The sequence below is a fragment of the Pseudopodoces humilis genome, chromosome 13 (genome assembly GCF_049639895.1).
Source record: "Pseudopodoces humilis isolate 2021_Gansu_Grassland_sample_001 chromosome 13, ASM4963989v1, whole genome shotgun sequence".
NCBI lineage: Eukaryota > Metazoa > Chordata > Aves > Passeriformes > Paridae > Pseudopodoces > Pseudopodoces humilis.
The window spans coordinates 3,810,952-4,359,564 of record NC_142212.1 but is presented as its reverse complement, the minus strand read 5'-3'; the positions used below and the strand labels follow the sequence as shown (position 1 = coordinate 4,359,564).

Here is a 548,613-nt window from a genome sequence, read left to right as displayed (position 1 = left end):
CAAGAGTCATTACCAGCTTCACTTAATGACACCTTTATTGCTTCAGCACTGCCTGTGCAGGGGAAGGTGCAGCTCATGCCTCAGGGCATGCCAAGAGATGGGCATGGGTCTGTGATGCTTGCTGCCCTGTGAGCTGGTTTTGTGCTCCTTTTGATGGAAGTGGTGGCAGATGCCACATTTGCAAGGAACTCGTCCTGATGAAGAGGTCCCTTCTGCCCCAGTTTTGGGGCAAAAATCACCTAGAACAAGACACTGGAAAAGAGGAGAGCAGCAGTGATGGGCATCCCTTGCCTGGGTGCAGGTTCAGAGTTCAGGGCAGGGAACAAGGGCAGGGTCTGGGATGGATGGACGGATGGATGGATGGATGGATGGACGGATGGGCGGGGGATATTCAGGACAAGTCCAGGATGGGCAAGGGATGCTGAAACACGCACGGTCTGTGGCTGTGGGCAGTGCTGCTCCTACTCCATGTCCATCCACACGGGCCCTGCCGCTAACACTGGCTTTAAATAAAACCTCCTCGGCTGCTCATTAAGCAGCGCTGGAGCCTGGGGCCACATCAGCTCCCATCAGCCAAGCTGTCCATCTCCACCGGTGCCTCGCACCTGCACGGCTCTGCAGCCACGCGCCCGAGGGTATTTTTAGCGCAGCTGGGTCCCAGCATCCCATGGTTAGGGTAGCTGCCAGCACCCTGCTTCAGTTTCCCCACAGTGTGACTGCTGTGCTCCCCTGGCCTGGGTTTTGGGGTGACCGTGACTTCCAGTGTAGGTGCTGACCTTGCACATGTAAGGCCAAGAAGCACCTTTTCGGCTCGCTGCCGAGTTGCTGTGGCAACAGGAAGAGCCTGGCACTGTGTGGTTATTAGGGCTGGTTAGCAATGGGAGGCGCTGGGCACTGGTGCTGGGGGATACTGCATGCCTGGGAGGCAACCAGGGTGACTGACTGGGGCACCAGCAGCTCATGGGATGCAGTGATGCAGGGATGGATAGATGCATGCGTGGATGGATGGATGGATGAGTGCATGGATGAGTGCATGGACGGATGTGTGGATGCATGGAGGGATGGGCTGATGCATGGCTGGATGAATGCAAAGATGGATGGATGGACTGGCACCCCGGCTATTGCCCTCCTTGGCACAAAGCAGAGTGGGTGCCCAGGGCTATGTTTGGGTGGCAGATGCATGCCAGCCTGCTGTCCGGTGACACAGGGGACAGCTGTGGGAGCAGCCAGTGCGAGCAGGGCACCCAGTGGGAGCGGGGCTGTCCGTGCCAGCAGTGGGGTGGCACAGTGAACTGCTCATTAGCTGACAAGTCTGGTGTGGTTACGGTGACGTGCGTGAGGGCAGCCCCTGTTTCAGGCTGCCCCCTCCCCCCAGGAATGTGCTTGCAGATATGACAGATTTCATGCTAATCCACATTTATCCTGCCCTAATTACGCTGCAGGAGGTGAGGAGCAAGCGCCCAGACTTCCATGCCAAGGGCTGGCATGTGCCCACCCCTGTCTGATGCTGCCTGACACTGCTAGTGGGATTGGTACTGGCACTGTGCCCACTGCCATTGCACCAGGGACAGGCAGGTGACCTCGCAGGGTGGCACCTCACATGGCACCTGGCACCCCTGCCCCAGCTGGGAGGTGTCTTGGAGGTGCTACCTGGGCACCCACACCTGGGCACTGGGTGGTGGCACAGGGTGGCTGGGCAGGGCTGGTGGAGCACCGGGCTGAGCTGTGGGCAGCTGAGGCCGCGCTGGGCCGTGCCACGCTGTGCCAAGTTGTGCCAAGCCACCTGGTGCCATGCCCATCCACCATGGCTGCGGCACAGCAGCCAGCGTCCCATCACGGCAACGCGCCGTGCACACACAGCACTTTAAATGTTTTATTTGGGGAAAGTGCTGTCGTTAGCAGGGATTAATTATTAAAATCGGAGCCATCTATAAAACATGAGTGGCCGCACGCGGGGCTGCGGGTGCACAGGCAGAGCCAGGCACGGTCCCACCACCGGCATCGCCCGGGGATCTGCTGCCACGGCGTTTGCCGGGGATGCCGCAATGGCACCTCGACAGCGGGTTTGGGCTCCTGGTGGCAAAGTGGGTGCAGGCAGCGGGTGCCACGGGCTGGGGGTTGGACTGAGGATGGGCAAAATTGTGCTAAATCAGTGTTTGGGTGAGGCGGTGGTCTCCGGTGCCAGCCGTCCCGGGGAGAGGTGGCAGGAAGCAGCCAGCAGCTCCGAGCTGTTTTTAGCGGCTGCCGGTGCTGGGGAGCGGGCGTGAAGAGCAGCGCCGCGGCACCGACGTGCCATTTTTAGAAACCGGCAAGTTTTGCTAATGATGCCTGTGAGAGGCAGGGGGGCTGCACCCCGGCACCCCCAGCCCCTGCTGCCCCCAGCCCGGCCCTGTCCCTCTGCTCTCCCCGCCTGGCTCTAGAACCTGGAACTGGGGACACCTGCACAGCCTGGGGAACCCCTGCATCCACCTGAGGCTCTAATGGCCCTCAGGCAGCTCTGCTGGCCTCTGAAGAGCTTTGGTGGTACTTGGGGAGCTTCAGGGGCCCCTGGGAAGCTTTGGTAGCCCCTGAGGACCTCTCCTGGTCTCTGAGGAGCTTTGGTGGTCCCTGGGAATCTCTGCTGGGCTCTGGGGATATTTGCTGACCCCCGAAGGACCTTTGCCAGCACCTGGGGAAGCTCTGCTCTCCTCCAGGAAGCTTTACTTTACCCAAAAGCCTTCCAGGTTATAAGGCACATATTTTTCTCCCTTCTCTGCCCCTGAGATAGCACCAGCCCTGAGCTCATCCCATGCCAGCACCCATTCAGGACCAATGCCAGCCATGTCCCAGTCCTGGTCCTGGTCCTCTCCCTGGGGGCCAGTTCTCTCCCTGAGCTCTAGCCCTGAATAGCCTCCCTGCACCCTGGTCCTTATGGCTGCAGGTACTGCCAGAGACCCAGGGGACCCCCAAAGCTCTTTCAGGGGGAAGGGGAATCAAACCCTAATGCCATATCATCACCCTGATGCAGGAGTACGCTGTGGAAAACAAGCCCCCTTTCCCCATCAGGTCTCCAGGGACAAGAGCCAGCCCTGGATGTGACAGGGACCAAGCCAGAGGAGAAGTACAAGGATTTTTGTACTGTCATCTTCACAGGAACAGGCCACATCAGAAGCAGGCTGGCCAGGGACTAGGAGCCACAGTCAGTGGTGCCCAGCCAGGTGTGGGACAACCCTGTCCTCACACAGGTGTGGTCACCAACTGGGATGAGCTGGCAGAGCTGTGGCACTGTGGGGGACACCATAGCTGGTGGCTGAGCTGAGTGGCTCTCTGGCTGTCTCCCTTGACGCCTTCCAGGGCACATGGGTGCCATGGGACACCTATGGGGAGGGCAGCCCTGCCACTGTGCACCCCCACTGCCACTCATTGCAGTAAAGGACATGGGGTGGCGATCAGCAGCTGCACTGCCTCTTTTTCTCTCCCCCTTGCTCCCCGCCGGCCCCCCGAAAGGAGGGATGGGGTTTATTTGGCCCCGTTGCCGGGCCGACGTGCGCAATTATCGCTGATTGCCTGGCGGTTGCCATGGCGATGGCAAGCACGCAGGGATGCGGTGCCGCGTGGTGCTTGAGTCACGGACACGCTGAACACCCCCCAGTGCACCCCAGTGCACCCCATTGCACCCCACCAGACACGCTGAACATGCATCCCGCTGCACCCCAGATCAAACACGCAGACCACCCCCCCTCTGCACCCCCCAGCACCATCTGGGCTGGCCCTCCATCCCATTCACCCTCCTGGGACAGGGGGATACAGCCAGATGTCCTCCAACCGAAGCAAGGGGGCATGTCCAGGTGTCCCTCACCCCATGAGCCCCATCTGAGGCGCAGGTGTACAGCCAGGTGCCCCCAGCCTTGGCAACCCCACCTCGGGCATCTCAGGCTACTCTCTCCAGGGGTGCTGTAGGAAAAAACATCTTAGACCAGCCGTGCCACCCCACACTCAGCTCTGGGGTGTAGTGGGGTGGGTGCACAGGGCAGCGGGACACAGCACTGTAAGGACAAATGCCATTTGGGTCAGCAAAGCTCATCACCCCAAAATGGGGCACGGAGTGGACCAAGATCTGAACCAGTCAGGACCAGGAGGGGAGCAGAGCACAGTGATGGGACCCTGTGGCAGTTCTGCCACGGGCAGGAGACTGGTGCCAGGAGGTGACAGGCACGAGCCAGTCGTGGGAACAGGGACAGTGGAGAAGTGCCACCACATCCCTCATGCTGCAAGCCACCACTGGGCAGCCCCGAGCCACACGGGTGCCTGCCGGGTAATTATGACTTACGCTCCAGGTCCCCACGAGGTGCAGAGATTAATAACCGTGGTGCGCTGCTGCCAGCCGGTATGATTAAACTCTTGATTAGAAGCTCAAACTACAGTGCCCTGCTAATTCCCCCTGCTCTCACACACCCTTAATTACCCAGCACGGGTGGTGGCAGGCCTGGGGCTGGCAGGGCTCGGTGCCACACAGGGGATGAGTACTGGGGGCACCCCAGCTGGTTCTCCCTTGGAGTGCTGGCTGGTCTCCAGTGAACAGAGGGGAGACGCTGGTTTTGGGACCCTGGTGTCCCCATCCATGGGCGGGAGGGGGCTGTGGGTCCTGGGACTGGATGGCCACACCCCTGTGGCAGCAGGTGCGAGTCAGGAGGGTTGGGGAGCTGGGGTTTGGTGGGCACAGGGGCGGGGGGGAAGTGGGGGTGCAGTTCGGAAGCAGCACCATATGGGCAGCACATGCCAACGTGTGGCACGCAGTCCTTGGGGAGGCTCCACACACGTGGCTGCACGGCGTGAGGCGTGGGGGGGCGAGGGGGCTGGGGAAGGGACCAGTGCCCTGCTGTGCCCTGGGGACCGTGCTGCCCACCCCCGGCTGGGTCCCGTGCCTGGGCTGTGGGCACAGGTAAGACAATCAGGGTGGCCGATTTCTTGTCCTTTTCTTGTTCCTTGCCCCAGGCTGTGGGACAAGGACAAACCCAGTCATGGGGAAGTGAGTAGAGCCTTCGGCCCTGCCGCTGGGGATGAAGTTGCCTGGTTCCCACTGGATGATGGCACGGAGGCAGGAACATGTGTCTGTCTACTCGTGTCCTCGTGGTGCCTTTTAGTACCCTCGGGGGACAGATACCCGTGTATCTGTGTATTTGTGATACCGTGGGCTAAGCCCACGATCAACTTTGCTAAAATTCTGCTCCCATCCCATTCCGGGCCAGGGGCCACGGCACAGCCCAGGGGATCCCTGCTCACCCCAGACGGTGTGGGGGGGTCCCATGGGGTTCCCGGCTCAAAGGGTGTGGCGGTGTCCCAGCTCCGTGACAATCTCCCCGCGACCCGCCCGCTTCGCCCGCTCGCTCCCAGCGCCACGCGTGACCCGTCCCCACGGGCGGGGCGCGAAGTTTGGCAGTGACGTCAGATGAGGGGCGGGGCGTGAAAGGGGGCGTGGCCCCCCACGGTCCCGCCCCCCCAAGTTGCCGCGCCGGGCGCGCGGGGCCGCGCCGCGACGGACCGACGGCTCGGCGGGGATCGGCGGGGATCGGCGGGGATCGGCGGGGATCCGCTCGGCTCGGCCCCGGCCCGGCGCAGGAGGGCGGGCGGGAGGGGCGCGCTCCCCCCGAGCGGCGGCCCCGGGCCCCGGCCCCCCGTTGCGGTGGGAGAGGCGTGCAGGTGAGCGCCGCGCCGGACCGGGGGCGAGGGGGGCCGGGCCCGGCGTGGGGGGGCGTTGCTGGCATCTGTCACTGTCTGGCCCGGGGCTGCCCCCAACTCCCCTCCCACCCCCGGTGGCCCGGGACGCCCCGACGAGACCGCGCGTATCCCTGTCCGGTGCGTGCGCGCCCCGACGGCTGCCCGCCTCCGCGCTGTCCCCGCCGGCACCCCGCGTCCCGCAGACCCCGATCCCCGACGGGCGTCGCGGGCACGGCGAGCTGCCGGAGCCCGGCTCCCCCCGCGCCTCCCCGCTCGCCCCCCCGGGCCTCTGCTGCCCCGGTGCCGCCCCCGTCTCCGCGAGGAGCCCGGAGAACCGGGCCGGCACCGCGGCAGGGGATGCTGCCGGGGAGCCTCTCCCTGTGGTCCCGGCGCTGAGCATCCCCTCCCGGACCCCGCACCTCTCTCTCCCGCAGTCCGCTCCCTTCCCGCTGCCGCAGCGCTCCGAGCCGGCCAAACGCAGACCTCCCTGCGATGCGCGGCCCGGGCTGTCCCTCCTTACGCCCCGGGCCGGGGGCGGTGGGACTCCCCCAGCCCTGTCTCAGCCCCAGCTCTGCGGCTCCGCGGGCAGCGCTGGGCCGGCCGGCCCCTCCGCCTCCCCTCCGCCTCCCGCTGCCTGCTCGCTCCCTGCACTAGCAATATTTCGGTCCGTCTTAGCCCGGCTGCGTTTTCTGCCTCTCCCCGGTACATCCTTCCCCCGGGACGTGGGGACGGTATGGCAGGGGGAACCCCCCACGGACATGTCCAGGGCAGCTGCAGGTGGAAGCGGGGCTAGAGATTAAATACCAGCCGGTGGCACCTCACGCCGTGGGGCAGAGCTGGGGGTCGAGGGTTGGGGGGCCCCGCTGGCGAGGGCTGCACGGCTGCGTCATCCCTCCGTGCCATCCCCACCCGGCCACCCACTTCCCTGCTATTGTCTTACACCCGCTGTTGCTTCTGTTCCCAAATTAGACACTTGGAGGGGGGTGCTGGCTGCGTGCGGGTGCCAGCGCAGCACCGAGCCTTCCCCCCGGCACCCCGGGGAGGGAGCACTTTCACCCACCTCTTGCCTGGGTGCCCCTGCCCCGGTGGGGGTGCTCTCACCTGTGGGGTGCAGGTGCTGACCCCGACGTTGGGCTGGGTGCCAGCCTCCCTTACAGGGTATCCCAGGTGCGCTGAGCCGCTCAAAGCCAGCCTGGGGCAGGGGAGGGTGGCAATGCTCAGTCCTGGCAGGATGGGTCCCCATTAAACCAACGGGAACTAATTGTATGAGTGCAGATTAGCTGAGTGCTCACAGAGACAGCAATAAAATCCCGATATATCATCCCAGCCGGGTCCCCTTCCCAGCTAATCCTGGCACTGTGCTGCCAGTGCTGGCAGTCTGCCTGCCCACCCGCCGGCCAGCCCTACCCCTGATCACCCACGGCACTGAGCCCACCGCCCCTCCAGCAGCTGCCAGGACAGCCCTCATTCCCCTTGGCCAGGTACAGTGGCACGGAAGAGCCGGTGTCATGTGGCATGGGGACACAGGTGTGCCAGGATGGGCACATTTGCTGGAAGAGCTGCTGGGATGAGTCAGGTGTAGGCTGGAAAGCCTCACCCAATCTGGGGAACAAGCAGTGGTATCCCATGGGTGCTCTGCTTCTCTTTTGGGACTTGGTGCATGCTGAGCGGGACTGGGGCAGGTGCTCTTACCCAGTGCGGGCTTTCCTGGCAGGACGGTGCCTGGGTGCCTTGCAAGCTGGGAGCACCCATCCTGTGGGCATTGCTCCAGCAGGCATGGAGGCAGGTCAACCCCAAAGGACAGAGGCAGAAAGGAGCATCCCCCCATTCCCTGGCTCATCACACTCATGTCCCACCCAGGTTTGGGTCAATCACCCCAGGGAGCACTTAAGTGCATGCCCTGGGTTCTGCAGGCAGCATGCCTTCCTCCCAGGGCCCGCACAGTAGGGACGGGGCTGTGCACCTGCAGGTGGGTCGGGTGCTGCCGGGTGCTGCCCGTCCCTGCCCCCTCCAAAGGATGTGCCGCTTTCTGCATCTTCAGCTCCCATTGCCATAGCAACAGGCTCAGCGCTTGGGTACCCGCGATGCTGGCTCCCGCATCCCGCATCCCGCAGCCATCCTGCCCGCAGCCCTCACCGCCGGCGTGGCACAGCCAGGCCCGCACGGCACAGTGTGCTGTTTGGGGAGCTTTAGCGCTGGGCAACGGGTGCCTGCAGCATCGTGCCAGCTTCCGATCACAAGGTCCCGCTCAGGCCCATCCGAGAGGGCTGGGGGACCCCAGGCAGCTCTGTCATCTTCTGAGCCATCAAAAAATAATGTCAGCTGAAACTTCCTCCCGGTAACACGGTGGGAAAGGGAAAAAAAAAATCACTTTATGTGACCAGGTTTTTTTTTCTGGGAAGCTTCCAAGAAGGATCTGGTTTTGAAGGGGTCCCAACAGGGATGCAAGGGGCAAAGCATCCTTCCTAAAGGGCTGGAGAAGCTGGCGTGCGCCAAGGCTGGTGTCCTGACCGCTGCCGGTGGCAGGAGGGCTGGCACCTCCAAGCTGCAGTGCCACCTGCCTGGTGCCAGTCAGGGCTGGTTGGGGATGGGAAGCTGAGACTGGTGTAACCCACTGCACATGTGACAACGTGTGACAGTGCTCCGCCTGGGGAGGCCCCGTCTGCTGAAATGTTACTGTGGGCAAAACTGGGCTGAGAAACAGGAAAGGATCCGTTCACCTCCGCTTGCCTCCCCAGTGGGTGCTCCAGGCACTGTGCTAACCCTGACTGTTAATTAATTATTAATAATCCACAAACAGAGGCCAGAGGGGCCAGCTTGTGGCTGTGCTGGCAGCCTGAGCCCAGGCAGAGAGGCTGGATGCCACGGGGATGGGTGCACATCGGTGGGGCTGGGCACACGGCGGCTTGCGGCAGCTGCAGAGCACGAGCAGCCGCTGTGCTCAGGTTCCACATTAATTAGCACAGCTTGGGAGGGTCTGCTGTGGCTCCAGGGGGCCCAGCAGTGCCGGGGCACTCACTGCCTCTCCCTGCCCTGCCAGCACCGGGCCCTGCGATGCCGTTTGGCTGCGTGACGCTGGGAGACAAGAAAGATTATAACCAGCCATCTGAGGTGACCGACAGATATGACCTGGGCCAGGTCATCAAAACGTGAGTTGGTCCCTCCACGGCCCCAACGGATGCCCTGGGGAACCCCAGCCACCTGTGTGGGGCTCTTGGGGTGCTGAGGAGTGGCACAACACTGCTTGTGGGGGCCCTGGGAGTGCTTGTCCCCAGCTGGGCTGGGATTGCAGGGTATATTTTGGGATGGCTTTACCCTAATTAGTCCCTCTTGCTCGTGGGTGCATGGGGGATGTACACAGCTAACTCCAAGGAGGGCAGTGAGCTTTCCCTCTGCTGCTGGCTGCAGCTGGGCAGCTCCCCGTATCCCTCCCTCCTCCCCTCAAGATTTGCAGGGATTGCAGCAATTCCACACGATCCTGGCTCCCTCGAGCATTTTGTGAATCAGGAGGGCTCGGCTACAGCAAAGGAAAGGCAGATGTCACTTGGGGGGCAGTGAAGCACTGCTGCTTCCCCCAACTTTTATTGCCATGCTGAAGAACCTGTTAGGATGCGCTCCAAAAAATTAAGCCCTCACGCCCCTTGAGAGCGGCTTGACTGCAAAATAGGCACCAGAATTTTTTCCATCAACTTCCAAAACACCTGCTTGGACAGAGGTCGTACCTGGCAGGGTCACACTGGGTGGCAGTGGGGACCTTGGTGCTCTCAGATCTTTGCTCCATCCTCTGGGCAGTTTGTCCCAAAGCCCACAGGTCGCTGTTTCCTTCCACCCAGGGCAGTGGCCGTGAGGATTTCAGCGCAGCTGGGGGGATTGGAAAGCCAACGGCTTTGCTGGAGCAGCGCCAAGTGCCCCCCAGGGGCTTCCCTGCAGCTCCAGCCTGGCCGATGGGCTCAAGCATCATTAATAATAGAACAGAAATACGGCAGCTACCGGCACATCTTCCTTTCTTTCTCCCCGACTGCTGTGCTGATGCTAATGTTGGGTTTGCTGCTGTTCCACCTTAGCATGAGTGGCTTCGCAGTGGGTCTTACCCCTCCTGTCCTGAGGATGGGGCTTTTTAAACAGCAAATTCTCCCCCTTCCCTATCAATTTGCTTCTTCCATATCAGTTGCTTCTCACTGCTGTTTTTTTTTCTTCCCCTCCAAAGTGGTTTTGAGCCACAGCTTTCTTCTAGTTCTGTGGCACCTTCCCTGACTGCTGGGATCTAGGGGAATGCTGGTGGGCCCAGGGACCACCCAAACACCCCAATCTAAGTGGTCCCCAGGAACGGGGTGATGTCTGGGGGTACCCTTGCAGGGAGGAGTTCTGTGAAATCTTCCGGGCCAAGGAGAAGTCGACGGGCAAGTTGTACACCTGCAAGAAGTTTCTGAAACGGGATGGGCGGAAAGTGCGGAAGGCAGCCAAAAACGAGATCATCATCCTCAAGATGTGAGTGCTGGGGCTGGAGCGGACCTTGTGCTACTGGGCAGTGTGGGAACTCGCAGACATGCCCCTGTCTCTCTTCAGGGTGAAGCACCCCAACATCCTACAGCTGGTGGATGTCTACATCACCCGCAAGGAATATTTCATCTTCCTGGAGCTGTAAGTTTGGGAGATTTGGAAGAGGGAGGGGGTGGCCCCACCAGGGGTGGGTCTCCTCAGAGATGCTGTCTGCAGGGCCACTGGCCGAGAGGTCTTCGACTGGATCCTGGACCAGGGCTACTACTCGGAGAAGGACACCAGCAATGTCATCCGGCAGGTGCTGGAGGCTGTTGCCTACCTGCACTCACTCAAGATCGTTCACAGAAACCTCAAGGTGGGTGGCAGGGGGGTGGGAGCATCCATGGGTGCTGCCATGCCCTCCTGTCCTGGCACTCACAGTCCCTGTGCCAGCAGCTGGAGAACCTGGTGTACTATAATCGCCTGAAGAACTCCAAGATCGTCATCAGTGACTTCCACCTGGCCAAGCTGGAGAACGGGCTCATTAAGGAGCCCTGTGGCACCCCCGAGTACCTGGGTGGGTGAGAGCCAGCTGGTGGGCACACAGGGGTGGTCTCAGCAGGTCCCTGCTGCTCCTTACCATCCACTCCTTATTATCTGCTGCTGCACCTCCCATTCCCCATCACCCTGTGGGCTGATCCTGGGTGCTTCCAGTGGGTGCCTCCTACTCCCCCAAGAGGGGCCAAGAGGCCGGGTGGCTGGGGACCCCAGGGAATGGTTGCTCTTCTGTCTCTCGCAGCTCCGGAGGTGGTGGGGCGGCAGCGGTACGGGCGGCCGGTGGACTGCTGGGCCATTGGTGTCATCATGTACATCCTGTGAGTGTGGGGTGAGGGACAGGGTAGCCACACGAGCTTGGGGCTGGGGCTGGACTGAGCTCCCCACCACATTCCCCAGCCTCTCGGGAAACCCCCCTTTCTACGAGGAGGCAGACGAGGATGATTACGAGAACCACGATAAGAACCTCTTCCGCAAAATCCTGGCTGGGGACTACGAGTTCGACCCGCCGTACTGGGATGACATCTCGCAAGCGGGTGAGCCCCACACTGGGGGGTATGTGGGGTCCCGTGTTGTCCCCTACCAGCACTGACTTCTCCCCCTGTGCCCCCAGCTAAGGAGCTGGTGACACGCCTGATGGAGGTGGAGCAGGACCAGAGGATCACAGCGGAGGAGGCCATCTCCCATGAGTGGTGAGCAGCAGCAGGGTCAGATGGGGAGTCAGGGGGGCTGTTGGGGGCTGCTCACCCTTCACTGCCTCTCCAGGATCTCTGGGAATGCTGCCTCTGACAAGAACATCAAGGATGGCGTCTGTGCCCAGATCGAGAAGAACTTCGCCCGGGCCAAGTGGAAGGTGGGTGTGGCTGTGCCGTGCCTCCGTATCCCCTCTCAGCCGAGCCCGGTCCCCCACCATAGGGCGGGCTATGAGCCTAGTGAAGCTGTCAGTCCCTGCCCCTCCGCCAGTCCCACACCCCCCGTCTCTTCCCCGCAGAAAGCCGTGCGAGTGACCACGCTCATGAAACGCCTGCGGGCGCCCGAGCAGACGGACACGGCGGCAGCCCCGGCCCCGGCAGCGACCCCGGCCCCGGCAGCGACCCCGGCCCCGGCAGCGACCCCAGCAGCAACTCCAGCCCCAGCAACGACTACGGCCCCGGCAACGACCACGGCCCCGGCGGCGACTCCGGCCGCGGCGGCGACTCCCGCCGCTGCGGCCACGGAGCCCGCGGCCACGGAGCCCGCCACCGACACCGCCACGGCCCCGGAGCCCGCAGCCCCCGCCGCCACCGCCCCGGGGCCCGCAGCCCCCCGCACACCGCCCCCCGCCGCGCAGCCCCCGGCCGCCGGCACACCGCCCGCCACCACGTGTAACGAGGTCGGGGCCGCCGCCGAGCCCCCCAGCGAGCAGAGCGGCTGAGCGGCCCCCGCGCCCCCTGTACATAGCCCCGGCATGGCCCCCCACCCCCGCCTGCGCCCCCTTTTCTACGTGCCCCGCCGGAGAGCCGGCCGCGGGGCAGAGCCCTGCATGGCGCCCGTTCCCCCACGTCCTCCCAGCTCTCTCAGTCTGTCCCCCGCCGCCGTCCCCTCCCCCGGGGATGCCCAGAGACGCGGGGCAGCCCCCCTCGGCCGCATACCCCGCAGCGCTGGGGGGGGCGCCGCGGGGCCCCGCCGGAACACGCGTGTATGTCCGGGACCGCAGGCGGGGCCGCGCGGGACGGAGCGGGGGCCGTCCCGGAGACCCCCCTCCGTCCCGGGACCCCGGGGGGTGGGACACGGGGACCCCCGCCCGGGAGCAGCCACACGGCCCCCCACGCGTTGTGCCTGGAGGACCCCCAGTGCCCCCCCCCGCGCTCCCTCCCCGGTCCCCCCTTCCCCCCTCGCAGCTGCATGCCTGCAGGGCCGGCTCTGCCCGCGGCTGCCGCCGCCGCCCCGCGCCCCGCCGCTGTATCTCTGGCAAATAAAGACCCCGCTGAGGACAAACTGAGACAGCACCAGCGCCGCCTGCCCAGTCTCTCTGTGGGGCCGGGGGTCTGCCACGCGTGCCGGCAGCACGGGGCTGAGCGAGACGCGGCGGGCTGGAAGCGGCACCGCTGCAAGGGCAGCGGGACCCCGGGAGCGGTAGCCGCCGGGCAGGATCCCGGGAAGGATCCCGGGCGCCATCGCTGGGCTCTGAGGGGCACGGCACGGCCGGGAGAAGGCCCGGGGGCGAGCCCCGCCCAGTCACCCAGGCCACGCCCCTTTAGGCACCGCCTCAGAGACCACGCCCACTCGGCCCCGCCCCGTCCAATGCCCCGACGCGGGATCTCCTGAGGTCACTTCCGGGGCGGGCCGGAAGCGGCGCTCTGGCGGTCGCGTTTAAACCGCGCAGGGCCGTGCGGCTGTTGTGGCTCCGGGGCCGCGACCCTCCGGAACCACCCTTTAGCCTCCGTCCCGGCTCCCTGGCCCCGCCATGCCCATCCGCGCCCACTGCACCATCTGCTCCGACTTCTTCGACAACGAGCGGGACGTGGCGGCCGTGCCGTGCGGGCACACCTTCCACCAGGCCTGGTGAGCGCCGGGGCGGGCGGGGATCGGGCGTGGCCGTGGCGTGTCAGCCACGGGCATCTTCTGTGGCCCCGCGCGAAGGCTCTGAAGAGTTCGCGGAGGTGCCGCAGCAGTCCGGGCTGTGCTGGTTACACATGTGAAAGGGCTGTCCCGGGAGGTGGCGGAGTCGCCGTCTCGAGGCCTTTAAGGAAGGACTGGGTGATCGGTCATGGGTTGGACTCGGTGATCTCAGACCTTTTCCGACCTAATTGATTCTGTGATTCTGTCACTATGCTGCCTGCAGGCTCCCTTCTCCGGAAGAGCCAGTGTCACAGAGTGTTTGGAGGGAGTGCTGTTGGATTATGGTGAAGCCATCCTTGCAATTCCATGCTTTTCTAGGACTGTGTTGCAAGTGTCTGTGTTGAAAGGAAATGGTTCTCCTGAGGAAATAAACTTTGTGTGGGGAGAGGGTGGGCATTTGCTTTCCTGGCTAATGAGCTTGGAGAGGACCACGGGTGTGATTATGACTTCTCACTCAGCAGCACTGCTCGGGCCTGCTCACTTCCAGCAGCCAGTGGAGCAGGGAGAGCTTCCAGAGGTAACCTGCCAGCTCCAAATCATTACCCTGCACTCAAAATAAACCTTTCCAGTGTGACGTGATGGCTTGGTTGCAAAATGCATTAGTGGCTCTCCTGGGGAGCCCGGCAGGTTTGCATTCATCATCCCAGAGCAGAGCCCAGCCCGGTGCCCCTGGCTCCACAGATCTGTGTTCAGTGGCACCCCTTGGAGCTGACTGGGCTGGGATCTCGGCTGTCGCATCCTGATAGAGCAGCTCCTGCGCGGATCCATTCGCTCCTGCGAAGCTGCGGCTGTTCAAAGCCTGTCTCCCAGAGAGATCTGAGCTCTGCAGAAGCTCTGCCCTGTTAAAGATAAGCTCACGTGCTAAATTCAGCCAGGAATTGTCTTGGAGATGCTGGTGGAGCATGCGTGTGGTACATGGAGCTCCTGCCGGCCGCACCGCTGGACTGAAGGTTTGCGGTTCTGCTTTAGTGTGTGACGAGGAGTCACATCCTGCTGTCTCCTGGGGAGCTGGGGGATGGCCCCTGGAAGCAATGCTCCAGGACTTTATGGATTAACTATATGTTTTCCTTTTCTTTCTCAGCCTCTTCCAGTGGTTTGACACTGCACCAAGCCGGACATGCCCGCAGTGCAGAAACCAGGTAAAGCCATCCCCCGTGCACACCTGTGGCACGGTGCCCTGCAGTGGCACCAAGGAGCTGTAGCCTGGGATGATGCCAGAAGGATCATGGTAAAGAGCAGAGGGACGTTTTGTCATTTGGGACTCCCCAGAGGCTGAGAGGATGAGCTATCCTCCACAGCCCTTCTGGTTGCAGTGAGCTGAGGGTGGCCTGCCACTCTCTGCACTGCAGCTCCTTTCCAAAGGGACTCTGGGTTTTCACAGCTTTTGCTTAGGCTGGGTAAGTATTGGCATGATGACAGCAGGGGCTGCAAGGGCTTAATGAGGACACCTGACTGATGTTTCTGGCATGCCCAGCCCACTGCTGTTAGGTGAACCGCCCATTCTGCTGCACGTGGGCCTTACAACCCCTCCTGGCTTAGCAGTACTTGACCCTCCCTTGAGAAAAGCGATGGCTGGAGAGAGAAGGAAGGGTGTGCTCTGCTTCTGAGATAGGAAGCTGAGGCTTGGGTTTCCATTGGCTTAAATGGGACCTGAACATCTTTGAAGTCCCTTGTGTTACCAGCCTTCATGCCGCCAGTAGGTCTTGGCACATAGTGGTTGCAGGAGATGTTTCCTCGCTCTCAGATGTAAATTTTTAGCCAGCTGCTGCTTGGGCTTATTCTGTGTTCGTGCTTCTTTCCTCCTCTCAAGGTCCTGGCCCTTGTTCCTTCCCTGACTTGTTGATTCCCTCTGTTCTTCTCTGCCTCTTACATCTCTGGGTTACCATGGAGTTATCGCGAAATAACATCTTATGTGGCAGTAACCATGCAATTAGCTGGTGTCATGACTGTATATAATACTTAAAACACAAAGCTGTAACTGCATGGGGGAGGTGTGGAGAGCTATCAAATTCAATTACAGCACCTTCTGCCTGCAGAAAGCAGCACGTACTTCTGTCTTAGGATTTGGCATCATGTTAGCTCAGCATCAGCTGCTTGGGGCTGAGCTGCCAGAGAACAGACTGCGCTCGATTCAGAAATGTCTGAATCTTTCTGCTGTGGCTCAGGAGCTTGGCTGGAGTCACGCTCCCAGAAACTGAGTGGGGGGGTCTGCTGCTGTGCTGTTGAACCAAAGCAGAGCATCACCACTAATGGTGTCAAACACGTGATCTGATTTGCCTTTCATGGCCTTGTCACAAGACAGTACCTTCTCCCCCTCCATCTGTCTTCCATATCCGTTGTTTCCATATTTGTGCCCGTCAAACTCTTCTGTCTCCTGTGTTTAGGTCAGCAAAAGACACATCATCAATAAGCTGTTTTTTGATGTTACCCTGGAGGAGCAAGCAGTACCGGATGCTGAGACCTTGCAGGTAATTTGACAGGCGGGTTCTTTCCTCATGTGATGCTTCAGCCTCCTGGAAGGGTGGCCTGGCCTGCTGATCCTCTGCCAGCAGGTGCTTTCCCAAGCTGGAACTTGCTGTGCTCGTGTTTCTGACCTGAAGCATATCAGTCTTTGTGGTGATTTAGCATTCCCCCTGACCAAATCCCATGTGGTGACGCAAGGAGCCTTCTCTGCTTCCTGCTCCTCCTTCTGCTTCTCACTTTACCTGGAAACCTCCTGAAACACCATCACATTGGACTGCTGTTCCTCCCTTGGGAATAAGGGAACATTCCCATTCTTTGGGAACAGAGCTGTTCCCAAAGGCAGGAGAAGGGAAATCCCAGATGCAGCGAATTGCTGATTGTGAACCCCTCTGGAAAGAAGGGACCATTGGAGGAAGTGCCTCCTCCTCCTCCCTTCTGTGCAGGGAGGTTGTTTGTGCAGATTGAAGGATATGGGGCAGGGTGATGATAAAGTCATTATTCCCCAAGGGAGGTTAGGAAAGGGACTGCCTGAAGCCACACCAGGAGCAGTGAACAACATGGAGGCTGGATCCTGGCTGGAGCTGGGATGCTGGGTGGTGTGGTCCAAGCGCCACCTTTAGGTGCAGAGAATTGGGTTAAATAGGGAAATAAAGAATAGGGATAAACACAGAGTGGCTGTTCCATGTTCTCCTTTGTGTAGTGAATGAAACAGGGCTCCTTCTGTCTTGGAATTATCTGTTCGAAAAAAAGGGTGGCCGGTTGACCTTGGTATAACGGGATGCTTGTACCCTCTTGTGTTTAAAAGCAGCATGTGCAGCAATTACCATAATTAGCAGTTGCCATGACAATTCTATATGTACTTCGTATGTCTTTAAAATAAAGCCAGCCAGACTAGAATGTCAGTAGCACTCTCTTTCTCCAAGACCTCCAGTAACAAAACTGAAGGCCAAAGTGTGCTGAGGAATGGAGGAGCATCTCTGGGCACTGGGAGCCGCGTGCCCTCACAGTAGATAAACATTTCCTTTTGTACATATTGAGATCCATTCTCAGGAGTGCAATGAGATGAGTGACTTGGAAATGGGTTGTGTGGAGAGAGTTGCCCTGGAAAATCTTCCTGTTCTTTCTCACCCCCACCCCAGGATCCAAAATGGGTTTCCCCAGCCTTCTGCTCCAGGCAGGCTGTGCAGAACTGCTCCCTTGCTTAAGGGCAGGAGTGTGGAGCTGCTCCTGCATAACAAGCTTAATGGTAACTCCTCCTGCTCCTTAAACCTTGTGTGTGTCTGTCAGAGCAACATCTAGCCTCAGTGTACAGCCTGCTTAATGAGGGCTCTGAGGTCACCAGCAGAAAGAACCAAGTACTTTTCTGAGTAAACCAGCTTCATTAGCTTGTGTGGGTATTCACTGCTGTGTGCACTGTACAGGTTGCTGCTGCATTTGCCACCAGTTTCATGTGTGCTGCCTCATTCTTGGAGGACAGTTTTGTGCCATAATAACACAGATGCCTTGCTCACAGTGGGTGAGGGACTAATGTCCACCTAGATGTGAGGACACACACATCATCTGTGTGTGATGGCATGTGTGACTCTGGTCAGGCAGCAGTTCAAAGCAAACACATAGTATGCCAAGCCTGGGCTCTTCAGAGTATATGAGAGAAGAATTTCTGGCATCCTCAGCCAGAAGCAACTTCACCTGAAAAATAAAAAAAAATTTCCAAGGTTTGTGATGAACCACTGCCTGGCCCTCCAAGAGCCTGGACATAGAGTGGTGTTCATCTCTGTAATCAACTGGAGCTATGCAGGCCACAGCTGTCTTGGAATGAGCATTTGGCCTCCTGCCACAAAAAGGATGTGCTGGAAAGCAAAGTGTGTAGCTGTGGTCTGCTTGTCATCTTGGGGAGACAAGCTTGGGATTCTCTTCTGAGAACCGGTCTTTGGCACCCAGTGAAGTGGTCAGAAGAGCTCCCTCATGATCTGAAACCCCTTCCTGTTGTTGCAGAATTAGCCAAATTATCTCTTGAACAGTAATTGTCTTTGTTAATGTTCCTCACTCTTGCTGTTACTCTGAAATGTTTACAGTCAAAGGAGTGCTGGGGCTGCTTTGCTTTCCACCCCCAGGCTAAAACTTCATAGAAACACCAGAGGGAACCTGGATCCCTGAAGCAGCTGCAGACCATTTAATGTCCAAGTGTTTCTTTCATTACTGAACCTGAGTTTAGCCTATATTGAATTTAAAGATGGTCCTTGTGAGCAGAACAGTCTCCATGTGGCTGTTCCCAGAGCAGGAAAAGGGTGAGTTTTGGGGTGTAACACCTCAATGAGTCTGTCAAGAGCTGCTTGTGATCTGAGGAATGCAGAGTTCTTCCAAATGAGATTTCAGTGTGGTGAAGAGGAGGTGGGGGGAGGATTCCTGCCTATAAACCTGCTGGGGAAGGTAGAAGCCTTGGAGGACAGCTGTCTGTGGATATATTTGTTTGATCTTGGGAAAATGTGGTCTTGTAACTCAGCCTGGCAGAGAGAGGAGATCTCTGAGGAGAGAAAATTGGGAGCAGCTTTTAGGAGCTGTGGTGTGGAGGATGAGGGATTTCAGATTAAGTTGATGAATGAAGTAATGTTACATAGCTGCCTGAAGTAGCCCAGGGTTTCTTTGCTATCATGATAATTAGTGCATCTTGTGAGCTCACTAATAGTTCCTGAATAGGACTCTGAGGAAACTACTTCAGAATAGTTCCTGCAGCAGAGTTAATTCCACATTAGCCCTCCAGCAGTTGTGCCCCTTGGGGCAAATCCCAGTCAGCTCTGCTAGGCTTTGCATTTAGTCCCTTCCACTTACCAAGCTTTGCATCCCACGTTCCCTTTCCTGCCTTTATTGTCACTAGCAGAGCCTAGCGCCGGTCCCGTCGGAGCTGTGGTCACTGCTGGTGCTATTCTCAGCTCAGATTTGCATGTAGCATTCTGGGTTTAACAGATTTGTGTGCCTGTCTTGGCATTTTATTGTGGTTTTATTCCACTGCAGTTCCTGCCTGACTTGTTATGTGCTTTCCTCTGCAGTTCTCTAACACAGCTTTTTAAGTCATCTTCTGTTGACTCTTTCCTGCATATATTTATCTCTCTGGTTTTTATTTTAAATATACATATAGATATAAATAGCCTCCCTTTTTAACCTCTCTACATTTCCTTTGGCTATTCGCCAGTGTTAAGTTATATCACTTCATTTTCTCTAATTTAAACTACAGGGCATTTGCTGCCTCTTTCTGATCCTTGATGAAGGTGTTAGAAATACTTGGTTTTCTTCAGACCCTTGGGGTACCCAGGAGATGTTGTGCACTCTCAAATTGGTGTGTTATGGATTGGTTTTTCAGTGATCTGTTTCCAGCCATTCGATTGAACTCTTAGCTTCTATCAGCATCCCTAACTGCAGTGACTTCAGTGTATGTCAGCATATTTGAGTGTGTGCTTGGTTACCTTTTCAGGTGCTTGGATGTGTCCTCCTGTCTCCTACCTGCATCTGATTAAAGTTCACTTCAGTTTAAAGAACTCTCAGTAATCCAGTTAGTCTGGCAACATTCCTCCCTTATTGCCTTGTTTAGGTAAAACATTGTAAAAATTGTTCTTGCCTGACTTCCTGTGTTTCCCTGAGAGCCTTCCAAAATTATTCAGCTAAAACAGGATGACTGACAGTGTGAGAAACACAAGGTTGACAAGGCTAAGATGAAGCTGTGATCCTCTCTTCTCCCCCTGAAGAATGCCAGTTGGAGGTGCTCTTTCTGTTCCCTGTGATAGTCCGGGCTTGTAACTCCGTGCTTGTTGTTTCCATGTTGCCTCCTTAGTTCCTGTCTGGTCCAAAAGTCCTGCTGAGAAACCTCTTAGGTCTTTTTAAGATCTGGTGAAAGCATCTCCACAGGGCGTTTCCTAATGGGGTTCTCTGTGTTGTGTTTCAGAATGAACTGGACAAGGTGAAGGCCCAGCTCTCCTTGAAAGGTGAGTTCCTGCTGCCTGCAGGGGATCAGCAGCTCCTGGGCTCTACCTGTGCCCAGGTCTGAGGAACCCCTGTGCAGAGGCCACCCCTCTCTGGAGCCGAGGGAAAACTGTTTCACTAGAGCAATTTCTTCAGAGCTTTTTCTGAGGCGAGAACACCTGTGGTGATGCAAAGCTTCTATGGCAGAGCCTGAGTCCACAGCCTGGCCCAGCTCTGCTGTAACTCAGGAGTTCACTGTGAGTTTAGACAAATAAATGCAATTTTTTTTGCCCTCTTCATAATCACAAGCTCACAGAATTGCAGCAAAGCTCTATCCAGAGCAGGCTTGAAAGCAAAACCCTTGTTTTGCTAGCTGGGAAACTCACAGCTGCATATGGCAAAGGCTCGTTCCCTCCAACAGATGAGAGGGTGAAAGTGGTGTCCAAAAGCAGCAGTGGGAAGGCTTTGGATTTGTTTGGCTGTTGCAGTGCCACATGTGTCGCGCGAAGAGCAGACGGAGTTCAGTGCGCGCGCTTCCATCTTCCCAGCTTTAATTTTAGAGGATGTTTGAGGGAGGCAGGAAAAGCAAAAGCCCTGGAGACTTGTCGATGGGTTTTAAGCATCGTCTGTAGGCAGCCTGTCATCAGAACATGAGTCATGAGCAGCAAAAGGAAAATGTCAGTCTAAGTGACAGAAATCCTAAAACATGCTAGCAGAAGGGGAAAAAAAAATGTTTAAAGAATGCTGGGGGCTCACCCATGCCCCAAGAGTTGTCTTTCCTCTGCGTTCCCTGCATGCACGAGACAGACATGAATAGCCAGTAGATTGAGGATTCGGTCCTTAGCCTGGGAGCAGAATTGGATGGTCTGCACGTCTCTATTCTGAGGCCTGTTCTCCTGCCAGCTTGGTTGAGTTTAGTGACTTGGTAGAGAGCCAGATCTTCTGGGGAAGGTGGCTGGGATTCTTGCTAGGATATTATCCAAGAAAAACTGCTTGAAGGCCTGCTAATCTTCTCAGCTTCTGGTGAGTAGAGGTTGGATTTGACATTCCCTGTCCCATTCTCTTTTTGTGTTGGAAATGCGAAGCTCCTTCCTACCTCCTGCCTCCTTTGCTGTGGGTACTCTGCTCTCTGCTGGTTCTTGTGTATAAGTTCTCCGTGTGAAGCTGTGCTCTGCTCGGTGCGCTGCAGAGCTGTGGAGCTGCCAGGCTCTGATCAGCCTGCAAATGGCTTGAGAGGTGCCGAGCTCTGAGCAGACCCAGCAGGCTCTGTGGGAGGCACTCTCAATGAGCTGAAAACTCATTCCTGCAGCACGGAGGAGATTGATTCCTGCCATCTGCCTCTGGGCAGCTGGGAATGGAGGAGGGGGAAGCCCTAACTCTTTTGGTGGGTGTGGAGTTCCTGCAAGTGCAAGGGAACGTCTCCAGGCACTGCTTCTGGTGGGAAAGGGTTATTCAGATCAATGGAGAAGCCACCCGCGTGCTTCTGCTGGAACACATTCCTCTCTTGTTCTCGGTCCCACATGGCTCTTTTACTCCCTGATTAAACAGTGAAGCTTCACTGCAGGTTATGCTGCCACAGGATGTGGAGGCAGAATTTGAAACTGGATGGCTTGCAAGGAGAAGCTTTTTGGAAAGGCACGCTTTGGCTCTCTACCATTGCCAGGCTGGAACCACAGGCAATTTTAGCAAAGACTGAAGATGCTGAGCTGGAGATTTTACCCTGCTCTCAGCAGGGTTAGGTGGAAGGGTTCCTGCTATCTCTCATTATGCAACTGCTTTGAGCTTCTCAGCAATGCTGGCTATTCCCTATGTAGGTCTGGCAGCTTCTGATGGTGGTTGTTGCTTTCTGAGCTGTCCTTCCCTTGTCTCCAGAAAACAAATTGAAATCTGGTGGTGTTTTCCACCACCTTCTCTCTGGTGGTCAGAGGCATGTGCTTTGCTCCTGGATTGCCAGAGGGAGGGACAGCAAGATGCAAAGGTTTTGTGACCTGCAAAAAGTGGGTACTTGGGGAATCTACTTAAACTGTCATGTATCCTGTAGTGTCCCCAGTGTCACTGCCTCCTGCCCTTTGATGTAGATGTTGTGGTTGGCTAGGGCATGCACAGCAGCTTGGTGGACCCCTGCATACAGCTGCCCAATGGCCCCCAGAGGCGTTCCTAACACATAAGATTCCATGTGGAGAGGATGGATACAAAGCTCTGTTTTCCAGCTCTATGACAGCTTTTGGTGTAACTCGAGAGGAATTATTTCCTTGTGCAAGCCTGGCTTTGTGAAAACACAAGAGTTAAGATACATCATCTTAATGCTATCAGGGCTGGCACTAGAAAGCTATTAAAGGCAATTTTTTATCTTTCGTAAAGAAATCTTGAAGCCTGCTGGCACTGAGAGAAGCAATTGCTCGGTACAGACCCTGGTGCAGACGGCACTTAGAGAAATGGCTCTCTCCAGGAATGGCCAAATCTCTCTCCAGGAATGGCCTGGAGCTGAGCTGAGCCTGCAAAGCAGTCTATGGGCTCCTGCTGCTGTGCTGCAGCTGGAGTCTGGGTTATCAGGCCATGACCTTTTTCTTTCTTCTTTTCCAGAGAAAGAAAAGCGGGAATGCCAGGCTGTTGTGGACAGCCTGAGGGACACTCTGGATGTGCGCAATGCCACGATAGAGTCGCTCCAGAAGATGCTGGGAGAGACAGAGATGCTGTGCTCCTCTCTCAAGGTACCCTTCCTGTCCCCAGCAGGACTAACCATCATGCAGTCAGTGTTAGTTCTGTTGAAGATCTCTGCAGATCCTGCTAATAAAGAGATGGTGCTGGCGGGATTTTGGGTCTGGTGGCTGGGTTTTCATTTTGGTTTGATTAATTGAAGCAAGTGCTGTTGCTGGACTTGAGGTCATGTTTATGCTCTGCCTGAGGTGATTCAGAGGCATAAAAAGCCTACAGGCCTGTGGTTTGTGTACAGGTGCTCAAGGCAGAGGTATCCCTGGTGAGGGAGAAATGCCAGCCCAGCCTGAGGAATGTGGCTGAGCCTCGCTAATGAAGTGGCAGTGCTGGTCATAAAGGTGGTAGCAGGAATTAAGTGTGGGAACTAGCCCCAGCACCCCGTTGCTGAAACACTGGTTCCCTGAGGTAGAATGTTCTTCTGAAATGGGTTTAGACCAAGAGGGATTCAAGGAAAATTAGTTTCTTACTTTGATTGGGAGAGAAATCAAACTGAAAAATATGGAGGGGGAGTTGCAGGCTTCAGCTGAGTGGGATCTGATCCAGCTAACTCTCCTGTCTCTGTTCTGTTGCCAGGGCTTTGCCTCAGTTAGGTTAGTAATGTTGTGAAGTCCAGGGATCAAATATTCCCATTGTGCTTCAGTGTGCAGTGACTCAGTGTGTAGTCATGTACTATGTGTAAACAGCAAGAGGAAGAGGGCTAGAGCAGGAGCAGCTTTGTTGGGATGTCTTGGAGTGGCTTTGCCTTGGGGATGGGCTGGGCAGTCTGTGCTGTGTGAAGGTGATATGCCTGTCTCAAGAAGGTGAGGTGCAAGCAGGTGGGGTTGTGAGCTGCAGGCTGAAAAGTGGAGTAGGTGTCTACTGCACTTCCCAAGCTGTCTGACCCAGTATCCTGAACTGCATTGTGTTTCTTGACCTGCAAAGCCAAGTGGCCCAGAAGGAGCTTGTATACACATCATGGTGCTGTCTTGTGATATGCCACTTGCAGCTGGGCTCTTTTGGGAGGAAGCATCTGGGAGATCTACCTGACACTAGGTCAGAAAGAGTAAGGAATTAATGCCAGGCAGGTCTTGCTGTGAGCCAGCACAACTGTTTTTGCCCAAACGGGATCATATCCAATCTGTTTGCATGTAAAGGCAGCCTGGATCTTGGCCATGCTATAGATGCTGGTGTGACCCTGAATGGTACTTCACTACACCCCAGTGGCAGGGTACTTCTGATGCCCCCTACTCCAGCAGAAATAATTGTGACAGTGGAAGCTGGTACTTCTTGATGCTCAACTCAGCATCTCAGTGTTTGGGTTTCCTGCCTTGACACCTATGGAGGAAGTTCTTATCTTTCCTGTTGCAAAACCCTCTCTGTATGCTTGAGTTCCTTTAATGAAAGCTGGGCAGGGCAAAAGGATTAGGGACCTGGAGGTATCTTTTCTGTGGCACGTGGGGTTTCCCAGCTGAATGCCGAGCACTGTCTTAAACTGCATCGTTAAAGGTTAAAGCAATAAACTTCTGCAGTGAAAATACAGGCTAACTTACTGTGATGCAGGTTAAGGCTGCAAGCTGGTCCTATCTTCTGCTGGCACTGTCAGTTTGCTGCAGTTTCAGGCTGGTTGATGCTGGGGACTCTGCTCTGACCAGGGGCAAACACTGCTGTGGGAATCTGAAGTGTTGAGAGTTCTGGTTAGGGAAAAGCCAAAGACAGGCTTCAGTTAAACAAGAGTGACATATGAGCCTACAACACTGTCCCTCCTCAACTTCCCAGTGGTTTCACAGCTGTTTGGTTTCTGTGGCAGGAAGTGGATAAAATCCTTGAACTTGTGTGGGAAGAAGCTTTACAAGGCAATGATCTTTTGCCAGGCCTTTCCCCAGAATCAGCACTGTGCTGAAACCAGAGCCTTTCAAAGCTGCTGTGCAAGGCACCCAGGCACACACAAACCTAGACAGCACATATGCATCAGAATGGTGCTAATTCAACTATCCCCATCCTCTGCCACACTGCAGATGTGTGCTTTCCCAGCTCAGCTGAGGCTCTGTGTTACTGCTGGAGAGGCAATAGGCTTGCAGCAGGTGAGAGAAGTGCCCGGGTGGGTTTGTCTGAGGTTTCCCAGAAGAGACCCACTCATTCCTATCTATGCTCTAAGCAGCCAATGGCAAGGAGAGTTGGGAGGCTGAAGCAATCAGCTGTGCATGGAAGGGAAGGCAATAGCAAGGTTTATTTGCTGTGGACTCCTTTGCTCTGGAAAAACAAATTGTCACCAGTGCATCCAGGGCACTGTGCAGCCCCTCCAGTGCTCCCAGCAGAGATGGGCTATGACATGGCTTCAGCTCCAGACTCACCCTGTGATTAGTACTGAGACCCTGCTGTGCTCATGGGGAGCAGAGCTGGGGGTACGGTGGGAGGGAGCTCAACTCTCCATAATCCTGGGCTGCTGAGGTGGTGATAGCATTTAAAGCCAATGTATGCTCCCAGCTGCCTGCAGTGCGTATAAGCTGGGATGTTTCTCCAACAATCCCTGGAGCCTTACTAACGGGCTGTGTGTGCTTGTTTCCCTGCAGAAGCAGATGAAATTCCTGGAGCAGCAGCAGGAGGACAACAGAAGTTCAAAGGAGGAGGCCTGTCGACTGCGAAAGAAGCTGAGAACCATGGAGCGGTGAGATCTGGGGTGCTCCCTGGGCCTTGCAAGCTGGGCTGCACCTCTGCCCTTTTTGGGGAGGGCAGGAGGGTCTCCTGCTGCAACACCCACCTCTGTGTGCTGGATCACCTTCCTGTAAGGTTCAAAACGGCTGCTTTAGCTGCCCTTGTGTGCCTCTTGCCCCTGCTATGTTTGCAGACAGCTGCTCTCATTAAAGAGCAGTAAGGCAGGGTACCGGCCTCATCTCTAGTGCACTGAGCATGGCTATGTGCCATTTCTGTTATCAGAGGATGCTGGGGTAAAATGCCAGCCCAGGAACACAGTCAGCCACAGGGCTTTAGGGACCAAGAGCTGGGCATCAGTTCCATGTGCAGCATGTGTGTACAGCTGCCTCTTCTCTAGTCCAAGTAGTGCTGCTTTTCCCCAGTGAAAAGCCCTTCTTGAGGTGAGGCAGCTGTATCTCTTCTCCCATGACACTCAGAGTGCCTGAAGGAAAAGCTCAGGCTGCACCAGCCCCTTGAGGGGGAAGCAGGGCCTCTGTCTCTTTCCCAGGTCTGTTTGTGATTCATGAGCTGAGGGTATGTTTTTGTTTGTGGGGTTTTTTTGTGCAGGATCGAGCTGTTGCTTCAGAGCCAGCGCCCAGAAGTGGAGGAGATGATCAGAGAGATGGGAGTTGGACAGGCAGCAGTGGAGCAGCTTGCAATCTACTGTGTCTCCCTCAAAAAGTAGGTGCTGCAGGCTTGGCAGAGCTGGCTGGTGCTGTCCTGGGGTGCCCAGGGAGAACCCTCTGCTGAGCATCAACAGGCACAAGGGCTCTGCGGGGCTCTCATTGCCTCTTAGGGCTTCCACTGGGTTTTGACTGACAGATCCTGGGGACCTAGTTTGGAGCCTGTCACACTGAACTGTTCCTCTTGTCACTGTAGTGACATGTGTGTCACCATGGGAACTGTCTCCAGAGTTGTCAGTGCACCTATGAAGTGATGATGATTATTCCCTCTGCTTTCCTCTCATGCCCAAGGGAAAGCAAGTGGATGCAGAGCTCTGGGTTGCGCCCTTTACAGCACTGCACTGTGCAGCTGTGGCCTCTGGCAAAGCAAGCCTGCACTGCTGCCCTCCCCTACCTGGATATCCATCTGGTCCTGCTGGGGAAAAAACACAGCTTTTTTTGTGTCTGTTTTGATGGCAGCTGAATAACTGCAGCTTTGGTACAAAGCTGTAATGAGGCAAGTGTCCCTGTGGTGTAATTGGGAGTGAATGTGCATGGCCAGTAGTGTGAAGTCTCTGAAAAGTCACTTAAAGCAAAGTCCCCTGTTTGCTGCCAGCATGGAGACTGTGCTCTGTTTTCTATCTTTTTCACTGGCAACTGAAATGTCTCTGGGTCTGGTTCCCATTTTGCTGCTGGAATCAGGCATGGTACCTCATGCAGGCTTTTTGTCCCCCATGGTGTAGTGGAATGTATGACACAGTGTTGGTATACTCACTCATTATTGTGTCTCCTGGGTTTTCTCTGGTGGCTCTGCAGGTCCAGAGCTGCAATTTAAGGGTCTTGGCTTGTCTCTGAGAAGCTCTGGCTCAGCTGTCTTACAAACTGTGTGACTCTTTGTGTCTCTTCACAGGGAATATGAGAACTTGAAGGAGGCTCGGAAGATCTCTGGTGAGATGACAGAGAAGCTGAAGAAGGAGCTGTTTTCTGTCAATAGTAAGGTAAAGGGAGAGTGTGAGATGCCAGGGTGACATCTGGTCTGTAGATCCCTGTCCGTAAGCAAGGCCCAGGCCTGTGCAGTGACCCCCTCCCATGCTGTTAGGTACAGGTATGTGGAAGGGTCAGGCTGGGGTTTCTGGGTCAGGATGTGATGTGGGGAGCAAGCAGCTCGTGGGCTGTTGTCAGGAGGACAGTCTCTGGGGACAGTGCTGGGGCAGCATGTGCCAGCCAGAGTCTGGCAGGGAGCCTGTGCTGGAAAGCAGTAGCTCACAGGTGCTCCACTGCTCCCACTGGGTTCTGGAAGTGGCAATTCCTTCATCCGGCTCCACTGCTGAGCACTCAGCTGCCAGCTCCTCCTGCTGCAGAACTGAGCACCACAGGAAGTGGGAAGAGGTTTGGAGCCAGTGTCAGTTGAGCAGGGCTTAGTCCTGGTTTGGCAAATCCAGTCACACCCAGCCTTGTGCCTTCAGCCAACTGAACTGGGCCAGGGCTCCCACATTATGCTGTGCCCAGGCAGGAGAGCTTCCCAAAGCACAGTGAGGACACACAGGTGGCCCTGCACAGAGTCTGCCAGGGCTGGTCCTGAGCTGGTGTGGAGTTTGGGGATGTTGATGTGCTTCTGCTGCTGTACTCCCCTGTTCCAGGCCTGGCTGGGTTCTGTTAGCTCAGGTCAGACTGGACTGTCTTTGTTCTGGTAGCACATCCCTGTGAAAAGCATGTGTGTAGCCTCATATCCCAAGACGCAGGTGTTCCCTGGGGCATCCCCATGTCTAAGCCAACAAAGTGAGAAGCTGTGGGTGGATTTGGCATACTTCTGTTACTCAGCCATAGCTGTTGTCCCCTCACATGGAGAAGGAGGTTTTCAGATTGCTGTGCTGTGCTCCCCAGAGGAGTTAACCCCTACACAAGGTTCTGATGCTGGAGTTGGACTGATGTTGGAGTTGCTCCTGGCTGAGTCAGACCCAAGCTGTGATGGCCAGTGTGGGTCAGGAGGGTGCGAGTCAGTGCACAAGGGGCTCCAGGCTTGGCTGACAGAGAGCTGACTGTACCCACAGTCCATGAGCTGGCCCAGGCTCCCGGACCCACTGAAGTGTGTGAAGTGGTAGCAGTCCACTTCCTGACCCCTGCTGCTGGCATGCTTCCCTGTTGAATCAGGCTTGTCCATGTGCCAGCACTGCTGATGCACAGCCATCCTCCAGCCTGTGGTTTGTGATTCCTGTGCTCTGGTGTGTCCAAAGACCTGCAGGAATTCAGAATGCAGCCACCAAGTGTTAGAGCAGGGAAAAACTGTTGCCATCAGGCATGAATGCTGAGTAAATGCTGGGCAAGCAGCCCTGGACATCCCTCTGCAGGCAGCTTGTGGAATTGGGTAAGGATTGGATTGCACTGGTACAGGAGAGATTGGTCAGACTGACACAGGAAAATTGAGCCCTTAAACAGGGGAAGTAGAATGTGGTGCAGAGCACACTGCTCTCACAGGGCTCTGCAGTCCCCCTTACCCAGCTAAGTGTAACCCACACTCTGTTGTGTTCTGCAGCTGCAGAAGACGACTTCAGAGTTGGAGAAGACAAAGGAGGAGTTAAAAAACACACAGAAAGATATGAAGAATGCAGACAAGGAGATCTTGGTGAGACTAGCATTTCTCATGGCCAGCTGCCAGTTACTGCAGACTGGTCTGCAGCTGCAAAGCCAGGAGTTCTGCTGGCTTTTGCTCAGTGACTAAATTTCCCAGCCTACCTCTGAGTTCCACCTGATGCTGATTTATGGAAAAAGGACAAAGTATCTACTGCTAATTTTTTCCCTGTTACACTGTCTGCTTTCCCTTTTCTCTCTAGAGTTTGAAGAAGAAGATAGACATCCTGCAGGATACTCTGAAGGTCCCATCTGTAACCAGGGAAACACTCAGTCGGCTAGTCTTTGAAAGGTTAGTGAGCTGCATCCTTAGACACAATGCAGGCATGGAGATGACAGGTTCAAAGCCAGAGCTGACTGTTTAACTATCTGAGAAAGCAGAGATGTACTAGTCTGGCAGGTGTTGCAGATGGCAGTTTTGTTCTTTATATCCTTTTTCTTGTGGTTGATGAGATGATTTTGGTTTACATGGAAAAAGTCTTGGAGGGTTTGGGTCAAGAGGGGTGGAGGAATGGCTTGAGTTTTGACAAAGTCTTTGTCACTGTGTCCTGCCTGGGAAACATCCCTAAAGCTGCTCTTCTCATTGCTTTAGAGTTGGCCTTGTGATGAGTGTGCACTGGTGTGTGGGGACCAAAGATCTTAGCTAGACAGAGGAATCTAGCCTGAAAAATGACATCTGCTTTTATCCAGCCTTTCTTGAGGAGCTTATGCCATTACCCCAGCAGAGCAAGCTGGGTTGTGTCCACAGAGCAGCAGTGTGTCAGTGTGATTTCCTAGGCTCTGGGTCCTGCTGTTACAGCGCTCAGCATTTGAGGGGGAGCAGTAATTTGGGACGTTGAATTTAAACTCTGGGGTTCAGATTGTCCTTCCTTTGATGTGTGAGCAGAATGGGGCTCTGCTCCTGGTGCCACTGCTGTCTGAGCACTCAGTGTTGTGGGGTGCAGCTCTGCCTTCCCCTGGGTGGCAGGCAGTGGCTCAGTGATTGATGTTTTTCCTGGCCTTGCAGTCCTACTCCTGTGGATCTGCAGCATCCAAAGCTCCACCGCCCAGCCCACAGCGATGAGATCAATCTAGATGCTACTTACGATGTGGACACCCCTGAGCACCAGCCCTGCACAGCTCCCTTCGGCCCTACAAAAAGGCAGAAGCTGGATAAAAAGTCGTGAGTTTTCCCTTCTCTTTCTGCTTCTAAAGGAGATCAAAGTCTCCCTGCTTTGGAAGTTGCTGTGTGAGATCAGATAGCTCTCCAGCTGCCTGATGGCGTGCTGCAAGCTTTGTCGTCATTTGCTTGGCCTTGTCTGTCCTTGCCAGCTCCACTTGAACAATAAATCTCTGCTGATTTGCTCCTTGGGCTCCTTACAGGCCTCCTGTGGTAAATCTGGCGAAGAAAGTTCTGAAGGAAACCGTGGAGGTAAAAGGACTAATCTCGATTATTCTGTGTCGCCTCTTTGATTCTGATGTTAATAAGCTTGGGATAAAGAATCTATTTTCTCCCTTGTGGCCATAGACCAGCCTTCTATAAAACCAGTCTGTGCTTCAAAGTGTTTTCCTTGATGGTCTAGTAGAAACACGGTTGCTACCTCAGGCCTCCTGCAGGAGAAGGGAGGGTGGGGACCCACCTGCTTCTTGCTGATGATTCTGCCCCAGATGTGCTTCACAACCACCACCTGGAGCTGACCACAAGGGCTGTGGGGTCAGCTGAGGTGGCTGCTTGCCCAGACTTGCTGGGGGCAGTCTCCTGCCTCCTGGGTACTGTTCCACATAAGCCTCAGTGGGAGTTTGGAAGGTGCTGGTTTTCAACCTGACATGTGGTATGGCAGTAACCATTACCTTAAATAGCTGTCTCTGTTATTAGTGCTGCCTGTATGTGGATTCCATTCAGCAAACTGTGCTGGTTAAAGGGCTTTTCTTGTTATTTTGTGGGACAGAACGGGGCAGATGATCTGGAGGATGATGCTCTTAAAGGACTCTTGCCAGCATTCATCAGGAACTCTGTTCTCTCCAAGAAGCCATCTTTGAGTGGTTTGCTGGGTTCCCACAAGAACATGGGCTCTGTGAGTATGCCTGTCCAGTTGGTGAGTGTGCCCAAGGCTGGCACTGCCACCTCTGTCCTGAACTGACCCTGAAAGAGGAAGCAAATGAGGCTTTTACCTTGTCACATACAGTGTGTGGAAAATAAATCTCAGAGCACAACCTGGCTACGTCCCAGTCCTGCAGAGCTCCAGGGATGACAGATGCTCATTCCCTTCCTGGCAGCAGACTAAGTGGCTCTCAATGTCCTATTCCTCCACCTCCTTGGAGCTTGGGGTGTTTTTGTATTCCTCAATCCCAGTGACAAAATCCTAAGCCTGGCTCAGCTTGTCTGAAAAAGTGCCCAGTATTCCCAAACTTTGTTAATACCCACGGGTTTGTCTTTTTCTGAAAGTGAGGGGTTAGCACAAGAAGTGACTGTTTCCAAGTGCCTTTAACCCCTCTCCAGAAGCTGTGGTCTGCAAGACTCCCCCTTCCCCATAACCAACATGAGGAGAGGTAGCCAAGGCTCTGTGTGCTGCTCCAGACTAATTTGTTTCTCTCTCCTAGGTGAGGACGGGCTACGATGGCATGGGAGGCAGGACAAAATTCATAGAGCCAGTATCCTTTCCTGTGGCTTATGTGGCACTACTGATGCTGTGGACATCTCATTTCTGTTCCTTCTCTTTGGTCTCAACAAAAAAATTGTCTTGGGATCCTCAAGGAATGATCTGATTTCTCTCTGAACAAATCTGAGCTCGGCAAAGGCATCAAGGACCTGAACTTTCTGACAGCACTTGTGGCTGGCTCAGAGGAGCACATCAGCTAGAAATCAGTACAATTTGCAGGGACTGCCTGTGCCCTTGAGATCTTAGAGCAGCAGTGTGGCACAGCCTCTTCTGGCTGTGTGCCTGCCAGCCTGTGCAGCCAGAGCCCTCATTCCTGCAGGATGCTACTGCTCCACTGTGGTGAGGAGTGCCTGGGCTGAGCTCACCCCCAGCTGTGGAGCTGCTCCTGCCTTGGGATTGCTCTGCCATGAGAAACTGCAGGCTCTGGCTGCTTTGTCTTCAACTGCACAGTGTCGTGGCTCAGGAGGTCTTGCAACTCAAATAGGGTGTTAAAATGCTGGTTTGTGTGCAAGGGGATAGCACAGAATTGTGGAATCATTCATGTTGGAGAAGAGCTCTTAAGATCAGAGTCCAACCATTAACCTGGCATTAGCAAGCCCACCACTAACCCATGTCCCTAACCAACAATTCAGGGACTTCCACCACTTGCCTGGGCAGCCTGTTGCAGTGCTTGACCACCTGTTTAGAGAAGAGATGTTTCCAAATATCCAGGCAAAACCCCCTGTTTGGGAAATGTTCCCTGACGCATGGGACAGGCATGTGTCCGAGCTCTGCTTCTGTGAGAAGGTAGCAAAACCCATCCTGTCCTGCAGGGAGTTTTTCCTTGGATGCAGATACATGGCTGGGTCCCAGGTCTGTGGTTCAGGCTGGACTGCAGCAGGTGTTGGATAGCTTGTGTTCCCAGGGCACTGATCTGTGCTTGCCTTGACAGTTTTACTTCCAGACAAACCTGGCGGAAATCCGTCCATTATCAGTTAGGAGCAAGAAGAAGGTCTCCAGACCAGCATCTGCAGCTTCTTCTGCATTTTCCTCCAGCAGCAGCCAGGCCAGAATGGACACTTTCCTGCTGTGAGAGCCCCTGACTTCCTGGGAGAGACTTGGAAGAAGCTGCAGGGCAGAACACACTTGTCCAGAGCCTGGCACGAGGCAATGTGCAGCCACCACTGCCTGGGGTACTGTTTGCAAAGCACTGATGTTGCCCTGTGGTGGAGAATCCTGCCCTTGCAGCAGGATTGGCCTCTGGAGGCCAAGCCTCTAGCTAATAGCTGGACAGTTACCCTCCTCATATTACCATTCCTTCCTCCTTTTTTCATGCAGAATTAACAGGCTTTTGCCTTCTGGCCACCTCAGAGCTCTGCAGTTGCTGCTGCTTTGGGCTCTCTGGCACGTGGTGGCACTGCACTTCTTGGATGCAGCCACAAGCAGGAGGTGCAGGAAGGGTGTCTGGGATGTCAGTCTGGAGAGCAGGAGGGAGAAGGGACCTGGACCAGCTCCATGCCAGGTGTAAATAGGTCCAAGAAATTTTACTGGAGGAAGAAATGTGTTGAGCAACCTGTGTGGCTGTCAAGTGTCTGTATATTCATCATCAAATTAAACACCTTCCCTCACCCACAGGCCTGTTGGGGCTGGGGAGATCCACAGGTGGACTTAAGAGCTGTGTTGCCCTGCCCTGTCCAGAGTGGTCTTGCAGGCTGAACCTACTGACTTGGAAGGAAAGTATTGGGGTGACCCCCTGTGCTCCACTTGGAAGCAGAGATAAGTGTGCTGGCCTCTGTGCTTGGCATGTGTTGGTGTGAAACTTGTTTATTAATTTCTATTTTTAAATAAGAGTGTAGAGTATTTTTATTATTTTGTAGCTCTTCTGCCTTATTATTAGAGGGTTTGGAATGGCCTGGAGATGTGCTGAAGAATGGCTCCCTTCAGGGGAGGGGGAGACTGGAGGGGCTGAACCTGTCTGGGTTCTTCAGCTTGCAGCCTTGGAACAGGAGCTCCACACCCGAAGCAGGGCTGTCAGAGCTGCAAGGAACAGATGTGGTGAGGCACCTAATAAAGCACTCTACTGTACAAATCTGACATTTCCTATTTCCAGCTGCTTCTGGCTGAATCTGTAGTACCTGGACTGGCTAAAAACATGTTTTTAGGAAATAAAATACATTACTGTGCAGACTTGTTAATTTAACTGGCTTCTGAGCATATTCCAGCCTATTGCACCTCAGGGTGGAGGTCTGAGCTTGGGTGCTGAATGTAGGGTGATGGATATGCTCAACCCTTCAGGTTCCTGTGGGGTGCCACCTCTTGGGAGACAGGCCCCTTGTGCAGGGAAGGACAGTGGTCGGGTGAAGCCATGCAGACAGTGATCCCCATCCCCAGGGAAGTGAACAAGGCAAAGCCTTGCAGAGCATGAGCTGTTGTCTCACCTGCATCACCTGAGGCTGACTGCAGAATTAAGTGGAATGGGGGGAGAGTTTGGAGGAGCCAGGAGAGGGGTCAGATGGCTGGGGGAAAAAAATCTTGGGGAAAAGAGAGGGGAGACTTAATCAAGCAAAATGAATTCTGCAGCAGAGAAACCTGGGAGAGGGTCTGCAGAGAGCCTGCTCTGTCCTGTCCTTGTCTCTTCGAGGTAAGTATCAAGTGGCTGTAGAATGTAAGACTTGCTCTGGATCTCTCCAGTTCAGGAAGACCATTTTAAGGAGGCAGCAGTGAAGGGCTGGGAGTGGTGGAGGATATGGCCTTCTATGCTGGGGTGCTGGAGAGCAGGTGCTGTGTCTGCCCATAACGGGAGAACAAATGCCAGTCTGCAGTGGAGGGGTTGAGAAGAGTTTTTGGGGCTGTTTTTACATCATGGCAAGTTTCATCTGAGGGTTGAGCACCTTGTCTGGGCACCACCTGCACCAGCGCTGTTACTGGCAGCTACTCCAACCTCTGCTGTGTTCAAGGTGGATGTTTTGAGTCTCCTGTGTTTGGGGGACACATCACCTCAGGAAAAAATCCAAACAAACCAAACTTTTTGTGTGTTTTCTGGCCACCTGCTAAGTCCTGGCCTCTTTTCATCCACTCCTACACTCTTACTTTCCATAGACTTGTTGCTGCTGGGCTGTTTCTGATGTGTTTTTGTTCTGGTTTACTGCACATCTGTTGCCCCTGGCCAGAACTGAAGTTGTTTTGTTCTCTTACTCAGTACTCTCATGTCTTCCAAAGCTCTTTTAATTCCATATTACACCTTTCACACCCCACACCTGCTCCTCGGAGGTCACAGCAGTAACCTCCAGCGCCAGCATCTCTTTCCCTGGGCTGGGGGATGCAGAAGGGGCGGGGAAGGGGCTGAGCTCCCTTGTTCCTGGGGCTTATTGGAGCCGGTTGCTATTTCCGTGCGCTCCGAGGTGAGGCTGGACCCAGTTTCGCGTTTATTTTAGGATTTAGCGCGTGTGTGTTGACTCACAGCCCATAAAAAGCAGCCGCTTTTTAAAAGCTACCGGCAGGGCTGGGGCTCCCGGGCGCAATTTTTTGTCCCCGCTGGGGTCCCCCCGAGGCGGGGTCCGAGCCGCAGGGTGGCAGCAGGGGACCGGCGGTGGCAGCGCGTCCCTCCGCCCACGGGCACCGGCCCCGTTAATTAGCGCCCCTCATTAACGGCGGGGCGGGGCTGGGCGCTCCCACAGGCACCGCTGCTCTCTGACGCCACGGGCAGCTCTGAGCTCACACAGCCACAGCGTGACCATTGCTCGGGGCTGGCTGAGACTGGCGCTTGGGGACACCGTGAGCCCGTTGGCTCGGCACTGTGGTGGCACAGAAGAGCAGTGGCGGTCACTGCTGGGCTCGGGGTGATTGTGGGAAGGATAGGGTGGGTATCGGCTGGGGCTCCATTGCCTCATCAGCAAGCCTGTGACCTCACAGTGAGGCGTGTGCTCATGGCCTGGCTGACAGCGACTGCCTTGACCTCATGAGGTAGCAGGGTGCTCATTGGACAGTAGCCAGTGACATTGCGGCGCTACCTGTGACCTGCAGGGAGCAGCACCATCACTGAGTGTGACATCACAAGGCAGTGCATGACCTCACAATGGCGCAAGATCCTCATTGGCAGGCAGGGTGTGATGTTCTTAAATATCATGGGGGAGGTGCTTATCGGCTTACGTGGTGTGATGTCCTGGGGCAAACTCTGACGTCATGGAGGAGGCAGGTGCTCACTGGTTGTGATGCTGTGACTTCCAGGAGCAGCACATGACTTCATGGATGAAGGGACACCCCATTGGTCAGTGGTGTGTGACATCCTACAGCAGCCCGTGACCTCATGGATGAGCGGGCGCTCATTGGCTGCTGGGTGTAACCTCATGCGGAACTGCGCGCCCATTGGTCTCTGGACTGTGACGTCACGGTAGACGGGCCGCTCATTGACGGCCAGCGCGGGAGCTCGCGTGGCGCCGCCTGGCGGGCGCGAGCGCTGGCGCTGCGCGGCGCCGATTGGCCGGCGGGCGGGGCGGGGCGGGGCCGAGGGGCACGTGCCGGCGGGGCCCCGGGGGGCTGGCGGCGATTGGTCGGGCGAACGCGCGCGTGCCCGCGGCGCGAGCGGGCGCGGAGGCGGCGCATGCGCGGGGCGGCGCGGGCGGGCGGCGATGGCGGCGCGGGGCTGATGGCGGCGGCGGGGGCGGCGCTGCGCTGAGGGAGCGGCCCCGGCCCCGGCCCCGCCCGGCCCGACATGGGCAACGAGGCCAGCCTGGAGGGCGGCGGCGACGACGGGCAGCTGCCGCCCGCCGCCGCCGCCGCCGGAGGGGCCCCGCCGCCGCCCGCCGCCGCCGCCGCCAAGCCGCCTTCAGCACCGGGCGGCGCCGCACAGCCCCCGCCCGCCGCCGGGCCCAGGTCAGAGCGCGGGGCGGGGGGCGCGGGGTCGGGCGCGGGCTCCGGGGTTGCGGGTGGCTGTGAGGGCGCGGGGCACGGCCGCGGGGGGCTGTGGGCACAGGTGCGTAGGGCTGGAGGGTGCGGGTGTCTGTGGGGGCACGGGTGTGTGGGGACACGCGGGCGGGAGGTGCCGCGCTATCGGGTGCGGGGCTGAGCCGTGCCGGGGTGCGGCGGAGAGGTGATGGGTGCTGGTGTGGTGGGTGCAGGGGTGTCTGGGGGGTGCGGGTCTGTGGGGCATCTGCAGGAGAACGGGTGAGACAGGAGTAAGCACAGAGTGCGAGCCGAGGGGAGAGACGGTGCGGTGCGGCTGTGGGGTGTGGGCAGCAGGGAGAAGGCGGGTGAGGGTGGTGCTCAGTGGGGCTCAGGGAGGTGGTGGAGGCACCCGAGGCAGGTCACTGCTGCAGGGTGCAGCCCAGAGGAGCTGGGGGGACACTTGTGGGTGCTGGGGAGGGCTAAGGTGCGGTTTGGGGCTGGGTGTGGAAGAGGGATGGAGTGCCCGGGGAGGAGTATCGTGTTTGGGGGGCAGGAGAAAGTGGGGTGCTGCCCGGTGGGCAGAGATCCAGGAGCAAGGGGAGAGGCATAAGGAGAAAGGAGGGTGGTTCAGGGTTGATGGGTCTGTTCGGGATGGGGGGATGGTGCCTCGCAGTGCACAGCTGAGGCATGTGAGCACCCCAAATGTGATCACTCCCAAACGTGGTCACCCCAAGAGGAGCCGGCACCAAACGGGAAAGGTCGTTATGTAACAGGAGGGACATGCAGCCCTGCCAGGAGTCATCGGTGCAAAACCTCGCAGGGAACTGCACCGAGCCCTTCTCCTTCTGCCAGGCAGTGCCAGCTGGGAGGGAGATACTTCGGAAGAGAGCGTGGGATAAGAGATATTCCTTTTAAAAAAAACCAAAACAATCCTAAAACATCATCCTATCTGAAAAAATAAAGGCAAGGAGCAGAAAGTTGCACGAAGGGATGCTGGGGACTCAGCAGGCAGTTTGCCCTCAGTGTGTGGCCGAGGCAGTGCCATTCTGGGCTCTTCGCCTCGCCTGGGCAGTGATGAGCGCTGCTGGTCTTGCCAGGCATGTTGCTTCAAACAGGGAAAATCCAGGCGGGAATATGAGCAGGAGGCTGCAGTCTTGCCTGGCAGTGGGCTCTGTCTTGCTGGGCTGCAGTCGCTGCTCACAGGCAGCACCGTAACATCCAGTGGGATTCAGGGTTGCTACAGGGCAGCAAAGCTGTGGGCAGGCTTCAGTCTGTAAGATCCCCGTGAGCTTTCACACAGGGAGTGTGAAAAAAATACCTCTGAGTGAAATCGTGCTCATTTTTCTTTACGTTTTTCTCAGTTTCCTTTGCTAGAGAGTAACAACCCCTCTGCTTTGGATTCTGCCAGTGAAAAGTTGTTTGTAGCTGCTTGAAGAATTTAAAATTAAATACCTGCGGGCTCTTTAGGCCACTGCAATGAGAGGAGCTGAGGAAGCCATGCAGGTCTGCTGTCTCTGTCCAATTTTGGCACTGCTCCCCCATTACTGTCCAGTGTCTGTGTTTGCTGTTGTGCAGCACTGGGGGCTCCAGGGGCTTTTAGGGTCCTGGAGCACACGGGGTTGGTGTGTGGAGGAGCACAGTCTGTAGCACTGGCCATCCATGCTCCTCTCCTGTCAGAAACACCAGGTTGTTTTTTCCGGCCATGCTCCAGCCCTCGCACACTGAACTGAAGCTCCTGCGCCTCCTGGGAAGCTGCTGCTGGGGAGCTGCCCTCCCTCTCAATTAATTAATGCAATTAAAGAGGTGGGCCAAGTGGGGCTGTGCCGTGGAGCAGCAGTGGGATGGGGACAATGCTGAGCTATGCCAACGTTTAAAACCTAAGCGTGGGAGGGGCGTGGGGGGCTGAGATGACACTGAAGGATTTTAATTCAAGGTAACAAAGTGGCAATGAAGGGAAATCAGGCATCGAGAAGAAAGTTGCTTTTGTGAGGTGCAGGAGTGGGCACATAAGACAGACCATATGTTGTGAAAGGTTCAGCAGAGCACAGGATATGCTGGCCAAGCAGTGAGTGTGCAGTGCAAAAGGTGCTGCTCCTGAAATCTCAAGTGACCAGAGAAAGTGAATTTCTCTCAATATCAGAGCAATTTTCTTTTTTTCCCTCTGAATTAAGTAACATAAATCCACATGTAAGCCAGTGAAAACCACAGAAAACACTTTTCTGTGTCATTTTTCACAGTTTGCTTTGTGTTACACAGAGAAACAGCCTGAATACCTTATGGGGGGTACCCTGGATTTCGAGGTTTTGTGTTTAAATTCTTAATAACAGTTTCTAAGGAAATGTGCATCCACTGTGAAGATACTTCAGAGAGTAGAAACCACAAATAGGAGCAGCATCTTCTCACTAGGTTGCAACATGTAACACTATTTATAAACTTTGATTTTCTGCTTGCATGCTTTGGCAAGGCACGGGGGAGCCAGAGTTTGGAGGGAAGCTGGGAGCAGTGCTCAGCTGTGGGGTTGTTTGGCTCTGCCAGCAGGATGCAGCTCTGGAAAAGGCCAACATGGTGCAGGGTTGCATCAGACAAGTTCTTTTCAGTGTAAACCTCACCCTTGTGTAAGGAGCTGCTGGAATCTCACCTGAGGGGGCTGTGCCTGGATCTGGTACTCGAGCAAGGAGAGATTGAATCTGAGGAGGGAGGGAAGGTCTGCTCATACAAACAGAGCCTCTAGCCTGAAAGGAGGTGAAAAGCTGGAGCATCATTAACCTCTAGAATCAAAGGAACCCAGACTGGTTGCTGATGCATTTGGACAGAAAGCTTTCCAGTGCCTGGTAAGCTCTGGTCTGTTCCTCCAGAGAGACCCCCTAAGCAGAAGGGACAAGCTCATGTCATGGGATGGATGGATGGATGGATGGATGGATGGATGGATGGATGGATGGATGAAGGAGTCCTGGATGGCAGAGCAGGGATGATCCTAAGTTCAGAACTGTAGCTTGGGGCACAGTGCTTTAAATGGCTGGTTTTCCTGGTAACCTGCAGAGACACTTTATTGCTGCTTCTGATTGTATGTGCCTGATTTATGCTGGATTCATTCATGTTTTCGGTCTGTGCTGCTCAGCTGTAGAGCTTGTAAAAGGCTCTTTTTGACACCTGGATGCATGAGCTCATGCTGAAGGATGGGAGAGGAGAAGAGGGGCAGTCTCCTGGGAAGTATTGAGGACCAGCCACAAATTCCAGGGCTGTCTGTGGGAGCAGCAGTGCTTTCAGTACTGCTGTTTCTCTGGCTCTGGGTGATGCACATTGCAAGCAGCCAGGCAGGTTGCGAGGCTGGGAGGGAGCTTGCTCCCATGGCACACTGGCAGAGGTGCCAGGACATTTGTTTTCCACACTGTAGGTCATACCCCAGTATTTCTTAAGCCTCAAGGTAGGCTTGCTGTGAGCTGAAGGTCCTGAAGTGACCAAGAGGGAATGTTTCCAGTACTGCATGGTAGCACCTTTGGCACAGGCTATGAGCTCCCCCAGAGTCTTCTCTTGGCTTGGAACAATGGCAAGGCAAGTGCTGATCATGTTTACCCTGCTGTACATGTAGCATTGCTCTGTTTGGCAGGTGGTGGAGCTTGAAGTAAAAAAATCTGGTGATAGGGAAGGGTATAGGAGAAGCAGAACTGAAAGAAAGAGCCTTTTAAAACAGAAACTTGGGACAAACCATTCCAGTGTGGATGATCCCTTTTACCCTCTCAGTAGCTCAGTTGAGTGTTCTTGTTTGCTTGCCATAAAGTACCATCACAATGAGAAATGAGAAGTTTATACAAAAAGATAATTTTTTCAAAAAAAAGCAACTTTGCCTATTTCTTTTTAAATGGGCACTTCTCCCAAGCTTGCAGAAATGAGGAGTCGATGTCCATTTTCATATGACTGTTCTAGAAATAAAACCAGACTGTGTGATGGGAAGTCAGGCTGTGGAGAGGGCTCGTGCTCACCTGGAGAACCCAAAGAGCCAGCTCCATCCTCATTTCCATGCTCTGTTCTCCCCAAAGGCTCTGAGCCCGGCATCACCATAAGAGGCATTGCTGGGGATTTCCTCAAATATTAAAATAGTTTTTCCCTGGCTGAGCTATGGACTAGCACTCTGGGAAAGCCTGCCATACTTCTGCACTTATTGAGCATTAGTTTATTTGCTGCAAGACATTTGGAGGGTCAGGAGGGAGCTGAGGCTGGGTTTAAGTGAGGAAGGGAAGAACAGATACGCAATGTTTTGAGATCATTAAACTCATGTGAGCAAAACAAAAAGTAAAAGGAATAGAAAATAGTGTACATGATGGATCAAGTCAAAATATTTGTGGTGTTAAATACCCCATTGGGCTTCAAATCATCTTCCCCCCTGTGATGGGCAGGTGGTGGTGACACAGTGCTTTGCGTACTTGTGATTGCTCTGACAGCAGCCATTAGGCCACTGAATCCAGACGGCACAATTCTGGGTGCTTAAGTAACTCCAAAACCTCTTCTGGGAACGTGCTCATCAATATTCACAGTGTTTGGCATCAATTATTAATGCCTTTATTTCCAAAACAAATACACAGATTTGCAATCCGCCTCACAGGTCGGGGTTTCTCACTGCTGGAATTAGCCTGGATGGTTTGCTGTGGGCATGGATCTTTACCCCTCGCTTTTGCTGGGTGAGGGGCTCCTGGGGATGTCCCTGCAGTGTCCACTTCTGCTCAGAAAGGATGTAGAAGAATTTGCAAGGATTGATGTCCTTTGCTGTGTTGGCTTGTGCTGGTTGAAAAGGTGGAGGAATCCTTGGCTTCTTCTGGTACAGTTTGAAGCTACAGCAGGGCTGCTTCCTTTGCACTGGAAAGCTGAGTGCTGAAGGTCAGCCTTCTAGTGGAAGGTGTTCCTGCCCATGGGGATTGGAACTAGGTGATCTTTAGGGTCTTTTCCAACCCAGACCATCCTGATCCTTCTGCTGATGCTCAGGAATGGAGCCGCAGCTCAAGTGACCACATCCACTGGGGCTTGTGTCCCTCCACATTGTTGCTAAGGTGCACATTGAGCTGGCTTCCTCTGCCTCTCCACTTCTGCTTCTCCAGCACGCTGGAATAAAGCTGTTTCTTTTCTCTGCTGTGTGACTCGAGCACATATTTGATGTTTCCCATCATGTTTCCAATTCAGTGCAAACAGATAGTCAGTGCTGTGGCATATTCCTGCAGTTTATATGAGTTTGGGGAATACTTGATGTGCATCTGGACTGGCAGAACACCACAGCCTGCCTGCCACACAGCCTCTCTGCACAGCCGTCTTCACCGCTTCCCCGGCTGGGGCTGGCACCGTGGCTGGCCCAGGGTGTTTTTCCAGCAATCCTTTTCCAATATCAGGTTAATTTCCTAGCGCGTGAGGTGCCCCTTGGGAAGGATGGGACAGGCAGTCAGGGTGCTAAGAGTGCTTCCCAAGAGCAAGTAGCTCAGTAGGGTGAAACGGTTTCATGGCAAAGGCGTTCTATTTTTTCACTAAATGTGACAATAAGATTATCATGTCAGCTTTGCTGTTGAGCACCGCTGCTCTGGGTTGTTCCTTGGGTTTTATTTTGGCCAGTGAGCGACAGCAAGTGCTGATGGTCATCCCAGTCCCACACATCGTAAACTGTTATTCTTGAATTTGATCGTCACTGTTGAGCCATCACTGTGTTTTTAAATGTCTGTTTGAATGACAGATTTGTTATTTTTGTATCAGTCTATGAGCACGACTATTCCTACGAACGAGTTTTTTTGTATTTTTTCATGCCTGGAGGTGCTAAGCTCTGGCGTGACCCCAAGGTGCTGCTGTGCAGCCTGTCAGTCATGGCTGAGCACGTCGTACCGCTTTTCATGTCACTGATGCTGGGAAGTTTTTATAAATGCAGTGAGCTGGCTCCTCGCTGAGAGCACCCAGCACCTCCAACGTGCTGTTTAGGAGCCTGCAAGAGCAATCAGCACTGCTGGACCCTATTAGTGCTTTATGGCATGGCTGGAAGGGATGTTCATGAGGTGCTCTGCCCGTGTTTATTACCAAAGATGACTTAACCACACTGATGGTGGTGTCTCACTCACCCTTGGCCTCTGCAGCTTTTCTAGTTTGTGTTTGATATTGAAGAGAGACCCCCAGCCCCATTAACAGACTGGGGATGGTGAGTTGGGAGAGCAGGAGACAGCAGCTCCCTACCCATGTTGAGCTCCTCTGAGACAAGTCAAGAAAAGCATCTCTGAATATAATTTTTATTTTGTTTTCTCTCCTTGTTTGTTTAAGTGCCATGGTTTGGCTGGAGATGGAGAGGAAATATGCCCTCCAGCCTAGCTGCTGGCACTGGGTGGTAAAGATGGTTATGATGGCTAGCAAAGGCACATCTCTGCAGTTCAGAGGTCCATGCTAGCCAAATGGTAATGGAATGTATGTCAATAGTGAGCATAAATAAGTGTAGAAGCAGTTTACCAGATGGCATAATGGGATATGTAATCACAGAAGGTTTAAATAAAACCCTCGCCTCTGAATATACAAAGTCCCCCTCAGTCCAAAACTATAGTTTCTGTGATGAGCAGCAGATTAGCTGTTTTTACTGGCTTCATTCCCCCCTGAAGATGCGATTAAATAGTTTGGTGCATTTTCTTTTTTCAAAAATGATTAGTTGTGTTTCTAGGTCATTGTCTATAGAAGAAAAATGTTCGTATATTTAATGCAGTAGAGTGCATTAGGCATCTTCTATGAGGAGCTACAACACAAACCCCTCTCCTGCCCAGTCTGTTCCCAGATCTGGTCCTTAGCACAGGAAGAGCCTTTACATCTTCTGCACCTTCTCCCTAGAGCAACAAGATGAACATCTCCATGTGGAGACTGTTGGTGCTCCCTGAGGTGGGCACAGTAGTCCAAGAACCAAGTGACTGCAGCAGGGTGTGCAAGGTAATGCTGGGGAAAGGTGGAAGCACAGGGCTGGGGGAAACCTCTGTGCCTGATAGACACATTAGACACCCCATCACACCCCCACTAACGAGGTAATGACTGGGATCTTTAATGAGACACTCTTCTCTTACGGAGACAGGCAATGGAGGGAGCTGGGGTTGTTTGGTCTGGAGAAGAAAAGGCTCCAGAGGGACCTTAGAGCCACCTGGGCCTCTTCTCTGGTCATGTGTAGGTCCTCATGAGAAGAGCATTTCCTGTCCTCTTGGAGGGTTTCCCATTTTTTGATACCTATAACTAAACTTGGAGCAAGCAGATGCTGCATGGAAAACTCATCCATGCTGCTTGAGAAATGTTACAGAATTTTGAGGGTTTTTAGGCATGTATGACTGTTCTTCACTCAGTTCCAGGACCTGACAGGGACCACAGGGTCTCAGACATGACAAAGCAGTTTCTCAGGCTGAATAGCTTCCAGATGAGGATTTGACAGCTTCTCTGAAGGGCATAGAAGAAAAATCACCATGAATCAAAATGTCATTTGGTGCAGATATGTCAAAATCTCGCATTTCAGCTGGGGTGTCCGAGGGTGGCAGACCCTCCTCCAGAGTTCTGGAGGCCTTACAGGGCAAGGATGCTTGCAAAAGCCAGATGTCAATAGCTGAGAGCAGGCCCTGAACCCTTTTTTCTCTTTGTTTCCTTGCATAGCAGTGGAACATTGCTTTCTAGTCTTTCTTGAGTCTTTCCTGGCCTTGGGGGCTTGTGGGCTTTTCCAGCTGCTGAGAGGCTCAGAGGCTGGTTTCAGTGGACATCCCTTTGCAGAACCAGTCCTGAGGGTTGCAGCGTCATGAATAGCAAGATTTATTTTGAAATTTGCCTTTATTTATGGATTTTTAGCTCTGTTAGGAGATGCTTGGAGTATGCAGCCTCTTCTGGCGTGGTCTCAGAGTGCTTCTTCTCAGGGTGCTCTGTCCTTGAAGTTGTGTGTGGGGATGAAGTCAATGTGAGACATGTCTTCTTCAGCTCTAGAATGAATCCAGAGAGGTTTGATGCTCTTAACAATACACCTGAGACCCAAATGGGTCTGCCATGAGTTTTCCAGTAGAAGAAAGAGTCTGTTGGTACCTTGTGCCCTTCCTTCATCAGTCTAGACATGAGGAGTACGAAAAGATTTTGCCATATTTAATGTCTGCAAAAGGATGAAGTTGTGCGTGGGAATTACTTGCAAAGATTGACATGTTGTAGCTGCTAACCACCCTTTTTTTTTATTATTTAACCAAAAAACAGATTGCAGCCTAGGAAAAACAGCATGTTTTTTTTTCTTTCATCTTCTAAAGAAAACATTTCACTTACAGATACGTGAATTTATGCATTATAAAATAGGAATAGTTGAAAATTGGAAATGTATAATAAGTTCTTAAGGGACTTGGTAATTTGCCTTTTTCATGTGAAAAAAACCCAAATCAGCTGATACTACAAAGCTTATGAAAGGCTGGGGAAAATGTGGGGCTGAACTAGATCTTTTTCCGTGTTGACTCTGAACTGTACTTTTTCTTTTGATGAAACATGAAATTACTTTTAATTTATTTTGTTTCAATCCTAGTTACATAAACTATTATTTGATTGTACAGCTGGACTGAAAAACTGTAGGAGGTCTCACATTTAGGATTTTGCTGCCTCTCTCTCATTAAGCCTACAGCCTGATTTCTTTAAATGCACCTATTAATCTTCTTAGGGAGACAAATTGTTGTTTGGTTGGGTTTTTTCTCTTTTTTTTTTTTTTTTTTTCCAAAACACTAACCTCCCAGTTAACTGACAGAGTAAACTGCTGGTTTGCAGCCTTTGCAGGTAGGGCTGTGCTGCAGCTGGGCACCACTTGCCAGTGCCTGTTGCCTTGGTAGGCTGGCTTTGGTCTGCTTGGCATAAACACCTGAGGTGGTCACAGCCTGAACTGTTCTCATCACGCTCAGCAACAACCTCCGAGTCGACAGGAAGGAGTAAATGTATTTTTTTCCATGTTAATTTTGCTGTAGGCTACTTCAGTAGTTCATCTGTGGTAACTTGCCAGAGAAGTGGCTGCCCCATCCCTGAAAGTGTTCAGGGCCAGGCTGGATGGGGCTTGGAGCAGCCTGGTCTAGTGGCAGGTGTCCCTGCCCACGGCAGGGGGGTTGGAATGAAATGATCATTAAGGTCCCTTCCAACCCAAATCATTCTGTGATCTCTTATGTTTTTGATTTCCACTCCGAGACTTACGGGCTTCCAGGTTTGAGACCCATTAATGTAGGACCAGCAGGAAGACACAAAGAACCCCATGTAGTCCTTCAAGCATGCAGATTTTTCCCATATTTTGTCTCAGGTGCATCAGCTTTGTTGTCTCCTGCCCACCAACGGTAAGCCACCATAATTTGGGTTTCTTCTTCCCCACCCATCCAGGATTTCTCAACACTCTGGGCAGGCACTGATAGTGGCCCTTTGGAATGCTGCCCTTTCAGACCTTCTCCGCTCTCCCTGCTGGGAATGGCTCTTGGGAGGGTGAGGGAGCTGCTGTCAGTCTCAAACACATCCGTGGGCTGCACCAGCTCTAATATGAACTTGTGAGATGTCTGGAGCAGATAGTGCTGGAGCACATTGTGTCGGGGCCAGGCGGCAGCGGCAGCTTTCCGTAAATACTCCTGACGCCGGTGTACGTGAGCAGGTGATGTTGGGTGTTGCTCTCATCTCTATAAAACACACCATTATATTCAGGGCAGATCTGTAGTCCCAAGCAGTCAAAGTATCCAAGCCTTCTCCTTTTCCTACCTGTAACGAAGTTGTGGATGTATTGCTTGGGAATCCTGTAGCTGGGGAGCACACCAGGAAAAGAGGTTTCCGTTTATGTAGAGTACAGAACCTTTTGTGATGGTGGTGATTTTCAGAGTCCATTTACCACTATATTAGATGAGGTTTTGACTGGTTACACACTGCAGTTATGACAGAACATCAGTTCCTGTTGGAGTGGAAAAGATGATCCCTATCACTACATTATATGCCAGTGATCACCTCAACGTGGCAAAAATAAGACCTCCAGAAACATCCCTCTGGGAGGAAACTCTGAAGAAATGTCTCCTTAGGCATCCCTTTTCTGCTTTATTTTATCTGCCTTCCTCATCTTCCAGTCTTTCCTCCTCCTGCATTGTTAATGGATGTTAAGCACTGGTTAATGGATTAGGATAGGATTCCTCTTGGCCGTACAACTCAGTTTCATCCAACCCATGTCCATGATTACCGATTTAATTTTGATTTATTATTAAGTGAAAATATAGGCCCAAACACTCTGAACTGTGTCAAATTATCACACCTTTATTTTTCTTCGAAATACGCAAACAAAAACCAGGCAGCTGCTCTGGGTAGGAATAGAGTGCCTTCTGCTTCTCAACATGTCTAAAATTTGCTTCACTTACCAACTAAACTTCTCAGCCTTAAATTTTACCTGCTGCCATTTCTGCCAAGCTAAGCCTTCTGAGGGTTCTGCAAGGAGAGATACATCAAATATGCAGATGCCTCCATCTCTTTGGGGACAAATGTTCTGGGCTGAGGTACGTGCAGCCAGGAAGTGCAGGCAGGGACAAGGCGCCTCAAAGAGTTGCAGAAGCTGGAGAAGTGTTTTCCTTTGATCCTATAAAGAATTTGGCAGGGGAATTTCAGATTCTCCTATTTCAAAAGTATGTTTAAACTAAACAGCTTGAGATATTGAAGTTGATGGTGTCTCTGACAGTATTGGTAATGTATTGTTCCTTAGGTTTCCTTTACTTTTCCTGTTGTGAATAATGAGTTTTACACATAAAACCATAAATCTGAGTTTGGTTTGCCATTCCAGTTCAAATCTCTGAAAACCAGAAAGTGCAAATCTAAGACACACAAACACTGATAACTGAGCCCATCCAGTACCAGTCCTCAGGCAGTGTCCCACCAGGTATTTGCAGCCACAGTCTTAAACAAGAAACATTATTTGATCCTGTGAGCTGGTGTGGGGAATGTCAGAAGGAGAAACCCCTACAGCTGAGAAGTGTTTCTGAGAAACACAACCTGATGTGAAGATTTTGTTGGACATGCTGGACATAGATTTCTCCTCCTCACAGAAAAGCATGGGTTCATCAGTTTTTCCATGTACCCCTCTATATGTGTTGTTTTTGGAGCTCTTCATGGGGGATCAGGTGATGGCTGTTTGCTCAGTCCCTGCCCAAATAATCTCTTGATTGCTCTTCCACACCCCAGATATCCCCTCTCCTGGTAACCTGAGGCAACAAAAAAAATAGAATTAAGGTCCCTAGTGGCCTGGGGAGGAGTTAAAGGGATGATAATGAGATAGCCAAAATGCGTAGAGGTGCACAGACATGAACTGCAGGTTGGATAAAAATGCTATGGTTTTTCACAGACACACAAAGAAATAGGTCTTGTGTTTCATTTGCCCAGGCTCAGACAAATGAGCGTGCAAAGTCAGGATTTTTTGGTTGCTGCATAGTCACCAGGAGCTGCCTGTCTCTCTGCAGTATGGCATTCTGATTTCCTCTCCTGGAAACTGCTTTTTAACCATGTCTTTCTTTCCTTTTTCTAAAAATACAAACCAGTTTCTTTCTGGTCTGTCATTACTGCCTCTTTTTTAACTGCACTTCCCTTTCTGATGGATCTTCCTATTTTTTTATGCCTGGAATGAGAGTTCTTCGTTCTGGGCTGAGTTTGGTTGACTCAAGCTGTCATGGAGATGGATAATGATACATTTTTTTGCATCAGCTTTTAACTTTGGAGCATGGGTGGAACTCGTCCAAAAAAAGGGCGCTGCAGTCTTCCCAGTTTCTTAATGGTTGAATACCAACTTCTTGTGGCTGGAGGTTTCCTAGAAGTGTGGGGACCCTTGGGTGGTATGAACGTGACCAGGGATATTGACCTGTTGGAGCCAGACCCCTGGACTGACCCCTTTTTTACCCACCTGTGACAAACAGTGCTCATGTTGGATTAGTTTTGTGCAGCCAGCCAGCACCTGCAGGAATCTATCCAGCTCCTGGACAGAGTCAAGCCTGAATGCAAAAGGGAGAATTGCAAAACCAGACATTGGTGCCACTGTTTGTGGGGAACGAAGCCAGAAGCAAGTCAAGGGAACAGGCTGCCTTTGCTCTTCTCTTTGAATTGCTTTCCAAAATGCGTTTTTCCCAAAATAACTTAATTGTGTATTTTTTGGGGTGGATTGTTCTATATTTGTTGATGAGCATTAAATTGATGTTTTCTGAGAATGGTCCAACATGGCTTGCAGAACTCTGCAGAGCGTCAGTGTCTCATTTAGAACCCATCACTACGTGTGGCTATGGTTGTTCTCTGTGCCTTACTCTGCATTTCTTGACCTTGGATTTCACCTGCCATGGTGTTTCGAGACATCCAGTTCAGGAAAGCCTTCTACAGCTCTTTGCGTTCAGCTTTAGTTTTGAATACTCTGAATAAATTTGCATGGCTCAGCAAACTTGTGCTTTCTTTATCCCCCTCCTTCCCAAGCCATTTATGAATATCCCATTTATCCCATGGCAAGCTCCTGCACCTCTGCTTGTGAAAACCTGACCATCTGCCTCTGTCCTTGGTGTCCTAAATCCTGATAAGTTATTAACCCATAAGAAGGATTCCCCTTATTTCTTCATATTTTATTACCTTTTTTTTCCCCCCTTTCTTTCTATAGATTTTTATCCTAACAGTTCTCCCAGTTGAGATGATTTTTCAGGCTAGGTATTGCCTTTTACTCCTGTAGCTTGGTTGTTTAATGATATTGCTGTGTTATGGCCATGTCTTAAACCTTCTCTTGGTGGTGCATATTTTGCTAATAGGTGCCATGGAAGCTTCCCTTTCTTACCCTTCCACCTGCTGCTTTTAATTTCATTCTAACAAACCTTCTCACTTTTTCCCTCTTCTTTTTTTTCCCCAATTGTTTCTGAAAATTATAGTAATCATGTGAATTCATGTGTTTTTTTCCAGTCCTGCAAATAGATTGAAGCCAAATCTTTTACAGTTGCTGTTACTGAAAGTTCGTGTGTCAGGCTTGGCTCCTCAGAGCAGGCACTCTGCTGTCACAGGATTAAGTCCAGAGCAGGTAGTTTCATTCTGCATTGCTTTAGGGAATAGCTAACGAACTAAACAAAAAATTGTATCGCTGCTAATTAAAAGCAGAGAGGCTCTCAAGGAGGGCGGGCGTGGGTTATAATCATAGATTTACAAGATAAGCTTTCACCAGCCGTGTGCTATAAAAATTCCTTAGCTTCATGCCATGGTTTATCTTTCAGCTTTGCTGGCATTTCGTAAATACAGAGCAGTAATTCATGGCGTTGGCTTTCCTGGGACAAAGGCCCTCAGTTAAGCGTGACTGCAGCAATCAGCTCTTCTACCCTTTAATTGCCAGAGCTCAGATGTAGGGTGTGAGAGGATGAAGGCTGAGGGGAGCTCCTTGCCTGGGGTACTCTCCCCAGCATCCTCGTCCTTTCTGCTGCCCACAGTATTTTCAAGATTGTCATGGCTCTTTTATGTAATTTTAACACACAGAAATGACTTGCTCATAGCAATCAGTTGTACCAGGGAAGGATACGGAGGCGACACATTGAGTAGCTGAGTGGAAATCAGATTGAAGAGACGGCTCCAGCCCACACCTCTCCGTGGCTCCTGGGGATGTTTATCCCTGTTTTAGCTGCTATTTCCCTACGTGCTCCTTGGTGTTGGTCGCAGGGCCATAACTCTGTGGCATAGCTCTTCATCATTCATTGCAGACCTTCCAAATCCTGCAGTAAAGAGCTCTGCAGGCAGCAGCTCACTTTCCTGTCCAGCCTGCAGCATGGCCACCCTCAGTATCACCTGAATTAATGCTTAACGAGAGGCACTTAATGACCTCAGACCTGCTGAGCATCCTCCCTTTCAGCAGTGTCCTTGGGTCCAGCAGCTGGGGTGGCTGATGCCTCCTGTCCCTTCAGGTCTCCCCAAAGACTCCAAGGCTTCACTTGCTCTGAAGGTCCAAAGCTGACCTTCCAACTGCACTGGATGGGGTAATATTCCTCCTTGCCTCGGATCTTCCAGATACCTCCTAAGTGCCCCAGAGAGAAGCAGAGAGGGATTAGATACCCCATGGCTTTTCTAGGATCTCTGTTCATCCCAGGCACAGTGAAGACCTGGCTCTGCACCTGCACTTTCCTGGTTCTCATCATTGAGCTGTACAGCTCCTCTCACACCGTGCAGCTGATGGCATTGTGATCAAGAGGTGGCTTCTGCTGTGTCTCTGGAATATTTACATGTAGTTTTCAGCTATCACAGAGGAAACAGATTTTTTCCTGTCACTGAAGTAGAATTAATATTGGACACTGCACTTACCCCTGAGATATTTTAATGCTTTGAAGTTCAAGATCATTAACATTCTCAGCAACAATTATATCCTTTGAAAAGGAGACCCAGTTCAAACCTTTGGACCTTTATAATGCCTGTTCCTGTAAAGCTATCTGAGAAGTGATCTCTTTGATATATATGGGATTGAGATCATTACCTGCCAACTCTTCTGTCGGGCCCGTTTGCCTTTGGCTCTGAAGGGTTTGCCCAAGATCCTGACAGTGGTGGTCACACATTTCAGGCATCAGCAGCTGAAGGAGCAGCTCCCCAGAGCAGCATGTGGTGATCTGCAGGTCGCTCAGTGACCTTCTGGCTTGTGAGAGCTCATGTGAGAGATGCAAAACTCTGCCCCGACTCCAGTTCAGGTCTTGGGGTTCATAGAGGCTGCTCTGGACTCTGTAGGGATCAGCTGCATTGCATTTCATTGCAGATGTTCATTGTGCTCTGTATAGGGTGTCTAATAGACATCTGACCTTGGGGTTCTTTGGAGAGGTCGAGGGATGTTGGGCTGGTGAGCAGGAACAGCCACTGCTCTTGTTTTATATTGCAAAGTACCCGAAGGGAAATTGCTCTAGGCTCAACCAGGGCCAAGTAAGGTGCACATTAGGTATTTGCTTGGCACATAGCAAAATTAGAATGGTAAACAACAGAGTAGAATAAAATAGGGTAGAAAATAAAATATTTTGAGTTGGAAGGGCCTTCAATGGTCATCTAGTCCAATTGCAAATGATAGTGATTCACAAACCTTTACAAAAAGGCAGTTGTGCAGGAATGAAAATAAGCAAGTTAATGCTTATTTAGAGCTTAAATCAGTCATAAACCCCTCTTCTGGTATGTAGGATTCAGCTAATAAGATGGCAGATGCCTCTCACAGCCGTGCTTGACAGAGCAGCAGTGAGAGTGACATTGATGTGTTCTCCTGTTGCTGATTCTGGGTTGAACTAGACATGGCGCTCAGATGGAGAGTAACTGGTTTGTGGTAATTGTGTAAACTGGAAATCTCCTGGTTCTTGTTACCTTTCCATGGATGGAAACCAGCAGCAGCTCTAGGTGTGTTATCTCCTGCAGAAGCAGGGCCAGAAGAGGAAGCTGGCAGGCACACAGTGCATGCAGTACTGCTCACCCCACGACAGCACCACCCCTCTGGAGAAGGTTGTTAGTCTGGTGTGTTGGTTGCCAGTGGCTTGTGCCACCGCCTGCCTGGCAGCCCCTCCTTGAAGCTCAGTCCCAGCAGGGTGTAACAGTGAGGCAGAGGAATCAAGAATATCACATTTCTCTGTATTTATGGGAATAGGTATGAGGGTGGAGGTTAAGGACCTGAATATTTACCAGATTGGGTGGAAGCCTGGAGCAGGAGCTCAAGTACACTGTCAGCATCAGGAGATGCGCTTTAGGGATGCCTCAGTCACCAGGAAAATGCCTGACAGAAGCTGCATCTTATTTGACAGGGATAAGGCAAGCCTGGAGCACAAAGCTGCAGGAGAACAGGGTTTTTCCACTGCTCACAAAAGCAAGTCATTAAACACCGTGGCCTTTCACAAGAGTGCTTGTGTTGCCATCTAATAAAATACTCCCTGACAGTTTCTAGTCACCATTTCGTATTTTCTATTTTGATTTCAGCTGTGTGGCATTTGCTGTTTTTAAACTAACCAGTACACACATTTCCAGAATGATCCTCTTCCTGCATGGACATCAATGTAATTAATTTAGGGACACTTGGATTTAAGCAGGTGCTTAATTCTGTAACTGCTGGGGTTTTTTTGTGAAAGCAGAGCCTGATACAGGATTCCCTGTGTTGGATATAGGACTTTTTAGAGCTACAAAGCTGCCCCAAATAAAACACCCAAGCTTGGGGTATATCTGTGCATTGCTAGTGTGAGATTTTTCAGTGCACAGAGCTGAAACCAAAGGCCCTGCACATCAGACACTTTTTCTGTTTATTTATTAAAAGGGTTGTCCTATTTTCTAGTCAGACTTGCTGACAGGCAGTATACAGCAGCTAACATTTGTTATTACCCCGTGCTGTTCCTTTGCCGACCCATAACCATTCAGGATTATGTCTTTCCAAGTCAAACCCAGTGCCATTGTGACCCAGAGTACAACTGCCTGCTTGTTTAGCTACCTGGTTTTTTTTTCCTAAATAGGTTATACTCAGTGATTCTTAAAATCAGTCATGTGGATGTTCACATCAGGTTTCAGTCGAACCAACTAGGTCAAATCTCTGCTCGTAGCTGAGCAGCTCTAATTCTTGTTGGTCAGCCCAGCCTCCCTCTTTTGGGTCTGAGCCTCTTCACATGTCTCTTTTCATGCTTTATCTTGAGTCGTTTGCTGCTCATCCCCTTGGTTTTACTGCAGATAAACAATAATTTTCCCTCTTTTTCTACCCAGCTTTTCCTCTTTTTTTTCTACTAACAGAAAAGACTTGCTTGTCCTCATTTTGCTAATTTTTGATCTGGATTTGATGCTAGGAGCTCCCTTCCATGGACAAACTCAGCTCCTCTTTGGAAAGCCTGAGCAGGGAATGTAGGTTGTAAAATCATGATGACACTGCCACTTATTTTCATGGTTTTTATCTGCTACAATGCAGTAATCAGATCAGTTGCCCAGCAAGCAAGTACCCATTTCCTCAGCACCAGGCAGAGGAAGGGATGCAGTCTGTGTTTCTTAGTTGCATAGAAGGGCTGCAGCTCCTGAAGGATTTACTCAGACCACAAATGCCAAGCTCCTGTGGATGCAATCACTGCCAGAGTTTTGTGGCAGCTGAGCAGGTGGATGTGGCCAGTGTGCTCAAGGCAGGGATGTGAAATTGGACAAAAAACAATAAATCAGTAGAAAACCAATAAATCAGTAGAAAACCAATGCTGTCTCTTGAACTTTCCCACACAAGGCAACAAGACTTGATTTACCAGCTGTGCATGTAGATTTTGTGTAATATGGTTATTGCTTGATTTTATAGCAGACATTAACAGTGTTGGCATTTACCTTGTGATGGTTATTGCTCCCAAGTTAGCACCTCGTGTGAAAAAGGGCCCGTTGACATCTCTTGGGATGCTGGCTCCAAGCCTGGGTCTTGCCTATAAAATTTAGTGACACTGATGAACCTACTTGAGTTAAATTAGAGCAATTCCCTCCTACAGACCCTGACTTTACCTGGGAATTCCCAAATAAGAAAGCTGTACCAATTTACTGGCACAGAATTGTAAACCAGTGCTATGTCATTGCATTGCTTTTATCTCCACTGATGCTGCTGACATCTTTTCCCTGGTGCTGCTGTGGCATCAAAAGTCTGGTTTAAGACAAATCATGTTTTTCTGAAATTAAATATTAACCAGCAAGCAGTCTAACATTTGTTTTGGCTGTAAGTAGGACTTTGTTTTTAAAGTTTTCCCAATTTTTCTAATTTTAATGAAAAAACATAATTTTTACATTAGGGAAAAAATCAGGCATAAAAAAATCTGAGGTGCTTGTGGCATCTTACACTGCTGAACTTGGTTTTGTGGTGAATGGCTTTGACTCTTGGTTTTCCTTGTGCTGTTCATGCTTCTGATCATCTTGGGCAGCTCTTCCCTCTCAGTACATATCCATCTCCTCCCAGGACATTGCATCAGCCCTAAATAGAAAGGCTGTTTTCATATCCATGTCTGTTCCCAAGTGGAACTAGGGAAGTTCTGGGCCTTTTAATCAGGAGAAGTATCTGATGGAGAGGCAGAGCTGGGTATGGATTAATGTCTCAGGGTGATTTTTAGCTCTGGGCTCTGTGACAGCAACCTTGCAGCTTTGCCTCCTCTCTTTCATGGAGCTGAGAGTTAATTTTTTCTGGGTGCTTACTTAGCTTTATGCTGGAAAATGGAGGGAGTTTTAGAAAGCAGGAAGAAAGACACCATTTTTCAATTTAAAAACAATGAGAGAAGGAAGGAAACAGTATCTCCCCAGCTGCCCACCTTCCCAGTGATTGTGGGCAGGTGAGTAGAGCTGCCTGCCTGGCCTCCTTGTGATAAAAATCATTCATAGAATATAATAAATGAAAACTTTAACAGTATAATTGTTAATACATTCAAGCATTTGATATTCTTTAGTTGTACAAAATTATTACTCCGTTGGTAATAGTTTGGACCCTGCAGAGATCTTTTACTCTGTATCACCCAATATTTCTAATTCAGCAATTAGGGCAGTGCAAAATCAATACATCCTGCATCAGATGGGGGAAATCCTGCTTTATTAAGGCATTCCAGTTTGTTAATAGATAGTCTAATGGAATTGGGAGTAATTCTTTGGAACCAGTTAGCAGCCCAGTGCTAGTTAACTATCAGTGATAAAGTCTACTAAAAAAAATCAAAATGGGGCTGAGCTGCAGTTTGGGCTTTTGTAACAGTAAAAAAAAAAAAAAAAAAGGATTCATGGATGGGTACAAATCATACAAATATTGGATCATTCTCGCAGAAGATGCAGTGAGCGTGGGCCTGTGTTTGATTCCATACGACTATTCTCATATTCTTTCCTGAGGCATCTCTCCTGGATTGAGTTACTCTATTTGACAGACCAGATGATTTCTTCTGGTCTTAAAATTTCACGGGTATGTTCAACTGGTGCAAGTGAGAGACAGCACAGCCTGTGTTACAGGGAGGTTGAGGCATCCTGGATAATTATAAAATAAATAAATGCAGTGTCAGTAGAAGTGCATGGAGTGAAACTGCTGCTGGGAATGGGACGGAGGTGGTGCCCAGCATTACTTAGCACTTGAAAAAGTGCAGGGAGCTGGGAGGGAGCTTGAGCCCAGGGTGGAAAAGAATCTCTGGAGCAGCACTGACCTGCCAGACAGTGAGCATCCAACCACCTTCCTCTGTCTTATGTGCCAGCAATGAGGCTCAGGGCAAAATAGCAGCACTTGGTGTATTTTCCTCATGGGCTTTTGCATTTCCAAGAGAGCCACACTGTTGTGGGTAGGAAATGTGAACCTCTCTGTGTGTTATCTGACAGCTCCTTGATGGAGTCAGAATTCCTACTTGGTGGCAAATATTTTTTTATATCAAATGGGGAAAAAACCCTGAATTTTGAAATTTGCAGTGGAATAGAATCACAGAATGGTTTGGGATGGGAGGGGGCTTACAGACCATCTCATTCCACCCCCTGTCATGGGCAGGGACACCTTCCACTAGACCAGGTTGCTCCAAGCCTCATCCCCCCTGGCCCTGAACACTTCAAGGGATGGGGTAGCCACAGCTTCTCTGGGCAGAATAACCATTCTGCTGTTCCAAACAACAATGATTTATTTGACCATATAATGTTATTTCTGAGTTGTTTAATACACCATTCGGATAGCGTGTGTCTTAATACATAAATGCTGGGGGTTTTATAGAAATACTAAATTTAAGGTGAGAAGATGCATTTTGCTTTCTGACAGTACTTCCTTTTGATGTCTGGGGCTGAGCTTTCCAATCTCCACCAGCTACAGATGGTTTTATGTGTTTTATGGGGCAGTAGCTCTGCAGCCCTCAACATCAGGAGGCAAACCCCAAATCTGAACTGAAGGGTGTCAGAATTAACAATGGAGGAGCAGCACGTGCCAGCAACACTCATGGCAGGTGCCTACTGCAGGGCTAGGAGCAGTTTTCTCTTCAGTCTAGAGCAGAATCACTCCCTCCCTTAGTGCTCTGCTTTATTATTATTGTGATTCTTTCTTCAGAGAAGTGGGTTTCAACCTGCAGCCGGAAAGTATTCCCAAAGTGCTATTTTACTATTTATTTTCATCTGACTTCCTATTACTGTGGCAACATGCACTTTGAATTTCATTAGTTTTATGCATTTAAGTTCCCTTTATAAACCTTTATAAGGTCAGACCCTGCTTGGGTAAATCAACAATGTATTAAATTTGAAGTTCTGAGTAATACTTTTCCTTAAACAGCTGTAGATCACAGGTAGTGAGGGCATTAGGGCTTCTGCTTTTTCGAGAAATATTTGTGGGCATTACTGATAAGCACATGGACCAAATAATTCAGTAATTAGATAAGTATCTTCCATTACAAATTCATTCTCGTGCACTTGAGATCTGTCAGCAGCACATTACAGGTTGCCTGCCCTGAAACCCCATGGGAGGAGGGTGTGCAGGCTGTCATGCTGTGCTCTGCAGCACAACGGCTCCAAGCTCGTGTAGCTGGAGCTGCTCCAGAGCTCCTTGGGATGGTCAGGAGCATCCCTCAGCACTGTGGGGTGCTGAGCATCCTACACAGGCTATGGGACTGTGGGACTGCTGCCGAACCAGCAGTGGGTGCAATGCTCACCTCAGGGTTGCTCCTTGTAAGTAGCTCTGGTTTCACAGGGAGGTTTTCATCACCCTGTCCTGCTGACCAGAGTCATCCCAGCTGGATTTTTTGCCCAGCCAAGACTCACATCACCCAAAAGAGGGTTCAGCTGGGGTCAGCCAGCCTACAAAGTCCCTGTTGTCTGTGTTAGCCTTTTCAGTACTGATTACTAAAGCAGAGTTAATGCGCTCTCTCTTGATTTCCCACTTCTGTGGCCCCTGGGAAACAAGCCCTTAGCTGCTTTCACCTGTGACTTGCATGGTTTTTGCTTGACAGCTGAGGAAGTACAAGTAGTTCTCCTGCCTCCATTAGGCTTCTGGAGGGGTTTTCCTTTAATAAATAGGCTCTTTGCAGGCTTCTGGTTTCACAGCCACTCATCAAAGTAGGCTGTGAGAAGCTGGTTTAGCACGCGTTGGCTGCGTCCCTGCAGAAAGGGCCCTGCAGGCTGCAAAGCACAATCACGGCTGCCTCTTCCAGTGAGTTGTGCTGAAGTTTGTGCTGGAGAGCCCTGGCTGGCAGGAGGCTGAGCTTCCCAAACTTCTCACACACATTTTTATGTGCAACTTTCTGACTAAAGTTCAACTCAGAATACACCGAGTAATTCAATTACATCTCTGCCGCTGGGTTATATAAAAGAGCTGAAATTGCGCCTTGTTTCGTAAGGTAAAATGTATCCTTCTGCTGATCTGAGCAATTTCCCTGGTTTGCAGTGGAGTTTTGCTAAGCTTTCTTGGCTGAGCTGGGATTTTGCGGGCGAGAGGGTGCTGTAGCAATTTGTCTACATTGGCATACAAATGTTTGAAAGCTGGGCTCATTATGTGTGTTTTGATGGTGTTTCAGCACGCTGAGGAGACCGGAGCAGCTGGACCAGGCCGCGGGCCAGCGGTCGGCATCCCCCTCCCTCTCACAGACTGCACCCAGCTCCCAGAGCCCCCGGGAGATGAGGGGCCGGGGCCAGCCGGGACCAGCGGCGGAGGGCCCGCGGAGGACGCTGCAGGTGGACGCCAGGAGCCAGGGCTCGGGGAGATCTCCCTCAGTGTCACCCGACCGGGGCAGCACCCCTACCTCTCCCTACTCTGTCCCGCAGATTGCCCCCCTCCCCAGCAGCACCCTCTGCCCCATCTGCAAGACAACAGAGCTCACCTCTTCCCCCGGCCAGCCTAACTTCAATGCCTGCACTCAGTGTCACAGCAAGGTCTGCAACCAGTGTGGCTTCAACCCCAACCCGCACCTCACCCAGGTAATGCCTTCTCTTCCTCATACAGCCCTCCTGGCTGCTTTGGGTGGGTTCTTGCTTTCTCCAAGCACAGAAGTTGCACCTTTGCTTTGACCAGGAGCAAGGGTTCTGCTGGTAATAAGGGGATAATTGTGATAATGTGAGCTTTGATGAGATGGGGGAGATGAATTAGTTGAAGGGGATTGGTAGATTACCAGGGCTCAGTTTCTATTGTTGAGATGCCAGAACACTTAGCTGAAGTCTCCAGTCTCAAAATTGTCCTGGAGTCAAAGGAGTTGCCAGCAAGGAGGGGAGCAGAGGGGCTGCTGAGGTGCCGAGTGTCTCAGACCCTGACTCACAGCAGGTTCTGGTGGGTTCCAGGCAGCGTCACGCTCGGCGGCGGGAGGGAAGTGCCAGGAGTCGTGCGCAACACGCGGCAGTGCTGGGGGATGAGCGTTCTGTGGGATGTGTGAAATGGATGCTCAGGGATCTGGGGGAGGATCCAGCAGCGGTGCTGGAGGTGTGTGCTGGGGCTGGCTGAGGTGAGGGGCTCGCTGTGCCAATCTCTCAGGTCACATCTCCACGCAGGTGGGAAGTGGTTGGATAGTTTTTGCAGCTGTTTAAGCCAAACCACAGGGGTTTCTAATCTTAAGCTTAAAGCAGAAACTTAAAGCCATGCTTTGGAAAGTGACTGTGCCACTCCAGTGCTTGATAAGGCAGGGTTTAGGCACTGAAGGCCCTGGATACGCAGGATTTACTGCCAGTAGCCACTTTGTGGTAAGCATGCAGTGTTTGCTCCTGACACTAGACACAGTGGTGTCTAAACATCATTGTTTGAGGAACTCCTGCCTTCCAGTCCTTTTTCCTGATGGAAGGAATCATGGAGTTATGGAACTGTTTAGGTTGGAAGGGACCTTGAAGATCACCTGGTTCCAGCCTCCTGCCATGGGCAGGGACATCTTCCACTAGACCAGGTTGCTCCAAGCTCCATCCAGCCTGGCATTAAACACTTCCAGGGATGTGACGTTCACAACTTCCCTGAGCAACCTTTTCCAGTGCCTCACTACACTCACAGTAAAGAATTTTTTCCTTTTATCTGGTCTAAACATACTCTTTGAATTTGAACCCATTCCCCCCTGTCCTGTCGCTACCTGCCCTTGTAAATAATTTTACCCCATGAAGGAGATACCCCTGCTATAATGATACATAATTAGCTGGTTCCTGATATTACTTCACAGATACTTATCTCTGCAAAGGTCTGAATAAGGTCTCAGATCTTAATAAAGGGCCCTGAGGGTGGAAATTCAGGCTCCTGCAAAGAAATGCCATGGGCCACTTTTCTGTTTCATTTATAAGTTTAATTTTTAATTAGATTCACCAAACATTAATTTGGTGTTTAAGCATTGCCTTGAGAGTTGTCCAGTTACTCTGAATAGTATCAGTTAACAAAGAAACAACAAAATAAAAATGCAGCAGTTTCTCAGTTTCTGATCTTGTCTCTTCTGCTGTGCCCTGAGAGGTTACCCACAGTGGGCTCTCTTGCAGATACCAGTGTTAAAATATGTGTGTGCACAGAGACTTTGCTTAGCAGCTCTAGGCTGTTCCCTCTTGGCATCTCTAGGTCTCTGTGCCTTCGCAAGTCTGTTTGGCTGCAGAGCAGTTTTAAACATCAAATAAAAAAAATTGGACCTGAAATGGAAAAATACGTTGGATTTTTTGTTTGTCCTGAGTTTAATATGCATTTCAGCAGCAAGCAACCTTATGACTTGCAAGTAGGTCGTTGTGGGAGCTGGGGGATGAAAACTGTTGTCCAAGAGAAGTGTTTGCAGCTCATGTTGGCAGCCTGTGTGATGGGCTGGCTGGGGGAGCAGTGGCTGCTGACTTGTTGGAAGTGTGACTCATTTTCCTCAACATCATTCCTTGTGCTGCTATTCCAGAGTCACCCAGTGAGGTGCCTGAAGCATCCTGGTGCTGTTACTGGGGGGTAATGGAGGCAGCTGGGAGGGTGCTCTCTATCTTGGTGGTGGGAGCTGGATTGGGAAGGATCTCTGGAGGATCCAACCTCTGCTGAAAGCAGCAAGCAGGGAAGGGATCTCCAGGCTGTACCCCATTGGGTCCTGGAACCTTCCAAGTGTGGACATGCTGGGCCCAGCTGCTCTACTGCCTTCCCTCACAGGGAAAACATCTGCCCAGTCTGGTCCCTCCAACCCAGCAGGTGCTGCAGGGCATTTGCACAGCATTGCTCATGAGGTGTTGTATTTTCTATTTGTATTGCCTTATGAATATACTTTCATGTGTATAATTGATACTGCCACTTTGTGCTGTAGTAGATAGAAATTTGTGACTTCTTTCTGCTTTCAAGGCTCTCTAGCAGGATTAAATCATCAAAAATAACACATTTTCTAAGAAAATCAAACCCAAGAAAACCAAAATTGTGGTTTTCTTGGTACATCCTCTCCTGTGCAATCTGTGGAACTGCCAGAAACCACTGGCAGAGTGAGGTGGGAGCAGCAGGGCTGGTTTGGCATACTGATCTCTCAAACTGTTTTGAGAGCTGGGGTATAAATCTTACATAAACACTTTGTTTTCATTAGTCTTTTACTTGTATATATCCATAGTATAAAATAGCTTTTTGCAATATATATTTAAAGAAAATAATAGACTTAGTTTGTGAGCTGGAGTCCATCAAGCCCTATCTTGCCAGTTACTATTCCAAGAGCAGATTTTTAACCCAGAGGAAAGTTAACTGCACCACGTAATGAAAACCCTTCACTTTGTACTTCAGTGATACCTTCTGCTCAGCAGCATGTAATTCCCTTTGAAATACTATTTTTCTTTGGCTGTTATTTTATTCCTTTTTGGGTGGCTTGATGGTCATTTTATCTTCAAAGCAAGCCATGAATTTCTGTGCTGACGAAGCAATCAGCCTCTGTGGCATCTTGAGTTGATCGCTTACTGAGAAAAACAAAATCTCTTTTTGGATTTTTATTTCACTGTCTGTTTATTCCTTTGAGCAGCAGCTCATTCTTGTTTCACAAGACTGGGCAAACAGAAGTTCCTGTCTGCTGCTGGTGTCACTCATATTTTACATGTAGATAATCATATTGTTCCCTCTGTTCATCTCCGTGCCCTGAAATAGCTGCTGTCATCGTTTTCAATTTGGTCGTGTGCTGGCGGGCTGCTTTCCTTGTTCATTCACTTATTCCTGAAGGTCAGTGGTCTTGCCATAGACTGTTATTTTAAGCAAAGAAAGGGAATTATCAAGCAGGGAGCAATGGTGGCACCATTAAGGACAACGAAATTTGAAATAACGTTGAAACGTTTGAAGTAATGTTTGAGATCTAGCAGTTTGTTTACAGTCCTGTGCAGGAAACAGGTTTTTGAATGGAGATGTGTTATTTTCAGTGCAACACTGCAGCTTTCACATTCTCATATGATTTTTAATTTCTCATTAAAACTTTTTTTCTACTTTTCCTCTGTGTTGTCTCTGACAGGTTTTTTTGGGCAGCTTGTTCTGCAGGACCATACCAGTGATGCTGTCATCTGCTCCAGGGGGAATAGCTCAGTTTCAAACCAGTACAATAGGTTTAGAAAATCCTCTCTTTATACATCTTTCACTTTGTTCTGCCGCTCCTGTGGCTTTCGCTTGACTGATCCAGCAGCATGTTCATCTGATTGGATTTGCTCTGTTTGGTATCATAAGGAGTAACCTGCAGGCATCTTTTCTGCTTTTCTGGGGTTTTGAAGTGCTGCTGCACATTGCTAATTTGATAAATTAATTTCTTCTTCAGTCTTCTCTTAAAATTTGTTGGGTTTCTTTTAATTTGTTTTCTCTCCATCCTAAGCGCTAAACCAAAAACATGAGGAACTTGAGTTTGATTTTAATCAAGAGCAGCAGCACAGCATTCAAAAGTGTGCTTTAGTTAGAGCTGAAATGAAACTCAAAATGCCTGGCTGCCTAATAGGTCTGCTTGGAACCACTTGGGATTATAGGAAACCTTTCTTTTCTGCCTTACATTTCTATTGTGCTTTATTCAATTTGAAGTAGTGTTTATTAGAGGCAGTTTCAAAGGTATTCAGATGCACCGCCCTGAATAAAAGGAACATGTTTATACATGTGTGTTCTTTACCAAATTACTTTCCTTTTGAAGGCCTTGCTTTTGTCCCCAAGCTGTTTTGATTTTATTTATTGTATTTATGACTTCTAATTGTTGAACTTCAGTTCAGCCCTACATTTTTGGCTTCATTAGGGAGATTGAAGAGGTTCTTTGTACTTTTTATGCTATAATATAATGAAGTATTTAAAATATTTGAGAGCAAATCTCTTCCCTGCATGCTCTGTGCCATGTAAGCTCATCACAAACCTTTATTTGATCATGGACCTTCAGCAAGCAAAACATGAAAAGTCTCAAGGAGGATTAAAAATATGCTGGTTGGTTTCCCAACAATGGTCAGGGTTATTTAACAGTAGAAGGAAATTCTCAGCAGTTCTTGAGTTATCTGTCGCAAGAGGAGGCCACAAAAATCAAGTTTTTAGATAAATGTTTAAATTGTATTAATGGAAAATAGACCATCAGCTGAGGAGATGAGACTGAAATAATGTGAGCATTGTGTAGGGGTGTGTTTATCCTGTCAAACCTCACAGCAGATAGTTTTCTGCTCAGTAGTTTAAGAAAATTTGGGTAGAATAAAAAAAAGAAGTAGTTGGGGGAAGCTGAAGGGTGACACAATGCAGAGCATCTCTGATGGCAGGAATGGGACTTGTTAGCACTGGAGGAATGTCTCTGGTCCAAAGCCTTTTCCAACCTGGCTGTACTATCAAGAGTGGTGCCTGCCCAAAGCATCATCTCAGCCATTTAGCAAATGGCTGAAAAAAACTCAAATATTGAAATTGTGAAGCTGTTCATTCACTGCTTTCAAAGGACCCCATTTCTCATTTGTTTCATTGTCACAGTTTTACACATTGCACCATGCTGGTGTCAAATTTTCAGTAAACTCGAGCATATTTGTGAATTAGGGGTCCAATTTGACTTATTTACCCTGCAGGAGGCTTTGGCTTGACTAATGACCACTGGTTCAGAAACCCTGCAAGCCAAGGGCTGTGCTTAGCATGCCAGGAGGGTTATTAGTTCTGCATTAAACCAATGGCTGTTATTAATGATAATGAATCCCCATCTCTTCCTCTCATCCGTCTCCTCTCTTGCCTGTCATTCATTCAACATCCAAATATTTACCGGTCTCTGAAGCTGTGCAAGTGTGGGTAGAATCCCTGTTGGAATCACTGCTTTTACCCTGGGCTGAGCCCTGAAGGACAGGATGAAAACAGGGATCTACTTGCTGATAGATAATTAAACATGAGTTTTGGGAGAAATTTGATCTCTCTTGTTTCTCCCTGCCTTTTCAAGCAACCAAAGTGTTCTTCACCTCTCTGGATCTTTATTGAGAAGCCATGGGGCCAAGCTGGCATGACATTTCCTAAATTTCTAAGTTTCCTCTGGGTGTGTCAGGTCCATGTTGGATGTAGCTCTTTGCAATGGGAGGGATGGCACAGGATAAGCGGTGACAGTGATACTACATTTACACAATCTCTTCTCTTGCTGAGCAAGGCAAAGCAAACAAAGTTTTCTCCTGCTCTTGGGACCTCAACAAGTGTTGGTCTTCCTGGCCATGAAACACCTTCAGCCCCAGCCATTGGCTGTGTGTGGTCCTGCATCTCCTGCACATCCTGCATCTGTATCATTGTGTTCATGGATAAACACAAGGCTCTGTTTAGAGGTTATAGTTCCCTCTCATTTTAAAGAATGGGTGTTGGGTCTGAAAATTAAATGTTTCTCTGCTCTGGCATCCCTTGGGGCATTTCACACTGGGGTCATGCTTGTGGTATCTGTAGATAGCTGGGGAGGTGGGGCTGGCTCTTTCAGCAGTTGTCCTTCCTTGTGTGCACCTTTCAGCAAGTTCAGAGGTGTGTTTTTTCCTCCTGTGATCAGCTTAAACCCCTGGACACCCTTGGGCAAGCAGTGTTTTTGTTCTGCTGTGGTGTTAGACAGCTTTTTGCGTGTGTACGTGGTAGGTTGTACCCTATATTCAGCCAGGCCCCTGTGTTGCTGAGTCAAGTTGCCCATTTTAGAATGATTTGTCTTTTGAGATCATCCTCCTTCACCATATAGCTGTAAAAATAAATCTGTCGTTAGCATTACGTTGCAGATCTGGGAGAAATTTTCCATTGGATCGTGCTGTGCAGTAGGAGTGAGATGTGTGTTTTATTCCAGTTTTTTCTTTGTTTTTAGCAGAGCTTCAGCCAGCAGTGAGCCGCATGTGCAGCGGGTGATGCTGTTTGCAGGAGCTGGGGCTTGGCATTCCTGCTACCTTCTCCTAAGGACACAGCAATTAGGGTTCAGCTGCCTGGGCAGGGATGCTTGGCCTCATCTGCTGCCACAGGGCATCCCAGTGTCTGAGGTCAGCATCTGCCCCATGGGTGGGTGGGACCAGTGCTTTCTGCCCTACACCTCTCCTCAAGAGAACCCTGTGAGCTGGGCACTAAAAATCTGCTCTTTGTGGCTGCAGTGAATATTCTGTGGATTTTTTATAGTGAGAAAATATTGATAGGAACATGGGGTTTATCACCCTGAACCAACAGGTTGTATGTGTATGTGTATTTGCCGTGTTTTAGCCCTTCCTCACTGCTGCCCTTCACGTCTTAATCTCTTTATCCCTACACCAGGTGTTCCATCCTGTACCTGCAGCATTGCAGTGAAGGATGTGACTGTTATCCCTTGGTGGACTTTAATTTTTTAATGGGGTGATTAACACTGAATGAAACAATGAAATATGAAGCTGGAGAGTAGCACGTTTGCTCATGCTGAGCCTTTCTACTTAGAGATGGCTTATTTGCCTTTTTGGCCCCTGCTGCAGCCTGAGCAGGAGCTTCTCCCAGCCGTCCACAACGACATGCAACTCATCTCTTTGACAGATCACAATTTAAGTTAGAGCCCATGAAAAGAAAAAGCTCATGAGTAATTCTGGCTGTTTCTCCCAATGTGCCGCCTTTTGCTGTGCTCTGCGTGGATGATTCAAATAATGCAAAATTTGCTGGCAGAAAATGTCAAAGAAGATCTTGGCTAATCGGTTGCTGGTGACTGAGGGGGCTGGTGTTGCTCAGGGTGGGTCTCTGCGCTTGACGGCTGGCTTGGCTGAGCCGCGGCTGCGGGGACACAGGAGGGGCTGTGGCGATATGTTAAATTGTTCAGAGGGCACGGGAGAGCGTGGCTTCCCGCAGGCTGGAGCGATGCTGCGGTGCATAGGGGTAATTAAAACAACTGCAAGTGAAGAGGAATCCTCCCGAGGGATGGGAAGTGGCCTCCTTTCTGCTTGGCATCTTCTGGCGCTCGCTAAATGCCGAGCCCAGCAAGCCGCACGGACTGAGCCGCGTCCTTCCCTCGGTACATTAAGTTACAACAAGCTGTTTGCTTGGATGAGACATGGTTTTCCTCTGGCTTTCAACTCCCAGATCACTTTGTCATTAAAAAGAAAAGCCAGCTGAGGATCGGAAGCGGCTGTCAAGCTTTCCATAGTGGAGCAGCGTACCGAGTCAGAGGTTCCTTGTGTTTTGGAGCGCTTTGCTGTGGCGGCTGCTTGCGTTCCTTCCCTCCCCCTGAACATCCCCGGGCAGAGGAATAAGATCCCTTACAGCCCATGGTGGTGCATGGGGATATTTTGCTCACACAGCTGCTGCTGCAGGTTTTCCTACCGGTCGAGTGTGTGCAATGGCTCGGGATTTGAGTGTCCCTCGGTGCACAGGGAGCAGCCCCGAGAGCAGGAGCTGCACAGAGCTGTACAGCCCTCGCCTGGGTGCTCTGCTTTGCGATGTGTTCGCTGCCGGAATGCTGCGCTGCCTCGGGGAGCGCTTAGGAGGAAACTTCAAGAGCTTTCAGTGCTTTGAAGGGGATTGAGTTAATCCTAGCTGAATTCATTCCTATTTATGGTCTTTCTACAAGCTGCAGAGAGCAGGGTGGTTGTAATGGAGGGTGTCAGACACTCCACGTTAGCACCCACCCCTATGGGGCTGTCCCAGGGGCTGCATCCCTGGTGCAGCAAGGGGTGCCCAGCGGGAGAACCCCAGCAAAGGAGATGTTGTGACATGGCTCTTCCCACCTTGAATGGCAGTGACATGCACGGTCTATCTGGTCCTTAAAGACAGAGGTGGTGGCATCCTGTCAGTGTCTCTTGTAACCTGAACTTAGCTGATCACCAGTGCTATTTGCAGAGCTGTGTGGTCTCTCACCACAATAAACCAACTTGCTTTTTTCCTGCCCCTTTCTCTTGTCTGTCTCTTGTCCATGGTCACATTTAGATGCTAAAAAGGGATTTACATGGTGTGATGGACTGAAAAGCCTCAGAGATTTCTGAAAGCAGCCCTGTGAATGCAGTGAGGTGTTTGTGGAACAGCAGTTCATGCCTGCAGAGGTATTTCTCACCATCTTAATTCTAGCCTTGCTCCCAGACCTCACCCTTCTGCCATACCCAGCTCTTTTCAGAGACATTATATGCAGCTGTGCTCTTGGACAGCCCAGATCTGAGGGTTATGGTGCTGGTGGACTATGAAAACCGATTATTTTAACTCTGATTGAGATGGTGTTTTATCTCAGCTGCAAACCTTTTGATCAAGGACAGACGAAGGGGGGATGTTTCCATTCTGGAGTCAGTTTACATTGTAAATAGGCTGTGCCGGTGGCATGGCTTTCTGCTCTGAGTAAATCAAAGCCAAATTATTGGAATGGCTCTGGAAATCCAGGGAGCAAGATGTGATCTTAATGGAATGGGAGCAAGACTGTGCAGCAGCCTGGTGAGAGTAAAGGTTTGTCAGAAGGAGTTGAGGCATATATGTAACATGGCACTGCACCAGCTAGAAGTTGTTTTTGAAGACTGAACAACAGGTGTGTTCCACCCCTTCCTCTCTTGCTCCCTGCCCACTGATGCCCACCTCCTGTATCTTAATCAAGGCCAGGTGTTTGTGCAGCAGCCTTGCTTAGAACCTTCAGGATGAGAAGTTTCAACATTGAATTTTTGTTCGCTGCCCAGCTGCTCTGCCACTCCTTGCTATGTCCAAGCTGAGGGGGCAGACTGGCCAGACCCTTAAGTTGGATTCCTCCATGGAAGGAAGAGACCTGAGTGGCGGGCAGGAGAGATGTGCCCACCAGTCTTGTGGACAGGAAGTTCTGGTGCCCTCCTACTTCCAGCTGCCCTCTTCCCTTTCTGATGAGGACAACACAGTATTCCCATTAGACAGAAACAGAAGCACAAGCACTTGGGCTCATCTGTTCAGCAAAGCCTAGATTATTCTGAATCATCCAACATCCTTATCAGAGCGCTCCAGCCGGCGCTTGCATCAGTCACAGCGCAGGCTGGCGGAGTCGGTGGCAGTGCTCTGCGCGTTTTAATTGCCACGAGCCAGCAGCTATTTGAAGCCCTGTCCCCAAAGAGTAAATGAGCTTGTCACTGCTTGTAGCTCAGCTTTGCAAGAATCGCAGGATCAGCAAGTGTTCCCCGTTAAAAACCTGCTAAGGACGCAGACATATAGGGGTGCACGTGTAGTGCAGCAACCAGCTGGGTGTGATGGAGTGGGGCACTGCTGGGCTTGGACCTAAGGAGTGGGAGCTCCCCTTGGGATTTTAGTTTGGGGTTTTTTTCCCTCTAATTGCAGAATACCCTAGAAGCTGTAAAGGCCATTTCCTGGTGACTCCTTGAGTATGAGTTCCTCCAAAAACAGCTTTGTCATGGCTCCGAGCTGCTCACTGGTTCTGTTCAGCCCCTCCTGTTCTCTCAGGCTTAACATGTTGCCCTTCTTCCCCACAAGACATCCCATGTCTGTCCTGATGTCCTGGAAGCCACTGCTTGCTGCCCTTTTCCCCTGAGAACCTCTGTTCTCAGAATGATGTCCACTAGATAAAACACCAGGTCTAGTGGAGAGTTCTGGCTAAAAACTAGTGGTCTGGGTTAAAATTACTCTGGGGACCTGAGAAAGGGTTGAGTTACCTGTATTTCTGGATTCCTCTGAAATAAGGAGCATACTTATTGTAGGAGAGGCCTGTCCTTGGGCTCTGTTTTGCCCATATATTCTATGTATTGCAAAACCTTTCAAGCTTCAAGAAAAGCAAATGCCCTCAGTGTTTGACAGAGCACAGTATCTTATTGCAAGACCAACAGTGCTGGGATCTATCCCAAAAGGTGAAGCCCAGTTAAAGTGAGCCCTTGTACCCATGCATGGTGCTGTGATCTAGTCCTCAGCAACCTGCTCAAAGGTTTGAGATATGAATCCTGATTTTTCTTGGAGTACCAAGTCAGAGGGAAGATGCTGTGCCAGGCCAGCTAATGCCCTGAAATTTATTTTTACATACTCTACCCTATGTTGTGACCTGCCATATTAATTTTCCAGCTGATATGATTGTGGCTTTCAAATTGGAGAGTGCTTTGAGAACTATCCCCAAACAGGCATGCTGCTGCTGCCATCTGTCTTTGAGGGGATCCCACTGCTTGTGGGATCGTATTACTTGCTCTCAGCAGACAATTGTTACTGCTTCATTGAATTAGGAAGAAAAAAAAAATCCAGCAACTTCTGAAATACTATTTTCCATAACTAATTCCAGGTGCTAAATCCCTTTTGAGACCAGGGGGACATGTTTTAAGTATAATGCTTTATGCAGACCCTGGGTGTAAAGTTTTTGCAGTTCTGCCCAAAAAAGTCTCATGATCTGATGGTTTTGAAGGACATGTCATTTGGAGGGCTCTGATGAGCTCCACTGCACTGAGGGATCTCCAAGTTATGGCACCCAACCAAGAGCCAAAATCGGGCAATGTCACTCTTACAATAAAAACTGAAATGTTCAGTGCTCTTCCTATTGATTTTGGCCAGCTCAAGCTCTTACTCCAAGTCACCCTTCTCCTCCATCTAGCACCTTTTCCCATGTCTTCCAGCTGCAGGCACTTGTCCAGTGCCATCCAGCCTGCATCCTACTGGGAAGCAAAGATCTTGGCATGGCAAGACCCTCTCCCTGTGGGAGTATGTCACCGTACACCAAAGAGCAGCATCCCCATGGACCGCGTGCTGTGCCGCATCCCAACGCCTGCTGCATCTTGTGCTTCAGACCTGCTCCTCCTTTTCTTTCTCTGCAGTGTGCCAGGAGTCAGCCCACGCCAACAGACAAGGCTGTGGGCAGATAAAAGCTTATGGGAAGGTGGTGTTTATTTGGATATCAAATGTTTTTCCCTCCTGGTGCGTGGATCCTGCTGCTTCCCCCTTGCTGGCCAATCCATGCCTTCTCTGCCCAGTTTGAGGCAGTTTGGGGCTGATTGCTTGCAGTCAGCGTGGCTCCCACTGTTCAGCTGGATATTTTGATGCACGATACTTGAAAATCAGAGGCAAGATCTCTCCAGCTGAACCCCTGAAAGTGGAGAGAGCTGTGATCACTGCTGCTGTCTCACCTGCAAAAAATGCCCTGTAGGTCATCAGTCAGTCCCGTGGCTGGTGATTCCACTCGATTCGCCTGGTTTTGCAGCCAGGGCATGACGACAAGATTTATTGTTTCTCTTCAGAAGTGGTTTCTGATTGGCATTGGAGCAAATCAAAGCAGGGTGAAATCAGCTTGAACTGTGCAGTTTGCTCCTCTGTAGTTTTCTTGCTGTCTGGATGGGCATGGAGTACTGCAGCTGGCACTGCCTATGTGCTGCTTGTTGGAGATCTTTCAAAGGAAAGCTAAGAAACCCCAGAAGGGCATTTGCTTCTGTAATATTTTTGGTGTTTTACCTGAGTGATTTCTATTGCAATATTTTCCTGTTTTGTAGCAGTTTCTAGTCCAGCAGTTGAGGACTTGACCCTTTATTTGAGCTGAACTAAACTGGCTTTTGTTGTAAGCTTGTCCAGGGTTTTCAGTTGTGCTGAGGGGTTCTAAGCAGGTTTCTCTATGGTAATCCTCTGAACCCCCATTCAGGAAGGCTGCAGAAAGCTCCTAGACTGAGACCCCAAATGGAGTCAAATTTTGGCTTGGGTTGTGACAGAAAAGACAATCTTTCAAGGAGCAGGATTCTTTATTGTTAAGAGTTTATTCACCTTTATGGTGTATTGGTTTAGATCTCCATGGCAATGATGACTTCAGCTCAGCAAGCAAAATATCATAGACTGGAATCCCAGAATGGTTTGGGTTGGAAGGGATCCTAAAGCTCATCTCATTCCAGTTCCTGCCATGGGCAGGGATACCTTCCACTAAACCAGGTTACTCCAAGCTCCATCCAACCTGGCTTTGAACATGTCCAGGGATGGGAAGTTCACAGCTTCCCTGGGCATTCTGTTTCAGTGCCTCACCACCCTCACAGTAATTAATTTCTTCCCCATATCCTCTCTATTCTTGCCCTTTTGTCAGTGTGAAGCTGTTCCCTGTTTTTCTGTTGCTCAATGTCGTTGTAAAAGGTCCCTCTCCAGCTCTCTTGTGCCCCTTCAGGTACTAGAAATGGCTCTAAGGGCTCCCTAGAGTCTTCTCTTTCTGGGCTGAACAACTCCAGCTCTCATCAAATCATGATTTGAATGACCAATTTTAATTTTGCTTTGCAACTAGCTTTTATTTTTTTTTTATTTGATGACAGGGTGATTGCTCTTGTAGACTGGCTGGTAGTGAAGTAGCCCCTTCTTCAAGGCTAAATAATAGCTATAAAAACCCAGTTAAAAGTGATGTGGCTCTACAGGTATCTGCACAAATTCTAATTGTTTGCAAATTCCTGTGTAAATTTTATTTAGTAGATGATTACTTATGTCATTATACCAGGTGTATTTGGATGGGGATAAGAATTCCAGCATAAAAAACCTATCCTAATTTATTTGAAATAGGTGGCTGGTGACTGGCCAAGCTATTTCTGGGAAGGGTTGCCCAGGCTGGAGGAAATCTACCCAGTGCCTCTCCTCTGCTTCTTAGAGAGTCATAAAGGGGCTCAAGGTTTGTGGTAGGGCCATGAGCCCTGTGGGAAAGCCTCTTGCATTTGTCTGGGGTCACTGGAGCCAGGAGCCTGCCCCTCTGCCTGGTTCATTTCCCCTCTGCTGTAGGAAGGGAGCTGCCTGAGATGGCTTTGTCATGGGTTTAGGATTAACCCTCCTTCTAGACTCCTTCCGGGTTGCTTTCTCAGGTCTCTCCTATCCAAGCACGGTAAGTTCTGGCTGGATGGGACCTCTCCTCCCTCTGGCAGTGGTCCTTCCTTTACCTCTTTCTTGGCAACCCGAGTGTTGTCCCTGTGGGCCTCCATCCTCCAGCACTGCATCCTGCTGTGCCTCACTGCAGCTCTTGAGCTCATCACCATCCTCTGATGCAGTTCCTGGGGAAACCAGTACAGCCAGCTCCCAGGAGGGGCTGTGTGGGACACCCAGCCATATCCAGACCATGGACAAGAGGCAAGAGAGGGGGATGTGTTGTGCCTGTCTCCTCCAAGGTGCACACTCATACTTTGTCCCTATTTTATTTGTCAATAATTGCATCCTCTCAGCAACGCAGTAACCTAAATGAAGGTCTGGGCTGTCCAAAGGGTTTTGTGGAAGATCAAACATGCCCTGGGCATTCTATTGCTGCTTTGGCCAGCATTTAATACCCGGCAGGGTGTCTTGGGATCATGGCATCTGCTTGAATTTGTTTTGCTGCAGCCATAGATTTGTGTTTCACAGATTGTGTGGCTAGCTGGATTATAAATTATTCATGACAGGCAACTTATCGTGTTTATCTGGAATAATTGAGCAATTAAGTCTGTTTAGGTATGTAAAAAGATTGTGCAGTGGTGTGTCTATCTTCAGGCCCTAAATTCTGCAAGAACATTTGTTACACATTTAATCCAGAATAACAACAACAAGAAAAAAAGAAAGGCAGAAGATACACTCTGCTTTGATGCACTGATCCACTATGATGTGTTCATTTGCACAAGTTTTTCATTCCAGTGGCTTCACTCATAAATACACACTAACCCAGGATAAATTAGACTTAACTTGGCTTCTTCAGTCTGGAGAAAGTGTGAGGCCATAACATCAGGTCTGCAACCCTGTCTCCAAAAACACTTTGGGCTGTTTATGCCAGCACCAGAATTGTTTTTAGTGTTTAAAACTTTTCATCCTAGACACGTGGGTCAGAGGATCACGCTCCTCTCTGCCCTCATCACTGCTGTGCTATACTCAGATGTTGATGCTGCCAAGGTAATGCAAAGTTTGGGGGCGAAAGGACCTTTAAATATTCAAGAATGTTTAATTTAGTCCCTGAGCTACAGCCATTATCTCCCATTGCTGTAGTTGTCCAGGAGGGTTCCCAAAGGAGCTGGGAGCTCATGAGCAAGGCTACACCAGGGACCACTCAGAGCTAAATAAATGTGAGCCATGCAGTAAATGGATGATTTTATTCTGTGTTACTAATAGGAAACTGGGCTGCTTTTAAATTAATCTGTTACAAGTCTATTTCCCGGGAGCAGCCTGTACTCTTTATAGCATTATAGCTGTGAATTGCATCGCTGCTGCACATGACACCCCGAGGAGCCCCATGACCTCATGTATTCCTCTTCTTTGGGCAGGAGGTACCAGGGAGTGGAAAGTTTTGAGCTCCTCTTCTCCCTCCCAGGCTGCTGTTTTAGTTCTGCAGGAGACAATGAGTGAGCAGGACCGGAGGCTCCCGTTACCCAGGACATCCGTCCTTCGGCTGGTGGCAGGGCACGGGAGCAGCAGCAGAAAAAAGGCAGAGCAAGCCATTAGGCTTTCCTTGGCCGAGAGGGCTCCCGTGGAAGTCCCAGATTACGGAGCGAGAGGCACCTGGGGCTGCACTTAGAGCATCTCGGCGTGCGGAGCTCGGGAGGTTCCCCGGCCCAGGGAACAGCATCCTCCCAGCACGTACAGCCGTCCAAACCTTTCATGTGCTCCTGCGGACGGGGAACAAAGGCTGTCTAAACAGGAGCTAGTGAGGCAGCAAATCGCACAAGAAACCTTCCCTAATGAACTGGAAGGACTTGTCCCTTTGCCTCCGGCGGCGGCACTGCCGGATTGCTTAGCTAGGCAGCGCCTTGTTTGGCGGGGGACCCGTGCTCCGGGGGGAGCAGCACTGGCTCTGGCACTGGAAAGGTTTCCTCTGCCCATCTGCTGCTCTCTGCCAGCAAGGGCAGGCAGTGAAGGAGGGGATGCTCTCACTTCCTGAGGAGCTAGCCATGGGGGATGCTGCCGGGGAGCACCGTCCTGCCTGTGACGGCGGATCGAGGTTAGTTGCAAAGCTGTTGGGCGTGCAGTTATTTCCTTTGATCGGTTGCTTCATCCCTGTGTCCGTGGTTGTGTGGGGCAGGGAAAGATGGACCGAGCAGCGAGGTGCAGGAGCTGGAGGTCGTCTTTGAAACTGCAGAGCCTTGTGGGGATCAGTGCCTCCTGACGCCCTTTGAGGAGAGGAGACCTGCTCAAGTAGCCTGGAGTTGGTTCAGGGAGTGCTAACCCAAGAAAGGAAACTGGTTGAGAAGTGACTCATAGGATGAAATGGCACTGTCTTATTTCACAGCTCGATTCCCTGGACAAATGCAGTTTCCCATCTGTTATTTGCAGAGAAGGAGATGAGTTTGGGGGTTGGTTCCTCTCACTCGCCAGCAAGCGAGCAAGTTGATTATTTTCTGGCAAGCATTAGCAGGATGATTACTGACGGCTCCGGTGGCTTCCCCTTCTGGGCAGGAGTGCCAAGGACTAGATTTTATTTATATTGAGATGTTTGAAGATAAAGATGAGCATAAGGTGGCCATTTTCACAAGTGACTCGGTGCCTCAGTGACCAATTTCCCTGTCAATTAAGTGCTGAAACACTCCTAATTGCACATTTTCTCTGGAGCCCTGGATTCTCCTCAAACTGTGCTTTAGATTTGGACCAGGAAGCTTCAGCCCACGCTGCCTGCATGTTTGCATCCGCCTCCTCTCCACCTGGATGCAGGCGTGACTTCTGGTGATGTCTTGACATGCAGCCTGGCCCCGGGCACACAACAGCTCCTGCACCCTGGGCTGCTCATGGTCCTCCCAAGGCACCTCAGGAGACTCCATCTCCTGGTGCAATCCATCCTGCTCAGCTCGGACTCCAGCTGATACACCACATCACAGCCTCCATGAGATGCTTTGCAGGCTCCTCTTTGCATGTAGGCTGTGCACAGATCCAAACAACCAGGGCTGCTTTTCCTACCTTCCACACACGAGCTCCATGGCAAACTGTCCCTGCACTGCTGTAGGACAACTCAACAGCAGGATCATGAAATGGTTTGGGTTGGAAGGGACCTCAAGATACCTCGTTCCAATCCCCTGCCATGGGCAGAGACACCTTCCACTAGATAGGATTGCTCAGGGCCTCATTGAACCTTTGCCTCAAACACTTCCAGAGAGAGTTTAGTTCTGCTATAAAACAATCCCAAAACTTCAGAAAAAGGTGTGTATTTGTGTTTGTCATGCACTCCATTAGCCAGTCTGGGATGGTGTGGGAAACCTGATCCACGTGGTACCTTTAGTTTTTTCCATGCATCAGCGGCTCCTCTAGGATTTGATGAGCTTTCCCTGCTCTCCTGCAGCCATTCCCACCTCCTGCCTTCCCAGCAGTATCCCTGCTCCCCACAACTTGCTGTTCCCTCTGTTCTCTAGCCAAGGGCTGCCTTCTAGCACTGCTTCTTCCCTTGGATCAGGATATTGTTTAATTGCAGAGTATTTATGTGCCTTTGGCAGATTTCAGTGTGACAATGTAGAACAGGAGACATGTCCCCCAGAGAGCCCCTCAGGAGTGGATCTGGGAGGCATGGATGGAAGGGACGTTTTGCTGACTGGCTGATTTTGTGAGACAATTTCATGTGCAGGCAGAGCTGCTGAGCTGAAGACACTTAAGGACACTCTCAGGCAGGGCACTGGCAGATCTCAGGAGAGGCCAGGCTATTGCAGTGTTCCTTCAGGATAAGCCAGTAGCAGCCATGAATGAAACCTGTCTCCATCCAGTCGGTGATCCTGCTGTTGAGCCTCTCTATTAGCCTGATTAGCACAGTACCTTCATTACCTAGTTCCAGCTGGGGTTATTTTTATACTCATACTGGTGCCTGCAAAAGGCAGAGGGAGCTGTGACTGTGGTCTTGGGGTGCATCTGCTGGAGGGTGGCTTCATCTGGGGGGCATCTAGGGAAGGGGCCCACTCGGGGCTCTTGCATTTGAAGAGCCGCTGCCAGAGGTGCCCTGTTGTGCTCTTCCCAAACAAGGTGGGTTTTTGGTTTTTTTTTCAGGATTTCCAGTTTTTTGTAGTTATTAAATACACGTTTTTGGCAACTCACACAAAAGCCATGTTCCTTTTCTGTTCTGAATTCCCGTGAACTTGGTTTCTGGTTTTTCAGCTCATTGTACATTTTCTCTCATGCCAAAGGATGAGTGTGGGTTGTATCTTCTGCTGAACAAAGCTCCTTTTCTCTGTCCTGTCCAAAATGGTCACCTTTGGGTAGGATTGATCATGCTGGACTCAAGATGACTTGGGAGCTGTTCTTCCCAGTCTAAAATAATTGTTTAAAACAGGTCAGATGGACTGAGCCCGGTGGTCTCCTCTGACATGGGGGTGTGTAGCTAGCAAGGTCGATGACTTGCTGGAGTGAGGTCTAAATGGGTAGACCTGGTGAGGAACCATTCCATCTCAAGTCTCTAAGGTCATAAATACGGTAATCTAAATGTGGTCTCTCCTTTTTGGTTTTATTATTCTTCTGTAGTAGGATAGCATCCTGGGTGACCTCCAAATGGTCCAAAATAACCAACCCTCAGCAAAGATAGAATTACTCTTTATTATAATTCTAAATTTTGGCGTGAAAATATCTTGGATGTTCAATTACAATGTTTTTCTGCTTACAGTGCTCATTCTAAAGCTTCTGCCCACTACAGAGGCTGAACTCTTTACTTGAGATACTTTTAGAGCTGTATTGTCTTACCTCAGGGGAACAAAACAACCTGCACATAACCAGCACTCCCTCACATCTCCTGGTAACAAATACTGGAGATGGGCTATTTTCACACAGTCTCCTAAAATAGGTGGTGTTAGAATAACTGCAGAAGCCTTATAGACTTAAGCTGTGTCTATCATTTCAGATCCTTTTTAAATGTGTGCTTTTCTTGGTGTTTTTCTAGATGTTTTGGAAACCGCAGTGCACAGGTATGGAACTTGGTCCCTCTTATGTACCTGCTTTGCAGAGGGTCACTGTCTAGCTTACCATGCCTGTAATTTTATATATGTGTGTTTATATATGTTCAATTTATAATTCTTATCAATGTTTAAATCTGCACTAGGCAGAGCCAGCACGTGCTGTGGATATTCCTGCAGCAATTTTTTTAAAGAAAACGCTGATTGGAAAGTTTTCATTACTAATGGGATTTGCAAATGGTCGGTGCTCACAGGAGAGCATTGAGGGGGGAGGCACATCTGGCAGCTGTGACCCAGCAAGTGCTGCCACTTGCTGACCTACCCATGCATTGGGGAATAGTAAGATCTGGAAGGGGGTTTTGAGGAATATTCTGGGGTGTTGGAGGGCTCTGTGGTAGAAAGGTAAGGCTGGTGGTTGTGAGTGTGTTTGGCACTGCGTGCAGGCTGGGGCAGGTCAGGTATCAGATACAAACATTCAAATGTCCATACATATGCAATGGTTCAAGCTATCAAAGCTTGTGAGATCAGAACAGGCATAAAATACTCTATAGATTAAAGGCCTTCAAGCTTTACCTCCCTGAGTCTTCTGCTGAGCCCAACAGCATGTGTATAATTTGCTTTAATGGTTAGAAACATCTGCTGTTAAAAGTGGTGCTTAATATATTTGGCTTTCACTTCCAGTCATTAGTTCTTTTTATGCCTTTTTCTGCCTAATTAACAACCTTTTAGTACCTGATATTGTTTCCACTGAATGTGCTGCTATATCGTAATCAAGTCACTTCTTAATCTTCTCTTTGATAAACGAAAAAGATCAACCTCTTCAATTCTCTCATTTCAGACATTTTCTGCATCCCTAGAACCACTCTTACAGATCTGGTCTGTATCTCCTGCAGTGTTTTACTAATCTCCTTAAAATGTCGGTGTGGAACCATGGAGGGCTCTGGAAGGAGTCCCTTGGTGCTGGAAGAGGAAGCTGAGCCACCTCCTCACTCCTTCCAGCTCCAGGATTCCTGCATGGACTGAGAACAGGTTTGCTAGGCAGTAGAGACTCATCTTCATTGATATTTAAGATATGGAGGGCTGGAACAAGATGATCTTTAAGATCCCTTCCAACCAAAACCATTCTGATTCTATGGTTTTACCAAAATCCACTGTGTGTGAGTGGTGCTGCCTGGAGTGAGATGATGATACCTTGGCAGTGGTGAATTCTCGTTGTCCCCAGCTCAGCCAGGTAACCAGTCTGAAATCCATTTAGCATATTCACTATTCATATTCTATAGTGCTTTTTATTTTTGTCAGCATGTCATACAATACTAGGTCAAAACACCTTTTTGGACATCAAGGATATTGCTTCTGTGCATTACTAATATCAGATGTGCAGAGAATAAAATCAGGTTTGCTTTGCCGTGACCTATTTTTTTTAAACCGTGTTGATGGGCTTATTTGTGTGTCCTTCAGTTCTCTGCACTGTCTTTCTGCCTTGGACAGATGTCTGTCTCCCTGTCCCCTTCAGGCCATACCTTTGCCTTCTTCAAGCAGAAGATTCTTCCAGCTTCCTAAAATTTCCTCTTAAAAATGAACATCAGTACACAGCAGTTTTCTTAGTTCACGTAGAGCTCTTGGATGCAAAATTATTCAGTTCTGCCAAATTTAAATATCTTGTGGTGCTGCTAGATGTTGTTGAATGTTCTTCTCAATTGCTAATAGGATGGAAACGCTTCATCCTCATAACGAGTTTTATCCTGCTTGTTCCTGAATGTTCCAGGACAGTCATTACAGCACGTCCATCATATCTGTCTCATTAGCAGCTCCTCCATCTCCACCCAGTGACGGACCCCCATCCTTCCTAGGAAGAGTCTGGGTGTAAATCTTTACTAATCCAGCCCCTGAACTTTTGATTTGGTGAAGAACTGGGCAAACGGGACACAGAAATAGATAGAACGGGATTATTTCTTTGATTTGCATCACCATCCTCTAAATGCTTCTCTTCTAGCTTGCAGATTCATCATGCAGGGGGAAGATGCCCAGAAAACAGTAGAGAGAAATAGGGGAAAAGAGTATGAAAATAATGATTTTTTTCCTACTCTTTCTTTATCACCCAGGCTTTTCCCTTATCCTTTCTCCTCCTAGGGGGAAGGATCTTTGGCAAGACAACTCAGCCCTTCCTTTTTGCTATCTTCCCTGCAGCATCCTTTAAGTTGTCTTTGATCTGTGTAACCCACACGGTGTGTCATCGGTTGCATCAGTGGAGGCCGGCCAGGCAATTTGTGATAATCCCAACTCAATTTACATTTCAAATGCTTGCTCTGGGAGCTTGTGGTGCCCCACTGTATTTCCTGCAGCTTTCTCCTGCTCCCCAGGACAGATGTTCCTCAGCAGTTCCTCACCAAGTTACCAAGGGCAATTGGATGCTCCTATCCCATCTAAAACACCCCCTGGCTTTTTCCTACCTGGGTTGTAGGTTCATTGTGAAAAGTGAGAAGGTTACAATGATCCCTTTGTTCTTCAGCCCTGAGCTGAGGGAGGTCCTGGTGGGCTTGTCCATGAGCCATATGCAGCTCCTGAACCCAGGCACAGTGCCTCTCACTGCCCAGGTTTTCCTGGAGGAGCCTTGGCCAAGGGCAAAGTGAGGACTGTGTGTGGCACAGGGAGGGAGTGGATCTTCTCTTCCCCCGGTTTCCACCTCACTAAGGGTCTTAAAGCACGGGTAAGGAGATTATGCAGAGAGGGAAGATTTGAATTTCTTGCATCCTGGGAACAAGAACGTGAGTAGAAAGGATTGGTTCTCCCTTAATTTGAGCTGGTGGGGATGGTGGGCAAAGCTGATGGGATTTTGTTAGACACTCTCTTGAAATAGAACTGTGGGAAGAAATTCCAGGGGGTGTGAAAGCAAAAATAACGCAAGAAATTTTGGATGTCAGAAGAGAGACTGCAGGACCCTAAGAAATTATAAAAACTAAAGTACTATTTTCAGAAACTAAATATAGTGTGGCTCCTTTGGAACAGCTTGGAGAGACGACAGTGTAGCACAAAATTGCTGGGGAAAATTGAGGCTGTTTTCCCTCAGCTCCAAGTGAAGGGCTCAAGCGGAGGCTGGTGTAGAGAGTGGGAGCTCAGCAAGCACAGGGAAGTCTGGGAAAAGCACAAAGCTGATGTGCAGCTAGGGTTGTAAGGTGATGGGGACAGCTTTGCTTTGCTGGAGGCAATGCCAAGCCTTGGCACCTGGCAGGTGCTGCAGAGAGAGGATGTTGGGCAGGTGAAGGTTTCATCCACCCCCTGTGAATTTGAAGCCATCTTTCCTAGCTGATCTGAATTTAAAAGTTTATTATTTGAAGGCTGGCCTTTATGAGAACTCTTCTGGGGAGGGGACTTGTAAGGAGGGGTTTAGGGCTTATCTGCCTCACCTCTCGAGGACATGCCATCATGTCCCATCATGAGACCTACAATAACACCAATTGCATCTCTGCAGCAGCTCCTGTGAGCAGAAAAGGTTGAAATGTGCCTGATGTGTGGTTTTAGTGTAGAGGAAAAACCCTATGTCCAGGTTCTGAATCACCCATGCCTCCAACCGCAGGAACAAAAGGCCAAACAGACCTGGAGCTGTGGGACTGGGCAAGGTGATTAATGTCTCTGCAGCAGGGATTAAGCTGATCCTTAGAGGTGATCTGTAACACTGGAATGAAGAGATGGCTTCTGGAATGAAAGGCAGGAAAAACCACACCTCATGCAGTGGGTGCAGGCCTGAGGGATGTGCAGCCCCCAGAGAGCGCAAGGGCCAGGAGCTGTTGGGTGCTGCCCCTGCCAGACTCTGCATCTGTTTGTCCTGGGTGCTGCTCCGGTTTTTGGGCATGTTCTGGTCCTTTTTGCCACCTTAGTTGCTTGTCTTGGAGAAGTCTTTTGCAAGCAGACCTGGCTGTCCTGCTGACTGTGCTTTATATTAATACTTGTGGAGCTGCTGAGCATCCTGGTGATTCCTCATATGGAAAGGCTCTACAGCCTCTTTAATTAACTTAATTTAGACATTAGTGTGTCACAGGGAACATCTCTCATGGGGAAAGTCTTTCGTTTATCACCACTTAGCCAGGGAACTGTTCTATTTTTCATCTGCATGCAAAAGTTCATCGTGGTGAGAGTGAAAATTAACCCTTTGCTCCCCAGCCTGTACTTTGCCTTCCTGGAAGTGCAGAATGCACTGTGCAAGGAGCAGCACTCTTTGCACTTCCTTATAGCTTACAGAGCCAGATTTTGAGATGGAATTATCACAACCACTGCACTGATTCCAGAAAATCCTTCTCTGCTAGCCTCAGGGAAGCGCTGAGCATGGCACAGTGGGGTTTCCTCTTTTGGCCTTGACAATTCTCTTTGGTATCTCTGGTCACCAAGCAGGAGGGAAAAAATGGGCTTTGGGGAGCTGGTGGAGCTGTGAGCCCTCAGAAAGGCCCCTCTTCCCCCAGGAGAGGCAGAGCCTCATGGCAAGCAGTCACTTACTTCACAGCAGAAGCCTTGGAAGCAGACCAAGGCTAATTAAAGCTGGCATTCACGCTGGCGTGCTGTGCCGTGGGTACCTGTGACAGATGGGGGCTGCTTGCCCTGACTGCAAGGTACTGCTAGTGAAGAACATGGTACCAAAATGTTTTTTAGGGGCTATGTGGGGTCTGTTTGGCGGGAGGCAAGGGTGTGCTGGGGCTGCCTGCAGGCAGCTGTACCTGCCCATCACTCACTGCCCATGTCCTCTCTTTGTCTCACAGGTGAAGGAATGGCTGTGCTTGAACTGCCAGATGCAGCGGGCGCTGGGGATGGACATGACCACCGCTCCTCGCTCCAAGAGCCAGCAGCAGCTGCACTCCCCTTCGCCGTCCCCTTCCCAGTCCCCGGCCAAGCACCCGCAACCCCCGGCTGCAGAAAAGACCCCAGCAGCCCCCCGCCCCTTGCCGCAAGAGCAACCCAAACCTCAGCCCACAACGCCGCAGAGGGAACCGCACGGCCCAGGACAGCCAAAACCTCAGGAGGCGGCCAGGTCCTCCCCACAGCATCAGGCCAGGTCCTCCCCGCAGCATCAGGCCAGGTCCTCCCCACAGCATCAGGCCAGGTCCTCCCCGCAGCATCAGCAAGCCAAGCCTTCCCCCTCTGAGCAGAGAAAGATGCCGGGAGATGCGGGGACGAAGCCTGCTGCCCCGGCCCCCGGGGCTGGAGCACCAGAGCAGCCCCAGGAAGGGCTCACAGGGAAGCTCTTCGGCTTCGGGGCATCCCTCCTGACCCAGGCCAGCACGCTCATGTCTGTCCAGCCAGAGGCCCCTGCTCCGAGCCAGCCGTCTCCTGGCAAAGTGCCTCCAAAAATTGTCTTCAGCGATGCCAGCAAAGAGGCTGGTCCCAAAGCCCCAGGGGCACAGGGCCGGGCTGGTGCCGCACCGGCGGCGAAGCCGGGCAAACCGGAGCAGGGTGTCAAGCCAAAGGAAGTGCCGAAAGCAAGGGTCTCGTGCCCTCTCTGCAAGGCGGAGATCAACGTGGGCTCCAGTGAGCCCCCCAACTACAACACCTGCACAACCTGCCGGCAGCAGGTCTGCAACATGTGTGGCTTCAACCCCACACCTCACCTCGTGGAGGTAAGGGGGCTGGCGGGGACGGGCGTCTTCTGATCTAAGGGTGTGTGTTCTCTCCTTGCTTAAAATGGAGAAAAGATGGGGTGCTTGCTTTCAGAGGTCTATAAAAAAGCCTTTAAGAAACTGCTGAAGCCAAGTTCCTCCTGGGGCAAGCTGCAGGGCTAGAGTCCATGGTCTTCCACCTCTTGGCAGAGACATGGATTTCATGAGTGTACACTGATTTCATGCAACAAGCAGAGTAAGGCATGGCTGTTGTTAAGGGTACCCTCAGCAATGCCCACTGCTCCCCAAAGATGTCCAAGGGTGAGGTCATGCAAGTGCCAGTCACCAACTAGCATCCTCCTCCTTGTTGCTGTGGATGGAGGCCCTAGCCAGACCGGAGATGAAGCTGATGAAGGATGTTCTGCAGCTCCTGCATTCTCGAATGGTGAGGCTGCAAGGAAGATGATACAGGGGAAGAAAGTGCCAGGGCCTCAGCAAGAGGAGCTTGGTTGCAGGACATTGGAATGGGCTGAGCATGGGGTGTATATGGGCATGCCCAGTGTTATTTTGGATGTGATTTGGGTGTGTATTTTGCAGCCTGCTGTGATGGAGTGCAAGGAGAGGAGAACAGAGGCTGAGATGGCCTGAAATCCACCCAATCTAACCTGTTACAGTTGAGAATATCTCTGAATTGTTATGATGCCCATACAGATCATCTTCCCAAGCACCAGAAAAACACCTTAGCCAATTCTAGCCACTGGTGCCTAGAGAGGAGAATGGTGCAGGTGGTTCAGCTGGAGCATCCTCCTCCCCCTTCCACCTTGAAAGCTAGGGAGGGACATCTTCCAGGCCCTTCACCCCCCTCCTGTACAAGTGATTTGAGACCATGACCAGAGGAGGCCCAGGGCTTGCTCCTGGAAGTGCTGTGTCTTGCAGATAGTTAAGACACAGAATTGTGTCTTAACATCAGCACACAGAGAAGTTAATGGGAACTTGAAATGACCAGAAGTAGGATTGCTAATCTTGGCTCCATTCCACGGTAGATAATTACATTTTATGTCCCTAGCTCCTCCCTGCAGTTTCAATTACACCCAGTAATTTTCTGTTCTTCCTGAAGCTGCTGCTGCTGCCGCTGGTAGTCATGTTGGCGGTGGAGGAGATGCTCTCCCTGAGTGTCTGAGGAGTTGCAAACCCCCTAAATGGCCATCTCGGTGTACATAACACTGTTTTCAATGCCAGTGCTCTGCTCCTGCTGGTGCTCCCACCACTGCCTCCACCCTGCTCCAGGGGTGTGAGTGAGGAAAGCTGTCCAAGTTCTTTGGGTAGGGCTGAAGCCCATGTTGGCATGCCCCTGGGCAACAGTATGTTCCCAGGCTTCAGAAAGCTCATGCATTGGTGGAAAGGCTTTAATGCTTGCTGGCACCTGGCTGCTAATTAATTAATTAGAGAATTAATTTGGGGTTGGGTTGTAGCCAGTAACATTGTGATCTCTGCATGCACCAGGGAAACGTGAGCTCTCCTCTGTCCTTGTCTCCAGGGTCACTGGCTGACACCTGGGATTAAATTTCAGATTTTGAAGGCTGGACTCTGCCTGGGTTCCCTCAGCTCTTCTTGAGCAGATGTCTTTGGACACTCTTGGGCAAACCCATCCTGACATGAATACTCCTCTTAGTGTTTCTTGCTGCAGCTCATCCCTGCAGCATCTACAGGCCTTCACACAGAGTGAAGACCCACAGCAAGGTCTTACCCAGGTGTTGTGCTGTCATGAGTTTTGTTTCCCTTTACACTGAACCTTTGTCCAGCTCTGCATGGTTGGGTTGGTTTATGGGATTTATTTTTATAAGGGTTGAGGAAGAAATGCAACACTTGTGCTGTGGATGTTTTTAACAAAATCTTTCTGAGGAAAGGAAAGCATCGCAAGGTCTGGTAACGCGGTTGGGTTTTAGGTTTGCTTGATCTTCTGGGAAAATTGCTCTGTGGTCTGATCTCTTTTTGCCTGCAGCTCACATGGGCTTGTCCCAAGCCCTGAGGTTCATGCAAATACCAGAACTCACTCTTTGAAGTTGTGAGGTTTGATCCATTAATTACTTGATGAATTAGGACCTTGGCTATAAGCTGCCCTTGGAAGTTGTGTGAAAACTAATGAGGGATTTGATCCCGAGTCTGATAAGTGCAGAGGAGCACAAACTGTGGGTGAGATTCACAGCATGCTCTGTATGTGCCCCTGGAGCCTGGGCAAGGCTTCACCCTGGCCCCAAAAACATCAGTCATGGGGAGGGAGAGGGCATGGCCCACAGGGGCCTGGTTTTTGGAGTAAGGGTGGAGTTTTGCAGGAAAATAGTGCTAAATCCATGTGTTTCCTGCAAATGAAGTTGTATTGTCACTTCCAGAAAGCGGGGAAGGCTGTTGCCCCTATTTGCAACCCCCTAAAACTTCTGATTTCCCTGGAAAGATGTGTTATTATACCCGTGGTATTTTCATTCCCATCCCACTCCTGATCTAAAGATGGAGTTGGAGGCTCAGTGTCCCTGCCGTCCCCTCCCACCTTCTGCAGCTGCCTGGAGAGGTATCCAAGGAGCTGCCTCCTCCCCAGCTCTCTGTTCAGCCAAGTGCACTCAAACCTACCAAAAGAGAAAAAAATACTAAAAGTGCTGTTTTTCTGTGAACTCACTGGGTGATCTGCATAGGTGCTGAGCCACCCAAAGAAAAGGGTAACTTGTGCTTCTCTTACTGTCCTTGCACCGCTATAGACCGATGCTTATGCAGGTGAAGGATGCTCCAAGAGTATCCCACTCATGAGAAGCTGGGCTGTGCCTCTGAGCCCAGAGTTTCCACAAGATCTGCCAGCAAGGCTGGATTTCCTCTGGCTTTGGGTCTTGGTGGGCGTGATCAGAAGGTGTTGGTGAGGACTTCAAGCCTCTAGGGCATGTGAAGAGTTTAGGGATAAGGCTGGAATTTTGGCAGTACATCCCAGAAGAAGTGTGTGGATGGCCTATGGCTCTGGAAGCTGTGGGTGACCAGCAGAGGAATCCCAAAAATGTACCTGACTTCCACTTCCTCTGCATGCTTGCCATAATACACATTACACAGCTTTCAGTAAGTTGTTTATGTGAAATACCGGGAGTACAGGTCCTGGAGCTTGCTCCCACCTCCTCCCACCTCCTCCAGGAGCTGCATCCTGGGAGCAGTACTATGAGGTGTTCTCAAGCCAGAACTGACACTTTGGGACTGTCCCAAATTCCCTACAGCCTCAGCCTGATGCCATGCAGGAAGGGAGGAGGTTTCTGTTGCAGGAAGACCAGGTGCTGGGTCATTTCGCTGAGGATGTAGGAAATCTCTCCTGTTTATGGCTGACTGCTGAGGGAACAAGTGATCTGGCAAGAGCTGGCTTGCAGCGTGATTTCCTTTGTGCTTGCATGATGTTCTCCCAGTAACCCCAGTTGACCCCAATTGACTCCAGGGGTTTTGTATTAAGGAACAAATGAACTATGCATGTTGTGTTACTAAATAAACATGGCAGGATGCCCCTTTGCCTAATTAACCAGCCTGAAACAGGAGCAGTGGCAAGTTTCATTGCAGAGCACTGCTGATTCCCAGGTGCCAGGCTGTGACCTCCAATGGGCACCCGACCCTCAGGAGGGTCCTCTTATTGATTTGTAGGAATGCCCATACCCCGTCCAGATCCCAAAACTGCTTTTTTTTTTTCCTTTGATTTCCCCATGCACTGTAAAAAACATCCTTTTTTTTATAACACTTGTGTTTTCATAGGTGGTGTTGCTGCATTGCCCTGTCTGATCTCACCAGTTAATGCTGTTGGGTTCCTTATTACATGTATTATATGCATATATAATATAGTTCATGCCTATCATATGTTGGTGAGACACAGGAACGGGTTTCCCAGAGAAGCTGTGGACTTCCCATCCCTGGAAGGGCTCAAGGCCAGGTTGGATGGGGCTTTTTAACCTGGTCCACTGAATGGTGTCCCTGCACGTGGTAAGGGGGTGGAATGAGATGAGCTTTAAGGTCCCTTCCGATCTGGGATTCTGTAATTATCCTGGATGTGGTATCACAGGATGCAGGAGCAGCATTTGCTTGAGCCGTTCATGGGACATGTTCCCCTTCTGCTGCTCCCCTTGTACCTGCAGCCAGGTACAAACCAGCCCCTTCAGATGGATTTCTTGCAAAGATCTTGTGAATCACTGTATCCAATACTGTCTGGAAAGTCCCAGACCTCTCTTTTCCAAGATCCAAGAGCTCCCGCTGGATAAAACTGGTCCCTGAGCAGAACAGCTCCCCAGGGAGGGATGCTGCACTGGCCAGGTTCGAGATGCTGAGGATGGGGCTGACCTGCCCTACTTGCAGAAGCAGCCGCGGCAGCTCCTTCGCTCGGCTGCAGGGAGAAATGCCTGGGAAAAGGGACTTTAGTGAGATGAAAAAAGCTCCGTGAGATCAGCCTCTGTGCAGAACAGGGCGTCGCTGCCTGCAGCCGGAGGATGGGTCAGAGAAGGAGAGCCGAGCAAAGGTTGTGTGCCAAAATTATTTTGGTGCCGGCACACAGGTTTCAGAGAAGAGCTGAAAAGAGAGCAGGGAGGATCATCGGGCTCCTGCCTCACCTGCCTCCCTGCCCCCTTCCCAAGGGTCCCTGTTCTCTCTGGGAATGTAATTAGCTCCTAGGCAAAGAGGATTAGCAGGGCTAAGAGAGCCTCCAGCTCAGCACCGTCCTGGGGTGGAAATCCCAGCCCGGGTCTGGCGTCTGGGGCCATTCCCCCCTCCTTCCAAGGCAGAAAAGCAGGATATTAGTGCCTTAAGAGGAACCTGCCTCCTGCCCTCTGGAGTACAGGTGTTTGTGCTGGGGATCCAGTGGCTCTCCATCTCAGAGAGCCCTGTGTCCTTCACCAGATGATCAGAAATGCTTCCCAAAGAGCCTTCGTAGGGTGACAAGCAGGGACAGGGGCTTAAAGTTTCAGGCATCATTTTTCCATAGGAATCCAGGGCCTGTCCTGTTGTTCCTACCAGGCTGAAAGGGCGGCAGGGACATGCTCTGCAGCTCCTGATGGAGCAGGGAGCAGCTGTTGTCAGTCACCCTTTTGAGGCTGTTTTCCCTTAGTCGAGTGTCCTGCAATGACAGCTTGGCAGTGTCCCTGGAGCTCAGATGGGCACTAGGATGGCCCAGTCCCCTTTCCAGGGACAAGGGGAAGAGCAAAGTGCCACTCTTGAAAGGTGGGCAGGGGGTTGGACCCTGGAGCTTTCTGCAGGAGAAGGAGGTAGCCAGAGATGCAGGCCACGGGGTGCAGCAATTGCTAGGTTTCTCTTAGATTTTTGTGCAGAAATAATGATTTTAAACAATACCCCAGCCCTGAGGGTATGAATATTTGGGTCAGTCACATAAACTTAAGTCAAACTGAGAGCTCTGCATAGTAGGGCAGCATGAGAGAGGAAGGTGGTTTTGCTGGCCTGAGCCCTCAAATCCTGTTAAGGGCTGGTAATTAAGAGCTCGCTGTGACTCAGGAGTTTTCTGTGCTGCCGAACCTGCTGTAATTAAGTTGGTTTCTGCTGCTGGGCTGGGCAGTGCTGGGCTCCCCAACAGCTCCTCCTGCAGACAATGGGGCTGGGGTCATTGTAACCCTGCAGACAGGTCTGAATTAAGATTGGGGTCCTATCTGATGGGTGATGAGCAGCATCTGTGGGTGGTCCACTCATGCAATCCATGTTTCTGTGCCAGACCTCACTGCTGGATTTTCTAAAGAACTCCATTAGATGTTAGCACTGTGTCTGCTGCTGGCTCTTGTCTTCTGCTGGTTGTGTTTTTGGAACTTCCAGGACTGACACACTGGGGTTTGCCTTGCTGTGCCTGCTCTCAGCTTCTGGCCACTTCAAAATTATCTTAAGAACTGCTGTTCTTTTCTTAAATCAGCCCAGAGCTCCAGGTTCCTTTCTTGTTTTAGCTGTAATTATATTATTAAGGGACAAATGTCAGCTGTATGTGGACCCTGCTGATTGGTACTTCTGAGGCAACCACTGCCCACACTGCAGATTGTTTTCAATAGTTCATAAAACCAAACAATATTTTTAGAGGGGTGTCAGTGGCTGAGCAAAGTAGGGGATTTCTGCCTTCTAAATGAAGATATATTTGAAGTAAACAATGCTTCCCTGATGCCAAGCTGCTTTTCCAGAGCGCATTTGCTGTGCCCTAGGACTTGGAGCTGCTGCCTGTTGTATTGTTGTGCTCCTGGGCTAGCAAGCTGCTAGGGCCAGCAGTGCCAAGGTGTCTCCAGAGCTGTCTTGCTGGGAAGTGAGTGGATATGTCAGGATCAAAGCCTGAGTGCTCACTGTGGCTCTGGCAGTCAAAAGATTTGTGCTTGCAACAGGGAGCACTTTGGCTTTGGGGAGGTCATTATTGCTTCTGGGCCAGCCCATGGTGCTGGAGGTGAGGTGTCAGCAGGACAGTGATACCTGAGTCTCCACTGCAGGTGTCCTTCTCAATAGTCTATTAAAAGCTCTTGGAGCCACCATCTCGCTGTGGGTTTTGCTTTAATTGGTGCTGAAACTTCATCCATGTGGTATTGATCATGGTGTTTCCTAGAAAGTGACAAGGAGAAATATGGGAAAATGCTTTTTGCCCATATAACATGGTCTTCATGGCAGCTCTTCTCCCCAGCTAAGATTTGACAGCTTTTCCCAGCAAATGCTGATTTTGGTAGGTATTGAAGATCTGCTTCTTAGGGGTGATGGTATTCTGTCTGTGAAACTTCCACAGACTCATCCTTCAGAAAGTCACTCAAGCCATCTTTGAGCAGACAGACAGGGACAGTGACCTTGCAGCAGGAACATGGACACAGACGTACAGGGCCGTCACTGCAAGGGATTGGATATTCTCACCACTTGGGTGCCATGAATATTAAAATTCACCAACATGGGAAGGGCCTGAGTAACTTTCCATCACCCGACTGAGGTTTCACAGTTTGGAACAGCTCCGGGAAAGGCTGAGAGAAGATCAATAACTGCCCTAATGCACCTTGTTAGGGACGTTCTTGACCTTGAGAAGCTTTGAAAAGAGTTACTGTTGTGCACATGAAAGGTTGAAGGCAGCAAAAATAGGCAAAGTGAAAGCACAGAGAGGAAGCAGGACAAGCTAAAGCTGCCGTAGTGTTTTATAGATATCAGAAAGGGTTTCATATAGATATATATATATATATGTACTGGAGAGCAAAAAAAGCCCAGTTCATTCACAAAGCTCAGGTCTTTCTGCTTTTGCTGTTCAAGTCAGAGCCAGCAGCTGTTCTGGTGGGGCAGGCCTGGAGCTCTGTGCCTCAAGGAGCCTTGTGCCTCTCTGCTGCTTTGGGCAGTATTGCTGATGTCCACTGCAGCACCAACCCAGGGATGTCCTCTTAGCTCCCCAGATGAGTCCCCCTCACAGGGAGCTGCTGCAGACCTCAGTGGACACCTCACTTAGGCATATAGCTGGCATGGGGGAAAAGTGAGGGAGTTCCTGTGTCATCCTCCTAACGCTGTACCAGCTGCAGGAAAAAGCAGGAGATGATGGAGGAAGGCAGGGGAAGAGGAGGGCAATGGTACAGAGGAGACATGGAGCTCTCAGGGGAATGGAGACAGCCTGGACACTCATTCCTGCTCCTGCTGTGTCTTTCATTGAACAATGAGTGTCTGAAGAAGCTCAGAATTAGTCCCAGTGCAGGGACTGGTACCCAGCATCAGCAGGTTATTGCCATCTCTACCCTGGGAGACAAAGTGCTTGGATTAGAGGGGTCTGAATCACACTTGGATGATGTTTGTGATGGTCAGCTTTATGAGATGGCTCCTTGGCGTCTGGCAGGACATGGCAGCACTGACCCCTCCTGAGTCCAGGCTGCTGGGTGGAATGTGTGGGCTCCTGTGTCCTAGACCTCTCCCTTGCTCGCAGCAGGAGCTGCTGGTGGAGGTGGTGGTAGACACTGCTCTTGGAAAGGCAAAAGTTGCGTGGGGTGTTGGATTGGAGGGAACCTTTGCTCTGAGGAGCACCTTGGGGGCTTGTGGCCCCTGAACAGGTACCAGCAGCAGATGATGAGGATGGGGTAACCACCTAAATCAGCCTCTTGGTCTAAAGCTGTGATGGGCTGACAGAGAAACAGCTCTTTTAGTGGGAGATGGCAAGAGGATTTGACTGTTCAGCTCCTATTTCCACCCTTGGGAGCAGCCACAGCTTATCCTGATGGGCTCACAGACCATTATACAACCTGGATCTTTCTTCTTTCTATTTTTTTTAATAACATGCCATGTTAATGCTTTATTTGGGAACATGTTGGGACACTTAATCGAGCGTTTAATTGGCTTTGTAACAGTGGATTTCTGAGTGGGCTGAGGAGGAGGCAGCTTTAGGACTGGGCTGCAGAGGAGATGCTCAATTTTCCAGCAGCAATGGGAGCATCTCAGACTGAGTTTCCTGGTGTTGATCCACTTACCAAAGCACCATTGTTTTTCTTGAGAGGAAAGGAGCTGCCAACGATGAAGCGTGTGGCCATGCTGGGAAAGAATCCAGCGGGAATGCTGATGATGGGATGTGATTGTTGGGGATGGGTTTTGCTAGCTCAGGCCAGGCTCTTATGTTGATTCCTTTCTTGCCACATCCAAACTGTGCTGGTAAAGTCTATAGGCAGGACAAGTCCACGTGGGCAGCTTGGGCACTGGAAGGACATTGGTGCTGTGCTGCTGAAAAAAGTCCAAGCCTTTATCACGGTGTGTGCTATTGAAGGCTGTGTCCTTCTGTAAGGATCAGCAGAACCTGAAGGACAGTTTGTGGTATTTACAACTCAACCAATGCAGGGATTCACCCTGGTTTAATAGTGTTCCACATACCATGTAGTTCAGGATTCAGCCCTTGCTGGGTGCTGGGATGCCCTGTTTTCCTGACTACACTTGTGCTGGGGCGAGCCATGTGAGGTAAGGACTAACATCCCATCTCCCAAGGAGTACACTGGGTGTTGGAGAAAATGCTGCTGGGCAAGGGAAGAAATGACATTGAATTCTATGGAAAAAAATGGCATTATTGGTGTGGTTAAAAATTATTTCTCAGGAGGTGGCCAGCTGGATGTTCCTGTTCTTCCTCTATTCCAACAGAATCATTTGGGTGGGAAGGAATCTTAAAGCCCATCTGGTTCCAATCCCCCTACCATGGGCAGGGATGATCAGGTTGCTGGTGAGGCTTTCCTAGAGGGACACAAGCTTGTCCCGTCAGGTGGCACCACCAGGAGATGTGGGATGGGGAGCTGAGACTCTTCTCAAGTCTCCCTGCTTTGCAGCAGAGTAAACTCTGTTCTCCTGGGAAACAAAGCCTTCCTCTGTGGTGGAGAGGGAGGCCTTGTATAATTAATGTTGCTGGGGGAATGGGGGCTCTGCAGTGCTGCAGTGCCCAGGACCCACCCAAGCTCCAGTGCAGCATTCCCTGCATGCAGCCATCCTCTGCCAGGCAGCAGCGAGGAGCAAGCCCTGCGAGCCAGGGCACTTCAGCCTCTTATTTCAAAGCACAAAACCTCACAGCATGTGAAAAGGCAGAAAGCTGAATGGACCAGAGAGGTACACTAAGGAGCTACTCCTTCCTCCTCCTCCTGGCCTGGTTACTGAGCTGATGAGCTGGGGAAGGTGGATGGCACCAGCCTGAAGCTAAAATAAACACCAAAGTGAAATAGAAAATGAAAGCAAGCTCATTCTTTGAAGCATACCAAGATTCTGAGCCTGGGAAGGTCTCTGAATGGATATTTTGAGCAGTGTTCCATTCTTACATTACCCTGGTTTTCAGTCTCAGTGGTGGAGCTATTAGTGTGGCCTGTGGCCACCTCACAGCCACCTTTCCAATGATTTTTCTGTCACACAGGCCAGGGATTGAGTGGAAACACGTGACTGAATGACTTTTTGGTTGACATTTGCTATGTAAGTTGAGAGGAAAATGTTTCACAGGGGCAGTTTGTCTTCTGGAGGTGTGAGACCCTCACAGCAAATGGGTCCCCATGTGGCACCTCAGGGCAGCTGCTGGGTGGGAGAGCCCCACATGCTAGAAATGGGTTTATTTATACTGATTTTCTGTTCTCCCAGAGGAAATCCTCCATGGCTTCGGGGCACCCACATCCTGGCATGAGGAGGAGTTGGGTACCAAACCTTTACAGGCACTTTGACCCCCTCCAGGGGGTTCATCTGCCTCTTACCTGCTTAAAAGCCTTGTCACAGGACCTTGTGAACCTTGGCTTCCTCCATCTGCATTTTCTCCACAGAGCAGAAGAGGGAATGACATGTCCCTCCATTTTCCACTCCCTGTTCATTTGGCCCTCAGTCAACCCATTCAGCACCATCTCTGCCCCTGTCATTTAATCTGAAACATCTTCATTTTCCTATGTGTCCCTATTTTTTTGTGCCTAAGAGCAGCTGCTCCACAGTGCAGACAGAAGCCACGCTGCAGCTTCCTTGGTGGTGAGACAGGATTCCTTAAAAACCCTGATGCTTCCATAGTCTCTTTCTTCACATAAAGCTGTAAACTAGTTCCTTTCCAACGATTGGGAGCGTAGGAGGGATTAACCAGGAGGTGTCATTATTAACATAAGTGATTGTAATTGTAAGCCAGGGCATTAACAGAGATGCTTATGCTTGATCCAGCAATGATTGCACTCCTTTCCTACTTTGATTCTTGTCCCTTTCCTGCTCCTGTGAACATTTCCAGAGCTTGGGCTTCTGCTTATCCTTCCCTTGTGTGTTCACCCTGCAATATTTAGAAAGCACCAGGGGGATAAAATGCTCCATCAAATGTGTGATAATTCCCAGAGAAAATGGGGAAATTTTAGGAAATGTCCCTTGAGGAACTGACAAAGCTGAGGACAGTGCCAGAGGCTGGGCCAGCAAGGGCTCTGGTGTCTCCAGGGGCTTGCCTGCTTCCTAAGGACATTGATTGCTCCAGTGCAAACTGAATTTCTCTCTGCTGTGAGGATGGTGAGGCCCTGGAACAGGCTGTCCAGAGAAGCTCTGGATACCCTATCCCTGGAAGTTTTCAAGACAGTCTGGATGGGACATGGAATAACCTGGTCTAGTGGAAGGTGGCAGGGGGCTGTAACTAGATGATCTTGAATGTCCCTTTCAACCCAAACTATTCTAGGATTCTGTGATCTCCCAGAGGGAAGATCTGCTTGGGACTGATCACCTCCAGCATTGGGGTGATGAAAGGGGGTTCCACCTGCAAGTGGCTGCTCTGCCACCCAATTAATTTTAATGTAAAATCCCCCAAATTTTAAAGGCAGTCCTTGCCAGACATAAGGAAATGGACAAGAAATGGGACACAAAGTTTGAAGAGAGAGCCACACCCTCAGGAAGCTGAACAGGAGTTTATGTGTCCACCCTCTGGCAAAAGGACATCCAGAATTATTTATTACTTCGTACTTTGCCAAGAGTTTCTAAATCTGTTGCTTGAAATGGCACCTAGAGAAGTGAGATCTTCTAGGCAATGCACAAAACGAGCTAAGTAAGCAGCCCATTAACAGGAATGCTGGCACCTTCTCTTTGAAAAACACATCTTCCTTTTGGGTTGTTAAATAGTTGTTTGCAAACCGAATGGTGGTTGGTTTATAGTCAGTCACAGCCAAACACCAGGTGCGCTGAGAGCAGCCGGGAGCTGGAATTCCCAGCAAGGGTAATGCCAGGAATCCAGGAATTAAATATGCCCCCAGCCTGAGAACAGCAGCTTGAGAAGCTCAGCGAGGAGAGCCTCCTGCATTAACAGAAGCGAATATCAAAATTTTCTTAAAAATTTCTTCAATTCTTTGTGAGAATGGAATTTTTTGGGGTGGGGGTGAGCAGAAGTGTAGCCCAGTGCTGGACTTGCTGCCCGGCTGAAATGCCTTTCACTTCTGAGGCTGTTCCTAGAGCTGATTTTAAAGCTCTTTAGGAGCTCCTGGAAACGATTCCCCAACAAAGCAAATCGTTTCAGCTAATTAAGAAGCTGATGAGAAAGCCCCAGGTAATACTTTGCAACTTAAACAACTTTCTGGGATGTTTGGAAGAGAAACAATTTGAAAGGTGCAGCTGCTGTAGTTACATTTTGTATGTTGGAGGGCAAAGTGGAGGCACAGGGATCTGGGGGATACTGTGGCTGTGGTTCCTGCTGCGCTTTATCCCGCTGGTCACAGTGGGTGTGGGACCAGGTGGAGGGGACAGGAGGAAGCTGGGATGTCATCTCTGAGCATCCCAGCAGCCACGCTGTGGGATTCAGCCTCTGGGGCACAGGGGGGCTGTGCTGGCAGGTAGCATAGGATAGGTGTGAGTAAACCATCTTCCCCAGCACACCCTGCAGTCCAAGCTCAGTGCTGGACTGGTCCCTGTGTGCTGCTTTTGTGGTCCCCAGCTCTGCAGAGACTCAGAGAGGCACAAAAGCCAGGGTGCTCTGCAGAGCATTCTGTGTTTCAGAGGGAAGATCCAGCCCTGAGAGATGTTCAGGCTCAGCCACACAGAAATGCATGGTGACACTGGGGAAGGGAACAATCCCAGCTTTCCCCAGCCCCTGGCCCAAGCACCCTCTCAGCAGCCTCTGCAAAGGCTCTGCCTCCTTTGCTGAGGATTATTTCAATTCTGTTTCTGCCTCACTGAGGCCGTGCTGAGCCACTGCCAGCTGTCCCTGTCTGTGCCAAGCAGTATTTGGGAACCAGGGCAGGCTTTTCCCTGTCTCTCCTCTCCATGGCTATAGGCCCCCCATCAGCGAACCCCTGAGCTGCCTCAAAGCTCATTCTGGCTACAAGCACCAAAATGCACCAGACCCCCTCAGCAGAGCATGGGGCTTTATTTCCAGAGTGTTCTCTTCACTGCTGCTTTGCCTCCTCATCTTCCCACTGCCATCTGCTCTGCTTGCTAAAATAAGGCAGCGTGCTGCGGGTGAGCGGTGCTGTGCTCAGGGAGCCTCTGCTCTGCCCGGGCTGCTCAGCACAGGGACCCTCTGCTGGGCAAGCTGTGGCCTCTGGGAATGGGAGGGGAGGGTTTGTCTACCCCCCATCCCTGCCCCAGTTTCGGGTTTATCTCTCCAAGTTGATGGAAAGAGTGGTACAAATGCAGGGTGATGCCTTCTTGCAAGGGATTTGGCTTCTCATTCTGGAAATGCTGATCTCCCACCTGGGGCAGATGGTGACTTGCTGAGACTGGATGCCCAATTTTTAGATAGTTTAAGTGAAATAAACCCTACATTAGGAGACCTTAAGTCTCTGGAGAACAGCCCAAGTCCTTCGTGCTGCTCTTATCCTTTGATGCCCTCTCCCGTGCTTTCCTTGTAAAGGAGTTACTGTAAAGAAATATATGTAGGACCACCTCCACCAACCTTTTCCTTGGAATAATGAAAAGCCTCAAGGGCAGATTTTCTGGGGGACTCTCTACACCAAAAATGTGAATACTCATGGCAGGGTGTCCCAACACATGGCGCAGAGCACAGTCCTTCATCTGCTTGTATGTTTCTCACAACACAAAACCAAGAAGAAAGGTGAGGTTGGGAGGTGGGGAGAAGATGTTTTTCACGGTTAGTCCAGAGACCTCATTGCCATGGGATACTGGAAAAGAGAGTACAACAAAACACTGGAACACAAAGGGAGGATTTGGGGGAATTTGAGACGCCTTTGGGAGCGGTAAGACAGATTTCTTAATTTTACAGATCTGTTTGGGGATTTTCAGATGGGATCACTGAATGTTTTGTATTGTCCCATGCCACAGCCAGCAGCCTTAGGCCATTATTTGTACCATGACTGGGAGATAAGTAGCAGTCTCTGAGCTCTGACATGAAGGGCTGTTTTAGAGATTTTTTTTGGTTAGGATATTTTAATTGTTTGGAGCTCAAAGAGCACCTGGTTCCCAAGCTTGTTGAAGCAGTTAGCATTGATTTCAGAAGGGTTTGGTTGACTCAGAGACAAAATATTTTCAAAGAAAAGGAAAAGCAGTCCTAGTTTGACAAAGAAATAAGGTATTTGGTTTGGGAATAACCCCACAAAGTGTGGATGTGGGTCTGAGGACAGGATCTGTGGGTTTGCCCATGGCTCTGCAGGTGTGGGCTCTGTCCAGGCTCTGGAGCTGGATCCTCGGGATGTGCATGGCTGAGTACCAGCTCGGGTGAGGGAGCTGTGGCAGCAAATCCATCCCACTGGCTGCTGGGAACAAACACCCGCACTTGGGTCTGCAAAGGAGCTGTGAAATTCCCCTCTTTACATAATTCCCTGGTTTACTCAGAGCTGTTAAGTATGACCAACAGTCATCTGTTTGCCAAGAGCAAATAGGACATGAGGAGAAGAGGAGCAAACTAGAGCTAGGCAGAAGTATTTTTAACAAATCTGGGTTTTTCTTCAGGCTGGAAGCCAGGGGAGTGTTACCAGCCTTTAGAGGAGCAGGTTTCTGCAGTGGCCCCGAACTACTCTTGAAGTGGAGCTTCTTAAATTACTTAAAGGGTTTATGTGAGGTGGTTCCTCTTGCGGCTTCAGGAGCCACAAAGTCCCACAGGCATCTGTCTGTCTGCAGAAAGGGCAGCTGGGGAAGGAAATGCCTTCACAGATCATACTAAATTGAGTAAACATGTGATTCATATGATTTTCTAAATTTTTTTTTAAGCAACCATTTTATGCGAACTTCACCAATTCATTTCTTTTTGGCTTCTCATCTTCATTCTTGCTGCATTTACTATTGAGATGGAAGGTCACAGCTCTTCTACCCCAACAGCTGTAGCCAGTTCCTATCTCCTGGCTCCAGAGAGACTGGACACTGCTGGTGGGAACATCCATCCAGGTCAGGGTCACACCAAATCACCACGTGCCAGCTGGGGGGCTATCAGCTATTCCTAACAGAAGTTTAAGTTAAAATAAGGTGGTTTTCAAAAGAATCTTAAGTTTAAATTCTGAAGATGATGAAAATTGAATTGGCCCCACCAAGACACATTATCCCTCTGTAGGCAGCTCTTGATTCCTGACTCCATCAAAGTGCCCAAAATGTGGGCTGTGAGGAGTCAGGAAACACTCAAGATGAGGACAGATGGTGAGGACGGGGGATGTGTTCCTGGGGAGGATGGTTGGGAACTGTACCCCAAGCAGGTGGGAGATGCTGGCCCTGCCACTCCAGCTCTGCCATGGGCAACAGGTGAGGGGATGGGAGAGGGTGTGCAAGGCATGAGTGGAAAGATGCTGCTCTGTATAATCTGGGAAGTAAAATGGCTCATCCATCTCCGTTGTAACAACTCATGTTTCTAGAACGTTTCCCAGCCTTTTAGTGTAATAGTTTATTGACCCGCACGGCAGCATGAAAGATTATGGGAGTTAATTTTTCAAGCTTATCGCTTGATTTATTCCATAAAGGTAGTTCATTTAATTAAAATATTTCTGCTGCTGGAATTGGGACTCACAGCCTTGAAGCCTGGAGCAGGGTGCTTGGGCTTTTTTGAAGCAGCAGTCATTTAATGTGGTCAAGCAACACTGCCCACAGAAACCAAAGCATCCAGTCCTCTAGGCACACATGCATTTCAGGGCAAAAATCGTGGATGCAGCTGTCTCCTCCAGTGGTATATCTGCTCCCCATGGAAGGACCATGGGAAGAAGGATTTAGTGGCTCTTAGCAGTACAGCCCTGAGTAGCCTCAGCCACCTCCACGTGGGGGTTTTGGTCTTTGCCAACACAGGGTTGTCTCTTGGGATAATACTGAAAAAAAATAAAACTATTTTTAAAGCTTGGAAAGCTTTATGTGCAGGTGCTACAGGACATTGGTTTGTGATGTCCTGAGCTTTCAAGCATACCACTGATGGTTCTCCAGCCTGCTTTGAAAATAATCCCTTGTGGTCATGAAAGAGGTTCAAACCCAGTTTGCTGCTGCTGGACTGCTCTGTGAGAGGACAGAGGACTCAGCAGCTCCTAGGGGGAGGAAGCTGAAGCTTCCCAAGATGCTGATTTTTTTTCTGGTTTGGAAATGAGTGTCTGATAGACACTTGGGGCTCTCTGCAATTTAAAACAGAGCAATCAGACAGCTTGAATCTGCTTTTATCAGATGCAGCAAATTACTTAGTTGTATGGCTGGATATTTTAGTCAACACTAGTGCCTATGAAAAAAGAAGATTTTGGTTAAATAAGACTCCTCTGATAAACTTAGCTTTTCTTGGATTTTCTTCCATTCTGTTGAAAAAACATATAGAGTAGTGTATTTGTTTTCTGTAGAGTTGGCCAGGTTTCCCTTAGCAGGCATTATTTTTGCTGCAGACTTGAAATCTTCTGCATGCGGGTTGAAATGGCTCCTGAGGAGTCCGGTACTGTGTCAAACGTGTGTGAAATAGGCACAAAGAACACCTTGCACCTACACCACACCTGCTTCAATGGGACTGGGGTCCATGGTGACTGGATATGGGCTCTTGATGGACCTGCTTCACATCTTCTGGGCTTTATTGTGGGATTATTATCATGCAGCTGGCATTCAGAAATGCTCCTGCTGCTGCTAACCTTGGCTGAGAAATACATCCTGATAATGGGTACTGTTAAAGATAAGGCTGGTTGGCAGGCTGATAAATCTCGTTAAGGAGTACCCGATCACAGAGTAAATTACAATGCATGGCCAGATCGATTCAGACAAAAATGAACAATATATTACTTCTTTATCAGTTGGGGAGAGTAGACTCCTGGCTCAGTGCTAGCAGGAGGGAGAGCTGTGCTGGATGGCACTGGAGCTTGCTGAGAACATGCAGCTTCTCAGTGAGTGCATCCCTGGCATTGCCAGGGCAGAAACCCAGCAGAGTCCTCAGGGAGGGTGCACTGGGAACAACTGGTCTGTGTGTGGGTGAGAAGGGACAGGGAGCTTGGACATGGTGGAGAACAAGAGCTATGTTCCTCTCTTCTACATGGTTAGGTGATGGTTATCCCAGTCTGGTCTGCAATGACTGGAAATGATCCAGACAGCTCTATAAATGTCACGTTGGAGCAAAATGGGAAAATTAGAGCTTGCCATCCTTGGGACAGCCATAGCTAATCTCTGAAAACCAGACCAAACCCTCTGCTGCTTTAATACCATTGCCTGGATTTTATTGTGAACAGAAAATCTTCTTAATACTTCATCCATTTGGATCCAGTCTCTCGGAACTGAGCTGGTAGTTAATTTAGCTCTTTCTCCAAGATGAAACAGAGAGGAATAGTAAGGCTCAGTGAAAAGGAAAATGAAAAGTGCTTTCAGCATCAGATTTCCTCTCTTGTTCCTCCTATTTTCCTTTTTCTTAAATACTCAGCACCTGCTCACGTCACCTCCCATCATTGCACCTCCAGATGTCCAGCCTGGACATGACTTTTCTCCCACTTCTCTGGAAAGATGCTCCATCTTGAGTCCATCCCAGGCCAGGGTCAGTTTTATCTCCACCTGCTCATTGCAGAAGGAAGCATCAGGTAATGGTCAAGGTAGCAGAAGATGTGTGGTGATAGCCAGTAGCCAAGAAAAAACAGGAGCACATCCAGATTGGAAATAACAACAGAGATAAATGAGTGTCAAAGCTGCTACCCAGTGGTGGCAACTGTGGGAAATTAAGGGTGAAATGTGAAATTTTGACCAAAGTGCTGAGGGGTGACCAGGTGCAGATGGGAATGGCTGATAGTAACAGAGAGAATGGCCTGTTAAAGGAGGTTGGGGTTGGCCTCCATGTCTCCTCACCATCTCTAGGGAAACCCCCTCATGTTTATCTCCACCACCATTGCCCTGCTGGGAGGAGGCACCTCTGCTTCCCATTCCCAAAGGCAGCTGATTTATTGCTGGATGTCTGTTAGTGCAGGAGCATGGCAGTGACACTGCTGCTCAGCAGGTCATTCCCAGGGAAATGGATGCTCATCCACAGCCCTGGGAATTAGTCCCGTGGCTTTTAGACAAGCCAAAAGCATCAAAGTGCTCTCCTCAATATCCTACTGATTTTTTAAAATGTTATTTTTTTTTAATCTAATGAACTGGAAGGAAATATGTTGAGTGGGGAGGGATATCTATATATATTCTGCAAAAGCACCGGTTTCCAAATTTTGGACAGCTGTGTACCCTTTTTTAGCAGCCCCTTCACACAGCCCACACAGCACCCAGGCTCTCGCCTTTGGCTCGTTTGGAAATACGCTTCCTTGATTGCAAAATAGTTCAAATCCTTTGACTTAGAAACATTCTTGCCGTTCAAAAAGGATTTTTTTTTTCTTTTTTTTTCAAAGCTCCAAAAATACAGAAGGTGCTTCCTGCCGCAGCAGCTGCCCTAATTTTGGAAGGGATGGAAGATGGGCAGAGATGAGCAGGGGGAGCCTGGCTCATAGCTACGGCCACACAGGGATGCAGGGGATGAGACGCTTCCAGGGTGGGAGCTGCTGGCTGTGGGGGCTTCAGTCAGATGCCAGAGCCAGTGGTTTATTCTGGGGTCCCAGCCAGATGTCCCAAACAGGTTGTCCAACTGGCCCCTTGGCATTTGGGTCAGTCAAGGTGAGCTGCTTTCCCAGTTCTGTGGAATAAAATTTTTCAGGTCCAACAGTGAAATAACAATATCAAAAAGTAGTCTGAGCTTGACTAACACCATAGTTCCTGATAGCATAGAAAAGTTGGTGGCATTTTCCTCAGCTTCTGTCAAGCCAGATTTGGGAAGGACCCTTTCTCTGGGAGCAGCTGGGACAGCCCAGGGGATGGCAGAGCAGGATACCTGTCCACAGGTCAGCACTCCAAAAAGTCCATTTGTTTACTGCAGTGGGCAGCAGTGCAGGGGAAGGGTCTGGAGCACAGGTCCTTTGAGAAGCCACCGAGGGGGCTCAGCCTGGAGAAAAGGAGGGTCAGTGGGAAACTTCAACTCTCAACAACAACCTGGAAGGATATGGTAGCCAAGAGGGGGTTGGTCTCTTTTCCCAAGTAGCAAGTGCTAGGATAATGGAAAGAGCCTCAAGTTGTTCCAGGGGAGGTTTAGATTAGACATTGGGAGAAATGGCTTTGCAGAAAGTTTGTCGAGCACTGAAGCAGGCTTCCCAAGGAAGTGGTAGAATCACCACCCTTGGGGGAATTTAAAAGACATGCAGATGTGGCACTTGGGACATGGGTTTGTGGTGGCCTTGGCAGTGCTGGGGTAACAGTTCAACTCAATCTTAGACCTCTTTTTCAACCTAAACAATTCCATAATTCTATGATTCCACCTTCACTTCTGCCACAGGAGGTACTGGCCAGGATGGGATGCCCTGACCCAAGGTTCACAGCCAGTGGGGTTTGCAGCTGGGCAAGGAGCTGCAGCTGGTCCAGGCTGGTCATGGTGGACAACCCCATCTGTAGCTCTCCTACGGCCTCAGAGGCTTGCGATGCTTTCCCCTTGGCCTGGCGGCGTTCACTGGCCTGGCCATCGGCTGCTGCAGTGGAATAAGCTGGACTTGGCAAAAGCACAGCTATTCCTCGAAGGCGAGCGGAGGGTAGCGTTGCTATTACTCATCAGTCAAAGACTTTCAGCTGGAATAATCCTCTGCTGGCTATGTGGAGCATTGAGCCGCAGGGTGGGAGGCTGTGAGCCCCATGGGAGCTGTTTTGCTGACCCTCAGGCTCTGCTGTGGAGGACCACTGCATCCCTACTGCAGCCAGGAGCAGGGAGTGTAATCCCTGGGATGAGACATGCAAGGGGAAGGCAGAGACAAGGAACAGGACAGCAGTGGCCACTTCGGCACCTGCCTATTGTCCGACTTGCCTTCCCCTTTCCATGGCACCAGTAAAGGGGATGGATTGTGGAGCTGACACCCTGCTCCTGTTCCAGGTCCCCTCTGGGTAGATTTGGGGAGGGGATGGGACACTGGTGCAATACACACCATCTTCCCTGCAGCTGTCATGGGGCTGGGAGATGCCTCTGCCCATGTCCTTCCCTTCCCTCCAAACATGCTGACAGCAGCTCCAGTGCTCAGCCATCGTGTGCAGCTTCTTCCATACTCTCTTTCTATTTTCCACCTGAGAGTAGTCCCAGCACAGAGAAGGGATGAAGTGGAGCAGATGGGAGGCAGAAAACAAGCCCTGTGAGGCAGAGCTCATCCCAACGAGCTCATTACCCTATGCTGTTTTTAATCACATTATTGCTGTGTGAAGGCCATCAATACATCACACACATTTAAAATAGAGCTGGGGAGGGACCATCAGCTCCATCAGCCTGAGACAGGCCACAGGAACAGATAAGAATAGTCTGTTGCTGGAAAACACATCACTGGGTGGCTTAGTCAAACACTATATATAGCAAGGGATTGAAATAACTGTGGTGGCTTTCAGGGGAGCTGATCTGCAAGCCCGGGGTTGTGCTAAAACTTGCCCAGTTGATGGTAATGAAGTCAATTAGTGTGGAGCAGTTGGCAGCTGAGGAGACTCAGCTGCCCGAGGTGTGTGCAGTCCCCTCTCCGCCTTTCCCTGCAGATGGACTCGGGAGCCCGTGGCGTTACGCTGGGAGTGGCATTCCGCTCTGGGTGAGGGAGCCAAGCAGGGGGAAGGATGCTCCACTTGCTCCTCCAGCCTAGCAGGCATCAGTGTGTGGCTGCTGGGGTCCAGAGATGTGACCTGCTCTGCTGACCACTGTTTGGGAGTTCCATTTAGTGCTCCATTTTCTTTACAGATTCTATATATATATTTGTATCTAGACACATGCTAAGCTTCAGAAGGAGCGTTGCAGTTAGCAGCACAAATGCAGACAGTTCTGCATCTAGCTTGAGTAGGATTTTGAGGTGGTTTTAGAGCAAAAAAGGCATAATCAGGGTAATAAAGTATCCCACACTTTCTACCCTGTCTTGTGTCCTGGAGGTGGCTGTCAATGGTGGTGTGGAACACACAACCCCACGCTCTCCCCAGGGATGCCCCTGTCTGTGCACTGCCCCCAGTTTCCCTTGGTCTGGTACTGGGGCACCTGCATTCCCTCTGGTCTGTTCTCACCACAGGTGCAGATCCCACAAGCACCTCCTGTGTGTGCTCCATCTCTCCTCCTGATCTCTGGTGCTTCCGTTGTCACAGCGCACGTTTTCTTTCCTTGCCCTCGTTTCAAATCCCATCACTGCCTCAGCCTCCTAGGAGAGATAAGGGCTGGGGTGGAGGTAAAACCAGGCCTGTGGTTGTCTGCTGATGGCACATGATTGTTCAAAGCACTCTCTGTGAACATGCTCTGGTCAGATTTTGTTGTATATCCTTCTGTCTGTAATCATGAATCCCAGAGAAGAGCCTTTGGCACTGCTCAGCTCACCCACCTCCCCCTGTCCCAAAACTGTGGCAGCTCAAAGGTGCTTGGCAGAGGTGTGGGGAGGGAATTTGGAGGGGCTCTGGAGAGTTCAGCTGGGAGAATGGGCAGAATCCAAGGGGGAGTAAGCATCAGCCTGTGCTCACTCATTTCTCACTCATCTGAGTGAGAAATGAGTTGCCCGGGGAGGGAAGGGTACAAGAGCACTTAGAAGGTGGGGAACCTGCCAGCCAGACCCCTGGCATTGCCTGAGGTGGGTCTGAAACAGTCCTGGCAGCCAGTGATCAAGTATGATTCAGTCCCTTTCCTTTAACACTGTGTTAAAAGCCATGCACAGCACGGACAGAGCTGCAGTGTTCTGAGCACAAGGATGCAGAGTGTTAGGGAACTGGGATCACACGGTGAGATGCCCCCATTTCTGCTGTGGGAAGGTGTGTGGAAGGTGTCTGGTTGTCAGGAGCCCTCCTAAAGGGAGCTTTCCTGCTAGTGGGGCTGAGAAGAGGGCTTGGGAAGTGATTTTATGAGGTTCTTGTTAATTTGGATCTTGATTCAGATACCAGAAGTGTTTTCCATATTTTCCAGGCATCCATCTGTCACAGTGATGAGCCCTGCACAGTACTTGTCAGCAAATAAATGAAATATTCTGGTGAGATTCACTGCATTTAATGCTGGGAGATGAGATCTGGCTTGCAAGATACTTGTACCTCATGGTACTTATTTTGTACAGATTTTTGCCTCAGTATTTTAATAGATACTGTTTTGATAGTGTAAAATAGATTGTGTAGAGAATAATTAACCAGGAGAGTCCCATGGGTGAGATTGTGGGGAGCAGTTTGCGTGGGGATAAAGACCATGGCCGAGCATCTTCCAGGCACTGGAGAGGTTGAGCCAAGGAGCCCAGGGGCTGGTGGGGATGGTGGGACTCGTAACCAGCTGCTGAGTGGAGAAGCTGGGAAACTTCTGGCACCACTGGCTCCCACCAAGCCTCTCAGACCTCCAAGTCATTGAACAGAGAATTCATGTTTAACTGTGATGCTGAGGCTCTCTGGCTCCATCATTAAAAAACCCAGCGGCGCTGGGGGAATTGAGCATTTAATTAACTTGCCAAGTGGTAACGTTGACCAGAATTATGCGGGAAGACTTCTATTTTTGTTAATTACAGTTTTGTTGTCGCCCATTAGTAAATTAAAACAATTGCAGGGTAAGACCCGGTGGAGGTTGGCGAGCTCGGCTGTGGCCACCTGCCAGCCAGCTCTGAAGCTCTGGGGAGGCTGGGAGCACCCCCATCCCTGCAGCCCTCACTGCTGACCCCTCTCTACCCTGCCTCACCCCCCAGGAGGGAGCACAGGCAGCCATGGGTACAGCACTTGCTGCCCCTTCAGCAGAGCCAGCAGGAATTGTGGCCAAACCCGGCATCCCCTGATGCCACTCACATGGCTGAAAACTGGCACGGTCCTTCCCACCTAGATACAATGTCTTAAAGGAAGCTGCCTTCTCTCAGTCCCTCATGCCCTGTGCCCAGGTCTCTGTCCTGCCTCTTATGACCCCACCAGCACTGATTGTCTCTCCAGAAACCCACTTTTTCTGTGACTCTTCTGCAAATCCCAGTTCTTTGGAGGCAAGGAAAGCAGAGAGCCCAAGGAATCAGGGCTGTGACCCTCAAAGGCTGTAAGCTGATAACCAGCTGGGCTGGGCAGCCCCCAGCAGCCTCACCCCCCTACTTCTGGCTGGCTGTGTTCCTGTGTGCCCTGCCATGCCAGGGCCTCTTCATTTCAGGTGGCATCTCATCTTTGGTTTCCTCCCTCTTCTTAATTATTGATGCTTTCCTCTGCCTGGAGCCTGCTCTGCATCCCAGCAGTGTTGCCCATCTTCCCTGCATGCCACAGCCTTCATCAGCCCCAGCTCCCAGACCTGTGCTCCACATGGTTAAACCCCCCCATACCCACCACCACAGCGGTTCTAAGGCAACAAACCTCAGTGCCAAGCAAGGCCCAATCCCCATCCTGATCAGGGCCAAGGTTTCCAGCATCTTTAAGTGTGGAGACTCAGACAGAAGCTGCCGTGTCTTTGCCATAAGCTCCTTACCCACTTTCCACCCCAACGAGGGGCACCCTGGCTTCCTGGGCATCCAAGGGTTTGGACATGCAAAGCACTAAATACAGCCTAATTACTATTATCTTCGTGGGATCTGGTTAATCTCAATGGGGATTTACAAGCTGTTAGCAAAGCAGTGGCTCCTCCAATGTTTGCATTTTTCTCAGGGGCAGCTTAATCCCCTTGGCTGTGTTCTCTGGGAAATGCCTGAGGCCAGGTTATATGGAGGAGGAAACTGCTTCAGAGCCTGTCCCTCGGAGAGGGAGCAGAGGTGCAGTGGGATAACCAAACACCGAGCTGATAACACTGCGGGAGAGGGACGGATCATTTGTCATCAGCAGAGCATGGGACACTGGCACAAGGCTGGGAGGTGCCTCAGCTTCAGCATCCTCAAGACCCTCTGGGATTTAGCCCCCAGATACAACAGGTGTCAGTGCTGCGGTTGATGGGGCTGCAGAGTCTCTGAAAGAAGAGCTGGAATTATTTACCGGAGGCATTCCCACTGGCACAGACAGCTTTGCTTGCCTCCACCTTCCCACAGCTGCTGTAGGCAGGATTTCTCTCTCCTTCATGTGCATGTGGGAGCTGGGCAGCTCACAGCTGCTGCTGCTGCTGGAGTGTTCAGTGCAGCCAGTGCGAGCTGTGATGGCAAATGCTGCGCTGGCTGCTGCAGCACGGTCTGTGCTCACACACAGCTCCACGTGGCACTGGCTGTCACAGGGATGGGGCATTCCCACAGCTCAGGAAAATTCAGTTATCCTTTTGCTACTTTTCTGCCTTTTTAACCTCAGAGTCATTTTCCACAGGGGTTTGGATTGAAGCACAGGGTGCTTCTCTTCAACCTGTAAGACCCCAGAGGTGCTGAAGCAAAAGCCAGTAAGAGAAAATGCAAGCTCAGCATATGCCAGCCTCTCAATTTGAGTGTCTCTGGGGCTTGGCTGGCACCTCTTACAGCTGGCAAAGCCCAAAGACCCTCTCTGCCTGCCCTTCCTTGGTTCCTGCCTTCCTGCTGTACCTAGGCCTTCCTGCCTGCTTTGAAAGACAAGGGGCATTTCAGAGTAGAGCTCCACAATCTTTTTGGCAGAGCTATTTTTAACAGAGATTTTCCCTTATCCACTTCCCAGTGCGGTCCCATGAAGAGTCGAGCTGTCACATCTACGAGAGCAGGAGGGCAGGGTGAGCTGCTCAAACTGGGGCAGCTGCCAAGAGGAATGGCTGCAGAGCCACAGCTGGGAGGAACCTCAGGGAGGAGGCTCAGACCAACCTGCAGAGATATCAGATCATAGAATCGTAGAACGATTTGGGTTGGAAGGGCCCTTCATCCCATTCCAACCCCTCTGCCATGGGCAGGGTCATCTTCCACTAGACCAGGTTGCTCAAAGCCCCATCCAGCCTGATCATGAACACATCCAGGGACGGGCATTCCCATGGAATAGGTTAGTACTGTGCTGATCTGCCTGTGGAGGAGCCCTAAGCCTCATGCTGTTGAGATCACACCAGCAGTGACACCTGCCTCTCCATGGGCTTCTTGAATGGGATCTGGTTGGCACTCAGCATCTGCATTTGGTACCTGGTGGCCAGTGTTGGCCTTCCATGGTCTTTCTGGGCTTGAATTTTTCCCTGGAAGGGCAAAAGCAGTTGTGCCCATCACATATGCAGAGCTCCCCAGTCACCAAAGTGTGACTGGTTGGGAACTCATGCAGATATACAATGCCCCATTCAGGGAGTGTGTAAAGGATCCGAGTGAGGCAGGCTGGGTAGTTCAAGGCAAGCTGATCTCCTCCAGCTCCTTCAGGACCATGCTGGATGCTGGTGTGATGGTGTGGCAGACAGGTATGGACAGAAGCTGAGCTGAGCTTTGCCCTGACACATCCAACTCATGCATCGTGCACCGTGCCCTCCCCTCACCGCCTGCATCAGGGAGAGAGATCTGGCAAAGAAAAATGGGATTCCTGAACGAAAAATGAAAGGTCGCGTATTTCCATGAGGCATGGTTTCAATTTGTGTCACACAATCACATTTCCTTCTGCGGCCTGGAATAATTACACAGCAGAGTGGGGCGAGCAGATCTGATTCAGAGGCACAGGAACGAGTTCTGAAACAAAAGAAGACAAATGCAATCATTAAGATACAATAGGCTGCACTTGCCCCTTAATTAGACTTTCTCTTTGATTAAGCAGTAATTAAATATTACTGTACTGAAAGGGATTTTTTTAATGGCCCTCCAAAGCCCTAATGTATTCTTAAGATGTTTGTGTGAAGAGCAGGGGTTGCTGCAGGGTGCTGTGTGGGAGGACATTTTACACCTGCCCCTTTCCTGCAGGAGCAGCCCTCCTGCCCCTCTGCTCCCTGGAGAGCATGGGGCTGGCTGGCTGCTCCTGGGCTGGATTGCTGCAGGAGTGAAGAAGTGTCTGTGGGAAAGCCCTGCTGCTCCTGGCTACCAGCAGCTGCAAGGCATCTCCAGCATCTCATCATAACCTGGAGTCTCCTGGGATGCAGATGACAAGGCTATCACAGTGCTTCTGTCCCATAGGTGTGGGATTTAGAGTCATAGATTAGAATCATGGAACTGTTCAGGTTGGAAAAGACCCTTAAGATCATGGAGTCCAACTGCTATCCCAGCACTGCCGAGCCCACCACTAAATTCTGTCCCTAAGCACCACATCTACATATCTTTTAAATCCCTTCAGGGATGGTGACTCCCCTGCTTCCCTGGGCAACCTGTTCCAGTGCTTGACAACCTTTTCAGTGAAGAAATTTTTCCTAAAATTCAATCTAAACCTCCCCTAGCACCACCTGAGGCTGTTTCCTCAATGTCATTTTGATGAACCTCATCTTCTCCAGGCAGACCATGGCCCCAGGGTACACAGCTGGCTCACAGCCCTGGCCCCAGGCTGGTCCAGCTGAAGACCAAGACCACCTCTCTGTTGGCCACCCTGAGCTTTGGGAGCCGTGGAGAAGTCTGGGAAAAGAATCTGGAGCATATTGTACTGTTAGCAGCAAAACCAGGAAGATTTAAGGTGCTGAAATGTCTAAAGGAAAAGTATCAGGCCCCTATTCCTGGACATTCCTGGGTGGGTAAAAATAGCCCTTGGGCGACCCCGGGGAGGAAAGCGCTTCTGATCTCTTAATGCAGAGCCCCTGCCGTAGCCCTGCGGGCTCTCTGCCACTCACAACCCCGCTTGCCTCTGCTTTTTCCAGGCCATAAAACGACAGCTCTTGCTGAGAATTTCACTAGACAAGATTGTCTTGTTCTTTTCCTGCACAGCGTGTACTTTGGGTAATATCTTTGGGAAATTCTGGCGTACTTGTGTACCCAGTATTTTTGTTAACCTAGAAAAAAAGAGCTGTAAGTGTTATGATTATGCTATTAAACCTTTATTGTATCAAAGAAAACAAATCAGAGTGAGAGAGGAGCTATATGGAGCTGAGAAGTGTAAAGCTACGGTAGTAATCTGCCTTTGATTGTTTAATTTCGCTTTAAACTGAAATACCACAAGGCTGAAGAATCAAAGAGCTGATGATGCTGAGGGATTGTGCTGGAGAGTGTGCAATCCCTGTGCCACAGCCATGGTACCTCTGGCTTAACATCTCTGGGTTCTGGACAAGGGTAGGGATGTGTTGAAGCTGGATGTGGATGGTTTGCAGGGCATGGCTATGATGCTGCATGCCCCTCCACAGCTGGTTATTTGGTTTGGGTGGGGCGAGTCCTCTGCACTGTTGCCAGGTGTCCCATCAGCAGAGCTCCTCCGTGAGATCCCTGCTGGGGTGAAGCTCCCAGAATTTCAACAGGACTTTTCCTTCCATTCTTTTGCAGAAGAACGAATGGCTGTGCTTGAACTGCCAAACTCAGCGGCTGCTCGAAGGGAGCCTCGGTGACCCTGCCCCAATGCCACTGCCTACCCCAAAGCCGCCATCCACTGGATCCCCGCGGCACCAGCCACCCGCCGCCGGCCAGCAGCAGAGAGCGCCCACGCCAGCGCCCGTGCCTGCCGAGCCTGTGGCACCCCCCGAGCAGCAACCCTCGCCCGCCAGGAGCCTCCGGGCTGCTGAGCAGAGCAGGACCCCGAGCCCTGCCCCAGCAGAGAAGAAGCCCCCACCGCCAGCAGAAAAGAAGCCCCCGGTGCCGGCAGAGGAAAAGCCCCTGCCCAAAGCTGCCCCAGAGCCTTCCAGAGCTCCTGAGAGCATCGCTCCAAAGGGGAAGAGCATGACCCCAAAACCAGAGGCAGAGAGCAAGGAGGGCCAGGCACTCCCCGACGTGCCGCGGGCAAAGGAGCAGGAGGTGAGCTCTCAGGGTGTACCCAGCTCCGAAAATCCCTGGGCTGGCGTGGTACTGAGCTGTGCCTCTATCAGTAATTGTGCCTACAAATGAGGAAGGACCTTCCATGGCAGCATGCTGGTATTTGCCTTCTTTTTATTAAAATCAATTCGGGCAAAATGCGATAGTTTAGGTCATGTCTGGCCTTTGGATTTCTTTTAAAATAATATAAAGGTAGTTGGGATTTGTTGTCAAACAGAAAACTCATTTTCCAGCTTTCCATGTTGCAGCAGTGGGTGTTTTTCAAGCTCTTCATCCTACCTTTTCTAAAATTCAAAACAATTCAGGGGAACATTTGACTGCCTTGGGATGGTGTTTCCCCACAAGCAACCATCCCAGCAGCAGCCAGCAGAGCCCCCATGGGGAGGGGGCATGGCAGAAGGTCCCCACCAGTTGGGAGGGAATGGCTGCCCCCTTCGCTGATGTGCAGCCCCCAGGGAAGAGGCTCCTTGTGTCTCCAAAGTCAAGTAGTCCATGATGCCTCTGTGCTGGCAGGGTGACAGGTCCTGCCAGTAGCACCAGGGCTGGGTGTGATGGCACAGTCCCCATGGCTCAGAGACTTGTCCCCCACACTGCCTAACTGTCAAGCCAGTTAAAGGGGGCTGTTTATTTCTGCTGGAATCTAGCAAGGATGCTGGGGCCAGCCCTGCTTCTGAAGGTTGCCTTGGGGGCTGGGGTCCCAGTTTTTCAAACATATTTATTAGTTCCCTAATAACTTTATGCCTGGGGCAATTTGCTGTACCATCCCTGCTTGCAGCACACCCTCTCACCTGCCATTGTTAGCACAGACAAGTTGCTGATGTACTACTGAATTGGGGGACACGGGGCAGCCCCCAGCCTTTGCTCTGGGCTGGCTCCCAATGGTGCCCAGACTTTCTTTGTGCTCCTTGGGAGACATTTTGGAGGAATGTAGGAGCAGCATCTGTAGGAACTGCCTGGATCTGACGCTGTGTTCTCCCCTGCCTGCAGGATGGCAGCAAGCCTTATCCCCCGGATCTGTCCCGCAGCCCCCAGAGCCTCAGCGACACCGGCTACTCCTCCGACGGCATCTCCAGCTCACAAAGCGAGATCACCGGCCTGGTGCAGCAGGAAGAGGAGAAGCTGAGCAGCACAGGGCTGGCTGGGCAGAGCCCCCCCAGCCCCTCTGAGCTCACCAAGCTGGAGAGCAGCATGCGGCCTCTCCTGGAGGGCCGGGGCGCACCGACAGAGTCCCCTGAGCGTAGCAAGAGCCGCACAGAGCCACAGGAGGACCAGCGGCAACAGCAGCGGCCACGGTACCTCTCCATCACCCCTGAAGCCTTTGACTCAGACGAGGAGCTGGAGGACATCCTGGAGGAGGATGAGGAGTGGGAGAACCAACGGGAGCGTCGGGAGAGTGCGGAGTCCTCAGATGAGTTTGGCAGCAAGCTGCGGCATGACTATGTGGAGGACAGCAGCGAGGGGGGCTTCTCCCCAGTGCCCCCCCGGACCAAGGGTCAGGAGGCAGAGGTGACCGATGAGGAGTTCATGCGGAGACAGATCCTGGAGATGAGTGCTGAAGAGGACAACCTCGAGGAGGAGGAGGAAGGCTATGGGCGCACCAAATACAGCATCCCCAAAGCTGGGCAGAAGACTGAGGCAGAGAAGGGCAAAGAGCCAGCGTCAGCCAAGCGGCGCCTTCCACACGGTGCCAGCAGCATGTACACAGAGGAGAGCAAGGAGGTGGAGGCAGTGGAGGGTGATGACTTGAGCACCACCCAGGGTGGGCTGCGGCGATTCAAGACCATCGAGCTGAACAGCACAACTGGCTATGGCCGGGAGATGGAGATCGGCCAGGAGCCAGATACCAGTGTGGACCGAGAGCCTGAGCTGGAGATGGAGAGCCTGACAGGCTCCCCTGAGGAGCGCTCACGGGGCGAGTACTCCTCCACCCTGCCAGCCACAACGCCCAGCTACACCTCGGGCACCTCACCCACCTCCATCTCCTCACTGGAGGAGGATAGCGATAGCAGTCCCAGCCGCCGGCAGCGGCTGGAGGAAGTGAAGCAGCAGAGGAAAGCTCGGCATCGCTCACACGGCCCTTTGCTGCCCACCATTGAGGATTCATCTGAGGAGGAGGAGATGCGGGAGGAAGAGGAGCTCCTGCGGGAGCAGGAGAAGATGCGGGAGGTGGAGCAGCAGCGCATCCGGAGCACAGCGCGCAAGACCAAGCGTGACAAGGAGGAGCTGAGGGCCCAGCGGAGGAGGGAGCGCTCCAAAACCCCCCCCAGCAACCTCTCCCCCATCGAAGACGCCTCCCCCACAGAGGAGCTGCGACAGGCGGCGGAGATGGAGGAGCTGCACCGCTCCTCCTGCTCCGAGTACTCGCCTTCCATTGACTCAGAAGCAGAGAGCTTTGATGCTGTGGCCTCCAAGCTGTACAAGTCTGGCAGCGAATACAACCTGCCCACTTTCATGTCACTGTACTCCCCGACAGAGAAGGTGGAGAGTGGTGCCAGCCAGCCCATCAGCAAACCCCTGAAAAGCGCCGAGGAAGCCTATGAGGAGATGATGAGGAAGGCAGAGATGATGCAGAAGCAGCAGGTCCAGCAGGCCCAGCCTGCTTCTTCCTACAGCAGCACCTACCAGCAGGTTGGCTACCGCAGTACTGAGGGCCAGAACGGCTTTGACTACCAATATGGTGAGGAATACCGGTACGACGGCGGCCTCACGCGCTCCTCCCAGCCCGACTATCCCAGTGCCCTGCCAAAGGCAGGAGCGGTGTATGAGGAGATCCTGCAGACCTCACAGAGCATCTCCAGGATGCACCAGTCCTCTTCCTTTGACCTGGCCCTCAAGCAGGGTGAGAAGGTGAAGGGGCAGGAGGAAGCATACCAGGAGAAGCGCTTCCTCAATGCCGAGAGCGCCTACGCTGACCTGCTGAAGCAGAACGGCGGCCCGCTCACCCCTGGCACAAGCCCCACACAGCTCTCTGCTCCTGTCTCCTTCGCCAGCTCTGACAGCAGCACCAGCAAGACTATTCCTGATGTCCGGGTCACTCAGCATTTTGCAAAAGAGGGACAAGACCTAGCCAAGCTCCAGAGTGCCCCAGCAGCACCCAGCTCAGTATCCAAGGCTACCACCACTCCTTATGCTTACAGCAAAGGCACCAGCACGGTGACAACAGCAGCAGGCAGCCTGGGGAGTGCGCTGCAGAGCTACAGCTCACCAAGTCCAGAGGCCCCATCCATAGCTGGGAGAAGCTACACTCCATCAAAGAGCACTGTCAGCTATGGCTCACAGACCGAGGACACCATCAGAACCAGGACAGTGGAGATGAGCGTGCAGACAGCCAGGGAGAAGATCCCAGTCGTGAGTGACAGCAAGCCCACGCTGCCCAAGACATACACATTCTTCAAGAGCTCCAGCCCTCCACTCTCACCCACCTCACCCACACAGAGTCCCACCCGCACCACAAAGGCCACGGCAGAGTTTTCCACACAGACACAGAGCCCAGTCCTCTCCTATGAAGGTCCTGCTGCTGCTGCTGCTGGCCCAGACACTTCTTCCCCCATGGTGGCACAGGGGACACAGACACCTCACCGGGCAGGCTCGCCACGCCTGACCCGGCAGGCTTCCTCACAGGACTCCCCCTTCATGATGATCACACTGGCAGCCGATGCAGCCAGCCAAACCAAGCCAGACAGCTCTGGCGCCTTGACGTCTCCCACTTCGTCCCCCACCAGGCCAAGCCGGCAGCTGCTGGCACATGGTTACACCCAGACACCGGAGCCAGAGGAGCCGACAGGTGCCTACATCAGGGCACAGCCAGTGAAGGACCATGCCCAGAAAGCACCTGCCGTGACTTCAGCTGCTGATGGCATCACAGGGCTGTACAGCTGGGGAGCACTCCCTGCAGAAAACATCTCCCTCTGCCGCATCTCCTCCATCCCTGGCACGTCCCGGGTGGAGCCAGGGCCCAAGGTGCCAAGCAGCAATGCTGTGGACTTACGGACTGCACTGAAGTCTGCCCCCATCATCATAACAGACCAAGGCATGGATCTCACATCCTTAGCCACCGAAGCCAGGAAGTACTGCCTGACCCTGGACCACATCCCCAACCGGCAGTCCACGGCCATCCAGCCCTTGATCATCAATCTCAATGCCCAGGAGCAGCCCCACGCCATCATTGCCGCAGCCAGCACTGCTGGCCTGGCCATCGCCTCTCCCATGATTCTCTCACAGTCCAAGCAACCTGTGGTCTACGGAGACCCTTTCCAGAGCCGTGTGGATTTCGGGCAGGGGACCGGGAGCCCAGTGTGCTTGGCGCAGGTGAAGCAGGTGGAGCAGGGCGTCCAGACAGCCACTGTCAGAGCCAGTGGGGTGGCCAGTGGCAAGCCCGAGCCCACTGCTGCCCCCCAGACCAAATTTGCACGGTATGGGATGCCGGGCCAGATGGTGAAGAAGGACGTGCTCCTCACACAGACCGGTGGGGCACAGAATGCCAGTGGTGTCCCACAGTCCTTTCCACCAGAGCCAGGATCGGAGGTGTACCGGGCAGTGCCAGTAGAGCTGAAGAGCCAGAGCCCTCTCCTTGCCCTGGGTGGCAAGAAATCCCAGGTGATGATGGTGCAGATGGAGGAGGCAGCAACTGGCCCAGTGACCAAAGTGCTGAAGGAGGAGGTGCCAGCCAATGTCCTGGACCTCACGGGCGTGAAGCCGGAGAGCCAGGTGGCCTGCTGTGACATGGTCTACAAGTTCCCCTTTGGTGGCAGCTGCACGGGTGCTTTTAACCCCACCTCCAAGATGCCAGAGAAGAAAACCGGGGAGGCAGCAGTGGTGCCTGGTCGGAAAGCTGGTGGGCCAATGTATGGCAGCAGAGAGCCAGAGCTGCCAGATACCTTCCCTTACCGGGAGCAGCCAGCCCCAGCACCTGCGCTCTACGAGGAGCAGAAGTTTTACCCAGCCAGCGCCTTCGGACGTCTCTACTCCTCCATGTCGGACACGAACCTCTCTGAAATCGGGATGAGCTACTATCACACAAAGGGGGATCAGCCCTTCCCTGCTGCAGCAGGTGATGCCGCTGTGGACCTCAGCACCATGAAGCACTCCTACAGTGTGGGCTTTGCCGAGGGGGGTTACCTGGGCCAGGGGCTACAGTACGGCTCTTTTTCTGACCTCCGCCAACCAGGAGAGCTGCTGAGCCACCCCTTCCCCATGCGGAGGTACAGCTCGGCCTCCAACATCTACTCCGACTACCGTTTCTCACAGCGGGGGGACCTGGCCAGCTTCCAGGAGTCCAGCCTGGCCCACTACAGTGCTACCACGGCGCGTGAGATCAGCCGCATGTGTGCTGCCCTCAACTCCATGGACCAGTACGGGGGCCGGCATGCTAATGGCCCTGATGTGCTGCCTTATGGCCCCAGCAGCGGGCAGGGGGGCACAGGGGGGCTGGCAGCTCAGCAGCAGGGCCCTGTGCACCCCAAACCCAGTGGGATGTACAACCCCAACTTCCCTGAGGGCCGGCAGGGCTTCAGCAATCTGGCACAGTACAATGTTCCTGGTGTCCGCCTGGGCACCATCCGGCAAATACTTCCTTCCACCGCAACTGTGCGGGCTGCCGATGGCATGATCTACTCCACCATCAACACCCCCATCGCCTCCACGCTGCCCATCACCACCCAGCCGGCCTCGGTGCTGCGGCCCATGCTGCGTGGGCTGTATAGACCCTATGGCCCAGGCGGTGTGGCAGCAGTCCCACTGGCCAGCTTGGCCAGGCTGCCAGTTGTCACCCCCCGTGTCCCGCTCGCAGCACAGGGCCTCTACCGCTTCCCAGCCCCAAGCCGGACAGCCCCAGCAGCCTCGATGATGGAGACACCCGTCTACCTAGGAAAACCCATCGCCAGCACAGCACCAGCAGCAGTGGGAGCTGCTCCCGCTCCCAAAGCACCCGCTGCCCCCGCCGCACCTTCCGGTGGCTTGCAGAGAGCAGAGCCACCACCGGCTGCCCCCCGTGCAGAGGCACCAGCAGCACCAGCAGCCCCCAAGGAGAGCGGGCCAGTGGCTGCGGCACCCAAGCCACCACTGGATGGAGCTCAGCGGGAGGAGAGGGAGCGGGAAGAGGAGCGTCAGCGCAAGCAGCAGGAGCACGTGCTGCAGCTGGAGCGGGAGCGCGTGGAGCTCGAGAAGCTGCGGCAGCTGCGGCTGCAGGAGGAGCTGGAGCGGGAGCGTGCAGAGCTGCAGCGGCACCGGGAAAAGGAGCAGCTGCTGGTGCAGCGGGAGCTGCAGGAGCTGCAGTGCATAAAGCAGCAGGTGCTGCAGCAGCAGCAGGAAGAGCGGCACGCGCAGCTGGCGCTGCAACGGGAGCAGCTCGCCCAGCAGCGCCTCCAGCTCGAGCACATCCATCAGCTCCAGCACCAGCTGCAGCAGCAGCTGGAGGAGCAGAAGCGGCAGAAGACCATCTTCCCCACTCCCGTGGAGCCCACTGCCCGCCCACCCGAGGGGCCCACTGAGGCGCCGCGGGTGCTGCCGCACAATGGGCAGGCATGGCCCCCACCAGGCCAGACACCCCCAGAGGGGCCCGCCGGTCCCCGCTACCCCATGCCACAGCGGCCACTCAGCAGCTCAGCCTCAGACATGTCACTTCAAGTCGAGGAGTCCTGGGAGCCTGGCCGGGGCATCAAGAAGAGGAACTCGATGCCACGGCTGAGGGATGCCTATGAGAAGGAGACCTTTGCGGCACGGAAGATGGCCGACAGCAGCGTGCAGACGGATGAGGAGGACGGCGAGGAGCGGTATATGCTGTCGCGGCGGCGGCGGACTCGGCGCAGCGCTGACTGCAGTGTTCAGACGGATGAGGAAGACAGTGGGGAGTGGGAGCAGCCCGTGCGCCGCCGGCGCTCCAGGGCTTCACGGCATGCTGATGCCAGCACCGAGGGCAAGACAGATGGGGCAACCCGCACAGCCAGCGTGGGTATCCAGACCATCAGCGACTGCTCGGTGCAGACAGAGCCCGACCAGCTCCTCCGCGTCTCCCCCTCCATTCACATCACCACCCATGACCCCCGAGTGGAGATTGTGAAGTACATCTCAGCCCCAGAGAAGACGCAGCGGGGTGAGAGCCTGGCCTGCCAGACAGAGCCAGAGCCAGCTCCCCAACCTGGCGTCGTGGTCCCCCAGCTGACAGTGCCCACCACCATCCCACCCTATTCCACCAGCCTCCAAATAGTGAGCACAGGCCCCCTGGACCCCCACACAGTCCGGCAGCAGACCCTGGGCAAGTTTGAGAAGAAGAAGCCGGATCCCCTGGAAATTGGTTACCAGTCCCATCTGCCAGCCGAATCCCTCTCCCAGCTGGTGACCCGCCAGCCACCCCGCTCTCCCCAGGTCCTCTACTCACCCGTCTCCCCCTTGTCCCCCCATCGCCTCCTGGAGTCCTCCTTTGCCACCAGTGAGCGACTGAACAAGGCCCACGTCCCCCCACAGAAGCACTTCACCACCGACTTAGCCCAGCGCCAGCAGACGCTGCCGCGCCCCATCAAGACCATGCAGCGCTCCCTGTCTGACCCCAAGCCCATCAGCCCCACCTCTGAGGATGCCAGCAAGGACAGGTTCTCCCTCTACCAACACCCGCTGCTTCCCAGCTCACAGGTATGTTACCAGAGGGAACAACCTTACCCTCAGGGAACAACCCTGGGAGGCACCTTGGGACATTTCAGTTTCATTAGCACTGTGGCAATTAATATTTCAGAAGGCTGGCTCCCTGCAGCAGCTGATGGCAGCCAGCAGGCACAGACGTGCATGCCAATACCAGCAGCTGGAGGGAGGCCCTGGAGGTCCATTGGCTGCATGAGCCCATCAGCAGGCAGGAGAGGCTGCGGGTTGACAGCATCAGGGCTGTCCCCTGCTCCAGATGGGTCCTCCTTCTCTCTCGAGGAGCTAGCACCATGCATGATTCCATTTAGGGTTGTGGTGGTTCTTGCTCACACCTTTGCCCCCACACACCAAGGTTGCCTTGGGCAGTCAAGTGCCCAGCCAAGAAGTCCCAGGGCAATTCCTGGGGCAGCAGCACAGCACCCTGCGGCAGTCCCCCGAGTACCTCTGCCAAGTGCCCACGGACAGATAGCATTTTTTGCAGCAGAGGGTATGCATGTGGCCAGCTCAGCTCTTGGCCAGCTGCCACCCCCGGTAATTACTCACGGAAAGTGCCCTGCCTGTTACTTCCATCCTATTTATTGCGCTTTTACATAAACGCCGCTTTCTCAGTGCATGGGGGAACACGTGCACAGTGGGATGCCTCACCCCAGCCCTTAGGGCACAGGAGGATCACTGCAATCCTTGGGGTGGGACGTGGGGGGGACACCCACCTGCCCCCCTGACCAGATGTCCCTTGGCTTTGCAGGTGGGGGGGCTGCAGTCAAGCTCGCTGGCACGCAAGGTGAAGCGGACACTGCCCAGCCCACCACCTGAGGAGCCCCACGTCCCCCTGGCGAGCCCAGCTGCCTCCCAGCTCTACCTGAGCAGCCTGGCTCCCAAGGCCACCGCGCCTGTCACCAAGGCCAGCCTGCTGAAAGAGCTGGACCGAGACCTAAGGCTGGTGGAACACGAGGCCACCAAGCTGCGGAAGAAGCAGGCGGAGCTGGACGAGGAGGAGAAGGAGATCGATGCAAAACTGAAGTACCTGGAGCTGGGCATCACCCAACGCAAGGAGTCGCTGCTGAAGGATCGGGTTGGTGGGCGGGACCACCCCTACCTGCGCTATCCCGGGGATCGCCGCGACTACCTGTCGGACAGCGAGCTGCACAGCCTGCGCCTCGCCTACGACAGCGCCGGCCTGCGCCCTGCCGGGCAGTACCCCGACTACACCGCCGCTGCCGCCGCTGCCGCCGCCGCCGCCGCCGCCGCTGCCTCCTACAGCGCCTACCCGTACCCTGCCCCGCAGGGCCCCGCCGCCTTCCCGCCACCACGCCTGCAGCACCCCCAGTACCCCACAGCCAGCACCTCACAGGATGGCTTGCCGGCAGCTCCACTGCCCACCTTCACGTCGCCCGGTGGCTTCTCGGCCCCCGGCACCGCATACCCAGAGCTGGGCACCCCAGCCCAGCCAGGCTTCCAGCCCCAAAATCCCTACCAAGCCCCAAGCGCCTTTGCTGGGGCAGCTGCCGTGCCGGCAGCACAGCCTGCCCTCTACCAGAGCCCAGCAGACATAGCTGGCGGGCACCAGAAACCACGGCAGACCTCTCTGGCTGACCTAGAACAGAAGATCCCCACCAACTACGAAGTCATTGGTGCGGCCACCAGCTCCTCTGCCGTGCCTGACGTCACTTTCAGCACTGCACCGGCAAGCAGTGGCTACGAGCAGTACAAGGCACCTGAGACCCGGCCGGCTGAGAGAACCAGCACGGCACCAGGCCCGTCAGCCAGCTATTCTTCTGAGTCCCTCTACACCAGTCTGGAGCAGAACATCCCCCGTAACTATGTGATGATCGAGGACATCAGCGAGCTCACCAAGGACAGTCCAGCAGTGGATGGGCAGAAAGCAGAGCTGGTGGGCACAAGCACCGATAGCCGCCACAGCAGAGAGAAGAGTGATCTAGGGGACACCGAGGGCTCCAGCCGTCCCTGCTGCTACAGCAAAGCCGAGGAGGAGTCTGAGGAGGACATCTATGATCACCATGGCCCTGACCATCGTGGGAAGAACAGCTACTACCGGGGCACAGAAAGTAATGGCAGGGTGTCAGGGAGCTCCACGAGCTCAAGCTACTACTATGGGGACAGTGAGTACCGGCACTCCTCACGGATGGACAAGCACAGCTCTGGCACACCACTACCGAAGCATTCATCCAAGAACCTGGCACCCGCCGTCATCTCCTCCAAGCGCAGCAAGCACAGGAAGCAAGGCATGGAGCAGAAGATCTCCAAGTTCTCCCCCATTGAAGAAGCCAAAGATGTGGAGTCAGACCTGGCCTCCTACTCAACAACCAGCTCGATTGGCAGCAGCAACGTGGCCTCCAGGGCCAAGAAGCTGCAGGATGAGATCACCTACGGCCTGAAGAAGAATGTCTATGAGCAGCAGAAGTACTACGGTGTCTCCAGCCGGGATCTGGTGGATGAGGAGGAGCGGGTCTACTCTTCCAGCAGCAGAACCCGCTCCTCTGGCTATGGGATGGAAAAGTCCTCCAGCCGGGAGATGGGCGGCCGGAGCAAATCCTATGAGCGGGAAAGCATGGAACGCTCCCAGAAAGTCAGCTCCAAGCCCTCATCCCTCAGCATGAGCCAGAGCCGTGGGCGAGCGCCCATGCGCTCTCAGCCCTCGGAGGAGGAGAGCCCTGTCAGCCCCATGGGGAAGTCAATGGGGGGGTCACGCACTGCGGGAGGGCCGGGCCCCCAGTCAGCGGGGGACCCCTGCTCCCAGTTCTGCTCCAGCCACTCGTTGCCTGATGTGCAAAAGCACATCAAAGACGTGCCAAGGAGTCACTCGTACAAGCACGAGGAGGGCTACGGCATGGATGATACCCATTGCGTTGTCTCGGACAGCGAAGGTAACAGCTCCCCGTGGTGACCACCCCAGAGCATGGCACTTCCCCGGGGCATGCCCGTCTGCTCGTACGCAGAGACACTCTCACCGCCTCAGTTTGCTTGACACGTGCCTTCCTCCCCCTGCCCTGGGTGTTCGGTGTTAGCCGGTCCTGCACGGTGCCCTGCTGCGCCGCGTCCTGTCCCCACGGCACGTGCCGTCCCCTGCGCGCGTGCCCGCTGCTTGCCCCTCCCACTTCATTGCATGGCTTCCGCCCGCGCAGCCTCGAGCGAAACATTGACTGTGGTTTGTTTTTGGTTTCTGAAGCCTATCATTTGGGTCAGGAGGAGACAGACTGGTTTGATAAGCCCAGGGAGGCGCGGGCAGAGAGGGTCAGGCACTACGGTGGCCACTCTTCCTCGCAGAAGAGACCCCCAGTTAAGCACACATACCACGATTATGACGAGCCCCCCGACGAAGACCCGTGGCAGCACGACGATTACCCCCAGCACCGTGAGCACCGGCACCACAGGGAGTACGATCGCCATGCTGGCTCCTCCCGGCACGCCAGCGACGAGCCGCCACGCCGCTCATCAAAGCAGCACCCACGAGAATCTGGCCGCCATGAGCCCCGTGGCCATGGGCCTTCAGCCGGCCCCAAGAAGGCGCAGCAGCCCGAGTCCCGCACGCCTTACGGCCCCAGCTCCGCTGATTACACCCCATCATCCCGCCCCGCTGCTCACCACCATGGTACTGAGACCCCCAAGGCACAGAAACCTTCCCAGCCGCATGGGTCGGCCACGCCAGCGCCGAAGCCGGAGCCCCTCACACACCCACAGCAGCCAGCGGCCAGGCAGCAGCAGGCCGGGCAGCCGGCAGCACGGCAGCAGCCAGCAGCACGCCAGGCTGCCCAGCCAGCAAGCTCGACACAGCCTGAGACCAGGGGCAGGACACAGGGACCCCCCTCGTCCCGGCCGCAGCAGCAGCAGCCAGGGCCGGCCCAGGCAGCAGGGAAGGCACCAGCTACACTCCACACACAGCCGGGCGGACACCCAGCACCGGCGGTAAGTATGGGCTTAACTGGCCAGGCTGCATACTGAGCCCACAGCTCTGCCTGGAATCAGCACAGCTGGCTGTGCCCACGGGCTGGCAGGGGAAGGGAATGGAAGCCATGGAGTAAAGTGTATCTCACTCACACAGCCATTACAGACACGTGTGGGTGCTGTGGAAGCTGCCATCCCCTCAAGGGGACCCAAGAGGGGACATCACTATGTCCTGATCCCATGCTGCCTCTTTTGGGGTTGTGGAGCAGTGTTTGGGGGTTTTGGTATCACCTCCCGGCCTAGGCCACCTCTGGCAGATGCTCTACTGGGAGGGTGAGCCCTGAGAGCTGTTTTCCCCTTTCCAGACAAAAGCAGAGCCGACAGACACATCCAAACCTGCAGCAAAAGTGCCACAGCAGCCGGGGAGAGCGCCATCAGCACAGCCCCTGGGAGCAGCAGGTCAGTGAGCCCCAGTGGCACTGTGCCATCTGTCCTGCCTTGTGCCAGCTGCCTGGCACCCCAAAACTCAGCTGAGCTCCCCCAGCCAGGCCTGTCCCCTGCTAACAGTGGCTTTGTTTGTCCCCCAGCAGACAGCAAGGCCGGTCCAAGGGCAGCTGGGCCACGTGGTCCCGCGGGCATGGCCACGGGGCAGCCCAGTGGGGAAGGAGAGAGTGTCTTCTCCAAAATCCTGCCAGGGGGGGCAGCGGAACAAGCAGGCAAACTGACTGAAGGTGAGGGCTGCTCCCGGGATGGGGACAGGGCGGTAATGCTCTTCTGCACCAAGATTGAGTCAGGCACTTTGGGGATGGCTGGGTGCCGCCACCAGTGGAATGCAGTGCTCCCAGTTTGGGGCCACGGGAGGTGAGGGACCAGGGTCACTACTCCATATTGACACCTGTCTTGGCTTCCTCACAGCGGTGTCAGCTTTCGGCAAGAAGTTCACTTCGTTCTGGTGAGAGAACGGCACATGGTGAGTGCAGCCGGCACCGGGCACTGTGCCGTGGGCTCTCCCTGCCCTGGCCATGCCTGATGCCCTCCTCCCTTCCACTGTAGGAGTTTGGGAAGCGAGTGGAGATTTGAGTCGTTGCAGTGGAAAAACCTATGAAGAAGCCAATGAATTCAGCACGCGGCGCCAGACTCTGAGTATAACGGTGAGTGTACAGGGCACACCTGCACACAAGTCCCCTCTGCCATTCCATCTCTGAGGTTCCAGCGGCACCACTATCCCCCAGGCACCTGCGGAGCCTTGCTTCGCCACACTCCCAGCCCCCAGGCTGGGAAACATGTAGCACGGACCCATGCCCTTCGTGCTGGGCCATTCATCCCATCTTCATCCCCAGGTGGTGGCCCCAAGCCAAGGCGTGGAGGCTTGGCCTTGTTCCAAAGTCTCGGCAGCGCTGCTGCAGACCCTGGGTTTCCAGGGAAGGTTTGGGCGGTCCAGGCTCTGCTCCGGGAGCCTGTCCAAAGCGGGGGCGGGCGGAGGCGGCGGCAGCTGCTCCGCCGGCAGTGCCTCTTGGCTCTCTGGGGCCCTTTCGTTCGGGCCAGCGCTGCCGCTCGGCGGGATCCCTTCCGCGGGGAGGGGCTGCTCGGACTAACGCCTTTCTCTCTCTCTCTGTCTGTCGCAAGCTTTTGAAAGCAGGGCGATCCCTGGATGCTGGACCAAACGGCGGCCGAGCAGGGGCCCGGCGGACGCCCCGGGGCGGGTGCCCCCCACGCCTGGCGAGCAGCTCCGGCGCGGCACGCGGCGAGCCCCGGCAGCTGCCCCGAGGGGATGGGCCTGGTCCGGACCGTCGGGTCAGGCCCCGTAGGTGGGCTGCGGCCCTTTCTCAAGATTATACGCAGAGTTGCTCCCTCTGAACCCCAGCTCTGGCCTCTTCATAGGTTTTTCTTCCCCGCGAGCCGAGGGCTGGGCGCCGTGGGCGCCACTCCCCCTTCCCGACCCCACCTGCCCCGCCGGGGCCGTCCCCGCGTCCCCTGCACTGCGGCCGCTCCCGGCCCCGCCGAGGGGCCCCGGAGCGCGTCAGCTAGGACCTAACACTGTTTCACTACCGAAATACGAGGCCATAGGACTCTGACAGGCGGCGCGGCCGGCTGGGCGCGTGTCCCGAAGCCATTGGAAGCATTGAAAGGGCCGCGCTCGCCCTCGCCACGCAGCCAGCGCGCCTGCCGCCGGGCACCCCTTTTCTTTCAAGAACAGCCTTAATCATCCCACTTTGATTTCTGTGTATACCTCATCCGCACCGGGGGGGTGGGGGGGGGGCACGGGGCGTCGTCAGGGGGGGTCCTTTTTTTTCTCGGTTTCTTTGGGTTCATTTTCTTTCGGTTTCGGGGTTTTATTTTTCTAAAGTTTATACCAAATCCTCTTCCCTCTTTGCTTTTGTGCGATGAGTTAGCACACGGGCTGTCGTCTGTAGAAGCAATAGAGTGCAGGAGGCTACAAAAGAGCACAAATCCCGTGGAACAAGATCAGGAGAGCTTTGCCTCCGGCAGTATCCTTCCTTTTACTGTGCAATCCAAGTCCTTCTCAAGCCATTTTGCGGGGACGGCCGGCGCAGCGGCCGGCGGCCAAAGCCCACTCGCCCTGCCAGGAGGGGATTCCCAGGGGGGGAGGCAGCCCGAGGAGGGGGCTCGCCCGCGCCCCGCCGCCTCCCCGCGCTGGCAGCGCCCCGCCGACACCCCCGTGGCGGGGGGCAGCCGCCCGCTCACCCGCCTGATGTTCTATGCAACGAAATAACACGACTCCAGAACAAGACCTGTGAATAGCTAATCAGTTCAATGTCGCGCCTAAGGGTTCCATCGCAAAGCGTGCCGCCGAGCGACCCGAGAACTATTCTGTACCGACCACCCGTGCGTATGAATTCGTGGCATGTTCGACCCACGGAGGGCCACTTTGCCAAAGGGCAGCCCTAGCGCCCGTGACCGTCTGTCCCGTCGTAGAGCATGGCTTGCTACTTCTCTGCACGGTTCCACCCGCCTTTCAGTGCTTGCTGTTCTTTGCCTGGACTTTTCTTTTTTTCTTCTCCATCAGTCCATCGCTGTACTGAAAGCTCTTAGCAGATTTATGCACTTGTGATCGAGGACCCGGCTGCCGCGGGAAGCCCACGCTTTGCGGCAGATCCCTCGCCGGGAGCTTTGCCGGTGCCCAAGGCTGGGGGCGGGCCGGCGGCTGTGGGCCGGGGGTCCCGGGGGCAGTCCCACGGAGGAGAGCCCCGGCCCCGCGCACAGCCACCGCCTCCCCCGGCCGATGACAAGTGCAGAGCCTGAGGGTGCCTCCCGCGGGCCGCCGGCCCCGCCACTCCTCGCGCTGTAAATACTTGTACAGTGTGTAAATCGCACGCGGGACCGAGACCCCCCCGCCCAGGGGCCAATGTCGCCGCCCGAGCACATCCGCCACCTTGCCTTCGTGCCTGCCAGGACCGGGGGCACGCAGCCCCGCGGCGGGCCGGGCCCCCAGCCCGAGTTGTGGCAATCTGCTGGACAGGGCGGGGGAACGGGGGGGTCGCAAAGACCGAGGGCAGAGCGCGGCTGGGCGCCGTTTCCAGCGGCAAGTGCGATGCCGGGTGCGCTCCCTCTGAACATTGTGACGGTGTGCGTGTCTGCTGTGCTCTGTGCCACCCGTAGTGACCCCGTACCGTGCCGTACCGTGCCGTACCGTGCCGTACCACCCCCGCCGCTGTGTCGTGACTCCCTCCCAGAAGCTGCCCCCTCACCAGGTGTTTCTGTGGGAACAGAATAAAAAGGACTTGACACAAACCACAGACTGGCCCCGATTTTTGCCTGCTTGCAGCGTGGGGGGCGGGGGATCGAGACCCCTGTCATGGTGGGGGTGGCTGGAATGGGTCTAGTTGTCACCAAGCGCTGTTGAGCTCTGCCACCCACGTCTGGGCTGCTGGGATAGGGAGTCCCTGTGGGTATCAAGGACCCGATCTCACCTGCCTGGCCAGGCTGCTGGGTCCGGTGGGCTCCCAAGTGCCCAATCCCCATTGGCGGAGCTGCTTTGGGCACCAGAGTCTCAAACCAACCCCCCTGACCAGGCTGCTCAGTCCCACGGGCCTTAAGTGGCCCGATCTCCCCCGGGCCAGGCTGCTGGACTGGGGATTCCTGTGCCTCTCAAGGGCCCGATCCCCCCGGTCCTGCGCATGGAGCCCCTGTTCTGCAGCTACCTGGTGGGTAAACCACCCCGGGGCGATCCGGTGGCCCGGGACACGTCGGGGGCGCTGGGGACCCCGGTGCCTGTGGCTGCAGCGCCGCCCGCGCCCACCGGGGGGCGCCTCAAAGCGGGAGAGGGCTCGAGCGCCGCAGCCAATGGGAGGTGCCGCAGGCCGAAGGCCCCGCCCCATCCCGGAAGTACCGGAGCTGGCCCCACCCCCCGCCGCGAGGACATGGAGCCGCCGGTGAGGGGCTGGGGGGAGTGACATCAGAGCTCCGGGACCCCCCGTCCTTCGGTCCCGCTGTCCCCTCCCTGTCCCTCCCTCGGGAGTCCCGTCCCGCACTGCCCCCCCCGCCCCGGCACCCCCCGATCCTGATGATTCTCCACCTCGGCACCACACCGGAAACTGCCCCGGTATCCTTCTAATCCCCCCATAGACTCCCATTGCTGCAGGACCCTCCTAGGCGCCCCTTGCACCCCAGGACCTGCACCCAGTATCCTGGTACCCACTGATACCCCAGCAACTGTCCCAGTACCCTCCAGATCCCTGCTATGGAGCCGTGTCTGCTCTCCAGTGCCCTCCTGGCACCCCATTACTGCCTCAGTGCTGCACTAATCCCTCTGCCCTCCTCCCCCCATGTACCCCAGCCCTTCACCCGCAAGCGCTGCCCCCAGCACCCCTCAAAATCCCCGCTGTCTATACTGGCGCCCCTGTGTACCCTGTGCCCCATCACTCCCCGGTCCGTGCCCCCCACCCCTCGCCCCACGCGTCCCGGCCCGTCCAGCCACTGCGGCGTGTCCCGCAGGTACAGCCACGTGCGGAGGAGCTGTCGGAGCTGTACCGAGAGCTGAGCCAGCACCCGGGGCTCAGCGCCGCCTGCCTCGGCCCCGACCTCACCACCCAGTACGGGGGCAAGTACTGCAGCCTCTACACCGGTACGGGGATGGGGAGGACTGGGGTGGGGGCAGAGGGGTCTGGGGAGTCCTTGCCTGCCCGGTGGGGATGCAGCTGGTGTTCCTCACCCTGCTCCCTGCAGAGTGGTCGCAACGGGACCTAGCAAGGGCTGAGAACATCAAGTTCTGCCGTCAGTACCTCATCTTCCATGATGGAGCCTCCATTGTCTACTCAGCGCCTGCTGGCACCTGCTCTGAGATCAAGGATGAGTAAGTCCCCAACAGGGGGTCCCTCGGGGTAGCAGTAAGTGGGGGGCTGATAGGCACTCACCCACTCACCCACAGGCTTCTGAGCCGTGAGTCCCCCAGTGGGACACTGAAGGCTGTCCTGCGCAAGGTCCCTGGCAAGGAGAAGGAGACAGAGAAGCAGTTCCTGGAGGTGAGATATGGGGGAAAATGGATATTGACTGGGGCTTGGGGCTGGAACCACACTGTGTCTTGGGACCTGGCATCTCTGCCCTCAGGTCTGGAATCAGAACCAGAAGGTGAAGAGCATTGACCTGACAGCACTGGACAAGCATGGCAGCGTCTACGATGATGGTGAGGGGCTGGGGGATGCCAGGGAATGTGGGGTTTCCTGGGACAGGGTGGCCAGTGCTGACCTGCCCCTGCAGACCAGTTTGGGTGCCTTGCCTGGTCTCACTCGGAGACCCACCTGCTCTATGTGGCGGAGAAGAAGCGTCCCAAGGCTGAGTCCTTCTTCCAGAGCAAAGCCCCTGAGCTGGGCACTTCTGATGAGGACATGGGGCACCCCAAGAAGGAGGATGCAGCTGTCAAGGTGGGGTCTCCCCACCCTGGGTCAGCTGGGGGCTGGCTGTGTGGCTGTGCAGCTGATCAGGCTGTGCCACAGGGCGAGCAGTTCGTGTACCATGAGGACTGGGGGGAGACGCTGAGCACCCGCAGTGTGCCCGTCCTCTGTGTCCTGGACATCGAGGGCAACAGTATCTCAGTGCTGGAGGGCATCCCAGAGCATCTCTCTCCTGGCCAGGTCAGGATGGGGAGCTGCAGGGAACCAGAGAAGGGAGGTTTCAGGAGCCAGCAGCATTTTGAGCTGTTTATCTCCCCTCTCCCCACAGGCTTTCTGGTCGCCTGAGGACACTGGTGTGGTGTTTGTGGGCTGGTGGCATGACCCCTTCCGCCTGGGGCTGCGGCACTGCACGAACCGCCGGTAAGTCCCCACAGGGCACCCCGCAGCCCAGCCCTGCTGGTAGGATCCTGCAGGGCACCCACCCACACAACCCAACCCCACTGTGACACCCCTCTGTGCTGGCAGGTCAGCACTCTTCTTTGTGGACCTGACGGGTGGGAGATGCGGTAAGCAGTGCATACCCTTATCCTGCCGGTGCCCTGGCTCCTCTGCAGCCCCTCACCATCCCCTCATGCCCATGCAGAGCTGCTCTCTGAGGACACCAGGGCTGTGTGGTCACCACGACTCAGCCCTGATGGCTGCCGCATCGTCTACCTGGAGAACAATGTCCTGGGCCCCCACCAGCAGTGCAGCCGCCTCCGCATGGTAAAGCAGCACTGGGGGCCCCAGGCAGGCACCCTGGCACCAGGGAGGTGCCAGGGTGCCCATGCTAGGGTGGGGCTGGCAGGAGGGCAGTGGTGCCCCCTCTTTGGACTGCAGTGGGGGCAGTCAGGCTGAGACCCTGCAAAACTTGCCCTATGCCATGTCTCCTGCAGTACGACTGGTACACCAAACACACCAGCACAGTGCTGGAGACTGTGCCACGGCAAGCGTGGGGTGAGTACAGCTCTGGGGGTGTTGCGGGGGCTCAGGGGGATGCTTAGTGCCACCACTCTAATGACAGGTGCCTTCCCGGGAATCTACTGTGGTGCACTGCCAGGGATGTGTTGGGCGGCCGACAGCCGCAGGATCCTGCTGGACACGGCCCAGCGCAGCCAGCAGGTGAGGGGGTGGGGGGGGACACAAGGAGGGGCCTGGCTGGGTCAGGGCTCTACTGGACTCTGCTCTCATGCCCCTAGGATGTGTTCATGGTGGACACGGCAACAGGCACCACAACTTCACTGACAGCTGGTGAGTGATGGGCCAGTGGGGCCATGCTGGTGCCAGGGGTGGGGAGAGGGTCACACCTGCAGGTCTGACCCCCCTCCTCCCCAGATTCCCCCAAAGGGAGCTGGTCTGTCCTCACCATCGACCGGGACCTCATGGTGGCCAGATTCTCCACCCCTAGCTGCCCCCCCGTGTTGGTAAAGTCACGTCCCCAGTGCCCACCAGACCCTTGGCATGGGCACTGACCCTTCTCCACAGTGCCCACCAGACCCTTGGCATGGTCACTGACCCCTCTCCCTGCACAGAAAGTGGCTGTCCTGCCCACCGCTGGCCTTGAGGCACAGACACAGTGGATCTGCCTGCAGGACACAGCCCCCGTGCCTGGCATCAGCTGGGACATTCGCACCCTGCAGCCCCCACCAGAGCAGGAGCATGCCCAGTACAGTGAGTGCCCAGGGTGGGGTCAGGCATCCATCCATTCCACCATCCTCACTGCTCCCTGACACCCCCCTCCCTGCCTCCACAGGGGGCCTGGACTTTGATGCTATTCTGATGCGCCCAAGTGAGGGTCCTACTGCCCAGAAGCCCCCCTTGGTTGTGATGCCCCATGGTAAGAGCTTGTCCCCACCCTGCTGTACCCCAGCCAGGCAGTGTCACCCCCATTTTGATTTTGCCATTTGCAGGGGGTCCTCACTCCGTCTTCACGGCCGGGTGGATGCTGTACCCAGCGGCGCTGTGCCGAGTGGGCTTTGCCGTGCTGCTGGGTGAGTGACACCAGGGCTCCGGGTGACACAGCACCCATGGAGGGGCCAGGATGGGGGCACGAAGGAGGAAGGGCTCTGACGCTGCTCCCCATGCAGTGAATTATCGCGGTTCGCTGGGCTTTGGCCAGGACAGCGTGGCCTCTCTGCCAGGCAACGTGGGCACACAGGATGTACATGATGTGCAGGTATGACCTGCGACACGGTCCTGGGGCACTCTGTGCTCCTGCAGATGCCCTGAGTAGGGAAAATGGGGCTGCCTGCTCAGTGGGTGTTCCCCGTGGTGGCAGCTCTGCGTGGAGCGGGTGCTGCAGGAGGAGACGCTGGATGCCAGCCGGGTGGCACTGGTTGGCGGCTCACATGGGGGCTTCCTGGCATGCCACCTCATCGGGCAGTTCCCTGACACCTACCATGCCTGCGTGGTCCGCAACCCTGTGGTGAACATCGCCTCCATGGTGGCCACCACTGACATCCCGGACTGGTGAATACTGCTACCCCCAGCTTCCCAGGCTTCTTGCCATCCCAGCCACACATGTGCCCCCAACTCTCTTGCCTGCAGGTGCCTGACAGAGACAGGGCTGCCCTACAGACATGATGCCCTGCCAGACCCAGCCCAGTGGACAGAGATGCTGCACAAGTCACCCATACGCTATGTTGACCAGGTATGTCACTGTCCCCATCCCTGTCCCTGTCTCCAACAGCAGTGCCAGTGCTGAGGCTGTGCTGCTCCTGTAGGTCCGTGCACCCGTGCTGCTGATGCTGGGGGAGGACGACCGGCGTGTGCCCCCTAAGCAGGGTCTGGAGTATTACCGTGCCCTCAAGGCCCGGGGGGTGCCCACACGGTGAGTGGGGTGCTGGGGGCTTGAGCTGTGAGGGTGCAGACACAGCACTAATCCCTATTTCCCCTCCAGGCTGCTCTGGTACCCAGGGAACAACCATGCTCTGGCTGGCGTTGAAGCCGAAGCTGATGGCTTCATGAACATAGCGCTGTGGCTGCTCAAGCACCTGCAGTGCTAAGGATGCTGACCCCTGCTACTGATCCCCAATAAACGATGTAGTTCAGCACCCCAGTGTCTCTAGTGATAGTGCTGGTACCGGTGTCATCTCCACTCCTGGTGCCCCAGGAGCTGGTGGCCGCCGGACCTTTCACCTGCGCGGATGTGCGGGGCCATGGGAAGGGTGACCCCTGCCAGGCCATGCGGGCGGCGGGGAGCGGCTGCAGGGCTGGCACCGGCCGGGGCGCTGGCGCCGGGCTGCTCCCGCCTGCTTTGGCAGGCGTCCCACTGCGGGCGGCAGGCGCCGGCAGAGAACAGCCCCATGGCCACGGGGACCGAGAAGGGTGTGGAGGTGGGAAAGGGTGCTCAGGGGAACTGTGTGGGTGGGCACAGCCCCGTTTCGGGAGGTGGGCACAGGCAGAGGGGGAGCTTACCCCCGTCCAGCATGCCCCTTCCGTCATCCAGGCGGCCCACGGCCCCGCTGCCTGCTACCGGGAGCTGAGCCGGTTCCCTGCCGTCACCCGTGCCGCCCTCAGGGCCGCGGCTGAAGGCCAGACCTTCCTGCTCTACACCGGTGAGTGGCGGGCTCGGCCACCCCCGCGCCTTGGGCCCGCGGGACCCGTGCGAGCGGGCGCTGACGGTGCCGTCCCTCAGAGTGCAGCCGCCCCGACCTGGCCCGCCGGCGGCTGCTGCGCTTCGGCCGCCACTACAGCGTGCGGCGCACAGCCGGCCCCGAGGGCCTCGCCGTCAGCCGGACCGCGCTCAGCGCCGGGATCCACAACCAGTACGGCACGGGCGGGCCCCGGGATGGCACGCCGTGCCTGTGGCGTTCCCGGTGCCCACAGCGGGGCCGGTGCCCACAGCGCATGGCCCGCCGCAGCCTCCGTCCCTCCCGCCCTCAGGCTCCTCAGCCAGGACTCGCCCACGGGGCAGCGGCGCGCCGTGCTCGAGCGCTGCCCGCGGCAGGGCCACGAGCTGCTGCAGGTAACGCGGCTGTCCCGGTCACTCACCGGCGTGGCTGGAGTGCCAGTGCAGGGTGGTGGGCACCGTGTACACGGTGTGCCGGCGCTGACGCCCGTCCCCCCAGGTGTGGGACAGCGGGGGATGCAGCCACAGCGTGGATCTCACGGCGCTGGGGAAGCATGGGGACGTCTACACGGAGGGTAGGGCCCCTTCCCGATGGTCCCCACCCACAGCAGCGGTGAGGTTGGCATGGCCAGCATCCCTGGTGGCTACCTGATGCCCAGCTGTGCCTGTGCCAGGCTGGGCTTTGGCATCCTCCTGCCATGCCAGGGCCCTTTGCCTGCCTGTCCTGGTCACACTCGGAGACACGGCTCCTCTATGTGGCTGAGAAGAGCCGGCCCAAACGACAGCCCCCCTGCCCCTGGGATGTGCCAGGAGCAGCCTGGCCAGCAGCAGAGGATGAGGATGAGGAGGTAGGTGCCCCATGAGTTGTTCAGTGCACCCCCAAGCATGCCATGCAGACTATGAACACGGAACATGCCCCTTGGGCATGCACCCCCTGAACGTGCTGTGCACCCTGTGAGTGTGCCATACATCCCATGAGTGTGTCATGGACAGAGCTCCATGCCTGGGGTGACCAACCATGGGGCTGACGGGTCTGTGCCACAGGGTAAGCAGTTTGTGTACCACGAGGACTGGGGGGAGGCCCTGAGCACACGCAGCGTGCCAGTCCTCTGTGTCCTGGACCTGGAGGGCCTCAGCCTGTCAGTGCTGGAGGGAGTCCCGGAGCATCTCTCCCCTGGCCAGGTCAGGATGGGGTGCAGGGAGCACCCCAGGGGATCCAGCCTGGAGCCATGGGATGAGCCTGACTGTCACACAGGCCCTGTGGTCCCCGGATGACCATGGTGTGGTGTTTGTGGGATGGTGGCATAAGCCCTTCCGCCTGGGGCTGAGCGCCTGCTCCAACAGGAGGTGGGTACCAGCCAGCAACCAGCACCATGCCAGGATTGCCATGCAGCATCAGCACAGTGGGGGGTCCAACCTGACCCACTCTCTCCTCCCAGGTCAGGGATTTTCCACTTGGACCTGGCCAGCGGATGCTGCGGTGAGTGCTGGGGCTCTGGAGGGTGCCTTGGGAGTCCCTGGGAGTCCCTGGGATGCTGACCCCTGTGCCCACAGAGCTGCTGTCAGCAGAGAATTGTTCTGTCTGCTCCCCTCGGCTGAGCCCTGATGGCCAGCGCTTGCTCTACCTGGAGGGGGTTGTGGGGGGGCCCCACCGGCAGTGTCTGCGCCTGCGCATGGTGAGTTGGGCCTCATGGGCACTAGGCACGGCTGGTCCACCTTGTGCTGCCAGTACAGTGCCCAGCCCAGGTGTCAGCCTCTCGTGGTGCCTGGTTGGGGTGGGGTTGTCCCCAGGCCTCCGTGCCTCAGTTTCCCCTGGCATGGTTCCATCCCTGAGCACTGTCTCTCCCCAGCTCACCTGGCAGACAAGGCAGACAGTGACAGTGCTCGATGTGGTGCAGGAGCCCACAGAGGGTGAGCAAGGCATGGGCACAGCTGGGTTCTAATGGGAGGCTGGCACCACCCCCTGCCAGGTGCCTATGGCCCTGGCTCACTAGCCCAGTGCTCTGCCCCACTTGCAGCCTTTGCTGGGCTCTACACAGAGGTGCTGCCACCGCGGTGCTGGGCAGCTGACAGCCGGCGAGCCGTGCTGGGCACCCCTCAGCGGAGCCACACGGTGAGTCCTGGCGATGGCAGGGCTAGAGATGTGACCCACACACCCCATGGTGACACCGCTGCCTGTGCTCTGCTCCCTCACAGGACCTGCTGCTCGTTGATACGGATGCATCCACTGTCACCAACCTGACAGCAGGTACATGGCACCGGCCACCCATGGTGCTCTAGTGAACAGCTGTGACCACCAACCTGTGTTCTGTCCCCAGGGTCACCTGAAGGGTGCTGGGAGCTGCTCACTCTCCAGTGGGACCTGCTGGTGGCCACCTGCTCAGCCCCCCACCACCCCCCCAGCCTGGTGAGCAGTGCCCTGGCACCGTGTGGTGCAGTGGGATATGGCACAGCAATGTGCAGCCAGGCACAGCACAGTGTGGCACAGACGCCATGGTGTGGTGTGGCACGGGCAGATCAAATATGTCACAGCCTTGGCATGGCACAACCTTGTCACAGCACAGCCCCAGTGTCATCCATTGACTGTGCACAGGTGGTGGCTGTGCTGCCACCAGCAGGCCAGGAGTTGCCCCTTGGCTGGGTGCCAGTGGAGGACACCCCAACAGTGCCTGGTATCACCTGGAAGATTCTGACGGTCCAGCCACCCTGCAATGGGCAGGGTCCTGCTGCACAGAGTGAGCCCCTGGGGGCCCCTGCTGCACCTTGGTGCTGCCTGGGTGCCAGGGACCCTCGGGAGTGGGGGGTGGGCAGGATGTTGGGTGCCCAGGGTGGTAGCTGCTGAGTGGGACCCCTTCCTCTGGTGCAGACACCCAGGCTTTTGAGGCCCTGCTGCTGAGCCCCTCAGATGGCGTACCACCGTACCCACTCGTTGTGTGCCCCCATGGTGAGTGAGGGGAGAGTGGGAACACCCTGGCAGTGCTGGTGGCACTCCAGGTGATGCCCATGCCGTCCCCAGGTGGTCCCCATGCTGTCTTTGATGCCCGCTGGCGTCCGAGCATGGCTGCACTGTGCCAGCTGGGCTTTGCCGTGCTCCTGGGTGAGTGCTGGGAAGCTCGGGGACATGTGGCCCTGTGTCCCAGTGGAGACATGGCACCCACAGCCCTGTCTCCTCAGTGAACTACCGTGGCTCCCTGGGCTTCGGGCAGGCCAGCATCAGCTCCCTGCTTTCCCATGTGGGTGAGCAGGATGTGGCAGACACCCAGGTGAGGTGTGCTGGGGATGCTTGGGGGGATGCTGCTGGGAGGATGCTGCTGTTTGGGTGCCAATGGTGGGTGCCCCACGGGTGCAGCTGGCAGTAGAGCAGGCGCTGCACAGAGAGCCCCTGGACCCGCACCGCCTGGCCCTGCTGGCTGGATCCCACGGAGCCTTCATCGCCCTCCACCTCCTCACCCGTGAGCCCAAGCGTTACCAAGCCTGTGCCCTGCGCAGCCCCGTCTCCAACCTGCCCGCACTGCTGGGCACCTCTGACATCCCTGACTGGTGAGTGCCACCCCCCATCCTGTGCCATGCCATGTCCCTGTGACACCTACCGGTGTCTCTGTGCCGCAGGCGCTACACCTCCCTGGGGCTGCCGTACTCCTTTGAGCGGGTGCCAAGTGCTGAGGAGGTGGCCACCATGCTACTGCGCTCGCCCATCGCCCAGGCAGCCCAGGTAAGGCAGGGTCAGGATGGGTGTGGGGTGCCCAGTGGGGGCTGTCACACCCACAGAGGGCACTGCTGCAGGTGCAGACACCTGTGTTGCTGTGCGTGGGCGCCCGGGACCGGCGCGTCAGCCCCACGCAGGCACTGGAGCTGTACCGGGTGCTGCGGGCCAGGGGTGTGCCAGCACGGTGAGTGGGGTGCTGGCGGGAGCAGGGAGGGAGCTCTGGGGTGTTGGATGAGCATCTTCCCATCCTGTCCCTCCTCACAGGCTGCTGTGGTACCCAGAGGGTGGCCATGCACTGGCTGGTGTGGAGACGGAGGCTGATGTCTTCAAGAACTGTGCCCACTGGCTCCTCCAGCACCTGGGGCAGCCCAGGCGGGATGGGACAGGCTAGCACAGCCCCTAATGCCCACAGTGGTCCTGGGCTATGCCAGCCTCTGGGTGGCTGCTGGCCCTGGGAACCACACCAGAACCAGAGGCAGATGGAGTGAGTGTAGCCGGGGGCAGGGATGTGTGTTGGGGTTTGGTGTTAAATAAATGTGAGACCCTGTGCAGTGCCGACCCCTGTGGCCAAGGCTGTGCCTTTATTGTGCAGTGGTGGCTGTGGCAGGCTGCGAATGCCAGCTCAACCCATCTTCATCACCTTGTCAATCCAGTCAACATAGAGGGAAATACGGATGAAGAGGGCAGGCTGATCAGTGCGGGCACACACACGGGAGGGAGTGATCACCCCCTCCAGCACCCAGCAGTCAGCGGTGAGACAAGCCAGAGGTCCACCATAATCACCCTGTGTCATGAAGAGAGCGGTGTCACTCTGGTGCCAGCACCTGCCACCTCCCTGGGGCAGATGTCCCCAGCCCAGCTCACCTCACAGGCACCCACGCCGGCACGCAGTGGGGCAGTGCACAGCTCGCTCTCCTTCAGGCGCCCACGCAGAGCCCTGTTGCACTCGCTGTGGGCCAGCACTGGCAGCTGCGCCACGTTCAGCACGCTGCCATCTGCTGTGCCTGTGGGCCAAGAGCATGGGGCAGCAGGCATGGGATACAGCACTGGGCATGCAGGGGAATGGCACAGGCAGGGGATGCTGTGGGCAGGGAAGGGCACGGGCAGGAGGATGTCATGGCAGGGGGATGTGGAAGGGAGATGTTGTGGAAGAGGGATGTCATGGACAGGGTGATGCCAGGGGCAAGGGATGCTGTAGACAGGGGGATGGAATGGGCAGGAAAGCACCATGGAAGGGAGATGCAGTGAGCAGGGGAATGCCAGGGACCTGGGGGTTGCTGCAGGCAGGGGATACTTCAAGTGAGGGATGGGCAGGGAGATGCCATAGACATGGGGATGCTGTGGGCAGAGGGGATGGAATGGCATTGGCACGGGGTTGTATTGAACAGGGAATCCTCCAGCAGGGGCTGCCCATGGCAGGTACCTCTGGTTTCCCCCCAGCCAGCGATCTCACAGACAGTGCCCGCAGGCACAACGTAGCGCTCGGGGGGCAGGCAGATCAGGGCCACACGCCTGGTCAGAGTAGCTGGCCTGTGGCAAGAGGGGCAGTGGGACACGGTGCCAGCCTGGCCAGCAGTGGAGCATGGCAGAGGCCAAGGCATGGCCACTCACCTTGCCAGCTTCAGCATCACCAGCTGGGACTCGGAGGGGCCACAGACAATCCGCACGATGGGGATGGTCTGTTGGTCAGGGTCCCCAGGGCCAGGGTCCTTGAAGAGAGTCCCCAGCTGCACCTCATAGCCCATCAGGTCGGCATTGCTGTGGAACGTGAGGGACATGAGGGCACAGGAGGACCCACCACCCCACACCCCAGCCCCAGCCTTACCAGGAGGAAAAGCACTGGCGAGTGCTGATCACCCACTGCTCCTTCACCAGGGATCCGCCGCAAAAGTGCACACCCTCCCTGCGGGGACAGGGGGTGAGCTCTGGGGGGACTCTGAGTACATGGCACTGCATGCAGACTCCCACTCACCGGTTGCGGATGCTGACAGTCCAGGGTGAATTGCCGGGCTGGCCACCAACGATGCGTCCCTTCTGCTGCAGCCTCTCGTCCCGCTGGCCACACTGCTCAAATGTCACTGCATCTGTGGGCAGGGTGGGCATCAACTGGGCCTGTACCACCAGCACCCATCCCAGGGTGCCCACCCAGGACCTGGGGGCCCCCACCTGCATTCTCCATGATAGGGGGCACCGTGCTGCCAGCTGCAGAGAGAAAACAGAGGGTGGCACTGGCACATGATCCAGCCACACTGAGAGGACCAAAACTACCCTGTGTGTGGCTAAGGTCCCCTCTAGCTCTGCAGGGATGTGGGATGGGGCTCACAACAGGGCTTGATGGCACAATAGTCAAAGGGGGTGCGGGGGTCCATGGTGTAGCACCAGGGGCCATGGCTGTCATTATCAGGGTTGCGGCAGTAGTTCTCCTCCAGGTGTGCCTCAGGGTGTGTGGCAGGTGAGATCCTGCCAGGAGGCAGTCACCATCACTGTCACCATCCCCATCTTCACCTCCATCCCCACCCCAACCTCAATCCCATCCCCATCCCAGTACCCACCACCCCTCCTTGCACACTCACTGGGGCACGTGGGGTGTCTGGGCAGCCCAGGGCTGGCAGGTGATTCCCTTGCGTGTCTTGCTGACATGGCCGTGGTAGTGCTTGCCGTGGCCGTGATAGCACTCTGGGGATAGGCAAGGAGGGCTGGCATCCCTCACAGGGGCACTGGGGTGGGCACCCAGGGACAGGTGCCTGGGGTGACTCACCTTGGGCATCCTGCTCATCAGGGCAGCGGCGAATGTGGAAGCAGAAGGCGATGCGGACAGTGGGGCGGGAAGTGAAGCACCATGGTGCCTCTGATCCATCGGGGTTGCGGCAGTAGTTCTCCTGCAGGTCCCTGCAGGAGGGGCCGCATGGTCGTCCTCCCTCAATCCCACACTCATGGGTGCTGCCCACCACCACCCTCCTGGGGTGCACAGCCATCCCCTTACTTGCATGGGTACTTGTTGGGCACGAAGTGGTGCTTATGGGGCACCTGGGAGTCCCAGCGCTGGCAGGGGATCCCCGACACAGTAACATTCACACGGCCACGGTAGCCTTCCCCCTTGCCCCTGAAGCATCCATTGGTGACATTGACAGGCCGTGGGCGTTTTTCTGCTTGTGTGGCCAGAGAGAAGAGCAGAGTAGCAGGGTCAGGGGTGGCACCCAGGACTCTCAGGCCCAGCTGTGCATGATGCTGGTGGGGACCTACTGCAGATGCGGATGTGGCAGTATTCACGCTCCCGCCTGGGGTCAGTGGTGTAGCACCAAGGCCGCTCAGAGCTGTCAGGGTTGCGGCAGTAGTTGTCATCTAGCCCCTTGTCAGGGTACCTGGGCCAGAGATATGGAGCAGCAGTTGAGATGGCACCATCACCCTAGCACCGAGCACTCAACCAGGGCATTGCACTGCTGGGGGCTCAGGGTTAATACTTGTTGGGGTGGTAGGGGTGCTTGTGTGGGTGCTGCAGATCCCAGCGCTGGCACTCTGTCCCTGATTCGGTGTGGTCCACAGTGCCACGGTAGTCCTCCCCATTGCAGGTCATGCAGACAGCTGCCAACAACTGCAGGGCTCAGTGTGGGGGGAACATACAGCACAGGGTGGCCCTGGGACATGGCACTCACCGTCCTCACACTTCTTTATGCCACAGCTCTGGTGTCGGACATTGGGATCAACAGTGTAGCACCACGGGCCCCGCTTGTCCCGGTCAGGGTTTCGGCAGTAATTCTCCTCCAGCCCATTGCGAGGGGATGGCAGAAACCTGCTGGCAGTAGAGTGGGTAGGAGAGCTGCTGAGAATCATTTGCTCTGGAATGGGTGCAGCCAGGATGATGCGCTACCCCTGGCAGTGCCATTGTGCCCAAGCTGTCCCCATTGCTCCTGTGCTATCCCACGCTGTTCCCACCTCATTCCCCATTCCCCATTGCCCCATGCTGCCCAAGGTAGGTGCCACAGGACAGCCAGGGACACGGGGGCACCTGTGGTCATGCGGTGTTGTGGCTTGCCAATGCTGGCAGCGCAGCCCCTTCTCCGTCATGGCCCGTGTGCCGCGGTAGCTGGAGCCGTCACCCACGATGCAGTCCCGCAGGTAGTCTGAGCAGAGCCAGGCACCTCTTCAGAGCCCCAAGGCCGGGTCAGGGCACATGGGCAATGAGGAGTCCTGTGCCAGGTGGCCCGTGCCCTGTCTGTGGTGTCCCCATACCCACGCATGGCACCAGCCCACCTTTCTTCTGGTACAGGTCATAGCGGATGTTTTTCTGCAGCTGGATGCGGGGTGAGTGCTGGGTCCAGGGCAGCAGCTGGCACAACTGGCTCTGCTGGTCATGGTGGAAAGCCCTGGAAGGCATAGCAGGAGTCTGGCATGGCACTGTGTGAGGCCAGGGCTCACAGGACCTGGGTCACACATGGGAGCACCCAGTATCCAAGTGCAGAGAGTGACCCAGGGACCCTGCACTCCCACATGCCCCGCGGTGGCACTGTGTCCTGCTCACCGGCAAGCCAGGCTGGTGGCACAGCGCTGGGCACACTGCTCCGCAGTGCCCTGCTCCGGCAGCGGTGGCGGTGGGTCCACGGGCACCGCCAGCAGCTCGGTGGCTCGCAGGCGCTGGAAGTCATTGAGGGGTGAGCGGTGGCCTGGGGAGTGTGGCAGGAGCTCAGCGTTCGCATGGAACCACAGCATGAGCACTGGGGCACTTCAGATCCCTGACCCATGGATCAGGATGTCGCTGTCCCACAGAGCATGGGATCTGTGTTCCACAGAGCATGGGATCCGTGTCCCAAGCAGGAGGGGAACTCTGTCCTATGTCCTGATCCATGAGCCGTGGAGCAGGAGGGTCCCTGCCCTACATCACCCGCTGCAGTTCCCTGCTTCCGGCTGCCCCCCCTTCGCCGTGGGACAGGGCATGGCCGGCAGGCTCCCGGCCCGGCCGCTGGCCCGGCCTTGGGCCCCGCACTGCCCCGCGCCCTCCAGCCCCAAGGCAACCCAGCCTGGGGCCCTACCTGAGCCCAGAGCCGCGGCCAGGGCGAGCAGGACCCCCAGCACGGGCTGCATGGCGGCGGCCCCGCGTCCCCGGGCCGCTGGAGCTCCGGGACGGCCCCGAGCAAATATTTGCGGTCGGGCGCGGGGCCAGGCAGGGCCGGGGTCACCCCGCTGCGGGCACGCGTGGGCCGGGGCGGGGCGTAGGCGGCGGGGCGGGGCCTGGTGCGGCGGGGCGGGGCCAGGCGGGTCCGGGGTCACCCCGGGGCGGGCACGTGCGGGGCGGGGCCTGAGCGGCGGGGCGGGTTTTGGCGGGGCCGGGGTCACCCCGCGGCGGGCGCTCGAGGGACGTGGGTCGGGCCTGCGCACAGGGGGCGGGCCTGGGGAAGCGGGGAGGGGTCCTCCGCCGGTGAGGGGGTCCCCCCGGGCGGGGTGGGGCTCTGAGGGGGGGGCAGGGGCGGGGCAGTGCGGGGGGCCCCAGGGGAGTGGGCGGGGCTATGAGGCGGGGCTCTGGGGAGGGGCGTGGCCACGCGGAGCGGCTGGGCGGGGCGGGGCGAGGAAGGGCGTGGCCAGCGCTGTCGCCGGGCGCCGATTGGCCGCGGAGCGCTCGTGCCGCCGGTTGCCGGGCGCCCCGCGCGCGCGCGGGACCCCCGCCCCCGGGTACGTGCCCGCGCGGGGTCGCGCTCGCGCCGCGCCGCCCGCTCGGTGCGTCGGGGCCGCGGAGCCGGCGGGAGCGGGGCCGGGCCCGGCGTGCACGGTGAGAGCGGGGTCGGGGGAACCGCGACCGGCCGGAGCGCGGCTGCGGCAGCACCTGCCAGGCCGCTCTGCCCTTGGCGGCGGGGAGCGGGGCTGGCGGCGGTGGCGCGGCCTGGGCAGAGGGGGCCGTGGGCCCGGGGCTGGGGGAGGGGGGGCGGGGGGGTGGCTTTCCCGGCGCGGCACCGCCTCAGCTCGGCGCGGCCTACGGGGCCGGCCCCGTGCCGCCTTCCCGCCGGGCCGCGCTCCCTCCGCGCCGCTTTCCCGCCGCCGCCCTCGGCCCTGGGTGGGCGCCGCGCCCGAGAGTGCTCGGTGGGGCCGGGCGGGAGGCGGAGCGGGCCCGGGGCTTCAAGCGGCAGGGCCGGCCCGAGCTGTACCGGGTGAGCCTCGGGGCTCTGCCGGCAGCGGCCGAGGTGCTGTCGGTGGTGGCAGCCGGCTCTGCTTGTGACAAAACCCGTGTGGGCGTCCCGGGCTCTCCCCGCTCATCGGGACCGGCCCGGCGCCGTGGGAGCGCAGGTGAGTGTCCGGGTAGCTGGCGGAGTTGTGGGTTCCTCAGGGACAGGCGGCTCTCGCAGGCAGAGTGCCCGGGCAGTTCCTCGGCTCTGCCCCTGTGGGACTCCGTGGGCCCCGCCACTTCCCAGGGCTGACCTTGGCTCCGGGCACTGGGAGCGTGACTAACAGCAGAGGCTGTTCTGGGAGGGACAGACCTACAGGCAAACTTTATCTTTAGTCCCCAGTGCAGGTGACTAAAGGCAAGTTAGTGGTTCTACCACCGTAAAAGGTGTAAAAGCCGGATATTCCTTGTGGCCTCCCTGGTTTCTTGGAAGCAACAGGCTACAAAGTGGCTCACCCAAGTTTCCAATGCCCATCAAGTCAACAGGCCTGGATTCACTGAGTTTTGACACAGGTTTGAAGTTGGCAAATATGTGTTTTTGGAGTGGAACTAGGTCCTGCTACCCAGGGGAGAAGGTCTGGGCAGGGGGATGTGGGACCTGGCTGTAGAGTTTGTGATCACTCCCTGCGGTGGCATATCTCCCTTGGTCCTGGAGCTTTGGGCTCCTAGGCTTGGGAAAACACCATTGGGAAAACACCTGTCCAAAATGAGATTAAAATCTTTTTGTGTTAAAAAAACTAAAAATTTGCCTATTTTCTCTTAGCACTTCCAGGTAGGAGCTTCTTTCTACCACCCATTGCTGTTACATGGTAAACTAATAATGCCCCTTGCCTTGCAAATACTGTTCTTAACAAAACTTGCTATTTAACTTTCCAAATGGAATGCTGTCTCGTCCCACCTTTAGCTTTACAAATTCCTTTCCTCACTTTAGGAGTTTCTAATTCTTGGGTTTCTTCACACAGGCTCTGCTGCTATGCTGAGCATCCTGAATCACTTATTCATTCGTCCCGATGCTTGTCATTGCACTCTTCTATCCTAAATATAGGGTAGTATGCCAACAGAAGGAGCTTGAGAGCAAGCTGAAGTGCTGGGAACACCACTGTTTACTCAGAGGAGTAATCAGCAAAGCCTGGCTGATTCCAGGTCACGCCGACTCCTTGCTGCAGGAGTTCAGGCTCACTTCTTTGGGAGCTGGCACAAATGCTCCAGTAACTGGGCGATGTTGCTGACAGCACCTGCTGGCTTAGACATACCCATTTCTTTAAGCATTGTGTAAATAGAGTAGTAAATTGTGCTTAATTGTTGGCATCAGACCTGGGGAATCAGTAAGAGTTATGGGGCTGATAGCAGTGAAGGTGTTCTGCTCTCACTGTGTACCAGTTAAGTTTTCTATGTATGGGATTTGTTGACCCCAAGCACTTGTCTTCTTTTAGAAATGCTGGTCATTGGTAACTTACCCACTCTGTTCTCCTCATCTCCCAGCGCAGGGAGTGCTGAGCCCGGCTGCTCTCGGAAACGAAGGAGGATGTGTAGAGTGGGACCCTTTGCCAGCTTCAGCTGCGAAGCTCCTGGTCAGAGCTGGCCCAACGCTCTGGCCATGACTTGTCTTGCACGGGCAGCTGCTCTGGAGGAATTCTGGTCTGCCTCTCTTGGGCAGAGCCATGCTCTGACAGCGGGGGCATAGTGTCAGAGGGAGCCCTGCTGTGTCCTGGCAGACAGGCCTGAGAGGTGCTTTGGGGCTCCAGGGGTCCTGCTGGGGACTGAGGGAGAAGAGAACTGTGTGGTTGCAGCAGCTAGATCCTGGGAGAGTTTTCATGCTTTAGTATCTGCAGCACAGCTGTGAGGTGCAGTGTGTTGTCAGCCTAGCAGAGAAGGTGTGATGGTTCTGCCCTGGCAGGAGCGGTGTTGCTCACCAGTAGGAATGGTGTCTCCTTGCCTTTTCTGTGTTCCTTGGAGAGATAATGAGTCAAATTAGCCTGGAGAGATAGCAGGGTGCTGTGGGTGCTGTGCCAGCCTGGGGAGGAACTCCAGCTGATGGAGTAAAGGTCTGCCTCATTCTGTCAGTAACAGCTATCTGAAAAGTTTTGTGGGGATGATTTTGGGTGGCTTGTGCCTTTACTCCTGTTAGCTGAGGAATAGTACTGAGGAGTTAAGTCTAGTGATGATGATGATTAATTTGAGTGAGGAAAATGCAAACGCTGAATTCTTCTTAGGCAAACAGGGGTCATGTAAATAAATGCCTCTGGCATTCTTTGTGGTGCTTGCAGACTGTCTACCAATTACTTCTGGTCTCTTGCTGAATCAGTGGGAGGCTGTTGCTCCTTGAGCTCCGAGTACTTTGGCGGTGATTTGGGTGAAATACAAATAAACACAGTTGGATTGACCTAGTGTATCTGAGCTCTTGGTATGCTGAAAATGTTTGTTCTTAGGATGTTTGTGCAGTCTGAGAGCTCTGTACCTTAAACCCAATTTGCAAAGGACTGTGACCATGTTTAAGCTGTGAAAAATAAAATACCAGGCTGAAGAACCTGTGCTTTTAGGGTTTGTTCTGTGAGATTGAATTGGAGCAAACTACTAAGGTGCTGCTGGATGGAAAGTTAATGTATTAACCTGTGTGAACACTCTAGGTAGGTGCACGTCCTAGTCTGGTGCCTTTTTCTGTCTGTGTATCTCCCTGTGCTTATCTGTTGACTGAAACTGTCTCCGGTTCAGCTTTTCTGGTATAAATTTTTAGCTTGCCAGCAAGAAATATGATTGTATATGTTTGATGTTACCAGTATTTTTGTCAGTGGATTTTTTCATGAGCATCTGAACTGATCTGCTGATGCGGCAGTGTCTGAAGGAGACGATCCAAGTCCCCCAGCCAGGGAGGCCCTGTCCTTGTGCAATGCCTGAGCTGGTCACCTGGGGAACAGCAGAAAAGCTCCCTGGCTCTTGTGCCTGGTTTGTGAGCTGCTCTGGGTGAGTGAGGAGGAGGAGATGGGGCAAGGTGAGTGGCATGGCTTTGATTGGAGTTGGGTAGGCAGCAGGGGCCTCTTGTTTCTATGAATGTCATGTCCTGCTCAAGGTCACCTCAGTGCTGGTTTTTTGGAGCCTTGAGGCATCGTAGGAGATTCCCTGGAAACTCTGCCCATGGCAGCAGTGCAGCCTTGCAGGGTTCTTCCACATCTGGCGTCCTGTCTCTGGACAATGTGGTGGGACCCAAGAGCCAGAGGAGGCTGCAGGGCTACCAAGTGTCCCCACATCTCCTTACTGTGGCCCTTGCATATATCTGTGGAGAGCTCACAATGGCTCCCAAACCTCAACACAAATGGTGTTCAGCTATGTGGCCCCTGGCTGTGTCACTGTCAGGCCGTGCCAGTGGCACCCTGCTTGTCCTGGCGTGAGGCAGCAGAGGGTTGTGTGGGAAAGCTGAGCTGGGTAAGCCTCACTGCTTTTGGAGCAGAGAGGTCAGACTCCAGACATGCCATTGTGGTGCCTGACCTGTTTTGGCTCTGGGTTAACTTTCTGCAGTTTACTAACCTGGAAGGAGCTTGTAAATCCTCAACCAGGAGGAGTTTGTCAACAGCCCAGCACTGCACGGGGGAAAAGAAGTTAGGCCCAGCCTGGAGGAGGAGGAGGTGGGCATGGTCCCTGTGGTTAGATCAGAGCAAGTGGTCACCTCAGCCACCCTCATGGTTTGATGCTCTTGAAAGGGCACTTCTCTTACTCTGCTTTTGGCTGTGTCCTCTTGCCTCCTCCCAGGGGCCAGCTGTAGTGCTGAACTAAAGGATTGACCAGTGGTTTCTGCTGATTTGGTGTAAAGTTGGTGTTTTTTTCAGCTTGACCCTTTATTAACTTTGCAAGGCTTTGCGAGGGAAGGTTTTTGAACCATCCTTGGAGGCAGGAAGCCATTGGATCAGCAGAGTTGTCCCTTTGTAATGGTGCTCTTTGCCAGAAGAGATATTTACTTTTTCAGGGTTGAGTTGTCTCCCCTGTTTCACTGTCCTGCAGGTATCCTCTAGAACTGGAGACTAATTCTTGGTGAGATTCAAAGTACTGTCTGACTTTGACATGCAAGAGGGCGAGGCTTGGAAACAGCAATAAAATTTGTCCCAGTCCCATGGTTGGGGTTTTCTTTAGAAAACCAGGCTCACAGCCTCGTCTGACCTGTAAAATCCTAGCTGAGTGAAGGTTTCCACTAATGAGTTCTCTTTTCTCATGTTGTGGTCTCACCACAGCGCTTTTGCCGTCACTGCAACCTTCGAGTAAGGGTATGGTGTCTTTCCTGCTGTACTTTCTGAGAAGGGCTCAATTCGTAGAGGGTTTACATGGGCAGCTTCTAAAATATTTTGTGTGCTGGTTTCTCTGAGCATTCCAGCAAACTGGCTCAGAAGCCCCTTCCTGCAGTACTTGACAGTGCAGATACTCCTCGTTAGGGACCTGACAGGCAGCATTCCTGCCCTCCCTCCTCTGGGGTGAAGAAGTGGTTAAGGAGAGGTTTCAGTTTACTCTCTGTAGTTATAGGTCACACGAATGCTGGATGTGTGTGCTGAATTCACACGGCCTTCTCTCTTTTTTTGAACTAGACTGTGCATTTTGACTTCAGAAAGCTTAATCTGTGAAGAATGTTCCTTAAGGGTGGGGATTAGCATTCAGTAATTTTGATGAGAGTTTCTAGTAGCAGATACTGATAATTTTATATCAGTCCCAAGGGCTAGGGATTGATTTTTGGATGAGCTTGAGTGGTAGTTCGGACCAGCAGTTTTCCACTGAAGTGTTGAAACATGACAGGTGATGTGAAAACCTTGTGCAACTGTCACAACCTGAGACTGCAATGTGGGGACTGTGTGCTGCTGGTCCTTTCTAGGCTGGCCCTGCTTGCCTCTTTTCTCTTGCCCCCAGATGGATTCTCCCAGGCTCTTTGGGAAACACATCTCTTTCCAGAGCTTCCAGGATTTCCTTGTGTGCATGGCTTCTTTGGGACTTTTCAATTTCAGTGAAGAGGGACCAAGATCCCTGTCTGCAGTGTTTGGTTATTCAGCAGTCCAGGATGCTGTACAGATTCCACTTTAATCAGGATGGAAATATTTGCCAGTTTTTCCACTATGGCTTCTGTGCCTCTCCTACAAACTTTTTTTTCTAAAGTAGCTCTTCCATATTGGTCTCTAGCTGGGAATTCCCTCTACAGCAAGAAGTTTCATCAGGTCTTCTCTAAGTATTCCTGAAATGTAAGGTGTGACCTTTGTGTTGTGGCACTTGGGATTCCTGCAGGAAGGCTGTACACAGGTGTGGGCTTCTAGGTGGGGAATGAGAGGCGTATTTGAGGCTGCAGTGATTCCTTGGTCATGTCCCTTAGGCTTTCTACAGAGGTCTTGACCTCTGTGGACTGTGAGCTCTCTGTGCTGTAGGAGCTGATTCCTGCATGACAGACCATGCATGGTGTTTCCCCACCCCAAAGGAAATATTTCTAGTGGAATTTTTATGATAGTGCCTGGGGGCCTACATTAAGGGGATAAAAGGTGGTTTTTCTGAAACCTTCTCTGAATTCAACTTCATAGGATCCAACCAGGAAGCTACACAGAATCGGTGTAGCTGTGTCTTTTTCTCTAAAATCAGACTTCTGTCTGACTAGATTCTGTCTGACTTCTTCTGTCTAGATTCTGTCTGACTTCTCTACAGATACAGGTAAAGGCTGACTGGAGACAAGGGTGGGACTATGCCAGTTCCAAGGGAGAATCTTCTAGTACTTTTCCTAAAATTCAAAATCTCCTTTGCCTGACTTCTGAAATTCCTTGGCATCTTTCCTTTCTCCTACCACAGCAAAAGCTTTAAGACATGGGAAAGCATAATCACAGAGGTACTGGCATCAACTGAACTTAATGGGTGCAAACAACTCATATAATTGATTTGTTCATTAATTCTCACTTTCAGTTCATTGAAAGCTTCTGCAGCGTGGTGTTTGTGCACAGAATAGCTGTTATATGGGATGTGTAAGAGGTCCTGCAAGTTCTGCAGTACAATCACAATGTAAATCTGCCCATCCTGTGTGGGATAGAGCATCAGGAATAGGGCAGTCAGACTTATTTTAATGAGTGTCTGGGTCAGATTGGGTGTTTTTTAGGCTGGGCATTAACATGTGTGTTGATGGCAGTAATACTGAGTCATTGGACTGACAGTGTCATGTAATCTAGCATAAATGTCTGTGCCCTGGTGCTGTATGTGTTTCCATGGAATCAGTTCACTTCTCCGTGGTGAGCTGTGTGGCCAAAATGTGAAACTTTGTGTCCTCTCCCTGGGGAATTTTGTGCTTCTGTGTTTATAAAGCCAGTGCTTTGTGTTTGTCAGTGTGCCTTGTGCTCTTTCAAGAAAGAGTTATCATATCTTAGAATAAGATTTTGTTTGAATAGAGGGGTCAGCCTCTAGGGAGGTAAGAAATTTGATCTGAGAATGACAATTGCTGAGATAAATACTAATCTTCAGAAATGTTCAGAGAAAACTAAAGCAACATGTTGTAACAGTACTGCACACAAAGCCCATGAATCCTTTGCACTAAACTTTAAGAAAAGTGTTGGAATAGGGCTTTACAGCCTCATGAAAACTTTGTAGTCGAAGTTAACATGAAAAAGAGCTTCACTTGCTACTGGCAATGATATAAAATTGTATATTGAGGAGTTAAAGCTTTGAGAAGGCAGCGGTGCTCCCCTGTGCAGTAATGGTGATAAGCCAGGATAAAAGTTGTGTGCAGTTCTGTGTGCTGAGCATGGCAGAGGGAAGTACTCCGTGATTACCATGGCTGATTTGGGCGTGAGAAGGTTTTCTTAAAGCCTCAGAGGTGGATGAGCTCCTGCTGTTCGAGCCTGTGATGTGGTTCAGTCACCACCCTCCCCTCAAACCAGTGTCCAGCACCGGTACCATTGTGCTGCACACCCATTATTCCTGAAAACTGGAATGCTGACCCCCCTCTTTGTACTGTGCTGCTCCACCAAAGCTCCTCCAATCTTTTAGCCATTGGGTCAGCTGGGAGTGGTGCAAGTGCTGTTTGTCTCTGCCTCCTGCTTTCCCTGCTGAAGCCGGGTCCTGCCGGGATAGGTAGGGCCATGCGTCTTTGGCCAGCACCTCGGTGACTGGATGAGGCTGTGTGAGCTCAGCCTGGTCTGGCAGTCAGCTGTGCCTGGCCCGTGGGTATCCCAGGGGAGAGGGGTCGTGGTACTGTCCTGCTGTCACAGGAAGAAGCTGTTTCCTGCAGACCTCTGCGCTGAATCCTGGTGCTGTGCGCTTTGCTCCAGCGTGACCCAGCTCAGCAGCCTCCAGCCTTTCTCTCTTCCCTGAATGGCAGGCTCCTAAAGCCTCCCCTGGAGGTGCATAACTTTGTATAGGGAGCTTAATCCTGCTGACTCCAGGTAAGCCTCTTGGCACTTTTTATGGATTTCTTACAGTCTGTTCACATGCTGGTTCAAAACCTTTGCCTTGATATGACGCTTCAGGAAATCCTTTGAGGCAGCTTCTCCCCTGCACCACAAAGAAAGGCAAAGAACAGAGGAGGCAGTGAGATTCAGGGTTTGATTTTTTCTGAAGTTAAAATGAAGTCAAGATGCTGCATATAGGGGCAATTCTGAAGGCACACCTTGTCCACACGTACCTGTGTTTTGTGATGAGTTGGTCAGTTCACTGCTGAATGGCAATCCACCACCAGCATGAGGGAGTTCATGGAGAGCGAGGCTCGGTGCAGAGCTCTGCCCTGGGAGTGTCTTCTGGACTGGCGTAGTGTGTGGCTTGGTCACTCCAGCTGGGAGCCCAGGAGAGATTGCTCCACATGCTGAAGTCCTCGTTTCTGGTCATATATGGGAATTAAGGCTGGCTAAGCTGACTCTCTAAGCAAGTGTTTAGGGGTGAGATTCTTCTTTAAGCAGTGACTAAGACGATGATTATTAGTGAGTTCTGCACAGCTGACTCTGAGCCCTGTTTGGGACCAGCAGTCGTAGGCTGTGCCAACTGGAAAAGGTCAGCTAAAGCTCGGAGCTGCCTGGGCACACGGCGAGGTGTCTGGTTTGGAGCAAGGAAGAGCCACCCTCAGCTTCAGTAGAAGCAGATGGCTCAGCTCTGCAGCCTGAGCTGATCAGGAGCAGACACCTTTTGTTTCCCAGTGTCACTGCTCTGGTTCAAGGCAGGCACTGGCATGTACAGAAGCTTGTAAGCACATGGGTCTGCATCTCAAAAGAGCTTTTCTGCTCCTGTCTGGGAGTAAAGGAAGAGTCTTGATGGGAAACTTGATGATGTAAATCTACTCTTAAGGAGCTTGAGGATCAGCTGAACTGGCCAGTGTCCTCCTGCTTGGGCTTTGTGGTTGCAGCCATCTGAGCTGATTTGCAAAACACTTTCAAAGGCAAACAGTTGTCCTATTTACCTCCTCAGTGGAGAGGAATTACCTGTGTCAGCAGAGCTGAGAAGTTATTTTTTATTTCAGGCTTGGTGGGGAGGAGTATAAATTTGAAGTCTTCTGGGTGTAGCTAGTTAAAGATCCTTCTGGAGCAGAAGCACAGCAAAACATTGCAGCTCCCCGTCTGGGTGGTGATTCTGAACAGAAGCAGGGCCCTTTGGGGAGAATGGTGCTACATCAGGAGCTGATACTGCCAAGCATAATGTTCCAGGTTTTTATCTTCACCTGGTCTCTTGGACTCAACAGGTTGTCAGTGTAGGGGCTATTGGTGCAGGAAAAGAGGTCCTACAGTGGTGTCTCATTCCATTTGTGGTTGGCAGGCTTTAGAGCAGTCCCTCACTTAGAAAAGTCACATGAGAAAAGCATTTCATGTATTTTTAGCTGTCTTTTAAAGTGGCTTAGTGGCTGAAAAGAAACCTGCGTCAGGTCACTCGCCTGCTTGCTGCAGTTTGCCCAGGAGTTCTCGAGCGGACTATTAATGTGGAATAGATCCAGTCGGAGCCTTCTGCTCTAAGGGAATTGCTCTGCCTGCTACCAGGATGCAGCTGGCTGTGGGAGGTGACCATAGCTCTCAGCGTGTGCTGCTTAGATGCTGGTTAGGACAATAGTGGGAAATGAATGGGAGATGTCCAGCTGAACCCAATTTCATTTCTCTTTATCTTTGGAATTGTCTGGGTTTTCCTTGGTGTCTTTGTGCAGTGCTCTTGCCCGGCACAGTTTGTTGCAGGGTCCAGACTTGGTGTGCTCAGCTTCTCAGTTGGTTTGAGGTGCTGCTGGCAGAAGTCCTGCCTTTCCCTTGTGCTGGTGAAGAGGAGAAGTGGTCCTGCAGACCCCACATCCAGCCCGGAAACTGAGCCAGATGGCAACTGGCCTCTTGTTTGTCTCTTGTTGCATTCCTTTAATGTGTGTCATTTCTCACATCCACTTCTCTGTGCTCTGTAACTCTTGTACCAGCACAAAGGAAGAGAGGAGTGGGATGGGAGAGGTGGAAATGCTTCCTTGGGCAGTTACAATTATTAAAATGATGATGTGGCTGCCAGTGATGCTGCTGTGGGTCTTCAAGCGGGCCAGGGTACATCTGCCCTGTGAGGAGGAGGCAGGGAGAAAGCTCAGCCATTCCTTTCTCTACAGATTTTCCAAGACTTTGCCAGCATGGGAGGATGCATACAGCTTGCAGGCCCCATGTTGCATGATCCCTTGAGGTCTTTGTGGGCCACTGAATGGGAGGAAAAGTTCACCGGTGTAGGAAGGAAGCATGATGCAGTGCATTGGAGGGTGGAAGTATGAGCTGACATCCTGGGGTGCACATGTGGGTGAGGTTATTGGTGTTTCAGATATTTGGTGGCTGGGCTGTCTTACCACTGCCTACTAGATACAAAGAACATTTTTTCCAGGAGTCCTGCCGTCTCAGAATAAGCTGAAAAGAAAGGGAAGCAATGGCAAATGAGGCGAGCAAGAGGCTTGAGAGAAGCCTCCTCTAAAAGCAGCAATGTTTATGTGACAGCTAACACCAAATACTCATATAAAATAAACTGTGAATTTTACCTTGAAGCATCTGGTGAGGTGACCATTCAGTGACAGTGTGTAGGCAAGTGGTACAAGAGGGCTGGAAAGCTGCAAGTCGCTCTCCTGGTTCTCTGAAACAGTTTTGACCATAAATTATGAAAGTCTGTGTCTAACAAGAGGAGGAGGCAGCCAGACAATGTAAAACCTGGGAAAGGTGTGTGGTTTTCCTTGTTTACTTGCTAGAGTGCTTAATAATGGAAAGAAATAACTGAGGGGAGACTGTCTTTTCCATCTCTTGGAGCCTTTGACTCAAGACAAGGTGCAAAAGTGACTTTCATCAAGAGGTAGAACCTTCAGGGACCTGTGATCAGATCTCACTAGATGCTGGCCTTCAATATGATGTGACCATGGTTAAGAACATAATCTAAAGTATAAATGTTGAGATTTTCAATGTGACCTGCTAAACTAAATGAGTATTTAGCAAGAAAATTTGTTTTTCTTGTCCCTCTCACTTAAAATGAGCTATGCTAAGAGCTCTTTGGAGATGCTTCTTCATCCCACCCAAAGCCCCAGATTGCTGCTTAATTTATGCCTCCTCAATTTGAGCCCAGGTTTCTGGAGATAAATTTTAGCAGTGACAAGAGCAGGGTGGTCGGTGGTGGGTGTGGCTGGTGAAGATGCTCCCTGGGTGTCCCACAGAACCAGTGCCTTGCCTTGTGTTGTCTGGGCTGGCTTGAAGGCTGGGTGTGCTGCTGGATGGAGGCAGATGGACAGCTGCATGTGCCCCTGCCAGGACTGCCTTGTAGGGAGATGTGCCGGCTGTTTCTCAGAAGGCTCCTGGAGCTGGTGGCTCCTGCAAGCCTGGCCCAGGGCTGGGGACGTGCACGCCTGGCCTTTTCCCTGGGTGCCTTTTAGTGCCTGTAAAAATACCAGCAGGCTTCAGATGCATTGCAAATTCTGGCCCTTTTTTTAAGCCCAAGTCATAAATAGGTTGGTGCTCACTTGTGGGTCCGGCGGAGCTGTCATTAGAAATGATGTAATGATTAAACTCGGCGTCGTGACGGCTTTCCTGCCGAGCTTCCCTCCCAGCTCTTGTTTTTCTGTTCTCTTCAGGAGCATCACAGGTGCCAGGTGAGATACATTTAGGCCCTGGAAAAAAAGTTAATTTAGCAAACCTCGCTATGAAGTGATGTTTCTTATGATGAGACAGACCAGCACCAGTCTGTCTTCTCCTTTTGATGCAGACACTGATTGTGCTCTCTCTGCTTCCCAGGGAGCCCGTCCCGGCTGCAGCACAGCTCTGCACTAGGTTTTATAGTTAGAGCTCTTTGGAATAAGTGTCATTTTAAAAGTATCCAGCCAAGAAAGAGCACAAGATGTAATCCCAGTGACGTTTGTGGATTTTTTTGTTTGGATTTTTTTCCTCCAGAAGGACAGTGGTTTCTATTAAAGGGAATTGGCAGCGCCTGGCCTTTAGCCCTGGGCAGGAGATGAGCTTTGAGGGTTCATCCCCTTGCTGCGGGGCCAGGGTGGTTTTCTGAACTCCTCAAACAGTGCAAAGCTCAAATCAAGCCATTCCTTGCACATCTGATATTTTTGTAGTTAACCTGTGAAGCTTTTGTGTACGAAGCAGAGGTCCTGGGAAGGTATGAGAAACAAGCTATTTTTACTCCATCACAAATAGGGCTTGGCATGTTTATTTTAGACTCCGGAGCTGCTCAGGCCACTGTGGGGTTTTTTATAGTCTTCTACTGTTACTGTCAGATTAAAAAATCAACTTGAACTCTGGAAATCACAGGAAAACAGGGTGCCCCGGTGTATTTGGCTCCAGTGAGGCTCTGAGGAAGCTGCAGGGAGGAGTCTCCTGTGTCGTGCAGTGTGCCAGTCTCGGGGTCTCCTGCATAGCAGAGAAGTCTTTTCTGAGCCACCAGCTGTCCACGGACTACGTGCTCTTCTATTGCATCAACTGCCCTGCAAAGGAACAGTTCCCTTGCTGGGTGTCCTAACTGCATCTGTAAAAAGTCCACAGCTGAATAACTTGAGGAGCTCTGGGGGTGAGAGCAGAGCTTGGCCGTGAGGTGAGCAATGCTGCAGCAGGTCATTTGTGCCTCCTGCTCCACAGAAGGTTTTGAGTTGCCAGGTCGCCAGCATAGCTTTGAATTTTTTTTTTTTTTTTGCTGCAGACAAGTTCACCAGGCAGCGGGAGGTGAAATTAATGAGACCAGCTCATTTTCCTCCTGCCACCGGAGTCTGAAAAGGGAAGGATTTAGGTCAGTCCTGCTCAAAGAGTGGGAGGATGCATGGAGGCCCCCATCCCTGTCCCTGCATGGCCAACTCTCTGCTCCTGCTGACGTGGTGTGGTTGAGGAGTGCACCTTTAATTGCAGGTGTGCTTTGCACAGGCACTTCCAACTTCTAAGCTCTTTATCCCAGTTTATTATTAGAAGTAATTAAAAGTGTGGCCAGTGGTGTGTTCACTCCGTGGTGTGCATAGTGTTCAGTGGTGGCTCAGTGTTGTGCAAATGTGTAACACAAGCAGCCCAGATTGTCTCTGCCCACACAGGCTTAACCTCGCCACTGAGGTGCCTGGTCAGCAGCCAGCCCCAACCTCTGGGCTGGGGGATCCTGCTGAGCCCTGGGCTGATCCAGTCCCTTTGGGGGTGCAGGCTGGAGCTGCAGCTGATCCCAGGGGCTGCTGTGTTTATTAAAAAGCAACACTCCACCAAGAAGCCAGTTGAATTATTGACTGTTTAATTGATTCGCTGATAAACAGCCCTGGTACTAATTTCCAGTTAGAGCATTTTGCACACTTAGTATTCTAAAGCTCATAATTATTACTGCTCAATCTGACAAATGGCACCACTTCTGAGTGGCAGATCTGTCACCCTTCCCACCCACAGCACTCTGTGTTAGTGTGCAAGTCCACCCCACTTTGCCCTCCCACAGCAAGTCTTTTGGCCACAGACCAGATGGAGAGTCCAGCAGGTTGTCTGGGGCATTCCCTGGCGTCCTGGGGGGGTTCAGTCTGTTCTTTGGGATCATAGCTGTCTGTAGGTGCCCCTGCTCCTATAACAGGAATGTTGTTCTCCATCTTACACCTTGTTTTCTCTATCTTACACCTTGTTCTCAGTTTTTTCCTATTCCAGAGCCCATCTCTTCCTTGCCCATATCCCTCCCTTTCTCTGCCCACATTCCCAAGTAACAGCCCTGCTTTCTTTCAGCTCATCACTTTAAACTCTGCTGCATCCATACCCAAACGTGGTGTTTGTGCTACACAGGAAGTTTCATCTCTGAGGTGTCACCTCAGTGGCCTCACAAGTCTCCACACCCCAAAGCTCCCCTACAATTATGTGGTGTGTGTTGGCTACCATACACCAAAGACAGAAATCCCTAATGCAAATCGCTGCACTTCAGCCTTGATTCCTCTCCCCGTGTCCAATTAAGCAGTTTCTTAGGTACAGCCTGCATACCAGTGCAGGAAATTAACATTTTTCACAGTTTTTAGGCTTACCCTGGAGCTGTTGAAAGTGCTGCAGAGGTCCCAGTTAGCCATGGCCAGCAGTGCTCCATTAGGACCTCCTGCTTACAGCTGTCTCTGAAGAATTTACAGCCTAAGCTGTAAGGATGGAAAAGGAGATAGAGGGGTCATGTAGCCCTGTTCTGCTGAGCAGTCACAGAGTTACTCTAAGCTGATTTAGCTGATAGTGGTGAGGAACACTGGCAGGCACTTACCTGCCCCAGGTATCTGGCCTGGCAGGCATGTGTTCTCCCCAGCTACCCACAGCATTGATGGAGATAACTGCAGTACCCTGGAGGTGTTTTCCCCCCTTTCAGTTTCAAGAGCTTGATGAGCAGGAGGGGTTCGTGGTGAGGATTGGGCTTTCAGCTTGGTTGTTATCTGTTGGGTTGACTTAAGTCTGGCTTTCAAAAATAGGTAAGGCAGCCAGGCTCGGAGTGTCTGGTCTGTTCTCCAAACAAAACACAAGCTTGGCCACAGCACTGTGTGTTTTGGATTAAGCAGGCCTGAATTTATTTGTCAATATTAATATCTGTGCATTGTAAAGCGCCAGTGGAAGTCTGTGCTCTGAAGGTTAAGCTGTGTTTTGTTGGTATCTGGTGCTCAAGGACCTGTATTTGTAATGGGATGGGTGCTGGGGAGCAGGATCTGCCCTTAGCCATACTCTGCTGTTTGCTATGCTTAGTGCCTTCCAAAAGCACAATGGCTGTGTCTGGGTTTTCCCTTCTGCAGGAGGGCTCAATATCCCTGTGAATGCAGTGTGTTTGGGCTGGAGTGCATGGGTTGAGGTCTGTGTACAGACAGGATACCCAGGTTAGGACACGGGGTGATCCATTTTCCCTGTACAATGCCTCTTTGCCACGTTTTTAGAGGAGCAGGGCCTTTGGGGAGCTTTGGCATGTCTGCAGTGTAGTTGGCTTGTTACGTGCAATACTTGAGTCCTGGCAGCCCTGCTCACTGCTCAAATGGAGCTCCCAGAAATTGCTGCCAGTGGAACGTAGTGTGGTTTTGTCAATGACAAAAATACCTAGTTCTTTAGAGAGTTACTTTACATGCAGAGTTACTGGTGTATTTTCTTTTGCTTATTGGCCTGTAAAAATGGGGAGGGGAGAAAGGTAGATTTGAAAATAAACCTGTTTTTATTGGTTTGTGAATAAAGATGTTTTAATCCACAGGTTTTGATGTATTGGTAGAGACCTGATGTTATAATACAGAATAAATGTGTTTTCAGAAAAGTACCTGAAGAAGACCTTAAAGTGATACCCTGGGTAGCGCAGCACATTTTAAAAAATCAGCAGCAATTTTGCCTGGCAGCGTACAGGTCTAAAATGTGAAACATTGCACTGCACTTGACTAATATAATAATTTTTGAAACAAAGTGGTTTAAAATATTTATTTATAGAAAATATACTCAGGGACTGGAATGTAACTACACTAACACTTAATATATTCCTGGAAGAGTTGTGTGGCTGGTCAGCGTTTGCTTTCCAAACTCTATTTTGAACTCTTCCAAACATTTCCATAGGTGTTTTGGACAGCCTTTCTGTGGCGTGCTGCAGCCCATGGCTGCTGCCAGCAGGTTGGGAGAGCCAGTGTGACAGAAGAGCTCTGTGCTGAGCCCCCCACCACAGGAAACTTGCTGCTCTTTCCTGACAGTCCCAGAGCAGGATGCTGGTGGGGCTGTGATCTCCTTCCCCACCTGGCATGGGTCCCTTTCCCCAGGACAGGTGCAGCTGTGCACTTAACCTTTGTTGCCAGAGGAATTCAACCCTTCTGCCAAATGCCTCATTCTTCCTTTCCTGGGCTGATCCAGCCTGTCTCCTGCTGAAACAGCCCTTCCCAGGGTCCTCAGTGGCAGGGCCTCTCTTCCCATGGCTCAGGGTGACCACACACACTTGTCCTCCTCATGCACCCTTGAGTAATTTCCTTTATTTCTTTTATTTCCCGTGTTTACTGCACTGGCTTCACCCTGGCTTTTCCCATCCTCCTGATTTCCTCAAAACTGGGAACATGTCAGGTGCATTTTTTCAACAGAATATCCCTAAGGGCAACTCTTAAATAATCCTCTTGATGAAGAGGAAACCAGAAGGCTTGGGGTAGAGTGTCTATAACCGCCTTATCGCTTGCAGCTTCGAGGCCTGGCAGGAGCTGAAATCGATGCGTGTGTCACTCCCGTAGAATAAACAGCCTTGCGAGGACTTTGGCAAGCGGAGCCGAAGCTGTCTCACCGAGGCCATGGTATAGTTTGTTTTCTGGGACAAAGACTACTTAGACATCTGGATTGCATTGGGGATTTTAGGGGAAAGATAAATTATTAGTTTACTGTGAATGGAGAATGACTCTGATTGCTCTGCGAGCATGCTTTTGCCAGCTCGCTGCTGCACGGGCTGAATTCACGTTCTCATGCTTCAGAAAGAGAAACAGCAACCGTGGAGGCTGTTGGCCGTGTCCTGGGAACGGGGGGCTGAGCAGACCTTTCCTGACCTTCTGGTGCACTGAGAAAACATGCTCATTTTATGGGCAGTTAATTTATAGAAAGTTCCTGTTTAAATTTCCTCCATGGGCCGTAAAACTGGAGGACAGCTGCACGTATTAGCCGACTAATCAAACGCTGCTCACCCCTGGCTTGCCCTCCCCTTCTCCTCACCACCACTAACTTTGGGCTCCTTCATGTGAGTGAGTGTGGCAGCCTTGGGAAATAGGCTCCAAAGCTATCTGCAGAGGAGTGGCTGGTGCTCCCAGGGTTTGGGGTGTCCTTTCTGAGCCACAGCTCTCGGGATTGGGCTGTTACCCAGGAGTGTCCAGGGTCAGTCAGATTTTGTATCGCACTCTCCCTGATTTATAAAGGTTCTGCTGTGCTCTCTGCCCTAAGGAGTGGTGTTGCCTGCAGTGGAAATATCCACCCTAGGCTGAAATAAAAACTTTGTTCACATTTTGCTACTCTTCCAGGCGTGGGGAAAGTTGCAATTGTTTCCTGCTGCCTCCTTCCTCCTTCCCCAAAGACTGCAAATAAGTGAAACCTCATAGATTTGTTTGCAGTTGTGTCCCAGTTCATCTTTCGGTGAAAGGAAATCACTTCAGATGGGTGCTGGGGCACCTGAGCTCCAGAAATGCGACTTTGCCTTGGCTCCCTGCAGCAACCAGCCTGATAGGATTTCAGTATGGATATGTGCTCTAATAAACTTGATCCTAATAGCTAATTTTGATCTAGTTTGACAGAGAGGTTGGGAACTTAAGACACCGAATCTCTTAAGGGCTCCTCAGAGCTGCTTTTTCCTATTCTGACAACAAGCAGGCTCACGTTCCACCCTCTGCTATAATTGTACCGGCTTATTTTCCATCACCTTCTCACCATGTTAAAACTAATGATGAGAAGGAGAAACTCCTAGCCCACATGCAGCACTGAAAACCAGAGCTGAAACTCCTGCTTGCTGCCCTCTCAGCAGTATTTGCTGCTGCTCCTAAGAGCTGTTCTGCCTGCTCTCCCTGCTGCCTGTGCTCATCAGCTGCAGGGAAAGCAGCAGAGCTGTCTCTGTTTTGGAGAAGTTGGTGTAGAGGAATATCTCCCCTGTGTTTTAGGGAGTGGTTGACCAGTGCAGAAAATTACTTCGGCTGTGTGGTTGGAGGCTGCAGAGACTTTTTTGGAGCCTCCTGCTTTATCTGCCAGGAATTTAATAGAGGTATGATGGCAGGAAAGAGCAAAGGTGAGCACGTAGCACCCATTACAAGTTTCTGAATCTGCAAGGGCTCCTGCAATAAACCCCTTCAGCAGATTGCCCGATATGATGCAAGAAAACTAGCCCAATATCTCATTTTGTTTAAGCTGGGGCCTGTTTCCCTTCCTTTAAATGTCCTCTGCAGCAGTTGGGGAAAAAATGCTGCAGAAAGAAATGCCAGGAATGTGAACAGCAGGTGGGGACTGGCAGATGTACTTATCAATCACGACAGGCTGATGAGTGGTTTATTCCTCTAAAGAGCTACTGTTTGCCTCCAGCTTGGTTTACTCCTGTCCTCTCCAACTCCCTCCAGCCTCTACTGAGGTTCAAGTTAAGAGCAGGGTATATTTCCCACTTTTCTGGAGCATGCCATGCTTGGTGCAGGGCTCCCTGCTCCAGGAGGCCAGAAGAAGGGGAGGGCAGGGGCAGACCCAGTAAATCACACTGGAAGGGTTGCAGCAGCACACCTCATCAATAACATGCCACATCTCAGGAATGGGATTTGGGAAGTCTTGCTTCCGTGGTGCCCAAGCAGAAGACAGACTCGATTAGTTAATTGAATTTTCTGCACTGCTGCTTTTCAAAACATGACTTCATATCTCAGAGGAGTCTGGAGTTATTTCAGTGGAAAAACCCTATTTTAAGGAGGTGGTGCTTTGAGGAGATCATTTTTGAGTGAGAAGACTGGCACTCTGGATTGCAGTTCTGGACCTGTGAAAAGGGGAGCGGGATCTTCTGGTCATCAGGGGTTCAGAGAGATTGAGCCATGGCTTGGCGTGACTGCTCTCGATTTTTTGAGCACCTTTCACTTCATATGGAAATGCCTCTTTGTAGCAGGGCAACCCGATTTACATGAAATAACAGGCTGAGCGGCAAAAAGCCTTTATCTGTTGATCTCTAAGCAGCTTTCCCGGGAGTGTTGGCAGTGTATGTTACAAGCAGAGCAAACCTGCCATCACAAACGACATTATGGATGCTTTTCCCTCCAAGCTTTCATTCAGGCTGCTGTGCTTGTGTCAGAATTCACGTGTTATGCCAGTGCTTCGGATGCCTTCCATTTCTGTGCCCTGGTCCTTGCAAAGCTCGGGATAAGCCATAGGCTTGCAGATAATGTCATTAGACCTCTCCTTTCCGTGGCTTGCGGGTACTTTCCCTGGCTACTTCAGCTGCTGTGGATCTTGCTGTTGTTTGCAGTGCTCCACGCACCCAGCTCCAGTTTGCAGAGATTTGCCTTTGTAGGGACGTTGCTGATGTAGATAGTTATCTTTAAGAAAAATGAAGGCACATCTGCCCCAAGCCTTCTTATCAGTTTTTCTTCAGATTGTTGCTTGGTTTTGTGAAAGAGCAGTGGAAGAAAGAAATAGCTTTCCCAAGGAATAAGCACAGTGAGAATAAGGGAGCAGGCAGGAGTAGGACACAATAAAGATCTTAGAAACATTAATTTTTCCAACAGCAAAATGCTCTTTTCAAACTCTGCTCACAGGGCACCACCTTGGCTAAAGGTGGCTTGTGTGGGGAGGTGCTGCTTTCAGCTTTTAGAGCAGTTTAACAGCAGATGAAACAACGATTGCGGTCCCATTGTGGCATTCCCAGCGCTACCTGAGTGCATCCTGCCTGGAGCACCTTGGCCTGGCCCCGCTGGCAGCGGGTGAGCCGCGTTCGCATGGAGCTGTGTGCCCGCCGAGCGGGGGCTGTGCCGGGGCTGGGCACAGCAAGCAGGGAGCAGCACATTCCCGACGAGCTGCCTCCCACTTGCAGCGATTTTCCCAAATCAGCTCCCATTTGGAGCAGATCCAGGCTCACACTCTGGGTGTGGGGTGGCCTGCTTTAGCTGCTGGGACAGTTTTGCCTGTGCAGGGTGCAGCGGTGTCTGGGTGACACCCATCACACTACCTGCCGCAGAGACTGGAGTCCAATTTAACTCTTGAACTTAACTGCTCGCACTGGAATTTCCCATCCCGAATTTCCATGCTGTGTCCCTGCCTCGGGTTTTGTTTCAGCTTCTCAGCAGAAGCAGTTCGGCCGTTTACAAGAGTTAAAATATTTCTTTTTTTAAGTTTTATTTTGTCAGTATTTAAAAACCAAACAGCCCCTAACTGCTCGCATTGAGAGGTGCTTGGGTGGCACAAAGGCTGCACTGGAGGTTGGCAGCCCGGGGCTCTGATTGCAGTAGATGTGCCATCTCCCCTCGCAGCAAAAATGCCCTGTATCTCATGGATCTTATCAGGTTACAGGCGTCTGCAAGGCTCCCAGTCCACCAGTGCTTTGTAGACTGGTTTTCATAGATCCTGTCCATCCAGGACCTCCTCCAGCCCGGGGCCAGAGGGACTGAATCAGAGTGGGAGGGAGGTGCTGCCTCTCCCACTATCCCAGTGTTGGGAGCAGGATCCAGTCTCTCCTGGGCTGCTTGCTGACAGTAATGGATGGGTGATGGGCTCGCCTGTCTCAAAGGCAGATAGAAGCTGGAGCAGAGGTGGGGAAAAGCAGTAAACTGTGGTACTTGCTGGGACCAGCTCATGGACAGCCTTAATTCTCAGGTATTCTGACTTTTTAACTCATTATTTGCAGCCTTGAGGTTTTAGGTGTTGCCTTTGTTACCTAGAGCAGCATCATACTCTGTTGGGAGAGGGGGGTTTAGGCTCAGTGTATAACAGTGAGCAAAGCTCCTGGCTGTCATAAGGTCTTGAGGAATAAGTGAGAGGCAGTCTGGCTGCTGCTGCCTGCAGTAGGAGGCATCATCATTACCTTTGAAAGCGTTTTTTGATTGTGTGTGATCTGTAACCTGGATTTCTTTGCTCTGAGCAGTTGACAGTGGTGATGCTGCAGTGTGGACAGTGTGGTCCCTGATCAGAGAGCTGCTGAGTGAGTGCTTGGTGACTGTAACTAGTAAGCCAGGTTATTTTTGGCATAGCATTTCTGCTTTATAAGGGATGGACTGAGCTGCTAAAACCACTTTTCCCCCTACAATGCATTATGAAGCTCAGAAGAGGCCAATCCAGAGTTGCTCTTCAGAGGTGGGCTGTTGTAGAGATCCTGGCTGTGGTGTAATTAGGTTTTTGAACTTTAAGCCCAGCCCCTCCACATGAGGAAATGGGGATTGTGACCAGGCTTTGTAGCTGGCTCAGGTGAATTACTTTTAAGTTCCCTGCCTACATCTGGACCATTCTGCACCCTCCAAACACTGTGCAAGGTGCACCAAGGTCCTGCAGGACTTACCTGATCTCATCCCTGAACCAAAAATCCATCAAAGACAGTGAGCCAAGGAAATACTGTATAACCACTGGAGTTAACATAAGCAAAGCTTTGGTGCATGTTGTTGGGTACCTAATTGCTGCGCTTGCCACCTGGGGATGGGAATTGCTCTCCAGCTCTGGAACCTGAATGGGATGTACTGTGATAAGCAGTTTAATTGTTTCCCCACATCTGCAGCAGCTCTGTAAAGCAAAGGCAAGCTGAACACACCTTCAGAGCTCCACAGCCTCCCTGCAGCTCCAAGACTGCCTTTTTTCCTGTGGTGCTTGTGCATCTCTCTCCATAGAGCCCATATGCTCTTGCTAAACTGTTTATGTTCTCCTATGCTGTTTGAGAGCAGCGAGCCCTCAGGTTTTTCTGGGAAGTGTTTCAGACATACTGGGATATAGGTGCAGCCATCGGAATGTGACTGTGAGAACAGCAAGGATAGTCCAGTGGGTGCTAAGTAACGGGATACCCTCTTAAACTAATTACTGGGTTTTGGACATCGCATTAGTGATGAAGGTCAGAAGAGTGCTGAGCCGAAATCAAAGTGAGAGTGATTTTGGGGGGTGGATTCAGAAGTGATTAAGGACAGATGCGTTTGTCTGCTGTTACAAGCTTGGGGAACGCTTAGGACTGTTGTGGGTGGCTGTTGGCTGGGAAGTGGGGCTGTTGTCATTTCTCTGCTGAGGTCATCAGCACAGACTGGGGCTAGGCTCTGCTCTCTTCTGGCTGCCCCAAGGCAGAGAGGGTGGTTCTGTGGGAGCAGTGCTCCAAGTAGTCGAAAAAGGGGCACTGCTGTTACAAAGGGTTGCACAGTCAGAGTACATCTAACTTGGCTAAGATGTGAAGGGGAGAGTGGTTTTTGGGTGTCCAGAGAACACACAGTGAGCAAGAAAAGGTGGTGCTTGGCTCAGAGAGGATCAAAGTATTACAAAACCCAGCTGAGTGCTGGTTTAATTTTCCTTGTTGCCTCAGAATGGCATCTGACTCTGTTTTCCTGGGGCATACATTGGAGCTCTGATGACTTTGCCCCCATTCTTGGGATTCTTGCAGAAGGAGTCATCCCATGCTCCACAACGTTTCTTTGCAGAAAGAAGTCAGTACAGGATCTGCCCCATCTTATTCCATTTTTTCTCTTTAACTTAAATTCATATTTTAATCTGCTCACTTCTGTTGCCACAGCTGCTGCCATCTGCATGTCAGTGTGCATCTGTGAGTCTGTGCTGCTGTCCCTTCACAGCCATCCAGACTGTCACCTAGGGAGCTGTGGGACACAGTGTCAGCGGGCTGGGCAAGCAGCTTTGGTCTCCTGTGTAAAAATTACATTGCAAGTCAAAATAGAGGGATGCAGCCTGTGCTCACAGTATTTGAAATACACTGTAATTTAGGGTTTTTTTTCCTCATAAACATTCAGATGTTGCTTTCAACATCTCTGACCTGTACAAGATGGAGGAGGGAAAAATTACTGGATTTTTTCTGCTGTGGCTAAACCTCAGGGCCATTTTTTGAGGTCTGATACCAGATACCATGCCAGCTAGTTAACTGTTGCAAATGTGTTACACTGCACAGGCTCTGTGGCTGCTTACAGAAGAAAAACGTAAGTTTTCCTTGCCTTGTCGTTGCAGTCTCTCTGCCTCCCCTTTCTCCTGTGAATGCTCTTTACCCAGTTTGTCCTTGGGTCCCACTTTTGAATAACTTGTCTGGTGTCTGAGCAGGACAGTTTGATCCTATTTTTAAGTCCTTTGGACTTTTTTGTCTGTGGAATTTGGGATCAGGGAATGGCAGGATGTTTATTTTGGAATTGCTGCAGGGGGATTGCTCTGAGCAACCCTTGGAACTGCTTTGTGGGAGGGAGGAGCAGGTTACCCTGCACAGTATTTAGTTAACCTGGCTTTGTGCTGTCAGAGTTGTTTCTCTGGCTCTTTTTGCCCAGATCCTGAATGCATCATTCCTGGTTTAAGGAATGAGCTTCAGCTATGGCTGAATGTGTCCTGTTATCTGTATGGATGGGGCAGAATGTTAGTGTTTTAAAAAAAGCCTAAATCTCACTGATACTCACTGCAGTGAATAAATCTGGTCTCGCCTTGAAATAACTGAACTTGTCTCTTGATTTCTCAATTCCAGAGCAGGGCGGGGAGAAAAGCTGGAGCCAGCTCTGCGCCAGTGGACGTATGATGAGCAGCTCCAGTCTTTCCTGCTCCTGGCTGAAGCCATTGAGGCCATGGTCAAAATCAGATGAGGGTTATTTTATAATTACACGGTGCAGTTAAACAACATAATTTAGTTCAAGTATAATGCAGTGAAATTAATGCAGCAGGAATGAGATGCAGGCTCTGTTAGTGTCTGGTCTTTTAAGGTGTTCATCTTTGCTTTGTAATTTAAACCACTCTTCCAGCACCAGAGTATCTGGGAAGGAGATGGACCTGTGAAGCCATGCACTGTCCTTCTGCCTTCTGGTGTAAGGCCACCATCTCTAGAGACACCCAATTAAGATTGTGCTCTTGGACATCTCTTGCTTTTGGACTTGCCCTTTGAAGGAAAGGGTGGCCAGCTTGGGCCAGAGGTGACTGTGAGGAGCAGAGAATGTCACTGAAGCAGTCCAGCCCTTCAGTCTTAGTCTCCAGGAAAAGAAGGCATCTATAAAAATGTGCACCTGCAGGAAGAGGTTATTCATTTGATGGCTTTTAGTGACTCCTGAATTTCTGCTGGTTTAAAAGAGTGTATTGCCCAGCTGGAAGCTGCTGATCTTTAGAGAGTTAATTCTTCCTCCAGAAGCTTTCTCTGCCTCTGTGACATGGGAGCAATGCTGCTTCATTTTGCATCTTTCCCATTTTATGGTTGATGGTTAAAGTTGGAACATTTCTATCTCCTTCTGCCAAGAAGCATTTAGAACAGTTTTCATGAGAAACATTAAAAGTTGGAGGTCCACAGCTGATGTCCTGGCTACCCTGCATTAGTCACTGGGGGGTAAATATATTTAAATGAAGAGCTGTGGCAGTCTTGCTAGCTGAGAAATAAATCTGAGGGCTGAGAAACTCCATGAAGTTGAATCTTAATGCCTTGGCTTGGAGTTGCAGGGTGGGGTGGTAAAGCTGATGGAATGGTGGGATGTTTCTAAACAGAATGTGCCTGCCCTTAGTTACGCTGCCACAAAGAACATAAATACTGCTGCATACACAGCTGAAGTGCTGAAAATGGCTTTTTGTTGCTGTTGCTTTCCTTGGTTCCTGTCTCCGCTTAATGTCAGCTCTTGGTGCTTTGCCTCCCCTTGATAGCAGCAGCTAGGGGAGAGATCCAAAGTTTTGCCTCCATTCCTCTGCTTAGTGCCTCAGTCCTGGCACTGTGACACCAACCTGTAGGAAATGATAATGCTTAAGCATTTCCAAGGACCTGCTAGAAATACTTCATTATCAGAGGAATTTTGTGGAATACACAGAATTTGATTATAAACCCTTGGAATGTGGTCGTATCTCCACAAAGCACTCAGCCAAACAGCATTTTGAGGTGACTCTGAAACCTCCACCAACACTTTCTTCTTTTCAGATTTGGGTTTTGTGCCTGCAGCCCTCAGGCTGTGTGTTCCTGGCACTGGAGGATCCCCTGCTCAAGCTGCCCACGCTTGGGTGCTCCTGCTTCAGTACCATTAACAAAGCCAGTGCTTGCCTGGTGGCCACAGTGCCAGCGTGTCCTAGGGAGGCTCAATACTTGTTCTAGTGATGAAAAAAAATGTGTCAAAGCACAGGCAAGGGTCCTGCCATGAACCTTCTGACTCGAGTGTAAGGCCAGAGGTGCAGCCTCAGAAGGATTTCCTTCAGAACAGGATTTGAAAGTTTGATCAAGTTTCCTAAGAAGGTGATTTGCAGAACTGCCCTGTCTGTCAGTGTGTCTTTCACCCCTCTGGTAGCTTCTGCTTGCTAATTTGGCAGAGGGGATTTTGTACCTTATTTATTTAAATTAAATATTAAAAAAATAGACAACTGGTGGGTAGAAGAGCTTTGGCTAAAATGACACTGAATCTCACCTCTCTCTTCTGTGTGACCCATTCAATGTGCAATGTACTCTGAAACTCCAGATTTCCTGCCTTGCCTGACCTAGGAGTTTATCCCTCAGGGTCTTTGTCTTTTTGTAAGGAATCTTTAGTACTTGTTAAGACAGAATGTCCAGTGGAAGCTTCCTCTCCAGTTAGGATATTCGTTGTTTCTCTTCCATGTAGATTCTCTGAAAGCTCGTAAGGGGTTTTGTTCAGCCTTTAATTCAATTAAGAAATCAAGCAAGAGATGTAAATCTTTTTAGCCTCGTTGGTTTCAGTGCTCATGACTACAGCTGTAAAGAACATCTCCTGCAAGGTACAGCTGAGCAGCTTAAGGGAGGGAGTGTTTTTCCAGGCTGAGATTTCAAGTGCTGCTGGAGAATTGTGGATGGTTTTGTCCCTTTGGAGCAAGGGGCAGAGGAAAAGCTGCACCTGTTAGTGATGGTGGCTTGGTTTAAACACGTTTCTGAAGCAGCAGAAACCTCCTCTTTGATAGAAACCCACTTTACAGCTCGGTGACTTCTATCAAAGGTCATTAAGGGGTGTGAATTAGACTCAGAACAGCTGGTGGCTGGTGAATGATACCGGGGGACAGGACACACAGTGGTGACTGTCACACCAGCTGCTCCTGCACATGTCCTTTGGCACTTGCTGGGGAACAACCTGCCTGCTCAGGAACACAAGGTCGGGCCCTGATGCCTCGTAGTCCTCACATTTAAAAAAATTACATCTTGTGTTTTACTTCTTGTGTCCATGTGCTTTCTTGCCTTGTCTCCAGGTGCCTCAGCTTGGTATCCTCTGTCCCAGCTCTCCTGCAGGATGGGATGGCTTCTGCTAAAATGCTTTTCTGTGTTGCTAAGGTCTTCACTGCAGAATGAGTGAGAAATTCAGCATGATACAAGACTTTCCTTATTAAAGAGAAAGTTGGAGTCAAAACTCCCTGTTTTATCTTGGTGCCTGAGTTCTGGTTTTTATTAAACCGTAGGAACTTATAAAACATTTTTGCGTGTGTGTGCCTGTGTATATAGATATATATACACACATCTGTTGTGTTTATCTTCAAAATATGCATTTTTATGGCATTTGTATGGAAGGAAATTTTAGTCACATCTTTTTTCTTTTTTTTCCATAAACTTTTCTAGTTTAATTTCCTGTGGATTTCAGTACTACCTTTAGCTTACATTCCCTTAAACACAGAATTAAATATTGGGATTTTTACATACTGTCCCTCTGTTTTCAGACAGAACCAGGAGTTATAAGCAGAGTTTTTAGGGACTTGCTCTGGCTGGCTGTGCACTGGAAACAGGAGTGAAGCCAAAGCCACATTACAGTGCATGCCCTGAGGCAAACAGACCTTTGCTCTGCCCTGCTGCAGCTGTATATTTAGCCTATATGCCCTTTCCAATAACAGCCAGGAGAAGATGCCTGGAGAGGAATGCGAGTCATCATTTCCCTGAATGCTGTCCTGGGATCAAGTGCTGCTTGAGCCAGAAACGCTGCCTTGGTAACTCTGCCTTCTATAAAATTGTCTGCCCCACCCCTTTTTTTTTTCTTTAAACCCACGTGAAGTTTAAGCACTCGTGTTCATGACCCCACTGGATCCTTAAGAAAACCCATTTTGTTTAAGTTAGTTTGGCTTCTGGTCCTTTTATTAGAGGAGAGCATGGGTTCTTGTTTCCCATCTCCCTAGTGCCCCAGTGTATCCCACTTTGATCTCTTCCATCTTCTTTCAGGAAGGATCCATTTTATACCTTTGATTCCCATCACTTTTCTCTGCCGGCTTTCCCTTGAGATGGGCCCGGCTCACAGGATGCAAGAGGTGTGGGGTGGCATTGTTGAAGCTGTCCCTCTGCTTTGGCTTATTGGTGGATGTTTATATCCTAATTTTTCCTGGCTGCTGGCAGCAAGCAAATGGCAGTTCTACCTGGCTGTAATGTTTGTAATTACAGGGGAAAAAAGATCTCTGAGGCCTTCTAAATACTTGGGAAGATAATATCTGAGTTTCCTTTCAACTGAATGCACTTGAAGATACGATCTGAGTTGGCTGTCTGGGAATAACAAAGTGGAGGAAGGGATTGATTGTGGTTGCTGAAACTTTCATCAAAGAGTGAGGAGTGTTGCCTAGCCAAAATCTGCAGCTGGCGGTCACTGCCGTGGTTCAGGCACAGCGGACACTTGAGACAGGGCACGTGGCACACAGAGCCTGCAAGGGGCCAGTCCAGCAGGGTGGATGAGCAGGGGGACATCCAGATGGTCTTCAAACAGCAAGTCTGTCAGCGTGGAAGTGCGTAGTTGAGAAGCACTTGTGGGTACCATACTCATCCCTCCCCAGGGCTGCAGGAGGCTGGGGAAGGTGCTGCCTCCAGAACAAGTCTTGCCCACAGCATCTTGCAGAGGAAATGTGCTCTGCAGGAAAGAAAAAACATGCTCCAGCTGCCAGAAGGGATCTGGTGTCCTTCGTGCTTCTGCTGCTGTTCTGCAGTGCCCCTTGCACGTACCTCAGCAGGAGTGCCCTGGCTGGGTGTTTTTGGGACTGCCAGGCTTCTTCCTCCCCTGCACACAGCACTTGCTGAAGTGCTTACAGGAGCATATCCTCAGTGCTTTCCTCTTCCAGGAAAAGAAGGTTTTCTGGGAATGGAGTCCCCAGTTGGGGAGGGCAGTGTAGTAGCCCAGCTTCTGGACAAACAGATGCAATACAGGAGCAAAAAGAAAAACTAGGCTCTTTGCACCTTTTCTCACTCTCACAGAATGGTAATGAAGGTAGCAGAAAGCTTCCTCTCAGCTACAGGAAAGTTAAATATCTCAGTGCTTGCTCTAGCAGAATAAAAACTGCTGCAAGGTGTTGATGGTGGTGACCACTTCCTGCACAAGTGTCACAAAACTGCCTGTGGCCTCTGGGACTTGAAAGCAACAAGCTGGTGACAGTTTGCAGACGAGTTCCCATCAGCAGGAGAGCTGCTTATTTCCCTGCCCAGCACACATTTTTAGTACTGCTGTTTTGGGTTTGAGTTTGTTTTTTTCCCCTAGGTTGTTTTTTGGCGTCAGGGTTTCCTGTTACTGACACCAGATGTGCTGGAGATGAGCAGTGCAGAAATACAAGAAGGGATGAGGATGAAAAAAGCAGCTCTCTTTGTGCATATGTCCTTTGGGCTGGTTGTTATTTCTGGGCACCTTCACCACGTTTAATGTGGTGACAATACACGGTGGGCACACCATGTTGAAATGTTTTAGGGTGAGGAATTGAGTACAGCTTGGTTGTTACCTCCTGAGCTGATGGTGTCTGGGGTGCCCAGCTATTGATGGCTGTGGTGGGGAGAGGGTGGAAGGGGCTCCAAGGGCCTCAGGAGCACTGATCTGGGGCTCCCCACTTAGCCACATCTCTCAGGGTCCTATCTCTGATCATGAGCTGCTGCTGGTTTAGTTTTGGTGCAGACTTGACTTTGAGCAGGCAGCTGTGAATGTAGCATTAAGCCAGAAACTGCATGAGCTTGTCCTCCTGTCTCTGTGTAAGGCCACCATCTCTAGAGACACCCTGGTTAGTGTTGTGTAGGACAGGATGCCATCACTCTGAGTATTGTGGAGTGGGGAGCTACATCTGGTGGTGAATTTTCTGTCCTCTTCCTGGCCTGTTCCCTTGTGGCAGATGCCTGCCCTGAGTCTATGTGTGACCAGTGTGTCTCTGGTTGTTCTGTTGTACCTCCCTGTTTGTAGCTCATCCATGTGCAGCAGCATTTGGAGCTGGGGTCGTCTGTGAATGTGCATGGCAGAAGCCATTGAGGTTGGAAATAACCCCCAGAGGCATTTGCTGCACTTCCCATAGCCTTTAACATAGTCTGTTGGAAGGGCTGCTGCCTTTGTTTCAGGGTACGTCCGGAGCAGGGCAGGCACAGAAACTCTGACTGTTTCCCACATTTCATGCTCCAGGGTGTTCTTTGTACATACTACATGCCAGGCTTGCAGGCTAGCATGCTCTTGAGCTTGAAGAGACTGTTAGTTCATAACTTGGTGATGGGCTGCTGTGCCCAGACTCACTGCCCCCGAGCTGTTTGTCCCTCCTGCCCGCACTCCTTCAGCACAGCGCAGACGTGCACGGAGCACCGGCCGCCTCTGCCCGGCCGCACCGCCAGGCTGGCACCGGGGGTGCCTGCTGTCGTGTTTTGGAGCGGGGAGCACGTCCGGCAGAGTGCCATCTTTGTGTGCCTGGCCAGGGACGCTGGATTTCATCATTCCTGCTGCTCGCTGCCTTGACTCGCAGGCGTGCGATAGCTGACGGGACTTGCCCAGAGATCCTCCTGTGGAAACACGCACGGGAGATCTTTGCGGAGACAATAGCTCTGCTCTGCAAAGTTGCATCAAGTCTTTTTATCTGAGTTTGCTTCCTTAGAGAAAGGCCACTTGTTTAATGCTCTCTTTAATGAGGATATTGGTAAATAAGCAATCAGGTAAGTGGGATTCCTCCTAACTCCTAAATACCTTCTTAACCAGAGTCAAGAGTTGCAAGGCTCGGCTCAGTGGCATTAATATGCTGGGGGTGATTAATTACCGCAGCCCAGTGATGTGATTGTGTGCTTGAGCAATTGGATTAGATGCAGCTGGACAGAGACTTCACTTTCACTGGTTCTTGCTGAAGTGCTGTCGTAATCAGCCACAGAGGAAGAGTCATTTCTAGGACAGCCACCTTCCTCTGGCTGGGATGCTTCTCCTGGCCTCATACTCCTGGGTCTGTGATGGGCAGAAGGAGAGGTCTCTGGGAAAATGCATGGCTGGGAGTAGCTACTTTGTCCTGCTTTCAGTCCTTCCTTTCAGTCCCATCTTCTGCCTGTGCTGTTCAGCGTTCCTGGGTAACGAAGGTACAGCGTGTCCTTACCGCATCAGCAGGTCTCATAGCTGCATGGAGAGGGAGCAAATTCCAGCATTGCCTTGACAAGTCAGCATCATATCAAATGCAGCATCATAACTTCACCAAGCAGGCCCAGTTCCGTGGCTCTGTGAGGGGGTTTGGCACTGGAGATCAGGAATCAACCTTGGCACATGCAGGAAGTGTTAGGACTGAAGCAGATGTTGATACTGACTTTGATGTTTCATCCAACACTCGGAAGGCTTGAACTTGAGACCAAAAGAGCTCTCACAGAAACAGGAGAATAAAGAAAAAGTCGGTTCTTTCAGAAGATCAGACAGAAGGAAACATCCTGAAATTCAGGACTAACCTGAACCTTTGTGTTTGTTCTGCGAAACCGGGCAGTGCAGATCCTGCTGGAAGGAGGAGCACGGTGCCATGTAGAGAAGCTGGGGTGGTCTGGCCTTCCCTCATAACTGGGAAGTGCTGTCTAAGTCAGTCAGCTCTGTGGCCTTATGCTTCCCAGAGATCAGCAGAAAACCGCCTGCAGAATTCCATCTGTGTTTGGGTTTTGGCCCTATTTTGAATTTATGGGAAACTGTGTGAAGCACTGAGGTTTTTCCTCCTGGGGAGCTCCAGTTCTGTGCCACTCACCGGTCATGGACAGTGACGCAGAACGCTGGCTTTTTCCAAATACAGCTGGGATGGTTTCTCAGTTGAGTCAGGGTTGTGCCCATGGTAGTGCCACGTGAAGTGGTGTGGGCTCTCAAACCAGAGGCACCAGGCAGGTCCCCAGTGCTCGTTCCAGCCTTGCTGCAGGTTCACTCCTGTGCAGCTGCATCCAGACCCACAGTGCTGGTGGCTAGTAGACTTGTAGAGCAGCACTACTGGCTTTAGGCAGGGGATCTCCTATCCCAAAAAGTATTCCACCTTGCATTGGCAGTCCATGTGAACCTCAGCACTGCATGGCAATGCCTTGTGAAGCTCTGCTGATAGCTGGAGCCACCCTGCTTTTCCTCCTTCACACACTGTGAGAGGCTGGCAGTGTTTCAGCTTCTGTCCATTGTGTGGTGAGGTGGAGCTGTTAAGAGGATTTTTTTTGGTGGCGCAAGTTTGTTCTCAGCTCTTCTGTTTGTTCTTTGTTATCAGCTACTGAATTCCTCCTATCCTGTGTGTTCCACTCCTATATGCTGGGCCTGTTCTTCTGTAGTTTCTCTAAAATGAAGCTCTGAATTTGCAACCTGCAAGTGTCACATAATGGCCAGTTGCTGGGCACATATTGGGCAGTGTTTGTTGACTGCTTTGATAAGTGTTTCTGAAATAGGTGATGACTTCATCTTCCTCTCCTGCTCACCACAGATATCAAGAACCAGCTCCTTTCTGCCCAAATGTTCCTCTCCATCCAACAAAAACGCCTCAGGTTGGATCACGTCATTTGGCTGAGCAGCACAGAGCTGTACCATGCTCATGCACAAGCTCCACTGCAGTGTGACAGGGAGGGACTGGCCTGAAGCACCTCTCCAGGTGTTTTTACAGCCACGTGTTTTTACAGTACACTGTGTGTGTCTGGCTGTCTGGGGTGTCTGTCCTCTGCTCAAGTGTAAATACTCAGTGCAGCAGAGAGAGACAACCACGTTTCCTTGATAGCATCTCGGCCCCATGGCAGCCACGGGGCTGCTGCCACATTCCTGCCCCAGCTACAAGTGTCTGATCCTGCCCGTGCTTGCCATACACATCAGGACTTTCCAATGAGCGGGTTTCAGGAAAAGCAGCTCATGGACAAGGCATCATCACTGCAGTGGCCAGGCTCCATGGAGGGGGAAGGTAGTTCTTTCAGCTCGTTCTTTCAGCTTTTTAAGGCACAGTGCAGGGACAAAGAGTCCCCTGATTTCCCATTATGATGAGCAGTGACTGCCTCAGGACCTCTTGCAGGTGTCTGCATCATCTCTGTAGCTCATTCACATGGCCTGTTGAATATTCTCCACCAGACATCTACTGTGGTACTCATTTACCTGCTGAGATGACTCTATGCTCATCTCAAATCAACTGCAATGTGTCAGATCCTCCTCTGACCGCACAGGTAGGAGAGATGTGCCCTATACGGATTGTGACTTGTCCTTATACAGCAGCCACTTCCTGAGGATAAAATCTGGAGAAGCAGCTCAGGCACCTCTCTCTGGGTGAAGACCATCCTGTGCTGGTGGTTTTTCACCCAGAGGGTGATGGGGAACTGAATGGGCTGCCCAAGGAATGGTCACAGCCTCAAAGCTGACAGAACTCAAGAAGCACTTGGGCAGAGCTCTCAGGCTTGGTGGGATTCTTGGGATATCTTGTGTAGCACCAAGAGTTAGACTTGATCAACCTGATGGGTCCCTTCCAACTCAGCAGATTCTGTGGGTCTGTGTTTCTTTGCCTTTGGGAAGAGCCTGGCTTTGCCTTACTTGTTGTTTCACCTGGTACTTTCCCCTCCCAGTCAGCTCAGACAGTTAGAAGCACAAGAGCAGCAGGGAGTGGGCTTTTTTTGTGGCACTGACCTTCTTACCAGCCATCCTCCCATCTGTCTTGTGGTTCCCAGCAATGTTATCCTGCCTCTGCTGTCTCTTCTGCCTTTCACTTGAGACAGGTTCTCCACAGAGCAGCGGTCAGATCGGGTATCTGCCTTGTGGATCCTGTAGCCAGAGGTTATTGCATTCAGCTCCTAAATCCTACTACCCACAGCCCTCTGTGCTGGCTGCAGCTGTGCCCTGAGCCCGTTACCTTGGGGTGGGAGGTGTCAGCCCTTCTCTGTGTGGGGTTTATTGTGAAAGGCCCATCGAGGAGGGCAGATGTGCAGGTCCTTACACGCTCCCTCTCAGCTTCTCTAGAGCTCAGGCTTTAGGGTGAGCAACCAAACCTTATTCTCCTGTTGTTCCTAGAGCCTGCTGTGGTAGCCTTGGGCTTAGGTGCCTGCATGGGTAGACCCTCTGCCTGCTTCTGCAAGCCTCAGGTGGGCAATACACCCTGCCTGGCCACAGCACAGCGGGCAGCTGAGCCCTGTCATGCTGCTCTGGGAGCTCTGCAAGGGCAAGAAGCAGTGGGATTTCCCTTCCCACATGGACTGGCTCCAGGGTCTCTTAGGACAGCCTGATGTGCATCATATGGTGCAGATAGAGCAGGCTAAAATAAATCAGAGCAGGGAGTTAGAAGCTGTCCTGGTTTGCTCTGGGAATTTGGAGCTACTTCTCTCTCAGCCTAGGAAAAAGGAGTTGGTTTAAGGCATTAGGGAACCCAGTCTTGTGTGCTCCTGACACTGAACAACACCTGCTTGGTCTGTGTGTCTCTCCTGCCATCCCGTGTAACCCACTGTTCCACTCACTACTGCAGATTAGTTACCAGGGGCTGTGCTGGCTGCAAACTGGGATACCAGAGTGGGCAGTACGACTTCCTTGGGGTCCCACATGGCTCTGTCCACGAATTCACTGATCTCCTGCAGGCAGCCTTCGAAGAGGAACGTGGTGGCACAGATCTGTAACTCTGCTGTGGCTGAATGCAGTCTGGAGGGAGAAATAGCTGGGGAAGCAAAGGAAATGATGGCAAAAGGAAAAAATGAGAGAAAGGAGATCCAGGGAAGCAGGGAGGTGAGAATGATGGAGTGGAAGTGAAAGGACAAAACAACGAATTGAGGGAGAGCTGGAGATGTGTCTTGGTAGAGTATGGGGACAGGTGAGCTGTGCAAGCAGGAGAGAGCTGGATGGCAGATAGCTCACTCAGTCTGATTTGGGGCTGCATGTTGTGGGCCCCCAGATCAACTCTGAACACACTAATACAAAAAGCTGGACCTGAGAGGAGACCTGGATTGAAAACCAGGCTCATGGGTCAGAGGAGCAGAAGCTTCTCTCATGTGTCAAGCCATTAGGATGGCAGTTTTGGGCTTCCAAAAGTTTCTTGGTATCTTTCCTGCCTGGGACTGGCATTTAAATCCACTGATATTCCAGCCTGGCTTCGGCTCACCTTGAAAGGTCAACTATTAGCGTTGTGCTCAGTCTCAGCTTTGGTTGTATCTTCCCTGTCTCCCTGTCTGTGACTATCTGGGGATGCTGTGTCTCCAGAGCAGCAGAAACATGGCTGTGTGCATGGAAAAGCAGGAGGATCTTGCTTCTTTGGAAATGCTGTATGTATGGGAGAAGAGGGGCTGAGAAGCTCTCGTGCTCTCTAATGGTTGTGGTAACTTGCAGTTAAATCAAAAGCTGAGGCACAGGGAGTAACATGGCCGGTAGCCCTCTGTCCATTGCAAGGTCGCTATGAGTTAACTGGCTGGCTTGGTTATCTTAATTAATGTGCTGATTGGATTTCTTATGTCTAACCAGGTTCCCAGGACTCCTAGGATGAGGCTGCTGTGAAGGACTGGTGGATCTCCTGCCTGTGCTGTGGTGCCTGCAGATTCCCTGTGATCCCCTTTCCAGCTGGAGCACCGTTGCCAAGGCTGCTGGGAAGAATGACTGTTGGATGCCTACTGCAATCCCCTGTCCTGGGGAGGACTTGGCTCCCTGTGCTGCTGCTGGCAGCCTCTGCTCACTGCCACTGGCCCAGCGAGCCGGCAGAAGTGGTTCGGGACTGGGAAAACCAGCTGGAGGCCTCCATGCACTCGGTGCTCTCGGACCTCCGGGAGACTGTGCCGGCTGTGGTGGGCATTCCCGACAGCTCTGCCGTGGTGGGACGCTACTTCAGAGTCTCCATCCCCACGGATTTAATTGCTTCCAATGGAGAAGTTGTCCAGGTGAGAAACACCATTCCCCGAGGATCATTTTTAGTTCTGTCCGTGGAGGATGGAGCGAGTCACCCCACTCATGGTCTGGGTCAGGAGTGTGGCTGGGAAGCACCTTTAGAGTTCTGTAGGACTACAGGAGAAGGATTTTTATAAAAAAATTAGTCTCACCTCACTGCAAAGTTTTTCTTTTCTGTAACAGAGAAGACTTCTCAGGGATGACTAATTTGGTTTGTTGGCTGTATTTTAACTATGCTCTGCGCTGCAACAACGGGCACATTCATGAGGAGATGAACCCATGGGTTCTGGGGAGCCATGGATTCCCTGGGACTGCTGTTTAGGCTCAGGGAGTTTGCTTCCCTTGTGGTAAAGCAAACCTTTCCCTTGTGGTAAAGCTTTTGTTCTTGTGGTAACAAGACATTGCCAGACAAACAGACCCTGTCCTGCCAGCAGGACTTTGGGCTGCCTGTGACACTGTCTCTCCTGACCTTGCCACTAAGTCCCTGTGGGAAAGATGGTAGCCTTTCCCCTTATCTGACTTAAACTCATGTGGCTGGCACTGCAAGGACCTGAAAACTGAGTTTTGGAATCAGTCCTGAGTTCAGGAGAGGATTAGAATAGCTCAGGGGAAGGTAGGGACATGGCCAAACACAGGTGTGCTCATTGTTAGTCCTTTCCTGGAAGGGTTTGCCTGGATCACATGGAATTCAGAAAATTCTCTTCTTAAAAAAGTGAACTTCCAGTCTCAGGATTTCTTTTCAAAGAGCATTAGAAAGCTTTATAAAAAGACAAGCTTCTGGTGTGGCTTGGAAGATCAGAGGGAGATGGAAAGCGAGTCAGGAGCAAGTCTGACATCTCGGTTTCTCCTTGAAGGCAGGTTTGGTTTAGCTCTGTGTACAGTCACACAGTTTTCCCAGTCCTGCTACGTGATCCTGCTGGCTCCAGCGAGGGTGCCAGACCACAATGTGCCAGGGTGGGCAGAAAAATCTGAAGAATGCAGCTGTTATGGACAGTGGGTCAGACAGGGGGAGGAGGGCAGTGGGTGAGCCCCTGGCCAGGGGAGTCGGGGAAGGGGCCAGGCTGGTCTTGGTGACTCTGAGCTGACCCATGGCCAAGGTCCCTGCCTGACCTCACCCACAGCCCAGGCTCAGAGCACAGGACACCTGTACAGCACTGGGCTGCCAGAGCCTGTGGTGAGCCCCAGATCTCATGTTACAGAAATGATAACTGGTTTGGGATTTTGCATCCGAGTGGCTTGTTCTGGTATTGTCTAATAGCTGCTTTGATGACAAGAATAAGTGTCAGTATTTATATAACACCACAGCTTCCTCTGTCATCTTTTCCTGGCACAAACGTAATCTGTGATAGTTCAAGTAACTGCAGGAAAATACTTTATTTCCACCCCACCTGATGGCTTCGAATTATACCTCTGCCATGTAGGTGTGAGGTGTGTTGGCCAACACCAACATGCTTGGAGAGCCTGGATTGGACTGGGCTGCAGCAGGACCCAGCAGCTGCTGGTTGTGTGTATTTCAGCAAGCTCTGGGAGCAATTTTCATGTTTATCCCTGGGTTTACCCAAGTGCATGTTGCATCTGTTCACCTTGAAATTGAATTTAAATGTGCAGCAGGCTCTCACTTAGCTGCTGTCTCTGGAAGGGCTCTCCTTGCAGAGAATACAGGTTGGCTGCTGAGCACAGCTGACCTTTGCTATGGGGATTTGATTCCTGGCTAGTGAGAACTGCGTAGGCAATTTTGGGTGCTAGGATGCATTTTTGTTTTACTGGTAAATTTCAGGGCAGAGTGCTCTGGTATTTTTCTCAGGCTGCCTGGCATTTCTCAGCTGGAGCAGTAAAAGCATAATACTTCTGAATGTTAGTCTCTGGTGTACTTAAATCCTAAGAATAAGGGCTGTGCCTTCTGAGCTGGGGGAGGGTTTACAATGAGATATGGTTGCCTATATTTTTTCCTCTTAAATTTCAAAGAAATTGTCTATAATTTTTTATTAAAAAAAAAAAAGCTGACAGTTGCTGTCCCCAGACTCCCACTGGAGCCTGGAGAAAGTGCTATTGCTTCATTTCTAGATGATTCCCACTGATCATTTCTAGGATTGTGGTGGGGATTGCCTTGAAGCTCCTTCTCAGATCCTCTCCCTGCTTGTTAGCAGATTCCAGCCAGCTGTAGACAAAATACTTTTCTCTGCAAACTCGGTTGTGGGATGGAAACAACGCCAGGCATGTGCAGCGTGCCGGAGGAGTGCCCCGCAGGCACGCACTCCTGCACAGTCAGGTATGTGCTCCTGGGAGCAATCCCCAGCCTTTCCCTGCCACCCCCAAAGCTGCTGAGCAACAGGTGAGGATTTTATGGCTAAGGACAAAAGTAAATTTATTTGAATGTGCTCAAGCTGCAGAGAAAAGAAATAAAAACCTACCATGTGTCATAATTTCAGAGTCTGTTTCCACGTTGCTCAGAACCAGCTGCCTGCAAGTCGTTGGGGCCGTGGTAACGCCCTTCCCCTGTGCCTTGTGTTCCCAAGCAAGTGCCTTGGTCAGGCAGTATCGTGTCCTCTGAAAAGCAGCTGGAGCTTGCAGGTATTCCAGCTGTTGGATTTGGCAGCAGGTCAGTCCAGATGCTGTCCTCTAGCTTCCTCACTACAGCAGGGCTTCTGGCTATCAGACTGCTCTCCTGCTGCCTGAAGGTGGCTGGAAATTAAAATTCCTTGCTGTGCCTTCCTAAAAGGCATCTTGCAGCCATTTCTGTCACATTTGACACCAAAACCATGGGTATTTTTACAAGATTTGTGTTAAAACACCCAATTTCCCTGTATCACCCAAAACACCCAAATTCCCAGTCCCCTTGCCATACAGACAATGTGTGGATGGGTTGCCACTGGGTCCCACTGTCTCCTGGCAGATGCTGGCTAGGACAGAATAAACATGGGCATTAGTCCTGGTACCTTCACCAGTCATAATCTCTTTAACCCCATTTCCACTGAGGACTGTGTGGAGTTTGACCTGTTACCTCTCAGCTGTGTCCTGTCAAAGAACAGATCATGCTCTGGTCAAAGACCAGTTGGATTTCCTGTTCCTGCCACTTCTGTTTGAAGCTGCTCCAGAATTTGGCTGTTCTGATTGAAAATGCAGCTTCTAGCCTAAGTTTAGAGATGACTAGAAATATTTATATGTGCTGCCCTTTAGCCTAAATCAATTCAACCTTCATAATATTTACTTCCCTTAGGTATTTATAGGTGACAGGCATATTCCCCATCTTGATTTTATTAGGTTAAACAAGGCAACCTCTTTAGTCTTTCTCATAAAATAAGCTTTCTTTCCTTCCCCTCAGCTTTGCAGCTGTCTTCTGCACCTCCTCCAGATTGAGTTTATTTTTCTTATGTTTGCATGACCACAGCATTACAAAACATTCCAGATTAAATTTTACCAGAACCTTTTATAAAAGCATCAAAACTTCCTTTTCTCTTCTATAAATAACCTTGTTTGATATATCCTACGATCGTTTGCTTTTCCATGTCTGCTTTGCTTTGGTTTGGACATCTTCCTATCAGCTGAAATACCCAGCTCTGTAGATTTTCCTGCTTCCAGTCCCAGAAGAGGACAAAAGGTGAGGTGCATGATTTGGGGTGCTGGCTGTTGCCAAACATGGCTCTCCACTCACCCCAGCAGCCCAAGGTATGCTATCCCCACAAGGATACAATACTCACAGGGAATTGAGCCCTTCCACAGCCTGATATCCTAAATGCATATACCCACAATACATAGAGACACTATTAAATAACTTTTGTTTAAAGATGGATCTATAAAGCATGCTGGGAGGAGAGAAACTCCTGGTGGGTACTGCTTCCCAAGGCACATCCCTGCCAGAGCAGGAGATTTGCTGTGTCTCCCTTGAAGGTCATGTAAAGCTGCTGACCTGCCTTCAGTCCTGGTAGTGTTGGCTGTGTGGGATGGATCCCACAGAGCAGATCTGCACAGCTTTGTAGCCAATGCTGAGGAGCTCAGGTGAGCATTCCCAGCTGTGTCTTAGCCCCTCTTTATTTTTAGGTCTGAAGTGCACAGTTTCACCAGGGCTTTGTTGGGAAGACAGGTAAAACACGTAGCAGAGGCCCTGAGAAGCTGTCTCTGTAAGCAAACACAGCTGGTGAGAAAGTGATGAGAACAACAGAATTCACTCAGATGAATTACACAGTGCAGCTATGGAGTGGGTTTGGAGGTTATCAGAGACTGGATATCCATCTGGGAAAAAGGGAGTCTTGCTTTCATAGAATCACTGAGTTGTTTAGGTTGGAAAATACCTTTTAGATTGTCCAGCCCAACCATTAACCCAGCACTGCCAAGTCCACCACTAAACTTCACAAGCAGGAGGCTGAGTTTCCAATGGTTGTTCTATTTACCATCTGCTGAAGTGGCTTTTATTGAACAGCTTTGCTCTCATCAGATGTCAGGGACCTTGATTTATAAGCAGGATCCACAGAGATTGGGTTGCAGGAATCCTGACATGAGTATCTACTGTCAGGGCTGTGCTGCTCACCTCAATCCTGCTCCAACCCCAAAGCCAAGGGCTGGATGTTGGCAGCTAGCCTGCAGTGCCAGGACACACTTGCTTTCAGGGAAGAAAACCACAAAATACTGACTTTTTCTTTTTTTTTCCTCTTGCAATGATCTTTATTTCAAAGCATTTTAACTGAATGTGAAATTTATGAAAGTGGCATTTCTCAAAGGAAGAAGAGAAGCAAAGAGCACTCCCGAGGGGCTGTGTCATCAAGCTGGGCATCTTAAAAGTCTCTCTGTGTCGCGGCATTTGAGCTTCACCTCCTCCCTGGGGTCCCCAGGTTTCTTGGACTAACTGGGAGGTGCAGCAACAGCCACTACTTACAGGCGAGCACACGGGGATAAATGGCAGTGCCTGGAACAGGTCCAGGCAAAGGAAGACTTGGGCAGGGCTTTGCTTGGTTGCCACACTGCAATCTGAGTGATAAAATGAGCTGATAAGCCGAGGGGGACGCTTATCTTTTTCCTGCAGCGAGACCGAGTCAGAGAATTTGGCATTTTCAGTGCACGCTTAGTAACAAGCTATGAATTTGGAGGAGTGGAAAATGTGACTTGATCTAATTATAAACTGTCTTTTCAGACGGACTGGGAAGTTCCTTGTTTTGTCCTGCTCTTACAGGTTGTTGCTCTGAGCATCCAGGGAGACGGAGGAATGTGATGATAAAGAGAATCCTACGAAGGAGCAGACCTGAGACTGCAAGATCTGGTCTGCCTTTCCTTGCCATGCTCTTGAAAGCCAGCTTTCCAGCAATCTGCTGATGGCAGCAATAAATTGCCAGGGCTGGTTAGCAGTGCGGTGGCAGCACTAAACCCCCAGTACTTGGCATCCCTGCTTTGTGGTATTTTTGCTTCCCTTTGGCCTTTCACTTACAAAAAGTCACGCTGAAAGAAGAGCCCAACCAAACTTTTTTTTTGAAGGAGTTTGAGGCTTTTCCTGCCCCGTGCTCGCCCCCCAGACAAGGGATAAGGCGGGGTGTGGGCAGCCCGTGCTGACCCTAGCCCTGGCGCGGGCGGGCTGCGCCTTCCCGCTCCAACAATGAGGCTAAACAAATCCTTCCAAGCTGCTTGCATGGACCGATGAAAGGAGGATTTCTTGGGACACTCAATGTTTTGTAGTGACCTCCCAGTGAAACAGCTGTTGTGTTCCCTTGCCCAGGCAGAGTGGGACGCTGAATGGTGTCCTTATAGCCAACACAGAGGCGCATCTGGAAAAGAAGCCGTCATGGCAGGAGTATGCGAGGGTGGCATGAGCTGGGCGTAGCCGCTCAGCCTGCACCGTTGTGGAGCCATTTTACCGATGGTAAAGAAGCTGGTCAGACAAAGCCCAGCTCGTGTGGAAGGCAGGCTGAGCCCACAACACAGCCCTACACCCACATCTACAGAGGAGGGGGGCTGCTTTCTGTGCGTGAGGCTTCACTCGCTCCTTGAATGGCTGGAAAATGCAGATTAGCAGGAGACACGTAAACTTCTCATTCAGGTTTTCATGAGCATGTAAAAGCAGAGTAGCTGCCTTGAGTAATTTTGCTACCTGGTCCTTCAGAGGCTGAAGTTTGAACTTGAAGATGAAGGGCAGGACCAGTGATGTGGCCTCTGCAAGCCTTATTCCCCCTTAGCTCAGCTTTCTGGGCTGGAATGATTTGTTTTTCTAAAGCAACAGCTTCAGTGCACATACAGGAGACATACAGGAAAGGCTTTGCAGGGCTTTGGCTGGGACCATCCAAAATGTGGGGTTAGTTCAACCATGCTGACCTACCTGTGCACAAAGGAAGCACCAATTACGGCTGTTCTCATGTAGCTTTTGGTCTCTGAACAGAGGTGGTGAGCTCCTGCTGGTAATGAAGGCTCGGGTCACCAAGGCTGACGTACTTCTGAGAGACAGTCTAGTCTGTGGGCTGTTTTTAGACTTCCAGGGGCAGAGGCATCTGCATGAAATGTCCTGGAGCAGCTTGTTTTTGTGCATGAGTTCCTGGGCATTTTGTGGAAGGTACACAGCAGACCAGAGGAGCAGCGTCTGCTGAGGATTCCCAAAAGTCCTGGCAGGTGTCACAGTCCCTTCCACATCTGTGTTGTAAATCCTTCCTTTCTCCAGCCTGAGCTTTCCCATAGCCCAGCACTGCAGCAGCACCGTAGCTGTGCCCAGTGAGCAGAAGGTTCTGGGAGGTGCCCATCCTCCTTGCACCACTGTTTTCTGGGCCTTGTGTTTCTAGGCATGTCTGATGTCCTCGTTTGCAGTTCTGTTGTGTTTGAGGAAAGGAGGCAGGGAGGAAGGCTGGAGGCTCCTTCACACAACCTCTCCTGGATGGACACAGGCTAACCTCCCTGGCAGGGCTATTCCCTGGGGCCAAAGGCTCATGGCTTCATAGAATCTTAGGATATTCAGAGTTGGAAGTGACCCACAGGGACCATCAAGTCCAAGCCCTGGCCCACCACAGAACAACACAGAAAATCGCCATGTGTCTGAAGGCATTGTCCAAGCCCTTGAACTCTGGCAGGCTCTGGCAGCTGTTGTGGGCTGAGGGCTGTCCAGCTCCTGTCTTGCACCATCACATTGCACGGCCTCTGCTGCCGTGGGACCTGCCTGGGGCTGTGGTTCCTGGACACAGCTTGGTCTGCAGGCCTTTGTGCCAGGTGAGGAGTGCACCTGATGGATCCACAGGCAGAGCCTCCCTCCCAAAACAAGGACTCCGTCCTCTGAGCTGGAGCCTGCAGGCCCCATGCCCGTCACTTCTCCACTTCACTCCAGTCTGGCTGCGCTCATTACAGTGCCCACAGTTCCAGCAGCACTGGGGTGGGTCTGAAACCAGTGTCCCTCCCCCAGCTTGTGTGGGACAAGGCAATGGGAATCTGCCTGCCCATGGATCTGATTCAGGACTGAGGCTGTGTTTGCTTCTGCTGCCAACACTGCCCATACTGCAGCATTAACAGGGTGTTAAGATGAAGCTTGGGCTTAGGCAAACAGCTTAGGCTCAACTGTATCTCCGCAGTTATATTTGCATTTGAATTGCATTTGAATTTCCGTTTTCTTCCCCTGCCTGCTGGTTAATTGCTTGCAGAAGCCTGAGCCTGCAGACTTGGTGTGACACTGGCTGGGTCAGTTGGTTGGGCACAGCTCAGCTCACCTTCTGGAGGGCCCAGCTGGAATATTCCTCATTGCTGGCCATGTGTGTTGGGGTGATGCTGAAGGAGTCTGGCTACAGTTAATTGTCATCGGTAATTACACCCCAGATGAAATCCTGACACAGGGTCTGTCTCCCAACAGCTGCTGGACACAGGGAGGGGAATGGGGCAGTGGGAGATCTGGCAGAGCTGCAGGACTATCCATGCTGACTCTGCCCAAAAGCACTCAGGGGGTTTTTAGGATGGGTTTGGAAGGAGCTGACTCCCAGCTGCTGCTGTCCTTGCAAAGGTCTGTCAGCACAGACAGGGGAGATCCCATCAGATACTTCAGCACTGGGAAGATTTCATAGTGGTGTGCCATAGTGGAGACCTGTGGCAGGATCCTATGGTACCTGTCTTCTGGCAAAGGGCTCACTTCCTCCTTTCCTGGAGGATTCATCAGGAGGAAGAGGACTAAATACCTGGAGGCTTAAAGGGCGCTCTTGTAGGCAAGAATGCAGTTTTTGCCTGAATTCCCTCGAGGCAGCAGTTTTGCTCACTGTTCCTTTGCTTATCTTTGTCTTGTTGGCTACAGGGCTTTAAGATCCAAGTTTAAAAAAACAAGTCAAACTGAGCTATCTTCTTTCATGAGCTGACTGCTCTTGGCTGGCCTAAAAATAACAGGCCATGTCTATCTGAAAGGATTTTGTGAACAAGGTCTTCTAGACCAGCCAGACCACTCACTGTATGTATTTTAAATCACAACCATGGGTTATTTTTTAATGGTCTTTGATACACTGCCAGGCTTGTTTAATCTTTAGCCAATAAGCATTCATTTACAATTATCTCAAATAATGGGAAAACAAAGACAGCCTTTTTTTTTAAAACTTAGGCAACGGAAGAGTTATTTTGAAACCAGAGCCCTTGAGGGAAATGGGCTTAAGGCTTGATACTTATTGCATACATAGAAAACTGGGAAACTTTTAACATGAAAACTAGAGATCCCAAATCATTAACTATGTGTAGCCTTAACAAATACCTTTTGAAGCAATATTTCAAGGAAACATTGCTAGAACAGAGTCCAGGTCTCCCTGCTCCCAGTTTCACACCAGCACAAACACAGCAGTGATGATGGACAGGACAGACCCACACCAAGGGCTCTGCTGGTCAACATTTGTTTAGGAACAAGTATTTTTATCCATCCTGATAACAGCTTTATTATCTACTCTAATCTTTCTGGGTTCTTCCTTTGTCACAAGAACATGGGTCATTTTTGCTATCAGGTCAGTTGTTGTGTTTAAAGCAGTGCAGAGACATCGAATGCTTGTGACTTGTTGCCTTCTCAAAGATTTCCCAGGGAAGGCACAAGCTTCATAGGAGTAATCCAAATAAATTTGATTTTCTTAATCATCTCTTGCAGAGCCTTTAGAAACAGTCCACTTCTCCTCGCAGGCTGAGTACAGCTGAACTAGCTCAGCTCTTTTTAAATCAAGTTTAAGTGGTTTTATAAATGTTTTGCAACTGTCGCATCACTGCTAGAACAAGTCATCCCAGTCAGTGGTTGCTTGGCCTGTTTCTGTTTTTCAGGAGAGCCTAGTTTTTTGTGTGAATCTGTCTGGCTGCAGTTTCCTTTTCTAGCATGGTCCCTACATGTAAACTGTAGGTTGAAAATGGTTTTCCAAGCAGGAATATTTAGACTGGCCTGTGTGTCTCTTGCTGTCACTTCTGCATGTGGGGTCAGCCACCTTTCTGAAGTGAGTTTGGCTATCAGAAGTAGGAGCAGACATGACTGAAGGAAGAATCACCTTGTGGCATGAGATTGGATAAAGTACTGCTGCTTGTAGGTCTCCTCCTAAAGTCCTGCCAGTGCCCAGGGAGGAGGCAGCAGCAGCAAAACCCAGGAAAGCTGTGTGGAGTGTGTGATCCTGTAATTAAGGACTTTTGCAGAGTGCACAGAAGGGGAAGATTTGTTCCAAATGTAGCCTAAAATTACACATTCTGAGTGAATTTAACCACTTGCTAATAAAGTTTTTATTCTTGATTGTGTAAGCCTCAATAACACTGTGGCTTTGTCCTGGCTCCCTATGTTTCTGTTCCTTATGTGTGCCCAGCCCAGCCCTCCATCCTTCACAATGGGCAGGTTAGTGGCTAATTTTAGGAACCATCCAGCTCCTGTAAATGGTTTATTGCACTGGGCAGTGTCCTGGCATCTCAGTTTTTAGAGGGTGTGATGAAATGACACTTTTTTAAAGGAAGACAGGGGCAGGTCAGTGCTTCTGGCTGAGCAGGAGCAGACCCTGACTTTGTTCTCTCTTGGCAGAAGAAATGCCAAGGAAAGACAATTCATTCCTTTGTTCCTGCAGGAGCAAGGCTTGGCTCCCTGTGCCCAGCTCAGGTGAAGAGCTGCCTTTCCTTTGGGACGTCTGGGCTAAAAGCAGCTCCTGTTCTTGCAGTGGAGGAGGAGCGAACGCAGCCACAGCCTTGCCAAAACCCCCTGTCCTCTGCCAGACACGTGGGTACACAGCAAGGCCCAGGGGAAGGATGCTCACATATTGGTGTGTGGTGGCATGTATTGAGGTATAGAACCCTGGGGAGAGCTTCCTCCAGCTGTTGTAAGCTCTGCTCTGGGGTGGTGAGGAGTTGACTAAATCTGTGCTGAGAGCTTTAAACTGTGCTCTATAAGCTGTACCCAATGTGTGGCTCAGGATGTGCTCTCCAGCTTGACCAGGCTGGCTGAAAGTGGGGCTGGTCCTTCACAGAGGAGAGGAACGAGGGTGTTGTCTGTGTGATCATGGCTGAAACCCTCTGCAGCTCTTACACAAAAGCTTTTTTGTGCTGCTCTTGCCAAAAGACTTTTGGGTCCTGCGTTATCCTGGCAGAGCTGTGCATCCAGACCCTTCAGTGTGCTGACACCCACAGTGTGGGGGTGAGCCCCAGGGTGCTGCCTGAATCCTGCCCGCAGCCAGGGAGTGGGAGAGACACCCACCACTCACTGTATGCCCAGCCCTGCAGCACCAGGCATCGTTTCTTGTCCAGCTGGGGGCTTTCCCCAGCAGGACCTGCAGTCTTGGCTAATCCAGCCCCAGCTCTGCACATGCTGCTGGATGCAGGAATGCTCCCACCAGGCAGGTTTCCTTGGGAAGCTCCTCTCCCAGCTTTGCATTTGGGTAAATGATGAAATATGTATAAGCTTTACAGAACTGCAGAGAACCACAGCACCTTTTCAGGAGGATAGCTAGAGCCTGGCTCTGTGTTGGACTGCAGTGGCTTCTAAATGTGTCTCCCTGAGCCCCAAAGCATCTTGTTTGCTCTGAGTGTCAGGGGGAGATGCCTCGTGGAGTTCTGGAAAGCCCAACCAGGTCACTTGCCAAACGCCTCCAGGCCTGAGAGGTGGTGAAGCTCAGGTTACTCACTCAGGAGTATGTACAGCCCCAGGAAATGTCACAGTCCACCGAGCTGGCAGCCTCACCCCTTGCACCGTGCAGCCCGAGCGGCTGTAGAGCAGATGGGTGTCAGCTGCCGTCAGCTGGGGGGGCTTGGGGGTTTGCACCCACCCTCAGCTACAACCCAGGGCAGCAGACAGAGTCCCATGGGCTGAAAGAGGTAGCAAAGAGTGTGTTGGAGTCCTGAGGTGCCTGTGCTCTGAGACAAAGCCTTCCCATGCAGAAACACGTTATTATAATCCTTCATTTTTAGCTAGCCTGGGGGTGAAGCCAGGCTGGCATGCTATCCTGTGTCATGTCCAGCAATTGCCCAGCCCATGTGCCACATCCCTGCCTGCCCACACTGGATATTACATTGGGTCTGCTCCCTGCCTTTATCCTTGCCTGCTGTTCCTCAGCAGTACAACATCATGTAGCTCTCAGGATTTCCTGCTGCTTGTTGAGAGCTGGTGTGCTCCAGCCAGGCCAGGGACTCAGAAACATAGCTGGCCAGCTTCTGGCCTGTCTGGGTCATCCTGGCCCTGGGGACAGTGGGACAAGCTGAAAGTGAGTAGAGAAAATACATGTTGTGCTGAGCTGCTGGAGCCTATAGGGTGGGCAGGGTGTGATGGGGTGAGGAAAGGAGCAAGATGGCCAATCTGTGAGAGGAAGGAGTGGGAGGAGGGTAGTTGTTGGATCAGCTCTGCTGTACAGCATAACTTCGCCCTCAGCTTTGTCACTGTCCCCATGACGTAAACTCCCCGTCTGCCCTCAGAGAAAATGAACCACTTGTGCTTAGCAGTTGCACAGCAAGTGTTGGGAGCACTTGCAGGCAAGGGGGCCTTGTGGAACTTGATGACCTCTTGTGACTCCTTACGCCCTTTGGGTCCTGTGCACCCTGCAGAGCTCATCCTTGCCAACACGTGGAGGAGGAGGTGGCAAAGGCTGCCATGCTCTGGCCAGGATGTTCCTTCCCCAGTTATTACACTAATTATTATTAGATTTTTTCTTTAATCCTTGAAATTAAGCATTACTGCTGATAAAATCTGTCCTACTGCTGTACTTCTAAAAGCCTTTTTGTTTGTTTGTTTGTTTGTTTTGTTTGTTCGGTAGATCTCCGAAGCCGGGAAGGACTCCTTGCCTTCTTGGTTGCACTGGAATGCCGAGAGCAGCTCTCTGGAAGGGTTGCCCCTTGACACAGACAAGGGTGTCCACTACATCTCGGTGACCACTCTGCAGCCCTTCCCAAATGGGAGCTATGTCCCACAGACCACAAATGTCTTCTCTGTTGAGGTCCACCAAGAAGACCACAACGAGCCTCAGTCAGTGCGAGTGGCCGTCCAAGACACGAGTGAAACAGCGCCTTTCGTGTGTGGCTCGGAAGAGCCAGTCACTATCCTGACTGTCATTTTGGATGCTGACTTAACAAAAATGACACCAAAGCAGAGGATTGAACTCTTAAACAGAATGAGAAGCTTTTCAGAGGTAGAACTTCACAACATGAAGTTGGTTCCTGTTGTAAATAACAGACTCTTTGACATGTCAGCCTTCATGGCTGGGCCAGGAAATGCAAAGAAGGTGGTGGAAAACGGGGCCTTACTCTCATGGAAACTGGGATGTTCCCTGAGCCAAAACAGCGTCCCCAACATCAGCAAGGTGGAGGCTCCAGCTAAGGAAGGAACCATGTCTGCCCGCCTTGGCTACCCAGTTGTTGGCTGGCACATTGCTAACAAGAAACCTCACCTCCCAAAGAGGATGCGGCGGCAGATCAACGCCACCCCTACGCCTTTGACTGCCGTCGGGCCACCCACCACTGCCGCACAAGAGCCACCCACCAGGATTGTCCCCACCCCAACGTCACCTGCCATCGCGCCTCCCACAGAGACAACGGCACCCCCGGTCCGGGAGCCCATTCCACTGCCAAGGAAGCCAACAGTCACCATCAGAACCAGAGGCCCCATTGTGCAGACACCCACGCTGGGGCCGATCCAGCCAACCAGGGTAGCAGAAGGCACGGGCACAGCCTCTGTGCCGATCCGCCCCACCATGCCCGGGTATGTAGAGCCCACAGCAGTGATCACACCGCCCTCAACTACCACCAAGAAACCGAGAGTCTCCACCCTGAAGCCAGCCACACCGTCCACAACAGATTCCTCCACGGCAATAACACGGAGGCCTACTCGAAGGCCCAAAACTCCCCGTCCGACAAAGCCTCCCAGCACAACCAGATCCCCCATCTCCAAGCTGACAACGGCATCTCCGCCGTCCCGTGTGCGCACCACAGCCAGCGGGCTGCCCCGGCCCTGGGAGCCAAATGAGCCACCCAAGCTGACGAACCACATCGACAGGGTCGACGCGTGGGAAGGCACCTACTTCGAGGTTAAGATACCGTCGGATACCTTCTACGACAAGGAAGACACCACCACTGACAAGCTGCAGCTGACCTTGAAGCTGAAGGAGCAGCAGATGATCGAGGAGAATTCGTGGGTGCAGTTCAACAGCACCAGCCAGCTCATGTATGGCATGCCAGACCACAACCACATTGGGAAGCACGAGTACTTCATGTATGCCACCGACAAGGGCGGGCTTTTTGCCGTGGATGCTTTTGAAATCCACGTCCACAAACGCCCACATGGGGACAAGTCTCCAGTGAAGTTCAAGGCCAGGCTGGGAGGGGACCATAATGCAGTGGTGAATGACATCCATAAGAAGATCATGCTGGTGAAGAAGCTGGCTCTGGCATTCGGTGACAGGAACAGCAGCACAATCACAGTGCAGGACATCACAAAAGGCTCCATCGTAGTGGAGTGGACCAACAACACACTGCCCCTGGAGCCTTGCCCTCGGGAGCAGATCCGGACTTTGAGCAAAAAAATTGCGGATGACTCTGGCAGGCCGAGCCCAGCTTTCTCCAATGTCCTGCAGCCCGAGTTCAAGCCTCTGAATGTGTCCGTGGTTGGTTCTGGCAGCTGCAGGCACATCCAGTTTATTCCCGTGACCAAGGATGGCAGGGTGATCTCAGAGGCCACGCCAACGGTGGCAGCAGGCAAAGACCCCGAGAAGAGCAGTGAGGACGATGTGTACCTGCACACCGTCATCCCTGCCGTGGTGGTGGCCGCCATCCTCCTCGTGGCTGGCATCATTGCCATGATCTGCTACCGCAAGAAGAGGAAAGGCAAACTGACCATCGAAGACCAGGCCACCTTCATAAAGAAAGGCGTGCCCATCATCTTCGCCGATGAGCTGGACGACTCCAAGCCCCCACCGTCCTCCAGCATGCCCCTCATCCTCCAGGAGGAGAAAGCCCCACTGCCCCCTCCAGAGTACCCCAACCAGAGCATGCCGGAGACCACACCACTCAACCAGGACACCATCGGGGAGTACACTCCGCTGCGGGACGAGGACCCCAACGCGCCGCCCTACCAGCCTCCCCCCCCCTTCACTGCACCCATGGAGGGGAAAGGCTCCCGCCCGAAGAACATGACCCCGTACAGGTCCCCACCGCCCTACGTTCCCCCTTAACAAACGGGGGGCTCTCGGGGGAGAAGGGGCCTCCAGCTCCACACCGGTGCTCTCTGTGGGCCGGCAGCCCCCTCGCCAGCCGGGAACACGAAACCCCAGCCCGCTCCCCAGCAGGCTCTCCCCGGCTGCGCCTGCCGCACCGGAGCGCTCGGGGGACTTGGGGGGACACTTGTTTTATTTTTGCCTAACAAGCTTTGGTTTTATTTTATTCATAGAAAAAAGAAAATCTCGGCTCAAAGATGCCTTCCCGGTGGCTTCGGCCGGGGCCGGGGCGGTGGGCAGGGAGGGGGGTCGGGACGGGTCGGGCCGGGTCGGGAGGAGCAGGCAGCACTGGGGTAGCACTCTGGGTCTCCGCTGTTTGCCTTTAACACTAACTGTACTGTTTTTTCTATTCACGTGTGTCTAGCTACAGGACGTAACATGAAAGGTAGCCTAAAAATAATTAAATTCAAGGGACTTTCTGAAGTCGATGGTTTAAGTTTTTACATTTAATCTGCTGTTTACCTAAACTGGGATGTGTAGTTTTTGGGGAGGGGGAGGGCAGTGCTGTGCTGCAGGCAAGCTCCATGGGCTGGTCAGCGGGGCCAGCCATCCTCCTCCTCCTCCTCTCGGGGTGGATCAGCTTCTTGGTTTGGGGTTTGATTATTTTATCATTTTTATTTTATTTTTAATCAAAGAAATCCTATCTTTCTCATGCATCATAAAATAGTCATGAGCTGGGTCAGCCTGGCCTAAGGTGCCCATGGCTGAGCAGGGGCTGCATCGCTGTGCCGGGGAACGCTCGCAGAAGGATGAGCTGAGCCCTGTGCCACGACGACTTCTCTGCTTCCCAGCGAGCACCAGGGTTGGGAGGGTCGAATTTAAGCAAAACCCCCTCCCCGTGGGGTGTTTTGACGAGCGTAGGGTGTGTTCTCGGTCCCGGCTGCTCCTTGGGACTATGTAGGAATGGCCTCGCTGGCCTCACGCTGGCACTTCAGCCTGGACACTGTTGGAAAAGATAAAAAAATTAAAAAAAAAATAAATAAAAAGAAAACAAAAAAAAAAAGAAAAAACCGCGCCAGGAATAGTTAATAGTTTAAAAAAAAAATCAGTGAACTCTCAAATCTAATTTTTTACTAAATTTTTGATACAGACTCCGATTGTTTTATTAAAAAAAAAAAGACTTACAAACCGGTGTGCGGCTGGCAGCAGTTTGTACGGGCTCAGCCCCCTCGGGCCCGCCCCGGGGGACCCGCCACGGTACCGGTACCGTCCCCATCCCCTCCGCTCCGAGTCCCGGCATCCCCAGCCGGATTTGCCCGTGTGCGCCCCGGGTGGAGGGCGGACCGCGCACACCGGGGCCGGACCCGCCACTTCACTCCGGGACGGCGCTGCCCGGGCGCCGGGGTGTCCCCGGGAGGGCAGCGGGGGGGGCGGTGCTCTACCCCCGGCTCCGGTCTCGGCGCCGCGGAGCGATGTCCTCGCCGTGTGAAGAATAAACCCGCCCGGGGATGCCGGTGCCGGTGCGGGGGATGCCCGGAGCCAGCGCGGCCCCGCTCCCGCTGCTGCCGCGGCGGGGCCGCCCCGGGGCGGGGGGGGGGGGGGGGCCCCTGCTGCCGGCGGCCGCGGGCGGTGACCCCATCCCCCGGCCCGGCCCCGCCCCGGAGCGGCGGCCGCGCGGCGCCGCCATGTCGGGAGCGGCGGGGCCGGGTCCGCCCGCCGGGCCGGGCCGCTCCCCGCTGCCCTGCGCCCCCCGCCCCGCCGCCCCTCTCCAGCTGGCCGGGGGGGCCGAGCCCGCAAGGCCCGGCGTCGCCGTCATCGACCTCCGCTTTCCCCGCCGCGCTGCCGCCGATGTGAGTGCGGCCGCGTCCGCCGCGGTACCGGCGCGGGGTGGGGGGAGTACCGGGGTGGTCCCGTGGAGTCACGGGGGGATGTTGGGGGCGGTACCGGCAGGGATTGTGCCGGGGTGGTCCCGGGGGAAGACAGGGGCCGTGTCGGGCACGGTGCAGGGCTGGCGGAGTCGGGGCCGGCTGTGGTGCCGGGGCAGGGCGGGGGATGCCGGGGGCAGCAGTGGGGCTGGGTGGGTGGGGATCCCGGTGCCGGTATGGGGGGAAGCCGGGGGCGGTCCCAGGGCAGAAGGGATGCCGTAGGCGGTATGGGGAAAATGTGAGGGGCGGTCCCGGGGCGGAGGGGATGCCGGGGGCGGTGCCGGTAACGGGTGGATGCCGGTACCCCATACCACCCTTACCGACGCTGGGCGGGATGCTGGGGATGCAGTGCCCGTCCCAGTAGAGTGGGGGATCCCGATATGGGGCTAGTGGGGGTACGGGAACGTGCCGATCCCGGTACGGGAGGGGGATTGCCGGTGCCCGTCGCAGTACTGGGGAGAGGATGCCGCTGCAGGGATGGGGGGATGCCGTTGTTGGACCTTCTCTTGAGGCCGCCGCTCCCGCAGGTGCAGGAGATCGTGTTCAGGAACTTCTACACAGCGTTCCTGAGCGTGCGGGTGCAGCGGCCCGGCCCCGGCGGGTCCCGGCGCTGGGTGACCTGCCTGCGGAACCTGTGCCTGATGCCTTGCCCACACACCGAGGAGGGCTCCCAGGACTACTTCTGTCTCCACCGGCACCAGGTCAGCATATCTGGATGGGACTGTGGTATCACTCACCCTCCTGGGGCTCACCTCTCTTTGCCCACACCCCAAGGATGGCTCCCAGTCCAGGGGTCTGGTGCCAGTATCCCACTGACCCCCATGGCTGTGAGTGTCCCTGTGCACCAGTCAGCCCTCATGGGATGATGCTTCCCTTGGGCTTCTTCCATCTGGGGTGGGTTGGGGTTTTAAGAGGATACCCCAAAAGCTGCCCCCAGTCAGTGCCAGCCCCTGTGGTTACACTCCCTGGCCCTTGCCCTGCAGATGCTGTGTGACATGGACCAGGTGACAGCAATGCGGTTCATCCTGCGACAGCCCTCCCCAGTCTGGCTCCATTTCACCATCGAGGACCTGCAGATTTTCCCCCCTGGACAGAAGGTGAGCAGGTGCCGGAGCTACCCCACTGCCAGGCATGGGTAGGGGCCAGGACAAGCCACTGTCCCCAGCTCTATACCTGGCATTTCCCCCTACAGCTCTGGGGAGCACACACAGGGATGTGGGTCCAAGTCCTTGTCCTCTGCTGGGGCACTTGGGATCCACTTGTGGTCCAGTGGTGCTGGGAAAAGGGACTGCTCTGACAACCACTAAGAATTCCCTACAAAATTCAAGGGATAGTAAAGTGACATTTCCATAGCAGTATCACTAGGGGTGGCTTCTAAACCCCATCACACTGCCTGGTGTAAAGGATGGAGATAGGGTTGGGAACACCCCGTGTGACCCTCTGGATCTGTTTCAGAGTCCCCAGAAGGATTTTCCCTCCTGGCTCTCCCAGCTGACCCCTCCGGAGCAGCCAGCCAGCCTGCATGGGGTGAGTAATCACTGCCGAGGTATTGGGGGAAGGAGGGACTTCTGTGGGGTGCCAGCCATGAGCATCCCTCAGGAGGCTGCCAGGCCCATGCCTGGCTCCAGGCTTTCACCAGGAATAGCTGCGGAGCCCTGAAATAACCCGCCTTGTGCTGGAAGTAGTTTGCAGCACTAAGAGGAAAAATATCTCCATGGGGATGTGCTATTTGAGGTGACATTTAAGTCTATTTGTCCTCTAGTCTGGGGACAGGAACATCCCCGTGGGAGCAGTGGGTGCACAGCATGGCTCAGTGGCAGGTGGGACATATGGGGACAGGGATGGGGCGTCCCTGTGGGAGTGGTGGGTGGGACGTGTGGGGACAGGAATAAGAACTTCCCTGTGGGAGCAGTGGGTGCACAGCATGGTTCAGTGGCAGGTGGGATGTGTGGGAACAGGGACAGGGACATCACTGTGGGAGCAGTGAGTGCACAGCATCACTCAGGGGTGGGTGGGTGGGACATGTGGGGACAGGGCTGGTTCCCAGCACTTTGCAGAGGGTGTGCTCTGGGGAGCACGTTGCCCAGCCTGGACAGCATGTGGGCAGAGGGGCATCACGGGCACAGCACATGTTTACAGATTGCCAGCCACATCTGCCTGGCTGGTGGCCTTTGGTGGGCAAAGTCCAGGCAGAGCAGGGCCAAGATGGGAGCTGGCTCGCGCATGGGAACCTGCTGGATCAACTGGAGGTGCTGCCTGCAGGAGGGTGGCACATTGCCCACATCTGCCAGGGCAGTTCTACTGGGCTTCCATGCTACAGTGCTCACACTGCACCAGCAGTGAGGCTGCTGTTCCCAATCCTTGCCCATTTGTGTGACAGTTTGGGGAAGGTACCCCAGTCCCTTGCTGATTGCTTGGATCATGTTCCCTTTGGCAAGGAGTATCTGGGGCAGATGCCAGAGGTTGCACTGAGATTGGCTCTTCCCAACACCACCACCACGAGGCACCCCCTCAGTGTGACAGAGCTGTGCTCCCATGAGAGTTGTGTCCCAGCCAGGAGAGCTGCTGCTGAGCCCACAGGTCCCACCTGCCTAAGGTCTCTGGGGTGAACCAGCACGTGTGCCTGGGATTCTGCACCCAAGCCCAAGGAGCATCGCACAGTGAGGCTGTTGGGAAACTCTGGACTGTGTGATTAGGTTTTTAATGATTAGCCAGCAATCAGCTTTCTGTCCTCGTCCTGGCCACCTGCCAGCAGAGATGGGCTGTGTTGGCACCACAGCACCCAGGGATCAGGGTCACTCACCCATGTCCCCAGTGGTTTGTTTTCCTAGAGGGGGGGCCCTGCTCACCTCACGTTGGGAAACCACCGGCAGGTCAGGAATGTGGGCATCATCACGTGCCTGGCTCCCTGGGAGGCACAGCTATCCAGCCACACCACTGCCCATTCCCAGGGTCATCCAGCCTGTCTGGGCCATCCCCGCTCCACAGCATTGTGCCCACTTTTTTCCAGGAGCTCCCTGATCCAGAAAAGGTGTCGACAGAGGTTCAGCAGATGTGGGTGCTGACAGAGGTGATCCGGGCTCGCCAGGCAGCTGCCCGCATCGGGCGCTTCGACGTGAGTCCCACCACCCTGCTGATGGGGACCCCGACCCTGCCACATGGCTCAGGAGCCCTCCCAGAGGGGCTGCTCCCAGCAGGATGGGGCTGGAGTATCCCAGCAGTGCCGTGCAGTGATAGTCACTCTCTTTCCCAGGTGGATGGCTGCTACGATGTCAACCTGCTTTCCTACACCTGAGCCCGCTGGTGCTGGTGCCAGCTGGGGAGAAGTGCCCCTTCCATGCTCCCAGGGCCTGAGTGGACTCCTGCATTCCCGCCTCGGCCATTGACCCCGCGGGGGGCCCAAGCCCTCCCTGTGCCCCTTCTCTGACTCCCTCTGCACTGCCTAGCAGTGAGGGGCAGCGCTGCCACTCCAGAGACCCCTGTGAGCCTCTCCTGGGCACGTCCCGTGGGCAGAGCCCGGACACTGCAAGGGGATGCGGGGGGACCGAGGGGTGCGGGCGTGCTGGAGGGGTCACCACTAAAAGCTGCTACGTTGGCCCTGCCTATGCCCGCCTGTCTCTGGGGGATGGGGGTGGCCGTGCCGGCAGCCCAGGGGAGGCGGTGCCGAGGGCGGGCCGGGCCGGGGGCGGGGGCCGGGGCCAGGGCCGGGCGGACTCCATGTCCCAGGCGCCCCGGGGCCGGTCCGAGCCGTGCCGGGAGGGAGGAGGAAGAGGAAGATGCTGCGGGCGGGCTGCCGCGCCGCGCTGTCCCGCCGCCCCCCGGGCTCGGCGCCGCGGAGAGGGGCCGGGGGGAGCGGGCCCGGGGAGGAGGGGCTGAAGCAGACGCCCCTGGATGCCCTGCATCGGGCCCGCGGCGGGCGGATGGTCCCGTTCGCCGGCTGGACCCTTCCGCTGCACTACGGGCAGGGCCACCTCCAGTCACACCTGCACACCCGCCGCCACTGCTCCCTCTTCGACGTCTCCCATATGCTGCAGGTAGAGGGGTCGGGATGAGTGGGCTGGGGCAGGGAGGGGTACCCGCAGCACCTCACAACCCCTCCGGCCCCTTGCAGACCCTGGTGTACGGCCGGGACCGCATCAGGTTCATGGAGAGCCTGGTAGTGGGGGACATCGCCGAGCTGAAGCCAGGACAGGTACGGGGCAATGGGCGGGCACCAGGCATCCAGTGGGGTCGGAGGTCCCCGGGATGCCCTGGGAGGGTCCAGGCACCCCGCCCACGCTTCCGTGGGCCGTGTCCCGCAGGGCACCCTGACGCTGCTCACCAACGAGAAGGGCGGTATCACGGACGACCTCATCGTCACAAACACGTCAGAAGATCACCTCTACGTGGTGTCCAACGCCGCCTGTGCTGACAAGGACTTGGCCATCTTGAGGGTATGGGGCCGCCTGAGCCCCGCGGGAGGTGGGGACACGCAGTGGGAATGAGTCCTTCTGCCTTTTGGTGACACCCGTGTTGTGTGGGGTGAGGTGGCCATGGCCACGTGTGGGGCTGGCACTGGCCTGGCCCCCGTGCTAGCAGCCCACTGTCACCCTGGCAGGACAGAGCGGCGCAGCTGCAGGCCACCGGCAGTGACGTTCACCTGGAGGTGTCAGACAATGCGCTGCTGGCTCTGCAAGGTAGTGGGTGCCACACATGGGCCTGCCCTCCTCCGGGTCCTCTCCCGGTGGATGTCACCGCCCTCCCCACCTACCCCCCCTTCCCTGGGCACTGGTGTCTTCCAGCCACCTGCCTCCCCAGGTCCCTCCATGGCACGGGTTCTGCAGGCAGGGCTGTCCGATGACCTGGCCAAGCTCTCCTTTATGAATAGCATCACCACGACCGTCTTTGGCGTGCCGGGCTGCCGGGTCACACGCTGCGGTTACACCGGCGAGGATGGCGTGGAGGTACCCAGGGAACTGTGCCAGCATCCCCACTGCGGTGCCAATGCAGGGGAAGGCTGTGTCCCACTGACCCTGCCCATGTCCCACCGTAGATCTCGGTGCCCGCGGCGCGGGCGGTGGAGCTGGCTGAGCAGCTGCTGGGTGTCTCCGATGTGTGGCTAGCAGGGCTGGCAGCCAGGGACAGCCTGCGCCTGGAGGCTGGGCTCTGCCTCTATGGCAATGACATCGACGAGACTGTCACCCCTGCCGAGGCCGGGCTGATGTGGACCTTGGGTAGGTCCACCTCCACCTCCTCCTTGGGGCAGGCAGAACAGCAAGGTGTCCTCAGTGGGTACAAGGGGACTGGTCAGGCATCACCGACCCTCACCCATCTCTGCCCTGCAGGGAAGCGCCGACGTGTGGCCATGGACTTCCCTGGTGCTGCTGTCATCATGGCACAAGTGAAAGACAAGCCGAGGCGCAGGCGAGTGGGGCTGACATCGGTGGGACCCGCCATCCGGCCCCACATGGCCATCCTAGGCCCTGAAGGCAGACCTGTGGGTAGGTGGGGGCAGTGGGGCTGGCACGGGCATGACCCTGAGCTGTGGCCATGGCATGGACAGGGGCTGGCCTGGCCCCTCTTACCTCCCCGTATCCTCACATCTCAGGCACAGTGACCAGCGGATGTCCCTCGCCCTGCCTGGGCAAGAACATCGCCATGGGCTACGTGGAGGCAGCACACAGCCGGGCCGGCACCAAGCTCACCGTCGAGGTGCGGAAGAAGCAGTACCCTGCCGTCATCACCAAGATGCCCTTTGTGCCCACCCAGTACTACATGGCCAAATGAGGCCAGCACGCACCACGGGCATAGTGCCCCAGCCCCAATAAACACCTTGTCCCTTTCCCCTGGCCTCCTCTCTGGTGATGGTGGCAGTGCCAAAACAAGGAGCAGCAGGTGGGCACAGCACTTTTAATGGTGTTGGCAGTACCCAGCCGGTGGTCCTGGTGCTGCTCACTCCCGGTGTGTCTTCATGGGCTCTGCTGCGGGGCCATCCCTGCAAGAGAGAGGCAGCGTGAGCATGGCTGGGGCAGCACCGAGCGCGGCACGCCGGCACTGAGGCAGGCACCTGCCTGTCTGTGCGGGGTGGGCAGGGCTGCGGGCACTTTTTGGGGCATACTGGTCTGGGGTACAGCTGGAGGGAAGGGCTCAAAGGTCGGGGGGCACAGCTTGGGGGGCACTTATCAGAAGCCACGGCTGGGGGGAACAAACCGGGGCCGGTGTCCCAGAGGCCCCCATCTGGACCGTACGGGCAGGTGGGCAGTGACTGGGCTGTACTGGTGCAGGGCTGCAGCTGGGGGGACACTCAGTGGACAGGGGTCGCTCACTGGGCTGCGCTCCGAGAGCGCTGGCAGGACGCGGGAGAAGCCGGGCAGGCCCGCGGGGGGTCAGGGTTTTGGGCCCGGTAGCGGTCGGGACTCACCGGGGCGGGCAGTGCCGCTCGGCGGCGCCGTTGCGTCCCGCCGGGCCGGCGGGGGACAGGGAATGCGCCCGGGGCCGGGCGGGCGAGGCCCCGGAAGCGGTGCCGGGGGAGCGGCGGCCGGCGGGGCCGGTCCTGTAGCAGAGCGCGGCCACCGCGCCGCCGTAGGCGCGCCAGGCCAGGCGCACGCCCAGCAGGCTGATGCCCAGCCACAGCAGCAGCAGCTGGCACAGCGCGGCCCGCACGTCCTGTGCCGCCCACTCGGCCGCCAGCTCCCGGCCTAGCGCGGCCAGCGCCCGCCACGGCGGCTGCCAGCCCGCCGCCCCCGCCGCCATGGCCGCGGGGTACCGGGGGCGAGGCTGCCGGAGGGGGCGGGGCCGCTGCCCGCCCTCACCGCCGCCACAGCGCGGACACCGGGGGGCGTGGCCTCCGCCTGCCTCCTGCGCTGGGGGGGCGCGGCCTCCGGCCCTGGTTTAGGGGGGGGGGCCTGCCCCGTACCCGCCGCCAAGGCCGCGCTGTGGGGGCGGGGCCCTGCGGCGTTGGCTCCTCCCCGGGGCGGGGCCGGGGTGCCCGCTCGGTGGGTAGGGCAGCCATGGCGGGAAGCGAAGAGGAGCCGCGGTACTCGCGGCAGATGTGGGTGCGGGGACCGGCTCCGGGGACGGCAGCGCCACAGCACCGGGGCAGGGCGTGGGGCAGTGGTGCCGGCCCCCGCTCCCGCTGACGGTCCCCGCCGGTACCCGCAGGTACGTGCTGGGCGGCGGCGCGCGGCGGCTGCCCGGGTCGGCGGTGCTGGTGTCGGGGCTGCGCGGGACCGGGGCGCAGGTGGCGACGGCGCTGGTGCTGGCGGGGACCGGGCGCGTCGTCCTGCACGACTGCGGTGCCGCCTGCACCGCCGACCGCACCCAGCAGGTACCGGCGGGGCCGGGCGGGGCTCCTGGTGACAGGTACGGATGAGGTTCACTGTGACAGGTACAGGTGAGGATCTCATAACAGGAACTAGTGAGAATGCCGGTAGTGGGCACAGATATGGGTGGGGATCCTGACAATAGGTACAAACAGGGGGCCCACTAACAGGGAGAGGTATGGGCGAGTGTCTCAGTAATGAGTGTGGGTATGGACACAGGTCCCAGAGTACAGGTATGGATGAGGGACCCCATAACGTGTATAGCTATTGATAAGGGTCCCAGTAGCAGATACGATTATGGATGGGGATCCCCAAAATAGGTACAGACAGCAATTCCAATAAAAAATACAGTATGGATGGGAATGCCCCATAAGATATGCAGGTACAGACAAGGGTCTTGGTATAGGTGGGACTCAGGTGGGAGTCCCAGTAACAAGTACAGATGTGGGTGGATGTCACAATAATAGGTGCAGGTGGGGGAATGCCTGTTTGCAGGTTTGGGGTGAGGGGCTTCCAATAACAGGTACAAGTTGAGGTTGCTGGTGAGGCACAGGGTGTCCTTCATTGTCACAAGTAAGGTCCTTAGCCCCCTCACCAGTGCAGACAGGGCCTGTGGTGCACCCCACAGTGGTGAACTGCACCCCAGACCCATAGGGTGCCCCACCATGTGTCCACTCTGCAGTTCCTCCTGGGGGAGAGTGATCTAGGACAGAACCGTGCCAAGGCATCTCAGCGGGCCCTGGCCGAGCTGAACCCCTGTGTGGTGGTCGAGGCTCACACTGGGGAGCTGTCGGAGGCCTTCCTTGCCTCCTTCCAGGTGAGCCTGCATCCCTGCCCCTTGGGGACCCCTGGGATGGCAGCACTCACTGACAGACCTGGCACAGGTGGTGGTGCTCACTGAGTCCCCGCTGGATGAGCAGCTCCGCATCGGGGACTTCTGCCATGCCCAGGGCATCTGCTTCATCGTGGCTGACACCAAGGGGCTGGCAGGGTAAGGGGGTGTCATGGGGTCCTGCGCTGGCTCACCTTGGCCCCAGAGCCCCCAGCCTTGTGCTGCAGCCCATGTCCCCAGTATGCTTGGCCTGGCCAGGACCTGGCAGTGCTGGGGCAGCTGGTGGGGTACTCCTCTGGCAAAACCCCATCAATCCTCTCCAGGCAGCTGTTCTGTGACTTTGGGGAGCGTTTTGTCATTGATGATCCAGCAGAAGAGGATCCAGTGTCTGCTGCTGTGCAGCACATCTCCCAGGTAGGAGGGAGGGCAGCCCCTGCAGGATCCCCCAAAATGTTGCTGCCTCCTCCACTGGCTCTATGCCACCCTAGTCCAGTGCCCCACTCTCACATAACCTTCCCATCCTCAGGGCAGCCCAGGAGTGGTGACATGCATGGGGACAGAGAACAGCCGTGGCCGCCTCTTTCACGATGGTGACCTGGTGACGTTTTCGGGCATACAGGGGATGACAGAGCTGAACGGCCAGGAGCCCATCCCCGTGCATGTGCTCGGTGAGACCTCTAGGGGAGTCCTGGCTGCCCTAGCTCCGGGTTGAGGAACTCACCGGGTCCTTGGCAGTGACTATAATGTGACATCCGTGCTCCTCTTGTCCCCAGATGCCTTCAGGCTGGAGATCAGTGACACCAGCTCCTTCTCGCCCTACCGCTGTGGGGGTCTTGTTTCACAGGTGCAGCAGCCCCAGGAGTGTTCCCACGTAAGTCGCTCTCGGCCCCACGGTGCTGCCACCCGAGCTGGGGCACTGCTGTGCCATACCGTGCCCACAAAGGCACCCAATCCCCGGCGCTGTGTTGGCAGGAGCCCCTGCGCCAGGCACTGGAGGAGCCCAAAATCCAGGTGGCAAATCCCGAGGATCTGCCACGCAGCCGCAGCCTGCACGCCGCCTTCCAGGCCCTTCACGCTTTCCGCAGGGAGCAGGGCCGGCTGCCGCTGCCCAGGGCACCGGTGAGTCCCTGTCCTGCTCCTGCCGGCCCTGCCGAACCCCTGTCGGGGACTGCCCTCTCCCCTCTGCCTGCAGGCGGATGCCGAGCGGGTGCTGGAGCTGGCGCGGAGCCTGGGAGCCCAGCAGGGTCCCCTGGATGAGGGCATCGTGCGCTCCTTCGCCAGCGTCAGCGCGGGGGACCTGTGCCCCGTGGCCGCCGTGCTCGGGGCGCTGGCGGCCCAGGAGGTGCTGAAGGTGAGCGGGGCGGGGTCCCGCTGGCCATGGTGGCGTTTGGTGGCCACGAGAGGGCACTTGCTGCCCGCCTGGGCACGGCGGCTCCGGCAGAAGGGCTGGGGAGGAGTGAGGGGGAGCACCTCGCTGGCCACCTGCCCACGGGCTGTTCGCCCCAGGCCGTCACTGGGAAGTTCCTGCCCCTGGGCCAGTGGTTGTATTTCGACGCCCTGGAGTGCCTGGAGCTGGCGGGGGCCGCGCAGCTGACAGAGACCGACTGTGCCCCGGTGAGACCCCGTGTCCAGCCCCTCCCGGCTGCCTGGGGTGCCGTGGCTGCTTTGCTCACACAGCTCCTTGTCCCGGCAGAGAGGCTCTCGCTACGATGGCCAGATTGCCGTCTTCGGGGCCAATTTCCAGGAGAAGCTGGGCCACCAGAAGTACCTGGTGGTGAGTGGGCAGGGGCTGTGGCACTGGGAGGCTGCGGAGCATCCGGCTGGCACACGGGGAACTGCAGCATCTCTGCCCTGGCAGGTGGGAGCTGGTGCCATCGGCTGCGAGCTGCTGAAAAACTTTGCCATGATGGGGCTGGCAGCGGGGCCGGAAGGGGAACTCATCGTCACTGACATGGACACTGTTGCCCTCTCCAACCTCCATCGGCAGTTTCTCTATCGCTCAGCAGATATATCAGTGAGGCAGCATGAGGCAGAGGCTGAGCTCCCCCCAAAGGGCATCTCGGCTCTCCCTAGGGCTGCTCACACCCTCTCTGCCCTGGCAGGAGCCAAAGTCGGTGGTGGCAGCAGCAGCCGTGCAGCGCATAAACCCTGATGTCAGAGTGACAGCTCACCAGAACCAGGTGGGACCTGCCACTGAGATGCTCTACAGGGACAACTTCTTCCAGCACCTGGATGGCGTTGCCAGCGCCCTGGACACAATAGAAGCCCGTGAGTGCCAGTAAGGGCAAGGGGGCCGAGCCCCTGAACACGCTCCATGGGTCCCCAGCAGTCCTGGCTCCCTGCAGGCACCTATTTGGAGAGACGCTGTCTCCGCTGCCGCACGCCACTGCTGGACTCGGGCACGGAGGGGACACAGGGGAACGTGTTGGCCATGGTGCCATCCCTGACCAAGCCTCTGGAGCCAGCCACTCCCAGGGATGGCACCTTCCCTTTCTGCACCCTGCGGCACTTCCCCCACACCATCCAGCACACGCTGCAGGTAGGTTGAGCTGCCCCAGCCACAGCACCCAGCGAGAAGGCACCGGGACCTTTGTCTTCCTTCCCTGTTTCCCCTGCAGTGGTGGGCTACAGGCAGGATATGGCCCCAGCTGCTTCCTGCTGGCAGCCTGAGTGCTGCTGCTGGCCCTGCCAGAGCCTCCCCCTTCCCCTGGGCTTGGGGGTATAAGGGGGAGGTTCCAGTGCTCAACACCCATTTCTCCTCTGCAGTGGGCCCGTGATGAGTTTGAGGGGCTTTTCCAGCTACCTGCAGAACAAGTCAACCAGTTCATGGAGTGAGTGGGCTTTGGGGGTAGTGATGCTGGGAGAAGAGCTTCCAGCTCTGCCAGGTCACTGCTGGGAGTGGGGAGAGGGTGCCAGACTGCCACATCCCACCCAGGTGTTTCACAGGATTGCTCTTGGGTCAGCATCAGCAGCTGCCTGGTTTTGCAGAGACCCAGCTTTCCTGGAGCAGCAGCCACCAGGGAAGGTGCTGGAGCAGGTGTGGGACAGCCTGCGGGAGCGGCCGCGGGACTGGCAGGACTGTGTGCGCTGGGCACGCCGGCGCTGGCAGAGCTGCTACCACGATGCCATCACCCAGCTGCTGCACATCTACCCCCCAGAGCATGTGAGCCTAGCACCACAGGGCTGGCACCCTCTGCATGCCCTTCCCTCCACCAGCCACCTCACTGCAGGCAGGGATGCACATTCCTGGGCCTGACTCCTCTCTCTGTGCCAGGAAACCAGCCCGGGTGTCCCCTTCTGGGCAGGGGACAGGAGATGTCCTCATCCACTGACATTCAACCCTGACAATGTGAGTGCAGGGAGAGCTGTGGGGTCTCACACAGGAATGGTGTGGGCAGAGGGAGAGCCAAGCCTGTGCTGGGCACACAGGGAATACTAAACTGTAGTTGTGCTCCATCTGCCACAGCCTGTGTGGGGCTGCCAGGTCCTGGGCTGGGTCTGTCCCTGTCCCCCAGTCAGTGAGGGCACTGCAGAGGACAGCTCACACATGCTCTGTGGCCAGAGGAGGAGGAGAGGCTCCTCCACCTCTGCTCCGGGGCAAAGCCAGGCAGTTCTACCAGCTCAGGGCAGTGCTGGCAGCCCTTGGCTGTGTGGGACCACCCCAGCAAGGCACCCCTTGGCCAGCCCTGTTCTACTTTGCAGGACACCCACCTGGATTATGTCCTGGCCACTGCCCACCTCTTTGCCCAAGTACACAGAGTGCCACCATGCAGAGACCGGGCAGCCATCCAGGCCATCCTCCGTGGTGTGGTTCTGCCACCCTTTGTACCCCAGGAGGGGCTCCAGATCCCCCTCACAGAGGAACCCACAGAGGAGGCACAAGTTCCCACAGGTGAGCTTTCCTGAGGTTCCCAGGGATGTTCCTGGGTTCAGCCTGGTGGTGGTGGGGCTGGGCTTCTTGTCCCTGCTCCAGCACCCAAGATGACGCAAGACCAAGGTGGGGTCACCCCTGCAGTGCCACTGTGCAGGAGTGTCACACCAAGGGTCCCCGTGCCCCCAGATCACAAGCAGCTGACAGAGCTTACCCAGGACCTGGTACAGTGGAGACAGGAGCTGCTGGGGGATGAGAAGGCACAAGCACCCTTAATGGAGCCCATCCACTTTGAGAAGGTAGCAGAGCAAGGCAGCTGTCCCTGCTCAGCCTGGGGGGGTTGATGTCCCCATGGAATGCAGATATCCCCCCACTCTTCCCCACAGGACAACGCTGTCCACATAGACTTTATCACAGCAGCATCCAACCTGCGTGCAGAGAACTATGGCATCTCTCCTGCCACCTGGATGATGGTGAGAGGGGCAGCCTGTGGCGTCAGGAGTCCCTGTCCTGTGTGGAGCAGCTGGTGACGCCCCTCCTGTCCTCAGAGCAAGCGAATTGCTGGACGGATCGTGCCTGCTATCATCACCACCACAGCAGCTGTGGCCGGGCTGGCGTGCTTGGAGGTTTACAAGCTGGTCTGGGGGTGCCAGGACCTCAGCTGCTACCGTAACAGCAACATCAACCTGTCTACCTGCCTGCTGCTCCGTGTCCAGCCCCCACCAGCCCCCACCTACCGGGTAGGACCCTCTTCCCTGGGCAAGTGCAGCTGGGGGACACCCAGGGGCCAGTGGCGTCTGCTGTGGGGCAATGTCAGGGGAACCCAGGGAAAGGAGGTGGCCATGCAGCAAGGGCAGCCCTGGCCCATAGCACTCCAGAAATGGATCCAGGTGCTGGAGTGGGTTGGGAATGCTTCCAGGCAGTGAAGAACCAGCTCCTGCCCCTGGCTGCCCCCCAACACTGAGACATTGCCACTGTCCCATTCGCCCAGCTTCAGGCCCAGCCGTGATGCTCTGGGGTGCCCATGGGGATGAGGCAGCCCCACTGCCCCATGGCAGGCCCCACGCGGAGCCCCACAGCCAGGGGTGGGAGGCCGCTGCAGCCGCACTCATCTGGCTTATGGAAACCAGCTGCGGCAGCCGGAGAGCAGCTGGCACCGGGCCGGGAAGGGCCGCCCGGGGGAGCGGGGCCGGGGGTCCCGGCGGTGGGGAACCAGGGAGGGAGAGCGGGGGTGGGGGCAGGCCCAGATTGGGACCGTCTGGGCTATAGAGGCCCCTTTGTCTGGGGGTTTATGGCGTGCGAGGCAGCCCTTCCGGCACGGCAGGAAGCGCCGATTGGAACCAGATTGGCCCGGGGGGCCCAGGGCCGGGGGCAGGAAGAGGGGGAGGGAGGCGACTCCGCTGCCTTGTGCCGGCTCCAGCACCACTTTGGGCTCATGGCTGCCCCATGGCCCCCCAAACTCCATGCCCAGTCCTGTGCCATCCTGGCTGAAGTGTCCCTGGGTTAGTATCATCCCTGGATGGAGGATGCTGCTGGGTCTGGCCATGCCCTCAGGTCCCTGCAGCAGCATCCCAACACCTCCATGTCCCAGGGCAAAGACACCCGGCGTGACATTTCACACCCAGCTGCTTGGCTGTGATGGGAACACATGTCCCTAAGGCCTGCTTGGTGTGACCTATGTCCCCATGGGGACCTGGGGAGCCCACACTGGGGACCAGCCTTGTCCAGAGGAATATGCTTCCCAGGGCCAGAGCGATGTATTTGGTGGTGGAGGGCCAGGCCGTGGCTTTCCCTCTGTGCTGAGCAGTTGCTGCCCTGGTGAGGATGGGGTTAAGCCCTTCTCTCCACCAGTGGGGTAAGTGCAGGCAGCAGAAGGCGGAGGTGAGAAGGCAGCAGAAAGCAGGAGGGAGAGTGACCAGGTGCGAATACCCCTCCCGAGTGGGGCTGGGGCCAGGCAGGCAGTGCTGGCACTGCCTGCAGCGAAGGCAGATGGCCGTGCAGCCCTGCCAGACGGTGCGGGGCCGTGTCCGGAGCTTGGCCCCGGGCTTGGCACCACACTGGCCTCCTTGGGCTGGAGCAGGGGTCGTGGGGCCACAAGCATGAGAAGAGGTGATTGTGTGGGGTTGGGCAACGCTTCAATGGCCTTTTGTGCGCCTCTCCTGGCCCGGGGCTAGGGGCAGTGCTGGCCCTACACTACACTGACCCCTGAAGTGGACCCCGGCAGTGCTGGGGGGATAGTTGTGTCCCCCACTGTCCCGCAGCACCACCATGGTGCCCTGCCCATTTGCCTGCCCTGATGTCCTCCAGCCCTTGTGCTGCACCAGTCCCTGCCCCGTGGGGCTGGGCAGCCAGGATTTGGGGTGCCAGTGCAGGCTGCTACCCCCTGGCAGTACGGTGGGCGGGAGTGGAGCTGCTGGGACCGGCTGGAGATGCAGGCAGTCGGCGCAGATGGGCAGGCGATGACGGTGCAGGAGGTGCTGGACTGGCTGCAGGTGAGCCCAGTGCTGTCAGCGGTCAGCCAGGTCACCCTGGAGGATGCAGGGCCAGATCCTGACACCCACCTCTTGCAGAGGACACATGGCTGGACCGTGACCATGCTCCTGTGTGGCGACATTGTGCTCTATGACAGCAAAGCAGATGCAGAGACACGGGCCCTGCAGCAGGCGCAGAGGTAGGCCTCCGGCTCCAGGGCCCAATCCTGTCCTGGGAGGGGAGGGCTTCCAGCCCCCACTGCCTCAATCCTGAGCCACTCCAGCTGCAGTGCAGCTCCCAGCCAGCTGCTGGATAAACATCCTGCCGGCAGCACTTCCCGTGGCGGGACCCCTGCCCGGCCCCTTGCTGCCGGCCCCTGCATCCCACCAGCCTGGCCGGACACCCCTGAGGGGCCCAACGCACCCCTGGAGCACTCAGACAGCCTTGGGGACAAGCCAGTAACCCCAAAACCCCCTCTCCCTGCTACAGGTTATCGGAGAACTTGGAGGACGCCAGGATGCCGAAGCAGCAGGACCTAGAGCTGCTGTACGTGTGCGAGGGAGAGGATGCTGAGGCTGAAGATAGCCGTCCCCCTCTCCTGTGCTCCCTACCTTGAGCAAGGGCCGGCACCTCCTGCCCCATTCAATAAACGCTGCAGGCTGCAATGGCCCTCATTGCAAAAGCCCCCTGCTTGCCTCTGCCCAGAGGCACAGGCACTCCCCTTGATAAACGCTGCGGCGCCCAGACCGTACAAAACGGGGGTTTATTTACAGGGTGGGGGTGCGGGCCGCAGCAGCAGCAGCAGCAGGGCTAAATGTAGCCGATAACGTCGTTGCAGATGATGGGCTGGCGGCTGCGGCTGTTCATCAAGGCGGTGAAGCGGTGAAAGTCCGTGGCCAGCTGGGCGATGTTGCTGTGGGACTGATGGAAGCAGGCGCCCTTGGGCTGTCCCCCCAGCCCCAGCGGGCAGGAGAAACGCTTGGTGGTATCGCGGCCGCCCGGGCGGGCACCGTCGGCCCCCCGGGGCCGGGCCATGTTGGCCAGCTTACGGCGTACATTGCCCGAGAGGCTGAGCAGGAAGGCGGGGGGCTTGGCCAGCCGGCGGGAGGGTTCGGCAGGGGCTCTGCGACGCGGTTCGGCGCCCACCTCGGGCAGGTCCATCCAGTTCTCCACCAGGTCAGCGAAGCAGTTGTCGCCCAGCACCAGGGGCTGCCGGTTCCGGCTCTGCGACAGCAGTGCTACGGTCCAGTCCTGCGTGTCGGCGGGCTCCAGGGCCCGCCACTGCTCCAGGCAGGCGTCCGAGGTGGATTTGGGGCGGACACGGCGGGCGGGGGCGGGCGGTGGTGCGGCGGGGCCGGCGGAGAGCCGGTGTGCCCGTTGGCAGGGCAGCAGATGCCGGCGCCGCACGGGCACCTCCTCTTCCCTCCACGTGCCCCCCGACGCCTCCGAGTACCCCGAGTCGAACTCCAGGCTGCGCTCGCTGGCCGGGGGGGAGCGAGCGGCCGGGCCTCCCCCCTCCTCCTCCTCGCCTCCCGGATCCAGGCTGCAGGCCGAGTCCGCCGCCGAGCCGGGGCGCGGGGCACGGGGGGCCGGTCCCGGAGCCCTGCCGGGGTGGTGCGGTGCCTGCCGCGTGCCCTGCATGTGCGCCCGCAGCGTCGGCCCCGCGTCCCGCCGGCACCACTGCAGGGAAAGGGCACATCAGCACGCTTGTCGCCACTGACCCCAGCCAGCACCGCGATCCCCCATCCCACCCTCCTCGGCACCCCGCCGGCCCGGTTCGGGGGGGCTTTGCTGGCGCAATGGGCGTGCAGCAGGGTGCGGAGAGCGGGGCGCAGGTCCCAGCTTGCCTGGAGCCCCGGGCCCCGCTTTCCTGCGGCTCCTGCGCGGAGCCGGCCGGCGTGCAGCGGCTTGTCGGGTGAGCAAGCAGGCACCCAGCCCCGGCCGTGCCTGCGGGAAATGACAGAGGGCCGCGGCACGTAGGAGCTGGCGCTCCACTGCCCCCCCGACAGCCCCTCGAGTGCCCCCTTCTCGGTGGGAGGCAACCGGGACACCCCTCCGGCACAGTCCCATTCGGTGGCACGGAGCCAGCGGCAGCCCTAGGGCACCCGCGGGTGCTGGGGTGGGGCTCAGCCCCCCTGCGTTGGCAGGGCCACCCACCCACCCTGTGCCCTCCAGCTGGGGACACCCCTGGTGACGTCAGGGTGCAGCCAGGCCTGCGCCCAAGGCCCGGGCCCCCCCAAACGCCGGGGAATACAGGGGACTAAGGCAGCCAGGGCTGAACGGAGCACGGCCGGGCGGGCGCTGGAAGGGACTCCTGGCTCCTGCAGCCGGGCCGCTCCTCGCTCTTGAATTCCTATTGTCTGAACCCAAAAGCAGGGTGTTACGTCCGCTTTCCTTTCCACGCTGGAGTCGCGGAAAGCTGAGTGTGCAGGAGGGATTGCTTCCAGGACCGATAATTGTGTCTCCTCTGTCTGGCCCTAACAGAGCTGCTGGCAGGACTGTCCTTGTCCCTCTCCCCGTCCCCGTCCCAATCGCCGTCCCCCTCCCCGCTGGCTGGGACCCTCTCATCCAGCCCTAGTGGCAATGTGCCACCACTCCGAGCAGCCCAGTCCCGCCGCTGGCCGGGAACACTGGGGCAGCCGGTTGTGAGGTGCTGGGTAAGCATGTGGCAGGCCCAGGAGAGCCGAAGAGCCACCCTGCCATCGCTGTCCCTCGGGGCAGCCCAGGTGGGTGGCAGGGTGGCAGCTCCGGGGGGACGGTGCCGCTGGCATCTTGACAGCTGGACACTGTGGCCGCTGGCTATCCGTGCCCCCACACCACCAGTGTCCCAAAGGGTGCCGCCTTTGGCCTCGCGTGTAATGTCACGGTCCTGATGTCGCCGGCAGCGGCCGGACGTCACGGCAGTCCCGGGGCGGCGGGGCGCAGGCACGGTCCTCCTGTCCCATCCCGTTCCCTCCCGGTGCCCGCGGCAGCACTCACCCGGTCGGCGCCGAGCTCGTCCGGGCGGGCGTGGTGCAGGCCCGGCCCTGCACCCCCCCCGCCGCACCCAGTGCCGCCGGTGCCGGAGCAGCAGCAGCAGCGACAGCGGACGGCGCGCCCGGCGGTGCCCGCCGCCTCCCGGCGCTGCCCGGCAGCCCCGCCCCGACCCGCCCCGGCCAATGGGGCCGCCGTAACGTGAGCCCGGCCCGCACCGGCACCGCCGCCCCGGGGCCCCGCCCCGCCCACGGACCCCTCCCCGCCGCCCCGGGGCCCCGCGCCGGGCACCACCCGGGCACCGCCGGGACAGGCGGGAGCCGTACCCTGGCCCCGGCAGCACCTCGGGGGTCCCGCAGCCCGGTATGCCCCGCTGGGAGGGAGGGCAATCCCGGTACAGGGCCCCGGCGGAGGCATTCCCCCCTCGGCACCCTACGCCACCGGGCTGCCAGAGCCGGCCTGGGCGGTGGAGGAGGGAAGGGAAGAGTGACCCTGGCCACAGCGCCCGTTAATTGGGAACTAATAGCGCTTAATGGGGAGCCCGGGAGAAGCGGCACTGGTTTGCAAATGAACGAGAACACGGCCAAAAATTACCTCCCTGCTAATTTTCCCGGTTCCCGAGCGTGCCGCGTGGTGAAGCAGTGTGGGGTGGCAGCCAAACCCCACGGAGCTCGAGTGGCGAGGGGCTGAGAGAGGCGGCGTGCAGAGCTGGGGGCACTGGAGCCGTGCCCTGTCCCTCCCCTGGCCGGGACGGCCACCACGGGTGGGGATGGACGGCATGACGCCGGGCTGGGGTGGTGCCCGGCACCACTGGCAACCGGCTGTAGCTTGTCCCAAACACCCAGCGAGCCATGGGCATGCACGGGCACCTCACCTTCCTCCTCCTCAGCCTCTATGCCCCAGGTAGGTGCTTCAAGGTCATAGTGTTCGGGGCACCCTTTGCCAGATCCTGGGTGGATGGCTGAGAGGAAGGGGAGAGGGGAGAGGCTCTCCTCGGTTGCTCCCACATTCCTGGGGCTGACCCTAGGATGGGCAGAGGGATCGGCAGCTGCCTGGCTGGGTTGAGGCAGGGAGGGGGCATCACAAGAGCATGCTCAGGGCATTGCCCGGGTATCCTCAGGGTGTCCTCAGCATTGCCAGGGTGTTACTCGGGCTTCTTTTGAGCATCACTGTGGCATATCCAGACACCACTGGGGTTTCATCAGAGCATCTCACAGAGGGAATTTTGTGGCTTCCCCAGGGCATTGCCAGGGCACACCTGGCAGGCTGGGGTGACACTCTCCTTTTTGCAGGGACCTTCGTCAGAGCAACAGGTAAGAGTGGGGTATTTTGGACCCGGCTGTGCCAGGCAGGGAAACCTGTGGCTGCATTGGTGCTTAGGTGCAGGAGCAGAGCTCCATAAGCACAGCTGTGTGAGCCATCAGTGGTCGCTGGGGTCTCCCACCAGTCCTGCCTGACTTGCCACGTGTGGTGGCCCTGAGTGAGGACACAGTGCCAGGCAGCCGCGTCGCTGAGGTGACCGTGTCCTGCAGCAACTCAAGCAGCAGTCCCAATGTCACCCTGGATAGCATCGAGCCCAGCCACCCCTTCAACTCCATCGCCATCAGCTCTGACCCCACAGATGCCACCACGTTCCGGGCTGAGGTGTGGCTGGGGAATAGGGAACGGGGCAGGAGCTGGCAGGCGCCCTGCTGAGTGACTGTGTCCCCACTGCAGGTGACACTGCGTGCTGGTGCGGAGCTCGATGCCCGCCAGGTGAACCAGTACACACTGACCCTGCGGGCTGCTTGTCCTGGTGAGGGTGAGGTGGAAGAGCGGCTCTTTGTCCAGGTGACAGCAGGGCATGTGTTGCGCTGTGATTCCCCATTTGCCAGTGCAGGTAGGAAACAGGGGCACAGGGCAGTGGGGGCTGTGGGTGCCAGCCAGCACCAAGCTCCCACAGCTGTGCTGTGCTCCAGAGGGTGATGTGGTGCAGGTGCTGGCAGATGTGGCACCCAGGACGCCCCTGTACGCGGTGCTGCCGCAGCCGCTTGGTGGGCTGATGGTGAGTGGCAGCTCCCTGAGGGGCCACACCCCCATAGAAGGGAGCAGCCTTGGAGACAGCAGAGCCCCAGGTGTGGAGGAGTGGGACAGGGGTTCCCATCACCCTCCTTTCTGCAGTTCAGGCTCCGAAACCGCAACACACCACTCACACTCACCCGCCGGGGCCTGGTGCTGGCACCTGACAATGGTTTTGACCCCAGCAAGGACACCCAGGTGGGCACCAGCAGCCCCAGGCTGGTCACAGCCACCTCTCAGTCCATCAGGGCTTAGCCCTTCCTTGGCCACAGCTCTCCCCATCCTGCTCTTACCAAAATTGCCTGTTTACCCTGGACCCACAAGTGCTCCAGCCCTGTCCCCATCCCCTTCTGCTCTCAAGTCTTGCCCATATCCTTATCCCTGTCTGTATTCCTGCCCATTCTAGTCTCCAGCTCATACTCATTTCCATCTCCACACCTCTTTCCACCTCTGTTCCTATGCCAAGCCCCATTCTCATCCCTTGCCCCCTCTCCTTTGTCTCTGTCCCTGTTTCTGTTCCCATCCCATCGCTATTCCTGTCCCTGTCCCTGTTAGTAGCCTCATCCCTATTCCTGTTCCCATCCCCATCGTTGGTGCCACTCGGGGCTATCCCACAGCTGCCTTGGTGCTGCCCCACAGACATTCAGGTTGGAGATTGAGGTGATGGATCGTCACGGGCACAACTGCAGCGGGGCTGTAAGGGTGGAGGTGCTGCCATCACACCGTCCCCGTGTCACCTTCCCGTGAGTGGGGTTGGGCCAGGAGGGGGGTGCTGGTGGCACCAGGCTGCACCACAATGCCCACCTCGCCTGCAGTGAGCCACACCGGGCTGTGTCGGTGACAGAAGGCATTGGCCCCTGGGAGGTGGTCACACAGGTCCATGCCAGAGGTGACAATGTCCACTATGCCATCCTTGCTCCTGTGGCTCCCACGCTCTTCACCATTGATGAGGGTGAGCAGGGCAGCAGGGATCCCTGAGGACGCCCTGTCTGTGTCCCTGTGCCCAGTGTGAGGCCATGGCTCCTCCTGCAGTGACAGGCGAGATCCGCAGCACCCGTCGGCTGCAGGTGACCCATGCCCACCTCCTCATCCGGGCTTACAACGCGCTGCACCCCGATGACCACGCCACCGCCACTGTCAACGTCACCGTGCAGGGGACAAACCGCCAGGCACCAAGATGTGTCCCAGCCATCTTCGTGTATGGTTCAGGGGGGAGTGGGGTGCATGGGACTTTTTGCTACGCCCAGGACATGGGTCAGAGGCTGAGCTGCTGGCTACCCTGCCACAGGTCCCAGGTTCCTGAAACAGTGTCCCCTGGCAGCACCTTGGTGACACTGAGGTGCACCGACTCCACCAGCACTGATGGGTGCCTGCACTATGCTCTCGAGGGGCCTCCCTCCTCCCGCTCCCACTTCTGCATGGAGGGGCCACAGCTGAAGGTGAGTGGGGCCATGGGCAGTGCCCAGATGGACAGCAAGCACAGACCCCAGAGCCCAGTGGGATAAGGGGGACCCTGTGACATGTGTTGTCATGCCAAGTTCTGGGTCAGGGCTCCTCAGGGCTCCCTGCTCCCCAAGGCCTGCTCATTCTCCTCGCTTGCTTCCTCCTCCCCTGGCATCGCAGCTTTGTGGGACACCCTGCCTTTGTGGGATACTCTGGTTTTGCAGGGCATCTGAGCTTTGCAGAGCACCTCGGCTCTCTGCCTGACACTCCCCTCCTGGCTTGGCAGGTCAACACCAGCCTGGACTATGACTCGGAGACCATGGCTGCTCTGGGCTTCCAGTTCACAGCCACCATTGTGGTGACAGTGGGAGGGCAGCCCCTACAGAGCAGTGAGTGCCCATTTCCCTAGGGTGGGATAAGACCTTTCCTAATCCCCAAAACAGCAGATCACAGAGGAAACATTCCTCCCCTGCTGCCCCAGAGATGCCCACGTGACCCAGCCCGGCACAGGCTGTGGGGTGGTGCCAGCATGGCTGAGCAGCTGTGTGCCACACAGCCCGTGTGCCTGTGCTTGTGACGGTGACACCTGTCAACGAATTCAGACCAGCGTGCCCCAGCGGTACCACCTTCACCGTGCCAGAGACAGCAGCTTTCAACAGTGTCGTGGGGCGTGTGGCTGGCACTGACCGTGACTATCCCCTGGACAGCCTCGAGTACAGCCTGGAGGGGGGCTCTGGCCCTGCACAGCCCTTCTCCATCAACAGGCGCACTGGTGAGCCCCTTCCCCAGCCCCTGCCACACCCCATGGCATCTACCGGTTCCCAACAGCTCATACCTTCCCACAGGCGAGATCCGCGTGGTGGGACCCCTGGACTCCCAGCAGCAGAAGAGCTACAGGCTGGTGGTGCAGCTGACGGACACCCACAATGACCTGGACCCAAGGAAGAGGCAGAGCCGTGCGTGCGACGTGTCTGTGCGCCTGCAGGTGCGAGGGCAGCCCGCTGGGTGAGCTCTGGTGGGTGTGAGGACTGTGGGTGCCCTAACACTTCCCCCTGCTCCTGGCAGGCTGTGCCGGACCAGCTGCCGGTGTGCGTCCCCGAGGTGCAGGAGCTGCGGATCATGGCTGGGTCCCCGGGCAGCCGCCAGCCTGTCACCCACCTGGCGTGCCACGGCAGCCCCGACAGCGCCGTGCTGACTTACACCATTGTTGGAGGTGAGGAACGGCCAAGCCACAGCACGAACCAGCCCTCGCCGCGGTGTGACACTGAGCAGACCTTCTCGTCCAGGCAATGAAGACGGGCGCTTTCGGCTGGAAGGGAGCACCCTTATCTACCTCCCCAGTGACCGAGCCTCACCTCACCCATTTGTCCTGCTGGTGGAGGTGTGGGCCGGCTCTGGTGCCCGCCGCCGCAGCAGCGTGGTGGCACTGGTGGTGCACGTCACCCCCCGGAGCACTCCGGTGCCACCCAGCACCACCACCCAGCACACGGTGAGCAGACCCCACTGACCAGCTGGTGCTGCAGGGTCCGCTGAACCTCCCACGGCCCCTCACCCCACTGCCTCCACAGACGCTGCAGAAGGAGCCGCTGGTTGTGTTGCAGACAGAGGCAGTGTGGCACCCGCCAGCCTGGTTTGTGGCCGTACTGACCATCTCTGGTGCCCTGCTGCTGGCCACCCTGGGCCGCATAGGCCGGAACCTGCTGTGCAGGTGAGCCCCAGCCCGCCTCACGGCATGGCACAGCGAGCGAGACTGAGGGTTCACAGTTGCCTTCTGCTCCTCCCACAGCAACTGGGCTCCTGGTAAGCTGTTCCTGGCCCAGAGGTGAGTGCTGTATGGCCACGACAGTCATACTGGCAGTTGTGTTGTCCTTGCAGGTAGCCAGGGAGCCACAGCACACAGGGTATGTTGTATATTTGATATACTCAGCATTTGGCTATAGCTTGCTGTGCCAGGGAGCCGTCTCTGCCCAGGGCAAGGGTGCAGCCCTGATGGGAGCTATGGGAACAGAGAGAGCAGTTTGGCCAGCAGACAGTGATGTCGGTGGCCAAGCTGGGGCACAAACTCTGCAGTGGACAGAGTGCACAGCACTGGTGCCAATGCCTAGTGCTGGGTTCTGGCACCAGGGCTGAGGTCACTGCAGCTCACCAGGGGAGCCCCTGTTTGGCAGTGGTGAGCCCCATTTGTCAGCGAAAGCTCCCAGGGAGAAGGTGAGCAGGCTGGACAAACCCTGGAGAATGAGTGATGGTGGCAGGTGACAGAGGAGAGAGCCTGAGGAGATGCTAGACCAGCCTGTGCCAAGTGTCTGCACAGCAAGGAGACCTGCAAGCCCATGGGCAGGATAACAGCCACGTCCAGTGGCATAACTGCCCCGAGGTGATGCTTAGCTGGATCCAGGTTCATTGGTAAGACTGGGGGGCACAGTGCTTGGTGACACTGGGGCTGTAGTGACCATGCAAGGCTCAGCCCCTGTGGGTGGCCCTGGCAGCTCCCTCAGCACAGCATCCTCCAAGCACAAGAGGGATGCGTTGCCAGCACAGGGGGAAACAAGTGTGTGTGGTGGCAGACCTGCTTGCTGCTCAGGCACTGCTGAAAGGTGGTGCTGCTTGGGGGAGCACAGCGCTCTCACAGTCCCCTTCTGTGCTAGGGGACAAGCAGGTAGGTGGATGATGGGCTTAACAGGGTGTAGCTGCCAGGGCAAAACCTGGCTGTCAAGTTGCTCCCAGCAGCATCTCTTGGGGTTGAGGCTGGCAGCCCATCACTGACAGCATTTCCCTCCCTTCCCCTCTCCCTTCTGCAGCTCCTGGGATGTGATGGAGCACAGCAGGGGCAAGGAGGAACAGGGACACCAACATGCCAGCAGCCCAGTAAGTGTGTGGCAGTGAGGGTGGGTGTCCTTCCAGGGAGGCAAGAAGAGCCCTGTGGCCCTCTGCAGCCTCTCCTGTCTCCTCCACACAGGGGCAGTTTGATGGCCATGCTCAGGACCCATGTGAGTGCCCTGTCCTACAGCCCCAGGGCAGCCTTGGGTTGTGTCCCCCAGGCAGAGGGGTCTGTGGACAGGAGAGATGGGGACCAGGCCTGGGGGGCAGTGACTGAGTGCTGCCTCCATCTCAGGCAGCGGCAGGGACTATCTCTTCCATAGCGTGACCGGGGCTCGGCGCTGGATCTGAAGGGCTTGCCTCGATGAGGGGCTCCTTGTGACCCACAGCTCCACGTGGGCAGCGCTGGGCAGAGCACCGGGCGCTGGCAGACAGCTGGTGTGGCCCCCGAGGAGGAGACCCATCCTTTGTGGCCAAAACGGCTGCACATGGGGTGCATGACACTGGGTGCCTCAAACCCTGAGCCACCTCAGCCAGTGTAGACCTAATAAATGGTGTCAGAGATTGCACACGCTGCTGTGATTGCCTTAAGGAGTCCCCTTGCCGGGCAGTACTACTGCTGGCTGTCCTGCTGTGGTGGTCATTAGCACTGTCTCGTCAGTGGTGTGAGTGGCATGACCCAGGACAAGGATTGGCAGCGGGCTTGGAACTGCAAAAAAAAAAAATACGAGAGCTTTGGCCAAGTCTGCTTCGGTCACAGAAGCATCTCTGTCCTCAGGACATGACCCAGCCGGGGTAGTCCTCCACAGGGAGGTTATCTCGGGCAATAACACACAACCACGGGTAATTTTGAGCATTTTTTGCCCCGAGTCCCGTGTTCTCCTCAAGCTCTGCTTTGTTACAGCGCTCGCAGGCGCAAATGGGTGGGATGAGCAGCTGGTCGGCAGAGGGGATGGGTTGGTAATTGGGAGGAAAAGTGAATTAGCGTGGGTGCAGGTGAGCGGGACGCCGCAGGAGGAGCTGGGAGCGGCGGGAGCCTTTGAAGGCGTCAGTCAGCGGGAGGTGGGAAAGCGCTTATTTGAATTTCAAAGGAGCGCGCCACGGGACGCCTCCCTGGCAGCTCCTGGGGAAATGAAGCGCTGGCGGGATAAGAGGGGAGAGACTAATTTGGGGAGTAGGTGACTAAGGGGAGGAAAAGGGAACAGGGGCCAGCCGTGAAATTTCACAGTGAGAGGGGTCACCTGTGTGACTTTGCCTGAGGGTCTCTTTTGCTCTGTACCCACGGGGACCGTGACTGTCCGGAATTTAACTCTTTATGATACCGGAGTGGTGCGTGAGCGTGTTCCATCGGCGAGACCCCGATGGGAGCGGCGGCCGGAGGGGGAGCTCTGAGTGTGGGACCGCGGGACGGCTGGGCGTGAGTTTGTATCGGGGAACACGGAGTGCAGAGCGGCCAAGAGTGGGGTCTGGTTGGGGAGCGCGGAGCTGTCGGGGGTGGGTTCGGAGCGGGGATGGGTTCGGAGCGGGGAGCGCGGTTCGGAGGGCGGGGCTGCCGGGGGTGGGTTTGGGGCGCGGAGCCGCGGGCCGCGCCCATTGGCGGAGCGCCCCCCCTTCTCAGCGGACAGCCAATGAGGCGGCGCTGCCCGCGAGGGGGCGGGGCTCTGGCGGGCGTCACGTGTGCCTAACGTGCGCTGCCGTCCGCGCTCGGGAAAGGGAGGAACGGCTCCGCGCTTGAGCGACACCAAGTTTGACCTATCAGAGTCCGGATTGGACCCCCGTGGGGCGGGACTCGGGTGTGGATTGGCGCTCAGGGCGACAGGGCGGGCTTTGGACGGCGCGGTTGCTATGACGGCCAGCGCCGGGCTCCGCCCGCTTCGGCGCCGCCATCTTGTTGTTGATTCGAACGGCGGGGAGCGGCGGCGCTGGGGCTCCGCGTTCCGGTGTCCCGGCCGGGCAGGCAGCGCCGGCCCCGGTGAGCCGCGGCAGGCGGGAACTGGCCGGGCTGAGGGCCGGGGGGCTGAGCCGAGCGCGCTGCCGTGAAGGGGAGACCCCGGTGTGGCTCCGTGAAGGGAGAGGGGGTAGGCAGGCACGGCCCCGTGAGCAGTCGCGGTGAGGGGGTAGCGAGCACCGGGGTGGGCCTGGAGTGGGGCTCCGTGCGCAGCCCCGTGAGGAGGGGCTGGGGGGAGCCCGGTACGTCCCCGTGTGTGTGTGGGTGGGACCCGGGCGCTTTCCCCTGCGGGGCCGGCCTGGGGCACGACCGGAGCGGGGTTCCCCGGGCTGGGCAGCGCGGTGCTGGGGCAGGGCCGTGCCCAGCGGGCAGAGCGAGCGTCCCCTCCCTTTGTGCCCCTCCTTCCCTTCCACAGGAGCTGCGCGCAGGAAGGAGCTCGGAAGCCGCGGCGGTAACATGAAACCAACATGGTGAGAAGGCTGGTGGGGCTAGGGGTCCGTCCGTGCTGCCCCCCGGCAGGGGTGTGGGTGGCCCCAGGAGCGCTGGCTGCCCCCGTGGGGACACCTGGAGTGCCTGGCAGTTCCCCCGGTGTAGGTGTGCTCGTGGGTCTGCAGACCTGGACTGGGACCAACCTTCCCCAGGGTTTCCATGGAGGGGTTGAATTAGGGTAGGTGGTACCGAGTCCTGTTCATTTTTGAACTGCTCTGAACTTACACTGGTCCCGGGGTCCATATTCCTTCATTTTTAAGCTCAGCATCAGCCCTCTATTTATTTTTTTTTCCCCTGAGCAATATACTTTAGTGTGTGCTGCCTTTGTCATTTCAACCTGTCTTGCTCTGTTTTTGCTCCATCTGCTTTTCCTCCTTTCAGGTTCACCTGGCTTAACTTGGTATTCAGAGCTTCCAAAGCTGGATTCCAAAATTGGCCTTTGCTAATGAAACACTGAATGGTGCAGGAATGGTGGGGGCTTGGGTCTCTGTTGATTCTTAATGTAATGTTTCTGTGATTGTTAGGGCTGTGTAAACATAATTAGTAGCTTGTTTCAGAAAATAATATGCAGTAGTATCTTGTAAAAGTCTCATTGTAGTGAACTGTCAACTGCATCTGATATGCTAACACTTGTGTGTGGCGGTCAGGCTTTTGATGGAGAAAAATAATGGTATCCTTGTTGTTTATCACTGAACTAAGATTCTGATGTCCTTTTTATAGAAATACTGTCAGGAGCTTCAAAGTGTTTTAAAATTAGGTGTATCAGTTATTGGATGTTGTCACTGTAAGCCTGAATAGGTCTTTTTTAATCCCATGTAACAATTTCTTACTACTTAGATTGTCAAGTATTTTTCTGGGTTAGTTTAGCTCTGACCTAAGGTAAGGGCTTTGTTTTGGAGCTGGAAGGAAAGTGATAGGTTGTAGAAAGAGTTAGTTGTGAGCTCTATAAAGCAAGATAACATTGAGTCGCTTTTTCATCTCTGTCAAATGCTTGTTTTGTCAATGTTCTGAATTGTCCTAATGCTAATTTTTCTTTTTGTTTCTTAGAGGCCATTTCATACCCTCTCAGCTTTTTCAGCACAGCCATTTCCAGGTGCATGGATGAACAACCTATGCTATCCTGGTTAGAACCTGTTAGGCTGATCTGAAATGTCCTTTTTCATGGCCTTGCCTTTGCTTCCTGTCTAGTGAGGACTTTTGGGAGAGCAGGGGAAGTGATCCTTAGCTCCTGGAGGAGGAAGTTGATGTATACAAGGTTATTAGCGTAGGGATCTTTGATGGAAAGAGTAGGATATGCTGGTGGGACATTCTCCTGGACCCTCTGGATTTTATTAGGCACTTTGTGGCAGTTTTGCATGTTTCTTGTGTAGAAGAAGAGCAAGTGAGGATGATTATCTGTTGAGATGAGAAAGGGAACAGTTTTTAAGATCTGCTTCCAATCACCAGTTTCATGTTCCATGAGTTCCAGCTCATGTAAGTATAGACTGTAGCCCATAGGAGGTTCTTGCCTTGTTGTTTGTGCCTGTGCAGGTGAGAATCAGAGTTCCCTGAATTACAGACTGATCAAGCTGAAGACAAGCTGTCTGTTTTTCTTCCCAGCTTTTTGGGTGCTTAAATGATTCTGCAGGTGCAAGGGAAATGGGGCTGGTGCTGGAATGGGGTCTTATCTGAGTTCACAGTAATCTGCAATGTGACTTTGTAAGAGTGCAACAATGTATTTTTACGTTATCTATTTTTTTGTATATAAAAATAATTTTAAACAACATTCTAACATATATTTAAGAGTATTAAGAATAAATGGAGCCCATGCTTCTGTCCTACTTCTGTGAATTGTGTTGTGCCTCGTCATCAGGTTGACAGCACTGAGCATGTCCTTCTTATAAAAATACTGTAGAAAGAAAGACTAGGTGTGCTTTGAAATCCTCTCTTGGCAGATTGTGCAAGTCAACCGACTTGGAAGTTACTCTCTCTTGCATTGCACGTAGTGAAAAGTCTAGGTTAGAGCAGCAAGCACTCAGAGGTCAAAAAAGTGCCAGGCTGGAGTAGTACCTATGCCCTTAATCAACTAATTGGCCTTTTAAACAAGTGGTATGATTTCTTCTTAATCACGCAGTTGTGTGCTCTGCTTATCCCATCTGAGCTGCCTGGTTTGTTTCTTTCCTTTTCTCCCACAAATATGGAGTTTATTCCTTTTGGGTAAAATGGTCAGATTCTGAAATGTGACCTTGTTGAGCTTGACTGGTGCGAGATGAGGAGCCCTGTACAAGCTTGGGGATATTTGTTGACCATCTGCTTACAGGGCACAGTCTGTTTGGTCCAGTTGATCACCAAATGTTCGTAAAAAGGTTTGATCACTTTTCACAGTTCAGTTTTCATTTAGTTTCTCCATGTCTAAAGGCTTTTGTGGATCTGGTGAATTCTGGTTGGCACGCTAGGTAGTTGTGGCACTGACTTCAGGCTTTCCATTGGGATAAGAAATGTAGGTTCTGAGTTTGAATTGGATATCCAGAACCCATGCTCTAGAGGAGGTGTGTTTCTTCAATCTGTGGTTGTAATGCAGATACTGAAGCCATGGAAAATCTGTCAGAGGCCTTGATTATTGCAGTGCATCCTAGGCACTTCACTTGCTGTCAGTAGATTCCCCCAGTCTGTCCATCAGGAATTAGCTTGCAATGTGTTGGAGATGTGAGCATCTCAATGGAGTGTTGATGCTGGGATTTGTAGTCTCAGAGCTTAGTATTGATGAAAACCTGTAACCTGGTTTGTTTTCTCTTACATTTGACAGTGTCACATTGTCAGTTTTATGCTGGGCAGGTTTTATGCATTGAACTTGACTTGCAGCATTTGTATGTGGCTCTCTGCTTGTTTGTACATAATGTGGCATGCATAGGAACAACTGCTTTTATATCTAATCTCTCAGTCTTTGAGAGGGAATGTATCATAACCAAGTCCAGTAAATACAGAGGGTCCTTAGTGAGCTCTGAAATGGGTGAGCAAAGGAGAAAAATGAGAAAAGGAGCAAAAGAAAGAAAATGTGACAGAACCCTCTGCAAGAGTCACGTCAAGAATTTGTGTTACGTGCTGTAAACTGAAGGAGCCCTTCAGCTATATGGAGGAGCAGCTAGCAGTCTCCCTCATTTCTATTCCTGATGTGACAGGAATGCAGAGCAGGATGCTGGCCAGTGTTTAATATCAGGTTTGTTGCTGGTGTCGTAGGGATGGTGGGGGGAGGAAGAGGAAGTGTGTATGCATGGCTGCTTAGTTTCTGTTTTGCAGGCATTGCCTGTGCGCAGTGTTGTGCCGTTCTGATGTGGCAGCAGCTGTTATTTTTGGCTTTCCCAGTGTGCTGTTCGGGTAGATGTGCTTCCTAATAGATGCAATTCTCTTTCTTAATCAGTGTGTGCTGGGCTGCCTGTGCTTCCTGTGCAGTCCATGTTGGTGTGAGCCACTCTGCAGATGGTACTGAGGTGCAAGTCCTTTCTTTGCCTTCATTTATTTCCGCAGGCTCCTCTCTATGCATTTTGAGTGGCATTAACTGTGTGTAAAAGACAAGCTTCTTAAGCTTGCATTTATTTTGCATCACTCCTGTCAGTATGTGGTGTCATTAATGTTTGAACTCCTTCTTTGGCAGTAAAGGAATAAGCTTTGCTATACAGAGTGTCTCTCTATCTGTATAATGTGTCCACAGTAGTTAAAATGGGTGCAGTTGTTTCGTTAAAAAATAACACTGAGATAGTGGCTATAATTATATTATCGAAGATCTGTGTCAACCAAATCTGATAAAAGCAGTGAAAGAGGTTATGATACGGATGTGTCTGTCCTGGTAAGAACGTCACTACACGTGCTTGGGAGCTGCAGTAGATAAGCTGTCTCTGATTTAGCTTTTGTAGTTAGAAAGGTTATCTCCTTTACCAGCTGTCCTGCTGCTTTGCCAAACACTACCTCCCTTGTGAACCAGGCCTGTTCAGCTGCTGGGGTTTAATATACTCTGCTTCAGCCTTTCTTCCCTAATGCCTGTCCCTGCCTGGTGAGAAACAGTCATGGATCCTGCTCTGCTCCACCCTGGTTGGGAATTCTCAGCTGAGGGTGGCTGAGGCAACTGGGGACAGTGTGTCCCCTCAGCCCAGCTGGTGGGTTTGGTAAAGAGCATCTGTCAGAGCCCACAGGAATGAGTGAGAGCATTTGCATCCTGAAAGGAACTTGTGAATTCCAGTCCCAGTCTTTAGGGAAGGCGTGCTCTCAAACATTCTGAATTGTCAAGCAAGTAAAGATCTAAATAAAAGCTAATTTAGGACTTGCTAACTCATTTCCATACATCATTTTGCAGGCTGACTTGCTTCTGGGGTCCTGCTCTCTCTTGGCTGTGAGAAGTTGGCTCCATATTCCAGTGACTGCTCAGCCAAAGGAGCTTGGGTGACATCTCCAAGGTATTTTTTTTTTGTTTTGCTCAGAATACATATGCAGCCACCTTAGAGAAGCAAAGAGAAATAAACTGCTTGCTTTTTACCTCTCCCTTTGTAAGTATACCCTTCAAGTAAGGATGTGTAGATAGTTTTTGGGAATTTTGGTCTTACCTTTGAAAGATACTACAGAAACACACAGGTAAGTGTACTAGCACAGAGTGAAAAATTCAGTCCTGTTCATTCACCAAATTGATGTCAGTTCTTAGTAATAAAAACTAAAATTCCAAGATTTGAAGGCTTACTTATGGTCTAGTACTTCTGGCCATTTAGGTGGCTGATTTCCAGCTGAATCACCTTATGATGATTTCAGAACTCTTATAATTGTCTACTTTTTTCCTTTCTGTTCTGAGGTCAGTTTGCTGAAGGTTGGTAAGGCTGTTCTGATAGACTTTCAGTTTCAATGAGGTTACTTTGTGCTGTTCTGAATTTGGAAGAAAGTCAATCATACCTGTTTTTCCCCAGCTCTTTATCAACAAAGATATGACTCAGTATCCCGGTGGTATAAACAGACTCAAATGACCTTGTTTTCTTCAAATATGGTGTATTTAAGTAGTGGTTGTCAGACAGTTCAGTTTCCTGGTGGGGAAGCCCCTGACCTGTGTGGGTAATGGTCTTTGAATGCAAAAGGAAATGCAAAAGGAAACTGAGCTTCTCCTGCCTTCTCTTCAGGGCATGCTCCTGTGTCTGTCACTGCTGACTTAAGTGCTGACTTAAAAAGCACTTAAGTAAAGCTAAACTACTGTATAGCTTATATATTCTGTTCTGACATTTTTCTTCCCCCCCCCATAGTTCTATGCTGAGCCTCATTTTCCCAATTTTTTAAACTTCTAGAGTGCATTACTGCAAAATATCATGTGATCTTTAATTCCAATTAATGTTGTTCTATTGTTGGTATCAAAGTATTGTCAAGCATTTCCAAAAGTGAGTTTAGAAATCTTAAAAAGGGCAGAAGAAGATAGGGCTGGCTGTTTGTTGTGTGTCCTTTGACAGTACTGTCTGAGCAGCTTAAGCACGTGTGGGGAGCAGTCATGATCTCATTACAGCTAACTATAGGCGATAAGCAGCTCTGAGCACCAAAATCAGTGCACAACCGAGTGCAGATGTCAGTGAGTTATTTAAAGCAGGAAGGATTTGGGAGAGAAGCCTGAGGGCTACATAGTCCTGTGTCTTACTCAGTGTCTGAATCAAACCATCGAGTAGCTGCCATGAAATTGATGGAGCTATTGCAGAAGATGAGATATGCTGCTCTTGTGCTGGTGTGTTGGCTAAAAACGTGGTAAAGTCCTTGAGCTTTGGAGGACCCTCACAGCACTGCTGCTTGGTGAAAGGTTTATTGCACTTTTCTAAGGTGTGGTCTTCGTATAAAGCTGTGTGACACATCTGAGGAATAGACCTGTTGAATTGATGGGTTGACTCTCATCCCACAAATACGGAAATAAAAAGAACTTTTAACTTCAGTCTTTTGAGTCTGTCCCGGAAGAATTGGTGAAGCAGTCTGAATCTCAATTTGTGTTGAAACAATACATATGCAGGTTTTTTTTTAGATAGCTTCTTAAACACCCCCACACTTCCTGTAATAAAACCTACATCATGTTTGTCTCAAATATGTGAATTTTACTCAGATTAAGTGTTACACTGTATAAAATGTTTATGGACCCCCTTACTTTTGCAAATAATGGTGTGATTTGCTTTATATTCCATTAGAACCAGATATTGTAAGTGTGTTTTTTTATGCTGTGCAAGTGGCATTTCCTTTACTTGGGAATAAATCTTCTTTATGTATTTGAGGTCTTAATACTTCACAGTTCTTACCACAAGTCTTGACCTGAATACACTTACTAAAATTTGACAGCAAGCTAAATGTGAACCAATAAGCATTATCAGGCATGCTTTATGCATCTTTTATTTTTATAGAACTGAGGAAAAACCTCTAACTCTATATTAGTCAGACTGAGTAGGTATCACTGTTGTACATCGTGCAGAGTCTAGATAGTTTTCACTTTTCTTCAGGTGCTCTGCACACTAGTTTGTTTGTTTTTTTTCCTGTAGTAACAGCACTTAGGGGTTTCTATTTTTCCCCTTAATTTTTCTTAGCTTTAATTAAGTAAGATCACTGAAAGTTTCCATTTCTGTGGTCTGTGCGTTAGTTATGTAGCATCCTTAACACTGACACTTCCAATGAATTTCAGCAGCTTAGAAAACTGGACCTGTTGACAATTTGGTTCACCTAATGACAAAAACCAGTAGTTTTAAAAATTAGTTCTGATTTGTGAATGCAGCTTGGCTCAAATATTCTTATTTAAAATAGTTAAGGGTATTGTATCATTTACCAGCCAACAGTGAACCAAGGTCTTAATTCACTGCAGTTAAAATATCTTTCTAAAACCTGGCAATTAAAGATCATAGGTTGGATGGTGAAGTGTTTGAGACTATGTTTTTTGAAGTTTATCCCATTGTGACCTGACAGCCAGAAGAAAATTCCAAACCTTTTAAGAATTCTGCCAAAGATCAGTGTCCCATGGTAGTGAGCTTGCCAGGCTGACTCTTGTGTGACTGCAAAGCACTTTGTTTCAGGTTTCCTGTCATTTGCAGGGTTTTTTTATGATTCCCAAGGAAAAGAACTCTGTGCTATTTTCCACCCATAATTCTTGTTATTTTGTGTTTTTCAGCCTGAGATGATACACTTTTGGCACATGTTATCACACTGTATTGATCTGGAAGACAAAATTAAAGGGAAATTGGTTTTCCTTAGATATATACAGCCTGTGATGTATTGTGGCTGTGAGAATACATGTGATTTAGCAGAATTATTTTGCAGGAAAAAACCAAACCCAAACCAACCTGCAGTATGGCCTTGCAGTGTCTTCAGAATAATTTAAAGTGTGAAAAACCAAGGTAGCTGTAATACACTTGAGAGAGGTTTTGCTGTTAAAAACAAGCTTGCCACAATTTGTGTGACTTCCAGATGAGTGTGCTGGGCTTTTTTAGCATATGAGGCTGAAGATTTTTTATGTGTATGCAGGTGCTGCATTTAATTATCTACAAACCAATTTGACATATCAGGTTTATCGTACTTTCTTTTTGTTTTGGCTTTACATCTCTTACATAACCAGTGGCCTCAGCTATTGTAAATGGCACACTAGAAAGCCTGTTGGAAGGAGCTTTGAGATCCACTTCAGCAGCTTAACATTTAGATAAGATATTGGGAATTTGTGACCTGTAGAGTGTTTACAGGGACTTGTTTACGACTGCTTCAGTGAACAGGAAGTTAAATATAGGCTTTGTCTGATTCTTCACTTCAAATGGAGAGGAGAAGCTTCTTGTTTCAAACCTTTAAACAGAGCTGGTTAGTGTGGTAGAGCATTTCAAGGGCCTGCTGCCTAGGGTTAGTGTATAGGAGAGTAATAATGGAGATTTGGAATATTAAAGGTCCCTTTGGAAGGTGCTTGAGAAATACAGTGGAGTGAACTGTATTAGGAGCTCCCTTCTTGGGTATTTCCTTTTGCAAAGCCAAGTTACACTGGATCCCTTGGAAGTGTGAGGTTTGCTAGAAGAAAGCACTGAAGGGTGGTTGTACTGGCTCGTGATTAGGTAAAATCATCTTGCAGATATTTAAATGCCAGGTTTTGGGTTTTGTCCTTCAGAAAACCTAGCACCTTGCCAAGGTTGAAGTTGTGATTGTCTGACCAATGCCTGTGTCTCCTGAGAAGACAGTCTCAGGTTCACATTGCCTTTCATTTCCACTCAGGTGGCTGAGCCTCCTGTTAATTCTTTGTCCTTTACCTTCCAGAACATGCTGCAAGCCACAAAACAACCCCAAGGTATTGTAACAGCTTTAAGATTTTCAGTATGAGTGATTGAAAGCCTTGCAGATTATGCTGATCCTCAGGAGAGTTACAGGATAACAACAGGCCCAGCTCAAAATCCTCTCCATGACCCTGGGTTATGTGTCATGTGTATTCTGCCATATTGAAGGGATGAGAGCAGGAATTTCATCCTTGCATGAAATTCTGCTTAGAGTTTTAGCTAGTTTCATATGAAATGACTACCTTAGCTTTCAGTCCCATCACATACTATGTCATATATTTTACTTAAATTAAGTACTAGATTTAGTGCACTGTCTTTGTCTAAAGTATATTTGCCATGACCTCGTTATTTCCCATTCCAAACCTCAAAAATGAAATCTTGCCTTTTGTCCTTGAATTTTCCATGTCATTGTTTACTTTCTTGCAGCACTTGCATTGAGATATTTTCCCCCCCTAATGTAGAGCTCATTTTTTTCTCTTTCCTTTTCAGTGTTTTTATTTTGTTTTTTTAGTGGGTTGACAGTACAAGAGAATATACTGTATATAAGAATATACCTTCCTTTGGTACTTCCTTATGGAGAAAAAAATCACTGTGAAGTGTCCAGTTGAGAAGTTATAGCTCATGTTTTCTTGCCTGTGACCCTCAAGGGTCACCTGCTTAGGAAAATTAAACTGGCATCAAGTAGGGGGCATGGATTTACAATGTGATTATGTGGCTTTAACTCCCTGTGGACGTGCTTATAAGGTTGTTTCTGCTGCAACTGCTTGGGACAGCTGCATTAATCAGCATGTTCATCCTTACCTAGTCAAGTTCTACCAGTGGAATCCCTTAATGTAGATGCACTGATAGTGATAAAATGACTTTTCTAAGGCAAAGCTTGTTTTGCTGGAGGTGTTGAGAAGGTAAAGAGTGAAGTACTTTATTTGACATTGTGAGTAGCACTTTCTTCAAGGGAAAAAAAACAAAACTAGATAGAAATGTGGGGGCCCAAAATATGCCTTTTTCAGCTGAACTAATTTTTTCACTGGCAATATAAAGTTAGAAGGGGTTGCAGCAGGAGCGTAGGGCATCTCTCAGTTGGGCAAAGAAGATTTTACCTATCCATATAAACCCTGCTATATTTATGGGTGTCTGCTTGAAATTACAGGGCAATCTGCAGTTCCATTTTCTCATACAGTAAATTAAGCGTTGTCCTGAGCATTGGTATAATCTGGAGTACTGTGTAACTGACTGCCTTGCATTTCTCTGACCTTTTTCAGATGTTTAAGAAAACCCCAAATTTTGTTTAGTGTTGATGTCTCAGAATTATAGTAGCAGAACAAACCACTAGGTAACAACTGCTCCTTGTGCTTTTGGCACAAGAATTTGTTTACCGGGTTGAAGTGAGCTTGTTTGGATAATCTTGCTTTTATTCCCTTAAGTCTTTCTGTTGGACTCATGTGCTCCTAGATTGTCTTTCTGTTTCTGCCATATAAACAGAAAAGTTGCTCAAGGATTTGGATCTTCAGTCAAACAGCACAACATTCACTTCAAAGATGTGCCCTAATTTGAGTCCATATTAACAAAACCAATTCAGTTGTTCATTTACTGGGACACAAATTCTTTATATTTTGACAAGTTTAATTACCAGGCAAGACTAAGTTGAAATGAAGTGCAATAGGATCTTGAAAAGTTAAATGATTGCCAAACTTCTGGCATTAAAATATGGTATGGAAGTAGCAAGATAGTCAAGTAAATTTTTCCTTTCTGAAAAGCTGTTTTTCTGGTGGCTGAAGTATACCATAACTGAATGGTTTTACCAAGCTCATGGAAACATTCAGTGGAAGCATCAAAACCAGTAGCCTATTCCTGGTTCTTTCCTTTCCATTTGGGTAATCTCAGGTAGATTATGGTTATCTAAAAGTTATCTAAAGAATCTGTTAACAAGATCATCTGAGCACTTTTCTGACCTGTTAAGCTTCAGCAGAGAGATGTAAGAACTACTGCATTTCTCCTGGCTTTAAGTGTTTTACCAGTGTTCAGACAGAAGTGCTATCTGATAAAACTGCAGGGTGCCATTAAGAACTTGCCAAATGTAAATGTTTTCTGCTTCCCTGTGTAGAAAAAGAGGAGTGTAGCTGAGGCAAAATGTTTGTTTAGCTTTATCTTCACAGTTAGAGAAAATTCTGATGCATATGCCCATCCATTCACTCTCAAATGGTGTTGTAACTGCCAAACTGCCTTGGTGTATCTCTGTCTGCATATGTGAGATTAAAGTCCTCTTGGGTACTGAAATTCCAGCTCACATGAGGCTGTGAAGCTGTTAGTGGCTTGCATTCCATAGAGGAGTAGGTGGAGCTTATGCAGACAACATATTAGAAGTCATAGTGTTAATCTTTTTGTTCAGAGCTGCTGTTTATGTATCATCTACAACTTTGGCAGAACATCCTCAGTCAGGATGCTGCTCTGATGTGATCTGGTGGTGACAAGAGGCAGAGATAGAGCCCAAGCCATGGCTGAGCAGATGTTTGTTTCTGGTCACAGAAGAGAGGAGATGAGTGTTTTGCTTGTTTGGGTGTTAAACTAATTCTCTAACAACAGGAGTTGTACTGAATGGGCATTCCCACAGATATTCTGAAGGCAGAGATCCTGCAGTCCCCAGCTCCTTTAAGAGAACCAGTTGCTTGGAATCCCCTTATCTAATGCTGTTCATTTCCATATAATTAATTCTCAGGCAGCTCAGAAAAAGGGCAATGTATAGATCTGAGGAGGAGATGGATCACAGTAGTGTCACAGCCCACAGTGTATGATAGGAATTGCAAAGCTGCTTTACAGTGAGCTTGAAGTGAACCAAATCAAACACTGGTTTACAGAGGCTCTAAGGGTTAGATTAGCTGGCTTGTGATGGTTCTTCATGGCAAGTGTGTGTTTCATTTTGAGGCGTAATCTTAGACTTGATGGGTTTAAATCTACATATTGTCCTAATTCCTAAGGAAACAAAACATTTGCGCTGCTTCCTGAGTACTGGGGCCAGCTTCTGCTCCTTACCAGCTGCCTTTGCTCTCCCCTCCTTTTACACAGGACGTGTTGTTGTTCACAATGTGCTCTTTGGATGGAGTGTCTGGATCTTGACTGTGGGGTCAGTCTCTTCAAGATGAGAAGCATTTCCCTTCACAGATCCTAAATGGCTGCTTTCCAGTAGCCATGCTTTGAAAATTCCCTTCTCCTTTTCCCAGGTGGGAATGAGGTGTGGGGTCTTGGCTTAGCTCTCCTCTGTAGTCTACATTCAAAGCCAAGACAAAGGAAAAGTGTTTGAATATTTGTGTAAGTTTTCTGAGTAGCAGAGTATTGGAGGACTGTATTCTGAAGGTGAAGGGGAAAGCGCAACTTTTTTTCTTTAAGCATTGTGAAATGGAAAACTGCACATATAAACAGCAGTGTGGTGTTTTCCTTGTTAGCAGTGGTAGGAAGAGGCAGGAGGAAGAACTTTTTGCCTCCGGCCCTAATGAGGCCTGTTTGTCTTCAACATTTAAAGTCTCAACATAAATAAGTCACTGCAAAGGGATTTTTGCTTAACTCAGGTCTCAGTCAGCAGCTTAATAGAGTGTGGTTTCTGTAAGTTGTGGAGAAGGTTTTTGACCAGTTATTGTATATCATGCAAGTTTTGCTGCAGTTGCTATTTTTTCTATACTTTCTTCTTTTATTATATTTTTATTTTGGGGAAGTAAGTAGCTGAGTTATTGGGGTAGAGGGCAGAGAGCCTGCACTGCGCATCTGCATCATGACCTGAGGAGTGAATCAGCTCAGTCATGAGAGCTGAGCTGCCGTGAGTTGTCCAGCCATTTTCTGGCAGGCAGGAGTTTCTGACAGTGGCTTCAGTGTCTGGGTGAAGAAAATCCAGTTTGAGTCTGCCTCTGCTGCTGCAGGAGATGCATTTAATAACATCCATGTTTTTGCTGAAGGGACTCATGCTTGAGGCAAAAGCTCTTGCTGTTTTTTTTGTTGTTTGCCCACGTAAACAATTTTATCACTGGAAGAAGATACTGAAGTTTTCAAATCCATGTTGTTCCCAGAAGGGGGCAGGGGAGACTTGCGAGTTGCGGAGTTTGATTAAAAGTACTTTTGTTTGGTTTTGTGACACTTCCGTGCTGGCTTTCAGGCACAGCAGGCACTGCCGCCGCCCTGGCAGCAGGAGTGTGGCACAATGAAACGCCTGCTCAGTGCCAGGAGCCTGCAGCAGGGACCTGGGCTGCAAGCCTTCCCTGCCTTGGCTCTCCTTGCTCTTGGGGAGCATTGCAACAGCTCAGAGTTCTCTTCTGTAGCTTCCCCTCATCTCATACCCTGAAATGATATGTGTGTTAAAGCCATGACAGAATGGAGATCATAAAACATCCCCATTTCTCTACCAAGAGCAATCTGGACAGATGGCATCTAATTGTGGGAAATTCACAGTTTCTTATTCTGTCATCTAGATTTTTATTCTTAATTAAAGCTGGAAAGAAGCTTCTCCATGCAACTTTCTTAGCGAATTTTGAGGGGGGGTGTGTCTAGGTTTGCTCTTTACAGACCTAGCTTCCATTTGCTAAATACACTCAGCCTGGCCAGCAGCGAGAAGGAGGCTGTTTTGCCAAATGTTTTAGAAATGGGGTCATGCAACTCCAGCAAGTTTGTTTTATGTCTGCAAAGTGACCTGGGGTTTCTTTGACAGCCTGGAATACAGACAGAAAAAACTTGGCCATGTTAGTCTACATTTCTGTCTTTGAATGGAGGAAGCATCTACTTTCTCATAGGAAGTGTTTTCTGCAACATTCCTGATACTTTTGACATAACTTCTACTTCTACACTGGCAGTAAAAGGGTATAGAAAGACTCTGCTGCATAACGGGGCTGGATGAGTGATGCACGGACTTCCTTGAGGTATTTGGTGATTTTTCATGCCTGAGTGAATCTTCAGTTGCAAGGTCTCCTGGTTCTTGTGTCTAGAGACACAGTTGAAAGAGGAAACAGCAGTCAGAAGCAAATGGAAACAGAGTGTGAGATTACTTGAGAGAATTGGAGCCATGGGAGCCCATGGGACCCATTGGTGCTGTGGTGCCAGCCTTGGTCATCTTGGAAAAGGCACAGGGTTGCTGGCACATCTCTGATCACTTAGCTTCAAACTAGGCCCAGAGGATAATCCAGGGTAGACAATCTCACTTGAGTCCTGGGGACAGTCACGGGTCAGGTCCTCTTGGTACACCTTTCCAGTGTGAAACATGTGAAGGAATGTGACTGGGAACAGTTAGTATGGATTTACTGACTGTAAGTTGTGTCTGACACACCTCATTGTCTTCTGTGATAAAATAATCGGATTTGTGGATGAGGAAGAGCACTAGAGGCCATTTAACTTAAGTTTACTGGGTGTTTTGACACTTTCCCACAGTATTCTTGTATGCAAGTTGGGACATTACAGACTGGATGGGTGGAGTATGAATTCAAGCACATCAGGGAATTCTGAAGAGTAAATGGAGTCAGAGGCGGATGAACGAGTGATTCATAGAGCTCTTTCCACACAGGACATTAGCTTCTTAAAGTAGGCTCCTAATCAGTCTTTTTTTTTCCTCCTGAATATCATTCTTTGCCACAATGTGATAAGAGTGGATGGAAGACAGTATTTAAGAGTCTGTCTGGTTGAAATTCATCAGTCTGGCTCATTATCAGTATAGAAGATTAATCTGTCTTTTCTTGGGAAGAAGTGGTGGGGGGGTTCACATGAATGTTCTTCAAGATTACCTTGTTTTGTTTTTCATTCAGCCATGTGTATTTGTGATTGCCACTGAGCTATAGCTAAATACAATACATGGTAGTTTTGGAGATTTCAGTCATACCTAGGGAGGATGTGTTTGGAATGCTTTGAGGTTAGTTTGAAACAAAGAAAAACAATCAGTCAAAGTAATTTTGTTTTCAACGGGTTACAGCTTCTTTGGGTTTGACAAACTTGCTATTATAAAAGGTGATCTGGAGGTTTTCTGTACCTAATGTCTACTTGGAATTCTCTTGAGTTTTCCTAAGATACTGTGGAGCATCTGGTAATCTTTTCAGGATTGCCAGTCTGAAAAGAATACTAGAATACTGTTTCATGAGATCTGGTCAGGTTAAGGTATATATACTTATGCTCAAGAACTGTAATTGCAAAATTCAGTGTTATGGTGTTTGCTTTGGGATTTATTTTTTTTTATCCTTTCCAATACTGCTATTACTGCCTTGCTGCAGCCAGTGGTATGTGTTGGAATTAAGAATTCAGTTTAAGCTTTCTAATGTGGTAGTGTGCTAAATTAAGGTGCCAGTTATGAGCAGAGAGGTTAATGGTCTTACATAACACTGGTCTTGAGGTTTTTTGCCGCTGCAGAATCAAAAATAGCAATTAGGAGTTCATTTTTTGTCCTAGTTGTATACTTTTCTGTGGAGATCAATTATCTGCCGCAACTGACTTTCTAATCAAAGCTGTTTCTCTGTTTTAAAAGCATCATAATTTAAAAGTTGAGAACAGTACTAAAAATCAGAGTTTACCACAAGCTGCTTACATTTGTCTTTCAGTTAGTGCTCTCTTGGAAAGCTATAGATCATTCTTATTTTAACAGAACTGCCTAAGGAATGTAATTTTAGCTCCTCTGCGTTTGTGGCTTTTGTAGTAATTTTTTGTGGATTCAGCTCCTTATGGCTTTTATGTGTCTGTGGTTAACCCTATAGCTTCTCTGTACAGTTGGTTGTTACAACTCTTTAAGTCTTGGCTGCACTTTGCTATTGCACTGTGTAGTCTGAAACAGCCAAAACCGTGGAATTTTCTTACAGATGCATCTGAGATCTTCTCCTGTGGTAGCCAGTACTTTTTTTTTTTTCCTTCTGAGAACACTTTGCCATTTGTCCCAAATGGGAACTGTGTCCATTAGATTTAGCTTGTATGTGTGTCTAATCTCATCTTAGATCTCCATTCACAGAGATGGTGGCAGTGTGTTCCTTCCTGTTGAGGTTTCCCTTCATGTCTAGTCCCACAGTTTTTTGTAACTGTGGAATTCATAATGCATTGTAACTTTGATTACCTTATGAAGAAAAAATGTGCATGTTCACCTCTGTGGCAGGATGGATTGCTTTATATCTGCACGTTGTTAAGTGGCAAGGGGAATGATTGTTGGTTATGTTGTGTAGGGAAGATTCAGGATTTGCGTTGTAGACTCCATTCAGAAGTGTCAAAATGGTGTCTTGTTGGAATGTGAAAAAAAATCCCAAAAGACCGTAGGAAAAGTTGTCTTCAAATTCTTGGTGTCTGATGTCTGTGAAAAAGAAGGATTTATGTAACTGAATGTGCTGCATTCTGCTCCTTGGCTTTCCCTCTGAGGTGCCAGCATGTTCTTGCAGGGCATTGCTGCTCTCACTTCCTGACAGCCCACCTGGGCTTGGTGCCTGCTGCGGCTCTGCTTCAGTACATGAGCTGAGGAGCTGGGAACCACATTCACTACATTTGCCCTAATTTTTTAGCAGATGATGATACTTGCTTTTCAGTCTTTCCTTGATGAAATGTCTGCTTCCAGGGTAGTCAGCAGCCTGCATGTGCAGATAAGCTGAATTGGGATTTGAACAGGGAAGCACTAAGCAGATCTGCAGCTGGGTGTGTGACAGCACAAAGAACAGTCCCCTCCAAACATCACTGGCTGTGGCTTTCCTTACTTGCATTAGAGATTCCATTAAAAGTCTGGTTTTGAGTGATCTTATAAATTTTTCTAATATCTCTCTGCAGATAGAAATGAGGACACAAGACATAGGGTTAATGTGTAATATCAGTGGGCTGGTAGCTGAGCAGAAGTCTCCCAAGGGTAGGATTCATAATCCTCTTAAAGGAGAGGAGAATCAGAGGCTTTGGAAGGTCACCTTTTGCGGGGTGAGAAACAATCCCTGTGCAGAGCTCTATTGCCTCTATGATCAATTCCTCTCCCATTTTCATATTTCATTGCACAGCAGCAGAAAATAGATCTAGATGAATCCTGCAGGAGTCTTGACCCCTGTAAAACTCCCACTGCCTCAGGTTTGACTACCTGCCAGAAGACAGCTGTGTGTATATGGGTTGATAATCTTGTGTGACAGGGTTATGGAGTCTCTGTATAAAGATACTGGTCTGTTCCCCGTGAGACACCTTGATCTAAAGGGGACGACCATGTGCTTCTGCTTTGTGCCCTGCACCTTCACCAGTTTTACCTTTGCCTTATTTTGTCGCATCTGTATTTTGCTTGTGTTGGAGAGTTGTGAGAAATTCACATGTCTAAATGCAGTCTAAATGACAGCTTTACTTAATTTCCTTAATGTTTAAAAAACCCTGTAGTATTAAAGTGCAGTACTTTCAGCATTAGTCACTGTCAGCAGCTGGAAATTTACTAACTTCTTGCTTGTGATTTATGATACTTTAGTGATGTCTTGTGGCAGAGATGTAGCATTTGCTCATAAACTTAGTGTTTTCTTTGACAGACCTACTTTTTTTGCAAAATTGTCCAAATACAATGAAAACTTGCTGCTTATTCAAGCAGCAGCCACAACTTAATCTCTGAATTTTGGGGGAGTGAATTCTGCATGGCAGTGGCCCAGCCTGTTCTTTGAGTGTGCTGTCCTCCACATGGCAGCCAGATGCCAAGTAAAAACTAAATTTTTTGCATCTCTAAGGCAGAGCTGGGCCTTCCCAGAATCCCCAATTTGATGAATAGAGTGTCCAGAGTTAGGTATCACAAACAGTGATGAGAGCTTGCTGCAGCAGATGTCGATCATGAGGAACTGGGTGTGAGGCTGAAGTCATGAAGCGTACCTTAGTGAAATTCTCCTGAGGAGACCCTACGATGTCCCTGCCATTGAGAAATTGCTGTGCACAGCCAAGGGTGACGTGTTTGCTCGCCAGCAGTTGAGGGGTGCATACACAGGCGCAGCTTTTTGGACCTGTGTTGGCAAAAGAGCCCTTTCATGGTGAGACAGGGGACAAATGACTCCTTCCAGCTTCGTGTCACCTTCAGCGTTGTTGCAACTCCATTGCTTCACAGGAGCTGCTGCAGTGGTTTCCTACACAGAGCCCTTTAGATGGATCAACTCTTCCTTCCTAAAAAGCTTCGTTGTGCAGAAGTGGTGAGCTTTCTGAAGTGACTTTCTTAATAGCTTAACCAAGGTAAAGAGAACCTTGGATGTAACCCAGGCAGCAGTTTCTAAGAATTCTTTGTTGTTCATGAATCGGTGTAGTTTGAATAATGTTGTTGTCACTGTTCCCCCTGGCTTTGCTCCCCAGTACTGCTTGTGCATGCTGCTGCTGTTTGTCATGCCCTATTTAATCACAACAGGCTGTTCCTCACTCTCCTCTATATATTTCAGCAGCTCTTTTGCTTTGAAAATAATGCTGGTATCAGATAAATTCAAGATTTATTTTTTAGGAAATAGGGCATTTTAAATATTAATGGTGTGTTGTGGAAGATGAAAACATGAAGAATTAGATTGCAGATTTTTTAATGTACTGTTTAAATCTTTAGAACCAAAGTGGTTTTGTATAGCTATTAGGTAATTACATTGTGAAATTTTATCTATGTTGAGTAAGAGAACAGCTTCACAGTTGCTTGAAGCTTGAGTTTTGCTGTGCCTCGGTTCCCACTTTCTCCCATCTTTTGATGCTGGGGAATTGTTGGGCAGATGTATTAGGGACCTGATCCAACTGAAAACCGAAGGCTTTTTGTTTTGTTTCATATATTGCTGTTTTGTTTTCCTACCAGATTGGGTACTTAATGTAGCTGTCTGCAGGGGCGCTGATGCTGGTGTAAAGATGGTGTCAGGAGAGGTGAAAAAGTCAAATGATGTTTCTGCTGCAAATGACGACTCAGGTCTCTTTAAAGTCGGGGGCAAGACTGTTCTTTGAGTGTGTGTTTGCAGGGCAGCTGGAGCTGGCTCTGCTTCTCTTGTGCCTGCCCTTGCCCTGCTCAGTGATTGTCCCCTTTTACTTTCGTTGGGCACTGGCAGTAAACCAGTTCAGGAAGCCACATTGGCAAAAACAACTTTTCTTTTTTTCCGGGTTAACTTGTTTGCCAGGCTGGTTTCTGAGCAGGATCGGTGAGTGCCAGTGCTGACTCAGGAGAGAGGATGGGTTTGAAGAATGCTGACTTAGATTTACTTAAGCAGTCATGGAACTATAGCATGAGATACACGTTAAGGAACAAAGAGTAAGGTTTGCCAATTAGCAATTTTTTCAGTTTCATGTCTTCATGGACTGATGTGATGTCATCTACAGAAAAGGCTGCTGAACAGCTTAGAGACTTATTTTTTTTGTCTTCCAGAGCAGACACAACAGAAAATGTAGAAAGCTGGTTTCCTGAAGCTCTTGTTTCATTAGCGTGCCTCCTGTCCTATACTAGAAGTCAGATCTTTATGATTATTCAGTCTTTTGTGCCTTGTTTTCAGTGAGAAGGCCTTTCACAATGGTGTGTATCTGATGAAGGTGCCTGTTACCAGCTGGAAGCAGAGAACCAAGTATTTCCCAGTAGGTTCCCAGGCAGCCATCAAAAAAGGTATTTTCAGTTGGTTTTGTTTCTAACAGTATTTGTGCTGGTAACTTGGGAAAACCTTCAGTCTGTCTCATAGTTGTTTCTAAAGTGTGCTGGCATGGCATCATTACTTAGTGCTTATTCCGGTTGTCACTATTTCTGTTTGTATTTCCATTTTCAAATAAAAATTCAGCTGCAATTTGAAGAGTTGCCAAAACTGCAGATAGGTTCTGCTGTTCACTCTTTGAATGTCAGAGTCTTAAAATTAGTGGGAATCTGAACATTACATAGGCTTGTGTTTCTTGAATGGAAGATCACCACGATAATTAGTGGTTATGCAATTTCTGGGAGAGTTTTGTTTCAGAACTTGGCCCAAAGCTGTTTGTTCGCATTGGTGACTTGGTTAGTCATGTTTTTACGTTTATTTCAGCATTCAGACTGCAAAAATGACATATAATTTTGGACAAGTAACAGCTCGAGGGAGCTCAGTAGCCATGCCTTATCTGTAGGAAAGACATCAGTGTGACCTCATTTTGTCTCACTGAAGAGACCCTCTGTGGTTTCAGGCAGCGACAGTCAAGTCCCCTACGTGTTCAGTTTGGTCAGTGATCCTGTTCTACAGCAGCCATGAAACGAGGTGAGCTGGGAATGCAAACGTTGGCTTTAGGCACAAGGATAACCATCAGCAATTCAGGCACCTTGTGCTAATACAACTGTTTGTACAGCTGCACAATAGATTGGGGATCTGACCTGGGTTGAAAAGTAATCCTTAAAAAAAACAAAACAAAGTGCTGGTTTATTTTTAACTGTGATCAGTTCCCTAGTTTGATTCATGGTGAGGCTGCAAATAGTTGTATCGGTGCAGCAGAGTGGGAGGGTACTGTTAGTGCTGTTCCAGATGTCAAAGGATTGCTCGTGCAGCCACGGTCTGAAGAAATAACTGAAGGAGGAGTTAAGTGATTTGGCTGAATCAGTGCCAGAACGAAGCTCAACATAATACCAGGTGCTTTTTTAAAGCCAGGCATTTGGATGTTTCTACAGAAGCTGGAAGGATCTTGTCCCATCTTTCCACCTCCTTTCCAGGTGTCTGTACTAGCTAGGAAGCTGAGGGGACACAAGGCTGAGGTACACAATGATTTCTCCTTGTCCAGTCCAGGAGGTGTGAGTGGGAGCTCAGGCTCCAGAGGTGTTTGCACATGTGGATGACGACAGCACCTTTCAACTCTGAGGCCAGCAGTTACTCTGTAGGAGATTAGGCCAAATTGTTTTACTTGGCTCTGGTGTGATGCCTTCAAGGTCTTCTGGAGCATTTTTAGCCAGGAGAAGATGAGGTGAGAACTTAGGAGGTGCCAGTTTTCTCTTCACCCCTGTTGTAACACAAGCCTGAGACCTGCTTGCCTGACTGCAGTGGATTCTCCTCAGTTTGGTGGGGCAGCTCCCCAGTGCTGAGCAGCCCTTCCCTGTGCCATCCATCTGGCTGAGCTCTGCCCACGCTCCCACAAAATCACACCTCCCTCTTCCTGCCAGCAGTGCTCACTGTGCAATGCATTTATCCTCTGCTTCAGTACAGCCATCACCAGCTCTGACTCATTCTCTTGCTGTCAGCAAGTGTGGTGCATTTACCTGCTCATCCATCCTGCCTTCTGATGCTGTTGAGACTGTAGAATTTGGTACCTGCAGCTGACATGAAAGTGCAGTTTCTGAATGGACTCCTCCTTATGGTGAACTCAGCATAATCATTCCATCATCTTCCTGCTGGGGAGGCATTTGGGTGGTTACTTGGAAGACTGTGCAGGACTTTCTTAGGATTGTGGCTGCCTTATTTAAGTCTTACTGTCAGGGATGAGGCCAAGGTCTGTGACTAAAGAATAGGTATACTTTATTTTAGATGAAAATTTTAAACATAAAAATTTTTCAATGGGAATGTCATGAATCTTTTTCCTTTCTCCCTGTCATGCTATGAATGCAAGGACAGTTTTCTGCCCGTTGATGAGTTTCTGTGCCCCTGCACTAATGTAAATTTAAAAAAATGTCTTTTCTTGGTGGGTTAGGTTGATTCATTGTGGCTTTTGACTGTTGAGAGTATGTTCCTTTCTAACTGTCTCTGACCATTGGATTAGAAAGCTGTGCTGAATAGCAGCTTTTGCACTGAAATAATTTAAAAATAACCTGTGGAGACTTCTTCCTCTTCGTAAATGATGTGAAGCCAGAAATTAGCTCACAGAAAGCTGAGCAATGAAGCCTCACAAGCACTGCGCTTCCCTAAGCCCTTCTCTAGAAAGCATGTGTCATAATCTCATCTCTCCCATAAAATGCAAAGCCGATATTGGATGACCCTGCTCTCTTAGGCACAGGATTGGAGAAAGGTCTTCTGGGCTGGTACTGATAAAGGCAACCTTTTGTTGTACATATTCTGTCAGGTCTTGCTGCTATGGAAACTCTCAGGCTTGGACTACAGCCAGTGCTTCGGAACAGAGAAGGAAGGTGCCCTTTTCTACCAAGGCAGAGTGTATTTGTGACAAGGTGCAGCAGGAGGATTCAGCAGCTCATCCCCCTCTTGCTCATCCTCCCCTCCTGCTGGAGAGGGAAGAGTGGTGATGACCAGACCAGGGCTGGCCCTTTTGCAGTCTTTGCAGTGACACTGATAGCAGTCACAAGGACTGGCAGGTCCCCAGACAGCCTGTGCCCTCCTGCCAATGTGCTGCATTTCTCCAGTGAGGAAGGGGAAGCCTGGAAAAAAGAGCAGCGAGGGAATTCAATCATATCATCCCTGTTACGTGCAGTCCTCCACTGCTCCCCAGCATGATCTTATCACAGTAGTGCCAGCTTGTCCAGCATCAGGCCAGACAGGAATACAAGCTGGAAGAGGCCATTTGAGCCCCAGCTTGGGTTACTCCCACCTACAGACAGCTGCATGGCAGGTGTTGACAAAATGCTGCAGAGTACCTGCTCCATATGTTGCTGAATGTGACAGACCTTCCCTGTTCATGGCTGTGTGCTAAGAGTTGAATAAAAAAAACAAGTAGGAAGAGAGAAATAAAGAGAGAGGGTACCAGTGTAGTGCACCAGTGTGAGAAAATGGGTATTGTCTGTTCCTGGCTCTGAACCCCTAACAAGGACTCCCAGTACCTCATCCCTCCCAGAAAGCATGCCATGCTTTATGCATAGGTGACAGCAGAAGGGCCTCTGCAATTTTTGCTAATCTGGCCTCTAAGAAAAAAAAAAAAAAAGCCTTGTTTAACCCTAGATCTAAGCACTGGTTTTATTGAGTGGTTTCAGCATTCCAGCCAGAGTTAAAAGTACATGGCTCAGCCTTTCTTCAGAAAGAGCTGAAAAGGCTTGGCTTCCGCTCCTTTCTTAGGAAAATAAGAGGGGAAAATTCTTGGTCTCGCAGGCTGCTGGCAGAAGTGCTGAAGCTTTGTGATCAGTGTGATAGAAATATGGCACAAATAGTCTGTCATGGTTTAACCTCAGCTAGCAACTCAGCCCCACAGAGCCACTCACTCACTCCCCTCCTGCTGGGATGAGGGAGAGAATTGGAAGGGTAAAAGTGACAAAACTTGTGGGTTGGGATAAGACAGTTTAACAGGTGAAGTAAAAACTGCGTCCACAAGCAAAGTAAAATAAGGAACTCATACCCCACCTCCCATGGGCAGGCAAACGTTCAGCCATCCCCAGGAAAGCATCACAGTAAGAGTGACTTGGAAAGACAAGAACCATCACTGTGAGCATCCCCCCTTCCTTTTTCTTTCCCCATCTCTGTATGCTAAGCTTGACACCATATGGTCTGGGATATCCCTGGGGCCATTTGGGGTGTTGCCTTCCAGCTTCTTGTGCACTCACAGCCTCCTCACTGGTGGAGCAGTGTCAGAGCAGACAAAGCCTTTATTCAGTTAGCCCTGCTCACCAATAACAAAAACATCTCTATTATCAACATTGTTTTCGGCACAAATCCTAACCACAGCCCCATACAAGTTATAAGGAAGAAAATTAAGTCTTCCAGCTAAAACCAGCACAGTCTTCCTTCAGTTCTTTAGGAGCCAGAAATGTAGGGTATGTCTAAGGACTGTACTATAAGCTTAATTTTATTTACATTTCTCTAGGTTCAGACAGGCTCTATCTTAAATAGATCAGGCTCTTTCCTTCTGAACACTTAGCAGTCAGTGCATATGTGCCCTGTTGAAGTGGAAGAAAGAGGATTGGTGAAAGAAGCTCAGCTCATAGCATAGGGTGGAGCATGCCTGGTAGTGACTATTGTCCTCTCCAAGCCCTTGTTCACTGCAGTTTCTCCCCAAGCATCACTGTTGCCATTCTTCTCCTCAGCTGGCATTCTTGAGCAGCTATTCCTAAGACTTCTGTTCCACTTTGGATGCATGTATATAGATTGTATTCTACTTCCTGGCCTCAATCTGATGAGCCACACTTGTAATGTGTGAAAAAGGAGTATTTGGTAGCAGTTCAAGTGTTGGACAAGATGCATGAGAAGGCTGAGGGTTCAGAGCTGTGTGCTTAAGCAAGCTAGGAAAGTTTGTAGCTTCCTGGATATCAGGAAGGCCAAATGTTTCTGGTTACATCCTAAGTGTTGCTGCAGGTTCCTGGAGAGTTGTGTTCTTTGCCCAGGTCCCAGGGCTCATCTCCATTTACTGCTGACTAGACAGACATATCTCACACCCGTGGGGGTCAGCTTTTGTGCTGGGAAGTTGATCTCATAGCACAGAGGGAAACACTTTTTTTTAAACTTTCTTAGACTGGGTTTTCATCTCATACCTCATCCAATCCAGCATGACTAGAAACAACCCTGCTTTTTAGCACAGATGCTTCTGCTTTTCTTAGCTAATGAGTCTAGCTCACCAGGAACCAATTGACCAAATGCTGTAGTCCTCTTGTTTGCTGTACTGGTATTTTCTATTCTTGTGCTTTGCTCCTTGACTGCTCTGGGGTTGTTGAGGGAAAGTCCAGCTTGTGTCACCATGACGTTGAGGTCTGTATTTATCTCTTGCCTGTGGCCTGTCTCCAGAGTCATCAGTGGCCATCTGCCTTAGCAGGGCCTGGGGGCTGGAGTCAGAGGGGAGGCAGTGCTGGAAACACGGATGTGCAAGCTGCTGAGGGCAGTCAGTGTTCTTGCTGAGTGATACATCACCATTTAAAGCATTTTTTCTCCTTTTTAATTAGGGAAGTAGCTTTACCAGTGAGTTGTGAAGTGTTGCCAGTGTTCCCATACTAGATGGCTTATAGAGAGTAAGGACATCAGCATCGTGGTGTGCTCAGCTGTAATTCTCACTCCCATAGCACTGCAGCTCCCTGCCTTCACCTCTCATGTGTGGTGACCTCCAAGGCTCTAATTTTTCTGTCTCCTTTAAGTTAGATCCTCAGAGGAGACATTGCTGTTCTTGTTCTCTGATGCTGTGAACTCGCAGGAGCATCTCCTTGAGTCTGATGCTGGTCTGGTAAGACACCTGTAGTCTTCAGCCAGTGTTCAGTGGTGTTTAAGAGGTCTCTGACTAGGTCTTCAAGAACACAGAACTGTTTCTATGAAGGGATATATTCCCTGCTGGAGGGTGATGTTTGGTTTGGGGACAGGGTTTACCCCATTTAATGGATTAGGAAGAGCAGAGTTATCTTGGGAGTCTTACTGAATTTTGTTTGGAAATATGTGATACTACAAGAAAACACATCTTATTGCCAGGAAGTGTTTGAACAGTGATGTATGCAGATCAAACTTGGAGCAGATATACTGACAAAGAGATGTCTAGACTTAAATATTGTAGAGCAGATTCTGTTCCAATGCACGAGTCTGTTACTGGGGAGGATAACGAAATATGGGGGTTGGTATGTCCATATAGTCATGGATAACTCTGCTCCTGAACCCCACCTTTCCCAAATCCAGCTCAGTTGGCACTTTGTCTTGTTAAGGAGAGGTCCTTCTGCTGGAAGGGAGTGCTAAACTGGCCCAGGTATTTTACTGCTGCTTGAGGTGTAGTGGTGGTGGAAGATACTAAAGGATCTGCTTAAATGAACTGGTCTCCCTGAAGCTGTTTCTTGGACTGTGCACTGTGTTTTGCAGTTTAATTGGAAGGACTTTGAATTTTATAAGCCAGCTAAAATAGTTGAACTCATGCCTTTGTTTAACTGACAAAGGATGAGTAATACTTAGGATCAAATAGTTTTGCTTTATATTTGTTTGAAACTGCTGGGATTCTTCTGTCTTTGTTTGTGGATAGTGTCCATGTTTAGTAATAACCCTCTACTTTGAGTTAGTTAGATGAAAAACTCTAAGCTGTATCTGATCTGTAAAGTGTCTCTTTCTTAAGCCCCATGGAAATCTTCCTCTTTATAAATGTTGCCTCTGAAATGCTGCTTGCCACAAAATACTTTCTCACATTCATTTGAACATGGGATAATACTGCCTGTATCACTGTTCCTCTGGAGTGTGTGGATGCATGTGTGGAGTGGGTGTCTCTAGCTTTGGACCCTGTCCCCACCTGATGCCCAGCTCCTTCTCTTGTGTAACAGCCCCAGAATGGTTTTATGGCTGCCACTTGCTCCCAGGGAGCCTGCACACGCACAACTTGTTGTGGGGTTTCTTGGGGGTGTTGGGGTACTTGACAGTGAGCCCAGGATGCTTGGTGGCCACAGCCATTTCCCAGCAGCCCTTGGATTACTGCAGTCCTGAGCATCATGTGCGTGTATCCCGAGTGTGACAACAACTGTCACACAGATGAATCTTGTATTTCTCTTGTCCTCTGAAGTTTAAACTACAGGAAGGTGTGAAGTTATGTTTGTCCTCTGTATTGTTTGGAATAGTCAAAAGCTCTGCTTTAGTCATTGGCAAAGTAAATTGAATCCAAGACAGATCTAATCAGGAAGGGGAGACTAGTCTGTGAAACATTTGTCTGGAATCTGTGAAGTGCTGACCTCTTGCAGGTGGTGATAGCTTGCTTGTTCTTGGATATTAACTGTGTTAAACCCAACTAAAACATCTGAGTGTCTGCTGCTGAAATTTCTTCTTGTTGATAAAGCAAATAAGAGGGAGGAGAGAAATCCTCAGCATGTTTTTGTTTGTGATCCAGTTTAGGCTCTAAGTGAGTTTGGGAGACAGACTTTGATAGAAGTTGCTACAGAGAGGGACCATTTGTGTTGTGGGATTTTTTTCCCTCCTATTTCCTGGCCCCTGCCTTAAAAGACAGCTAAATAGTCTCATTATTCCCCTTGAGCTGAATGTGGTGGTGTGGTCATGTAACCACAAAAGGAAATGTTTTCCATGGGATCAGTGAAATGATTCAACTCAAATATACGTACACTCACACTATCCAAAAACTCAGTGCGAGGAAGCGAGCAGGAACAAGCAGACAAGGAGAGAGAAGCATCTTCCTGTTGTGGGGAATTTGGGTTAGATTGGGTTAAACATGTTATGAAGTATCACCCTTCCTTCTGAATCTCTTGAGCTTCATCTCTGACATGGCTGAATTGGAGAGAGGAGGATGAGCTCGTGTTTATCCAGAATTCCCCTGGCCTGGCAGTGTTGTGTAGCCGCAGAGACATCCCGTGGCCGGATGAGGAACAGCCTCTGCCATGGCCCTTGTTCAGGTCTCCAGGATCCCTCAGTTCTTAAATTACTGCCCTTGGCTGTTGCCATGCGAAGAAACTGGAAATTGGATGCATTTGGAAACTGTAGTCATCACTTGGTTCTTGTACCAACATTTGGATAACTCATCGTTGTGAGGAAATCCTGTGACATTTTCCCCAGCAGCCTCAGGGGCAGCTGTGATCTAAGCTGGAAAGGGCAAGTCATCTGGAGAGAATATGGGCAGCTTTACTTTTTGATTGTCCTGTGGCTGTACTGGGCACTCTGCAAACATTAAAAGAGCATCTGCTTCTCTGTAATCTCATTTGGATTTACTGGTATATCTTGTTTGCCTCTAGAGATCAGGGCCTTGTTGTGCATATAGGTGCTGTGAAAGCATTAGAAAATTGTCCTGAAAGGCTGAGACTAATAAAGGAGAGAATCTGAGAAGAATCCATTCAGTTCTAGCACACACACAGTGACAGAATGACTGTCTTACTCTGTGTCTTTCATGTCAGTGTCTGAAGAGAAGTGAGCACTAAAGGAGAAAACTGTGTGACAGTAGCAGGTGAACAGGAATTATTTAGTCATTTAGATGTTTAAAATGCAGAGGCACAAGGAAGGGAATTCAGATTCTGGAAATGTTTGTACTGCCTGTGTCAGTCACCATTACTGATAGGCAGATGTGGGATATAGCTCACAGTCTGCTCCATTGCTTTACTAATAAAATAAAACAGGAAAGGAAATAATATTTTCCTAAAGATGGGAGGCTCAAAATAGCCTTATCTCCTCCTTTTCCTGTCTACTGTCAATCCTATTGGAACAGCTCTGGATGGGACTCTCTCTGAATTAGTGTGTGTTTACCTGTAGGATTTAAGAGGTGGTGAGGAGCATGCTGGAACAAGCAGGATGTAAACAGAAAACACAAGAGGATATGGATATAAAAAAATACCTTAAACTTCTCCAAGCAAACAAGGAGTGAGTGAACTTTACTAACAGGAATCTCTCTTGCTTTTTCAGATCCCTGCAAGGAAGCGAATTGACAGGATTTCCCCGCTGTGGCTGCCTGACCGCTGCTGAGCTACCCCTCCCAGCCCATGTGGCTCTCCCCATGCTCCAAGAGTGCAAGGGGTGCCCAACGCAATGTGTGTTTGTCAAACCATGGAAGTGGGCAAGTATGGCAAGAATGCCACTCGATCCGGAGGCCGGGGGGTCCTGCTGGAGCCTTTCATTCACCAGGTGGGTGGCCACAGCAGCATGATGCGCTACGACGACCACACCGTCTGCAAGCCCCTCATCACCCGGGAGCAGCGCTTCTATGAGTCCCTGCCCCCAGAAATGAAGGAATTCACACCTGAGTACAAAGGTGAGGCCCCTTGGCATTCCAGAATGCAGCCTCCAAGAACCTGTCCTTTCATTTTCCTGCAGCTGCTGCTGTCTTGCTGTCCTTTGCTGTCATTTTGCTTTTTTAAAACTCCCTTCTGTGGGCTAGAAATTTGATAGCAGCGCTTGGAAAGGAGGAAGTTTTGGTTTTTTTGTAGGCACACTGAGTTGAATGTGCTCTTCTTTCTAGACAGAGAATATGTAGTGTGACAGTTGTAGTCCAAAGTTTAAGGTTATGGGTGTGTAATTGAAGCAGTTTTATTACCAAGTTATTGTCAATTACAGCCTTGACCTTGAGCTAATGAAGCCAGATCACAGACTGAGCATTTGCACATTCCAGTTCCGTAATTTATTGCTTCCACATCCCATCTCTTTTATGGATCTGTAGCAGCAAGCTGCTGAAGCAGGAAGTATGGCTTTCCCAGTGCTGAAGTGCAACCTTGTCCCCAGCAGCTTTGAAGGAGTGGAATTTTCCAGCGCCTGTGTCATTGTGGGAGGTTGGCAGCTCAGCTGTGCCTTGGAGAAGCTTGATAGGCTTCCAGCCTTGTGTGTTTGTGTTCAGGATGGTGATGTGGTCAGGTAGCCTTCTGGGGGGGTACAGTGTTCCTGTTCCCCCTGCTGCTTTGTCTCCGTGTGGCACTGGGAGGACGGTGTTTTACAGACAGCTGGGACCACCATCTGTTCAGTCTTGCCTTTGCATCTGGCTGCAGCCTGGCTGTCTCAAAGCAGTGTCAGCTTCCGTCCTGGTGTCTGCACACAGGTCATGAGTGAGGGGTGCAGTCTGCAACAGATGGGTCCTCTCTTACCCTTCAGCCATTCTGGGGCCACACAGTGCTCTAGTGTCCCATCAGAAATCCCACTGAAGTAGTTCCTAGAGTGCATATGATGTAAGTTTTTCCTGGGAAGGTGTTTAAAACTGATGAAGCTGATAGTTCAGATGGACTCTTGTCTTCTTGAGGTCAGGTGCTTTCTGGTATCCTAATGGCATGGGGATGTGCACGTGCATCCCAATGTGGGATTTCATACTGTGCAGTTTCCTGATAGTCCTAAAAACCTTTCATACTGATCTGGGGGAGAGGAACACTGGGAATGATATTTTCTGTCTGAGCACTCAGATGTTACTGTAACATCACACAGAGATATCTTGAGCACATCCAGGCAGCACTTGGAGCAGCATTTATGTAGTGACATTCTGGAGTCCTGAGCTGCTCTGGAGTTGTGTTTGAGCCACCTGAACCTTGTTAACATTGTCTTGTGCAGATAAGAGAAAGGAAGGATAGGAACAGAATGGTTCTGCATCAGCTGGCCAGGGCCAGGTTTCCTCAAGTTTGTGATGACGGATCATTTGATTCAGTGCATCTGTCATTTGAAACTCCTGGCAGCTATTCAATACTAGTGACAAGCTAATGAAACATTTTGTTATTGCACATCAGGAGATGTGGTTGATGGCCTCATTTTCAGGGCTGGGGCAGTCCCAGAAATGAAGATGTCAGCCCTAACTGGAACTGTCAGCGGTCTTGCTCTGTGGCTGGCCAGATATATTTTGAGTCTGTGCTGCAGAAGATCTGTAACTGCCCTTGGACTATGGTGCTTAACAGGAGCCTTCAGAAGGTAAAACTGGACAGGACACATGGTCCTGATTGCCTGCACTTGGAAGAGGTAGTTACGCTTCCAGGGTCCCCTGTTTTTATTGCTAGGAAGCCCTGGGCCCTTGCAGGTCCCTTTTTTGTGAGACTGGTTTGTGATAAGAGTGGCAGGTGTCACCTCTGCCTTAGGGCTCTGTACTTCATCACTCTGATGCTGGAAAGTTCCTTTAGCAGAGAAAGCACAGTCCTGCTTGGCCAGTGATGACCCTGTCAACAGCAGGATCATAGGTACTTATCCAAACAAACCAGATATTATTTCACATGCTTTGCTCCCCTCAGCATCTTGGCAGACTGTACTTGACTCTCTCCAGTTTGACGACATTTGCTGCAAGACTGAAGGAAGGAAGTAAATCACACCCTCAGCCTACCAGCTGCACTTTTGTCCTTATTTCCTGTGGTGGCAGAGCTTCCCCCTCTTTCATTGCTCTGGGTTTGCTTTGCTTCTCTGTGAGCTACGTTGTTCACTCTCCTGAAGAACATTTGGTTGATAATGGTTGTGTATTCCCTCTGGGAGAATTGACGTGTTACTTCTCCCTGGCAGGTGTGGTGTCTGTCTGTTTTGAGGGAGACAGTGATGGCTACATTAACCTGGTGGCCTATCCCTATGTGGAGAATGAGGCTCTGGAGCAGGATGATCTGCCAGAGAGGGACCAGCCACGGCGCAAGCACTCGCGCCGGAGCCTTCACAGGTCAAGCAGCGGCACTGAGCACAAGGAGGAGAAGCCTGGCCTGGCCAGTGACAGCACTGAAAGGTAAAACTCGGAGGACCCAGTGACAACACCAATAATGGGAGATCTCTCTTCCTTACTCCTTTGGTTGAGGATGTTTTACAGTTCCTTAAGGTGGCCAGGCTGTTGTGCATCTGCTAGCCCAGCACATTTTGGCGCTGCGGACTGTGTCAGGATTTTTGTTGGGTTCAGGACCAATTCATCCACATGAAATGCTTCTGACACAAGAGAACTGTTGGCAGTGGAACCAAAGCCTACAGAGCAGAGTTGAACACTCTTTGGTCCATCTGGTGGACAGGGGTTTTCTTCCCAGGGTATTTTGAATATGGGTCCTCTACCTCCTCACCTCAGCCAGAGCTTCCAGAGGAACAAGTGTTCCTGTTTGCTCTCTTAGCAGAGATATTAAACAGACCAGATCCTGGAGCATGGGTCCACAGCCCAGGGTATTGGTGAGGATTTGCTTTTAAGAAGATTTGCGTTATGTGCTGCAGGAGAAGGATCAGGAGATGATTGTGTGCCAGGGGAGGATGTGACAGTTGTCAGTGTGTGAAGAACTGATGGATTCTAACAGGCAGGTTTGTTCTGTCTTTACACCAGCAGCATCCAGGAAACGAAGAGTCCCAGGATGGACTTGCACATCCACTCAGATGTTCCATTTCAGATGTTAGATGGGAACAGCGGCCTGAGCTCTGAGAAGATCAGCTATAACCCCTGGAGCCTGCGCTGCCACAAGCAGCAGCTGAGCCGCATGCGGTCCGAGTCCAAGGACCGGAAGCTGTACAGTATCCTTTGGGAAGCACAGCTGGGTGTGTCAGGCTGCTGCTGCCCTGGCCATACCCCTTTGTGCCTCAGGAAGCCAGGCCTGCATTTCCCTTGGCATTTCTGTCCTTCCCACAACCACACTTGAGTTACATGTTCTTTTTTGCTGTTCCTTCCTGCTTCCCATACTGTGACACTAATGAATCAGAGAATGGTTTGGGTTGGAAGGGACCCTAAAGATAATCTCATCCCACCTCCAGGCAGTCTGATTGACTTCTTCATATGGTTGAAGATGGGTTTTCTGTGCCTTCACAAATGACTCCTCCTGCTTTTGCTGAACTTGCCAGCTTGTGGGGTTATTTTGTTTCACCTGGTTTCTGTTTTCCTCACATAGAAACAAACTTACTTTCAATAGCTGTATTCCTCATCATTTTAACTGCGTAGGCTTCCTTCTCCAATTCTCAAGTGTGTGCTTGGAGACTTCAGCTTTTATTTCTAAATGACTTGCATCACTTGCAGAGAAGTCTTTCTCTTTGGCTGCCTTCTCCTTTTTAAGCACGCTTCCTTGTTTTTATGAAGTTCCTCTTTCTAAACCAAACACAGTTTTTCTCTTGCACATTTAATCCAGCTCCGCTCTGGTTGCCATTTCAGTGTTTACATGTTGATCTGTGTCCTGTGGGACTCTTTAGGGCAAACTTCTGGGGTGTTTTTTTCTGATTTTTGGAACAAGTTGCTGTACAGAGTGCCTGGGGTGTGTTCTCAGTGCTGTGCCCTAGTGCAAGGGGTTGCCCATTGTGTACTGGTGACAGAGAGCTCCTGTTACTGTTCTGTTTCCTGACTTTGTCACCTCCCCTGTGTGTTGGGCATTGCTGCTGCTCTGGACAGGCCAACCCTGCCATTACTTGACCCTTGAGTTTTCAGTCTGGGCTTTGTATTGTTTATCCATATGGTCAAATGACTAATTTGATTAGACTTTAGGCTCTCTCCTAATGTATCAGCAATTCCTACTGGCACACTATGTCCTTCCTGACACCAGTGTTTTGCTTTTCAGTTTCCTCTCAATATCCAGTAAAACTGCATGTGACCTTCCTGCTGTTGGCCATTCCACTTTCTAGGCTGTTTCCTTCTACCAGCTGTCAAAGCCTGGGTCCACTGTTTGGGTTTTGTTCTTTTCTTCAACTCACCAAGCAGTTTGCCTTGTCTGTTCTTTGGTTCCTATTTGTTTGTTGCCCAGTCCTATCTTCTGCTGGCCCAGGTCCCTGTCTGTGGTGACCCTGGGGTGTCTCTAGTGGGGGAGCTCTCCTTGACACATATCCCAGAGTTCCTGTTGCTGGAGAATGTGGTGCATCACTTCAAGCTTCCCTGCGTGCTTGATCTGAAGATGGGGACCAGGCAGCACGGAGATGATGCCTCTGAGGAGAAGGCTGCTCGGCAGATGAAGAAGTGTGAACAGAGCACTTCTGCCACCTTGGGTGTGCGTGTGTGTGGGATGCAGGTAGGGATCCCCCAGGCTGTAGCTGCTGCACCTTCCATTTCACAGCTCTGTTAAGCCTCCCAGTTAGTGTTTCCTGCTGAGCACTGAATTTGAACCTCCCACTGCAGGTAGGTACACCAGCATTCATGCTATTTTTCTCTTAATTTCTAAGCCTGAAACAAAGGAACCTGCTTCTCCTGAGATGGCCTGCTTTGTCCAGAGCTCTTTTGTTCACAGACAATTAGGGGATTTTCTAATAAAATTATTTTTGTGGCTTAGTGTTCAGCCAGAATCACAGTGCCTAGGGATGGAGGTGTCTGACATTTCCTTCTATACTGCACTGATTGTTGAAACATTGCTCTGCTCTGCCTGGCCCCTGTGCGCAAGGCTTTGCTGCTGGTGCTGCTGTGCAGTAATTGCTCCTTTCCCCACCTGCCAAAGGAACCAGATCTTGTAACCCCAATCTCTGCCTACAGACTCTGAAGCAATGAGAGCTCTTCGTTAATCACTTGCCACATAATGGCAATAGGTGTCGGCAGCTGCTGCTGCCAGAGGATTGTCCAAGTTGCTGTAAGACTTGGCTTCTTAACTGTTGAGGTCAGTTGTCTCATGACTTTTGGGGCCTTGAGACTAGTGAGCCCCTTTTGGGTGTCCTGGAAGAGGACTAGTGCTCAGGCATCCTGAGTATGCCCCTGGGCTGCACCCATGAGCTGCTCTGGGCTTCAAGGAATGGGCAGAGCTGTGCCCTGCTCCCACTCAGTCATAATGGGGATAGGATGACTTCCCTCTGCCCTGTCAGTGCAGGACAGCTCAGGGCTCTCTGTGTGGCCTCAGCCTGTTGCTCCCACTTGATGTGCATTTCCTTTGGTGTTCCAGGTCTATCAGCTGGACACAGGGCATTACTTATGCAGGAATAAATACTATGGGCGTGGCCTTTCCATCGAAGGCTTCCGCAATGCCCTCTACCAGTATCTCCACAACGGCATTGAGCTGCGCAAGGACCTCTTTGAGCCTGTCCTCGCCAAACTGCGCAGCCTGAAGGCGGTTTTGGAGAGACAGGCCTCGTACCGCTTCTACTCCAGCTCCCTCCTCATCATCTACGACGGGAAGGACAGCCGGGCGGGGACGTTTGTGGAGCGCCGGCCGGAGGCACGCCTGAAGCGGGTGGACGGCTCGGTCCCGGAGAGCCTCCAGGACGGCGGCAGCTCGGAGCCCGGCTCCTCAGGCCAGCCCAAGGTGGACGTGCGCATGATTGACTTTGCACACAGCACGTTCAAAGGCTTCCGCGACGACCCCACTGTGCACGACGGACCCGACATGGGCTACGTGTTCGGGCTGGAAAGCCTCATCAACATCATGGAACAGATGCGTGAGGAAAACCAGTAGCCCTGGGCTGTGGCCTCTTATTCTTATCCTGGTAGCAGGAGCAGACAAGACCACCCACTACCACAGGAAAAACAGACAAATTTGGTTTTAAACAACTGTATCGCTCCATTGTTTTTTAAATGTACTTGGATAGAAGAGCTGAGGTGAGGCAGGATGGAAGAACTCCTGACTAGATGGTTCTGACCGCACTTGCTCCACCTTCTGGAGGAGGCTCTGTAGATGCCTGCTTGGGTGTCAGGTGTCCCGGTTCTTCACTCATCACGTGCGTTCTGGAGGGAGGACCTGGACACAGGGAAGAGAAAGCAGGAGAGCCCAGGGCTCTTGACAGGGCTGGTGTGAGGAGCCTCCTGCCTCAGGAGCTTCCCCTTTGAATTTCTCCTGCGTTATTTGGAAAGGGCGCTTGCCTGATGGTTGGCAGCGTCTGTGGGGCCACCGGTGAGGAGTCAGGTGCCGGTTCCTGTGTTCGGTGTCGCTGGCTCTGCCCTGAGTTTTGCTGATGGGGCTTTGCTTTTGATGCTGCCTTTTTCTGCTGTTTGGGCACTGTGAGTAGCCACCCCAAACACAGAAATGAAATGACCAAATGCAATCCCTGACAGAGCTGTGGCCCGGAGGGAATGCCACACACTTGGAGCTGTGCTTGAGCCTGGGGTCTGCTCCCTCCCTGATAGCATGGCATGGGCAGGCCCAGGGCTCTGCAGGAGTGACTCTGCCCTGGACCACTGACTTGCAAGCACTCAGCTGGTGGGCTAGCAATAGTATCTGTAGCAGTTAACATGACCCCAGCTGTGCAGCGGGGCATTTTGGACCATTTCAACCCTTCCCCTCCTGTAGAGTATGTCCCTCCAGCACAAAGCTGCCCTCTTCCCCTGGGGACCCTCTGCTTCCAGGCCCTGCTTTTCCAACAGGTCTGGGGGTGGTGGAAGGGGAGGCTGAGGCTTAGGGCTGATCCCTGTCTCCTCCCTGAGGATCTCCAGGGGCCAGGCGAGGGGTGACCTAGCTGAGCAGTGAGTGCCACTGTCGTGACTGTTCAGTACCACTGCCTGACTGTTCAGCTTTGCTTCACAGAGTCAGTGTCTCCCAAAATAAATATTCCCCAGCCTCCTTTGATGATGAATTAATGTTTGATACTGTGGCCTGGTGGTACCAGACCGAACCCTGCTCCACCTCAGCTCCTGTTTCTGTGCTGGGGCCCTGGCTGCTCCCTCCTGCTCTCATTGACTTGTTCCATGGCGTTGCCATTATTCTGCATACCCACAAGGCCAGGGTTGGGGTGTTTTTTAATTACTTCAGGAAAGCTTGTTTGGGGAATACTCACATGTCGCATTTGTGCCGACTCCATGTGCGCAGATGCCGCTCGGAAAGCACAGCTGCCATAGCAGGCACAGGTCTGTGGCACTGGTGTGGAAGGGGAGAGGAGGGCTGCCCACTTTCTCTGCCTGTCTCCCAGCTCCTCAAAGCTTGCCCAAGCCACTGCTCCCCTCCCACCCTCTGGACAAGGACATTTAGCCATGGCACACTGCCCTGTACTTCATCACTCCTGCCAGTCCCGACCGTGCCAGGACTCGCAGGATTTTCAGGGAGCAGGTTTGCAGGAGGGAGTGAGGCTGGCTGAGTGCTGGGGTGTAGGTACCCTCAACAGCCACATTATTCCCTGGCCCTGCCTCAACGTGGCCCATCGCTACCCACCTCTGCATGTCCTTTTCCCCGTGGGTTGTTCCCGGGCGGCTCAGGCCGCACCTCTGGGAGAGCCCCTTGCTGTTCCCCCGCGCTCCTTCCTGCCCTTCCCCACCTCACTGGGCTGCGACGGACGGGCCACGCTGCCGGTGCTCAGTGGGAGCCGCCTCCCCCCTTCGGACCACCGCGGTGGGACTCCACAGCTTGTACATAGCCTTGGCCCCGTTTGTTTTTACATGAATAACCACCCTGTTTGTGCTTCAGAGAACCAAAAACCATTAAAGGATCTGTTTTTGTCCGCGGTGTGCCTTGCCTGCCTCTCCCACCGTCTGAGCCTTGGGGACGGGGTCAGGGCTCTCGGATGAACGTCCCCGCCCGCTGCTGCTGTGGCCGCTGCTCTCTTATCGGAGTCGCCCCGTCGCTGCTGCGTCCCGAGGGAGCCCCGGGCAGGGTGCCCCGGCTGCAGCTGCGGCCTGGCCATGGGGCGATGGGACCGGGGCGGGCCTTAAGGCCTGGTTGGACGGGGGAGTGTGCGGGGCGGACACTGAGACCCGGGCGGGCGGGCGATGTGTCGGGGGCGGGAGGCAGGGCCCGGGAGGCAGGGCCCGGGCCGGAGGCGGGCGGTGTGTCGGGGGCGGGAGGCAGGGCCCGGGAGGCAGGGCCCGGGCCGGAGGCGGGCGGTGTGTCGGGGGCGGGAGGCAGGGCCCGGGAGGCGGGCGGGGCGGTGCCGCACGGCGGTGACGCGCCCGGTGCGCCCGGTGCTGACGTGTCGGTGCGGGCGCTGCCGTGGGACGCGGGACGCGCGGGATGCGGGCGCTGATCCTGGTTGGCGGCTTCGGGACGCGGCTGCGGCCGCTGACCCTGAGCCGGCCGAAGCCGCTGGTGGAATTCTGCAACAAGGCGGTGCTGCTTCACCAGCTGGAGGCTCTCCGGCAGGTGGGGGCGCGGGGCGCGGGGGGCGCGGGGGCCGCCCCGCCGCCGGCTGACCCGCGCTCCCGCAGGCGGGCGTCAGCCATGTGGTGCTGGCGGTGAGCTACATGTCGGACGCGCTGGAAGCCGCCATGCGGGAGCAGGAACAACGGGTAAGGGCCCTTCCGCCTCCCCCCGCCTCCCCCCGTAACCCGGCCTGTCCCGCTGCTCACCCTGTGCCCGCAGCTCGGCATCCGCATCTCCATGTCCCACGAAAAGGAGCCGCTGGGCACAGGTAGGATTCGGGCAGGGGCTTGGGGCTGGAGGGCGGGCACAGGCGGGATGGAGGAAGTCTAGGGACAGCAGGGTGGGTGCTGGGGGGGGGACACCGGGACGAATACGGCACGGCTCGGGACGCTGGGAGGGGGGCGCCGTGGGCATTAGGGTGAGTAGGGCGGGGGGACATCGTGGGTGGGACACCATGGGCAGCAGCATGGCTATGGATGCGTAGGGCCGGGAGGAGCAGGGGAATCGGGAGGGGAATGCCAGGATAACCATGGGCAGGACCAGGGACAGCGGGCCGTGTGAGGATCCAGAGGTACTGGGGACTTGGGAGGGATGCTGGCACGGGCAGAGGAGGGGCCAGCAGGACCCGGGCGCCGGGCTCACCACGTCCCTGCGGCCTCACTCACGGCCGCGCAGCGGGGCCACTGGCGCTGGCGCGGGACCTGCTGGCCGAGGACGGGGAGCCCTTCTTTGTCCTCAACAGCGACGTGATCTGCGAGTTCCCCTTCGCGGCGCTGGCCCGTTTCCACCGGCAGCACGGCGGCGAGGGCTCGCTGGTGGTGACCCGCGTGGAGGAGCCGGCCAAGTACGGCGTGGTGGTGTGCGAGGCCGACACCGGCCGCATCTGCCGCTTCGTGGAGAAGCCGCGCGTCTTTGTGTCCAACAAGATCAACGCTGGGCTCTACATATTTAACCCTGGCATCTTGCAACGCATCCAGGTACGAGCCGGGGTGCCAGGCTGGGCCAGGCTGAGGGACTGTGCCCCCTGCTCAGCCCTTTGCCCTGTCCTCGCAGCTACGCCCCACCTCCATCGAGAAGGAAATCTTCCCAGCCATGGCACAGGATGGGCAGCTCTACGCCATGGAGCTACAGGGTAAGGCCCTGTGCACAGCACAGGCAGCATCGGGGGGTCTTGCCTGCACTGCCACCCTCAGGCTGGGGGCTGTCACCGTGGCTCTGTCCCCACAGGCTTCTGGATGGACATTGGGCAGCCAAAGGACTTCCTCACGGGCATGTGCATGTACCTGCAGGCGCTGCGGGCTCAGCACCCCGAGAAGCTGCACTCGGGGCCCGGTGTCGTAGGGAATGTGCTGGTGGTAAGTGCCAGCCCCCAGCACAGCAGCCCCAGGCACGTCATGAGCTGTCTGCGTTGTCCCACCGCTGTCCTCACTGCCATCCTCAAGCTCTGCCCTCCTTTTCCCTGGCTGGCCAAGTGGTATGGGCCAAGAGTTGTCTGCCCTCCTGACCCTGGCATGGCCCCTCTTCCTTCCAGGACCCCAGTGCCAAGATTGGGGCAAACTGTGTCATCGGCCCCAACGTGACAATCGGGGCTGGCGTGGTGGTGGAGGACGGGGTGCGCATCAAACGCTGCACTGTGCTGGAAGGGGCCCGCATCCGCTCCCATTCCTGGCTGGAGTCCTGCATTGTGGGCTGGAGCTGCTCTGTGGGGCAGTGGGTGAGGACATGGGTGCCCCCACAGGGGACTGACACTCAGCTCTTGCCCTGCCACCTCCTTGGGCTGCAGCTGCAGGGATGTGGTCCCTGCAGCAGGAGCAGGAGCCTGGCACTGGGCCCCAAGCCCAGGGGTGTGACGGGGCCTCTCTGGGGCAGGTGCGCATGGAGAACGTGACTGTGCTGGGCGAGGATGTCATCGTCAACGACGAGCTCTACCTCAACGGGGCCAATGTGCTGCCACACAAATCCATCTCCGAGTCCGTGCCAGAGCCACGCATCATCATGTAGCAGCCCCCAGCAGACCCTGTGCTCCCAGCTCTCCTTGGATTAAATATTTATATTTCCATTTGCTGTTAAGCATCACCTGAGTGCAGCCCCAACACTGGGGGGCTTCCCCTTCCCATCTTTCAGGGCACCACATAAGGAAGAATAATTTAATGCTGCTTTTCATGAAGTCAGCCCCCAGCCAGGGGCAAGTTAACAGCCCGAACGCCCAGCTCGGCCCCCCTGCCCTGGCCTCGGGGCTGCCGTGTGATCCCAGCGCTGCAGCAGAGCCGAGGCCTAGGGCTCCCCTCCCTGAGAACGGCCCACAGGGCAGAGAGGCTGCTGGGCACTGGCCTCTCCCACCCTGCAGCCCTCCCGCCCCACGCTGCTGCCCCATGCTGGGTCCTGCCCCTTTGGGTGAGGGTCCCACAGCCCTGAGCAGGGCAAGCGTTTGGGGAGAAGCCAGCGTGAGGTGGGGGGGCTGCCCCGCTCAGCTGGGGGAGCCCAGGGTGTGGGGCCGGGCTCTATGAGCTGGCTGGCTTGGTGAAGTCGTCCACCCCTGTGATGGTGGCCTTACAGAAGAAGCAGTCCTTGTTGTTCATCAGGTGCTGGTTGATGCAGGCTCTGGGACAGAGGAGGAAAGAGCATCAGCCCCCACCCAGATGGCACAGAGCAGGGCCAGGGGCTGGCAGTCATCCTGGTGGAGGTCAAACGTGGGAGCTACTCACTTGCATGACTTGTGGGAGCAGGGCCTGAAGATGGCCGAGATGGGGTGTGCATAGCAGATGGGGCACAGGTCTTCCTCGCTGGTGGGCTGTGGGGGTCACCAGGCAGTTAGGGGTGGCATCCAAAGTCCCATGTCCCAGATCTGCTGTCAAGGACTGGGACAGGGCCAGGGCAGGGGGAGGACTCACCAGTGTGGTAGCAGCTGCCTGCTTGGACTCCTCACTCAGATGGTTCAGCATCTTTTCCACCTTTGACAGCTCCTCAGTACTGATGTACTCTGTGTCTGGGGGGGCAAACTGGGCGTGTGTGGGGTGGATGGGACCCTCAGGCTGTCCTGAGGCTGCTGAGTGATGCAAAGGGGCTGCAGCTGCACCAGCCAGGACAGGGAGCACTGGGCACTGAGAAGGGCAGAATGGGCTGGCACTGGATACATCCCCACCCCGAAGTGCTGCTGCTGGGGTGGTGGAGGAGGGCATAGACACCTGTCCCCAGGACTGAAAGGGCTGGGACATTGCAGGGTACACAGACACCAGCAGCCCCATTCCTCCCTCCCCAGCTGTGGGTGGGTGGTGAGCACAGCCCAGCTCCCAGTGCAGTGCCAACACTTACAGGTGTGCAGGGAGAAGTGGCGCTTGTCCGTGGCCGGGGCAGCCGCTGCCAAGGCCGAGGGCTCGGCGTGGCCCAGCAGGTACTGGATGGAGCGCAGCTGGAAGCAGGGATCTGCCAGCAGCACCGCAGTCGCACGCTCGGTCCTGCCGAGGGACACAGACCTCAGACAATACACCCTGTGCTCCCACACCAGCATCCCCAGCTGGTGTCACCCCAGTCCAGGGGAACATGCTCAAATGTGGCCAAAGAGCAGCAGCCATCCATCCTCCTCCTCCTCTGCCACCCCGACTCAGAGGCTCTGGGGATTGATGCGATGTTTCAGCACTTGCTGAGGCTGCAGCCCTTGGGCCAGTGCCTCAGCCTGGGTTGCTGCAGGGCGACTGAAACATCCAGCACTGCCCTTGGTCACAGCACCTCAGGGGAGATGCTCTGCGGAGCCTCACGCCAGGGGCTGGGGCCCTCCTGCACCAACAGGACAGCTCAGGGTATGTTCAGGGCAAGTGGGTCTCCCAAAAAAGCAGGAGGGAGAAGTCATGGCCCTCCCTGGCTTTGGTGGGCACAGCTAGGACAGCTGAAGGTCGCCTTAATGTCTCCCTCGGGCATCAGTGCTGTGGCCTGGTAACAGCCCCTGGCAAGGAGCAGAGCTGGTTCTGTGGCCAGCCTAGGGGCAAGCAGAGCCACCCCAGCGGCAAGAGGGGCAAGGCAGCAGCCAGTCAGCACAGGCTGAGCCGGGGCGCAGGGGGTTAACAGCCCCTTGACTTGCAGCAGCCGCAGCCGCCAAATTAGCTTTTTGCTGCCCTAATGGAAACCAATTCCCCAGCTCTCCTCTTCCCACTAAACCGCCTGAGCTCTGGATAATGACATTCCTGAATGTCCTTCACCCTATGGCCACTCCTTCCCCGCCAGCAGCCCGCGGCACCCCCTCTGCCATGGGGGCCCCACTGGGCTCAGCCCTCCTGCTCAGCCCAGGGCCAGGGGTGCTGGGGGATCCCCAGCTCGCGGGGTGCTGAGGATTAGGGCAGCAGGAAGGACTGCGGCTGCGAGAGAAGCAGCAGCATCCTGGGAGGATGACCGCCATCCCCACTCCCAGCCTGGGTGGAGGATGTGACACGAGGGGCTCCCAGAGTGACGGGTTTGTGGCAGCATTCTGCCAGAGGCTGGGCAGTGGCGGAGCAGCCGCTTTATGGATTACAGCCGGTCGCGGCTCTCCGGCGGCCGCACACGGGTACGGCCGAAGTAGTCTGAGCTCCCCTGGGGACGAGCGACCACGCAGGGTCGGTGCTGGCTGCGCATCGCTCTGCCCACTCGCAGGGAGGGCCACGGCCAGGGACGAGGACAGGGACCGGGCCAGGGCCACCGCTGCGGCCACCACTCCCCGCGCCGGGGCCAATGGGATCCCGGCCGGCCCCCTCGCCGCGCACCGCCCGCCCGTAAATAGGGGCAGGAGCGCGCCCGGCTCCCGGAGATGCTGCCCGGGAGGGAGACGGACGAGGCTCCCCGGAGGTCGCAGCGTGCGGATGTGCCCCGGCGGCGCTGAACCCTGAGAAACTTCGCACTCCAGGGATGAGCAGCTCCAGGAGGCAGCGAGGCGCCCGCCCAGCCCGACACACAGCCCCGGAGCGCCCGAACGCCTCAGCCCCCTGATGCTGATCGCCCACCCGACCCCCGGCAGCCCCCGGCCGGCCGGAGCACAGGTACGAGGCAGCCTCGGGTGAGCCGCGGCAGAGCCGGGCAAGGCGATGCCGCACTTCGGGTCTTTTCAAGCCCCACGGCTGGAATCGGGATCCTCTTTCGCGGGGTGCAAAAGGGCGTCTGTGGATGCTTGGTAGAGCCAAGCCAGCACTGGGGGAGAAACGAGAGACGGCGGCAGATTTTTTCTGGCGTCTCATCGAGCCTGGCCGTGCCGCCGGGCTGTACAGAGGCTCCTGCCCGTCACAATGTCCTCGCCGGTGACCGCGGAGCCGGTCTGGCCGCGGGTGGCAAAGCTGTTCCTGCTGCTGCTCCAGCTGTGCGCCCCCCGAGCCTCCCCGCAGCCCCACCGCTGCCCCGCCGCCTGCATCTGCACCTCCGACCTGCTGAGCTGCAGCCGGCAGATGCTGCAGCGGGTGCCCCAGGCACTGCCGCCCACCACCACCACGCTGGACCTCAGCCACAATGCCCTCACACAGCTCCACGACCACTGGCTGGCCGCCCTCCCGCACCTCGAGGCCCTTCACATCAGCCACAACCAGATTCGGGACCTTTCTCCACAGGCTTTCCACAATGCCTCCTTCCTGCGGCACCTGGACATGTCCTCCAACCACCTGCAAGCCGTGAAGAGGCACTACTTCGAGGCGCTGGTGAGCCTGGAGGAGCTGCTGCTCTACAACAACCGCATCACGCGGGTGGATGAAAATGCCTTTGCCAAGCTGAATGATCTGCGGAAAGTCTACCTGAGCTGGAACAACCTGACCACCTTCCCCTTCCATGTGGTGCAGGGGCTGGCAATCTACAACCTCCGCACGCTGGACCTCTCCTCCAACAGCCTGAGCAGCATCCCTGTGGAGGTGCTTGCAGCTCTGCCTGAAAACATCGGTAATGGCTTGTACCTGCACAACAACCCCATCAGGTGCAGCTGCCCGCTCTACCTGATGCTTCAGCGCTGGAATCAGCGAGGTTTCAGCTCCGTGAAAGATTTCTCCGAGGAACACACCTGCAAGGTGTCTGACAACGTGCCCCGGTCCCTGATCAAGCTCCTCAAACACAGCCACATATTTGAGAACTGCTCGGCGAGCGCCGAAGACGCGCAGCTCTCGCACTTGGAGGTGACGGTGGGCCAGCCCATCCTGCTCTCCTGTAACACCAGTAACACCAGCCTGCCGCACACGGCCACCACCTACATGTGGATCACCCCTCACCACGAGCCCATCAAACACCCAGGGAACAGCAATCGCTCCCTGGAGGTTTACCGCAATGGCAGCCTGAGGATTGCCGTAGCCAAGCCCTGGCTCTCAGGGGTCTACGTAGGCTTGGCCATGAACAGCCCCTACAACTTCAGCAGGATGTGTGAGTTCAACATGACCGTCCTCTACCCCAAGGCAGCTGGGGAAACCTTCAGCACTGGCCTCACGACCCTGCTGGGCTGCATTGTGAGCCTTGTGCTGGTGATCATCTACTTGTACCTCACGCCGTGCCGCTGCCTGGGCTGCTGCAAGAAGCCGGCCCCGCTGAGCCCCCCGCAGGAGTGCAGCGCCCAGTCCTCCATCCTCAGCACCACTCCTCCTGCCACCGATGGGCCAAACCGCAAGGCCAGCGCCAACAAACACGTCGTCTTCCTCGAGCCCATCAGGGAGACACAGAATGGCAAGATTCGGCTGGCCATCGGTGAGGATTTCCCCGACCCCAAGCACCCCAAGGTCCTGCAGCTCAAGTCGGACTCGGAGTCCATCAGCTCTGTCTTTTCTGATACCCCCATTGTGTCTTAGTGGGACAGAGCCGAGGTTTCCCAAGAGCTGGTCTCCTCCATTGCTGCTAGAACAGGATTATTGGGCATCCCGAGTTCCTGGCTTGACCACGACCCACAGGAGTGATTGACATCAACCACAACTGCTTCAGCCGTAGGTTCCTGGTGGGTTTTGGGCCACAGGCATGCTGGTGCCCAGCAAGAGCGCCTTGCATAATCCACTGGCAACGGCCTCGTTAGCACACGGCTAACACTGATGAACCCAGCATGCTGGAGAAACACCCGTTCATTTGGGCACCCACCCTCCCTAATTTGACAGCAGGCCCAGGGGTCTGCCATGTCCCCAGGCATGAGATGCCAAACCTGACACCACTGCCACAGACCCCCAGGCCGAGGAATAGCTGTGACAAGTGGGACACTGTCCTGGCTCGTGCCAGAGTCCTCAGGAATGGCGGTGCCACCATCCTCTCCCAGCACACACCGGTCGCCATCAGCATGTCATGGCTGGGAGCGGGGGACTGTGATCCCATCACAAACTGGGGGTACACAGCCCTCCCCAAACGTGGCCACGCAGGAGGGATGGAGCTCAGCGCCTGACCAGCCACGCAGCAAAGCAAATCTTACAAGCTTTTGCTTCCCGAGAAGCTGTAAATCGTCAGGATTAGGTGACGAGACACAGCGCCCCAGCCCGCATTGCTCAGAGCTCGGTGCCACCAAGGACACGGAGGTCTCCGATGCACCACGCGCTCCTTCGCTGCTTCTCCTTGAGGCGGACACGCGCTGCTCAAGCCCAGCTATTTAGGCAGTAACCTAATCAGCCTATCGATAAATGTGAGTAATCCTCCCCTCTCCTGGGTCATAATTCTCTAGTTCCATTGGAATAAAAATGCCTATTTTTTTAAGCTCATGCTGGGCTGAGTGTCTCCTTGCCCTTGCAGCAGTGTGCAGCCACCCCACAGCTCACAGGCACAGTGGTGGGAGGCTGAGGTCTGAGGGAGTCCCGAATTCCTGCAGGCCCAGCACAGGGGGCCAGGCAATCTGCACTGGACTGGCAGCCTCTGTTCCCAGCAAATGGCCTTCAGGTGGCCTCAGCAAGGGGGTTAAATGTGCTGGTGGCTTGGTGCTGGTGAGAGAAAAGCATCCAGTGGTTTGTCCTTGGGAGGGCCGGTCCTCCAAATGATGCCTGGGAGCTGGGGAAGGAGCAGTGCTGACTGACACAAGGGCACATCCAGACCCCGAGAGGAAGGAACAAGCAGGGTTTAGATGCAGGGGAAAGGCACTGCCAGGGATGGGACTGGCACTGCCTTTGGCTTAGTTCTGGCGCTCCCTGCAGATGGAGCCCCCAACTCATTTCACCTGCGCTGCCTTCCCTGACAACCACCCTTGCCTCTTCCTGAAATAGGGAGTGGTTCTGCTCCCCCAAAATGCCTGTCTGATCCCACAGAGGGATTAGGGTATCCTACCCATATTCCAGTCACCAGTATGCCATCCACAGCTGGAGCAGGAGCATGTGGCCATCAAATGCAGCACAGGGGAGGCTGGGGCTACCGGCTGTGGGCAGGGGCACAGCTCAGGTATCACAGGGACCAGGACCCTTCAGAGACCTGCAGCCCCCTCCCATGGCTGAGCACCCTGGTCCCAAGAGCTGCTGGCAGCCCTGTGACTGGTGGGAGGGGAAGAACCCTGGGGCATCGGGACCACACTAACACACATCCTTTCAACTTCTCTGGCCAGGAAACAAGCAGCTTTTTTCCCAGAAAAAAACTCAGCTTTGTGCCCAAAGAAATTGACAATACTCCCCATCCAAGGAGGGGTGAGCGTTTGGGAGAGCAGCTCTCCACAGGCAGCCCGGCACCGCTCCTGGCAGCGACCTTGTGCAGCTCGGTGCGATCCGTGCCCCGCGGCTGGCGGAGGTGACGGATGAACAGCGACAGCCCCCGCTGGCCGGTGCCCCGGCCGCCCCCCAGCCGCCACCGCCGGCCCCATCACCTCGCGTTAGCGCCGTGTCCTGACGGGCCCAGGATGCTGCACTGGGCACTGACGGGGGGTGACGAGGTGCCTCGGTGTCAGACACAGAGGTGAGTGGCACCTTGAGGGTGGAGCTGAGGTGCTGGCAGCACCCCTGGCTTTGCACCCAGGCAGGCATCCCGTGGGAAGGAAGGCTTGAATTTCACCTGGGAAATGTCTGGGAAAGAGAAGAGACGCAGCTGAGTGCACCCAACCAGACAAGGGCACTGACCCGAGTGTGGCCTGTACCTGCCGAGACAGTGCCAAGCCCGTGCCAGAGTATGTGCCGTATCTAAGCACCAGATCTTCCTCCAGAAGGAAAGATGAAGTGCTGCTCTGGGCCCCAGCTGCTGGAGTGGGTGTTACCCACCCATTATCACCATCCTTGTCTGTCTCCCCAGAAATCTTCCCCTTCCCCACTGCCAACACCAGCTTCCTAGGCATTAGTGTTCCTGCAAATCTGCATCCTCAGCTGAGAATAATGACTGAAGCTTAGGGAAAGCTCAGGGAGAGTAAGAAAAGCCCCCGGGGGGCCTTTCCAGGGGCGTACCAGCCTGAAAAAGCCCAGGAGAGTTCTTCTAGGCTGGCTGCAATTCTTCTATCCCTGCAGGAAAGGTAAGGCTTGTTCTCCAGGGACTTGCTCTGACATTTGTATCTGAGCTGCCCTCAAGGGATCCCTCTGCCTTTACCCAGGAAAGTCCTGATGCTCAGAAAGGATCCCACACCACACTGCTGATCCAATGAGCACCGGGAGGCGGTTTGAACTGTCGAAGCAGTTCATTAAGCAGCCTGAAAAGCAGAACATCTCAGCAAGGAAAAACAGCCAGGAGCAAAGCCTCTCTGACAGGCAGGAGCTGGGAAACCTAATGGATATTCCCCAAGGAATACACTGTCCTCTCTTGGCAGCCATCTCCACCATTACACCCCTGGCTCCCTGCTAAACCTCCCTCCTGCTCCTTGACTCTGCAGGGCAAAGTAATGGGTCAGCACAAAGCTCACTGCCCCTGGCACACAGGGACCTGTGCCAGCCTGTGTGGGGATAAGGACTAGCTTTGAGGACCAGTGTCCAACACTAACTCCTGTCTCCTCTGGCACTTCACACCTCAGCCAGGACAACAGGGGTGCACTGAATGCCATCCCATCCTGTCCTTCTGTCACCAAGGACAGACACAGCAGGGCCCAGATCCTTTCCTTACCATGCTCAGTTTTCCAGAGAGCTCAAATCAGCAAAGCCTGGTGCTGGCCAGCACAAGGCCTGCTCCTGCCTCCCAGCATGTGCCTGACAGCCCCAAGGGGCTGGGAGAGCCCAGTCCTGGCAATCCCATCACTCAGGATGCAGCACACAAGCTGGCAGCTTGTAAAAAAACTGACCACATTCCTTTTTTAAGCATGAAACCCAGGCCAGAGATAATCATTCTTCCATGCTCTGGCTCACGCTCACCCTGACATTACACACTGCAAAACTGCAGTACCACCCATTTTGTGAGTTTTTAGAGCAAGGTACCAAGAACTCCATTAGACTGTGTGGTCCATGAAATGTCTACTCCTGCCCCTCCTTCCACCAGGGCTTGTTCACCAACACTGTTGAGGGAGCATTAGTGTTTAAGGGATCAGTAACTGCTAAGTCTTACAGGAACTGCAGAAAACTGACATGTCCACAGGTCCAGCCAAGCCCCCAGGGTCCCAGCAGCACATGAGCACACAGGTGGGTGGCCAGCCTGTTTAAAAATCTGGAGACTGGGAACTTCTGATCTTTCCAGCGGAGGTGATCCCAAAACCATTAAACAACTGAGCAGTCTTTTTAGCCTTCCTCTCTCAGCCAGTCTTGTGCCTCCTTACCTTTCTGCTCACCAGTGTGTTGCTTCTGCCCCAGGAACCCCTTTGTCTCCTCCCAGCCCATCTCTCTGCACCCATCTGTAGTTTGCAAAGGAGAGGAGTGTGGAGACCCAGGCAGAAATACCCCAACATCACACCAGCCCAGTGCTGATTCTGGCAGGTCCCACTGGCTCAGCATGGTTGTTTCTGGTCCAGGACCCCTGTCCTGTGCTTTGATGGCTTGTACCACCTTGTTCCCAGTGAGATCAGTGCGTTTCCTTCTGTCTTCTCCATCCTTCATGCAGAAGTCCCTGGGAGATACACCTTGAAGGCTCTTTAGGACTTGTCCTGTACAGACTTGTACATCCTTGCACGTGTCCCAACCCTCTCCTCTCCCTGACAGCATCACCTCCCTGCCTCTGAGGAGGTGGAAGGAGCATGGGGGAAGCCCAAGGAGCAGAGCAGTGGCTCTGCCCTGACACAACACAGCTCATCTCCATTCTGGGATGGCTGCTCACTTCCCACAAAGCCAGTCCTAATTACAGCATGCCCTCACACACAGGGAACCACAGCCTCAACTCTGGGCCTCAGCCCTTCCCCTGCCACTCGCTCTCACCAGGATCCTGACACCAGCTCTGGCCAACGTCGCTGCATTAGCTCACTCTGAAAGAGGCTTAATAGAAAATCTGCTCAATTATTCAGCAAGCAGACAAACGGAGGGATGATACTGCCTGCAGCCAGCCAGGGTCTGTGGTGTGGATTCAGCCCAGCTCCTGGCTCAGCCTGGCAGATCCTGCCTTTCCTCTCCTCCCCACTCAGTCATTAAGGCTGGCAGAGGGAGCAAAGGGACATCCCTGCCCTCGGCCCTGCCAGCCCCTGACACTCCCCAGTGCTGCCCAACAGCTCTCAGACCTGAGGGCTGGGAGGAGGCACTCACCATGAGCAGCCCATCCTGCCTGACCCAGCAGGGAAACACACTTCTGCTCTCTCAAAAGCACAGCCTGCTCCATACAGGGACTACAGCAAATGATGGATCAACTGTCTCACCACAGCCTGGCCTGGGCAACACTCTCTTTCCTTGTGCTTAATGGCTCTGCTTGATGCCAGGAGTGCACTGCAAGAGAACCCAATGCCTGGATGAGCATCCTGTGCTGGGAAAGGAGCAGCTGAGGCATCTGATTGCAGCCTGATAGCGTGACTGGATGAGTTGGCAGGGCCCTGGCTCTTACTTACTTCCCCACTGCAATGCTCTTGTCCCATAAATGGGACTTCACTCTTTCACTACAAGATGAACCCATTCCCTATGTCCCAGATGTTTGCAGCACCTTCCAACCAAGTGGAAGTGCCTGGCACAGTGTCTGCTTGCTGGGTTAGAGGCAACCAGAAAAAACAGCCAAGCCAAGGAAGTCTCCCAAGGTCTTGTCCCTGTCCTCATTCTCCTGAAGGTTGCACAGCCTCCTTACAGGGAACCCTGTCCCTGGTAATTCCCACACGGACATTTCTACATGTAAATGTGGGTTGGAAAATCTCTCTGTTAATGATTTCTGTTAATCTGGGAGTTACCAAATGGGACCTCGAAGAGATTTCTACCAGCTTTCAGCATTGCCCAGGCAGAGTGCTTCTGGAGACGGACAAAAGCCTGTCCTATTATCCTGACAGAGAGAAAGGAAAAAGGAAAGCTGTCTACAGATGACTTCACATAAATGGGTCTGCTCTGGAGAGCCTGGTTACATACTTTAAATCTCTTCAGCCACAGCAGTCATCTCTCATGACTGACTCCCATCACCTGTTCTACTCCTCTTACTCATGCACCTGGAGACAGACACTTCCCATTGCTGTGCTCTGGGCCAGCCATCACTGACATGCACCATCTCCCTGGGTTTTGGGTGATTGTTACCCCAGCTGCACCTCTCAGGTTTCAGCATCCTGTGGTGATGGTGCCTCAGACAGAGGATGAAACTAGGGCTGAGCCCTCGAGGTATACAAAGACAACATAAAAGCATCAGTTTTTTGGTTTTCTCCATCCCATCTGTTTGTCATTTCTCAATGTGGCTGCACAGAGCAGAACTGCTCTGTAAGTGGGGTGCAACACCCAGTCCTCAATTCAGAGTGCTGCCAAGAGTGTGGGGACTCAGTTCTCCCTTCCCCATGCCTCTGATCTCCGCCTGGTCTCTGCCATCCCCTCTGCTCGGGCAGCAGAAGAGGGTCTCCAAGCTCCCTGCCTTGGTTCTTTTGTCTTGATTGACCTCAGTGGCTCCCCTGCAACATTTGCTTGCCTTTTATAGATCACTGACGTATCAAACCTCAGGTTTAGTGCATGGCTTTGCAAAATCACACAGAAGAACTTTGCTTTATGGATACTTTTCCCTGGGCTTCCTCCTGTTCCACCTTCTGCTTCTGCTCCGTTAGGTCCACCTTAAGGACACGATGCTTTTCACACATCATTCCACTATTTTGCATTTATTTCTCTTTCCAGTGCTCAGGGAAGTGACTACAAAGCCCTTGAACATCCGAGACTAGATTTGAACACCAGTTCCCTCGAGCACAGTGTCTCTGGTTTGTGATGGTGCAGCCCAAGGCATGGAGGATGCTGCTGGCACACAGGGGACACTGCCACTTGGTGATGACACTGGCTGCCCGGAATTCACATACCCAAAGCACAACTGGCTTTTCAGGGAAAGGACAGTCTGGAAGCTTTCTGTCTCTCCAGGACTCCCTGCAGGCTAGGAAGGATGTGACTGATATCCCACTGTCATCTTCCCAGTGCTCTCTAGAGTTTGATAAACTGCAAGACAATCCTTCCCCTTCCCCATTTTGACCTGACAAGTGACCTGACCCACGACAGATGTTCAAGGGAGAAAGGCAGGGAAGGACTTTTCATCCTAGCAGGGAACTGTTTTATCACCTCCTCCTTCCCTTCAGGAAGAAATGTCTAGTTGTGGCATCAAATTCATGACGTTTGCCCTTTCCACAGAGCAAGGTTCTGAGGGCAAGCAAAATCCACCTCTGCTCACAGCACAGAAAGGCCACTGATCAATGACCTTGTGCCCAGGTTTTGGCACTGTCACACTTGGGGCTGTGAGACTGGTGCAGCAGCCACGGGAGGCAGGTTATAATTAGATATATTTGTGTACATCTTTGAGTCCTTGAGAGAAGAAGCTGAAAGACTGGCTTCAGGGCTGAGCCACTCAGCCAGATGGGACTCTGCTCTCTGCAAAGCCAGCCACTATTGTGTTCTCCAAACATGAAAACAAGCAGGATGTGCAGCACAGGCAGAAGAGCCCCATCTCCTACAGCAAAGAGTGACCAGGCAAGACACCTGCAAATGACACTGGGAGACAGCAAAGGCAGGGCTGCAGAGTGTCTGAATAAATCTGTTTGCAGGACTCGGTACAAGCAGACACAGACACATAAATGATCAGGTCAGCTGTGGCTTTCTCCATCCACAACACTCCCTTAGTGCTGCTTCTGTGTAACTGGCTACCATAAAGACAAGATTAGTTTCATCTTAAAATCAGCATCACCCAAGTGCCTGGAGAAGACTCGTCTCACCTTTGTGGCACACGTCTGGGCAGCCAGAGAGCTCTGATTCTGATGTCTTCCTAAGAGGGTCCAGGATGAAGGAGCTCCAATGAGCTCCCTTCCAGCCATCACTGTGTGCTGCAGCACTTTGATGTGTCACCATGTCAGCACAGCTCTATCACACACAACTTCCACCAGCAGCTGTCCTGTCACACAGTGCCAGACCCCAAGGAGGAAGATGCACATGTGCTGTCACTACAGCAACTCACAACCACCTCTTAAAAGGGTTTTCCATCACAGCCACCTCTCACAAGGGTTTCCACCACCACAGGAAGGGGCTTTGCACCCAGCAGTAGCACTGGGATGCAGCTGCTAGGGGGAATGTGGCTCTTTGGTTTCTGCCTGCTCCACACTCATCAGCTTCACCTCGCTTTAGTCTCCACAGCCCATGCTGCTCCTGCAACATCTCCCACAGCCCCACCACAGCACCCAGAGCAGTGCCACACACAGAGACCCCGTGCTTTGGAAGGCAAAAGCCACTCACCCCTGAACATCAGAGTCCACCAGCAGCCGGACCAGTATCCCTGTCACAGCCACAAGGATTGGGTAATGGTCCACACTCTCCAGCCCTATGGAAGCGAAAGAGAAAGGTAAGAGCTTCTGCCACCGTGTGACAGGCAGAGGAGGGCAGGTCTGAGGTCTGATCCCATCCAGCTCTACACTAGCCTTCAATACAAGCCATCCCTCCCTTCCCAAGGGCATGCTCCCAGCATGTTTTCCATGGAGAGGGACAGAGTGGACTCACCTGGCAAACGGAGGTTGACCACTCTGTCAAACAAATTCCTTTCAGCTGTCACACGGTTCAGCACCTGGTTCAAGAGCTGTGCAGGGAAAAGCAGAGAGGGTTTGTATTTTCTGGATGGGCCTTCCTGTGAGCAGCATCCAAAGAGCTTTAGGGCAGCATGTCCTTGGAGTTTGGACTCAGTGCCTGAGAGCTGATGGATGCACAGAGGGAAGCTCACAGCACACACCTAGCTTGGCCCTGGCATGGAAGGAGTGGTACCACATCACAGTGGTTGTACCAGACCAAAAACTCCCAGGGAGGAGTCAGTCTGAGGTGAAGATACTTGTCAGCACCTTCCACCTAAATCTGAATTCCCACCTGCAGAAGCCAAGCTACTTCTGCGGATAAAAGCTCCTGGCAAGCAGAAGCTACAATCTTCAGGACAGCCAGAGCCTGTGAAGAGTGAGCTGGCAGCCGTGGGCAAAAGCAGTGTCAGGAAGGTGAAGCACTGTCCAGGTCCTGCCCTGCCTGGAGCTGGCAGCAGGATGGACCTACCAGCTCTGAAGCACAGAGAGCAATCTGCAGAGATGGAATCAGTTGTGATGACACTTAATTAGCCACCATTAGCTCTCGCCCAAACCCCCAGTGGGAGGAGTAGGGACTGCTCCAGGCTTGACACAACTGCTCCAAGCTGAGCACCATCTCTCAAATGCAGCATCCCTCTTCCTGCTGCCCCAATGCACAACAACAGAACACTGCACCCCTCTGTGGGCCTGGTCAGTGGTGGGGCTTCATAATAGGAATAGCAAGGAGGAAGCTGCAGCACCCCACTCTCTGCTGCACATTCCCCAGCTTGCCTAAGCCACCTGCTAAGGACCCCTCACTTTCCTCCTCACTCAGTTGAGCACTTCCCTCATGATTATGGTACCAGACCCTGCTACCTCTTGCTTTGTTTCATCTGCTCTGAGCCCTGAGTATCAACCTTTGGGGTACTGCTAAGGTACATCTGACTGCTCTCTGCCAATGCAGCTCCTACAAGGGCAGTCTGCCCTCAGGGCTTTCCAGGACTGCTCATGCTTTAGAAAAGAAACTAATTTACTGGAGCCTAAGGGGTGTTGTGAGTTGGAATGGGGCTGTCCCCATCACTGTGGTGGGAAAGTGGAGACATATTGGTACCATATTCTAGGATTGAGGGATAAAGGACCAAGGTGCCCGAACACTGGAGTGTGTGCACTGTGAAACCAGCTACACTCTGCACAGCTCCCTACCCAGAAATACCACACCTTCTCCCTTCTCTCCAGATTTCATGACACTGCTTGTCACAAAATTCAGCATTTACTGGCATAAGGAAGATTTAAGCAGCTGTTACTCTCCCTCCCAGCAGAGACAGAAATCAGCTGTGACCAGAGCAGTTGCAAAGGAGGGGAGCAGTTGATATGTAGAGATTTTAGGGAGCACCACTTCTTCTGCAGCAGCTCTAAGTACCACAGCACTTGCAACAGAAACCCCCAGTTCACCACACATCTGTAGAGAGGGCAGAGGGGTCCCCATGCCCCTCCAGATGCTGCTTCTTCACACAGGATGATACCTGGGCAAGCCTCCGAAGCAGCAGCTCTGACGACGGGCGATTCCAGTCGAGGAAGATCTCCGGCGCCAGTGTGACGGTCATTTCCAGCACCCTGAGCAGGCTCACCGACAGGTCAAAGCAGGTGGCACACACCTTCAGCTGGCGGCTGTCCACAAAGTTCCTCTCCAGGCGCTCTGCTGCCTGCTGGATCTGCCAAGCAATGGAGACAGCTTAAAAAGAAGCCCCTTCCCAACAGGAGGGCTGTAACCTCCAGCGCAGTGAGTTGTGCCCTGAGCCTTTCTGTGTGCAGGACACAGCACCCAGTGAGTGCTGCATCCCTGGTGCACACCCACCTCCTGAATCATGCCAATGAACTCGGAGAAGGCCCAGTTCAGCTGGTTCAGGACACTGTTGAGGAAGCTGGGGGCCAGGTCGCGGTCACTGCGGAGCAGGTCTGCCATGTGGCGCTGCAGCAAGGTGGAAGGACACGGCTCTGAAACCAGACAGAGACAGCTTCAGTAGCCTGGTCCCAGGGCAGCCATGAGTGAGTGTCGAGGACAGGCTGTGAGACCAGTCCTGGGCTTGGGAAATGTTGGCTTGTGCCTTACAGTAGCAGAGATGGCAGGACACTGGGAGCTGGCACAAGGACTATTCTGAGCAGTGTTCGTGCCTGTTGGGCCTCCCAGCACTTTTTTCCAATGCCAGCCTGAATTAGCCAGGGAAGAGCCCTCCGTGCTCACTGCTGCCCACACGCACAGGAGCACTGCCCTGCAGCTCAGCATCCCTCTTGCTCAGCGCTGCAGAGGCCCATGGTCAGCTCAGCATTAATTGCTCCTGATACCAGTGTGGCAGCAGCTGCCTGGAGCCAGCACGGCCACCCTGGCCTCACATGGCCATGCCTGTCTGCCTGTGTCTGGGGAGGAAGGCATCCAGTAAATTCCACTCCTGAGAGGCTTATGTGTGGAGCTGAGGTTAGTTCTGCCCTTAACAGCCTCAGGCAGAGCTGCCCACACTCTCCAGCCAGGTTCAGCCCAAGCACAGACACATCCCCTTGGTTTCGTGTCATCTCATCTCTGGGCTTCCTCACTATCAAGACCACAGATGAGGTCAGGCCCAGCAGCTGGGAAGCACAGTCAGGGCTGTGTGGGACACCAGCCCCCACAGATAGGAAGGGAAAAGAAGGGGGCACAAATGGGACAGATGCTTCTCACCAGCAGAATGATCCACTGCCAGCAAGAGGCCCACAAAACATTCAGCACTACAAGGGAAGGGTATTGGAGTTCAGCCCAAAACTTAGGGCTTGGAAAGAGAAACCTAAGCAGATTTACCAACTATAGGGAAAAACACCAATCTAACTACATTTTCCCCCACTAGAAGCTATTAGAAATAGCAGGTGGAAACCCTGGCAGCACCAGGACTGCCATGCCCAGAGGAACAAACTGTGCTGTGACTTCAGAAGCTCTCTGGGGTTGTAGACTACTCAAAGGGCCAGCGTGGGCAAAGCAAACACAGGACAACTTCCATCACATCCCTAGGGATCAAGAAGCAAGGTATAACTACAGGCAGATTGCTAGCTGGGATTAGCAAAGCCAGGGAGGGATGACAGGAGACAGTCATCTGAAATGGAAACAGGACAAATTATTCTGTGAATACCCACTAGCAAGTGCAATGAACTTCTGTTATTATGGAGGATACTCACTGAACCTCACAGTGCATAATCACCCCGAGCAGGCCAGTGCCCTGGCTTTGATCCTGCCTAAAAGCTCATGTTTGGGAGGGATTTCATCACAACAAATATCTTTGATGTCCTACTCCCACCCACATGTACTTTCCCAGCCTTTGGCTACATGTGGCTCAGGGACTGGCCAAGCCAGACGTCCTTTTTGCATATTTATTGGTCCTCTGGGGATTTCTTGCCCAGTGCCCTCTAAAACTGTGTAAGCCTTTAGCATTAAGCATGTCCCCGAGCAACATTCCACAGTTCAGCTGTGTGTAGCAGCAGGAATTCCAATTGGAGCTTGGTTCCTGCTCACTTTATTTGTAAATATTTATTCTCTGTAACCCCTTCCTTCTGGTGGTAGAGACAGTAAGATGCTCCTCTCCAGTCACTTCCTCCAGCTAGCTGTGATTCCAGACCTTCATGACAGTCTTTTAAATGGGATCAGCCTCAGCCAGTGCAGTTTCTCACACAGAAACTGTCCCATCTTTGTCCCTTTTGTCACCCCTCCCTGAAGCCCACATCTCTCCCAGGTTTTCTTTGGAGAGGTGGAATCAGAAGCACATGCAGCATCCAAACCACAAGCGCGTGGAAGATTTGCACAAAGGCAAAATGTGGTTTTGGTTTTGTCCTGGTTTGCTTTCCTCATAATTCCTGTTGTGTAATTTCTTCCTTCACTGAATGTCAAGCTGCTCTTCTCTAAAAGATTACTATAGGTTGCCAGCTCAAGAAATAACCCTCAGGAACTGGTCCTGAGGCACAAGTGGAGAAGCCCAGGAGCCAGTGCTGGGGCACACCTTGTCTTCTCTGTCAGTGATGGATGAAGAGACACAGCACACCCTTACTTCACCATTCTGCACCTGGTCATGCTGATTCTATCCATGTTTTCTCTGTCAGTCATTCAGAATTGAAAGGTCTTTTTACAGGGGTTTTAGTGCTTTCTTTCCCTCAGTCTCCCTTCAGCATGTAAAAACTGCTTTTTGTTAAAACTGCTTGTATTAGTCCCTTTCCAGCCTTCAAGTACCAAAGCAGTTCTAGGCAGAGATCACCACTCCTCATGGAAGAACTCTGCATGTTGTCCTCATGGTCTGTTGCCAAAGCCTCTTTTACTAACCTTGCAGGTCAGGATTGATCTCAGGATGAACTGCCCAGCCAAAGTCTACCTCATTTGAAGGCAGCTTTGGTTTTTTGAAGGATGCTCCTATGCTTGTAATAACTTGCTTTGTCCTGATTTTTAGCCAATGACTATTTCTTCACAGTCTTTTCTCAATGAGTGGTGTGATTCTGTAATTCTGGGTTCTTAAATGCTTTCCCTGGTGCTGGCAGACTGTGCCAGACTATAAGAGCATTAAAAACTGGTGCCTTTTGTCAAACCTTTCCACAGGTAAATAGGTTTATTGAAGGTTTTAAAGCTAACATCAGGAAACAATTATTTCCTTGGCTTTTGTTGATCCCATGAGGATTCTGAATCTAAAGATGCTGAAATCACTGCTACTCTTTGACAGCAGCAAAAGGAACAAGCCCTGGAATACAGCACAAACAGCTTCATTCCTTGCACAAGTTCCCACATGAGGTAATTATTACTGGTATCCAAAACCCAGTGCTGGTGCTGTGTCCATCTTTATTTGCCATATGTTCACCTTTGCTGGGACATTCCCACCCACCTTGGTTACCACTGCCCTCCTGGGAAATGCCACATTCCTTATGTGCCACTGCAGGCAAGGATGTCATTTCACAGGGAGCCAGTAGATACTCAAGTGCTGGGGAAACTTTCTTGATGCTGACGCTAGTAAATCATCAATGCCTCAAAATTTGTACCTCCCTAATACAAAAGCCACTCAATCCTGGCTTAGCCTTCGTTATGACAGATAAACATCAGTCATTGGAGCAGAAATTGGTAGTTTTTCAAGGCCAGAAATTTTGACCTCAATACATTTAATGTGGACAACAGAGCATGGAACCAAGGGGTTATAGATACATCTGATGTTTCTGAAACAGAAACTTCCCTGGAAAATATAAACAAAATAGAGGAAAAGAAAATGTAGGTAGGGGAAACGGTGAATTAAAACACAGAGTTCTTTAAGAAGATTATAAGGGAGCCAGAAACCCCAGTGCTGCAGCAAACACCTGGGTTAAAAGGGTCACTGAGAGCATGATGAAGCAAAGACTTAAGTTAAAATACAGGAGGCAAAGTGAATGTAATCAAACATAGACAATGGTAGGCAAAAGCAAGGAGAAAAGGGGTACTAGATAGAGAAGACATAAAAAACATCCCTGACTGACCATGGTAATGCAAAGTTTTTTCAACTGTAGGAAAAAAATATAGCAGAATTATTTAATAGAAGTAGTAATGGCAGAAAGTCTAAGAGTAGAAGCCCATTATTAGAGAGAGTTAAAAATTAATAAAGCAGGCAAAGTGGAAGCCTTCAATAAGTGCTCCTACTAGATAATGGTAAAGAAGCAGGGTCACGTACTTTCATCACAGGAAGGTAATTATGTACTTTTATAGTTTGCTAATGACCTAGCAAGATTTATAACAGGGCTAATTGTGAGACCTCTTGGTCAGCAGCCTGAGGAGGTCTCTGGATACAGCAGCATTTACAGCAGAGCTTGAGCACAGAAGGGGAAAGCCCCAAATGGACGAGATTCAGATGCAAAGCAGCTCCACCCAATGCTAATCTGAGTTGCTGAAAGGCTCCAGATGTATCTGCGAGTCCACATCAGTGTGCCCATTTGGAGATGCATTTAGAGAGGACCAAAGGGAAGGCTGCAGGGCCAGGCAGAAGGAAAGCAGGCAGCACTTGGGGGATGAGATATCCATAAGGTTGAGTGTGAGGCATCAGGATGGCCCAGGGCTCCTGGGATCTATGTGTGCCTCCAAAGCAAAGCCCTGGCAAACCACCTAATGTGAGTCTTGGCTCTGTGACCAGCACATCAGGGAAGGTTCCCAACTACATGACACCAAAACTTCTGGGGCTGCTAAAAAACATGGCAAGGGTGAACACCCCACAGGACTCAGAAAAGCAAAACCCCTTCCTGAATAAGACAGAGAGACCACATGCTTTTCACCACTGAAAAGGACCAAGAAATTAGTTTACCCTGGTACAAAAGTGCTTATGAAGAATAAAACGTTGTAGAGAAAGGCAGGGCAGCAGCAGAGGAAGACAGAAGGTGAGGTAAGGTAGGGGAAATGGTTTCAAACAGAGAGAGCAAGTTTAGATATCAGAAAAAATTCTTTACTGTGAGGGTGGTGAGGCCCTGACACAGGTTGCTCAGAGAAGTTATGGACACCCCATCCCTGGAAGTGTTTAAAGCCAGGTTGGACGGGGCTTGGAGCAACTTGGTCCAGTGGAAAGTGTCCCTGCTCATGGCAGGGGGTTGGAATGAGAGTGAGCTTTAAGGTTCCTTCCAATCCAAACCATTCTGTGACCCCCATCAGGAATCATAAGCTGTAGATTTATTTCTGAGAGTGAGCGACTACTACCAGTTGATACTTTTGGTGTTGTCAGATCAAGGTGGGATCTCCTCCTGAAAGTCCTCTTCAGCTTAGGCAATTTACTGGACTTGGGAAGGGGACGTGGGTGAACTCTCTGGCCCGTGTTGCACATCTCAGCTCGATGATCTCATGGTCCCACCTACCTTCCCTCCACCTGATGGATGCGTGGGCAGAAGGCCTGGGGCAGCGCAGCCCCGTGATACAACCCAAAGCCACCCTGCAGCTCTTGCTTTTCCAAGCCGGGCTGGGCCCGGCTGCTGCTCTTGCTGTGCGTGCCAGGACAGCACCTGGCCTTGCCTACAAGTCCTGGTGAAAGCAAAACAAGTCCCTGCAGCACCAGCAAGCACAACTACCCCAGCTCTGAACACAGCCCCGTCTGCTCTCTGGAGCCCAACTGAGGCAGAGCTCTGCTTGCACAAGAGCTGAGGAATAACTCTGTGCCAGTGGAGCTGAGGAATAACTTTGGGAACAAGCTGGGACACAGATGGCCTTTCTGAGCCTCTGTCCCCTTGGGCTAAGCCAGCCACCATCCACTGGTCACCCTCAGTGAGCATGGGCAAAAGGCAGCAGAGAACAGGTAGTCTGCGCTCTGGGTGTTTCACGGATGTTGTGAGGCAGCATGAGAAAACCTTCCCCACCTGTGCAGTCTTCCAAGGAAGCATTCCAAAACAGGACTGGAGCACCAGAGGAGAGGCATTCGCCCACACTCCCTTCAGAGTGGCCTGCAGCAGCAGACCCAGACAAACAGGGACTTCCTTAGCTCAGCAGTTTGTCCCATTGACTCTGCCAGTGCTCAAATTGCAACATGGTGAAGGCTGATGGGTGTGAAGGGGAGGGGGGGTCATCTCCTCCTCCTTCCCTGGGCAGCATCTCAAGGACACCTCTGAGTCCCCTGTCCCTCTTCAATTAAATCAGCATTTATTATTGATTTGGTTGAGCCTTAAAATAGCACTCCCAAGAGTGAGTCCCCAGTAGCCAGCACAGCCTACTCTGGGCTCAGGATCAGACTGTGTGGAGCCACACTATGTGTGGAGCAAGGCCTCGACAGCTGAGGAACTCTGCTGCTGCCCCAGAGCTCCCCAGGATGGGCTGAGCTCAGTTACCACCCCACAGGACTGGTGACAGCCTCTCAGTGGCTTGGTTGTGCAGTAGGAGAGGGAAGGGACAGCCATGAGATCCCTCCTGCATGTGTGCCAGGGCTTCTCCATTGGATGAAGGATGAGAGGAACCCCCTTCAGCAGGGCTCTGACACCAGAGGTAACCCTGGTAAAACAGGTGCAAGAGCAGGTCCATGATGCAGCCTCAGAGACTGACACATGGGCACAGCCCCCCTGGCTTCTCCCAGGGGTGGAGCTGAGAAAAACAATCACTTGTGAAGCTCTCTGCCTACAAAGAAGGGTCTCTCTAGGCAGAAGAGGGGAAGCAGGGAGCTTTCTAAAGCTACTCCACCAGACAAGAGGTCACACAACAAACTTACTCTGGAAACTAGCAACAGAGAGATCTCCTGGGCACCATGGGCAGGAGAGAGAAAAGAGAACAAGAGTGCTGTTAGAACAGACAGGCAGCTCCCTGGACAGGGCTCACTATACACCTCCATGTGCCACCTGTCCTTCTGTCCCCCCGCGAAGCTTCTCAGAACAAAGTCTGGCACAAAGCCTTTTCCACATCCCTTTTCAGAGGGGGATCAGGAATGTATCCACACAAACCCAGAATCCATAAGAGTAAAGCTGGGGACATGTTCTTCAGCTCAAGAAAGGCAACTTCTCCCCACATCTTTCTCAGAGCCAAGAAACCCCTCAGATTAGTGACAGTGCTGAGAACCAAACTGCAGTGCCAAAGGCAGGACAGGCTCTGCCAGGCTCTGAGAGATTCCAGGATAAAACACCCTGACTGCAAACTTATACACTGCCCTGTTTCCTTGGGCACCAGCTCCCTCTCACAGGGCACCTGCTCCCTGGCTGACATGGCAGCTCTTCCCCACAGCAGCTGTTCACTGTGCGTATCACAGAGCTTTCTCCCAGGCTAAAACTCTGGTAAGGATGCAGTCCTGAGCCTCTCTCCTCTCCTTTGGAGGGCAGAACCCCTACTTATGATGGATCTTACTCACCATTTGGCATGCCCAAATCACCAGGAGAGAGGCTGGGGATGGCCAGGCTGTAAAAACCAGGCCTGGATATTTGGCCAGGAACACCCTACTTTGGCAACTATCCCAACAGCTGGCCTGGCCCACAGGGACAGCTGCTAAGGAAGAGGCTGGTCCTCCCTCAGCACCCATCACAGCCCTGAGTGCCCATCCCTGCCCCACTCACTCTGCAGGCTGGGGAGGCTGGCATCCTCAGGCTTGGTTTTCAGCAGGTGTGGGAGCCGTGTGTATCTGTACCCAAAGCCACAGCCCTGGCAAAAGAGGTAAGGAAATACCTTAGAGGCTAAAGAACAGTTTTGCTGCTACTGGAAAGTGAAATGTTCAGTGTCCCAGTAGCCCCAGGTGCTGAGAGGGGCAGGGGTGCAGGATGCTCACCCGCCACAGCCTGACAAGGATCCAGTTGGTCTGTGCCCAGGGTCGCTGCTCATAGGGAGCCAGGAGGTTCTTCATCATGGAGATCCGCCTGCCAGACAGGGACACAGGTCAGCCCACAGCATTTGGGAACAGGAGATTAAACAGGACACAGAGCATGACCCATGGAGCTGGGGCAGAGCAAAGCCACTGGTAAAAGGGTGACAGAAGGCTCCCAAATCAACTCCACCACCCTGCTGGCAACTCATGGACTCTCAGTAGTGCTTGGTAGCCCTCCTGCTTGCTCACCCAGGCCTGCCACTAACCCAGCCCCACCCCAGCTCCCCAGGAACAGGCAGGGCAGCACTTACTGCTCTTCTGGGATCCTCTCTACAGCACGCAGCGAGTGGGGGTAGCAGACGTAGCTGGCCAACGCCTGCATCAGGGAGTCCCGGATGTCTGAGGAGGAATGAGAAGGGACTAGGCCAGGCACCCAAAGACACACAGCACACCAAGGAGCACCTGAATGCCAGTGGCCAGGAGGGACTTGCCCTCATGTTCATATTGTCCCTGACATGGAGAGCATGCCTAGGCTCAAGCAGCTAAGAAATAAGCCCAGACTGGATATGCAGGTAGCCAGGACATGAGTCCTGCTCTCAAAAGGGTGTCCTAGGTCATGCATCTTCCCTGCAATAGGCAGGATAAGGACAGTGCCCAGCCTCATTTTGAATGTGGATGCATAAGCACTCAACAGATTCAGCGGACAGATCCAGCAGTAGCCTGGTTGAGCCACTGGCAGTGGCAGCTGTGACATTATCACCCCAAAGGCAGAGGAATGCAGCCTTACCTGTGCCCACAATCCTTGAGTCAGCAAAATGCTTGGCCAGGATGGCAGCGAGGCGCATAAGGGTCTCTTCATAGCCTGCAAGAGAAGGAGGGAGCAGGGTCATGGCAGCAGCCTGAGGGGCAGCCCTGTGGTCCCAGTGCTGCCATGGACACAGCACAGGGCATGGAATGAATTTCTGCTACAGCTAACTGCAGCTTAGCTGTGTGTCTAGTTGTCAAAACAGAGAGCTGGGAAGACACATCCACCTCTGGGAGAGCCTCTCACCTCAGTCTGCAGAATCTGAAACAGTTATTCAGAGAAAGATAAAACCATGCAATTGAGTTGGATGGCAATGGAGAAGTGCCTGATGCAGAAGAGGCTAAGCAACACAAAGAACACCCTAAGTCTATGCAGAAAAGCCATGTCCAACCTTCCCACCCTGTAAAAATCCACTACTGCTCAAGTCTGCTCTTGCCCAAACAAGAGCACTTCAGCTATGTCCTGCTGGTGGGAACAGAAGCTTTTTTTACCTTCACGGGCTCTGGAAAGCACTATTTGTTAAGAGCTAAGTGAGGTCATTTAGCCAGGAAAACACAGAATGTGCACAGACAGAATCCACCTAAACACAGACTCTTGGCATCAAGTGGGTGGTTATCTCCATAGGAACATCTTCAAATTCCAGGGGAATTCGAAAGCACTCCCAATTTCTGCACTCAGAGCACATCCTCTCCCACCCAGACACCAGAAGGCTGTGGTAGAAATTGCAGAGGCAATCACATCTTACAGCACTCCAGCCCATTCCTGATACCTGCTTGGAAACACAATCCATAGTTGCCAGGGATTTTTACTACAGCCAGTCCTGTGACAGCTTCAGATAAGGCAAGGGCTCCCTACTTGAGGACAGTGACCACAGCTAACCACCTGCCCCACAGCTCAGACAAGGCACTGGTGCAGCACATCACAACCAGGAACAGACAGAAAGGAAGATGCCCAACATAATATGCTTCACCATAAGGATGTGGCTTGCTTTAGATTTTATATTTTAGATTTAGACCAGAATCAGGAAGCTGTCCCCATCCCCTCACCTGGAAGTTCCTCCATGCTGTTGACAGGGCTGAAGTAGTTCTTGAGTGCACTGTAGCTGTTCATAGCCACGCTGAGGTAGAATTCCGGCATGAAAGCGAAAAGCGAGCCCGTCCTGTCACCGTGCTCGATGGTGCGGATGCACACTCGCAGCAGCCAGTAGATATCCTGCATCTTCTCCTGCCCAGAAAGAACACAATTCCCAGTCAGCTGACAGCTTCTCTTGGGAGAAGCATCAGCATCACACTCACACCTCAGAAACATCCCCATACTGGAGATCTTGCTCAGACATCTTACTGCTCTAAGTTCAGCAACCAGATCTGTGCCATTTGGTCTTTCCATAAAGCCACAGAAGTGGCAGCTGGAAGAAACAATCAGAGATCTCTACACTAGCCTCAAGCTCACTAATATGATGGCTTTGTCTCACCATGCCTTGAGACCCTCCAAGCACTACTCCTTACCAGGGCATATGCAAACACAAGGCCTGGCAAACAAGTATGTGAGTTTTATGCCAAGGACACTGCTGAAGGAAAACAGGCACTAGCACTCTCCAGAAATCTGCTGGAAAGAAGGCTGGTCCATTGTAGGGATTAAATGGGAACAGGCTGAAAGCTCACACCAACTCAGATCTTTGCAATAGGCAGCCACAGCCCTTCAGGTTCTGTGCCAGCCATTCAACCAGATTTACTGTCCTGAGGAACATCAGCCTCTTGTTTCTCTAAACAAAAATCAGAGGGTCTTAAATTAAAAACAGGAAATTTAAGGTCATCTACATAGCTTCAAGCTATAAAAATGGGCACCATCAAAGCCATAAAAAGAGGAAATAGTATTTCATATCCTGTAATGCCAAGAAATAGTGTAAGCAATAGCTACTTGCATAAAAATAGATGAAGGGTTACACTTCTAATTTAAGAAAAAAAATAAAATCAGAGGTGCAGATAAGGCATTTCATTTGCTTAATGGCTTTTCTAAAGTGTGTTGTTACCATCTTTGGGAAACTTTCATGGGTTTATTCTGTAAATTAGACTGAACTAGTGCAAATCAACTGAACTGACTAATGGACATCCTTTTCTCAACACTGACCCACATCTCATCCAAATCGTTACTTCCAAGACAGAAAGCAACTGTGCAGAACAACATTAAGGTTTAAAAAACTGCTTTGGGTTTATTAAGGTTGAAAAAGCTGCATTTGGCTTTAAGACTTGATAACCCCAAACATCATTTCAGGTATTACCAAGCTAGAAGAAAGCCTGCACCAAGAGGATACAAAGATGTGATTAGCCAGTGAGATAAATAAATACAGTGTTGTAATAAAATAAACTGTAATTCCCACAGGGATGTCTTGAAGGCAGAATTACATTACAGAATTACGTTTAAAACTATGTGTGTTTTTAAGCAGTAGCAATCCCTTTTGCCTAACTTTGAATCCCCCAGAATAAACCAGTGGCTAATTCCCTCGAGGAAGGAGCAGCCTCTGCTATGCTCTGACACCTCTGCACAGAGCAGGACTTTGCCCCCAGACAGAACCAGGCTCTTTCTCTAAAACAGCAGCAGCTGTGGTCATACAGATGTGACCCTCCAGTGCACACAATTCCCAGGGATGCAGGAGCTGCTGCTGATGCCTCCATTGGAAAGGAACAGGGACTTGAGATGACTTTGAGATGGAGCCCTGAAGGCAGAGGCTCCTCAGTGCAGGCACATTCTGCAAACTCACTGGGCTCCTGGGGCACATTCCTGCTCTCCCTGTGGGCCAGGCAGGCCAGGATAGCAGCAGAGGCCACAAACAGAGAAGACTATAACCCTCACTCCCAGATGCTGCTGATTCATCAGGAAAGGTGACACTGCAGTCCTGGTTTAGTATGATAATGGATTACCTAGAGACATGAATAGTGTTCCTGTGTGGGCCAGCACAGTAATACCTGCAGTGCACCCTGGTGATGCCCCTCAGCCTTTCTAGAGCAGTCTGGGAAGAAAAGATTATTTTCAGGCAAGCATAGGCTATGCTAATGCAGCTGGAGAGCTTCTGCCTTGCAATCCTGCTCCAGAGGGAAGGAAGGGATGAGCAAAGAGCTCACGAGTCAGGATCAGCCACTGCAGTTCTGCAGTGTTCATGAGAACTCTTCTTCCCCTCCCTGTTTACACACAAAAGCCACAAAGAGAGACAGGGCAAGGCAACGGAAGTCAGGAAAAAGTCAGCAAACTGCTTGTGAGAAAACAGACCAGAGCTTTTATCCTGGAAAATGGGGAATCTGGGGGAAAAGTGACAACCTGTGCAAATAGCCACTGCTCCAGTAAATGTGAAATACACTCTCTGCATGGGAACCAAGTGAAGAAGGGGAGAACACCTCAACAAGAACCCCTTGACTTGGATCCCACAGATTCCAGGAAGAGCTGCAGTAGTGAGATCACCCCGTGACACAGCATAGCTCAGGGAAATGGTTCACAGTAGAGTCTATCTTCTGACATGTCTTGAGAACTGAATCTCCCTTTAATCTGCACCCTTTTGTCTGCAGTGCCCTAACTGCACCATGCACAGCTCAGATCAGACTGGGCTGATCACTACGGGACACTGGGGACAGGAGAGGGGCCAAGCCTAGAAAGGAGACTCCAATGCACAATGGAAAAAGCAGCCTCAGAGATCATTAACATTGCTTCAGGAGCAGGAAAATGCTGTGATATGTGATCCTGTGATATCTGAACCAAGCAGCAGAGATGCAGAGGCTCACTGGTCTCCTTTCAGCTGCTTATGTTATGCTCCTGCCCACCTTTGAATAAATGGTGACATTTATCCAAGCGAGGCGCCGGCTCAGGTGGTTGAGCTTCTCAGAGAAGACCTTTTGGCTCTTCAGCAGCTCCTCATGGATGTCTCTCCTCTGAAAAGAGTGCAGAGATGTGAGGGCAGATGTAACTGCCATTTACAGTATTCTTTTTCAGTGCTGGATAAACAATGCAAAAGCATATACCACCTTGGGGCTAGCTAGGGAGTACTGGCAGGCGGGGAAAAGGGTCAGCAGCCTTTCTGTGGAGGGAGTGGGAATCAGTGCTATAAAAAGCACTTATCAGTCTCAGCTGAAGCCCACAAGGCCTGATGCAGATGCTGGTACAGTTGGGCAGCAGCACTTCACCCTGCCAGATACTGAGGCTCTGCCAGAGAAGGAAGCTGGGAATCCAGAGACACTTACCCTCTTTGGGCAGCGGCTGATTTTTTCCTCTGTGTCTTTCAGTGCCATGGCATATTCATTCACATCATCTGACACACCAACCATCTGAAAAGCAGCAGGTTTCAACAATAAATAAGGGGTTTTTTCCCTTAAACATGCAAGCATTTAACCAGAACCTCAATGGAGGTTGGCAAAAGGACAGGACACACAGTCACTAAATGAGCAGAAAACAGAGCTGGTGTAGAAGCATGGGTCGTAGGGGAATGGATTCCTGCAGAGCATGTACCACTTACCTTCCCAAGCTGCTGGTGGACACTGAGGTTGTACATCATCACTATGCCATCCAGGACTTCCAGAAGGGAGTTCTCAGTAATGGGCTGGTCTGGCTCTTCTGGGGGTCTGCCCAGTAAAAGACCCTCATTTCCATGGGTGCCTTCAACTGCAATGCATTCCCAAGACAGGAAGGAAGTTCTTATCAAGGCATTTTGGCACCTCAGCTTCTGCCTGCCGTTCTCTGAAGCCAAAGCCCTACTGTACCTCTGTAACATGGAGCTTTTTCCCAGCCCATGGGATTCACTAGATACCATGCTACCACACCATTCTCATCTTGCTGCCTGCATCAGGCTGTTCAGATCTGTTCAGACTGACCCAAGTCATGCAAATTCCACTTCCTCAAGCCATGTACATGCTTCAGAGGCCTGCTTGGTCCACCCAAACAGCAACAGTGCTGCTGTTGCACATATCATCCTCTGGCTGGTCTGCCTTCAGAGATAGTGTGGCTACAGCTGCCTCTGAACTGCCTTCCTGCAAAGTCTCACTGCATTTAGAGGAACCAAGGCAGCATCTCCTTACACACAGAGGGTGACAACATCACCAGTGTCATGTTCAGGATGGCAAAGGGGTCTTTTGGGTGTCAGCATGCCCTGGGAATGGGAAGGAGCAATGCTGGCAGGAAGGGGACTGCATTCCTCTGGAGAGCTGGAAGATGCCATTCTGCCAGGGCCACACCAGCACACAGCAGTACTCACTGTCCTCCCTGGTGCGCTGCTCCACGCGCAGCGTGAGCACTTTGATCTTCTCCAGGGTACCGAGGGGCCGCCGTGGGTTCATCAGGCTGACGGCTGCCGTGCTTAGGAATCGGTTGGCCCGGCCCAGGGTCGGGGAGCTGAGCCAGGCAGGCCTGGCAAGAGCTCCACCAATGGCCAGGGCAGCAGAGGGGCGCTGGGACTGGAAGGAAATTAAGGGAGAAACAGTTCCAGCTGTGTTTGGCTGCCTGTTGTTCCTCCCTGGACCCTGCAAGGATGTTGGTAGAGATGCACAGTGGCCACTGGAAGATGAGCAGGCAGGGTAGCAAATGGGTAAGTCCTTCCAAGGGCACATGCCAGGCACAAACAGCAGACTTGCACAGCAAGAGGCTGCTCTTCCTACAGTTGCCTTGCACCTTTCCAAATGCAAGCACCAAGAGCTGCCATGGAGGGGAGGCAGCACATTCATGTCAGTGGGTAGTGACAGAGCAGGGCCCAGAAAATTTTGCTGCTCAAACTTGATGCATCCAGGACCTCACTGATCTCCAGTGATTCCCATCCAAGTGCAGCTGTTTAGCTGACTGCCCATGGACTAGTTACAGTCCCAACCCTGCCCTGCTGTAAAGCAAAGCCTTCCTAGACAGAGGCCAAACTTGCTGCCCCAGCACCAGGGCCCCTGCAGGTGAATAACACAACTCACCTGTGCTGCTGATGTTGCCGATTCCTCATCTTCATCAAGATCATCCATAGTCACTGCCTGCAGCTCTGCAGGGTCAATCAGGATGTTGGCTTTTGCAGCCAGGTCATCTGCACAGAGCACACCAAAGCAGCCATGAATGCAGGAGTCACTCTTCACTTACCATGAGGAAGGCTCATCCTCTTTCCTGCTTTTCAACAGTAGGGAAGCAGCCAGAAAAATTGGATGCTCTATCAGAACAAGCTCACCTGTCCCAAGCTTCCTTACATGGAACAGATCTGCCCTTACAAAAGGAACAGAGACCAAGCAGCATCAGGTGCTGCCCTCCCAGGACCCATTTCTGCTCCTGGTCCTACCAGCTACAAATAGAATAACTGAGAAACCAGCAGACAACCACCAGGGCCAAACTGGACTAGCAATGGCAACTCTCTGCCTGAGATCGTCTTTGAAGCATCCAGCCCTTCAATCCTGTTCCATGAGGTGTCCCTAAGTCACAAGGACAGAGACTCACCCAGAGGAAGGCTATGCTGATGGCTACACTGTACAAAGCCTGAAGAATGTGTTCTTTAGTCTACAGTTCTGACTTTAAAGCTGGCCAGGATACCTTGGTAAGAAACCAGAGGAGACTATGTGGTTCTCAAGGTAAGTAATCTAATTTTGAATAGCCAGGGATTAACATGAGACAGAGAAAATGGTCCTCATCTTGCAAACACACTGGGGAAGGAGAAGAGACATCTCAACCAAAAGCAAGAGCCACATTAGCCAGAAACCAGTGACAAACCATGTCCAAGGGAATGGCAAGGGATTTCTAAGCCTTGCACAAGGCAGGCTTTGGAAGCCTGGTGCCAGAGGAGTGTGCTGAACACAAACACACAGCTGTAGTACATACACAGGGCTCCTCCTCACTGCCCAGAGTGGTGCACCAAGTAAATCCAGGGCATCCTTCACACCCAGCAGAGCCAAGCTGATGGCCAGTGCTTTGACAGCTCCCAGGCCTTGGCTGTGGTACAGCAAGAGCATCACACCAGAGGATATTCCCAGACTATCCCCTTCCCACCAGCTGCCACATGCCCAATTAAGAGTTACAAACAGTAAACTGTTAACTTAAAGAACATTCCACCTAGGAGGTGTGGTGTCTTCTTCAGAGTAATTTGAATCTCATTACAATTCAAGTCTCCTCTGCCTGAATTTAATAAAAATTCATTACCCACAGCTCCCTTCCTGGAATGTCTTGCATGAATTCTATCCAAGACCTGGATTCAGGTATTGACAGTGAGAGCACTTACCTTTCAGAGTCTTTTTAAGATGAGACAAAAGACCCCCAAGTCGCTGAAGGTCAAAATAATCCACCTTCCCATTATAGAAGAGTTGAGGAGGGACATACGCCTCTGAAACAGAAGAGGAGATTTGTTTTTTTCCACAAGTCCCATGTACAGGATCCACAAAGTCATTTAAGGACTCCTAAAGCAGACCCCAGGACCCACATTTAGGATTAACATTTAGGGACAACTTTTGTTGTAATAAAAGCACAGGCCATTAAGGCAGAGGTGATTTCCACAATGGAGCAAGAATTAGATCCATGCAGAAACAGGAGCAACCAATGGCCATCAACAAGACTGCCAGCACTTCCTCCCTCCAGCCACAGTCACTGTAGTAAACTGGATCATCAGAAAACTTGGCAGCTCTCCACCTGGCTACTCCAGCTCTGCCACTTAGTCCCACAGGGATAGTAAGGCACTTACTGAGTCTAGAGAAAAGGTCAGCCTAAAGTGAGAAAAGGGAAAGCCAGTGGGGTCTAAGGGTGGGAAAGCAACTGGCACTGATTTAGTTTCCCCTTAATTCTACAGTTTGGGAACTCACAATCATATTGGGAAATCAGAAAAAAAATCTTCCCTGAAACTCTGACTAAGGGATCACTGAGCTGCCCTTCCACAGACCCGCAATCAATAGTGGACTCTGCTCCAGAGCAGACAGGGGAATAACACACAGTACAGGTGCCCTTGGCAGGTCTCAGATCTGGATGTTAACTGGAGTAGACCTGCACATAGCAACTTCCCAGAGTGACGGAAGGCTCGAGCACTCATTAGAGAGATAAAATTTCCAACATCCTGGAAAGCACTGCCAAGAGGCAAACCTTGTCCTAACCACAGAAAAGCCTGCAAAGCCTCTCCCCCAGGCCTCACCTTCACTGCTCAGGGCAGCTGGGTTCTTTGCTTTGTGGCCATCCCAGAAGTAGCGCAGGGCAGCGATGAGCCGGTGCAGGAAGCACACCATGTACTCTGGTGGACACAACACAGTCAAGTTCTACGGCAAGAATGAGAGTCCAGCATCAGGGAGGTGTGACAGTGCATCTCAGTCCAAAGGGCTCCTACATGGAGCAGGCATAAACTTTTGTGTTCTCAGCCTTGCTAGCATCTCTAGCTAACAGCTCTGGCAGAGAGCCCAGACCTGATGGTGGGCAGCAGTTTCCACCTCCAGGAAGTCTTGGGACAGACTTAAACAACAAGCTGGTCCAACAGAGGACAAGGGATAACACACACTCCATCATGAAAGATGAGGCTGATGATGAACACAGGGATGCAGGTGAAGGGTTTCCTACAACAGCAGATGTGTGCCTCCCAGTGCTTCAGGACAACAGCCTGACCCAGGGCCACAGGAAAGGTCCTCATCCGAGCAGAGAGGAGGATGCCAAAGCCAGCAGCCCCAGTGGCAGAGCACTCCAAAGCCACATTCCCTGAGGGGCTATAGAAGGACATTCACTTCCCACCTAAGAATTCTCAAGGACCACTTTCCCATAAATCATTGCACAAGGCTTATCTAACTTGCCTGGTTTCTGGCCTCAGATCTTCCCCTCCTCATTCCCTGCCATATCTAGACCTCAGTGGATCAACTGTTGGATTCAGCAGCCCAGCCAGAAGGGTAGAGCTCCCAGCCTGAAGGTGCAGAGAGCCCTCAGGGTCAGACTTGGAGGGAGGCAGGCCCTCTGTCTGACTTACCCCTCTGTTGCTAGCGTTTTCCTGAAGAAACTTGCGGAATTTGTTTAGGAAGATGTATCTGGAGGCTTCTCCCTGGCAGAAGGAAAATCAGGTGGTAAATCTAGGATTTACAAAGCACATCATATGAAGATATTGTCACAAAAGACCAACAGAGTGCTTACCCCTCCTCTGTCCTTGTTGTTCAGCAGCAGCTTCAGAATCTGAACCTGGAGACCTTCCACCACTAAAAGGAGGACACACGTCTGCCATCAGGAAACAAGCACTGGAGAGCTTACTACCACTTATCTGCTTACTACTGGAAGTACCCCATAACCCACACTTACTTCCAGCTCACTACTGGAACTACCCCTCTTAATCACAACTGCAGCACCCTATCCCCAGGAGAAAGGCCACCTCCCCAGCACATGGGGCCCAGGAAGAACCAGTGAACAGCAGAAGGCTAACCCCACCACTGAGAATTTTCTCCACCACCGAGGAAGAAATTAATCCATAGATGAAAAACAATGCATAGGTTTGCTCCTGCCCCATCATGGGGGGCTGCAGGTGTGTGCAGTAGGATCCCAGCACTCCTAATATGCCATCAGAACAGAGCACAGCTGGCCCCCACCTCTGCACCACAGCCTGTCCTGGCAGGAACACAGCTGTACTTCAGGTAGTGAATGGGATTTGGAAACAGCTCCTGGCTGCACAAAAGGTGTGGGATCTCGGCAACTTCCCTCCTTCCTCACAAACCTTCAATGCGTTTCTTGAGCCGCTGGCAGCCTCTTTCATATGCCCGACGCCTCAATCTCTCCTCAGCACTCTCCTCCTTCACCTCCTTGCTCTCCTTGCCCTGTTTGGGGGACAGACACTGATTGGTAGGAGACCACTGCACAGGGTAAATGTCTTGCCAGAAACTCCCTTCAACAAAGTGAAACGGAGAGCACAAACTCACCGAAACAATGTGCCGGTTTGTGACTGACCTAAACAGGTCTCCTCCAGACTTGTAATGAGTAATGGCAGGAGATCTTTCGAGGACACCCCAGTCAACCCAGTAATTCCTTAAACACTGTGAGGTTCCCTTCCAAATCTGTTGCCACAGAAAACTGTCCCGCCCACCCCTGTCCAAGCATCACACCTCAAACACTCTCTAAGGGGACAAAAAAGATGACAGGAGAATGGAAAAACTACAGCTCTCATATAGCTCTGCAGGACCCACCAGTGCTAACACAGCTGGAAAGAGGGGCCATCCAACTTCCTCAGCCAGAAAAAGATGCAGATGGCAGGCCACAACATTTCCTCAGCCTCCTCGGTGGAGATGCCTGTACTCACCTCCTTGGTGAAGCGGTTTGGCCACCACGTGGTGGGAATGAGCTCCTGCAAACCCGCCTCCTCCACACGCAGCGGGCTCTTGATGTAGAAGAACACAACGGAACGGAGCACGTCAAAGCTGCACTGGAGTTAAAGCAAGCACAGAAGCTACAACGGGAAAAGGGACAGGGCATGTCTCCAGAGCTGTAGTGAGAGACTCCTTTCTAAACTACCACTGCAAGATCCAGAGGCCTCTGGAGAAGCCCCACACAGCTATCACAGCAGCTGCCCAAATTCTACCACAGAGCTGGACTGCTCTGAAAGTGGTTTTGCTCTAGGGATATTAGAGGCCAGTCAGGTAGAAATGAGCTCCTGTGTGTTACTAGGATGTGAACCCAACACTGCTCCCTCTCCTCAAAGCAGGACTTTGTACAGAATGGTGTCAGGCAGAGGAGACCTGAGAAATGAACTCTCAAGACAGGTGGCTTCTGCCTCCCTGGACCTGCAGGTCCTTGAAGTATCCTTGGCTGCATTACTGAGGGAAGAGAAAACTGAGACAGGGGGAGACACAAAGGATACAGGACATTGCTGAGTAGGTATTTCCTAGATTTCTCATGCTTCAAGACTGCAATGGTGAGCCGGAGGTAGTGGATCTAGGAAAACAGGAGAAGCAAAAGTCATTCCATCTGCAGAACATACAACTCTCCAACAGCTACAGTGTGACAAAACTGCCATCTTTGGATCAAACAACTACAGAATCCAAAACATCATGTACCTTTGGACAAGGGGACATAATAGAAGCTGGCTAGTCACAGATTCCTGGGGATTCAGAAGTGCAAACTCACTTGTAATCCCAGGTCTGGGATGATGGGGGAGAACCTGTAAGCCCTCAGCAGGGACATCAGTAGCTGCTTGAGGCACTCATGCACTTCATACTCCTGAGAAAATAAGAAACACATTGAAGAACAACAGCATGGAGTCAGGAACAGCTATAGCTCCCAGAGTGAAACCTTGGAAGGAAGCATTCATTTATCAACTGAAAAAGCAGGTGCTCTGAACCCACAGCGTCCCTTCATCTCCACAGGAGAGAGTCCAAGCAGAAGTTGATGCCAGTGCTTTGCTACAGGGAAAAAAGTTTCTGCAGAAAGTCCAACCCAAAAGTCACCTCCAAAAAGCCATAGTCCCAGGCCCTATTTGCTGAGCAGTCACCAGTCCTCTTATTCCCTGACTCTACCCAAGATAGTGTTGGTAGAAGAACCAACCCAGAAGAGAAAGAAGTCTTGGATAAATGTGATGAGAGAAGAGTTGTCTGTTTGCATCCAACTCAGAGCCTACCAGCAGGATGAGAGCCAACTCCTCCACAAACACAGCAGTCCTACCAGAGGGTCCAGTTTCACTGCTAAGATGGTGGGCCTGAAGTAGTCATGACATTTTCCCATTAAACTTCTCATGGCAGCTGGCTGGGTCAGTGCCCACATCTGTTAACTGTTACCCCAAAGGGCAGACGTGCTTTCTCCAAGCAGATCCCTGGCAGTGACTGGCTCTGTGTAACCACCCAAGCACTCCAGCAGCAGCAGCTTCCCAGCTGCCTCAAACACATGTTCCAGGAAGGAGTAAGCTCATCCAGCACAGATAGGAAGGGAAGCTGGAGGAGGTTTTTCCCCAGCAGTGCTGGAGATGCTGAGAGTGCACTTCTACCCCAGTCCCGCACACTCTGATCGATCTCTTCAGCACACGGCAGCACTTAAGACCTCCATAGTCAAATACACATTAATAACAATCAGACGACTATTCTTATTGATAAATTTGATGTTTCCAGAAGCAGGAAGTTATTCACCATCATCAGTTCCTTTAGCAGTAGGAGAAGCTTAGAAATGCCTGGTTAACTCATTGCCAGTGTCTGCATTCAACCCTCAGTGCCTGGGTGTGCAGCAGCAGCAGCCAGATGAGCTAATTGAGAGGGTGGTCTACCACAAAGAAAAAAGAAGAGAAAGACACTGAACACTACCAGCATTTTGTAGGGAAGGCTCCTGTCCTCAGCACCTCCCAGGGTCTCCCTGGGATCCCTAGGGAGGAACCAGCAACCTAACAACTCACCTCCATAAGAAGCCACATGAGATCCAGCAGCTGTTGAATAAGGGGATGGGCCTCCACTGCCCCTCCTCGCTCAAGGATGCTCAACAGGAAGGTCATGAGCACATCTTCCACCAGGTACACCTTGCACTGTGGAGAGAGAGCCAGGTCAACATTCTTCTATGGTACAGTCACTTGCCAGCAAAAGCTGGGGATTGCTTTGCCTTGCAAGAGCAGTAACAAGCACTACAAGCAATGGGCAGGCAAAACTCACCATAAGGGGGGAGAAATAATTGAAGATATGAGCTAATGTAATCAATACTGTGGGTTCTCCCTGCAGCTGCCACATGGATGTGTCTTTCTCCACCAGCTTCCCCTCCTGCAATGACAAATCCAGAAAAACATGACTTGGATCCAGCCCAATCCACCTTGTACACGAACACTGAATGAATCACATTCCTGGAGCAGCCACTGTTGCTGTCCCATGCCTGACTGCATTAAAAAGCTTGAACACGGGAGTTTAGAATGCCAAAGAAGCAAAGCCTATTCCTCTGGAAAGCTGTAGTGCAGTCCAGATGTCACTATCAACCACATGCAGGCACTTTGACAATGTTCTTCTAAGAAAAGGCTCAAGTTTACATGACAATTTGTAAATGGGAACACCTACAGAAGAGGACAACTAGCAAAGCAGGCCTCCATTCAAGCCAAGACCATTGCATATGGCATTGCCTATGCTTTGGGCATAAACAGATCATCCCTCATCCTAGTGGAAAACAGTGTTTCCAGCAAACAATGCCACAGCCCAAACAATCCGCAAGGCACACCCGCCAGAATTTCATCACATTACTGTAAAAAGCATAGGATATGAACAAACTGATTTCAAGGGTGCAAAATCAAATCCAGCAGTTGTGACCCTGACAAACATCACCTCTTGAATACTGGCAATGAAACTTCATAGGACGGAGAACAACAAAGACCAGCACAACTTAATTAAAGTCCTGGAACTATCAGGAAGCCCATTTTGGAAGCCAGAGAGCTTCAGGAACACACATGCCCCACGCAAGCATTTAGACTCTCGGGTGTATGGAAACACCTGAGCTGGCAGCATGTGCCAGGGAGAGCAGAACCACATTTCCCAGCGTGGTGCCCCTCAGATCCACCCAGTGATGCCAGCCTACCGTCACATCTATTCCAATATGGATCACATTCTTCAAGTAGCTCAACAGCTTCCGAGCCTTCACCAAGTCTGCCACGGGAGGATCTTGCAAGGGCCGGTAACCTTCCACTGGATAAGTACGGAAGTGTTAAGGGAAAATGCAGTCTGCATTTTGGAGCTTCTTTTGTTTGTGCAAGGAAAAGACTCTGTCTACTTTACGTTGTACCCAGTCCCAGTTCAAACCACAGTGCCTTCTAAATGGTTGATAAGCCACAAGCTCTTATCTCCACTTCCTCAATACTGCAAAAGTACTTCACTTCTGCTAGGTGTGAAATACTTTTTTCATCAGAAAGACTGGCTGGAGCTCCCACTACAGCCATCAACAGGCAGAGCCAGGACTGCTCTGACAGGAGCTCCAGGCTTCAGCATTCACACAGCAACAGGCAACACTAATACCATGTCAGAAGTCCCATATGGCTGGGACATAAAAAAGACAAGTGACCAAATGGCTCAGCAGCATTAGGGTTTTCAAAACTGCAGTGAGAATTTTGCAGGATCTGAGTGTCTGGGAGCAGGCAGCCTCCAGTTGTAGCAGCAGCTGTTGACTCAAGAGCTGAAAGCAACTCTCATTTCAGAAACTTATGTTTGTGTCCTGGGGTTCTGCTTCAGCTAAGGTGGTATTTGGCTCTTCTCTCCCTGACTCAGCTCTGCACACAAGTGCTGACAGCAGAAAGTGAACTGCAGTCAGGTGTGTATATTCTACAGCCTCCAAAGATGGTCTCAAGACAGGCTCTTCTCCTTTCAGACCTCCTCTCCCCAATACCTAAAGGATATCGGAGTGGACGGCTTCCGAAGTTAAAAGCAACGGACTCTTTGAAGGAGAGGCTGATGGCAGGGAAATAAGCCATTCCAGCACCCCTCGTGATGTTATCAAAGGCAGTTCCCAGAGATATGCCATTCCTGAAAGAAGGAAAACCCACAAGGTTTTAGTCACAGCAGGAAGGGTCTGAGGTCAGCTGGGTGATACAGATATCAGCTTGCCAACACGGACACGCCAGTCAGTCATGCCTCTTACCATTCTTAACCTGGCACACATGCAAATGTCACAGCTCTGCTGAGTAACAGCCACAGGACACACAGGGGCACTCCCATTTTCATATGAGACTGGGAAGGCACTGGGGTCTACACAACATGCAGAGCTCACTCAGCTTCAAGGGCAACCCAAATCTGTGAGTGTCAAAAAGCAGCAGGACATTTTAAAGCATGTGACTTTTTGGCCTCATCTGTTTGATGGTAATGGCAATCAAGGATAATGCTTTCAATCTACTCCTACATAAAACATGAACACAGACTAACTAACAGTTCTTAATTGCAACTGACTCGTTGCAGGCCAGGGCCAGAGAACAATTCTCATTGTGCATGGGAGCTGGAAACTGGAGATTTATCACCCTTTCCACAGCTCCTTGTGAATTTAGGACAGGCAGGGTCTACACTGACCACACAAGCAATTAATTAAAGCCAAGTGTGGCATTAAGCATCACAAGAGATGCCCTTCTCTCTAAAACCCTGGCAAACTTTACAAAGACTTTGTAGCTTGAACATCCTCCTGCCAAATGCTTTCAACTGAACTGAACTGAGACCCAACAACCCATTCAGATGGTTTCTGAACACAAGGCAGATAAACAAAGGCTGGAACTACCAAGGAACATAAAGAGGAGAGAGCAGAAATAGGGCTCAGCAACCTGCTGAGCAGTGAGGAAACCTTTCTGTTACACACAGACATAAACAAAGCAAAGATGCTTACAGGCAGAAAGCAATGGTGCCCTCATCAAGGTCTATCAGACAGCTGACGATGTCTCCTGCTGCCCAGGACTGCAGGAAAGGGAGAGAAGAGGTTAAACATGTATTTTCAGGGTGTTCCCACATCACAAGAAAGATTGCAACCCAACCAATCCCTTGTGATTCAGGGTTAAAGAAGAGAGAGTTCCTTCTCCCAGCAGCTCACAGCATTTTCAGGCACTTCTGGAAGCTGCACATTAAGCCCCTAACTGTGATCTTTTTCCCCTCTGGCACTAGGAATGTATATTTATCCCAACAATTCACCATGATATACTACAGAGAACAAGAACCTTCCAGGCACCACCAGCAGCACTAGACTGGAATCAGTCTGCTGGGGCTGCTAAACAAAGCCCCCAGACAGCATGTCCAGCATCCCTGAAGCGCAGACAAGTGCTGGCACACAGACTGAAGCAGGGAGGAAGGCTTGAGGGCACTTCACAAGGCCCAGCAGAATCCAGTGAGCAGAAGGAGTCACCTGCTTTCTCCTCTTTCCATCCCTTTCCTGAGGGACAGCTACTCACTTTGCCATAGTTTGTAGTAGTCACGTTCCACTTGCGCACCCTGTTTCCATCATAGGCATACGAATCTGGCGTGTCCCCAACTCCTTCCTGCACCAAAGTATGAAAGACAAGATTCAGACAAGACCAGGCACAGAAGATTCCTCTCATAGCAAGAGAACCTTTAAGGGGTAGACTAATAGACAGGGAGGGCAGCTGACAGCACATATGCTCTGCCTTTTCTAGAGGAAAAGTCCTCCCTCTAGGAATGAATCCAGTGGCTTGTGATCTTTGGTTCAGAGAAATACACCACTCCCTATTTATTTTTGGGTCAGAAGTGTACTGCCATCCAACACTTCCCATTTCTATCAAAGCAGCTCCCTGGGATGCCCATCACTTCCCCTCTCACACACTGCAGAGTGACAAGTTAGTGAAACTCTGCAGCTGACACCCCTTTCCAGTACCAAACATCCCACCCAGATGAAACAACATTCCACCCTCTTCTGAGCAAAACAAGTCCTGTAGTACCAGCTGCTGAGGCCCATCCCAAGGGACAGGCTGCCAGCACTGCAGTCACACACACTTTTTGGAGAAGATGCCAGCTGAAAGTCAACACGTAGCGGTCCTATGTGCTGCAAGAGCCCAGTAACACACCCAGCACAGGCTTTCACATTGTGCACCATTCTGTGGACACAGACCAAGGAGTTTTGTAAAGACTCTTAAAACAGCAGGCCTGGCATTTCTAGTGTGTGTGTGGTATTTCTGGTGTGAATGGCAGCAGGGCACAGCACCAATGCAATGCTCTACACTGTCCAAAAAAGCAGTGGAAGAGCACCCCCCAGAGCAGCTATACTACCTCCTGATTAAATCTGCAGTTGAGAGTACACCAGCCAATCTGCATGAGTCCCTGGGAGGAGATGAGCACCTCATAAATCCATTTCCCTGAAGGAAAAAGACAAAGACATACCACACAGTGAATTGTTGCCCCCTGGCTTGTTCCCCTGTTAGAGCTGAACCTGACACTGCTCCCACAGAAATACATGTGGCACACAAAGGAGGTTCAGGATATCCCCAGGATTCCCCTCCCACTCTGTTACTCTGGCATCACACATCCTTCTCATTCCCTGGAGAAGTTCAGTGAATGAACTGGGGAAGAGGGTACTCAAGATCTGGAACATATTCAAGATTTCCTGAGCTCTCCAGTTGTCTAACTCCCCACACACTCCTCTCAGGGTCTTTTCAAAGTAGCATTGGTTTATCTCCTTACCTTTATACACACACGTTGTGGCCCTGATGGACCCAAAGTTACTGTGGCCAATCACCTGGACCAAAAAATAAAAGATACTTTAACATCAGGCAAAAAGCTTGTTCAGTCCTTCCCGTTCCCTCTGTACTAGCACGCAAAACCAAAGCAAGATGGAGAGCTATTCACAAGGACAGTATAGGGACAAGAAGGGACATCTTCCCCACCCCAGCAGCTGTATTTGGAGCCAGCTGACCCCAGGGAATCATTCAGGTCCCTCCCACAGCTCATCTCTACTTGATAAACCCCAGTGAAGCACCCAGCATGGCAGCAGTACAAGGGCAACACGTTGACAGACAGGTTCCCAGTGAATTGGCACAGAAGTGTATACAAAAGTGATTATGATATGGGAAAGATATATGAATGCTGGACAAGTTAGAACAAAACTATAGATTCAAGGTGTCCAGACTAAAGGACAGGACTGGCAAGTAACATGCTGCCTAGAAACTGAACTATGTTAAATCCTGACTCTTGGCATCTTGGGACAGACCATGAAGAGGAAATGAAAGTAGGAACAAGGAATTCACAGACAAGCCAGTCCAGTCCATTCTGGGGGTCAGCTCCAGGTACATCAAAGTAAACTACAGCAGGTGGTTAAAGGGAAAGGGGAGACCGAGGCAGCTTGATCTGTTAGAGGCTAAAAAGCAGGCATAGATTAAAGAGGCAATCAGCTCAAGAGCAATGGATGTGCTTGCTCAGTGAAGGGGTGAAAGGAGTGCAGAAATTACTGAAGTAGGAAAGGGTTAAATTTCAGTGGATTCTTTCAGCTGCCTTTTTGCACAGGGAACATCAGCTAAGGAGCATGCAGGTAATTAATGGAAACAAAGGAGAAAGGAAAACCTCAGCTTTAGCCTCTTTCCAGTCTTTTAAGAAGACCAGAAGGAAGGAAGAGGCAGTCTGCTGGAGGGAGGGACAGGAAAGCTGGCTGCTTAGCCAAGTGAGCCCCTGGGCCAGGGTAATCCTTTCACTTCCTCACCGCCCCACTCAGACCTTGCTGAGACTTAGTGGTACCGCTAGACTTTTTCCCAGGACCGCTCATTTCCTCCAGGATCTTGCAGCTTTGAGGGCAGACTCCATTTACACATGCTACAAAGCCACTGACAGGGATCTACTACAAAGATCAAACCAAGAAGCCCCAAGTGCTTTTAGTCCCACAGAACCATTTTCTGCTGTGTCCAGCAACATACTTACCCCAAGTAAGTCATCATCGACCAGCAGGAGTCCCTCAAAGCCGCTTGTGTGGTCCAACACCACAGTGGAGGGACCAAGCCGGCCCTCTGCTACCTGATCTGAAACAAGAGTTGCAGAAAACATATTGGGGAGAGTTGTGCAGGATTTAACAGTTCACTGGCTGGGTGCTTCCAGCCAGACTGCAACAGCACCTGGATGCTGCTACAGGGGAGGAAGATTAAGATAGTGTTGCCTATGCTCAACCCTGATAAACTCAGAAAAGGAGAGAGATTTAAAAGAAAGTCTTCACAGCAACTCAGCTATGCAGCATTCAGGACACATTAAGTTTTCCACATCACCTGAGAATTTCACTTTGACAAAATTCAAAAGGCTAAGCTCTGTGCCAAATGTTTGGCCAACATGTCACACTTTGATTGCAGCCAACAAGAAAAATTTGCCTTTCTCAGAGAGGAGCCAGGTTGTATCTTGCCACAGCCTGATTCACCCAGAGAAACAATTCTAGTAAGAACACAGGGTACAGCCTGAGGCCCAAAGTGAATACCTGCAGTAGAGACCTGTGTGTAAAAATTGTCAACAAGCCTCTGCATCTCTCATTGACAATAGCACTGTGCACTTCTGATCAAAACAATGGCTCTGCATATCATTAGCAGTAAACCACCAACACTTGCCCCCAAACTGCTTTTCCACACATTTTAGCCGGGAAATATGTCTCCATCTGTAAACAAACCTGCTGCAGGGCTGGCTGATGAACCCCTCACAGGCAGGATTTAAAGGCACAGCAAATTAGAGCACAGGGAGGCAGAACAGTGCTCACTCAGGGAAATGCCTTTCATGATACAACTTGTCCTTCCAAATTAACCAGCACGAGCAAGAAGCACAAATTGAACAGGCAATATCTCCTACCCCTGCTGTCTTCAGAGCCATTCTCCTCTGCCAGCAATCGCTCAAGGTGCTCCTGCAGGTTCTGGAACGTCAGGTGCTTCCTAGGGAATAAACACACAGGAGCTCTTAAAAAAACTTTGTCTCCAGTTTTTCAAGAGTTGCAGCCCAGACATGTGTCCTGTGCTGAGACATGTGCAGACAGAAATTCTGTCAATCTGTTTTATGTCATGAATCTAAGGAATTTGTTGCCCACCGTGTTGTGGCAATGAATGAAGGAAGGACCAAACACAGTGTGAACAAACCAAGTAGTTAACAAAGAATCTTACAGTCTTCAGTCTGCTTAGGAGTGTTTTGTGGCAGTAAAAAAACTGTGGTACAAGGCAGCAAGAAACCAGCTGTACTACCAATAACTATGGACACAACTTTGCTGCAGTCAGCATCATAGAAACATGGCCTAAGTCAGGATTCGTTTCTTCCCCGAAGTATTTTGCAATACAAAAGAACAGAGGACCACAGCAGCAGCTGTAGCAGTTCAGACAAAGGTCAGGCTAGTCCAGCATCCTCTCTCTGTGAAAACAGCTAAAACCATTTTGTTTTCATACTGAAAATTCTCTCATACATCCCCTTTGGGCCACTGTTCTAGAGAACTTACTGCGCTTCCTTGGTTCTCTCCTTTCAAGGATTAGTTTACTTAGCTGATCCTTGCACAAGAGCCTCCTTTTACTGTGAGAACCACTAGCTATTCCTATCTCTGCTTCCCATTTCCAAAGCCATCTGGGAAACAACTTCTCACTTCTCCAGGACTAGGGATTTCCCTAAGACTGGTGAGAGACACTGTGAATGCCTGATGAATGTGAAGATGCACAGAAATTAAATCAAAGAATCAGTTTTGGTTGGCATGAGAAGGGCGGCTTCAGCAAAGCTGCTTAATCAGCACTAGCATGGAGGCAAAGTTCTGGAAGGAGAGTGGAAGAGCATGAGACAGGCAGAGAGATGTCTGCAGTGAGCTCCTCTATGAAGAATTTAGGCCTCTGAAGGCAAGATGTCATATTGTAAAAGTTACACTCATATGGCAAATGTTATTTCCAAGACCTCTTTGACTGCTACTGGGCTTTCTACCAAGTAGCCATGTCCAGGGGAAAAGGGTGGAAGGCAGGAAAAAAGAGAGAGAGAGCAGTCCAACAAACTATCAGTTCTGTTCATTCAAGTCACTAATCACCAGACAAAGAAATCAGAAATACTGAAAATCAAAATGCTCAGGCAGATGGACTGTTCCAAGGCTTGCTGGCAGGAGAGCTTGTGGTAAAGTAACATGACCCACTTTGCCTCCCCCGCACCACCACCCCAGCTCACCAAGAGCCAGAGGGCCAAGAACTATTTATAGCAGCTCTGAGCTCATGTTGGAGCTGGCAGTCCTAAGTATAGCCCGTGGAATGTGACCCCAGCCATGCTGCAGCACTGCCAACCAGCAGGAGCCACAGGCCTGCCTCACTCTGCCACACTCCTACCTGCCCTGAACCTGTCTGACTTGCCACAGGCAAAAAAGATGCAAGAGGAATTCTTCTCATCCAACACTACAGGTTTCTGGGATAAAAGGTGAAGGAGAACTGAAAATAAATAGGTAAAAAACACTCACTAAACAGGAATTTTGTGATTCTCTTCCTTTAGTGACTCCTAATAAAAGTACCAGCAGTTCTACAGCCTGAAGAATGTATGGTACAGCATGGATCAGTAACAGTCTTAGGGCACTTGCAATCTATTTTTAATTCCTGCACCTGAAACCTGTGCATTCTGCACTTCCTTACAAGCAAAGCGAGAACAGGAACAATCAGGTGAATGCCTACTTATTTGAAAAATATTGCCTAGTGATGCTGTAGATGGGATTTTTCATGCAAAAAAGAATCCTTCCTCACAGCCTTGCAGTTTGAAAAAGCCATTAAAAGAGCAGACCTCAGAGCTGTTTCTGTAACATGGAGCTGCTGTGCTTTTAACAAAGATCACTGTGTGGCACTAAAAGATCTTTCCTTTCATGCTGTGCTCTTTATCTGGAGGTGGCATCACTTGCTACCTGGGCAGTGAGAAGTCTGATACCTGTAAGCAGCTGCAGGCTGGTTCCCATCAGCAGTGGTAAAGACTCGATGCAGATAATCATTCAGCAGCCTGCTGTTCACAATCCCTTGGGTAAAACAGAAAGGAAATCAGCTTAGAGAGTCCGCGGTAAACTCAAACATGAATTTCATGTACAAGCAAGAAACTGGTAACTATGGGTAAATTATGTTCGTGTTCGCTGATCAATGCAGTGGAAAATGCAGCTTCAAGCAGTCATTCATCACCTTACTGTCCTCAATAGCAGAACCAGAGTCCAGCATTATTGAATGTATCTCCCCAAAAAAGGCTCTTTCCAATTTGAGCTGCTCTGCCATAGCAACTGGGAGCCTATAAATCACTCCACACAGGTGGAAGATCCTCAAGATCCTGTTGTGCTACTTCTTGATAAAGTAACTCCAAAAGCTGAAAGCAGGAATCCAATTTTATTTTTTAAAAAAATAAATCTTAACGCTACTGCAATTCCTGATGTCCTATTCATATTCAGGATGTCTCTTAACCGTATAAAAGATGCTGAGATGGAAAGGCTGCAGGTGCAGTTCACCTCATGTAACCCAGATCCCTCTTTAATGATGTGTGTGCCTCACCTTCACTAAACAACCCTTAGTGTCACACTGATGCAGTATTCCTTGTTTCTGAGTGCAACAGTGCCCTCAAATGCCAGATCTGTGGTCCCATAAGCACATCACTTGTGCTAGATTGGTGACGCCAAGATAAAAACCAGACTGCTTGGCCGGTAGCAGAATTTCCCAGGAAAGGATTAATTTGAGAATTTGACAAGCTGTTCATTCTGGAAGGGGAGCTCCCTAAATCAGATGGGTCTCAAATCAGATGCCAGGCAGGCAACAAAACATTCTCCAGCCTTATCAGGCAGGGCTGTGTGCCGAAGAAAAGGCTCTGTGACATGAGTTTCTGGAGTCAGTAGTACTGCAGGAATGTCCTGTCCAAAATCTCATCTCACTTTAAGGATTTACTCAGTTTCAGCCCCCCTACACCTCACACTACCAAGGTAACTTCAACTGGAAGGCAGCTGATGTCAAGCAAGGCAAGAGATGCTCCCTGGATCCACAGTGCTCCTGTTTTCACATGGCATGTACAGGCCAAAGTCCCTACCTGTGACCTTGGACTTCTCTGGCTCAGTGGTCAACCTGTAATTCTTCCTTGAGAAAGCAGTCCCAGAACCTCTCGACGTCATTCTTCACAGGCACCACTTCCAGAGCAGACATAAGACGGACAGACGCCTAGAACAAAACCTTCTGGGGAGGATGGTGCCTTTAAATTTCTCCTTTTCTTGGAGGTTGCTTTACCTGAATTAAACAGCAGGGATAAACCAAAAAATAGCCACAGTCCTTGCATGTCCTAATGACATTACACAAGAGCCTCAAACCAGCTAACTGCTGACCCTGCTCTTAGTCCCACTGATGTCCAACTGCTTAAAACCTTCCCAAACCATTAAGCTACACTCCAGACAGCCACAAAAACCCCACTCCAAACAAAGGCACAGGCACAACCAAGCCAGAAACACAGGCAACCTTCACACCAAGCCTGGGCCAGAAGCACTGAGCCAGCAAAGGACCACAGCCACCACCACTGCCAAACACTGCTGAAACTGGGAACCGCAATGCTGCTCATGTCCTGACAAACACTTTTGCCTTTCTCTCACACTCTGTATTATTCCTTAGGATAGCAACATGAGTCTGGTTAATTTTCTGTTCAACAGGTGTTTAGATTATTCCACTACCCAAAACAAAGAGAGAGGAAGAAGGAATGAGACAAATGCAGATGGACTGGACTATGATAGAATATCACTGACTACAAAGCGAAAGACCCAGCTGTCAGAGTCACGGGGAAAAAAGCAGACACAGGTAATATACAATAGTGTTTACAAGTGAAAATCTACCACGGGACTACAGACTCAGAAGCCTTCCTGGTATCACTAGAATACTATCAGAGCTGACATGTGCCAGGACAAAAAGAATACATTCAAGTGGCTAATTCCATCCAGCTTCCAAATGTTAGGTCATTCCCCTCTCCTGCTTCCAACTGCTCCAATAGCCAACTCTCCCTGGGTATCCATCTGTCAAAGCACTTTGTCACACACAGAGCAACAGGAAGATGTAACAGGAGCAAAAGCTGCAGGAATTAAATGCTTGTTGGTAATCTCATGCAAAGCAGAAACTAAGGTGAACCCAAGAAAAGTTAGTGACTCTGGAGGAGGAGCACCAAGTGACACAAGTACCACAGCAACTCCAAATCACCTGAGCTTCAGCTCGATTTGGGAAAGGGTTTCCTAAAGCCCCTTTTCTCAGGACCACCCCAGCAGGCAGCAGTGGAGCAACACTGCCCGGCCTCCCTCCTGCAGCACTGCTGAGCAAAATAGAGGGAACAAAGCAAAAAACCAGCCTGGATCAAAGGCCCTGAATGATGCGTCAGGAACTCAAAACAAGAGGTAAAACAATAAAGAGAAACACATCGTTTACTACCAAAGCAGAGCAGACAGCACAATGTGGACTATCCTAAAAGTACTCGACACATGACATGATTTCACCTCAGCCAGGACAAGTTAAAAACACCCGAGGGCAGTCAGGAGTGCCCACGGCTCTCCTAAAAGGCAGCCACTCTGGTCACCAGGGCTGCTGAAACAGTCTGAATGCCTAAAACAGAGTATGCAGCACCGCCACACTGGCACCATATGAGATGCACTGCTGCAGTGCCAGAGTGTTTGCTCAGTTGGAGCAAATGTTGCTTTCAACAGGTCTGAGAAAGGACAGAGCCGGGGGACATACATCTGCCCCAGAAGCCATTCACAGAAGCAAAGACGCCCTGCTCTGAGCCTGGCCCCGGGCTGAACTCCCTTCTCTTGGCAAAAGCAAGCAGCTTCCAGCAGCAGGGCAGAACACACAACACAGAAGCAGCCTGATCTGAGGTGGAAGCCGGCGAGGAGGCCGAGAAGCCAGGCCGGCCAACATAACTTTGTCTCGCAGCTGCCGGCAAAGCCCTGAGACTCGCAGCAGGCAAAGAGAAACAGCACAGCCCGACATGGAGCATAAAACTGCCCTGCCTTCATCCCAGGCGTGGGTCCCCGTGGCACCGCACCCTGCCGACACCCCAAACTCACAACCACCGGGCAGCACCACCATGCTCACACCCAGGAAACAGCCCCAAAACCGGGCTCACCCCGCAGCCGAGGCGGGCAGCACGCCCCGAGCCCAGCGGCGCCCCATAACCCAGAGACACCCCCTAAACGGGGCGGCACTCCCTGCAGCCACAGACACCCCCAGACCCGGAAGGACCCTCCATGCCCACAAACACCCCAAACCCGAGAACCCCCTACACCTGCCTACAACCCGTGGGGCGCGGCCGCCCCTCGATCGGGCGCTTCCCGCATAGCCGGACGGCACTATCCGAGCTGGCCGTGGCCCGAGCACCCCCGCGGCCCCCGGGGGAGCCCCCGCGCTGCCGCGCCCGGGCCCCCCGGCCGCCGCACTCACCGCCGGCCCGGCCGCGCCGCCGCCGCCGCCGCTACGGCGACCCGCGAGGGCCATGGCGGGCGGGCGGGACGCGTTGCCGGGAGACGGGTGGGACTCTCTCCGCGCTCGGGCAGGGCCGGGCCGCGGTGCCCTGCCCCGGGGAAGGACAGAGGGCAGAGACCCCCTCGGTGCTTGTGTGAACTTCTCTCTAGGAAACCGAGCAGGGTCGGGGTCCCCAAGACGTGAAGTTCTCGGCCGTGGAGCTAGGCAAGTGGCACGAGGGAGGCCTGGGCAGGTACTGCCGACCCTCAGGGAGACAACAACCCTCTGACCCCGACCACGAATGCTGCCCTTGGGAGAGAGGAGGAGGAGGAGGAAGCCGACACATGAGTGTGGAGCCTCTCAGTGCACTTTACTGTGCTTCTGGAGTGGGATTAGGGCCATTACTGGGGAACGGTCCCCAGCAGGTCCTGTGGCAGTGTCCAGACTGGCTGTGGGGATTCTAGCTCCAACATTGCAAGTGGGAGCAGTCTTGGATCCTCGTGGGCACAGGGAGCATGGGCTGGAGCATCTGACACTTTCAAGATAGAAACATAGTTACAGAATAATTTGGGCTGTAAGGAATCTGAAAAATAATCTAATTCTACCTCCCTGCCATGAGCAGGGACACCTCCCATGAGACCAGTCTGGCCTTGAGAACTTCCAGGGATCCAGGGGCAGCCTCAGCTTCTCTGGGCAACCTGTGCCAGAGCTGCACCACCCCCACAGCTCACACACACCCATCTCTAGCAGCCCCAGCACCGCCAGGGTCCTCTTATGTCTCCCCAGATCCAGAAAATGTCAGACACTCCAGCACCCCTGGGCCCATGTGGATCCAAGAGTGCTCCAGCCTGCAGCGTTGGGCCCAGAATCCCCACAGCCAGCCCAGATGCCTCTGCAGGACCTGCCATGCACTGTCCCCCGGTGCTGGCCCTGACCCCACTTCACTGGCACTGTAAAGTGCTCTGGGAGGCTCTCTGAGGCCTGACAAAAGTATCTGGCCACAGGACCATTACACTGGGCCACTGGAAACAAAATGCTCTGTGTGCTGATCTTTGAACTTGTGTGGCTTCTCCTTGCTTTTTAAACCCAGGCCTCTTACGGTAGACTCATCAAAATGTAAAGGTTTCTGCCTGGGAAATAATAACTTTGCAAGCTTTCACTCTCATAAGGTATGGGGAAATCACAACACCACACAATTCAGTCACTCTTTCCATCTTAACACGAGACACTGGGGCACAGTGGAGCTATAGACTTGCTGAACAATTCACTTCTGGAAAGCAACAGAATTTCTCCACTTCGGTCTCTGTTTACTTGTCTGCAAATAAGACAACAATCTACTAGATACAGTTCTTGAGCTCATATACAACCCATACAACCTTCAGGTCAGGTATGGAAAACAACCCACAATTCATACATGCATTTGGTTATAGCACTGGTGAAGCTCAAGAGATAGTCTTTTCCTAGAAACTGCTTTGGGAAAGCTCTTGAACTTGGGAGACCTTCCTCCTAGTGACAAGTCTGGGCCTACTGAAGGCTTTGGCATACACTGTACCTGTTATCTAACACGTGGTCAAGAAACTGCCCTGGCTCTTCAACTGGATCCAAACTGAAGAATTTACTTAAAATAAACAAGGGATTCTGTGCGGAAGAGGCCTGTGCCAGCCTCTGGATTGCTGACCATTTACCTCTGCCAATGCTCCCAAGTAATCTCCTAACACTTCTGAGCTTCCTCTCCTGTGAGGGAGAGATTCTGCAATATGCTAGGAAGTAGGTAGGGTACAGGAGACTGAAGTCTCTCCTTGAGACACCTTCTGGAAGGCCTGTGAGGATATCTTGTGAAAAAAAAAAGCAACCAGAGGGGAGTATAGAGCAGAGGCCATTTACCCTCAGAAACTTACTGGGCAGCCAGTAAGGGGTCTGTTTCATCAATCCTGGTGTTCTTCAGCAACAGTGCTGCAGCACAGGTTTTGATCCAGAGGCAGGAGTAGTCCCCAGGGGAAGGCAGACCAGGTTGTGGGCTCAGGTGGCATGGCCAGGCAGCAGGAATGTTACCCCTGGGTAGCATCAGAGACCACTACTGAACCTGCCTGGACAGCAACCACACAATATTTCAGGTACAAGCAGAACGGGGAAAAGGAATGTGAAATCCAACCTTGCAGAATTCATGTCTCAAATGCAATTCAGGATCAGGATAGAAACCTGAACTGCCCAGACACATTACAATACTAGGTGCAGGACACTGCTGGGAGTGACTGCTTCCTTCAGCTCCTACCTTTGGAGTGTCCCCAGTGATCCTCTTTTACCAGCCACCTCCCAAGCCAAACTGATGCTTTTGGATTTTCTCACCAGCTTTACTGTATTTTGCATGGCCTTCCAAGGCCAGGGCACGACATAAGTCCATTAGTTTGACAGAAGTGATTCATTCAGGGAACAAGCACCTTGGCAAGCTTGGATGTGGAACTTGGTGCCATGGTCTGGTTGACATAGTGGTGATCAGTCACAGACCGGGCTCGATGATCTTCACATGTCTTTTCCAACCTAAATGTATTGCGATGAGGTGTCCCCCTCATGGGGAAAGAAGCCTTTCGCTGGTATCTGCTCCGCCCCGTCCCGCCCGCTGCCACTTCCCGCGGGCCGCCCCTCCCTGCGCTCCGCGGGGCGCTGCCGCCCTCATGGCTCTGTGTCCGGGCGTTCTGACCGCCTGCATCTTCGGCCTTCTCCTGCTGCCGGCAGCCGGTGAGCTCGGGGAGGGGGGGAAGGTGCGGGAGCGGCGAGCGGGAGGGCCCCGGCCGAGCGGGAGGTTGAGGGGCTCCGGCATCGCTTTCGGAGACGATGATCACATCCCCCGCGGAGGCCTGGCCGAAGTCCCGGCGTGGGGAGCCCCAGGCTCCGAGCTCAGCCCCCTCAGCTCAGCCGCCCGTGCCGGGGCAGGAGCTGAGGAATCCGTGGTTTTGGGACTGTGGAGCGCGTGGTTTGGGGACTGGAACGCGTGGTTTTGGGGTGGGGGGGGTGGGGGGGGGTTGAGGAACGCGTGGCTTGGGGACTGTGGAACCGAGGTTTGGGGACTGGAACCGTGGTGTTTGGGCTGTGGAACCGAGATTTGGGGACTGGAACCGAGGTTTGGGGACTGGAACCGTGGTGTTGGGGCTGTGGAACCGAGGTTTGGGGACTGGAACCGTGGTGTTGGGGCTGTGGAACCGGCGGCGGCGGGAGGTGCCCACACGCTCACAGCGGTTTTGGCGCGGAACTGGGTTCGCCGAGGGAAAAGTTCTGATGAGGGAAGAGCTCTGCCGAAGTGGGGTCGGGTTGTTTTGAGCGGTCGTGTCGGCCAGCAGCGGCTGCAGGACCCCTCCTAATGATACGAGCTGCTGGTAACTAAGCTAAGGCAATGTTGTACTGAAGTGGCTGCCAGCCATTCTTGAAGCGTCCCATTAAAAACCTTCACCTTTTAACCTCCCATGCAGTAAATTATACCCTTTTACTGGAAGATAATAGAAACACTGAGGTGTTAAATGATAATATCACATAAACAGGACTACTTATGTAAGCTCTTTTGATGATTGAGTTCATACATCAAATGCTGTTATTGATAATTGGGGTTTTTTCAGCAGCCCGATCTGTTGCTATTTTGTTATTGTGCTGAGAGGATGGAGTGTGTGGTCTTTCCCAACTTTGTCCTGTGCTTAGAGAGAGCAGATGTGATCACAGAACTTGACTTGTGAGGTCTCAGAGAAGGAGAAGCACTCTTTATATTTTATATATCAGTGTTGTTACTCGATCAGAGAGATCAAATTCTGCACAAACCTGTGTTAGAAAGTTGTGACTTGGTCGGACTAATCCAGGATCACAGTTCGGGGGCTGAGCTTAAATAGTTTTATCTGTAAGTACTTCAAGGTATGAGCACCAGAAAAAGGGTTCTTTAGGCTGACTCACCATGAAGGTGCTACAGCTGTAACTGTATGCTAGCTGCTCTTGAATAAATAGGGGTGGAAGTTAGTACTTATTGCAGTGACTGGGAACTAGGTGTGAAGAGTTCTGCAACTCTGCTTTCCAGATGGAGCTTGGTCAGTCTGTTAAAGTGGTACTGTGGTACTTTGTGTGGCACTGATGGTGTGAAATCATCACACTGATGCCCTGTAGGATAGGAGGAACCCCTCAGTAACTGGATTGTGTTGGGTGTGGACTATACCTGTTCTCAGGTACTTCAAATAATGAACCCATCAGAAGACCATGGGGAAAAAAGTGCCATCAGTTGATCAGCTGATGAGCTGGAGAATTCAGTCAGTTGAGGAAGAGTCTCATGGATGCCACAGCTGATAGAAGAAGAGAGGAACAAAGCAGAGACACCAATTTTCTTCTCCTTTGGTGTGCTCAGCCCTTATTGACTTAGCTCAGCCACTTGAGAACTAAACTAACTAGGCCTGTGGTTTTCCTTTTATTTTATTGTGCTGCAGTAGTACAATTGTGAGACGTTGGAAGGAATTTTGTTGGTTGGCTTGCTGTGTAATTTCACAAGTTATTTTGGAATTGGTTTAGCTACCTGTCATTTCCTTGTTAGGGATAGAGGAAGGAGGGAGCAGCCAGGTGGCATTAGGTGTCTGCAGAGGAAAAATTTGACTGAGTGTGTGTAAGCATATGTAAAGCTGTAAAAAGTACTGTGCTATGGGTACAGAAGTTCCTCTTTGTTCCTGTTTAATGATCCTCCATGTTTAAACTCTTAGAAGATTTCTGGTTTTTATTGTTGGCTGTGATGCCTAAATGTTTTTAGCTTTTAATATATTTTTCATGCATTTGTAGCTTCTTAGACTGTTAATAAAAGTTGTAACTTCTAGTACTTTTCCTGTCCTCCCCCATAGTTTACCAAACCCTTATAATACATTCTTGAAATTCTGTTTACATTCTTGCCTTTAGTCTAGCAAGGACACTTGGTTTTGCACCTTACATTGTAGACACAGTAAAGTTTAGGCTAAAAAAGATTGAGGGGGCTCCAGTGGGGCAGAACCCAGGGGGAAATTACCTAACCAACTGCTCTTCTTACTGGACAATATTTGATAGATAGACTAATAAATGTTATAAAAATTTTAGAAATACTGTGTCATGTGTGCATATCACCATATTGTGCACCATTAAGGCTTTTAATTAAAGACTTGCATTTATATTATCATTTTAACGCTGTTTGGAAAAGTTTTGTGTTTTATTCCGGGCAACAGCTGAAGTATTCAGGTATTTCTTGATGCTAGAGAGTGAAGACTGAATTTCCAAATGTTAAAGTCAGTTTAAATATTACCTTTATATCTTCCTGTTTGCTTTCTCTGAACAACTACACCTGAAGGACTTTGAGTTTTTTTGGAAGGACTGTGGTGTAGGAGCAGGATATCAGGGTATGTCTTGTTAACGTGATATGTGACAGGAAGCAAATGATGAATAGAAACCAGCTGACTGCAGCATTTGTCACTAAAAAAATGAAGTGATAACCTTCTTGGGAAATTATTTTTGCTTAAACTTTGAGAAGTATTTTTATGTGGCAGTTAAAACCTTTTAATATGCTATTCTTACGGTGCAGTTACTTAGGCTTGGCAGGGCAAAGACAGAGAAAACAGCCAGTCCCTTAAGGAATGGGTCAGCCCAATGCAGTTCTGAAAAGTATGGGATGTTCCATGGGGGAGCCATCCTGGTACATGAACATCCCCATTGCATTACCACTGTAGCTGCACCAGGTGATGCTTGCAGTGGGAATGCCACTAGACTGATTTAGTTCTAAGAATGTGGTGTATGACACCTCTGTTTTCTGCAATGGATTATCAGAATTAGGATTTTTCTGTGAAGTAAACAAAGCAACAGGTAGAAACAACCAAGTCACATGGAAATCCAAACCTACAGTGAATGCAGTGGTGTTGCATCTTTTCCATCAAGTCAAATATCTAGGAAAATTTAACATTTTCTTCTAACTAATCTTAGGGCTTTTTTAAGGTAATTTTAGACTTTCTGGCAACTCATGTTGCTCTTTTGAGTCTTTACAGTAATTTGGTAGCTACTAGCAGATACAGTGAAGAGAGTATCACCAGCATCTCATATTTTCATGCAGTTTAGTGCTTATGTCTGAACATTTGGATAGAGGTGCTCAATGAAGATGAGGTATTCTGTGTGAAGCGTAAGTATTTGCTTCCGCTATACACTAAAGGAAATACTTGGTTTCTAAGACCTGACCCAAATGCTTTCAGCATGTTTAAATGTTAAGTGATCTGGTCGGTATGAGAAAAAGACTTTGTGTGATTATTTCTTTACTAACTATTGGTTTGTAACTCTTTTCAGTTTTCAGTGAAGATTGTCATGCATATATTAGTTATTTAGGCGACGTACGATCTGCACAATCCTGTCCTCATTTCTGCTGTGGATCTTGTGTGAATCGATACTGCTGCTCTAATATATTACTAAAATTTGACGAACAAAATTGCAATCAGCGTAATCAAAGGTATGAATTTATACAACACATTATAATTCTGTTATCAAATGAGAAAAACACACTGTTTAATGGTTAAATCTTCCTAAATGACCTTTCTCCTCTATATCTCTATCAGGCTCTATTAGGGATCAACATTAATGCTTGTTACTTAGCTGTAAAATGGGAACTATGAGCTGGATAAATTAATACATTAACTGATGTGATTATCTTATTATATTTGTGAATTATCTTCTTGATAATTTTCAAATACTTACACTCTAATTAATTTTTCTGAGGATGCCTGACATAGAAGACTCTCTGCAAGCTTTAAAGAAGTTAAGCGAGAAACTGAGGTAACTCTGAACTGCTGTCCAACAGCTGGTTGGGATGAAGCTTTAATTTGCTTTTTTTTAACCTTGGTGGGAGGGGTTCAAGGCCTGATACTCTATGCACTGATGTTTGTTAAAATGAGTGTCATTGTCAGTATTACTACATCATGTGGAAAGTCCTTGTTATTGAAAGCTTAACTTCACACTTGAATGCTCCAGGACACCAGATAGGTACCACTGGTTCGTGCTCCAGATGGAGAATGTTACCAAGTGAAAGGCATCCCAAAGGAGCAGAGAGGACATCTGAAACTCCACTCCTATTGTCGAGTTCTGACTGTAGTAGAAAATTGCCAGCCTTGCTGTGGAGAACTGTTGAGGCTGGTTGAGCACAAACCAGAATTGAGCCACTTGCTTATCTTCCACCTGACTCAGGCAGGGCTTAACCACTGAAGGGTATCTGGGGTGAAGCACTGGCCTGAGCTCCATGCTGTCTCTGGGAAGCACAGAAAAGCACCCACATATCTGCAGGGAAAACGAGCATCACTCCCCTTTACCCAGGCATAAGAGGCCGTGTTCAAAGTACAAATCAGGTCCTTGGAGGCCATGATGATGTGCAGTTTTAGAGTGGGAGCAAAGACTGTCAGATATCCTTTAGCCAGGTGGAGGAGGAGGTGACACTGAAATGTCACATTTCTGTTCTGCCTTTAGTTCAGTTTCTGAGCAACAGAAACCCTTATAAAATTGGTGTTTGTTTTTTTCCATGTAGAGGATGAGAATATGACCCCACTTGGTGGACAAATTGCTGTGCTTGCTCCTCTCTCCTCCCCAGAGCAGGGATGCCTGTGTCAGAGCATACCTGGGTGAAACTAAGCTTAATTAATGGTGAAGGTGTGCTTAGTAAAAGGCTAAATTTGTTGATTTTTGTTGTTAATCACTGACCAATTTTAGTTAGTTAGGGCTAATGCAGTAAATGCATTTATCCTCAGCTGCTCCAAATCTATGTATGGTCTATTTAATTTTGTAAAACTGCCTTGGAACGGTGCTGTCAGGCAGTTGTCAAATCCATACTTTTACCGCCACAGACAACAAAAATAATCTCTCTTTTTAGTGTACATTACCTTTCATAAGCACTTGAAACTTAGCTAGGTAACTTGAATAAGTCATAAATTCCATGTTTTGAAATGAATTCTCTTGTTACAGGGTCTCTGACTCACAGATTTTTGAGGATCCTGATGATTTCTTAGATGCTTCTGACCCCAGGTAAGCCATGCAAGGTTTTACAATGGGATTTGTGTACAGGTTCTTCATTGTGTAATCGGGACATGGGGGCTTGGCAGTGCTCAGTTAACAGTTGGACTTGGTGATCTTAAAGGTCTTTTCCAGCCTGAACAGTTTCATGATTCTGTGCTGCTAGAATATGAAAATAGAAATACTCATGTGTTAAGAGTGTGGAGGACTCGAAATCTGTGTACATATCGGAAGGAGATACATGAGGAAAGAGGCTGGATGTTGCTATTTAGACCATAACAGTCTCTGTATATAATAATCTGTATCCTTCCTGCTGAACAGGAGGTTCAAGCATTAGCACAGAATTACAGAACAGTTGGGGTTGGAAGTGACCTCTGGAGATCCAGTCCAACCCTCCTGCCAAGGCAGGGTCACCTGGAGCAGATGACACAGGAATGTGTCCAGGTGTGACTTGAATGTCTCCAGAGGGGAGACTCCACACACTCCCTGGGCAGCTTCTTCCAGTACTCTGTCATTCTTAACATAAAGAAGTTCTTCATGATGAGGTGGAACATCCTCTGTTTTAGTTTATGGCTGTTACTCTGTGCTTTGTACTCTCAGAAAATCCATAGTGACTCTGGAAAAAAAGTGCTTTTGTTTGAAGTATCTCCTTGGTGCTCTAGCATCTTTTGCAGTTAGTTTTTATCAATATTTCTCCATCTGTTTTAATATTGGGAAGAAGTAAATTCCTTCGAGCTTATATTGGTGATGACACAAGTCCTGCTGTAAAAATGTGTCCGTTTTTCACAGTGCAGAAGATGCTGAAGAGAGGGCAGGGACTAATCACAGAATATTAAAGGGTTGGAATGAACGTTAAGGATGATCTATTCCCAGCCTCCCCCTGCCATGGCCAGGGACATGTCCCACTTACTGAAGGCCCCATCCAGCCTGGCCTTGAACACTACCAGGATTGGGGCATCCACAGCTTCCCTTGGCAACCTGTTCTAGTGCATCACCACCCTCACAGTAAAAACTTTCTTCCTAACATCCAACCTAAATTTCCCCTCTTTCAATTTGTACCCATTACTCCCTGTCCTGCCACTCCAGTTCCTGACAAACAGCCCCTCTTCCGGTTCCCTGTAGCCCCTTCAGGCAGCTGAAAGTGCTGTGAGGTGTCCACACCACCTTCTCTTCTCCAGGCTGAACAGCCCCAACTCTCCCAGCCTGTCTCCTTAGGGGAGGTGCTCCAGCCCTCTTATCAATATCGTGGTTTCCCCTGGACTCGCTCCAGCACTTCCGTGTCCTTGTTAGGCTGGGGACGCCTGAGCTGCGCAGTGCCGCTGAGCTGCTGGATGTCTCTGCCTGGCTTCGGGCGCTGGGGCTCCCCTTTAAGGGGCGGTGTGCTCGCCGTGACGTGCGCGGGGCCGGGCGGCGGGCGCGGGGCGAGCGGCGGTGGCGAGCATGGGGTAAGCGGCGGGGCTCGGCGGGCTCGGGAAGAGACCCCGACAGCCCCGGGGGGACCGGGGCAGCTGTAGGGTGAACCCGCCCGCCCTTCCCGGTACCTCCGGCGGAGCGGTCTCAGTAGCGGCTGCGAGCGGCATCGCTCCCGGGAGCGGCGGGCGGGGGTCGGGGCCGTGCGCCGTCCCCAGCACAGCCGGGCGGAGCCCCCGCGCTGTGTTAGCTCAGGCACATCTTTTCTTGCGGGGCGGGAAGGAGCGCGCTAAAGGCAATTGGCACTGCCGTGGTGGTGTGAAGGGGGTATGTGGATGTCTTGGATGGAGCCTTGGTGTCTTTTGGCGAGGTCCCTTCCACAAGGAGAAGGGTTTGATGTAACAAATATTTTGGAGGAGGGATGCTGCTTTTCAGTGAGACTGATCTTCTGTCTTCAGATGGGTAGTTCCAGTACAGCAGGCATGAGCCTTATCTTGAAGTCAGGGCATGCTCTTTGTAAATGACAGCGAAAAAACATTTAGGAAGGAGCAGTTAAATTGTTTTAATTACCTTTGTTTTGGAATGTTATGGAATGTCTAAAAAGAGAACCGTGGATGTCTCAGCATGAGAAGATGGGTGACTTCTCTTTTCCCTTTCAATTGCATTGCAGCTTTGAAAAATTAAGTGTTGTGCAAAGGCCTAGACTTGACATCAAACTTACCTTCTTGTTAGGCAATTTTATTAGAAAGGTGGTAATTACTCACAAGAATACTGTCCTTGAAAAGCCACCCGGATATGACTCTGGAGGAAAACCACATCTCAGAACTTTCCAAAATGACTTATAACCGAGCTGTCCCATTTAGGGTGTTCCAATACTGGGAATTGCAGTGAGTGGCACCATCTGTGACTGCTGCCAGTGGGACACCAAATAGGTATTTGTTTAGTTACAGACAGTGCCCGGAGTCTTGTGTTGTGTATGCTGAGGTAGCTGTGCTTTTAAATCAAGTAGTAAGCTTGTATTCCTTCTGGAAGAGTTGTCCTGCTTCCTTGTCTGCAAGGTATACTCCACCTTCTCTCTCTGTGCCCATTTCTTGTAAAAGGCAGGTCTTGTCTTGTTTCTTGATGACTATGTTAGTTGAATTCTTCACTGTGTAGAGAGAAGGGCTGATGTCAGCTGGAATATTTCTTTGTATTTCCAACAAGATGAGCATTTGAACAGTTTGTAACATGACAGGAGGCAACAGAGGGCAACTTCCTTTAGTGCCCTGTTCTTTCTTAACAGTTGGAAGTATTACCTTTGACACTGCCCTTGAAAAAGAGGTGATGGTTTCCGGGCATTGTAGGTCATTATGGGTGCATCAGGCTGATTTCTAGATTGAGTTACCACCCTGGCATGCTGCTTACAAATCCTGTCTTTCTGAGAGAGCTTCCCCTTTCTGAGGGCTAGTTACAGACTACCTGTGGACTTGCCACTGGCCTCTGTGGTCTGGGTGTTTCTTCTCCCTGCTTGGAAATCCTGCCACAATTACACCCTAATTCTAGAACAGGGTTAGGGAAGGGCTACTGGTGGAATGTTTGTTCTTAATTGTCTTGCCTGGCTAAGCAATTTCTAGTTTGCTTGTACTTTTGCTTTTTCACTGTGTTTATTCTGAGGTCTTCTTCAGAAGTGCAAGCAAAGCACTAGTTTTCAGTAGGTTTCTTTTTAATATCATCCTTTAATATTGATTTCTTTTAGTATTTATATTGAGTATCAGGTGCTGTTGAGGCAGGTGTGCACTTTGGGCAATCCTTTGGAGTGTATTTCACACTGAAAGCGGTCCATACACTATAACCTTTGGACATTTTAAAGACAATAAATTACACTCCATTGGGGATCCTAATATTGCACTTCTAAGTACTTGAAAGCATTTTGTTTTCCAGAATGCTGCATTTGGAAGCAAATGAAGTGTTCTAAGAAAATTGTAAAAGTCAGGGTTAAGTCACATTCAGGCCTTTTACTTTGTTGATCAGTCCTTAAAAATCATGTGGAGCTTTTAGGTCAGGGTGCAGGGATGGGTTTTCATACTGATAAACTTGATAAATTTGTCACCATTTTATCTTGACCATAAGCAATTTCTCCAATTTCTGCTGCCAGTGAATGTGTTGTGGCAAAGGTTTACTACTGGAAGGTAGTTTTGGGATTTTTTTTCCCCCATTTTAACTGGATTACTGAGTTTTCCCCTGCTTTACTTTGGTTTAAAAGATGGATTGTGAGCAGTAAGGTTAATTTAGTTGGTTTCCCCTTTTCATTCTGCTGTACATAGTATTCTTATTTTGAGAAACTGCAAAAAGCAGAGCACTGATTAACCAGGACAGAACTTGTTATTATTTTCATTGGTAATGTGATTACTTAGCCTTGGTATGCCAATTTTCCAACAGTGACCCTTACTGGAAAAGGAAATTAGATGACTCATGCCACAATTCAACTAATTCTGAAGTATTTGAGTGTTTAAGGAGGTGGAGCAATACAGAATATCTGAATCAAAGAGTTACAGAAGAAAATAGTGTAGTTGAGGCAGCTGATACTGGGTTTTCTAATTGGAAACAAAACTTCACATTGTCTGTGTACACAGTTAATTTTTTTGGCTTTGTTTCTGAATTAATTTCTGTCTGTAAGTTACAGCAGGTTGTGTAACAGGTACAGTAATGATAGAGGCAAAGCTGTTCCTCCTTATGAGAAGGGGGAGGCAGAATGTCCATCTTCCTGGGAAGCTTTGGCCAGCGGAGACAGACCAGCCTTGTTGGATGGGGATGTGCTCATTTGGGGTTTGAGCCATGTGTTGTCTTGTGGCTTCCTTGTCCTTCTGTGATATGGAGAAAATCCATGTCATTCTGTTCTGCCTTTGGCTGAAATGTGGCATCTGCAATGGCTGCTATGGGCTAACCTAGCAAAACCAGCATATTTCTAACAGTGAAAGATATAATTATCCTGATTTTCTTTGTCTGGTTTAGATATTTTCAAGCCCATATTTTCTCCACAGACAAGGTCAAAAATACTGTGATATTGAACTATGCCCCATTTCTCCTCCCCTGCTATCACTGTCAGGGATTCCAGTTTACACTTTCTGGTGTATTTGGTACTCCAGGATCTCTCATAGGTTGCCAGTGGTAAGAAAGTAAATCATAAAGATTATTACAGAATCACAGAATTCTTAGGGTTGGAAGGAACCTCTGGAGATCATCTGGTCCAACCCCCCTCCAAGGCAGGGTCACCTGGAGCAGGTTACACAGGAATGTGTCCAGGTGGGTGTGGAATGTTTCCAGAGGGAAAACTCCATGAAAACTGGAAAAAAGCTTCTAGAAATGTAAGTAGTCTGTTTAATGAGCAGAGGGTTTATTTTCCAGTGCTGGTCCTTGATATTTTCTGTAATAAATGAGTTAAACTGCATTCATCCTGTTCTGTGAGGCTCGTGTTCAGGCACAGGCTAATCTCACCAAAGAATGTAAGCTTCTTGCCTGGAAACAACTGAGACTTGGATTTGAATCTACTTAAAAAAATGTTCTACGCCTTTTACTAGCCTGAAGAATAAACATCAGCTTGCACATTTAGCAGTAGCAGCTTGCATTGTGGAGCATTTGGTTTTCTGTTCACTGTGTTCTTGTTGAAGAAGCTGCTTGAAGGTGGCAGAGGGTTATGAGTTGTGGTGTTTGCCGCTATATAGGTTTCGTTTCCTCAGAAACCAAACAGGAAGGAGAAGTTGAAAAATGCTGCCCTGGCGCAAGCGGCAGATGTGCATGGCTGGGTTAGCGTGCTCTGCTAACCACAGAGGGCTGTGTGACAGCAACAAGACAACCTGGCCTGAGCATACAAAGACCCAGCAAGATTGATCTCTTGGATTTTGTTCAGGATTTAATTTTCCTGTGGCTGTGTGCTTCATTGACTGTAGGTACCTACCAGAGTAGAGTGGTCCCTCTAGGTGTGGGTTTTGCTGTGCTTCTGTCTAACTCTGAAAATAGTAAATTTTTAACATACAAGTTGACTCTGGAGAGAGCTTGTGGAAGTGGTTGCAGGTAGGGTAACCCTCAGAGAAGGATCCTATAGCCCAAGAAACAGAGAATCCTTTAAAAACGTGTTTAGAAGACCACAATGGCTAATTATTAGGATCTGTAAAAAGTTGAGTGAGTTCCAAACGTAGCTCCAACTCTGCTTTTTCTTATACTGCCGTAAGAAAACATGGCTTGAGGTGTAGCTGGATATATTTGCCACAGATTGTGTTTGTGGATTTATTATGGGAGGAGGAGAATATCCTCAAATTGCCCAGCCTTTTAAAACTGCAGTTGTAGGGTCTTCTGTGAAATGAACAAATCAGTTTAATTTTGGGAAATTACCAGTTGTGTAGGGTTTGGCCTTTTGACAAAACTTTCATATTCAAAACATTTTATACCATTAGTTTTTCATGTGATACACCTCTGTTTTTATTAGCATGATCTCTGCCTCTTAATTCCACTGAGAGGTAAACTTAAAAAAATTTCTTTTCTTTTCTTTTTTTTTTTTTAGGTTGTGAAAGGAACTAGTCATCGAAGTCACTTTTGTGACTCTTGGTGAAGGTCTTGTTAACAATCACTGCCATTTAAAATAAGTAGTGGTTGGCCAGATGTGACCTCTGCTGCAGTGGTCTGCTCTCGTTTGTAGTGTTAGATTTTCCTTGATGACCCTTGTTGTGCTGGATGAGTAATGTTCCAGAAGAGAAGGGAATGTGAAGCAGGATGTCAGTTCATAGTAGTATGGGATAATTAATTTAATTAATTTAAACCTTGCTCCTGCCTGAACATGGTGTTTGGAAATTTTATATGTGATGATATATGAGTGATGTAGGTAAAGAAAAAGGTGTGTTTCCTATAAAAGCTGGATAATAAGGCAGGCAAAGCAGGTGGGTGTAACCTAGTCCAAACTTCCTTTTACTGCAATTCTAGTGTGTTTGGATAGTCATACCCCAGGTTTCAGTTTCCCAGGAAAAAAAAATCCTTTAACTCTTTGGCTAAGTTAGTTTCTAATTAGTTGCTTAAATCTGCTTTCTAGAATTAGTATGGTATTGGCAGTAACAAATTCATAGTATTACAGTTTTTGTGGGGAATTTTTTTTTACGGCACTTAGTTGTTTTGTGTTTTTTTTTCTTTTTCTTTTAGTTAAACTTGTTCTGTTAATTCAGTTAACCATCTAAGAAAAATCCTTCCCATTGCCAAATTTGAATTTGGGTGTGGAGGTAACATCCTGTGTCCTTGAAGTGGGTGGTGTGAAGGGAACTGACTCATGTTGTTTGCCTTAAATGTCTGTAATCGATCTGCACTCTCTTTTTGCCACTGAAGGAACATTTAAAATTTATTTACCACCTGCAGAAGCAAATGCCTATAATTCTGTTTAAGGACAGTTTATATGCTGAGGGTCCAATGGACTGAAAATTATCTGGGGGCCTGCATGAAGCTGTAGTGTTAGTTTCTCGTGCTGCTGATGAAAGACTTCAGTCCCTCTGAATGCAGCCTTGACTTTTCCCCTTGTTTTGCGCATATTTTAATGCACCAGTTTCTTATAGCAGTTACTCTCAGTTGTCTACAAAGTGTACAATAATAGATTTCCTGGAAAAATTCACTGGAAAATTGTATTTTTAGTATGTATTACAAAGGGATTTATATAAATAGGCATATTTAGTACAAGTGCACTCTTTATGGACCAAGAAGAGATGCTTGTATACATATTCCATAATAACCTGTTGGATCAGGGTGTTGGATGTTTAAGTAAAACCACAAACTCCAGGAAGTTCCCTCCCTGCCACTTTCTCATAAGGGCTGTTTAAGAACACGTGTTGCTAAGCATGTTATTTTTTTAAAAATGAAGAATTAAAAAAAATAATGTAAATATAATATAAAAAAAATAGTAGTTACCTTTATTTCCAGTAGGTCTTTATGTATAAAATTAAAGTTTATTATTTTGGGCTTAAAGTAATCCACATCAGATTCCTGTATGAACAAACAGCTAAAGGCTCCATTCAGTACATATTTAGCAAAGTTCTTCCTGAAAGACTCTTGCCTTCTCTTTTTCTGTAGCACTCTGGCAGTTGCAGAGTTTCTTGTTTCCCATGGCATTATTGTTGTTCTAGGTTGTTTCTCATGCCAGAGCTGGGTCCCTGGGCTGTGCTCAGCTGTGGGCTCTGGGGGATGTAGCTCAGGGCTGTTCATACTGCAGGTAAACAGAGGTTGTTTTGCTGGGGCTGCCATTGCAAACTCTCCTTTTCCGAGTACCCAGAAGGAATTATGGAAGGAAAGTGGTGCTGAGTTTTAGGGGTTTTCATTTAATCTGTGTCCCTGCTAGAGCAAGTTGCAGTTAGTGATGGCTTGAGCCGGTGCTGCTCAGAGGGGTTAGTCAAAATAAAGCCAAACCCTTTAAATGACTTTAAGGGACTGTATGTGGGCAGAACCCCAGGAGAGACACTCTGAAGTGCTAATTGAGCTAATGTTAGTCTGAAACACCAGACTTCACAATTCCAATCCACACTTTACTGCACTGCAGAGCTTGTAAGATGACTGCAGTTACTCAAACCTGCCAAACCTTTGATGAAACAACCAAGATTTTATAAAATTGAAACCATACTGCTCAGTCTGAGTCTTGGGCTGCCTGTTGCCTACCACAAAAATCACTTGGAATCTTCCTGATCATGTAGAGATCCTGTTTTGGGGAGGTGGCCAAGGCTGCACCAGCAATTACTGTGATTGCACCTGGACAAGGAGGCTTAACTTGGTGTATATTTTGATTGTCTGCTTGTGCTGAAGCGCCTGGCTGTGCTAAAATAGGCTGGTCACTCTTGCAAGTGTTAATATAAGACTAATGTTTTCCTGTGAATTTGCTTTCTGAATAATAGTAAATTATTGTCGTTTAATCTTTAGAAAAGTGGTTCTTATGTTTTGAATTTTTATGCTAAAACATTAAACTGAGGAAGTGTGTTGTTAGTAAAGTTGTAAAAACTAATCCCTCTGAAAGGCCCTTGGGAATTCATACTGCTTTTTTAAAAAAATAATTTATTATTTTTCCTGCTAAACTTTAGAGGCAGTATGTGGCATTACATGGCTGTGACTAAAATGTTACTTAAGCATCTCTCTCTGGGGACTTGTTTGGTCATGCCCTACACCTGAGCCAGGGAAACGTGGATATTTACCATTCCATCACATTTCTGGGAACTGGATCCTTTTCTGGAGCTGTAAGGAATGACATGTATATAGTCAATTTTTTATTTTACTTTTAGGAATGGCCTAAATTATCTTTTGAAGTATTTCCAGACCACCCCATGTTACAGCCATAACTCGCTATTTGTAAATGTTTTTAAACGCAGCAGTGCTTTTGAAAAGAACCTCGCCAGTGTGTTTCTCAAAGCATGGAACAAATCTTGGAACAGATTAAAACTTGCACAATAAAATGGCTTTTGAAACTATTTTTTCATAACTAGGTGGTCTCATTGTTCATTTGGATGTTTCTTTCTGTTTTAAGACAAAATTTTTAGTGTGTCCTAGGCACATGAAGGCATACATATGTGAAAACTTCATTTGTATCAGCTTATAAAATGTTACTGACTTAAGTGATTCAAACTGTTAAGAAGATTTAAAAATACATTGCTGGAATCGAAACTTTGATATTTGAAAATGCTTTAAATAAAGTCTACATTTTTTTTCTACTCAAGATCTCCAATATGAACAACTGCCTTGAGAATTAACTTCTACAGATAGTATTATTCAGATCCTGGGCTTGGTTCTCACATCTTAATATGCCCATTGCATCTCATTCAGTCCTGAAGGGGGTAAAATAGGCAAGTAACTCCATTTATGTGAGCTGATAGTTATTTTGAATAATTAACTTGATTTTTAATTGAATGTAATTAAAGGTGAATCTGTGAGATATTCTCATTACACATACACTTCAGTGCTTTCCAAAGGTGAGAGGATAGGAGCAGAAGTGGAGGGTAGGGCAAGGCGGGGGGTGGTGGTAGGAAAGGGCAGGATATTACCTCTCCATTTTTAGTAAATATTTGCTTTCCTGTACATTTTATGAGAAGCTACAGTTTGTCGTTGCTGCAGTAAAACTGCTGTTAGGTTTGATTTTTTTTTTTTTATGAAATCATTGGCAAAAGTTCACTTTTCTGTGAAGAAGCAGGAAATGTCAGTGAATGAGCTCAAGCTGTTTATAAGTGTGTGTGCTTTATTTAGACTATGGTATATATAATGTGGGAGTCTGTAAACCTGAATTGTGACTGACGCCAGCAGAGCACTCTGAACTGGTGCCGTGGCCACCCTGATTTCTTCACTCTGACAGAGTTTGATGAAAACTGTTTGCAGAATGCAGGGGTCAGGTGTGCTTTCGGTTTTGGTTGGCTTTTGTTTTCTCATTGTTAACCATTCAGGGGAAGAATCTGTAAGCAACAATCCCTCACATTTGTTCTTTTTCATTTGTGTACCATGCTAGCGGTAATTAAATTGCCATTTAATGTGACTATGTTTTTTTTCAACTATTTTAGAGCTCTTTAGGCAGATTAATCAGGTGAAAGTAATCAAATGAAGCAATTCTTGTCTAAGAAGGGAGTTAGCAAACTGCAAGAGTCTTCATGGAGTGCCTGGAATGTCTTGTCTCCTGAAGGTTAGAAGGTTCGCTGAGTAAAGTATGTTGAGCACCATTCTGGCTTCACTTGACTATCATCCATTATAGGAAGCCTCCCTGCACCTTTTTCAGTAGTGGGATATCACTTAAATGCTCAAGAAGTGCTCAGGCCAGTATTCCTTGGGCAGTAAAAAGACACCATTACAGTAAGGTAGTGATTGACCGGGAAGAAATTCTGAAAGAGTATTGCTAGTTTTGATTGTCAGTAAAAATAGTTAGAAAAAAATTTCTTTTTGAAGGACTCCAGTGTTGAAAGAGACTGTTGATGATGTGAATTATAAGTTCACAGCACTTACTGTTTTTTCTGTAAATGTCTCCCTACTTTGTGCTGTTCCAAGACATTAGCCTGCATGAGCCCAAGCTCTGGCAGGGAAATTATCTGCTGTGAAGTAGGTGATAAAAATGCCTGCCAGTAATCAGTTTTTAAACTCCTTAAAGAACTGTGAGAAGAGCTAACTTCTCTCTATTATTTTACTTGCTAGGTTGTCTCTGAAAGCTTATAATTTTGGTCTGCAGCAATCAGACAGTGTTTCAGTGGGTAGGACTGGATCACAGTGTTGGCACACACAAACACAGAGCTCTAATGTGTACATCTGCCACACTTGCACTTCAAACATGTGTCTTCATTTAACTCTTCAAAAGATGGGTGCAAAATGTCCTTGTGTCATTTTGCCAAAGACACAAGTGATCCAAGTGCACAGGGTATCTCTAACAACTTGGTGAAAATGAGAACATGGTGCATTGGTTTTTTAGCTTTGCTTTTGTTGTGTTCCTTATTAGAGGTAGCAAATACGAGACACCTGCTTCATTGAGCAGAAAACTTTATTAAAACTAAACAAGTGGAGCCCATGGTCAGGGTTTTTATCTGTTGATGGCTTGGCTGCAGATGGGCTTGTGCTGTTTTCTCTCCTCATACCAGAAATTAATTTAGTCGAGAAAGATAAGGGGACTGTACCAGTTTCCTGCTGTGATCAGTAATTTACAATGAGTAAATATTTCTCCACTTCATCTCAATTTTTTGGTATCTTTGATTCTGCCCAGCCTTTGCTAAAGTTCTAAGTTCATTGTCTGTACAAGTGAAGAATTGTAGTTGCCTTTGTCAGTCCTAATATCTTTCCTTGGCACAAGATTTTCTTTTCTTTCCTTAGCATAGTTCACTAGAAAAAAAAGGGTTTAGGAGTGCATGTTTACGTCAGCATCTCAAAAATATTCTGTAAGGGTGCAAATTAATGGGGCAAAATATGCATGTGTTCCTCAACACATTATTTTCACCTTCACATCTTGTGGTTTTGTTGCAGTAATCCATTTATTTTCCTGGCAGTGTTTCTGACATGGTTCCTGTGACTTCAGGAGGCCGCAGCAGTTCCTGCTTCCTGTTTTACATGTTGCTCTGTTGCACTGCACATGGGCAGTCCACATTATCCCATTCAATACTTCATGGTTATATCCATAGTGCTCTGTTTAGTGCTTCACAAAATCAGTGCTCAAGTCAGATACAGTTACATTTTCATAAAATCTTTGTTTTGAAAGAGATTTGACTCAAGCTTTTTCTTCTAGTTTTTGGAGAAACAATCAAATTGATGCAGCCTCTCTTAAGGGGAAAGAATGCATTTTAAATTGAGCCTTTTTTATTTGTCAGTGCTTGTGTTCAGTCAGTGCTCAGCTTACTAAAGGTTCAGTAGCTCTAGAAGACACTGAGGTGAAGTCTTTTAAATTTGGGCTAGGGGTAAAGCATTTTGCAATTCTTTTTGTCAGTGATTTAACCTTCCAGTGTCACTGATACAAATACAAATGCAATTTTCACATTTGGTGGGTCTTTGGTAGCCAAGTGATAATTGCTGGATGCTATGGAGATGTGTCATTTTGTTTCAAGCTGTTAACAGGAAGCTGCGCAGGGAGAAAAACAAAGAGAACTTTGTAGCCAAAGTCTCTACCAACAAGCAAAAACAGGATGGATGTGAAACTGGCTCTCTGGTCGTTACTTTAGAGCTGGTTGTTCGTTAAAACTGACTTCCTGCAATTGTTCCCAAAACTGATGCATGGTGTGCTTTTTAAGAAATAAGAGTGCTGGAGACTTTGGCTTCCATGGAAGATGGGCTTTATTGGTTTCAGACAGTAGGAAACACATAATTTCATTTAGCACTTGAAAGGGGATTGTCACTGGCTTAGGTGTGATACCTTTTCTCCCCTGTGTGTTAAATAGAACTCGTAAAGCTTCCTGAGGTAACTGGTTTTATCTGCCTCCACCATTTGGTGCACATCACAGAAGTCAAAGCTGTTGTAATCTCTGGTCTTCCCCTAATAAATTTGGGAGTTTTATGCAGTGTTTCTGTATCCCATAACGTAGCCTGGCATACTTGCTGTTGCAGTAAAGTCAGAATTTCAGTCCATCCTAACTGTGTGAAACATGGATTCTAAAATACCTGTTTAGAGATGCCAAGGAACCTGCCAAGAATCTGTTCAGCACAGAGGTTGTCTTCAGTTTGGGACTGAGAGGTCTTAGGGAGTGTGGGAAGAACTTGCTGTCACCCTGAAAGCTGGGATGCTTCATTGTGGGCATGCTCTGAACCCGTGTGTTCACTAAAACCAACAACAACTGCAGTCAGACTAAAATGAGAGGGACCAAAGACCCCTTGTCAGGGGTGGTTCAGCTTCCCCTGGCTTAGCAGACCTGACCTCCTGCAGCATTGCCTTGCACAGTTGTTTTAGTCCAATAAGTACTGAGAGACTGGAGGTGGAGCAATGTGTTTGCTGCAGGTTTGGTTAAGGAGTGACTCTTACCAGTTCTGGTGGTTTCTCTCTTGCAGTTTTGGAACCCTTATTGCCATTGGAGTTACTGTTTTTGCAGTGATTGTCATTACTATTATTCTGTGCCTCACATGTTCCTGTTGCTGTCTGTACAAAGCGTGTCGAAGACCACGGCGTAAGTAGCTTTAGATTTATTTTCTGTTTCACATCTTTGAATAGGATTTTTTTTCTTTTTTTAATCCCTTCTGGAAAATTGTATTCCTATAAGAGATGAAATACTCTGCTTGGAAGTTGCAATACCTAAATATTAAAAATAAATATTTAAGCCGCTTCAGAATGTGAAGCTGCAGAAAGATGTTTTGGAATATTTTCTGAGCATTTAGAAGTTCTCTCTCCTCCCACCATATGTGGGGTCTGGGAATTGCTTGAGGTTTTTGTTTAGGGACCACCAGCACTAACCATGTTCCTTTTCCTTGCCTGTAGCTGTGGTGACCACCACTGCCACCACGGCGGTGGTTCACTCTGCCTATCCCCAACAACCAGCAGTGCCACCCAACTACCCTGCAGCTCCATACCAAGGCTACCAGCCCGTGGCTATCCAGCCCCAGCCGGGGATGCCGGTGGCTCCGTACCCTGCACAGTACCCTCCTCCTTACCCCATGCAGCCAGCAGGACCCCCAGCTTATCATGAAACCGTAGCAGGTAAGGCAGCACCAAGTGCTTCTTCATCTCCTGAACAGCTGAAGAGACAGTTGCTCTGGAGAAAATCCTGTGTTATTTATATTTATTATTTTCTATGGCTATGTTAATACAAATGTTAACAAATTATGTAGAAGTCAAGTATGGTGGATGCTGTTATTTCACCCTGGTGAAAATTTCCCTGTCACTGTTTCTGTGCTAAGCATTGCCAGAAGAGGTGTGAGCTGGAGCTGTACTGACAAAGTTTGGCAATGTGTGGGACTGTCAGCAGATCCAGTAGAACATTTTACTAACTCAGCTGGCATTTAATATTATAATCAAAGCAAATTAACATATATACATACATATATATATATGTATACATGAGTTGGATGTTTCCACATTCCCTTTCTAATCTAATATTTGCTAGCTCTATTCTATATGAACATGTAGTGACAGGACAAGGGGGAATGGATTCAAACTAAAAGACAGCAAGTTTTTGATTAATTATTAGGAAAAAATTATTTACTGTGAGGTTTGTGAGACCCTGGCACAAGCTGGCCAGAGAAGCTATGGACACATCTCTAGAAGTGTCCAAGGCCAGTTTAGATGGAGCTCTGAACAATCTGGTCTCAGGGAAGGTGTCCCTACCTTTGACAAAGGGATTGGAAGAAGTCTGTTGACAATTTGCAGTTTGAATTATCAGAATCTTTTTTCTTCAGCTTTCCTTCTTTCACAGCATTGTTTTCATGCAGCCTTATTGTTGCAATGACCAATTCCCACTTCTGCTGGTAATAGCTGTTCTCTAAACAATTGGCTCCAGACTGCTCAGAGGGGTCAAAACTAGGCTGTTACCTGTAGAATCTTCAAGCCCTCTTACAATCTTGACTGTTCATCTGTATAAGTAAAAAAGTATAGTTATGACTAGTAAATAAGTAAAAATGTAATATGTAATAATGTAAGTAAGTAAATAATACTTAGAAAGTAACTTCCAGGACAACTCAAATATGTTTATAACATAAAATGGCTTTTCATGGTGTGAAAGATTTGCAAACAGAAGTTGTTAATAGTAAACATTAATAATGTGCAAACCAACCCCACATGTGAAAGCACTTGGCAGGGCTGTTGACACTATTTTTGTTATAAATGCCAGAGAAGCTGTGGGTTTTACAGGATTATGCCAAAGTGCTTTGGCTTCATCTTTTTCATATGAGGGAGCCAATGAATTAGTCATTTCACTTCTACTCTCTGGTTTCTCAGGCTTTTGCTGGTTTGTTATTTTTTAAAGTTGTTTTGGTGTTTGATTTTTAATTTTTTTTTCTGGGAACATACCAAAGCACTTTCCATGTTGGCAGCTGAAAATACCTCACAGTGAGAGTTCTTTCCTTCATTTCTCCTGCCTGTTAATCAAGGAGTAGGCTGTTAATTAGCTCACATGCCAGGGGAGAATACCTGCTCTGCCACACAGGAGCCAAACCCACTCACTTTACAAGATCAGCCTAAGATAACCACACTTGCACTTTCCAGGGATCTGATCAGGTGCTACTTGAACAAACTTGTGCTGCTTGACAGAACAGAAAATGAAGATGCCACTTGAGAGCAGCTTTTCTCAGAACAGTAGAATACAAGGATCTCTTCTGAGGGATACACATCTGGTATATAAGTCAAACTCATGTGCTCAGTAGTGGGCACTTCTAAAAAAAAGGGAATGTTTTCCCTTTTATTTCCTTAGTTAATTTTTTGATACTTAGCAGGAAAACATTTTCCCTGAAGGAATCCTAAGATGATTTCTCTAGTCCTTTTGCTTTTGGCCAAATGTTTTTTTCTCAGCACACTATCAGGTATATCCTTTTGTATGTGCACCCCTGACTTCCACTGGCTCTGTTTTTGAGCCAGATTGTTCCTTTTTTTTAGACTAGATTCTCCCCTGGAGGCTACTCATGTACACTCAGCATCAAAAAAGCCCCAAAGCCAACGAGAACAAAGGTTTTTGTGATCTTCTGAAATGCAGATGTTTTATGAGTGAGCACAAGCTGTTTTCAAGTTAAGTTACTGGCTAAGTTGAACCTCTGAACTGTGGGCTCAAAACAGAAATTGCCATTTTATATGTAGAATTCAGAATATACATTTTACAAACCTGTTTTTTCTTGTGTTTTGCTTTTGCAGCTGGTGTTGGAGCCCCTTACCCCACCCAGCCCCCTTACAACCCTGCTTATGTGGATCCTCAGAAGCCCACCTATTGAAAAGCTCTTCTACTGTGCTTCTGCATACAAAACTTTTCAGAATATAATTTGTTCTGTTTACAACATGCCACCTGTACTATATTTTTCTGGAAGACAACAATCTTTTGTCTAAGTAGAGTGAAAATCAGTTCAGTATCTCCTTTATTTTAATGCTCCAAGGAAGGAGTATTTTTCTTGCAGAAGTTAATTTATACCTCAAGCAAATACAAAAAGAGATTTTGTTCTAGATACAATGAGAAAAGTGAAGGAGCATTTCAGAAATACAGAACCACAATACCATTTGCTGTGCAATAATTTTGAGAGGAATGGTCTAAAATGAGCATTGTCAAATACCCAAAGCTGTAGCAATCTTTTGCACAGTATTAAAATGTAAAAGCCTCTAAGAAACTACCTGATGCATGTTATGTAAGTTCTAACTGTTTTGAAGCTACTATTGTTAGGTAAGCTATCATTTAATATCATTTGATTTACCATTCAAAAGGGAATTTTCCTTTTTTGCAACACATTTACCTTTGGTAAGGGGTAGTAAGCCATGTTTGTCTTTGACCTAGTTCTAAATAGCACATTATTTCCTTGTTTTCTGTTCCAGTTTTAAGGTGTTATAACTCCATTGGGTGTTATCACTAGAAATTAACAGACTCTCTGCCACTTAATGGACCAAATAGATCAAAAGCTGAAATCCTGAAAATTCTTCATAAAAATTATTGGGTGAGTTTTTCTTGTTTAGGTAGTATTGGACAAGCTTACAGCCATCTGTTGTTAATGAGTTTGGAATTAAAATCAGCCCCTTAATTGCTCTTTAAGCAGAGGTACCTTGGCATTCAGTCCTGCCTCATCACAGAGAAGGAATTTATTTTACAGGAGAGATGGGATGTCAGCAGAAGATTGGGGTTTTCAAATGCTCAGGGTTTTTCCACTGTCTCTTGTGGGAACTGTAGGTGGTGGGAGCCCAAGAATTACAGACCTTTATAAATCCAGTCTGCTTTGGAGTAACAATATGCTAGGTGAGGGGCTAGGTGAGGGCTTTAAACCTCCCTTTTGTCTTCAACATTCCCATAAAGCTGAGCAGAGAATGAGAAGTCAGGAAAAGGAAGGATTTGGTCACAGCCAGGTAATGTATTTTTAAGAAGGTAATGCTTTCAATCATGAAACATCTTGAGACATCTTCAGGACTGTTAACACTGCTGGGGCTTTAGGCTTTATGAATCTTTTATTGCTCAAACAAGGTGGGTTTTTTTTCACTGTCCTCAACAATTCTGTCTTTTCCAACACTGAAATGCGATTTGTTGGTCATCCTCATAGAACTATGTAGTTATTTGCATGTATCACTGTGACATAATCAGTGAAATAATTTTAACGTATCTTTTACACTGATTTTACTTTTATAGAGAGGCCATTGAGCCATTTGTCCTGTGATTCTACATTTGGGGTGTATTATTGTTTGGTGGCATTCTTTTACCTCACAGAGTGGATGGAAATTGCTGCTGTCAAAGGCAGCCTTGTTCCTCTTTCTGATTTTTTGAGTCTATTTCTGGATTATTCCAGTTCTTTTTTTAAGAAAGTTTTCAGGGCATTTCAGAAGAAATTTGTTGAAAGTTTTTATGTTGGAGTTCATGACAACCTGTGCCCCTCTGTTAGACCTCTCTGAGTGTTGAAGTTAATAGCATGTAATGGTGCCAAGAGGCACTCACAGAACACGTATCCTGTGTGTGTTCCTTCCTGCCTTCTCAGCTGAGAAACTGGGCAAAACTTCATTACACTGTCACTTGTTATATGGGAACAACCAAAAAAGGATGGTGTCTCCTGTATGGAGGAGGAAGTGTTGCCTTAGAAACCTGGAATGTTTCTGTGGGAGGGCACTGAGTAATTGCAGAAATAAATCCCTTGCTACAGATTCTACCCTTGGTGTTTATTCATGGAGAAGGAGGGCAGAGATTGTTCCAGCACCTTTGTAAGCCTGGGTGGAGTCGGGCCAGGGAGAGCACAGGTACAGCATCCAGCGTGGGGCTTCCTGAGGTTGTTCCTGTCCCCAACCTGGTGTGACAAAAGGAGCAACTCATGGCAGTCACAGTGTCTTGTTTGGGTTGTGAGAGGGAAATCTGCAATTTCATGGCAGGATGGCTCAATCATCATGCCTGAGGAGATGGGAGGAAAGTAAGGTGGCAGCAATAACAGACATTCCCAAATAGGAGGTTTTGGGGTGGAAGTTGTACAGACCAAACAGATGGTCCTGAATAGTCACTGGTTTGTGTGTGGTGGTGGGAGATGAGGGCTAGGGGTAGGGTTGAGGATCCTGGAAATGGACACCTTTCCTTTCGTGGACATGTGCAAAGATCAATCATTAATATACAAGGAACTGCCTTAGCAGTACTATTACTAATTCAGTTACGAAACTTACTGAAAGAAGAGAAAATGGTTCAGTTCACAATTAATCAGATTGTGATTAATTTCTTACTGTTAGTGCATTAATAATTAACTGTGAGGTGTAGGACCAAATTTTATTTGGTTCTTGCCCTGCAGCCTTGTTAAAGCTTATTTTCAAATACTGAAGAGAATGGGATGGTTACAAAAAAGATGGAGATGATCTGTAAGTTTTCAGTTAAAGCACTGCTGATGTGTCAGTCCCAGCATCTGTTGCCTTCACGTCACACTTGTTCTCCACAGTGCTGTAGGGAGGGGGGAGGAAGCTAAGACTTTAAATGTTGATATATCTTATTTTTTTTAACTTCTGTAAGTGCCTTTGTATCAGAAGTGTTTTGTGAAAATAAAGACAGTAGAATATTGAATTTACTAGATAATCATTGTTGCTTTTGTTACATACATGGTTACATGTAACCTTGCTTTGTATGTTGTTTGTAGGTTAAACATAAGTATTCAAACCAAATAGCATAAACTCTATGCACCTTTGTAATAAATGCAGTGTTTGAAGTACATTCTGTCAACTTGGTTTTCTTAGCCTCATTTTGAGTATTATTTAGGGGGTGTATCTGCAAAGCTACATTTTCCTCCATGTGTTTGACAGCTTGTGTTACCGAGTGTACTTTGGGTCACTTTGTATCACGAATAATCACTTGAGGTGGTGGAGACTGAAGCCTAACCAATATTACAGGTCACAGCATAAAGCAAGGACAGTGTGAGCTCCTGAATGAGCCTCTGACAGGCTGCTGCCAAGCAAGTCCAAAAGGATTGATTCTAAAGAAGTCTGTAATTTCATTAAAAATATCTACTCAGTCTGTTAAGACTTGTGTGTTGAGTATTGTGCCTCATTCATCAATTTGACCAATTCAAAATGAGGTAAGCGATGCTTTCAACTCTGTCTGAAAATGTTTTTGCTGAAGTATTTGTATATTTTATAGTTTTGATAAAAATGCTTTAAAAAGGTTGTATTCACCCCCCTGACTCATTAGTCTTTCACTTGAAAATACTTTCTTTGAGGAAGTCAAGAGTATTCTTTATGTGACACCACACAGTAGTGAATTGGTGTTTAGTGCATCAGCATTATTACCTTGAATTGCCAGCTATGTTCTAATGTAACATTTAAAAGAAAAACAGAGGGAGAAACACAGAAATTTTAAAAAAAACCAAACACTAATACCCAATCAAAACCCCATAATAATTGGGTGGTTTTGTAGTGTAACTTCTTGAATTTGTTGGAGTCTCAGCTGCAGGCTGATAATGTGTTGGAGGTGCAATATAAATAATTTCCTTCCAGTTTTATTTCACATTTTCTCTTAGTTGTCTGGAGACAGCAGACAAAATGCACACTCCTAAAAACCTAAATCTAGGAAGCATATAATTAATGTTTGTGCTAGAAATGACACCAGGAAATTGCAGTTATTTGTGATGATTTTGTTGGCACTGCTTTTTAGTTCACCTGTTTCTCTTTTCCCGTGACTTTTAGCAGGTGCACCTGTCCAGTGTGGCTGAGTTTGAGAAGTGACAGGCAGAGAAATGTTCAGAGGAGAGCTGTGTGCCTTCCACTTTCTGCACACAGGGGTGAGGAGCAAAACCTGGGTTTTGATTAAAACCTGCAGATTCCCTTAAGGAGCACATAGGGTTTCAAAGGTACCTTCACCCTTTATTGCAGCAAATGGCCATATAGGAGATGAAACTGCTGAACTGAAAAGCTGAGAGCCCAGGGTTAGGTGAGGAATATTGCTGTTTGTTTTCATGATTGTTTTATCAGCAGTTATCTATGGTAGTGTGAATTTTTCCAGAACAAAACTTGGCATGCATTTAAAACTCATGACAAGGTTGTGTGGGAAGAGCTGGACACACAGGAGGGAAAAACTTCAGCAATTATTGATAAACAAGATATTCTTGCTTATTTTTTCCAAGTAGGGAAACTCGCGATCATATCTCGACACTTGTAGTAACTCACCAGATTTGCTTTAGCCAGTGGTTTGGGGCCTGTTTTTTTCTTTTTCTCTGGTTATTATTTGACCTCATCTAGTTGTTTCTGAAGCCTGTACCACTGCAACTTCATTCCTGTACCACAGGAACTTCATTTACGGCTTTTCAGTGAGCCATATAAGAGGGGGAAAAGTGCACCAGTTAAATCTGGCAGAGGTGAGAGAAAGCTGAAGAAAATGTTACTTTATCTTTTCAAGAGCTCAAGCTCCTGCACTGATGGAATTGTCTCCTTTGCAAAGCTGTCCCTCAGGGCCAGTTAGCCATTATAAAACAACCTCTGATATCCCATTTCTCTTACAGCAGTCCAAATAAATTTTAAATTGGCTTCTGCAGCCTTTTTGTGCTAACACTTCTCGCTCCTGCAGTGGGATTTGTGGTTCACTCTCCGATGGTACCTTGCCCCTGGCATCAGGTAGGATGTCCTTTACAGACTGCTGGGCAGGAGTTGTAGCTCAGCTGTGCTGTAAAGAAGATTCTTTAGCAAAACAAATCGTTCATTCTCACCAACCTGTAATCCAATTAATGCATAGATTAAAACATTACTGTTTGTGTTACCTCTGTCAGGACACTCTACAGGCATTGGTTATTACATTCTGACCATATATGAAAATAAAGTGGCTAGTTCATCTGGATATTTTCAAAAGCAGGTTAGCCTTTGAGCAACTATTGCACTGACAATCTTTAAGACTAACTTTTTAGGTTAGTCCATGCTCAGCAATGCTGGCAGTCACACTTAAGGCTGTGAAGGTGTTGGTCCTTGCTCTTGGAAGCACTGATAAACTTCAGCCACAGTGGGTTTGTAGAGATCACAGATCACTTTTTCTTACCAGTCTGCTAAATTACATATTACAATTACACATTAAAATCAACAATGTACATTTTTTAACAATTTACACTGGAAATGGAAGTTTTCATTTTGTCACATTCACAGCAGATAACACACAGTCTGTGCAGGCAGAACTGCTGCATTTGACTCTAATTATAACCATTTGGCCATTATGGCCATAAGTAATATTGCAGACTGTAACAAAAACATTCAGTGGTTAGGATGACTTTGTTCTCTTTGTTTAGCACATGCTTAAAAGCATGTGGGATTAATATGAATAAACCCAACTCAGGTCAGGGATGTTGTGAGCTACAGGACGAAGTATTTTGTATTTGCCATCTTCATCTATGTCAGCTTGGTTTAAAAAGATGGGGTTTTGGAGCCTGACATGACACAAAGCAGTTGTTTGGCTTCTCTGTGGGAGTTTGTTTCAGCTGGGCGCTGGATGAGCTGCAGAGGCCCCTTCCAACCTCACCAAGTCAGTGATTCTGCAAGGTGTAGAATTGAGCAAGGTTTCCTTGAGCAGCAAAAAGCACCTCTTGGTGAGCTCAGCCAAGGGGAAAACCCTGGTTGCCATCCCCATGGGCAAGGAAGGAGATGGGTGGCTGCTGCTGAGGAATGTGATAATCATGTAGAACATGCCTAGTGGCTTTCCTTTGCTCAACACTTCATTGTTCAGTCTTGTGCCTGTGCTTGATGCCAGAGTAAATTGCTTTTCTCAATACGAAGTCACAGCTTATCTGTAACATGGTGGGGAAATGCAAACTGACTGTGGAAAAGCTGCTGTGGTGGGAATTCTTCAGGGAGTGAAAAACTGATGATCAAGGATAATCAGCTGTTGCACACATGATTGGATCTTTTTACTCCTGAGAAAAATTCCAGGAGAAAGTGAAAAGGGAAGAATTGCTGAAGATCAGCACAACCTTAAAATCATCCTGGTAAGGTTGGTCACTGTAAATGTCTTACATAATTATGATGGTTCTGTAAGTATTTTTCTTTCTGCCTATCCTCTTTAGGAGTACAGCCTTATTTTTCCTTAGGAATGTGAACAGACAGTGCCTTCAATTTTAAGAGCTGTGGTTTAATTTCACAATAACACGATGTTACTGTGATTCCTGCCAGTTAGAGTGTAGGGGGTTGGAACTGTTTGGTGTATGGAGCCTGGGTTGTACTACTTTAAAGTCCAGAGTTGGAAGAAAACTCGGTGTGAATGTAGATGTACATGTTTAGGTGTTGTCTGGGGGTGGATGGGAAGGGATGCAGAGCCAGGAGGGATAGTTAGGAGTTTTCCTATCAGTTTTTTCCACAGATAACTCTTCTGTTTATGTAAAGTTTAGCAGTAATCCACTTCTCCCTTTTTCCAAGTTGCCATACACACACCCTTTAGATGAAGCCAGGAATTTTTTTATACAACTTTTTATAACTGGATTGCTCCAACAGTTTGGGATTCCTTAGGAAACTGGTTTTTGTCCAAACTCTTTAACAGTTCATTTGGTCTGTTCACTCAAATGGGCTAAATATCTCTTATCTCTAGAAACTCAGATTGTTTAGAGAAACTAAGTGGTGAGAGTTTTTGAAAAGTGATGTCAGATCACTGCGTTTTGGGATATCTGAGATACTGTGACTGTCACATCTTTGTTAGGACAGCTCTAAGCTTGCTCCTCACAGTAGGCTCATGGCCAGATACTGCTTTACCACAGCTCCTGCTCATTGGGCTGTTCTTAAGGAATTATCTTAATGTTTATTTTTACTTGGAGGAAGGAAAGGGCTAAAGGGCTTTTACATGCACTTCCCAGCTCTTCTCTCTAATCTTGAAGACCAGGAAATGTTGTTTGGTAGTTGGTTGTTTTTTTTTGTTTTTTGTTTTTTCTTTTTTTTCCAGTTGCTTTGTTTATTTGCTTATTTATTTCACATGGTGTGACAAACGTTTTTTGTAACACCAACATCTGCAGCTTGTCTTGTCTAGGGCCTGGTGACAGTTCCAGGGTTGTGACCATGCAAGCACATGCAGACTTGGAAGGCTTTGTTGCTCTGTGCCTGTGCATCCTTCCTTGGTGCATTTCAGCAGGAACATGGCAGTTTTCCAGATGCTACAAGAGACTTGAAACCTGTTCCTGAGAAGAGCAGTTGGCAGCTTGTGTTTCACAGAAATGACCTGGACCCTGCCTGGTGCAGCGGCTGCTCAGAGAGGAGGAGGCTGAGCCCAGGCTGGGGGGAGCTTTGGCCCTCAGGAGATGCTGGATTATTATCCCAGTTCTTCCTGCATAGGCATTTCTAGGAAAGTTCTCTTCCAAAGCACGACCCAAGCCAGGAGCTTGCTGAGCACACTGGAGTGGGCTCTTTACTGCAGGACAGGTCACAGCCTCTTTGGCCATGACCAGAGAACATAATGTCTCCCAATTTTCCAAAGGCTTCCTTTCCCACTCTCATACAGTCTCTTGTCCTCCTGGATCCAGGCTCATTCTTAACCAAGTCCCTGTTGAAAATTGAAAAGAGCTCTCCCATCTGAAAACACACACCTGTGGGCTCATTTTAATAACATTTACACTTCCCTTTTTAGGGTCTGAGGCTCAGTTGCTGACTTGCAGCCCAGTGTGAAAGTGAGCACACATCAAAGGTGGGGCAGCAGCTCTTCCTCCACTCTTTGGTGCTGAATCCTAGGAATGAGAGGGCTCCTTCATCTTCACCATGACCAAAAACCCCAGTCATTCTGCACACATTTAAATAACTTTATACTGCCTAGGATGCAATCCTCAGCAGTACCATCTTACTCTTTTAAGGGGAATTATAAAAGGTAAGTTCTAGTATTGTTTGTTTTGGCAGCTCAGTAATTACTCAGTAAGTACACTTTCAGCAGATTCATGAAATTGAGTGATCTGAGATGACCAATCCTCAGCAAGAAATTCAAAACCCTGAAGTGAACTGTCAACTCTTAAGTTATTTCTAGAAGGGTTTTTAAAATCACCATAAACTGTTTACTAATATCAACAATATGAAAAGTCACACAAGGAAGTGGTACAGCTACAAAATAAACAACTGTGTTCAAAAGGCTTTCATATGAATGCAGTGATGCCACACACCTTGGCACATTCAGCAGCATAAATTCAGCTGTAGTCAGAGTAAAATGGAGAATAGAGAGAAATTTCATTTCCATTCACAGTGGTTTCATACAGGATGGAATTCATAACCAGAACCAGTCATAAGACATTGAGTGGGTTTGCACAGCAGTATTAATCTCATCAAAATTCCTCTTTCAGCTACATTTAGATAGCACTAATTACAACAAAGAAACGTGTCTTAGTTGTGCTGTGTTTGAGTGCAACCCAAGATTATCCCTTAAAAGGATGATTCAAAGTTCACATTTGCATTGGCAATGATTAAGAGGAGGAAGGACAGAGATCTTTGCTCTTCACTAGCTGGAGTCTATTCCTTGGTCTTCTGGCTCAGGAGGATACAATTCATCCAAAATCAGCTCTGCAACAAAAAATAATGTTTCAGAGATATTTTTTTCCCCCTGCTTCATGCAGTATAATTATAGCTCGTATCTGCACTTTGGAACATACTGATGGTAGAAGACTACAGCAAATACAATTTTTGAAGGTTCTATGCAAACAGATCTTTAGATTTCTGTTTTGTCACACAAACTTCTCTCCCTCTTTAATGCCTTTTTTAGGACACCTTCCACTATCCCAGGTTGCTCCAAGCCACATCCAGCCTGGCCTTGGACACTTCCAGGGATGGGGCAGCCACAGCTTCTCTGGGCAACCTGTGCCAGGGCTTCCTCACCCTCACAGGGAAGAATTTCTAAATATCCAATCTAAACTGCTTCCAGCAGTCTGAGCAACAATCAGCTGTGGTACTTGTTAAAAGAGAAAAGTGACAGAAGTGAAACTTATTTCTGCAACATGGAAAGAAGTTAACAACTGACTGATTTTTACCTTCAGAGGCACTCAATTTTTGAGTCTTTTTGAGAATGGCTCTTATGCCTGGCATGGCTTGGTCGTATTGATGGAGAACTTCCAAACAGTGTTCATGGAACAATTTATCTTTCTGAGACAGGCTGTGCAAGAGTAAAACAGCATCCCGTAAAAACTGAATAACTTGTTCCTTATGTGCACACAAGCTGGTCTCAGATCTTCTAATCTTCACCCATTGCCTGTGCAACATCACAATTAGTGCCTTAACCACCTGCAAGAGGAAAAACAGTGCTTCAATACACAAAGCAAAAATATAGCAGCAGAAAACTTATTTTGATAGTAACGTTACTGCTTAATCTCTTCAAACTTTCAAATTTCAGGATATTTTCTAGCAAGCCAAAGCAAGCTTCCTAGAAAGTGGCACCCTCTATAAAGTACAGGAGACACTTTTTTTTCTCTACATAAAAAAACCAAAGAGGGCAAAAAGCAATTTCAGCATGGAGTACTTTGAAGTTCTCAGCAGGGGGTTAAACTGGGGGAGTGTGGTGAACGTACCTCGAGGTTGCACTGACAGTCTGTGCCAGGAAATAAAACTGCAGGTCTGGAGCGCCACATGCAGCGTGTCAGGAGCCTGACTGTCTGTTACAAACACAGGTTGTGTTAGAGTGAGGGCTGAGTTATGATAATTCATTGTTAGTTTCAAATATTCTTGGGCTATTTTTTTCTCTTAACAGCTGATGTCTTTTACCCTCAAAGTTCTACAAGCTTTTTTTCCCTGTAACACTTTACAGACAGAATTTGCCTTGCACAGAAACCTTCTCAGCTTTCTGATGAGTGAGGCTGACAAGGTCAGCGGCCTTTAATTCACTGCATGCAAATGTGTTTACACTTAATATAACAATGCAGGTAGGGTAATGGAAAGGGTTCAAAACTCTTTAAAGTGAGGGAAGTAGAGCAAATAGAACCTCAAACAAGTCACTTCTGTTTGTACAAACACAAATTATATTTAAAAGCTATTCTTTCTATATATAATCATGCCTGTTAAACAGCAAGTTATCATTTCTGTTGAATGCAAGGAATATAAATCCTAAATCACTACAGAATGCCTTTTAAATATAACAAATGCAATCAAAATTAAATACAAATCTTGCTTCTTTTTACTCTTCTACTGCTCTAAAAGCAAAATGAAGCTTAGTGCTGAACATCTGCAGCCATCCTAGGCTCTTCCTTGGTTTTTTCAGTGACTTAAAAGACTGTTATGACCAATGCTCTCTTCAAGGATAGTTACTGATCAGTTTCAAGCAGGTCCTTTCAAAAATCAATGTACTCCCTTACTGCAAGTCCATACTTGTAGCTTTGTATTTCAGCTAGGGAAATATCTTGTTTTCAGATAATTTGTGCGCTGTCCTGCTCCTCCCACTCCCCCAACTGGAAGGAGAAGGAAAGAGCACATGGACACTCAGCTGTGGTTACCTCCTGCTCCAGCTGGAGCCAAAGTATTTCAGATGCTGATTTATCTGGTCTTGATGTTATGTACATGTAGAGTGCAAGGAGAAGGCAGCTGTCTGAAACAGAAAGAACAGAAAGAAAGACAATTAGTTCTTTTTCCAAACAGCCACTTGTTCATGACAAAAATTAATTCTATCAGGCAAGAAAACATTTTGAGTTCTATTCTAGGACTCATGGTACAGGCTCAGCTTCTTGTTTTACTTCCCACATCTTCAGCAGTGCTGAGGAAATTGGTATGCCTAAGCTTTGTATTTGCCTTCATGGTAATCCTGTCCTGGTTCATTCATAAGGAACTGAACAGAGATCATTTTTCATTCAGAGTACTGGAATCTAAACAGTGCCATGAGCACAGATAAATTTAACTTCAGAACTACTCAAAAGCCCCTTTTTCCTCATCAACCTTAAATACACAATCTAGAAAGTGATTTTAAAATGGCTACTTAAAAGCACTGCTTGTGGATAGATACAAAAAGATACAGATACAAAACAAATACTCTCCAAATCCTAAGTAGAAAAGAAGTTTTCAGGTAACATAGTAGACTTTTTGCCTTCTGGGGTTTCAGCACCTTGGAGCAAGGCCTATTTGCATTACTTTTAGTTGTGGTAACAGTTCTCTGTGTCCTGCAGTCTTTTACCTGAATGAGAACAGAGTTGAGCAACCAACAGGTGGTGCTGAGCGAGAGCACACAGGAGTCTCACAGCCAGAAGCACAGCAGGCAAAGGGGTCTCGGGACACAGACAGCGCTGCAGTACCTGGCTACTCAGTAAGTGCTGGAAACTTCAAATCAAAACTTAGTTAGAAAAGGGAAGTGCAGTTAAAATTTGAAAATACACTGATTTTTGAAGACAGCATCATAATTTGTGCCTTTTTAGCTATTGAGAACATACCCTATCTCAAATTATCTTTCATAAATACAAAGTATGCTGAAAAACATTGTTACTTTGGCAGCCACTCTGCAGTTCACTATGGCAGTTTTACCTGCTAGAATGAGATCCTGTTCTTTCCTTCCTTATGCACCTCCCAGCAATCACAAATACCCCAAAATGAATGTTATAAAGCTTCTTCACTTTCCATGAGGCAGCAGCATCTGCTTCATGTGAACATCATCACTTGTTACTGATTGGGGATGATTATTACACTATTAACACCAAAAGCAGTAGAAAGATCCTCAGCTGCTCCTCAAATGTGATCGGAGATGTGATTTCTCTCATACATAACAAAACTTGTACTGGAAGCTGCCCCAGATGAGTTTCAACAGAGAATGAAGACTGCTAAACAGCTGACTCTGAAATAATTTTGAAGCTATTTCTGACTTACTTTATTAACAAGTCCATAGTTGAATTTTCAGCTAATTTCATCAAAACCTTTAGGCTTTGGCTCAGGATATTGTCAGTCTGGGAGCCCCTTGCAGCAGAAAAGGCTAGAATCTGAAGCAGCTTTTTAAACAAAGAATGTTGAGCTCCATCAGTATTGTGAGGATCCTGTGGAGCAAGCAGCCCACCTTGTGTTCTGCTCTCTTCTTTATTAACAGACTGATTATCACACAACACATTTTTGTCCATCTTGGAAACCTGTTCATCTTCAGCAGCAGAACTTTTTTCCCTTTCAGCAGACAGCAATGTGTGGACAACATCCCAGCTGTAGAACACCAAATAATAAAGGATCCCCAGTGATACAAGAGTAGTTTCTTCAAGGGACAACCTGAAGTCCTCCTTGCTTGACACGGTGTTTGTGCTGGCTCTGGAAGCAGCAGTTGAATGGCTCCCACAAGCTCCATTCCCTGGTGTGTCCCCGAGCTGCTCTGCTCGGCAGAAAGCACCAATGTGGTGCTCCAGCAAGGGCAGGAGATGCACAGCACCTCGGATCCTGCTCTGTGTGAGGGGCAGGAGCCCTCCCTGGCCTTCTGCTGGGCTTTCCTCAGATAATCCTTCATCCAGAGCAATCAAGTTCAGTCCTGTTATTGCCAGTTTTTGAGCTTCTTGCAGGGATACAAGAGGAGTGATTCCTTCTTGAGTTGTCTTGCTGCTGGGGAGTTGTATGGGCTTCCTGTCCAAATAAAAGGGAAATGGGTCACAAGAAAAGGCAGAGAACAGAGTTGAAATCTGAGTTATCTCTACTATGAACTGAATAATAGAAAGGCCACAGTACAAAGAGATGTCTGTTTCCAAAATGTGAAGAAAGGGGGATAAACATCCCCTTACGCCTTGATGTCTGCATGGAAGAGCCATTTCAAAGCATTCTAGGTTTCATTCCTAATAACCTATCTGAAAAGCAAAGAAACTTCAGAAGCTACAGCCTAATTCTGTAAAGTAAAAGACTACTATAATTCATATCCAATCTTGATATTTAAAATGCTTTACCAGGAAATACAAATATGTCTCTGAAAGTTGCACACAATTTGTACATTACAAATTGAACAGTTTCTGTTTTGAAGATATCAAACCAACTTTCAATCACATCTTCAGTATTTTCTTCCCCCTTAACTCATGATCATGTTTCTGTGCTTCCCTCATTGCAATGCAAGCTGCTAACAGCTACTCCCAGGTTTAGTTCTGTGCCTTCCCCTAACAGATAATTAACCTAATTCATTTTTTAGTGATGTTCCAGTGTTTTGTATCTGTAATAATCAAAAATACAGAATGATGTTCCAAATTTTGCACTAAATGGCCTAAGCAGAGCATGGTTTACCACAGTGAATGAGCTGTCCTGCATGACTAAGTGGTTCTTAGTACAGAGCATGCCACTGTACTAAACATGACAGATACAGTTTAACAAAGAAAATAAAACTTACGTATCCACAGAGTTGGGCGGCAACACAGCTCCAGGTAGAGGCTCAGAGTTGCTACTGAGAAGGTGGCAGAGTCCTAAAAATGTCCCAGGGATAATGGGCTGCTTCATCAGTGCATTCAGCAAGATAGAACCTGGTAGGATACAGAATTTTCTTTGATTAGTAGATTTGCCATCATCAGCAACAAAAAATCAGCATTTCAGAAGATCAGCCTTATTTAGAGTGCTCATAACGTCAGAATGTTTTTTTCATTATTAATCTTTCTTAACAAGAGGATGATTTTCAGAAAAATGAATTTAAGATATATAAGTATAAACCAAGTTATATTTAGAGGTATTTTAATTATGATCCCATATTAGCAAAATAGCTTGAGCCAAGTGATCACATATCCCAGCTGTTCTGGTGACTTCCCCTCCATTTTCCACTCCAGACATTGAAATTATATGATGCAATTCCATTGCCAACTGTAACTAAGAGAGTATCCTGAAGAATTCTTGGAGCTGAAATGCTGTTGGAAATGCTTTATAGTGTTTGGTTTATTTTTAAGGTACATTTTCCCTGGTTTTATTTCTGCATTACCAGAATGATATTACCTTGTGTATTTCGTTTGGGGACTGAGTTGTAGGAAGTGTTTTTTCCTGTTGCTCTGTGCTGCTGCAGGGATGAAACTTCAGGATGGGTTATCTTCCTGTCTGAAACAAACAGATCAGGAGAACACAGATCTGCACCCATCCTGTACACACAGCCACAGTGTTAGATGATCTTTTAATCATCTCTATATGTCATAATTACCAAGCAAACCAAGGCCAAAAGCCTTGCAGAGTTCAGAAAAAGTAAACAAATGTATTTTTTAAAACAAATAGGCATATTGAGTGTTCTTACTGTAACAAGCAATGCTTTCAGGCTACTGCATTTTGCTTTTTCCTGGAGTTCCTACTGCCTATATTTTTAGAATGAACAGTGTAACTGACAGCAGCATCTCAGATTTTTTTCACGACTCTTCAAGTTAGGATTAGTTGATGATAGCCACATTTTTTCCATTTATTATTTCCCAGTGCTATAAAAAAATCACTACTTTTGTTTCATATTATAGCACTCTTCAAATATATGCAGATATTAATTTCCCAGGCTTTACTCAAGATTTACTCAAGATACAATTTTATGAGAATTACTGCCCTACATATAAAAGAGGAAATGAGTACATTGTTTCAGTTGCTTCTGTCAATATGGCTAAATATGTACCCTTTAAAATCCAATCCCCAAAATGCTAGAACAAGAATACAAAAAATGCATCAGCTGACCAGCAGACCAAGAAATAGGCAATTTATTTCCTATTTATGCAATGAGAAAAGACAGATGAACAATATGGATGTTTTAGTTCATCACAAAATAAAGTTTTTTATTGCAGCTACTGGGCACTTCGTTATTGAGACCCTGGCATCTGGTACTAAGGTATGAATTAAAATGATCTTCATGCAAATTTCAGTCATGGCTATTTAACTCCAGTTGGTATAAAGTGAAAAAAAACCAAAACCAAAACCAAAATAAAACAAATAACTGAACTGACTGCAACTGTTCAGTCACAAAATCCTTCCCTAATGCAGAATGTTCACATGCAGCTAAAAATGTTGCAAGCTGTACATGGTTTTACCTTCTTTGATTGAAGTAGTCAGGGCCATCAAATTTCCTGAAGAACATGATGGCCTAGTGGACATTTCAGTGTTGAAGGATTCCTTTGTAGGAAAAGATCTTCTTCCTGGCTGTGGAGAACATCCATCTGATTTCACTTGTACCACAAGATTCTTTTTAGGGCTAAGATAAAAATATGAATCAGTATTTCTTTTGTAATTATTTTATTAAACGACAATTTATTTTCTTTGCACTGATGCTTTAAGGATACTTCACCATAAACTGTTTGACTTTCTGTCATGGATACAAGGAAAGCTCTTTTTTGAGCAAATTCCATAGATGTCATCAGATTTTTTTTGTTGTATATTTTAAAGACAACAGAGCTAAGAGTTACGTGAAGAAAGAAAACTTCTTCAATAGTTTAAACACGCATATTGCAAAAATGAACACAAATTCTTTTTCCAACCCCCCTACCTTGTTGTTGGAACTGCCTGAGAAAGGTGTTTATTTCTTTCACAGTTCTGAAGTCGTGTTCTTAATTCATTCATTTCTGCATCCTTGAACTGCAGCTCGGAATGCAACGACTGTAACTGAAAGAGGAGTTCAGGACAGTTTTACTGTTACCAGTTTAGAAGTGGTGCAACTGCAGAGCAACTGAGTTACCATGAGAGCTGGAGCTCACCATCTACTTACTGTGAACTCGGCACAAGATGTCCATTTTTAGTCCAAGTAACACTCTCTGAGAACCAAGTGCCAGGAGTTCAGGCGAGAAGCCTTTGTGAGTGGCTAAGACAGAGCAAGTGCCAGGCAGAGCATGGCTCCAGTGAGGCTGCAACTGCAGAGCCAACTGGACAAAAGCAGCCGCTGTTCTCATCAGGGACAGAGATGATGGCAACAGGAACAGCAATCTGATCAGAGCCACAAAGCATAATCTATCACTTTTTCTCACTCTAAAATACATTCCAATTGCAGTGTTCTCAGGATGGTTTCAAAAAAGCAATAAGTAAATGAAAACCTCTACCACCTGAATTTCACTCCTTTGTTTTGGCAGGGGAAAACCCTCAAAGAGTTCTTACAAATGTTTTCTTTGAGGTAAGAAAATGAAAGCAAGCATTGTGGAAATTTCACATCAATGTTTATCCTTTGACGAAATAGTCTGTGACATCATTAAGTCATAAATCAGCTTCTGCACATGATCTGCAGGTAACTGACATATTTACAAACCTTTTTGGAGAACTCTTTTTCTTTTTCATTTAAAATCTGAGATTTTTGCTGTTCCAGTAGTAGGTATGATCTTTTCTGTTCCTCCATAGCATACTCCATCTGCTGCATTGAGTCACGCAGAATTTTAATTTCTCCATTTTTAGTGAGAATTTCATCCTGCATTTCTTTCAGCTGAAAACAGAGGAATTCCATTAAAGGATGGATATAGCCAGAAGTATGTATTTTCATCAGTATGTGGTTGAAAATTAGGTGTATTTGTAATTTCTAGGGAGAAAAATGCTCCTGGAAACCCAGCTCAGAAATTCTACACGTTGCCTCTAATCTTTCTCTGATTAAATCAGTCTCAGCTATTTTCTTTAACATCATTAAGAATGACAAGACCATCCTTCTCTTTCCCCTTCTCTGCAATTACGTTTTGGGCTATTTTTTTAAACAAAATGTTCTAGTGACATACATCAATAATTTATTCATTGTTTGGTTGATAAAAGTGAAAATTTAATTATACTACTATATCCATCAGGAGAGCAAACAAGCACTCTAAGACAAGGTACCACCCCTAAACAGTATCTTCATGGCACTGAGTCTCTAATACTTCCTGTGCAGCCACCACCACTCAGAAACAAGACTTTGGAGGGATAATAAAGAAGTTACTCAGAACAGCAAGAAGAAAAGATCAGAAAGACACTTCTCTACAACAGCTGTGAAATTATGATTTAATATTATATATATATATATATATATATACACACAGGTAGCAAGATTCCCTGATAAAGGTGGCTATAATAGACCTGGGAAAGATACAGGGAACGGAGAAGGGAAACAGTATCTTTCCATAAATGACCACTAGAAGGTAAAGTAACATAAAGTCACTTAAAAGTCACATCACTTTCTCAAATCTTTTAAGTTGAACAAAACAACTCTGTCTGACTGGGCAGAGAAATTATTTGATAGGGAACAAATAAAACTGAAAAATTAGCATTTTCTAATCTGAAATGGCAAAGAAATAGAATACTGTACTCAATCTTTAGTATTACTAGAGCTGTTTCTAGTATAATAATTTCAACACACCCCTGGATTTCAAAGATTATTGATCACCTTGATTAGAATTAAATGCTTGGGACTGGATATATCCCACCTTTCAGTTATTCCTATCAAAAATGTGATATTTAGAGGAGAGGGGAGGATACTGCCAACCTTCTGTTTGACTTCTTCGTGCTGTGTCTGCAGCACTTCAAACTGGAATGCATCTCTCATCAGACCATCTTCTGTTCTGCTTCCTGCTGCAGGGAAAAGCCAAAATCTGAAGCACGCATGATGAATGTACATCACTGGTGACTCAACACCAAGGTTTTGTTATTTGCATACTTTGCATACATCTGAATATCTTAGTATTTTACTGTCATTACAAACAGGTAAACTGCCTCATCTAACCACCACAGGAACTTTGCAAGTGCTTGTGCATCAATTCTTGTAATGGAAGAACCCCTGCCCCTTCAAATTTCTAATCACAGAATGGTTTGGGTTGAAAGGGACCTTAAAGATCATCTCATATCTTAAACCAGCAAGATGACCCACAGCAAGAGTAAGCATTTCATCTGAGATAACTTTAGTTAACGCACAAAGGTTCACTGAAAACTTATTCACCTGGCAAGATGCCACGGTTGCTAAAACACTTAAGTTATTCAAGCTCTCTAAGCTTCATTATGAAGAAACCCCTGTTTTTGTTTCTTTCAAAGTAAACCTGAAAGCAGTTAATACAAGGCATGCTATGCATTTATTAGTGGAAATGTAGACGGGAAAAAAAATCTGAAAGCCAACACACTACTAGAATATGATACCTAAAGCATGTTGAAAGTTTAGGAAACTCAGGTTTTTTATTTGGCAGGTTTAACATGCAGCACTCTTGTGCTAGGCTGGCATTACCACACACACACCAGACACGGGCTCCTGGTACCCCGAGATCAATGCAATGTGCCTGCTGGGATTGTTATTCTCGCTATTCCTCTGAATCCCAACCATCCCTCTGACACTGGGGGGAACCACCGTGGGGTGCTGGTGGCCAGGGGAACAGGCAGGAGCAATTCTCATAAGAGAAAGATGGAGCAAGGCTATTTACAAGAGCCTGTCGTGACAGGACAAGAGGGAGTGGCTTCACGCTGACGGAGATTTAGGTTCGATATTGGGAAGAAATTCTTCTCTGTGAGGGAGGTGAGGACCTGGCAAAGGCTGCCCAGAAAACCTGTGGCTGCCCCTGGATCCCTGGCAGTGCCCAAGACCAGGCTGAACGGGGCTTGCAGCAGCCTGGGAGAGTGGAAGGTGTCCCTGCCCACGGCAAGGGTGGCGCTGGATGGGCTTTAAGGTCCCTTGCCATTCTGTGGTTCCTAAAGGGACACCAAACCCTTTCGCAGCAGCGGAGCAGTGAGAGGCAGCCGCTGGGACACACCGACCTTGCCGCTCGCCCCGGGCCAGCTCCGGGGCTCCCCATGCGTGTCCCGCGGGCAGATCCTGCGACAGCGCCTGCGAGGCCAGGATATCGATCTGCTCCAGGTCGTCCGCCGTGAAGTCATCACTATCCCCGAAGGGGTCCACGATCCCGGTCACGGCGCTCTTGGGGCGCTTGTGCGGGGGAAGGCCGTTCCGCAGCGCCGGCGGGGCGGCCGCAGCGCTGCTCTCCCCGCAGAGCGCGGGGCCGCTCCGCTTGCGCGGCCCGGGCAGCGCCGCCATGGCGGGACCGGGACCCTCAGGGCCCACACGCCGCCGGGCCGCCCGGGCCACGCCCGCCAATCACCGCCGGGCACCGGTCCTCCCACAGCCAATGGAGTGGCGGCGGCTTCCGAGCCGGCTGTAAGCGCCCTCGCGATTGGCCGCGGACAACCGACACGTAAGCGCCTCGCTGATTGGGCAGGAGGGAGGCGGGAAGGCTCGTCCCCTCAGCGGTGTGAGGCGAAGGCGGTGACGTCACGGTGAGGGCTGTCCCGCTCATGTCACACCTGGCTTCATCCCGGACACGATGGCGTCGCACCGCAGCTGGAGGGCGGCCGTGACACTGCCGGCCACAGGCACGACTGCCCTTGACAAACTGGGACCTCTAAAACTGTCAGTGAAGTGCAATATTTGCAAAAGTCCTGTGCTAAATCCCCACCGTTAAACTACTGGCGTTAGCCTGCTGTAATCATACTTTGTCTGTTTTTAAAGATAGACTGAAAAAACGGAGTTTCCAGCTCTGTATAACTCAGCTGGGTGTGAGGTCACAGCTATGCTGATAAACCTTTTCATAGGAGACTATACCGTAGTCTTTCAGCACATTTTTAAAACTGAAGTTACTCATTATTTTAATTTCATATAAATCAGTTTGATTGTCTTTTAAGTGAAAGCCACTGTATTAGTTTGACATATTTCCAATTCTGTCAGGAAATTCTGATTTCTCTTGTTCATTCGGCTATTTCCCATTACATGCAGGAAAATCAGATTATCACTAGAAGGTAATTTTCTTTATCCACGCACTGCATGAGCAGCCTGTGACGAGCCAGTAAGGCCCAAATTAAGCCCTGAGGGTCATTGTTCCCAGCTGTGCTAAAGTGGCAGCAGGTGATCCCAATGGAATCAGCAGATGGGAACAGCTGCATCTGATCAGCTCAGGTGCACAGAAAAGGGGCAGTCTCAGAGGGAACTTACACTTATATCACTTTAGTGTTTGTTTCTCCAATTAGCTGGTTTTTCATATTAATGATGTACCAAACTTAGAAAATTGTGGATGGGTTTGATGCTCAAAACACTGAAGGTACCATTATTTATACTTGGAGTTACTGCTTTTCTCCCTCTAGTGGGAATGATAACATAATTTTTGTCTTTGTAGTCTAGCTGTGAAGAAAAGTTACTTCTTGCTTTTAACAATGGTTTTATTTCTTTATGTTTAGAGAGAGGTGCTTTGAGATGATGGAGTAAAACCAAAATTGCTTGTTTAGTTAAAAGTCTCTCCTGTCAATTTCTAGTGCTCTGTTTCCACTGCTTGTGTTTGTAGAAATGTGTATTGAGCGTTTATTTTAAGTAATCTGAAAGGAACTTGAATCAGACACTGTTGTTCTTAATTCTGAGCATTTTGGGGGCTTTGTTGTGGGTTTTTTATTATTTTGTTGTTGTTTAACAAATAAACAGAATTGTTCTAGTATTACTACTTTTTATTATTGCTACTTTTAAATAATAGTATATTCTTTGAGTGATATAGATTCAGTTTTACTTTCTTCTCTTCCTGTAACTGAAGTTGAGGAAAAATAGAATGATAGGACACTGGCACAAACTTTATTTTTAACAAGATAAATCAAGGTACTGATTCTGTTTTCCTCTACTCCAGGTGTTCCTGCTAAAGAGAAAATTACTTGCAGAGGATCAGAACAACAACAAAGTAAGTGTGAGATATAGAATTAGCTTTAAGTACAGCTGCTTGTGGAACCATTTTTGTGCAGGGGGATGAAAGTCAAATAGTTACATATCTGTCTGCTGATTTCTCACCCTTCTGTGTCTTGCTTACATTCAGTCTTAAATCTGGAACTTCCTGAGGAGAACACAAGAAATCAAAGTGTGATTTTGGTACTACCTGATAACTGTGGCATCTTTTGATTTTTAAAGCCAGAATTTCTTGTTTCATTTGAATAGTCCACTTAGGACTAATGGATCCAGGTATCAGACCTCAATCCTCGTGAGCAGTTGTAGCATTGCCATTTAATTCTTGCAATACTTTTAGCTGCCTTTTGTTTGCTTTCTTGTCTTACCATTACTTTCGTTTCTCACAAGCAAGTTAAAACCAGGGCCCTTAAAGTCCTTTCTGGCTTTAGCAGTATTTTGTCTGACTGATTTGAGAGTATAATTGCTGGGATAACTGGGAATTTGTGCATTTATTAATTTGGGTGTACATATTGTGGAAGGGGAGAGGTCTTTAGCATAATTAAGCATTAAGTTTAATAATTTAAGTGTGGATTTGGACAGTCCTTAGTGCTGCTAATGGTACGTTTATTCTAAATGCTAGTAAGAATTCCATAACTCCAATGCAAGTGTTGTTTCTTTGCCCCTTATTTCAATGAATGCTTTTTGGGTTCTGATTCTCAAAACACTGAATAAATCAAAACTGAAGTGGATGACTGAATCAGTCCAGGTGCTAGCAGAGATTAACTTTTTTAGCTTAATTCCTAAAGTAAGAGCTACTGAAATGCAAATGGGACTTCAGTGAAAATTTGTTCTAACAAAATCGCATCTCGATCCAGACCTGAGAGTTGGTTAGGAGAAGAGTGGTCTGGGTTTTGGGCAAATGTCAAGAGTTTTGTGATTTGCTGGTAGAGGGAAAGGAAAACCCACACTTCAGGGATGAAGTGTGGAGCCGTATGTCTGGGATGGAGGGGGAGTTTTTGGTCTGTGCTTGTACTGGGTCCTGAGAAACGAGAGGGGAAAGAGGGAACAAGGCAGGATAACAGCGATGTCTGTCGGGAATACCGCTGATGGCGGGTTGAGAGGCGCCGCTGGCCGGGGATGGGGCGAGGGCAGAGCGCAGCTGTGAGCGCGGCCGCGCGTTTCACCCGTTATTTCCGTTGGGCTGAATGAGCGCCGGGCCGGGCGGCGAGCGGGGCCGCGTCCAGCCGCTGCCACCGAGCGCTGCCCGGCGGGGCGGGCTGTCCGTGTGGCGGGCTGGCCGTGCGTCCGGCCGGGCCCGCCCCACCGCCAGCACAACAAACCCGCCCCGCCCCGCCCGCGCCGTGCGGCTGTTGCGCGGAGCCGCCCCCGGCCGCGGGGGCCGGGCCGGGCTGGCAGCGGGGCCGGGGCGGACATGAGGACCGAGATCTCCACGGCGGCCGCGTTCGTGACCCGCCTCCTGCGGGCCGCCGGCGGGGTCGGCGAGGAGCAGCTGCGGTGCTTCCGCGAGTGCCTGCAGGAGGCGATGCGCGGTGAGTGCCGGGGGGCATCCCCTGCATCCCCTCTTTCCGTCCCCCCGCGTCCCTCCCGCATCCCGCGGGGTCCGGCGGAGCGCAGCCCCCGCGCAGAAGCTCCTCTTTGTTCCCTCCCGCAGAGCACTACAAGCACCACTGGTTCCCCCTGGTGCCCTCCAAGGGCTCCGGCTACCGCTGCATCAGGATCAACCATAAGATGGACCCCTTGATAGGAAAAGCGGCGGGGATGATCGGACTGAGCCACGAGAGGCTCTTCCAGCTCTTACCCAGCGAATTAACGCTGTGGGTCGACCCCTTCGAAGTGTCCTATCGCATAGGTGAGGACGGGTCTATCTGTGTGCTGTACGAAAGCCCCCAGCCTGGGGGGAAGGCGGCCAAACAGCTGGAGAGCAGGACCAGCTGCAAGGAGGAGTGGAGAATTGGCAGATCCAGCCCTTCCAAGAGTTACAACATGATGACGGTTTCTAGTTAAAAACAACTCTTCCCTGTACGGTGTTGTATGTATCCCAACCTCGTGGTAAAGTTAGATGTAACCGAGCTTTTTTGGTTTTAGTTATTTTTTTCACCCTATAGTCATTAAAGTCGTGGTATACTGCCAAGTTCTTCGTAGCCAAGGGCTAAATGTATAAAGCAGTTCTTTATGCTGCATGTTCCTTTCTGGGTTGTGTCCTGTAAATGCTCTGTACAGTTGGTGGATTGTTTTACACATTTATATTTTGGAAAAAGTTTTGCCTATTTGTAATAAAAAGCAGTATTGTAGCACTCTTTATGATGGGTTTTAGTCAAAATTGGTACTTGCTAAAAAAAAAATCTGCAATTTGCAATAACACAAAGAGGGGGTGGGAAACTAATAAACTGCACGTGACTCTTTCCAGTGATTTGTCTGCACAGACTTCTCTCAGGGTCATTCAAGTTTGACTGTGAGGCACAAATCACAGAAATAACTCTTAATTTTTCCTTTTTCAAAGCATGCATTTATTTGAAGGCTGGGTTCCATCACACCCCAATATTTTAGCAAAAAGAAGTGGGGAATTAGTTGTCTTGTTATCTCTAGTTATGGGAGTAGGAAAATAAAGACTTGCTTAAAATGCTTCTGACTTGTTTTGGTGTTCTGTTTTGGTTTGGGTTTTTTTTGTTGTTTTTTTCCCCAGGCTTTTAACATTGCTCTCAAGGCTTATTCTCTCCATTTCTAATAATTGCAGAAAGCTTTGTAGTTAAAGAGGTGTAGTGGAGAACATGCATCTTTATTTCAGATCAGAACAAAACACTCAGTTTTGGCGAAGCTTGCTGGCTGCCTGTCTTAAGCTGAATAATCAGTGTAGAACTGGGTGGATTTTTCTTTTGGTATTGAAGGGAAGCAAAGGTAGTCTTCTAATATTTGATCTGTTGCAAAAAAGAAAAACAAAAACAACTTGAGTTTATAAGGAAATGGAGTTGGGGATTAAAACTGCAACTTTACACCATATAGGAAGCTTGAGTGAAAATTATCATCAATGCTGTGATTGCCTTGGCTTGTCTGGAAGGTAAATCTTGTTCTTTCTGGCTTTGAGTTCCTTATTTTTGTCAGGGTCTCTAATACCAGTTGGGCACTGTTTTAGTGAGGGTATCAAATACAGTAGATTTGATGTAATGACGAAACTCTGTGTTGCTGGTTTATGTGGATGTTCTTAGTGTTGATATCCCAGTAAAGGATTAATTTACAGATATTGTGATTCCTATTCTAAGAAGCAGTGGTTTCTAATTCAGCCATAGGAGGCTGCCTGGCACTGCTGATTTCTGTAGCCTGGTGTTGGAGCACGGTTGAACACTTGATGAAAGGGAGCTTTGTCTGGAGTGAGTATGTCAGCAAAAAAACCTTCCTTGTGCTATGTCAATAACATGGTATAACATACAGCGAGGGAAGGGGCAAGTCTGGGCAAACTGGAAAGGGCAGAACTCCAGCTCTCAAAGAGGTTTTTTCTTTGTTTGCCTTGGAAAAAGCCGTGGCTTGCTTCTTGCTGTTTGCTTATTATCTCGGAGGCAGGCTTGTCTAGTGCTATTTGTTTAATCTGGAGGAAATGCGTAGTGCAATTTTCTTAGTAATTAAAACTCTGTGAAAAATTGATTGTGTGTTTCTAGTCTATCGCTCCAATAAATAAGTTTCTGGGTTACTTTAACAAATGGGTGTTAAAGGTCTGGTGGCAAATTGCCTTTTTATTAGATAAGATTGGAAATCGGTTCTCATGACATTGTTTTATTCTCTTGGGGAGGCAGTAACACTTTCCTTTTCCTCTCTGATGAATATTCAGTGTGGGTAATCCTATTTCCTTGGGACCTCTAAGGGATGTATTTGACACATTTGTCAGTAATTGAACAGAATAACTTTAAATCTGCTAAGGGTGAGGTGCCTTCTTTGATTAAATTTCATTTGAAAGGTAATTGGTCTTGCTGTACATTATATTAACAGCCCACTGCAAAAGATAGGTATGAAGTCTTCAGCTGAACAGGAGGTTTTCCGTAGCAGGAAACACTTGAAGTGGAATTGAAGATGTCTTGGGAGACAGGATATGATTTCCAGCTGCTGGGTGTGGTTTGAGGTGAAGGAGGGTACAGCAGGTTCTTCAGATGTTCTGTTCTTGCCTGGTGTCTGTTCATGACAGACATGGAGACAAGAGCAGAGAAGAGCCTGGGTTAATCCAGCCGTGATGGATTCTGCTGCTTTTATTAATCCTCCCCCAAGCAATGGGATGTTTCAGATGTTATATAATACCACTTCTCCAGTGTCCTTTGCTCTCTGTAGGTTTGATGTCTATCATTGAATGGGCATTTTAATGCAAGTTAAGTTTCATTTATTTAAGCTACTTGCACAGAGCTGAAGTCACTCTGCAGACAAATAGGTGGGGGACACCGGGGGAGTTGAACAAAACCCATTGAAGCAAAGAAAACACTTGAGCTACAACTAAAAACACCGTGATATCTGTGCTATCTAGAACTGCATTCTGTTGCTTTTAAAAATGTCAAAGATGTACTGACAGCACAAAAGCTGTTCTGAGGGAGTAGAGTGCTTGGTAGTAATTTGGGGAGGCAGTTATTTGGAGGAGGTAAAGAAAATCAACTTTGTTTTCCCTGCAAGGTGTTAAGTTTTGTGTTCTGCTGTTGCAACAAACAAGGCAAAACCTTGACATCTTTAAAGTGACGTACTTGTCACACAAGACTGACCACATCTCACCAGTCATGAATTAGAACAGACTGGTTTGGATTCTGCAGGGAGGATTATTGCATGCTGGCCTCCTTGAAACAAAGAAAACACATGGAGAAGAATCAGTACCTGCTTGTTTGGATGAGGATGGGTTAACTGTTGGGTAACTAAAGCTGGAATAGAGAGGAACAAAAGTGTGCATTTGCAATCCAAAATATTGGCTTGCTGCCAAATTAATTACATAACATTTGTCTGAGTGGTAAAATCCACCTGAGACAGAAGGTCCTGTTAGTTTATATAGCCTGGCCACTTCTATACTGAAATTATTGTCACCACCCTGACTCGTTAGCTGGACCTAAGAGCACAGAGATGAATGGTTTTGTTATGAGAACTTCAAGAGAGAAGGGGATTCTCTGTATTTGTTTCAGATTCTATTACCTTTAGAGCTAGGTAAATTAAAATGTGAAATTTGGGATGTTTAGGTTTAGTTTTTAACCATTGGTATCCTTATTTCCTTATCCTTAAGATGAAAGGCTTTTCAGTGTGTAGCACTTTATATTGGCATCAAATTAAGCCTGTTTTTCGTATTTAGGGGATTAAAAAGATCAAGCTTTTAAAGTCTGAGCATAAATAATTTTCTTTTAACTGGGATTTACATACATGCCTTCTGCCAACACTTGTTCCATTTTTAATATGTGCCCAAGAATGTGTTCCCAGGGAATGAGTGCAGTGAACCAACTGATCTGGCTCGCTCTGTTCCCACCACGATTTGCCGTTCACCAGCACTGACAGTGCTGCGAGCCTCACTTCACTGAGAACAATGCAGAAGTCCTGACAGAATTCCTAAAAACACGAGGTCTTTCACTTAACTCACTTTTAATTCCTGTAATGCGTTCTTCACTGTTATTTTATCTAGAATGCCATGTGTTTTAGTTATCTACATTGCCAAATACAATCACACCCACAAATACTGATCACTTCTAGCATTTTGCTGATCACTTTAGTAATTTTACCATCTTCCTCTTTTCAAATCTAGAATTAATTTAAATGCTGATGTATCTTAAAAGGTCTTTACCTTTGTATAACTGATTTTCTTGGCTATTTGAATCATGGATTTTCCTCTCATCTTTTTAACTTCCTTCAGATTTTTTTTTAACTTCACAATAATCTGCATATGTTGGCTTTTTTTCTGTTTCACCTTGGTTTTCTTTAATTATGACTCAGAATTTGGATCTAATCTTAATTTCTGCCTCACACTGTTTCAGTGTAGCAGCACTCAGCCATCACTTTGGTTGTTTGTGATTCTCCAGGCTGATCCACGTTGCCATGGCAGAGTGGGAAGATTTGTATTCTTGGGTAATAGAGGTATGCTGGCTCCTGACTAATAAGGTTGATGCTTTTTATAAATTATTTTTCTCATGGTTCCAGAGTCACTCTTAGTAATATATCTGCTATAGAAGTAATGGACTTACTTATTTTCATGGTTTTCTTTCTGGGGAATGAATTTATTCCAGGACTAACAAGTGATATTTTGCTTTCTATTAGAAGGCTATGTAAAATTTTCATTGAGAAGTAAACTGCTGGTTTTAGCTTGTAATTTGAATAACTTTGGTGGGCAATATATTTTGAGATGGAATTACATGGAAGGATCTTTTTTCTGTTTGGGAGATTCAGTTGCCCCTTGTTTGCAATCAGCAGGACTATTAATGTCTAGAAAGTGTCAGGAGGCAATGAGGGGGCAAATTAAGCTGTGATTTGTGACCACCTTGGTATTATCATTGCTTTAAACTACTGGCCTCTGGATTATTGATAGTGATATTTGCATAGCCTTGTTAGCTGTTCTATAATATCAGCTATTTCTCATAGTGGTTCTTAAAAATCTAAAGAAACAAAAGCTGGAAAAAACAATGTCTGTTCAGCTAAACTAAATAGCAAATTAGTCTTAAGTCACTGAGAGACAAAGCTGCAAATATCTCTCTTGATAAAATAACTTCAAAACAGTAGGAAGAAGAAATATTAAATCATCAAAATGTTTGATAATGTTTCAAGCAAACTGCTAGTGCTAAATAAATACCCATCTTAGAGAAATAAATTCATAATCCTGGAGATATGCCAAGTATGAAAGTTCATCTCTGAAACAAAACACATTTTTAAAAGACAAATCCATGTATAAAAGTAAATTCAGTCTTTGTAGATACTGTGATGCAGCATATTTCAATATAAACTTTTTAGGAGATAAATTCTTATCAGCTTTATTTGTAGTTGTGTAGTAGTGAGTACAGTGAACTTGATAAAGCAGTTTTTACTGTACAGCTGTTGTGCCTGAAGGGTGGTGTTTGGGATGAGGCAAGAGCCCAGTCACGCAAACTGGGTTTAAATTGATCATTTCAATGATCAGCTAGTGACTTTGGCCTCAGATGACTGATATTACTTGTGTAACTCCTGGGATTTTCTGCTACATGAATGGAAAAATGAACAAACACACAAGAAACTGAGGAAAAAGATAGGTTCTAGATAAAATACTTCATAAAATACTTCATGATCTGTCTGGGGCCTGGTTGCTGCAGCACTTCTGGGTAGTCAGAAGAGGACGCTGCATAGAAGCAAGATTGTTGTATCCTCAAGCTACTAAACTTAATTTTACACTGAGTGTCACCACAGAACTTGCTTTCCTCCACTGGGACTCTGAAGAGAGAAAGGAATTTGCCTGTTATTTATAAATATTTACAAATACTTAGAAATTACATTACCTGCAAGACCTAAACTTTTGCATGCGGCGTATAGGTGATCAAAATACTAATGAGAATTCCTTGTGTTCCGCATTTTTATATGAAATTCTACTTTAATAACTGTATGTATCTATGACACCAATAAGCAGTTGACACTTGGCTCTAGTCCCCTACATATTATTTATTCAGCATCATTAGCATCAAAGCAACCTTCTGTGAATGTTTCTGTTGCAAATGTGCAACCTGAGGGTTAAATTTGCATAAAGACACATGTAGGAGTGATGGAAAAGAACATAAACTACTACAGTGCTTCACCTTTTATACATTCTTGGGATGGATTACTATAAAGGCTGACCCCTTAGGCTTGCCTTATCTCACTCTGTGAATTTGGATTATCAAGAATAAATGGGAACAGAATTCTCATAATGTGTATGATGAGACAATGTTTTATTTAGGGCTCAAAATAATGTATTACTCATACAAATACTCTCTTCTGGGAAGTGTGCTGGGTATTTTCTGTATGTACCAGAGGTCACATCTCTCCTGACTGCATGTTAAGGGATGATGCAAGAGTTCTGGACATTATTTTTTCCTGGTAATATCCTACCTGCTTGGTAGGAAAAAGATGCACAAATATGTTGGCAGAGGGTTGTTTTGTTCTTTTTGCCTCACAGTGTGATAGACTGATACTGAAACCATTGGATATTTTGATGTGGCTTGTGAGCTAACTTTTGAAGTGGTTGATGTGTGCATGCTAAGTCATCAATTAAGAGTAATTAAGTATGTACTTGAATTTAGTAGAAGTGCTGAACATTTGATGTGGAATTAGGTATTTTGATGGATGGAGGTTTTTCTGAACAAAATTAATTCAGAGTCATGAGCAGCAATATTTATGCAACACTTGATTTTGTCATTAGTCTTTTCACTGATGTTTAGCTAATGTCTCTGACAGGCCTTTTTCAATGACTCAATGCTATGCTTTTTAAGCTGTTGCTTCTGAGGAGTCAGTGGAATTCCTCCTGTGTTTAGCATTTAAGGCCTTCTGGCTCAGGGCTGGATGAACACTTGAGGCACTTGCACTGTTTAACTGAGCCCTGTGTTAGATTTGTGAAGCTGCTTCCAATTGCTGAAGGATCAAATGAAGATTTAATTGTAGCTGAAACCTGAGCTCTTCTGTGAGTCACCTCAGCAGAAAGGAAAATAATTTATCTGTGTTGTGTCACAACTGTACGCGTGCACCATATGGCTTGATGGTATATTCAGGGAAGCTGTGTGGTGATTTCTAAAATATTTCCTTTTCTTTCCTCAAACCTTGAATATTGATTATTTTTCTAAATGTGTTCTAAAGCAGTGGACATTGAACATCCCCAAAGGGCTTCATTTTAGCTGTGATCCAGAGGGGGCTGTCTCAGTTTGTGACTAGAAATCAGCAGAAAAGCACATACCAGTGCTTGTTGTCCTTTCCCCTTCCCTGCTTCCCTTTCAGAATCTGTCTTTCACATAATCTTTTCTCGTTAAACCTGTTAAATGTTTGCATCAACATGAAATGAAGAGAAATGAATGTTTGTTTATTGGCAGACACCACATCTTGACAATGAATTGGGACAGTAACCAGCACTGGATAAAAAGGGAATGTGAATCCAGCGCTTCCATGAGGCATTTCTTTCAGCCTTATTATAGCTCCTGTTTTTGTACTGGACTGGCCAGTGTAACACTATATTGCAATGAGCCTTTTGTAGTCTGTTCTAACTGGCAGCAGTATTTTAAATGGCCTGGAACCTCCTTTTGCAAAGAGAATTATCTGTCCCACTATCACTTCACAGGGAACTGTTGTTGGGAATACTGAGATCTGATATCAGCTTTGTTAACTACGTGGGGGTAAACAATTATGCTTTTGGAAAAACTTACCTGTAACATATTCAGCATATCAGACAGGATCTTAAATACTTTTTTTTTTCCCCCCCCATATATCTTCTACTAATCAGCTGTAGAATACTTGCAAATTCACAGCAGTTTTTTCCTTTGGTGATTACTTCAATACTTCTGAATATTGGATTTTTTTTGGGGGTGACACTGCTGGCTTATTGCTCTTTTTGTAACCTATCTCTCAGTGTGGGTAACTGCTTGTAAACTAAATATTTAACATGTTGCTGTAATGAGTTATTTCCACTGCTTCAGGCACATAATTAAACAAACCTGGAGTTCCATTTTCAGCATCTCAGCTTTATGCCTGTTTACAGCTATCTTTGTTCTTCATTAAAACTGCCAGTGAAATAGTAGCCCTAAAACATATTGTTCAATGGTGACACCAGTAAGTATTCTTCATTTATATCGTTGTCTCCTGTTTCATGCCTAATTTGCAATTTTTAACCCTTTTTCCCCCCAAGTACATGCTGATGTCTTTAATTGGCATTTGTTTCTTTTTGTTTGAAAATCACTGAGTGTTGTTCATCCTTCCTTCTGTTCCCCCTAAATTTGTAAGCACTGTTTTCACAATGGAATTCATGTGGATGCAGCCAAACTGTTCTCTAGTTTGTTCCCAATATTATTCTTTCCTACGTGTGCCACATCAGTGATGCCTCTCACCTCATTCCACCAGTGTTTTTCAGTAGCTGTTGAGTGTTTTCCCTGTGTCAGAGTAATGGGACACCTGCTGCCCAAGAGACACTGTGAAAGGCAGGTTACCATTTACAGCCTGTAGTCCTGTGTTATAACAAACATTTCACTGTGCTGCAGGAAAAGAGAGGAACTGAAAACCTCATATGCAAAACCTAAAGGTAGTTTCCCTCTTTATAAAAAGACAAAGCTGAGCTTTTCAATGATTAAGAGTCTTGGGGGATTTTTTGTTTTTTCTACCCTCATGGTTTATTTATGGATCTGCTATTTGCATCTTTGTTTATACTTTTTGGAAAGGAGACTGTTTTTTAAATTTTTACATCCACTTGGTGTCTTTGTGGCCATCTCTGTGCAAAACCAAATAAAGCAGTAGGTCAGTGTTCTTTCTCTCATGTATTATATAAACTCCCCATTCACATTAAAGGGTTCCTGTGCATTTATTTTAATTGAAATTACTTATCATTGACACTTCCTTTACTTTAGACATATTGTTTGGAATGATTGCTTTAGGAAATTGGTGGGAGGGTGGTTATTCTTGCTAAAGGTAAATATTTGTTAGAACCAAATATTCTAATTTGCTTCTGCAAGAATTTAAAATATATTTGAAATCAAATGGGTATTTTAAGTTTGCAGTAATGTGAAGGAGTGGGCCTGAAACTTTGATGACAGGAAAGGATAATTCACTTTTATATCATGTACCATGGTTCAAAAGGACGGTGTGATAACCAAAAACCTCTAAGCTACAACTGTCCTGGTAGAACATGGTACAAGAATGCTCCACCAGGAAGGAAATTACAGCTTATAAAGTGCAGCATCTCTGGTTATGAAATAAAGCCTCACTTCCCAAATCCACTGCTAGTAAGGGGAAATTTGTGATAGATCAAGCTCTTTATGTGGGATTCTTTTCCCAGTGAGGGCTTTGCTCTGTCCCAGTGTTCCAATGATCTCTTGTCTCAGTAAAAAGATAATGCATAAGCAGCATTATTTGATATTCCATCAAAACATTCTGCAAAATATCCCCTGTGGGAAGAGCCCAGAGTGGTAAAATAATGCCTGTAGGCAGATGAGGAGAGTGGGGGCACAAGATGGATGTGATGGGAAATTCAGGCTTTTTCTCAGAATTCAGAAGGGCCCTTGGGAAATGTTCACAGAGTGGCAGAAAATGCATTTGGGGGAAGGCTAAAAGCTTAGATGATACAATCTGTATATTTGTCCTTTACTCTGAATGATCATAGAGTGATCCTTGTACAAGGATCTTCCAATAAACATTTTCTTCACCTCTCAGATTGTTCAGGAAGGTTAATACATGTATAACTGTACAGAGAACAGGTAAGTTCTGGTGAGGCTGCTCCTTTTTTGAGTAATGGCTGTAAGCAAGTTCTGCCAGAGTTTGGCAGATAACATGGGTTATTCTGAAATGGCATTTTCTCACTTTGAATCTATGTGAATCTAATATTTTCTAAAGCCTTTTTATGCAATTTTGGTTTAGTACTGTGTCCTTGATAAAGAATAGTTATGGTATGATTTTCACATCATGGTAAATTATGTTCTAGGACTAAACTCTGAAATGCAATTTGCTTAAAAAAATAACAGTTCAGCCTTAGGACCTTTGATATTCTGCACCTTTCTGGTATTATTTGCTTCTGTCTTCCTTTCTTCTACTTTTTGACTGCATCTTTACATCTGTGTAATCCTTATTCCTATTTCAAATTTTTCCTTCTTTTATTTTCCATTGTCTTTGAACCTCTTCTGGTGCATTGAGACTAAAAAGACAGAAGAAAAATACATTAAGTTAATGCCATACTGTTTCCAATTAATTTCTTCATGATTGCTTCAATGCTAAAGCTTTTTAATAAAAAGTTTAATAAAATAAATTAGCGTGTTTTTCAAAAATTTTATTTCAGAAGTGCTTTTTAAATTCTTAAAAAAACAAGAAAAAACAGCAAAAATGTCCATCAAACATTTCTGTTTGAAATAAACAGCGCTATGGAATAGCTGATTTAGGAACACTGTGAAGCTTAAGTAAAAGTACAAGAAACTTAAATAATGGGAAGCTTTTGAGCAATACTCTGTCTGTATTAATAACCAGGAGCCAGAAAGGACATTCAGAGCTACTCCTTTCAGTGAACTACCTGCAATCTCCCAGTCATATGAGGAGTGTGTGCATATGGCTTTGCTACTGAAAAACAATCAAACAACCCCAGATTTCAATCCTATAAATTTTATTCTATAAGATTTGGGAGATGTAGGTGGAGAGGGAAAAAAAAGTTATGCACCTGATAGTGTCTCCTTAAACCAGCAGATGAGGCTGTTTCCTATTTTATCTATTTTGCAATACTGTAAACCCCTGGAAACCTGTAACTGCAATGAAATGCCTGCTCCAGCTATGATTTGGTAAATGTAAATGCCTCGCCTTGCCAATTTTTTTTCACTCTAACACAGTGTCATAAATTCTTAGGTTCAGAACCAGCTATCAAGTAGCTCGTCAGGGTATATCCTTTTATTCTATAAATTCATGCCAGATGGATTTGTACCTTCCAAGGTGACTAGCTTTGGGTGAGAAGGGGCTTCACTGCTTTTGGGCCTGATTCTGTTTTAATAAGTGTAGAATTTAATCTAGAATTTATGCTCAATAATCATTTATGCTCAATAATTTATCTCTCAATAATCTAAAATTTAATTCCTTGCTAAAAAGCTTGACTTGAGAGATCTGGGTGTGTATATATATGTATATATATTCCAATATATTTATCTTTCTGACACTGTTAGGAATAGTTCTTTTCCAAGCAACTTGGATTTTTCTTTTTCCTGGAAATCTATTGGAAAGGTGTGACATGAAACAAAAGCATAAATATTAGTAATGAGTATACAAGGGAGACACTATCATTAAGGTTTTTATTGCAATGGATATTGCACTTGATTTTGGCAGACATCTCATAATCACTTGTTAAGTATCCACTTTGTTCCACCTTAATCAAGAGAGCTGTAGACTGACACCTTTGAAATAGCTGTTTTAAATCAATAAAGTTTAGTGGAATGTGTTATCACTGATCCTGTGATGGCGCAGCTCCCTTCAATTCTTTTTTATAACCTGGGTAGATGGAAGGCATGGAAGAACTCAAATACATGTGTTTTTCTGGGGGAGAGAGGAAAAAAACAAACCAACCCAAACACCTTGTCAGTAACAGCTCCTGCACTGCTGAATGAGCCGTAATTCTCTCTCCCAAAACATTTCCTCATTGTTGTGCTCTCTGCTGATTTTTCAGAGCACACCCAGAGGTATCTGTTCCTTCTGTGCGTTTTCTCCTTTCCTTGGAAGGGCCCCGCGTGTTCGCCCTGCCAGGAGGTTCTGCAGCTGCTCAAAGTGCAGTTTCATAATCAGCTTAATGTGGTCTGAGAGTGAGCTGGCAGCAGAATGGCAAATCCTGTGCTCCCGGATGCTTTGGGATGTGTTCCCATTCCTCCTCCAGTGACGGCTGGAGCACTTGTGTGGCTGTGCTGTGTGTCACACTGCTCTGCTGAGTCAACTAAACAATTTTTTGGGAAAAAAAAATCTCACCAGAGAAAATTCAACCATTCACTTGATGAATAATCTGCTCTGAGATGACTCATGGGTGTCCAGGTGTCAAGGGTGATGTGAGAGACACAGGAATAATATATGGCCAGATTTGGAATGGAGAACAAGATCACCCTTTTGAGATTCTATAATGTTTATATTGGTGTTTCTGCTTGGGACCTGCATTACATCTGTGTTTATGTATTGGAGATGACAGATAATCTGTGGCTTAGAATTTGAGAAGGCGTCTCTTGGTTATTTATCAGTTCTGCTTATTGTTATAAATCATGACAATTCCTGTAAATTGGGTTCTTCAAGAGAGCTGGTTGGGGGGAACATTAAATTTTATGATGCCATTTGCATACTGGGATAAATCCAAAATGATTAACACTACAGTCAATAAAATGTAGTATGTATGAACTGAAGGATCTCTATCTTTGCAAGTATTCAGCAGCTGTGCCAAGGAACAGATATCTGAATTTCTCAGTAAGTACAAAAGAAACTGATGCCTAGTGTGTCTGTACCACTCTATATATTGCTGTTTGGTGTTTCCCATCTATTGCAGTTTGGCATTTCTGGGTATAAACTGAAATGTTAACTTGTGACCAATTTACACCAATTAGTAATTTATCTTCAGGAGTCCTTGTACTCAGTGAACTAGAAATTCTAACAGGAAAGGTTTCAAGGTTTCCTATAGAGGTGTTGCCAAATTATGGTGGTTTAGCTGAAAACCAGTTTAATCTAGATGTCCTCTTCCCTGTTTAAAGAGGTTCACTTGAGTCAAAAAGAAATTGAATGCTGTCCTTTAACCATTAACAGGTCCAAGGCTGGGGTATATTTGTGATAGGACACAATAAAGTGTTTTCCCAGGAGCAGTTGCAAGAGGTGTTTGATGGTGAGCAAACAGTGTGACATTAACAGCAAGTGCCTGCACTGAGGAGTGTCAGCCTGGCCTGGCAGCACCACAAGTCCTGTGGCTACATGAGTTCTGCCCAGGCTACAGAACCACTCTGCTTTCACCTCTTTATGGAAAAAGTATTTTGGTTTTTAGTTGCTGGTATTCCCTTTAATACAAGGCAAGACCTAAAAGCCCTTTATTCCATCTTTCGTTCCTTGCCTGCAGATTAGAGGCTGTAAGAACAGACTTTAAGGAGGTGCTTAGATGGGGTTGGTCTTGTTCCTTTCTGCCTTAATGCCCTGTCAAAACTACTAGGAATTCACCACAGTCTTTTGCTTTAATGACCTCCTGCAGTTGATTTTCTTTTCCATATATTTTCTCTTACCAGTCAAAAAAATTCACCCCAACACTTTTTCATTTGTTTGTGTTTTGGGTCGTGTCACACTGGTAAATACTTATTTTTCTGTTTGATAAACATACAGGCCTCCTGTGTATAGGAAATGATTTTAATTATCTTGTCTATGTGTAAAAAATATTGTCTGTCCTGGAAATCCTTTGGAGTTAGATATACAGTACAGAGTTCTTCTTTATGCTGTGTTTATAACTTTATAACTCCCTCAGACTGTATGCAGCAATTAAAGTTCTTGATAGTTATAATGTCTGTTTATCCACATCTGTGGTAAGTTGTGCAAGCTCTTATCTGCTAACAACACAGATGTGTCTTCATTCACGTAAAGTTACCTTTCTCATTATTTACAGCCTTATTTCTGAAGCCATGACTTCCTTTATTTCTATAATATTTTACTGTGGTTCAAAGCACCACTTATGCTTTCTAAAAAAGCCACCACATGACACACTCCAGTCCTATTCTAATCTTTTTTCTTTGTAGGGTCAGTGATTCTCAGTCAGTGTGAGAAGCTGAAATGCTGGAGCATGAAATTCCCAGCACTTACAATATGTGTGTGAAATTATGTAGAAAAAACAGGGATTCAAGAAATAGCAGTGGCATGGAGCAGTGGTGTTGTCCTGATATGAAAAAAAAAATCCCAAAGCTTGAAAATTTGAATGATGTGAGTTACATAAGTATATTCCATTTCTGCTGGTCTGAGTATAATAAAAGTATGAAACTAAATCCTATTTAAACATAATTCTATCTTTTGGAACTGAAAATGGTGTAGTAGTTTAAAACAAATAGTATTTTGTAGCACAATTTCACTGTCATATTATCAAGTCCATTTAATATTTTTGGACTTGTTGGCTTGAATTTGTGATTTTTAAACCTGATTTCTCTGGGAGATGTTTCTAGGTCACAGGATAGGATCTTTTGTGTCATGATTATTCTTTTCATAAAGAACAAAATATCCTTTCTTTTATATAGAAGCCTTTCATTTTAGGAACGAGGAGAACCAAGATGTACCTATTATAGCAAAAATCTTTCTCATGAGCTTACAAGATCTTTGTATTATTGGCACCCAATTTTATCACAAGTCTCAGCTAATGCTATTTTTTTTCCCTCAGATGTGGATTTAATGAACTTTTTATAGCAAAGAATGTTAACATTAAATACTCACCTTATACTTTTTTTTCCCCTCCTCAAAAGTAAGTGAACTGTGGACTGTTCTAATAATTTCATTCTCATTCCCTGGTGAACTTACAAATGTCAAAAGATGGCAAATTAGAAAGTCCAGTGTTGATGTCTTCCTACTAGCAAAGTATCCCAAGAAACAGGGATTGTGCCATGAAGCACAATGCAGTTTTTCTGAGGAAAAGAGATTTCAGGCTTATGATGCTCTCCCAACTCCTTCATGTGACATCAAAAAAAAGAACTGCTGAGGGGATGAAGTGGGGGCTGGAGAACTGAAGGTACTATTACATTATGCATTCCCGCTGCAGTTTTAAACTCCTTTATTTACATACTGAAATACCACGGGATACCTGGCCATCTGCTGAGATCCCCAGGTGGATTTTGCAGGTCACTGAGCTCTGTGCTTGCAGACCTCAAGGTATCTAATTAAAACCCATCCAGGTATGTCCACACCAGCTGTAGTTATACCACCTGATGGGGAATTCCAGTTAAGCAATACCTGAATATCATAAACGGCACTAAAGCTTCTGATATTGCAGTCCAAGCATGTTGTAGATAACACCTGAAATGAGTAATAAGACCTGATAATGCAGGGAGAAGTAACATATGTTAAATAGGCTTTTGTCCCTCCAGGTTTAAGTTTCACCAGTGTATTTTCAGAGCACCACCTCAAATTGCCCAAGTGGTAGATCTGCACCTTGGAATGCTGGAGGAAAAGGTGGAGGGGTAAGTGCCCTGCTAGAGAGGAGGAATATGTTAAAACTTGGTGCCCTCAGTGCTCTTTACCCATGCACTCAAACCTCCACTTTATTTTTAACTCTAGGGGTATGCATTTTTCAGGTCTGTGAAAGAATGTGCTATGCTAGAGTTCCTTTTAAAATTGAGACAAATTAGTTGTGCCATTGCACAACAATACATTGGTATTATTTCTCTATGTATTTCTCAGTGTAAGCCTAATAAGTGTTCAAATACTATTTCCCTGAAGTACAGTTATTTTTAAATGAAAGTTTCATAAATACCACAATCTTACAGTCCTGAGTGAAATTTCTTTATAACACTCTTAGAAGTCTGAATAGTATGGTTAATTCTTGTATTTTAGATATGCATTTCTAGTAACACAACATAGAGAAACTCTGCAAACTCAGATAACAGAAACCTACTTTAAAGACACTGTCATTATTTTCATCATATTCATTTATCAAATGGCTAAAAGATCAAGAATTCCTTTTTCATGTACAACTGTATAGTATGCTAAAAAAGGAAAAGTGATTATGTTAGTATTTAACACATATTTTGTTTAACCCCCATTTTTTAGTGAAATTGGATGATGTATTTAAGTTACACCACACATTTAAAAAAAATAAATCAATGACTCATTGCAGATTTATGCAAGTTTTATTTTCAGCCTTCTAGGTGCATCTTCTCTCTCTGTAAAAAAAGGGAGAGTTTACTTCACTTTGACTTTCTTCAGAGAAGCTGCAATAGCGAGTCAAGCTTGGGTACTATCCAAATTATACAAATGTTCATTATACAGAGGAAAGCTTCTGAGTGTTAATTACCTCCTTTTGTGTCAGCCTGGGCCCTGTCATGAAGAGCCTTGTGAGGAAGCAGGAAAGAAAAGGGGGAATTTCAGAGAGGGATTGTTTTAAAATGGTCATTGAAGGGTAAGTTTTGCTGCATGTGGTCAAGTCAGTCATAAAAATTACTAGATTAAGGGTTCTAGACTTTAATCCTGGGCATGTGATAGTGCATTTGGATGTTTAGATTTTCTATTTATCATAAATCAAGTATGTGTATATTCATACTTGGGAAAACAGCTTAGTGTTTAGTTTTTAAAGTATGCTACACAGACACTGATCTTTCTGCTTGTAACATTAGGTCTTTGAATGACCTGGTGTATTGGAGCACAAGGCTAATTAAACAGACACTTGACTGCAAGATCAACATCTGTAAAATTCAAACCAGTGTAGCTGGAAACTGTGTCTGAAAAGACATTGGGAGGGACTGCCCAGGTGGATGGTGGAGTCACTGGGAGTGACTGGAGCTGTTCAAGGCAAGACTGGATGTGGCACTTAGTGACGGGTTTATAACGTGGTGACTGGTTTTAAGTTGGACTTGATGGTCTTGGAGGTCTTTTCCAGCTGAAGTGATTCTGTGAAATGCAGTCCCAGAGGGGTCAGAACCTTCCCTATTTTGGGTTGGACCATGCACAGAGCCTCCGCTGTGAGCTCATCTTCCTCATGGTGAGTACATTGTCCACGGGCACCCCATACCGTAGGACACAGAGTTGAAAGGGACCCATCGGGATCAGAGCCCAACTCCCAGACACCCCAAAATCCCACCCTGTCCCTGAGAGCGTTGTCCAAACTCTCCTTGAGCTCTGTCAGCCTCGGGGCTGTGACCGAGGGGAGCCTGTTCAGTGCCCCGACCCCACTCTGGGCGCGTTCCTTATAAAGACGAGGTCTCTTTAGATTCTTTCTTTCCCTAAAGGCCCCTGTCTCCTTTTCTCCAAGCTGAACAAATCAAGTCATCCCAGCTGCTCCTCATATAAGGCTTCCCCTCCCGATCTTTCTGCCACCCTTATGGCCTCCTTTTGATGCTCTTCAACAGCTTAACATATTTTTGTTTTTTTTATAGCGCGGTGCCCAAAACTACAGACAGGGCTGAAGGTGAGACCGTTGCAGAGCAACCCCCTCCTTTGACCGGTCGTTCCCGGAGGCCGAAGACGCTTTTCCGCCGCCGGTTCTGCCCCCGCGGCGCCTGAGGGCTCCCGCTACCCCGGCGGCGCTGCCCGGCCGCGCCATGGCGGTGGGGCTGCCCGGCTCCAAGATGGCGCCCGCGGCGGGCGGGACTTCCCGCGGCTGAGGGCGGGCGGCGCAGCCGCGATGGTGGCGGCGTGAGGCGGCGGGGCCGGCGGCAGCTCCTGCCCTCCGCGCGGCCCGGGCCGGGCATGGAAGTGGAGAAGATGGATGAGAATGAATGGAAATACCACGGGGAAGGCAACCAGAGCCTCGTCGTCTCACACTGCCAGGTACGAGGGAGCCCCAACCCGGGCCCGCGTGAGGGGGGCGGCCCGGCGGGAGCGGCCGCTCGGCCCCGCCGCACGCCCTCGCTGCTTTCTTTCCCGGAGGAGTTTTCTATCCCGGGGAGATCGGGCCCGTCCCGTGGGGAAGATGAGCGGCCGTTTCGCCGGGTCTTCTGTCACGGCCAGTAATGATGGGAGGGAGAGCAACCGATGGCCGGGCAGCTGCCGCCTGGAGATGGGAGCTGTGAGGAAAAGTGCTAAAAATTAACCTTTTCCATCATCATTCCCGGGTGTGGGTGATGTGACAGGAGAAGGCGAGCCTGGTGAAGGCGTGTTTTTCCCTTTGTCACCGACTCTGGCTCTGTGAGGAGTTTGAGCACTCGCTGCAGTGCTGGGCCGGGCTCCCGACTCTGATTTGGGGTTTTTGCCTTTGCCACAGAACTGGTGTGATGTGACCCCGGCGGCCACTTAATCCCCATTCTCCCATCTACCTGTTGGTCTGGTTTATTGTTTTGTTGATTATTTTTTTTCCTTTTTGTTTGTCTGGGGTTTTTTTTGTTTGTTTGTTTTTTGTTTTTTTTGGGGGGTGGGTTGAGGGGCCACGGGGGGATGAAAGTGTGTTTTATTTAAAAAATCTAATAAAATAGATTCAGTATTTGAAGCAGTGATGATTAAATGAAGCTGAATCCAATTAAGCAGACTCTGTGTCAGTTTATGCTGACAGTGTATTTGTGCCCCCCTTGCCATGCACATTATTTACTTAATGTATTGGGGTACATGCCCCTTGAAGGAGTTCATTCCTGTTCTAAAAACTGCCTGTGGCTGTTTTTATACTTTAAAGATGTATTTGTATTTCAGTTTAAAAGCTGGAATGGATTTGCCACAGAATGTTCTTGATGATTCATAGATCAGAACTCAGCAAAGCCAGAATAATGAAATGTAGGATTTTTGTAGAAAAAGATCTATAATAAGAGTTGAATCTTGAGAACACATTTTAAAAAATATGTCTAGATGAATGACTGAAAATACCGGTTTCTTTTAATATCTGTTTTCTGTATTATCAGTATTAGCTGTAAAATATTAACAAATACCAAGCCTGAGAAAATGCTAGAAATCTTGTGGTGGTTTCCAAACTTTAGGAGGGGCATTTATGTGGCTCTGACTTTTCCCCCCTCATTTCTTTATATCAAATTCTATTTAAAAGCTATTTTTGGTGCAAGAAGAATATGCATGATTTTGCTTCCTGTTACATTTTAGCTTTGAAAAAGGCAGTGTAGAAACTACTCAGTCACTGGATGATGGGAATCAGGATAAATAATGGATTATTAGTGATGTAATTGTGATTATCTTTAAAGATGTGGAAAGTGAGGAAGTCAGACAGTGATTCAGAGTAGCTGCTGATCTTGCCCGTTCTCTTTTTAACAAGATGCTAAAACTTTAACAATAGAGTGAAAGTGAAATAGATACAATTTTTCCTTTGTAGGCAACTTTGAAGCACTAAAAGCTTACATTTTGGATCTTTGTGTCTACTGATGACAAATTCTGGTAAACTTGAAGCCTATAAATACTATTTAGATGTTAATTGTAGCTTTGTGCCTCTTAGGAACAGGACATCCTTGCACCATTAATCATCGCTCCCTTGATCTGGTGTTAAGTTATTCTCAGGTTTGTGTGAACGGATCAGCAGCACAGCTAAGGCATTTTGACTGTCCTTGCTTCATTCTGTAGCTTCCCAGTTTCGTGTTTTTTGTGTATCAGTGCCAGAGGAAGGGATAGGGATTTGGTGGTGGTGAGACACGAATGGATGCTCAGATACAGGTGAACAGACTCAGATTGGAACAGTGCGTGTGCTTGTTGTTTCCATGTTCTGATGTGTAGTAGTGTTTTGAAATGTGGAGAGGAAGCTGGTCCCTAACTCTCCAAGCCTCTCTTCCTTGCTTTTGGGAAATTTGAGAAGTTTTGTTTTTTAAACTTCAACAAAAAAGTGAATCCCTATCCTTCTGGAGAAGAGGGCATGAGCTGCTTTGCCTCTCACAAAATGAGGTCTGGGGTATTGTGTTTGAGCTCCTGCTCTCTGCACCACTCCTTGGAGCACTGATAACAGCCCTGTGCAAGGTCATGTCTCCAGCACACAGGGTGTGTGGGCTGGGGTGGGCAGCCTGGCTGGACACTCCTGTTCCTGCCTGTGAGGGCTGTGGCTGGGTCAGGGATGGACAGTAGGGGCTATAAGGCCCATGTCATCACAAGGAGCTCTCCTGTGTTTAAGGCTTTGCTTATTTCCCGGGGTTGCTCCATTCCCAGGTTGCCCTTTAAGACATGAATGTAACGCATTGTTAACCCAGTACAGTACCAAATTAAAAAGTTGGTCATGGAAAAGTCACATGCCCAACAAACAGCTCTGCTGGCAGTGAGCTGATAAGCCCTGGATGCAGGCGACACGCAGCCGCTTTTCCAGTGCGTCCAGACAAAGCTTTGTCTGGCAGTGGGATGCTGGCATCCTATGGAAAGTGCTCTGTTGTCTCCATGAAAGTGCTGTCAGTGCTTGCTGTGCTTTTTCCTCTTGCTGGTTGTTAATCCTGCAGGATGCAGCAGTGACAGGAGTCTTGCCGTGTGCTCAAATCACTGCAAGTGCGTTGCTGTTCCTTATCCCTCCAGTGCAGGATAAAGATCCTGAGGCACAGCATGGGCTACTCAACACATCTCTTCTTACAGTGGTAGTTTTATAGAGTTACTTTAATTAGTTTGGCAGCATTTAGACAGTGGTCTAATGAATAAAGATGGAATGTCTGCCAAGCATTTCCAATTCCCATTGTTATCACCAGAGATCTGTGCTTGCTTGCTTGATGAGCACTCAAACTTCTGCTTTAATGAATTTTTAAAGTTTCAGTTCTGGAGAATCTAAAGTTCCAGAAGATGTACAGAACTATGGCACAAATTTCTCTGGTGATCAAGCTTTTCTTTTTGGTTTTTATTGAAGCTGTGAATGAATTAGTCCAAATTGAAACTGAATTGTGGTCGAAAGGCCTTTGTGGAGTCTTGCAGTCTGCTGAAGTGTTAGAATGATCAGACAGCTTTCCTACCTCATGATTCTAGTGTGAAATACAGCTGGTAACTCTGAGGTGTTAGTGAGATACTTGTGCTGCAGGACAGCTACAGCTCTAGAAACCCCCAACCAAGCACCATCACAGCCACCTGGGTGGTTTAGAAAGCTTCTTTTTCCCGGAGTTTTCAGTGGAGAGTTGCTCCTTCTGCTTCAAATTTGGCTTAAAATTTAAAAAGAGAGCTAATCAGTGCTTTCCCTCCTCCTCCCTTCTCATGAGCAGTAGAGAGGGTTCAAAGGAACTGCTGCAGAACAGTTATCTCCTGGTAAGCTGTTGTGTCGTTCTGCAGCACAGGTCCTTAACTTTTCAGCAGTGAGCTGGAAATCCTCCTTTGGAGTTCTGCGCTTTAATCAGTTGTTTGCTCTTATGGGACGCTTAACACTTCATTTCAAAAGGCTTCAGTAGATGTTTGTAGGAAGTAGTATAAGCAACTCTAGGAATAATAACTTGTATTTCCTTCTGCTGTTGAAACCTGTGCTTGTAGTCTGCAGTAGTTGTTTTATGACACGAAGTATGTCCATTCCCCCGGCCTCTGTTTTACTTCTTGTGTTTTGGGATATTGTGGTAACCAAAAGCCTAATTTTGAAATTCATTTTAATGTTAAACTTGTGTTTCAGGGTGAGTATGGAGAAGTGGAAAATGGGAGGGTTTTTTTCCCCAGCTTGGTTTTTATTCAGCCAGATGGTCTAGAACAACCTTGGCATATGCTTGCAAAAGGCTGTGGTTTATAGCTTCAGATGCCTGGATTGTTAATGTTCATCTATTTCATGTATTGGAATGTTTGCAGCTCCAGCAGATATCTTTGGGCTTTGGTACAGGACTTAATTAGTAAATGCATAAACCATCTCCAGAGCATCTGTGAGCTTAGAAGTAGGAAAAGGGAAAGGAGGAGAGATGGAGAAGGTAAGTGAAGCATCATATGGATGAGGGAGTCAAGCCAGGTAATCAAGCTTGCAGAAGATTCTCAAAATTGGTTCCTGTAGTAAACAAATAATGTTTCTTCTCTGTGATATTTATTTTCCCTTCAAGACCTGTGGTAAAGATGGATGCTGTCCCAGTGCTGCTTTAGAAGCATCCTTCCCAATCCTTGTGCTGACTGCACAGGGGACTGTAGTGAGCAGAGATACAGGGAGAGAGGGGTATCTTATGTTTTAGCAGCAGTCTCTGTTTTCACTGTGTCTGTAGCTGCTTCTGCTGGCACCTGTGTTATGGTGGCTGCAAAGCATGTGCAGGAAGTCACTTTCTGCATAGGGGGGAGAGGGGTTTGGTTTGGGATTTTGAAATAACTCTATGAGAAGGGGCTTTGTGTCAGTCAGAATAGATAATTGTTCCTAATAGTGCCTTTGCATTATGAAATAGTTTTCCTGTGGCTGGTTGGTTGTTTTGTTTATAAAAATAATGACAAATTCAGTTCTGTTGTAATAAACTTACTTGAGGAGAGCACAGGATTATATGTTTGGACAGAAGGGTGTTGTTGAAAGAGTAGAAAGCTTCTGGTAGGAATGACTTAGTTATCTGCAGCTTTCCTCTGGTCTTATTTGGCAGAAAGGGATGATGCTGATCATTAATTGCTGTCTTGTTGAGAGAATCTTCTTAAGGTGCTTTTTCTGATGATGTCATTTTGTACAAGTCCCAAAACTTGTGTGGCCTGTTTCTTTTGTTGTTTTACTGTGTGGAGTTGCCTGTATCTATTTTGTTCTATTGAAGTTTGTGTAAGTATTGACATCCCCCAAAATTCCAAATTGTTCCTGAGAAATCCAAGGTCCCTCATTAAAAAGCAAGTTGTTTTTTTTTTTTTTTCATTTGTGTTCTGTTTTCTGTTCAGTTGTGTTCTGATTGTTTTGTTTTTTTCATTAATATCTATGAATGTCTTGATTTCATAGAAATATAGAACAGGCTGCTGATTCCTGTATTAAAGAATCACAAGCTGTACTTGTGGTTATAAATACAGTAGTTTATTATTAATGGCCTTTTCTGAATATTGCTGTGATTTAAATATGGCCACATTGTGGTCTCTTGGTTCTTTCACAGAAAGATATTACTAGAAAAGGTAAAATGCAACATTGTATTTGTTGAATTTTATTTTGACTAATGGAAAGGCATAGTTTTGGTAAGACTTGAACTTAAACATTTTTGTCTCCTTGATGCAATTCTTCTATTTACATTCCAAACCTGTGCTAATCTTTACTTCTGATGGATTTGGGAATCATGTAGTGCGGGGAGGAGTTCTATGTCTGGTTTTGTAGAGTTTTCTGCCTCTTCTGTTTGGGTGGTTTTTGTTGGTTTGGTTTTGGTGTGTGTGTGGCATTTTTTTTTTTGGAATTTCATAGGGCATTTCTTTGACCTGGCTTCTCCAGCTTTGTTTTTTTGGGTGTGTGCATATCTCAGCAGTGTCTGACTCTAAATATTGTTTAACAAAACCCCCACACCTGCACACTTTTTGCCTACTTAGACAAAAGGACAGGGAGACAGCTTGATGAGTAAAGGTAATAGTTCTTCTTTCTTAGTTGTCATTGCTTTTGTTTTTTAAAAATTTTATTTACTTGACTGAAGCAGCTATGAAAACCAGTTGAAAAAGCCAAGTGTGTGATCAGGGTGTGTCATCAGTGAAAAAGAAAGAAAGAAGATGCCTGTCTTGCTATGAACAGCAATGAAGTTTTTAGGAACAGAGAGCAATCACCAGTTTGAGCTGGAATTTGGGAACCTTTGTGGCACCTGTATAATTAAACTGTATAATTCCTTGCACTGACCTTGGCTAATTGATACTTAGATACACATCTATGGTCAGTGGATGAAAAAAAGACAGTTTTGTAATTGCTTGTATTTAGTTCTTTGGCTAAACAGGTACAGCTTTTACTGTTGATACCATTACTTGAGTACAATCTGCAAAGCTTTTACTGTAAACAAATAATTAAAAATTACTGGAAGTACTTCCAGTTCTGTCAATTAGCTGTGAAGCTTTTTATTGACACACACTTCCCCCATGTTATTAGGTTGAGTCAACATCAAGGAATTTTAATTCTGTATCAGGATTTCAATTCCATATTGTACCTGTAGTTAAAATTTTCTTGTGTTTACCAGGTTTCTGCACTGAAGGGATGCTCTGAATGCAGAGCAGTTCAGTGTCTTGCATGAAGTGAAAGGGAAGGTGGCACTGGGTAGCAGGGCTCAGTGTAGAGAGGAGAGACAGCAGAAAGGCAGCAAATAAAACTTTTCTTATAGGAGCACCTTAAGTTTTGTACATGCAGATGCGAAGACACAGGATGTGTGTGGATAGAGATGGGAGACAGAAGCTCTGTGGTCTAACACTAATTCCGTATGACACTGATCATTTAACTGCAGCAACACCTCTCTCCTCCCTGCAGAATACTAGTTTCAGAGGTGTTATCTTTTGCTAATAATGAGTGTTGGAACTGATTTGGCTTTTGATGACCTTCTTTGGAAATTCAACCTCTACTTTGAGTCTGTTTTTTCTTTTTTTTTGGTGTGACTTTTGAGAATGCTGAAGGCTATATCCAGTGAAAATGTGAAACAAATCCCAGTTTTACAGTCAAGCACAGGAGATCATTAGCCTTGATTAAAAATGATCCTTTTTTTTTTTTTTTTTTTTCTGGTTGGGTTCAATGCCAGTTCAGACTTGAATGAGTTCCTTTTGCAGTTGAGATCAAGTTGTTATTTTAAAAATATTTCTTTTGTGTCTGTTACAAGTGCTTGTCGTGCAGTGATAGTTTGTGTGCCTTTTCTGTGCTGCTCCTGTATCTGCCCTCAGCTGACAGCGGCCGTGGGTTGGCTGTTTTGGCTAAAGCAGCCTGACTGACCCAAAGCTGTGTAGGAGTGCTCAGTCTAAGAGCCTACTTTGTTCACTCTTGGTTCTTCCCCTCTCTCAGCTTTTCAGTGGCTGTTCTTTTTGCCTCAGTCATAGGATTTCTCTGTGACATGGAATAAAGTGTCAAGGAGCTGTTCTGATCTCCTTGAACTGTCTGTCCTCCCTGACCTGCTTTTACATGGGAAGCAACAGAGTCACTGGATTCTACATGAGCACAAGGCTTGCTTAGGTGCCTTCTGGCTGAGTTGTTCTGGATGCTGAGAATTATTCACTTGTTCTAACTGTCCATTTAATTATTTAACTTCATTCTAATCCCTCTTACTGTTTTGAGTCTTTATTTCCTCCCTCCCATTAATAATTTCCTGGAACACCATAACATCAGATGACTTGGCAGCTAAATGCTGGGAAGTGGGTGTTGCTGATAAGAGGGGGCTTTAGGGCAGCTTAAAGGGAGGAAGCTTAGGACGTGTTTTTATGTTCTGATTGGTCCAACTCACCTGTTTGACAGATGGATGAGGTATATGATATGTTTTTAAATATTAAGGACCATTTTTCATGGTTGTGTTTCATGGTGAGGACATCAGGGCCGTGTGCTGTGCTACCCAGACAGTGCTAATGCACACTGAGGGCCAGGCATCAACAGGTTTATTCATTTTGTTCTCTCTCTGGTATGTGTTTCCACCTCATACCAGTGGGTGTATCAATTGATATCATTTCAGGTACGCTGATTTGGCTGAAGGGCAGACATTTCCTTCTCACTCTTGCAGAGTGCAATCATTAAAATCTCTTGGAATTGGTACCATCTGTGTATTGCAAGGTTATAGAAGCTTAGCTATAAAGTGAAACCTGAGGTAGTGCTTGACTCTCACGGGAATCAAGATCATAACCAAGCAGAAAAAAAGGAAAGAGTTGGAATGAGCACCTGAAGTCTGGTGCAAGCTGTGAGCTCTGTGCTAAAGAAAACAAGTGTCATGGGGGGGTTGCTTTCAAATAATGGTTTGCCATATTGAATGGTATCAAGCCAGATGCCACGCCATAAATCCTTTATTCATGTTAAGAAATAAAACCATTGTTCTTCAAGGACTCCTGTGCTAAATAAGAGAGTATTGTTCTGATTTCTGAATGCTTCTTTGCGCTATATGTGAGCAATTGCTAAACTTCCTCCATACTGGCAGGAAATGTAGCTTTCCTCACTTTGTTTTGTGTGATCTTATCCACTTTATGTAGAACAGAACTGAGTTGGAAAACAGTTGTGTATGATATTACCAGTGTCTTTCATTCAAAAGCTGCAAATTTTTCCAGCATTTGGTTTGTTTCCATCTCTCGTAACCATTCACATTGCACAGCACACTGACCCTGGATGAGACCTTTAAAAATGACTTGTGTTGAGTATTGTGAAGGTAAGCTTTGGCTGAAGTGCCTGGGCAGTGTGGTGGGCATGTTTTCACTGAGTTTTATAATGTCTCTGAAGAAGGAACTCTCCCTGTTACTCTTTTCTGAGATGTGAAGATAACACTTCTTTGTCCATTTTTCTCCTTCCCAGAAATTGCGTTTTCTGAATAGAAAACTATTGTTTTCTGTTCAAATCCCTCAAACTAGAATTAGAATTGAAGGGGCCGTGGGATGTAGATTTGGAATAAAAAAAGTCAGAACATTTTTTTTAGTTGATAAATACTGTATGTAGCTGTGGTGTGCTACTGCAGGAATAGCTTAATATCAGCTAAACAATTCCATAGTTCATGTTGAGTACCCTTGGAACTGTCAATCAGTATTTGCATATCACTGTGTTCAGTTTGTCTCCCTCCCTTGGACTGAGAATTAGAATGTACTTTCTGTAGGAGTCATTGCTGTAGGTTGTTGTAAACCCACAATGATTAGGTAGAACTGAATAATCACAGTGGTAGGTCTGGCATCCTTAAAGCTGTGTTTGATAAGTTCTTGGTAGCTCTTCAGGGTCAGCAAAACAGTGAATTAAATAACGAATTATAAAGAAATTCAGAGCCTTTACAGACACTATTTTCTGTAAATGTATTTGACTTTGTATCTTCATCTCCTTTGGCAGTGGTTGGTGGTGGTGTGTGAAATTAGTTGCAAAAAAATAGCAGAGTAAGAATAGAGGAGATTTGTTACCAGTCTTTGAGAGTGTTTCACCCCATGTTTATAGTTGGAAACTTGTGACTTTTATATGCACAACTTTAAAAGAAAGACGGGTTTTCTTACTCTGTTTCTGTATTGTGTGCCTTTTAAAGCAAACGTTGTCATGTAAAATTGCAGATAGTGCCTGCAAAAATACTGGTGAGTTTTTAGATGCCAGAATTTATGAGGTGGCGTGGAGTGAGGGAGATGATGTGGGTGTGGGAAGAGGGGTGGAGTTCCTTTTGGGATTTAAAAAGTTGCTTCTCAGAGTCATGTTCTCTACCAGTTGATCTTGCACATGTGATCACAAGTTGGGAATCAACGAGATGAGAATCTTTCCCAGTTGTGGAAGGAGATGTCAGAGTAGTGCTTTGCCTCCAGACAAAAGCAGTTAGTGTGTGCTGCTTAGAATAATAATAGAGTAATAACAAATGACGTGAACCTGCTTATTTGGAAAAGGAGAAGCTGATGTTTCCCAGGCTTTGTGTTTGGACAGGCTAATTCTTTGTATTTTTGTACTGAAACTTATTTTAAACGTGTGTGTGAGCAGAGGGAAAACACACATCTTTCTGTATATATAAGCAATTTTACCAGTAGTTGAGCTAATTTTAATTTTTCCTATTTCTTTCACTGCTACCAACTCTTATCTAGTTTTTTGTTACTAATGTAGCAAGAGACCTGAAAAAATCTGTGATGCAAATGAAGTTGTTCCCTGAAGGGAAATATCAAGATTATAGATTTGCCCCAGTTGTGTTTAACTTCTAAAAACTCTCCAGTTCAGGAGGCCTGCATTTTATGACAGTGAGGTCATAGAATAAGGTCAATATCAAACACCAAGCTGAAAAGAAACAAATGTAAGCTTTTATCCTGGTTTCATAATGCTACTGCCTAATCCAAAGTACCTGGATTGATGCCAGTCATATTTTGGCCGAGCTACCAAGGATTACTTTATTTTTTGGATTTAATTGAGTAAGATTAATATAATAGCTGTAGTAACTGCTCAGGAGAAGAAAAATTCTTACAGGTAAGCTTTTGGGGACCAAGTCCGGGACACTGTTTTTTTCCCAGGACACACGAGGACAAGAGCTGTGTGTGTGTACACATCCCGCTGGTTCTGTGATGCTGTCCATTTTGAGTATTTTCACAGCTCCTCCCACAGCTCCTTCTCTCCTTATTGGCAATCCTTAACTTTGTTCTGCTCTAACCCGAACAATTGTTCGGTGATGGGGTGCTAAAGAAGTGTTTGCCTTTCTTGGTGGGGCTGTAAACTGCAGGCTGCAGACTCCAAAGCCGTGGCTTGGGATTGAGCTCCTCTGGAACACTTCTGGTTACATCATCTCCGGCCCAGCGCTTGTGGATGTGTTTTCAAAGATGCAAGTTTGGGTATCCTTGTTGCTAGTGTTTGTTTTCAGTTTTCCATAACAATTGGAAATGGTTGTTGTTGTAGCCCTAGTATGGTCCTGGAGCCACTAAGAACATTGTTATCTGCCATCAAGCTGCTTCGCTCTCATGTGAGAGTTGTCCTTAAATTCCTTATTTGAGAGTAAGACAGTCGTGTGTGATGTTCTGATGGGTTGGTTATTTTTAGTCTTTTGTCACTAAATGGAGACTGTACATATTCAGGGATTAAAAAAAAAATGCAGAGAATTCTTTCTTTGAATTCATTATTTTTCTAACTTATCTGACATCAAAAGATATGAAGCCTTTTAATGTTTTATGTGTTACATTTGCCTCCGTCCATGCTCTGTTTCTTTCTTTTCCCCTTCTGCTTACAGCCTGCTTTTTTCATCCTTTTATCTCTCTGGGACTGTTACCCAGCTAACAAAATACTCTGATGGTGACAGAGCCTTGATGGAACTGGTGCTAGGCACCTCTGTAAGCCCTTCCACTGGTTGCGGAGAAGGAGATTTAGGGAGCATTAGGATCTAGTTGATCTGATCCTCAAAGTGCTAAGGAGTAGTGGCAACCTCTTCAGAGATCTGTTCTCTTTGGGATTTGGGCCATTCTTGTGTATGCAGATAAGTATGGCACATATTTGCTGTTCAATCTGTAAATATAAAAAAATTGAAGGCATCTTAAGATAACTGACAAAAACCCTCATGGCAACAACCACCCACAGTATTTCCAAGTAAGGAATCCGCCAAGTGAATCAGAAATGCAATAGCATGAAAAATGTGGGCCAATATTTTTGGTGGTGATAGTTCTGAAGCAGGCATCTGTGACATCTGATGGGTTAACCTTGGTGCTTTGGAGGTATTGAAATGCACAAAGGGATAGATCTAGCTGGACACTTGCCTCAAAGTAGGAAAAAAGTGTTTCTGAGGGTTTTTTGAGGTTTGGGTTTGGGGTGGGTTTTTGTTTGTTGGTGCTTTGGTTTTTTATTTCCTCTAATCATTTAAAATAGTCTTACTAAAATGTAGTGTGGGCTGGCTGGTTTAAGTGCATCTGTGAAGTTTTGTTTGAACAGTGCTGTGCTTTCTTTTGACATCTTTAGACCAGCAACACATTCTTCTTTTTCCATATGTAATTTTGGTCATTTTGACAAATAGAAATGACTTGCTGATGAACAAATACTGTCCTGATTCCTATGAGAGCATATCAGGTTTTCCAGAGTACTGGTTGGAATCTTGTCTGGGAACTGATTAAAAGATAAAGATCTACACTAGCCTTGAAAGATTACAGAATCATGTTTCTGAATGGATTAGAAGTGATAATCAGATCACTCCATCACTGATCCACTTATGAATAATTAAAGCAGGAGATCCAAATGGCTGAAACACTGTAAGAATAACACACTGCACACAGAGCTACAGGCTTGTCAGGCCTGGGCTGTTACCTATGTGTAGGGCGTAATGAGAGAGAGGAAGTGTCACCAGGAATTTTGTCAAATCCAGTTGACTGTAATTACCACTCTGGCAGTATCTTGTTTGCTGTTGGGACACTCATCTTGCAAGACAAATCAAATTAACAGCAAAGTATCCTTTCATGTGAGAGTGTTTTCCAGATGTGTGTGAACTATGAGATTTATGGTGGCGTGAGACATTAGATCTGGAAGGGGTCTTGTCTGGGTTTCAGTGGCAACGTCTGAACCTGGACCTAGTTTTGTTAGTGTTTTGGATAGCACACTGGCATTAGTTTTCCTTGTTTTCTCTTTCTCTCCATGTTAGTAATTAAAGATATCTGTAGCTCTCTCCCTCAGCCTGTGCAGAAACAGCTTTCAGCTCTGAAATATGGAATAGATCTGGTGCTGTCATGCAATGTGAAGTTTTTTAATGGCAAATAATTTGGAAGGGAAAAAGCTTGGATTCCATAAACCAGAAGTGCAACTGGGACATTTTGTCTCCATTGACTTTATCAGATAATCTGAGTGTACTTCTGTGGTACAGGTTTAAATGGAATGTAATCCTTTTTGGTGTCTTGGAGAGGCACAAATGGAGTAAGACTGGCTAGGAGATATCTGGAAAACAGCTGTTTGTCTCTACCTTCTGTGGTGCCCAGTTGTTGGTATCCCCATTGTACCTGAATAGGCTGATTCTACTGATTTACTTCAGGCAGATCAGAGGCAAGGCTGTGTGTTGCCTTTTAAGGCTGCAGGTTCCTTAACACCATGTCAGTCTTTGATTTTAATATGTAAAGTCTCAAGCTTTTTGAATAGTTAAAAAACTGATAAAAATTGTAAAAACTACAAAAAATAGTGAGTTTTTCTATGGCTTTGAGGTAAAATATTTGGAAACCTGCTGTATTTGTTCCTTACTCTGCAGAAGTTTGTAAGTAGCAGGGTTTAATGTAGTGTTAAGTTCAGCTGTGTAGCTGTTGCTGGTAACTGGTGTCTCCTTGATAATTTGTAATTCTGTGCTGATATTGTGAGTGGGCCTTGTGTCTCTTTTGGGGAGCTTTGGTGCACAAATGCCAGGGTGTGGGGTGTGTTTGGTTCCATATGAGCTTTCCCAGATTTTCAGAGCAGTGCTGTGAGCTAAGGGAGCATTTCCCTGGTGCACTTGGTGACTGGAAATGCAGAGTGGCTAGAGTGACCACCTCGTTAAACTGATGGCAGAGCTGGCAGCAAACATTACAGTGTTTGATTTCAGCTGGCATATTTGATTTCAAGTTGAGTGAAATAACCATCTAAAATGTACTTTTCTGTTCTGTTTTTTTTTTTTTCCTTAATTTCTCAGAGAGGTAGATTGGGGAATCAGACAATTGTGCTGTTCATAAATGCTAATGAAAGCCTATTCTTTCCTCTTTTCCTCCAGCGCTGTGTGGTGCTTCGATTTCTCAAGTCCCCCCCCAACCAGAATAAGGTAAGATTTAAACGTGTCCTGTTGCTGAATGCCCTTGGGTAAACTAATAGCCAGTGTGAGGAGAAACAAGAAACCTGTGAAAGAGCTGTGACTGGCAGGAGTAAGAACAAATGTGTGTTTTGAAATGTGCCTGTGTTTCAGGGGGTTTGGCAATAGGAGGAAATCTGAGGTTGTCTTATGTAACTGGGATGATGTGAGTGCTGATACCAAGAGCTCTGTGTGGGGCAGAGTGTGAGGCTGCCATGTGTCAGAGGGCAGAGCTTTCTGTAAGGGCAGCTGTGGCAGTGTAAATATTCCATATCCATCTATGGGAGCACAGGGATGCTGAGGAAGAAAGGAGTTTTCCTGGCTCTAGCCAGGTGGGACAGAACAGGAACTGCACAGAATGGGTGTCATGGTCAAGGTCTGCTGTTGACCACCTGTTCAGTAGCTAAAAAGCCATGGAATCTGAAGAAACACATGAAATGTTCACAGAGTACCCTTTGTCAATGGGTGATTTTAGTGTCCTGTCTGTTACAAAAAGAACGTGGCAGGACACAATCTCCCAGTTTCTTCAATGGTACAATAAGGTTTTCCTGTTTGAGAAGGAGCTGAAGTGAGTTACTTTAGATTTCTTTTAACACGGATAAAAAATGATCAAAAACAAAAGGTGGAACGTAAACACAGTGTTCCAAGGAAGAAGAATAAGAAGAGGGAGCACAAGGTTCAAATTCTTTCATTTCCTCAACCTTGAGAGGAGTCTTTAGGATATGTTACCTGAGAGATACTGGGAATGGCTTGAGTTACAGCAGCTCCTGAACCACAGCTTTGTGAGGCAGTGTCAGGTTGTTCTGATGAGGGAAATACAAAAAGCACTGGGGCTCTACTGAGAACTGGTGTGTGTGCTTAATTTTAGGAAAAAAGAAACAAGGATGAATGTAAACATCTAGAAAGGGCATTTCATTGGTTAAAATCAGGAAGATGAATGTGAAAAGCATTCAGTTTAACAAGGGACAAGAGCTAAGTTGCTAAAGTAGAGGAAGACAAAATTAGTGAACACAGTATATGTATGAGTTTTTTGATGGTCTTTCTGCTACTATTTAACTTGAAAAAAGGTCTGGTAAAACCAAAGTGTGATTCAAGTTGATTTTTGAGCTGCTTAAATTGGTAGAATTTGAAAAATGTATCTTGTGCTTCTGTAGTAGCCCAAGATAATAATGTTTAGTGTTAACGAGAACAGTGACGAGTCAGTGCATCACAATAAAGGAAACAGTGCTTATCTCAATTTCTAGTATAGCAGGAGAGGACTGGACCACAGCTTTATGTAAAAAGTCAGTTTGTTGCAGTCAGAACACTGAGTACCTGCCCCTTTTCCTTTTAATTTTATTTTAAGTTCAAAGAGATCGTTGCATAGTAATTGTTTTTAACGAATTGCCAAAGTATGAGAAAGTCACAAAGAAAGGCAGGAAGTGACTTTTCAGTTACCCACCACAGCACTGAGGCTGGGCATACACTTTCCAGTTTGCATTTTGAGGAGAGCTGGCTCCAGTGTTCTGCATTTGCCTTGCATTGGGACTGTGTGGACTTTGTGACACACAATTCCCTCTAAATAGAAGGTTTTGTAATTCGAATATATTTACTTATTCTGGTGATTGATTTTTTTAAAGGGCCATTTTTTCTTGGAGCAGAGCAGAATAAATATTTTATCATCAAATCAGTAAAAAATCCCGAAGAGTCAGAGTTTTGGGATGAACTTGCACATAGCAATGACACAGAAAAATAGGGAAAATGTTTTTTTTTTTAGGAGTAATCTGTATTCCTGATTTAAGCAAAATGAGTTAGGCTCTGAAGTGTTCTGTGTGCCTGACATCACAGGTCATCCAAGGTAAACAACGCTGAAGGAAGCAGTTCAAGAAAAATATTTTCTAGTAATACACACACTGAAATTCAGATGTGAACAAATAGGTCTCAGTCTCTTCTACTTAACTCCTTTGGGAAAGGTAAAAAAGTCTATATGCTGCTTTGTATTTTTAATTACCTGTTTAGTTATGAATTTGGGATTAGACAATCCAGTAGTTGAAAAAGGTGATATTATTGTGAATTGTAACCTTATTGTTATGATTGGAAAATACTCAATAATGTAACTGCAGGGTTTGCTTTGCTTGAATAGAAAGTCAAGTGTCAGGCCTTATGGAGTGCTTTTAATTGCATATTGCTATTTTAGTGTATGATCTTCTTCATGAAAGAATTTTAAAAGAAGTTATTGATAAAGCCTATCTGAGTTTTGGTGAATGAGCTGGCAGTAGTGAGGGTCCTTCAAAAGCTTTTCATCTTAGTGGTTTTTGATGTTAAAAAGTGATGTTCAAGTAGCCTGTTAATTGTTTTGTGGGGTTTTTTTTGTTTAATTTAGATACATCAAATATACCTTTTCTTAAATGATGTTTTAAGCTTGATTTATAATTTCATGGTTGTATTGATCTTCTTAACCAGTGAGTCTTTCCATGCAGTAAAAGTCACAGCAGTAAATTTTTATGAAATGCCTATTTCTCAGTCTGTGAGTCTGGGTATATATGTTAAGAAACCCCAACCAAACAAAACACAAACCTGTGGGTGCTGTCCACATCAGCAAACCAGGTCAGAACCATCTGTAAATGGGAATTAGCTGAGAGTTCTGTTACTGATCAGATGATGTAATGTTCCTTCTCACCATTCAGGATTTGTATAAGTTAAAGAAGGATCTTTGTTCTCTTTTGTGATTAGTGCTAAATGTGGTCTTTCCTCCTTTCTCTAGGCTGTGCCAGTGTCTGGGTGTTGTCCCCTAGTATTTTATTTCCTCTTACTTTGCTCTGTTTATATTTTCTTTTCTCCTGCTCTTGTTTTTCCTCTTTGATTTGCTAGTATGTACCCAAGTGTTACACTTTCTTTTCCTCCACTTAATCTTCTTGTGAGGTTTTAATTGGGTTTTGTGTGTGTGTGTGTTGTAAAAAGACAGTAGCTTTGAGGTTGTCTGTTGTAACAATAAAATCCCTTGCAGAGAAGCAGAGTGTGCTGGGAATGGGGTAAGGTTGCTGTAAAGCTCTTTTGCTCCCTCCTCAACAAGCAGGAGTCTGTCCAAGTCTGACTGTGCAGTTGTCCCTGTCCTGCTTCCACTACTCGTGGAGCTTCCTTTCTAGCTTTTGGCATCTTGTCTTGTAGGAGACCTTTCCTTATGAAATTACAGAATATCACATTAGAGTAAGACTTTTCAGTGTCTGGGGTAGGATTTGGGACAGTTCTGTATCTGTTCATGCTGAGGTTTGGAGCATGGCTCAGCCTTTTTAGCCATTCTCTTCCCAATCTCCATTATGTATTTTGTAATATTCCAAGCCTCTTCGGCACTGCAGCTGTTGGGTGCCTCTTTGGACTGCTGGGGTTCTCTGAGCTGTTTTAAGAAAAATGGTCAGAGTAGGTCTTGAACAATCTCCCCTTCTTCCACCCTTTCTCTCTCCTTTTTCCCCTGAAACCAAAGAAGAATCATCTTTTCTGACTATTTTTCTGTTTGTCCCAGCCCCTGAGGTGGCACTAGGGAAACAAATTTCATGTGTGATGTCTGTTTGATTTCAGTCAGTGTGCAGCAATTAAGTTATTTGTTAAATCACGGACCAGGATGTATGTGTGTTCTGGAGTGTTGCTATCATTATTTTGGAGTTCAGTTATTATATTTCTGTCTTCCAGACTCCAGAGGAAATACTACATCATCTGCAAAACATAGTAGACTTCGGAAAACATGTGATGAAGCAGTTCTTTGGGGAGAACTATGTTCACCATGGGGTAAGTGATTTGTTCTTAAAAGAAATGGCTTAGGCATTGTAAACACTGAAGTGTTTGGGGGAACACTGAGTGCCAGTGAAAGGAACTAACAGGGTTTGCAAGATACACACATGAAGCATTTGGATGCAAATAGGGATCCTGTTCTGTGCTGATGAGGTGATTGGATTGTACTCAGTGGTTTGGTTTTTTCAAGCTACTGATGAAAAAGCGTGGTCATTTCTTTGCTCAGTCTAAGGCAAGAGGGGGATGTGTGTGAGAGATTTTTAGACTAACTGCAAAGCAAGGGGAGAAACCTGGTTCATATAAACTGTTGAGGTTTCTGTGCAGTCAGAGGTCACCTTTTCCCTTGCTCTATTCTTTAGGGCAGCCAGGTCTTGTTCACTGAACATCAGATGAGTGAAAAAGTTACAGCTTCACCTGGAACTTGAGTTATACAGTTCTGCCTTGGAAGGGTGAAATGTGAGACATGGGACTTTTTCATGTGTGGGAAGAACAAAATGATGCAGGTTCCTTCGCACACATTAAATTTGCACTGAAAATGCTCTTTGTCACACGTTTGTTGAAAGTAGTAGAAAGTAGGTTTTTATAGAGGACCAGGTGTTGCATGTGATTGCAGGTACAGGTGTTCACAGACAGTGAATCAGAGGGAGAAGCTGCTGACTGCATACTTCAGTGTACTATGTGTAACCCACTGAACTTTGCTGTTCCATTTCAAGACTCCTAAACTGGGTATTAATTTTTGCATTAAATGTTTTCTTTCTTTTTTTTTTTTTTCCTCCCCAATAGGAAATTATTCAACTGCCTTTAGACTTTGTAAGACAGCTGTGTTTGAAAATCCAGCCAGAGAGGCCAGGTAAGTAAGGCCAGGGATGTGATTGGAAAGGCGCTTCCTCAAGCTGTAAAGTACTTTGCTTTGTTCTAAAGTAAAAAAAATCACACTACAGAATATAAGGAAACTTTTTTTAATATTTAGACAATGATAAGTTGAAAATTTGTTGTGGGAAAAAATGGGTTGTGTTCTTGAATTTAAAGTGATAGCTCTAAAATAGGCAAAGAGATTGCCCCTTGTGTTGTCTTATGTTCCCATTCCTGAGAATGGCCAGAAACTCCTGCTTTAGCAAAACTCCTTGCAGATAAATAGTGTTAAATCAAAATACTGTAGTCAAGTGCTTTGATGCCTTTGATCCAGGAAAAAAAGAGTTAATTTACATATAGCGAGCATGGGACACTCCGTTGTTGTTTTTTCCTCACCTTTTTGAGAAGCAGTTCCACAGTGCCAGGATCCAGTGAGGAAAGTTAGTAGTGTCTAATAAAAGTTAGAAAATCAGTGATACTCTGGTGGAAGTGAATGATAGAATTTAGTTTTATTTCTCAAAGTTAAACTTGGTGTGCCCACAGCTGTTGGGGATAGAAATGTGGTTGTGGGGAAGTGTCCAGGTGCTTCACAACAGTGAATCTCACTGTCCATTTTTAACAGGGATTCTTTTTAGTGTTACCCTTCACAATAAGCCTGTGTAACATGCAAAGGAACTTCTCTAATACTTCAGATTTCTGTGCCTTTCTGATTTGGCAAGTGGCTTTCATCTGTGAAGGTGTGAAGGATGTACTTTTGCTTAAATTTAGAAAAAGAAAACTAACCTCAACATTTTGTTGGAGACAGAAGGCTTCTTGCTCATCCTGGTGACGCAGTATGGCATGACAGGCTGGTGCCTGAGGCTTTAGTTTCTCAGATTTATTTTTTCTATGGCAATATATTTTTCAGAGTGGGCATTTTTCTTAGCAGTGAAAACCGTAACAGAAACGTGTGTTTTGTGTGTCTGTTTAGTAACAGGTACTTGAAAATCTGGAGGTGTGTGCTCTTGTTAAGTCTGAACTACAATCTCACAGACCTTCCTGTGCCCCAAAGGATGCACGTGGAGAGAGGTTATTCAAACGATTTTATTCAGAATGCCTCTTAGGTTTATGCTGCTCCTGGTGGTTTTCAGATCCTTTTGACTCAGCTGAGGGATGGTAGGTCATGTGTAGTAGGCAAAGGGGAGATCACATCTTTGAACAAATACATTAGTGAGTCACTTTACCTATTGTTGGCCAATTCATTCCCTTGCTGTTTAAAGCCTCACCTTTCTTGGGGTCAGCTGTGAGCTGGCCATTAACATCAGCTCTTGGGACAGTCTGTGTGTCTGGGACAGTTTTGAGGAAACTGAAACCAGGCATTGATAATGGGGAGGGCAACTCTGTGCAAGTGCATAATTGGCTAAAGATGATAAACCGCATCTCCTGTCCTTCCATGCTTGTTCCCACGGCCCACCTGGTGAACGAGACGGCTCCAGAGCAAACAAATAGCCTAGAGCTGATTTTCCTGTTGGTGTTGTTTGTCCCCTGCTGTCCCAGAGTGTCGCTGTGACAAGGACATGGACACGCTGAGCGGTTACGCGATGTGCCTTCCCAACCTGACGCGGCTGCAGACTTTCCGCTTCGCCGAGCACCGGCCCATCCTCTGCATAGAGATCAAGGTGTGCAGGGGGGCAGAGCCTCAGGGGAGAAAGGGAGTTGTTGGCATTCTTAAACTACACACTGGCCCCAGCAGCTCCCAAGGAATGCAGGAGTGGGGGAAGGCAGAGCTCACTGCTTTCACTGTGACCCACAGGAGGAAACAGCCCCCTCCCTCGTCCAATTCCCAGTCTTTGAAACTTGGGAAACTCCCGGGTATTACTAGGCTTTTCTGTAGGCCACAGCAGTTTTCCGTGTCTTTATTCTTTAAAATAATAGAGAAGGATTCAGCTTTTAAGTGCTGAATTTTTTATAATTTTTAAAATTTTTCCTTTAACTGGAAAGATTTACATATTGTATGCCTTTATATTTCTGTAGAGAGAGCCATCTGTATTTATGATCTTTTTTTGTTTGTTTTAGCCAAAGTGTGGCTTCATTCCTTTTTCCAGCCATGTTTCACAGGAGATAAAGCACAAGGTGTGTCGTTACTGTATGCATCAGCATCTAAAGGTAATTATTAAGTCACCCTGCTTTTCTTTGGCTGTGCTGTGCTTTATTTGCTGTTCCAGGCTTGCTTTCCTGTTGAAACTTGCTCAAATCTCTGATATGACTAAAGCTGGTAGGAGGATACACAGCTAAGTCCCAGGGTGTGAATTTGTTTAGTGAGAGATGGAACAAGTTCTGTGGGAAGCTGGAAGCAAACAAATATAATATCAGCCTTTGGGGACTATGAATGCTATGATTGGGTCAACTCTGGTGTGGAACTTCCTTCCCAGATCAGCTCACCAAGTGCATTCTGTGACTTACAACAAACAGCACGTAACAGGCACGGAGTTCGTGGACTCTGTTTGCCATGACTCTGGAATGGTGTGACTGACTCCCTGGGATTTAATGTGACCTTTCTCCCTTGTGAATGCAGTTGGAGTGACCTGAGTTAAAAAAGACTGGGAACACCCATGGTGGTCATGAATTTTGTGTTCAAAGTGGTTTAAATGTCCTGACCTCTGCAGGCAGGATGTCACTGCCACACACACCTGGCTGTTAAAATGGGAGAGCAGCTGTTCCATCTGTGGGTAACAGCAGTGCTCTGGGTTTTCCACAGGTAGCCAACGGAAAATGGAAGCGACCCAGTAAATATTGCCCATTGGATCTCTTCTCAGGGTAAGGATTCTTTGCTACCCCGCCCCCCCCCCACCAAAAAAACCCCAAACCAACAAAAAACCTGCATTACAGATTTCTTGCTTGGATTACTTTGTCTTTCACTGAGGTATTATGCATGATCAATGCTGGCTTCTCTGGACCTTTACAGTGATTATATCTAGTGCTATCTCTCTCTTTACACTATCTCAGCAATCAAAGCTGCCTTTTGCAGCATAGCATTGCACCCAAGAGCTGTTGTGAACTCAGATCTGAAGTTCACTTTGCCTTTGTAATGACCTCAGTGTGAGTAATGTGCTCAGTGCATGTGCTTACAGGTGTGAACATTTGAAGGCTGTGATAAAACATTCTTGGTTTTATTTTGCTTTCCCTAGAAATAAACAAAGAATGCACTTTGCTTTGAAGAGCTTACTACAAGAGGCACAGAACAACTTGAAAATATTTAAGGTAAACAGTTAAGTCTCTGCTTGCTTCCTTCAAACTTACCTAATCAGACCATCACTGTTGGACCGCATCAAGAAAGGAAATGGGAAAGTTCTTAGTTAGGTTTTAGGTAAGGACAGAGAAAAATTAATTTCTCAGAATTCATATTCAGAATATCCTGAGTTAAAAGGCCCCATGGGGATTGTCAAAGCCCAACTCCTGGCCCTGCACAGGACATCCCAACAACTCCAGCCTGTGGCTGAGAGCATTTTCCAAATGCTCCTGAAGCTCTGGCAGCCTTGGGCTGGTGACTGTTCCCTGTGGAATGGATTTGTGGGAAAGAATCACTGAGGAAGAAAAGGACTCATGAGGTGACCAAAGTTTTAAAACTTTGTGCTGCTTCAGGAATAAGAAAATTGAGAACTTGGCACGTTGCTGCAAATACTTTGTTTTAAATTCCTGTTAAGACACTGATACAGGCCCAAGGCACAGCAGGCCTCAATGGCGAAGGAAAAAGTGGCATTCCATGGCATTCATGTAGGAAAAAAATGAAGCAGACTGATGATATTTGGAGATATTCAGATTAATTCTAGGAAACAAGATTCTTTCAGTTTATTTCCAATATTAAATCAACTATTTGAATTATTTAAACCTCTATGAGCTGCCCTCTTTTTGTACTAGTACAGCTATCACACCTTTTCTGTCCCCTTTCGCAACCTTCCCTTTGCCAGTCTGGGCTGGTAAAAAAGGGTGTTTCACACACTGCTTTTTCACTCCCGACATTGTTCAGAAAGAAGTGATAGGAAAATGTGCCAAGTATCATTCACCTGTATTGTTCTGATTCCTTACAAGTCATTAAGTTGGGAAAGTAGCATTTGATTTAAACAGTGGCTTTGGTTCTCATTTGGAGGTTGTTACCTGTAGGTTCTGGTTAAACTTAAGAGGGTAAATTGTAAGAGATTGGGAATGTTGTGTGTCTGTGTGCAGATTGCTAAGGTAATAACACTTTTCTGTGCTTAAAATATTGAACCTGATGCTTGGAGTAGCTCAGCATTAATAGTTGACTTCCTGATGTGCCTAAAGACTTCTTTTTCTCCATGTTGCAGAATGGGGAACTAATTTATGGCTGTAAGGATGACCAGGACTGTGTCTCAGACTGGAACGAACTTGCTCGTCACTTAAAACCTTTCTTTTTCCCTTCCAACGGGCTGGTCAGTGGCCCCCACTGCACAAGGACAATTGTGAAGGAATTAATCCACGTGATAACCATGGCGCTACTGAGTAGCACCGACACCTGCAGGGCAGGTGACATGAAGACAGTTCCCATTTCACAAGGGAGAAGCTACTGTGAAGCAAGTGCTTTTAATAAGGAGCTAGTAAGAAATGGTAAGGGATAATATTGTAAAAACTGTCCATAATTTAGTGTTCATGGAATCCCACAATGGTGTGGGTTAGAAGGGATCTTTAGAAGCCACCTAGTCCAGCCCCCTGCCATTTCCACCAGAGCAGGTTTCTCAGAGCCTTGTCTGATGTAACATTTCAGATCTTTGTCTCTTGGTTATAAATACTGATATGAGAATGGAAATGGGAATTCTGGTGGCATTTAAAAAAAGCTCTGAGCTGCGTAACTGCCAGATAATTGTTGTTAATATAAAGTGATGTTGTAGTGAGCACTTACAGCACTGTATCTAATGACAGGGGTAAAAATAAATTCAGGAGGAGGCAGAGGAAAAATGGAAGACAACAGCAGTTTGAGCTGATAACAATGATAGTTATTCCAAAGGAGTGGGGAATTTTTATGTTGTATGTGACAAAGTTGGGCTGCTTTGGTTGCTTTATTACACCACCTGTACTTTGCCTTTCTCTGTTCCTCCTGTCAGCCCTCACCAGGGCACAGCTGATGTTCTTTTCTTCAGCTGGTCTTCTGGTAAAGAGAGGCCTGAATACTAGAGGGAAAAAGAATGGGAAGTGAGAGCTGGAAAACTGTAAATGATGTTAATTCCTCAGTGCATGAGTTCTGTAAAGGTCTAATTATTCAAGATGGCTGCCAGTTATCCTAATTACACAAACAGCACATTTCTAACTCTGCTTTTGAGGAAGACCTTTTTCACTGCCTGTGGTTTGTTGTAGTGCTGGAGAAAGAGCTGTCTTAGAGAAATTGTAACAAATACAGTTCTTGATACTGTATAAAAAAAGACCCCAGAGCTGAAATACTAAATTACTTTCTGTCAGCAGTTGATATTGTTCAAAGTGAATTTGTGGTAGCTTCAAATTCAGATGAGAATTTTTTCTTGTGGACTCAAAATGAGTAGATTGTAGTAGATGTGGGTGTGCTTTGGTGTTTGGTTTTTTTTTTTTAGGTAGATTGTAGAGTTAAATACCAGGTGTTTATTCTGCAGAACAAGATGAGCTGTTTAAATGTGCAGATCAGTTACCTGCACCTTGCACTTCTGTTTGGAAACTGAAGTGTTTTGAGGTTTCCCCCTACCTGTGACTGGACAAAAAGTATTTGGACTTTTAAACAAGCACATGTAATGGCAAATTGAAGCCAAGACTTGTGTCTGCCTTATTTTAAAATGCATTTTCTTCTAGGTAAACATAAATTGGAAAGCTCTGGTTTACCGAGGGGTTGTCTCCTTTATAAAACCCTTCAGGCTCAGATGCTTGACATGCTGGATATTGAAGGACTCTATCCTTTGTACAGTAGAGTTGAACAGTACTTGGAGGAATTTCCTGAGGAGAGGTAAGATTTGATGGCTTTGCTTTCCAGTCCTGAGGAACCAGGACTGCAGGGAGGTGTGAATGCACTCTGTGATGTTGTACAACCTTCCTTCGTGGCACTGCATATTCCAAATTTCTAACTGAACTCCAGCTGATGCTGGTCACTTTGGCCTGAATTTTTAAGTAATGATTATGGAAAGATCACATTAGGCTAAGAGAGGAAAACACTCTCTTACTACTGCTGGTTGTGTATTTGCAGAAAGGTACAGAGAAATGGGTGGTTTCTCCTGTCCCCAGTACCTGCAGAGCTGGGAATGTCTGCAGGGATAATAATGCAGTGATGAATGCAAGCTGCTGTGTGTTTTTCCTCAAATAAGGCTTATTGGTGTAATAATAATTGTTCCAAGCAGCCTTCACTGGCGTGCTGTTCCTCTCCTGTGCTCACATGAGGGCACTCTGGCTTCACTCAGGAGCTGCTGCTGCTTGTGCAGTTACACAGGAAACAAAGCACTGGAAAATGTGTTCTTTGATCTGTGGGGGATTTGTGTGGGACCAACACCCCTGGGAGGGTTCAGCTTCTCAGCAGGGGCACAGCTGTTCAAAGGGGGAAGGAAAGGAGCCCAGGACACCCTCCATTAGCAAATGGAGCCCTGTCAGATATGCCTTCACCCCCAGATTATACTTCTTATATACAAAATAGTATAATGTACATATAAAAAATAGATATCAATATATTATTATATATTTCTTATATATGTATTTTCAGTAAGGCTTCTGGAGCTCCTTTAGACAGCTACAAATTTATAAACTTACCCATTTTTTTTGCAAAAACCCCATAACTTTGCAGTGATACAGAGATGGCAGTGGATTAAGAATGATTCATGTTTATAAAACCCCACACAACCTAGATCCTAAGCAGCAGCAAATCTTGAGTGATCTAACAGGCACTGTTGCAATGTTGGTTGGCAGTGGGTTAATACATTTATCAGAGTTGTTGGGCTCTGGGCTGCTGAGGAAAGATCACACTGAAAACCACAACGTATTTTGGCTGTCTTGTAAATCTTCTTTTAACATTTATTTAGAAGTACATTACAGATAGATGGACCTTACAATGAAGCATTTTATGAGAAGCTGCTGGACCTTTCCCTGGAAGATGACGGGACAGTGGCATTTGCATTAACAAAGGTACTTCAACTTCTTGAGGTTGTTTGGTCTGTCAGTGTTAATTAACCTCTGTCTCACTGAAAGGGCTGGATAATGGATGGATAACACTGCTGGCTTGTTGGGTTCTGCGTAGTTCAAGTTCTTCATTGTGTCAGGGTGTGTCTTTATAGCAGAAACAGTTAAAAACAAGCTTGTAGCATCAGTTCCTGTGAGAAAAATAAAACTGCTTATTTGCTTTCTAGACTGATGAAGCACTTGCAGGAACTGGTGCTGTTTGGCCTTTAGGAATGTGATTTGTAGGAAATAAACATGATTCTTATACAGGATGCAAAAGCACCTGTTCCTGCCAACCTTCTGTTACAGAGAGAATTTCCAGCTCTTAAAGTGCCAACGTACCAATACAGGGAGTGCAGTGCTGCTTTTTGTAAGGAACAGGAAGCTTTACTCAGGTAAACACCGAACTAAGAGAAAATGTGTGTTATTTTCTATTGTATAGGTGCAGCAGTACAGAATAGCAATGACTGCTAAAGACTGCTCCATCATGATTGCCCTTTCCCCCTGCCTTCAAGATGAATGGTAAGGGCTGCCTTGTACCTGCTTTGGAATGGCTCAAATTGTTTGGAAATTGGGATGTTTGTACTGTTCAGGCATTCAATTGCTTAAAAAAAGTGTGGGATGGGGGGGTGGGGTGTGTGTCCAAAGTGCTGTGAGCATTTTAGTATAGTTCTGATTTAAGATATTTATGACCAATGTCTCTTTCTGAAGAGTTTTAAGTTGATCAAAAGGATCAACATTTTATATTTATTCCCTTCTTAAACTTGGAATTGACTGCTCATTGACTTTGGAGGGTTTTTACTAGGAACAATTTTTCTGCCTTGGTGTTCTCATAGGAGAGCTTTTCAAACTGAGTTGCTTTTAATGGCCTAGTTAGAATAAAACCAAGGCAATAATCAAGAGGTGACAGCTTTGGCTGTCAGGCAGGAGGCTTTGCCACAATATTATCCCTTTTGGCTTGTGTCAGCAGTGCTAATCTGTTCTTCTGCAGGGGGCTTTGCTTCACCAGAGCCCTTTTATTTTTAGAGAATGCTGTTTTCTGCATTTGTCCTGCAGTTCTCCAGTGAAGTGTTAGTGATGGACATGACTTGTGCAATGGCTGGCTTCAGACTCCTCCATCCCTTAGCATGCCTGGACAGCAATACTGAATGTTTATTACCTTGAACCTAAGTAGGAGTTGCAGTCCCTTTTCTGCTGTTGCTGGTTAATAAGGCTGTTGCTTTGTAAGCACCACCTAGAAACAGCTTAGATTTACTAAATGCAGTAAGTGGGAGTAATGTTTGACTTCAGCTGTGTGGAAGCTGAAAGGAAAATGTAAGGAAGAGGTGCCAGCAAGGCCCCATCAGGACTGGTAAAGCTGGAGCTATAGTTTCCCAAGTGCTACGTTAGCTGCAGTTTATTTTCTTGGGCTCCCACGAAAGTTCTAAGATAAACATTAGAGTCACTTCTGTAAAGGGACACATAAATTAAAAATACTGGTTTCAATGACTCAGATGTGCAATGTGGTTTTATTTTCCAGCTCTGAGCAAAGACCTGTGGTACTGACATCCAAATCCAGATTCACCTTCTCTGTTTCTGTGCTGGACCTGGACCTGAAGCCCTATGAAAGCATCCCCCACCAGTACAAACTTGATGGTGAAATAGTCAACTATTACCTGAAGAATGTACAGGCCAAAGAGGACCCAGTTATGTCCAACCTCTTCAAGGAGAATGAAGACTGCACATTAGTTCTCCATAAAGTGTAACCATTCCCTTAAGGTTATTTTTATTCAAACAGATGAGAAAGTGAAAGATTATTGGAATACAGTTATGGTGATTATTTTTTCTTTTATATTGTGTTCAGTGCATTTTTCAGCTGTGAATGTTTTTGCTTTATAAAATGATTTCTAATTGGTAATGCCTTCTCAGAGACCTGGGATAGCAGTAAGCCACACGTTTGCTAGATAACCTTAATGAATGTATTTAATGTGACAGAACAGGTAATGTGCCATACCTTGGAACTAGAGGACAGATCAAATTAATACAAAGTCTGCTTCCTTAGAATTGAAAGAGCACAGAATTTAAAGGTTTCCTGAAATATTGCACTAACTTAGAAAGCCTAATTACTAACAAGAGAATTGCCTTGGAGCCTGTGCTTTGAGTCTCCCTCATCCCTGCTAAAGGAGGGAGTGCTCTGGCAAAACCTATACAACACTTTAGCATTACTCCACTGAAAATACAACCATGCAGTGGCTGATCTGTGGAACTGCCCTGGCACTGCAGAACATTTAAGTACTAATGCATGGACTAGGAACACCAGGCTGCCTCCAGAAGTTATGTGATCACCTTGTATCTACCTAAAGCTTCTGAAATGAAGTGCAAAGGTTAAGGTAAACAACCTTGAGTTTTACATAATAGTTGTGCTTAACTCACCTGCCATGCTGGTTTTTATTGTTTCTGTATCTTATATGCTGCTATTGGAGGTGAAATCACAGCTCGCTCTTGCCTAATTTAGATTGAGCTATAAGAATATATTCTGAGTTTTACAGATAATTTCAGGTCTTTCAGATAGTGTCAAACACTGGCACTCTTACACTGATGCCTCACACTGCTTAGCATGAGCAGCTGCTTTCAGTCTCTTTTGCTTTAAATGGCACAGGGAAAAGGTGACAGAATCCCATTTTCTTTCCTGCAGCTGCAGTGGGTCACTCTTGTGCCAGGGTGTGCTTGTGTCAGTGCTACATATGAGCAGTGCTCTGTGCAGCTGAAGGCTGGGGAGGTGCTGCAGTAAAGCCATCCCTGGAGAAAATCCTGAGCTGGAACTGAAGGGTATGGCCAAACCTGAGGGTACAGTGAGAAAATCTGCAGCTCCTTTTCCCTCAAGGACAACACCCCCTGAATGGTGCAGAGATGCTCCTCCAGCCCCAGTGAACAGCTCTTACCTGGATACAGCCTGTGTTTACCAGTAATGGTGTTCAGGGTCATGTATCTTAACTCCTAAAAACAGATTTATATTGGGACCTCAGTGTAACCTTTGAATTGTTCCACTTTATCTGAAATTCAAAAATAGGATCCCCTGTACCTTGGCACAATTCAAGGAAGAAATGTGAAACACAGAGCCACCACTACCCCTGTGCCAGAGACCTGAGCTGTCAGTGTTGGCATCCAGTGCCAGGAGCCCTTTGGGGCAGGGCCTGAGATTTGAGATTACAACAGTGCAATGAGCTGGCAGCAGGAATAACCCCTTCTTCCCAAAGAAAACCTGGAGGGGAGAGAGCTACTTCTAAATCCAGAAACCCTCCAGCTATTAGAAAGAGAAGGAAGGAAGGACCCTGCACGGCTGGGAAGTTTCCAGGTTTTTATGCTGTAACTTTACACATATTTCATATGCAAACAGCAGTGTCTGTGCTGAGCAAACAGTTTTGTTTTCAGGCAAGGAGGAGGGAGCTAAAGATGAACTGAACTAAAGGTTACACAAAACCAGCCCAACCACTTCCATGTCAGTGGAGAAGAAGGAATGGATTTTGCCTGTGTACTGGATTCCAAACTTAAAATGAGCCTGCCTTATCTAACAGAGAGTTCCATTGATCAGAACCCAATCTCTGGTGTTGCTCAGCTGTTGAGTCTGGCAGAAACTAGGCTCTGGTCTGTCAGTTTTTCCTAATCTACCGTAACAGTGAGAGACCATTTCAGTGATCAAACACTGGATTATTACATTTATGGGATTAGAAACATAGTGTTGCTTTAGTTCAGATTTCTCCACCTCTTTTCCCAGTGCTGCATGGAGTGGGCAGTTGTGCTGCCGGGGGCTCCAGCTGCTCTGGCCTTGGAAAGGGGGGCTCTTATCACATGAGATCCCAGAGCTGTGGGTTTGGGCTCTTGGTTCCAGGAACTGTTACTCCCCACCTGAAAAGTTCCTGACTTCCAGTCACATCGCTTTGGTTGGGGTGCAGGGCTAGTGCAGAGCAGGAGCTCCTGGAAACACAGAGTTCCCAGATGGGCTCATGGCACATCTGATAGAAAGGAAGGGAGAGGCAAGCCATTGGTCTGATTTGTTTTGTGTCTTCAGGGATGAATGTGTGAAAGGTGATGCTTGGCTAATGTGTTACCATAATTTCCTCATGGAAGTCAGAAATGCAAAGGAGGTGCTGCAGTGGGCAGGAGGTGACTCACCTGTTCCCAGGGGTGTCATGGGCCTCTCTGGGTTAGATTAACGCTGTTTCAACACTCACCTCGTGGAACAAAGTTACTTCATACAGTTACCTTTGGGTTTTTTAGCATTGTTACGTCTTTGAAATCTTCAAATTGTCTTCTTCGACCCTAATTTAATGAGTAAACTATTTAACTCTTTGTTCTAGGAGTCTCTTACTGTTCTCTTGTCATTTTAAAATCACTGTACTTTAACAGAGCTGTGAAATGAAATGGATTTTTATGGACTTGATTTTGACAGTGCATGATCTTTTAACAATTTCCAGGTATCTAGAAAATGTTAAGAAGATAAACCACTCTGGTACATTGATGATTCAGAAAGATAAATTTATAATGAAATCACTCTGTACATGTAACTATTTTATTTGGCATTTTTGTATTTAAATGGCTGTATTTATTTTCATGTCATGACAATTTATATATAACGTGCCATAATTGTACAGATAGCATGTTTTATGAGTATGGTTTCTAAATGGAAAATAACTTAATGTTTATATTCAATAAAATTATAGACTGTGTAACACAATATCTTAATTAAAACTACTTTTGAAATTGCTGCCTGGTGTAAGTAATGCTGGCATTCATTTTTCTGAGCCCACCACTTTGATCAGGTTCTCGATGGCTGCCTCGATCCCGAAGAGCCGAAGCGCGCTCCGGAACCTGCCAGGGATGCTCTCCACACTCATCCTCTGCTCCAGGACTGCAGGAGAAACAGAGCAGTGCAGGTTATTTTCCAAGAGTTGCAGCAGTGCTGACAGCAGGTGGGTAAAAGCAGGATAGCTGTAGGGTTTGTGAGCCCTTGGAGATTACACAGGAGGTGAAGTGTAGCTGCTGCTGAATTGGGGCGGGTTTGTCTGGTTGGGCTCTGGGAGCTGGAGTTTCACGGCCAAAACCAGGGCCTGGCAGCTCAGGAACAGTCCCTGAAGTGACTGAGGTTACCTTGCTTTGGTGCCTTGGGCAGAAGATCCAGGACAGGTGTCGTGGTCCCTTCTTTATCCAGATGGATCTTCCAGACAATCATCAATTCAAACCTGTACAAGGTGCACAGGAAAGGCAGTTCAGGTTAACCAGGTACTGTCTTTGAGGTTCCTTCAAAGCAGAAAGTGCAGCAGGCGTGAGGCTCAACCTTGTACTCTGCAACAACATTCACCTCATGTAATGCAAGGAACCATCTCAGGATTCAGGAACACATCAGTCCAAAGACAAGGAAGGGTTCTGGCTACATCCAGATTTGCACAGTGCAGTAAAAATGAGAGGAAAGCAAAGGAGAGCACTGAGTGTCCCCTGTTTCTATCCCTCATGTAATACCTACTCTCAGGATCAGGTGCTGAGAACAGGAAACTTGTTTCAGAAGTTTTTGCATAAATGGTGATGTGCTGGGCTTGGCATAAGGGCTGCCCCGCTACTCATGGCCTTTTTAGACTGATGGCAGGTAGACATCTGTCCAAGGCCTACATTCCTTTGCTTTTAATTAAAAAGGGAAATAAAGCGTAACACCATCATTACTTCTTCAGGAATAGTGTTGGTGATTGTGCAAGGCCAGTCACAGCTTTCAGTGGGACGAGATCACTGCACCATCCCCAGGCAACAGCGAGGCAGGAGCAGAGTCCAGAACAACATCCACAGCAGAGCTGCTGCTTTACAGCTCCCTTTGTTCCCTCCAACCCTCAAGTCCCTTACTGGAGGGTAAGGCTTTCCTAATCCAGAGCTGGTCTGCACAGCGAGTCGGTGTGAGGAGGAAGGTCCCTTTCTCAATGGTGTTCAACCCATCATGACTCTAAGAGTTCCCTTCCAATGTGATTTATCGGCCTTTTGCCACTTCATTTTTACAAATCCTTTGTGAATTTGTGCACAGCTTGTTCTGGCATTTTGCAAACAAATTTCTATGGCAGGCTGTTTTCTACCAAGCCACTGAAATCACTTTTATATTCCAGTGTTTCATGACTGTGGTGGAGAGGGAATGAGGGTAATGGAATTGGCACCAGAGGAGAAACTGTAAAATAAAGCAAGTTCTTCCCTATCTGGGATAGCCAAAGGACAATTCATTCCTGCATCCCTAAGATAAAGCATTTAGTTTTATAGGGCAAGTCTGGCTGAATGAAACAGCATCATCTGTTAGTTTGTTTGCTAGTTCTACACACAAACATAATGAAGGGAGCTGTGTCTTATTTCCATATAAATTAAAGCATGTCAAAGCAAAGTCTAACAGGAGAAGGGAACAGTCTGGTCCCATCACAAAATAATTACTTTTCATGCCCCTTACAGAATTTTTGACAGTGACAGTTGCACCATCTTACATTTAACTGTAAGGATTTTTTTTTTCCCCTGCTGAAAATCCCAAATGAGAGATGGAACATCTCTTACAGGAAGGCCTGTGTAACTCCTCACCTGTGTAAATACAGAAATGCATTTATTGGCTTACCCAGAAATTTTGGGGTTCTTTAGAATGATAAAATCTCCCAGCAGTCCTTCTGGAAGGGTCACAATGTCAGGATACTTGGCCTGTGAACAAAAAGATTCAACTGGTTCATAAAAACCACAGCAGATAAGGTGGTTCCTACCCAGTGCTCCCCAGTCACAGTGGATTGCACTAAGTTAAGACTAACAATACTTTCTGAAATTCTGACTTGTTGGTTTATTTTTTTTTGAGATTCTTATATAAAACCCAAGAAACCTTGAAAAAACATTTTTAATTTAACTAAGTTCAGTAATTGGATTAATAACATCTTATAATACATCACCCTGTCACCCCCCTGCCTCTGTGAGTGATGACACGTCACTGGTACGCTCTAGTTTGAGGTGGACACCAAGCTCCACACAAGGCTTTGAAAGAGTAATTAAGGCAATGAGATGCCAAAATAACCAATGTTAGCAAAATATGGGACAACAGTAACATCATCAAACATAAAAATACTGGCTCATATTAAAATCCCATGTTTCTGGGAATTATTTTCAGTTACTACAATGTGCAAAGGTTGATGGTTGCTCCATTACTTTGTTAGTCAATCTGATGTGATTGATGTGCCTTGTGAAAGCCCCAGAACTTTAGAGCTATTTTAAAAGCATGTGAAAGAACTCATGGCTCTGTATGGATCCTGCAGGTGCCAGGTTACCCAGAGAATGAGGGGATGCACAGACACCCAGCACCAAGGAATAGCATCCAGCAGGGACGTGCTGCTGGAAAAGGAAATGGAATGGAGCCACAGACTCCAGGGCTGTGCCCTGCTTGTCCTGCCTCGTGTGCTGGACACAAAGCTGTGTTCCAAACCTTGCAGTTTATAAAGTGTGAAAAGTCTCCCAGCCTGAATCATTCCACAGAGCTCCCAGTACAAGCAGCAGGTCTTATGGAAAAGGAGCAGGAGAGCTCAGCTTTGAGCAGCACTGGAGAAAATGAGTTTGGTTTTATGGGATTACGCCTCATCTGGCAGAGCAAAATTGCTACCAGATGTGACCTTGCTCTGGTTTAGGAATTTCTGACAAACTGAAGGGGGGCTGTGCAGGATGCCAAATGACATAAAACACATGGAATTTGCTCATTTTAATTTCTACCCAGTATCCAGCACTGTATTTACTGTGAGGATAACAACCATGATCTATCCTGGGAACACAGACACAGAAGGGAGGACACTGAGCAGGGCCGTTACAGTGTTAGAAGTGTGGCTGATCAAAGGTCACTCATCCGGCAGAGCAGGGATCCTCTTCCAGCTTTACTCCCTGTGGAATTATGCCCCTCTGATAACAAAACAAGTTTTCCAGGCTTTCCTCCTCCAATAACCCATGCCTGATTTCCATTATGAGCCTCTCCTTGCCTGGTGTCAGAGGCCAGGGAGGACTGAACGAGCCTTCAGCTCCAGGCTGTAGATACTGGGAATGCAGGATTAGCTTCTACCTGGAACTCAGCTGGGGCATCCCTCATTTACAAGGGATCCCAAGTATCCCATAGCTAAACACTGAGTCACACTGCATCTGCCCATACCCAGACATTTGGGATCCACCAGAGAAACCAGGTCAGAGGAACCAGGTAAGAGTTACAATTGCCAAAACTGAAATGCTCCCAGGGGCTGTCTCAGGAGTTCCTCTGCAGCTGCCGTGACGGACACGTTCCCCCCTGTAAATATCCTGTGTGTGGGGTATTTATGCTCTATGGAAGCCAGAGGCAACTCAAGGAAATCCAGTGTATGATTTTCTGTGGAAAAGCTTCCCTGTACCTGGGAGAGGGAGCCCAGGTGAGTTCTGCACACAGCGAGGGCCGTTCTGTGCCTTCCCTCAGTGCCGGGGCTCTGGCAACCAACCTGAATGCTGAGAGAAGCCAATCCTGTGCAAAATTCACAGGATTTGGGATAAAATCCAGCTTTGCAGTGGGAAAGGTCATATTTTAGCTATCCACAAAACCACAACTACCTACGTCCCTGTTTGCTATAACCCGAGTCCTGGCAGCGGCTTGAGGCAGCCCCGGCGCAGATCCGTGCGAGGATCCTGGCTGCCATTCCCACCTTCCACCAATGCCCAGTGGGAGCAGGAAGCAAAACTACCACACCCAGGATCAAGCAGCAGCCTTAAACACTGACAATTCCAGGAATGAACTCTGGGAAATGCAGTCACACAATCTGCCTCTAATATTCCACACAGAAAATACAGGTTCTGAATCCCACAGTTAAAACACGGCAGGTGACTGAACAACGAGGCACAGGGATGAGCATGGACAGATCCCCAATTCTAAACGCTCTGTGGGTACATTACCACATCATCTTCTCTGGTGAGCAACTTTTTCCTTGAGGAAAAGCAAAGCTGAGCAAGCAAACCAGAGTAGCAGGATGAGCTGAGCCACTGAAAGGTCTCTTGGGAAAGTCAGGAACTCCTGAGGGATCCTGTAAACCAGACCCAAGGCAAGGGAAAGAGATCCCATCAAAGACATGATAGCAGATGGGAAGGATCAGCTACAACTGCATTAAGCAAAACCTGACTTTAATCAAGAAATATCTTTCCTCAGATGACTTTTAAATGTCAGCTTATGATCAAAACCAAAAGTCCAAGCTATTATTACTCCTAGACGGAAATCGTTTTTCCAGCTCCTTCAGGAGTCCAAGCAGGGAATCTTATGGGAACTTTTGTCTCGAACAGAATAGTCTCAAACCACAAAGGGACCGTGGTGATGGAATGCACAGCTTTCCCCTGCTCCCATGACAGATTTTATACACACGTGGAGCCATCCCAGGGAATACACTTGTAGCAGCTATTTCTCAACAAAATATATTATTCTGCAGCTGTTTAAAGCTGCATTGCAATTTTCTGCACACAAAATCTCTGCTAAGGAAAATGTTATAAATGTGTTCAGCTTAAGAGCTGTAGCTACAAATGCAAAGCAAAATTGGCAAGGGAGATGCCAGATAAAAGCAGATAAATTTGCTTCTGTCCCACTTAGCAAGAACACACGACTGCTCCCAGCTGGAACAGGTCCCTTTTACTGCTAATTCGGAACTTGCTGTTCTGGAAGAAGGACATAAATAAAGAGTTATGGTACCATGAGCTCTCCTATAGGGAGAAGCAATTTCTAAATCTGCCCAGGAGGCTCCACTTGGGCTCTGATTTGGGTGATTTCTCTGTATGGTTTGCTCAGCTAAGGCCACGTTATCATCCACTGAAATCATACATGGCTGGGAGCACCAAGACCTCAAATCCCAACACTGACATAACACCAGTAATTTTTTAAATGAATTTCACTAAAGCAATAAAGGCACATTTAGAAAGTGGAAGTTTCTCATTTTGTGCAACTAAAGGAACTGTAACCAAGAACAGATAATAATGCACTTTCACCCTTCAACTAAATTACACCCCATAGAAACACTGCATTTTCAGAATGGATTTATGAAGCTTCACCACTCGTAATTAAGTCTCAGAATAAATACAGCTCCCGTCTTCCCATCATGAGGGAAAGTTCCTCAAGCAAACCAGTCCTGCTGGTGATCCCTGTGATGCCAATCACCCAAACCTCCGGCGCCAGCAGAACCAAGGGCGAGAAGAACATGAGAACAAAGTGGTTTTCTCTAAAATGATGAAGTGGTTTTGTCCCCGTGGCAGTCCCAGCCCACCCCCCATGCTCAGTCCTCTGCTTTTAAAATTAAAATCGCAAGTGACACAACAGCACACAAGTCTCACTTTTTAGGAGAGGAAAGGAGAATTTTGGGAGCAGATTTGAGGGCCTATAAGAAAGTCTGACAATGGCAAATAGTGACAGGAAAACAGGGAATAGCTTCCCACTGACAGAAACCAGGGATGGATGGGATATTGGGAAGGAGTTGTTCCCTGTGAGGGTGGGGGTACCCTGGCACAGGGTGCCCAGAGCAGCTGTGGCTGCCCCATCCCTGGAAGTGCCCAAGGCCAGGCTGGATGGGCTTGGAGCAGCTTGGGACAGTGGGATGAGATGATCTTTAAAGGTCCCTTCCAACCCCAGCCATCCAGGGATTTTATAAATAACAGTTTGAACGTCACCTTGGACAGGGCAAATCCTTGCAAACATTTACCAGAATCTCTCCCACGCTCAGGACACGTCTGGCTCCCTCCTGTAGCACAGGCACAGCTGGTTGGTTACTTGGATAAAAAGTGCTCTGCACCCACCTAGTTTCAGACCAGGCCTTTTTATCAGCCCAGATCTGTGACTGATGCCTTTGCTAAGATTCCATCTTGCAGCTTCCTCTTGTAGATTAGTCAATGTTCTGCACAAGTACCTGAAGCCACTGACCACCAGCCCCAAATCCAGTGGCCTTTACTCATTGCCAGTGAAATCTCTCTGCTTTGTTCTTTCTTTCCTTTTCCCTTGATTACAGCTTCTCTTTTTTGGCCCCTGCTCTATTTTCACTGCCACTTATTTTCCTCCTTCCATATTTCCATAACATTATTATTTTTTGTGCGTGACTCAGCCATGATTCAGTTTGTCACTATGCTCACAATGTGACCAATAATTTTCCATAATTTTTGTATTTTCCTAATTGGATCTAGGCTGTAGGTCTACAGAAGAGCCAACCCAGCATAACCAAGACCTGAGTACACAAAATTCTGTGTCTCATTTCCTTTCAATATCACTTTGTCATATGGCAACCGTGTGTTTATCTGCAACTTAATTACAGCAGACTGAGAATAAATTAAAATACATACTGGAGGTTTATTTTTGTGAGGAAAAATAGAATTAAATGAACACAAACCCTCAGGAAGAACAGGAAGGGATAGATCATAAACAGGGAACACAGAGGCTGCAGATACTTTTTCTTCACTTTTTTCTTGCTGGGCAAAAGACAAATCTTCTCTCCAGTACTTCTCTTTAAAATGATCAAGGTAAAAGATCTTCACTAGTTCATGAATGTTTTAAGCCCCACATTCTTCTAGCTTAAAATTCTTGGGGTTTTTTTTGGCATTTTATTCAAGCTTTAAAATACACTAAGTTGGCTGTGGAGCCACCTTCTGGCCCAGCTCCAAGCCCAGGGCACAGGAACTCACTGGGATGTTGTGGGAAAGCACTGTCACTGCCCCATGACATTTATTTTGGTGGAAATACACAGAAAACCAGCAGAGCTCAGCAGTTCTGTTCTTCCTCCACAACTTCACCGACACATTAGTTCTCGTTCTATTGTATTTTGAGTCCCCTGCCCTCCCTCTGCAGCTAGGTATAATTACATATTTCTTGATGATAAACTTTATAAATGGCACGGTGTGGAAGTCAGCAGAGATGTCTAATTTAGCAAGGGATGATGAGCAGCCAAGGACAATACAGAGATGAAAAATTATGGAAGGAAAAAAGATGTCATATTGCAGAGCAGCATGAAGTATCAACAATTTGGGAAGAAAGAATTGTGAGCCAAATTTTTAATAATCTGAAGGAAGCAGACTGTAGGGAAGGCATTTTTAGGAGAGAAATTAAGCCAAGTTTGTGTTTTCTTCCATTACAACAGAAGTAAGAGACCTCATGGATCTTTATTTTTTTCTGTATTGAAGTTGCTGCAAGATTCTCTCTAAGCCTTTTCGATGTCTTAAGAAAAGGATCCAGAATTGCATAAAGAATTTGGATTTGAAATACCCCAGAAAAGTTGATTATCAAATGTGGCCCAACTTGCTTTTGTACAGTTTACATTATCAAGCTCATCCAGACAGTACAATTTAAACATCATCTAAATAAAAGCATCTGAATTTAGTTAATTACTTGGCTCTAATGCTGTGTTAGTTTTTTCCTAAGTAGGCAGATTAATTTTAAAAATAAACCATAGGACACAATGAAGAGCATCTAGTTCATCTAAATTAGCTCAAGGTTAGGCATTTACTTTTAAAAGGGTGTGATTAAAAAGAGTTTTTAGACAAGGTACTCAGCTTATGTTCATCATTTATTGCTGTGGTTTTTAAATCTTTCTCAAAGGTCTGAAGACTTATTTGCTTCAATGTGGGCAAATTTATCTTACTTGGAAAAGACAGGTGTAGTCATAGATCCACCTGGACCATCCAAAATACCATTTTCATTTCTCACTAAGAGTTATAAACTGATAGAGAGGTCAATCACTTAGAGCAAATTGTCCCACAGCAGAGGGAGTTTGGCCAAAATCTCCCTGTGCTGTCCTGCTGGTGTCCTAAGGAGCAGCTGTGCCCTGACCTTCACTGCACACCAGTCACAAAGGAGGAACCTGGGCTGGCACAAAACAACCCAAAAACCTCCTGTGGGACTTGCACTCAAAGCTGTGCTCCAGTTTTTAGCTCCACCTAGATTTGCTATCAGTGACAAATTGCCAAGTCCACAGCACAACTCCTGAATGTGTACAAGAATCACTCACCCAGCCTCCAGAAGAATCAGCTTTTTCCTTAAACATACACAGGTATGTCCATGTGCATCCTCCTTACACAAAAACCTCTGCAGTATTTCTATTACTCTTCCTATATTTTTCCTATTCTTCCTTCTATTGAGCTTTATAAAAATTTTAACATCTGCATTAGATAAAAAGTGAAGCTTTACCTGTAGACCTGTGTTTTCTATAAAACATACACTGTAGATACACTGAAATCTTTCCCACAAGACACCCATCCTCTTTTAATGGTTCTACAAAGCATTACATTTTGGACAGGCTCCACAGAAATTTGCCACCCAGTAGCTTTCATTTCTCTGGTTATTTACAATTATCAGCTGCTCATGTGAAAATAAATATTAACATGCAGTGCTGAAGTGCCTGTTGCTATCAACAGGAGCAGGAACGGGTCCAGCTGAAAAGCCCTTGAAAGCTTTAAACCCATTGAATTCTTTTCATGTCATGCCCAAATACAGCCCTTTAGATCTGGCTGTCAACAACACGACATTTCAGATTTCCAAACGCATCCTTAGCACGAACAAGGACACAGTAAATATTCTTGAGAAGACACAAACATCTGCAAGAAGAGATTCACCAATTTATAATTATTGTATGTGTGAGAGTGTAAAGTGGCAATCCACTGGTAAATAACAGGCTTGCAAAATTGGTCAACTGTCCTCAAACTTTGATCTACTCAATGAATTCCACAAGAAAGCTGCAAAACCTCCCCAAAAAACCAAAATAGAAGCAAAAAAAAGGAACACTGAAAACTTGTAGCACTATATGTGTGCAAACTATGCTATACTTTTGATCAAATCTCTCACAACAAGTTGGCTTTTGACTCAAATATCTATGTACTGGCGAGTAGAAAAGAATTCACGGCAGTAAGGAGAATTCTTTAGTGTATCCAGGAGGAGAAATCACAGGCAGCTGCCAGGCAAAAACATCTCCTTATGCTCTACTTTATTTGGTTTATAAAGGCCAAAGTTGCACTGCCCAGGAATGTTGTGTGATGCGTGTGGATAAATATTTGTTTTATTGCTTAGGTACTGCAACAACACAAAGAGCACTGCTAATACCAACAGCAGCTGCCAGTGCAATTCATTCACTTTCAATGCAAACTTGAGGCATTTCACAATTTCAGTTTCAGTTGCTGGCCTTGCAGAAACATTTCAAAACTCTTGGTAACAATATGTTTAGTTCTGGTAGAAGCCCAGCTGAAAGGAAAGTAGTTACTACTAAAATTTTCTCTTTTTCCTTCGGTTTCCCAAGCAATCGGTTTAGTTCTCTTGTGTTTTTAAAGCTAGAAAGAAGTAAAGTGACCCAAACATTCCTGTGTGCAAACATGGTGAATGTTTAAAGTTTTCTTTGTGTACTAAGCAGGAGATTTGTCCTCAAAGCTGTGGAATAATGCCCGCTGCAGCCTGGATCCTGGAGCACCAACCCTTCCCAGCCTTTCACACAGATGGATCTGAGGAAGGAGACCTCAACCCTCTCGTGTAAAAATAGTTCAAGAAAAAGGAAATTAAAGCAACAGACAAAAGGAAGATTTCCATTCCCAGAATTTAAATGTGGAGTTAACCCCAGCTCATATAAAAAGATGAGGCTGTAACACTCAGGCTTCCATTCCCAAACCCAGGCTGAGTCCCACAGCAGGAACCAAAGACAATCCCATGCAAAAACTCGAGAAGACAGGCAAGCACCATAATGTTATTTAAAATGGAGTTCTGGATTACTTCAATATTAATTTTTCCACTGTAGAAAGACCTCTGGATGACTCTTCCCAAACACACTGAGCTCTAACATCTGAGACCTCCAGCATATTCTTCACCTTTGGCTTTTCCTATTTTTTCTCCCTCCCTGTTTTGGACTCAGCTCCTGCATTTCTTGCAGCTGCCCCTGCCAGTGCAGAAGTAGCACTGTCTAGACTATGCACATACTTGTGCCTCCTAAAACCTCTTAAAATAATTCCAATTGTAGCTGTACAGCTCCTAGACCTCCAAAATCACATTTCTGATCTCTAGCATACCCCTATGAATTCAGAATTATTGTCTAACTGTTCAGTCCTGATTAACTCACAGGATCTTTCTTGCTAATTCCCATGAGACAAAAATACCACTCAGTTACCAAAATACTTGCTGTGAATGGACCTTATAAAACATCCCAACTTGCTGAAACAAAATCAGTTTATTCCACCTTGGACAATTCATGTTGTGTAATAGAAGTAAAGGCCATGAAATATAGAAAAAGTAGCAAATAAAGAATAGAAAAATAGAATATCCGGTGTTGGAAGGGACCCACAGGGATCATTGATATCAAAGCCTGTGCAAGCATTTCCACAGGGATAGTCCAAGAGGGAAGCTGGGATGGTCAAGCACGTGGGATGTGCTGGCACAACAGGAATTACAAGGGAATCCATCTCTGTCCCCAGCCCCAAACTTCTCATCTTGTATCATGAAAACAAAACTCAGTGTTTCAGAAATAACTCTTCTTGTTCTCCAGTCATTTGATGATTCCTCCAGTTCCCAAAGGAAAGGGAACACACAACATTTAATGTGAAGAACAGAGAGAAATCATAATAAAAATGTAAATTGGCAAAGTCTGTCTGATCTTGGGAAAAACCCAAACCACGCCAATGTTCTCCTTCAACAAGACATGCTTCTAAACCATACACAGAGCCATCCAGAAAAACATAACCTGTTCAGAGGTTTTTTTTTTTTTTGTTTTTAACATTTCCCTCTTGGAAGATGACACAGGGGGAACTGTGCTGGAGTATCAGGAGACAGACAGCTCCTGTTTGTTTGGAGTTGCCGAAGTTTGGCCATAAATGCCAGTCAGTTCTTAAAGCAAACATAATTAATCACTTTACGGGTGTTTTGAACTTGTAGTCAATTCTGAATTTTGTGCACTGTGGAATTATAAATCTCTGGAAAGATGATAATCAAAAATACCAATATGGTATTAACAGTTACATTAAAAAATGAGATACCTGTACATACACACACACATCTGGCCATTCTGCCCCTTCAGACTCTCACTGGTAGCTGCAGAACTGCTGTACAAATAATTTTTGCCATTGTCCACTAATTCACCCAAACAAATCATTTGATGCTACTGTTTGTAATGGGAAAAACATGAATCAACAGGCAAAGACAACTAATTTTCAAATCTAAAAGGAAACCACAAGAAAACTTTGTTATTGTCCTCAAAGTGTCTTCTTGTCCCAGCTGCCAACAAATCCTTCGTTTTGACTAAAATGCTTCAAAATATTTGTGTCCTCAGTTTACATCTCCTTTCTGAGACAGTCTCTCAGTGGAGAGGCATCCTGTTACTAATTCCTGCTTGAGTTTAAAACCAAAGGAAAAACATCTGAAGCCCCAAACAACAGGGATATCAGTAGCAAGTCACAGGAACCCAGCCCTGTCTCCCTGCTGGCATCTTAAACCACTGGTTTTATCTGTAAGATCAAGTTGAATTTTCACATGTCAGTTCTGATACAGTCTGAGATGACAACAGTGCACAAGAGAAGCTTTAAAAAACAGATGCATTCACTTTTTAGAGAAGTACATAGCGTTTTATATGGAAATGGAAAGTGCAACCAAGCATGATGAAAAGAATGGAAACCAGATGAAAAGGGCAAACAAATAGAGAAAGGCCATTAAAATAATTACATACTCTTATTTTCTATAATTAATATATTTAAAATGCAGACTTTTCTATGTTCAATTTTTTCACTATTTCCTATATATAAATTATATGTTTCTAGATACTGTTATTTAAAACACAGAATTTTCTATCTGTTCATTATAGCCTAATCCTTATTTAAGAGAAATGCTGTTCCTTTGCTCTGGTGGGATGTAACTGCCTTTTGAAAAAATTGAACTGGGTCTGAGAGGCAATGACACCAATGAAAATCTACAGGAGGGTTATGGCTCACGCTAGAAACTGAACAACTGCTGCAAAACACAATTATTTTAGAAAAAAAGCTGGAAACCTCCAAGTTTTATTGATGAGTAAGAATGCTCAATACTGGCACAGGAGAGAAACCAAGCCCCAAGCTGAGCTCTTTGTTCTGTTTCAGACACACAGAAGATGTGCTGAGTTGAGTATTTTGGAAAAACATGACTCAGCAAATAGCTGAAACACAACTCCCCATTACATAGGGAAGTGTCACGATCTGAACCTCAAAAAAGAAGTGATATTATTTGAGAGAAAGGCAGGAGGACAGGGGAAATCTTCCACAAATCCTTACAATGGCCAGGGTTTTAAAGCTGTGTTTTTTCAAGATGAGCAACTTTCTTTGAAACACCAAAGTGAACAGCTCTAGGTAATGTTATAATAAAAATTCCACTAAATTTCTTCACTGATGCACATAGAGGCAATATGTAAAAGCTTAAATTTCAGGTAGCTCTGAAGAAAGGCTTTACAAATTACTGAAAATTACTCTGTCTGGTCACTGCCATTTTAGATACAATTTGAGAAAAACACACCACAAATTAAAACTGATGCTGTGGGATTGAACAGAAACCTAAACAAGAGGCAATGAGTTGTGGCAATAATTAGTGTCCTCAGAAAGTTATACTAATGAATATTAATATTCTATTCACTGCAGTAAAGAACTGGAATTGAGATGCAGTTACAGTTGAAAATGAAGTTTTTTAAAATGTAAATAGATCCCAGCCACACACATCCCCCATTGCAAATTTAGGTTTATTCCCACCTAATGACGTACTCCATGCTTTTTGCAATGTACTGTTAATATTTTTAAATACATGATGAAAATATGTGTTTAATATCTCAAGGTTTACCAGCAGTATTTTGTCTTGTCCTATATTTTTTTCCATAAGTATATCCATGGCCACTGATTACAGAAGGAATGCAGTAACTGGTACAGGTTTCAGAAATGCAGTGTACTGCCAATCCCAAATTCTCCATCTCATGTTCTGTGCTGACTTTAACAGTCATAAATTTTTTTCCCCATTGCTACTTTTTTCCAATAACTATAAACTTGTGTGTTTGATTTTAAAAAAAGCAAACCACATGGATAATTGCAAAGTTTAGGATTCCATCTTTCTCTCTGATCAAAACCAGCCAGCAACTACATGGACTCATCGTGACAACTAAGAGTAAAGCAATTTAAAAGTCATTCTGTTCTTATATTTCATTGGAAGGTTAAAAAAACTGCTGCTGTAATTTTCAGTATTGTCTTTTTCCCTTCTAATTCCTGAACAGAGCAGAAATAACCTCACATTCTTGAACATGGGTGTGTCTTTTTGACTCATGGAAATAATATTTTGATCAGTGTTTTAATTAAATAACAGATCCAACTTCAACACAGCCCTTCTGTAAATAACACAGCAAGCCAGGAGGCGTAAGTTAAATATTTAATAATGATATAATGTGAGAGAAAACTGTTAAAAATAAGGATGACTGTGGAACATTTAAAGCTATAGCATGTACTCCTGGTGCCAGGTGAGATGGTAACAAGTACAGTGGTTTGGGGTTCCCCAAGGAAATGGATATTTTGCAAGCATATTAAATTATAAAAGGTCTTCATGTGGCTACTGCTCACCTGTGGCACCACAAGGGAGATATCACAGAGGGTTTCAGGACAGAGATACAGAAAGGAAAATTCTGTATATGCAGGTGGCCACTGCCCTGTGGTGCTCCTAATCAGGCTATAACATGCAAAAGTAGAATATTGCAGAGTTAAAAAGGGAGGACGGGGAGTATCTGTTTTCCTTTGATGCTCAAGGAAGTAATGATAGGTCAACCAGATTGTAATTATTAAATAAAGTTATAAAGTGTGCAAAACAGCATCAGTAGGGAAGCTGTAAACCTTGGCAGCCTGCATATTTTGAAGTGGCTGAGAAAAGAACTTGTGAGGGTGAAAGGGGAGCAAAGGGAATAAAGGAATAGAAAGTAAAGCAAATAATGAGATGTGGGCAGCCAAGAGGAGTTGTCTCTGTCGTTGCCCTTCAAAAGCAGCAGGACAAGGCCCTGCTGTGGCCTCAGCCTTGCCCTGCTCCCAGCAGTGGGTTGGACTCGCTCACCTGCCCGAGCTCCTGAGCACGCTCCCGAAAGGTCGGGAGGTAATTCCAGCAGCACGGGAAATTTTCAGTGCCTGCCTGAACACATGATTCCCTCTGCCCTGCTAAGCCAGGCTACACCTGCCATCCACTGCCTCAGAGAAGGCTATTCCTGCTCTTGTCCTGCTTGGTCTGGCCATTATGCAGATAAGGTTCCATTTCTAAAAGGTATGATACAGAACTGAGTTTCAGGGTCTCTGTAGGTTGTGACCATAAACAGTTATTTCAACTCTTCTTTCTATACTCTGTACACCTTATACTTTCTATACTTCTTAAGTTGGCCTAATGATTTTTATTTTCAAGATATCCTCCTATTCCTTCAGCCTGCTGGCTTTCTTTGATGACAAAGATATTACACTGCAGGCACCTTGAAGGCTTTTGAGAAACAGAAGTTATTCCTCCTGTTTCATCATTCTCCATGTATTTAAGTGGCCCTTCAGACAGAAGATGAAAATCTAAAAGCTCTTCTCAGCATCGCAGATTCTCTTATGGCTACTTATACATTAATTTGACCTCCTCTGAGGTTTAGAGCAGGGGCACAGTAGTGAACGTTTTTCCTCCCTCCATTACCTCCTACAGAAAGCAGCAGAACTGATAAAAAGGAAAACAACAATAGTATTATTGTACACTGACTAATAGCTCTTGTTATAAGAGTTAAAGAATCCATGCCAGAGGCTCCAGCCTTCCACAGCCATTTCTCACATCCTATGGCTCTTGCTCAAGATACAAACCAACTGTGGCAGTTTGCCCCAAGATATAAAAAAATAAAAAGTTATTCTAATTATTAGTCACTGCTCTTTAGTCTGCCTCTTCTCTCCTCAAAGGACACAATTCCACATTGAAGCATCTTAACAGACCAAAACATTCCCACTGTACAACTCATTCCAACAACTGGCCGTGGGATGGACAGGCATAACATGACTTGCAGAGATTGGCAGCTTGCTCTGTGCTCTTGGATGAACTATTCCCATAAAAACAGTCAATAACAGATCCCTGAGGACACAGCAGTGTTTGCACTCACACAGAAACTACCTGAACTGTGTATGTCTGAAATCATTTGCCATCCTAGTTTGAACTTTTAGCAGAATATACAGCATTTGTTCTTTAGTTATTATGACAGGCAAGTTTATATGGAAAATTTTAATGTAAATAACAATGAAATATTAAAGGCAATCTAATTATTAATCTTACACAGATTTAAATCTTATTGAAAAGCAGCAGATGATGTCCATTCTCAAGACACTTCTTTTTTTCCAATTAAAAATCCTACATCTTCTTGATACCAGGCAGCCACAGTCACTCTTTAACAGCTCCTACAATTTTCAAGTGCTACTTTTCATTGCAGGAAGATGCAATGCCATTTTCATGAAGAGGGGCCTGTGTCTTTGCAGACCCCCCCAGGCTGTCTTTACTTCTTCCTTAATAAAAGTTGAGATGATAAGCAAGGGCCTGACAGAAAATCCTAAATCCTTTAAGCTGATTGAAGGATCTCAATGTGTGTCTGAATCTACACCTAATTAATGAAGACAGATTGAGAGACTTGGGGCTGTTCAGTCTTGAGAAGGCTTTGGGGGCTGCTGGGGAGCTGGAGAGGGACTTGGGGCAAGGGCCTGGAGTGACAGGACAGGGGGAATGGCCTTATTAAACTGAATGAGGGCAGGGTTAGATGAGATTGGGAAGGAATTCTTCCCTGTGAGGGTGCTGAGGCCCTGGCACAGGGTGCCCAGAGAAGCTGTGGATGCCCCTGGATCCCTGGAAGTGCCCAAGGCCAGGCTGGACAGCGCTTGGAGCACCCTGAGATAGTAGAAAGTGTTCCTGCCCATGGCAGGGGGTGGAATGGGATAAACTTTAGGGTTCCTTCCATCCAGATTTTCACTCCATTCAATTGACTGTCTCCATTCCTTTCAAACAGCTCCAGCTAAATTACCAAAGTTTAATATTTATTTTGTCTTTGCAATGCAGAGCACAGTAGGAATGCCTATTTAAAGGGACAATGGGTTCTTCCAATTTCTTTCCACCACACACCAGTTAACAATTATGGTTAACGCAATGGTTACACCATTCCATGACTATCTGTCTAAATATTCCTCAGACTGTGCGTTCAAGCAAACGATGGACTTTTAATGCCAGCAGGACTCAGAGTCCCAGGTGAATTTGTCATTTAGAAGCTCAGCAGACCCATCCCATCACCCACCCGGACACTCGGCAGCGATCTGGGGATGCAGGAAAAGGCTCTGCTGGCACGCACAGGACCTGTGGTAATGTACCCTTAATTCCCTCCCTTCTCCTCTCTGGATCACCAACTTCCCTGCAGCTTCTGCAGAGCTGAGCTTGAGGATCACGTTTCAGGATGTAATTAGCCTTACAAAGAGAAAAAAAGAAGGGAAAGTGCTTAGGTCGTTTTATTTTCCATGCATAAGCTACAACTTGCAGTGAAATCATTGCTGTAAATAGACAAAAGAAAAACTTTCCATGCTAAAACTTCAACAAAAAGACTTGCTGCTTATAGATGACAGGCTTTAAATGGAGGAGGGGATTGGGAGAAGACGAATTGAAAAAAAAAAGTTCTAATTTTAATAAATGTTTTTATGTTAAGGCTACATCTGCTAAAGTGCATTAGATCTTATTATTTTATATAAATCTACATTAAAGTCATAACACGTGGAAACGAAACCTCTAAATACATAAACCAGCACCGAATAAAATACGTATTTTTTGTTTCTTTTGAAAACACTCAATTTCCTTTTTCCTTATGTGACTGTAAGCACTGGAAAAGATTTCCAGCTGTGCCTTGTCAGCCTCGGGACCGAAGGCATTGTGCTGCTCCTCATTTGCCCGAGTGAGGTTCCAGTGCTCCGAGCACCAGCAGGAGCCGAGGCTCTGCACACAGAACTCAGCCCTGGCTCCCCAGGGGAAGAAGCTATTTCAGGCTTAACTAAGGAATCATCTCATATGTTTCAACAATCCCTACAGTTTCTCTGTTTGTTTTAAAGATATCACTGAGATTTTGTTTCATTTGCAACGGGAGACTAAATGACAGCAAGCAGAATCTGCTGTTAGGTTAGATTACAAGGTAAAATGTTTTACATTTTAAATTACTGCTTAAAGCATGGTGTTGAATGGCTTAAACTTCATGTTAACTTTGCAAATATGTAATATTTGAAATGAAATAATGTGGGCTATATTTAGCAATACTGAACAGAATTGCCTTTCTAGATAAAGCGTGCAATTCCCGTTGAGCTGCTTTTTGTTCTGTCTGAATGTTTGCCGTGAATATCCAACTTAAACTAGTGGAAAGTGCAACTGGTCTGGCTGCTATGGATAAATGTAACTCATTTCTGTGTAATGCTTTTAAAAAAGAGTGAGTGAAAAATCTCGGTAAAGCACTTTAACCCTTGTGTGTCATGAGAAGTCACGCTGACATCTTAGAAACGTGTTTGAATTTTGACTTAATGGATAAAGATCGATTATTTAATAAATTCTGATACTCTGGTATTTCTAAAGGGTCTCTCCTTTAAAAATTAACTATTTCCATTAATATAATAGCAAAGTGACAGTTACTGAAGATAAAGGTACAAATTACCAAACATATTACAAAGTCAAAGTGAAGGTAATAAAGATGCTTTCACATACCCTGCCTGATCTAAATATTAATGGGTAAAATGAAAAAAGGTATAGCAATGCAGCCATGTTGAGTCTACTTGGCAGCGCTAACAATTAATAATTTCATTACACTGGCTATGTATAATTTTATTTTACTATGAAATGATTTATTATAGAAGTCATAAATTGAATAGGCTGAATTTTCCCCAATTTAAAAGTTAGCTGGCCCTATACAAAATACAGCCTCCCAAGAGATAATCTGAGGATCCCAGACATGGCAGGAAAGGCCCAAAGCACCCAAGGCCTTTCAGTCTGGGCCTTAAAATGTGAGGCAGCACTTGTTAACTTAAGCCAAGGAAAGGAACTCAGTAGCTCACTGTTGTGCATGCAAAGGACACTATTTGGTTGAAAGTAGCAATATTAAGCTTTCAGTGCCCAGGAGTTAAATTGATGTAACAAAATAGCATATAAACTCACATACATGAACAGGACTAATTTCTAAAGACATTTTTTTGGGGGGAGGTGTGGTGTGTTTTCTGTTGTTTTGTTTCTGATTTTTAAAAATTTGTATTTAAAAAGTTCTTTAAGAAACGAAGTTTCAATTTAAAACAATTTTTTTTACTATAGAATTTTACTCTTTAAGTTCCTAGCCAAACATCTTTTAATGTACATTAACATTTGTACAGTTAATGTAATATAATTCACTCTATATTATTCCTGACTTTTAAAAATAAATGGAGAAGGGAAAAGTATTTCAGTTATGCCATTATGTGCCTCTGGTCACAGGAAAAAATGGTTAAATGTTAAAAAAGCCCAAGTGTAATGTAGCAGCATTGTAATTGCATAGCTATGGTGTTATTATAGAGTATCCCAGAAAAATGGGACCATAATTAAGATGTCAGAAACTTGACAGAATGGACACACATGGTCAAGCCTTTCCTTTGTACATCCAATTTTCCCTGCGGGCTCTCGGTGTGTTTCAGCCCAGCTTGTGGAACAGAAGTTTCCTGTGTAATTTTACAGCCATTCGTTACCACGCAATTCAGACACCAAATGCTTTGGCTCATTTGTCCTGAGGGACTCAGAAATGAGCGCTTTCTTAACAAGAACAGGCATTTTCAATGGAGAGGACAAGCTTCTGCATCTATCTGAGATGTTAACTAACAGTAATTGCTGTAAATAAAAAGCTATAGAGTCTATACAGCATTTTGGAAGCGATTTCTGAGGGGCAGAAAGCAGCAAACTAAAGTTTGGATTCATTTCAAAACCTTCTATTCCAGGAGATGCTGTGAGAATTTTTACCAAAATTTGTAATTTGTACCAAAAATGTGACCTGTTCTATAAATCAGAAAATACCAAGATGAACAAGCTTTTTAACAAAATCTAATTCAGGCAAAACCACAGTTCAAGTTCCTGAAACAATACTGTCCAATATTTACACAATATAATAATAATAAGATTAACTCCAAAGTGAAAGATGACATGTAAAGCCAGACTGATGAACATTAAGAAAAAGCATTTTTTTATTCCCCTCAGAGAAAAACCATGCTCTAAGCCTTGTTTTGGCCACAAAACCCAAGAGCTCCAAGTCCTTTGCTAATTCTCCCTCTCCCAAGAACACAAATGTCTCCTGTCTCTGCTGTCTCAGTTAAAACAGGCCACGAGACAGCATAATTTCCTTTTTGAAAGAATTATGCAACAGAGCTCTGACAAATCATTAATGAGCCTGGATGTACAGGGTCTTATTTCCACACTGGTACAGCAGTCCACTGCTGGATATCCTTCCTGTGCATGCTCCTGAATCCTGACTGCTCTGTTTTGGAATGCCACCTATTGGTGACAGTAAATGTATTTTTTCTGTCACAAGCATAAGAAGGCTCAATTATTTTGAATTTTTTTAATAAGTAAATGCAGAACACAACCTATTCTAGATCAGCCTTACCACAGCCTACACTTAATAAAAGCTTCCACTGGAGAAGCAGTTGTGGGATATCACAAATAGCACAAACTTCCCCAAGGTCTCCTCTGCAGAATCAAGTAGATCCTGCTAGAGAAGAGGATGGCCAGAGATGGATAGAAAAGCAACATCTCTTCATTTACAGTAAAAAAACCACCTTGCACAGAAATGCCAACCCAAAAGCATCTGGGGCAGCACATCACAAATGAATTGGACATTTTTCTGTTACTTTGCCATTCCCACATTCAGAAATTACGACACTCTGGAACAAATAAAAAAAAAAGCAAGACACAATTTTCAGAAGTCTCAAGGAGTTCCTTGCTGGAAGCAGCAACAATTACTGAACTTCCAATGCCTGCTGGCACTGCAAATCTAAACCACCTCTTCAAATGCAATCCCACACACAAACCAGCACGTGTTTGACTGTGACTGTTAAGAATCACTAAAATCAAATCGGTCCCTGAAGCTCTCAGAGGGCGATTTCCTCCCTAGGGGAAGCTTGGTTACATTGACCTACCACATTATTGGTTCACCTGTCTTGGAAAGTGCCATGTATGAGTGACATGGTCCTTAAAGCTTTCCAGGTACCTGATTTCCCTATTTTTTCCCATTCCAGGACTCTGTTGGACCCATAGACCATGCAGGCACCATCACTGCTCTGTTATTTCTTGCTTGTCTTGCTGTGCACTGATTTTTGCCCAGCTGAAGGCGGTGCTGGCAGGAGGCAGAGGAGGAGGAGGATGCACAGGGGGCTGGGGAGGAGCCCCTGGGCAAGGCACAGGAACCCGAGGGCACCCGGGATGGAGCCCAGGATCCCCCTCATTAACATCGATGACAGCGTGATGGGCGTGTTTGACTCCCTGGTGGGGCTGGGGGAACACGAGAGCACCTACAGTGTCTTACCAGGTGAGAACAGAGCCCCTCTTCTACTCCTGGGGGGGCTGACTTTTCATTTCAGACCTATAAACTCATTAAAACTTTATTTTAGCTCTACTTCCACACATGCCTGCAGCCTTCTGCAGTAATTTTGTTGTTAAGATTATGAGGCTTTTTGATTGAACACTGTTTGCCAGGTATCAGCAATATTTCCTGCAAATTTTCTTTTCATCATTATTTAGTTTTTGAACTTAACTAACAAAAAATATGTTGGGGTATTTTCATAACTTCCAATGTGTAGCAAGTTTGAAGGCCATTTTGAAGAATTTATTGCTTAATATATCTTCTAAGTCAATTAACATTTCACTGAGGCCTCAACACCAGTAACAGCAGTGTTAATTAAAATAGACTCACATTTTGATTTTTACTTTATGTATGGGTTGCATTTTTGAAAAGCACATGCAAACTTGCAGGAATAAATCTTGATTTTGAAATTACCTTAATAACACTTAATGTGGAAGTTACACTACAAACAAGACCCTTGTGATGGAAAACTGAGTTAAAAGAGAAAAATCCTACTCATTCCACACGAGACCACTCTTATGCTCCACTTATATTGAGAACCCAGATTTATTTAATAGAAGTTCAATAGTATGACTTATATAAAACTTGCCTTTTTGGTGATCCAGAGGTTTTCACACTGCTGTAGTAATATGTATTATGGATACAGATATTTCCATTCCTCCATCAAGAGATCACACACCAAGTAAAATCATCATATGCAATTTAATGAATTTTATGGAAAAAAAAGAGAATGCTCTGATTACCATATTCATATAAAATGGTAATAATCTATTTTTATAAGCAAGAATTTAAGTCTTACAGTGTGTCACACAACAGATGTGACCACTGGGCTAAGAGGTCTCAAATAGCCAAACATAAAGCAGCCACATTTTCTCCACAATTACTGTTTGTTGTGAGTCCTTACTTCAGAAAGGCTGAACCATTTCAAATCAAATATTTGAAAGGAAGGGGTTTGAATAGAAAAACCAGCAAAACTCTGGGCTACACCATATCCAGTGTCTGTTAAATTGTATAGATATTACTGATGCCAAACCTTTAATTTAAAAGTATTTTTAAAATTAAACAGAGGAAAATAACACGTAAGTAGCATACACTTCATGTAAAATATTCCAGAGTTTCTGTCAGGACCATCAGTCATGCTGAAATAATGCACAGCTCTTCCCCCTCCCCACCCCGCTTGTTTCTTTCTATCTGGACTTGCATCCAAAAGCTGAGCTAAAACCACTGAACTCATTTTATTTGGAACTCCACGCTGAATTTACACCATATTTCCAAAGGTTAAAAGTCCTATGCTCATCTGCCAAAGACTGGAACCACAAGGTATTTTTTAGTCTAGCTTTTAAAGTTCAAAATTTTTTCAAGTTAATGTCAGATTTGGAAAAAACAGAGTCTATTAAATAATAGAACACTATTATTAATCATGCTTCAGAATACAAGAAAATGAAATACAAATATTAATTTCCATTCTCTTAGCTACTTGTTTTGCTCTTAGTAGACTAAAAAAAAAACAACCCACCCAAATTTACAGATATATGCAGGATGAAAATTAACAGCTACATGGAGGTTTAACAGTAACCAGACATATCTAAGATTAGAATCACATGAATTTAAATTAAATCAAACAGTTGGCCACAACATGAGATAATTTGCAGTTGTCCATTAGGTAGAGCAGAGTAGGATGTTCACTGCTGCACCATTTCTGATCTTTCACCCCCCACTTCTCCCTGCTCACACCACCAGGCTGAAGTGACTCAGTGGTCAGGAAATTTGAGGAGCATCTCAGCACAGCCTTTTGTGCCTCACAGGGGTTCTGGGAATCCCAACAGTGCCAGACAGAAGTTCTGCAATGCACCACAAGGGTAAAACCTTTGTCTTTGAGCACACACTGCTCCTGCTTTTATGCAACTCTCAAGTACACAGAAAAAAAGGGATCATTTGTTAAAGAAGCTTGCAGAGGCCAAGCCTGATAACTCATATCTTTAGGCTTATTCAGACAAGATTTGCACCCACTTCTGAAACACTCTAGTAGCTAAAACAAAAGAAAGAATTTTAGGAAGCACAGAAGAATTTCCTTCTCAGGCCAGAGTATGCTCCTTTGGAAGAACTGATGTTTTATTGTTTAACATGAGAAAGTGCAGGATTCTTTTTGTGTTTCTTTTGGAGATTATTGAAAAGAAATACTGTGGTGTACTGGCAAGCACATAAACCCCAAAGTCAGGATCCAGCAAAGAGCTGGATTGCAGATACCTGGGTGGAATGACAAAGGACTTAAAGCCAACTAGCACTTGGCCTGGGCTAATTCCTCTCCTCCTCCAATTGACATGGCTGGAGTTGCTTAGAGCATTTTATGCAGTTGAAATGATGCAGAGATGTCCTAGACCTTGAAAAACCAAGATGCAACTACTCAAAACTTTAATTTCTTGCCTTTTCCATCCTAAAAGCAATTTAAATCAAAGCATTTTTTTAAATATATGGAATATAGAGGATCATCCAAACTGAATGAGTCTGATAGCTCATTTTTATTGGAGAAAACAGATTGCTATCCTCTGTCTTTGAGTAGAAGGAAAATGGAAGAAACTTTGTTATGAAGTAGGACTACTTTGAAAGATTTTGCAAAATGCCTCATTTTGAGACAAATACTAATCCCAGAGACATTTCAAACCAAATATTTCCCAAATAGTCTTACAAGGTTATTTAGAGGCTATCCTGAATATTCTTACTAAAACTAAACACCTAGGCATGAAGCAGGGCAGAGTGTGGGAAAACCCTTCAAAGAACCCCTCCAAAAACAATTTGTGTACCACAAGTGAAAGTCTCCTGGCACACAGATTCAGGTAATATAAGATGTTCCTACCATTTTAATTTTCATCTGAAGGAAGAAGTCAAACTGAATAGGAAAAGAGGAAATTTCTTTTTCTTTATGTGCAGGGAGAACAAAGTTAACTTGGGAATGTGTTTTCATCTCAAAACAACACTTCAGCAATGCATTCTTAGGTTGATTAGAAAGAGGAAAAGGAAGGTGTGAGGGACTTCAGCTTCTCAACAAGATTTAGAGGTACACGCAAAAATAGGAATATTTGCATGGGATGAAGAATCTCAGCCTTGGTTTTCCTCCTCTCAAAAGACAAAAAATAAAAAAGCATTGTGCTAAAGTGCAGTATTTATCCTGGAGTCTGGGTGAGAACTGCCCAGGGAAGATTCTGCTGAGGTAAACTCCACCACTGGAAGCAAAGTGAGACTGGGATTAATTTCCTTCCTAAATCTCCATGTTCTCCAAATCACTTGCCTACTGAATATCTGACTGGAGCTTACAAAATTACATTTCTTTCTAAAAATTTCAACTGGTACCCTGGGGAGATCGCAATCTTTTGTAGATACATGTCCAGAAACTCAAGAGACAGAGTATTTTATGGCACAAATTGTTCTAGATTGCTGCTTTTCTAGCAAAGAGGGTTTTTTAAATGCTTTTTTTCAGATAATGATATTTTTGCCATCTTATCAGTCACCCCAGAATGGACTTTAATTCCACCAAGCCTATGAGCTGTCACTATAAACTGAATATTTTTACCTCCCCAGTTCCACAAGGCCTTACTAAACCTTTCTCATTTCATGCGCAAGATATTAGAAAAGCTCTCTAGTGCACAAGAGAGGAATAGATGAAGGTCTGGAAAAAAACTATACAAGTTTTGCATAACTGGAGATTACTAATAAGCTGAAGAAAATGCAGTGATGAAAAGTAAGGAATTATGATAAGAGCCTTTGAATAGGGTGCATTTTACGTATTTTCCAAATGAGAACAAAATAGCAGTGCTTCTTTCCAAAGTTTTAAATGAACACTGCTGGTTTACTTTTAAGCTGTTTTACTCCAATTTCCCATTTTCTGTTCCTAGGGAAGAAGGGGCAGTGCACAGCTAACGGGATGATCATGTTCGACAAAGCCGTGTGGTCTCCCAAGCCCTGCGTCACCTGTCTCTGCTCCAAGGGAGAGGTGATCTGTGACACAACCACGTGTCACCCTCTGAAATGTCCCCAGACCATCATTCCTGCAGGAGAATGCTGCCCAGTGTGTTCTGAGACTGGTATGGGACACCATAGATTTACTGTTTTGAAACTGCCTGGTTTAAACCCTTACATAAACACTGCATTTAATGATCCCATGAGCTACAAGGTACACATTATCCTGAATTCCATGATGAAAGCAGCTCTTCACAGTTTCTGTTCGAGTAGACCTCGATTTCTCCAAGTACTCTGTTGGATGAGTTTGATACAACATTTAAAGAAAAGATGATGCTAAGTATGCTATAGTAAAGATAACTGTATTTCATTTTTTACTTCCCCTTTCTGCTTCCCCCTCCCTTTACAGAATTTTGTAAATGTACAAAGAAATAATATCTATTTATATTTTCTAGCCCACTTCCATTTACAAAGGATCTATCAATAACTACTGGCTGTTACTGTTGTGTTAGACATACAGAGTGGTAAATCTTTCTTAGGAGTACAAAAACATGCAGCAGTTTGATGTAAATCAAGAGCAGAAAGTCAATTCACAAGAGAAGCCACAGAACTACAATCTTGGTTTTTCACAATAATTTAAATAAAATCAGTACCTTTAAAAAGAAAAGGAATGGAGGAGATAAATATCAGATGTGATTTCCTTCCTTCCCATACTCCCAATATTTTATATACCTGCAAAGTGCTGCACTCAGTCTCCTCCTACTGTAAGAAATATTTATCCTCATGTGTATGTGCATGTGACACTGAGATGAGACATCATAGGAATTCACTCTAGAACTGTGAAAGTCATGTTGACTGAGACATTTAAACTCCTTTTATTAGAATTGTCCTATTATGGAAGTAAAAAATGCATTTTGGTAATGGAGTTAATGCATTTCCCTGGTGAGATCCCCACCTGCAGCCAACTCCTCCCCTGACAGTTCCTTCTGGAGGAGAACAAGACTTGACCTTTGTGAATTTTTTCCAAATTACCTCCCACTCCCAGACACATTATTCTTCCTCTTTAGACACCTCCATCAACACAAAACACATAATTAAAAAGAAGTCAAAAAGGAAAATAATGAAGGCTATATGAATTTTTTCACCTTTTTGTCTAGAGTTGTCAGGAATCATAGCTGTGTACAAACTGTTCTGTATGGCTGCCTCAATCATTTCTCAGTCAAGTGCCGCCTTTCTCAAGCAGCAATTTAATTCTTTGAATTTTTATTCTTTGAATTGTATTATAAGAGGAATAATATTCTATAATCATAATTTTTTACTGTATGTGGGAAACAGTGCTTACTAATATTTTAGTTTCATCAGACTCTTTCGTGTTGTTTTGGTTTTCTTTTCTTCATTAGCCTCCTCGTTGGACTCCAGTGTAATTTCATTGGACGACATCAGTGAATTGTCTGGTGATTCCCCAGACCCCAAGGACCTCGACACCACCAGTGTTCTGCCATCAGCACAAACTCAAATGGAAAAAGATAAGCTGCTTCCAACAGAAGTGATAGAGATTAGAGACAAGGAGGGTCACAAAAAAGGGGAAAAGAAAAGAAAAAGGAAAGGCAAAAAGAATCGCCAGAGGCACAAAGGGCGTCGCAGACAGAAGCTGCCTGTCCCCAGAACGGGAGCTGCAAGAGATGTGCAGTATGAAAGTGATGAAGATGATGATGCTTTCAGAATTCCATCTCATTTCCCAATTCCTGTTCCACCCATAGAAGCTCCTCCTTTGCCATCTGGATGTTCCACCTCAGACACCACAGTGAGCTGCATTAATGCCAAACTTACACAAATACCTCCCATCTCAGATCCAGACCTAACAAGTTTAGACCTTACAGGTAATTCATGGGTCTACTTTGCATGACTTTTGTAACATCATCCACCCTACATGCAGTCAACAGCACTGTTAATGCTTTGTCATTCCTCAACACAGAAGTTTTCGAACTAATTTTACAGCTAAGCCTTTAAAACAAGAAATGAAAAACATTAGACCTACATGCCAGCGTTTAAATACTAAGATGAATATATCTACACAAAATTACTGTCCATAATGCTATTTTTTGTGATATATTTTCTAGGTGCAATATTACACACTTCAGGTACAGACTGTAATTCATAATTCAAACATTTTTTTTTTGCCTTCTGTCTCAGGAAATAGCATCACTACTATCTCAGATGAAGCATTCAATGGGATACCTAATTTGGAATGGATTGATTTGAGTAAAAATAACATTACCTCTCCTGGCATAGGTCCCAAAGCATTCAAAGTAAGAAAGCCTAACTCTTTTGCTACCCTTTCAATAATTTTGCTTAAAATAATGTTTTTTGCTTCTCAGTTTATGGATCTAAACCATTTTCCATTGTCTATAAGTAAGCAGTGTATGATTCAACAGCTACTTTGAGAAATCTCTCACCATAATCAAGAATTAAAATTAAGATATGATAATTTTTCATACTGAATTTTCAAGCTGGCTTAAGCATAAAAATCCTCAGTTACTGAAAGTTGCTGTCCTTCTGCCTAAGTCAATTTGCTGACCCACAGAAAATCATCGGTTTGCTCACAAAAGAAGAGGATAGGCACATAATTTCTAAATGCATGTACTTTGAAGCCTTAAATACTGCGCAGTGTATTGAGGCAATACCTCCACAAATCACAGAGAGTAGCAGGAATGCAAACAGTGATCCTGGGGAACTGCAGCAGGGCTGTGGGGAAGCTCTTCCAGTAACACGTGACACTATCTGGCACTTTTGTTACTATTTCACAGAAACTAACCTAATTAATTAGACTGACAGGAGTAAAACAATACTTTTAAATTCAAAACACTGGATACTACTGCACTGCTGCTGAAAAACCGTACAAAATGTGTGTTTAAGAAAACCTTAACTGAATATTTAACTGCACATTTTGCACTTTGATAATCTAAGTGCTCTTCTTCATCCCTGTGATAAGATCCTGAAAAAGCTGAAACGTTTGTATTTGGATGGAAATATGCTGGTACTTATTCCCTCTGAATTGCCATCAACTTTGGAAGAAATAAAAATAAATGACAACCAACTTCATGCCATTGATGAAGACGGCTTAAAAGGTATTTTAAAAACTAACATCAATCATATGAGAAGCTAAAAATAAATTTGAAAAGCTGAGTGTTGAACCAAATGTGCCTGGTTTGACATAGAAAAGTAATTGCTAGCTTTAAAGTGCCATGTTTTCAAAAGGCAACAAAAGCTGAAAGATTTGCATGACAAACTATTTTAAAATTATATTTTCCCTTATGCAACTGCTCCTCTCCCAAAGCAGTTTATATTAAGGGTCACTAAGTGGAGGTGAATTTGCAGCATGTTGAAGACACCTATTATCTCCACCTTTAACCTGATGGCTTTATGTGTGATGAAACCATTTCAGTTATTTTTAAATTGAAGTGAACAGAATTTGATGCCCATGAAAAATAAAGGAGAATATAACTGGACTCAACCACGACCATTTTAAGCCAGTTTAAACACAGGCTGTTAGAAAAAAGAGAAAGAAAAAAGAAAGGGTACCATCTGTGTCAGAATTTGATGGACTTTTTTGCTTCTTTTCCTCTCCTGCCAAAAGGGTCCCATCTAAACTGGCTCAACTGCTGCCCTTTCCATTTGAACTGGGAGAGGAAAATGTAAATAAAGCTGCAGTCAATCTCTAAAGCTCTACAAATTTATAAACAATATAATTCCATGATTATGACATAATAAAATCAGTTAATTTTATTTTTTCATTGCTGTGAACTGATCTGGGTAATGTTTAAGACTGTTAAATGATGAACATTTATTTTAACAAGATATAAGATGGCATTAATTAACTGAAATTAAATTTTTTCTCCTTAGATTTAAAGAACTTGGTCACCCTGGAATTAGAAGGAAATAAACTTAGTGAAGCAAATGTCAGTCCTTTGGCCTTTTATCCTTTGAAAAGTCTTTCTTATTTGCGACTGGGAAGAAATAAATTTAGAATTATCCCACAAGGTCTTCCTGCCACTCTTGAGGTAAAAAGAAAACAAGACAACTGAAATAAATACTAATAACAACAACCCCCCCAACAAACACCCAAAAAGATGCAATTCCTTCTGTTTGCCATTTCAAAGCAATCTGTATTCTCACAAATGAGAAAACAAAACAATTGCTTTGAAAAATTGTGTTTCTGAAGGTCCCACTCCAGCTACAAACTGACTCTGGTTCAGATTGAGAATTAACAGACAGACCAGGTAATACAGGGGGTAGGCAATTGCTCTGTTTGGAATTTGCAGTGGGAAAACTCAGCTTATTCTGATCTCACAAATTTTCTTCCCAAATGTACTTACAGGAGTTATATCTTGAGCATAACCAAATTGAAGAAGTATCAGAAATTTGCTTTAACCATACCAGAAACATTAACATCATTGGGCTAAAGCATAACAAATTAGAAGAGCACAGGATAGCACCTTTGGCTTGGATAAACCAAGAGTAAGTACCAGACATTTAAAATACATTTATTTGATTTTTCTCTGTTCTTAGTGAGTCAGATAACCAAAGAAATACTTGCACTTCATTACTTCTAACTTAGAATTGTAATTATGCTTTGTTTTCCTACACTAATTTTTCTAAATTTCCTTTGCTTAATTGTGTAATCTAGAAGATCTTTTACCTCAAATCTGTACCATATTAACGTAAAAGTCAATATTTTTTCTGGCCACCCATTCAAAAATAAACATTAATTATAAATAATACTATATACAATCATATGGTAATTTAGTATTGATACACAATTATCTCATGGGTAATTTAAAAATAATTTAATACTGTCCTAGCCTTATTTCCCATTGGATTAAAAATTATTAAAAGTCAATAAGACACAGGAAAGACCATACAGCTGCATTGTCTAAGCACAGAATATAAGCAGAGCGATCAATGAGAATGCAAGCAGTAAAAGATGATAGTGCTTTTGATTTTCCTGCTAAAAAATTTGCCAAGCTGAGCAGGGTACCTGGCCATCACTGGCAGCTGCAGCTTTATCCCTTGATTCCTGAACTTGCAAATTCCTGAAGCTGAAAACAATCACACTGTTACTACTGACAGCATCTCTCATCCCTGGAAGTGAAGTACATGGGACTGATTCATTCACACAATTCCATTTCAAATGGGCTTCAGAACAAAGCTTACAACTCCCTGTTAATGGGATAATGACTGAAATCCCAAGGTTATTCCAGGTCTTCAGTGTAACTCATTATTGCAGCAATCCCAAATTAGTCCATTGGGATTCCCCTGTTCAGGCCTCCCCCCTCATTACTGAAGATCTCTTCCCATCAACAAAATCATTGTGCTCGATTGGTAATTCATGACTTCATTCTTTCTATTCCCAGAGTAATTATGCATGACCATGTTCCATAAAATGCATTCTGCCCCATTAACAGAAACAAATTTCCCTTGGCAATTTCATTCCCTGGTAATGCCACGAAGCAAAGACTTGTACAGAACACAGCACTGCCAGAGGAGGAGCTCAGAGAGGTTTCAGCCTTTCTTTTCTTTTCTCCTTTAATGCAGGAACTTGGAGTCAATCGATCTCTCTTATAATAAGTTATATCATGTTCCCTCCTATCTGCCAAAATCTTTACTCCATCTGGTACTTATAGGAAATCAGATTGAAAGAATTCCAGGCTATGTGTTTGGCCACATGAGGCCAGGGCTGGAGTATCTCTACCTGTCCTTTAACAAACTCACTGACGATGGCATCGACCCAGTGTCATTTTTTGGAGCTTACCACTCCCTGAGGGAGCTCTTTTTGGATCACAATGAACTGAAGGCTGTACCCTTTGGGATTGATGAAATGAGAAAACTACGTTTTCTAAGACTGAACAACAATAAAATAAGGTACTTTCCAAGTTTTTTGTTACATTAATGACATTAAAATAAATAAGACATACTTTGCTTTAGGAATTTGTTCTTTTTAAGTAAATATTTGTTAGAAAAGTATAAAGGAGGAGCTGAATCCTGAGTTTTCTTCTGCAGTATTCCTTAATATGATAAAAGTGAGATTTCACCCCTCCTCACAGTTATTCAAAATACTCATTACCAGCAATCACCAGCTTTTCTGCTCCTGGAGCAGAGCCCAAAATGAAAACAAAATAATGGGAGGAGTCAGCAGCTGGAGTCACCTGGTGAGCAGGTTCCACCAGCCCCAGCTGTGGAGCCACACGTGCGATCCAGGCCCTCTGTGCTGTTTTGTAAGGCAAAGGAATGACAAAGAGAGAATTCCCGTGTGTCAGACAAAGTTTCCATTCAGCAACACGTGGCAATACTTTCCTCAAGAAAACTCAGTATATTATATAAATGAGAAAACAATGTAAGAAGACAATGTTGCAAAGAATGGCTTTTGAAAGTCCTCAGTAAATATGTAATCGAGAAAATTTAATGTACCGACTAACATTTTCAAATATTTAAGTAGACATCAACTCTAAAATAAATGATGAAGTTAAGAGTTATCTAGAATGATTATAACATGATTCCTGCCCTGTGTCACAGGACAGTGCCCCCAGAACGCATCTGCAGGACTCAGACCAACCACGAGGACGAGCATGACCATAGTGAGGAGGAGAATGAAGATTCCCACTTGGAACACGTTCACCTTGAAAACAACTACATCAACACAAGGAAGCTTTCCCCACATTCATTTTCATGCATAAGATCCTATTGCAGTGTTGTTCTTAAACCACAGAAGACCAAATAAACCCCCCAATTTTGCATTGCAACCCCCATCTCTAGAAATGCTGCTTTATTTATTCTCTCTACTCACTGGTTTGCTTATTTCTGATTTAAACTCTTCCCACTACCATAAATATGATACTCTATATTATATACTGAAGTAAGGTACCAGTGTGTGTCTTCATATTGTTACATTATAAAACCATTAAATGTAAAAATTGAAGCTTAAGATTATGACATCTATTTTTATTTCTATTAACACTATTCTACTTAAACACAACAGGTCAAACTGTGCCCCCAGGCACACCTTCTATAAGATCAGATTTTAGGATTTAAGAATATAACTAAACCCTCAACTTGGTCCTGTCTTTTCTAACTGAATTTAAAACATTTTAAGTGGTATCATCAATGGTAAAAATTGTACATAAAAGATAAAAGTACTTGAATGATGAACATTCTAGCAAAGCAGGAATCAAATTTCTTAAAACACACACAGGAGTGGATTTTCAACCTAACATTTTGCAGTGTTAAGCTCTCTTCCAAGTGAAATGTTAAGAAAAAAAGTTAAATTGTTTGTTTTAGATGACCTTAAACACTTCCTGTATTCAAACACAGATTCTGATGACCTAGAGGAATGAGCAATTAATATCTATCTGGATGTTTTTTTATAACAAAGCATATTTTAATTTTTTAAAATTATTTTTAAAGTCACAGTAACAGGTTCCATTCATTTGCACCATAGTTTGTTAGATTTTTATACTGTACAGGATGTGTAGTCTTATAATAAATTTAAGAAAAACACCACATATTGCTGCATATCATTCAAGTAGATTCTTCTCTTACCAAACATTCAGACTCATAAGACCAACAAGAAATTCTCCACTGGAATTTGCAGGGGATACCACCACTAAAATACAGATGAATCAAGATTTATTATGGCCATTAACATATTTTTTTCTCCAATATGTGCTTTTTCACTATTAAGACACCATAAAAGTGAATTTTTTGCAAGTAATTGGACTGAGATTATTCCTTTGGGGGTTTAATACAATGAGTATCAAGCCTGCCTGACATTACAGTGTGGAAGTTGTTCCTATGAGAAACCCTCAGCAATGGAATGCGACCTAAAGTAAAGCTACAACACCAATGTAATGTCCCAGTAGTGAGACAAAGACTGAAGGAAAAATGTTTTTGAAATGGAACACAACACTAGCAGAGGCAGAAGAGCAAGCAGGAGAAAGAAGCCAAGGGATGAAGGGTATGCAACAAATGGGCTTGCTTACTTCAGAAATACACGGGGAATTAAACTTGCAGAGCACTTCCATATGTCAGATGGAAGCAGCTCAAATCCACCCTTCAAAATCACTAATTATACTGGAAGTGGAATGGGCTTTATTATAAAACTCTCATCACTTCCCAACAGTGAGCTTGAAAGAATTTTATAAACAAGTAAACGGGACTGTGACCATTTTACAGCTTGTGACTCCTAGGACACAATGACCTGAGAACTTTTGTCAAGAAAAACATGGGAACAAGTTCAGAATCTTTGGCCACCAGTACGATAAAAATATGCAAGGCCAGCTCAACACAAAACTACTATAGCTAGTTTACACTCTAAAATACATTTGAGTAAATCATTAATTTTTGCAGGCTCACATTGGAAATGAATATACTTTGAGAAGGCTTGGATTGAGAATGGATAATAGTTCTGGTGTTATCAGACTCAGAACTCTTATGAAATATTGTGTATATATATATATATAAATAAAATACATAAATAATAAAAAAGAAATAAATAAGTATCTAAATACTGGGAGAGCCTTCATGGCAAGACCTTCATGAGAATTGCTTTGAGTGAGATCTGGCTAAGCCAATCCAGCACTGTTTCTGCCAGGCAATTGCATTTGAGAGTTGCACAGCAGCATTCTCATTTCTCCTGTTCTCCACACACAGATGCAGCTGACTTCTACTCACAGATGAATTCAAGAGTGAATCAGCTGTAAGTTTCTAAGACTGCAGAGATGTTCCATCAGAATTTTTTAAACATTTCAGAGAGGAAACTACTTATAATACAGCAAAACCCTTAATACGACTCAGTAACCCAGTCAGAGACAAATGCAAGGTGAACACATGTAAATACAAGGTGTGAATGTTGAAACTGTAAGTGGGAAAGATATTTTACAGTCAGTAAGAGACCAGAATAGGAGAAGTTTGGATTCAATAGCCACAGCAATTCCAGAACCACAATGCCTTGTGGCATAAGAGGATTTTTGGGGGTTTAGATTTCTGACTTGCATTGTTGGCTCAAGTATCACACATCAGAATTTTGACAAGACTTGCTAAATCTCATTGTAAACTGAAATGTAGCAGAAGACATCCTGTGGTTATCACTAAATTAATACACAGGGTATAAAATACATGGCCATTTTTACTGAGAAAACGATGACGGAACTTTGAGGGTGTGCCTGAGCCAGGGACAGGCACTTCTGGTATGATAAAAACTGCAAAGGTCTCCAACAAAATAATGTTGTTTCCATGGGAGCTTGGGTAGCTTTCTGAATTTGAAGGAACAATTAAAGGCAGTGATTTCTCTAAGGTAAAATATTTTTCTTAGGGATTTCTTAGGGGAAAAACCCAACAAAAATCACACAGAAGTCTCAGAAAAATAAAGGCATCAAATACCTCCCAAAATGAGATTTTCATTATTAATGCCCACGTTTTCAGGCTACTAGAATCTCTGAGACCCCAAAAATGTTGGGTTCATGCTACCTACCCTTGTCCATTTTAATTTAATGGAGATCCCTCCATGACAAATCTACAAATCACTCAACTTTGCCCCCAAAAGGAGTTGCTGTGTAACCACTTGCTTTCTATTTGCCCATGACAAAGTGAATTGCACCGAGTTAATTCACTGTTACAGTAACACTAGAGAGTGGTTGATGTAATTTCTTAATTTCAATTCTGAAGTATCCATTTTACTTGCACCTACTGCAAAAAACCCCTTAGCACATTAAAAAAGAAATAACTATCAGAACTGGGAAGCAGAATGTTAACATTTCTCTACTAAAAATTTTTGCTTTTATTGAAAGAAATCAATGAACTTTTAAGATCTCTGAAGTCACAGCTTTATAAACAGTTACATCACAGCAAAAAAATAAATAGTTTATCATTTATGTAGTGTGGTAATACCAGTATTAACTGGTGGAAACTCTCCTGTGAAAACATTTTCTAATTTAAGTACCATGTTTATATTCCAATTTATACAATTTTCAGACAAGTCTACAGACAGAAAAATAGTAAAATTATGAGTAAATACTATCAAAATAATTATACACAATAACCCTGATAACTTCTGCATGAAGCAGTTTGCAGAGAACAAGCCTGCTGACTGTGGGTTTGCAGACCAATACAATTTCTGGTGTTCTGGAAAGTTCCTCAGGAAACTTCAAAATCTCTCCTCAGCTGGAAGTGTAACCCCAGGGAGCTGCTCTGGAGTTACAGCCTCAACAAACAACCAATGTCAAAACAACAAAGAACTTGGGGTACCAACATCTGTTACAACTTCTACACCACCTCTTCTCGCTGAAGTTACAGATCAGGTTTTGGAAGACCAAACTTCAGGTTAAATCAGTGCTCTAAGGGGTCAGAACCACATCATTACCGCCTTGTAGAACATCCCAACCACAGAGGTGAAGCCAGCCCTTTGGAAATAGTGAATGTTTTTAAAGAGATTTCCTTTAAAGTTAGTTTTGGCTGCAAGAAAAATTTAAAGGTTTAGTGAACCATCCCAACTCTCATTTGGACGAAGCCCTGCATAACAGTCTCACTGTCTTCTTGTAAAGTGAAAAACGTACAAACATGCATGCAAAAAGATTGATAATTATATGGTGGACTTGCTCAGCAGACACACATTTCTGTTTCCTAATGAACAAAAGAGAACCATGCTTTTATTGCATCTTTAGTAACATGACCCCTCTCTTATAGCTAGTTACCATTGAATCCCAAACTCTATTTCAAGGCTTTAATTTTACTTCTCTTGGCACACTGAAGACCATTTTAAATGGGGAAAAAACAGCAGACGTGAAATAAGAGCTCTGATTTAAAGATGTCAACAACTTCTGTTCAGCCTCAAGGCCCCAAAGTATTGTGGAAAAATGTTGGAACACTTTTTCCATCTAAAAGTAGCGAAGACATCACTTAAAAACCTCTAAAATGTATTAAACAGATCTCCTTTTCCACATTAAGAAACAATCATATGATCAAAATGAATCTAGCTTTTCTTTTCCCCAGCAAATTAACATCCTACTCCTAAGTTTTGTACCAATTCAGGTACCAAGCAGCTGCCTGCAAGCGTAATTTGAACAATTTTGTGACAACTGCTATAATGAAATTCAATGGAAATATAGTGTTTAATGTTCCCAGTAACCAGGTTATGAAGTCTCATTACAGATGCAATGTTCCTTGCTAAGAGACACCATGTTCTCAAATTAAAATTCCATCAGGAGAGACCCATAAAGACACAGCACTGTTCTTTCCTTTTCAGTTTAAGAACAGAGAACATCAAGCAGAACTCTTCATAAAAATCTTCCATTCTACATGATGCACGAGTTACTGGGTCACTAAAGCACCTTTAAGAACACATTCTGCACCATTGTGTGTCTCTGAAAGAACTTAAAGAGTTGAGTATTGCATAGAACATTGACCACACCAGAAACCAATTTATGGTAAATTATTATCCATTTTATGATACTGAAACACTCCAGTTAGTAAAGCAAAAGTAAACCAACAGATTGATTACCTCTATGGTGTCAACTTTTTCGCACAGTAAATGTGCTTCTCTTAACTGGATACTGTTTGATCAGTCTTAAAAGGATCACAGAATATTCTGAGTTGGAAGGGATCCGTGGGAATCATTGATCCAACCCCTGGCCCTGCACAGACAGACCAACAATCCCATCCTGCACCTGGGAGTGTTGCCTAAACATTTCTGGAGCTCTGGCAGCCTTGGGGCTGTGACCATTCCCATTCCCTGGGGAGCCTGGTCAGTCCCCCACCACGCACCTTCCTAATATCCAACCTAAACCTCCCCTGACACAGCTCCAGACATTTCCTTGGGAATGGCAGAAAAAAACCTAACTACCTCAGGGTGAATATCAAAACTAAATTAAACATCTGTCCCAATGCCACAGCTTTACTTTGCTTCAAGGAAAGTGGAAGCAAAGGAAGCCCAGAAACAGCAATGCCCTTTCTCTGTAGAAATGTCACTGTCAAAGCTGGAGAACTGGCCTAGCTGGGCTGTGACCTGGCCCAGGACAGTTCTGCTTGTGCATTTCCCATAGAGCCCAGCCTCATCCTTCCTCACCCTGCCTAACTGGTGTTGGACAGAATCCTCCTCATTTCCACAAGTGTTCACTGACTATCAGCCTGTGAACAGTTCATAAAACTTCCCAACACACAATCTGGTCGTTGCTCTGGAGTTCCTTGGAGCAGCACACGACTGCCACTGCTCTGCAGTCACGTCTGGTAAAAATTCCCACAGTGGGGTGTTGCAGGATAATACAGGATAATAAGGGGGAATAATGATAATAATAACAATAATATAGGATACAAAGGGGAATTTCATTTGAACAGAAAGATAGATGGGCTGGAGGCTGAGGGCAACTTCACCTCTCGCTATGGCCCAGTAGCTGAACAATTCAGCTCACATGAACCATTCCATTTCAGTCCCTCACTAAAACCAGCAGCAGAGTTTGATCTGTATCCTACAGATCCTAAATTTCCTACAGGTCTGTCCTCTATTGATGCTTCTCTGTGGGAATCCAGAGGGCTACCCCCAAAATCAACTGCCCTGGTAACTAAAATCAGCATTTTTTACTTATTTTTACTTGGGAGTTCTGTGGGTAATAAGGTTTATCTGGGGCATTGACTACAAAGCTCTGTATTCAGAAACTGCAATTTTTTCAGCTTGGGGAATGTTGTGCATTACAACTAATTTAAAGACCATATTAACGTAAAGAAAAAAATAACACCATCTCTTTCCCAGACTACAGCTTCCTTCATAAACATTTCTTTCTTTTCTATAAGAGCATAAAGTATGCAAAACTGTTCTGGCTATTAGGAGTAAGGCAGCTGGGGGAAATACCTGATTATTTATGATAGGGTCCATCAACTTTTAGGCTGGATTCAAAACATCACCTGGTGTTTAGGAGGTACAGAGGCTGTGCTGTTCACTTTCCCCATAAAGGCCAGTGATGCTCCTGCCCAGGGCTTCATGTCCCTTCCTACAGCTGTGCCAGCCACAGTGGACACCAACATTCTCTGTAGTCTCTACAAGTGAATAAACACTCAAAAACGGAGAGAATCCCCCCAGACAATATTCTTCCAGTCTGCTTAAGCTATCCTGGCTCCATTCAATAAATAGCCTTTTTCCCCCCCAAGGATTAAGGACTGAAGTAAATTAAATCATTCAGAATTGGATTATTTAAAAGGTTCATCTTAAAAACCGTTTACCTTGTAATCTCTAATAGTCTGTTACGTAAGGAACTTCCTACAGCCACTGAGTAAACAATTACTGTTGTTTGGTAGAATTTCCATCTGTTTGGTGTTTAATTCTTTGCACAGGATGCAGATTTCCACACAGTTATTGAATGCAAACTTCTGATTCATTACTTCTGCTTTAGGCTTTTATTAATATTAATGTATCATTGATAAATTAATATCAAATGAGTGAGATCAGATCATAACACGCTGTTTCCTACAAAGCACTTTGAAGCAGTGTTGTTAATTCAGTGAAAAGAACTTCCATTCCAAGTGTGCAGTATTATGAATATATACACAGAAATCTGTAGGTTTTCCATGCAATATTACTGAAACAAATCTATGTTTCTCTGTGAGAATTTTTCATATGATAGTAATGCATAAAAGCTGACTTATTTTTTCCACAAGACAGATATTTTTCTCAAAGGAGTAATACTGAACACAGCTGTGGAAATATTAGGTCTTCAACAACACTATCAACAAAGACAAGAATCTTCTGAGTTATGTAATGGTATTTTTAAAGGATTAAAATTAGGAAAAAAGGATTAAGATGTACTTATTTTCTTCACAGCAATTTCTCCAAACCCCTGAAAGCTGGCTATGCCAACTCTGGCCTCACTAATTCTGTTCCTTAAAAACTGACAGGGAACAATAGCCCTTGGGAACATTTTGTGGTTCTCAACCCCTTTTCACTGACAGCTCTATATAAACATCTATGGCTTCCCTCTAAATGCAGGATGGTTCTGGACTTACTCAGGTTATTCACTACAAGTCTTCCAGGGAAAACTCTTTCTGCCTTTCTTTCCAGCTCACTTTGGCTCTCATTACAAAGAGCTCAGGAAGCAAGACTTTTCCTCTTTCAATTAGACCAATTACTTTCTGGGTCTATATGAAACATTAAAATCCACTTCACTTTCTTGCACATTTCCACAGCTGAGCTATAAATGTTTCATGAAGTATTTCCTTCTATTCTGAACCTGCCACCCACTGATTTCTTTAGTGTTGGTCTAGTTTTAGCATTGGAAGCATCAAAATAATTACACTCTTTCTTAACAACATATGGGTTCAAATTAATCTGCATTGCCTGTATTTTGTATTTATTTTGAAGGCTATTTTGAGAGCCTCTGGTAAAACCTTAAATTACAGAAACAGTGATTAATTCCCATTTTAGCTGAATTTAATTTCTTTCAAACCTGAGCAACCTCTGGGTTAATGTGAGATGTACATCTTATCCATGAATTGGAAAAAACAGAAATTCTAATAACAGTGAAGCAAAGGTACAGTCACATTACGAATTAAATGCTGAGAAATGCCCATGGCAGGAAATTGGAACTGGATGATCTTTAAGATCCTTTCAAGCCCAAACCATTCTGTGATTCTATGAAATTAAGATATAATTTGCTTCTTAACAAAATAAAAGTTATTCGTTACTAAGTTACTTTCTAAAGTCAAGACTCCTTTGTTCTGCTGCGGTAAAACCAAATGGAAATCATCCTTTGTAGAACACAAGTGGTCAAGACGGAAATAATACCCTCCACTTTACAATTATTAAATTGTTATACAAAACAGATCACCTTTTCCATACCACAAGTTAATATGCAATTATGACATATGTTTTCTTTCAATTTACATAAATATTTCCACTGAGTGGTAAAAGAAGCTTCTGTCATCCAGTGGATTTCTGTCTCTGACAAAAAGCAGTGCAAACCAATCTATGGTACCAAACTTCTTAACTAACACACTCCTGTATTTGCAGATAAATACCTTTGGAAATAGTGTATTAGGACATCTGTCTGACAGCCCTTCTCTGTTAGTTACTACATTTCCTTTTGGTTTAATTTAGGAGTCTTTATCATGCTATTTTTTTTTCATTTTTCATTTCAAAAAATGTAATGATAGGACTTATTTGTGATTTTCCACTACAGCTGAAAGGGGAAAAAATGAATGCTAAAAATCAACAAAACACTTTATAGGACAGAAGTGATTAAAGCAAATTTAATTGCCTTTTTAAAAATGCCCACTGGCACATAATATATATTACATAGTCCCTACAATTTAAAAGTAGCATAATTATGAAAGTAATACTAAAACTGTAGCAGCAGTCTTTAGTTAAAAGTAAATCAGACTTTTTCAGAAGGCTCCCAATTTCTCGGGAGTATTTAGAACTAGACCCAACCCTGCATGACAGATTTACTGCTTTTGTGTTGATGAGAAACAAATGAAGCCCTCCCAGAAAATTCCCACGGATAAAAACACACATCTGAACACAGGCTGAGTTAATTAATATGACAGGGAAATCACTTCTTGAATCAGAGTATACCCTCCTTATTATTTGTAATGGTACTAATGATTAGTAATGAAACAAATGCTTTCATTTCTACTATTCCAAAGCAAAAAATTGTGTTTCAAAACTTGCAAACATTGAGTTTGGAGACCTTCCTAGAGACCTTGTTACTTTTTCCATCTATGAAACAGATGTGCTCAAAGTACATGCAAACATTTACAGACCCAGATTTTTCATTAGACAAAGAAGTGTAAATTGTAGTTAATTACTATCTCAGGAATGTGATATTCACTGCTTTCACTTCTAGCAATCACAAGCTGAGCCAAAGTCATCTTCATTTCGGCCTTTGAATTTTTAATTAACGTAAATTACTTTTGTTGTGAAGTTAGGAAAAACTAATTCCAAATTAAATTATATTATCTTTTCACTCCAACACACTTTAAATATTTTTTTTTCTGGACTAGATGGCCACATTTCTTTTTTATTAAAACTAACAATTCACTGGAACTCGATGACAGTCACCACTTTAAGCGCTGCCTTTATGTTCTGAACAATAGGAATCTACCCAAAGGCTCTCTAAGAACATGGATTCCTTTACATTCCATATTATTCATCCTCTTTAATAAAACAGAAGGGAAAATGGGGGAAATTCAGCATTTGCAGGTGATCAAGATTTGGGGGTTTTTTTTAAGGCATTGTTGAACTTGGGCAGAGTAAATGCTTTGATATCTAGGAGGAAATGTTCTCAGTCCAGCTTGTATTCCGGAACAGAAAATTTTCCTTTAGAACTTATTGTTGGAGTGATTCAGTAGTTTGGCACTGGTTGCAGAGTTTTTGATTTTAACTACTGTTTGATTTTCCATTAAAGAATGTCTGATGCTTCCAGTGTCTCTAAGGCAGATAAATACCCACATTCCATAAAAACACCATACCACATTATCCAAACCTGTGAGCAGCATCACAAGCATGACTGACAATGGACATGTACAGACATCAAAACTAATTTCAAAACCTTCAATGATCAGGCAAAGCAGTTTCCTGGCACAGTTTGGTGCACAAACCTTTTCACAGGACAAAGGAGAAAAGCATCAAGGTGGGAATAAGCCAGGTGTGAGCCACTGAAATTAGCATTCCCACACTGAGAAAATCGTATCAACCTATAGCCTGAGATAGAACAAAGTTAAGTGATGCTCCAGAGACAACAGAAACTATCTGCAAGGGTGAAAAACCCTTCAGGTGGTGTTTTGCCTCTCCATCCGTTCCAGGTCACCACATCCTTGCATCCATAAAAGCCATGATGAGCCCGACAATCCCATGGATGTTTGGACATGCACACTTGACTTTATGGCTCTTTTTGTACACAAGCTCTCAATGTTGTAAGTTATGGACCCACCCTGCAATACTGCTGTGCTGCTAATAAACATCAGGGACTGAGGACTTTGACTACAAAGGAAACTGTATTTTGATGCAGTTTTTAAGTCAGCTGCCAAAAACATGCTAAAAACTATTAACAACCAAAAGTTGATTCATGCATGATGATAAAAAAGATTTTTCATGTGTTTATATATAGATACTGAAGAATCAAACTGAACTACAAGAAGCTGAAGGGCAGATTTTGTATACTCAGCTGGTTAAATGGTGTAGTCCAGCCTGAGAGGAGCCAAAACTTAACTAAAACCAAAATATGTGACCACACCGCACATGGACCAGTTGTGAGCACGAAAGGAATATGTCATGTTATTAAAATGTGATGGACAGGCTCCAAGGCAGCTTTGTGCAGTTGATGTTAGATTCATCACATTATGTAAACCACATTTATAAACAACGCTAGAAAATGAAAAAGTACTTAGTTTGCTTTAGAATAACAAATGTATACAAGAGTGGCTTAAAACAGATTGTAAAGGAAGCATCAGCCACATATGGCAGTGTATGTTTGCTCTCTCAGACATATCAAGTATTACAAAATATAGTCAATTTCAAGAAAGAAATCAAAGGTAGCAGTTTATATCACTAATGAGATAATTTCAAATATAAAACACCATCCAAATTGTTTTTCATCTGCATATTGCACTAGAGTGAGACAGTATTCTGAACCATGTATGTGTTAGATATACTTCTTTTCTTTGCTCAAAAATCAATCTCCCTTACTCATAAACATTACATAAATATTTTAAGGGAAGACAGAATTCTAATTTTCAACCAATTGTCTTGCTGGAAACAGAAACCACTGAAAAGTTCTGAGCAAACAGTCTGACCTTATATAATCTATTAGTTATTTAAACACAATCTTTCTCACCAACATTTGCTTGCAAAGAAAAATACTTTCAGACTACCATTTGAGAGTATCTCTCTTCATTAAGCCACCGACATCATGCATTATAAACCTGAGACATTAAAAATGTGCTGCAAATGTTTAAAAGAACAGGCTCATAAAGTAGTTTGAGAACCACTGGTTAAGTTTTAAGTACTGCTGTCCAGAGTAACATCTGAAGTTCAGAACTGAGTAGTCAAGAGACCTGAGAAGGTGATTTCTGAGCATTTTATCCTAGACTGCAATTATATTCACATGAAAATACTGGATCCACATCTTGAGATAGTAAACAGTTGCATTACAAGAACAGCATGTGAGCTATATTTATTTCTGCCCTACTGATACTATATACTGGGCAAAATTGATGGATAATCCACTTTAAGGTAAGATTGTTATATTTTTTCCAGATACTACCACTTTGTGTGTCACCTTCATTATGTAATTGGCTATGACAAACTTTATACACATAGGAATGTGTTCCTACCATCAGAATAAACTAAAAAGAGAAAATAATATGAAAAACCCCGAGTATTCATCCAAAATTGAGACGTTACTAAACCTCAAGAATAGTTTGCTGCAAGACCAGGGTGAGCTCAAACTGCTGATTCAAGACTTTGCTACTGAACAAAGTGAAAAAATAAACCAGTACATTTATATCACAACCCCCAGGCTCTGCTCTCTTCTGTTAAACAGCCAAGAAAGTGTTGGAGGGTTTTTTAAAACAGCAATTTAATACTAATTTCCTCAAGTAAACCCATCCAAACCAAGCTATTCAAAACACAGGGGAGTGTTTGCTTAGGAAGCTTTGGTTTCTACAAGCAGGCAAGAGTATGCAGATATATGCAATTTGAGATTTCAAAAAAGCCTAAGATCATCCTTCAGATTTTTCTGTGGGAATGTGATTGCTTTTGAAACTGTAATTTTATTCCTTGGGAAAATTGATAGGGAGACTCTTTATCATCATCCATCTGTGCTACTGGAACTGGAACACATCAAAAGCAATGCTACAGGTAACACAAGTCTTGTCTTGGTTGATACCACAGCACTGAAGTTTTCATTTTTGGCATAGAATGTTTTTCTTCCGTAAGAAAGTAATAGCAGACAAAACTATTATATAGTTGCATAACTATTATGCAACTTGTACAAGCATTTTGCAAACAGCACATTACATGTATAATAAAAAAATAACTCCCAAGTAAAATTTCCAGTTTTTTGTTGTTTTTTTTTTTTTTTCCAAAGCAAGACCAGACTTTTAACATAGAAAAGAGCTAATTAAAGAAACAGATGAAGTCAGATTTGCACAGAACTGGGTATAATGTATTTTAAATTTAAAGACACAAAGTGCTTCCCCGACTATGAAACTTGCTTTAGGTAAACTCCATTAATTAAACATTTTTGAAGTTTACATAAACAGAGGCCTACGAAAGGCAAACAAAGAATAATCCAGTTTCTAAATATTGTGATGTGCTCGTCAGTACAAACATTTTAACAGGGCACTTTCTCAAAGACTTGGTTTCAAACCCACAACTTCAATCACAGAATACTGCAAATATTGTCTCTTTTTAAATTAATAGATATGCTTTATTTCCCACACATGAGACAGAAATTAGTTATATTGATTAAAAATCTGATCTACAGTTTACATTCTTGAACCACTGTCCCCACACAGACTACTGTCTCCTGAAAGCAGAGCTAAAATTTATACACAGCTACACAATCAAGTCCTAATTTTCTAACTTTAGAAAGTTTTGGCAGCCTGGAAGTCACTGCAGGCTACTGGTTTACTCTGCCACTGGCTGAAGTTTTATAGTTTTAGTCAAGTCACACTTTTAAAAGAATAATGGCTAGTGAAATCATAAATAAGTGGGATTCCACAGCAGGAATGACCTGAAATGGACCTCACTGTACTTCCAATGGCCTGATGTCAACTATTATTAAACTACAGGTTTTATAAAGTCTTCCACTAGACGTCTAGAGTTAAGCCAGAAGTTTTGGCTCTAATACAGGCAGTGATGAAAAACATATGAGTGGTAACAAGTCGCCTTAATATCATTCTTCAGTACTAAGATGGGCTAATCTGAAGCAGCACTTTACTCTGGTATCACCCACTGTGCCAGAAGGATCAAGAAGCTTGGAAGTGGACTTTTTCTTTATATATACTTTTCATTTCACAGAACTCATTCTAATTTCCTTTATCCCTATTTTTTTTTGTAATATGAAATAACTGGACATAAGAACCTTAGGTGGATTATCCCAGTGCTTCCGGAAGAACTTCCAAACCTGCAAGGTATGTCCAGTTCGAATACCTATTTTATATAAATAGCAGTAAAGGGTTAAGGCTGTCAGTCACTATGTGCAGATTAATAATATCAGGTAATTTAGATTTAGAAATGCCACTTTTTAAATGGAACATTTGAAAATTTACTTGCAGCTGAAATACTTCTGTGTTTACTACATGTGAGCTGAAAAACAAATAGAGCTATAGTGAATTATTTAACTGTCAAAGACTTGTCAGAAAAATGTTACAATTGACCATAACACTTTTTCTCAGTTACAATCACCTATCAAAATCTACTCTACAATAACAGCAGCTCTTACAGTAACAATTCAGTCTTAACTTTCTGTAATTTGGTATTCAATTTGTTGGGGTTTTTTATGTACATATCAGCAAAGTAATTAAAAACAACCCAGGAAAGAATGAACTGCATATGAACTACAACCTAAAAATGCTCACAGATAATTCAGTAACAAGCTCTCCATAAAAAGTAAATACTGTGTAAACACAACTTTGTAAACATCATCTTAATTATTACTGCCCAACTTCAATATTGGACTATTTCTGACAACAGACATTGCTACAGTAATATTTCTAACAAAAAAAAACTTCCTCCTGTTTTTCTTCAGCAATTTAAGTAAATCAATAGAGTAGATAAAGAGTTAAACATAAACTCCTTTTATTTCTGGAACGGGACAATGACTAATAGAACCAGAACTATTTTTAAATATAGATTTCAAAACAGTTATGGTCTTGCCTTTCTTTGGACAAAATCTGTGCACAGAGCAATGATTTGTGTTATTAATGAACACAGGGACTTTTCCTTGCCTCTGCAAATACCACTAGTGGGTCATTTAAACATTTCCTTTTCAGAAACAATGCCATGAGAAATTTGTCTCTGTACACCAGTAAGAGAAGTGATTTCTAAATATAATTTAGAGTCTTTTTAAGACTTAAATCTTTTTGTATTAACTCCTTCTGTATCTTAACTGATAAGACAACAAAGCCCACACTGCTGGACTGCTTTGCAGCTGCCAAACAATTCAGAGTTATTTGTTGTTGGGTCTCTTTAGGCACTCTTCCCATGCTAACAACACAACTTCTGTTCTCACTGAAAGGGATTTTCTTCCCATAAGTCATATTTAGAATTTTCACATCACAGAAATATGTGAATGTTCCACATAAAATTAAGGGTTTTAATCATATTAAATGATACTGTGACATTAGCTGTTTTTAATGATTTATAAATGATAACTAATAGCATAAAAGTGCCTGTATTCCATGTGTTGTTTGGCAATATGAGTTTGGGTATAGATGACCACATTAGTGAGGATAACTGTACCAAACAACCAGTGCAGTGATTTTTGGACAGTTACAAACCTCAGGAAAACACCTTAGAGCATCTCTCCATGTGAAGTTCACTCTCCACATTCAGTCACCTCACCTTGGGGTAGCTCATGTTCTGGGAAGAAGGTGCTACTCAAAAGCTTTTTGTGCTGGAGGATAAGAAGGATTGACACAAAGAAGGTACAAGGAAGCTTGAATTCACCACACTCTTTGTCAAACTCATTCTCAATGTTCTGGCTTGTTAAAACAAGAATGGACAAAACCAGGCTTTGTCCAAGTGACAACCAGCTGCTCAGGGGATTATTTAACAAAGCACTTAAGCCTGCCTAACAGCTTGGATATGTCAGGAATGGCTCCCCCATCACTCCTCCTTCCTTCTCTTTCCATTTACTATTCCAGCCCTGTCAACCAATCTGTTCCACCCATTCTTTTGTGCTGGTTCTGGTACTCCAAACTGACTGAGTTTCTTCACCTGTAAAGAATATGATGGGTTTTTTTGTGGTTCACATTAGTTTTGTGCTGGTGTAGTGAGTTCTGCCAGCTCAGTGAACAGCCTAAGAGGAAGAGCTGGTACCAGGGAGCTGGCAGGGAGCACAGTCAGGCTCAAGTGGCAGCAGGGGACCACTAGCACAGATGTACCTATACCTTCTGAATTTCTTAAAATCTTCATGACAGTATTTTCAGAAAGATCTTTAGGATCTCAGATTTTAGGCTTTCTTTTAATTCTGTTATTCTTGAGGTTTAAGCATGCAGAAAGTTTGTGTAAGTTCTTTGAGAAGAGCTGCAGAGTCAGAGCATTTTTACAGAGTCATATCAGCACCTATTTACTGGGAAACTCAAAACCTCAGGCGGGAAAGAACCATCCCCACACCTTCATAAAACTCAATTCTTTAGGATCCATTCTCTGGAATTTCTTTGGCCAATGCAAACCTGGAGTCAAGCCTGATGATTATTCCTAACTGCAAAGACAATAATGATTTCCTAAGGGCAAAATGGGAAGATGAAGGAAGAACTTTTTGCTTTAAAAAATAAATTTAAACTTAAAAATAAAAAAATCACAACTCAGTTTTCCTTACATAAAGGGACTTGTTTTCAAGAGTTTTAACTCATAGAACCAATATATGTCACCAGTGACATATTTCAAGACTACTTTTCTAGAACTTTGTGAGCAACACATGTTTTTCAGGAGTTCAGACTGGCCACTACTCCAATCAGAGCCTCAATCTTTTAATACTTTGAAATCCTAATTTTCGGCTACGTGAAAGGAAATATGCAATCCATTTGCTACAGATGAGAACGTGGGAACAGATTTTTAAGTTCTTTCATAAGAGAACTTCCTAGATCCAAAAGAAAGTTTTAGGAACAAACATGCAAGTTCATATTTTAGATTCAGTAAAACTACACAGCCAATGCCTCTCACAAATTGAAGTCAGCAGGGACTTGGAAAGTCCATGTCCCAAGACATCATCACATGATATCCTACATATGGAAATGGTGTCTTATCACTGGATGAACCACAGGGCATTTTGTCACTTCAGACCTAAACTGCCAGCAAAGAACAGAGAGCCTGAGAGACCATGTGTGACAGCCCAGCCATTAAACCACTTGCCCAAGAACAAGGAGAACTTGGAAGTCTGAAAGGCTTCCAACTCCTCATCTCCTAAGTCATGGTATGACTAAAGTAGTTAAGATTTTGGCCTTTTTCTGAAGCTGAAATAGAAGACTGAAAAGGCCAAATATTCTAAAGGTGCATAGACAGAGATGACAACACTTCTCTCCAAAAAAACAGAAGTTCCACACCTTCTTCCCAGCATTGTTTATATTCAAAGAGTCTTTCAAGGACAGACATTGCAAGGGATTGCAAGAACAACCACAAAATCCTTTCTAGGAGCGTTGCAAGAGAACATTAATTTGAACACAAAGGAAAATATATGGGAAAAATACACATGAAGATTCTTTCAAGAGATTGTTACACCAGTAAAAGTACATGCCCTACCCAAATGGGCATGCAACTGAAATATTATGGGAAACACTAAATTTACCTCTATGTTGTTTACCTACAAGATACAAAATACTTTGTGATTCTGATTTCAGGCATGTATTTAGGGGAAAGAAGTTACCACGTTCTTCTTATGTTATTCTGAACAGTGTTAGTTACTTCTTTTTAAACTCCCTGAAACAGACACCAATATAGGAGCAGCAAGGTATGCAGGATATTTGCATTTAATGCTGTTGTGAACCCCCTCCACTAAACACAAAAAGGAGGCTGTTTTGTACAGAAAAAAGTGGTTCAAACAAAACCTCATTTGAATAAGCCAAGTCAAACCCCAGTACAAACCAGAGCACTCTTCCTGCAGTGGAAGACCAATGATAAAATGTTTACATAAATTTAGGTGTTTTTCATCTCCAAACAGATCAGCAAGCATTTAATTAGGTGATCAAACAAGAATTGACACCCGTTTAGTACTTCCTTAAAAAGGCCTATGACAGTCTAAGTAGAAACATTTTTATAAACAGGATGCGCACAAAAATATTTCCTGCAGCCCCTCTTGGTTTGCGGAGCACATTTTCAGTTCCAAATGACTTCTGGAATTGGGCTTTGGAGGGGAGCAGTGTCGACCTGAGGGTTGAATCTACATTTTCTCAGAGTTTGTTGCATTCTGTGGCAATTCTTACTATCTCCATTCTCCTCTGCACTTGGTTTTATAGGAGCAAGGGAAAAAAACACAAAACACCACACAGAAAAGCCCCAATCTTTGTTTATTGAAAAACTCACACACAAAACTACCAGATTTTAGCTTTTTTTCTGGATGTAATTTAAGTCTCTGATTTCCACTGATATGGATTTCTAACAAGCAAATCCTTCTCAGAGAAAAGAGCCCTCATCAAACAGAAGTCAAGAGAGAACTGGGTTTGTTCAGCCTGGAGAGGAGAAGTTTTGGGTGACTGAATTGTGGCCTTCCAGTGCCAGGAGGAGCCAACAAGAAAAACGGAGAGGGGCTTTTTACAAGCGCCTGGAGTGACAGGACAAGGGGGAATGGCTTTATACTGGCAAGGAATAGGTTTAGACTAAATATTGGGAAGAAATCCTTCCCTGTGAGGGGGTGGGCCCTGGCACAGGTTGCCCAGAGGAGGTGTGGCTGCTCCTGGATCCCTGGAAGTGTCCAAGGCCAGGCTGGATGGGCTTGGAGCAACCTGGGATAGAAAGGTGTCCCTGCCCATGGCAGAGGGTGAAATGGGATGATCTTTAAGGTCCCTTCCAACCCAAAGTGTTCTGGGATTCTACAATTCAGTGAGATGTGTTTGCATGCAGAGGCGAACTTCTATCATTGGCAATAATAAACAAATGACAAACATGGGAAAAGCTTTGTCAGGACTGAAAACTTCAGATTAGACTAGGAAGAGTTGAATTAAAGTGTTTAGGGAGTGGAATACTGTGTGTTTAGGAAGTATCCCACTGACTGCATTTTATGCACTGCTAATCAAGTACTTTCCAATTTTATAAGCAATGCACATATGCCAATGTATCCCACTAAAAATATTTTTTCATTGAGAACAAATAAAATAAATCCTATTCCAAGTTCTGGTAAAGTTTACTACAGAAATTCTACTTCAAAGCTCGAAGCAAATGATGACATTATTTGTAAACTAAACTAAAATACTTTGATATTACATTAATGAATTTAAGTTAATATATGTAATTTTATAGTATGAATTTAATTAAAAAATTATTTATATATTCTTCATCCTTCATATACTAGTTAAACCTCAATATTCACAAGAGATTATTTTTCAGGACCAGATGGTGTGGCAGTGAGTGAAGTAAACAGTTCAATAGCTTAATTTGCTGTTCCCTATTCACTGATTCTGTTGGTTTTTTTTCTGTTTGTTCACTTTCCAAGATTGATTATCCTGATTAAGAAGATATGAAAGAATACACACTCCTTCTCTTCCTGGCTTTGTGCTCTGCCAAATCTCTCACTGGTCCCTCATATTTTACACTAAAGAATATGATGCTCCAAGATATGGAAGATGATGACGATGACGACGATGACGACAATTCTCTATTTCCAACCACTGAACCCATTCTACCACTAATTCCTTTTGATCTGTTCCCAACATGCCCCTTTGGATGCCAGTGCTATGTGAGAGTTGTCCATTGCTCTGACCTAGGTAAGAATGAATTTGTTTGTCTATTCTCCATTGGATTCTCCTTTGGAGGATTTGTCTTTTAAAGGATGAATTATTATGCGGGTACATAAATGGGATGCAAAGTATTCCCTCAGTTTAACTTCCACCAAAGGGAGCACTGGGAACAGTTTAGCCAAAGGCAAATGTGCTCCTGTCAGTGCTGCAACTACATTCCAGTCCCTAAAAGTGAATTCATTATTAATTGTGCCAATTTGAATTAGTGCTCACTGAAGTTTTCCTGTGATTCAAGGTAATCAAAGGACTGTATTCACACCACTATTATAGTGCCAATGACACATGTTCTCATCACAGCCCTGCCATCTTCCTAAACTTCATCCTAGACTCCTCATATCTTAGAAACATTATCCATACATAAATAAAATGTGTTGTTATTATTAAAGAATCAAAAACTTTTGCTGACAACAGCAAACTGGTTAATATATCTGGTCTACAGATTTCAAACCACATTACATGAATTCACACGAAGAAAAATCCCACAATAATAGACTTAATCTTGAAATAACTGCAATCTAGTAATTACAAAATGATTGTTAAGAAATTTGACAGCATTTAGCATTTCATGCATCAGCATTTCCACTCAAAAGAAAGTTACTGTCCCTGTTGAGTCTTTTCTGCTGATTCAGGATCTCAGATGGCCTGAACTGCAGTGGGTTGTAACTGTACAGCAAACTGGGTTGGAGCATTAATGCTACTGGTACTGATTTATGTCAATGACTTCTGGTACTGGAAGTGAAGTGCTGGCAGTGGAGACCCTTCTTTGCCCACACCAAGAACAGGTTTCTCAGCCCTGCCATAACCTGAATTAACCCTCAGCAGCCACCCCAGTGCCCTGGGCAGGGCAGAGCAGAGGTACAAAGGAGCGCTGAGCATGAAGCAGAGACCCCTGAATTCACAGCCCTGCTCCTCAACAGGGAACCACTGCCCTGGATTCCTGAGGGATCCTTTCTCCAGGGACTAAACAGTTGCCCTGTAGGACAACCTATGCTCTAAGTATTATTTCACAGATGCAGAGTCCACAATGAGCAGTCCCCATTTAGCTTTCATGGTCAGGGGGAGAAGCAATTCCTCCCAAAACTTTGTATGCATTTGTGGTACATTCTTACATCATTAGTTTTTCCCACTATCAAAAATTCCCTTCTACCGTTTCCTTTATGGCTTTTTTTTTTTTTTTTTTTTTTTTGCTTTATGGCTATACATATTTTCTTCCCCACCATATTCATCAACAATCTTATTGTGTTTTGATATTTGTCAGTTAATTTCTTTGGATTTATATGCAGCACATAATGTTTCTGTTTATGTCACACACGTATGTAGGTTTGACATCAATTCCTCGCAACATCCCACCAGATACTCGTATGATTGACCTTCAAAACAACAAAATCAAAGAGGTCAAGGAAAACGATCTCCAAGGACTCACATCACTTTATGTAAGCTTGCAATTTCCCAAGTTTGAAATCTTAGTTAGCAATCAGAAATATTTAGATACTTCAAAAACACAAATGGTATTTTCTTTTCCAATAATACAGATAAAAATAGTCTAATGCCTGCATATTTGAGTGCTCCCACATAGTAAGAAGCAAATACCTTTCAGCTGTAAGAACTACTTTCTACAGCATCCAGAAAATGTACCATATACATCTAACCAAAAAGATGATCAAGATTTTTCAGTTCTTAGCATGCACAGAAACATTCCCTACATCTGAAAGGCTGCAAGGCAAGTGCTCCTTTTTATCTGCTTAACTGGAAAACAGCAGAAAGAATTTAATCTCAAAGGAGAACTGCAATGATATTTTCTGAGGGGATTTTCAGAATAACAGAACATACAGCTAACACAGCACTGAAACCAATGCTACAAATCCAACTGACCTGAACAGAAAATAGAGAAACACTGAGTTACTGGAAAAGTCAGGGGCTTTATTCCTCATTTGTTACTATGCTCAATTATGCATGTAGAGACAGGCTTTGAAACAAATATCACTGGCAACTGATAAATCTAGATGTTTACAGTACACAATAATCCCTTTTTATGATGAAAGGAAATGAGAGTCTCAGAGGACTGGGAAGTAGATTAAATCTGCTTTAGAATATTTGTTTCTATTGGATGTCATCCTAGATCCAGTATCCAGATCTAGTTCCACTAATAAATACTGACCATTTTGAAATTTTCTCTCTAAAACCCAAACCTGCTCCATAACTTACAGCAAATTAATTACATTCTATTCTCCATTAGAAAGATATGAGACCCACAATAAACCAACATAAGGACCATTCCTACCACATTAGGAAGAAACTCCTCCCTGGGAGCATGGGCAGGCCCTGGCACAGGGTGCCCAGAGAAGCTGTGGCAGCCCCCCTTGGATCCCTGGAAGTGTCCGAGGCCAGGTTGGACAGGCCTTGGAGCAGCCTGGGAGGTGGAATGGAAGGTGTCCCTGCCCATGGCAGGGTACTGGATGGTCTTTAAGAAGACAACTTTTAGAAGCCATCCCAAAATCATTCTGTGATCCTACAAAACTAATCCTTTCAGTCATATTTGGCTTCTGAGCAAGATCTGAAAATTTACCAGATATAAGTGTTTATGATTGAGCTTGTTAATTATTATGGCCTAAGACAGAACAGAAAAAAAACAACTATATAAATTCTGAGTTGGCAATGAAGCATTTCCTATTCTCTTGTCTTGTGTCTGGGTCCAGAATGGTCTTAGCAGCAAGCAAAGGGTAAATGCACAAACTATGGTTTATATTCTGTGTAAAAGATCTAAGAGTCTCTTATCTTCAATGACTGAGAAAGCCACTGGAATCCATCAGCTATCACCACATTATAGACCAGAGTCACCACTTAATTATGTGATAGCTGAGGACATTGAGCTGCTTTGCTTTTTCTCCTCGGTTCATTTGTGGCAAGGCTGAACAACATTTTCACTGAGAGCAAAGTTTACTTTGTACAACTTGGCTCAGTCCTGGAGTCTGCTTAGCAAAGGCAGAGATGGCAACTTGGATGAGGAAGGAGCATTTCCTGTTTATTTCCTTGAGCTAACCTAATTTTTTTCTGCGAAAAAATAATTCTTGTTTGCTCTACTTTTTTTTCTACACAATTCCTGAGAGAAGATGACTCCAAGAAATAAAAAACGAGCAGAAATTAATAGTTTAAGTATGGAAATTCAGAGATGTGGTTTGACATGCAAAATAATTTCAGATAATGTGTATTTTGTTGACTGCAGTAACTCATGCTACATGTTCTCTGATAACACAGCAGTGAGGAAAAAGCTGCCCCCAAAAGACTCGTATATGGTACAGAAGAGAGAGACTGAAATTCACAGGGGCTGGAAATGACAAAACAAATTCATGTGTCACAGACAGACAATAACATCTAAGAAACTCAGATTAAAAACTTCACTTTTACTTTGCAGCATTATGTTGAAATAAATGATGAGATTCTGAGTTTTGAGAATTTGTCTGCATTAAGGAACAATAGCAACAAAGTATATAACCCCCATACAATCCCACAAAATAACTGAATACAAACATATTGTTTTTCCAATTCTCATGATCTACTGGCATTTTTTCAGATCTACCTTCTGGTTAATACTCCAGCTTTCAGGTTCTTCTTTGTCACAATCAACTGAAATGTCCAAAGCATCTACAAAATACTGAAGTTCGGTAGGATGGAAAAATAAAATATTTTAAATCCTTAATTGCTGAATTACGTATCAAATCCATGACTTCAAATTCATAGTCATAACAGTCCTTGATAAAGAACACTTTTGCTCTTTCCATCTCTCATAGGCACTGGCTTTGAACAACAATAAAATACACAAGATCCATCCCAAAGCCTTTCAGCCAACAAAGAGGCTACGACGACTGTATTTGTCCCATAACCAACTGACAGAGATTCCAACAAATCTACCCAGAACTCTGGCAGAGCTCAGAATTCATGCTAATAAGGTTAAGAAAATCCCCAAGGATGTATTTAAAGGAATGAAGTCTCTACATGTTTTAGGTAAGTCTAATTAAGTAGAACAGAAAATGTCTTTACCAAAAATGGAGAATATTATACATCATTTCCATTTAAACATTTCCCCAAGGTGCAGTTTCCTCTTAAAGAGATATCCATGCTCTGGGAATACCCTCCACAATTTAGTTTCTATGTGAAGTTGCTACAAAGGTCAAGTTTTGGATAATCCTGCAAACCAAGTAACACAGCCTTAATCCACCGAGAACTGTGACACCCCTCCAAACAAACAAAGCTAAACATTAACGAGTGCTTGGAATATCAGAAAGCATAAACAAATTTAAATCAGCTCTTTATAACTCAGTCTAAGCTATATAAAATTCCTATGCCGTAAATGTTTTTTTTTTCCCCTTGGGCAGAAATGAGTGCAAATCCTCTTAACAATGATGGAATAGAGCCAGGGGCTTTTGAAGGGGTCAATATCTACCACATACGAATTGCAGAGGCAAAATTAACTTCAATTCCTAAAGGTAGGTATTCTTTCCCTTTTCTAGTTTACTTATATGCTCCTCAATAAAATGCTTTAACATCTGAAGGATTATTAAATTCATAAATTGTTTTGTATTCTCATTACTACCTAACCACCTCCTACTTTTTCTTTTTGAATTTAGTATCCAGTTCCCCATCCCAGAAGAGTTCATACACAAACAGCACAGACACAGTGCACACAGGCTCCTTCTCCCACCTTCTCCCTGTCAGCACATCCACTCCTCTCACAGAATGTCCAGACACCTGTCTCAGGAGGAACAGTACAAAGAAATTAATAATTTAATGTCACTTCACATCTTTCACATCACATCAGCCTCTCAAAAATCCTCACAGAGAAAAGATAAACTCCCCAATATTTGATCAGGGTCATAAGGGATGCAGAATTCCCACTTCCTTTATGAATTTAAAATATAACTCCAAAACTTCTAAATTTAATTTTTAGTATTTCAAGTTACATTGCACCTCAAATACAATGTTCAATGTAGTTTTGCTAAGTAAAACTTCAAATTAATATTTAATTAAATTCACCATAATATACTGTAAAATCAAATACTTATTCATACAAAAAACCCAACTTTGTAATTTGGAAGTAAAAATAAATTACAACACTAACTTGACAAATCACTGACCTCCACAAATATAGCATAAATAAGTTCAGTACAACATTCCACCTGCTTTTTCTGCAGGTCAGTGTAGTATCAAACTATATTCTCACGATTTTCAACCGCTCAAAACTACCAGCTAAGGGAAAAAGGAAAGAAACAAAGCAAAACACTGTGCTCTATGCTTTAACTCACAGGGAAACTAAATGTTGTCCCCTGAATTTATTTCTGATCATTCAGATAAAGAACTTGTTTCTTATTAATCTCTTCCTGTATGCATATATATATATGTGTGTACACAAAGATATGCAGAAGGATCCCTGTAGAAGAGAACAATAAAAAAATCCCCAACAATAATCAAAATCAACTCGCCCCAATTGTTCAGATAACTTTAAAATCAGAGAGCCTGTCTGCCTACAGTAATACTTCCTAACAAAAAAAAACCCCAAAACAATCTAGTATCAGCTCACTAAAAAAACCCCAACATAAAATGATTCCAGTTTTGTCTTTGTTATAGAGCAATCTCCTATAAATACACACAGCATGAGGTCCAAAATGTGGTGTCAGATACATAAACAAACCAAACAGGATTTCATGGTGAATTCATTCACCACAAATGCAAACTGAGTTTGTAGATGCTTCTCTCTGCGAATGCTACAACAGTGCAAAGGCTTAAGAAAGTGTTGCTTATAAAAGGTACTAAAAATGTGCATTGGACAGGTGGGTGTCCTTCTTCCCTCTGGATATTGTCACTCAGGCACCTGGAACTGCGAGCTGGAATGCAAACTGGAACAAAGCCCAAACAAACAAACTTTATTCCAAGTGGAATAAAGGCAGGTTGGGAAGCAGCCACATCCCTTCAAGATTCAAGGGCAACGGGAGCAGCGCTCTCCCAGCCTCAGGGAGCAGCGGGAATTGCTCGGTGTCGGGTGCCATCTAGACAGAGGCTGGGAAAGCTGAGCCCAGCATCAGCAAACTAATTCAAGCTGGGATGAGCTTTCCTTGCCCTCACCAAGAGGATGATGCGGAAAGATTCGCCACCTCCTGGTCCATTCACCGGCAGCCTGGATTTGGAATATTTGGAAACACAAGAGAAAATATTCTGGCGTGGGAAAGAGCTATCAAATACCACAATTTTTCTTAGAGTACTCCAAAAGCTTTCCTCACAGTCACGTCCTAGCAGCTGTGACAGCACAACTGCTACGTTATGTATAAAAAAATTACAAATCTTCAAAAAACTGGTTCCACAGGCTTTGACTACAGACTCTGAGATAAATGTACAGAACACAGGATTAACATCTTTGACAAAGTAACCATGAGAGTTGTTATAAAGGAAGCCAGAAATATTAGTGATTTTCTTCATTAACATACTTATATGTAATACCAATTTCTTTGATGCAGACAACCTCCCCAAGATTCTTCACCCAATTTTAATACAAAGGAAAGAAACTTTTTGGAACATAATAAATGTTTCAACAAAAAAAATAAGTTGACTTTGTTTTTCACACTGTGTATTTTTTTCATCAGATTTGCCCTCCAGTCTTCTGGAGCTTCACTTAGATGACAATAAGATCACAGGAATTGAACTTGAGGATTTTAACCATTACAAAGACCTTCAAAGGTAAAATTCCCAGGCTGAATCCCTTTATTTGTTAAAATGTCATACCCAGCAAGGTCTCTTATTTCTTATTATTTCTCTTCTATCTTGTTATCTATAAACAAGATACTTCTCTTGTTAATGGGAGAAAAGAGACTAAAAATTATAGGTGTTTTAGTAAGTATTGCTCTAGATAAGCCCAAACTTTAAAACCCAAGCACACCCCCAAAGCCTCACATTAGTCTTATTACACGTTTGCGAACAGCCTGCAACAGAAAAGTAGGAAAAAACCAAAATATAACTATCCTAAGTTATTCTAATCTTATAAATTTATTCTCATAAATACAGCAGCTGGTAAAGGAAACAACTTGGTAAGTGCTTTCAAATGCAATGAGGTTTAAAGAAAAATGCATGTTTCTGAGGAATGTATCATTGAGATAGGAGAGAACGAAGTTCTGTCTGTAAAGCTCAATTAAGAACTCTGAAAATATGGCTGAGCAGCACTGAATTTCGTAACAGAAATTACTGAACTGCCTTTAGATACTGAATTCAGTTTCTGAAGAAATCAGGAAAGAATGGAGCAAAAGGGGATGGCAGGATGGGCAGAAACAGCCATTCCACATGACCTATGGCTCCAGCTTCTGAATCACCTTCTGAGCAAAGCAGGCCAAAGCTTTATAGCAAAAAACATAAGGGAAGTCTGGAAATAGCAAAGAAGATAGTCCTGCTTAGTAAAAAACCTTTATATTTTAAAAATCAGCTATACATTAAAAACACCTTTCTAGACAAGACTTGCTATTTGGCTGTTTCTTAGAACTTACGACACTGACTACACTTTGCAGCTGTACTACTTGGTAAAATGATTTATTTTACAAGCAGCTCAATATTTATAATTTAAACACTTGCCACTATAATTACAAGAACTGCATGCAAAACTGAACAATTGCTTACATCAGATAACTGATAACAGTTGTGAGTCAATCTTCTTTAAGTGGAGTTCAAATTATGTTAGGTCAATGGTGATTTTTTCCTATCAAAGGTAAGATTTCATCATCTTCCCCCAGTTCTTTTCTCCTTCTGTGTTTACTCCTGTGTATTTCAATCTTACAAAAAAAAAGCAAGCTGTCTAATGCTGTTGTGAATCTCAATTAATCTTTAATTAAATGTTCCTTGTGCTATTTCTAGGCTAGGCCTTGGCAATAATAAAATCAAAGAAGTGGAGAATGGAAGTTTTGCCAACATCCCAAGTATACGTGAAATCCACCTGGAAAAAAACAAGCTGAAGAAGGTTCCTCCTGGATTACCTGAACTAAAATATCTGCAGGTCATACACTGAATTTATCAGACAGCTCTGAGAGTTCTGAGTTATTTCACTTTCCCACTCTCACACTGATTAGCATTAGCACTTTTGCACAAGCAAAAAGCATAATTAACTGACAAGTATATTTTGCCATGACTTTCCTACTAGGAAAGCCTGAAATCATAAAAACTTATTAAAGAAAGAAACAAAATCAAACTGCAGGAACACTTCCTAGGAAAGGAAAAAAAGGACAAAACGCTACACTCAAGAAGTTTTCTAGAAAATGAGACTATTATACCGAATCATTATAATTCTTACTACAAGACAATAAAAAATTGCACTTTAAAAACAAATTCCCTAAGAATAGTGTGCAATTATTCTAAAAATACACTGACAAAATGCCTATGACTTCTCTTTGTGGGAGAGACTGGGGCAGGAGGAAGACTTTTTTAAAGATTTAACACAAATTTTCAGCTCTTGTTACTCTCAAGGTCTGCATGGAACTGATGTTGTAGCAAACCTCAGTCACCTACATCCTAAGAAATATTTTTTCCCTTTTTCATTTCAACTCCTGTATTTTTCTGTTCCTATTGCTGCAGGTTGTCTTCCTTCATTCCAACCATATTGCCAAACTGGGAGTGAATGATTTCTGTCCAACAGGACGAAGGAAGAAGAAAGCCCTGTACAGCGGCATCAGCCTCTTCAACAACCCCGTCAAGTACTGGGAGGTTCAGCCTTCAACTTTCCGGTGCATTTTAGCCAGGAACAGTGTTCAGCTTGGGAATTTCCTCAAGTGAGACCCAAGTTGGTTGTTTCAAAAAGCAACTTGTCCAAATCAATCTTACAATACTTGAAATTTGCAGAAAAATGCTGATTTTATGCTATTAACCGTTTACAAAGTATTTGCTATTTCAGAGGTAATTAATTAGAAACAATATGTTAAGTAGGATCCATTGTATTATTTGACAATGTCCAACCTACATTTGAATAATTTAAACAAGTCCTTATATCTTACAAAAGGACTCTTAGAAGTGAAACTGGAAACTGCATTTGATGTTTCCTATTATAGATGTTAAATGTCTTCCTTAAACCACATATCTTGGACATAATTCTTTCTTTCAAATAAATCCTAAAAATCACGTGGAAGTGACTTTTTCCTGAGTTAGGCAAAAGAGACCTAGCTTCTCTTCCAGAAAATGTTGTAAGGAAAGTTGCAAAACCAAAAATAACCAGACTTCAAAGGCAATTTCTTGTGCCATTTTTGATAATGAGCAAAGATGCAATAAAAAGCTACGATATTGTCAGGTAGCTGTCTCTAAGCTAAAATATGTTCTTACAATCTTTTAAGCGAGATAAAGGCAAGTTTCATATCAAGAACAGATTAAAAGTCTTTAAAAGTTGTTGGTAATTTTTCCTTGCAACTTTAAGAGGAAAATGTCCTTCAGTGTTTTGCTATTGATAGAATTGGATGCAGTCGGAACATTAAAAGTAGGATTCAAGATTTATCATATGCTTCAAGCTTAATAGGAATGACTATTAAACTCCTTTTAGGCCAGCACAAACATTTTTCTTTTATCTATAAAAACTGTAATCGTCTTTCTCACTTTATTTTTTTCTTCTTTATATTTTGACAACACACGGGTTAAGGATCCCTCCTTAATGGAAGTACCTTACAATTGCTGAAAACAAGCAGCTGGAACTCACCTGCCCTGCCCTTCCTGTGCAGTGCAGCACACAGAACTCTCAATGCTGACAGTACTGTATGAAATGGATATTTTAGATATCTATTTAGTGTATATTTGCTATTCGGATTCAAAATAAATTAAATAAACGTACAGAATACCTGCATGTGTGTACTTTATTACATGGTAGCTCATGTCAAAATGTTCCAAGATTATAACCAAGCACCTTTGTGACTCTTCTCTAGATGCTTCCTTTAGTGTCCTTTTTCACTGCTGGTTTGCACAAAGTTAAAAATCCAAGACTTTGGGAAATGGCACAGACTTGTAGAAAAAAATAATACAAAGAACTCAATTCCCAATCTCTCAGCCTTCCTAAATACACTGTGCAAATAAGGATCAAGCCTAATATGTGAGTTCTTTTCATCTGCTTGGTCTCCTGGTAGTTAATATTTTGTTAGCACCACTCTGCTGCTGAGACACAAAACTATGCGAAAAGAGGAGGCAGAGCAAACCAGGGGAGGCTTTTACTGAAAAACACTATTTGCAAATAGAAATTCTGTATTCTGTAACACACTTTAAAGCAGAATAAAAACAAAAGACTAAACAGAGCACAAAATCTGAAATCTGTTGATGACCAAGCATCTTTCTATTCCTGGCTTCTGAAGATGTTTCTAAGGAGTGCATTTCCTAGCAAATACCAACATTCCCTTAAGGACACACTCCCTACCTTACAGTACCATAAACAACTCATAACCCCACGCAATGTTAGTAAATATGATAGATAACAGAAAAATTGTTACATTTCCATGAATCACTGGTTTATATGTATTCATAAACACTCCTGCTATACTAGTTACATCATTTCAGCAACGTCAACACCAGCAGAAAAGCTGATTCCAATTCTGTAGCTTAACTAAAAGAACAAACTCACAATGTTGTGTAGTACATTATTCTACTCTAATTCACTGGTAAGGTTTGAAAGGAAACACAACAGAGAATGCAAACAATTCCTTATCTAATTTAGGTTAATGCAATGGACAACAGGAACTGCATCCTTGTGCTCTCTAAACTTATGAATTCTTTACAGGTACTTGTGTAAGAGTTTCACCAAATTTTAAGTCTGCTACTGAAGTCCCACTATAATGGGAAAGCTTTGTAAAAATATAGTAAAGTCCTAAGAAGTAGAAGACCATATAGTCTTGATCTTATCCTTCCAGAGCCCTAAAAAATCTCTTGCCTTCTCACTTTTTCCTCTGACTGTGCACCCAGCCTGAGAAACTTTTTCCAGTCAGCACCCATGCATAGAACATTCACAGAAGAAACTGCAGCACTACTTTTGAAGAAACTCCCTCTACCTTCACTCTTAATAAATAATCTTGAAACTATTTTATCAACTGCTTAGGTTTGCACCATCCTCCAGGCAAATTTAGCCAGCTTAGAAGTTTAAAAAAACTTAATCTGTGACTTAAACTACACTGACAATTTTGCATTACAGCAGTGAAGTATCAAATGGTTCATTTTAACTATTTCCTGTAGATTTCATTTTTAGAGAAAAGCAGTAATTTCCTAGATCACCTCAAACTGAGAGGATGGCTGTCACTTAAGAGAAAAAAAAATATGCTCAATGAACTTCCACTATTTTCAGATATCATTCTTCAGCTGGCATTTGTAGTAATAGTAATTAATTTCAACACCTTTCATCTTTGGCATACTTTAACAAAGACCCAGGTGGATGTGTCAGTGGCACACAAACATGATATAAAATGCACCTTACTCAGTTTCAGCAAAGGTTTCTGAACATGGACAGTAATGAAATTAACAGAATAGTAATTAACTGATGATAACACACTGATGTTCTGTGATCTTCCCACAGAATAATTTCAGTATTGGCAGATGGGAAGAAAATCTGTCAAGAATTCAACTCAACTCCACCTTTACATTCTCTACAAATGTTACAGGAAAAGGAAAGAAGGAGAAAGAGAAATGTGATATAAATGCTTCGTAGGGTCTCCTCATTACTTATTCCTTGTACAAGTATCTACATTTGTCTAATAAAAAAATTAGTATTTACTCCATCTAAGATTTTCAAACTTTAAAGAGCTTCTCTCTTCTGAAGATCTGTCAGGTCCCTACACAACAGTTAACAAATTTCACCAGAGGGTGGCAGCCTGTAGCTACAAACAGAAGGAAAAGTCATTCTGAAGAATAAATGACAAAGACTCTTAGAACACAGGAAGAGCCCAGTAAAGGCCAAAAACACTGATTAAGCAGAGGGGCCTGTTTGAGTACTAAAGTGCTATTTTAGTGCTGCTAAACCCTGCGTTCTATGTCCTGCTCTACACCATTAAATTACCAAGGGATGAAATAGTCTCATTTTTCTAGGTCTTCTCCCCTTCTCATTTCCCAGTATCAACCTACTTCATGCAGTACTTCAAACACAGCAATACATAGATTATTGCAGCATTATTATACAAAGAGCAGCAAACTTAATAAGATAAAAAAAGTTTAAAGAATGTAAGATACTACTATATCTCATGTAAAGTTCCAGCATCAGCTTTGGCAAACATACACAACAAATTGAAATGTATCTTCAATAAAACACATTTTCTTTCATCTGATTTAGATGCTTTCTCCTGCTGCTAGATTGAATTAAAGAAGGTGGAGAAGTGTTTATTTTATTTCCTTTTTCCAGTATTAATTTTGTCTTCTTGCTCTGCTGAGGATGAAACCTGCAGGAATCCAGTGTATCAGTTAAGTTGGCTAGAAGTATCAGGAAGAAAAGGACAGATGGACAAATAAAGAGCACAGCTCTTTGGATGTCACTGCCTGATCTTAAGAAAAAAGAGTTGCAAATTCTTAACAGCAAAATGCAGTTTGGGCTGGATGAGCAGACAGTGAGGTGGACTGAACAAGGGCTGGAAGGCAGCAAGCAGAGAGGCCATGTAGTGAATTCCAGGTGGATCAGGAACTGCCAGTGTACCCCAGGGGTCAGAGCTGGCTCCAGCTCTGTTCTCATCTTCATTGGCTGTCTGAACGACAGAGCAGATCACCCTTACAAGTTCACTGCTGACTGTTATGTGACTCTCTGGGGTGATGCTGCTGGAGAAATGGCCAACAGGAGCTCGTGCAGATGAGCTAAGGGAAGCCCCAATTCTTGTACCTAGTGAGGGGTAAGCCCATGCACTGGTGGCTGACGGCTGACCTGGAAAGCAGCTTTGCAGGAAAGGATCTGTGGGTCCTGGTGGACAACCCGAGCATGAGGCAATGTGCCCTTGTGGAAAGATGGCTCATAGTATCCTGGGCTGCTTTAAAGGGCTAAGGGCAACTCTTCATTCCCAGTCTTGCTGTCTCTAAGTTATTCCAAGAGCTAAGAAGCTCCAGAAGCCAGGGTTCCTATGGATTTGAGTTGTGCAAGCCTCAGGTCCTTCCAGCTGCTCTCTACCTCACACCACAGCACCTCTGTGCTGCCGAAGGCCAAAGTCAGCTGTGCCAAGGGGTCACTCTCACCTCTGTCCTCTCCTGCCTTCCAGTTGCTCCTAAGCAGGATTTTGGAACTGTCCCTTCCCAGCTGAAGGACCTCTCTGGAGCATTCACCTCTGCCCAGCTGCTATTTTTCACAAACTAATAACCAGCACATAAATATTTCTCTCTATCCTGTGTCAAAGTTGGTTATAATTGGTAATAAGGATTAAAAGAAGCCGAGTGAAATAAGTGAAAAAGGTAAAGGGTTATTTTCTTAAAAAAATAAAGAAGGGGAAGTTTGGCTATTTTAAACTGAATGGAAATTTCCAAAATGTTTCATGAGTACCCCATTAGGAATTCCTGCACCTGCATTTCCCAAAAGTGAGTGAAATGACTCAGACGAGAGCAGTTGAAAAATATAAACTAAGATATGCAAATTTTTAACCCTTCATAACTGTTTGCTAAAGCAGCAAAATATCTCAGCTATCTAAATCAGGTTGTGCATAGAAAATGATATGAATTCACTGTTAAGCAATTTTAGAATGTAATTTCAATGTAATTTCAAAAAGCATTTATCCATATCCTAAAAAGCAACTGCTGTTATCTCATGAAGATACTTATTCCATATTCATTCAATTGCCAGTTAAAATATTGTGCTATTTATCCAGAAAAACTATGGTACACCGCAACAGACATTATTATTTTCATTTTATTTTGATCAGAATTTGACAGCAGCATGATAAAAGCAGTACTAAACTAAAAATAATGAAATTGTGTTCTGAAGGCTATTTTTTTTCTTATTCTCTATGTTTATATTGCTTTTTGGGCTTGTGTTGGGACTTTTTCCCTCCTTTCTGGGGAGACTAGAGATTTGAGAACAAAGCTGCTAATAGGAAACATATGGAAAAGTTCTGGAGTAAATGAAAATCTGACTCGAATTCCAAATGCCACGTATCACATACCATGGTCTAAATTATCTGCTAAGATAAATGCAAGATTTACCCTCCATACTCAATGAATCACTGAGATGAAAGATAAGGTTATTTATGAAATAAACACGAACAAAGATTTGCATGATATTTAAGCGACTTCCAAAACTAATCAATATTTTGAAGCAAGTTGTGATGTTTCTCAAGGCCCATGCGACCCAGTAAAAGACTGGCTCAATGGAACACACTGCCGATAGATAGCCTTGCTACAGTTTTTTGTATAAAATATGAACATTCCTACCCAAGTGAGCAGTCAGGCTCTGGATTTTAATCACTGTGCTGCTGTGGCAGCAGTGGGAACGCCACACAGCCAGGTTTTCCTATGCACGAACACTTTCCTGTCTCAAATCCCTGTCCAGAGGAAATGTGATGACGATGAGATTTCTGGCACAGCAGCACTGGGGACTCAGTTTTGATGAGAATCTCACACATTTCCACAGGCAGCCAAGCCTTGCCCCAACTCCCTGTGCAGCAGCAGGGAATTTAACAAGCCTGGATGCACCAGAGTAATCACACATCCAGAGAGCCCCTCGAGAAGTGATTCACGTACCCGGTTCATTCCACGCGTGCTACCCATCACCTGCACAAAGGTTTCTACCAGAATCAGAAAGCCACACTGAAATGAACAATTTCTCTTCACAATTACATTTGCAGGAATTATTACAGAGTTACAGTCTCTGCTAAGAACGGAAAAAATCTCGAGCTGAGAGGCTGCCAGAGGATGGAAGATTTCCAGAGGGACAGAGAGGGAGCAAGTCACAGACACAAGAATGGACTTGAGCTTAATTCTTCAGCTGGTCTTATTTCCAAAAGCTGTTTAGACATAAAGACCAATGAAAATATTTTTCTGTCAGTAACACTCCTCACAGAACAACTTAACTCATTTGTGGAAAAGAAAACTGGCCTGCTATTCTAAAATATATTATTTTACCAAAATGTATATCTTATTTAGGTCACCGAGAACATCCAGTCACCATTATTATCCTTCTGTCAGCCCTACCTTCTTTTATCTTCTTCCTATTCTCCAGGGCAAAACAAGGAACAGAGTGAATGATGGAGTCACAAGTCAGTAAAAAGGGCCTAATTTTTAGCATGAAGAAACCTCTTTTGTGTTAACCTTGTGAGAAGATATCCAGATTCAGGAAGTGACAGAACAATAATCTGGTACTCTGCAAGAATTATAAAGGCAACTGTCCATATGCATTTCTCCAGCAGCAATACTGTGATGCAGTTTAATTATTACTTGCTTAAGAAAAATTTAGTGATTAATACCTGGAAATTAATAACTTCAAGAAAGCTGACTTGGCTTTTTGGAATTAATATTTTTCATTTATATTTTAAGCTAATACATTCAATTTCTATTTAGATGTTACCCTCCTGTAAATTAATATTACTGGTATTTTACATTTCCTCAGATACTAGATTTTACAAGGAAAAAGACTTTTGATTTAACTCCATTTAAAAAATGACTAACATAGCAAAAGAAAGCTGGATAACTTTTGGAAATACAGCAAAGCTAAATGTCAGTACAGAAGTCGAATATTTTACCCCCATATTCCCTGACTGCATACTGCCGTACTTTAATATGAACCAGCAGAACCATCATGTAATAGGATGAATTTTGATTAAAGAACCAGGGTACTTTTAGAAGCTATTTTCCATGCAAACACCTACCTAACCTGGGCATTAATGATCTCTGACAAACTATGCTCCTGTACAGTGGCCTGTAAATTTGAGATATTTGATATGAGATAAAATCAGTTGTGATGCCATACAGAAGAAAACACTTCAAACCTCACACCACCATTATTACATGCAAGCCCCAAAAGCACTTTCTTAACCAACATGCCAAGAGATCCTTTGTTTTTCGTGTCAAGACCTCAGTTAACAATTAGCATTTAGAAACCCACAATCTTTTATTTCAGAAAAATAGAAACTAAGTCTGATCAAAACTCAGTCTTCAATACCCTTCTTAATGCTTCCCTCTAATAGATGGAAGAAAAAAAATAGTTACTCTTGATAAAAGCCCTGTATCATTATTTATGATAAAGCCACAAACAAAGTGAGTATTTTAAAAATATAAAATGTTTCTTACCATAAACTAACTACAACTCTTGGTGCTGTTTTCCTTGAGCGCGTTCCATTGGAGCACACGTGTAAGGCAATATTTCATTACTCCCGTTTTAGGAATGCTTTGCCTTAGCAACACTGTGTTTTATGGATTCATACTGCTTCTAGTGCCTTGTGCTTAGGACAGAAAGGGTAATGTATGCTTCCTACTTCAACAGTTCCCTCCCAAAATCAGAATGCACAGGAACCTGAGAAGAGGAGAAAATTTGAGCATGGAAAACACATCTGTCAGATGTGCAACTGCTTTGCAAAGTCACTGTTGTGTCTTTCTAAAAAGTACCTTTCCACTCAAACATTTCACCCAGTATGCTAAACCTGGTGTCTAGTTCAGTCATTAGCAGTTCAAAACAACTACCCCAGCCCCCATTCTAGGGCTGCTTTCACAACACACAGCTTATTTAGAAGTGTCAGCATTAAGCCAAGTGTTTGGCAAAGATGTGAAGGGAGATCTGGACAGCTGTCTTGCATTAAAACTGACATTTTTAAAGGGAGCTACTACTCAGTTCTGTTAAAATTTAATCACTCAAAGCACCCATTTCATGCCACCCCCTTACTAAGATCCGGTTAATATTTTTTTAGAACAAAAATGCAATGGATGTTTATATTTTGGCTACAAACAGCTTTAGGCATTTACTCCACTCTTCAAAAAGCAGTAGGACAAGGCAAGAGAAGGTGTCAGAAGCAGGACAGAACTAATCTGTAATGGTAAAGTTGCCATATTACCATGGAAGGTCTGTAATGCCCAGGTCAACTTTTCCTCCATAATGAAATGGAAGGAGAAGCTGTAGCTGCCCCATCCCTGGCAGCATCCAAAGCCAGATTGGACAAGGCTTGAAGCAACCTGGGATGGTGGAAGTTGTCCTTGCCCATGGCAGGAGGTGGAACTGGATAAACTTTCACCATTCTGTGATTCTCTGTGTGTGGTTTAAGTGTGAGCCTTGCTCAAGTCTTCACAGTAAGACCTCTTAAGGATCCCAGAAAAGGTAACAGAAGAAACAACTTCCAGCCAGAGTGACTGAATCAAGATCCCCTCCCCCAGCTCTGCCAAGGAGGAGCTGACTCACAAATTATTCAAACCACAGAGAAATCTTTTTGATTTGATTAACTCCCATAAATCAGAAGACACATTTATTTTATATGTCAGGCATGAGCATCGCTTAAGTCCAAACAAAATGGAGAGTAACCGAAGGAAACAAAGGGTAGGGAGATTATATCTTTCCTTATAAAACGATATGCCAGGGTACAGAATGATGTGTAATAACACCTGGTGTTTCTGTGAAAGCTTCCAAGTCACAGATAATGGCTGCATAAGAACTGCACTGCAGGCCATAAAGGCAGTGTGGTGCCAGCATTACGAGGTTTGTGCTAAAAAGAAAGGATTTATTCTCTTTAAGAAAGAGGGGATAATAAAAATTTAGAATCATTTTAAGGCTGGTGTTCAGTTACCAGACTACAGTAGAGAGCTGAGAGGCTGCCTGGCAAAATCCTCTGCACTACCAGGCCGGACAGTTGAATTTGTTTGAGTATTTCTAGAGCAATAGGTATTTAGAAAAGAAATGCATTCTGTAGGGATTGTAAAATCAAAGACCATCACTCTTAAACGCACTCAAAAGAATAAAGAGGAAGTACTTTCCATCACGTACAAGGGGAAAATTTCTGCTAATGCAAAACATTTTCCTATTCACGATCATTCAGGAATGCTTTGGCAAATAACTTCGGCAATTACTCTTTATACTTGCCTGGAAATGCCTAAAAAGGCTTATAAACATATGATTTCAGATTGGATACAAACCTGAGAACATTCTGAAGCTTCAAGCACATTTTCTAATTCTTTAATCAAAATTGTAGGAAGTCCTTAGCCATAAATGAATGAAACAAGCTAATGAATAATATAAATTATTATGGTGGAATTCACATAATCTCTTTTAGACATGTACCAGTTTAGGGCACTAAAGTCAACAGTTCTGCTCAAAATAAATGAGAAGTGCCTGCTTTGGAATAGCAGCTTCATTACCTTCCTCCCTTCCAAAACACTGTGTTCTTTTATTTTGTGTTTACTAATGAGTGCAAGACACCTGTCATATACTATGATAATTTATATCATTTTATATAAGACACAAATCAGGCAAACTAAAGACTGTTGAAGTTTGAGGTCCAACTTCTAATGCTGCCTCAAGAAAATGAATTTACCTGCACCAGTAAACAGTGGTTGCAAAACCAACTATTCCCAGAACTCCACATGGGAGGAAAACACAGCCCAAAGTCATCTGTCTTGGAACAACCAAAGCAGGCTGTATAAAAATAAAGAGTATAACACAAAGCACATTTATTAAACAAGCTATTCAATTACTAAAAACACAAGTGTCAGCTGACAACAGTGACTCTCCTCAGCAGAGATTTATAATTTCATACAATTCAGGGTATTTTAGAGGAAACAGACACTATTTACTACAGATAATATTGCTTACATCAATTTTCAACTTACTTTATTATTCCAGCATAAATTGTTTATGACTGCTTGTTGCTGTGTTAGTAGAAACACTACATGATAAGGACTATTTAGATGCCTCTACTGTAAAATCCATCTATTAAAAAAAAAATTTAAAAAACCTCTCCCTTATATAGGGAGAGGTATTAATATGGTATTAAATCCTTCTAAGATTTCTAACACAGCAATATATTCAGAAAAATGTTATGCTCCTCCTCTTCTGCCAGTCCTTCAGAGTCAATTACCCACTACCATAAATTAATATTGTCATATCACATACTGTAAGTTTGAACATGCCAGGAAATTTGATACTTTGCTTTTGCAGTACCAATTGTTCCTCGCACATGCTCATGCACAAGTGTAACCAACCATCTAATGAGATCAGAGCTTCCTAATATATTGCTTATAGATGCATAGATGCTTCTAGTGAATTCAGCACTAAAAATTCAGTGTATTACTGTTCATTAGTAGAAGTTACTCAATTTCCTACCAGATTATATTGATTCCCATGCTACAAGGTCAATAAGCTCAACTGTTTTCAGTTGCTCAACATGTTCTTCCCAGGAGCTCTTAGTGAAACAAAGCAAAACATTGAAAACAGGCTGCACAAGATGTGGATTGCCAGAGTTTTGATCTCATAATACCACCTACTAAATGGGAAATAAATAGGGACCACACAACAAGGTTCAGGTCAGAGGCAAGAGAAAGCCCCACACAGGGCACAGCTCTGTCCTCCTTTAGTTTTTTTTTAACAGATTAGGCCTTGTCTTAGCTCTGTTGATATGATTTGGTAGCCCCTTTCCCATAACCTGTAAAAACACATGTTCCCACTGGGACACACTCCTGGAATAGCATTCCATTCCATGAAGAGCAGAACACCACCAAAGTCTGTGAGGGCTCAGGCTGGAGGCTCTGCAAGAACAAGACTCTGAGCATCTTGATTTGTTGAACTCTACACTGCAGTCAGTGAATTTTCAGAGGTGTTCTGGCACAGGATAAATAAATCCAGCCACCACTACAGGCCCAATATTCAGTCAGCTCTTCCAAAGGCAAGCACAGGTAAGAAGCACCTTTGCAGATCATACATGGAATTCACAGATGCTGCAGGTGGCTGATGACAGCAGTGCTGGGCTGCCAGTTAAGACCTGAAAATTGGGATGCCAAGAGCTTCTGTGCCTACAGTGTGACTCTGAAGTGCAGCCCAGCCTGAATGACATTGCTTACAGCTGTTTCCTACCCACAGGCTCTACAGAGAACCAAATTACAACCTTCACAGTTCCTTGTTATATTTGACTGTGTACTCCCTTTTTTACTGTGCCCTCACTCACAGGAACATCACCAATTCTTATCTGAAACACAGATTTCCTTCAAAGTTGTCAACTGAGGATTTTAAAATTTTGAGTTTGAGCCCTTTTTTCAGATATCTGATAGCAAGGCCAGACCTTCACAATTTTATTAAGATCACACTTCCAACACAAACCTCAGGTCTAACTTCCCCACCTTGGCTTCTTTGAGTTCCCTAAATCCTCTATAAATAAAATGTGCTTCCTTTTTTTTTCCCTTTCTATTTCATATGAACCATTATAAATTTCAAAGGAAAAGGAAAAAGAAACTCACTGAGAAAAACCCACCAAACACAAAGAAACCCAAGAATTTCTTACAGTAAAACAGTGAATATAAGGCCAAGTAACTTAAAGTAATTTATACCTTCTTATTTTTAGGGCCAGTCCCATTCACCTCAAGGCCACTGGTGATCTTTCCTATTTTATCCCAAGAATAGTTTGACTAAAACTCAGGCATTCTAAATGTGTTCAGCAGACTATACTGAACTAAATAAAAACCCCTAAATTCATAAAATAATAGAACAGCCCTTTTTTTGTCTTCAGGCCAGACACAAAATTGAAAAACTGACAAGTCTCATAAGTTGACTGCAGTTAATGGACATGGTAAAATTCCAAAGATTTTAATTGATAAAAAGGATCCATCCAAGTTTAGCTGAAGAAAAGCTTGAAGCCAACTCAGACTTTAAGCTTGACATACATCCCACTTTTGCATCACAACTGCATAAATAAAATTATGAAAAAAATCAACATTAAAAATAATTCCTTCTAAAGCATTCTTAAAACTGAAAAACAAAATATGCTGAAAATTCAATAAATTTTCACAGCCTTCGAAAAAAGAAGCCTTACATTAAGGATGCTAAATTTAATCCCCTCATAATCTGCCTTGTAGGGAAATTCCTGCCACACCACAAACAAACATGAAGATCAAACTACACAATTTGACCAAAATCACAAATTGTAGACTTGTTTGCTTCCAAAACAGTTCTTGCAACCGAACAGGAACTGAGTCTTAATATATTCCATGGCTGGAGCCACATCAACCTCTGCAGCTCAATATGTTTCAAATCAAGAGCTTTACCACAATTTTTCAAAGGATAGACTCTTCTGTCCTGCCACCATGGATTTTTAAATTCACCATGAGATTTTAGATCTCCTAAGAGGTTAAGAGACTTTGGGACACAATCAGTAGTAGAAAGCAATAGAAAAATATCAGGTATGAAATTGAAACTCTAATTTTTATCTTTGGATAAAATAGTTTTATGTATATTTTACTTACAACTGTTATTAGAACAAAGCTTCCAAAAATATATGCCATATTCTTTGTCTTGTTCTTAAAAAAAAACCTAAATTTTGTAGCAGCTAGTAACATTTTACTAACTGGTCATAACAAACTTGGTGGGATTTTTTCATCTCTTACTGTGTATGTATTCTATTAATTATTAATAAAAAATTTACTGGTTTTGATTTAGTGGTACAATGTAGCTATTCAACTATTTGTGGTACTGTTATTCAAGGATTATAGAGGTTTAATTTCTCTCTTTCAACCTCTCCCTTGTATTGTGCATTCCCTATATAAATACATGACTGCTTTAGTTTATTTCCAGTATTGTCAACTCCTACAGTACCATTTTGGTCATGACTTCTGGTGCTTTTCTTTATACTCCAAATGTTAGAATTACATACGGTTTATCTTCTTAAACATATTCTTGTCCTCAGTATTAGAGAAGAAACCTGGAAAGGTTGAGCAAATCATCAGCTTCATGAAGTTCAAAGACAAAAAAAGAAAACTTACTACTGCATTTAAAAAAAAAGCAAACTATAGTACTTCATTATAAGGCACTTGTGAAGAAGAATTTTTAAGAACCAGACTCTTCCTTGTGAACAGGTTTTGAAATAAAGTAATTCTTTTACCAAGCCAAAACCGTAATTAAATGCTTTGGATAAATCATACACTTAAACCACTTCACTAAAAAAATTGCCCATTTTCTCCATTTTTTACATATATCACAGGTATTTAAGTACCATACAGCACCAACGGCAGATAACTGTACCATCTTTAATTCTTCTTAAAACTTAAGATAAATATCTTTCTTGAGTAAAATGGTTTATGCTTCATGTCATACTAACCCTTTCCACAAGATTTATGCTCTCTCTATACAACTTAGCAAAAAAGATGTTGAAAAGTTATTTGTGAATGCTGAACTTTAACACCATCACACTGACAGCACTGTATAGAACAAATTCTTTGCAGGAAGGAGACAGGACATAGACACTGAGGGGGGAAAATAAGGAAGAGGTTTATAAGAGCACATGTATATAGCACATGCTTCCCCTTGATTTTGGTAAGGTTAATTTTTTTACTGTTTCTTAACTTCATCCTCAGGGGACAAACCCTTTGCAGAACTGAATCACTGCAGCTGAACCCGCACTATGAACTAATAACCTCTGCAATCATTTTCAAAGTCCTAGTCTCTTTTTTTTAATGGGAGTTGGTATTGAAAGAATCCTGCCAATTATACTGGAGTGATTTGAACAAAAGAAGAAATTGCTTCACAGCCTTATGACACAGCATCTACAGCAAGTGATGATGTGGCACAAAGCAGTTTTTTTAATTTTACTGGCAAATCAGAAGAGGGGCCAAGGCTGTTATTTTGTGTTGCCTTCCCACAAGGCTCCTTACCACAAAATATGGCTTAGACAGACCTTTTGTTCCTCCAGCTGGGGTACACTCTCTCAGATTATTTCACCAGCACAAGAACTTGCTGCCCTCTACAACTTGAACTTCTCAGACTTCCAAAGAGTAAGTTTTCTTGGTAAGCAGGAATAAAATTAACTGATTGTGTTATTTTTCAGTGAAGACTGATTCATGCATGTTACATAATATTTAGCTTTCAGCAAGTAAACTGCTTACAAATACAGTTACTGAGCTCTGACTTCATTACAGATGGTAGAGAATCAAGCTTTTAAGATTTTCTTTTGTTTTTCAGCTTTGTAACCATGTGTTTTATCATATTGTGTGCATCTGACCTGCATTTCCTGTTATCAAGTTTCACTTGATGTGTTTTAAAGCTAGTTAAATTCTTAAATATTTCATGAAGAGGTGTCAGTGTCTCACTGCTTTGAGACACAACATGCAAGCCTGGCAGGACAATTATTATTCTACCAGAAAGATACTCAGCTACAGTCAAAGCAGTCAAAATGTCTCCCTAAAACCAGCTCCTCTGTCTCTCCATAAAACCTGTGGGAGACTTGGGCACAAACTACTTATCATTTCATCTGACATGATGGGAGCTCTCTTCACATTGTCCACATGGCAAGCAGATTGATCCCATAAAGGCCTTATTGCTCAAAGTGAGAAGACTTTCCTGAGCTGTCCCTCCTGGTTTCTAAGGACAATTGTGGCACTGAGAACAAAAGCTATTAATTGGAAGTTTTGTGACATGGAGTAGAAGTGCTGAGAGAATAGAACCAGAGGGTGAAGCTCAAGTTTTGGACTGCAACTGAAGAGGGAGGAATCAAAAGGAAACAAAGAACATGAAATAGGCAAGAGGGACAAACTGGGATCTGATCCACAAAAATAGAAGGCAGTCACAGGAGTTAAAAACATATTTTAGATACTCACCAACAGAACTGATTAGAAGATATTCTGATATACACTGCCTGAAATATGAAACCCAGTGAATTCCTCCTGAAGCACAGAATTGCCTCTCAACCCAGCACAGTGCATTTATGCAGCACTGCAGTGCGAGGCTGCACTGTGTCTCTGCTAATTGCTTAATTAACTCACAAATCCCACAATGCTGCAGGGATATGGAGTCTCTGGCTTTGCTAAGGACCTACCTGGATTGGAGTTCCTGACTCCAATCAAACCTGATTTTAAAGTTCTCATCAGTTATGAAACTTGACTACATTCAAAAGCGAATTTAGATATGCAGGTTAGGCAATGCCACATGGTGACACCCAGCCACTGGCACTCACAGGCTTTGTGTCACACAGCACACTTACAAGGATGCAACAAATTCCAAGAGCTTGTTACGACTTTAATCCTTAGAATTCTCTCTTTCCTGTTCAGTTCATAGAATACATCAGGAATTAGGTAATCACCACTAGGAATCATCAGAAATGACCACTTGTTTCATCTCTTTTTTACTGATAGTGTTCAGTAAACAAATATTGACAAGGAGTCAATATTTGGGTACGAAACATGCATGAAAAAAATGAGAATAACTGCTTTTCTCTCTCTGCTTCAGGGTTCTTTTACTATACCGAGCAAAGTCTCTGAATTTTTTCCATGACTTCTGTGGTTTGACTTGCAATGTAACATTTTGACTCATTTCTGCTTAAACTGAACAGCTTGACATGATTCACAACTCTCATTCTGCCAAATAACAAGGCTCTGTTGACTGCATAAAGTATTATAAAATGTTAGACTGGCTTTGAGTATCAGAAATTTGACCTGCAACATGACTTGCCTTTCACACCATCAGGATTTCACCTCAGAAGGGTATTTGGAAGGTAAATTAGTTCACATCTATAAAGAACATATGATTACAGACGCAGAAGAAGACTACAAAGAAAACTTACCACTAAAGATTTTATACCATGTGCCATGCATGATGGTTGAACTGTATTGGCTTCAAATAAATGATGGGAACAGAAAAATCACATTATATCGTCATTAACACAGTACTAAGTTGGTCATGTTTTGTGGAAAATAGAAAAAAACACAAAATGCCACAGAACATACAATTTGCAAAGCCACATAAACTTCTATTTTACAAAATATACAGTATTTCCAAGTAATTTATTTCAAAGTTCTCTTTATAGAAGCAGTTCTCTTATGGCACTCTTCAGTACCAGGCACAGCAAAGGTGGAAAGCTGTTCCTTGTCTTAAGTCAGACCAGAAATCCTCTGTTTACTTCAAGAACAGTAAATTTGTTTATGTTGTTTAGGTGGAAGGTACAGATCAAAACTTAGTTTTCCTAGTAATGTCACAGACAGTGTTTCCCAAAAAAGACATTATTCTATTAATTTCATTATATATTGCTGCTTCTTAGAACTTTTGTGCTATTTACTTTGTAACTATTTAAAATTTAATATTTCTTCTCATCAACAGGTCACAACATATACATTTAAAATATGGCAATTCTGAGCCACCTATCGATCCTCCACCTCCTCTGGGCTGCTTTGGTCTTTTGTCAGTATGAAGACTATGATTTTGAGGATGAATATGGTGGGGAGCCAGATCATCAACTTCCATATTATTTTAACCCAAACACACAAGTTGAAGTTCCTCATTTTCCTTTCCCAGTTGAGTGTGCCAAGGAATGCTTTTGTCCACCAGCTTTTCCCTTATCCATGTACTGTGATCACCGGAAACTCAAGACAATACCAAACATCCCCAGTCATGTCCAACAACTTTATCTGCAAAACAACAACATTGAAGCTGTGCCTGCAGGACCATTCACTAATGTTACCTTCATAAGGGAAATTAACCTCAGCTACAATAATATTAAATTCCATATGATTGACCACGGTGTTTTTGCCAAACTTTCAAACTTAGTGCAACTTCATTTACAACATAATGAATTAGAAGAATTTCCATTCCCTTTGCCCAGCTCTCTAGAGAGACTCCTCCTTGGTTTCAATAAAATTTCCCAGCTACCTAGAAATGCACTGGAAGGACTGCCTAACATGACCATGCTTGACCTTTGCAATAACTTACTTGATGACTCGGTGTTCAAAGAAAAACCCTTTTCAAACATGAAAAATTTAATGCAGCTCAACTTATGCAACAACAAATTACAGACAATGCCTCCTGACCTGCCGCCATCACTTCGGCATCTTTCTCTTGAAAATAACTCCATTTCTCATATTCCAGAAAACTATTTCAACAGACTTCCCCAAATCATTGCTCTAAGAATGTCCCACAATAACCTGCAGAACATTCCACACAACACCTTTAATCTACCCAACCTTCTAGAACTTAATCTTGGACATAACAGATTGAAACAAGTGTTCTATATTCCAAGAAGTCTGCAGCATTTGTACATTGAAGGCAATGAAATTGAAAGTAGGTTGATGGTTAAACTTTGTAAAAAGCAATAAACTTAGTGGATTTTGGCATTGGTTGTGGGAGGAGTGTGGGGAGAATATTGTCCTTTATTCTTTGGAATGCAATATAAACACATCCTCACAGTCATTTGAGACCAATTTGAAAGTAAAGAGGATTTAATTTTTGAAGCTTTCCTCTAATTCACAGTTCTATGTTAAAGTTGGTACCAGTTTTTCATGTAACAGCTAAAATATTTTTGAAAATTGCTTCTGATTTGGCAACTGATAAAAACATACAGAGAAAAGGAATTATGAAAATATTTAATTCACATAAAACAGTAATTACAAATTCCTTACCCCACAACCCTATATTTTGCAAGCCCCCAAACTGGTACCATTGTCATTTACAAAACTGATTTAAAACATAGAGAAAAGCCACATTACTGTGCACCACAAAAACACTTTCCATTTTAAATTTCAAAACGTAGGTTTCACTTTTGCACTAGGTCTAAAACATAACCACTTTCTGCACCTCAATTAATATTTTTCATTCTCTTACAGACATCAACGTTACTGTGATGTGTCCAACTCTGGACCCACTGAACATCAAGCAGTTGACCTACATACGGGTAGACCAAAACAAGCTCACGAGCCCCATCAGCACCTATGCCTTCTTCTGCTTCCCTCTCATCAGAACTATTTATTATGGAGAGCAAAATGTCACTGTCAACAGGCCAACTCAGCTCAGAACACCTGTGTTTCGGCGGTTTCTAACACCAGAGGAATTCCAGGAAGCAGACGACAATCATGAAACGCTCAATCAAGAAACAGAAGAAGAAGATGATCAAGCAGAAGACAGCTATTTTCATCCTTACTATCACTGAAATAATCATGGTTAATGAGTATATATGGAAACTTTTCATTAGTCTGGGCTATTCATCTCTGTCCTATAACAGCTGGGCAGTTTGGGATATTCAAGATGCAACTATAAAGTGAAGATAGGAGTTTAAAGTAGGTAAATGTCCTATTATTGGTGTAGTAAAAAACAATACTAGGAACAAAGAGCACTCACCTGAGCATTAGATAAAAGTCTGACATATCACCTGGGTTGATGATGGGCTCACCTTTGGGTGATCAGCCAAAGTAAAAAAAAATTGACCTGAAAAGCTTCTCTGTTCTAAAGTGATCCAGTTGCAAAATGACTAAAATACAAATCAGTGTCATAATTCAATAGGAACACGTGATTAAGGCAAAAAATCCATCCAGCTCTACATCCTATTGCTGACAGCAGAAGCAAAGAGATGCACTAGAGAAAAGGACATGAGACTGAGATTACAAAATACCTCCAACATGGTCCCTCCACATCTCCCAGAAATACAGATATTTCTTCTTCCAATTTCTAACTGGACAAGGACATCACAAATATGGAGCTTCAAATGTTCCCCATATTATGTTTCAAGTGTCCTGACAAGCTCTATTATAATATTCACTTCTTTGGCTGTCCTTTAAATATCAGTCTTTCAAAGGAGATTTCAGTTTATTACTAATACAGGCAACAATCTTTCACCAAGCTGCTGGAATCTAGGGAAAAGCATGTGCATTGCACAACTAAACCATAAGCATTTATATTTTCCCTGTGCTTCAGCCCATATTATTTTAGAAGACACATAGAAATGTAATGTAATCTTTGCATTTAGAATTATTCATCAAGTAGAAGAGGAACAAAGAAAAGTATTGCAGGGTTTTTTAAACTATTAATTTAGACTATCCCTCTGCACAGCTAATACCAATTAGCTGTATTCTGCTTCAAAGCAGAATCAATGCTGCTTAACCTGAAGAAAACTTTGAGCTATGCAACTGTTTGTTATATCTTATTCCTAGAAACACATCCAGATAACTACAGGGGAAGATAACACTATAGAGCACTTTATTGCCTTTTTTTATCACTACTTTATTTTTCAGCACTTTTTCCCTGATAGAGCTTTACTAGCTGTGAAGTAAAAAATCCCTGCTTTCAACAGCAAAATGAAATGACTGCAAGTGATAGATCCATATATCATACTACCAACTTTGCATCATTTTAGGTAGTCTTTTTAGTTTTCCAATACTTAAAGTACAATGTAATCAGATTTCGATTAGAATTTGAGAAGATAGGCAGGCGTCATTTTTTCTCTCAGAATTTCATTTATTTTTTTAGGCCCATCATCATATTTATGGTTTTTGATGTATCAACTGAAATATTAAGAAAATGAAAATACATAATGACTTCTTTTTAAGAGAAAGAGATTTATTGTAAAGCTATGAATATAAACTTGTAAGAATATGTATAGTCTTTAGGGACAACAAGTTGTAAGAATTTGTGGGTACAAAATTTATTCTCTTGTTATTGATTTGTGGATCTTCAGCCAACTAACTAGTTGCCCCTCTCTCCTTCCCCTTTCTCTTATCTGCATTCTGAACAGATCCAGTATTCATAGCAACCTATTTTATGGCCACCCACAAATTCACAGTGCTACAGAGCAGCGCTGTCTGCTTTTTAAAAAACAAAAAATTATTAACATTTATCACCCTCAAACACTTCTGTGTTTCTGAATAAGGAACACATGCATGTATTCATTCCTTCATTTAAGTACTCAATATCATTTATCTACAATATATACAAGAATTTAAATATAATTTTACTGCTTTATTAATATATACATGTAGAATATTAACCTTTGGGAACATTTCAACTATTTCAGATTTTAAGTGACTGGTGCACAAAATGCAAATCTAAAATAAGAGGCTTTTTTGTAAGGCTTGCTGAGCTTTAAAAATAAAAGAACACTATCCTGCTATAGTATAAATATTACATCTTTTATCACAAACTTTCTGCTTTTTAAAGACATTTATTAAACAAAGCTTAGCTTTAGTTTTAAAGTAGAAGTCAAAATACTGATGTTATATGCATTTCTCAAAGTCAAACTGGAAATTATTGAAAACTTCAGAGATGCCTTATTACACTTGATTCATTCAGGTGGAACACAATTTGTATTACAAGCAGAACTATTATAATTTACTTTTCTTTCAAATAATGTTATCATATGATCTGTAGCACATAGGACACTTATTCCAGAAAGGCTTTTACAGTGAACAGGGAACTCAAGACTTGGGGTAGCCTTAGAGAAATTACAATTAATAATAAAGTACTGGATTAATGGATATCTAGCTGAGTGCAATTTGCTCTGGTAACACAGGGGATGCCTACTGTAAAAGTCATGATGTTTTTGCCTTGCAAATATCTTGGACTTCTCTAAGGGAATCATGAAGGATGTGGAAAAGGGAGATCCTGGTCCAAACAGCCTACAAAAATTCTTCAAGGTTTTTAAAGAAATTAAGTTGCCATAGATTAAAAAGCAACATCACAAACGAAAGTCAAATAAAATATGAGAAACATCCTAAGAATAAATGGTCAGTTCTTACTGTGGAGGGGATCCCACTGGTGGGAACTTTGCAAAGGGCCTGTGCTGGAATTTATTCAATTTAAAATGCTAGCAAGAGAAATAAACCAGGCTGAGAAGCAAGATGCCAACACTGACTGCTCAGTGTTGCTGAAGAATGGCTATGGATGCTAACTATGAGCAAAAGCAGGGAGCACAGTGCCTGTGGAAAAGCATGCTGCATAACCTTCTCAGTCTCACCTGAGAAAGTGGTCTGGGAAATCATAAAGAGGAATTAAAACAATCCTCAGAGAAAAAATCCTTGCAGGTGCTGTTTGTCAGTTCCTTGCTTTCTTGCAAGAGAAGGTCGAGGGGTGGTGTACCCCGCTGACCAATGATGGTGATGTGTTAGTTTACTAACCAGTAAGAGTTTTACCTTTCCGTACTTTCACGTATCGGTCTATAAAAGAAGATCTGAGGTAATAAACTTTGCTCTCCTGTTCAACTCACAAGAGAGTTTGTGTTGTTCTTCTCACCAAATGTCCTCAGGATGCTAAAACACCAATGGAGCTCATCACTGTTAAATGAGAAGCAACATCCATTGAAATGATGATCTTAGTTTCAATTAAAACTAATGAAGGATGACCTCACCAACATCACTCAGGAGCGAGACTCAGGAGTGCTTGGGTAGCAATAGGTGTTCAGTGAAACCACTGGGCTCAGCACCCAGTAGTCATAAAAAGGAAATTCAAATGCAGAGAGTAACTAGAGACAAACGGAAAGGAGATATCAAGACACTGCCATAAATCTGTGGCTCACCCAGACATTAAATGCAGCATTGATTTCCAAAGCCTCAGGTAGCTGGTGTCATTACATAGGACATGATTGGAAAAGGATTAGAGCAAGGTCACCAAAGGAAAGGAATAGCTGCTGTAACAACATGGAATGCACTGGGGCTCAGCAGCTCAGCACAGAAATGGCTGAGGGGGGATACAGACAACAAAATTATGAGTTGCATTAACAGCAAGGGTCTGGGGATGGGCTGCTTCTGTACAAGGGAAGGAGCCATCAAATGATGCTCATGTGTCTCATGTACCTGTACACAAGTGGATGCAGCAGCAATTTTAGACATGGTGTTGAGGAAAGACAGGAACAGTAATTGTGTTCCTTGGAAGATATCCACTAAAGCATGCTAAACGACACACAGTAGGTAAAAAATGCTGAGCTGAAAATAGGTGGAGAATGAAAGAACTTTTGAAGACAGGATAGAGACAGGGATCACACATGATTGTCCTATTCTCAGTCTTCCCAAAGCATCTGTTTATGGGCATTGCTGGACACAGGATATTGTACACTAACCTTTATTATTAATTCCACATCCAATTCCATGTTCTCACTATCCTGAACCATGGTAATGTGCTGGTGCTGCTCCTCACTACTACTGCCTTGGTACAGTGTAAAACATACTTGCTTTGTGTTTGCTCTGGTACTTCCTTTCAAATTATACATTGTTTTTAAAGGAGGAAATAGGTCCATAAACTAAGTAAACATGCTATTTATTTCATCAGTAACAGCAAAACCCAACATTCAAATAGCTTAATGAGTTTGTTTACAGAGCACTCAGAAAATACAGAAACAAAGTTTGATCTGGGTTTTAACTCTGCATCTCCATGAGCAATTCAGGTAAAGTAACAGCCACAAGAAGTTATTACAAAAATCAAAAGAAAGAGAAATAACAGTAGTTTAATCCAACTGTCTGTATTTCTCCCTTTAGCCCAAAAAAGTGGGAATATATTTTGCTCTTTCCTGATAAATATTTTTTACACTTTGCTTCAGTACTGTGATAATGAAAGTTATCTGGATGAGGACAGTAGCTTCTTCATAGAAAGCAGATGTTTTACAGTTCACATTTTCTGACTTAGTTTAACATATTCACATTCCACTTTTACAATACAAATCCATTTCCTTCTTTGTTGCCCAACTTGATCATTGTGAGCTATAAGCATAGGCATTTCCTACCTGAAAAGCAGGAAAGGGGAACATACTGTATTTTTAACCAAAAAAATACACATTGAAGAGATTTCACAAGAGTATGAACTATTCAGCTATAAGCCAATTTGTGTATACACTATTGCAACTTGTGGAATTCCACAAATACAAACATTTTTAATGTTTTAAACTATTGTGCCCATAATGTATATTTCTAACAACCTAATTAATTTAAAAGGAAAATAAATAGAAACACAATCTTGTAATTCATTGCATTAATTCATCACATTAATTCATCATCTACAGAGGGAAAAAAACCACCTTATTCTAAAAGTACAACATAAGGAAAACAGATAAATGTGAAGATGAGCCATGAACACAGAGGGTAAAGCAGATGCTATGAACAACACAAGGAACAGATGCCTGGAACACTGAAGTAAAATATGGATAAGGCCAATGATTCTTGGAGCCCTGATTCAAATGTCCCTGTGGACATAGTAACAGCTCTCAACAAATGATGGTATTGTCATAAGGAAGTAATGCCAATTCTGGAAGGAATTCTAAGAAATTGTAATAAATTGCAGTAGGTTGGCTTTTGTTTCAGGATATAACTGATGTCATATAGCAAAGTTCAAGAGAACATGTGTTTGACAGAGGGGTCTGGGTAAATAGCACTGTTACTCTGGTTATCATTTGTATTTGTTAACCATAGTTTAATATCATACATGATTTTTGCAATATGCTTTATTCATTTATAACACAGTAACTGATAAAAGGAGTTTCTCTTTTACAGAAATGCAAGAAATAAAGGTAATGTCTTCAGCCTTAAAAAATTCTGATTATAAATCAGAAACATATGGAAAGCTGTTCATACAATCACTAGGTCATTTTTCAGCTGTCTCCATTTTGCAGCTGGTGGCCCTAACAGTGACCTAAATTAATTTAATTCACTGAGTCTTGGAAATAGTTGCAACTTTTAATAACAACCTGGAGGTGTTTATGCGTAACCATTTCAGGTGCTTCTTTTGCGATCCTGAATCTTGAAGAATATTCTATGTTTTCTCTGTAGGACATGATGACATTTATTTTCCATTTAATACTGCCTCTGAACCCTCCTCCATCCCTCAAGGATGCCGAGTTGGAATTGACTTTGCTTCACACAACGACTTCTACAGCACCACCTTCAGTTCTCAAACCAGGACATTGTTCCCTCCTCCCTCTGGGATACTTTTAGTTCCCAGAATAAATGCAACCCCATCATTATTACTGGCATAAAACTGCCTTAAAACTATTTTTACACCCTCTATTGGGTCCTCAACAAAAAGCAGAAGGGAATGAAGGAGTCTGAGAAGTTTCATATCACACATTTATGCAGCAGCAAAGAGATAAAAATAGTTTTAGAAAGTAGAATTAGTCCCACACAAACATCAAGCAGAAAAGGCCTATTTTAGAAAATAAAACTTGTGTAGAGAGCCACTCCAAAAAGTTATCTCTTCTAGGTTACAAAAGGAGAAAAAAATAGAACCATTGAGTTCAGTTCTAACATCACTTAATGCTTTTGCCCCCTTTAACAGTAAATCTCTCACTGCTTGCAGATTACTATTGTGTACATGTTATCAGGCTGGTGCAATAACTGTCTTTTCCTCTACAAAACCTTTTCTATTATAATGACCCCAATCCAGAACAGCTGGTCAACACTGTGAGATGTTTAAATCACATTCCATACAAGAGTTATGCCAAGGAACCTCCAACATGTTACCTTCCACATGAAGCAGAAATATCACACACAAAAGAAAATCCAGCATTTTTCCAGGTCTATAAATGCCCAGGAATCTTTAAAAGTTTTCCTAATTTGTCCTCATCTCATTCTGTCCCACACAGATGTCTGGCCAAGAGAAGACACTGACTTTGAGCATTCTATATATGTGACTCCCAGCACCCACCACAGGCTCAGGTCATCTGAGCAATAATCCATAGTACTCTTTTCCTAGAACACTTACAAACAGTAAAACTCAGAAACTACAGAAGTTGCCAATATCATCCTTTAGAGACTATGACAGAAGATGAAAGCCAAGGTCTTTAAGCAACTGCAAAATACACTTTGTCTAAATATGAAACAAACCTCAGTGATATTAAAAAGAATCTCAGATTTGGTTTATTTCATAAGGAATATCCTGATAGCAACTTGATGGGACTTTCCCTAGTGCTGCCTCATAGCCTCATTCACCCCTGCACCCAGAGGTAAGGCCCAATGGTTTTTCCTCCCCATTTTTCTTTTTCTAGTGTCCTGCCTCCCTTGCACAACCATAAGTCTTTACATAGGCAGTGCCAGCCCCTGTCCACATGCAATTCCTTACAGGCACCTTGGAGAGGTAATTTCTCTGTCTTGCACAGATAAAGGTCCACCCCCCTCTGTATTGACATACAAACTAAATACTAGATTCTTTCCCAGATGCTGAAGATTTAGTCAGTAACATGTACAGTTTGGATAGTTACCCTCATTTCTGTCTTGCTCTCCTATGTTCTTCCTACCTCTGCCATCCACACCCACCCACCTTCTCACTTTTTCTCTCCTAAAAGCTCTTTATTCTTCATCGTCTAACATGACAGCAGACAACCCTGGGCAACAAATTTTACATCTACTCTGTACTCTACCACCCTTTTCACCTAAAGTTAAGATTTTCTGACAACAGAATCCAGAGACCGGAATCCAATCCCATTAATCTGGCTTGGGTTCGATCCACTACAAGAAAAGAAGTCTTGTGGTTCATTTACACCTTCAGCTACACTTTATATCCTTACAAAATTAAAGGGAAATTACTACTGTTCAAATTTAAGCCATGTTTCCATGTCAACAAAATTAGAAAAAATAACCTTTTAAAATGCCTAACAGTCCAGCTGAAAGTATTTGGTGGGGAAATCAGTCAGTGTAAATGAAATACCAAGGGGAAATAAAAAACCACATCATGAACACATTATCAAGGCCGCCTTAAAAAACTGGAGCTCAATGAGTTAACAGCACAGCAGGCTTAGGTTTCCAGAAAAGAAACCACCTTCCAAGTACATTGATCCTTGTAACCAGAGTCCAATAAACAGACACTTATACATCCAATTTCCAAGCACTAACAGTGCCTAGAAAGCACTTCCTGCTTGCCAGGGTATTTCCTGTGAGCTCCCCTACTGCCAATGCATATGAACCACACATTTCATCTCACATGATTTGGATATTGTGGTTATTTCTAGTCACTCTGAGCAGGAATAAAGCACTTGAAGGAACCAATACTCCCCCCTTCCTTGTTTGCAGCCACTCATACCACCCCCATCCTTGTGCAGATCTGAGCATCTGGTACATGTTCAGATAAAAACTGGTTTTATCTGACATTATTTGCTGATATATTTTCTTCTTTCATGACAATGCAGACAAACTATGGGACAAGGTTACTGTTTAATTTGGCACTGTAAGCTACTCCTTGATGACATCACATCAAATGAATTATTTAACATCTCCCTCTTTGGATGTATTTTTAAGGAAATACTCATGAGCTTCTGAGAGGTGCCTCTATTGCAGTGAGTACACACATGACAACTTTTTTGTGATAAGCACACAGCCAAAATCTTGTGACCCTGACAAGCACAGACTTTTCACATTTTGTGCAGAAGCTGTTCCTGAAGTTGTCTAAAAATTCCAAGCCTCTTCTCCTCTTGCAGATCAAAACAAGTGTTTCCTTGAATGAAGATTTCCTATATTTACCTAGTAGTTTTCCCTCATTTTTTCAAGTTGTCATACATAAGGCAAAGATAAAGCTACTCCTAAGACATTCTATGTACCTGTAAAATCTAGTATTTCAGTACTTACAAAATAAATTATCATACAACTGACTATGACAAATACATTTAATATTTTATATCTTGCTTTGAGCTTCAATACTTACTAGTTGTTTTTTTTTTTTTTCCCTTAGAATAGTTATCCTGTGATTACATACAAGCACTGGAAACATTTGGATGCCCCAGAGACAGAGGAAATCCTAAGGTGGATGTTTGGCAGAGGGGTGGCAGCTGGAAAGGGTAAGTAGAAAGCAAAGCTGTGTCATTACTTCCCAGACATGCAGGAAGGCAGGAGGGATGATGAGATGGTATTAACACTGCAATTTAACAACTTCTAAACTCCTGGTGTCCTTATTGTTCCAGAAGAGTAGCATCCAATGGGATTCAGGGCCCAACCCACATTATTACTGAGTCTCTTCCCTTCACATCTCCATTTTACCATCACAGCACTGTGACCAAGCTTCAAGTCCAAACTATCACACTGTTAAATGTGCATATGAACTAAGCTACAAACATTTTTATAAAATCCAAATGAGTTCAGAAACTGGTAGTATTATAAACCCAAAAAGATTTTAGACAGCAACTGGCTGTAGTCACTCTGCAGATTTCCCACAGACATTTGGCTGCTAAGCAAGGCAGCATTTAAAAGAAAACTTAACCAAAAGGTTCAGAGTTTATCACCAGTATTACTCTAGAAAAAAAAAACCAAAGCGAAAAAAAAAGGTATGACAGTAAAAGAGAAATGTAAATCTGGATATATTCCCACTAGATTTTATTGCTACATACTTTTTAAAGACTTGAGAAAGTTACTCTATAAACTTTCTAAGTTGGTCATCTGTCTCCCATTTGTGCTGACTGCCAAAAATTCATAATGAGGAAAAGGATGGGGGAGGAAGAAATGCATCACAAATCCAGAAAACTGATGCTCATAGTTCAGATGGAAATACTACACCTGGACAATGTTCACTAAATTATCTACAGAACTGAAACAGAACTTTATTCAAAGCAAGTATTTTTTGTGAAACCCATTTTTAATAATAAGCTGTCAAATAAGTCAATTAATGAGGCATTTAGACATTGATTGTCTAAAAATCTCAACACAAACACAAGAAATTCCAAAGAATATTTTTCTAGAACTCTTCAGACTGAAAAGTTTCCATTTCATAGGTAGGTGAAACTTCTCTAAACATATACAATTTGTAATAAAACATTTTACTACTCACAAAATGTGACTAATACAACAGACGTGTTTTGGCTCTACTTCTGTCTCAGAAAGCAGCTGCTTTGTCTCTAGGCTGAAGCATTTCACAAAATGGATAACATATGCCTTATTAGAGACCTCCAGTTTGTACAATTAATATCTGATTTATAGAAAAAGCCTTAGCAAATATGAAGAGAAAATTACCACAAAGCAGAAAGCTGCCATTTTAACAAAGAACACCAAAAGTAGGATGAGCTACACAGGCTTAGCATTTGCAAATGTTATGCAAAGTACAACCCCCTGCTCCAGCATATTACCTCTCACCCTGGGAGAGAATGCTGGCAAAGCTTTTTTACCTCATGGAAAGTACTCTTCAGACCGTCAAACTTTGAGAAAATGTTCATTTCAACAGTTTGGATGTAATGCATAACTTGAACCTAAAGTACATTGACAAAACAGTAACTATAGATAAGGACATCTGGTTTCTCAGTGAAGAGCTTGGAATCTGCTAAAAAAGGTAGGTGGACTTTTTCCCTAAAAGTAGATTAATTTAGAGCTTAAATAAAACTACAGAAAAGAGGAGAAAAATGCTGTACAAAGATTTATTTTTTATAATATTGCATGCATATTTGTAATGTTTCAAAGATTATGTTTGCAGCCTCTTCCCCTTTCCTGCCTGAAAAGTGCCCAACCTGTATAATATTGAAGGTACTATCTTCTCTTGTTAAGTCTCAAATGTAAAGTAAAAGACAGAGAGACTATTGCTATAGAGCATTTAGGTTTGAAAATCCTAATTTTGACAGTAAAGGAAAATGCATTTGAACCTCACATGTTTTAGTTAGTTCATCTATATATATGGCAAATATTTAATATTAACAAAATCATCTTGCTTTTAACAAAAATAAACTGGGAAACAAGCAAATGCAATTAAGAGAATATTTTCTTTATTAGCTGGAAAATGTTTATTTCCCAGTTTCTTCTCATGTTAAGAACAGATTTTATAAAGTTGGAGTCTAATTAAAGGATATCAAGAGTTAAAAGTTGTTCCATGTTCCTTATGTGTTAGAAACCACTGCCAACAAGTCCTCTAGGCTTTAAATATTGTTTTGACGGATTGCATTTTCATTTCCAGTCCCAAAGAAAGTGCTCTCCAGAGTCCAGGCACAAGCAGATCTTCACCAGCTCACTGAAAGACACATACATTGGGCTGGGCAAGAATGGAGACTTTGCAGGCTACTTTTTTTTTGTTTGTGTTTGTACCTTTGGTAAATCCAGCACCACCTCTGCAGCAAGAATCCCTCCAGTTTTATGAGTATGATACAGATGTTTCCATGGGAAGCCTGACCCAACAAGATTATGAAATGCAATCCAAGGATATAAGAAAGGTATTTTATTTATATTTTCCATTTAATATTTTTAACTGAAATAAGCATTATGTGAAAAAGGTGTTGTGTGCATGCATGTGAGTTTTATGGAAAAGTCCTAAAATAACAGGGAAGCATACAATGGGTTCAGACATAGGGAAAGCCACTCAAACTAAAACCACAAAAATATTACCCTTGCCACAGTCTGAGTAAGCCACAGAAGGCAGGCTTGCACAAATAAGGCTAAAGCATCATTTTAACTCTGCTGTTCTTATATGCCTGCAATTGTAAGAGTTTCAAGAACAGGATATATCACTAGCTCAAGAGTTTGAACTATGTTGTATTAACTCAGTGAGTTTGCTTAAAAACAAGGAAGGTGATTTTATTTTTTTTCACTCTCAAAGTAATAATTGGAACCCCCCTTTTAACTGAACATAACCTGCCAGTATAAACCACAGTTCCTCTTTCGACTTGCCAAACTATCAAGTTTCTTGCCTCAGTTTTTGAGGGGTGGGTGGTTTGGGATTTTTACTGCTCAGCTGCTCAGTTTAGCAGTCCTGAACTTCTATAGAATGTCCAGTGCTTGAAGAATCACTTACACATTAACACTTTCAGGGTTTTAATAAAGTGAATATCCCCTACATCTCACTGCACTCACCAGTATCTCCAAACAGAATATTTTTGTTGGGTGCTCCACATTCCTGCCTCTGAATTTCAATACAAAAGCAGAAGACACAGAGTCAAGGGAGAATTAAGTGAAGTGCCACAACCTGAGCTCCCTGGGACAGTTACAAACCTCACACCTCCATTCAGACCTAACCAGTACACACCAACAGAGAAGGAGATACAACACTGATCAGGGAGAAAAACCAGAAGCAATTGTCCCAAGAGTAGTTGCCAAGGAAAATACCACAGATCCAAACCAAGTGGTAACAGCCCAGTATGAAAAGCTTAAGGAGATTTTCATTAATATTAACTGTACTTGTTACAATAACTTAGTCTGATAAGCAAGAAAAATAAAACAGCAAAAGACAGTAAGTAAAAAATTGCAGCCCAAATATAGAAAAATCACTTTTGTATACCTTTTTAATATTTCCCAATTCTACTTAAATTACAGCTTTCCACTGTTGACTAAAACAATAAGCTACATATTTATAGCAAAAAAATGTCAAAGGTATTTTTAAATCTGACATCTGTCACAGTGATGAAGTAACATGTTTTAATAAACCCATGAGAAAGGGACTATATAAATGACTCTTAACTAGTGGGTGACTATCCACTCAGAAATAAGTCTTAAAAAAATACTAAACCCGTTAACTTTAACCAGCTAGGCACAACATCAGATGACATTTGTTAATGAATTGTTTGCAGAAGATTGCTGCTGCTTCAGTAAAGGAACAAGGAGTATACCTACATGGAAATGGTGCCAACAGATGTGCCACAGACAAATTGAAGTCCTCCTGGCAGTGCTATAAGCTGAAGGTCTTCTGAAGGCCAACAGTTCTGCTTAGGCTAATTCTAGGAATGTAGATGGTCATTATTTCCATCAGGTCAGCTCTCCATTGATACGTTTTCATTGCAAAATAATAAATGAGTTCCTTATGTGCAACAACTACATCAACACAAGTGCCAGTGTTCCCAGTTTAAATCATGGGGTGCACAAACAGATCTTCTATTCATTTATTGCACCAATTTTACTCCCCAAATATTCCAAGTGTTAACTGAAACTGAGATGCATGCCAAATGTTTCCTCAAGCATGCCCAGTCAGAAATCTATCTTGCATACAAATTTAACTCCTTACTGTATGCTTGAACACAGTTAGAAAAAAAGACTTCTACTAAAAACATCAGAAGAAATTTATTACTATGATTTGAAACTACAACCACACCTGTCTTGAATAAAATTTGAGCAATTTAAAACACAAAATCTTGATTTCCACATGAGAACAGAACCACTCAATTAGATGCTGTCTCACATCTGGACTAACTCATTTCATTGAATATAAATGACCAGAACTTTGTGTTATAAGAGGAATAAATTATTTTGCAGAAATTTGAAGATGGTTGGAATATTTAGATGTAACATGTTAATGTGTACGTGCAGTAAAGTGCAAGAGGCAGGTGGAATCTAAGTATGTGAGTAAGCCAATATTCCTTCAGTGCATTCCTTACATATGTAAGTAATGAACTTGTGGTTATAATCCAATCTTCTGCACTGATACTCCATACTTAGGGATTTTTATGGCTGATCAGCAAATGCTTTTTAATTTTAGGAATTTAATAGTATTCTGCAAATTACCAGTTTTAATTTTTGTGACATTTCCCACTGGCAGAGATTAGTAATACATTGCACTCTGCTAAGAAGTCCCATCAAAGACTACTTTGATGGCTCAAGTAGGAGACTCTGCTAGAAATCTTCCCCTGGGACAGATAAGCTGTGCCAGCAAATGTTCAGTGTCCGTTAGGAGCCTAACCAGCTGCAGTCATACGAGTCCAATTGTTCTGTGAGCAGTCCATGCCCTCAGAAGTCTCTAGTGGCACAGATACCTCAAGGGCCACATCTTCATGTGCCTAATCAACCTGTCTTTGTGAGCTAACTCCTGCAGAAAGCTTCTGTGAGATTTGCTTTTTGCTGGAGTGTAGCTGGTGAGCTGACACCCCCCAGCTTCCCTCCACCCAGCATGGCCAAACTGCTGCCAGAATCCTACTGAGAACCTAAAACTTCACTAGGGCGAACCAAGCTAGCTCAAACTAGAGCCAAAGGCTGGAGAGGCAGACACAGGAAAGAGCCAAGGGACGGATGATTCACAGGCTAAAAAGGGGTCAAAATGACAGAGGCTGGCCAAGATATTTGTTTCTCAGGCTTTATGTCAAGCCTGAGGGGTTTGTTTTGCAGAATACAAAAATTCCCACAGTAAAGAATACACAAGCAACTAAATACCAAATAAAACACAGCATCAGAAGGGGCTTGAAAGCTCTTACTTGCACACTGCACTTGTGGGTGAACCACCTGTGAGCCTGAAGGAGGGGAGAATGGGGGGATTAAGAAAACTAGAAGGGGTTCATTTGTCAGCACGCCCAGTGTGCAAGCAGCTGTCCAACAAAGCACTTTGCTCCTGCCAGGGCCTGGTCCTTAAGCATGTTTAAAGCAAAACAACTTCCACATCTCACAACGTTCTTTCCTGCATGTGTTTCCAATAGCCACGCACACCAAAAATCATATTGGCTTGTTCTGGCCTACAAATATTCCCCATAAAAAAAACCCAAATGAATGATGCAAGCCAAAAACAACTACCACAGTCAAACTGAAATCTCCTTAACTTTAATGTATGCAAATCACAGGATAAGCCACTGTATCTATACTCTAAATACAGTAATAATAGGTAATTCTCTAAAATTCAGCCAGGTGAAAACCCAACTACTGTTCCCTGCATCACAAGAGGCCCTGTTAGCAGCTCACACCTTAAAACAGACTTACATGCAGATCATGAAAACAAATTATTCAATTTCAGCCAATACCTGCAAGGAATGTCTTTATAAACTAAGCTGTCCTGCAATTGAAAAGATGCAATGACTATCTCCAGGAGGAATTCTGAATAGCTTTAAATGCAAGGACATCTCAGTCATTTTATTGAGATTGTTTGGGTAAAACAACAACAAAATACAGCTTACACTCACAAGAATCCTATTGAATTTTGTATTATATGCAAAATCTTGATCTTCAAAACTCTATTGCTTGTAAATATGCACCACTTACATATTCCTTCCCACCATATAGACTATATTTTTTGTTTCCATTTTGTGTCTATTCTCATTTTCTGAGAACTTGAATTCTCTAAAGAGCACTGGCAGCACCTTCCCTTCTTGCCTTTCCAAGTGAATTGGGCATGTATGAAAGTGACAATACATCACATTAGTCATCCAACCTATAAGAGCATTTTGAAAATTAAGTGCCATAAAGAGGTATATTGGAAGAAGCTCAATTTAGAAGATGTTATTTCAGATACTTGTAATGCTCTGTGGCTTTTTGTCTGTGGTTTGTGTTTTAAAATAACAATTGTTCTCTCACAAAGGATGGAACAAACATTTCTCTTGACACTTCCCTAATGCTGCAAAGCGATGACAGCCAACTCGATGTCCCACCAACAAAGGACACAAGTGAGTTAACTTATATGAATATTGTGATGCCTAAGATATCCAAAAGAATATATTGTAATATAGAAATCTAATATGCAAAGGATGACAAAGGCTACAGAATTAATCCTTTCATTTATGAATATATTTCATATGCCCTGTGGAAAATCTTCTAACTTCTGATGGAGCAGTCTGAAAAATTTAAAGGAGCCTCAGGTAAACTCTGAACACACAAAGCACAGCTTGTAAGTTTCTCCACAGACTTGCCCAGTCATATTTGCCATTGAGATGTACCCAAGTTAATAAATTAGACAAGACAACTAAGAAAAACAAAATACATCTCCCACAGTTAAGTGATGATGAAATATGAGGTGCTTAAATTAATTCAACAGATTTATTTGAACAATTGGTTATTCTCAAAGTTTACATCTAATGATCAGGGAGATCAATGTTTAAAATACATCAGGAACATTCTTCACTTGCCAAAGCTTCCTACAGGCTTTGGGTACATTGTCCAGATTTCTCCTAAAAAGCCCCAGTTCTCTCTACACATGAAAAGGACAAAGTTTCTCTGCCAAACAGAGCAGTGAGAAAAAGACACACGTATTTTGTGTGTCTGTGATCTAAACTTCCAAAAATAACTGATGATTCAGCAAGTGGACTGTCAATCTCCACAAAAGCGCTAATTCAAGGTTAATTTTTACCAAACAGCACCTGTCAACAAGCCCCCATCAAAAGCTGAGCAAGTCTCCAAAAACATCAGAGCTTCTAGACAGACAAGCATAAAAGCTATTGCCTTTTTAACAGTGACAACATTGTTTGACATTTTCCATTTCCTACACAAACATGTAAACAAGCCACTAAATTAAAAAACCAAACCACCAAATGGGGCAGAACTCTACAGACTAAAAATGATGATATTCACAAAGCAAAACCTCAAAATCTTCATTCTGTTCTCTGCAGTGCTGCTGTAAGAAAAATAATTACTGTTAGATGTACTGGGTTGACTTCCCAGTATTGACCAGCTGCTTTTGTAACTTCTCACTGGTTGCAGAAGGTCTTGTTTTTCTGTGTAGTGACAACTACACAGAATGGAACATGGAATGACCTTGCTGTCCACACTGCATACACTCCAAGGTGGAAGCCAACCAAAGCTCTCAAAATATAGAAAATACAGCACAAGTCACAGCAGTGGTGATGAAACTGGATTAAAAGCCATATTCCTTATATGCATTTGAATATTGCTGGAAGAAAAGATTAGAGCAAAGTAGAAGTTACTGATACTTTACTACCATGAAGAACAGGACAAGCCAAAAAGGTCTCAAACTACATCAGAAAAATTTTTTTTCTCTGTTTAAAACAAAAGTTGTAAAAATCTCAGTATAAAACTAATAGATTGCTCACAGGGCTTGGAGCAACCTGGTCTAGTGGAAGGTGTCCCTATCTGTGACAGGGGGTTGGAATGAGAAAATCTTTAACATCCCTTCCAACCTAAACCATATATAAACATAATATGTTGGAGTTTTATCAAAAGGTTTAGAGAAAATAGTAAGTAGGAATAACACAGGATATTGTGTGACCTGCCAGAAATGCTCCAATGCACTTACAGTACCAAATGCATGCACTGTCAGGTGTTTCTCCTTGTGGGTTTGGTTCCAAATGTGATATTTAACACAGTCACAAAACTTACAGTTGTCACATTCACCATACTCTTAGCCAACTAAAGATTTAAACTGAATTCAGGCTGATTAATAGCATTTCACAGGCTCAGGTAAGATAAAGAGATTATGCACAGGGAAATCACACACAATAAAAAGAACAAAAAACCCAAAAGAGTTGAGAACATTAAATTTTCTCAAAACTTGATGCAAATATAATTTTTTAAAAACCCAACATTAGGAAATCTTCAAAGACACTAGGTGAGTTGAATGAGTTGTAACTGTGTGCTGAACCCCTTGCTGGCAGACCTGCCCACGTGTTTGCTGTGCGTGTGCCTGAGCGGCTCTGTGTACTGCGAGGAGATCGACATCGAGGCTGTGCCCCCCCTGCCCAAGGAAACCGCTTATCTTTATGCTCGCTTCAACAAGATCAAAAGGATTGCAGCCTCAGACTTTGCTGACATTAGTAAGTGACACCTCAATTTCCATTTCTGCTTTAGAATATGAAATGGAAAGGTAAAATAGAAATGCATTTTGGACCCTGAAAACATCTTAATACTCCCAAACAATTAGGTAAAGAGCAGGTTGCTAAAAATAAAATTCAGCTCTGCATTTCAGACAGTCTTAAATGACCAGACATTATTTTTCCTTCAAATGCTCCAGGGACAACTCTGTCAGCTGTCTCATTCAACAGCATGACAAATTCTATATCTGAAATCATGTTATCTCTAAGACGAAAAAAAATGATTCAGAGTACTACCCTTTTTAATTTTTTCAACTTAGGACCAGGAAAAAATCCAGATGTCAATTTTATCTGTATTTTAATAGTATTTGCATTTGTAGATCACAGTTTAGATGCTGCAGCCAACAGTATAACATTTAGTGTGTATAGCCATACCCATTTCACATGCCATATAATTAAAAACTCAATACTTATTTTTTTTTTTTTTTTGTGTAAAGCTACCTTGAGAAGAATTGATTTTAGTGGAAATAGGATAGAAGAAATAGAAGATGGAGCCTTTTCAAAGCTTCTGCTTTTGGAAGAACTTTCTCTTGCTGAAAATCGACTTGTAAAACTTCCTGTTCTACCTCCCAAACTAACAACATTTAATGCAAACCAAAACAGAATCAAGAGCAGAGGAATCAAAGCAAATGCTTTCAAGGTAAGGAAAAACCCATTAATTTAGGTAACCAAAGTAAACAAAATTAATAACCACACTATTCAGTCTGACGCCAAATTATTTTTCTGTATTTTTTGTAATCTAAGAAACAAACTATGATGATGCAGCTTTCCAGCTTTTGCTTTGCTTTTAAGGCCCTATGGAATATCAATCATTTGTGCACTCACTCTCTCATGTCCTCCACATAGAAAACAATTTTCTATGAAATCTCTCACCTGCTTACTTTCTCTCTAACACGTAAAGAAAAAAATATTCAAAAATGGATGGCTCAAGTACAGAAATACTAATAAACAATATATATATAGTACTTAATAGTGGTCTCAACTTTTATAACCAACATGCCGATACTGAAATTTCCCAAACATAGAAGGTCTGTTCTATTAATTTCTTGATAGAATTCCACACTTACAGCAAAAGAATGACTTTTGTTACATCAGTTTACAGGCTAAGTGATCAGAAGAAATTTCTGATGTCTTGTAACAGGCATGAGTTATTTAACCTCAAATAATACCAGCATCAGTAACCTCTCTTTCTGTTTAACAGAAGCTCACAAATTTGGCCTACCTCTACTTAGGACACAACGCACTGGAATCTGTTCCCCTGAACTTACCAGAGAGTCTGCGCATTCTTCACCTTCAGGTATTCCCAAAGGATTTCCTTAACATTCTCTTAGGAAACACATCAGGAGTTACACACTTCAAATCAAACTTGTTCTATTTTAAAACAGTTCCCACTACAGCTTTCCACCGTGCCTCTGAATAAAACAATTTACCATACCAATGTGTATGGCCACAACCATCCAGAAGTTCAGAAGCTGCTAATTCCCATGCAATGATTTATTATTGGTTTCTGCACATCAGGGATAGGAAATGACAAAAAGAAGCCATAATCTTTTATCAACAACGTATGTATGTTTTTATTTATAAAAACGTTTTGGTTTGCAGTACAACAACATCACCACCATCACGGATGACACATTCTGCAAGTCCAACAACACACGCTACATCCGCACGCGGATGGATGAGATAAGGATGGAGGGCAACCCCATCGTCCTGGCCAAGCATGTCAATGCCTTCTCCTGCCTGAGGATGCTGCCCGTGGGAACGTACTACTAGCACCGCTCGTGTCACTCCACATGCCAGACCCAGGCATGGTAACAACGATCACTTCTTCCTCTGTTTACAAGTTCATATCCTCTCCCTTGCTAATGCTCTTTTCCCTGCATACCCAGGACCTGCTGCTATGTTGCACCATTCTCCTCTGAAATAACCATTTCAAACCAGTCACTTTAGTAGTTATGGTGTCCCTCACGCTTTCAGAATCTTTTCTGTTAATGAAAGCGTAAATATATATATATGCACACACATCATCTAAACTTTTATCTCACCATGTACCCTTTAGGTAAAATCCCACAAAACTGCTTGTTTTCATTCTTTACCAGCACTCAGAACAACCACCACATTTTACTTCCAGATAAATGCAAGATACTCTTTGAGCAAGTCAAAGAGGAAAAATACTTCTGAATTCCAATCCCACTCTTTTAATCTGGAGTGATATCTTTTCAGTTGACCTTCAAAGGTGTATTGGATGAAGATGCATATGAGAGAAAGTTATGCTTAGAAACAGAACTTCTCAAAGCTTAAATTCATTAAAGTTTCTTTTAAAATTTGATTTGTGGTAAATGAGAACAACTCCCATTTAGGTTTAGTAAACCAAGCAACTGGAAGTTTGCAAAGATGTTTTAGATTTCCTCCTACTATTTTGTTTTGAAAAGAACATGTGTTTTATTTTTACACAATGTATTTTTAAGTGAAATATGTATGTTTTGCTGAGCTGTTCTCACAAGAGCTGTTTTTGCAACACCAACTTCCTATTTTAAAGCAACAGTCTATGCACAGCGTAATAGACTCAAATATATTAGTTATTGACTAATGATGTAGACCAAGCCTTGGTTCCACAGCTTCTCCTGACAGGAAATGTGACAATATGGTTAAGAGCAAAGCTGAATTCATATGTTTACCTGTAAATAAGTATGATTTCATCTAGATGTCAGAAAAGAAAGAGAACTACCCTTCTACAACAATAGTTCTGATCATTAGGGAAAATCAACACAGACATTGGAATTAAAAAGAAAAGTTGATTCCATCATTAATCTGAAATGAGAGGTAACTTCGTACATTTCACTCAACTACTTGAACATATGCAGCATATTAAAAACAAGTTGACATGTGCAGGCCTTGACACTCAGTTCATCTAAAACTGGCCATCATTGATAAAGGGCACAATGTTTTTAATTCCACAGCTGTACATTCCTGACATCCAGCTTCTCTCCTCCAATACCTACCACAGATGTAAAGCAAACAGACAAATGAATGCCAAAGGTGTGCTAGTTACTATTATCACATCAACTTTGTACTAATTTTGAAGCTAGTATAGATTCCTAATTTGTAGAAATAGTTAAGCATCAAATGCATGATGATGTGTCACTACATCTAGAATACTGATTTTATAAGATATTTTGTATTAGTTTTATTTATCTTATTTAGCTAAGGCTTGATTTGTTAGTGCTTGTGCTTTGGGGAATTGATGTCCACTTTTTTCTGAACACAGTTTTGCCCTGAACCCATTACCCAAGAAAAACAACAATCTCCAGTATTTTCTACTTTAAGTTGTTTAGCGTAACAAGAAGGAAATTCCATTGTCTTAATTGAGAACAAAACCAAGTCCTGCAGCAATACTTGGTTTTCATTTTTCCACATAAATCATAAACCTTTGATGTTCCCAGGTTTTTAGCTAAACGTAAAAAACAACTTCAAAGCATGTAAAAATATATTCCAACGTCAAGCCAAATTTCTATCTGGAAAGAATTAAACCCATCAATTCTCTCACGTCTCTTGTGATAAATGCCTAAGATGGAAAAAACACAGTTATAAGTATGATAATGTTACATAAGCAGCAGTCTCTGATCTTATTCTCATCACAAATCATTGCTACTAAAACTCTATCCAGTATTAATATGATCAGTAAATATTACCAAAAATGTGTATACACAAATAAATGCATATTATTCTAATATACAGACATGTAAACAATCTAAGACCTACCCACTGCCACACAATTAATTTTGCATTAAAATGTTGTATATATTTTTGAAACCTACTAATTATCATCAGTAATGCTAATTAATGCTCTTAACACTTTGTGCGAACCAAAGTAGACTAGTGGTACTTTCTGAATGCCTCATGCAGGCTCCAAGTTCTCTGATGTGTTTTACTTCACTTTCCCTATTCACAGCAAGTTAATCACAAACATGAAGTGAGAAAAGCTTCAGTAGGGAGGATTTCCACCTCCTATTTGTGTGACCAGTACTAATATCAAGCTGAATGTAAACTGTTCTGTTTTTTCCTATCACTCATTTCTGTTCTGTATTTCCAATAAAACTTGAATTTTTGTCCTTGTTTATCAGTATCAGCTTCAACAACCTGCTCTTCCAGCCTTGCCAACATGTTTCAGTTGTTCAGCCGCACAGCACACTAAGGCTAGAAGATTATTTGCACATGTAAATCCATTTTACAGACATATTTATTGTGACAATAGCAAGACCTGCCAAAACAGAATACTTGGGGAACACTCCATTTTTGCTCCTTCAAAACCTATTTTGAATTGACCTTGAATTGCCATTAATCTCAGAACATTCAATAATACTTGAAGTACTCCTCCACTTCTATGTTATCCCCTCCTTCTCAAGTATCAAAACAGGAAAGAAAAAATAAACTACTTTTGGTGTTTTTACACTACATTCTGAAGAAAATATCAGAAACAATTTTATTTCTACATAGAAGCCTTGGCAATTATCTTTGAAAAATAAACAGATTAACAATAAAGCTAGAAACCCAAGACTCCCCCCAAAGAAGTTTTCTCTCCAAACAGGGGAGTCTAAAGAGCAGGTAGGGGGGAAAAAAGAAATACAAAGATTACAGACTAATTTTTAATGTTGTGTAAGTGTGAATATTAACAGGGTAGACTCTTGAGTTGGTTTTATGCATATATTAACAACATATGTCTAATTGCTTTCCCACAAATTACTGAAACCATTAAATTACAAATAGACATTCTCCTTGTCAATTTTGTTATTTTAATTGTCAATTTTGATCCTTGAACCCTATTATTAATCCTCTTATCTGAGAAAGTCTTCTGCTTCAAAATGAAATGATTAGTAATGCTAACAAAAATAAGAAGGCCTAAAATACTCTTCATAAGCACATAGTCAGTCATATTTGGTAAATATTCTCCCAAATTGGTTTGCCTTTCAATTTATCCTTATATTTGCCCATGGAAATAGAACTACCTTTAGAAAGAACATCTGTAATACTGACAAACTCGTAAGGTCTTCAGTGAATTATCTTCACACATCTTTTAGCAATTAGTAGATATTTTCATTGTTCATACTCAACAGCTGAACAAATACTTTTTAAAACTGCTTATCTAACAACAATTTGAAAGTTGTCTCCAAACCCATCTCTTTTCTGTTTTTTTCTTTTTCTTGTTTTTTTAAAATGAGAAATATTTACAACAGTTCACCAAATCACTGTCCCAGAAACCAGAGTCACTGCTGATGTAAGGATCAGAAAGCATCAAGGGAAGCTGGGAAAAACAATCACAAAGCCCTAAAGCTCTTGGTGCTCTACCTTTTCTATGGAGGGATTAGAGAAAAACCCTCACACAAAAACCAGCAGGATTAGGCAATACCAGTTTATTGCTCAGCTGGGGATTGGATTTTTCTTTTTTTTTAGTATTGTCAGAAAATAGAACTCTTTTTTCTATTCTGGTTGATTGAATAATATAAATTCATTAATCTGGCATGGAACTCAAAGGCCTAAAAGATTGAAAAAATAGGAAATTATGCAGTTCCTACTTGATACTACAGCTGAAAAGATGGCGTAGAGCTTAATGACAGTAAATTCTTGATGTACATAAAACACAGCAAAGAAACCACAAACAATTAAACATCCTTCTCTAGCATAAAGCAGCATATAAGATGTTTTGTGTCTATAAGACTGTAGTATTTTTACTACAAGGATTAGTTACTTATCTTAAAACCAACACAAAGCCAAAAAAGCAAGCCAAATACCAATTAGCCAAATTTAAAACCAAGCTCAAGTACTATGTTCCAGTTAGGAGGGAGGAACAAATTCCCATACAAGTAAAACACTCCAGAACTGAAAGTGCTGTCGCCCAAACACACGCTGACACATCTTCAAGACAAACAGATCTAATCCTTCAAAACCAACGTTTACATGCCAAAGACTACAAGTGTTATTTTCTTTTAATTTCTTCTTTATCCTTTTTTTTTAAAATCAAAATAGAATATAATACCAAAGCAACTATCTTACTCCTTCACAGAAAGGCACAGTCTTATTTTCCTCCACCCCTGAGGAACACAGCAATTTCTGCTCAATTTCCCCATGACCACAACACAATTTTTTACCACCACATACAAAATTAAGATGACATATTCTGATAAAGACAGCCAGTTTCACCTCCAATGCTCTGTCTTAATAAACTTCTTAAAGCAATAAATACTGTACTAATAAATAAAGGCTTGATAGACACTACCTTGAAATGCAGGAAGGTCCGTCTACGATGCTCATGCCACTCAGCATAGGTTAAAAGGCTTCTGAAAAATGTTAGAAGATCTCCACGTTCTTCAGTGCTATAAAACAAAAATATATTGTTTAACACAGTCCTAATCAGATATATCAATTCTATAGCCTAAAATTCACACTTAAAAAAAATTAATACTGTTTGAATATGAAGTAGAAATGATCCAAAATAAGAATGACAAAGCTGAAAAAAGCCGAGTGCAATAACTGAAAAAGAGGTTAAAGAACACATTCCTAAACCAGTGTTTCTCATGTTAGTCTGATGTGTAAAACGTGGGAACAAAGTAGTCACCTGCAAATTCTTAGCTTGATTTTATTCTTGTTCAGCTTGTTTTCTAAATAAATTCTAAGATGTTGCATAGTAAAATCTGGACCTGCAAATTGGTAAGATTACCCAAGTTGTATCACTAACCTTCAAATATTCCCAAAATCTTTGTCCTAACCAACTAACTCTACGTGACATGTTACCTGCAGCTTTTCAAGATTAACAGTAGATTAACAAGATTGCAGCTTCAGTAGAAAAGAAGGCCTGATCACACAGGGCATCTAAACCAAAACTTTTGTTAGACAGTTAAATCTTGATGTGATCTTGTCTCCAGAGCAGAGGGGCTCCAGCCCTCTGAACATCTTCCTAACTCTCCTCTGGACCTGCTCCAACACAGGACCATGTTCCTTCTTATGCTGGGGTGAGAGTGGGAAGAAAAGATAGACATAAATATTTATTTTTTAGATTTCTAGTACGGATCAGGATGGAGAACGGAAAAGAGACACTATAAGGTGACAAACTGTCAGCCAGCCAACCACACACCCAGGGCTGTTGGGGAAAGGAGGAAAAGCTCATAAAGGGCGTGCAGTTTTCATTGAACAAATGCACCCAGAATGTTAAACTCCACCAAAACCACATGTCACCACACCTGAAGTAACATGATTATTTAACCATAAGGGTGAATTCATGTCATTGTTGATATGAAGCCACAGACTATTAGCCATCATCAAAATACACCTGGCAAGCACTGCTTTGGAAGTACAAATAAATATTTTGGTTACTAATACAGTATTTTAAAAGTTCACAAACCCTGACTGATGAAGATACTTGCCTGATGTCTGGGAATATTTCAGGAAATTAAAGTATTTAAATTCTAATGTAAATTTGACTTCTAACGTACTTTCTGTTTGAGATTAGATTCTTTTTGGATTTTCAGAACAGCTGAGAGCAGAGACTTGAGGCATTTGCAGAATGGCTGCAGCACTGGATTACCAAGTCAGTTCAGCCTTCCCAGGGAGAACTGTGCCTCCAATCCAGCTCTATTTAATATACAGGGACAGCAGACCTCAACATGTTGCATAAAGAAACTGGGAAAAAAATACATTAAGGTCATTCAGATATTGAAAATGTGAAAGAAAAGCCAAACAAGTTTTATCGTAGCCTGGAAAGAACAGCATCATTAAAGGAAGTTACCACAGTAGTCACAGCTGCCAACAAAATCAGGCCAAGATGAAAAAAATGCTGGCAGCACTGGGAAAAGTGAGTCCCTGGAACAACACAGAAACACTGATTTACAATAGATCCTTAGCTCTGGTCTGGGAGCTGTTTTTAACCACAACTCTGAATTGTACATGTCAAAGTCTACGCATTCCATAGGAACTGTGGATCCCTGGTAACAGCTGCCCACATCTCCATGCCTGGAGAACAGGTTCCACACAAACTGCACCAGGCCTTTTCAATCTCCACTTGTTTGTGGAATAGAGTAACACAAAGCTTTTTTACAAAACTCAAATTATTTTTTAAGGACTTGGCAATTTTTATAAATATCCACATTTTGACCTTGTTTTAGCATTGTTTTTAGTTTATTTCTTTTTTTGACTCAAAATAATGTTTAGGTGATGCAGCAGATGAAAATTTTCAAGGCTAGATCATCAACAGAAAGAAAAAGTTTTGTATAGAAGTTCAAAGAATCAGTATCAAATATAGAAGTTAGTCAAGCAATGTATCTGAGGATGTACTTTTCTCACATAGCACTTTCAAGAGAGAAAACTGAACTCAGTGTTTAGAAAGGAGGAATCTGTTGGCAAGAATAGCTGTCTGTAGATCCATATAGGCAAAAGAGTAAGAGAATGTATAAGAGCACCAGTTCAGTGAACTCTCACAGCATTGAATCTACCCATAAACAGTAATTCCTAATTAGCCCAAATTAGCCTAATTCCTCCTGCTGAAGTCAACTACACTAAATGCTAAAATACCAAGAAAACATGGTATAAAATAACAAGGAAGTAAGAGAGTGGATGGTAAAATTCAAGTTTGTTTTTTTCTTTTTACTTTGAAAGAATTTAGCATTACAAAAATCCACGTGGAACAGAAAACACTTGTCTCCAACGCAAACATCCATGTTACAGAGAAGTCATCCAAAACCAGCTAGAAGGATATTCAGGCAGAGAGTAACTCTGTCAGGTTAAAATCATGGGCTCTTAAAATTAGGTTAAAATGGGCTCTTCATCCAAACATACTTTCACAAAATAGCAGCAAAACACAGAAGTATGTAAGAAATCTAACTGTTGTAAAGCCTCCTTTAATGTGTTCCTCTACCTATTTTAAGGGAGAAATCTATTTTAAGTCACTGCAGAATGCAAGACTTCCTACATTAACATAGAAAACCAAAGCACCATTCAAAGCTGGGGGCAGAATTCCTGCTTCACTTCATTTGCAAGAGACCTTGCCCATGCAGCATTTAATATAATGCATATTTACTAAATCTTGCACTCTGACTTACAGATTCTGACTAGTTAGTAAAAAGAAAGAGCAATTTTCATACTGCTTAAAATCTCTATTTGCCTGAGTAATCCATGCAAAGGTTAACTCCCCCAACAATTAATGGGGTGTCAAGTCAAAAAAAGGAAAAAGGACTAATAAGAGTTTTTTTTTAGATGTTGTGATTCTCAACACTAGTAAAGTATAACATTAAGTGATAACTAGTGCCAAGGGAACACAAGTGAAATACAAAAAAGACAAATATTGTGATTCCATTTGCATGCATCTGCTATTGCCACAAATTATTAAAGAAATTCTATAAAAATATATCCATTTTTTAAAATGTACAACTCTTATATAGAGATGTACTATTTGTATATAGCAGCAGTACCTGCAGACTGTTGAATTTTGCTTTACTTAAAAAGACAATGCTCAAGTGTTCTAGCATTCCTCTGTTTTCTTCTAAAGCAGGAACTGAATGCCAAATTTTTAATTTTGCTGCTCTTAAAGAGCATTTTCTGACACGTAATATGAAAAAAAAACAAAGCCAAAAAAAATTAGAAAACTGAGGAGGAAAAAAATCCCAGCCAGGAGACAAAACAGAACAGAACTAGATAATGGATTTGGCAAGACTGGGCCAAGGAAGCGGAAGGAGAAAACAAATTGGTAGGGAGGCTGAAAATGAACAAAACAGACCAGATTCAGCTGGTCAGGAATGGAGGGAAAAATAGGGAAGAGGTAGGAATTTTAGGAACAGACTAAAGAACAAAGGCCTAGTTGGGGAAAGTCTGAAACTGGGTATGAGGGGATTACAACTTGGAAAAAGAAATGAGGAGCAGCCCAACAAGGGGATTGAGCAAACAGGCCCTGAAGGGACATCACAAACTCAGGCAATGGAGCAGAGGGTGCTCTCAAACAGGCACTGCCAGCACACACTGTGGCACACTGGAAAAATGAAATTTGAAGGTGTTGTAAGGGAACAAAATGGAGTTGTTCCCCACCCCCAAATTTCCCATATTTTTCAACCTACTGACCCCACTGATCCTATTAGCCACGTGGCTGCAAGGGTATCTGCAGACACGAAGCCAACAGGTGGCATGTGCAAAGGGAGGCTCAGAAGAAGGCACTGCTTGCTTTGTTGACAACTTCTATCATTCATAAAAACTTGTATTTATTTATTACTGGGACAAGGTGAAAAAGGAGAAGAGACAGGGACAAGACAGCATTGCTCTAGCCAGGATGAAATAAAGTCTGCCACTACTTCAACACGTTCCCTTCCAGTGTGACTATTAAATTCCAATACACTTCTGCTGTCATAAAACACTCATTAATAAAACAGGGCAATTTCCTCTTCTAAATCCCACTTCTTGAGAGCAATCAACTGTTCTTCCCAGTTACACCACGGCCTTTAGTAGGTTTTTATGGAAATCTCAAAGCCTTTAAGTAAAAAAATCAGTTTTCAGTAGTCTACTGAAGTCTGAGGTAACTCAATAGACCTCTTCCTTCACCCATCTGTTGGGCCTATCCCCTCCCTCTCCAAGACCAAAAAATAACAGAAAACAAAAGGAACAAACAAAAAGAATTAAATCAACTGCTCAGTGATAATGGATTTGTTCTCAGAACAGCTTGCTAGCAGAATTTAGTGGAATACTGCAGACAAATAATTTGATCATTTACTCATCATGTTACCACAAGAAGTTGGCATACTCCAGAAAATAATAAAAAAACAGCATTCATTTATACATTTAAGTTTTAGTATGCTAATTTTCTTAAGCCATTGTACAAATACACTGTTTCATGTTTTTAAATTATATACTTTTCAGATATTAGTGAAATAAATCCTGATGCCAATAAGAGAAAAGGAATTGAGAACTGAGAATCAGAAACAGGCAAATACTGGAGAGGGGTTCTGGATATGCACTTTAGGCATTACCCACACTGCACATCTGCAGCTTACATACACATCTGAGGAACAATTATATTAATTAAAGTGCAGTAGCTGAGATTACCATGTTAGCTTTCTCTTCAAAAAGCTAAAACACGCTATAATCCAAAGCCTGGCTCCGTTTAACCTGAATTTGTAATGATCCTTCCAGATCTTGAAAATCATGTGCCTTTCATTTTCAGGATACAGATAAAGGATAGGAAGTGTTTAGGCTGGGCTCAGGACACATCACATAAAGACACTGACTGCCAGCAATTTACATAAGAACTCAGTACTGCATTTAGGATCTCATATTCCAAACAATTAACTTGCCTTGAGCAAAAAATTCCATCTTACCTTGAAACAAACTTGCTCACATTTGAATCTTCTCTGGATTCCATTATAATGCTGAGATCACTAACAACGGCAGACACTTTCTCATTGTTCTGGATTGGAGAAGTAACAACAAAATATTTTAAAAGTTTCTCTGGCAAGGAGAAAAATGTCTGTTTACATATAAAAAAAATAGAAAAAGGTAATTATAAATGCTGGTAAGTACTATAATCCTTAAAATAGCAATTTTTAAACTATGTTTTGTGTGTGTGAACAGTTTCTTTCATTTTAAGAGTAGTATTATTATTCGCACAAGGCTTTTGGAATAATACCCAAGCCTGTCAGCATAGAGACTATATATTTATAAAGGAAGGGTCATTACATCCTTTAACATCAATCCTACTTCTTTAAGATTCTTCTCATTTTCCAACACAACCTTTAGCTGCCACATATATCAAAAATTTCACATATGGGGTTTTATCTGTTAGTTTTGGGCTGGTTTTTAAATTTTAAACCCTATAGTTTTGTCTCAAAATATTGTCCTTTTTTACAATTGCTGTTACTCAGAAATATGTGCAGGATAATAAAATTATTCTAAATTAACTAATAAACTGTTAAAGAATGAGAACATTTCTACTGGTCAGAGTAGAAATGAAGCCACAAAATAAGTTAATTCTCTTTTCTACACGTTCTTGAACACACCAAAGTAATGGATTAGATAACAGTGAATGAAAAAGCTTAAAATCATGGTTTGAAGACCATAGGAAATGCCTCACTTGAAACTTCTTACACCAAGTCACTACAAGCAAATGGGAATTACAAGAGAGGACTGCACACACATCTCAGCAATCCCTGTACTGCTTGGACAGAAGCCATGCTAACACTGCCATCAGATGGAAATCTCAAGATAGGAAAAGCAAAGCAAGGCACTACAGGGACTAGTGGATGTACTAAATAACATCAGGAAAAAATCATTTTAGGTTTAGAGCACAAGGTTCAACAGGGTGATGGAGGTGTGGAGAAGCTGCAAGAAGTCACAAGCTAATGTACCACATTCTGAAGGGATTGGTTTGCCAGTGGGGGGGGGTGGGTAACAAAATGCCATTGTGAGGCCAAATAAAAAGATTTAAATGGAAAGCTCTGGGCAAGAAAGAAACTCTATTTAAATGATTGCTTTCCCAAAAGGCTTAGACTTGTTTTTGCTGATTTTTAAGCCCATGTCCTCTCTCCTAATACCATGGAACTGAGTTAACTCTAGGGTGACTTCACTACTAGAATAAATAGCTACAGTTAACAGTGTGAAAAAAAAATATTCCTGATCTTCTGCTGCATACCAACAGACCTGTTACCTGCTGGGCACTTCCCAAAAACAGCTGTCACCTTTTACTCCTCAGGACAGGTGAAACTGGTTATAACTGCACTACCTTGTCCATGCTAATGTCATACCATGTACTTCTAGCAAACAAAAAAATTCATGCAAAAATTAGCTCAAAACTATACTTTTACAGCTGAAATGAGGATTTTTAAGTATATATACACCTGGTATTCCCTCTCATCAACATTCAAAGTAGCCCAAATTTTAGACATTAGGCAGCCAAGTGCTGCCACTCAGTGGTGTAATGGCTTTAAGCACCAATACCATTGGCAGTAAACTTAACACCGAGTAACCCCTCTGAGCCCCACTGGCACAAAAAGATATCATCATGCTGCAGGAGATGCAGCTAAGAAACATTCCAAGTGCAGTTTTATACAAGCAAATGTAAAGAGGCATCATGAAGACCACAAGTTTCAAGTCACAAATAGACTTCAGTGGTTTCTCATTCAGCTGAACTCTTGCAGTTTCAAAGGATAAAATCCACACGTGGCTGCATAAATATTCATAAATTCATAATGCAGTTTTGTAATTTATAATTATAAAAACACATAATTCATAATTCCCAAATTCATAATGTGTTTTTTCTAAAGAATAGGAAGGACATCTTTACTGTTCACTCTCAGTCCCATCACATTAAATTAAAAAAAAACAACTTCAAAGCTGAGTTGGGTCAAAGGGCCCAGCAGGCACCTGGCATAGCTGAAGGACAGCAAGTGCAAGAGCATCCTGCAGGTTAGATTTTCCAACTTAAATAATTCTGTGGTAACCATTTTGTGGCTAAACACTAAACCTGGCCTTCAGAACTATCTCGCCTGGATGCACACGGGATTCCAAAGTTGGGTCCAAATGTTAAAGAGCCAAAAAAAACCCACTGAAACTTAAACAGTTGAAGATTTCAGCTGGAAAAGGAAGCACTGACATTTGCCCATTTGAAGTTTTATTTTATAGTTTTTTTTTTTAAAAACATACATTGACCCTTACCTGCATTTCAAGAAGCTGGAATTCCAGTTGAAAAGACAGGGAGTAACACTTCCCTGATAATCTATGCTTCTGCACCATCCTGTCTTTAGCTGTTATAAAATCAAGTTAGCAAAATAATCAATTTCACTTTGATTCAATGACTACTGCATTTCTTCCTTTAAATAAAGTCATATTTAAAGTACCAACTGTTACCACTCCTCATGTAAAGAAGTTTAAAGTGTTAAAAAACTCCAACAACTAACTCCACGTTCCCTCTGTGCAAAGCACAGCAGCAGTCTGTCATTTTCCCATTAAGGACAGTATTTACTCAGAAAATATTCTGTCAATGAACCAAATCCTATTGTATTTTAAAGTAATTGTCTTTCAGCTAACAGTGAATTAGAACAGAGGTTTGCAGATGACCTGCAACCAGTATGCTCAATAAAGGGCACAAAATTACTTACTTTTTTCCACTGTTTTCTTGGAATGACTTGTGAAATGAAACCCAGTAAACTCCATTAAAAATGAGAGATCTGTTTCTAGACTTTCAAGCTGAGCTTTCAGGTCTGATGGAGATTCATGTCCTCTGGTTTCTCCCTGAGTTTCTCTTTGGAATGATTTTCTAGAATGGAAAAAAAAAAAATCAAAAGGGGAAAATACCTAGAAATACCTAGATATAACATATCAGTACAGCAATATCAGTAAATAAAAGACATTGGTAATGGGGTCTGATGGTTTTCAGACCCAAATCAGTTTTGAAAGAGTCAAGTTGCAGATCACATTGCTGGAAACAGTAAACTATTCTAACTTACATAAACCCTTCTATTCACTGCCAGGTAGGCACGCAGGTGGAAGTGTCCATTTTGAGAAATGTGCAAAAACATGCAAGAAAAGGGAACTAAGATGCCTGTACTCATCTAAGTGACATATTTTATCCAAGGAATTTACATTTACCAACATAGGGAAAGTCCTAACACAGAGGCAAAAGCTTATCCCAAACAATTTTGACAAAGAAATCCTATTAATCTAACAAATGGGAAAAATGATAAAAAGGCATACATTGACTTCAGTATCTCCTCCTCAGAAAAGAAGGTGGATTCTTGTCGGATATCTTCATACTTTTCTGTCAACAGCCTAATTTCTTCTTCCAGTGCCTGGATTTCTTCTTCATAAGCTTGAAAAGTGCTCTCGTCCATTTCTCAGAACCACTGTTACTACAAAGAACAAAATAAGGATTTTTCTCAGGAACAAACAAGGAATCAGTTTTTTAAAAACACAAATGTAACGTTAGGCAATTATTTTGAGATACAGAGCATTGCACAGTCTCCAGAGACAGAAGTTTAATCAGTATCTAATGGAGTCAAAGGCTTTAAGAACCTTTTTAATTAGTCATTATTTGATCCAGGAGTGCATCCAGCTGTTTTACATTTGCTGTAATAGAACAAGCTGCTCCACAGGTGAAAACCAATTGCAGTCAGATACAAAAATGGAACCCAGCTTTGACCAATTGACCTAATGACTCACCTGAGCAGACAAGGCACAGCTGCTCCTTACACTGTTCCTAACACAATCTGCCTTCAGAGTAAACAGCAATAAAGAGACACAAATTGCAAAGACATTTCACCAATAATTAAAAACATAAGCCTCAAAACAGTTTTCAAGAAAAATAATAATCTGACATTCAGCCTAGCTACAACACATTCAGAAGTCTGTAAAAGACATTATGTACATCAAAGCTAATGTGCTAATATTTTTGGCAAGGAAAAGCCCAATATTTAGTTTTGTGGTTTTTTAAACCACGCCTACTCTATGTGCAAGTTTCACACTAACATCGTTCAGTAAAAAGCAAAGAGGTGGAAATAAAATTTTATTCATTTATTTCATAGGAAACAGTGCCTTTATAACACACGTAAGAAAACAACATCAAAAGCACGCTTTGCATTAAAAACTTAATTAACGAATAAAGGAAGTATACACAATTACATAACCATCCACTCAACACCAGATTTTTTTGAACTGGATACAGTGAAGAAAGTCACGGTCATAATAAAGATTATGGTGTGAAAAAGAAAAACATTACAACAACCAGAATATTACCCGAGGTCAGCTGATCCCTCTTTTAACAGCAGTAACAGAAGACAAACTACTTACAGCTACTTAAACTCAAGGATTTCAATAGGCTGCAGAAGTCTCAAACACTAATTACGACTTCAAAGATCTTATATCTAGAAAAAAATGCTCTGTAATCAAGTAGAACAAAACTTTTACAAACATTTCTCCTATTATATATCATACGCATATATATTTATAAATATTTGTGCATTAACAGCACAGCTTTCACATTTCTACGTACCTGCCCGTTTACACCCCCGAGTATTTGACTTTATGCTGCCACAAGAGGAGCTGGGAAGCGCTTTGGAACGCTTGTGAGAACCGAAACGCTGCGTTCTGTGCCCGCTGCTTCCCTGCGGACCTTCAGACCACTCAGGGCGAGGCCGAAATCGCGACTCGTCCGAGGAGCCGGTGCTGAGCCGCGCCGAGGCTCGCAGGAGACACAGATGCCCCAGGGGCGGAACGGGTGTCCAAGCAGCGCAGTCGGGAGCTCCGCAAGCCCCGGCAGCCGCCACAGCCGCGGACAGCAGGCGCTGAGGGAGGAGCGGAGGGAGCCGGCGCTGAGGGGAAGGGCAGTGAGAGGTCGGAGCCGGCGCGAGAGAGGAAAGGAGCCCTCAGTCCCAGCGCGCGCGCCCCGCGCTTTTCGAACCGCGCGCCAAGCCACGAGCCTGGGCGCTACCACAGCTGCTGCGCGAGCGGGAGGTGCTGGCCGCGCCTTCCTTCCCCTCCCTGTCCAATAACAGGGCTGTTGGGGGATAATTCCCGAGTTCTTTATTATAAACTAAAGAAAAAAGCCTTGCTTTGTCGGCTGTTCCCTTATTTACGTTAATTTTTGCTCACGTCTTCCGGAAAACAGCCCTGCTTTTCTTCCCGGTTAGTCAAGTTCAAAGCATCTGCTGCCACAAGACCCAGCCCCCGTGTGCCCACCACCCTTGACCGGCCGGAAACAAGAACCCGGCAGCCGATCGGAATCCAGCGGCACCAGGAGGCGGAACCCTTTTTTTCGAGGGAGGGCTGGGAAGAGTTGCGAGGGGGAAGGTAAAGTGGTGGCACTGCGGGGCTCGCACATGGCGGCGGTGAGGCCGGGCCGGGGACACCTCCGGGGGTGGCGGGGCTGGCGCCCCTCAGGCCGGGGGTCCCTCGGCATCTCCCGGGAGGGTCGGGCCGGGCCGGGCCGGGCAGGGCTGGGCTGGGCTGGGCTGGGCTGGGCTGTGGGCGGCTCGCGGTCCCTCCACAGGGGGCTCTGGGGTTATATTGTAAAGAGACTTTTGCCCTTATTCTGGCGCATACAGGTCCAGGGTTTTAAAGAAACCCTGACGCCTGAACCCTGGTTTCCTGCAGCAGCGCGGGGTTTGCTATCGCTGCGCTGGGACAGCGCGCGTGACCTACTGCCAATCAAAGGAGTGCTCTGCTCATAAGGTTCTTCGTGGCTTTTTAATGCGCTGATTTGTCCCTGATCCGTTATTCTAATCACACTAATTTCCGTGAGTGTCACTGAACTGTTTTGCTTCCTTGCAGAGGAACAGAGTGTGTGTTCTGGGTTTGACGCCTTGACTTCGCAGCATGGAGAAGGAACAGGTTTCCAGACGCTTGTACGTTGGAGGGCTTGGCCATACGGTTTCCAAGGCTGAGCTGGAAGAAAGATTTGGCAAGTTTGGGCGTGTTTTGGAGGCAGAGATTATTACCAGAAAAGATGATCAGGGTAATAGTTTTCTTTCATCTTTTAAAAGCTTTTCTATTTGGAGCATGAAATGGAATTTTTGCTTCGGAGACATTTAGTTTTAAAGGAAATGATGAACCTACATAGAAATTAACTTAATGTTTGTCATTGATCAGGGAATCCTACGAAAACTTTTGCTTACATCAGTGTCAACATTTCTGATGCAGATCTGAGAAAGTGTAAGTGCTTTGGGTATTTTTTTGTTGTGTTTTGTTTTGTTTTTTTCTTAGTTATGTTTTTGAGCCAAGTTATATTGCTGGTCACTCATCTCAGGTTGTCATGTCCAGTTGTGGTCACAGTAGAGCCTTTTTCATTCTCTTGTCAGGTTGATTTTATTTTCTTTTAGCTGCAGTTTTATGGAAATTGCTTTGCTGAAGTTTTCAGAAATTGCTGTGAGCAGATTGAAAAGATTCCTTGTGACTGAAGTAGGTGATTTGTGAGTTTCAGAGACTCATAGAATGGTCTGGCTTGGAAGGAACATTAATGATCATCCTATTGCACCCCCCTGCCATGGGCAGGGACTCCTTCCACTATCCCAGCCTGCTTCAACCCCTGTCCAAGCTGGCCTGGGACACTTCCAGGGATGGGGCAGCCACAGCTTCTCTGGGCACCCTGTTTGTTTGTTCTCAGCCTTTTATGAAAAGGATATGTGCTTCAAATGCTTTAATCAGGTCTATGAAACACCGAAACTGAATTACGTGAGAGGAAACCTAGAAGAGTAGCTGATGTAAAGCTTTGTTTGCAGTGTGCCCCTGGATCTGGGGAATGCTGCCATTAGGCACTTTTGAAGTGGGAACTTCAGTTTTGGATGTGAACCTTTTGGTTGAAGATATGCATATTGGTCCTTTCAGTTACAGCCCTAAGCCAAGTGAGCAATCAGGTATAAGGTCATGTCGAGGGAACCTCAGGCTGCCATAGAAAGAGGCCTAGTGAAGTCTGTGATGTGCTTTTTTTTTTCTTTTCAATGTAGAAAATACTCATTTCCTATCTCTTTGTTTTGCAGGCATATCAATTTTAAATAAAACAAAATGGAAAGGGGGGACACTGCAAATTGAGTTGGCCAAAGAAAGCTTTTTGCACAGGTAGAAATCAGTCTTTTTGAATGCACATTGTTGCTAAAACTACTTTTCTTCCTGCTTATTTGGTAATATTACAACAGTACTTCATCTTGTACACTCTTTGTGTTTTTATAGACTCTGTGGGCTGTTGATTTATGTTTGATGCTGTAACACATTTTGCATCATTATTCCCTCAGAGGTGATGAGTGTTAATTCCCTGAGTAGTGAGTGGTTGCTGTATGGTGGGAAGGGATCTCTGCCAGCTCCAGTTCTGGGCACACTTTTTTCTATGTGTGTTGTACTTTCTGCTACAGGCTGGCCATGGAGAGGGAGGAAGCAAAGCTGCAGAAGGAAAAACCACAGAGAAATAACCAAAAGGCTCTGTTGGAATCGCTGAAAGAGACAGGAGTTGTGGACTTCCACATGAGAGCAGTACCAGGTACAGAGGTGCCAGATCATAAGGTATGGTGGGGGTAGAGATATAAGAGAAATAAAACAACAAAAAGAAAGCTCATTGCATCTGAATTCATGTCAAATTTATGCTTTATGTAAAGAAACTTAATTATTAAGGGTGACAGTCCAAGCTGTGAAAAGTACTCTGAGGAAATACCTCATGTGTAGACATGGAGAAGGCTTCTGTCATTTTTTGCAATGACTGGTAATAATCATGATCATATTGTCTACTTCTGAAATGAGGAAATGCTCATTTCAATGCTTACAAAAAAATGGAAATTTTTGTGAAATGAGGAAATGCTTTGTTCCTCATTTATATTGGGAATATGGTTGTGTCACTCTTAAAAGCTTGTAAAGGGAATATGTGACTTATTTCTATGCACCACATAATAACTTTTGGTGATGGGGATGGGCTTCAGCACAGGATCAGGGTCTGCACATGCTTACAAAGGTAAGAATAAAATCACTCAACATGCAAATTTAGGCAACAAAATTTGTATTTACCACAAAGTTTTCAAAGCTGTTTGCTAAGCACAGAATGGTTTAGGAGGGATTTTTTTTTTTTGTGAGAAGAGGGAAAAGAGCAAAATAATTGTGATCCTGTCTTTGTAGGTACCAATGTTAATTCATAAGCCAGAAACCCTGTATTAAAAACAGTACTTGCAAAGAAATTTAGTTCTTTATTATCACTCTTTATTTGTAGGTTGTTGAAATTTAGTTTTTTGGTTGGTTTTGTTTTGTTTTTGAGAAGAAGCCTAGGCAAGTTGTATGGTAGGGTTCACTAGAGAGAATAAAGAAAAAAAAAATTAGTCACATGTGGTTCTTTATTTGTGTTTTTGTTATTCGAGTACAAATATTTGTTTTATTCCAGAGTTACTTCCACTCTCTTTTTTTAACACTGATTATTTTTCTTTTCTTTTAGAAATGGGTAGTTGGAAAATTTGGCAGAGTCTTGCCCATCTTGCACCTCAGGAATCAACAAAAAAATAAAATATCCTTTTCTGATTGTTTGGCCTTGAACACAATTCCCCTCCTTCTTTTGTCATATGGAAAAACAGTTGCTTGACAGTTCTAATTTTTACTGCTCTGTCAGGCTTAATTTAGTGAATCTCCCAAGTAAATCCTGCAGTAAGTTTGTGTGACTTGAATAGTTCTTTTACACTGCATTCAGTCATTTAAAGGCTTATGGTCGTGACATGAAAAAGGATTTTTTACTGTCCTTTCCTGCAGAATTCAGTCTGTTCATAAAGCTCTGAGTCTGCTGAAAGAATTGGGGTCTTTCAAATCCTTAACTCAGACTAACGTGGTGAAATATGACCCCTCAAAGTATTGCCACAACCTGAGGAAGCTGGAGCCAGACCTGGCCCATGCAGCTCCTGTATCCCAGCTCACCTGGAACCTGGAAGGGGGAGATGACAGCGCGACCAGGAAGAGGCGAGGGGAATTCCCTGGGATGAGGAAACCACCGGAAAAACGGAGGCAGCTGGGCAGCGAGGCCCTGAATGGAGCAACTCTGTCCTCTGGGTGCCCATCGCATCCAAAACACACAGACTCTCCACAGCTCCGCCAAAGATCAAAACCCAAACCTAGTGAGGAGTTGGAATTGCCACCAGCAAGGAGACTGGATGGGAAAATATCAGTGAGGGGTTTATTATCAGATCAAAGCAATGCTAATGGAGTTACAGCCAAAACTAATAGCAGTGTTTCTGATAGTGACATTGATTCTGAAGAGGAGATCAGAGCAATGGTAAAGAAAGAGACAGAAAGCCAGAAAGCTGAGACAAGTGTTGAGACTGAAAGTGAGCACTTGGAAATTGTTGGGGATAATTTTGAATTAAAATACAGTAGCCACTGGTCTTTAAGCAATTTGGATGCCACAAAGAAAGCTATGAAAGGAAGTAACAAAGAGAAAGAGACTATGGAGTGTGATAATGATTATGATTCAGCAGATACGGATGAAATTATTGCTGAAAGTAAAACTCTGGAAGACTCTAAACAAGGAAAGGTGAAAAGAAAAGAAATATTAGGTAAAAAAAAATGTGGCATCGTAAATGGCTCCTCACTGAAAACTCACAGTTTAAAAGATGAACACATTGAAAGAAAAGGGAAAACTAAAAAATCCAGAATTGCTGCCTTGCAGAATTCAGCAGCCAGCAGTACAACAGAGACACGTGATAGTGACAGCTCTTGTTCAGAGTCTGAGAAAGGGGAGTCTGAAATCGGCTCTGATTATGAGTCCATGATGCGAAACTGTTACCGCTTAGACCTTACCTTGGAGAGCTTAAAAGCATTGGCTACGGAAAACACTGAGACATCTGCAGAGGGGTCAGGCAGTGAACAGACTCCTTGTCAGTCCAGCATTGAAGATAATTCCAAGGATAATACTGTAAATAAATCAAAACTTTCTAAATTTCATCTTGCAGTTAAAAAAAAACCCATCTGCCCTGAAGATGTGCTGGCTGATATTATAGCAGGGGAGGAGGATGCTGCTAAGGAAGGCTCCAAGGGACAAAATAATTCACATTTGAAGTATCAGCCCTTCAGAGGAATGGGGTCCCTTCATATAAAAGAGTTAAGTAAGGACAGCACTGGGTTAAAGAAGAAGTCTGTAGAAAGTTTAGGACTTGAAGCTTGTAAATATTACTGTGGGGAGGAGTCATCTAAAAATCAGCCAAAGAACCATCCCTTCTGTTCACTTGAAGTCGGCAGCAAAAAGACAGAGAAAGTGCCTTGTGAACAGCATGAGGAGCTCTCAGCTGCTGCCTCCTCAGCAGGTCAGAGACTTCAACCTGGTTCCAGGCCTCATTTGCAAGGGAAGAACAAAGTTGTGAGTTCTCTGCAAGACCAAAATTCAGAGCACAGAGCTGCTGCTGCTGGTACTGACCAGGGTGGTGGAAGCAGTGACATGGACAGTGATGCTGCAGGGGCCCAGGAACATGTTAAACGACAGCTGAAGAGTCCAAAACTGCTTTCCAAAACATTAAAGAGGAATACAAGCAAAAAAAGTCCAGAATGTGAGGATAATAAAGGTGGGAATGGGAACACAAGCCTTCTGGAAGATGAGGAGCTTTGTCTTCGTGCTGTTGCCTCAAAGGAGCCCAGTACACTAGAAAAACAGCTCCAGGACAACCAGAGGAGGCTGGCAGCTCTGGAAGAGAGACACAGAGAGAGGGAATTACAGAAGAAACTCATTCAAGGAGCTCTTTCAAATCTGGTAATTACAAATTACCTGAATAGTCCACAGTACAAGGAAGAGGGTAATTAATATGTATGGAGTAAGATGTTTTAAAATCATAATTGGATTCAAATTCAAATGGAATTTCTGATGACATTGTCAGTTTTCTTTTGAGAGTATACAAAATGCTAGATACCTCCTCCCTGGAATACCTGGAGAGTTGCAAGAGGAATAGCAGATTCCCCTTTTTGTGTCATGGAAATGTCTTTCAGATTGTCATGTCTGAGTGCACCAGGTATTTGGTATGTTTGACTTGACAGTTGACTCTTTCCTAGGATAGGGAGCCAGCAGGAAAGCACAAACACATCATCTTCAATTCTGATGTGGAAGACGAAGCTGAAGTGGATGAGATGTTGAAAAAAGATGCAAGTCTGGGAAATATGCATGGAGAAGTAAGTGCTACTGGGAAAAAATCAGTATGACATAATCAGAAAGCTGAATTTTTATACCGAACTATCTCATATATTAACACCTGAGTTTCCCTTTGCATGGGTATTTTGCCTATGGCAAAACTGAGTAGTCATAACTGTAAAGCAGAATTGTACAAGGTGTGTGGTCAAGGTAAGATTTGAAGCACATGGATCAGGAAGAGAGCTGGTTGTGCAAGAAATTTGCTTTTTCAGCTAAACTGGAGAGCAGACAAACAAAGTTGGTACTGATTTACAATCTCAAATTTATGTGAACAGCTGCTTTTCTTTTCTGTTCATGTAACAAAGGAGAAGTCAGCTCCCAAACCTTCGGGCAGACTGTTTGATAGCAGTGAAGATGAGCAAGAGGATACGGACGATGAGCGATTCAAAATTAAGCCTCAGTTTGAAGGCAAAGCTGGTGAAAAAGTGAGTGAAGCCATTATTGTAATTTAGTTTTCCTGTAGGTCTCCATAACACCACTTCAGAAGAACATTACCTATATCATTTCATTCTTGCTGAATATGATCTTTATGAACTTAAAATAGAATTCCCTTAAAGGAAGGACATAATGTGTGGTGGGAAGTGGGAGGAGTTTCTTTGACACTGTCATCTTTGTATACAAAGAAATTACCGGAAAAGGCATCAAAAGCTGAAGGTAAAGAGTACGTTGCCATTGTTATAATAATAAAAAAAAAAGTTACTGAATGATAATTTTCTTCTCCGGTGCTTAAATAGCATCTGTTTCATTTGTTCAGCTCCTGCAGCTGCAGTCCCGCTTTGGCACCGATGAAAGATTCCGGATGGATGCTCGATTCCTTGAGAGTGACAGTGAGGAAGAAGGTAAAGCTGATCATATTTCCTGGTTACTGGTAGGCACAGAGCCTTTCAACAGCCTTTCTTGCTTTACTAGGATCTTGTGTAAAGCGTCTGTCAGCAGCAGGGGAGCTGCACATTTGTGTGATGCAAGCAGGGAACAGATTCAATAAATGTTATGACTTTGCCATGAAATAGATGCCTATGGCATTTCTAATGAAAGGCTTTCTACAGTGCAAGGCAGAAAACCTTTAAGTAGCTTCAAGATAAAGGAAGTGATGTGTTCATACATGTGAGCTTGTCTAGTACTGTAGTAAATGTTATGCATCCCACATTACTGGCTTAGCAGAGAAAATAGAATGTATTTATTTTTCTCTTAGCAGAGACAAACAGCCTGAAGGCAGATGAAGAAGAGGAGCTTGCTGCGGAGAAAAAGAAAAATCTGGAAATACTGGGAAGCCTCCTGAATATCAACCTGGAGCAGCCCAAGCCAAATAAAACAGCCACGAGTGTGAAGAAATTCAAGTATGAATCACCCACTGTCAGTAAAGAAGGAGGTTTAGGAAGGCTAAGGCTTTTTAGGAAGGAAGACCCTGAAATTTTGAATTTTGGAAGATGGGCATAAAGGGTTTCTGTGTGTTGTTTTGGGTTTTTTGCTCCTTTTGGACTATTTGAATTTATGGATTGTTTGTACTAGAAGAAATATATCCACATCTATATGGATAGCTGTATTTATGTAGTTCCTCAAGAGATTATCAGATGCAGGTATAAACTCACTGCATAACACACAAGTGAGGGTTGTGTTTTATCTGAAACATCACGATTTGATGAAATGCACTTCAGTTTATGTTTCCTGACCCAAACACTGACTAGAGGATGCTTTCTAACTGCCAGTTACATTTTGGATCAGTTTGGAGCTTTTTTGGTAAATGTGAATTCCAGTCTGTCTGTAAAAGTTAGAGGTAGCTTTCAGTTTGGCATTTAGAATGTACAATGGTGTTTCTGTTCCTTTCTGTTTTTATAGAGACATTAATGCCCTCCGTTATGATCCAACAAGAGAGGACCATGCAGTTTTTGAAAGGAAACCAAGTGCTACAAAAAAGGAGAGGTATTGTTACAGCTTGGTAACTAGAATTGTGGTGTTGTGTCCCATAGAAAGATGGTTATAGCAACAGACTGAGTTTGAAATTATGCAGATTGCTCTGATTTTAATTTAGTTCTCACTGTGGTTGCTAAAATCAACATACGTCACTCTGTTGGGAACGGCGAGAAGAACAATACAAACTCTCTTGTGAGTTGAACAGGAGAGCAAAGTTTATTACCTCAGATCTTCTTTTATAGACCAATACGTGAAACTACAGAAAGGTAAAACTCTTACTGGTTAGTAAACTAACACATCACCATCATTGGTCAGCGGGGTACACCACCCCTCGACCTTCTCTTGCAAGAAAGCAAGGAACTGACAAACAGCACCTGTAAGGCTGTCTTCTGTCTCTGAGGATTGTTTTAATTCCACCTTAGGATTTCCCAGGCCACTTTCTCTGGTGAGACTGAGAAAGTTATGTGGCCTGCTTTTCCACAGGCACTGTGCTCCCTGCTTTTGCTCATAGTTAGCATCCATAAACATAGTATAGGAATTGTCACCACTAAAACCAGCATGTAGTGTCATCTTTCCTTTCTAATCCATCTTCTTTCTGCATGCGATTTTCTGACCACACTGAACATGAGAAAGGTCAATTCAGGGACTTTGAGATTTGCAGGTCTGTGAGAAAAGCATAAGAAATCTGTGCTAAATACCTTGATTTCTATGTTACTGTGTATTAAGTGAAACGTCACTTAAGGACATAGCTAACTAAAAAAGATAATCATTCCTGCCTTTAGACTCCAGCATCAGCTGTTTCCCCACTGCTTACCCTTGAAAGTGAACCAATCCTTAATGGCTTGGATACCTTTAGGGAGACATGAAGAGCAAGGTGGCTCTTAGGGAAGCTGTCTTTGAAAAGGCCGTGTGCTGAGTTGCTATCCTTAAACAATCTCATTTCAGAAAAGCCAAAAGGAAGAAGAAAGAAGAGAGTGAGACACAACCTCAGGTGTCTGAAAAAGTCTATTATGATATTGCTGCTGATTTAAAAGACCTGTTTGGATCATCAAAGAATAAGCCAGAAAAGACAGTGGAAATACCCTGGGACAAAGAGGATGCACAGGACTCTGCCCCAGACGAACGTCTGGGACCTTTGCCTGAAAACGACAGAACTCAGGAGTCGAGTGCTTTCAAGTTTTCCTTTTTTGGAGACACAGAGGAGTTGGGCATCAAAGAAGGTAAGGCGAAACGTGCAAGAGATGCCTAGAACAAAGTGGAAAATCCTGGAGCAGAGCTACAGCTCAGAAAATCAGGGAGGAGAAGATTCTATCCTTCCCAAATCTGTCTTCTCCAGTGTAAATATTTCACTATAAAAGAGGAATTCTTCCTGGCAAGTAGAAAAATAATCTAGTTTTGACTTCTCTTTCTTTTTGGTGCTGGTTTTGCAGAGCCTTACGTACTTGGAACAATAAAACCGCTAAAAGTCACGTGGCAAGAAGATCCACATTTCCAAGACAGCAGTTCTGAGGGTGATGATGAGCCTGAGACATCAGAAATTGAGAAGGACCAAGAAAGGCAAGTTCCATTTGTATTTGTTGTCTGCTTGGCTGTAGTAGTTGGATGCTGTGGGAATATTAATGGCAGCACTGAGAAAATGGGAAACTGACACTGCACACCTCTGAGCAATGAAAGCCAAAAGGCAAAGACATAGTCAATTTTCTTGTAAAAAAGTGGGGTTTTCTTAATAGAAGGCTTTATTTGCATACTATGGAGTAGAGCTCTTCCGTGTACACCATTTCTCTGAGGCACTACAGCTCTAACTTGTGCTCATGGCATTTGATAGGACCTTTTAGCATGCTAAAACCCCTTTGTACTTGTCTAGGTTTCTTTCTCTACCATGCACAGAAAGAGCTAGAGTTTTCTTCTTCTCCAAAGATGACGAACGCTTAAGAGGTAAGACACAACTTCTTCAGTCCCCTTTTGTATATTTTTCCCTTTTGAACCCTTACTGGACTTGAGTAAGGAGGAAAAAATGCTTCCCGGTTATGAATGCTCTGTAGTCAAAATTTGCCATCCTTACTTGTGGTCAAAGTTGTGGTAGATCCCATGAGACAGTCCTGGTAAAAAATAAAGGCTGAGCAGCTTTCTGCCTTTCTTTTCTTTCAGATAATTGCCTCATAGCTATAGGAACTTGTAGAGCTTAGCAAAAAAATAGTCACTAGACAGGTTACAGAACATTTTGGATCCTTTCAGGCATTTATATAATCTTAGTGTACTGCAGTCTTCCAGCCCGTCTGATTTTCAGGGTGTGTTAGAATGGAGATGTCAGCCCTTGGCAGGCAGCACTTCTGGGGGCAGCTGTGGGATCCTGCTGCTGAGCATTTAATGCAAGAGCTGCTGTTTCACTGCAATTTAGATTTCAGCATGTTCAGGGAGACAGCTGCTGCCTTTCATTTTTCTTAGTACACCAGGCTGCAGTAGGGAACATTTCTGTTGGAGTCGACATGTGGTGGGGGGCAAGAGAATAGGAGGGACGTGAAGAATAGAGCTTCTGACATGACTGTTGTGTTGTTCATGATTGTTGGGAGCAGCAGCAGAATCAGAAGGGTTGAACCCTATTGATTGGTGTTGTGTTTTGTTTTGTGCAGAGGGCCCAAAGTTATTTTGTAGATCTGTAGAGCTCAATGAAGAAAAAGAGGGCTGGGAAGACAGACGTAGATTATTGCTTGAGGTGAGTATGGAACATCTGTTCCCTGGTAACTGTGGCTGAATGCTGAGCATGGGGAGGGAACACGGCTATGGATGTGCATGCAAAATTAATTCAGGACCTCCAGAAGAGCCTGAAGCTTTGTAACTGTCAGGGAACAAAAGGTTGTTAGTATACTGGTGTGTGTAACATGATGTTGTGATGTCCAGCCAGGTAAACCACTGCATCTCTCTCTGTTACAGGAGCAGCTAGCTAACTAGATGTAAGGGATGTATTTAAGAGAAACAGTGAATTTAGAGACTTCTGATAATATGTGGACTTTTCATTATTTTCAGGAATGCTGGAAGAAGCACAAGGATGCCAAAAGAAAAGTGAGAGCAAAAAAATAAATTTACAGATCAGCAGCTTTTATTGTTTCTTCCTTAAAGAAGTTACCAAACAACATTACCTTTTAAATCCTTTCAAGGATCTAACAAGAAAATATACTGGCAAACCCGGTTAGGCAGTGTTTCCAAGCTGGAAACAGAGAGCTGATGCTCTCGTGTTCCAGGGAGCCACGGGAAGGCTCCAGTCCTGACTGTCCGGTCAGGCTGGGGCCATTGAGCTCCGGCTCAGCCCACGAGGCTGTGAGGGCAATCAGCAATGTCAAAGGCCTCCCAGGCCTGGGCCAGGCTGGGCCGGAGCAGTGCCCCCAGCCCTCCAGGAGCCTACGGGCTCTGCCAAGCCCAAAAGGACACTGCCCCCTGCCCAGGGGGCTTGGCCTGACAGCCGAGCCCAGAGCAACAGAGCTGTCACACTCCCCACTGGTTCTGGTCGCTCTCAGGCGCGAACAACGCCCGCGGGTGCCCTGGGCAATGCAGGAGCAGCACAGGGGCGCTTGCCAGGGCCTGGGGAAGCACAGGGGTCGGCCTCTACACAACCACACAACACGCATGCTGCAGGGGACAGAGCCAATGGCAGCGGGCATGAGCAGCTCTGTGGGGCTCTCAGCCCGCACCATCGGCCCCAAGGGCTGCTCTGTCCCTGCCTGCGTGCCTGGCTGATGGGCAGGGCTGGAGGCCTTGGAGAGCAGCGGCCATTGCGGGCACGGGGCTCCCAACAGCTGCCCCCTGGCCCAGCTGGGCCCCACTTGAGGAGGAAGGAGGCTCCCAGCACTGGCCTGGCTCCTGCCTCCCCTGGCCTCTGCTCTGGGCCCCACGCTGGCCACCCCGACAGCCCCTGGGCCAGGCTGTGGGAGGGGCTGCTTTGCCCTCACCTGGCTCCCTGCCATCAGAGCCCTCCTGCTCCCTGTCGCACATGGCGGCTGTCAGCGCCGAGTGCCTGTGCAGGAATAACACGGTGTCCTCGAGGTGCTGGTCCTGTCTCTCGGTGGAGGGAAGAAGGGTGTGGGGAATTTGCAGGACATGCCCGGAGCCATGAGGGTGCTACTCCCTGGTCAGCCCTGCGTGAGCCCTGCTCCTGTCCGCCTTCTGCTCCCGTCGTCGCGTTGAGGAACACCGCCGTCTCCTCTGGATGTTCCTGCGCTGATTCTGGGAAGGGAGAGGCAGGTGAGCCTGCAGCACAGGCCCAGAGCCCCGAGGTGTGGGGCCCCTCTGGTCCCTGGGCAGCTGCTTCCCTGCCTTACCTTCTCCTCCCGTTGCCAGGTCGCACTGACACACCACCTGAGCCCAGCCTTCCCTTTTGGGGCCAGGGGAAATCTCTGCTCCCGGCCCCGGCACTGGGCGCTTTCTCAGCCGGTCAGGGAAGGTGATGCTTCACAAGAGAGGCATGAGCATTGCAGGAAAGCCTACACCACTGTAGTCTTCCCAAAGGGCAGCAAGAAGAAGCCAAGAAACTGCAGGCCCATCAGCCTCTCCTCCATCTCCCGACAGGTGACAGAACACCTCCTCCTGGATGTCATCTCCAAGGCTCTGGAATAACAGGAAGGGAAAACCATGCTTGAGGAATCTCATAGCCACCTCTGCTGCAGTGACTGGCTGGGTTTGTGCGGGGAGAGCAGTGGCTGAGTTGTCAGCTGGAGCTTCAGCGAGGCTTTGTCCCTGTCTCCCATAATATCCTCCTGAGGCAGCTCAGGGAGAGTGGGGTGGAGAAGTGGACAGTGGAGCTCCAAACTCAGAGGGTTGTGACCTCAGGGCGCCGTGCTGGGGCCAGCCTTGTTTGCCTTATTCCCCAGTGACCTGGCAGAAGGGACGGAGCTCTCCCTCAGCACGTTTGCTGATAGCACAGAAGCGGGAGCAGGGGCTGATGCACCACAAGGCTGTGCTGCCCTCCAGAGGGACCTGGACAGGCTCGACAGCCGAGCAGAGAGGGACCTAACAAAGTTGCAATTGCCTGGCAGCAACAGCTCTTTTGCGTACTGGGGTGTATACGGTCATGTGATGTCCAGTCAGGGAACCTACTAAACCTGTGTAAGTTACAGGACCGGTTCCTTAACTGTATGTAGAGAGAGTGTTTGAGATAAACGCAGAAAAACATCAAGAGCTCATGCTTGTGGCCCACTGGGGCCCAGGACACAGCATTTCCCAGTACTGATAAAAGACTGAGCAAGCCAAGCTCCACCTCATGAAAAGGATTTTCTGAATTTGAAATCTCTTCAAAACAGCAAGTGGTTTTACTGTTTTTATTTTTAAATGTTTATGCTTGTAAATAGTTTGCTTGTTTAATAAACTGTTTGTTTCCACTTTTGGCAACAGAAATCTTCTCCTGAACCAGTTGGGGAAGGGGCTGCTTGAATCTGCCTAGAGGGATGCCTTTGGAAGTTTCCTCCCAAATTTGCCCTAAATCAGGACAGTCATTCTCAGGCAAATGTCCCAAAGGGCCCTCTAAGGCGGAGTCCTGTGCAACCTCTTTGTCCCAGGGTATTTCCATTGTCTTTTCGTTGTTCGGTTTGTTCATTGACGATCCAAGCAGATAATTTAAATCACCAGCAGTATTGCAGTCGCTTTCTTCAGACGCTTGAAGCAGTGTCCCACTCTCTTTATTCTTCCTTTTGGCTTTTCTGAAATGAGATTGTTTAAGGATAGCAACTCAGCACACGGCCTTTTCAAAGACAGCTTCCCTAAGAGCCACCTTGCTCTTCATGTCTCCCTAAAGGTATCCAAGCCATTAAGGATTGGTTCACATTCAAGGGTAAGCAGCGGGGAATTATCTGTTTAAAGGCAGGAATAAGTGTCCTTTTTAATTAGCTACGTCCTCAGGTAACTTTTCACTTAACAATACATGGTAACATAGAAATCAAGAATCATTGAAATGTCAACAGCTTATTTGGTTTTCTCACAGACCTGCAAATCTTGAGGTCCCTGTACAGACCATTCTCACCTTCACTCATGACAGTGGATGGACTAAAAAGAAAAGATGACACTACGTGCTGCTGTTGGAGGTCCCAGTTGAGGCCCGACGTGGCTGGCGGGAGCGGTTGCTCCAGCGCAACGTCTCTGATGGTGTCCCCCTGCGCCTGGGCCTCTCAGCACTTGCTGTCCTCCTCCTGCTCCTGTCCTGGTGATTCCTGGACTAGAGAGGTTGATTCGAGGCTCGACGTTGCAGGGGAGGGGCAGCTGAGTCTGCAGACTGCTGGCAACGGTGTTTCTCTTTGTCGGGGCCTCTCTGCCCTTGATGGTGTGCTGCTGCTCCTCTCATGGTGACTCCTTGACCAGACAGGTGGACTTAAGGCCCGGCCTTGCTGGTGGGAGTGCCTGCGTGTGGAGTCTGGTGCGACGGTGTCTCCCTTTGCCTGGGCCTCTCTGCCCTCGGTCTTGCCCTGCTGATCCTGTCACAGTGACTCCATGACCAGATGGGTTCATTTGGGGCCTGACCTTGCTGGCGAGAGTGGCTTCGCTTGCGGACAGGCGCAGCACATCTGGAATGGACCCTGTCCTCAGGGTCGGTGGACTGGCTGAATCTTGGCCTTGATGTACTTGGGCTGCCGGTGTCTGCCAAGGAAGAAGCTGCATTCTGGGGACTCCTGTGGCTGCTGGTCCCTGGAGTTAGAGACTGGGGAGCCAGACCCGATGGCACTGCACTGCTGGAGCTCGGCCTGATGGCCTCAGATTCTGAAAGGACATGAGCAGGCTCCACTCCTCACTGTCTGATCCGGCTGGGGCCATTGAGGCCACCTCGAGGACACCATGTTGTTCCTGCACAGGGACTCGGCGCTGACAGCCGCCATGTGCGACAGGGAGCAGGAGGGCTCTGATGGCAGGGAGCCAGGTGAGGGCAAAGCAGCCCCTCCCACAGCCTGGCCCAGGGGCTGTCGGGGTGGCCAGCGTGGGGCCCAGAGCAGAGGCCAGGGGAGGCAGGAGCTGCTCAGCCAGGCCAGGGCTGGGAGCCTCCTTCCTCCTCAAGTGGGGCCCAGCTGGGCCAGGGGGCAGCTGTTGGGAGCCCCGTGCCCGCAATGGCCGCTGCTCTCCAAGGCCTCCAGCCCTGCCCATCAGCCAGGCACGCAGGCAGGGACAGAGCAGCCCTTGGGGCCGATGGTGCGGGCTGAGAGCCCCACAGAGCTGCTCATGCCCGCTGCCATTGGCTCTGTCCCCTGCAGCATGCGTGCTGTGTGGTTGTGTAGAGGCCGACCCCTGTGCTTCCCCAGGCCCTGGCAAGTGCCCCTGTGCTGCTCCTGCATTGTCCAGGGCACCCGCGGGCGTTGTTCGCGCCTGAGAGCGACCAGAACCAGTGGGGAGTGTGACAGCTCTGTTGCTCTGGGCTCGGCTGTCAGGCCAAGCCCCCTTTTTGGGCTTGGCAGAGCCCGTAGGCTCCTGGAGGGCTGGGGGCACTGCTCCGGCCCAGCCTGGCCCAGGCCTGGGAGGCCTTTGACATTGCTGATTGCCCTCACAGCCTCGTGGGCTGAGCCGGAGCTCAATGGCCCCAGCCTGACCGGACAGTCAGGACTGGAGCCTTCCCGTGGCTCCCTGGAACACGAGAGCATCAGCTCTCTGTTTCCAGCTTGGAAACACTGCCTAACCGGGTTTGCCAGTATATTTTCTTGTTAGATCCTTGAAAGGATTTAAAAGGTAATGTTGTTTGGCAACTTCTTCAAGGAACAAATACGACACGATTCTTTTCAAGAAAGGGTTTATTAGTTTGGTTTCAGTTTCCGTTTGGAATTCTTATGCTTCCTAAGACGATCCAGAAATTAATGAAAACCTAACATATTCCTAGGAGAAGTTTTTGAATCCACTACTCGCAGAAGTCTCTAAATTCACTGTTTCTCTTAAACACTTCCCTTACATCTAGTTAGCTAGCTGCTCCTGTAACAGAGAGAGATGCAGTGGTTTACCTGGCTGGACATCACAACATCATGTTACACACACCAGTATACTAACAACCTTTTGTTCCCTGACAGTTACAAAGCTTCAGGCTCTTCTGGAGGTCCTGAATTAATTTTGCATGCACATCCATAGCCGTGTTCCCTCCCCATGCTCAGCATTCAGCCACAGTTACCAGGGAACAGATGTTCCATACTCACCTCAAGCAATAATCTACATCTGTCTTCCCAACCCACTTTGTCTTCACTGAGCTCTACAGATCTACAAAAAATAACTTTGGGCCCTCTGCACAAAACAAAACACAACACCAATCAATAGGGTTCAACCCTTCTGATTCTGCTGCTGCTCCCAGCAGTCATGAATGAACAACACAACAGTCATGTCAGAAGCTCTATTCTTCACGTCCCTCCTATTCTCTTGCCCCCCACCACATGTCGGCTCCAACAGAAATGTTCCCTACTGCAGCCTGGTGTACTAAGAAAAATGAAAGGCAGCAGCTGTCTCCCTGAACATGCTGAAATCTAAATGGCAGTGAAACAGCAGCTCTTGCATTAAATGCTCAGCAGCAGGATCCCACAGCTGCCCCCAGAAGTGCTGCCTGCCAAGGGCTGACATCTCCATTCTAACACACCCCGCAAATCAGACGGGCTGGAAGATTGCAGGGCAGTAACTGTATGAACACAGCCATACATTTCATCAGCGTTATCTAACAAGTCTCAAGAAAGGAACGTCATTTAAGCCTGTCTTGAGACTATAGTCTACAAAATAGAACAAGCAATTGTTTTGGCGGCCTGTGTAATTTTTTGGGGCTGTGTATGTTTTCTTTTGTTGTTGTTGTCTTTGTTTTTAAATAGAAAATTCACTGGCTTCAGAAGAGAAAGCCCCAGATTCATTAGGATGAAGAACTGCATGGACATATGTCGCTGACAAGAGCACTCGGCATTCCTAACAGGAACACCAGAAAGACAGGAAAAAGTTAAAGGTGATAGACCTACCTGAAAGGATCCCAAATGTCTTGGTAACCTGTCTAGTGACTATTTTTTTGCTAAGCTCTACAAGTTCCTATAGCTATGAGGCAATTATCTGAAAGAAAAGAAAGGCAGAAAGCTGCTCAGCCTTTATTTTTTACCAGGACTGTCTCATGGGATCTACCACAACTTTGACCACAAGTAAGGATGGCAAATTTTGGCTACAGAGCATTCATAACCGGGAGGCATTTTTTCCTCCTTACTCAAGTCCAGTAAGGGTTCAAAAGGGAAAAATATACAAAAGGGGCTGAACAAGTTGTGTCTTACCTCTTAGGCATTCGTCATCTATGGAGAAGAAGAAAACTCTAGCACTTTCTGTGCGTGGTAGAGAAAGAACCCTAGACAAGTACAAAGGGGTTTTAGCATGCTAAAAGGTCCTATCAAATGCCATGAGCACAAGTTAGAGCTGTAGTGCCTCAGAGAAATGGTGTACACGGAAGAGCTCTACTCCATAGTATGCAAATAAAGCCTTCTATTAAGAAAACCCCACTTTTTTACAAGAAAATTGACTATGTCTTTGCCTTTTGGCAAAACTCAGTTTGGGGTTGGCCAAACCAAAACAACCCAGTCCATTTCTTGTGCTCAACTTCTCTCTCTTCACATTCAACTTCACATCGGATGGGCTGCTGGGACTCTGGACTCCGAGCAGCACCAGTGGTTTTCCAAGATGATTTTCCTTGCTCAGAGGTGTGCAGTGTCAGTTTCCCATTTTCTCAGTGCTGCCATTAATATTCCCACAGCATCCAACTACTACAGCCAAGCAGACAACAAATACAAATGGAACTTGCCTTTCTTGGTGCTTTTCAAGTTCTGACATCTCAGGCTCATCAGCAGCCCCAGACGGGATGTCTTGGAAATGTGAATCCTGTTGCCACCTGACGTTTTCCGGTTGTATCGTTCCAAGTACGTAAGGCTCTGCAAAACCAGCACCAAAACAGAAAGCAAGTCAAAACCAGATTATTTCTCTGCTTGCCAGGAAAAATTCCTCTTTTCAAGTGAAATATTTACTGGGGAAGACAGATTTAGGAAGGACAAAATCTTCTCCTCCCTGATTTTCTGAGCCTTAGCTCTGCTCCAGGATTTTCCACTTTGTTCTAGGCATCTCCTAGGTATTCTTAAACATTTAGCATCACATCCAGAAGACAGTGAATAGCTTCTGAATTCAGCACAAGTGTGGTGGGCTTGTTGCTTTGTGTTGTTGTTTTTTAATATTTCGGATAACTTGGCACTGTTTCCTTTCATTCCTACCTGACTGTGACTTGATTCCTTCATCTGCATTTCATAAGGCCTTATTTTATCTGAGCTTAGGACACCTCAATGATCCTTCAGTGTCATTCAGTTTCACTTTTCTGAAGGTCCAGGAATAGAATTCAGTAACTAGCAGAATGTTCATGGAGCTTGGGATCAACTCCAGGATTTTGTTCCTCCCTCTACCTTAACACACATTTTCCTTAAAATCCTGTTGGCTTCCATGTAACTTGGTATGACTGCTGTGCCACCTTTTTCCCTGCTTGAGAAGTTTAGGGGAAGCTTTTTCACCACTCTGCAAAAATCCCAATGCCTTCTCAAGGTGTGCCTTTCAAAATTCCTGAGATGCAAGCAGGAGTTACCTCTCATTAATCTCCCACAACCTTGGCAAGTAGAAATGAAGATCAAAATGCTTCAGCAGAAGTACTGACTTCTGCTGCTGATCATTCTCTGGATTATGACCTTCTTTACACCGTATTGCTCTACAGTGCCTGCCAGAAGCTGTTCCTTAGAAATGGCTCCATTAGGAGGGTTCTGCTGTTACCTTCTTTGATGCCCAACTCCTCTGTGTCTCCAAAAAAGGAGAACTGGAAAGCACTGGACTCCTGAGTTCTGTCGTTTTCAGGCAAAGGTCCCAGACGTTCGTCTGGGGCAGAGTCCTGTGCATCCTCTTTGTCCCAGCCTATTTCCACTGTCTTTTCCGGTTTGATCTTTGAAGGTCCAAGCAAGTGTTTTAAATCAGCAGCAGTGTCGCAATCGATTTCTTCAGACACTTAAAACAGTGTCTCACTCTCTTCTTTCTCCCTCCGCTTTACTGAAGAAAGGCTTTTCTGAAATGAGATTGTTTAAGGATAGCAACTCAGCACACGGCCTTTTCAAAGACAGCTTCCCTAAGAGCCACCTTGCTCTTCATGTCTCCCTAAAGGTATCCAAGCCATTAAGGATTGGTTCACGTTCAAGGGCAAGCAGTGGGGAAATATCTGTCTAAAGGCAGGAATGAGTGTCCTCTTTAATCAGCTATGTCCTTAAGTGACTTTTCCCTTCACAATACATGGTAACATAGAAATCAAGAATCATAGAAAGAAATGCCAACTAATTCGGTTATCCCACAGACCTGCAAATCTCGAGGTGCCTGTCTTGACCCTTCTCACCTTCACTTACGGCAGCAAACAGAGGGACTAGAAAGAGAAGATGACACTACGTGCTGCTGTCGGAGGTCCCAGTTGAGGCCCGACGTGGCTGGCGGGAGCGGTTGCTCCAGCGCGACGTCCGCGACGGTGTCCCCCTGCGCCTGGGCCTCTCAGCACTTGCTGCTCTCCTCCTGCTCCTGTCCTGGCGACTCCTGGACCGGAGAGGTTGATCTGAGGCCCGACGTTGCACGCAGGAGCGGCTGCGTCTGGGGGACGCCCCTGAGGACGTTTCCCTTCGCCTGGGCCTCTCTGCCCTCGACGTTCTCCTGCTGCTCCTGTCATGGCAACTTCTCGACCGGGCAGGTGGACTCTGGGCATGAGCTTGCTGCCGGGAGCGGCTGTGTCTGCGGGAAGCCCGCGATGGTGTCTCCCTTTGCCTGCGCCTCTCTGCACTTGATGTTCTCCTACTGCTCCCGTCATGGCGACTCCGCGACCGGACGGCTCCATCTGAGGCCCGCCTCTGCTGGTGAGAGCGCCTTCGCCTGCGGTCAGGCCCAGCACGTCTGGAATGGACCCTGTCCTCAGGGCCCGTCCAGCTGCTGGATCTTGCCCTTGGTGTGCGTGGGCTGCCGGTGTCTGCCAAGGAAGAAGCTGCATGCCGGGGGCTTCTGTGGCTGCTGGTCCCTGGAGTTGGAGACTGGGGAGCCAGACCCGATGGCACTGCACCGCTGGAGCTCGGCCTGATGGCCTCGGATTCTGAAAGGACATGAGCAGGCTCCAGTCCTGACTGTCTGATCAGGCTGGGGCCATTGAGCTCTGGCTGCTCATCCCTGGGGGCTGTAAAGCCAAACAGGAATGTCAGAGGCCTGCCAGGCCATGCCCGACCAGAGCACTGCCCCCAGCCCTCCAGGAGCCCATGGGCTTTGCCGTGCCCGGCCTGGGCACTGGCCCCAGCCCAGGGACACCCGCCTGCTTTGCCTCATACCTGTGCCGAGACCAGCACAGCTCTCACACTCCCAGCGGGTTGTCCTCACTCTCAGGCCAGAGCAGCGCCTGTGGGTGCCCTCGGCAGCACAGGAGGAGCACAGGAGCAGCTTCCAGGGCCTGGGGAAGCAAATGGGTTGATGGCTCTGAGAACAAAGTGTCCCAGCACGGGATTGTCCAGCCGAGCTCCTCTGGCTCCTTCCGCTTTCAGCCCTTCCTGAGACACAGGTTCCCTGCAGAGCCCCGGGTGCAGCTTCCCAACTCACCCTTCTTCCTCTGCCTCCTCCCTGCCTCCTGGGTAAAGGCATTCCCTGGCATTGCACCTGCTGTGCCGCTCTCTCAGATCCGCGAAGGCGTCGTTGTCCTCCCATGTTGGCAGTCTGATGGGGAAAGGAAAAAGCTGATGTGTTTCTGCTGCCCTGCCCCTATGGACGTAACAGGGTGTCCCTGCTCTTCCTCCAATGCTTTTCCAAGTCCCGTGAGAAGCAGAAGTCCAGACTCCCTGTGTAATAAATAGAGACCCTTTTGTTCGCCTAAACATGTAAGATATGATGCTTTGCAAAACTATGCTTTGTGTAATAGGGATGAGGTTGAAGGCTGCTGCTGACGTCTGTATAATTATGAGAACAGCCTTGCAAGCTCTCTTGAATTCCAGAAAGTTAAGCCACTCAGATAAGCCTTAAAAGGAGAACAGTGAGGAAAGGTCAAAAGAGGAAGACTCCTGATCTTCATCCTACGACCACCAGAAGGCAAAAAGCGACCACCAGTGACCGGAGGCACATGCGCAGAGACACCCGAGAAAGGACACGTAACCCAGAAGCCGGACCACTTAAAAGGGAAGACACGGAAATCAGACGTGCGGCAGCCGAAGGAGTAGAGACTCCCCTGCCGCCCAGCGCTGATTTTTTTTTTGCTTATTGCTTGCTTGCTGTAATTAATAAAATTTTTACCATATCACTCTCTTGAGTGCGTTCATAACACCAGGATGGGGCTGGCTTGGACTACTGGGGCAGGGCCTGTCTTACACTCCCTGTCTTGTGAGCCCCGCAGAAGGACACCAACCTGAAGGGGATGCGGATTCCCATGATGAACATTTCGACAGCGAACATCTCATCGTCTCTGCAGAGGGGGCAGCGGAAGGAGAAAAGACCAGCACGCATGGCCTGTCCCTGCAGGGCAAACAGAAGCAGTGTGAGCCAGGCCCTGGTGCTGCTGAGCACCTGCTGTGTCCCAGGCCTGAGGGCATGGCTCCCACCTGGAGGCAGTCCCTGTGGAACCAGGCTCTTTGGCACGTCGGGCACACTATGGTGTTGAAGGTCATTGTGTCCTCCACTGGCTCCATGCAGATGGGGCATTCGGTGCCCGGCTCTGGAGTCACCTGCACGATCTGCTCTGGACGGTGCTCAGGGCAGTAGGACCTGGGGGCAAAAGGACGGGCATAATGAGAAAGACTTGGTCCTTCCCCAAGGGTGGCCAGAAGGGGAGAGGAGTTACCTGTATGAGGCAATGTACTGTGTAACACAGCCGCCCTCCTTGGCACAGGGCAGGTGGAACCATCTGTTGCAGTCTTCCTCGCAGCACATGATGGTGGCCCCGCTCTGGCCGCAGACGCAGCAGTGCTGGAATGAGCCAGGCAGCCCCATCAGCGGCAGCCTGGGGGCATCCCCAGGGCTGCGGGCAGGGCGCAGGATGGGGCCGCTGCTGCCTCTCAGCCCACAGAGCCAGCTGGTGGAGGAAGCTCCTGTGCCAGGGACTCTGTGGAGCTGCTGGGAGCCAGACTTTGTGCCACAGCCGGCTGCATGCCCGGCCTTTCTTGCTGGGGGTCTGGGCTAAGCTCTGGCCAACCTCTCCTGGTACAAATGTCCCTGCTCTTTTGCCAGGCTCTCACCTTCTGTGCTGCCCGCCTGACTGCACATTTGATATCTTCAGGAAGATAGCCCCGGAGTCCAACATGTTTCTTTTCTTGCCGGAAAAGAAGAGTGGCAAAATACTGCAGAAAAGGGGAAGAGGTGATGAAGACAGGGTGGCAGGGACTGCCCATTGCAATGCTGGAGGGAGTGCCCGGAGCCACTAACCAGGCAGAACATGTGGGCACAGAGCCCGTATTTCTCCCGTCTGTTTCCGCAGGTGTCCGGGTCGGCCTCTACGCGGCGACACAACACGCATGCTGCAGGGGACAGAGCCAATGGCAGCGGGCATGAGCAGCTCTGTGGGGCTCTCAGCCCGCACCATCGGCCCCAAGGGCTGCTCTGTCCCTGCCTGCGTGCCTGGCTGATGGGCAGGGCTGGAGGCCTTGGAGAGCAGCGGCCATTGCGGGCAAGGAGCTCCCAACAGCTGCCCCCTGGCCCAGCTGGGCCCCACTTGAGGAGGAAGGAGGCTCCCAGCACTGGCCTGCCTGAGAAGCTCCTGCCTCCCCACACCTCTGCTCTGGGCCCCACGCTGGCCACCCCGACAGCCCCTGGGCCAGGCTGTGGGAGGGCTGCTTTGCCCTCACCTGGCTCCCTGCCATCAGGGCCCTCCTGCTCCCTGTCACACATGGCGGCTGTCAGCGCTGAGTCCCTGTCCAGGAACGCCGCTGTCTCCGCCAGGTGCTGGTTCTCTCTCTCTGTGGGAGAAAGAAGAGTGATGGGAGTTTGCAGAACAGGCCCAGAGCTACGAGGGTGCTACTCCCTGGTCAGCCCTGCGTGAGCCCTGCTCCTGTCCGCCTTCTGCTCCCGTTGTCGCGTTGAGGAACACCGCCGTCTCCTCTGGATATTCCTCCGCTGATTCTGGGAAGGGAGAGGCAGGTGAGCCTGCAGCACAGGCCCAGAGCCCCGAGGTGTGGGGCCGCTACGGTCCCTGGGCAGCTGCTTCCCTGCCTTACCTTCTCCTCCCGTTGCCAGGTCGCACTGACACACGGCCTGAGCCCAGCCTTCCCTTTTGGGGCTTTGGTCGCACGCGTCACAATGGCCACTCTGACATCAGCATCTTGCTCCCAAGATTCAGGCAGCCATGGCCTCAGTTGCCCAGCAACCACTTGAGGCCACCCCCTTGGGAACCCAGGTTCTGAGATGGTTCCAAGCCTTTGGTCAGCACGGAACCAGGCCAGAGACTCCTGCAGCAAGTGCAGGGTCCAATCTCAGGCTCTAAGGCAGCCATCGAGGGTGGCACTGTAGGCAGAAAGGTGCTGTTCAGGCACGGCCACGCCAGGGCTCCTGTCCCCGGCAGTCGGTTGCCCAGAGAGCTTGTGCAGAGTCTCTTGCACTGCACAGATTCCAAACCTGCTCTTGGTGCACCAACGTTTTCCTCAAGACCTCTCTGCAGTAAACTGAGATGAACCTGATTTCATGCCCATGCTGATCACTGTTGGGAACAGGAGATAAAGCTGGGGACCACTGCAGCTGCCTCCCAACCTCAATTCTCCTGTCATCTAACCATCTAATGAATTTGACATTTCATATTAAGTGGAAAAATTGGTATTAAGCTCCTGAGAAAGCTCATTCTTTACACTCACTCGATGGACACCCGGGAAATTCAATAAAAGATTACCTTGTATCTGACTGGAGAGCTTGCAACAGTACTCAGCTCAGGAGTCAAATGCTTTTCCCACATTAAAGAACTTTGTCAGCTTGGTCCATGCTTTCCTTCTAGCAAATATTTTGAAAAAAGTCACGACGGGACACACACAAACAGTTCTTGTAGAGTTTTCGCATTCACGTCTTTGCAAACACGCTCCTGCAAAGTGCAGATCATTGACTGCTAGAACAGTCAGCGGGATCCCAGGGAAACAGGGCAGGGGCTGACAAGCAGAGATACCCTGCACCTGCCTGATGCTGGGGCACCGGGACTTCATCCATGTTCCTGTCTCCAGGGGAGAGCCCCCTTGGGTGGAAAACAATGCCTTCACTGAACTAGGAGGGAGGCACAGCAGGTGCAATGCCAGGGAATGCCTTTACCCAGGAGGCAGGGTGGAGGCAGAAGGAAAGGGGAGAGTTGGGAAGCTGCACCCGGGGCTCTGCAGGGAACCTGTGTCTCGGCAAGGCATTGAAGCAGAAGGAGCCAGAAGAGCTCAGCCATGCAATCCCGAGCTGTGGACACTTTGTCCTCAGCACCAGGAACCCGTTTGCTTCTCCAGGCCCTGCGAACTGCTCCGGTGCCGCTCCCGCAAGTTATGCATCGACACAGAGCCACCGACTCTTTCTCAACCCTTTTCAGCACTGGACAGCAGCACACAGTAAAATACTGTCTCTGCTGCACAATCTAATTACTAAAAGTCTAATTATTCAAAGTCCTGCAAAGAAGCAACTTACATTCAAAGCATACACACCAAAAACCCCAAACCCTGGTACAAATCTTGAATTGGCACAAGAAACATGTTCCTATTCAGAAACACAGGCTAACACTTTTGGCCAATATTTTTTCCTATTAGATCTTTGAATGGATTTCAAAAGTAACATTGTCTGGCAAGTTCTTCAAGGAACAAGCAGGAAACACGTGTGAACTCTAAAAGAAGATTTATTGGCTTGCTTTCACATTCCTTTTGGAATCCCTATGCTTCATCCAGCATGCCAGAAAATGGTGAAAATCCAACTTCATATTAGGAGAAGTTTCTGAATTTGCAGTTTGCCTCAAAGACTTTCTTTACACAGTTAAGGAACTGGTTCTGTAACTTACAGAGATTGAGTGGTTCCCATGACTGGACATCACCACGTGACCTTATACATTCCAATATGCAAAACAACTATTCTTGCCTAGCAATTACAAAGCTTCAAGCTCTTCTAGAGGCTTTGTCCTGAGCAACTTCATTAGGTCCCTCTCTGCTCGGCTGTCGAGCCTGTCCAGGTCACTCTGGAGGGCAGCACAGCCTTGTGGTGCATCAGCCTCTGCTCCCGCTTCTGTGCTATCAGCAAACGTGCTGAGGGAGCGCTCCGTCCCTTCTGCCAGGTCACTGGGGAATAAGGCAAACAAGGCTGGCCCCAACACGGCCCCCTGAGGTCACAACCCTCTGAGTTTGGAGCTCCACTGTCCACTTCTCCACCCCACTCTTCCTCAGCTGCCTCAGGAGCATGTTATGGGAGGCAGGGACAAAGCCTCGCTGAAGTTCCGGCTGACAACTCAGCCACTGCTCTCCCCGCACAAACCCAGCCAGTCACTGCAGCAGAGGTGGCTATGCTATGAGATTCCTCAAGCATGGTCTTCCCTTCCTGTTATTCCAGAGCGTTGGAGATGACATCCAGGAGGAGGTGTTCTGTCACCTGTTGGGAGATGGAGGAAAGGCTGATGGGCCTGCAGTTTCTTGCCTCCTTCTTGGTGCCCTTTGGCAAGACTGCAGTGATGTAGGCTTGCCTGCAATGCTCATGCCTCTCTGGTGGAGCATCACCTTCCCTGACCGGCTGAGAAAGTGCCCAGTGCTGGGGCCAGGAGCAGAGATTTCCCTTGGCCCCAAAAGGGAAGGCTGGGCTCAGGCCATGTGTCAGTGCGACCTGGCAACGGGAGGAGAAGGTAAGGCAGGGAAGCAGCTGCCCAGGGACCAGAGGAGCCCCACACCTCGGGGCTCTGGGCCTGTGCTGCAGGCTCACCTGCCTCTCCCTTCCCAGAATCAGCGCAGGAACATCCAGAGGAGACCGCGGTGTTCCTCAACGCAACAACGGGAGCAGAAGGCGGACAGGAGCAGGGCTGACACAGGGCTGACCAGGGAGTAGCACCCTCGTGGCTCTGGGCATGTCCTGCAAATTCCCCACACCCTTCTTCCTTCCACAGAGAAAGACAGGACCAGCACCTGGCAGAGACAGCGGCGTTCCTGGACAGGGACTCAGCGCTGACAGTTCTCATGTGCAAGAAGAAGCAGGAGGGCCCTGATGGCAGGGAGCCAGGTGAGGGCAAAGCAGCCCTCCCACAGCCTGGCCCAGGGGCTGTCGGGGTGGCCAGCGTGGGGCCCAGAGCAGAGGCCAGGGGAGGCAGGAGCTGCTCAGCCAGGCCAGGGCTGGGAGCCTCCTTCCTCCTCAAGTGGGGCCCAGCTGGGCCAGGGGGCAGCTGTTGGGAGCCCCGTGCCCGCAATGGCCGCTGCTCTCCAAGGCCTCCAGCCCTGCCCATCAGCCAGGCACGCAGGCAGGGACAGAGCAGCCCTTGGGGCCGATGCTGCGGGCTGAGAGCCCCACAGAGCTGCTCATGCTCGCTGCCATTGGCTCTGTCCCCTGCAGCATGCCTGCTGTGTCGTCCTGTAAAGGCCGACCCCTGCGTTTCCCCAGGCCCTGGCAAGTGCCCCTCTGCTGCTCCTGCACTGCCCAGGGCACCCACAGGTGTTGCTCGTGCCTGACAGCGACCAGAACCAGCGGGGAGTGTGACAGCTCTGTTGCTCTGGGCACGGCTGTCAGGCCAGGCCCCCTGGGCAGGGGGCAGTGTCCTTTTGGGCTTGGCAGAGCCCGTAGGCTCCTGGAGGGCTGGGGGCACTGCTCCGGCCCAGCCTGGCCCAGGCCTGGGAGGCCTTTGACATTGCTGATTGCCCTCACAGCCTCCAGGGCTGAGCCGGAGCTCAATGGCCCCAGCCTGACCGGACAGTCTGGACTGGAGCCTTCCCGTGGCTCCCCGGAACCCGAGAGCATCAGCGCCAGCTCGGAAACACTGCCTAACCGGGTTTGCCAATAGTTTTTCTTGTTAGATCCTTGAAAGGATTTAAAAGGTAAGGTTGTTTGGCAACTTCTTCAAGGAACAAATAGGACACGATTCTTTTCAAGAAAGGGTTTATTAGTTTGGGTTCAGTTTCCGTTTGGAATTCTTGTGCTTCCTTAGACGATCCAGAAATTAATGAAAATCTGACATATTCCTAGGAGAAGTTTTTGACTAATCCACTACTCGCAGAAGTCTCTAAATTCACTGTTTCTCTTAAACACTTCCCTTACATCTAGTTAGCTAGCTGCTCCTGTAACACACAGAGATGCAGTGGTTTACCTGGCTGGACATCACAACATCATGTTACACACACCAGTATACTAACAACCTTTTGTTCCCTGACAGTTCCAAAGTTTCAGGCTCTTCTGGAGGTCCTGAATGAATTTTGCATGCACACCCATAGCCGTGTTCCCTCCCCATGCTCAGCATTCAGCCACAGTTACCAGGGAACAGATGTTCCATACTCACCTCAAGCAATAATCTACATCTGTCTTCCCAACCCACTTTTTCTTCACTGAGCTCTACAGATCTACAAAAAATAACTTTGGGCCCTCTGCACAAAACAAAACACAACACCAATCAATAGGGTTCAACCCTTCTGATTCTGCTGCTGCTCCCAACAATCATGAATGAACAACACAATGGTCAAGTCAGAAGCTCTATTCTTCACGTCCCTCCTATTCTCTTGCCCCCCACCACATGTCGGCTCCAGCAGAAATGTTCCCTACTGCAGCCTGGTGTACTAAGAAAAATGAAAGGCAGCAGCTGTCTCCCTGAACATGCTGAAATCTAAATGGCAGTGAAACAGCAGCTCTTGCATTAAATGCTCAGCAGCAGGATCCCACAGCTGCCCCCAGAAGTGCTGCCTGCCAAGGGCTGAGATCTCCATTCTGACACACCCTGTAAATCAGACAGGCTGGAAGATTGCAGGGCAGTAACTGTATGAACACAGCCATACATTTCATCAGCGTTATCTAACAAGTCTCAAGAAACAAACGTCATTTAAGCCTGACTTGAGACTATATTCTACAAAATAGAACAAGCAATTGTTTTGGCAGCCTGTGTAATTGCTAGGGGCTGTGTATGTTTTCTTTTGTTGTTGTTGTCTCTGTTTTTAAATAGAAAATTCACTGAGTTCAGAAGAGAAAGCCCCAGGTTCATTAGGATGAAGAACCGCACGCACATATGTCACTGACAAGAGCACTCGGCATTCCTCAGATTAACACCAGAGAGACAGGAAAAAGTTAAAGGTGATAGACCTACCTGAAAGGATCCCAAATGTCTCGGTAACCTGTCTAGTGACTATTTTTTTGCTAAGCTCTAAAAGTTCCTATAGCTATGAGGCAATTATCTGAAAGAAAGGAAAGGCAGAAAGCTGCTCAGCCTTTATTTTTTACCAGGACTCTCTCATGGGATCTACCGCAACTTTGACCACAAGAGAGGATGGCAAATTTTGACTACAGAGCATTCATAACCAGGCAGCATTTTTTCCTCCTTACTCAAGTCCAGTAAGGGTTTAAAAGGGAAAAATATACAAAAGGGGCTGAAGAAGTTGTGTCGTACCTCTTAGACGTTCATTATCTTTGGAGAAGAAGGAAACTCTAGCACTTTCTGTGCGTGGTAGAGAAAGAACCCTAGACAAGTACAAAGGGGTTTTAGCATCCTAAAAGGTCCTATCAAATCCCATGAGCACGAGTTAGAGCTGTAGTGCCTCAGAGAAATGGTATACATGGAAGAGCTCTACTCCATAGTATGCAAATAAAGCCTTCTATTAAAAAAACCCCCACTTATACAAGAAAACGGACTGTGTCTTTGCCTTTTGGCAAAACTCAGTTTGGGGTTGGCCAAACCAAAACAACCCAGTCCATTTCTTGTGCTCAACTTCTCTCTCTTCACATTCAACTTCACATCGGATGGGCTGCTGGGACTCTGGACTCCGAGCAGCACCAGTGGTTTTCCAAGATGATTTTCCTTGCTCAGAGGTGTGCAGTCTCAGTTTCCCATTTCCTCAGTGCTGCCATTAATATTCCCACAGCATCCAACTACTACAGCCAAGTAGACAACAAATACAAATGGAACTTGCCTTTCTTGGTGCTTTTCAATTTCTGACATCTCAGGCTCATCAGCACCCCCAGAAGGGATGTCTTGGAAATGTGAATCCTCTTGCCACCTGACTTTTTCCAGTTTTATCGTTCCAAGCACGTGAGGCTCTGCAAAACCAGCACCAAAAGAGAAAGAAAGCCAAAACCAGATTATATCTCTGCTTGCCAGGAAAACTTCCTTCTTTCAAGCGAAATATTTACACAGGGAAAGACAGATTTAGGAAGGACAGAATCTTCTCCTCCCTGATTTTCTGAGCTGTAGCTCTGCTCCAGGATTTTCCACTTTGTTCAAGGCATCTCCTATGTATTCTTCAACATTTATCATTGCATCCAGAAGACAGTGAATAGCTTCTGAATTCAGCACAAGTGTGGGGGGCTTGTTGCTTTGTGTTGTTGTTTCTTAATATTTTGGATAACTTGGCACAGCTTCCTTTCATTCCTACCTGACTGTGACTTGATTAAATATTCCTTCATCTTCATTTCATAAGGCCTTATTTTATCTGAGCTTAGGACACCCCGATGATCCTTCAGTGTCATTCAGTTTCACTTTCCTGAAGGTCCAGGTATAGAATTCACTAACTAACAGAATGGTCACTGAGCTTGGGGTCAACTCCAGGATTTTGTTCCTCCCTCCACCTCAACACCCATTTTTCTTAAAATCTTGTTGCGTTCCATGTAACTTGGTATGACTGCTGTGTCACCTTTTTCCCTGTTTGAGAAGTTCAGGGGATGACAACAAGCTTTTTCACCACTCTGCAAAAATCCCAATGCCTTCTCAAGGCGTGCCTTTCAAAATTCCTGAGATGCAAGCAGGAGTTACCTCTCATTAATCTCCCACAACCTTGGCAAGTAGAAATGAAGATCAAAATGCTTCAGCATAAGTACTGACTTCTGCTGCTGATCATCCTCTGCATTATGACCTTCTTTACACCATATTGCTCTACAGTGCCTGCCAGAAGCCGTTCCTTAGAAATGGCTCCGTTAGGAGGGTTCTGCTGTTACCTTCTTTGATGCCCAACTCCTCTGTGTCTCCAAAGAAGGAAAACTTGAAAGCACTCGACTCCTGAGTTCTGTCGGTTTCAGGCAAAGGTCCTGGACGTTCGTCTGGGCAGAGTCCTGCGCATCCTCTTTGTCCCAGGCTATTTCCACTGTCTTTTCTGGTTTGATCTTTGAAGGTCCAAGCAAGTCTTTAAAATCAGCAGCAGTGTCGCAATCGATTTCTCCAGACACTTGAGGCAGTGTCTCACTCTCTTCTTTCTTCTTCCGCTTTACTGAAGGAAGGCTTTACTGAAATGAGATTGTTTAAGGATAGCAACTCAGCACACGGCCTTTTCAAAGACAGCTTCCCTAAGAGCCACCTTGCTCTTCATGTCTCCCTAAACGTATCCAAGCCATTAAGGACTGGTTCACGTTCAAGGGTAAGCGGTGGGGAAATATCTGTCTAAAGGCAGCAATGAGTGTCCTTCTTAATTAGCTATGTCCTTAAGTGGCTTTTCCCTTAACAGTACAGGATAACAGAAATCAAGAATCATAGAAATGCCAAGAGCTAATTCGGGTTTTCCCACAGACCTGCAAATCTCGAGGTCCCTGTATTGACCCTTCTCACCTTCATTTACGGCAGCAAACAGAGGGACTAAAAAGAAAAGATGACACTACGTGCTGCTGTTAGAGGTCCGAGTTGAGGCCCGACGTGGCTGGCGGGAGCGGTTGCTCCTGCGCGAGGTCCCCGACGGTGTCCCCCTGCACCTGGGCGTCTCAGCACTTGCTGCTGTCCTCCTGCTCCTGTCCTGGTGACTCCTGGATTGGACAGGTTGATTTGAGGCCCGACGTTGCGGGCAGGAGCGGCTGCGTCTGGGGGACGTCCCTGAGGATGTCTCCCTTTGCCTGGGCCTCTCTGCCCTCGATGTTCTCCTGCTGCTCCTGTCTCGGCAACTCCTCGACCGGGCAGGTGGACTCTGGGCATGAGCTTGCTGCCGGGAGCGGCTGTGTCTGCGGGAAGCCCGCGACGGTGTCTCCCTTTGCCTGGGCCTCTCTGCACTTGATGTTCTCCTGCTGCTCCTGTCATGGCGACTCCGTGACCGGACGGCTCCATCTGAGGCCCGCCTTTGCTGGTGAGAGCGGCTTCGCCTGCGGTCAGGCCCAGCACGTCTGGAACGGACCCTGTCCTCAGGGCCCGTCCAGCTGCTGGATCTTGCCCTTGGTGTGCGTGGGCTGCCGGTGTCTGCCAAGGAAGAAGCTGGATGCCGGAGGCTTCTGTGGCTGCTGGTCCCTGGAGTTGGAGATTGGGGAGCCAGACGCGATGGCACTGCGCTGCTGGAGCTTGGCCTGATGGCCTCAGATTCTGAAAGGCCATGAGCAGGCTCCGGTCCTGACTGTCTGATCAGGCTGGGGCCATTGAGCTCCGGCTCATCCCTGGGGGCTGTAAGGCCAAACAGGAATGTCAGAGGCCTGCCAGGCCTGGACCAGGCCATGCCCGACCACAGCACTGCCCCCAGCCCTCCAGGAGCCCATGGGCTTTGCCGTGCCCAGCCTGGGCACTGGCCCCAGCCCAGGGATACCCGCCTGCTTTGCCTCATACCCGTGCCGAGACCAGCACAGATGTCACACTCCCAGTGGGTTGTCCTCGCTCTCAGGCCAGAGCAGCGCCTGTGGGTGCCCTCAGCAGCACAGGAGGAGCACAGGAGCAGCTTCCAGGGCCTGGGGAAGCAAACGGGTTGATGGCTCTGAAGACAAAGTGTCCCAGCACGGGATTGTGCAGCCGAGCTCCTCTGGCTCCTTCTGCTTTGATGCCTTCCCGAGACACAGGTTCCCTGCAGAGCCCCGGGTGCAGCTTCCCAACTCACCCCTCTTCCTCTGCCTCCTCCCTGCCTCCTGGGTAAAGGCATTCCCTGGCATTGCACCTGTTGTGCCTCTCTCCAAGATCTGCAAAGGCATTGTTGTCCTCCCATGTTGGCAGTCTGATGGAGAAAGGAAAAGCTGATGTGTTTCTGCTGCCCTGACCCCATGGAGGTAACAGGGTGTCCCTGCTCTTCCTCCAATGCTTTTCCAAGTCCCGTGAGAGGCGGAAATCCCGACTCCCTGTGTAATAAATAGAGACCCTTTTGTTCGCCTAAACATGTAAGATATGATGCTTTGCAAAACTATGCTTTGTGTAATAGGGATGAGGTTGAAGGCTGCTGCTGACGTCTGTATAATTATGAGAACAGCCTTGCAAGCTCTCTTGAATTCCAGAAAGTTAAGCCACTCAGATAAGCCTTAAAAGGAGAACAGTGAGGAAAGGTCAAAAGAGGAAGACTCCTGATCTTCATCCTACGACCACCAGAAGGCAAAAAGCGACCACCAGTGACCGGAGGCACATGCGCAGAGACACCCGAGAAAGGACACGTAACCCAGAAGCCGGACCACTTAAAAGGGAAGACACGGAAATCAGACGTGCGGCAGCCGAAGGAGTAGAGACTCCCCTGCCGCCCAGCGCTGATTTTTTTTTTGCTTATTGCTTGCTTGCTGTAATTAATAAAATTTTTACCATATCACTCTCTTGAGTGCGTTCATAACACCAGGATGGGGCTGGCTTGGACTACTGGGGCAGGGCCTGGCACAGCACAGCACTTACACTCCCTGTCTTGGGAATCACACTGAAGGACACAAACCTGATGGGGGTTCGGATCCCGATAAAGAACACTTCGACAAGAAATGTGTCACGGTCTCTGCAGAGGGGGCAGCAGAAGGACAAAAGACCAGCACACATGGCCTGTCCCTGCAGGGCAAACAGAAGCAGTGTGAGCCAGGCCCTGGTGCTGCTGAACACCTGCTGTGTCCCAGGCCTGAGGGCAGGGCTCCCACCTGGAGGCAGTCCCTGTGGAACCAGGCTCTTTTGCACGCCGGGCACACTATGGTGTTGAAGGTCTTTCTATCCTCCACTGGTTCCATGCAGATGGGGCATTCGGTGCCCGGCTCTGGAGTCACCTGCACGTCCTGCTCTGGACGGTGCTCAGGGCAGTAGGACCTGGGGGTAAAAGGACGGGCATAATGAGAAAGACTTGGTCCTTCCCTGGGGGTGGCCAGAAGGGGAGAGGAGCTACCTGAATGGAATAATGTACTGCGTGACACAGCCGCCCTCCTTGGCACAGGGCAGGTGGAACCATCTGTCGCAGCCTTCCCTGCAGCACATGATGGTGGCCCCGCTCTGGCCACAGACGCAGCAGTGCTGGAATGAGCCAGGCAGCCCCATCAGCGGCAGCCTTGGGACCTCCCCAGGCAGCCCCAGGGCCCCGGGCAGGGCTCGAGATGTGGCTGCTGCTGGCTCTCAGCCCACAGAGCCAGCTGGTGAGGGAAGCTCCTGTGCCAGAGGCTCCACGGAGCTGCTGGGAGCCAGGCTTTGTCCCACAGCCGGCTGCATGGCCGGCCTTTCTTGCTGGGGGTCTGGGCTAAGCTCTGGCCAGCCTCTCCTGGCACAAATCTCCCTGCTCTTTTGCCAGGATCTCACCTTCTGTGCTGCCCGCCTGACTGCAAGTTGGATATCTTGAGGCAGAAAACCCAGGAGTCCAAGACGTTTATTTGCTTGCTGGAAAAGCAGTGTGGCAAAATACTGCAGAATTGGAGAAGAGCTGATGAGGACAGGGTGGCAGGGACTGCCCATTGCAATGCTGGAGAGAGTGCCCAGAGCCACTCACCAGGCAGAACACATGGGCACAGAGCCCGTATTTCTCATGTTTGTCGCCGCAGGTGTCCGGGTCAGCCTCTGCACGGCGACACAGCAGGCATGCTGCAGGGGACAGAGCCAATGGCAGCGAGCATGAGCAGCTCTGTGGGGCTCTCAGCCCGCAGCATCGGCCCCAAGGGCTGCTCTGTCCCTGCCTGCGTGCCTGGCTGATGGGCAGGGCTGGAGGCCTTGGAGAGCAGCGGCCATTGCGGGCACGGGGCTCCCAACAGCTGCCCCCTGGCCCAGCTGGGCCCCACTTGAGGAGGAAGGAGGCTCCCAGCCCTGGCCTGGCTGAGCAGCTCCTGCCTCCCTTGGCCTCTGCTCTGGGCCCCACGCTGGCCACCCCGACAGCCCCTGGGCCAGGCTGTGGGAGGGCTGCTTTGCCCTCACCTGGCTCCCTGCCATCAGGGCCCTCCTGCTCCCTGTCACACATGGCGGCTGTCAGCGCTGAGTCCCTGTCCAGGAACGCCGCTGTCTCCGCCAGGTGCTGGTTCTCTCTCTCTGTGGGAGAAAGAAGAGTGATGGGAGTTTGCAGAACAGGCCCAGAGCTACGAGGGTGCTACTCCCTGGTCAGCCCTGCGTGAGCCCTGCTCCTGTCCGCCTTCTGCTCCCGTTGTCGCGTTGAGGAACACCGCCGTCTCCTCTGGATATTCCTCCGCTGATTCTGGGAAGGGAGAGGCAGGTGAGCCTGCAGCACAGGCCCAGAGCCCCGAGGTGTGGGGCCGCTACGGTCCCTGGGCAGCTGCTTCCCTGCCTTACCTTCTCCTCCCGTTGCCAGGTCGCACTGACACACGGCCTGAGCCCAGCCTTCCCTTTTGGGGCTTTGGTCGCACGCGTCACAATGGCCACTCTGACATCAGCATCTTGCTCCCAAGATTCAGGCAGCCATGGCCTCAGTTGCCCAGCAACCACTTGAGGCCACCCCCTTGGGAACCCAGGTTCTGAGATGGTTCCAAGCCTTTGGTCAGCACGGAACCAGGCCAGAGACTCCTGCAGCAAGTGCAGGGTCCAATCTCAGGCTCTAAGGCAGCCATCGAGGGTGGCACTGTAGGCAGAAAGGTGCTGTTCAGGCACGGCCACGCCAGGGCTCCTGTCCCCGGCAGTCGGTTGCCCAGAGAGCTTGTGCAGAGTCTCTTGCACTGCACAGATTCCAAACCTGCTCTTGGTGCACCAACGTTTTCCTCAAGACCTCTCTGCAGTAAACTGAGATGAACCTGATTTCATGCCCATGCTGATCACTGTTGGGAACAGGAGATAAAGCTGGGGACCACTGCAGCTGCCTCCCAACCTCAATTCTCCTGTCATCTAACCATCTAATGAATTTGACATTTCATATTAAGTGGAAAAATTGGTATTAAGCTCCTGAGAAAGCTCATTCTTTACACTCACTCGATGGACACCCGGGAAATTCAATAAAAGATTACCTTGTATCTGACTGGAGAGCTTGCAACAGTACTCAGCTCAGGAGTCAAATGCTTTTCCCACATTAAAGAACTTTGTCAGCTTGGTCCATGCTTTCCTTCTAGCAAATATTTTGAAAAAAGTCACGACGGGACACACACAAACAGTTCTTGTAGAGTTTTCGCATTCACGTCTTTGCAAACACGCTCCTGCAAAGTGCAGATCATTGACTGCTAGAACAGTCAGCGGGATCCCAGGGAAACAGGGCAGGGGCTGACAAGCAGAGATACCCTGCACCTGCCTGATGCTGGGGCACCGGGACTTCATCCATGTTCCTGTCTCCAGGGGAGAGCCCCCTTGGGTGGAAAACAATGCCTTCACTGAACTAGGAGGGAGGCACAGCAGGTGCAATGCCAGGGAATGCCTTTACCCAGGAGGCAGGGTGGAGGCAGAAGGAAAGGGGAGAGTTGGGAAGCTGCACCCGGGGCTCTGCAGGGAACCTGTGTCTCGGCAAGGCATTGAAGCAGAAGGAGCCAGAAGAGCTCAGCCATGCAATCCCGAGCTGTGGACACTTTGTCCTCAGCACCAGGAACCCGTTTGCTTCTCCAGGCCCTGCGAACTGCTCCGGTGCCGCTCCCGCAAGTTATGCATCGACACAGAGCCACCGACTCTTTCTCAACCCTTTTCAGCACTGGACAGCAGCACACAGTAAAATACTGTCTCTGCTGCACAATCTAATTACTAAAAGTCTAATTATTCAAAGTCCTGCAAAGAAGCAACTTACATTCAAAGCATACACACCAAAAACCCCAAACCCTGGTACAAATCTTGAATTGGCACAAGAAACATGTTCCTATTCAGAAACACAGGCTAACACTTTTGGCCAATATTTTTTCCTATTAGATCTTTGAATGGATTTCAAAAGTAACATTGTCTGGCAAGTTCTTCAAGGAACAAGCAGGAAACACGTGTGAACTCTAAAAGAAGATTTATTGGCTTGCTTTCACATTCCTTTTGGAATCCCTATGCTTCATCCAGCATGCCAGAAAATGGTGAAAATCCAACTTCATATTAGGAGAAGTTTCTGAATTTGCAGTTTGCCTCAAAGACTTTCTTTACACAGTTAAGGAACTGGTTCTGTAACTTACAGAGATTGAGTGGTTCCCATGACTGGACATCACCACGTGACCTTATACATTCCAATATGCAAAACAACTATTCTTGCCTAGCAATTACAAAGCTTCAAGCTCTTCTAGAGGCTTTGTCCTGAGCAACTTCATTAGGTCCCTCTCTGCTCGGCTGTCGAGCCTGTCCAGGTCACTCTGGAGGGCAGCACAGCCTTGTGGTGCATCAGCCTCTGCTCCCGCTTCTGTGCTATCAGCAAACGTGCTGAGGGAGCGCTCCGTCCCTTCTGCCAGGTCACTGGGGAATAAGGCAAACAAGGCTGGCCCCAACACGGCCCCCTGAGGTCACAACCCTCTGAGTTTGGAGCTCCACTGTCCACTTCTCCACCCCACTCTTCCTCAGCTGCCTCAGGAGCATGTTATGGGAGGCAGGGACAAAGCCTCGCTGAAGTTCCGGCTGACAACTCAGCCACTGCTCTCCCCGCACAAACCCAGCCAGTCACTGCAGCAGAGGTGGCTATGCTATGAGATTCCTCAAGCATGGTCTTCCCTTCCTGTTATTCCAGAGCGTTGGAGATGACATCCAGGAGGAGGTGTTCTGTCACCTGTTGGGAGATGGAGGAAAGGCTGATGGGCCTGCAGTTTCTTGCCTCCTTCTTGGTGCCCTTTGGCAAGACTGCAGTGATGTAGGCTTGCCTGCAATGCTCATGCCTCTCTGGTGGAGCATCACCTTCCCTGACCGGCTGAGAAAGTGCCCAGTGCTGGGGCCAGGAGCAGAGATTTCCCTTGGCCCCAAAAGGGAAGGCTGGGCTCAGGCCATGTGTCAGTGCGACCTGGCAACGGGAGGAGAAGGTAAGGCAGGGAAGCAGCTGCCCAGGGACCAGAGGAGCCCCACACCTCGGGGCTCTGGGCCTGTGCTGCAGGCTCACCTGCCTCTCCCTTCCCAGAATCAGCGCAGGAACATCCAGAGGAGACCGCGGTGTTCCTCAACGCAACAACGGGAGCAGAAGGCGGACAGGAGCAGGGCTGACACAGGGCTGACCAGGGAGTAGCACCCTCGTGGCTCTGGGCATGTCCTGCAAATTCCCCACACCCTTCTTCCTTCCACAGAGAAAGACAGGACCAGCACCTGGCAGAGACAGCGGCGTTCCTGGACAGGGACTCAGCGCTGACAGTTCTCATGTGCAAGAAGAAGCAGGAGGGCCCTGATGGCAGGGAGCCAGGTGAGGGCAAAGCAGCCCTCCCACAGCCTGGCCCAGGGGCTGTCGGGGTGGCCAGCGTGGGGCCCAGAGCAGAGGTGTGGGGGGACAGGAACTGCTCAGCCAGGCCAGGGCTGGGAGCCTCCTTCCTCCTCAAGTGGGGCCCAGCTGGGCCAGGGGGCAGCTGTTGGGAGCCCCGTGCCCGCAATGGCCGCTGCTCTCCAAGGCCTCCAGCCCTGCCCATCAGCCAGGCACGCAGGCAGGGACAGAGCAGCCCTTGGGGCCGATGCTGCGGGCTGAGAGCCCCACAGAGCTGCTCATGCTCGCTGCCATTGGCTCTGTCCCCTGCAGCATGCCTGCTGTGTCGTCCTGTAAAGGCCGACCCCTGCGTTTCCCCAGGCCCTGGCAAGTGCCCCTCTGCTGCTCCTGCACTGCCCAGGGCACCCACAGGTGTTGCTCGTGCCTGACAGCGACCAGAACCAGCGGGGAGTGTGACAGCTCTGTTGCTCTGGGCACGGCTGTCAGGCCAAGCCCCCTTTTGGGCTTGGCAGAGCCCGTAGGCTCCTGGAGGGCTGGGGGCACTGCTCCGGCCCAGCCTGGCCCAGGCCTGGGAGGCCTTTGACATTGCTGATTGCCCTCACAGCCTCCAGGGCTGAGCCGGAGCTCAATGGCCCCAGCCTGACCGGACAGTCTGGACTGGAGCCTTCCCGTGGCTCCCCGGAACCCGAGAGCATCAGCTCTCTGTTTCCAGCTCGGAAACACTGCCTAACCGGGTTTGCCAATAGTTTTTCTTGTTAGATCCTTGAAAGGATTTAAAAGGTAAGGTTGTTTGGCAACTTCTTCAAGGAACAAATAGGACACGATTCTTTTCAAGAAAGGGTTTATTAGTTTGGGTTCAGTTTCCGTTTGGAATTCTTGTGCTTCCTTAGACGATCCAGAAATTAATGAAAATCTGACATATTCCTAGGAGAAGTTTTTGACTAATCCACTACTCGCAGAAGTCTCTAAATTCACTGTTTCTCTTAAACACTTCCCTTACATCTAGTTAGCTAGCTGCTCCTGTAACACACAGAGATGCAGTGGTTTACCTGGCTGGACATCACAACATCATGTTACACACACCAGTATACTAACAACCTTTTGTTCCCTGACAGTTCCAAAGTTTCAGGCTCTTCTGGAGGTCCTGAATGAATTTTGCATGCACACCCATAGCCGTGTTCCCTCCCCATGCTCAGCATTCAGCCACAGTTACCAGGGAACAGATGTTCCATACTCACCTCAAGCAATAATCTACATCTGTCTTCCCAACCCACTTTTTCTTCACTGAGCTCTACAGATCTACAAAATAACTTTGGGCCCTCTGCACAAAACAAAACACAACACCAATCAATAGGGTTCAACCCTTCTGATTCTGCTGCTGCTCCCAACAATCATGAATGAACAACACAATGGTCAAGTCAGAAGCTCTATTCTTCACGTCCCTCCTATTCTCTTGCCCCCCACCACATGTCGGCTCCAGCAGAAATGTTCCCTACTGCAGCCTGGTGTACTAAGAAAAATGAAAGGCAGCAGCTGTCTCCCTGAACATGCTGAAATCTAAATGGCAGTGAAACAGCAGCTCTTGCATTAAATGCTCAGCAGCAGGATCCCACAGCTGCCCCCAGAAGTGCTGCCTGCCAAGGGCTGAGATCTCCATTCTGACACACCCTGTAAATCAGACAGGCTGGAAGATTGCAGGGCAGTAACTGTATGAACACAGCCATACATTTCATCAGCGTTATCTAACAAGTCTCAAGAAACAAACGTCATTTAAGCCTGACTTGAGACTATATTCTACAAAATAGAACAAGCAATTGTTTTGGCAGCCTGTGTAATTTTTGGGGGCTGTGTATGTTTTCTTTTGTTGTTGTTGTCTCTGTTTTTAAATAGAAAATTCACTGAGTTCAGAAGAGAAAGCCCCAGGTTCATTAGGATGAAGAACCGCACGCACATATGTCACTGACAAGAGCACTCGGCATTCCTCAGATTAACACCAGAGAGACAGGAAAAAGTTAAAGGTGATAGACCTACCTGAAAGGATCCCAAATGTCTCGGTAACCTGTCTAGTGACTATTTTTTTGCTAAGCTCTAAAAGTTCCTATAGCTATGAGGCAATTATCTGAAAGAAAGGAAAGGCAGAAAGCTGCTCAGCCTTTATTTTTTACCAGGACTCTCTCATGGGATCTACCGCAACTTTGACCACAAGAGAGGATGGCAAATTTTGACTACAGAGCATTCATAACCAGGCAGCATTTTTTCCTCCTTACTCAAGTCCAGTAAGGGTTTAAAAGGGAAAAATATACAAAAGGGGCTGAAGAAGTTGTGTCGTACCTCTTAGACGTTCATTATCTTTGGAGAAGAAGGAAACTCTAGCACTTTCTGTGCGTGGTAGAGAAAGAACCCTAGACAAGTACAAAGGGGTTTTAGCATCCTAAAAGGTCCTATCAAATCCCATGAGCACGAGTTAGAGCTGTAGTGCCTCAGAGAAATGGTATACATGGAAGAGCTCTACTCCATAGTATGCAAATAAAGCCTTCTATTAAAAAAAACCCACTTTTTACAAGAAAACTGACTGTGTCTTTGCCTTTTGGCAAAACTCAGTTTGGGGTTGGCCAAACCAAAACAACCCAGTCCATTTCTTGTGCTCAACTTCTCTCTCTTCACATTCAACTTCACATCGGATGGGCTGCTGGGACTCTGGACTCCGAGCAGCACCAGTGGTTTTCCAAGATGATTTTCCTTGCTCAGAGGTGTGCAGTCTCAGTTTCCCATTTCCTCAGTGCTGCCATTAATATTCCCACAGCATCCAACTACTACAGCCAAGTAGACAACAAATACAAATGGAACTTGCCTTTCTTGGTGCTTTTCAATTTCTGACATCTCAGGCTCATCAGCACCCCCAGAAGGGATGTCTTGGAAATGTGAATCCTCTTGCCACCTGACTTTTTCCAGTTTTATCGTTCCAAGCACGTGAGGCTCTGCAAAACCAGCACCAAAAGAGAAAGAAAGCCAAAACCAGATTATATCTCTGCTTGCCAGGAAAACTTCCTTCTTTCAAGCGAAATATTTACACAGGGAAAGACAGATTTAGGAAGGACAGAATCTTCTCCTCCCTGATTTTCTGAGCTGTAGCTCTGCTCCAGGATTTTCCACTTTGTTCAAGGCATCTCCTATGTATTCTTCAACATTTATCATTGCATCCAGAAGACAGTGAATAGCTTCTGAATTCAGCACAAGTGTGGGGGGCTTGTTGCTTTGTGTTGTTGTTTCTTAATATTTTGGATAACTTGGCACAGCTTCCTTTCATTCCTACCTGACTGTGACTTGATTAAATATTCCTTCATCTTCATTTCATAAGGCCTTATTTTATCTGAGCTTAGGACACCC

At 47.5% G+C, this 548,613-nt stretch overlaps 29 protein-coding genes, 1 long non-coding RNA gene and 1 pseudogene across 60 annotated transcripts; 21 read left to right on the top strand and 10 right to left on the bottom strand.

The window, feature by feature from the left end:
- The first annotated feature begins 6,790 nt into the window (after positions 1–6,790).
- On the top strand, positions 6,791–12,719 carry CAMKV (CaM kinase like vesicle associated). The gene is made up of 10 exons (XM_088061898.1): positions 6,791–8,846; positions 10,054–10,185; positions 10,264–10,338; positions 10,414–10,552; positions 10,633–10,753; positions 10,976–11,051; positions 11,131–11,267; positions 11,345–11,423; positions 11,497–11,584; positions 11,723–12,719. Exons 1-10 carry the CDS (start codon positions 8,752–8,754, stop codon positions 12,143–12,145), a joined length of 1,365 nt encoding a protein of 454 aa, XP_087918024.1. The 5' UTR covers positions 6,791–8,751; the 3' UTR covers positions 12,146–12,719.
- A 325-nt stretch (positions 12,720–13,044) lies between these two features.
- On the top strand, positions 13,045–33,227 carry TRAIP (TRAF interacting protein). Its single transcript, XM_005522197.3, has 15 exons — positions 13,045–13,275; positions 14,414–14,471; positions 15,717–15,800; positions 19,733–19,772; positions 22,333–22,460; positions 25,014–25,108; positions 25,702–25,815; positions 26,707–26,794; positions 28,330–28,419; positions 28,628–28,716; positions 29,431–29,586; positions 29,787–29,835; positions 30,353–30,478; positions 31,005–31,055; positions 32,007–33,227. The coding sequence occupies exons 1-15, from the start codon at positions 13,178–13,180 to the stop codon at positions 32,133–32,135; spliced, it is 1,395 nt and encodes a 464-aa protein (XP_005522254.2). The 5' UTR covers positions 13,045–13,177; the 3' UTR covers positions 32,136–33,227.
- Positions 33,228–35,753: 2,526 nt separating this feature from the next.
- BSN (bassoon presynaptic cytomatrix protein) lies at positions 35,754–122,870 on the top strand. 3 transcript variants are annotated; one of them, XM_088061710.1, is made up of 12 exons: positions 35,754–35,914; positions 57,373–57,772; positions 80,671–81,525; positions 108,618–109,082; positions 110,088–116,726; positions 117,478–119,617; positions 119,920–120,656; positions 121,001–121,094; positions 121,226–121,366; positions 121,551–121,605; positions 121,689–121,786; positions 122,262–122,870. In XM_088061710.1, the coding sequence occupies exons 1-10, from the start codon at positions 35,754–35,756 to the stop codon at positions 121,589–121,591; spliced, it is 11,673 nt and encodes a 3,890-aa protein (XP_087917836.1). In that variant the 3' UTR covers positions 121,592–121,605; positions 121,689–121,786; positions 122,262–122,870. The 3 variants fall into 3 exon arrangements, with proteins under 3 accessions (XP_087917836.1, XP_087917835.1, XP_087917837.1); XM_088061709.1 differs by having other exon boundaries at positions 121,223–121,366; XM_088061711.1 differs by lacking the exon at positions 35,754–35,914 and adding an exon at positions 56,852–57,195 and having other exon boundaries at positions 121,223–121,366.
- Positions 122,871–124,951: 2,081 nt separating this feature from the next.
- Positions 124,952–129,569, top strand: LOC102102558 (acylamino-acid-releasing enzyme-like). The gene is made up of 22 exons (XM_005522291.3): positions 124,952–125,029; positions 125,592–125,721; positions 125,823–125,949; positions 126,025–126,118; positions 126,204–126,279; positions 126,354–126,517; positions 126,590–126,727; positions 126,816–126,907; positions 127,013–127,053; positions 127,131–127,252; positions 127,423–127,483; positions 127,551–127,648; positions 127,726–127,777; positions 127,862–127,950; positions 128,059–128,197; positions 128,280–128,363; positions 128,437–128,517; positions 128,614–128,702; positions 128,805–128,995; positions 129,074–129,176; positions 129,250–129,356; positions 129,426–129,569. The coding sequence occupies exons 1-22, from the start codon at positions 125,018–125,020 to the stop codon at positions 129,529–129,531; spliced, it is 2,196 nt and encodes a 731-aa protein (XP_005522348.1). The 5' UTR covers positions 124,952–125,017; the 3' UTR covers positions 129,532–129,569.
- A 228-nt stretch (positions 129,570–129,797) lies between these two features.
- On the top strand, positions 129,798–134,361 carry APEH (acylaminoacyl-peptide hydrolase). 4 transcript variants are annotated; one of them, XM_014251837.2, is made up of 22 exons: positions 129,798–129,861; positions 129,975–130,083; positions 130,164–130,293; positions 130,412–130,493; positions 130,597–130,672; positions 130,803–130,945; positions 131,142–131,279; positions 131,353–131,444; positions 131,537–131,577; positions 131,652–131,773; positions 131,948–132,008; positions 132,116–132,210; positions 132,294–132,345; positions 132,416–132,504; positions 132,691–132,832; positions 132,964–133,041; positions 133,114–133,194; positions 133,272–133,360; positions 133,447–133,637; positions 133,707–133,809; positions 133,881–133,987; positions 134,068–134,361. In XM_014251837.2, the coding sequence occupies exons 1-22, from the start codon at positions 129,832–129,834 to the stop codon at positions 134,192–134,194; spliced, it is 2,178 nt and encodes a 725-aa protein (XP_014107312.2). In that variant the 5' UTR covers positions 129,798–129,831; the 3' UTR covers positions 134,195–134,361. The 4 variants fall into 4 exon arrangements, with proteins under 4 accessions (XP_014107312.2, XP_087918008.1, XP_087918009.1 ...); XM_088061882.1 differs by having other exon boundaries at positions 129,954–130,083; XM_088061883.1 differs by having other exon boundaries at positions 129,954–130,083; positions 131,442–131,577; positions 132,691–132,769.
- MST1 (macrophage stimulating 1) lies at positions 134,351–138,981 on the bottom strand. 4 transcript variants are annotated; one of them, XM_088061884.1, is made up of 18 exons: positions 138,831–138,981; positions 138,323–138,464; positions 138,055–138,167; positions 137,810–137,924; positions 137,457–137,596; positions 137,265–137,385; positions 137,047–137,165; positions 136,787–136,952; positions 136,562–136,692; positions 136,377–136,479; positions 136,127–136,263; positions 135,970–136,005; positions 135,776–135,887; positions 135,629–135,706; positions 135,415–135,561; positions 135,227–135,333; positions 134,668–134,807; positions 134,351–134,587 (listed from the first exon to the last, which is right to left on the bottom strand). In XM_088061884.1, exons 1-18 carry the CDS (start codon positions 138,880–138,882, stop codon positions 134,426–134,428), a joined length of 2,121 nt encoding a protein of 706 aa, XP_087918010.1. In that variant the 5' UTR covers positions 138,883–138,981; the 3' UTR covers positions 134,351–134,425. The 4 variants fall into 4 exon arrangements, with proteins under 4 accessions (XP_087918010.1, XP_087918011.1, XP_005522256.1 ...); XM_088061885.1 differs by having other exon boundaries at positions 136,787–136,949; XM_005522199.3 differs by having other exon boundaries at positions 137,457–137,593.
- A 504-nt stretch (positions 138,982–139,485) lies between these two features.
- On the top strand, positions 139,486–189,028 carry DAG1 (dystroglycan 1). Of its 2 annotated transcripts, none has more exons than XM_014251811.2 (3): positions 139,486–139,564; positions 173,562–173,971; positions 186,155–189,028. In XM_014251811.2, the coding sequence occupies exons 2-3, from the start codon at positions 173,690–173,692 to the stop codon at positions 188,561–188,563; spliced, it is 2,691 nt and encodes an 896-aa protein (XP_014107286.1). In that variant the 5' UTR covers positions 139,486–139,564; positions 173,562–173,689; the 3' UTR covers positions 188,564–189,028. The 2 variants fall into 2 exon arrangements, with proteins under 2 accessions (XP_014107286.1, XP_005522257.1); XM_005522200.3 differs by lacking the exon at positions 139,486–139,564 and adding an exon at positions 139,938–140,076.
- LOC148183204 (uncharacterized) lies at positions 188,757–190,023 on the bottom strand. The gene is made up of 2 exons (XR_015773714.1): positions 189,731–190,023; positions 188,757–189,548 (listed from the first exon to the last, which is right to left on the bottom strand). It is a non-coding gene; the product is annotated as an uncharacterized LOC148183204 (long non-coding RNA).
- Positions 190,024–190,230: 207 nt separating this feature from the next.
- NICN1 (nicolin 1, tubulin polyglutamylase complex subunit) lies at positions 190,231–194,073 on the top strand. Its single transcript, XM_005522293.3, has 6 exons — positions 190,231–190,395; positions 190,998–191,171; positions 191,454–191,567; positions 191,926–191,997; positions 193,481–193,585; positions 193,724–194,073. Exons 1-6 carry the CDS (start codon positions 190,231–190,233, stop codon positions 193,763–193,765), a joined length of 672 nt encoding a protein of 223 aa, XP_005522350.2. The 3' UTR covers positions 193,766–194,073.
- Positions 194,074–194,231: 158 nt separating this feature from the next.
- On the top strand, positions 194,232–196,293 carry AMT (aminomethyltransferase). The gene is made up of 8 exons (XM_005522203.3): positions 194,232–194,504; positions 194,582–194,662; positions 194,772–194,903; positions 195,068–195,146; positions 195,268–195,413; positions 195,503–195,683; positions 195,795–195,950; positions 196,058–196,293. Exons 1-8 carry the CDS (start codon positions 194,247–194,249, stop codon positions 196,234–196,236), a joined length of 1,212 nt encoding a protein of 403 aa, XP_005522260.2. The 5' UTR covers positions 194,232–194,246; the 3' UTR covers positions 196,237–196,293.
- A 52-nt stretch (positions 196,294–196,345) lies between these two features.
- Positions 196,346–197,202, bottom strand: TCTA (T cell leukemia translocation altered). The gene is made up of 2 exons (XM_005522202.2): positions 196,871–197,202; positions 196,346–196,444 (listed from the first exon to the last, which is right to left on the bottom strand). The coding sequence occupies exons 1-2, from the start codon at positions 197,200–197,202 to the stop codon at positions 196,402–196,404; spliced, it is 375 nt and encodes a 124-aa protein (XP_005522259.2). The 3' UTR covers positions 196,346–196,401.
- On the top strand, positions 197,201–205,642 carry UBA7 (ubiquitin like modifier activating enzyme 7). Its single transcript, XM_088061938.1, has 24 exons — positions 197,201–197,338; positions 197,453–197,776; positions 198,454–198,588; positions 198,656–198,762; positions 198,927–199,017; positions 199,130–199,271; positions 199,377–199,474; positions 199,576–199,722; positions 199,796–199,954; positions 200,110–200,217; positions 200,297–200,377; positions 200,462–200,617; positions 200,706–200,871; positions 200,949–201,142; positions 201,370–201,434; positions 201,592–201,766; positions 201,878–201,952; positions 202,306–202,495; positions 202,664–202,773; positions 202,861–202,947; positions 203,023–203,214; positions 204,865–204,966; positions 205,045–205,145; positions 205,436–205,642. Exons 1-24 carry the CDS (start codon positions 197,201–197,203, stop codon positions 205,560–205,562), a joined length of 3,270 nt encoding a protein of 1,089 aa, XP_087918064.1. The 3' UTR covers positions 205,563–205,642.
- Positions 205,643–205,690: 48 nt separating this feature from the next.
- On the bottom strand, positions 205,691–206,619 carry INKA1 (inka box actin regulator 1). Its single transcript, XM_014251517.2, has one exon. The coding sequence runs from the start codon at positions 206,585–206,587 to the stop codon at positions 205,757–205,759; it is 831 nt and encodes a 276-aa protein (XP_014106992.1). The 5' UTR covers positions 206,588–206,619; the 3' UTR covers positions 205,691–205,756.
- A 2,003-nt stretch (positions 206,620–208,622) lies between these two features.
- CDHR4 (cadherin related family member 4) lies at positions 208,623–214,806 on the top strand. Its single transcript, XM_088061936.1, has 20 exons — positions 208,623–208,822; positions 209,212–209,232; positions 209,367–209,563; positions 209,636–209,798; positions 209,878–209,963; positions 210,080–210,175; positions 210,617–210,720; positions 210,793–210,929; positions 211,010–211,175; positions 211,266–211,416; positions 211,707–211,809; positions 211,977–212,192; positions 212,266–212,405; positions 212,486–212,633; positions 212,707–212,909; positions 212,989–213,128; positions 213,207–213,242; positions 214,219–214,285; positions 214,377–214,407; positions 214,533–214,806. Exons 1-20 carry the CDS (start codon positions 208,771–208,773, stop codon positions 214,586–214,588), a joined length of 2,313 nt encoding a protein of 770 aa, XP_087918062.1. The 5' UTR covers positions 208,623–208,770; the 3' UTR covers positions 214,589–214,806.
- A 1,269-nt stretch (positions 214,807–216,075) lies between these two features.
- Positions 216,076–252,369, top strand: IP6K1 (inositol hexakisphosphate kinase 1). 8 transcript variants are annotated; one of them, XM_014251746.2, is made up of 9 exons: positions 216,076–216,209; positions 216,601–216,655; positions 221,002–221,101; positions 235,375–235,481; positions 244,042–244,387; positions 246,592–246,802; positions 247,376–247,560; positions 248,857–249,032; positions 249,888–252,369. In XM_014251746.2, the coding sequence occupies exons 5-9, from the start codon at positions 244,165–244,167 to the stop codon at positions 250,395–250,397; spliced, it is 1,305 nt and encodes a 434-aa protein (XP_014107221.1). In that variant the 5' UTR covers positions 216,076–216,209; positions 216,601–216,655; positions 221,002–221,101; positions 235,375–235,481; positions 244,042–244,164; the 3' UTR covers positions 250,398–252,369. The 8 variants fall into 8 exon arrangements, with proteins under 8 accessions (XP_014107221.1, XP_005522262.1, XP_014107217.1 ...); XM_005522205.3 differs by lacking the exon at positions 235,375–235,481 and having other exon boundaries at positions 247,379–247,560; XM_014251742.2 differs by lacking the exon at positions 235,375–235,481.
- Positions 252,370–252,794: 425 nt separating this feature from the next.
- Positions 252,795–255,066, top strand: GMPPB (GDP-mannose pyrophosphorylase B). Its single transcript, XM_005522207.3, has 8 exons — positions 252,795–253,007; positions 253,073–253,153; positions 253,227–253,275; positions 253,683–253,984; positions 254,061–254,139; positions 254,235–254,362; positions 254,539–254,721; positions 254,877–255,066. Exons 1-8 carry the CDS (start codon positions 252,879–252,881, stop codon positions 255,006–255,008), a joined length of 1,083 nt encoding a protein of 360 aa, XP_005522264.1. The 5' UTR covers positions 252,795–252,878; the 3' UTR covers positions 255,009–255,066.
- Positions 255,067–255,140: 74 nt separating this feature from the next.
- RNF123 (ring finger protein 123) lies at positions 255,141–302,837 on the bottom strand. Of its 2 annotated transcripts, none has more exons than XM_014251707.2 (39): positions 302,780–302,837; positions 300,402–300,595; positions 299,274–299,358; positions 297,204–297,283; positions 296,301–296,398; positions 295,074–295,128; positions 294,663–294,748; positions 293,831–293,917; positions 293,275–293,342; positions 292,305–292,430; positions 291,493–291,607; positions 290,589–290,693; positions 290,339–290,464; positions 289,087–289,179; positions 288,821–288,894; positions 288,263–288,380; positions 287,684–287,783; positions 287,113–287,174; positions 286,952–287,023; positions 286,139–286,259; positions 285,242–285,343; positions 283,959–284,065; positions 283,262–283,460; positions 282,527–282,672; positions 282,255–282,338; positions 281,838–281,945; positions 279,075–279,252; positions 278,011–278,085; positions 277,535–277,622; positions 277,188–277,275; positions 276,979–277,063; positions 269,810–269,949; positions 269,478–269,666; positions 267,911–267,986; positions 267,650–267,734; positions 256,320–256,462; positions 255,899–255,993; positions 255,713–255,798; positions 255,141–255,608 (listed from the first exon to the last, which is right to left on the bottom strand). In XM_014251707.2, the coding sequence occupies exons 2-39, from the start codon at positions 300,481–300,483 to the stop codon at positions 255,509–255,511; spliced, it is 3,927 nt and encodes a 1,308-aa protein (XP_014107182.1). In that variant the 5' UTR covers positions 300,484–300,595; positions 302,780–302,837; the 3' UTR covers positions 255,141–255,508. The 2 variants fall into 2 exon arrangements, with proteins under 2 accessions (XP_014107182.1, XP_087917850.1); XM_088061724.1 differs by lacking the exon at positions 302,780–302,837 and adding an exon at positions 302,629–302,754.
- Positions 256,477–260,668, top strand: AMIGO3 (adhesion molecule with Ig like domain 3). Of its 2 annotated transcripts, XM_088061725.1 has the most exons (2): positions 256,477–258,013; positions 258,572–260,668. In XM_088061725.1, the coding sequence occupies exons 1-2, from the start codon at positions 257,963–257,965 to the stop codon at positions 259,781–259,783; spliced, it is 1,263 nt and encodes a 420-aa protein (XP_087917851.1). In that variant the 5' UTR covers positions 256,477–257,962; the 3' UTR covers positions 259,784–260,668. The 2 variants fall into 2 exon arrangements, with proteins under 2 accessions (XP_087917851.1, XP_005534730.2); XM_005534673.3 differs by having other exon boundaries at positions 256,477–260,668.
- Positions 302,838–305,429: 2,592 nt separating the features above from the next.
- Positions 305,430–329,506, top strand: SHISA5 (shisa family member 5). 2 transcript variants are annotated; one of them, XM_014251814.2, is made up of 7 exons: positions 305,430–305,536; positions 309,113–309,272; positions 309,539–309,595; positions 310,772–310,831; positions 323,714–323,829; positions 324,138–324,356; positions 326,499–329,506. In XM_014251814.2, the coding sequence occupies exons 1-7, from the start codon at positions 305,473–305,475 to the stop codon at positions 326,573–326,575; spliced, it is 753 nt and encodes a 250-aa protein (XP_014107289.1). In that variant the 5' UTR covers positions 305,430–305,472; the 3' UTR covers positions 326,576–329,506. The 2 variants fall into 2 exon arrangements, with proteins under 2 accessions (XP_014107289.1, XP_087918127.1); XM_088062001.1 differs by lacking the exons at positions 305,430–305,536; positions 309,113–309,272; positions 309,539–309,595; positions 310,772–310,831 and adding an exon at positions 312,127–312,264.
- A 5,245-nt stretch (positions 329,507–334,751) lies between these two features.
- Positions 334,752–345,628, bottom strand: ATRIP (ATR interacting protein). Of its 3 annotated transcripts, none has more exons than XM_014251836.2 (13): positions 345,330–345,628; positions 344,077–344,162; positions 342,883–343,053; positions 342,133–342,248; positions 341,681–341,841; positions 340,623–340,721; positions 340,033–340,162; positions 338,559–339,287; positions 337,876–338,018; positions 337,205–337,296; positions 336,287–336,370; positions 335,753–336,002; positions 334,752–335,288 (listed from the first exon to the last, which is right to left on the bottom strand). In XM_014251836.2, the coding sequence occupies exons 1-13, from the start codon at positions 345,604–345,606 to the stop codon at positions 335,227–335,229; spliced, it is 2,400 nt and encodes a 799-aa protein (XP_014107311.2). In that variant the 5' UTR covers positions 345,607–345,628; the 3' UTR covers positions 334,752–335,226. The 3 variants fall into 3 exon arrangements, with proteins under 3 accessions (XP_014107311.2, XP_087918065.1, XP_087918066.1); XM_088061939.1 differs by having other exon boundaries at positions 344,077–344,159; XM_088061940.1 differs by lacking the exon at positions 340,623–340,721.
- Positions 345,629–346,607: 979 nt separating this feature from the next.
- IPPK (inositol-pentakisphosphate 2-kinase) lies at positions 346,608–396,312 on the top strand. Of its 2 annotated transcripts, XM_088062086.1 has the most exons (14): positions 346,608–346,663; positions 347,234–347,284; positions 379,722–379,769; positions 383,463–383,558; positions 384,345–384,411; positions 385,950–386,071; positions 386,469–386,558; positions 387,151–387,209; positions 387,581–387,653; positions 388,736–389,015; positions 390,222–390,372; positions 391,433–391,535; positions 392,011–392,090; positions 393,088–396,312. In XM_088062086.1, exons 1-14 carry the CDS (start codon positions 346,637–346,639, stop codon positions 393,311–393,313), a joined length of 1,473 nt encoding a protein of 490 aa, XP_087918212.1. In that variant the 5' UTR covers positions 346,608–346,636; the 3' UTR covers positions 393,314–396,312. The 2 variants fall into 2 exon arrangements, with proteins under 2 accessions (XP_087918212.1, XP_005522267.1); XM_005522210.3 differs by lacking the exons at positions 346,608–346,663; positions 347,234–347,284 and adding an exon at positions 366,278–366,411.
- Positions 348,641–349,910, top strand: LOC102102431 (protein BTG1-like). Its single transcript, XM_014251549.2, has 2 exons — positions 348,641–348,815; positions 348,938–349,910. The coding sequence occupies exons 1-2, from the start codon at positions 348,698–348,700 to the stop codon at positions 349,288–349,290; spliced, it is 471 nt and encodes a 156-aa protein (XP_014107024.1). The 5' UTR covers positions 348,641–348,697; the 3' UTR covers positions 349,291–349,910.
- On the bottom strand, positions 396,104–507,773 carry CENPP (centromere protein P). 4 transcript variants are annotated; one of them, XM_088062090.1, is made up of 9 exons: positions 507,128–507,773; positions 505,834–505,982; positions 505,239–505,396; positions 504,796–504,884; positions 502,464–502,612; positions 497,390–497,486; positions 398,179–398,258; positions 396,696–396,787; positions 396,104–396,456 (listed from the first exon to the last, which is right to left on the bottom strand). In XM_088062090.1, the coding sequence occupies exons 2-9, from the start codon at positions 505,968–505,970 to the stop codon at positions 396,338–396,340; spliced, it is 921 nt and encodes a 306-aa protein (XP_087918216.1). In that variant the 5' UTR covers positions 505,971–505,982; positions 507,128–507,773; the 3' UTR covers positions 396,104–396,337. The 4 variants fall into 4 exon arrangements, with proteins under 4 accessions (XP_087918216.1, XP_087918214.1, XP_014107061.1 ...); XM_088062088.1 differs by having other exon boundaries at positions 505,834–505,988; positions 507,128–507,771; XM_014251586.2 differs by having other exon boundaries at positions 502,464–502,552; positions 505,834–505,988; positions 507,128–507,766.
- On the top strand, positions 412,791–428,719 carry ECM2 (extracellular matrix protein 2). 2 transcript variants are annotated; one of them, XM_088061822.1, is made up of 10 exons: positions 412,791–412,922; positions 416,841–417,130; positions 421,075–421,263; positions 422,539–423,018; positions 423,332–423,447; positions 424,131–424,266; positions 425,042–425,199; positions 425,517–425,656; positions 426,734–427,060; positions 427,712–428,719. In XM_088061822.1, the coding sequence occupies exons 2-10, from the start codon at positions 416,863–416,865 to the stop codon at positions 427,914–427,916; spliced, it is 2,019 nt and encodes a 672-aa protein (XP_087917948.1). In that variant the 5' UTR covers positions 412,791–412,922; positions 416,841–416,862; the 3' UTR covers positions 427,917–428,719. The 2 variants fall into 2 exon arrangements, with proteins under 2 accessions (XP_087917948.1, XP_005522354.1); XM_005522297.3 differs by lacking the exon at positions 412,791–412,922 and adding an exon at positions 413,547–413,737 and having other exon boundaries at positions 427,712–428,718.
- On the top strand, positions 441,033–456,695 carry ASPN (asporin). The gene is made up of 8 exons (XM_005522213.3): positions 441,033–441,310; positions 446,548–446,818; positions 448,172–448,284; positions 450,640–450,853; positions 451,225–451,335; positions 453,484–453,577; positions 454,739–454,877; positions 455,453–456,695. Exons 2-8 carry the CDS (start codon positions 446,572–446,574, stop codon positions 455,648–455,650), a joined length of 1,116 nt encoding a protein of 371 aa, XP_005522270.1. The 5' UTR covers positions 441,033–441,310; positions 446,548–446,571; the 3' UTR covers positions 455,651–456,695.
- OMD (osteomodulin) lies at positions 469,665–476,851 on the top strand. The gene is made up of 3 exons (XM_005522212.3): positions 469,665–469,747; positions 472,065–473,021; positions 473,564–476,851. Exons 2-3 carry the CDS (start codon positions 472,088–472,090, stop codon positions 473,884–473,886), a joined length of 1,257 nt encoding a protein of 418 aa, XP_005522269.1. The 5' UTR covers positions 469,665–469,747; positions 472,065–472,087; the 3' UTR covers positions 473,887–476,851.
- On the top strand, positions 483,781–495,825 carry OGN (osteoglycin). Its single transcript, XM_005522211.3, has 7 exons — positions 483,781–483,953; positions 484,569–484,821; positions 488,874–488,958; positions 490,900–491,058; positions 491,553–491,755; positions 492,317–492,412; positions 492,718–495,825. Exons 2-7 carry the CDS (start codon positions 484,654–484,656, stop codon positions 492,886–492,888), a joined length of 882 nt encoding a protein of 293 aa, XP_005522268.1. The 5' UTR covers positions 483,781–483,953; positions 484,569–484,653; the 3' UTR covers positions 492,889–495,825.
- Positions 507,774–507,833: 60 nt separating the features above from the next.
- NOL8 (nucleolar protein 8) lies at positions 507,834–518,769 on the top strand. Of its 5 annotated transcripts, none has more exons than XM_088062084.1 (18): positions 507,947–507,962; positions 508,179–508,305; positions 508,405–508,588; positions 508,723–508,785; positions 509,610–509,688; positions 509,979–510,126; positions 511,040–511,108; positions 511,421–513,331; positions 513,628–513,744; positions 514,069–514,188; positions 514,518–514,602; positions 514,959–515,100; positions 515,600–515,683; positions 516,620–516,894; positions 517,105–517,231; positions 517,539–517,609; positions 518,305–518,387; positions 518,699–518,769. In XM_088062084.1, the coding sequence occupies exons 3-18, from the start codon at positions 508,450–508,452 to the stop codon at positions 518,750–518,752; spliced, it is 3,567 nt and encodes a 1,188-aa protein (XP_087918210.1). In that variant the 5' UTR covers positions 507,947–507,962; positions 508,179–508,305; positions 508,405–508,449; the 3' UTR covers positions 518,753–518,769. The 5 variants fall into 5 exon arrangements, with proteins under 5 accessions (XP_087918209.1, XP_014107321.2, XP_087918210.1 ...); XM_088062082.1 differs by having other exon boundaries at positions 514,956–515,100; XM_088062083.1 differs by lacking the exons at positions 507,947–507,962; positions 508,179–508,305 and adding an exon at positions 507,834–507,924 and having other exon boundaries at positions 514,956–515,100.
- A 2,954-nt stretch (positions 518,770–521,723) lies between these two features.
- On the bottom strand, positions 521,724–525,927 carry LOC148183203 (uncharacterized; annotated as a pseudogene).
- Positions 525,928–527,094: 1,167 nt separating this feature from the next.
- Positions 527,095–530,548, bottom strand: LOC148183202 (E3 ubiquitin-protein ligase PHF7-like). The gene is made up of 9 exons (XM_088062087.1): positions 530,506–530,548; positions 530,087–530,178; positions 529,900–530,001; positions 529,506–529,630; positions 529,267–529,429; positions 529,074–529,180; positions 528,278–528,391; positions 528,013–528,131; positions 527,095–527,864 (listed from the first exon to the last, which is right to left on the bottom strand). Exons 1-9 carry the CDS (start codon positions 530,546–530,548, stop codon positions 527,095–527,097), a joined length of 1,635 nt encoding a protein of 544 aa, XP_087918213.1.
- A 7,865-nt stretch (positions 530,549–538,413) lies between these two features.
- On the bottom strand, positions 538,414–545,812 carry LOC148183201 (uncharacterized). The gene is made up of 10 exons (XM_088061935.1): positions 545,390–545,812; positions 544,918–545,089; positions 541,854–541,964; positions 541,435–541,526; positions 541,248–541,349; positions 540,844–540,968; positions 540,605–540,767; positions 540,412–540,518; positions 539,605–539,718; positions 538,414–539,458 (listed from the first exon to the last, which is right to left on the bottom strand). The coding sequence occupies exons 1-10, from the start codon at positions 545,810–545,812 to the stop codon at positions 538,414–538,416; spliced, it is 2,454 nt and encodes an 817-aa protein (XP_087918061.1).
- Between the last annotated feature and the right edge of the window lie 2,801 nt (positions 545,813–548,613).

Excerpts from the sequence above, each read along its gene's own strand:
- INKA1 (XM_014251517.2), bottom strand. The coding sequence starts at position 206,587 with ATGCAGGGCACGCGGCAGGCACCGCACCACCCCGGCAGGGCTCCGGGA.
- LOC102102558 (XM_005522291.3), top strand. Across the intron at positions 126,280-126,353 it reads TGGCAGCGTCTACGATGATG|ACCAGTTTGGGTGCCTTGCC; the intron begins GTGAGGGGCTGG and ends CTGCCCCTGCAG. Across the intron at positions 129,177-129,249 it reads CCATACGCTATGTTGACCAG|GTCCGTGCACCCGTGCTGCT; the intron begins GTATGTCACTGT and ends CTGCTCCTGTAG.
- AMIGO3 (XM_005534673.3), top strand. The coding sequence starts at position 258,257 with ATGTCCTCGCCGGTGACCGCGGAGCCGGTCTGGCCGCGGGTGGCAAAG.
- AMT (XM_005522203.3), top strand. The coding sequence starts at position 194,247 with ATGCTGCGGGCGGGCTGCCGCGCCGCGCTGTCCCGCCGCCCCCCGGGC. Across the intron at positions 195,147-195,267 it reads TGCGCTGCTGGCTCTGCAAG|GTCCCTCCATGGCACGGGTT; the intron begins GTAGTGGGTGCC and ends CTGCCTCCCCAG. Across the intron at positions 195,414-195,502 it reads CCGGCGAGGATGGCGTGGAG|ATCTCGGTGCCCGCGGCGCG; the intron begins GTACCCAGGGAA and ends GTCCCACCGTAG.
- IPPK (XM_005522210.3), top strand. The coding sequence starts at position 366,331 with ATGGAAGTGGAGAAGATGGATGAGAATGAATGGAAATACCACGGGGAA. Across the intron at positions 383,559-384,344 it reads AGAACTATGTTCACCATGGG|GAAATTATTCAACTGCCTTT; the intron begins GTAAGTGATTTG and ends CCTCCCCAATAG. Across the intron at positions 389,016-390,221 it reads TAAGGAGCTAGTAAGAAATG|GTAAACATAAATTGGAAAGC; the intron begins GTAAGGGATAAT and ends ATTTTCTTCTAG.
- CDHR4 (XM_088061936.1), top strand. The coding sequence starts at position 208,771 with ATGGGCATGCACGGGCACCTCACCTTCCTCCTCCTCAGCCTCTATGCC. Across the intron at positions 209,233-209,366 it reads GACCTTCGTCAGAGCAACAG|TCCTGCCTGACTTGCCACGT; the intron begins GTAAGAGTGGGG and ends GTCTCCCACCAG. Across the intron at positions 212,406-212,485 it reads ACGTGTCTGTGCGCCTGCAG|GCTGTGCCGGACCAGCTGCC; the intron begins GTGCGAGGGCAG and ends TGCTCCTGGCAG.
- RNF123 (XM_014251707.2), bottom strand. The coding sequence starts at position 300,483 with ATGACGTCGAGAGGTTCTGGGACTGCTTTCTCAAGGAAGAATTACAGG. Across the intron at positions 287,024-287,112 it reads ACAACAAGGACAGAGGAGGG|GGAGAAGCCTCCAGATACAT; the intron begins GTAAGCACTCTG and ends TCCTTCTGCCAG. Across the intron at positions 282,339-282,526 it reads TCCACCAGCAGCTTGGGAAG|ATGGTTGGTGTGTCAGATGA; the intron begins GTAAGTGGTACA and ends GCTGCTTTTCAG.
- ECM2 (XM_088061822.1), top strand. The coding sequence starts at position 416,863 with ATGCAGGCACCATCACTGCTCTGTTATTTCTTGCTTGTCTTGCTGTGC. Across the intron at positions 417,131-421,074 it reads CACCTACAGTGTCTTACCAG|GGAAGAAGGGGCAGTGCACA; the intron begins GTGAGAACAGAG and ends TTCTGTTCCTAG. Across the intron at positions 425,200-425,516 it reads GTCTTCCTGCCACTCTTGAG|GAGTTATATCTTGAGCATAA; the intron begins GTAAAAAGAAAA and ends ATGTACTTACAG.
- TRAIP (XM_005522197.3), top strand. The coding sequence starts at position 13,178 with ATGCCCATCCGCGCCCACTGCACCATCTGCTCCGACTTCTTCGACAAC. Across the intron at positions 25,109-25,701 it reads AAGCTGAGAACCATGGAGCG|GATCGAGCTGTTGCTTCAGA; the intron begins GTGAGATCTGGG and ends TTTTTTGTGCAG. Across the intron at positions 29,587-29,786 it reads CAGAAGCTGGATAAAAAGTC|GCCTCCTGTGGTAAATCTGG; the intron begins GTGAGTTTTCCC and ends GGCTCCTTACAG.
- BSN (XM_088061709.1), top strand. The coding sequence starts at position 35,754 with ATGGGCAACGAGGCCAGCCTGGAGGGCGGCGGCGACGACGGGCAGCTG. Across the intron at positions 57,773-80,670 it reads CCAACCCGCACCTCACCCAG|GTGAAGGAATGGCTGTGCTT; the intron begins GTAATGCCTTCT and ends TTTGTCTCACAG. Across the intron at positions 120,657-121,000 it reads GCGGACACCCAGCACCGGCG|ACAAAAGCAGAGCCGACAGA; the intron begins GTAAGTATGGGC and ends TCCCCTTTCCAG.
- UBA7 (XM_088061938.1), top strand. The coding sequence starts at position 197,201 with ATGGCCGCGGGGTACCGGGGGCGAGGCTGCCGGAGGGGGCGGGGCCGC. Across the intron at positions 199,018-199,129 it reads CTGTGCAGCACATCTCCCAG|GGCAGCCCAGGAGTGGTGAC; the intron begins GTAGGAGGGAGG and ends TCCCATCCTCAG. Across the intron at positions 199,272-199,376 it reads CATCCCCGTGCATGTGCTCG|ATGCCTTCAGGCTGGAGATC; the intron begins GTGAGACCTCTA and ends TCTTGTCCCCAG.
- TCTA (XM_005522202.2), bottom strand. The coding sequence starts at position 197,202 with ATGGCGGCGGGGGCGGCGGGCTGGCAGCCGCCGTGGCGGGCGCTGGCC. Across the intron at positions 196,445-196,870 it reads GAGCGGCACTGCCCGCCCCG|GGATGGCCCCGCAGCAGAGC; the intron begins GTGAGTCCCGAC and ends TCTCTCTTGCAG.
- CENPP (XM_088062090.1), bottom strand. The coding sequence starts at position 505,970 with ATGGACGAGAGCACTTTTCAAGCTTATGAAGAAGAAATCCAGGCACTG. Across the intron at positions 398,259-497,389 it reads GGACCTTCCTGCATTTCAAG|GCCAAGTATCCTGACATTGT; the intron begins GTAGTGTCTATC and ends TTTTGTTCACAG. Across the intron at positions 396,457-396,695 it reads GCCCAAGGCACCAAAGCAAG|TCCTGGAGCAGAGGATGAGT; the intron begins GTAACCTCAGTC and ends TTTCTCCTGCAG.
- SHISA5 (XM_014251814.2), top strand. The coding sequence starts at position 305,473 with ATGGCTCTGTGTCCGGGCGTTCTGACCGCCTGCATCTTCGGCCTTCTC. Across the intron at positions 309,596-310,771 it reads AAGTTAAGCGAGAAACTGAG|GGTCTCTGACTCACAGATTT; the intron begins GTAACTCTGAAC and ends CTCTTGTTACAG. Across the intron at positions 324,357-326,498 it reads TTATCATGAAACCGTAGCAG|CTGGTGTTGGAGCCCCTTAC; the intron begins GTAAGGCAGCAC and ends TTGCTTTTGCAG.
- OMD (XM_005522212.3), top strand. The coding sequence starts at position 472,088 with ATGGCAATTCTGAGCCACCTATCGATCCTCCACCTCCTCTGGGCTGCT. Across the intron at positions 473,022-473,563 it reads TGAAGGCAATGAAATTGAAA|ACATCAACGTTACTGTGATG; the intron begins GTAGGTTGATGG and ends ATTCTCTTACAG.
- ATRIP (XM_014251836.2), bottom strand. The coding sequence starts at position 345,606 with ATGGCGGCGCTGCCCGGGCCGCGCAAGCGGAGCGGCCCCGCGCTCTGC. Across the intron at positions 344,163-345,329 it reads GGCCCGGGGCGAGCGGCAAG|CAGGAAGCAGAACAGAAGAT; the intron begins GTCGGTGTGTCC and ends TTTTCCCTGCAG. Across the intron at positions 335,289-335,752 it reads AAAATTGAGTGCCTCTGAAG|AGCTGATTTTGGATGAATTG; the intron begins GTAAAAATCAGT and ends TTTTTGTTGCAG.
- LOC102102431 (XM_014251549.2), top strand. The coding sequence starts at position 348,698 with ATGAGGACCGAGATCTCCACGGCGGCCGCGTTCGTGACCCGCCTCCTG. Across the intron at positions 348,816-348,937 it reads CCTGCAGGAGGCGATGCGCG|AGCACTACAAGCACCACTGG; the intron begins GTGAGTGCCGGG and ends TCCCTCCCGCAG.
- CAMKV (XM_088061898.1), top strand. The coding sequence starts at position 8,752 with ATGCCGTTTGGCTGCGTGACGCTGGGAGACAAGAAAGATTATAACCAG. Across the intron at positions 10,186-10,263 it reads GAGATCATCATCCTCAAGAT|GGTGAAGCACCCCAACATCC; the intron begins GTGAGTGCTGGG and ends GTCTCTCTTCAG. Across the intron at positions 11,268-11,344 it reads GGATGACATCTCGCAAGCGG|CTAAGGAGCTGGTGACACGC; the intron begins GTGAGCCCCACA and ends CTGTGCCCCCAG.
- OGN (XM_005522211.3), top strand. The coding sequence starts at position 484,654 with ATGGAGACTTTGCAGGCTACTTTTTTTTTGTTTGTGTTTGTACCTTTG. Across the intron at positions 491,756-492,316 it reads TCAAAGCAAATGCTTTCAAG|AAGCTCACAAATTTGGCCTA; the intron begins GTAAGGAAAAAC and ends TCTGTTTAACAG. Across the intron at positions 492,413-492,717 it reads TGCGCATTCTTCACCTTCAG|TACAACAACATCACCACCAT; the intron begins GTATTCCCAAAG and ends TTTGGTTTGCAG.
- LOC148183201 (XM_088061935.1), bottom strand. The coding sequence starts at position 545,812 with ATGTCAAAGGCCTCCCAGGCCTGGGCCAGGCTGGGCCGGAGCAGTGCC. Across the intron at positions 541,350-541,434 it reads GTGCCCATGTGTTCTGCCTG|TATTTTGCCACACTGCTTTT; the intron begins GTGAGTGGCTCT and ends CCAATTCTGCAG. Across the intron at positions 540,768-540,843 it reads CAGTACATTATTCCATTCAG|GTCCTACTGCCCTGAGCACC; the intron begins GTAGCTCCTCTC and ends TTTTACCCCCAG.
- MST1 (XM_088061884.1), bottom strand. The coding sequence starts at position 138,882 with ATGCAGCCCGTGCTGGGGGTCCTGCTCGCCCTGGCCGCGGCTCTGGGC. Across the intron at positions 137,597-137,809 it reads ACAACACCGCATGACCACAG|CAGGTTTCTGCCATCCCCTC; the intron begins GTGCCCCCGTGT and ends CTCTACTGCCAG. Across the intron at positions 135,888-135,969 it reads CCCTATCATGGAGAATGCAG|ATGCAGTGACATTTGAGCAG; the intron begins GTGGGGGCCCCC and ends CCCTGCCCACAG.
- ASPN (XM_005522213.3), top strand. The coding sequence starts at position 446,572 with ATGAAAGAATACACACTCCTTCTCTTCCTGGCTTTGTGCTCTGCCAAA. Across the intron at positions 446,819-448,171 it reads TGTCCATTGCTCTGACCTAG|GTTTGACATCAATTCCTCGC; the intron begins GTAAGAATGAAT and ends ACACGTATGTAG. Across the intron at positions 450,854-451,224 it reads GAAGTCTCTACATGTTTTAG|AAATGAGTGCAAATCCTCTT; the intron begins GTAAGTCTAATT and ends CCCCTTGGGCAG.
- APEH (XM_088061881.1), top strand. The coding sequence starts at position 129,832 with ATGGCCACGGGGACCGAGAAGGGTGTGGAG. Across the intron at positions 132,009-132,115 it reads GGTGCAGGAGCCCACAGAGG|CCTTTGCTGGGCTCTACACA; the intron begins GTGAGCAAGGCA and ends CCCCACTTGCAG. Across the intron at positions 133,988-134,067 it reads GCCAGGGGTGTGCCAGCACG|GCTGCTGTGGTACCCAGAGG; the intron begins GTGAGTGGGGTG and ends CCCTCCTCACAG.
- DAG1 (XM_014251811.2), top strand. The coding sequence starts at position 173,690 with ATGACTGTTGGATGCCTACTGCAATCCCCTGTCCTGGGGAGGACTTGG. Across the intron at positions 173,972-186,154 it reads CCAATGGAGAAGTTGTCCAG|ATCTCCGAAGCCGGGAAGGA; the intron begins GTGAGAAACACC and ends TTTGTTCGGTAG.
- LOC148183202 (XM_088062087.1), bottom strand. The coding sequence starts at position 530,548 with ATGTGTGACAGGGAGCAGGAGGGCCCTGATGGCAGGGAGCCAG. Across the intron at positions 530,179-530,505 it reads CCCTGATGGCAGGGAGCCAG|CATGCGTGTTGTGTCGCCGC; the intron begins GTGAGGGCAAAG and ends TGTCCCCTGCAG. Across the intron at positions 528,132-528,277 it reads GAGGAGGCAGAGGAAGAAGG|GCCCTGGAAGCTGCTCCTGT; the intron begins GTGAGTTGGGAA and ends TTGCTTCCCCAG.
- GMPPB (XM_005522207.3), top strand. The coding sequence starts at position 252,879 with ATGCGGGCGCTGATCCTGGTTGGCGGCTTCGGGACGCGGCTGCGGCCG. Across the intron at positions 253,985-254,060 it reads GCATCTTGCAACGCATCCAG|CTACGCCCCACCTCCATCGA; the intron begins GTACGAGCCGGG and ends CTGTCCTCGCAG. Across the intron at positions 254,363-254,538 it reads TCGTAGGGAATGTGCTGGTG|GACCCCAGTGCCAAGATTGG; the intron begins GTAAGTGCCAGC and ends TCTTCCTTCCAG.
- IP6K1 (XM_014251742.2), top strand. The coding sequence starts at position 244,165 with ATGTGTGTTTGTCAAACCATGGAAGTGGGCAAGTATGGCAAGAATGCC. Across the intron at positions 246,803-247,375 it reads GCCAGTGACAGCACTGAAAG|CAGCATCCAGGAAACGAAGA; the intron begins GTAAAACTCGGA and ends TCTTTACACCAG. Across the intron at positions 249,033-249,887 it reads TGCGTGTGTGTGGGATGCAG|GTCTATCAGCTGGACACAGG; the intron begins GTAGGGATCCCC and ends TTGGTGTTCCAG.
- NOL8 (XM_088062083.1), top strand. The coding sequence starts at position 508,450 with ATGGAGAAGGAACAGGTTTCCAGACGCTTGTACGTTGGAGGGCTTGGC. Across the intron at positions 516,895-517,104 it reads GGAGTTGGGCATCAAAGAAG|AGCCTTACGTACTTGGAACA; the intron begins GTAAGGCGAAAC and ends CTGGTTTTGCAG. Across the intron at positions 518,388-518,698 it reads GACGTAGATTATTGCTTGAG|GAATGCTGGAAGAAGCACAA; the intron begins GTGAGTATGGAA and ends CATTATTTTCAG.
- NICN1 (XM_005522293.3), top strand. The coding sequence starts at position 190,231 with ATGTCGGGAGCGGCGGGGCCGGGTCCGCCCGCCGGGCCGGGCCGCTCC. Across the intron at positions 191,568-191,925 it reads TTTTCCCCCCTGGACAGAAG|AGTCCCCAGAAGGATTTTCC; the intron begins GTGAGCAGGTGC and ends GATCTGTTTCAG. Across the intron at positions 193,586-193,723 it reads CCCGCATCGGGCGCTTCGAC|GTGGATGGCTGCTACGATGT; the intron begins GTGAGTCCCACC and ends TCTCTTTCCCAG.